At 37.7% G+C, this 426,207-nt stretch overlaps 1 protein-coding gene, 1 non-coding gene and 1 pseudogene across 5 annotated transcripts; 1 reads left to right on the top strand and 2 right to left on the bottom strand.

Moving 5' to 3' along the window:
• Window positions 1-6,463: 6,463 nt before the first annotated feature.
• ZRANB3 (zinc finger RANBP2-type containing 3) lies at window positions 6,464-369,312 on the bottom strand. 4 transcript variants are annotated; one of them, XM_058301085.2, is made up of 23 exons: window positions 368,125-368,182; window positions 367,968-368,055; window positions 310,320-310,487; window positions 217,431-217,449; window positions 183,225-183,403; window positions 180,160-180,391; window positions 157,346-157,431; window positions 117,875-118,046; window positions 116,578-116,712; window positions 97,507-97,626; window positions 95,227-95,346; window positions 90,835-91,014; window positions 89,866-90,018; window positions 70,479-70,890; window positions 67,554-67,751; window positions 63,344-63,444; window positions 55,039-55,140; window positions 53,758-53,900; window positions 44,842-44,952; window positions 43,385-43,787; window positions 36,713-36,844; window positions 34,735-34,767; window positions 6,464-6,638 (listed from the first exon to the last, which is right to left on the bottom strand). In XM_058301085.2, the coding sequence occupies exons 3-23, from the start codon at window positions 310,478-310,480 to the stop codon at window positions 6,618-6,620; spliced, it is 3,213 nt and encodes a 1,070-aa protein (XP_058157068.2). In that variant the 5' UTR covers window positions 310,481-310,487; window positions 367,968-368,055; window positions 368,125-368,182; the 3' UTR covers window positions 6,464-6,617. The 4 variants fall into 4 exon arrangements, with proteins under 4 accessions (XP_058157068.2, XP_058157071.1, XP_058157069.1 ...); XM_058301088.2 differs by lacking the exons at window positions 6,464-6,638; window positions 368,125-368,182 and adding an exon at window positions 369,145-369,312 and having other exon boundaries at window positions 33,861-34,767; window positions 67,560-67,751; XM_058301086.2 differs by lacking the exons at window positions 6,464-6,638; window positions 367,968-368,055 and having other exon boundaries at window positions 33,861-34,767; window positions 368,125-368,201.
• Window positions 286,578-286,686, bottom strand: LOC111761077 (small nucleolar RNA SNORA44; annotated as a pseudogene).
• LOC111761074 (U6 spliceosomal RNA) lies at window positions 318,556-318,660 on the top strand. The gene has a single exon (XR_002794543.1). It is a non-coding gene; the product is annotated as a U6 spliceosomal RNA (small nuclear RNA).
• Window positions 369,313-426,207: the final 56,895 nt, after the last annotated feature.

Below are 426,207 nucleotides of genomic sequence, written 5' to 3'. Positions count from 1 at the left end.
TCAACCAACCCATTTTCGCAGCCTCCAACAGCGCCGCCTTACCAAGGCTCGCCACTAATGGCGATGAGCACTATGCTTGCCCCGCCTAGGTCTGCCTCTTTCCACTTTGGGGACCCCGGGGGCGGAGCAGGCGCTGTGGCAGTTTACTTCCAAAAATATAGCCGGCCATCCAAGCCTATATCAACTTGGCACACGACCTCCTTACACTCTGCCTTCACACTTACAATACCCAGCCAGCTTCCATCATCTGGCCTCTCACAGCAAAGGACACCATTTACCTCATACAGGAGAACGTGTCCATGCAGACACTTCTGGAGCGATATTCTGGGGCCTTTGATAATCATTACCCCGCTCATAAGCTCCTCCAAGGTCTAATCCACATACCCTTGGCTCGGCAGCACCACCCCTTTCCCAGCTCCACTCCGCTGCCACACTGTACTACGGCATTCCTGGACGCCTCCAAAGATAAGTTCGCGTTTGTTGCATACGCCAGGCACAAGAAACTCCCAATAAAACAGGTCTTCACTAACCCAGACTCCGTACAGGCAAGCGAGCTTTCAGCAGTCATCGCCTGCCTCCATGCCTTCGCAGATCAACCCGTAAATATTTTCACGGACAGCCTATACACAATGCAGGTCTGCAAAACTATCGCCCATGCCACCTTCTTTCCGGAGAACACACCCCTCGATGCAGCGCTCTCTGCTCTGAAGCAGCTGCTGGAGGGCAGATATAAGCCATGGTACATTGCGCACATCAGAAGCCACACATCCCTATCGGGACCCCTGGCTGCAGGCAACAAGCTGGCGGACCGCGCCGTCTCCGTCCATGCCCTTACCGCGGCGGGAGACCACATAAATCAAGCAAAATCCCTGCACGCCAGGTTCCATTTCTCGGCAGCCTCACTAAAGCACCTGTTGCCAGACTTGCCTATAGAAACTTGCAAGCACCTGGTGCGTGCATGCAAAACATGCGCGCCTTTCCTTCCACTTGGGCCACTGCAGCCCCACCAGAGGCCTAAAGCCCAACTCCAGATGGCAAATGGACGTTACGCATGTCCCCTCTTTCAGGAGGCTTACGTATGTCCACGTCATTATAGACACATACTCCCATCTCACCTATGCGGCCGCCCTCCCAGGGGAGTCTGCCAAATACTCCATCAAGGCCCTGAGACAGGCCATCCTGTTCATGGGCGTCCCCTGGGACCTAAAAACTGACAACGGGCCCGCCTACCACAGCAATAGCTTTTACTTATTTCTTCAGACTTACAACATCACACACCACTTTAGCATCCCATACAACCCTCAAGGACAAGCCATCATTGAAAACACACACCATCGCCTGAAAACTCTAATACAAAAGGAGAGGGAAACCCATCCCCACCACACTCCAGATGAGATCATCACAGCATGTCTCATCCACCTTAACCTCCTCACATTTGACGGCAAGGGCCTCTCGGCCATCCACAAACACCGGGGACCATCCTATTTGCCCACACCCATGCCGATGGTCCACTGGAAGGATCCAGAAACAAATGTCTGGAGAGGGCCCAGCCCCCTCCTCACCCAAGGGAGAGGTTTTGCTTGTGTCTTTCCAGAAGATGCCTCCCAGCCAATCTGGATCCCGGGCCGAAACGTCAAACCAGCCACCTCCACAGCAGCCAACCACGAGGAAAGAACGCCGCCGCATGAGAGCCCTGTGTCACCGACTGAAACAAGCATCAATGGAGGAGAAGGATGGTCTAGACACGATCATCAAACTCTACCACCAAGCCAAGGCGCAGCAACGCATCGCTGAAAAACCCCAAGGCGTAATACCCCTGCTTATAATCATGCTCTCGCTTGCCACCACAGGTCAAGGCATGGAGCTCTGGGCCGCTGTCCAACGGCCCCCCAGATTCCTCTTTCTCACACCATCCAGACCTCTCTTCCCCCACACCCTTCACTCCTCCTGCAACCTCAGCCTCCCGTGCGATCCTCGCATTCTACCCCGGCAAGCCCCACTTAACGTCTCTGTTGAGCCTCCCCCTGATGCGCTCCTTTTCACCATCCGCAACTGCCCGGTAACCTACCCCTACATGTTCCGAAACCCCCGTTCCCGAGCTACCACCCACTCCCTCCAAACCCATATAACCACCCTGCAAAACATTGCCGTCCCTATAGTCTCTGCCAACCTCCTTACCCAGCTAGCCCAAACGTTTGCGAGTCTATTCCAACTTGCTAACGTGCTGTTCTACGGCATGGTACTATTAGGCACTCTCCTCATAGCTATTGCTATTAAGCACACGCTCTCGGCCCTCTCCCACCTGCGTAATCAAAACCGGCTTATCGCCACCACAGCGTTGTCCTTAAATAAGAAAGAAGGGGGAGATGAGGAGAGGAAGCAGGCCGAGGTATGGTTTACCTCTGTGGCCACCCCGGGGCAGCTGTAAGGCGCCACAGCTGCCTGGGAGGGGTGGTGGGAATGGGTGACTACGCCCTCACATTGCCCCCGGCTACGCCCCCTCGCCGGCCCACCTCTGCCCCGTCTCCACCCACTAGTCTGCAGCGCTGCATCTCCTGGCCATATAAGGGTATTCTGCCCGTGCTCACCAATCCGCTCTCACCCCATGCTAGCCCCACCCCCGTTCCCTCAGGCTTATATTGTCAAGCACTTCCTCATTAAATCAGACCTGTGCCATCAGCCTCGTCTCCGTGTGGGTTCTTCCCCTCATCGTTACTTGCCTGCGGCCCCTCTGCGGACTCCTCACCCAGCGAGCCGCAACCTCAGGAGCCGATAAAGGAAAGGGGTAGGGAAAGTACCATAAATTGTAAAGAACCACCATAACTTGTCCTCTTTTTGTATGCTTGTCCCTGTTCATTACGATTATATGGCTGCTCCCATCAAGAAATAGTGCTTATTTCTTCACCACTTGAACCTGGACCTGGCCATACCCTTCTTGGGTGAATGGGTCATTAGCAAACATGACACAGGCAGAGAATTGACAAGTACTTGTACACTGGGGCTTGCCTTCTCTTCTTCTGGGCCCTGAGATTACCATATGAAGAAGCCTGCCAAGGGATGGGAGAGTTGGGGTGATTTGTTATGCAGCAAAGGCTAACAGATACAGGGGAGGATAAGAAGAGGTTTATAGGTAGAAGAAACAGAATGGACAAAAGCCCAGAAAAAGAGAGAATGTAGTATGTTTGGGAAATAACTAGCATTTGACTTCATCTGGAGTGTGGAACTACAAGTGGGAAGGGGCAAGAAGTGAAGATGGCAAGGTGAGATCAAGATTTTCTGTGTAAGCCATAGCAGGAAGTTTGGGCTTCAGTGGTGAGTTGTTTGTAAGGTGGTGAAGGGTTTGTAAGCAGGGAGTGGTGACTTGGTGGGTTATGGACCATATTATCATAGGGCCAATGTAGTGGAAAAGCTAAGAAAGTATATGTCTGAGGTATTGAACTAAATTGCAAACTCCTTGGAAAGTAGCAATAATACCTTCAATATAATTTTTTTATCATCTTGTGTGCTTTGTACTATGCTTCAAAGAGCAGGACAAGAAAGTGTCCTCACTCTAGGGCTCCTCCCTTACCTATACATTTCCATTGCACCATGATAATTCAGAATTTTCTTAAGCTTTGAATTTTCAAAAACCCTAAATATTAATTCATTTCACTAGTCTGGCAGGAGGTATGCCAGGTACTGTTCTAGGCATTGGGGAGACAACAATTTATAAAACAGATAAATGATCTTGCCCTGAAGGATAGATAACTGATTTGGAAACTAGATATACATGAAATTTCTAAGGGAGGAAGAGGGCTTTTTAGATAGGTCGTCAGGGATACTGGGGGAGGTGGTGACATTTGAACAAAGTGAGGGAGCAAGCCATGTGAATGGGAGATGATTCCAGACAGAGAGTAGCAGTCGTAAATCTTTGAGTTGGGAGGAACAGAAAAAAGGCCAGTGTGGTTGGAATACAGTAAGTGAAGAGAGGTTGGAAATAACGCTGGATAGAAGGGCATGAGCCAGATTACATACAGCTATAGGAGTTTAGATCTGTTTTCTTGATTGAAAGCAGTCAATGGAGAGGATTGAACAGGGCTGTGCCATGCTCTGACATTTAAAAAGTCATCACCCTGGCTAGTGGATGGCAGGAGATGGGAGGGTACGATACAGATGAAGGAACAACCAGATAGCCCTATCTGCTGCTCCTACTCTACCTGCCAGTCCTGTTCTTAGCAAATTAATAGGTAGGACTTGGCTTTCAACAAATGCCAAATGAATGAGTGCCTCTATATGGCAAATGAGGCCCCACTGTTTGTCAATCTTCTAGCCTCTTAAATTTTTGGCTATTGGATGCCATGAAACTAGAATATTTCACAATGTTAGCTCCTGAGAGCTAAGGACTGCTGCCAGCATTTCTCCAGTTCTGAGATGTGGGACATGCATCAGACTATGAAAGTGAACTTGGCTACTTCTTCAAGTAAAGCTACTCCCTATTAGCATGACTTCTTTGCCAGCAGTCTTTCCCCTGGCACTTTGTGATTGTCTGACAATAAATCCCCCCAAAATGAAGTTTCCCTAGTGCATGGAACATTCCTGGGGTTAGCGTATCAGCTGAACAACTCAGCTGAACAAAACGAGCCCTTGTTAGGCGACCTCCCCGGGGGCCGGGACTTGGCCCGGTGCCTCTGTCCCGGGTCGGGTGTGCTCCTCTTTCCCTCTTTATGGCGCATCAGCTGAGGGGCCTCTGGCAGCTCAGCAGAGATCTCGGTGCCAACGTACTCTCCTCCCTGTGGCTCCTGCATCAAACAAGCATCTCTAAAGAACTGGCTTTTTTTTCCCAACAGGTTGAGAAGAAGCTAGATGTTTCTTCCTTGCAAAAGCATAATAGAATATTTGCTTTTTGTTCTTAAGTTTTCATATTTGTCTTCATCTTTGTCCAGAAGAAAGCTATTCCATAAATCCTCTTTGAGCTTCCATTTCCTCCTCTGCCAAGTAGGACCAAAAGGAACTGTTCAGCAGATTGGTTAAAAGATCGAACAAGAAAAATTTGGAAGGTACCCAGCATGATAAAGGATACTTAGTTATTTAATAAAGACCATTGTTTAAACTAACTGTGCTAATTGACACATGAATGATTAGTTGTCAGATAAAAACTCCGAGTTTAATGTAAACATGCATCTAACCAGTGTGGGTAGATATGACTGCCCAAATGACCCCATAATTAGAAGAGTATCTTCTAAATTTCCATCTCATCAAATGTACTGCTTTCTTTCTACCCCTGTTCTCTAGTCACAGAGGCTTCATGGAGGAAATTACATCAAAGAATGAGTAGGCTTTGGTGACACAAAGGGCTGGGGACGGGGAGTCGGGGCAGGGGTGTAGGGTTGTTTCAGGCCAAGGGCGTTATTTGTCCTGAAGCTTAGAGACAGTGTTCAGTGTGACCGACGCAAAGAGAAAGGAGGCTGCAGAGGAAACGGTGGTCATTTCAAGAGCCTCGCATGCCGTGTTAAGGAGCTTGTTCTGTGAGAATGGGTCAGCTCTGAACGCTGTACAATAGAGAGGGGAACAAGGCTGCTCATACTAGTCAGGGGGCGTCTGCGGTGCTCCCAGCTAGAGTTGGCAACAGCCTTGACCTACAGCAGTAGCAATGGGGAGAATCTTAGGAAATAACATTGACAGTGTCCTTGGTGAACACGGGCTGTGTGCACTGAAGGTGGGGGTGAGTTACGGATGTCCAGGCCCGAGCCCTGAGGGGTGCAGGCTCCTGGCCCGGGGCTGTGGCAGGAGAGCACCCACCTGTGGAGACGGAGCCCTGGGGCCAGAGCTGTTGCTCTCACCACCTGCCCACCACAGTGACCCGCGGACTTCCTGCTACTCAAACATGTGATGGGAAGATGTCATGAAAGGACATACCCCGTACGTACAGCACCCAGACGCTTCCATATTACTGTTCACTAAGGAAGAGGGGGGCTGCATCTGGAAAGCGGTGTGAGTGCTGCTGCTACTTACCTTGCCTTAAACATCCGCCTCTAAAACATTTGCTTATTTTAAACATTTGTCAGGAAAGTGACTCGGCTCCCTGCAGGGGCCAGTCAGACCTAAGTAATAAGTTATAGGACACAGATCAAAACTTAAGTTCAGCCCATTGACAGTTTCAGTAAATAATGACTTGTCAGTGCCATTTAGTCACATTCTTTCTCAGCCCTATTTTTGGCCCGGAACACTTTATTTTAGTCCAAGTTATATAATGGAAACTGCTTTCTTAGTAACCTACTGTCACCCTCCTGTGCTATCTTGCCTACATGAGAAAAGGAAGTATTTTTACAGTGTGAGTTTCCCAAATGTTCTCAACTAATCTGGGCCTGAAATGATAACGTCATAGAGTTAAAAACGACAGTGGGGAGAGGCACCCACCCTTCTGGCTCAGAGGCTGGCTGGGGCCCTGCCCCACCCTGCCTGCCCACCCTGCCTGCCCCAGCACCTGGTAGGTTCTTCTCTGCAAAGGGTTTCACATTTTCAGCAACTGATCCAGGAGCTCAGGAATATTCTTAATTGCTTTTCTTTCTTCCTGTGGTTTCAGGATGTTCAATAGATGGAGAAAAACAACTCCAAGCAAGGGACTCTCTTAAGCACTCTCAAGTGAGAGACTGAATACCCTGTAGAAGAACAAAATACATTTTCAAAAAGCTGCTTCCCTGCCATTGGGAGGCTTGTGTAGCTAAACTGGAGATGGTGTAAGGCGGCCAACTTTGCTAAAGAAGGGGTGAGCCGAGTTGGTGCAGCTCTCACAGAATGTGGGGCTCAGCCTGGCTGCAGGACATCTATAAGAATAGAGCTGTCCAAAAAGACCCAGGTGTTTCAGGCCTCACCATCGGGCTGACATGTTCTTTCATTTGTTTACAGGGTCCCTCGGAGTCTCCTGGTTGAAAACTGCTTATGCGAGATAGTGAACCACCAACCGGCAGGAGAGCTAGAAGGAGTCCAAGAAGGACCTATCTAGATGGGAACAGAAATAATTTAGTCCTGCCTGTGAGAGAATCAGAATATAATGACCCTTATCACTAGAGGCTTCAGCTGAGACCCCTGCAGATATCCAAATTATATTATTGCATTAGGGTTCTCCAGAGAAACAAACCAGTAGGAAAAAGATACTACAAAAAGTTGGCTCACACAACCACGGGGCCTGGCAAGTCTGACCACGGGGTAGACCGCAAGCTGGGCCCTCCGGCAAAGGTGATGCTGAAGTCCGTAGTCCGAATTCCCCTAGATAAACTGGCTGGCTAGAAATACCAGCAAGAGCCAGTGTTTTGAGGCAGAAATTCTTAATCTGACCTCTGAAAGCCCCAATTCTGACTTTTAAGACTGCCAACTGACTGCATGAGGAGATTACCCACAATGCTCAGAGCAATCAGCTTTGTTGACTGTAGAGGCAACCAACTAATTACAGATACAAATGCCATAATGCATTACTCTCAGTAGCAAGCAGGCCAGCTGTTTGGCCTCTAACCTAGCCAGGTTGACACATGAAATTAACCATCACAATAATTTTAGAGTGTATACTTTCCCCATAATCTCACTCAGATGTTCTCAAACAATAATGTATGGTGCTTCTTAAAGGAACAACTTCTTGCAGCCCCTGACATTTGTCTTTAGACCACTCATTAGCACTGTGATAATCTCAGCTGTAAAGGTGGGCACCAAGTCTGTCCACCGCTCTTGTTTATAAGGTCCTCCCTTTACATGAGCCAGAATAGCAGATAGGCATTTTTATACATTATCATTGAAATAAAAAGAATCAAGAAAACTCAAAGACTTCTAAGACAACATCCTCAGCCCCTGGAGTGTAGGAGGAGGTCTGTGGAAATGAGATAGAAACAGTAGTTTAGCTTGCTTAATGCTCACAATCTGTGAAAAATTATTAACATCCAACTGAAACTGATCACATCCACTCCAAGAGTCTACTGCTCTTAAGATGGTCCCTGCCCTGGGAAGAAATGTACCCAATCTTATGAGTGCAGGTGCTGTCTTTGTCCTCCTTCCTTCCCTCTGTGAAGACAGTTCAGAGTAGATTTGTGATTGTCAGGTGAGCCCTGAGGGCTGCTGATAGGAGGAGCTGTGCAAGGGAAAAGCACACGACTACAACAGCAGCCAACAGAGGGCCTGGCCGCATACATGGGAGGTTTACAGGTTTGGTTCATTTCCATGTCTAGGATGCACCCAAATGAGCCAGGATGGGTGGCCGTTTGTCATTTGGCCGAGGCACGGGTTAGAATCATGTCTGGAGGCGGGACAGCTAGTGAGCCCATCGGGCTGACATCCAACACCTGCCTCTGATGTGAACCATGGGCTCGTTATAAAACCACTGGCCCAGTAAAGGAAGCTGGATATGGGGGAGAGGACATCTAAGAAAATGATGGTACAGAGGAAAGGGAAATTTGGGGTAAATCAAAGAGTGGTTTTTAAATTTTGTTTGGTTAGTGATGTACTTACACACATTGCCTATAATGTAGCATTTAGTGGCAGAACCTTATAAATGATTTAGGCTTGTATTTACAATAGGGGTCACTTATATTTTTCCATTTTTACAGACAAATTATATTAAAGTGATTTAGCTGGGATCTTCTGACAGCAAGAAATAAAGGGACCCATTAGCTAATGTAAGGATTCATGGGGAGCAGTGAGGGCCTGGTCTCATGGAGTCCAGAGTCTAGAGGATGGTTCTGGGTTTCAGTCAGCTCTAGAGAACTTGAGCTGCAGGATTGTTGGCTTCTCTATCCATGAATGTGACATGGTTCTGAGGCAGCTTAGAATAGGGAAAGGGAGAAGGCAGCTGGGACCTGGAATAGAACATGGCTGTGAGACCCCACAAAGCTGGAAAGATCCCACCCAGACCGTGGTCATGGGGTCCTTTTTTTTTTTTTCCAAGATTTATTTTTTAAATGTATTTCTCTTCCCTCCTCCCTCCCCCCCACCCCCCATTGTCTGCTTTAACCAGGAGGCTCCTCCCTGGCTCACTCGCCCAGCACTTGCGTAGAAACAGCCTGTGGACAGCTGCAACAATGACAGAAACAATCCAATCAAAGCATTGTGGGACAAGGAATTACCAGCTTTAGTCTATTACATAAGGATAAGAGACAGTTTTTGGACCCCTCGAAAGGGGGGAATTCCTAAAGCAATGAGAGCATTCCTAGGACAAGATGCAAGCTCAGAAAAGAATGGAGAGGACACTGTCCTTTCGCCTTGGGCTAATTTTCTTGGAAAGAGAGCTAAGCTCCAAAGGAAAGCAATAGCTAACACAGAACCAGGTTACAAACACTGTGAAAGGTATGTTTTGTAGATGTTTGTTAACTCCTGGCACTCAAGGGAATCTCATATATCATTAGTTGGGTATAAACTTAAGGAACAGGAAGTTCAGGGATTAAATTCCAGATCAACACATTAAAATATTAAAATGTAAGGTGTGCAGACAAAAGATTAGTAGACAAACAGGAATGATGGACCATCCAAAGTTTGAAGATGAAACATCAGAAACAATCAACGGAGAACACCAGACTATGGACATAACAGGAAAATACTTTTTAAAAAACTTATCTAAAATTTCCTCAAAGACTAAAAGGGAAGCATGGAAAAAGAACTAAAGTTGATAAGAAAATGACATACAAAACAAAATGAGAATATCAATAAAGGGATAAAAATTATAAAATTTTAGTTCTGTAGACTGCTAAAAATAAATACCATGAAATGAGTTAGTTTTTTTTTAAAGATTTATTTTTTATTTCTCTCCCTTCCCTCCCCCCCACCCCCCATTGTCTGCTCTCTGGGTTGATTCGCTGTGTGTTTTTCCATGTCCACTTGGATACTTGTCAGCGGAACCAGGAGTTTATGTCTCCTTTTTTGTTGTGTCATTTTGCTGTGTGAACTCTCAGTGTGTGCAGCGCCACCCCTGGGCAGGCTGTGCTTTTTCCTCACGGGGCGGCTGTCCTTACAGGGCGCACTCCTTGTGCATGGGGCTCCTCTACATAGGGGACACCCCTGCATGGCATGGCACTCCTTGCATGCATCAGCACTGTGCATGGGCCAGGTCACCACATGGGTCAGGAGGCCCTTGGTTTGAACCTTGGACCTCCCGTGTGGTAGGTGGACGCTCTATCAATTGAGCCAAATCTGCTTCCCAGTGAGTCAGTTTTAAACAATGGTAATTTATTAGCTTACAGTTTTGAGGCTGAGAAAAATGTCCAAATCAAGGCACCATCAAGGTGATGCTTTCTTCCTGAAGACTGGCTGCTGGAGATCCTTGGCTCTTCTGCCACAAGGCAAGGCAAATGGCAGCCTCTGCTGGTCTCTCCCTTCTCTCCCAGGTTTCATTGCTTTCAGCTTCTGTGGCTTGCTTTCTTTTTGTCTAAATTTCATTCCATTTATAAAGGACTCCAGGAAAAGAATTAAGACCCACCTTGGGCCATGCCCTAATTAAAGTAAACTCATCAAAAAGTCCTACATACAATAGGTTTACACCCACAGGAATGGATTAGCTTTAAGAACATGATTTTCTGGTGTACATACAGTTACAAACCACCACAGAACCAACCAGAGCTGAATAACGAATGTTAAAAATTTCTTACAGGGATTCAATAGCCAATTGATGTTGGCACAAAAAAGAATCAGCGAATTTGAAGATAAGACAATTGTAATGATTCAGGTTGAAAAGAAAAAAGAATGGAAAGAAGTAAACAGAAGGGAAGCAGCTGTGGCTCGAGTGACTGAGTTCCTGCCTACCACATGGGAGGTCCTGGGTTGGGTTCCTGATGCCTCCTGGAGAAGAAGAGCAAGACAGTGAGCTGGCGTGATGGGCTGGTGCAGCAAGGTGATGGAACAAAATGATGCAACAAGGAGACACAAAGAGGAAAGACAATGAGAGACATAACAAAGCAGGGAGCTGAGGTTGCTCAAGTGATTGAGCGTCTTTCTCCCACATGGGAGATCCCAGGTTAACTCCTAAAGAGAAGACACAGAGAGCACACACACAGTAAAAGGACACAGAGAGCAGACAGAGAATGCAAACAATGGGGGTGGGGGGGTGGGGGGGAAATGAATAAATAAAAAATAAAACTTAAAAAAAAAGTGAATGCCAAAGACACACAATATCAAGAGTACCAATAGACATTATGAGAATCCCAGATGGAGAAGAAAGAGAGAAAGAGAGAGTAGGGATATTCAAATAAATAATGGCAGAAAACTTCCATATTAAGTGAAAAATATAAATACATATATATTTATGAAGCCAAATGAACACCAGCTGGATAAATTTGAAGAGATCCATGCCCACACACATTATAATCAAACTGAAAAATTCCAAAGGCAAAGAGAATCCTGGAAGCTGCAAGAGCAAAGGAAAGTGTCATGTGCAAGTGACCAGTAAGAATAAGTTACAACTTTCTATAAGAAACATGAGGGCAAGAAAACAGTGGGACAAAATAAAGTGCTTAAAGAAATTAATTGCCAACAAAGAATTTTATATCTGGTGAGACTATCTTTCAAAAATTCAGGACATTCCAGATAAATAAAAGATGAGGGAGATCTGCCATACAAGCAAAGCTAAAGAGAATTCTACAGATTGAAAGGAAAGAACACTAGATGGCAGACTGAAGTGGCATAAAGAAATAATAAAGATCTCTGGTAATGGTAACCACATGGTTAATTATATATGTGGGTATCATAATATTGTATTTTTTGTATGTAACTATACTTTTTACTTTTTACAGGATCTAAAATACAAATGCATAAAAATAATTATAAGTTTATGGTTTTGGGACAAATAATGTATGAAGATATAATTTGTGACAAGAACAACAAAAAGGTGGGTGAGAGAGATATAGAGACAAAGTTGTGTATGCTATTGAAGTTAAGTTGTATCAGATCAAATTGTTATAGATTTAGAATATTAACTTAAGCTGCATTGTAACAACAACAAAAAAACAGCTGAAAAACATAAAAAAAAGAAAGGAAGTCAAAATGATTCACTACAAAAGATGAACTAAATATAAAAGTAGGCAGTAATAGAATTGAAAGACAAAATAGGTATAATAATTACAAAAATCAATTAGTAAAATGGCAGAAGAAATTCCTGCATCATCAGTAGTTATTTAAATGTAAATGGATTAAACTCCACAGTCAAAAGGCATGGATTGGCAGAACGGATTTTTAAAAAATGACCCTACTATAAGCTGTTTAAAGAGACTCACCTTAAAGTCAGACTCACATAGACTAAAAGTGAAAGAATGGATAAAAACAGTCTATGCAAATATTAACCAAAAGAGAGCTAAGGTAGCTATAATAAAATCAGAGGAAAAAAACCTGTTAGAAGGGACAAACAAGGACACTGTACTGATGGAGGGATCAATTAAACAAGAAGACATAACAATTATAAATCTATATGCACCTAACAGCAGAGTCCCAAAATATATGAAGCAAATGTTGACAGATTAGAAAGAAAAAATAGATGAGTCTACATTAAATAGTAGGAAACCACTTTTCAACAATGGATAGACAGAAGATTGATAAAGAAATAGAAGACTTGAACAACACTATAAACTAAAATATATATATATATATATATATTAGTTTATAGTTTATATATATAACACTCTTCACCAACAACAGCAGAATATACATTCTTCTCTAGTGCATATGGACCATTCTCCAGGATAGACAATATGTTAGGTCACAAAACAAGTCTCAGTCAATTTAAAAATATTGAACTCATACTATGTATCTTCTCTGACTACAAAGGAATGAATCTAGAATTTGATAACTGCAAAAGAACTGGAAAATTCACAAATATGTGGAAATTAATCATTGCATTCCCAACAACCAATGGGTCAGTTCTTTCTGGATCTGGGTGAGCAGGAGGTGCCATTATGGGAGTAAACATCTATCACGAACAAGGGCCAAAATGTTCAAAGCAAGGAACCCAAGAGCTAGGGCATTTACCTGAGGTTGCTGGTCCAGGTATACAAGTTTCTGGCCAGAAGAACCAACTCTATCTTCAACCAAGCTATGCTGAAGTGGTTGTTCATGAGCTGCACCAACCTGTCATGCCTGTACCTGTCCCAGTTGATCTGGAAGATGAAGCTTCCAGGCCATGAAAACAAAGCTGTAGTTGTGGGGACCATAACAGATGACATGCAAGTTCAGGAGGTGTCCAAACTGAAGGTGTGTGAGCTGCAGTGAGCAGTCACACCAGGAGCTGTACTGTCATGGTCAGAGGCAAGATGCCTTCAACCAGCTGGCACAGGATTCCCCAAAGGGCTGCAGCACTGTCCTGCCCTCTGTTGTCTGCAAGGCATTTTGGCAAGGCCCTGGGAAGCTCACACAGCCATAAAACAAACCCTATATCCAGTCCAAGGGATGGAAGTTTGAGCATGCCAGAACATGCCAGAGCATGCCAAAAACTAGCTGCAGATCCTCCCCTTTAACTAAAACTATTTTGTATGCTAAACAAAACAAAACAAAACAAAACAAAACAAAACAAAAAACCCCCACAATATACTAAAGCTAATGGGATGCCATGAAGGCAGTGTTGAGAAGGTAATTTATAACTCTGAATTCTTATTTTAAAAATGGATCTAGAAAAAGAAGAGCAAACTAAACCCAAAGGGAGCAAAGGAAAGAAATATCAAAGATTAGGGAGGAGTTAAATGAAATAGAGAATTTGAAAAATGGAGAGAATCAATAAAACCAAAACCTGGTTCTTTGAAAAGAACAATAAAATCAACAAACCTTAAATAAAATTGATGAGACTGACAAAAAAAGAGGCCACAAATAATTAAAATCAGAAATGAAAAAGGGGATATTACTACTGATCTCATAGAATTAAAAAGGATTAGAAGAGGTTACTATGAGCAACTGTATATCAGCAAATTAAACTACTGAAGTGGATAAATTCCTAGAAACACACAAACTATCTACATTGAATCTAGATCTCAAGAGTCCAATAACTAGTAAAGAGATTGAATCAGTAATCAAAATCTCCGAAACAAAGAAAAGCCTAGGACTATATGGTTTCAAAAGGAATTATACCAAAATTCCAAGAAGAATTAACAAAAATCATGCTTAAATTTTTCCAGAAAAATTGAAGAGGAGGAACACTTCCTAGCTCATTCAATTAGGTCAATATCACTCTAATAACAAATACAGATAAAGGTATCACATGAAAAGAAAATTATAGACCATTATCTCTTATGAATAGGGATGCAAAAATCTTCAGCAAAATACCAGCAAACTGAATTCAACAGCACATTGAAAGAATTATATGCTATGATCAAGTGGTATTTATCCCAGGTAATAAACAAGGTGGTTCAACAAATGAAAATCAAGTAAAGTAATATACCATGTAAACAGAATGAAGGAAAAAAACACACAATGATCTCAATTGATGCAGAAAGGCATCTGACAAAATCCAGCACCCCTTCTTGATAAAAAAAAAAACACTTAGAAAACTAGGAATAGAAGAAAACTTTTTCAACATGATAAAGGAGATATATGAAAACCTCGAACACTAACATAAGACTCACTGGAGAAATATTTAAAAGCTTTTCCTCTAAGATAAGAAACCAGACAAGGATGTCCACTGTCACTACTGTTAGTCAACATTGTACTGGAAATCCTGGTCAAAGCAATTAGGCAAGAGTAAGAAGTAAAAAGTCATGCAAAATGGAAAGAAGTGAAACTGCTCCTCTTGGTAGATGGTCCTATATACGGAAAATCTGAAAAATCCACAACAAAGCTACTAGTGATAATAAATACAAATTGAGCAAAGTGGTAGGGTACAAGATCAGCATGCAAAAATCACTGCAGGTCCTACACACTAGTGATGAATAATCTGAAGAAGAAATTTTTTAAAAAATTCCATTTAAAATAACAACAAAGAGAATCAAGAACAAAGGAATAAAGAACTTGTACATGGAAAACCACAAAACAAGGTAAAAGAAAATTTAAAAGATCTAAACAAATGGAAGGATATTCTGCATGCATGGACTGGAAGACTAAATACTCTTAAGATGTCAATTCTACCCAAAGAGATTTACAGATTCGATGCAATCCTAATAATTAAAAATTCCAAAAAGCCTTCTTTGCAGAAATGGAAAAGCCAACCATCAAATTTATTTGAAATAGTAAGGATCCCTGAATAGCACAAACCGTCCTAAAAAAGAGGATTGAAGTTGGAGGACTCACATGACCATATTTCAAGACTCATTACAAAGTTACAGGGAAGCAGATGTGGCTCAAGTGACTGGGCTCCCAGCTACCATATGGAAAGTCCAGGGTTCAATTCCTGGGGCCTCCTGGTGAAGGCAAGCTGGCCTGCATGGCATGCTGGCCCAAGCAGAGAGCTGATGCAGCAAGATGACACAACAAAAAGAGACACAAAAGAGAGACAATAACAGACACAGCAGACCAGGGAGTGAGGTGGCACAAGAGATTGAGCACCTCTCTTCCACTCCAGGAGGTCCCAGGATTGGTTCCCGGAGCCACCTAAAGAGAAGACAAGCAGACACAGACACAGAAGAATGCACAACAAATGGGCAAAGAGAACAGACAACAGAGGTGGGGGTGGATAAATAAATCTTTAAAAAAAGACAAACCAAAAACCCATAAAGTTACAGTGGTCAAAACAACATGGTACTGTACAAGGACAGATATATAGATGATTGGAATTAAATTGAGAATTCAGAAACAGACCCTTACATCAATGGCAATTGCTTTTTGACAAGGCTGCCAAATCAACTTCATTGGGAAAGAACAGTCTCTTCAACAAATATGTTGGGAAAACTGGATATCCATATGCAAAAGAATGAAGAGGGAACTGTATCTCAAAGCATATACAAAAATAAATAAAAAATGATGTAAAGACCTAAATATAAGAACCAGGACTATAAAACTCCCAGAAGAAAGCATATTTAGGAAATTGTGGTAGACAATGGTTTCTTAGACTTTACAATCAAAGCATAAGCAAGAAAAGAAAATAATAGATAAGTGAGATCTCAACAAATTTAAAAACTTTCATGTATCAAAGGACTTTATCATGAAAGTAAAAAGACAACCTACTCATTGGGAGAAAATATTTGGAAACCACATATCCGATAAGGGTTTAATATCCAGAATAAATTTGAAAAATTCACAACTCAACAACCAAAAGACAACAACCAATTAAAAAACGGGCAAAAGTCTTCAAAAGACATTTCTCCAAAGAAGATATACAAATGGCCAAAAAGCACATGAAAAGATGCTCCAGTTCATTAACCATTAGGGAACTACAAATCAAAACCATAATGAGATACCATTTTACATCCACTATAATAGTTACTATTTAAAAAATGGAAAATTGTTGGAAAGGATGTGGAGAAATGCGAAAACTCAGTCACTGGGAATATAAAAAGACTAGACACTGTGGAAGACAGTTTGGCAGTTCCTCAGAAAGCTAAGTATAGAACTACCATATGACCCAGCAATCCCAGTACTAGGTATGTACCCCAAAGAAGTGAAAGCAAGGACTTGAGTGGTATTTGCACACTGATGTTCATAGCAACATTCTCAATTGCCAAAAGATGGAAGCAGAAGCAGGTGTAGCTCAGTAGTTTGAGTGCCTGGTTCCCATGTACTGGGTCCTGGATTCAATCCCCGGTATCTCCTAAAAAAAAAAAAAAAAAAAAAAAAAAAAAAGATGGAAGCAACCCAGGTATCCATCAACTGATTAGAAGATTAACAAAACATATAGAATATTATTCAGCCATAAAGAATGAAATTCAGATAATGCAAAAATATGGATGAACTTTGAAAACATCATGATGTTAATAAGGCAGACACAAAGGACAAATGGTATGATCTCTTTGATAGGAAATAATTAGAATAAGCAAATGCACAGAATTAGAATCTAAAATACAGGTTACTGGGGGATGGGGTAGGGATAGAAATGTGGAATTAATGCTTAAATTATAGAGTTTCTATTTGGAATGATGTGAAAGTTTTGGTAAGAAAAACCAAGGGAAAACCATCCATTTGGTAAATGACAGTGGTGCTGATGGGAGCGCAACATGGTGAACATAATTATTACACATATATTTGAACATGGTTAAAGGGGGAATTTTTAGGTAATATACGTTACTAGAATAAAAAATTTTTAAAAAACAACATAGGATTTGTTTTAGTTTCCTAGGCTGCTGAGGCAAATGTCATGAAAAGGGGTGGGTTAAACAATGGGAATCTATTCACTCAAGTTTTTGAGGGTAAAAGTCCAAATCAAGGCTTCATCAAGGTGATGTTTTCTCCCTGATGGTGGTGGCATTCTGGGGCAGGCTTCTGGCGATCCTTGGATCCTCTGTCACAGGACAAGACACATGGTGGCATCTCCTGGTCTCTTACTTCCTCTTTAGTTGTTTCAGCTCCTTGCTTCCTGTGGCTTTCTCTCTCTCTGTCTGAATTTCATTCTCTTATAAATGACTCTGGTAAAGGATTAAGACCCTTTGTGATTGAAGTGGGCCATACCTTAACTGAAGAAACCTCATCAAAAGGTCCTACTTGGGAGCAGATGCAGCTCAGTGGTTGAACGCCTGCTTCCCATGTACGAGGCCCCCAGTTCAATACTTGGTGCCTCCTAAAAAAAAAAAGGGCCTACTTACTATGTTTTTCTGGGGTAAATACAGCTTCAAATCACCATAGGATTGTACAACATAAACAGTGAGCCCTAATGTAAACTATGGACTAGAGTTAACAGTACAATTATAATAATATTCTTTCATCAATTGTTACAAATCTCCCAAACTAATGCAAGGTGCAAATAATGGGGGAGGGGCTATGTGGGAACACTTTGTTTTATGATTTTTCTGTAAACCTACAAATGCTCAAAAAAAAAACCAAAAAACCCGTTATCCAATAATGAACCCTAAGGTAAACAATGGACAATAGTTAATATAATGATAACAATATTATTTCATCAATTTTAACAAGCACACCACACTAATGCAAAATGTTAACAGTAGGGAAAACTATGTGTGTTTTTGTGGGGTACATGTGGGAAAACTGTACTTTCTGCTTGTTTTTTTGGTCTTTATTTATTTTTTTAATGTGACATTCAAAAAATATGAGGTACCCATATACCCCCCATCCCCCTTAGCCCACTCCTCCCCTCATAACAACCTCCTCCATCATCATGAGACATTCATTGCACTTGGTGAATACATCTCTGAGCACTGCTGTACCTCATGGTCAATGGTCCACACCATAGCCCACACTCTCCCACAGTCCACACAGTGGGACATGGGAGGACATACAATGTCTGGCAACTGTCCTGGCAGCACCACCCAGGACAATTCCAAGTCCCGAAAATGTCCCCACATCACATCTCTTCCTCCCACTCCCTACCCCCAGCAGCCACCATGGCCACTTTCTCCACACCAATGCCACATTTTCTTCAATTACTAATCACAAGAGTTCATGAATAGAATATCAGTAAGTCCACTCTAATCCATACTCTATTCCTCCATCCTGTGGATGCTGGAATGGTTGTGTCCACTCCACGTCTATATCAAGAGGGGGCTTAGATTCCACATGGATGATGGATGCAATTCTCCTGCTTTCAGTTGTAGGCAGTCTTAGCTCCCTGGTGTGGTGGTTGGCCTTCTTCACCTCCATATTAGCTGAGTGGGATAAGTCCAATAAACCAGAGTGTAGGAGTTGCAAGATTTTGAGGCTCAGGGTCTGGCTATCACATGGTCAGTCGAGACATTCAGGTCCCCTGGGTATACATTAAACCCAAGCGTCAACTACAGATCCAGTAAAAGTAACAGGAGAGGCTTGGGAACAAAGATCACATCAGAGTCCAGCTCCATCACACAGAAACACAAACTCCAAGGTAGGGCCATCTGCCATGACCATAGAACCTGTGGGTCTCTGTAACCCTCAGAAGAACCAATACCTGAAGTTGTATATACTTTATCTGTCTCTAGGACTCTGCTGAGGTGTGCATAAGGGCAACCCCTCTGATAAACTCCCAGCTCTTTTTGGAGACTCATAGCCATATAAACTCATTTGTCCATTCCATTTCCCCCTTTTATTCAGGTTAAAAAGCATTTTTAACTCCCGGTATTATATGTAGACTGAGATATTCTGCTGGTCTGCGTTGATCCTTTTTATTCAAGGTCGTTTTCTAGTTACACCATCAGCTGGTAATTGGTAGTAATCCCTCAGGAGCAGGGAGGTTCATCCCCGGGAGTCATGTCCCATGCTGGGGGGAAGACAACACATTAGCATGCTGAGTTTGGCTTCAAGACTGGCCACATTTGAGCAACATGGAGGCTCTCAGGAGGTAACTCTTAGACACCCTGCAGCTCTAAGCCTTGTTCTTATTTCAGGTGCACAGGCTCACAAGCATAGTCAATAGTATCAAGGGCTCATTGTTGGACCTTCCTTCTTTTTTGGTCTTTGCCATTGCACTTGGGGGATTGTTGCTGTTCCTTTAGGGAATGTGATAGAGCTCCCCTGGATAGGAACTCAGCACTCCCTCAGTTGTTTTTAATTGTAACCACTATGAAAATACCCAAACATTTTTATGTACCCTGGATATACGCCCTGAACTCCCTGCCAAACATGTGTCCCGCCAACAACATCCCACACCAGTATTCCTCCCCTGCCATTATTGAACCTCTCTGTGATCCAAAACTTCTTCAAAAATGAAGCCCAATATATTGCCAGGTTCCATTAATAGTAAAATGGAATATAGTGATGAATTTAAAGGTTAGATATAGAATACATATTAATTTAGAAAAATTAAGGTAAAAATAAATTGGGGTATCAAAAAATTACAAGATGCAAAAGCTTTGTTTTTGATGTTTTGCCTTTCATCACTACAATAAGTGTTGCCCTGTATGCAAATTGGCAAGGCAGCTTCTTTCATCTTTTCCCCAGTGTCTACATCCTTTCTTTTTCTTTTCCTATTAAGCTTGTCTTCACAAAAGTTTTAGATCACAGTAATTCATATATACAATATACAGTACTCCCACATATCCAATATAAAACCCTTTTCCCTTCCACAGCAATAATCTTTTTACATATTCATACTATATTTACTGAAACTGATGTACAAATATTGAGACAATAGCTTTCAAACAAGGTAACATTTGGGTTTACATTGTGGTTTATATTTAGACTATACAATTTTCTAAATTTTTGGTTATCTTATGTTTTACATTATGATTTACATTTTAGCCTATAGGCCCCTATACATTTTTGGTGTACTTTAACATGTCTTATATCCATCCTTGCATAATCTTGTGGAACACTTCTATTGCCCATACAGTTACATTGATTCCATCTATTCAATACCTCTTTCCCCCTCCCCTCAGGGCCCACAGTGACAGTCAATCTTCATTGCTTGAAGGGCCATGTTCGGAGATACTTGCAACAATGCTGAGGGCTTGACACGCTCGACTGTCCTAATGCATTGGGAGCCACCATTTCTCTCGAGAGATACAATTCTCTCTATTTGAGAACATCAGTCCTCCCCAGGATGTGGGTATAACTTCACTCTCATTATATGGGTCTCTAACCAATGATATAACCCACTGTGACAGAATGAGCACTCACACACTCCCTAGAAGCCTGTCCTGTGTCAGATTATCCCCTTTAAGCATCTTAAACAGGTACCCTTCCTTATTATGTTTTTGAAAACGTTTTCTCAGCATTATACTCTCAACCAAATATCTGACAATCTCCTATGTTCATATGTTCCCCCACCCTCACCCCAATTTCTTGGGCAATATTACCCATTCTCCCATCCCAAGCCCCCCACAAGCCTGCAAAGCCCCACCCAATGGTATCCCTATGCCCCCATTTTATCCCTTCCTTGTACAAATACTTATCTCCCGCTTATCATAGATTTCACCCATGTAGGTGTCAGCTTACATCCTTCCTCTACTCCCCAATTTCCTTTAAGCCTATCATCCAGTCTCTAGCTCTCTGAGGCAGCTTGGTTTACTTATTTCATATCATTGAGGTCATGTAGTATTTGTCCTTCAATGCCTGGGTTGCTTCTCTCAACATAAGGTTCTCAAGATTCATCCATGTTATCATGTGTTTGTAGTTTATTCATTCTTAAAGCTGAGTAGTAGTCCATTGTATGTATATACCACATTTTATTTATCCATTCATCTGTTGATGGGCATTTGGGTTGATTCCAACTTTTGGCAATAGTGAACAATGCTGCTATGAATATTGGTATGCATATATTGGTTTGTGTCCTTGTTTTCAGTTCTACCAGGCATATACCCAGCAGCGGAATTGCTGGGTCATATGGCAAATCTATAGCTAGTTTTTTTGAGAAACTGCCAAAATGTCCTCCAGAATGGCTGGATCCTTCTGCATTCCCACCAGCAGTGGATGAGTGTTCCCATTCCTCCACATCCTCTCCCACATTTGTAGTCTTCTGTTTTTTTCATAGCTGCCAATCTTATAGGAGTAAGATGGTATCTCATTGTAGTTTTGATTTGCATTTCCCTGATAACTAGAGATTTGGAGCATTTTTTCATGTGCTTTTTAGCCATTTATATTTATTCTTTGGAGAAGTGTCTGTTTAAATCTTTTTCCCATTTTTTAAATGGGTTGTTTTTCTTTTTCTTTTCAAGATATAGGAGTTCTTTATATATGCAGGTTATAAGTCTTCTATCAGATATATGGTTACCAAATATTTTCTCTCATTGGGTAGGCTCTCTTTTCACTTTCTTGACAAACTCCTTTGAGGTGCAGGCGGCTTTAATTTTGAGGAAGTCCCATTTATCTATTTGTTCTTTTCCTGCTCGTGCTTTTGGTGTGAAGTTCATGAAGCCATTTCCTATTACAAGGTCCTGTAGATGCTTCCCTACACTGCATTCCAAAATCTTTATGGTCTTGGCTCTTATATTTAGGTCTTTGATCCATCTTGAGTTGATTTTTGTATAAGGTGTGAGTTGGTAATCCTCTTTCATTCTTTTACATATGAATATCCAGTTCTCCAGGCACCATTTGTTGAACAGGCCATTCTCTACCAGTTGAGCAGGTTTGGTGGCTTTATTGAATATTATATGACTATATATATGAGGATCTATATCAGAACTCTCAATTCGGTTCCATTGGTCTGTGTGTCTCTCCTTGTGACAATACCATGCTATTTTCACTACTGTAGTTTTGTAGTATGTTTTGAAGTCAGGTAGTGTGATTCCTCCAATTTCATTTTTCTTTTTCATTATGTCTTTGGCTATTCAGGGCCTCTTTCCTTTCCAAATAAATTTCATAGCTAGTTTTTCTAGATCATTAAAGAATGCTGTGTTGATTTTATTGGGATTGCATTAATGTGTAGATCAGTTTTGGTAGGATAGACATCTTAATAATATTTAGTCTTCCTACCCATTAACAGGGAATATTCTTCCAATTATTTAGGTCTTCTTTCATTTCCTTGAAGAGTGTTGTGTAGTTCTCTGTGTGTAAGTTTTTTACATCTTTAGTTAAATTTATTCCTAGGTATTTGATTTTTTTTTATTGACTATTGTAAATGGTATTTGTTTCTTGATTTCCTCCTGAGCTTGCTCATTATTGGTGTACAGAAATGCTACTGATTTTTGTGCATTGATCTTATACCCTGCGACTTTACTAAACTCATTTATGAGTTCTAGATACTTTCTTGTAGACTTCTCAGGGTTTTCTATGTATAGGATCATGTCGTCTGCAAATAATGAAATTTTGACTTCTTCCTTTCCAATTTGAATGTCTTTTATATATGGTTCTTGCCTCAGTGCTCGAGCAAGTACTTCGAAGACAATGTTAAATAGAAGAGGTGATAGTGGGCATCCTTGTCTTGTTCCCGATCTGAGGGAAAGATTTAAGGATTTCACCATTGTAAATGATGTTGGTTGTGGGTTTTTCATATATATACTCTTTTTTTAAAAGATTTATTTTTTATTTATTTCTCTCCCATCCCGCATCCAGTTGTCTGCTCTCTGCGTCCATTTGCTGTGTGTTCTTCTGTGACCACTTCTATCCTTATCAGTGGCACTGGGAATCTGTGTTTCTTTAGTTGCGTCAGCTTTCCCTGTGTGCAGTGCCATTCTTGGGCAGGCTGAACTTTCTTTCGTACTGGGCTGCTCTCTTTATGGGGTGCACTCCTTGTGCATGGGGATCCCCTACCCAGGGGACATGACTGCGTGGCACAGCACTCCTTGCATGCATTAGTACTGTGCATTGGACAAGCTCCACACGGGTCAAGGAGGCCCAGGGCTTGAACCGCAGACCTCCTATGTGGTAGGTGGACACCCTATCCATTGGGCCAAGTCCGCTTCCCCATATATACTCTTTATCAGGTTCAGAAAATTTCCTTGTATTCCAATCTTTTGCAGTGTTTTTATCAAGAAAGGGTGCTGTATTTTGTCAAATGCTTTTTCTGCATCTATAGATATAATCATGTGATTTTTCCCCTTCAATCTGTTTATATGGTATATTACATTGATTTATTTCCCTTGCATACCCAGAATGAATCCCACTTGGTCATGGTGTGTAATTCGTTTAATGTGTTGTTGAATATGGTTAGCAAGTATTTTGTTGAGGATTTTTGTGTCTAGGTTCATTAGAGAAATTGGTCTGTAATTTTCCTTTCTTGTGGAGTCTTTGTTTGGCTTTGGTACTAGAGTAATCCTGGTATCACATAATGAGTTAGGCAATGTTCCTTCTGTTTCGATTTTTTGCAAGAGTTTCAGCAAGATTGGCATTAGTTATTTATGGAATGTTTTGTAGAATTCACCTGTGAAGCCATCTGGCCCTGGGCTCTTCTTAGTTGGGAGGTTTTTAATGACTGATTCTATCTCTTTACTTGTGATTGGTTTGTTGAGCCCATCAATTTCTTCTTTCATCAGTATAGGCTGCTTATGTGTTTCTAGGAATTTGTCCATTTCCTCTGAATTGTCATTTTTGTTGGAATATAGTTTTTCAAAGTATCCTTTTATGATAGTCTTTATTTCTGTGGGGTCAGTGGTGATATCTTTCTCATTTCTTATTTTGTGTATTTGCATCCTCTTTTTTTCTTTGTTAGTATAGCTAAGGGTTTGTCAATTTTATTGATCTTCTCAAAGAACCAGCTCTTGGTTTTGTTTATCTTTTCAAGTGCTTTCTTATTTTCTATTTCATTTAGTTCTGCTCTTATCTTTGTTATTTCTTTCTTCCTTCTTCCTGTGGGGTTACTTTGTTGTTTTTTTACCAAATCCTCCAAATGTGCAATTAGTTCTTCAATTTTTGCTCTTTCTTCTTTTTTTGATGTATGAATTTATGGCTATAAATTTCCCTCAGTACTGCTTTTGTTGCATCCCATAAATTTTGGTATGTTGTATTATCATTATCAGTTGTTTCAAGGTAGTCATTGATTTCTTTTTAGATTTCCTCTTTGACCCACTGTTTTTCTAAGAGTGTGCTGTTTAATTTCCAAATCTTGGTGTGAAATCTGGGCCTCTGGCCCTTGGAGATTTCCAGCTTCACTCCACTGTGGTCAGAGAAATTATTTTGTATTATTTTGATCTTTCTCAATTCATTGAGCCTTTCTTCGTGGTCTAGCATATGGTCTATCTTGGAGAATGATCCATGTGCACTTGAGAAAAATGTATATCCTGCTGTATTCAGGTGTAATGATCTGTATATGTCTATTAGGTCCAGCTCCTCTAATACACTGTTCAAAATTTTTCTTTATTGATTCTCTTTTGAGATGTTCTGTCCAAAGTTGATAGTGGTGTATTAAAGTCCCCCACTATAATTGCAGAGGCATCTATTCTTTCACGTAGTTTTTCCAGTGTTTGCCTCATGTATTTGTAGGCACCCCTGTTAGGAGCATAAATATTTATGATTGTTCATTCTTCTTGAAAGATTATCCCTTTCACTAATATATAGCATCCATCTTTGTCTCTCACAACTGTTTTGCATTTAAAGTTTATTTTGTCTGATATTAATATAGCTACTCCTGCCTTTTTTTTTTTTTTTTTTTTGGTTATTGTTTGCTTGTAAGACTGTTTTCCAGCCATTCACTTTCAACCTCCTTGAATCACTGGGTCTAAGATGTGTTTCTTGGAGATAGTATATAGATGGGTCATATTTCTTTATCCAATCTTCCAGTCTGAATCTTTTGACAGGTGAGTTTAATCCATTGACATTCAGCATTATTACTTTCAAGGAATTATTTATGTTTGCCATATTTTGATTGGACTTGTGTTTGTCATATTTTGTTTTTTTTTCCTTCTCTTTTTGTCTTTTTTGTTGCTCTTACACTCTCCTCCAACTCTGCCTTTCCTGTTTTTTCCTTTCTTTCTGCATAACTCCCTTTAGAATTTCTTGAAGGGGAGGTTTTTTGTTGGCATACTCTTTCAATTTCTGTTTATCTGTGAATATTTTGAACTCTCCATCATTTTTGAATGCTAGCTTAGCTGGGTAGAGTATTCTTGGTTGGAAATTTTTTTTCTTTTAGTACCTTGACTATATCATACCACTGCCTTCTTGCCTCCATGGTTTGAGATGAGAAATCAGCACTTATGGAGCCTCCCTTGTATGTGATGGTTCTCTTTTCTCTTGCTGCCTTTAGAATTTTCTCTTTGTCTTGAGCATTGGATAATTTGACAAGTATATGTCTTGGGGTAGGCCTGTTGGGATTTATGGTGTTTGGGGTGTGTTGTGCTTCCTGGACATGCACATCCTTCTCCCTCAGTAGATTTGGGAAGTTTTCAGCCATTATTCCAATACCCCTTTTGTCCCCTTTCCCTTCTCTTCTCCTTCTGGGATGCCTATAATACATATGTTTGTGCATTTTGCATTGTTATTCAGGTCCCTCAGTCCCAGCTGGATTTTTTCTATCTTTTTATCGATCAGTTCTACTATCTGTTTGATTTCAGATGTACTGTCTTCCACGTCACTAATTCTCTCCTCTGCCTCTTCTAATCTGCTGCTATTTGCTGAGAGTGTATTTTTTATTTCTTGAACTATGGTGTTCATCACCATCATATCTGTTATCTTTTTTGTGTATGACTGCAATTTCTTCTGTATTCTGTCCAAGTGTTTTCTTCATATTGCTAATCTCTTCCTTTTCTTCATTAAGTTGGTCTCTAATATATGTTTTGAGAGCTTTAATTACTTGTCCGATGTTCTGCTCCTCTTCCTGGTTTTTAGTTTGTTCATTGAATTTGGCCATGTTTTCCTGATTATTGGTTTGGTTTGTAGTTTTTTTGTTGCTGTCTGGTCATTTTATCTTGACAGGTTTAATCAGTTCCTAAGCTTCTTTGTCTAGTCTTGGGGATTAATTAGTTGTTGTTTGTGCGTGTTTGTCTTCTCTTTGTCACTTAGTTCTTCTTACTTTATTTTCTTGTTGCTGGCTAAGTTCACTTTGAAGGAAAATATTAGGGCCAGGGAAAGCAAAATGAGTAAGAAAAGAAAATGTATAAAGTAGTATTGGTAATAAATATTAACAGAGCAACAATGTGAGATCTAGGAGAATGGATATTAGACTCATGTAAGTTGTGTAGAGTTACAGCAGTAAGTAGAGTACCTATAATGAGACAGTCAACTAAATATGGGGAGGAATATGGTATGAATTAAAAGGCCAGTGTTTTCATGAGAGAGGGAAAGAGAAAAGAAAGACAATAATATCAAGAGTGGATAAAAGACAGAAAACAGAATAAAGGTATTAGAAATAAAAAGTCAGACAATTTGGGGGCCAAAGAAAGGGAGGCAGAATGTAAGAGAAACAGTAGATGATGGAGGATAGAAAGATGTAGAGGAAAGGAGAGAATGTAGGTGGCCAAAATCCATACACATAGAAAAGAGGAAATGGAGGATGAGGAAACACAGCAAATGTGAAGTGCTCCCTGCAGCACCTGTTATATAAAGAAAATAAAATAAAAAAGAAGAAAAAGAGAGAAAAAGATGAGAAAAAAGGGGGGTGCAAAGAAAAGGGGAGGAAACAAGTAAGAAAAAGAAAAAGAGGGAAACGGACTTTGGCCCAGTGGTTAGGGCGTCCGTCTACCATATGGGAGGTCCGCGGTTCAAACCCTGGGCCTCCTTGACCCGTGTGGAGCTGGCCATGCGCAGTGCTGATGCGTGCAAGGAGTGCCGTGCCACGCAAGGGTGTCCCCCGCGTGGGGGAGCCCCACGCGCAAGGAGTGCGCCCGTGAGGAAAAGCCGCCCAGCGTGAAAAGAAAGAGCAGCCTGCCCAGGAATGGCGCCGCCCACACTTCCCGTGCCGCTGATGACAACAGAAGCGGACAAAGAAACAAGACGCAGCAAATAGACACCAAGAACAGACAACCAGGGGAGGGGAGGGAAATCAAATAAATAAATAAATCTTTAAAAAAAAAGAAAAAACAAAATAAATGAAAAAGGACCTTGGGGGATAAAACGGGAGAAAAGACCAGAAGACAATGCAACAGTAGCAACCACGACAAAACAAAACAAAACAAAACAAAAACCCGAAATTTCAAGCTAAGAATCCTCTTTGCAGTTAAATAAAGTGCTTAGGGATCTGACATTCCCCCTTTTTCCCTTCCTCACTTCTCTCTCTCTCAGGGCAGCAGGAAAGCTGCCCGAGATGTTCGGTAGGGGATTCAAGTAGGTCCTTGTTGAACCAACTCAACACAGAAGACAATGACTCTTTATTTCCAGTGTGAGAGCACCCGCACCTCACCAGAAACCCCAAATATGCTATTGGAAGCTTGGATAGCACGTCCTACAGTTCCTCCCCCTTAGGTGTGCTAGAGGAGGTTTAATTGGTTTTCTGACTCCACCTTCTCCCAGACCAAGTTTCCTATCCCAGGATGTTTAGGTAAATTGGACTTTCTCAGCAGATTCACCTCTCCTTTCTTCCCAGACTCTCCCCAAGTCAGCTGATACACTCCTCCAAGCTCAAGGAGAAAAAAACAAAAAACGAAAAACAAAAAAACACGGAGGGCTAGGGTAATCAAGGACCTCAGATGGACCTCAGGGTGCGGTGGATTCGGGAATGGGAAGTCCATGATATTGTAGACTCAAGGTGTGTGAGTCTCTGGAGCATGGGCTACCTGGGTTTAGGGGATACAGACCTGGGAACCATATCCAGTAAACACGGGGTTTGGGAACACCGCAACACAACAAAGTTTTCAGGGATCGCCGTGCCCGGGCTGCCAGCCCTAGAGAGAGGGGTCCCGCCCACAACTTCTGACCATGTCAGAAACCCAAAATTCCACTTCTCACAAGAATCTCTTCTGTCACTGTCTCACCAAATCGACATCCAGACACCTCCTATCCTGCAAGTGTCCGAAACAGCCCGCTCAGGGTTTGGGAACACTGCCGCACAACAAAGTTTTCAGGGATCGCTGCAGCCGGGCACCAGCCCTAGGGGGAAGGGTCCTACCCAAAACTTCTGACCTCCATGTCAGAAACGTAAAATTCTACCTCTTGCAAGAATCTCTTCTCTCACTGTCTTACCAAATCAGTGTCCAGACACCTCCTGCCCTGCAAGCCCCTGAAACAGCCTGGTCCAGCAGGACTCCAATTCTACTCAGCTGCTTCTTTGCAAGAGAGATTATGAGGCGCACTCACTCAGACACCATCTTGCCCCCTCTGCTTGATTTTTTTGAAAACCTAATACTGCTCTCATAAAAAAAAAAAAAATTGATAAAAGAATTCAAAGAAGGCCTAAACAAATAGAAGGAAATCCATGTTTATTGATTGGAAGACTAAATATTATTAAGATGTCAATTTTACTTAAAGCAATTTACAGATTCAATGCAATCCCAACCAAAATTCCTACAGCCTTCTTTGCAAAACTAGGAAAGTCAATCATCAATATTATATGGAAGGTTAAGAGGGCCCTGAATAGCAAAAAGCATCTTGAAGAAAAAAAAAAAAAAAAAAGCTGGAGCACTCACACTTCCCAATTTCAAAACTTATTACAAAGCTACAGTAATCAAAACAGTGTGGTAGTGACACAAGTGGCACAAGACATACAGATGAATGAAACAGAAATGAGAGTTCAGAAATAAACCCTCATATCTATATTCAACTGATTTTTTAAAAAGTAAAAATTTCTAACCCCTTCTCCCCTCAGCCAATTGTCTGCTCTCTGTGTCCATTCACTGTGTGTTCTTCTGTGTCCACTTGTATTCTTGTCAGCAGCACCAGGAATCTGTGTTTCTTTTTGTTGCGTCATCTTGTTGGGTCAGTTCTCTGTGTGTGTGGTGCCATTCTTGGGCAGGCTGCACTTTCTTTTACGCTGGGCAACTCTCCTTATGGGGTGCACTCCTTGCGCGTGGGGCTCCCCTACGTGGGGGACACCCCTGTGTGGCAGGGCACTCCTTGTGAGCATCAGCACTGTGTGTGGGCCAGCTCCATTTGGGTCAAGGAGGCCCAGGGTTTGAACTGCGGACCTCCCATGTGGTAGACAGATGCCCTAACCACTGGGCCAAGTCCGCTTCCCTCAACTGATTTTTGACAAAGGTGCCGAGTTACTCTCTGGAGAAAAAGTCTCTTCAACAGATGGTGCTGAGAAAAGTACATATCCACATGAAAAGAATGACTAGTGGACCCCTACTTCACACCATATACAAAACATTAACTCAAAATAGATTAAAGTTCTAAGATCTAAACCTATAAAACTAGCAATAATCATAAGGGAGTATCTTCAGAACCTTGTATTAGCAAGGTCTGACAGCTAGATAAACAGCTAGATAGTCTGATGGATAAATATAAACCCATATAACAAATTTGACAAAATGTTAAATGTTCGTAAATCTGGATATCTGATTAGGAGGGGATGTTAGAGTTCAATGCATTGGTTTGTATTATTTTTGCAACTTTTGAAGTTATTTCACAATAAAACGTGAAGAAAATATTATAGTGTATGACAGACTTCCACGATGCAGGAACACGATGCAAGATCACCCATTTATAAGAAACATGGCATAAAGTGACAACGCATGAAACACCTCTTCCTTACGTCCTGAGTTTTGCCAACAGGGGAAAGTTTGGGAGATATACATGAGGCCTCCTCCTCCTTGAAAGAGGCAGAGTGACTTACCGTGGGTGAATTTACAAGGCATGGAGCAGGGAAGGACCACCCTTATCCTCTCTCTCTGTCTCTCTCATCAGCCTAGCCACAAGACTGGGCTTTCTGCTCAGTCACTTTCATGTGCTAAAGAGACAGGTCCTGGACCCACCTTCTAAACATAGGTCTGGGGTTCCTTCTCTCATTGTCCCCATGATGAGGCCAAGGGTGGGGCTGGTTTTGAGTAAGTGTGCCTGCCTTCCAGAATAGATTAGGCTCCTGTTCCCCTGAAGGAAGGATGCCCCAGGGTCCCAAATGGACTTGGGAGAGCCAGGTGTCAGGTACAGAAATGACTGCTTGTGGCTGCAGATCCATAACATGGTCTCCTATTCTACTTCATTAATCTTCCTTAAAACTGACATTTGATTTCCACCTGACTCCTGTGTCTCCTTACTAAGTTGTTTCCAAATTTGATGTGGGGTGAGGGGCAAAAAGAATTATTACCCCCAAACCTTCCAACAACAGTTTTCAAAATACAAATACAACAGTAGCAGCATAGCTATGTTTCATGAATGTCTTTTTTCAAAAAATCAATCTAATAAAAGCCAAACTATAAATCATAGTTTTCTAGAGACTATTCTGTGGAAAGCAGGTCGAACGTTATGCAGGCTTACACAAGTGGTTCTAAAGCTGAAGCGTAGCCATTTGGAGTTACAATTAAGAAAGATGGGTGTGCAGCATTTTGTGTGTAAACTTATGTGCGAGAACTTGCTAGTTACCATGATAGCGTTTTCTTTAGCTAATTTTGTAGGCCAAACCAAAACTATATGCATCTTAAACAGTTTAGCTGTCATAGATAATCTCTACTTAGATTCTGTAATCTAATGATGAAATTTGGTCACAGAGAAGGTAGATGTGTAACAGCAGAAAGACTGTTAGGTACAAGAGTTGAACAAATGTAGAATTAACAATATTTTTAAGACATTCCATATGCCAGTTTTCAGAAAAAAAACTATGAATACGGAAAGGCAGGGGGTCAGAACCCAGAATGCATTTCCAAACTGATGACATTTGTTGGTAGTAAATAGGAACAGAAGCAGGGTGGCAAAACAGCTTTAACAATATAAAGCAAGTCACAAACTTGAGATGTGACAGGGCACTTTTCTGGTGATTGGATATTTAAATAGATTTTTACAGGAACTAGGAGCTCACAATTTTCCAGTTCAAAAGCTTAATAGGTAGAATGAGAGACTGTTTAGTAATATACAATAGAAAATGAGATAATATTTCTACAATCTACTTCTGATATTTGATATCCCTGATTCCATATCCTATAAGTAAACATCATTGTTCTATTTTACTCAGAAGAGTGTGAAGAGCTTTATGATTTCTTTGACATATAAACTGCTTCATAGTTTTATTTCTAAAAATTAAATATTTCTAAAGAATAAACATTCCAAATGTTTCACTCAAGGATCTGCAGAAGAGATTCACTTTGCCAGCAAGACTTGTGGGCAGAAAATCCTTTTTTTCAAACGTTAAGAAAATGTAGAAAAGTATTCATTTATCACAGGAAAATCTCCCCAAGAAACATACATGAAGCTGTGATTAATGTTGAGAGTAGGTTTCTTTAAAAGTCCCAAACAGAAAACAGAAAATTACTTCCATGGCTCTGGGGCTGCTAACACCACTTTAACAGTCATCAGAGACAATTTGGAGATGACAATCACAAAGAGAAGCTCTTAGCGTGTGTGGTTCGGGCCGTGAGTGGGTCTTGCTCAGGAGGACCTATCCACCCACAGCCAAATCAGCTGCATGGACCAAGCTGGGGAGAGGCACAGCCTTGGCTGCTACCACAACCTTGTTCTCAGCACAAAAAGTCAACGCTTCCGGACTGTAAGCAATCTCAGCTTGTTCCCCAGCTCTTACTTCCTGGCTCTGTTCCCTAGATCCAGAACCTTTTTTTAAAAAAAAGATTTATTTATTTATTTATTTCCACCCCCTCCCTCCCCTGCCTTGCTGTCCACATGATCTTCTGTATCTATTTCTCTTTTTGTCTTCTTGTCTTTCTCCTCTAGGATTCACTGGGATTCAATCCTGGGGACCTCTGATGAAGAGACAGGTTACCTGTCAATTGTGCCACCTCAGTTCCTGTTCTCTGTTGTGCTTCACCTTGACTCTCCCCCTTGTCTCTCTTTTTTTGGTCATCATCTAGCTGTGTAACTTACTTGCTTGGACACTGGCTCACCGCACAGGCACTGGCTTGCTGTGTGGGCACTGGCTCACCACATGGGCACTTGGTTTGCCACGCAAGCACTCAGCTCACCACGCAGGCACTGGCTCACTGCGCAGGCATGCTTTCTCTTCTTTTTCACCAGGAGGCTCCAGGGATCGAACCCGGGTCCTCCCATATGGTAGGCGGAGGCCCTATCACTTGAGCCACATCCACTTCCCAGCCTTTTCTTTTCTAAACCTAATCAGTGCCTTGTTTCCTCTTTGTGTCTTTTCAGAGCCGTCCTTCTTCCCTTAATCTCTGCCTCCTGCTCGGTAGCTGCTGTCTTCTCCCCCTCGGAGCACCCTGCTCTTCAGTCTCCACACACAGCCTCTGGTGCTTGCACTGACATTTTCCTTGTCCTTCTGTCGGAAGCCTCCATTTTCAAACCTTAGCAGTAGCTTCTCTTTCACACTGTGAGGATGGAAAAACAGCCTCCCTAAAATGCCCCTGGCAGGGTCTACCTACTGAGGTCTTTCCATTGTAGCTCAAATAAAGGGAAGGCAGAGCAGGAAAGGATGGGGATAAGCCAGTCACCATCTTGTGTAGCAAGTGCTTGTTCCTGACAATGTTTTTAATTGTTTAGACTTTTGAGACCTGGAGGTGTAAAGAGAGACTATCTTCATGGACCATTTCCTCTCAAACCATCATACAGTGCCTCCATCTGAGAGCTTCCTCCCTACAATTACCATCTTTGAAAAGAGCAAGCTACACTCAGATCTGACCTACTTAGAGGAAACTCTCACTTGCAAACACCCCATGCTGGAGGAAAGCTGAACGTAAGCTCCTCTGCTTTCAATCCTAAGGAATCCTGGGCTACCCTGGAAATGAGGCAGAAACCTGCAAAGAGCTTGACCAGCAAAGCAGAAAGAAGGCTAAAGAAAGCCCTAATAAATTTGCAAAACAAACAACACTAGTACATGCCATACAATGAGTTAATTACAAACTCAGTAACAACTCTGGAAGGAAAATGCATGATTGTATAATCCTTCTAAAAACAATTCCTCTATGTTGTGAAGCACTGGTTTATTAATTAAAATGGGAAAATGTTCAAGCTAATGAAGTTTACAGCACAACAATATTTACAAAGAGGTGCCTTTGGTAAGTGTAATTCTTTCTTAGATCTGTATTTTGTGTATTTCTGACCCTTAGCTCTCTTGATTCTAACATAGTGCAGGATTATACCCTGGCTTTGTTTCAGGACTCTCTTTTTCACTATCAACTACATTATCATATTACCATTGTGTTTTTTTTTTTTAGGTACCAGGGGCCGGAGATTGAATCCAGGACCTTGTATGCAGGAAGCCAACGCTCAACCAGAGTCACACTGGCTCTCGTAAGTTTTCACGTTTGTTTTGCTTGTTGTTTGTTTTTGTTTTTTTAGGAGGCACTGGGAACTGAACCTGAGACCTCCCAAGTGGGAAGCAGGAGTTCAACCACTTGAGTTACTTCTGCTCCCTCCATTGTGCTTTTTAGAGTATATAGCATCTGATCATGCTTTACTATAAAGTATTTGAACATCATAATTTTAAAAGAAAGAAGTACTGGAAACATTTTTAATGGTAGGATTTTAAAAACAGAAAATGAAAACCATGAGGAAAAGGGTGCTTAGTTTTATGAATTACAAAAATAAAACAAAAATAAAATGAAGCTTAAATGTCATTTACATTTTATGATTTCCGTTTTTTAGAAGTTTCAAGAATTACTTTACCCAGAGCCCCCAAATTGTTCACAAACACCACAGGTACAGTTGGCTTACTTTCAAGAGCATATTTTCAATAAAGATAGCTGGGAAAGAAAAAGCCAAAAAGACAACAACCCTAAATGTGGACCCCAAGCCCATTTTGGAGGCATTAATTGAATTCTTCTGCATAATAAGCAGCGTGGTCATATCTGGTCAAGAATTCCTGAATAAGGATGAGTTGCCCATGAAATGTCCCTTATAGTTATGCAAAGTTCCATCTATAACTACAAGAGTCCAAAATGAATACTAATCCAGCAGTATTTTTCAGGCAATCCAAAGTATATTTTTTAAACACATTCAATGCATGATACAGTGATTAAGGTATACCCAGGAGATTTGAAGGATTAATAAAACCTTGCCGGATCATAATTGAGAGTCTGCTTGAAATCAATAGGACCTTAGAAGCATTTAGTATTGTATCTCAGTTTCTGTCTTAAGTACTTTCAAAAGATATTTAACACCAAAAGCACATAAGATAAACTAAAGGGCACTGACTTCTTGATTACTGTTCTGAAAATTTTCATTCTTACACGATTAGGCAAATAGGAAAAAAATTGTGATAAACTCTTCCACATAAACCATTTGTCATCCATTCACTTTTACACTTCACATCTTCACCAAAAATCGTGTGATGTCTGATCCATGTTTTGATGCCAGAGATTGTCTTCTCACCTGGCTCCTTTCTTTAGCTTGTCTGGCAGTTCTCTAAAAGTTAAAAAAAAAAAAAAAAAAAAAAAAAGCATGCATATATATGTTAAGAAATAAACCACTGGCTACAGAAGCACAAAAACTGTTTGTATTTTGTCAATTTGGAAAAATCTGCCTTGTCACAATACCCACTTTCCAGTATTTTGCCATCAGGGGTTTCCCACACCACAAGGCAGAAGACTCAGCAGCTCTTTTAAGTGCCTTGAGATCCTAAGCATCACTTTAGGGGATGTCCTACTACCCATCAACCCATGAATTTGGGGGCTAGAAGAGGCCCTGACTCTTTTCATCCATGTGGGAGCTTGTAAGGCATCTTGATTTTCCAAGGTGCAGTAGGCAGGTCCCCCTTTCCGATTTCTGGGCCTAGAAGCCATTCCCAACTCAATAGCCAAGGCAATACAGAAAAACAAAATGAGACAGATCAGAACTGGTTTCTTCCTCTGCCTCCATAAATAAACATTTTTTGTAAAAATCTGAAAAAGTAATTATGGAAGATGCTGCATTTTCTTTTTTTCATAATTCTCTTAATGGTCTTGAATTTGTATAAAATTTGCACAGGTGAGAAATCAGATAGTTTTTTTCCAAATTGAAGTCTGTGTGTGTGAGACGTGCTCTAGGTGGAAGGTGTGGGGAGGTTAATACTAAAAATAAACAAAACAAAACAAAAAGCCCCTGTCTATATGACATGATCCCATTTATGTAAAATTATGTTTATGTAGAAACTATAATCTGAAATGTTTAAAGAAGGATAATAGAGAGCTCATTCAATGTGGATACTGGCAAAGAATCAGAATGTTCTCTAAAGAATAAATGCAACGGATAAGGTTTTTAAAAAATATCAGTGTCTCTAGTACACAAAGCAACAAACCTATGGCAGGCTATTTCTCTCCCATCATATCAACACACAGTTGTGCAGTTTAATGGGTGCACTCCGTCGCTACCCAGGGTTGGGTGAGCACAACAGGGTATAATCTTTTGGAAAACTGGTGATAAATTCCTATGTTTCTAAAATGTCCAAACATTTTGATTCAGTGATTTTACATCTGAGAATCTATCTTAAGGAAAGGATTCAAACTGTAGAAAACAGTTTTGTATATAAAAAATATCCTTAATAGCATTATGAAAGAGAGCAAAAAATGGGAATGACTTGAATTCTAATCAGTATGGGAATGGCAAAGTCAACTACAGTAGATGTATACTCCACAGAATAATATGCAGCCATTGTAAGTGCTAAGCATTATGAACAGCTGGAGAACATGGGAAAATGCTTACTTACATCTGCCCTAAGGGGGGAAAAAAGTTAGCTACAAAGTCACATATTGAATATATGCTTCTTTCTAAAATTATCTCAACAGGTAGGTTCTACTACTTTTCGCTGGAATGCCTGTTAAAAATTCATCCTTGTAGACCAATGATGTAGTAATAGGTAATCGCTCCCACTTTAAGCAATAGACATGTGCTCCTTGGTATGCCATGGTTAATGGGTTTCACACTATGGCCAGGAATGCAGTCTTCGCATATTGGGCTGAGTGGGTCCTACAGATAATTCATCTAAGGTCTCGGATTTCAGGGCATCCTTAGCTGCAAATGCAAATGTGTCACTGACCCTATTGGCCCCAATTTACCGAACTTCCTGTTTGAGGGCCTGGATCTCTTCAAGGCCGTGTAATATGTAAGTTCTATTCATTTCCTTTCAGGTAGTGGTGAAAATTTCCTGGTCCTAAAATGAATTCAAAGGGAAATCGCTTCTCTTGCATCTATGACTGAGAACTTACCTGGGCCTCAGGATGAAACTCAAGTGTTAGGAGATCATAAGAATAAAATGCACCCCTCATTAGCCAAGGATATACTGATTCATGCAAATAATCCTCCATTCCTGTATGCAACATCTTCAGTCTGATTTCTCAGGGTGGAGACAAACCTATCTGTGAACTTCACTGACCTCTTTGTGACAGACTGTACACAGAGTCTGAAGGTTGTCCAAGGAGCACTGCCCTCCTCCACTGTAGACAGGCTTGATGTGATCCACCTGCCAGAAAAGTCCTTCCCCTGGGTTTCTTATCATTTCATTTAGCTGTAATAAGAAAACAAGATCAGCGATTTTCATTGTACGCTGTGGGAAGTGTTGGTTTTGCATTGTGCAATATGTGTATACAGCAAAATCACAGGGAAAAATACATAAGGAGGGCTCTTTATAGCTTTTATTGTGAGTGGGAAAAAAATCCTCTGGGTTAGCAATTTGAAGGCAATAAAATATATTTCTGAAAAAGCTTTTTTACGTTACTTAAACCATTTTGAAAAAATTTATAATCAAGTATAAAATACCAAAAAAAAAAAAAATTGATTGGGAAAAATCAGTTGCTTGTGAACCTTTGGGTCAGTTTACATATCCAGTGAACCAAAATAGAAAAGAGTAAGAACAGTTTGGAAATTAGTAACTTCTGAATATTATTGACCCAAGCAATCTTTCATTGTTGAACTAAATGCATTCATTATTTTACCAATGATGGATTAAATATTACTAGCTATCATCCAGAAATTGTTTGCTCCTTACCAGGAAATTTCCCAGGTTACAGGGACTGTAATGAAATTTCTAGAACAAATCTTTCTAACTTGCATATTTGAAATAAACAAAGATGGCCACTTAAAGCAGTCACTATTCAGGCCAGTCCATAAATACACATTTTATATTCAACCAATGATATCCTACATTAAAACGGGATGTATTTTAACATTTTACCTATGGTTGTAAAACTAACTCATACCACAATAGTGCAGTTGTTTAAATATCACAAACATGAGTATGAAGGTCATTTTTATTTCCTTTGCCTTAGCAAGGACGAAATTACAACTGGCCAATTTCACGAATGCCAGTCATGGCAACTTTCAATGCAGTTCTTTTTTTTTTTTTTTAATATATTTTTTATTTATTCTTAAAAGATACGTAGATCACACAAAATTTACATTAAAAAATATAGGAGGGAAGCAGATGTGGCTCAGGTGATAGGGCCTCAGCCTACCATTTAGGAGGACCCAGGTTCGATCCCTGGAGCCTCCTGGTGAAAAAGAAGAGAAAGTGTGTCTGTGCAGCAAGCCAGAGCCTGTGTGGTGAGCAGGGAGCCCGCGCGGTGAGCTTAGTGTCCATGTGGTGAGCCAAGTGATGCATGACAAGCCAAGTGCCCATGTGAGTGCCCACGTGGTGTGCCGAGTGTCCACGTGGTAAGCCAAGCGCCCATGTAGTGAGCCGAGTGCCTGCGCAATAAGCCGAGTGCCCGCGCAACAAGCCGAGTGCCCTTGCGGTGAGCCAGTGCCCACGCAAGTGAGTCACACAGCAAAATGGCAATGCAACAAAAGAGAGACAAAGGGGAGAGTCAAGGTGAAGCACAGCAGAGACCAGGAGCTGAGGTGGCACAACTGACAAGAGAACCTCTCTCCATATCAGAGGTTCCCAGGATCGAATCCCAGTGAATCCTAGAGAAAAGATGGGACGATAAAAGAGAAATAGATACAGATGATCACACAGCGAATGCACACAGACAGCAAAAACAGCAGGGTAGGGGAGGGAGGGGGGAAGGGAAGAAAAAATATATAGGAGATTCCCATATGCTCCACTCCCCACACACCCCAGTTTTCCCACATCAACTTCTTTCATTAGTGTGGAACATTCATTGCAATTGAGGAATACATTTTGGAGCACTGCTATACAACATGGATTATAGTTAACACTGTAGTTTACACTCTCTCCCACTCCATTCAGTGGGTTATGGCAGGATATGTAATGTCCTGCATCTGTCCCTGCAATACCATTCAGGACAACTCCAAGTCCTAAAAATGCCCTCATATACCTCTTTTTCCCTCTCCCTGCCTTCAGCAACTCCAGTGGTCACTGTCTCCACATCAGGGATATAATTTCTTCCATTTTTACAGTCACAATAATTCTACAGTAGAATACCCTTAAGAATACAGTAGAATACTCTAATCCATATTTTATTCCCCAATCCTGAGGACTAGGGGATGGTGATGTCCACTCTATCTCTTAATTGAGAGGGGGCTTCCATCCCACATGGCTGATGGATAGGATTCTCCTGCTTGCAGCTATACTCTCTTGGTTCCTTGGTGTGGTGGTTGTCCATCCTCACCTCATTGTTAGCTGTCCTGGGTGAGTCCAATGAACTGGAGAGTAGGTGTTGCATCTCTGCTGAGGCTCAGGGCCCAGATGGCACATGCACAGCCCAGAGATTCAAGTCTCCTGGGCATATACCAACCTCAGCGCCAACCACAGGTTCAATCAAAGGGGCAGAAGAGGCATGTGTAGAGAAGTCATATGAGTCCAACTCCATCACACTCAGGGGCACAAATTCCAAAGTAGGGTCCACTGGCAAGGCACTGAACTCCAGAGCCATCTGCCAAGACCGTAGTACCTGGACATCTCCATAGCCCTCAGGAGCCCCACTATCTGGGGTAGTATCTACTTGGGCTGTTTATGAGATCCTGTTGAGACATGCATACGCGCAACCCCTCGATGACCTCCTGGCTCATTTTGAAGTCTCTTAGCCATATAAACTCACTTGTCTTTACATTTTCCCCTTTTATTCAAGGTCTTTCTCCAGTTGCTCATTTTGAAGTCTCTTAGCCATATAAACTCACTTGTCTTTACTATTTCCCCCTTTTATTCAAGGTCTTTTTCCAGTTGCATCACAGCTGGTGCTTGGTAGTAATCCCTAAGTGCCAGGGCAATGTAATTCTAAAGCACTTTTACAAAAGTTCATCAGACCAGTGGAATGGCTCAGTGACCTGATCAACATGCTCGGCCCACAGGGAGCTCAGATCCTCCAGGAGGCAGCGAAGCAAGCTCACACAATCATCTTTGTCCAGCTGAACTTCGTTACAACTTGCCTTACATTCTATACTATAATGAACTTTCCAAATTCAATTAGAAGATATATGCTGGTTTATATTTTTGAGGTTGGTCTTGTTATAAGTAACTACAAATGGCAGTCATGCATCAAGCAAATGGCATATACTACAAATACACACACACACATACACATTTTGGTTCTGTCTTTTGTAATCAATTCCTTTGCTCTGAGCAGTCTCCATTCTGACAGACTTAATGATTTGGAAGGTGCTTCTTTATTCTCCCCTGGTAATTCTAAAGCAAATCACCTGGACATTCTAAACTAAATTCTAAATTCACCTCTTGAAAGAAGCACTCCTTCTCTGACTGGCCCTCTCTCATCTGAGGCCTGAGAGGCGTAATACCTCCTCTGAGTACTTTTGTCTTTGATGTATAGACAGACTGCTTTGAAATGTCCTTTAGATATGTGACAGTTTCAGATTATTTCATGGACCCCCAAGATAGAAAGATTATGTTTGTAAACTAACCTCTGGGTGTGATACCCTTTGAATGTGTGTTAAATTAAGTTGAGGGGCGTTTGATCAGATTATTTGGTAAGATTGCTGTAGGGCTTTTTGTTTTTATTTTTATTTTATTATTATTTTTTAAAGATTTATTTTTAAATTTCTCTTTCCTTGTCATCCCCCCTTGTCTGCTCTCTGTGTCCATTCACCATGTGTTCTTCTGTGCCTGCTTGTATTCTTGTCAGCTGCACTGGGAATCCATGTCTATTTTTGTTGCGTCATCTTGCTGTGTCAGCTCTCCTTGTGTGCAGCGCCACTCCTGGGCGGGCTGTGCTTTTTTGCATGGGGCGGTTCAATGAGGGGCACACTCCTTACATGCGGGGCTCCCCTATGCAGGGGACACCCCTGAGTGGCATGGCACTCCTTGCACGCAGCAGTACTGTGCATGGGCCAGCTCACTACACAGGCCAGGAGGCTCTGGGTTCGAACCCTGGACCTCCCATGTGGTAGACAGATGTTCTATCGGTTGAGTCACGTCCACTTCCAAGTTGAGCCACATCCTCTTCCAGCTGAGCCACATCTGCTCCCCCGTAGGGTTTTTTATTGGACTATATCAGTAAGGCACGACTCAGGTCGAAAACTAACAGGTAAACTTGGGGAAAGAGCAGAACAGGCAAGACTGATATAGGAAGCCCTAAGAGAAAAGCCCTATGCCAGCTTGTGCTGAAATCAGGAAGAAAGCTTAGCAGCTGAGCCTGAGAGAGGAAGTTCACACGAGGAGGAGAAACTGGGCGAAGATCAGGAGCCATCTTGTTTCCCCATGTGTCAACACATCAGGATCAACATGGCTGACTTTAGTGAGAAAACACCTCTTATGTTGCCTCAGTTTGGACTTTCCATGGCCTTTGAACTATAAGTTTTTACCCCAAATAAATCCCCTTTATAAAAGCCAACAGATTTCTGGTATTTGCATCAGCACCCCTTTGGCAAAACAAAACAAGGTGTTTCACTGGGTACTTTCTAGAAGCCTCTGCACTGAGGCAGCAAATAGTAACTAGAGTCTGGCCAACACTCCTGGTATGGGTGCAGTACGATCCTTGCCAATTAGAGCAGTCTTTTAGGAACTCTGGATATCATTAGAGAAATATTTCATACTAATCTGTCTTTGCAGAAATGCTTAATTAATTTAATCCTAATTCAGCAATACTAGGTAAATTAAAATGTATGATTTGTATAACTGGTAGGAATTTATCCAATACTTTAGTGGGTACAGGGTGAGTCATGAGTGATCTTTTTTATTGTGATAAAATATATAACATAAATTATACTATACAATATATACAGCATCAAACTGGCCACCTTAACCATTTGTACAAGTATAATTCAGTGGCATTAATTACCTTTACAATCATTACTATCTATTTTCAAAATATGTCACTGCCCCGAACAGAAACTCTGCCTGTTAAACAGTCTCTCCCCATTCCTCCCTCCCCTCAGCCCCTAGAAATCTCTAATCTACTCCGTCTCTATGAATTTGCCAATTCTAGATATTCCACATAAATGAAATCATACAATATTTGTCCTTTTGTGTCTGGCTTATTTCACTTAGAACAATGCTTGCAAGTTTCATCCATTCTGTAGCCTGTATCAGAACTTCATTCCTTTTTATGGCTGAATAATATTCCATTGTATGTATATACCACATTTCATTTATCCTTTCATTGGTTGGTGGACACTTGGGTTGTTACTACATTTTGGCTAATGTGAATAATGCTGCTATAAATAAACTTTGGTGTACAAGAATCTGTTTGAGAGGAGTGATCCTTTTTAAATTAAACATGCTACAAAAATACATATTTGCTCATTTGAAATTTTGAACTGATTAGAAAATAAGATTAAAATCCAATTGAGGGAAGCAGATTTGGCTCAATGGATAGAGAGTCCGCCTACCACATGGGGGGCCCAGGGTTCTAACCCAGGGCCTCCTGACCTGTGTGATGAGCTGGGGCATGCGTAGTGCTGACGCGCGCAAGGAGTGCCATGCCACGCAGAGGTGTCCCCCGCATAGGGGAGCCCCACGTGCAAGGAGTGTGCCCCGTAAGGAGAGCTGCCCAGTGCGAAAGAAAGTGCAGCCTGCCCAAGAATGGCACCGCACACACAGAGAGCTGACACAACAAGAAGACACAACAAAAAGAAACACAGATTCCTGGTGCCACTGATAAGGATGGAAGCAGTCACAGAACACACAGCGAATGGACACAGAGAGCAGACAACTGGGGGGGGCGGGGAAGGGGAGAGAGATTAAAAATAAATAAATAAATCTTTTTTAAAAATTCAATTGAATTTTGGAAATCAAAGTGAATACTGATGACAATGGGCTAAGAATGATATTTTGTCATAAACTGCTCTACAATTCCATTTTAAAACAGAATGAACGCATTTAAAGCACCTTCTCATTGTAATGAACTATGTTTTTGGAGCCTCTTGTCATTAATATTAACATCATGAAAAGTGGAACAACCAAACAATAGGTTCCTCTAGATGCTATGCACCATCTGTTAAGATCTCTTCCCAAAATAACTGAATCAGAATCTAATTAATCTTCTAGATCTTACAACAATTATTCAGGAAATACAAGAAGATAGAAGAGCATGTTAAACAACACTGTGAGACTAGAGAGACAAATTTAGAATGTGGGAAATCCTATGGTCAAATGTTTCAGTTTCTTTTAACAATCAGTGGTATAAAAAAAGAGAGGGGGGTGCTGTTATGGATTAAATGGAACATAAGAAGCATACAGACCAAATCAAGATGTGGGCATCTTTTGAACATGATTTGAACAAAGCAAGTATAAAAAGACATTTTTGAGACAATCTGGGAAATGACAAATGGACTTATTATTATTAAGGGATTATAATTGTGTTTTGTGTGATAAATGGGTATTGTGATAATATTAAAAAAGAAAGAAGGAGAGTCTTTATCTGTTAAGGATACACAGTGAGATACCTAAAGGTGAAATGAAATGTTGTCTGGGATTTGCTTTAAAACATTCCAGGAGGAAAAAAAAAGTGAGGTAAGGACTGCTGAAACAAGAATGATGAAGTGTTGATAATTGCTGGAGCTGTGTGATGGGTAAAAAGGTTCATTACTCTACTTTTGTATATATATATTAGTTAAGAAAGTTAGCAATTCAATATTGATCACTCAGACCAATGCTGCCATCCATGTGTCAGATGATTATATTGTAATTTACCTGTTCTAATGGAAGCTTTGAGGTCCAGGTAACATCCAGAAGATTCTTCCTTTGACTTTTAGGGGCATCTCTCAGACGTAAAAAGAGTTCTTGTGCATTTAAATTACATAGCTGACAAACACCATGTTCAATTTCAAATACTTTGGCTCGCAGGTAACTGTTATTAGATCGAATCCAAAACTCCTCCTGACATTTTAGAGAGCAAAACCGTGAATCCCAAGCGTTCACTTTATATTCTTGCTTAGTTTGGCAAGTAGGTTGCTGACAGTGCAAGCAAAGTGGATTTCCTTCATTATCTACAGCTTGTAAATAGCCTTTGGATGTAGAAGGTTTCACAATGAGATCAGCTTGGTCTGTGCAGGGATCAAGAAATGGAACATAGGCTCCATCTTGAAGAAACTTTCTATAATTGAACAAAAGATTTAGTAGGTATCTAATGAACAGTTCCGGTGTAAATGGTCATTGCTTCATACAAAGGTATTCAATGTTTCTATATTGATGAACAGTAAACACAGGACCCATAGATTTTGTGACTCAGTGTGGAAAAGAAGTAGCTTTAATCAGCGTTCTACATTCCATGCCAAAAAAAGGGCAAGAGTAGTAGGTTAAAAAGTTTTATTTGAATAGGAATAAGTTACCTCTTTTGGGAATTTAGATGCCTTCAAGTTAAACAATCAGACTTTGAAATATCAGGAGAAGTTGCAAAATGAGACGTCACAAAATGCTTCTTCAGGTCAGGAAAGAGCAAAGTAGCCAGTCTAGACTAAGGTAAACCCCAGTTCTTAGTGGCTACACACCTCATTAGGAGAGAGAGGCCATCACCTAAGGGTTCTGTGGCTGCACTCTCTCTGCCTCTGCTAGCCTACAGAGACAGAGGCGTCACCTCAATAAGTGACAGGACATAGGAGCTGACAGTGTTGACAGGAATACGAACAGAAGGCGTGCTGAGTGTTGTGCCTCCTACAGATAAACTCCAAGTTGACCAAATTAAAATTAGAAATGGAACATGTTAGGACATGTACTCAATTTATTAGAAGAAAGGAAAAAACTATGGTAGTGAATTATATCAAAGAGTCCCACATGAGAATTAACCACAGCAGCTTTGCCTCCTTCTCATGGTTGTTTGCTTGAAGCATTGAAAAAACATCTTATGATAGAAAGAGCCCAAGACTGGGGGACAGGGAACAGATCTTGACCTCAGGTCTCTTAGCATCAACCACCGGGGCCGGGACATGTCACTTATCCAGGTGGTTTCAGCATCTCTCCTCATCTCTAATTTCTAAATTAGACCATGAGGTAGTCATGTGCTTCACAGGCTTGTTAGGAGGACTAAGGAGCTATTATACCGTGAAAGCTCTTTGTAAACTGTGAAGAAGCCACACAAAAGTAAGGCATAATCACAAAAATTTAAAGAAGTAGTCTCATTACTAATGTGTCCTAGTAGTAAAAATCCTTACTTTGTGGAGGGGTCCTGAAGTATTGATTCCTTTGTAATGAGACGGACATGGCCCCCGTCATTCTTTACCTTGTCCATTGAAGCCACAGCAACGTCTTCCTTGGTTATGTACCTAAAATAATTACATGATAAACAACAGTTTCTCTATTTCACATTCACACTGTTCTTTGCAAAAACAGTAAGAAAAAGGCAAAATACAAGTATATTCGTTGAGCTAATACTAAAGAGGTGGAATATTTTGCCTTTATCTTGGCCTCCATTATGTGAGAAATACATCTCTTTGTTCCAAATTAGTTTTCCCAGGATTTATTTTTCAAAGTCCAAAAGTCAGTATCTTTTGGATCATTTTCATTTAAGGGGGAAAAGGAATGGGTGTAGAAAGAAGAAATGGTCAAATACACACACAACTCACTGCCTTAAGTAAACAATTTCCCAAGCTGTGCAGGAAATCTCTAACACATTTTTACCACCCTCTTGGCATCCCTTCTGGGTTTCTCCGAATCACCTTAGTAAGTTATAATGGTGATATCATTATATTTGGGTAAAGCAATTCTCTTTTTAGTTAATCAGGTTCAGTCACTTCTTCGATAATCTTAAGGTTGTTTCCATTATTATGAGCCCATATGGGGTTTATGGAGTCTTCCACTGAAATAAAGCCACTCTTGATGTAGGATTCAGAACCTTATTACATAACACTATCAATACCACACAGCAGTTCAGGGACTTGAAGTGAAGAGAAAAGTTACTCTGATTAAAGGTGATGGGGGAATTTAAGTAGGTAAAATTCAATTATCCAATTAATTCCTTCTAATTAGCACGGCCCAGTTTTTCCGGTAGTTTATACCTATTGCAGATTTTAAAAAATTAGTTTAAACATAAATTTCTTTTTATTTTTGACTACTTCTTTATTTGGCAGCTTGATGATAAAGGTTAATAGCAAAGGAATTGTAGTAAAATTTTAGAAACTTGATTTTATGTTGTTAAGGTCAATTTAACAATAAACAGATTTTTTTTATAAGTTATTTTTATTAAATTTGGTTAAGGATTTTCAAGTACATGAGTTAAAATTCAAAAGGCAGATTCAGAGTAAAGGGTAAGTCTCCTATCCTTCAGCCATCTTGCCCCCTTCTCAAAGCAGGTCAGCTAACAGGGAGGTGAAGATGGTCAATCACCACACCAGGGAACTGAGAGTGCCTACAACTGCAAGCAGAGAATTGCATCCATCATCCATGTGGAATCTAAGCCCCCTCTCGATATAGAGGTGGAGGGAACATCACCACCCCAGGTCCACAGAATGGAGGAATAAAATATGGATTAGAGTGGACTTACTGATAATCTATTATAAAACTTTTGTGACTACTAATAGAGGAAATTGTATCATTGACGGAGAGAAAGTAGCCACAGTATTTGCTGAGGGCAGAGAGTGGGAAGAAGAAATGTGATAAGGGGGCATTTTGGGGACTTTGGTGTTGTCCTAAATGATATTGCAGGGTTAGATGCTGGGCATTATATATCCTGCCATAACCCATTGAATGTACCGGGGGACAGTGTGAACTACAGAGTAAACTGTTATCCACATGGTGCAGCAGTGCCCCAAAATGTGTTCGCTGAGTGTGATGAGTGTGCCACAGTGATGGGGGAGGTTGTTGGTGTGGGAGGAGTGGGGTGGGGGGATGGAGGGTATATGGGAACCTCTTATGTTGTTATAATGTAACCTTTTTTGTGATGCATGCATCTTCAAAAAAATACAATTTACAAAAATGATGGGGGTGGGGGAACGGGGTGTGTGTTATATGGGAACCTCTTATGTTTTTTTAATGTAACGTTCTATGTGATAATTCATATGAATACTTAAAGAGTGTATAAAATTCCTGGAAATTTACAAAAGTACAAAGTTGTTAATCATGGTTGTAATTATTAAAAATAAAAAATAAAAACAAACAAAACAAGATACATACACAGGCATCTAAAAAAAAAAAAGTCACCTGTCACCAGGATTTTAACTATCCTTTTAGAAAGTCTATTTTTTTCTGTGAATAGGTATATAACTTTTATTTATTTTGCATTTTTAATTGAAATAAGATTCATGGGCCATAAAACTCACCATTTTGAAGTTTACAATTCAGTGGGTTTTCAAATATTCACAAGGCTGTGCAATCATCAATTAACACTATCTAATTAGAGAACATTTCCATCACCTCAAAAAGAAATCCTGTACCCATTATCAGTCACTCCCCATTATGCCTGTTCTTTTTAAAGATAAATGGGGCGAACTGACACAGCAAGCTGATGCAATGAGCTGACATAACAAAGAGATACAGCAAGGAAACACGAGAGACACAACAAGCAGGAAGCAGAGGTGGCTCAAGTGATTGGGTGCCTCTCTCCCACATGGGAGATCCCAGGTTCAGTTCCGAGTGCCTCCAAAAAACAAACAAACAAACAAACAAACAAACAAACAAGATGAGCAGACAGCAAGTGCAAATAAAGAGGTGGGGGGAGAAATAAATAAAAAATAAATCTAAAAAAAAAAACCACAAAAAGCAAAAAGCAAATGGGAGAATGGATGTGGCTCAAGCAGTTGAGCATCTGCCTCCCACATGGGAGTTCCTGGGCTCAGTTCCGGGTGCCTCCTAAAAAAACAAACAACAAGCAAAACAAATGATAGGTGGCGGACTTGGCCCAGTGGTTAGGGCGTCCGTCTACCACATGGGAGGTCGGCGGTTCAAACCCCCGGCCTCCTTGACCCGTGTGGCGCATGTGCAGTGCTGATGCATGCATGGAGTGCCATGTCACACAGGGGTGTCCCCCGTGTAGGGGAGCCCCATGCGCAAGGAGTGCGCCCCATAAGGAGAGCCGCCCAGCGTGAAAGAAAGTGCAGCCTGGCCAAGAGTGGTGCCGCACACACAGGGAGCTGACACAACAAGATGATGCAACAGGAAGAAACACAGATTCCCGTGCTGCTGACAACAGAAGCTGACAAAGAAGACGCAGCAAATAGACACAGAGAACAGACAACCGGAGTGGGGGGGGAGCGGGGAGAAATAAATAAATAAACCTTCAAAAAAAAAAACCAATTATAAAACTCAGGGGAGCCGATGTGGCTCAGTGGATGAGTACTGGCTTCCCACATACAGGTTCAATCCCTAGCCCCCAGTATTTAAAAAAAAAAAAAAAAAAGAACTAAACAAAAAACCCCATGATAGCAAAGTATACACAGTAATCTGCACATTACTCTTCTTTACTTAAACATGCACCTTGGAGATTTTTTTCCATATTTGTATATCCTGAGTTGCCCTACTCTTTTTTTATTAAGTAATTTTATTGAAATATATCCACACATCACACAATCCATCAAGAGTATACATTTATTGGCTCTCAGTATAATCACTGAAATTACCAATTTCAGAACATTCCCTAGTCTTTTTTTCCCCCTTCCCATCCCCTCCTCTGCCCTGCTGTTTTTTGCTGTCTGTGTCCATTCACTGTGCAATCTTCTGTAACTATTTCTCTTTTTGTCTTCTCTTCTTTTCTTTCTCCTCTAGGACTCAATGGGATTCGATCCTGGGGATCTCTGATGTGGAGAGAGGTTCCCTGTCAATTGTGCCACCTCAGTTCCTGGTCTCTGATGTGCTTTACCTTGATTCTCCCCTTTGTCTCTTTCGTTGCATCATCAACTTGCTGTGTGATTCACTTGCATGGGCACTGGCTCACCAAGCGGGCACTCAGCTCACCACACGGGCACTGGCTCCCATGTGGGCAGTAGTGTGGGCACTTGGCTCGCCACGTGGGCACTCAGCTCACCACACGCGCACTCAGCTCACCATGTGGGCAGTAGTGCGGGCACTCGGCTCGCCACACGGGCACTCAGCTCACTGCGTGGGCTCTTGGCTCACTGCGCAGGCTCTCAGCTCACCACGCAGGCACTGGCTTACCATGCAGGCACTCTTTCTCTTCTTCTTTTTCACCAGGAGGCCCCAAGGATCAAACCTGGGGCGCGGAGGCCTTATCACTTAAGCCAGATACCTGCTTCCCTCCTTATTCTTTTATTTTATCGCCCCCCCCCTTGCAGCTTTTTGCTTGCTGTCTGCTCTCTGTGTCCATTCGCTGTGCGTTCTTCTTTGTTTTTTCTTTTGCTTGTCTCCCTATTTTTGTTGCTCCACCTTGCTGAGTCGGCTCTCCACAGCGCCCAGGCTGGTGGCTCTCTACAGTGAGGGTGAGCCTGCCTTCACAGGAAGTCTCTGGGACACGAACGCAGGGCCTCCCATATGGTAGACGGGAGTCCACCTGGTTGAGTCACAGCCGCTTCCCCCTCCCTATTTTTTTTAATGGCTGCATGTAACTCTGTTATGTGGATAAACCATACACTACATCTATCTAGTCTCTGACTGATAGGCATTTATGTTGTTTTAGTCTTTGCTATCACAAACAATGCTGCAATGAATATCCTCATATGTGATATTTTGTAAATATTAAGTATGTATAAAAATAAATCCTCAGAGGTAATATTGCCGGGTCAAAGGTCATGGTGCTTTAAATTTAGATAGATTATGACAAACTGCTCTCTTTTGAGGTTATACCAATCTACATGTCCACCAGCAATGCATGAGAGTACCTGTTTCCTCACACTCCCTAGCACAAGGTAGATTAAAAAAAAATCTGTAAATAGTGATTGGTATCTCATTAAAGCTTTAAAATTGTGTCTCTCCTATTAAGAATAAGGGTGACTATCTTTTTATATGTTTTCCTTTTTTACTTGTGTGTCTTTACAAAAAAAAAAAGTTATATAACGGAATTTTTTCAGAGTTCCTTAAATTTCACTCTTTAGTTCTTAAACTCCCCACCCTGTTTCTTAAACTATTTTATTCCCTTGACAAAAGCACTTCCTTAAAGCGTTTCTGTGGATTCTAAATGAATTAAAAAGCTTCCTAGCTTTCAGGGAAAAAGATATTAAGCTTTGCCTCAGGTATTACTCAATGTTTAAAGGCTTAGAAACCTAATTTAGTAACTTTAAAAAGTGCTGAGAAATCATTCAGAGATTCAGGAGCTAAAATTCTTGCTTTTCTATAAGGTATTAGCACAAATTTTTGTAAACCACAAGAGACAGATCAATCAACCCCAAAGTAGGGGTTGACAACTTTTCAAACCCAGTTGTAAAGTTGCTAATACGTAATTTTCCTTTGAGGTTTACTAAGAAATTCATGTAAGTATACTAATTCTCAAAAGGATTATAGTGAATCCCAATTTTGGCAAATAGGTGGCAGAGAATGTTGTCAGCTAAACTAATTTCTGGATAGGGACAAAAGTGGAAGATGGCAATATTTGCAGGATAAGAGAAGTGTGCATTGGAAGTGGCCCCTACCACTAAAAACAATCCTGGGCTCTAAGTTGCTGACCTGTTCTGGAGATCAGCAGTGGCTACTGGTTAAACAGTTGACATTCTAAACCCAACAGAGTTCCAACTGAATCGGGTCTGCCTCTGAAAGGGAATTCACTCAGGAGCTAAAATAATAGCTAGTGATCCTGGCTTCCACTCACATTTAGGAGCAAGCTACTAAAAGGTTGCCTACAAGTTCTAAGTTTGCATGGGGTCTGGTGAATGCCACTGGAGAATAATCCAGTTGGAGATCTAGCCATTGCTTTTGGGGGAGGAGATCCCCAAATGTCTTTTCTGGGCCACTCAATTTTTTCAGAGGTGAATTCTCTAATGCAGGAAATAAATGTGGCTGCTGGTATTCCGGAAGTTGAGTAAAGAAGGGAGTGTGGGGTGGTTAGCTTTCAATAAAATGCTCTCCCTTGATCTCTGCTGAGTCTGGTATTTCCAAATCTGGAGCCTCTGTGGCTCAATTTCTCAGGAAAGTAAACTGATAGGTTGACAGGAGGGAAAGGGATCTAGCATCTTCACTGCTCTGCAGATAGACTTCCATTCAATGCTTTCACATCTACTTTCAGAAATACATGGTTATTCCAATTTACTGAAATTTTATGGGGTTCTGCAGGAACATTAGGTTATTTCCTGATGGCATCCCCCCTCTGTAGGTATAGAGATTTCATATTTGTGGCTGCTAAATCAGTGTCCTTGAGGCCTGCCTCCCTTCTACCTCTCATCTATTTATTCACCAATATCTCTATATATCTCTTAAATACCTCTCCTCTTCATTTTCTTTCCTTCGTTCTCATTGCTAATGCCTTCATGCCTTAATATAGTGCTCATATTTTTTCCAAGTCTACTACGATAGTAGTCTTTTAACTTGTGTGGTAGGCAGAATTCTTAAGATGTCCCCCCAGGATTCCTGTCCCCTGGTTATTCAATCAAGCACTAATCTAGATACTGCTATAAAGGGGCTTTGCAGATGTAATTAAGGTTATTATTTAGATGACCTTAACATAGGCAGATAATCTGGGTGGATTCAATGGCTTAAGCCTTCATAAGCAGCAGAATAAGGAAGAGTCAGAAAGGGAAGTCAGAAAGATGTCAAGCAAGAGAAGGATTCAAGGCTCTGCTGCTGGCTCTGAGATGTAGGGGTCCAGGTGCTTGGCCTGAAGAGATGCCTGGAGGAGATAAAGGCAGCCCCCAGCTGAAAGTCAGCAGGGAGACTGCAACCTCAGTCCTACAACTGCAAGGAACTGAATTCTGCCAACAAGCAGAATGAGCTTGGAAATGGATTCTTTCCAGAGCCTCTCCAAAAGAGCCCATCCAGCTGACACCTTGATTTCAGCTTTGGCAAAGCCAGAGCAGAGAAAAATGTGGCGCCAACTTGGCCTTCTGACCTACAGAACTGTGAGATAAGAAATTTGCGTTGTTTTAAGTTGGTAAACATGGTAATTTGCTATAGTAACAATGGGAAACTAATATAACTTGCTTCCCCACTTCCATTCTTGCTTTTTACAATGTAATCTTCCAACTGCTGCCAAAATGAGCTCTTAAAAATACAAATCTGATTATTTACTCCACTGCTTCTTAATACAAGTTATATGCTTAATATATCATCTACACATAATTATATAAATAACACTGTGTGTCTCACTTTGGTTTGTACTGGCTTTGTGACTCTACTTTGGCTCTTATATATGATCAGCCATGTTTCCCAGGTGGTACTGTAAGTGGTCTTTCATGTCTGATAGAGAAGGAGCAAGGAAGGGACACTTGTAGAAATGGTTGGAGTGGGCTGTAAATTGAGTTAAGAAGGGAATTATGATCATGTGTGAAAGAGAACACTAACACTTCAATTAAGACTGTGGTTACAAAAATGAGAAAATATAGAGACCTGGAAGAAGAACTGAGAAAAATAAGCATCATACTTTTTGAAACGTGTGTTTATATATGTGTGTGTAGGGATGTGTGTGGGAATGTATTAACATATGCATAAATATATACACATATATTTAAAATTTATTTTTATATAAAATAATACATGCTTGTGGGTAAAAATTCATCCAGTACAGAAGAGTTTAGGCAAGAGTACAAAATTGGCAGCTCATGGCTAAATCTAATCAGTAGAAGGGCTCTGTTTGATTCATTCGGTATTTTTTTAAAACTGAATTTGAATGGCTTTAGAGAGGTTACGCATTTTCCAGTTTGCCTCTGTCCCACACCCATACCCCATCATTTCCTAGTTTTACGCTTGACCTCATTTATTCATTTATAGTTCCTGCCTTGCTTTTAGGCATATGACTTTGTCATCTTGGCATAAAGTATGAAGTAAAAGTCTCTACCACCTGTATAATCCCCTACTATTATGCCTTAAAGCAGAATTTCTCAATGGTGGCACTATTCACATTTTAAAACAGGTAATTCTTTGTTTTGGAGTTAGCCCTGTTCATTGTAGTATTTTTGGCAGCATCCTTAGCCTCTATCCAGTAGACGCCCACAGTAACATCCTCCAGGCATGACAATTTAAATGTCTCCAGATATTGCCACCAGTTGAGAACTACTGAGAACCAGAGAAAAACTCTGGAAAGAATATTTAAGGTATATTTGCAGACACTTTCTCTGTCAATATTAGCAATCATATATATTTATATTTCCATCTTTTTTTTAATACTTATTTTTACACTTAACAATTTATCATGGTATCACTCCATGATCTCACATATACACATACTATAACCATATTTTGAAACAGCTAAAGAGATTTTCACTGCATAGCGATACCATAATTTAGTTAATCAGCCATCCATCCTAACCCATTTGATGGATTTTTCTCACCTGTGTTCATGGAAAAGGCTAGAGAACAGAGACCATAAAATGATGGAATATGAGTACTAAGAGAGATTACATGTGTATGAAGACAGTGAGATACAGAAGGGCTCTGTCTGCTGATGCTCTGTGCTATAGAAAGAAGTCTACAGAGAATGGGGATTTGAGATCACAACACGGAATACCTGAGCTAAGTGAAGATGATTGTGATGCAAGGAAAAGAAAGGAATTATACAGAGAGTAGAAAGGGGCCTCTAAAGATAAAGGCAAACAGTCACAAAGGTCTGCCAGTTAACCTTTCCTTTTATTTCATTTCTAATCATGGGCATGATGATAGATACCTTCTACCACTTGGGTGATGGTGTATTCAGTTAGAACCAGCTTCCCTGTTACATGGTGCCTAAAATTCATGCCACAGGTATGCAGGGCAGACAGAATCCAGAGGTCTGATATTCTAAAAGGGAAACCTCTTGTCGATAAGTGTCCCAGGGTTGGGAGGTTATGGGTTGTATCAATCTGTGACTCTGATCTCTGCTGATGAATGAGATGGTGAGCAAGATCCAGACAAGCTTTTTTGTTATGGTTGTTTTCCAACAGATTTTTACATATAAATCAGTAGGATTTCATTAGTGGTTATATAAAACGCCTTGGATCACTTATAGAAATGACTACAAAGAGTGATAAAACATAAAATAGAAAAAGAAAGACAACTGATACCTTTTACAAGTATTTTGTTTGGTTTGTTGCTTTGTAATCTCTTCCAAAGCAAGAACTGGGCTATGGAACTTATGCCCACTTCTCCTGATAAGCCTTTGCTTCATGGCAGTTAGACTACTCCATTCTCGAACAAACCTCAAAATCTGGTGGAAAATGAGAGAATGTAAAGAGTTAACAGCTCACCAGGCATCTTTCTTTAAGTCAGGCTATTTACAATATCAGAAAACCAAAGTTTTATTACATACCCTTTAATTTGATGTAGCTTTCATATCTTTCTTGTGAACACTCTACAGCCAGTTCCAGAGACCTCTTTCAGTCCAAAGACTCTCTAAAGGCAAGTTGTAGGGCACCCGGCATATCCCTTTTTACAAGGATAATGACCAAGACTGATGATGTGCTCACTGAGCCTGTCTGAAGCACATATTGCAGGAGCGGCCAAGGCAAAACGGGGTAACCAGGTATTGCCATGGTGACAGAGTGGCTGTGTGGCATCTGTACCTGACCGACATGACTTTGTACCTAACCGACTAAACCATACTGGAAAAAAGCCATCAATAGATTTAGGAAATCTTAATTAGGGTTACGTATATTCTTACTTATTAATTACATGTAACTGGCTATTTTCTGGGAATTGCAGAATCAGGATTAGATGATATCAAAGAAAATAGCTCCCTGCTAACTCTTCATTTTAGACAGATACAGCCAACCCATGGGTGATGTTTTACTTCCACTCACAAAGTAAAAAAATAATCATGATTTTCTTGTAAAAAATGAGCCCTGCATGCTAGATCTGTCTCTGTGCATGTTGACCCTTCTTAGCAAAGAAGTAAATCAGCACAGATCAGAATTAAGGTTTCCCAGGCAGGGGCTTGGCCCAGAGCTGCACACTCGTGACTCTGACAATGTGAGTGCCACCCCACATGGTATCATCCCTGTTCTCAGAACGTGTCACTGTTAGAACTTAAACTTAGAGGATAAAATGTGATTCTGTCAGATACAAATATCACAGTTGCTAATCCTGTGAATGAGAAATTAAATGTGAGGATGATTCTATCTGCAGAAACAGCAACTCTAGGTGTGACCATTTGCCAAGGAAACAGATTTCACATTTATTCTTAGCTCTGGGGTAATTAATAAGCACTGTCTGAACTGATTAAAATGCAACCAGTGACTTGATTCTGCAACAGGCCATGAAGAGCTCTGCTTTTATTAAAACCAAAAGGATAAATCAAGTTACTAAGCAAATATTTACTTCAAATAAATGCACAGGACTATTCTTACCAGTGAGCGGTTTTGTTTTAGCTGAAAGCTTGCTGGTAAATCCTCCCAAAGGTCTAATTTTATATCCAAAGGAATGAAATTACAGTTCATCTGTTTCCCATCCTAAGGACAGATTAGGAAGACATTATTAATCATGTGCCTATAGTGTCTATAGGCACTAATAATTACTTTAAAAGGAAATAATAATAATATGGCATTATATTCCCAGTCTCCTAAAGGATAAACTGAAGTGGCTCTACCCTGAAAGGACTGTGAGTCGAGAAGGAAAGGGCAGGGCCTGGGATTCCCTCCACTGCTTCCAGTGTCTTCTGGGATGCTGGGTAGATACTGCCCTGTCGTTCTTTCTCTATTGCCTAATCTTAGAAACAAGTGTCAAAAACAATGAAATTTGTACACTGCAAATCAGTACAGTAGAATATTATATTCTTGAAATTAATTGGTGCAACCCCTCAAAAATTCATAAATAACCTTTTTTATAATCATTGAACAAATATAATATCAAATAAAGGACATTAAGAATCTCTATCAGGGAAGCGGCTGTGGCTCAAGAAATTGAGCTCCCGTTTACCATATGGAGGACCTGGGTTCGATCCTGGGACCTCCTGGTAAAAAAAGAAAGACGGCATCCCAGGCCTGCACACACACGGAGAGGCACAGGGACGCAACAAAAAGACAATGACGCAACCAGAAAGAAAAAAAAATCTGTATCACTCTCTCCAAATGGGAGGATATTGTTACAGGAGCAATACAAGTAAGAAGTAGAAAAAGCAATTCTAGAGAAATGATTTAAAAAAATTTTCCCCGAAAATAAACAAAACAAAAAACAAAGATTTGTTCCCTGAAAGCAGTGGTGATCCATGAGGAGTGCTTACCAATGGGACCTGAGAATCCTGACCACCTGAAGGGTAAAGAGAAGAAGGAAAACTGCATTTAGGTCCCAATAATCGGCTGCACAATATCCAGAAATCTTCAGGGTAAAAGGAGCCACATAGAGGAGTAGAGTCAGTTAAACCACGAGTAGAGATATTTCTTGTTTTTTGAGTTACCGGGGCTGGGTATTGAACCTGGGACCTCATATTTGGGAAGCTGGTACTCAACCACTAAGCCACATTGACTTCCCTGAATTGGTTTCTTCGTTTGTTTTTTGCTTGTTGATCGTTTTTGTTTTTTCAGGAGGCACTGGGAACCAAACCTGGGACCTCCCAAGTGGGAGGTGAGCGCTCAACTGCTTGAGTCATATCCACTCCAGGTATTTCTTTTAAAAAGGGGAGAAGAACCTCTGTTTATGAAATTTTATTGTATCAACAATAGTTGAATCCCTATTCTCTTTCTGTCAGTCAAAGTGAAATGCTATAGCTCCCATAACCACTTTAGGAGACACACAAAAAGTACCTGAGTTTAGATTTATAATTGTTATTCTAAATGTTGAATTAGACTTGGGATCCTGGGTGAAATGAAGAGTTCTTTAGAATTGTACTGCTAATACAACAAAGGATGCTAGTGTCTGTAATTGCTGTTCCCTTTAAGAAGTGTTTTTTTTTTAGGCAATAAACAAGGGTTTTTAATCCAAATTTCTACTTGCAGATTTTATTTCAGATCTTCTAAGGGAAAAAAAGGAAGTATTCACCTCATCTCTACTGTAGCTGTGAAAAGACATGTTAATGTTAGCATTTCATCGGCTTAGTGTCTTGTGTTTAGAAAAGTAACAGAATGATGTAGAGAAAGTGACCACAGTAGTTGCTGAGGGCAAGGAGAGGGAAGAAGAGATGTGATGTAGGGGCATAAATGATAATTCAAGGACAGATGCTGGACATTATATATCCTGCCATAACCCATGGAATGTTGTGGGGGAGAGTGTAAACTACAAGGTAAACTATTATCCACATAGTTCAGCAGTGCTTCAAAAGATATTCACCAAATACAATGAATGTGCCACAATGATGAAAGAGGTTGTGGATGTGGGAGGAGTGGGGAGGTGTGGGGTATACCGGAACCTCTTATATTTTTTAATATAACATTTTTTGTGATCTATGTATCTTCAAAAAAATACAATTAATAAAAATGATGGGGTGGGGGTGGGGAGTGGGGTATATGGGAACCTCATATTTTTTAATGTAACATTTTGTGTGATCTATTAACTTTAAAAAAAGATAATTAAAAAAAATTAAAAAAAAGAAGACAAAAAATAAAATCACATACTATTTACAAAAAAAAAAGTAACAGAATGGTAACTTGTTATGGTATTTAGAACAGTAATAAAAAGGCACCATGAACAGAGACCTCAAGAAGGTGACGTGGTCCCTGCTACACAGGTTGGGTGGCAGAGCCAGACCATGAGCCAGCCAGGCTGTCAGGGTAGTTTGGCTTGGCAGCAGGTACATGCTACCTTCTGCCAGTAGTTTGGCATTTCTCTCCCTGCCTCCACTCGAGGTGGGGAAAACAGATCACATGATCGAGAAAGCAGTTGTCATTGTGCAGAGCAAAACATTTCAAGAGACTTTAAGGGTCTCTGAATTCCTGTGGGGTGGTATGTCTGGAGTTGACCTTTTGGTTTCTCTACCTGAAGTGCCTCAAGGGACCTGGCTCAGCCACTTAGACCTGTCTCAAGGGGAGCAAGAGAGCCCTGGGGGCTCCCATGTGCCTGGCTCACCATTCTAGAGGTTCTGCATGGTGCAATGGGGCACAAGCCTGTAAAAGGAACACTGTTTATGACTGGTTTGCTCCTTCGTCTCTCTCGCCCTTAGCTGCGGTCCACTGTAGAGGATGCTTGAGGTTTCTGGTATTCAGGACCATAGGCATCTCTTTCTAATGAAACTACTACATGGCACCCCATCTATCTGTATTTAAATTTGGTTTAGTAGAAAACTTGACACTGATAGTTTGATCAGCTCCAATACAGTTGATAAGTTATCTTTAAAGAAGCATGCATTCAATAGCCAGATGGCCCATAAATTTAAAAAGTTATGAATGATATGGCAGTTCTATGGTTAGCTTCCTCCACAATGGCTGCACCATTCTATATTCCCACCAGAAGTGGATGAGGGTCCCCTTTCCTCCACATCTTCTCCAACACTTGTAGTCCTTTGTTTTGTTTTTTAAAGATTTTATTTATTCTGCACCCACCCCTCGTTTGTGCTCGCTGTCTGCTCTCTGTGTCCATTTGCTGTGTGCTCTCTGTGTCTGCTCTTTGCTTTAGGAGGCACCAGGATACGAACCCAGGACCTCCCACATGGGAGAGTGGTGCTCAATCGCTTGAGCCATCTCCATTCCCTGTTTTGTTGTCTCTCTCATTGTGTTTCTTCTTTGTGTCTTCTTGTTGCATCAGCTTGCCATGCCAGCCTGTCATGCCAGCTTGCTGTCTTGCTCATCTTCTCCAGGAGGCACTGGGAACCGAACCCAGGACCTCCCATGTGGTAGGTGGGAGCTCAATCGCTTGAGCCACATCTGCTTCTCCTTCTGTTTCTTTTTTTTAATAGCTGCCAGTTTAATAGGTGCAAGATGATATCTCATAGTTTTGATTTGCATTTCCCCATATCTAGTGATGTTGAGCATCTTTTCATGTCCTTTTTAGCCATTTGCATTTCTTCTTTGGAGAAGTGTCTATTCAAATCTCTTGCCCATTTTTAAATGGGTTGTCTTTTTATTTTTGAGATGTAGGATTTCTTAATATATGGTAGACATTAGGTCCTTATCGGATAGAAGGTTACTGAATATTTTCTTCCATTGAGTAGGCTGCATTTTCACTTTCTTAACAAACTCCTTTGAAATGAAAAAGTTTTTAATTTTCCAGAGATCTCATTTATCTATTTTTTCTTTCATTGCTTGCACTTTGGTTGTAAAGTTTATGAAACCATTTTCTACTACAAGATCTCATAGATGCTCCCCTACATTATCTTCTAGGAGCTTTATGGTCTTGGCTCTTATACTTAGATCTTTGAACCATCTTGAGTTAATTTTTGTATAGGGCATGAGATGGTGATCCTCTCTCATTCTTTTGATTACAGTATCCAGTTTTCCAAAAGAGGCCATACTCTCCCAGTTGAGTAGCCTTGGTGGCCTTGTTGAATATCAGATGACTGTATATGAGAGGTTCTGTTATCAGAACTCTCAATTCTGTTCCTTTGGTCAGTATGTATTCTTGTGCCAATACCATGCAGTTTTGACCACTACAGCTGTGTAGTATGTTTTATTAGTTTTTTAAAAAAAGTCTTCTTTTTTTTATTTTTGTTTTTTTAAATTATTCTTATAGTATGTTTTAAAGTCAGGTTTTTCTTTTGAATATGTCTTTGGCTGTTTGGGGCCTTGTGCCCTTCCAAATAAATTTCATAATTAGCTTTACCAATTCAATAAAAAAAATGCTGTTGTAATTTTTATTGTGATTGCTTTAAATCTGTAAATCAAATTAGGTAGGACAGATATCTTAAAATGATGTTTCGTCTTCGAATTCATGAACATGGAATATTCTTCCATTTATTTAGGCCTTATTTGATTTACTTTAACAATGCTGTATAGTTTTCTGTGTATAAGTCCCTTCCATCTTTAGTATGGTCCAGCATGCTGGGTATATACCGAGAAGAATTGAAAGCAGGGACACGAACAGATACAGGCATACCAATGTTCACAGTGGCATTATTCACTATTGCCAAAAAGTTGGAAGCAAATCAAATGTCCATCAGATGAATGGATAAGCAAACTGTGGTATATACATACAATGGAATATTACCCAGCTGTAAGAAGGAATGTAGTATTAGCACATGGGATAACATGGATGAATCTTGAGACCTTATGTTGAGTAAACCAGTCACTGAAGGACAAATATTACATGACCTTACTGATATGACTTAAGCAAATTGAGCAGACTCACAGAAATAAAGAGTATGGAAGATAGGTTAACAGGAGTCAGAAAGGGAGTTGAGCATGGTGAGCTGATGCCCATATGGGCAAAATCTATAATACGGTGGAAGGGTGTGGTTGGGCAGTGGATGGGCATGAGAGTGGTGCAGTGATGTGACTGAGTTCGGGAGTGCTGGTCTGTGAGGTGGAGTAGGATAAGGGGTTGGGTTGGACTATCCATAGAATTGGAGGGAGGGTTGGAGGAAAGAGCAGGTGAACTCTGGGGATCTGCAGGTCTGTGATTAAAACTACAGTGTTTTAATGTTCTTTTGGCAAATATGGCAGGGAAGGGTTATTGGTGCAGGGCTTCTGGGTGGGGGGATATGTAGGACAGGGTGTCACTGGGACATGACTTTATGGGTTATGTAAGTGTTCATCTAGTCATAGTGTGTTATCTCAGTAGGTGGAGACCCACACAATAAACAATAAAATATTAAACTCCTAGCCTGGAAAGTCCTGCTATGTTCTCAATTAGAGGGACAAGAATCCTTCGAGAACATAGGCAATGCCTAATGAAAGAAAATAGATGAATATGTCAAGCCCTCAATATTATTGCAAGTAACTATGACTCTCATTCTTCAAAAATGGAAATTTAGTGGTTACCATTGGTTTTGAGGGAAGGGGGAGGGAGAGGGAAGAATAAAATAGATGTAACAGGGCATTTTTAGGGAATTTGAATTGTACTGCATGATTTTGCAATAACAGATACAGGCCATTTTAAATTTCATCAAAACCTATAAAAGTGTATGGTGCAAAATGTAAACCATAATGTAAACCACTGACCATGGCTAGTAGCAATGCTTTAATATTTGTACACCAGTTATAGCAAATGTACCATCCATATGTAAAATATTAATAGGGGAAAGTGGAAAAGGGGGAGGGCATTGGGTATATGGGAATCCCCTATATTTTCTGTGACTTTTCTGTAATCTATAGCTTCTTTGAAGATAGAATGAAAAAAATAAGACACTAGGGGAATATACAAAAGAAATTGTCACTGTACATAAAAGATAACAGATCCTACAGTGATGAAAGACACAATGTATAAATTTTAAAAAATTTTATCTCAAAAGTTTTAATTTTCTATTTTTGTATTTTTGTTATTTTTAAAAGTATTATTATTTCATTTTCTTATTAATTTTATTTGGTTATTTAGTTGGCTTCATTTTGGGAGAGATTTTGGATCACAGAAGGGTTACAACTGTGGCAGGGGAGGATCACTGGTACAGGGTGTTGGTGATTGGAGGATGTGTGGGGAGGGGTGCACCTGGGTATGCCTCTAAGGCATATGAATATGTTCTAGCATTCCTGGTGCTTTGTATCAGTGGGTGGAGAATTATTGAATTCCCATCCTGGGGAGTCCTGTTATATTCTCTAACAGAACAGCAAGAATCTCTCAAGTACATGGGCAGTGCCTAGCAAAGGATGACAGACCATTATGCCAGGCCCTTGATATTGATGACTATACTTACGAATGTTTTCCTGTGAAATTGAACCTTATATTGCCTAAGAGTTACCTCTTGAAAACCTTGATGCTCAAATGTGGCCTCTCTCTAAGCCAAACTTAGCATATAAACTCACTACCTCCCCCACCACTTGAACATAGGACATGTCTCCTGGGGATGAGCCTCCCTGGCACTGAGGGATTATCACCAAGCACCAACTAGCAATACACCTGGAAAAAGATCTTGTGCCAAAAGGGGGAAATATTAAATACAAATAAGTTTTTATGGCTAAGAGATTTCAAAGTGAGTCAGGAGGTCATTCCAGAGATTATGCTTATCCACATCTCAGCAGGGATCTTACTGACTGCCACAGTAAGCAGTGCCTCAAAGAGTGGACTCCTGAGGGCTCTAGAAACATCTAGACACTAGAAGCAGGGCAGACAAACTTAGGAATTCAGCATTCTGTCAGTGGGCCTTACTTTGGAATTTATGTTCCCAAGTGTGTAATAGAGTTAGACTCATTTATAGTTTCCCCACACATGACTCTCTTGCTCTTTTTATTTGAATCTATAATTAGCACTATACTTGTTAAATATATGTCACAGAGACTAAATCTTTGGGCAGTTCATGTGCCAGTTGAGCCCTGAATCTCAGCAGAGTTGCAACACTTACTCTCCAGGTCATTAGGCTCACCCAGGACAACTACAAGGAGACGATCATGGACAACATCCATCCCAAGGAACAGAGTGTCTGCAACTGTAAGCAAGATAGTTCCATACATCTGCCTCATGGGATCTAAGTCCCCATTCAATTAGAAACAGAGTGGGCATCACCATCCCCAAATTATCAAATTTGGGGAATGAACAATGGACTAAAGTAGATTATTATTCTTTTATAGAATTATTATTATTCTAGCAATGGAAGAACTTTTATCATTGATATAAAGGCAGTGGCCACCAGAGGTTCTGAGGGGAGGGAGAGGGAAGAATAAATATAACATGGGGGCATTTTCGGGACCTGGAATTGTCCTGCATGACGTTGCAATAATGGATACAGGTCACTATACAGTTTTTCATAACCTATAAATTTGTGCAGGGCAGTGTATAACCTATAATGTAAACTATAGTCCACAATTAGTAGAAATGCTTTAATATGTATTACTCAATTGTAACAAATGTACCATACTAACGAAAGACGTTGTCAATGTGCGAAATGTGGAATGGGGAGGGGGTGGGGCACATGGGAATTCCTTATATCTTCTATGTAACATTTATGTAATCTAAAGCCTCTTTAAAAAGACAATTAAAAAAGAAAAAAGAAAAAAAGTAATGAATATTATGTTTCTAAAGATTAGAAATTAGAAATTGTAGGCCGAACAGAAGTATTCATAATCTCAGCAAAGTTTTCATCAAATATTCACACTAGTTTATCTAGGCCAAAGATTCCCATATGGTCCCTGAGATCCTTTCAGGGGACTGAAAGGACATAAGTGTTTTTGTAATAATAATTATGTTATTTGTCTTTTTTTCACTCTCATTCTTTCTCAAGTGTACAGTGAAGTTTTCCAGAAGCTAGGTGACATCTGATATGACAACAAATTATATTTATCTGTCTTCTATTAAGATTTTAAAGAAAACTGCAAAAAATGTAAAAACAATGCCATTCTCACTAAATATTTTTTGTTTTAGAAAATGTAATCATTTTTCATAAAATATTCTATTTATATAAAGATATAATGGGTTATCATTTCCTTTAATGAATTAAAATCATTTAATCATTTCCTTTAATTCTCACCATCTATAGGTTTAACATGGGAATTGGAGAGTTAGCTTTAAGACAGGGAGGAGGGGAGGCAGGTAAGAACTAGTTATCTATCTCATTGTTAATAAAATAAAATATCTCCACTGAAACATGAAAAAAGGAAGGCTTTTATATATTTCAACCTACAGAATCTGCATGATCCTTACCTTAGTATAGAGGTGAATCCGGTCAGTATTCTTACTTGCACAAAACATCAAGATATCATACACTGGCAAAGTGTCAGAATTCTTCAATAAAGAGTTTTGTTCTAATAAAGAAGACAAAAGAGAACCTGAAGGGTTATCTACCTTCTATCCGAAGTAGCTTATTTTAATAATTGGCAGGTTAGAATGACAAAATTGCTGTATCAAAATAATCTATATATTTGGCAAAGAGCATGAGACTGGGTTGAAAGAAAAGTACCATGGTAAGCCATCTAACAGCATATCACCTTATATGGCAACTAGTTGCTTTTCATTTTTGCTAATGACCCAACAAGAAATAAACAGACTCAGAGTTAGCTAAAAAGATACATACTAGGCATAAAGGAGAATTTCCTGCCACCAAGAATTGTTATGGTCTTGAAGGAGTCTAGAATCCATCCCTTTTGCAAGAGTGGCTTTAAGTTGCACTGAAGATATATTTAATTCATACTTACAAATACTTTTTCCCTCCACCTTCTTTCTGTCTAATTCCTCAAGGTTTTCCCAAACAATAATCTTCTAATGATCCTGTTTAGGTCCATCATCAGGAGAAACATAGCTATATTGGAGAGACCCTTAAATGACTGATTCTTTAGAGCTTGTTGCCTCACATTCACAAAAGGAGATGAGTGGACCAGCTTCTTTTCTGATAATCTCTTTTTATTTAACCCCTTCTCAATCCCACTGTGTAATTTACTCTGTATCAGAAATAGGGTTTAGGGTTAGTCTCAAACCAAGTCTGCGGTCACCCCTCGGGCTGAAGTGTGGTTTGCTGGCCTGGCGGGGGAGCAGCCGCGGCAGACCAAGCCGCTGCCCCCATAATAGGGTGGCTGGTCGGACTCACCACTACCCCTGAAGGAAGCTCGGCATGGGCGCAGAGTGCCCTCGGGTCTCCCCTTCTCGGCAGCCATGCTTCCGCGGCCGCCCCTCCTCCCGGATGGCGCCACACGATGCCTGTGGGGTGGCACCCTTCTTCTTCTTTCTCCCTGCGCAGGTGCAGGGCGGAAAATTCCAGTCTGCCCTTTTCCCCTCCCCCGACAGCAGCAACAGCCAGGCATGGGCGGAAAAATCCAGTCTGCCCTTTTCCCTTCCCCTGACAGCAGCAACAGCCAGGCGTGGGCAGAAAAATCCAGTCTGCCCTTTTCCCTCCCCCCGACAGCAGCAACAGCCAGGCATGGGCGGGAAACTCAAGTCTGCCCTCCACCCCAGCAACAGCAGCCACCAATCCCTAAACCCTGCCCCTTCCCCCAGCAACAGCGACAGCCAATCCCTAACCACCACCCCTCCCCCGTCCAGTACCGCCCACTGACCTTTCGCTGGCAACCAATCAGAACAGGGTGTGGCTTCGACCAATCAGCCTTCCCCAGCCCCTATAAAACTGTTGCCTCTCCCTCAATAAAGTGGACTTGCGTGTTTACCTTGTCTCTGCGGTAGTTCTTCTGCCGTGCGCCCTCCAGTCCTGAGAGCCCCCGACAAGGGCCTGGCCTCCCTTGTCCCCAGTTCGTCGCCTGCTTCGCCGGGCGACCCCTTCGTCGCCGGCTTCGCCGGGCGACCCCTTCGTCGCCGGCTTCGCCGGGCGACCCCGTCAGCCGAACCGCGAAACCCCTTGTGAGACCGATCCCTCGTCTGCTGCCGGACCGACCCCTCGTCCCAAGTGGGACCGACCCCTCGTCCCAAGCGGGACCGACCCCTCGTCCAGAGCTGGACCGACCCCTCGTCGGCAGCCAGACCCCACCTCTACCGACCGAGCAAGCCGCTGCACAAGTCCAAATAATAATTATAGTTAACTCTTATTGAGCACTTAAAACATTCTAGGAACAGTTAACATATTAACTAATTCAGCTTTTAAACAACTCTCAGAATAAGTAGTATGTTTTACAGATGAGGAAAATGAAGCACATTATCTTAGTTTGCCAAAGGTTGCCATGCAAAAATTCCAGAAATGGGTTGGCTTTTATAAAGTTAATTTATTTGGGATAAAAGTTTACAGTCTGAGGCTGTGAAAATTCCAAATCAAGGTATCATTAGACATTCTTTTTCACTCTTTGAGAAACATTTTATACTCATTCTTAGTAGCTAGCAGCTACTGTGGGAAACATATTTCTCTTTTCAGGGTGTGGTATTTTAAGGTTTTTATGGACCCCAGAAAATCATGTCCTTAGGGCTAATCGATTGCTGTGCGTGTGAACTTACTGTACGCAAGACCTTTTAATTACATTATTTCAGTATGGTATGGCACAGGGTGGGTCCTAATCCTCTTACTGGAGTCCTTTATAAACAGGATGAATATGGAGAGAGAAAGACACAGGAGCTCAGAGAGAAACCCACAGAAGTTGAGAGAGAAATCCACAGAGGTTGTAAGCACAAAACCTGGGAGAAAAGGGAGAGACCAGCAGACGCCACTACATGCCTTCCATGTGACAGAGGAGTTCAGAATCACCAGCAGCCAGTATTTGGGGAGAAAACATTGCCTGATGATGCCTTGATTTGTACACTTTTTGCAGCCTCGAAACTGTAAGCTTGCAACCTAATAAATTCTCATTGTAAAAGCCAACACATTTCTGGTATACTGCTTTCAGCAGCCTTAGCAAACTAAACCACAGAGTTTCCATAAAGTATAATTTAATGGTTCAATCCTAAAGATGCATCTTTTGAAGATAAACCATCCCTTCCACAACCCTAGATTTCAAGTTAGAACAAAACTATAGCTTCAGACTGGTACATTTTACTCTGATATTCTAAAAGAGCACATGTGGGTAGATCAAACATTTTAACATAGCTGCCTCCTCTGTCTTCTTTCTGTTTTCTCCTGGGAATCCATGTTGGTGGAGAGATGTGAGGCATAGCTCTTGTGTGGAGTCAAAAAAGGAGGCAGATCTATGCATAGGGGGAAATGCTGGCAACGTCTGGAGTGGCAAAGGATGATGAAAATTTCACCAGCAAAACAGAATTTCTAAAGGTCCAGAGATTTTTTAAAGTATTTGTAAGTATAAGTTAACATATATCTTCATCAAGTGACCAATTAACAACTAACAAGCCAATAATAAGCCAAGTTCCCTAATACAGAAGGAGAGACTCATGGTCCATTAATTACAATCACTGGTCCTGACTCCCAGTCTGCTGCTTAGTCCACCGAGCTGTAGGCTGTCCTACAAAAAGAGTTTCAACAGCACTTGCAGGTTTTTTCACAGCAGGAACAAGGAAACTAGAGACACAAAAGAGTACACCCCACCTAAGTGTATTTTATCTACTTAAAGGCCATTAAAATTAATAGACCTAAATAGGATCATTACAAGATTATTGTTTGGGAAAACCTTGAGGAATTAGACAGAAGGAAGGTGGAGAGGAAAAAGAAGATGCCTTGAGAAATTCATAATAAACATTTCATTTTAAAGCTATGATCCTGACTCCAAATTATATCAGTGAATAGCAACTAATATACAAGAGCAACTTGAACAGTTTCATCCCAATAATTTTGGGTTTGGTATAATGAGGACATCAATCTGTGGGTTACAATGGTCACTAACTGAGTAATAAGGAAAATAATCCCAAAGTACTCACAATCTTTTGCCAGCTGGCCCATAAAAGACTGTGATATATGACATACAGGTTGGTATTTGCTAACCGCCACAGCTATAAATAATGAATGGAATCAACTAATAAAATACTACATGGTTGGCTCCAAATATAATTATGATTCATATAGTCTTGAAATTATTCCTTAAAAATATTTTCTTAAAAAAAACAAAATGCCAAAATCTAAAATATGACAACTAAATGTAGCTAATTAAAAGAAATTCATGTATAAAGGACTAACAGTCTGCTAAGTGGCTGTTCAGAATCTTACTAAATTGTTCCCCAAAATCTCCCAGATATCAAAACAACATCCTCATAGTGTGAATGGACTCAGCATGGCTGAGCCTGGGCAAGAGGCCTGTGTGGCACACAGCTATTTATCGGCTTTCTTCTAGATGCAATGTCTGAAGGCCAACAGACACACTCCGCTCTCCAGCCATCTGGTTGCAAGTATGTGGTTACAAATGGTTGGCATTTTTAATATTCAAGGGAGTAGAAGGATGCTGGAACAGGTAGGAAACTCAAATCTAATAAAAGTGTCTTGTATTAAAATACATGATTGTTATTTAGACTCTATAGAAATGGAAACAAGACTTACCATTACCTGGCCGGGGTGTGAGTCCATCCGCCCTTTCAATTTTTGATGGCTCTTCCTTGCTCTTAGCCAATGGTTCAGGTTCTGACTGTGCAAGGACTTGTTTTTCACAGTCAGTGCTACTTCCAACTTTTTTGGAGGTGTCTTTCTGAGAATCATCCTTTCCATTTTTGTTTTTCACCTGGGTATGGTTGAGGCTGTCTATTTATAGAAGTATTAAAATCAAACAAATACTTTCATTTAAATTTAGATAGTCATTATTTACTTTAAGCTTTGTTTAAAATGGTTAAAAAAATCATAGCTAGGTCTTGTAAAAAGAAGAGAGTAACAAAGTTCACTCATTCTTTCAAAATATTATTTATCAAGAGCCTAATACATGTCCAGTTCTATTCTAGGTGTTGGAATGACAGCAAGGAACAAGCATGTTAAGTCCCTGTTCCTGGACATTACCTTCTAAGTAACAGAGAGAAAGAATAACTAGGTAAACAAAGAAATAAATAGGGTCTTTTCAGATAAAGAGAATAAAACAGGGCTTTTGCTGAATAAGGGGACAGGGGAGTAATTAGCAAAAGCCACCAAGGCACAGCTGCAGGACAAGTCTGGTTTGAGCTGCAAGTTGTTCATGAATCCCAAAAGCCTGGCTCAGGGGCCTGTATTCTGGTATTAGATTCTAAATGTAACTGGAAGGCATTAAAGAGTTTTAGGCAAGGGACTAAATAATGCCTTAAGTTTCTAAAGGATCACTCTGGCTGTTGTGCAGAGAACTACAAGGGAGGGAAGAGATGAAGCAGGGAGAGTAATAAGGAGGATAAAGAGGTCTGGGAGAGAGATGATGACAGCTTTGAGTAGGAAGGTAACAATAAAGATAAAGGGGCTGAAACAAAGATATATTTTGGAGATTATATCAAGAGAAATTGTCAACAGATGAATGTGGGAGGTGAAGGAAGAATCAGGGATGCTGCCTAAGTTTTTATGTATGATGTAGCATGATGTAGGGAAGACAGGGGAGCAGGGTGTTAGATGTGGTAGTGGAGGTGGTGAATCAAGAAATCCATGGGGACATGATAAGCTTGAGATGCCCATTAGCTATCCAGGTGGCGATCTTACATACGCTGCTGGATACATCCAGTTTGGAATTCATGTGACAGATACAAATCTTCAAGATTTGAACTATAAGGTGATAAGTATAAACTACAGATGTAAAGACAAGAACTAAGCAAAAAGAGAAGTGTTACACAATGACAATATTGCATTCAATGTATACCAATGTATACACTGCATACAATGTATACCATATTTTAAAAATGTTTTTGCTTTTTATATTTTTTAATTTATTTCTGTCTATACTGTATTTTATCTAATGTACTAGAGACTGGATTAGCAACCTTTATAGGATTCCAATGTCCCAGCATTGCTCCTTTAATGTTTTTGATTCCACCCTTTCTTCAAAGTGTTATATTGCATGTACTGTTTTAAAATATACGTGAATTAGAATTAATTCTGCTTTTCAGTACTTTTTGGGTATATCCAAATCAAAGTTGGAAATCATATGCCAAATTATAACAACTTAAATCTAATAATTGTACTGTTTTCATATTCATTAAAGGTAGGGCTTTGTGGTTATTTTTAAGCTTCTTATCAGCTTGCTTATAAGTCTAGGATTTTTCAGTGCTTAGGTACAACTAAGGAAAAGTCAGAACTTTAAAGCCTATATTATCTATAATTTTTGTTGCTAAATCACTGAACTTACATACTTAGTGTGAACTGACATTACTTAATAGTCACGAGTAGTTGCAAATTGAATGGGACAATACTAATTGTGATAGTGATATTATATGGAACAAATGTGTGGTTCCAATTTAATTCATACACAACAGGTGCCCTTATTACAAATTTAACTCTCCAGATGGCAGACTTGTCAGTTTTGGTAGGAACACCCAGAATTGAAAGAGGAAAGACTCAGCAACCGATTACATTTTCCTTCAGGTCAAAACCAAGACACAGAGGGGAGCAAGGCAGGCAGGAAGGAATTGCAATAGAGTGCATATCTTAGATGAGTCTTCTGTTAATGCCAATACTCTGAAATATTAAGTATGACGGAAAAACAGAACTGTACAACTATTACAATTGATAAAATGAGTATGTCTAATTTCTAAAACTGTCAACTTGGCATTTTTCATTACCATAAAAATTCCCTCTAAAATTGGAAATGAAAAGAATACTAATTGTATTTTTCTTAAGACAACTATATATATCAATAAACATTTCAGAAACTAAACATCAGAAAATAGCATATCCTGCTGTAAAAACATACCTCGAAAACTGCATGATTTCTACCCTTAAAACAGTACACTTTGGGAAAGGATAAACTTATAAATCAGACAGATAAAGTGGTTCTTTAGAAGAAGAAGATCTATAAAGTAATTTTTATGATTTGTCATGAAAAATCATGGCACGATTTGCATATTTATTAGGCAAATAAGCTACACTGGGCTGTTTTGCTATTTAAATATTTTTAAGTCTATAATTTCTATAAAAACAAGTAATACTGACAAAGGAAAGAAAACAGCAGATTTATGACTCTAAGGCATATTTGCTGCCATAGCAACAAAGCTTCTATTCCTGCCCCCTGAATTCACATCCTGCTGACATTAATCAGAAATGTCCATTTGTGCCAAAGGAATGCCATGTCACAGCTGACTGGGGATGTACATTCCTAGCAGAACTGGGACCTTTTCACATTCCAAAAGGTGGTAAATTCGCAATCTTCAGTATGGACGTTCTTACTCTCACTTCACAGCTAAGTCAATGCCGAGTCACTCTAACGCTTGGTAATAGCAGTCGTCTCCTCAGCACCAGGGAGCTACTTGAGTTATCTGAAGACACCACTGCCAGCCCCACCTCCACAGTGACCCACCATGTACTCACCAGCATGGTCTTGAGGATTCTCACACATTTCACAATAAGGTAATACTGAACTATTAATAAAGGTGCAGAAACCACACTGCCAGCTCATTCTAGGAAGGGATGCGGTGGGTGACTGGGATTTGGTCTCATGGACACCTTCCATGAGTGGAGCTATGGACTGTCTGGACTGGGATGGTTTCTCATCTGGGAGACTGCAGCAGTCATGGGCAGTGACCAACTTCACTCTTTTAGCTTCAGGTTGAAAATTACTTTCATAATCATTAATATCTCTTGCTATTTTCGTAGAATCTGATGCCTCTACAGTACTTTTCTCCTGGAATATATTTGATTCATCACAGGAGGTCACCAACTGTGTTTTCTTAGGTTGTGGTAGAAAGAATGATCGAATATCATGCTGTTTTTCTTTCTCCAACTAGGAAAAGCAAACAGTTACCAAATTAAGAAGCAGTCTAATATGTTCTTCTTATGAAACAGTTTAACAAAATATTTTCATTAATCATATTCCTTTATCCTTTGACAATCTTTTTTGGAAATGAATTCAATTATGTCATGACTCTTCATATATACATATATGCAGAATATCATGAATACATCAATATACTTTGTACCTTTTTTTAAGTGGTTACAATGTGCCAAATACTTTACATAAATTAATTCATTTAATCCTCATGCCAGCTCTCTGGGGTAGGTATTATTTATTATTTTTTAAAATCTCTTTCCTCTTCCCCCCTGTTGTCCGCTCTCTATGTCCATTTGCTGTGTGTTCTTCTGCAGTCGCCGGCATTTTTGGTGGCACCAGGAAACTATGTCTTTTTTTTGTTGCGTCATCTTGCTGTGCCAGCTCTCCGTGTGTGTGGTGCCACTCCTGAGTGGACTGCACTTTTTTCATGCAGGGTGGCTCTCCTTGCAGGGCACACTCCTTGCACATGGGGCTCCCCTATGCCAGGGCGCCTCTGCATGGCACAGCACTCCTTGAGTGCAGCAGCACTGTGCATGGGCCAGCTCACCACACAGGTCAGGAGGCCCTGGGTAATGAACCCTGTACCCTCCATATGGTAGACAGACGCTCTATCAGTTGAGTTATGACCGCTTCCCTGGGTACTATTATTATTTCATTGATTCAGATGAGGAACCTGAAACTTTAGAAAGGTTAGGTAACTTGCCTAGAGTATTTATATAATAAAAATATATTTCCAATAAACTCTCTGGTCCAGACGTATGTCAGAGAAATAAGCCTATTGTGTATTTATGTATTTCAAGCCTATAAAGAACATTGAAAGATACTTTCATGCTCAAATTATAAACACAATGTTCACAAACAATATGTTTTTCATATTAAAAATTTCTCTTGATATCAACCATCAAATATCATTAAGCCTACTAATTAGAACAGCCTCTTTAACAGACACATTTTTTTTTAGGCCCTTGTGATGGTTAGGCTATCGTGTCAACTCGGCCAGGTAATTGTGCCTAGTTGTTTAGTCAAGCAAGCACCGGGCCAACTGTAATACAAGGGCATTTATGGACTTTAGTCACCATTGACTTTACTGTAGTGGTAAATCATAGATAGCTGGTTATAATTACATCAATCAGGGAGATTACCATGAGCAGTGAGTGACACTTAACCCAATCAGTTGAATCCCTTAAAAAGGGAAGTGATTCCAGCATTGAGAGAGAGAATTCCCCAGCCCATCTTTGGACACCATCATCTCCCAGAACTCATCGAGAATCTTCACTGGACTTTCATTGGAGCTCCTGGTTGTGGCCTGCTGATGGAACCTGGACTTGTGCATCCCCACAACTGCATGAGAGACTCTGATAAATCTCTAACTATCAACGGACATCCCTTGTTGATTGTTTCCCTAGAGAACCCTAACTAATACAGCCAGTAAAAATAATTTATTGGGAAATGGGGGAAAAACAGAGCTTGCTAAGAAATGGGAGAGAAGGATGGGAATATGCTCTGAGATTTGGTGTGAGCTACTCTAGGCAGAAGGAGTGAGATTTGGTTTGTGTGGTAACCTTTTAAGCTATTAACCATTCCTCCCCTTGCTAATGCTAAGGGGAGGGGACCCAGCTGTTATTAGCAGACATATTTTAATAATTATCTTGTTAAGAAATATATTTCTATTTTCTACAAAAAGCATCATCATTCCTTCACGTCATTCATCTTCCTTTCAATGTGTAAATCTCAACCTCCTAATTAGAAAGGCAGGGTATCTCTACAACTGATTAGGCACCAGGTTAGATAGACAAAGGAGTTAATTTAACAGAAGTTCTGCTAGGGAATGAATTAGGTAACATGTTGGACACTGTGGCAGATTGTATTTGCATAGACAGCAAAGACAGCCACAAAGATTTTTTGTCCTATCTCACATTTTTACAATGTGACATTGACACCTCCACTGAGAAGTTCCTTCCCTTGAACCTGGGTGGACCTTTGTAACTGCCTCAACCAGTCAAATGCAGCAGAAGCTGTGCAACTTCTGAGGCTGGGTCATTAAAGGCTTGCAGTCTGTTCCTCTCTCCCTCTCTTTCTCTTGGGTTGCTTACCCTTGGAAGCTGGCCACCCCCAGACACATGGAGAGGCCATGTGTGGGTGCTCCAGGCGATGGCGCTAGACAGGCCCCAGGTGACAGCTAGCATCACCTTCCAGACATGATTCCACGGAATCATGCAGACTCTTTCCACTCTTCTAGCACAACAGAGACAGGACATCCCTGGTTGTGCCCTCATTGAATTATTCACCCCTGGAAACCATGAGAGATCAATATATGGCTGTTGTTTTTTTAAGCCACCAAATTTTGGGGTAATTTGTTAGGAAGCAATAGGTACATAAGACAGACTGTAAATAAGGGTAGCAAAATACCATATATTACAAAGAAATATTTTATATAATGAATCTTATCTGTACTTCTTAGTAGTAGTATTCCTTAATATATAAAGATTTAGGCTGTTCCTGTATTGGTAAAATTAAAACACATATTGTCATAGGGAAAAAGTTTCTTCACCCCCACCCATCACCACCACCAATAATGTACAACGCTCATTTTGAATGGCTGTTATTTATATACTCTCACATGCTGTTGAAATTACAGAAGTTACAGTATTTAGATAAAAGCATAAAGGATGAAACTAATAACCATGAGAAAAAATTTTGAATGAGGCATAAGGAAAATTCTAAGAAAAGGATGAAGGAATGTAGAAATTAATAAACCAATAGAGTTTGGTATTTTAAAAAAGGTAAAGAAACAAAGATAGTTAAACATTTAAAGAAAACATTCTATTTCATATAATAGGACAGCAAGGAGAGTTTGCAGAACTTTGAAAATGCTAGCAAAACATTCAGCAAATATGAACAAATTTTGTGAGCTATTTCTAGTTAAACCATGTTAATTTTACAAGGGAGGTAAACTTTCTGAATCCTTGCATGTCTGAAAATGACTTGATATTGCCTTTACCCTTAATTAGTAGTTTTGCTGGACATACCCTTCTCAAATATTTAAAGACATTGCTCTATTTCTTCTCACATCTGAGGATGGTGATGAGAATGACTGATGTCAGTCTGACTGCTGCTCCTTTGTAGACTGCAAACCTTTCCGTCCTTTTAGGAGCTTGCGGAACCTTCTTATGATTTCTGGAGTTCTAAAATTTCACTATGATATATATTTACATCTATATCCATATCATCTATATCTAAATGTCTTTAAATAATCCTGCTTAGACTTTAGCACAACTTACTAATTTTGGATAATATCTAATATTTTAGTTCTTGGAAATTTCTACCATTCTTTGATAGTTTCTTCCTCTTCATTTTCTCTTTTGTATTTTTCTGGAATTCCTATTAGTGGAATGTTGGGCTTAGACACTTATTGTTTATTCTCATATTTTCCTTCTTTTTGACTTTTTGCTCTCTAAATTCCAGGAAGTTTCTTCTACTTAATCTTTCAATCCTAAAAATTTTCTAGTTCGGCAGTTATATTTTTAAGTTCCTTCTTCATAGTATTCTAATCTTATTTATTTTAGAATATCATCTCAAATCTGAGGCTACTAATTAGAGTTTTTAGAAAGTTATTTTTAGGATCAATTTTTGTATTTCTTAACTTGGGTTCACCATTTTCTTGCTACAGCTTTTCTCCTCAAATGTCTAATGACCCTTGATTATTGTTTCATATGTAGGACTGAAGGAATAGGAAGATTGCCTGGGACTCAGGGTACATGGGACTTACAACTAAGAAGACCTGCCAGGACATATTGACTGAATGGGAGGGTGAGAATGATGGAGGGGTCCAAAGTGAGCCTCAGACTTGTAGTACTGTAGGGATAAGATTCCCAATTAGTGTAATAGGCAAAACAGGAAGATAAACAGGCTCATTAGAAAGCAAAAAGAGAAGAGATAAGGATAAACTAGGGTGGAGAGTTCCAGGAACTAGCTGGACACAGGTCTGGAGTTCAAGAGAAAAAGTGGATTGGGGCATCTTGGAGCTTCTGACATACAGAGGTGGTTAAAGCCATAGGATTGGATGTCGTAACACATGGAGGGAGGAGGAAGAAAAGATGAAAGTCAAGGACAGAAAGCAGGGGAACAAAATTAAGGAAGGAATGAAGAGAACATACCCAGAAAGGAAACTAAAAAGGAACACCAAGAGAGGTCGAAAAATCAGGAAAGTGGTGGCTTTAGTATGCATGTTGGGTTTTCCATTCATTGTGTTAGGTACTCAGTGGGTACTTTCAATCAGAAAGACTCATTTTCTTCAGTTCTGAGAATTTTCTTATTTTTTTCTTCCTCTTTTTCCTGTCTTTTTTTTTTGGAACTCCTATTAGGCAAAGAACTTCTGAAAAGAATTTGATTTTCTTCACTTTTTCTTGGATTTTCCATCTCTGTATATTCTACTTTCTGAGTGAGTTCTTCAACATTAGCTTTTTTTCCTTCTTTATTTAATAATAATTTCTGGTATCACAGTTTTAATTTTAAAGAGCTTTTCCTTGTTCTCTGATTTTTCCCTTTCTCTGGTATTGTTCCATGGGTACAATACCTTCTTTAATTTCTGTTGATTTTAATGGTAGCTTTTCTTTTAAGCTTTCTTCAGCTCATTACATTGCCTACATTTCTTTCTAACCCTCTCTGTCGATTGCATGTTCATTTTGTCTCTATTTTCATTTTAGAGGCTTTTCTCAGTGCTTGGTGGTCTTAGCGGTTCATTCATATGTAAGAGTTAAATGCTAAAATGCTACTGGAAGCTCCACAGGGGAGACTTCAATGAAGAGCCACTACTGACTGTTTTGCTGGGGGATTACTTTCCGTTTTCTTAAGTCTTTTTTGCTGTTAATCTTAATTATTTAATTGAACTTTTTAAAAAGAACTTCTTTACTATTTAAGCAACAACTAATTGTGGAAATTAGCATTTGAGAAAGCCTCATATCAGTTCTGGAGGCAGGGCTGGGAGTAAAGGTTAGCAGTTACTGACAGTAATCCGAAACTGATGCTTACCTCTGCCACTGTGAGGACTGACTCTCAGTCGGCTGGAGCAGTCAGTGCAGGTGCTATTCTGAAACCATAAGCTATTTGGGTAATAATAAATTGAGAATTTAGTATGCAAAATCCTTAAAAGAAGGGCTTGGGATGGGGGAAAAGGAATCATTTTATGTAATTTCAGGAATTAAAGAAGGGTGTAATTTTAGAAAAAGGAGAAGGCAAGATTGATCAGCAGCAATGACTTTAGCTAATGTTATAATGGCTAAATTGGATTATGATGAAAGTTGTCACAGGTAGGGGACCTTAAAAGATTCCAAGTCACAAGGATGCCAGAAGCTATAAGACTTAATAGAAATAAAGATTTCCTTTGAGGTAATAAATCAGAAGTCTGAGCCATATTATCAGTTATGCTTTCTGATCTAAATTGGTTGATGAGATTTCTTTGACATTTAGCAACTCTGATAGGAAATCAGGTGGGAAAATCTCTTTGACACATCCTAACAATAATTACACATGTTGGACAGGAACAGACAGGGGTTAACTGGGTTACAGAAAAAATTTTTAACTTGGGATTCATAGGCCCCTCCCAAGATCTGGGCTGGCCTTCAGGAGTCTGGAAAATCCTTGAAATTGTCTATAAAATGTTGTCTCCATTGTGTGTGCATTTCTCCACATTCTCAAAGGGATTCAAGATTCAACAAAGGCTAAGAGTCACTGGATTAGAATAAAATATCTGAAGATGCATGCGTGGTCTTAATAGCTATATTTCTTTCCTTAATTTTACATAGTTAAAAAAGAGGGTTTAAAAGTCTATATGTGAATATATACATGGACTGTGAACCTCTTTTTAAGGGGGAAAATACATAATTCTCTAAATACCTATTAGGAATTCCTCTGGTTTCTTTGAAAAAATAATTTATGAACACTGAATACCACCAGGACAGCAAACGAGTAACTTATGTGTAGGCATGAAATGCGCTTATTTAGCTCATTTGTCCACTGTCACTGGAGCAGCCTCTAATGAGAGAACAAATGACATGTGGAGTGCTAGCACAGCTAAAAAGTGACAACTACTAAGGAGGTGAGTAGAAGATAGCACGTGGAGTCTCCTGAGTAGGACTGTGTAGGAGGCACATCGTGCCAGCAGGACTCAAAGATGTGGTACCCTATGCATCAGCCTGAAACAAAACTTACTACACTTGATGCTTTGAGAGAGAGAGAGCACCACCAACTTAGCACAGAGAATCCGGCACATATTTGGAACACATTTAGTTAATAGAAGAAGTGATGTTTAACAAGACACTGATTTGTAGACACAGTTACTAAGCATAAATGCAAAATGTGTATATCCATAAGATGCTTCTTACTTTTCTTTATTTTTAAAAATAATGTATCCACTTTTTAGTAGAGTCAGTGATACTGCTCCTAGTGAATTCGCTGATTTAAACATCTGAGAAATGAGGTAATTGTAAACGAAATGCTCCCCCAAATATGCATTTATTTTCCAAAAATGTTAGATGTATCAATAATGGACTCCTCTGGCCCTTAAGAGGCAGGAAGCTTTATCTGTGTCAGCAAAATAGACCAGAATCCTCAATTATAACAGCTATGCTGATAGCTAAATATGCAGAGCCCAGATTAAATAAATTTTGGCAGGTCTATATTTTAGAAACAACTGACTTATTAATGTTATCTGCATTTCTTAGGGCGAAAGATATGCATGAAGACAAAAGACTAATAAAATATTTTTATGGGTTATAAAGTTTTGTTACTTAGCAACAAGATAAAACTAAAGTCTTTTGTCTTTCCAAACTGCTTTCTTTGCATTTAGAAAAGACTTTACCATAAATCACTGTCAAGTATCTTAATTTACCATGACTATTTATCTTTGTAAAGAAATAACAAATTTAATGACCTTTTAATGGATGAGAAATAAGGAACTAAAATGCTGGTGTATATAAATAGGAGGGGTGAACTAAGGGTACAGTAATTTTTATTATAATACAATGTGAAAGATATAGTTAAATCAACATGCCCATGTTATAAGGAATGTGGAAAACAGAACATATTCCTCTCATCCATTATATAGTCAACATTGTATACATAGTTGTTCCTTTTTTAGTTCAATGTTATTTTTGAAAAACGAAAGAAAAAATATTCCTTTCAGTGAGAAGTGCTGAGAATAAAATAGCGCAAAATGCTAAGATGACAAATATATGCTTTTAACTGAAAGGTCCAGGAACAAAATTTATTTGCTCTGTTTTGTAAAAGGGTAAACTACTGGTACAAATCCCCTGGCCATGATGATAGGATTAAAAGTCTATTTTTAAAACTGAAGGAGAGGAAAAGGAAATTTAGTAAAACTAATAAAAAATAATAATAGTTTAAAAAGTACTTCAAAGCCTGGAGCTATTTTAGCAAAACACTCATCATCAACAAAAAACACTGAAGTTGGGTTTAACAGTCTGTGATCAAAGGGCTGCCATTCATGTCATTTATCTACTATTCTTAAAAGAATTAATAAAACTTCTGTTTTCACAAATGTGTAATTGGGAGATGTTGCTGGTCTCCTGAATGACAGACAACTGATGGCTGGCCATGCCTTCAAAAAGCCTTCACTAGCATATTTATAAACAAATCAAAAGCATATGTTTTCAAAGGATATAGGGGAAGCAAATGTGGGTCAAGCAATTGGGTGCCTGCCTACCACATGGGAGGTCCCAGGTTCGGTTCCCGGTGCCTCCTAAAGAAGAAGAGCAAGACAGTGAGCTGACATGAAGGGCTGGAGTGGCAAGCTGATGCAACAAGGTGACACAACAAGATGAGGCAACGAGGAGACACGAAAAGGAAAAACACAAGAGACAACAAGCAGGGAGTGGAGGTGGCTCAAGCAATTGGGCATCTTCCTCCCATATGGGAAGCCCTAGGTTCAGTTCCTGGGGCCTCCTAAAAAGAAGACAAGCAGATACAGAGCATACAATAGACACAGAAAACAAACAATGGGGGGGGGGGAATAAATAAAATAAATCTTAAAAAAAAAAAAAAGATATAGAGCAGGGATTCTTAATAAGGGGTCCATGAGCTTTAACTGAAATTCAAAAAATCATTATTCTTGTGGGGACATGGTGTGGGTATGATGTATTTATTGAATAATACACAGTATAGTGGGATTTAGTAAGGGGTCCATGGTTTTCACCTGGCTGTCAAAGGGATCTGTGGAACAAATAAGCTTAAGAACTCCTGAGAAAGAACGCCAGAAGTAGGGTTTTAATCATTTAAATGAAAAAAAAAAAAGAGATTTAAATTATCCCAAAAAAGAAATGACTGATGGAAGTTATCAGATTTTGAAAATGCCCATTGCCACATAAACAATGATCCAGTCTTAGATTCAAGTTTTCATCTGAAGACACAGACAATAAAACAAACAAAACAACCCTCTTTAAATAAAACAAGGTAGTGAAGAAGAAAATGTTATTGCTTGTTTTTTTAAAAATTTATTGAAATATATCAACTATACACAAACATATATAAACAATAAGTGTATAGTAATCGTTGTGAACTTACAAAACATACATAACATCACACAAGAATCTCATAAGTCACCCTACCACCGACACCTTACATTGCTGTTAAACCTTTTTAACTAATGATTAAAGAGCATTGTCAAAATATGACTACTAACTAAAGTATTTTCCCCCAACCCTCCCTATTATCTTTGTCATTTATATATGAACATAAACAATTAAGTATATAGTAAAAGTTGTGAACTTACAAAGCAAACATGCATAACATCATACAGGGGTCCCATACATCAATCCTCCACCAACACCTTGCATTGTCGTGAGATGTTCGTTACAAATTACGAAAGAATATTTTTAAAATCTTACTACTAATTGTAGTCCTTATCTTATATTTGGTGTGTTTTTCCCCCAATATACATTATTATATTTTAATTATATGTTTTATGACAGAAGTTGTAAACGTATAAAACAATCATGAACATATGCAGAATTCCCAAACAACACCCCTCTATCAACATACCACACTGTGCAGGAACATTTGTTACAGATCAGATAATATCATCTGATTGTTACCATGTCCATAGCATACATTTGGCTCACATTTTCCATACTGTCACATTATCAACACAGTACATCTTTGGCATAGATGCAAGAATATTATCTTATTACTGCTAACCACAGTCCATAGGTCATTCCAGTTGTATTTTTCCCATGCATTCCCAACACCCTGCAGTAGTAATACACATTTGTTCTAGTTCACAAAAAACACTCTTGCATCTGTACCATAACCACAATTCTCATCTACCTCTTGTGCTACTGAGCTCCAAGATTATTCTCTAGCATTTTGTCAATTGGCATTTACATCCCTACACTACTATTTTCAGCCTCATTGCTATTTATAAACTAAGTATTACCTTTTTTACCATCCATTCTATACATTTCCACACTTTTACAGTAAAGTTAATTAAAACTTCTACATATATTAAATATCAATAGTCCATCTCAGTCCTTCTCTTATCTCCATTAAAGAATCCACCACTTACTACCAGGTCTTCAAGATATCTTCCTACAATTTCTTCTAGAAGTTTTATGGTTCTTGCTTTTATTTTTAGGTTTTTGATCCATTTTGAGTTAATTTTTGGATAAGGTGTGAGATAGAGGTCCTCTTTCCTTCTTTTGGCTATAGATATCCAGTTCTTTCAGCACCATTTTGCTGAATGTACTGTTCTGCCCGAGCTGTGTGGGTTTGACAAGGTAGTAAAAAAAATCACTTGACCATACATGTGAGGATCTGTTTCTGAGCCATCAGTTTGGTTCCATTGGTCAATGTATCTGTCTTTATGCCAGTACCATGCTGTTTTTACCACTAGAGCTTGCTAGTATGATTTAAAGTCTGGGCATGACGGTTTGCTTTCCCTTTTATGATGTTTCTGGCTATTCAGGACCTGTTACCTTCCAAATAAATTTGATAATTGTGTTTTCAATTTTGTTAAAAAATGCTGGTGGAATTATCATGGTTACATTGAATCTGTATATCAATTTGAGTAGAACTGACATCTTAATATTTAGTCTTCCAATCCATGAGTATGGAATGTTCTTCCAGTTACTTAGGACGACTTTTTAAAATTTCTTTTAACATTGGGTTGCAGTTTTCTGAATACAAGTGTTTTACATCGTTGGTTAAGTTTATTCCTGATTACTTGAGTTTTATCTGTCATATTTTATTTTCACCACTCTTTTGACACTTTTAGTTACTTTTATTGATATAATCTTCATTTCTAGACTCTCTTCTAGGCCTTGCTCTCCTGTCTTTTCTTTTTAGGATCTAGCACACCCTTTAGTATTTCCTGATAATCTGGTCTCTTGCTTAGAAATTTTCAGTTTCTGTTTATCTGTGAATATTCTAATCTTGCTCTCATTTTTGAAAGACAGTCTTGCTGGATATAAAATTCTTGGCTGTAAGTTTTTCTCTTGTAGTGTTTTAAATATATCAGACCACTGTCTTCTTGCCTCCATGGTTTCTGGTGAGAAATCAACACTTAATCTTATTGGGTATCCCTTACATGTTATGCATTGTTTTTCTCTCGCTGTTCTCAGAATTCTCTCTTTGTCTTTGGCATTTGACATTCTGATTAATCAGTATGTGTCTTGGAGTTTGTCTATTTGGATTTTTTCAGATGGGAGTAGGTTGTGCTTCTTGGACATGGATATTTATGTCCTTCAAGGGTTGTAAAATTTTCTAACATTATTTCTTTAAATATTCCTTCTGCCCCTTTTCCCCTCTCCTCTCCTTCTGGGACACCGATGACACATATGTTTGCAATATCTCTGTGCTGTCGTTTAGTTCCCTGAGACCTTGTTCAATTTTTTCCATTCTTTCATCTGTTCTTTTGTATGTTCACTTTCAGAGGCCATTTTTTCAAGCTTACCAATACTTTCTTCTGCCTCCTTAAATTTGCTATGATTCTAATGTATTTTAAATTTCATTTATTGCACCTTTCATTCCTGCACGATCTGCATGCTTTCAAATTCTTCTTTGTGCTCATCTAATGTCTTAATATCCTTAATCTCGTTAGTCCTCTCATTGAATTTAAGGAGATTTGTTTAAACGTCTATAATTAGTTGTCTCAACTCCTTTATGTCATCTGGAGGCTTATTTTGTTCCTTTAACTGGGCCATAGTGTCCTCTTTCTTGGTGTGGATTGTAATTTTTGGTTGGTGTCTTGACATCGGGATTACTAGAGTATTTTTTCTGGGTGCAGTTATTCTCTTTAGTTTAGGGCTTCTGTCCTTTCTCCCTTGCTAGTTGTGCAGTAGGAGCCAACGATGTAATTGGTGCTGTAAACTGTGGAGGCTCAAGCTGCCCTCATTGCCCCAGGGAAGGATGAAGCTTCTCTCATCTTTCTCCTTTCCCAGAGATAGGGACAGAGTTACAGTTGTGTGGAATAATCCTAGACTGTAGTTGCTCAGAGAGACTGATAAAAGTTCATGCCCCTTTCTGCCCTGCTTGGAGCATGGATGGAGCTGCAGGTGTGGGCAGCAATCTATGTAGTACAGGTCCAACATGACTGCAGTTGCCCCAGCAGACTTTTAATTATTCAGTTTGTGCCAGCCAAAGGTACCCTCAGTTACCTGGATAGACTGGTGCTGAGCTAGCCAGCCACCTTCCTGCCAGAGGTGGGACTGAAGCCTAGGCTAGGGCTGCAGGCTGATCTGGGTGAAAGAAACTGGTTCCTACCATCACTGTGATATTTGGTCTGGCTGGCTTCCCCTCAGGCTGGGGGGTGGAATCAAAATGGTGCCACCAGCCTTTTTCCGACTTGGACAAATTCACACCCCAGTTGTTCCTAGGGTTATTCCTTAGCCATCCGAGTCTACCATCAGTAGCTGAAATCAGGAGCCAACCATTTCCTCCTTTTTTGTTTTTGGGAAATGGAGCTTCCACTTCTGGTCACAGAACAGCTACTGGGATGGCTTGCACCATCAGAGTAGGACAATCACCAGCCTCTGTGGCTTGGTGGGAAATTTCCTGGAGAGGCTGGTACAGGTCCCTGCAGCTTCCTCCCTGCTGGAGGTGGCACTGGATCTTAGGCGAGACCTGCAATCTGACTTGGATGGAAAGAAGCCGGTCCCCACCAGCACTGGGATTTTCAGTCCACCCCACTTCCCCTCGTGCCAGGTGTGGAGTTAAGATGGTGGCTCCTGGCCTCTTTCTGACTTGGACAGGCTTAAACTTTAGCTGTTCTCAGGATTATACTTTAGCCCACTGAATTTTACTCATCAGTAGCTGAAATTGGTGCCCAACTGTCTCTTTCTCCCTTTTTTGGAAAGTGGAGCTTCAATTCCAGCCGTGAAACAGTTCCCGAGGCAGCTTCTGCCCCCGGTGGAGGATGGGCATCGGCCTCCATGGTGTGGAACACTCTACTTATGAGGTTTCTCTGCAGATGGGCAGTCTCCTGCTTCCACTCCTTCAAGGATATTGCAGGATGCTCTTCTGGCTTCCTGAAGCCCCAAACAGGTGCTTCAGCTAGCTCCAGAGAGCTCTGTGTGTTTGCTAACTACCCTGGAGCAGGAGCTGACTGGAGGAGCTCCTTACTCCACCACTATCTTGTTGTAATCTCCGCTATTACTTGTTTTTAACAATGACATCAAAAGCCATACATGGGGAAGCGGATATGGCTCAAGTGATAGGGCTTCCGCCTACCATATGGAAGGACCAGGGTTCTATTCCTGGGGCCCCCTGGTGAAAAGAAGAGAAAGTGTGCCTGTGTGGTGAGCCAGTGCCCACACGAGTGCCCACACGGTGAGCAAGTGCCCGAGTGAGTGCCTGTATGGTGAGCCAGTGCCTGCGCAACTGAGTCATGCAGCAAGATGATGACACACCAGAGAGAGACAAGGCGAGAGTGAAGGTGAAGCACAGCAGAAACCAGGAACTGAGCTGGCGCAATTGACAGGGAACCTCTCTCCACATCAGAGGTCTCCAGGATTGAGTCCCGGTGAATCCTTGAGGAGAGAAAATGAGAAGAGAAGACAACACAGACAGCAAAAAACAGCAAGGTGGAAGGAGAGGAAGGGGGGAAAAGAAATACATGTCTTAAAAAAAAAAAAGGGGTACATGCAAATGTCCTTGGGAACTGCTGTCTCTTCTAAGAGGGCAATTAGAACTTACAGCAAAATGTTATATAATAAAATGTATAGATCACTGGAATGTGACTCAGTGGATTAAAAAAATCAATCATTTACTGCATGCGCCTATGTACCATAAACTCTCTTTTAAGATCAAGGTCTAACCTCCAAAATGCCTTTTGGACATCAGCTGAATGGTTTGGAGGCTTCTCAAACTCAAGATGTTGTGAACGAAGGTTTTTGCTTCTTCCTTAAGCTACTCTTCTACAACCACCCCAATCTCTCTTGGTTCTTTTCTGCTTACTAAATAAATGATAAAGTCCTCTGCTATGAATCCTCTAGCTTTAAACTAAACTGGATCACCTCCAGTTTAGCAATAGCTTCAGTTTGTTTCCTCCTTACTTGATTGTATGCTTTGTGGTATTTCCATTAAATTCCTGCTTCAATTCTATTATTCCTTATGACAAAAAGAGAAAATAGAAAAATAAAGAATTTCATTTCTTGGGATGGGAATATTTGCAGGTGAACTCATTTGTTTTTATTTGTTGGTACAATTTTGTATAATAAGTACTTTATTAAAATGCATGTTAAAAACAATCAACCCCAAACCTCAAAGCCCCTCTTTGTTATGTTGTCAATAAACAGTTTCCCGATCCCTTCAAATGCATGTGATCTCTTTGTGGTTTCACTTCCCTAAAACTTTTATTTTTTGTTGACTGTGGTAGAGTTTATAAATATAGATCTGTTTTTCATTTTATGTAGTTTTACGCACTTGACTTATTATTCTACAATCTACAAGTTCCTTGAGGGAAAAAGGCTATCAGGTACAAGTGCCTTCAATTTCCATGTCTCAGCCTTCTTTCTCCTCATCTCATATGTTCAAATTTCCCAATTCAGCAAAAAAGCTCCCACTGACTCGGCATCCCTGTCAAGCTTATCTACCTCTCCGCAAGTCCCGGTACAATGACTATCACATAATAAGTGCTAATAAGGTTGGCTCCTCCCTTTCTTTCTAATTAGGTGCTGTCTTTACATGTATTCACTCCTGAACTCTCTGACTTATATCATTCTACTGAAACTGAGAAACCTAAAGGCCCGTTTCAGACCGCAGCCTTTCTGATATGGTTGGTCAGACCCTCTTTCTAGAGGCAAGGGAGATGGCAGGGCCTGCCAAGACAGGCACTTTCACTCTTAAGAGTGGAGACAGCAAGTGCAGGAGAGGCAGGGCTCCCGGAGCACTCATCTTTAAGGCCCAGTAACCGACCAGCACTGAACTGAGTTCACTCAGCCTAACAGCTCTGGGTAATAACTCCTCCTCCAGGAACAGGAGGAGAAGCTCTGAGGGGCTGCTGGTACTACGCAGCTCAAGAACAGCAGTGAACGGTTTCCATGTTCTAGTCATTCCACAAAGATTTATTGAGGGCCCACTATGTGCTAACTTTAATGCTTCTACCACAGTTTGGCAGCGTCATGAGGGCTGCCTTTGGAGCAGAAAGGCCTGGGTTCAAATTCCAGCTCTGCCACTTAGTGGCTGCGTGAACCTGGGCAGATTATAAAACCTTTCTGACCTCCAACAGGACATGGTAACAGTATGCCTCCTGGGGTTGCAGTGAAGGTTAAATAGGATAATGAATGGAAAGGGCTCAGCATACAGGCTGCACAGAAACCACTTAAGACATGTTAATTGTTATTATTGAGTATATTGAAGTCATAAAGGTAAACAAGACAATTAAATGCCTAATAGTATCACAATGTGATGTCTCTTCATAAGGATGAGGTTACCTTCTTGTCATTGTAGGCTATTATGGAGATTGATTACATAATATTTACAGAGTGGTTTGAGCCTCTAAAATATATACTAAATAATTATCCTAATTTAAGAGGTGTTAGCCCCAAGGCACTAGTGCTTTAGCATAAGCAGAAATTCAGAGAATTTTAGAGGAGAGTTAGACTTCTGGAATACTACAGCTCCCATGGTCATCCTTCTTTTTGTTACTACCATTGTTTCCACTAAACGATATGCAGGAAAACAAGGTTATTATTTTTTAATATACATAATCACCTCTTTTTTAAAATTTAAAAAATCTATCTATCTATCTATCTATCTATCTATCTATCTATCTATCTTATTTCTCTCCCCTCCCCCCCCAGTTGTCTGCTCTCTGCGTCCACTCCCTGTGTTCCTCTGTGACTGCTCCCATCCCTATCAGCAGCACCAGGAATCTATATTTCCTCTTGTTGCATCGTCTTGCCGAGTCAGCTCTCTGTGTGGGCGGCGCCGTTCCTGGGCAGGCTGCACTTTCTTTTGCGCTGGGCAGCTCTCCTTATGGGGTGCACTCCTTGTGTGTGGGACTCCCCCACGCGGGGGACACCCCTACGTGGCACGGCACTCCTTGCGCGCATCAGCACTGCGCATGGGCCAGCTCCATATGGGTCAAGGAGGCCCGGGGTTTGAACCGTGGACCTCCCATGGTAGGCAGACGCCACATCCATTGGGCCAAGACCGCTTCCCAAGGTTATTTTCTTATTTGCATTTTTTTTTTTTAGCTCACAAAACAAACATTTCATACAGATGTTGGCATTTAATAAAAAACCTAAAGTTTGTTTTTTAATTTAAGGACATTAAATAAAGAGCTCTCCTTCCCAACAACATAGGGTATTTATAGCACACCATCAATCATGTTATATATTTTTGATGCAAATGCAGGTTTTTGAAATTAAATTTGTTTTGGGTGAAGAATGGTCTAGAAGCACCTAAGGAGAGAAGACAGGGGGACCTGAGGGTTGCTATGAGAGAAAAGGCAACAGTGTAAGCCAGGCCACAGCAGCGAACACTGAGGCAGGATCAGAAAGGTTGGCAACTAGGGAGAAAGGAAAAGTAGGATACACTGAACAAAGTGCACGAAATGAGAACAGTTGGTAAGGGAAATAAGAGACGGTGTGGGATGGAGCAAGGAGTGACTAAGGGTAGCCGTTCTGGCTGAATTTGGAAATTGCCTGGTCATACATTCCAAAGAAAAGAGAACTATTGACTGAAGTAACAAAACGGAGGCAGCTCTGGTTTACAGAGATTCCAAGAAAAAGAGCCAAACAGATTTGTCCTAAGCAGGAGTGGGACTTGTTATGTATACTATATTAGAGTCCATTATTTTGTTCATGTATACATAATTTATACACGAATTTGCTCATAAGGTACTTTATGGTATATATAGGATGAAAGGGACGTTAGAAGCCACCTAGTAATCTAGGAACTCAAATACCTGGATAAATAATGCTGATGATTATTCATGAATGGAGAAAAGGCCTAAAGAGGTTAGGAAAAGGCTCTAAAGAGTTTAAGGGCTCAAGTTTCATACAGCTATAGTAAAGGAGGTGACATGCCTTATGGGGAAGCTTCTATCTGAATATATCATTTAGTACATTTTATTCAGAAACAAACTAATCACTTGGAAATGATTATATACATTAACATATTTCATATCTTTTTCTCTCCTTCCATCTAGAGACCTACTTTACCACACAAGGGAAGCCAGTGTAAGAAAAATAAAACACCTCAATCAAAAGAATACTTATAATGTATATATGGAAATAGTACAACATAGAAATAGAAAGAGATACCATGCACATTAAGAAGTAGAAGAAAGGAAGAAGCTGTGAGAAACTGGGCTGAGTCTGAGGCAGTGACCCTGGCAACTGACTCCCAGGTAGGACTGGTTACAAGTTGGCTGTGCAAAAGTATCTCTCCTGGGATGGTGGAATTTCTTCTCTTACTTTGAGTTGCACTTCAATTTGAGTTTCATTTGGGTTAATAAATCATTTCTTTGAACACTTAACTACATCAAAAAGAGGTAAAGAATTATGACTCATACATCTCTGTGAATAAGTTCATGCAGCGGTATTATTAACAGGTACAGCAGGATCATTAGCCAATGGTCAGGGGTTCTAGAGGCAGCATGCTATGCTGGACCGTCACCCTTTAGTTGCTGTATCATGGAGAGGTTCAGAAAGCCCTAGTGGTGGGGTGAGAGTTACAATGAGGGGGTTGAGAAGTGGCTATTTATCGCCATTACAAAAATAGTTCAGTATTTCAACATCCAGTGTACTTACACCAGTATACATAGGTAGAGTATCAGCCCCGGTTCATGCATTTTTTAAAAAGCGTTTTATTGAGAAATATTCACACACCATACAATTCATCCAAAGTGTTCAATCAATGGCTATCAGTATAAGCAAGATTTGTATATTCATCACAATTTTAGAAAAAAAGAAAAACCCCATACATACCCTTTATACCTCCCTATTCTTGACACTTAGCATTGGTGTGGTACCTTTGTTACAATTAATAAAAGAATATTCAAATATTATTGTTAACCGTACTTCATGGTTTGCATTAGGTATATTTTCCCTCATATACCATCCTATTATTAACACCTTGTAATAGTGATCAGTTCATCAAAGAACATTCTCATATAGTACTATTAACCACAGTCATGGTCCACAACAGGGTTCAATATGTTATATAATCCTATGTTTCATTTTCTAGCTTTACTTCTAGTGACATATACGACCCTAAACTTCCTCTTTCAACCACAAACACACCCATAATTCAGCACTATTAATTACACTAATAATAATTTGCTACCAACATCTCTACCCATTCTCAAACATTCACAATCAACCTAATTAAATCTTCTGTACAAATTAAGCATAAGCACCACCTTCTCTGACCTTATTCTAGCTCCTGGTAACCTATACTCTAGATTTTAATTCACAAATTTGCCTATTATTATTAGTTAATATTAGTGAGATCATACAATATTTGTCCCTTTGTGGCTGGCTTACTTCACTTAAAGGGACTTCCAATGTCCAGATCAGAGCTTAAAAAAAAAAGATTACAACATATTAAACAATTGATAATAACAATAAAAGAACCCCCATGCCCATAGTGATATGTGCTTTAAAGAAGGGGGAGTAAAGTTCTTCTTAACAGAAAAGTATCAGCTAATAAGTACAGAAGCGGTGATGGAATCAGAAAAATCACTATTTCAAAGCTAATTCAGGACATGCAATGTAAAATAAATAAATAAATAAAACCCTTGGGTAGAAGGTTTTAGGAACAGAACCATCATGATCTCAAAGTATCACACCAGATTATTTACCAATTGTAAAGGGAAAAACATATCTTTACAGTTTGCCTTAATTTAGTGATGTAGAGCTTCTTTTCATGTTTATTGGCTATTCAGGTCTCCTTAGATACTTTCTTTGCCTATTTTTTAATTGGCTTGTTTATGTTTTACTCATTGATTTGAATAAGTTCTTTATATACTTTGGACATTCAGTGCAAATACCTTTATTGAATCTGTGACTTGTTTATGGTATTTTGTAAGATAATAATTTTGATCTATTGTCTCCATCTTTTTATTTATGGTATATGCATTTTGTGGCAAATTTAATATGTTCTCTACCCTCAGGATCATAAAATTAGACTTCTATATTTTCTTCTGAAGACTGGCTTCCATTCAGCTTGTTTATCTAAGAAGTTAAACAATGAATACTAAGAAATAACTCTGTTGGGGCATATGAGCCAGTGTTGTAGCCTCCTCCTACCAATGCTATCTTTTGGTTGAAAAGGTTTTCTGTCTTTAGGTGAAGTCTCCCTCCCTTCAACAGCATGAATAATTGAGAGTTGTGTTTAAAAAAATACACCATAAAATTAAAGTTTCAGGAAACTAAAAGATAGAAAAAAATAAGTCATATAACTTACATGAGTGAACAAAACTTCATTCTTGAGCTCTTGAGAACTTTCATGTGGTGTCCAAGCTTCAGCAAATTTAAGGAAATCCCATTTTTCCTTATCACTTTCCTCAGCTTGAAGTTGTTCCTTCCTACCATTTAAAGTGCTCCCTGTTACCTGAGCCTATAAGGTGGATAAGCATGTGAATTTTACAACAGTTCACTACTGACAGCCATTTTAACTGCTGACATTCACTAACTAATAACCGGACGCTGCATTGAAATCACAAGCTGTCCACAAAGGGATTCATATTGTTTTTAACATATCATGGGTCTTGGTGAGATAATTATTCAAAATTACAACCAAAATACCAAATCAATGATTTCTATGCTTAATGAGTAAAAGGTTTAACTAGACAGGTTATACTATTTCCTTTGGCCATAAAATCTTTTATCCTGATATTTATCTACTTTGAAATTTAACCTACATATGACTGACCACTTGAATATCTACACCCAGTGCCTGAAAACATCCTGAAATCCTTAGTCAAGTCCTTTCTATAAATATTCCTCAAGGTTGGGGAGAAGAAGAGATAGCTGAGGGAAGAGTAAGCAATAGCCTTCTTACCTTTTTTGGAGTTTGGATATAGGTTGTCCTCTGTCTAGAATTAGCTGGGGATTCAAGAATCCTTCTGGAAAGGATTTATTCTTAGGTCATAGAAGGGACCTAGGGCCTGAAAGCATTATGGTTGCCTGCTAGCTGACTCTATACCTCTACCCTTTAAAGTAGTGGAAGTAGGGTTCTGAAGACAGGAGAAATACATGTAAATTCATGGCCCTCTCTTTTACAGAGGATAGCAGGCAGGTCACTACTGACTAAAGGATTATCTTAACTTGGTCTCTGTTATCTTGATATAGTTAAGGACCCTCTGACTGAAAACACTCATGTCAAGCCCCTTAATTCATGTAGCTGGCAATTTGGTTTAAATTCAAGCTTTACCTTGCGATTCAACATTCCCCACATAAGGGTGTCTAGAGTCCCATTTGCAATGAGGTAGTGAATATTAACGGAACTGCACTGTCCAATTCGGTGAGCACGGTCTTCTGCTTGTTTTATATGTCCAGGGTCCCAGTACAACTCAGCAAATACGACATGAGTGGCAGCAGTAAATGTTAAACCCTAATCAAAATTAACCAAAGAAATTGAGATGCAAATAAAGAGAACATAATATAGAGCCACATATAATAAAGTTTTTCTGAATATGCTAAGTGGATAAGAGAACGCTGAAGGACTAACAAAACAATACAAATCAATCTTTCATTTTAAGATGAAATTAAGAAAAATTTAATTCACGACAGGGAAATAAAGATTGCTGATTGCAAGATAGTCAGGTGAACTACAAAAAAACACTTAGGCAATCAAAAGTCAGCCTGATTTATTTTTGTATATATACATATAGGTGTGTATAATTATCACTTTATTCCCTGGTGAGGACTGGATTCACATTGCCAGTAAAAAATCTAATAAAATAAAAGACATTAGAAACTAGAATATAATTTCTTACACATGGTATCCATAGCAACTAGGAAGAGAGCAGGGATATCCTCTATTCATTTAATTCAGACTGCTGTGCTATAAAGCAAGAAAACTGTGTCTCCAATCATATTCTTTTCTTCCTGTAAAATTTCTCATGTTATACCCTGTACCCTGAAGTTTATTGCCTTTTGTCTCTTTCTCCTTCTGTCTCTATTTATATATAATTGCATTTTATGTGAGTTTGAAATAATGTGACATTAAAAATAGTAACTAAGTCTCATTTTATAATCATATATGAAATAATGCAAATCTCTTCAAAGTAAAAATGTGTCAAAATGCATGATTTTAAGCTGGGAGGCTGAGGAAACTGTGAACCATGCTTAGGTTATTTCTATATAGAAGTAAATGATGTTAGATGGTCTACAGAAATACTTACCACCCTTTGGGGTATCATCTAATCCATGCAGTAGTTTACATGCTTTGGAATTCCTGTGAGAGACTTTTTGACAGCTTTGCTTTGATTTTACTATGCACTGTTATTTTAACTTAAAATATTTTTCTATCCCATAATCAATTCATACTAGCATTTACTAAATGGTGGCACTAGTTCTCAAGCTGAAAAATTCTATGAAAATCAATCATTTTGGAAGAATTGTTAAATGGAACAAAAACTATAGAGAGAGTCAAACCACCACCATGTTAAACTGTGCTACAATTTAGAGGAGGAAATTCCATAAAATATTGGAGATGATGCTGAAAAAATAAGGAGCAATATTTAAAAAGGAACATACATTTTAAGTATGTAAAAAACATTGCATGATATAAGAATAAAGGGAAAATATACTGGCAAGATCAACATCACCCTAAGATGCTGCTAAACTACAAGGGAAGATTTACAAGCAACAAGAACAAAGCCCTTTTACTTTCCTTTATTTCTATGAAGATATTAGTCCTCAAATATATGAATTTTGAATTATACAAGGTCTTCAGGAATACAGGCTTGAATAAAATGTGAGTGCTCTGTACATTCTTAATTTTAAAGTCTTTTAGGGAGGTCGATGTGGCTCAAGCAGTTGGGCACCCGCCTACAACATGGGAGGTTCTGGGTTCAGTTTCCAGTGCCTCCTAAAGAAGATGAGCAAGAAGGCAAGCTGACATGAGGCGGATGCAGTGAGCTGATGCAACAAACTGATGCAACGAAGAGACGCAATTAGGAAATACAATGAGACCCAACAAGCAGGAAGCAGAGGTGGCTCAAGGAATTTAGCGCCTCTCTCCCATATGGGATGGTCCTGGGTTTGGTTCCCAGGGCCTCCTAAAAAGAAGATGAGCACATAATGAACAGACACAGAGTGCAGAAAGCCAGCACAAACAATGAAGGGTGGGGGAAGAAATAGATAAATAAAATAAAGCTTTAAAAAAAAAACCTTTCCCAGGCCATTCCCAGACTCTCCTGCTTGGCTTCCTCCTACATATCATCTCCCATCCTTTGAGTACTTAGTTTCTAATTTTAAGCTCTTTTCAATGACATTCTATATGGCTGAAATATTCTAGCAATTACAAAGCTCAGATTCCTGAAGTATAATCTGATGCGAGGGAAGTGACCTCCCCTCAGATAGCTTTATCACATCCCCATGTGTCACTTCCCTCCCTGAAATTTATTATCATATGATGTTCTCTTGTATTCTCTCCTCCAAAGGGAACATAGCATCCGGGAGAACAGGGACCCTGTCTCTTCCCTACTGGACCCCCAAAGCCCAGGCAGCTCTGGCACACGGCAGCCAATGGCATATTCATTTCCCATGATGCCAGGCTTGAAGGGTAAGAACCAGTCAAGGGGAGAGTCTGGACCAAGAAGTTCAGGGAATCAGGAGACAGGCAGAAGGCGAGGAGGAGCAGACAGACAGGACCCGGGGGTTGAGGCAGAAGCCAGGCAGCCTGCATACGGGATACGGGCCTTGGGGGTGCTGGCTGAGAAGCTGAGGGCCCACCACTGCTGCAGCCAGAGCTGGGGACACTTCAGAGAAACACCTGGAGAGACCCAGGGTTAACTCAGTGCGGCTCTCCAGGGGGGTCTCACTGCACCTCCTGTTTCTATAACAGTTCACTGGAGAGCAGAAGTGGCCCAGGGCTGCCCTGTTAGGTAACAGGTGATCACCAGGGACAGAATTTGGGTCAGGCCATTACAGACAGGGATCACTTCACGTCAGAAACAAGAACGGCATGGACTGGGGTGAGTGACACCATTCACTGACGCAATTTCTGGGACATTCCTGACGGCAAGGCCCCCCTGCCACACTGGCCTGGGAGACACAGACGAGGCTGAGCTGCAGAGAGTTCCTGCAGCACCCGTGGCCAGAGGCCTTGCCACCCTCCACACTGCAAGAACAGGGGCTCTAAGGGACCCACACACATGGCACGGGAGATACTCAAGGCACCCCTCTGGAATTACCAGTTCCCAACATGGGTTGACAAGTCTCTTTTCAATTCCCCAAACAGGAGGGGCAGATATTGTTTGAAGGTTGTTCTCTTAGTGTTCGAGTACTGGTCAAACTAACAGCAGTGGGGACAACACATCAGGTGCCGGACATGCAGCATCTCATTCAAGCTTCCAGGTACTGACACCCCACTCAGAGGAGTTTGTGCCTCCAGGGCCCCTGCCACATAGCCAGGATGTGGCAGAGCCACCAGGTGAAAAACCCTCGAGCATAACCACTACAGCTCTCAACCTGCCACTCAGAAGAAGTGTTCCCAGAGGGTCCTTACAAAGGAGGTCTCTTGAATGAATTCAAAGGCAGGGATGAAAGAGACCTGGAACACACACACACACATACACAGTACTTCAGGTGGAAAGACTGACCAAGAGGCTATCTAGATCAAGGGCTGACAGCCTTCATCCTATTGAGTTCTACAACCGCTTCATCCTCATGGACATTTATTACATGCAAATAACTGGGTAAAAGAAGATCCTCGAGCCCTGGTCCAGATTCCAGAAGCCCAGAAGTTGCCAGGTATGGCATGTACCAGGTTGAATGCAGAGCAGTACAACAAATTACTTTTCCTTATGTTAAAAATCCAGGCTTAGACATTTACTTCAAAATATTTCGAAATGCTAGCAGGAACAAAGTCCTAAAGGATCCCCTTTCACATAGTGTGCCTTCTCCAATATAGATTCTTTTCTTATTCCTTTGTAACACTACACCTGATTTTTAGCAGGAACTGGTATAAGGATTACATTTGCAGTCTCCCCTCTCTACCTGCTGCCTGGATTGCAGATGTGATAGAGGAGCCCGAAGAGCTCTCTTGGATAAGAGCTCCTAGGAGTGGTGTAGCAGAAAGCTAGAAGGGAAGGGACCCTCATCCTCATGACTTGTGAAACCACTATGCTGAACTTGGACTGTTTACATGAGAGAATAAAATTTTGTACCCTAAAGTCACTCTTAATTCAGATTTTCATTTACTTGCACCCAAACCTAATCCTAACTGAAACATATGGGCAAGTCAGGGGCACTCCATAAAAAGTTCTGAGACAGACGTTCTTTTCCCTCAGACTCTAAAGAAACACAACAAAGTGCTGTAAGAAAGAAAATGCTATGCAAATTCAAAGGATGGAAAGAGGTCTTTGAAAATACTGACAAATTAATTAATCTTTTCTAAGAAATTCTTTCCTTGGAAGTTTAGGAAGATTTGAATCAAAAGTATTGAGGCCTTCTATTATACTTCCTAGCACTCTCTGAAGTAGAATGAATATTTATTATGCTAGATATCTAGATATAAATATCATAGTTGTGGATAATGGCCTTTTTATTATTTCAACAAAATTTCATTATCAAATTTAGAACACAAATTTCTTACCTGACCAGCAGCCTGAATGCTTAGGATAGCCACACGAGTATCAGGATCCTTTTGAAATTGATTAACAAGATGTATTCTTTCTGAAGATGGAACACTTCCATCTATCCTAATGTAGCGAGTCTAGTGTCAACAAGGGAAATGACAAAGTTAGGAGAAACTCCTATGCACTCATCTCACTTTATGTATTTTACAGCTTGTTTTTATGTTCACATTAAAATGGAAATTGGTTACACTGACAGGTTGGTAAATAAATATCAAATAAGAAGACTCTTAACCAAGTTTCTTAATAACTTCTTAAAATTTTTTTTTCTCTTTTTAAAATCTTTTATAAGCTACTCAAAGGTAGGATGTATATCTAATTTATCTTTATAATATAAATGTCATAGGCAATATCTTGCATATTAATAGAAGCTCCATTAATCTTTGATGAATTAAGCTAAAGTTGTCTCCAGTAAAATTCTATATAATCTGATATGCAAACATTAAATGACAGATCAGACTAACTTTAAAGTTATGGGATCACTAATTGCAAAGTGAAAACAAATCCAGACACACAAGAAAGGGGAAAGATGATTCTGCCCACACACACATTAAGGATTCATGAAGTTTAGGACGTTTATTTCCAAAATATCCCTATATCTTTCTTTAATCTACCATTTAAGTTGTCTTTTTTCAAACTATGACAATTAAAAGAAATATGTGATATGACTGTCTCCATTTAGGTTGGGAACCAAGACACACACAAAAGTAGGGAAATGATAAATGCAAAGCTTGAAGAATGATCAAGTTGAGAAAAGGTAGCAATCAGTGTATATTAGAAATAGCTAAAAATAACTCATTATTCAACTTCTTAAAAACAAGTAAAATACGTGGACTTAAAATAGTCTCATTCACATGTGTACATTTATGGAAAATTTAATCCTAAATAGATGAGACACAAATATTCACTTTTATAAAGGAATATCTGAGTTAATGATTAAATAGAATGTCTTATTAACTTTCTATGTCTTCACAAAACAGATATAAATTGACCAGCATCCTTTTATTAGCCATTAAGGGAGGCTATAAAATCCTCTGAGGGTATTTATAAAGAAAACTCATTATCAGTCAGGCTAGGGAGGATTTAGGAGAAATTTACCTCCAATCACATAACCACCTATATTTTAAACTCTTATTGCTGTTAAATGGGATTCTAAACACATCAGTGAAGACAGATTGCTATATTTGAAGTAGTTCCAGGAGTTTTAAGGTATAATGGAATCAGCTTAGAAAATATTATGAATCTAATTGTATTCCCCAATCATTTAAAAATTATTTCTAAGGTTAATTAACTGTTCCTCAGAGTGTGTTTTACAGATAATATATGATAATCAATGAGAAAGCATCTTTTAACATACAGTACCTTATAATATTATCATAAATCTTTCTATGCAGGAAATGCTAGGATTACTTCTTTTCTAATATTAATGAACATATTTAGCTAATGCTGAAAAAACTGCATATAAAGCTTTTATAAAAAACATGACTTTAACACCTCTATTTAAAAATCTATCTACTCAAGCAAGTGTCTCTGCTGCTACACATATATTAAACTCAGACAATTTGTCAGGAAATTATTTTTAGCTCCTTCTGAGCATCCCTTGGAGCCCTCAGCATTTAAAGAGAACAGATGACCGCTTTAAACTTGAAAGAACAAATGGAAGACACTGTTACTAACAGAACTGTTAGAAAACAAGGTTGACCTAAGATAACGCAGTAAGGAAGCAGGTTTGGTGAAGTTAACCTGATAGATTGTTTGGTCCATATGTTTCAAATTAATTTATACTACATCTTAATATTTATATTCTGTAGAGTACATGGTTGCCTGTAATTTTATAAAATATGACTGCAGTTGAGCAATAAGAATACTGAATTCATTCTTCTTTTCCCCTCTACTTTACGACATTCTAAGGCACCCTTGCAGGTAGGTAAAAATGGTAACTTTTAACTGCCTGTACCACTCTCAAATGGTATACTCAGGAACAAAATTGGAATTCACATCATAGCCAATGAAGGCAGCATATCTAATCAATCTAGATCATTTGATTAGTGGAAAATTATAAGACTGGTATAAAGGAGAAAATTAAATAGCATATAATAACATAATTCACAAGAAAAAAATACTGCATAATTTACATACCATCATCTAAAAAAGGCAAAAAGCCTAATTATAAGACAATTGTTGTTTAGCTATTAAAATTCTGTATTATAAAAAGAGTTTTATAAGAAATGCTAACATACCTTGCTTTCTATGACTGCTTCTGTGCATGCTTGCAGCATGCTTAAATGGTGAGCAAAAACCAGAAATTTAAGTGACTCATTCTGCAGCATCATCTTAATGTAATCCTTTACAGCACCTGCCTAAATATTAAAAGTTAAACAATGTTAATGTCATAAAATATGTATTAAAAACAATTATGTCATTTTCTTTTAATAAAGCAAGAGAGACTTGTCAAAATCAACGTGTTTCTATGAAGTTTTAACTGTTTTGCTCACTAAGCAGTCGAAGGAAGTAAAAGTCCACACTTGAGGGGAATGCGGAAGAAGAGGGACTAGAAAGTAAAAAAACTGAGAGAGAAAACAAGAACAAGATAAGAAAAGAATTTCATTGGAAAGGAGGCAGTTGGACAGGCTCTGTATAGCCTAGGAAGCGGTGGTTTTGTTTAGAAAGTGATTGTCAAAAAAGCGCACATAGAAGACTAAATGGAATAGAGCTATGGAAAAAATACAAGAAAAGAAAGGAAATGTATTGCGAATAGCATTTTAAAAGAGAACACTGAAAAAAAAGAAAAAGAAAGCTGGAACTGAAGCTTCAGGGTTAAGGAAAGTTGGTTTATGTCTTTTTAAAATTAAGAAATAAGTCGGTTTACAAATAGGCAGTTAAAGTAGATGGGATAAAAGAAATGGAAAACGAGGAGACTTAAATGTCTGTAGGATAGAGAAGGGCTCAAAAGAGGCAGGACTGGTGGGATCCAGAGCAAAGGAAGAAGCCTTCACACATTGTGGGTAGGAATGTAAAATGGGGCGGCTGCTGTGGAAAATAGTTTGATGATTCCTCAAAAAATTAAACCTAGAATTACCATATGACCCAGCAATTCCAATTCTAAGCACATGACCAAAAGAGTTGAAAGCAGGGACTCAAGCAAATATTTGTGCACCAATGTTCACAGCAGCATTATTCACAATAGTCAAAAGATAGAAACAACCCAAGTGCCTAAGAACAGATGAATGATTATACAATACGTGATATATACATATAAGGGGATATTAGTTAACCATAAAAAGTTATGAAGTTCTGATACAGGCTACAACATGAAACATTAAACATGAAAACATGCTAAGTGAAATAAGTCATACACAAAAGGACAAATACTGTATAATTCTATTTATATGGAATATCCAGAATATGCAAATTCATAGAGGCAGAAAGTAGATTAGAGGTTACCTGGGCCTGGGGGAGATGGTATGGGGCATTATTGCTAATAGATACAGATTTTTTAACTGGGGTGATGAAAGAGTTTTGGTAATGGATGGTGTTGATGGTAGTACAATATTAGAAATGTAATTAATGCCTTCGAATTATACACTTAAAAACGGTTAAAATGGCAAATTTTGCATTATGTATATATATATATAACCACTATTTTAAATAAAGAGCACAGGAAAAGGTCTACAAGAACAGGGAAAGATACAGAGAAATTCTGAGGTAGGAGGGAGAAACTCAAGAAGTTCAGATTGAATAGTCATTTCTTAGTTAACTAGAGGCCATCAGGTTACCTATTAAGAGTGAGAAGTCAATATCGGACAAATTAAATAGAAATTAAATTTGAAGTGGATATTATGAATTAAATTTAATACATGAATATATCATCTCAATGATATTTTAGAAATTTTAGAAAAAATGGTTGGCCGAACACATTTAACTTTGATAGCATAGTGTATAGGGACAAACAGAATTGGAGAGACTATATTTTGTAAATCTAAAATTTCTAAACAATAGAAATTCATCATGCAATGAGAATTGAGGACATTAAGAACTTTAGCCCTGGGAAGCGGACTTGGCCCAATGGAGAGGGCGTCCACCTACGACATGGCAGGTCCGCGGTTCAAATCCCAGGTCTCCTTGACCCATGTGGAGCTGGTCCATGTGCAGTGCTGATGTGTGCAAGGAGTGCCCTGCAATGTGTGCAGGGGTGCCCATGCGCAAGGAGTGCGCCCCATAAGGAGAGCCGCCCAGTGCTAAAGAAAGCGCAGCCTGCCCAAGAATGGCGCCGCACACACAGAGAGCTGACACAACAAGATGACGCAACAAAAAGAAACACAGATTCCTGGTGCTGATAAGGATGGAAGTGGTCGCAGAAGAACACACAGCAAATGCACAGAGAGAGCAGACAACCGGGGGAAGGGATGAGAAGGGGAGAGAAATAAATAAAAAAAATAAATCTTAAAAAAAAAAAAATAGACCTTTAGCCCTGAATTTCAGTGTGCTAGACAGTTTAACTTAAGCCCATTTAAAGTAAAGAGCTATAAATTCCAGACATGTTGGCATGGCAACTAAATCACTTTAATAAAGTATATATTTGTCTAAAGAGCTATATTTACTGTGACAAGCATTCAAAAAGTACATGTCAAATTGGAGTATTTTAAAGGTACATTCATTTACTATGCCTTCCAAACTTAAAACTATACAATTGGTGGCAGTGGGACATGGCAGCGGGACGTGGTGGGCAGACACTCCACAGGGCGAAGAGTCTCACCCCATGACATGGTAATGGAGTCTGAGCTCTTCAATGGAATATGATGCTTATCAGTGCCTTGACCATTTCTCCACCAGAATCACAATTCCCTCCTACAGCTTGATGTCATCTGCTGTTCACACACCCAGGCGTGAGAGATCGAGAGAAAAGGAAAGAAAAAAAGAATGAGATATTGCTGTCAAAATACCAAGGTGCCTAATGATTTGGCCAACCTAAAGTGCAGCAGGCTGTATAGATGCTGGGGAGTTTTTTCACATCACTGCTTGGCCCCACCCCATTCCCTCTTTTTGAAATGTCTTTCTCCATCACCACAGGCAAGCACTGTAATGGAAGTGGAATGGATTTCAACTAGACAAACCAAGAGCTGCAGAAAAACAACTAATTAAGAAGAATGAGAGACAGGCGACTTCTAGAATGGTGCTGTGATGAGCTTTGTGTTTAACAGAAAGAACCAAGGAAAGAGACAGCTAAGAGATCCTTCCTGGGTTCAGAACAAACCTCAAAGACTATCCTCAAAGATTACCCCTGCAAAGGGACCCAAACTTAATTGAATCAGACTGTGGAGAAATTTATGCCTCAGGGAATCATTTGAAAACAACAGAGTAGTCACCTGGCAGTTGGTGGAAGCTAACAGCCAGGTGTGATACAGAGGCATACAGCTTAACAGAGAGATCAAAGAAAGAGATAGTAAAGGAAAGCACAGTGAAGAAAGACATAGTGCCAAAAATTTTAATTTTATTTTTTTATTATTTCAAATTCCTTTTAATTTTTTTGTATTTTGTCATTTTTAAAACTATCATTTCATTTTCTTATTAATTTTATTCATTTATTTTGTTGGCTTCATTTTTTAAGAAGTTTTGGATCTCAGAAAGGTTATAATTGTGGCAGGGGAGGATTGTTAGTGCAGGATGTCAGTGATGGTGGATGCATGGGAGGAGGTTCACCTAGAGCATATCTATAAGGCATATGAAAGAGTTCAAGTGTTCATAAGGCATTGTCACGGTGGTGGAGATCCACACAATAACTAAAAGAATATCCAATTCCCATCTTGGGGAGTTCTGTCACATCCTCTAAAGGGACAGCAAGAATCTCCTGAGTATAGGGACAGTGACTAGTGAAGGAGGATGGACTATTGATGGGCACTTGATATTGATGACTGTACTTATGAACCTTTTCTTTTGAAATTGAAACTTAGCTTAGTATTATAGGTTGCCTAATAGTTACCCCTGAAAGCCTCCTTGTTGCTCAAACATGGCCTCTTTCTAAGCCAAACTCAGTGTATAAGTGCCTTACTTTCCCCTTAGCATGGGACATGACTTCCAGGGATAAGCCTTCCTGGCACCAAAGGATTACTACCAAGCACCAACTAGCAATGCAACTGGAAAAAGACCTTGACTAAAAGGGGAAAAGGGTAAAGACAAATGAATTTATATGGCTAAGAGACTTCAAAGTGAGTCAGGAGGTCAGTCATCCCAGGTTATGCTTATGCACATCTCAGCAGGATCCCATTGACTGCCACAATATTGCCTCAAACAGTGGGGCTACTGAGGCCTCTGGAGACATCCAGATGCTATAGGCAGGGCTGACAGCTCAGGAGTTTGGTACCCTGCCAGTGGACCCTATTTTGGAAGTTATGTCCCCCAGAGTGACAGAGTTGGACTCAATTGCAGTTTTCCTACACATGGCTCTTCTGCCCCTTCTATTTGAACCTATTAGTACTAGAGTTGTTAGGTTTATGTCCAAGAAACTTAAATCTTTGAGCTTTCCATGTGCCAGTTGGGGTCCGAATCTCAACAGAGTTGAAACACCTACTCTCCAGTTCATTGGACTCACCCAGGACAACCAGGAAATCATAATGGACAACGATCATTCCAAGGAACAGAGAGATTCTACAACTACAAGCAAGATATTCCCATCCATCTGCTCCATGGGATCTAAGCCCCCTCTCAATTAGAGAAAGAGTGGGCATTGCAATCGCTGAATCCTCAGGACTGGGAAATGAACAATGGACTAGAGTAGACTTACTGTTATTCTACTATAGACTTATTGTGATACTAGCAATGGAAGAATTTTTATCATTGATGTGGAGGCAGTGTCCTCCAGAGGTTCTGAGGAGAGGGAGAGGGAAATATGGATGTAATATGGGGGTATTTTTGGGACTTGGGAATTTTCTTGTCATAACTTACAAAATTGTGAGAGAGAGAATTTAAACCATACTGTAAACTATAATTCACACTTAGTGTCAATGCTCCAATATGTGTTCATCAATTGTAGCAAATGTACCATACTAATGAAGGATGCTGTTAATGTGAGGAAGTGTGGGAAGAATGGGGAGTGAGGCATACGGGAATCCACCACATTTTTTACGTAGCATTTATGTGATCTAACTATCTTTTTAAAAAAAGTAACAAACCAACCATGAGCTAATAAATTTTCATCATTTAAGCCATCAAGAAAACCCACAAAAAACCCGACTCAGGGAAGTCAATGTGGCTCAGCAATTGAGTGCCGGCTTCCCACATATGAGGTCCCAGGTTCAATCTTTGTCCCCTGGTACATCACAAAATAAAAATAAAAAACATAGAAACAGAGAAGCCCTGAGAGGCTGAGAAAGGCCCCAGGGTCTGGAATCATCAGTTCAAAGAGGCACAGAAAGAGACCTTGGAGGGGTTGGACTAAGAGAGCAACTCAAGGCTGAGGAGATGAGCCCTGTCATATGCTTGATAGTCAACAGCTGAACTCATAGTCAACAGCTGAACTCTGGGAGACAGTGGATTCTGGAGGGGAAGGCACAGACCTTGTCAGAAATCAGCACCATGTTCACCAGTAGTTGACACTGGTGAGAAAGCATCTCTGATGATGTCTTGATTTGGACATTTAATGGCCTTGGAACTGTAAGTTTTTCCACTAATAAAATTCCCAGTATAAAAGCCAAAATAAATAAATAAATAAAACCACTGTCATTCTGGAGTGACTCTACACATGTCAAAGGCTATGTATGCCCTTTGAGGAATGACAAGAGAGGCTTCACACTGTGGGGGAAATAGACTTCAATCAAATGGTCCAGCCAAGTCACCAAACAATAATAACACACTCCTGGTAGGGAGAGGAAGAAGGTCAGTATCCAGAGTTGATACAATGTATTATCTAAAATGTCCAGTTTCCAACAAAAATTTAGGAGAAACAGGAAAGTGTAAACCATACACAGGAAAGACATCAGGCAATAGAAACTGCCTTTGAGTGGACCCAAGTATCAGACATAATAGATAAAGGCCTTAAAGAAGCTGTTATAAATGAAACCATGCTTTTAAAAGTTAAGGAAGGTATGATGATAATATCTCAACAAATAGAGAATATCAACAAAAAGGTGAAAATACAATGTTCAGAATGGGAGAAAAAATTTTCAGCTGGGGGCTAGGAGATGAGATAGTGAATGAAAGGTATTTGGCGACAGGTGGGGGAATGCTGATAAAATGTTCTAAAATTAAATTGTAATGATGGTTGCACAACAAACACTGAATTGCACAATTTGAATGGATAAAATGTATGGTGTGAGAAATATATCTCAATAAAGCTTTAAAAAAGTAAGTAAATGTGAAAGAAACAACAACAACAACAAAAAAAACTATACAATCACTATATTCTTGGTTCCAGATACATTCCCTACCTCTTTCCAAGGGAGCTGGTTCTACCAGAGGATCCCTGCTCTGATAACACCCCCATCCCATTACAACCAGAGCTGCTGATATCAAAGCTCAAAGGTCTTTCCTTTCCCCTTATTCCCACCATTGCAGCTCTAAAGGCTTGCAGCTACTATTAGTATTGTATAGTTCAATTACATAATTGGCTAAACAGGCTCTTGGGTCTAATGTAGTACCTTAACCATCATTTGTCATATTGTTTCTAGGAATAAATATGTTGGAACTTCCAAAATCTCTACTAACAAGGACTTTTAGGACACAATCTCTTAGGTTTTGGGGATTGCATAGGCTTGCATTTTAAAATGTACTATACATGCATTTTAAATATCTTAACCTGATTCTAATGAAAATTGTCACTGCATGGTCATATTTTAAAAGTTATCTGAGAAGGAAATTGCTTGCAAACTATCTCAGGTTGATATTACATGACTAGCAGGTCCTGATGATGATCAAGATTTTGGTTTATGCAGGTTCAGGCTTTACAGAAGTTGCAGAAAATGCATGTGTTCACAATTCTATTTTATTTAACTGAAATCAGGCTGTTAGTAATGTGCCTGGTAGTCAGAAAGCCTAATTGACATAATTAATGAAGAGTACACATTATCTCATTTAAAGCAATGCAGAAATGAAGAGAATATGTTTTACTATTTGTTTCTTAATTTTTAAAATGAAATCCAATTTATCTATTTTTTTCTTTCACTGCTTGTGCTTTTGGTGTTTAGCTTCATATCTAAGAAACCATGGCCTGGTCCAGGGGCATGAAGATTTATGCTTTTGTTTTCTTCTAAGAATTTTATACTTTCTGCACTTCCATTTAGTTCTTAGATCCATTTAAGTTAATTTTTGTGTACGGCATGAGGCAAGGGTCCAACTTCATTCTTTTGCATATGGATTGCCAGTTGTTCAGCATCATTTGTTAAAAATACTATTCTTTCCCAGGTTGTCTTAGCACACAGCACCCTGCTAAAATTTTCACATAAATAACAAATGGTTTACTTCCAAAGATGGTTCAGGTGAATTAATGGAAGGGCTATTTTCTTATCTTCAAGCCTGTTTTATTTCCCTTATGAATATATTTGTAATTAGAAATCTAACATTTCTAATAGATTTAACCTTTTCACACTTAATTTCCTAAGCAGCCCATTATACACTGTGAAGTAGATGGGATGGGATACAATACTGAGAAGAAATCAACCACAAGCAATTTACTCTCAACCAATGCAATTTTATGAAAGAACCTGGACTCCTAAACATTCCATCAAACTTTTTGGAAAAAGATACAATAAAGCAATCATTCTCTCGCGTGCGCATTCCCTCACTCTCTCTCTCCAGCTATGAATCAATCAATCATCTATTTATATTTGGCAAGGACAGATGAGAGAAGACATTCTCACAAAAGACATACTCCCTTGGGTTTACCCAAATTTTGACAGAATTGGACAGGAAAGCCAATGGTATGGAAATTTAAAAAAAAGTTTTCATGAAAGTTGATCTTAAGGAAGTTCGATCATGGAAATCAGCGATCAAAACAGCAAATGAAATTTTAAAAATAGAATTTAATTTTAAGAAAAGTTCTCCATTTCTTTCTAAATTCTGTCCACAGATCATGTCAAATAAGGCAATCAACTCTGTACTACCAAAAAAAAGCACTAACTTTATTTGGCTGTTAAAAATTATAACACATATAACGTAAAAACTTATCTCTGTATGTTTTCCATGATGGCACAAGGACGCTCAAAAATCACAAACAGGGAAAAGGGCATCACCTTAAATCCATGGTCATTAACAAACAAACTTCAGCGATCTTAGTGGGATGATGGCTAAGCCCAAACACTCTGGAGCCAGACTGTCTGTGTTCAAACCCTGGTTCCATCATTTATAAGTTGAGTAATCTTGAACAATTACTTCTACTTTGTGCTTTAGTTTTCCCATCTGTAAAGGGGGATAAAAAGTACCTACCTCATAGGATTGTATTGAGAATTATGAGTTAGTACTCAAAATATGCTTGGTAAAAGGAGGGGTGTTGTTTGGGAATTCTGCACATGTGCATAATTGTTTTATAAGTTTACAACTTCTGTCATAAAAATATATTTAAAAAATAATAATAGGGTGGATTGGGGGGAAAACACACCAAATGTAAGATAAGAACTATGATTAGTAGTAAGATTTTGACAGTGTTTTTTAATAGTTTGCAACAAATGCCTCACGACAATGCAAGGTGTTGGTGGAGGGTGTTGTATGGGACCCCTGTATGATGTTAGGCATGTTTGCTTTGTAAGTTCACAACTTTTACTATACACTTAATTGTTTATGTATGTTCATATATAAATGATATAAAGATAATAATAATCAGATTGGTTGGGGAAAATACTTTGTTTAGTAGTAATATTTTGACAATGTTCTTTAATCATTAGTTAAAAAGGTTTAAAAACAATGCAAGTTATTGGTGGTAGGGTGAGATGTTGTATACGTTTGCTTGATGTTATATGTTTGTTTTTTAAGTTCACAACTATTATACACTTATTGTTTATGTATGTTTATTATGAGTGATATATTTTGATTAAAAAAAGTTAAAAAAATATGCTTAGAACAGCACTTGGCACACAGTAAACACAGTATAAGACACTATTATTATTACTATAGCTCTCTAGTCAGTTGCAAAAACAATTTCAACCTTTTCCACTTTTTTCAAAATTAAGAGCTAATGCCTTCTTGCTGAGTGTCAAACTTTGCACTGCCCAGAGAAAACAGAATTAATCATCAGAGAATTCCATTACCTTTTTTTCTTTTCCTCATTCCACCTCTTTTCCTGTCACAACCAAAGAGGCAACTCTCCTTTTCTTTATGGCAACTCCCTTGTGATTCCAAACTTCTGACACCTCAAAAACCTTATACCACTCTTTCTTCTCAAGTGGATATTTCCCCAAATTTAATAAAGCCTTTCTCCATTCTACTTACCCTCACATGGTTAGAATACTATCTCGTTCCTCCTCTGAAACTGAAAACATTGTTTTATTTGTATTTTACCAATTACTTCTGAAAATTCTAATGAACAGGAGGGAGACTGCTCCCAGTTCAGTGCCAGAAATCTTTACCTGAAATTCAGAACTGGCACAGGAAGAACCACTCTTTAATCTCATATGAGCCAAGATGCTATGTAGCAGGGAATACTGCAATAACCTCAATTTATCTCACTGTATATTATAAATAGGATTCTACCTGTGTTAAACTGCTGAGGCAAATAAAGAGAGAATACACTTTGTGCATAAAGGACACATGTTAAGGCAATTTTCCTTATGGAAAGTTTCTAAGGCACAAGGAATGCTGCCACCCCCAAAGTGACAGTAAATTTTAATTTTGGGTTGGTTTTAATCATGGTCACAGAAAAATAGCTAGTACTCCTCTTAAAATGGGTTTCTCTAAAAATGAGACATGGTTTTAATATACCTCAAAATAATTGGGAGTTGGCTAAACCATACGTACTACGTACATCTATTTCTTTTCTGACAGAATATCAGTGATCCTAAATCTAAAAAAACAGCTCATTTCATCCATATTATTCTGAATGAATATTATGAAACAGTAAAAATAGCAATATAGAAGAAGAAAAGTAATTTTCTTAATTATCTGAGATCCTCAGTTACTGTGATTTTTTCATTAGTAACTGATTATTCTAGGCTCACTTCCTTTGTTTACTATTTATCATACTAGGCATTTCAGAACTATCTGAAAAAGAGTTCTCAAATTAATAACGTAATAATAAAACTAAGGAGAAAATAACATACTTAAAACTTATGTAGCTTCTGTCTTCCTAAGAAGCACAAGTACCTATTTATTTTCTACCCTTGCAGGAATCTCAAAAGCTAGACAGGCATAATTGTCAATACCATACTTTTATTGTATATCACTGTAAATATCAAAATTATCATATCAATATGACCTAATTTGCTGTTACAACCAAATCTGAAACACTACTGTCTTCTCATCTGCATAGAAGGTATTATAGGCATAAGAAAAGAAAAGATTATAGCAGAGAAAGAAATCCTGGAGATCTATAAAAATAGGTTCAATTTGAGACACATTTGCCTGGAGGGCTTTCTTTCTGCCTGGAGCAAATGAAGAGGACAGATGACCCTGTAGAGGTCCTTTTTAGGTCCATTACTTTCTAACTACAATTAACTGTTAAAATAGTCACATAAATGGATACAGAAAGTATTCCGTTTCTCAGAAGATCAGACAAGAAACAAGATTTTATATTTTATACATTCGAGTAATAATTTATATTATGGAGCTACAGTTCTTTTGTTCAATACAAACTACAGATTATGAAAAAGTCATTTTACTGTGGGTAAATAGTTGAATATTTATTTTACTTTCTCCAATAGACACCAAGGAAGCTAGGCAGTAAGTTGATCATAGTGGTTTGTGAATCAGTGGTTGTTCAAAACAGGAAGCAGACAAACTAGCAACCAATTAACTATCTGTGGTATTTCAAAAGTTCATTTTATGAATTGGATTGAGTGGATTCTGCAGCACATTTTCCTTCAGAAAATTTAAATATAATATATAACTAGCTATACCTCCCTGAAAGCCTAATTAATTTATAAATTAGGTAAACTGAATTATTTACAGTTACTATAGACTCTTCATTATCGGACACCAATACTGTTTCTGGGGGAAAATGTATTAAGAATTTCAATTTGGAAATGCCATTTACTAATTATTTCTGGCTACAGCCTAGGAATAGGAGCAGAGTTCCAATTTACATAGGTGGTTGAAAGAGATTCTAGCAGAAAGGGAATGAGAAATGACTAAAGACTTCAAGAAATTGGGGTGGGAGGGATTGGCCTTCTGTAGCCATTAACCTTTGGAAACATGCAATCTGAGAGCCACTGACTTTTCATGTCTTTTTTTCCTTCAAGATCCTAGGAATTAGGAGGCAACTTCTCATTGACATATTAAAACCTTTGGCTTCTAACCAGGTTTCTCATCACAGATAGGAAACTCTCTAAAAGGTTTTCATAAATATTCTTCTCTCTTAAGCAATCATTTTATATTTGGTATTAAATGCAAAGAAAGGTAAGCAAGCAAACAAACAAAAAACGAGATAGTTATTAACTCTAAGAAAAACAGCAGCTGTCAAAGAAAGGAAACGTAATTTTAGCTCAGAAGTGTTTAACAGTCAATATACTGTGAACAATTAATACTTATCAAACCAAAATTTATGATACGGGAAGATGGAGCAGAAGGAATGTATTGCAAATATTTTCTTCTAGTCTGAGCCTTGCATTTTCATTTTCATAATGGTGTCTTTCATACATCATATGCCTTTTTAAACACAATATGTTTTTTTTAAAGATTATTTACAGCTCCCCCCCCCCCCCCCCCGCGCCATTGTTTGCCGTAGCCATCTAGCCATCTACTCTCTGTGTCCATTTGCTGTGTGCTTTCTGTGTCTGCTGGTCTTCTCTTTAGGAGGCACAGGGAACCAAACCCTGGACCTCCCATGTGGACGAAGTGCTTAATCACGTGAGCCACCTCAGTTCCCTGGTCTGTTGTGCCTCTCATTGCCTTTCCTTTGTGTCTCTCTTGTTGCATCATCTTGCTGCATCAGCTCTCCACGTGGGCCAGTACTCCTTCACTAGGCAGCACTCCCTCACAGGGCAGCACGCCTGCGCGGTGCCAGCATTCCTGCACGGGGCAGCACTCCTGCGCGGTGCAGCATTCAACATGGGTCTGCTCGCCACCCAGGCCAGCTGCCTTGCACTAGGAGGCCCTGAGCATCGAACTCTGGACCTCCCATATGGCAGACAGGAGCCCAATTGCTTGAGCCACATCCACTTTCCTGTATTTTTTCTTGATGTTAGAGGAACAGCATTTGGTCTTTTACCATTAAATATGAAGTTAGTTGTAATTTTTCACAGGTGCCTTTTATTGGGTTGAAGAAGTCCTTTCTACTCCAGGTCAGTTCAGAGGTTTTATCATGATTGGAGGCTGAATTCTGTCAAAAGCTTGTATTGGGATAATTATATGGTTTTACTTTTTTACCTTTTTAAAATAGTGAATTTCAGTGATTGATTAATCCAATGTATACCAATCGTAGATTCTGGGTATAAATACTTTTAAAAAACATATTAGTAGATTAGAGTTGCTAATATTTTGGTAAGGATTTTCACATCTATGAGGGATGCTGACCAGTAGTTTTTTCATGATGCCTTTGTCTGGCTTTGGTATCAGGGTAATGCGGTTTCATGAAATTAGTTATTAGGTGTTTCTTTGTCCTATGTTTTCTGAAAAAGTTTTTGTAAAATCGGTATAATTTCTACATGAAATGTTTGAATTTAGCAGTGAATCCACCTAGATCTGGAGTTTTCTAGATGGTTTTAAATTATGGATTACATTTCTTTAATTGCCATAGGGCTATTCAGATTTTTTATTTATTCTTGAGTCAGCTGTGATATTTGTGGAATTCATTTATTTCCTCTTAAGTTTTGTTGATATAAACTTGTTCATAATATTCCCTTATAATGCTTTTAATCTTTAAAGGGTCTCTAGTGATGTCCCTTCTTTTATGCTGATATGAGTAATCAGTTTCTCTAGTTTTCCCTTGAGGCTTAAAAATTTTATTCTTTTCAAAAGACTAGCATTTGGTTTCACTAATTTTCTCTTTCATTGATTTTTGTTCTTTTAATTTCTTTCTTCTGCTAACTTTGAGATGAATTTGCAGTACTTTTTCTGGTTTTTGAATAGGAGCATTTTATTGTTGATTTTTGCTTCTTTTCCAATATGAACATTTAATGCTATACATTTCCCTTTCAGTATTGCCTTAACTGTGCTTGACAAATATTTTTTTCCATTTCCTTTCAGTTGAATATATTTTCTAAGGTCCCTGTGGTTTCTTCTTTGACTCACTTAGAAATTAATTTTCAAATATCTGGGGATTTTCCAGGTACCTGTGGCAGTTTGAGATCATTTTATGAATATTATAGGGAAAAATTATGTTTGTAAACTAATCTATTCCTCTGGGTGTGATATCCTTTGATTGCATTAAATGCAGCTGAGGGGGATTTGATTAGACTATTTGTTAAGACTGCTTTAGGGTTTTTGATTTGACTGTGTCAGTAAGATCCCTAGCCCCAGTGTGGGTCTGATATAAAGGAACTCATATGGACAGACAGACACAAGAAGAGAGAGTGCTGTCATTTTTCACCTGCCATGTGAAAAAAGGGAGAATGCTCAAACAGTTGAGGCCCTGAAGAGAGATGAGTCACTTGCCTGATAGCTTACCAGTTGAAACTGGGAAGAGAGCGGAACAGCAGAGTCTGATATAGGAGACCCAGAAAGAAACAAGCTCTACGCCAGGAGAGAGAGGACTACATTATCACTTAAGCTGGAAGCCCTAAGAGGAAAGGGTGAGGCTGGAGGGGAAGGCTGAAACCTGGGCAGAAATCAGCAGCCATCTTGCTCCACCATGTGGAAACACACCAGAATCAACAGTGGCTGACTCTGGTGAAAGCATCTCTGATGGTGCCTCAGTTTGGACCTTTCATGGCCTTAGACCTATAGGCTTTTACCCCAAATAAATCCTATTTATAAAAGTCAACAGATTTCTGGTACTTTGCAGGAGCACCCCTTTGGCAAACTAATACACTATCTTTCTGTTAATGATTTCTTGTTTAATTCCATGGTCAGAGAACATTTGTAGGATTTCAGTCATTTACGTTGGTTGCTGAGTGTGCCTTGAGCACTTAAAAAGAATGTTAGAAGTATTCTTTTGTTGTCAAAGTGTTACAGACATCAATTAGATCAAGTTGCTTGATAGTGTTGTTGGGTATTTGATCTCATTATTGATTTTTTTGTCTCCACTTACAATTTTGGATTTATCGTTTCAGTTCTACTAGTTTTTGCTTTATGAAATTTAAAGCTCTGTTATTAGGTGCACACAAATACGAGAGTATGATGTCTTCTTGACCAATTATCCTCTCTGTCATATAGAATGCTCCTTTTATCCCTGGTTATATTCTTTGTTTTTAAGTCTACACCATCTGGTATTGATACAGCTGCTTCAGCTTTCAGTATTGTTTGCATGATACACATTTTTTTTTATAATATACTTTTTAATTTTTTTAAAAAAGATACTTAGATTACATAAATGTTATATAAAAAATATGGGGGATTCCCATATACCCTGCTCACTACTCTTTGCATATTTTCCCACGTTAACAACATTCTTCATTAGTGTGGTACATTTGTTACAATTGATGAACACATTTTGGAGCATTGGCACTAAACAAGGATTATAGATTACACTGTAGTTTATATTCTCTCCTGCACAATTTGATATACCTTTTTTATTCCTTTTATTTTTATCCTCCCTTTTAAGAGGTTTACTTATAGACATCATATAGTTTATTCAATTTGGCAATTTCTGCCTTTTAATTGGTGCGTTTAGATCGCACACATTTAATGTAATTATTGATAGAGTAGGATTTAAACTTCATAACTTGGTAGTTGTTTTCCATTTGACCCAACTGTTCTTTGCTCCGTTTTCTTCTTTTCTTGCTTTCTTTTGGATTTAGATTTTTTTCTGCCATTAGATTACTTTATCGTATAAAGTACCTGTTTTTTGTTTGTTTGTTTGTTTGTTTTAACTCTTGGTCATTCAGTTTTATTTTTAGTGTTCGGTTTTGGTTCCCCAAGAGCTGCATGTGTGATAGTCTTGACCACCTAACTGGGGCCCCTTGTGGTCTGGGAACTATGAGCAGGATTCCTTTCAGAAGAGCTGAATATAGAAGAATCATACTTAAATTTAATACCAGTGGAGAAGGCCCAGGCTGAGGGCAGGAAGAGGCCTTTTTAAAAAACATTTAATTTTGAAGTAATTTTACAAAAATAATATAGAGAGTTCCTATATATCTTTAACCCAGTTTCTCCTAGTGATAATTACTTACATTATAAAAATTGTGAAACTGTCACTGGTACAATAATATTAACCAACTTACAAATTTTATTCATGTTTCCCATCACTATAACTCTTACTTAAAAAAAGTTGTGAAAATAGAGTTAAACTGTCAATAAACTTTTGAAATCCATGATTTTCACTCAACACAATGCCTTTGAGATTCACCCAAGTTGTTGCATTTATCAATAGTTCATTCCTTTTAATTGAGTAGTCCATTATATTGATATACTGCAGCAGTTTGATATTATTGATGAATTCCAAAAAAAAAAAATATTGGATTATGTTTGTAAACTGATCTTTTCCTCTGGGCATATTAGATTATATTGGATTCACAGGTTTACATGATTAGGTAATCAGGTAAACCTCTTGTGCCAGTAGGGCATTCAGATAAAAGGCACGGCAAAATACAGAGCTGTGGGCTTTTATTGTTGGAGTTTTGATGTTGGAGTTTGATGCTGAAGCTGGAGCCCTAAGTGGGGAGAGAGAGCCATTCGCCTGATAGTCTACAGCTGACCTTGTGGAGAGAGGCAAAGCCTAGAGAGCCTCATATTCTACAGCTGACCCTGTGGAGAAAACAGAGGAGCTGAGCCCAGAGGAACCCAGGAAGCCTGAACCCTTGCAGACATCGGCAGCCATCTTGCTCCAACATGTGAAAATAGACTTTGGTGAGGGAAGTAACTTATACTTTTTGGCCTGGTATCTGTAAGCTCCTACTCCAAATAAATACCCTTTATAAAAACCAACCATTTTCTGCCAACCTTTGGCAGACTAATACATATACCATATACCATAATTTGTTTGAAGACTATTTCCAGTTTTTTGCTATTGCAAATAAATTTGTGTATAGGTTTTTGTGTGACTTCAGTTTTCATTTCTCTAGGATAAGTATCCAGGAAACGTAGAATTTTTTTTTATGATTCCATTTTATCTCCAATAAATCAAATGAAGAAATTTTGTTACCTTTGGTATTATGATTTTTTATTCCTAGCATTTCTTTTTTTTTTTTTTTTTACCATAACCTCAAGATTTTATTATCATAACAAAAGACAAAGCTTAGAACTGGATCACTTGGTCCTTTCTCTTCTTGTCTCCTCCCAGTTTCAAGAATTTGCATCTCTTAATAGCCAATATCTCTTAGATCTGCAGTTGGGACCAATGCATTCAAGCCTCAGCACAATTTTCCTTGTAGTTTTAGCCTTCTTCTGGAAAATTGGCTTAGTCTGTCCACTGTAGCCACTCTGCTTCCTATCGTAAGGACGCTTTCCCTGGACTTATAGAGAATACTTGCCCGTCTTGTACTGTGTCATTTTGTGGGGATCGTGTTTGCCGTACCTCTTACAGAAAGTCCAGCACGTTTTAGGAACGTTCACTTGTCTGGGTGAGCGTTATCAAACAGCATGAAAAGAAATCTCCATCTTATTCTTATGCTTTCCATAATTTTTCCAAAATTCCCCATTTTTCCCATGAATGTTGTATACTTTAGCTATTAGATCCTTGAACATATTATTCATAGTTATTTTAAAGCCCTTTTACAGTTCTACAACCTCGGTCATCTCTCCCTCTGGCTCTATTGATTGATTTATCTCTTGACAATGGCTTTTTTGTGTAATTTTTTATTTTTAATGCTAGAAATTGTATGTAGAAGAGCAGAAGACTGATATAAGTTATATTTATGCATCAAAATGGGCATAGTTCTTCTTCTACCAGGGGACAGAAGTCAGTCTAGTCAGTACTGACTTTAGGTTTTCTTGTTACATGTACCTTCAGTGCACCAGACTTCAAATTCTCCCAGTTATAGGATGCTTCTGCCTTGTGAGAGTATATGCCAAGGACTTTTCTAATTTTTCCTGCTGCACTCTCAACATATCAGGATCCCATGCATGCATCCATTATAAGAGGTGTTCTTTCCACCATGGTAGACAGATCTTGTTTCTCAGCGTTAGGTTTGAGGTCAGGGCAGGAGATCTCTTGAGACTCCTGGTACCTGCTCAGTCTAAGGCAGGCCTTTGCAGGTGAGCCTTGGGAGTGGAACTTCCTTGCTGTTCATGACCCTCTGTGTTGTGGCAGATACACTATGTCTTGTAGCTGTGGGTGGTCCTGGGAAGCAGTGAGGTTCTTGTCCCTCCCCAACATTAAAAATATATATTTTTATCAGCGAAGGGGTCTGAGTCCAAGAGGGTTTTCTGCATAGCCATCAGTGGTAGAAAGTTATTCCTTCTACCTCTCCCTTAAAAGCAGGATCCTGGCCTGAACTTTGAAGGTGGGAGCTTTCGGCTCCTCCCATAGTGGCTTAAGGCTGTGTAGTGTGAGAAAAGGGTCCTGGAAGTGAGAAGGATTTTTGTGCCTGAGCTCCAATAATTGAACTTTTTCTAACCTCCTCACTAGCATCTGGTAGCAATGGGAAAAAAGCTTGCAAGTGTGTACCCCGTGTATTGAGGATCCCTGTTGTTTGAATTGTCATGAAAGCCCACACTTTCATGGCCAAATGATTTTGACAAGGGTGCCCAAGTACATTAAATGGGGGGAAAATAGTCTCTTCAACAAATGGTTGTGGAAAAACTGGCTGTCCTGTGGCATTCTGGGGCAGGCTCCAGAGATCCATGGTCCTTGGCTTTTCTGTCACATGGCAATGCCTCTCCTGGCTTCTCCGTTCTGCTGACTTCCAGTTTTTGGCTGCTTCTCTTACAGCTTTCTCTTTATGTGTCTCAATTTCATTCCGCTTATAAAGGACTCCGATAACAGGATTAAGACTCATCCAGATTCAGTTGGGCCACACCTTAACTGAAGCAACCTCATCAAAAGGTCCTATTTATGATGGGTTCATACCTAAAGGAATGGATTAAGTTGAAGAACATGTTTTTTCTGGGATACATAGCTCTGCACCAACAAAATAAGCTTAAGTTGATAGGTCAATGAAACATGACCAACTGATTTTTTGATGAAAGTGTCAGGGTCATCAATGAGGGAAAAATAGTCTTTCCAACAAATGGTGCTGGAAAAACTGAATATCCATTAGTCATATCTACATACATTTGTCAAATCTCATCAAACTACATTTTAAAACAGTAAACTGCACTGTATGTAAATTATACCTCAACACACCTCATACCTTTAAAAGTATGTTAAGGGTGATGGAAAAGCTTAGATAAGGGATGGTGGTGATGGTAGTAAAATACTGCAAATGCTATTAATGCCACTGAATTGTATGCTAAAAGGTGATTTAAATGGGAAATGTTACAATATGTGTGTGTGTGTGTATATATGTGTGTTACTGCAATTAAAAAATATAAATACCCACCCCAAATTTATGTTATACAAATTTCAGAATTGGAAAGAGATGATACTCATTAGCATTTACAAGTTCTACTATGCTGGTTACAACAACAAAGAGCATAGGATGACTTTACTTGACAGTCACACTGAGATTTAAAAACTCTAACATCTTCTGATTTGCACATTTAGAGAAAGAGAATGTGAACACTTCTATCTCATTACGGAACTATAAACATAATATTGATTGAAAGTGGTTGACAAATTTTAAAAAGTTATTTTAGTAATAATACAGTGAAACCATGGAAAAAGCTGATAACAAAGTTGGATATATATATGTCCTTTAAATGGGAATATGTAAAGCATATACCTGCCCTCATAAGAAAGTACCCATATATTGGAAGGGATCAATAAATGACAGATATAGCAGAGTTCATTATAGTGAGGTTCATTATTCTCTTGTTTACTTCAAGCATGTCTGACTTTTTTGAAAATAAAGGGTTAAAAAATTAAATGTCAAAGATATGTTTCATTAGGCAAATAAAGCTGTTTACATAAAAACATTAAAATACATTAAATATCTTGCATCAAGAAAAATATATGATAGCCCAGCATTGAGTACCTTGGCAATAGCAGTTTGTTTAAACATGTGAGTAATCAATCCCATGACTTGTAAAGAGTGGCTACTAGTCTCAGTGGCACCTGAATTAGCCATCCTCATTAATTTCTCCCACTCTTCAAGACTCGTATTCAGTTCCTATGTGGGAGAAAAATAAAAGTTTAGAAATACAGTATAAAGAACAATTAACGCAATAGTGAATCATGTCCTACTTTTTTTTTCTGTCTGGAAAAACATTAAGAGAAAACAAAGGAAAGAGGCCAAAATGTTCATTTAAAAACTCAAAACAGAGGTAAGTCATTCACATGTTCATGCCAATTATATAACCCAATGACAGTCTGAGAGTAGAAATAAAGCCCTTTTTGTTAACATCATAAATCAAAGAATTAGTTTCTTCTTAAGGAGAAACATTGTAAAAGTAAATATAAATAATTTAAATACATAAAATAGCAGGGCAGTGAAAATGTATATAGGAGAAAAGTATTTTTACAATAAGATATGATTTTATATAAATAAACCTCAAGAGCTGAGGAATACTAGTTAAATAAAAATTTAATATAATCATGTATTGACTCTTTTACTTTTCTTTTTAATCTTAAAATAGTAAAGAAAACCAGATCCTTATTTTAGAAATAACATACTGCTCAACGTTTACAAAATGCTTATTCTACGCTTTGAAGACAGAACAATATTATACTCTTTGTAGGGAAGGCCATGTCCAGATTTTTTAAGAAATTTCAGAGATTATTTAAAGTACTATACTTCCAAAAGTAAATGAAGTTAAGGATTAGGTAAAATATACTTTTGGATACTTGTTATGATGAATTTCGCATCTTAAAACATAACTACAGAGTTTTATGATTTCTAGAATAGGGCTACATCCAAATTATTCCAGAAACAGCTATATATATGTATAAATATATATATATATATAAAAATAAGTCCTGGAGCAAAAAAATGCAACTTCCCTTGTTAATGTTTGGGTTTCAAAACTTATATACTTCAAATTCTTAATACTAAATCTAAATGTTCTTTGTTGCAATTGAAGTATTTTTCCTGTATTCAGCAGAAATATTTTTCATCACTAATACACTATATTCTTTCACTGACTTGATGACTAAAATGAAATTCTTGTTGCTTCCTTCCTGAAATGATACAAAGCAAATTTACAAGCGCTATTAATTAAACCTATTTTAAGTAGCACACTCTTCCTTCTGTAAAATATGAAATATGTATAATCTTTAATAGTATACTTTAAAATGATCTTAAACATGACTTTAAATCAAACAAGGGTTCTCACCTTGGCTGCTACTGAGGGAAGATCAAATGGAATACGCTGTCTGATTTTAGGGGGCAGCTGAGTTAAAACTTCATTTTTTAATCTTCTAATCATTATATCACTTAACAGCTGATGAAGTTCATTAAGATTTGATGCTCCTCTACAATCCCACTGAGGTCTTTTACCAAAATATCTATAAATATGAAGAAAAAACATGTGGAAAAGCTGAAAGAGTAAGAAAACAATTTATCTGGTATGCACCTCCTTTTAATAAAGGATCTGTTTTTACTATTATTTCTGAATACAAATTAGTTTCAAAAAGTTCACCCTGAGAAACAATAGTGAATAAGATCATAAACTACTCTCAACTATAGAAAATTTTACTGTTTGAGTTAATGCAGTCTGGGATTTACTGATGCCTCAATTGTATTAGCTCAGTGTTTCTGAACGGGGCGCCACTGGTATTTTGGGTAGATGATCACACACAGTAGTGTATTCAGCAGACCGAGCCTACAGGCCTTATCTGACAATACACCAGCCAGTCATTAAAACAACCCCAAACACCTCCAATATTTTCCAATATATTTTAAGGTTATATTACTCCCAATTGAGCTGTTAAGCATGGTAGAGCAATCACGGGGTGTTACCTCTTCTTCCTTTGAAACCAATGTTTGACATGAAAGGAATTTTTAAAAAAAGACAAACACCCACTATGAAAGAGAAAACTGTTAAGGAGTTATCAGAGGATAAGTGATTTAACAAATACTTAAAAGACAAAATGCAGACAGACACTTGGTAACTGACTTGACCAAAGACAGGAAGCTATAGCTTAAAATGCTTAAAACAGGAACTCATCCTCTAGACCCCCTGAGAGAATCAGGAAACACCGAGTACTGTGGATAAGAGTTGAAATCTGACCAATCTACTGAAATTAGGCATGAGGACCAAAAAAAAAGCTCAAAAATTCTTAATCACTTCTTAGGAACTGTACGGTATACCCACTACTGAAAACTGCTTTATAGAATAATTAACAATGAAAAATTCCCATTAAGTTGTATTATGATTACTGATGCTAAATAATTTAAGTAACCATCTATTGTAATGGGATTTTGGTGATACTTTAGCATAAATGGGTGTCAATCTGAGGAACTTGGAACATTATTTTTTTTTAGTTTAATATATTTTGATAGCAAACCTAGAAGAACAATACAGAATTCAGATATTAAAAACATGAACTTCCATGTAGATTCAATTTAAAAAGTATAGTGAGTGGAGCAGGTGTAGCTCACATGCACGAGTTCCCAGATTTAATTCCTGGTAGAAAGAAAAGGGAAAGGGAAAGGAAAGGAAGAAAGGAAAAAAGAAAGAAAGGAATCTTACTGTGTGATAAAATCCTCCAGGTACCAATTAGTTGTCATCAATAAGAAATTGGCTTGTTTATAAAAGAAACCCAAATGTTAGCACTGTACAAAAATTTAACAGGTTTAAAAAAAAATAATTGTGGGAAGTGGACGTGGCTCAACTGATAAGAGTGTCCCTCTGTATGGAGGGTCCACGGTTCGATACCCAGGGCCTCCCGACCTGTGTGGTGAGCTGGCCCATGCACAGTGCTGCCATGCACAAGGAGTGCCGTGCCACACAGGGGCGTCCCCATGTAGGGGAGCCCCATGCGCAAGGAGTGTGCCCCATAAGGAGAGCCACCCCACGTGAAAAAAGCACAGCCCATCCAGGAGTGGTGCCGCACACATAGAGAGCTGACGCAGCAAGATGATGCAACAAAAAAGAGACGCAGTTTCCCAGTGCTGCCTGACAATACAAGCAGACACAGAAGAACACATAGTGAATGGACACAGAGCACAGACAGTGGGGGGCGGGGAGGAGTGGGGAGAGAAATAAATAAAAATAAAATCTTAAAAAAAAAATAATTGTGATAAAATTGAGTTGCTGGAACTCGTTCACCGAAACTTTTCGACTTCATTTAATTCTTTATGTCCCCATATTTAATAAGAAATGCAGACACTAACGAAAATGGGAAAATGCTTGCCAATACCTGATTCTGTGAAACATTTTTCCATTTACAATCCCCTACTTAGGTACATTTTGACCTTATCATAAAAAGAAAAACAACAATGAAAACTAACAAAGAGGTCTGTTTCTGTTTTTCTTTTTTTTTTGAGAATTAAATGTTTGCCATCAAAGTGGATTCTTAAGCACAGCCTCACCTCCACAACACACACTAGCTAAAGGTCTTGTAGCACACTGTTACAGGTGCCTTCACACAGGCCGTGGGCCTCACTTGCCTCCTATAGAGCTCCAGAAGTTACACAGTTAAGTGCAGATCTATTCTGAAGTCCTGAGCTATCTTACCAGTACCAGGCCTATAATGATGATAATGATGAGGTTTCTTCACTCCTCCAGAAGAACGAACACTCTTGGGAGCAGTTTCTGTAGCCAGTTGCTTAACCACTGGTTGACTGCAACCAGTGCTTGGTATGAGGCAGAGTTTAGAGACATTCTCTCTCACACACCTTCTCTTTTGGCTGAATCTCAGACACACAGAGGTGGAAATGTTTCTGAAGAGCGTTGGCAGTGCCCTTCATGCACACATGTCACCAAATACCCAACCTGAGCTTTGGAGTACAAAGAGGAAATGATAAGAGGAGGGAGTGCTGAAAGAGGTGCATCCTGTAAAATGCCTAGTCTCTTCCCATTACTTTTTTTTTTTGGGGGGGGGGGGGTGGTGGTACCGGGGACTGAGGATTGAACCTGGGAAAGGTCCCAGGTCAATGTGGAAAGCTGGCACTCAACCACTGAGCCATATTGGCTTCTCTGAGTTGGTTTTATTGTTTGTTTTGCTTGTTGGTTTTTTTTTTTTTCAGGAGGCACCAGGAACCAAACCTGGGACCTCCCATGCAGTAGGTGGGTGCTCGCTTGAGGCACCTCTGCTCCCACTTCTTCCCATTACATTTGAAGGTAATTACATTTTTCGCACAGGAGAAAAGAGCCTTAAGCCTTACAATGATTTCTCAGAAACAAACTACCTTCCACTGACATTGAAAGACTGCTGATGTGGTTCATGCTGAAGTAAAGGGGTCTGAACTGAGGTCACAGCTGTGAGAAGTGCTGGGTTGTGATTGAAGAAGTATTAAAGCAGTTGAGTATGCAGAAGTGGTAAGACTGGTTACAACAGTACGATATAGATAGTAGTTAGGTGTTAGCTTGTGAGATTAAATCTTAATTAATCAAGACTGAATCTACTGGGTGAAAAGCAGGCTTCAGAGAGAAAAGGTAAATACAATTTTGAATATGTTAACTTTTATGCTTATAGCATACAGATACACAGAAGATCCACAGTATAGTGTTGGTTATATAGGTCTAGAAATCAGGACAGTAGAGCAGTCTGATGATATAGATACCACATGAGTTTTAGAGCTAAAGCAGAAAGGTGGATGAAACTGGTCAGACACAGCAGGAAGAATGAAAAGGAAAGATGGCCATTTTGCTTCTGCTACCTTATAAATAATTTCTATTATTTCCTATACCAAATTTTCTTACAAATCATTTGGCTTCGTTTTTTTAAAATTAAAGTTAATAGATCACAAGGAATGTTACACTGAAAAACATAAAAAACAAAAAACATAGGAGGTTCCCATATAACCCACCCCCCACCTCATCGTTTTTGTAAATTGTGTTTTTTTGAAGACATATACATCACAAAAAAAATTACATTAAAAAATATGAGGTTCTCGTATATCCCCCAACCCCCCACCCCACTCCTCCCACACCAACAACCTCCCCCATCATTGTGGCACACTCATCGCACTCAGTGAACACATTTTGGGGCACTGCTGCACTATATAGATAATAGTTTACCCTGTAGTTCACACTCTCCCCCAGTACATTCAGTGGGTTATGGCAGGATATATAAAGTCCAGCATCTGACTCTGAAATATAATTTAGAATAACTCAAAATCCAAAAAATGCCCCCACATCACATCTCTATTTCCTTCTCCCTGACCTCAGCAAATACTGTGGCCACTGTCTCCACGTCAATGCTAAAATTTCTTCTATTACCCATCACAATAGTTTTATAGTAGAATATCAGTAAGTCCACTCTTGTCCATATTTTATTCCTTTATTCTGTGGACCCTGGTATGGTGATGCCCTCTCCACTTCTAGACCAAGAGGGGGCTTAGATTCCACATGAATGATGGAGGAGGCAATTCCTCTGCTTTCAGTTGTAGGCACTCTTGATTCCCTGGTGTGGTGGTTGACCATCTTTTTTTTAAGTTTTTTTTTTAAAAGATTTATTTTTTTTATTTATTTAATTCCCCTCCCCTCCCCCGGTTGTCTGTTTTCTGTGTCTTTTTGTTGTGTCTTGTTTCTTTGTCCGCTTCTGTTGTCGTCAGCCGCACAGGAAGTGTGGGCGGTGCCATTCCTCGGTAGGCTGCACTTTTTCTTTGGCGCTGGGCGGCTCTCCTTACAGGTGCACTCCTTGCGCATGGGACTCCCTTAACGCGGGGGACACCCCTGTGTGGCACGGCACTCCTTTGCGCGCATCAGGGCTGCACATGGGCCAGCTCCACACGGGTCAAGGAGGCCCGGGGTTTGAACCGCGGACCTCCCATGTGGTAGACGGACACCCTAACCACTGGGCCAAAGTCCATTTCCCTGGTTGACCATCTTCACCTCCCTGTTACCTGACCTGGGTAAGATCAATGAACCAGAGAGTAGGAGTCACCACTCTGCTGAGGCTCAGGGCCCAGCTGGCACATGGGCAGTCCAGAGATTCAAGTCTTCTAGTATGCACTATGCCTAGTGCCAAGCACAGGTTCAGTAAAAGTGACAGAAGAGGCATGTGTAGAAAAGTCACATCTGAGTCCAGTTCCTTCACACTCAGGAGCACAACTCCAAAGTAGGGCCCTCTGATGTGGCACAGAGCTCCAAATCCATCTGCCATGATTATATACCCGTGGATCTCCATAGCCTTCAGGAGAACCAGTACCTAGGGTTGCATCTATTTTGGCTTTTTCTGGGTTCCTCCTGAGGTGTGCATTAAGCGCTACCCCTCTGATGACCTCCCGACTCTTTTTGGAAGACTCGTAGCCATATCAACTCATTTGTCTTTGCCATTTCCCCCTTTTATTCAAGGTCCAAAAGCAGTTTTTAACACTTGATCCAACATGTAGGCTGAGATATTCTGCTGGTCTGAGTTGACCCTTTCATTTGAGGTCTCTTTCTAGTTGCTTCACCACTTAGTGATTGGTAGTAATCCCTTGGTACCAGGGAGGCTCACCCCAGGAGTCATGTCCCACATTGGGTGGGAAGGTAATGCATTTACATGCTGAGTTTGGCTGAAAGTGGTCACATTTTAGCAACATGGAAGCTCTCAGGAGGTAACACTTAGGCATCCTACAGTTCTAGGCCTAATTCATATTTCAGGCACACAGGCTCCTAAGTATAGTCATCAGTGTCAAGGGCTCATTATTGTTCCACTGGGGAATGTGTCAGAGCTCCTCTGGTAGGAACTCAGCACTCCCTCAGTTGATGTTTGTAACTAAGGGAACTATAACTATTACTATAAAACTATCCAACATATAACATATTTACGTTCCCTACATACATGCCCTGGAGAACTCCCCCTCACCTATGTGCCCCCCATCAATAACACCCCACACCAGAGTTCCTCCCCTGCCATAGTTGAACCTCTCTGTGGTCCAAAACTTCTTCAACAATGAATCCTAATAACTGCCAAATTCAATTAATAAGAAATTGAAATACAGTAATGGGTTTAAAATTTTGAAATAGAATACATAATAATTTAGAAATACTAAAATAAAGAAAAAATAAATTAGTGTATTAATAAAATGAAAAATATTATAAATCTTTGTTTCTAATGTTTTCATTTGGCTTCTTTTAATAGTATAATGAATTCGTGTAATTCGTGCAATTCATGAGTTGTAATGCATGCTGAGGTTAAAGACAATAAAAAATGATTTCATAAAAGTTTTTGAAAGAAAGAAATTTTAATTAATACACTTAATATTCAATAAAGATATGTCACAAATGTCAAATTATCAGAAACAGCAAAGTGACTGGGTGACAGTCACTTGTAAAAAGTGCACATCCATTTGTCATTTCTTTTTTTTTTTTTTAAGAGTTATATATTTATTTCTCTCCCCCCCCACCCCGGTTGTCTGTACTCTGTGTCTATTTGCTGCATCGTCTTTGTCTGCTTCTGTTGTTGTCAGTGGAACGGGAATCTATGTTTCTTTTTGTTGCGTCATCTTGTTGTGTCAGCTCTCCGTGTGGGTGGCACCATTCCTGGGCAGGCTGCACTTTCTTTCACGCTGGGTGGCTCTCCTTATGGGGCACATCCTTGTGCATGGGGCTCCCCTATGCGGGGACACCCCTGCATGGTACGGCACTCCTTGCACGCATCAGCACTGCGTATAGGCCAGCTCCATACAGGTCAAGGAGGCCCGGGGTTTGAACCGCGGACCTCCCATGTGGTAGACAGACGCCCTAACCACTGTCTGCCAACCCATTTGTCATTTCTTAAAGACACATTATTATAATCAAAAGTATATACATTTATCTAGCTTTTTCTTAAATATATATTTAAAGATATATTTTATGAGAGAAATATGAGCAATGATCACTCCCCATCCCCCCCCCATACCATAAGCTCTTATAGAGCATCAGTATTCTCTAAAACACAGATTGGAAAAACTATCCTAACTCAATTTTCTCTCACACCTTACTTTTAATGAGATTAGAAGATACTCATAATATTTCACTAAATAAGAGAAAATGGATGTCAGTTTCTCTTCCTAGTACCTCACACTGTCTCAATTACCAGTCCCAGACTCATAATCATGAAGCTTATGAACATATGTTCTTACATGGTCTCATTTCTATTAACTTTTAATTTAAAATAATCATTTAATCTGAGATGTTAAGTTATAAAGTTATTTAACTTGTTGTGTATCCTACCATGGAAGTGGACCCTGATAGGGTGTTGTCTGATGTTAGTACGAATGATATACTCATATGGGCTGTGTGGGGGGGCTATATGTTTCTTCATAAATAACCTGGGCTGTGTGTGTAAACTAAAGACGTTAATTCAAGCTTAGCTGGAATGTGGAAAATACGTGTGAGGGGAGTATGTGTTAATTCAGACTTACCTAGAGAGTACATGTTAATTCAAGACCTATCTGGCGAAGCGGACTTGGCCCAGTGGGTAGGGCATTGGTCTACCACATGGGAGGTCCGCGGTTCAAACCCCGGGCCTCCTTGACCCATGTGGAGCTGGCCCATGTGCAATGCTGATGCACGAATGGTACCGCACACATGGAGAGCTGACACAACAAGATGACGCAACAAGAAGAAATACAGATTCCCATGCCGCTGACAACAACAGAAGTGGACAAAGAAGATGACACAACAAGATGACCCAACAAGAAGAAACACAGATTCCCATGCCACTGACAACAACAGAAGCGGACAAAGAAGAAGATGCAGCAAATAGACACAGAGAACGGACAACCGGGAAGGGGGGGAAGGGGAGAGAAATAAATAAATACATCTTAAAAAAAAAAAAAGACCTATCTGATACTTACTGAAAGAGTATGTGTTAATTGAAGACCTATTTGATACTCAGACAAAACACCTGAAACTCTAAGAAACTAACAAAAAAGTACTTTTGCATATAAACACCACCTTTTGACTCCCAACTCCTATATGCTCTGTATAAAGAAACCCCAAAGATCCTATTCAGGGCTCAGGTTTTTTTTTTTTTTTTTTTTTTTAATTTTTTTTATTTTTTATTGACTTTGTAATAATATTACATTAAAAATATATATGTGAGGTCCCATTCAACCCCATCCCCCCACCCCCCCCTCTCCCCCCCCCCAACAACACTCGTTCCCATCATCATGACACATCCATTGGATTTGGTAAGTACAAATTTGGGCACCTCTGCACCTCATATACATTGGTTCACATCATAGCCCATACTCTCCTCCATTCCATCCAGTGGGCCCTGTGAGGATTTACAATGTCCGGTGATTGCCTCTGAAGTACCATCCAGGGCAGCTCCATGTCCCAAAGACGCCTCCACCTCTCATCTCTTCCTGCCTTTCCCCATACCCTTCGTCCACTATGTCCACTTTTCCCATTCCAATGCCACCTCTTCTATGTGGACATTGGATTGGTTGTGTCCATTGCACCTCTATGTCAAGAGGAGGGTCAGATTCCACCTGGATGCTGGATGCAATCCTCCCATTTTCAGTTGTAATCACTCTAGGCTCCATGGTGTGGTGGTTGTCCTTCTTCAACTCCATCTTAGCTGAGTGTGGTAAGTCCAATAAATCAGATTGTAGGTGCTGGAGTCTGTTGAGGCTCAGGATCTGGCTATCACATTGTCAGTCCAGAGATTCAAATCCCCTAAATATATCTTAAACCCCAACATTAACTGCACCTCCAGCACATTGGCATGAAAGTCTTATGAAGGGAGATCCCATCTGAGTCCAGATTCATCACACATAAACACCATTTCCAAAGAGGGGCCATCTGCCCTGGTAGTTAACCCCATCGGCCATGACCATAACTCCCGTGGGTCTCTTTAGCCCTCAAAGGAACCAATATCTGGGGGTTGTATCTGCTTTATCTGTCTCTCTGACTCTGCTCAGTTGTGCATGAGGGCAAACCTTCTGCCAGCCTCCAGACTCTTTTTTAGAAACTCGTAGCCATATAAACTCATTTCTCCTTTCCATTTCCCCCTTACTTTAGGTCAAACAGCATTTTAAAGTCATGGTATTTTATGTAGACATGGATATTCTGCTGATCCGCATTGAACCTTCCGTATAAGGCCATTTTCCAGTTGCATCATCAGTTGGTAGTTGATAGTGGTCCCTCGTTGCCAGGGAGGCTCATCCCCGGGTGTCATGTCCCACGCTGGGGGGAAGGCATTGCATTTACATGCTGAGTTTGGCTTCGAGACTGGCCACATTTGAGTAACATGAAGGCTGACAGGAGGAAATTCCCAGGCACAAAGTTGTTCTAGGCCTTGTTCTTATTTTGGGTTTATCAGCTCACAAGCATAGTCATTAGCATCAGGGGCTCACTGTTGAACCCTCACTCCCTCCCGGTCCCCACCACTGTACCTGGGAGACTGTCGCTGCTCCCCTAGGGACCACGACAGAGCACCACTGTAGGGCTCAGGTTTTTGAACAAGAAAGTTCCTGAGCCCAGCCGGTCGTTAATAAATTTTCCTTCCCAAAATTAATGCTGAGTCCTGGCCTTCCATACGCAATATTGAATCTCTCTACTTCCACAACAGTACACTATAGAAAGAAAAAGAGCTTACCAAGCTTACCTAAAACTGTTCACTATATACTTTTTGTTGTAGCCACCAGAAGTGCTTTTCACTACCTGGCTTACTGAAGAATTTAGCTACTGTTTTTTGTTTTTTTAAACTATGTTTAAAAATTCATTTTTAAATCAAACCAATATTTGTACCTGTTTTTGAAAAATCAAATAAGACTTCTAGACAATGTGGATCAGTAAGTTCAGACTTAGTTAGAACATCTCTGTTTCTATCTTATGATAGATGAAATAAAGTAAAAACAATTCTTGTGTGGGCACAAAAACAAAATAAAAGTCTATGTGGTATAGAAAGAGATTAAAACTATAAAGAGAGCAAGCATGAGAGTCAAGAAATCAGGTTTCAGGATTGTAGGGACAAAATATTTTTTGCACAGTTTTAAGTCATTGATTTCTCCAGGAACTGTAACTGCTATTAACTCAAAGAAGTACTGTACTTTATTTTGTTTGAAACTTTACCCAGACTTGTTTGCCACTTTAGAAAATTATGCCACTGACAGCAACATCATTTGTGGTAGCTTAATTGCAAATACACACAATTGTTAATAACTTGAATTTGTATCTGACTTGTTCATGATTCCATACATATATAAAATTATCAATTTTTAAATCACACTTTCCACAATTCTGAAATTTACAGATGTGTGTCAGTTTAATTTCAGCATTTTCCCCCTTAGTGGTATGTAAATTAATATTCCATATTATAATCAATAGTCTAAGATTGAATAAAATCCAATATATAATATACTTATTTATTCTTATTTTAAATTGTCACAGTGTAGCTATACCTATGTATTTACATATTAAAGTACATATTATTTTATTACAGTTTGCTTTTCTCTTTTATGCTATACTAGGATTACATAAATTTTTTGAAATTATATGTCTTGATTATTATATATATGCATTTTAGTTCAGTATAAGAATGGGAACAATAAAGAACATTAAATAAGAAAAGGGAGCATTAGGTTATAAGGCTAAGAAACACTTCAAAAATATGACTGCTTTCATGCTCATTATGCTTATTTACAGCTATAATGCACTTATGTCTGAGTTCTGGAGAAAAAAGATGTTTAATGATTATGTAATTCAATCTTGAATACAAAATAGGAAGATGAAAACTCATAAAGAACAATAAAGACAAAAGAAACAAATTAACACACAGCAGAAAGTGAAATGTATGAAACCACAACGCCTTAAACTAGGAAACCACAAGTATTCTTTTTTTTTAGGCAAACACAATTTTTTCAAAAATTTTTTAATGTATTTTTTTAAAGATACATAGCACAAGTATTCTTAAGAGTAATTGTTATAAGACATGCAAGACTACAAAGCCACCAAGATAACAAAATGGTGACTCTTATCACTGTAACTAAAATGTGAAAAAATACCCCCAAAGCTAAAGAAGCTTAAAATCAGTACTCCTCATATAGTCAAATTCTCTTCAGTGAATTAGCAAACACAGAACCATTGTCCCTAGAGGAAATAGAGGATTAGGTTCATTAGAGCCCTGGTTCACAACATTTCCTCAACCTATCAATATATAACACTGTTTAAAATGTGTGTCTATTTAAAGACAGCTTATCTTTTGCTTCTTCCTTAAATTTGTATACAGTAGTCCCCGGAAGTTCTTTGTTTTAGGGTCTTTTAGAGACTGTCTCCATTTAACTCCATCTATAAACAGTAAACCTGCTTTCAGAGCGTTTTATAGTAACATTTAAACAAAGCCTCCAACCAAAAATTTAAAGTAGTTTAATCATAAATAACACTGGGAATACAGGTGATTAGAGCTTATTAATAAGGTGTTGATTCATGTCCTTGGTCCAAATTTGAAAATGAACCCAAAGAGCAAGGAGTATTGATTCTGGGATTACAAATAAACATTTTTATCCCCCTTTCTGATAGTATATAATTAAACAGAGGTATTTCCCAATAGACATTTAATCAATGTTAGCTTATGATGACGGAACAGAAAGTTTATGGCCACACAGCGTTAACTTTTTCTCTCCTTTGGTGATCACTTTTTAATTTTTTTTAATGTTTACATTGAAATATTTTTATACTTAAAGGATAGTTACAAAAATAATACAAACTCCAGGCTGAGAACTCCAACATACCCCAACCACCACCCGATACCCAAGATCCACCACCCAAGATCCACTAATTTTAACATTTTGCCCTATTTGCCATATTATATCTAGCCATCTATCTTTCTGTCTACATATTATCAATCTATTTTCTGAAAATTTTAAGGTAGGTTATATACATCATGCTCCATGAACACTTGTTACTGCCATGTACATTTTCTAAGAACAAGGCTATTCACTTATGTAGCTACCTAAAGTGCAGTTATCAAGTTCAAGAAATTTAACATTTATGTATAAAGCTTATACTCTATATTCTAATTTTTCATATCCACCTGAGTCTTTTCTCCTCCCTTGCTAGATCCCAACCAGGATCATGGTTTGCATTTAACTGTCATAGTTTCTTTTGCAGCTTTTTTTTTTTTTTTCAATTGTGGGAACATCTATATAACATAAGCTTTCCCATCTCAACCACCCCCAAGCATACAATTCAGTGGGATTGATCACAGTAACATTACAGTACTATTACTGGTTTCCACTAATAAAACTTTCCCATCTACCCAAAAAGAAACAACATGTTACCGGATTTTGTCTAGGTTCTTGACTATGCTGCAGAAATGAATTTCAAAAGCACGTCAGGTGAGTTAGGCCAGTAATTTATTCAGGTATGGAGGGCCAAGAAATGGAAAAAAATAACAGACCATGGGTCCCAGGTGAAGAGAAAGGGGCTGAAAAGTGATAAAGTGGGTTGATTTACAGAATACAATTCCCCATTATAGAAGATAAATTCCCAGGTTTTACTTGTATGGTCATCATGGCAGAAGAAACAGCAAGAGAAGGGCACAGAAGGCAGGAACAAGGATCCAAAGGTGCGAAAGTGCATTCAGGCCTTGTGCCTGTTTTTTGAACCATTAATTATTTCACCCCTTTGCTAATGGCAGGGGAGGAGTTCCAGCTGTTTGCTGTTTTGATTGATTACCCTACCCATCAATTCCCTGTAAGGGCCCAATGATAAAGTCCTTGGGGAATATCCAAGGCTTCTCCTGGCTTATGGAGGAAGTCTTGTTCTGGATGGCAGAATTTTGTGTGTGGGGAGGTCTTCCAACAGCCATCTTGGGGTCACTGATGTCCACATGGACTTCATGCCAGGTTCCAGATCCATCCATTGATTCCCTATGTTACTAGCCTGCTTCATTCCCCCCTCAGAGAGTTTACACCTTTATTCTTAAAGGGATGCTGAAGGGAGATGATCTTTCCTCTGTAGCTACTTTCTGCTGGTTAGGGGCAGTAGGTATAGAAGGTATAGGAGAAGGTATAGAACTCTCAGGCGGCTCTATCTCAGTTGGAGGAAGAAGGATCTGGCATCCTAGGTGAATGTGGATTAAGTCCCCAAATGGCTAACAAGATGTTGATTCTAAAAGAAATAAACTTAATTAGAATTTTGAAAATATATGGTCCTAAGAGGACAATGGACCACAAAAGCAGAAAAGGTCAGGTGCCTGCAAAGGCTGCATTTTCCCAAAGTTGGTGGGAAACAGTATTTTTCCTTTAGTTATTTTATGCTGTTGGTTAACTCTAGAGAGAGATTACAATAGACACTGGGTTAGGTATAAATTGCCAACCCCAGTTCCTATGATAGAGGAGAAGAATAAGAAGAGGCTTTGTCCTTTTTAGTTAGCTACAGAAGATGAAAATAGACAAGTTTCTTAAAGGGATATCTGATTTTCCCTCCCCTTAGCAATAGGTATTTGGGCTAGAGGTAGAGGGAACTGCTGACTGTGACATTGACACTACTTAGCTTTTTCTCTTGAAGAGGTATTTCAGGTTGCCCAATGACTGGTATTCATACATCCTGTCAGGTGTTTCTGGTGAGCTAGCACTTTCTTGGGCAGCTGGCTTTACTAACGATTAGTGTACCAACCTGGAAATTTCTTTAACTTTATAGCTATGGGAGTGATCAGAACTACAGAGTAAAGTTCCTTACATTTTGGCTCTAATTGAGAAAAAGGCTTGTTTTCTTGTCAAGCTTTGATCATAACCTGGTTTGCAGGTCCTGGGTGAGGAAAGGTTATTTATGAACCATCACAAAAGGGCTAAGTTGAAATAGTAGTTTCAGTCACCTCATTTGCTGTTTCCCTTCTGGTGAGAAATGCTTAGCTCTGGTAGGATGGCATGTGGATCTGCCAATCCTCTCCAGAGTATGAATGGGACAGGTTCTGGAATAAGGGCTAACCATGTCTTTCACCTCGTGTGCGTGAAGACTGAGAGGTCACCCCCAAGTTAATTTAGTGGCTTTTTAATTTAAAAGGGCTGTTGCCCCCATTGCTCTCAGGCAAGATGGCTATCCCTTTATCTTATAGGTACGTTAATTAACTACTTAGAAAATGAAGTTTACCAGGACTTTCAACATGTTCAGTGTTTCTCTGCATATCGTCTAGAATACAGAAGATATCATCATAATCATCAGGCATATATCTAGAATAGGATATAGGTACAGTACTTAAAACTAATTAATGTACTACCCAATGCTAAAGTTTCTCTTTGAGCTGCATTTAATAGATTCAAGTTCCAGGTTTGCAATACCTTATGTGTTATCTCTCCATGGGAGTAGGCATAATGCCAACTGTATTTAATTGTACTCATACTACAATTGTACTCACAGTACTCTGGTGATCGTTGTGGACAGACCTTCACACAGCCAGCAAACTGCAGTACCACTGACCCTAGAGAGAAGCTAGGAAGGTAGTTTCCAGTATTCCACTGGCCCGGTGCAGAGCACCCCTCAGCACAATAAAACAGTGCCAGTGTGGAGGCAATATCCATTGTACATTTGACTGTATCATGCCATTGTTGGCTGCTGCAGGAGTTTGAAACTGCAAAGTAGTATCCACTGATTTCAGTAGCACAACCAGAGATGTAGTAGATAACTTTATTGTTTTAGGAGTCAGTGACCAGCCTGGCCAATAACTCAAATGGAGAGGCAACCTGCAGTGTACTGAAGGCCTGGTTTGAATGCAAGAGAGAGTTTGATAATGCTCAAGTCTATCTCTTGAACAACTTTGTGAAGTTTCTCTGCTTTTCTAGCAGTTGAGTCAATTCCACTTGTGATTTATGCATTAAGTCCACTTGCAAGACAGTATAGACATTCAAATACTCATTTTTAGGCTATCTTTCACAGTTATCTAATTTGTAATAGGTGAACCCCAAATCTGATTTCCTAGGCACAAGCAAACTGACAAAGTTAAATAAAGATTAAAACAGAATAGTTTTATACCCTTAGCATTTCTAGGAACTCTTTGATATTAGCTGATAACACATGAGGTTTCTTATTTTCCAGGGGAGTTTTAGTAACCAGCCTGGATGTTGATCTTTATTCACACCTTTTATAGGCACAACGGAGTTGAAACTGAGAAGGCTCTTTCTAAAAGGAAGTTATTCGAAGTTTGAGGTTTATTTACTCATTTCTTTAAGGAGACACAACATGAGGTTTCTGGACCTCAGATATATCTGTTTTCTTAACTGGAATTCAGGGTTACATACAGAGACTTTTTTTTGCTATACTGTGACCACATTGACAAGTAGTAAGCAAATTTTCCTGACTCTTGAGAAGACACTCTTATGGAGAGTTTACTGGTGGGCTAGAGACCACATCTGTTATTCTAGGAAGAATGAAGAAGCATGTTTTAGTTAATTGATCTGGCATCCCAGAGTCCTAGTTTGACTAAAATGTTCACCGCTCCACATAATTTGGAGCTGATGCTCTGTTCCAGTGTCCTGGGAATTTCAATTTTCAGAACCTTCCTGGTCTACAGGCATCCCTGTGGGTGATCTGGGTCTTGGGGGATATCTGATGATTTCACAGATCAGATCAATGCACCTAAGCCAAGTTGGTGGGAGACGTTCTAAGCAGTTACCCCAAAGCAGAGTGCCTGAGATAAGTCTCAGGGGATATTTGGCTGCCCTCTGAATGGAAGGGCCCAAGGAATGGGGGCCATTCAGAGTTTACTAATCTGGTTTTCGGAACCTCTGAAATTTCAGGGTTCAAGACTGACTGCACTGTTACCCAAACAGAAGTTTCTGAGTTAAATCTCAGGAAATGTTTGGTTGCTCTCTGATTCCTGCTACCTGGGGAATCACAGACACCTTGCCACCAGGTGTTCCTGGGGCTGTTCTAGACATGTAAGACAGACCCAAAGATCAGATGCCTTTCAAGCTGAATATTGTTCCTTCCTCGAATATTACTTCTTCCTAGGAGAAGGGGCAAAGAGCTTTTTCCTATTCTTACAGAGGTTCTTAAAGCTGTCCCAGTTTTCTGACTTTACTGTCTAGGAGTTTCCCAGTTAGACTGGCCATCAAAAGGCTATTAAGTGCTTGGAGATCAATTGATCTAGCTAACAGGCCTTGGGGACCTGAGGCCATAGCTTCCTTGCTAGCAAAGGCATTTTCCCAGTTTCACAGTTTTTGAGACATTCCAAAGAAAGACTCATTTTAACACAAACCTGTAATGTGATTCAGTAGCAAGAAGTAGGAAGGTAAAACTTGGGTAAAGGTTAATTACAAGGGCCTGTATTGGCCCTGGGGAAGGGAACTCCCATATGGTAGCATCCATTTTGGCTTTGCCTGCTGCCTTCCTACTTAATCACCAGGTAGCTGGGTGTGGTCAGATAGGAAGGATTCTTGCAAAGGTGTGGACCCACTGGGAGGGGCAAGCCCCCAGCTCTCTGCCACTGCCATGCTGTCACTGAGGGAAGGGGGAGGGAGAAAGCAACAGCAGTGAGGCCTAAGGACAAAACCTCGGGCTGCTAAAAAGGCTTGAAAAAGAAGCTTCACAGTGCCCGGTACTCTGCCAGGGAATCTCTGTCTTGGCAGGGCCATGATTTTGAGCTGCTGTCCTGTGCCCCAGCCCTCCCCGCTGGGGTCAGATCTCATAAGCCTAGGCATGTGGCACGGATGCAGAGAGTTCCAGTGCCCCAGCCTCTTCCCTCCCAGGATTACAATTCTGTGGGGGCTTGTAGGCAAACCCTTTTAAAATGGAGAACCAAAGGGAGGCATTAAACACACTGTAGGCCTTAATTCCATTCACCAATAAGCTCCTGGACTGCCTTGCTAATAAATATGTTACTGGATTTTGACTAGGTTCTTGACTATGCTGCAAAAATGAATTTTAAAAGCCCATTGGGTGAGTTAGGCCAGTAATTTATTCAAGGAAGGGAGGGCTGAGAAACTGGAGAAAATAACAGACCATGGGTCCCTGGTGAAGAGGAAGGGGCTGAAAAGTGATAAAGTGGGCTGATTTACAGAATACAATTCCTCATTATAGATTATAAATTCCCAGGTTGTACTTGTGTGGCAACCATGGCAGGGGAAAAATGGCAAGAGAAAGTGCAGAGGGCAGGAACAGGGATCCAAAAGCAAGACAGCATCCAGACCTTGTGCCTGCTTTTCGAATCATTAATTATTCCACACCTTTGCTAATGGAAGGGGAGGAATTCCAGCTGTTTGCTGTTTTGATTGATTACCTCACCCATCAATCTCACTTGAGGGCCCAATGATAAAATCCTTGGGGAATATCCGGGGCTTCTCCTGGCTTCCGGAGGAAGTCTTGTTCTGGAGGGCAGAATCTTGTGTGTGTAGGGGTGGGGGGGGGGGGTGGGGTTGGAGGGGCGTCTTCCAGCAGCCATCTTGTGGTTATTGATGTCCACATGGACTTCTTGCCTGGTTCCAGATCCATCCATTGATTCCCTATTTACTAGCCAGCTTCATCTACATTCATTATGCATTAACTCCCCATTCTCCCTGGCAATTTATATTCTAATTTCTATCTAGATGAGCTTGCATATTCTCTGATTCTTTGTGGTTACCATGGGCTTAAATTTAACATTCTAAGTTGAAAACAATCTTGTTTCCTTTGATACCACTTAACTTCAAGAATATGCACAAACACGTTCCTAATCCTCTCCATCCCCCACCTTTTTGCAGTTCTTGTCAGAATTTACATGTTTATACATTATGAGTCAAAGTCACTGATTTATCTTTACATTTTATAGCATATGCCTTTTACATCTTATAATAATTTAAAAATGGAGCTATAAACCAAAAATACATTAGTACTAACATTTATAAAAAAGTTTTTAGGCTTTTGTTTTATTACAGAAGTTGTAGGTTTACAGAAAAATCCTGCATAAAATACAGAGTTCGAATATGCTAGCCTATTATTAATAGCTGCATGAAGGTATGGTATTTGTTATAATTATTGTAAGAATATTATAATTGTACTATTAACTATAGTATATAGTTTATATTAGGGTTCACTGTACCTTAATATTGTACAGTACTTTTTTTTAATCTTCCTCTCTCTCTCCCCTGCCCTGCTGTTTTTGCTGTCCATGCCTATATGCTGTATGATCTTCTGTATCTATTTCTCTTTTTGTCTTCTCTTCTTATCTTTCTCCTCTAGGATTCACTGGAATTTGAACTTGGGGACCTCTGATGTGGAAAAAGGTTCCCTGTCAATTGTGCCACATCAGTTCCTGGTCTCTGCTGCGCTTCACCTTGACTCTCCCCTTTGTCTCTCTTTTGTTGCATCATCATCTTGCTGCATAACTCACTTGTGCAGGCACTTGGCTCACCATGTGGGCACTGGTTTGCCACATAGGCATTAGGGCCACGTGGGCACACGTGTGGGCACTCAGCTCACTGCGTGGGTGCTTGGCTTGCCACATGGGCACTGGCTCACCGTGTACAGATGCTTTCTCTCTTCTTTTTCACCAGGAGGCCCCAGGGAAAGAAGCTGGGTCCTCCCATATGGTAGGTGGAGGCCCTATCACTTGAGTCACATCCTCTTCCCATACAGTACTCTTCTATATTTAAAATTTTTAATTCTAGTAAGATATATTCAACCTAAAATTTCTCCTTTAACCACATTCAAATATACAAGGCAGTGTTGTTCATTACATTCACAATTTTGTGCTACCATCACCACCATCCATTAAAAACACGTTTCCATTAACTGAAATAGAAAATCTGTACAATTTAAACATTAACTTCCCATTCCCCATCCCTACCTCGGCCTCTGGTAACCTATATTCTAGATTCTGACTTTCCGAATTTGCTTATTCCAATTATTTCATATCAACTAGAACATAATTGTCCTTTTGTGTCTGTCTTAGTTCACTTAACATTATGCCTTTAAGGTTCATCCATGTTGTCCCATGCATCAGGATTTCATTCCTTTTTATGGCTGAATAATATTCAATTTATGTATATGCCACATTTGGATTAGCTGTTTATTGACTGATGGACATTTGGGTTGCTTTCATCTTTTGGCAATTGTGAATAATGCCACTATGAACATCAGTGTGAAAATATCTATATGAGGCGCTGCTTTCACTTCTTTTGGATATATGTGCAAGTGGGATTGCTGGATCACATGGTAATTCTATTCTTAACTTTCTCAGAAACTGCCAAACTGTCTTCCAAAGAAGTTGCATCATTTTATATTCCCACTAATAATTAATGAGTTTTCATATTTCTCCACATCCTCTCCAACACTTTTTTCCACTTTATTAATAGTAGCCATTCTAGTGGGTGTGAAATAGTATCTCATTGTGGTTTTGATTTCTACTTCCCTAATAGAAAAGATATTGAACATCCTTTCATATGGTTTTAGGCCATTTGTACATCTTCTATAGGGAAATGAAGATTAAAGACTTTTGCCCATTTTTTATTGGGCTGTTGTCTTTTTCTTGTTGAAGTGAAGGATTATTTTATATATTATGGATATTAAACCCTTATTGGATATGTGGTTTCCAAATATTTTCTCCTGTTGGATAGATGTCTTTTTTACTCATTTCTTCTCTTAATGCCTACTTCCATATTTACTTGATATTTTATATTGTACTATTTTGTATCTTTCTGAGTATATTTCTCATGTATTCTTTGTGGTTACCATGGGTTAATATGTAACATCCTAAATTGACAACAATCATATTTGATTTCATACCAATTCATTTTCAATACCCTATTTCTATATATACTTTTTCTATATCCCTTTTTGTGTATTTGTTACAAATTTATATTTGTATATTGTTATCTCTACTTTTTATGCATTTGCATTTTAGCACCCATAGGTAAGAAGTGGAGTTACATAACAAAAAAATACAACACGAAAAGTACTGGCATTTATAGTTATCCGTTTGGTTACCTTGATCAGAGATCTTTATTTCTTTATGCTCCTTTGAACCACTGTCTAGTGTACTTTCCTTTTATTCTGAAGAATTCCCTTCATTATTGCTTTTATGGGAGTTCTAGTGGAAATGGACTCCCCCAGCTTTTGTTTATCAGGGAATGATGTCTTAATCTTTCCCTCATTTTTAAAAGAAAGTCTTGCCAAATAAATTCTTAGTTGGCAATTGTTTTTTCCAGCACCTTAAATACTTCATACTACTACTGTCTTCTTGTCTTCTTGGTTTCTGATATGAAATCAGCACTTAATCTTAGTGGGATTCTCTTGTACATAACTTGTTGCTTTTCTCTTGTAGCTTTCAGCACTCTCTTCCTTGTCTTTGGCATTGGCCGATTTGATTAGTCTGTATTTGGGTGTTGTTCTCTTTGAGTTTATCCTGTTTGGAGTTTGTTGGGCTTCTTGAATGTGCATCTTTCCTTAAATTTGGGAAGTGTTCTGCCATTATCTCTTTGAATATTCCTTTTGTCCCTTTCTCTCTCTCTTTTCCTTCTGGGACTCCCAGAATGTATATATTGGTATGATGTCCCACAGGTTTATTAGGCTTTGTTCATTCTTTTTTATTCTGTTTTCTTTCTGTTCCTCAGCCTGAGTCACTTCAATTGTCTTACCTTTGAGATTACTGATTCTTTCTTCTTTCACCTCCAGTTTGCTATTGAAACCATCTAGAAGTTCCAGATTTCAGTTATTGTGGTCTTCAACTCCAGGACTTCTCTGAAGAAATTCCCATATTGCTCATTCTTTATCATATCCTTTTGTTCTTTCTTCAGGTTTTCTTTTTTAAAAATATTTTTAAAAAGATTTATTTTATTTTTTATTTTGCACACACACCCCTCATTGTATGCACTCACTGTCTGCTCTCTATGTCTGTTCATTGTGTGCTTGTCTTCTTTTCAGGAGGCACTGGAACTGAACCAGCGACCTCTCATGTGGAAGGGTGGCACCTAATTGCTTGAGCTATTTCTGCTCCTTGTTTGTTGTGTCTCTCATTGTGTTTTCCCCCTTGATGTGTCTCTCATGTGTTTTCCTCCTAGTGTCTCTTTGTTGTGTTATCTTGTTGTGTCAGCTTGCCATGCCAGTCTGTCGCATCACATCACTGTTTTGCTTGTCTTCTTTAGGAGTCTCCAAGAGCCGAACCTGGGCCCTCCCATATTGTAGGTGGGCACCCAACTGTTTGAGCTGCATCTGCTTCTCTCCATGTTTTATCTCTTTGAGCATAGTGAGGATCATGTTTTTCAAGTTTCTGTTGGGTAAATCCAAAGTCTTTTCTTCTTTATTGATGGTTTCTGTATTTTTATCCTGTTCTTTGGATAGGCCATCGTTTTCTGTTTCTCTTATAATCTTTTGTTGCACACTGTGCATTTAAATGTTTTATTAGAGTGTTAACTCTGGGATCGAGTCCTTGAAATGTCTCCTCCTTAAGTTTGTATCTTGCTGGTGATATTGGGAAATTTTCTTGAATGCCAAGAGCCAATCAAAAACAAACAAATCAAGGCAAAAAGTTCCTTTCACTGTCTTTGTAGATTAGCTTTGCTTTGGCTGGTAGTTTCTTTCAGAGTTTAGCACTCCTATCAAGAAGACCGAACCAAGGAAAATGCAAAGTGCAGCGTCCTCTCTGTCTTATCGGAGACTGGATGGAGCTGGAGCAGTGGAGCCAGCTTCTTTTCCTGAGCTTTTATTTGCCTTAGAAAAATAATTCCTTATTTATAATTTAAAGGAGTTCCAGAATGGCCCTTACACTCTTTGAAATAGAACTCTCCTTCCCATTCTTGAAGTTCTTTTTTTTTTTCTATCTGATTGCATGTTTTTGGTGCATCACTTTGCTGAACGCCTCTATGCACCAGTATGGGATGACTTTTTTCTTTTTTTTACCAGGAGGTATGGGGGATTGAACCCTGATCCTCCATATGGTAAAGAGTAATTCAATTGCTTTAGCTACAGCTGCTTCTCCTTGGAGCTCTTTTTTTTCCCCCCTCCTTTCCCCTCCCCCCCACCCTGCTGTTTTTTGCTGTGTACATTTGCTGTGTGATCTTCTGTGCCTATTTCTCTTTTTGTCTTCTCATTTTTCTCCTCTAGGATTCACTGGGATTCACTCCTGGGGACCTCTGATGTGGAGAGAAGTTCCCTGTCACTTGAGCTACCTCAGTTCCTGGTTTCTGTTGCACCTTACCTTGACTCTCCCCTTCGTCTCTCTTTGGTTGTGTCATTATCTTGCTGTGTGACTCACTTGCGCAGGCACTAGCTCACTCACTGTGCAGGTACTTGGCTTACTGCACAGGCACTGACTCGCCATGCGGGCACAACTTTTTTTACCAGGAAGCTCTAGGGATTGAACCTGGATCCTCCCACATGATAGGCAGGAGCCCAATCCCTTGAGCCACATCTGCTTTCCTGGAGTTCTTTTAAATGACTTAATTCAGGGGTCCTTTGCCCCAGCCACTTCAACTTAATTGTTTCTCACACCGTTCCAGCTGTCTGTAAGCCATTCTCTGCCCTCAGGACAAGCTCTGGGAGGGTAAGTCCTGGACATATTCCCCACACTCAGTCTCTTAAAACTTCTACTCCATAGATAGCCAGTGATATACATACAGCCCAGTATGGTACAAAGGGGTCCCTCTACCCCCTCTGGAACAGGGCCAGGGACTCACAATGGTAGCACAAGCTGGCTTCACCCTGAATTATGGAGGGGGTGGAGAAAGAACCAACAGAGGTACAGGAGCTTCAATGGTTTTTGAAGCTGCATTTTCTTGATTCTGCACTTACCTAGTTAATGCAACCCTTCAACTGTTCCCATAGTTTTGAGGTAGGTTACTGTCTTTAAGATACTTCTGCTGCTTTGCCTAAAGGAGGCTGGAACAAGGGCAATTCTCAGAGATCTGACCAAGCTCATCAAAGGGAGAGACGTACAATCAAACCACAGGCACTGGGATTTTGGCAGTCTAGGTCTTTATATCCCACACTGGCACCAGCACGCCACACCAGGAGCTGAACTTCAGTCTCCATTGCTGCCTGCCACAAGGCTGGGGGAGAAGAGATAGTAGCCACTGCAGAGGGTGAAATTTACTGGTATTTTTCGCACTTATGGGCCTCTTCTGTACGCTCTTCTCTGGACACTGTCCAATGTTCCAGCAGATTCTGGAATTTCAAAGTTGAATTCAGACAGTTTCTGCCCATTCAGGGTTGTTTTGGTGGAGGGACTGATTCCTGGAGCTTTCTTTTCCACCACCTTTGCATAATCCCCTCTACTAAACTGATTTATGAGAATAACTTTGGGAAGTTGAATGTTCTGAGACAAACTATGCCTCTCAGAAGATTGTACATATTTCTCAGAATAACTAGACACCTGAGTATTCTGTATCTGAAACTGCAGGAAAAAGCAGAGGGCTGCCAATTCATTCAAAGAATATAGGAATTCAGATGCAGCTGAGACTTGTATATGGGATAAATGGCATCTGGTAAGTACATTCTTTCTTTATTAGTGAAGTTCTTTGAACTCTGCAGAATAGTAGATTCTGAAGCACTAGTGAGGCAGGCAAGTATAGGGAAAAAGGAAAAGATGAGTCACAGCTGAGATCCATGAGTCATAGCTGGGACCCAACAGAGACCAGGGACGTGAGACCCAACCCAGAAAGCCCCTGAGGAAAGGCTGCTACAAAGAACTAAGCTGGAACGACCTTCCTGAGGAACTCTGGATACCATGAAACAGGCCTCCCTATTGGACAGGATAACCCTCAAACAAAAGGCTTCATCATTGGCCCCCTGAGAGCTGACAGATGGGGCAACCAATTAGAACAGCAAACAGCTGGGCTCCTCCCCAACATTAGGAAAGGGGAGGAGTAAGTAAGAGTAGCCTTAATAAAAGCAGTCCCCCAACACTAAATGCTCTCTCTTTACCAGGAGGAGCCCACATCCACATCTTGGGTGTGTACTTCTGTTCTTTTCTCTCGTTTCCCAATAAACACTTTTTACTGGCCTAACTAAACTGGTATGTTCTTAAATTCTTTTATGTGACATAGCCAAGTACCTAGAGGAATCCAGCAACCCTTGACTTTACTAGGAGCCAATTCAGTGAAATTAAGTGTAACCATAAGCATGACCATTTCCAATAAAAAGGCCCACCAAATCAAGTGCTACAAAGGAGGAACATTTCCCTCAGTGAGAAGGTGATTTATTGCAAGTGCACAAGCAAGGAACTGAGGGAATCTTCCCTTAAACCAGTTCAAAGTGAGAAGGGGTCTAAGGTTTTATAGAGGGAGTGAGGGTTGAGGATCAAGTGATGACTTAGTGATGCATTCCTGCCATGTGGGTGATGACTCTGGAATTTTTTATAGGTTCACCTGTATTATCTCCTGTATGTAAAACTCCTGTTTGATGTCCTCATTCACAGGGAGGCTGCAGATTTCCTGGGCTATAAGCTGCTCCTGGCACTATTCTGTGATTTTGCTGAGATGTTATCTTATTCCTGACTTTCCTGGCAGTAAAACTGGGAAGGTCTGGTTATTGTCCTTCTAGGAACTAAGAACAAAGTGTAAGCTACTAAGATTAGGTTAAAACAAAATCATTTCTACTCCACCTGGGGAAGGTATTTGAATTTTTCAGAGCTTCATAAGAAAAGAAGTATTTAATAAGCACATTTTCTAGCTATCAGAAATTCAAAAGGGAAGTGGATGTGGCTCAACTGATAGAGCATCCTACCATATGGAGAGTCTGGAGTTTGACCCTCAGGGCCTCCTGACCCATGTGGTAAGCTGGTCCATGCTCAGTGCTGCAGTGCACAAGGAATGCCGTGCCACACAGAGGTGCCCCTGCATAGGAGTGCCCCACATGCAAGTAATGCGCCACGCTAGAAGAGCCACCCTGTGTGAAAACAGTCCTCCCAGGAGTGGTGCCACACACATAGAGAGCTGATGCAGCAAGATGATGCAACAAAAAAGAGATGCAGTTTCCCAGTGTTGCTGGATAATGTAAGCGGACACAGAAAAACACACAGCCAATGGATACAGAGAGCAGACAATGGGTGGGGAAGTGGAGGGAAATAAATAAAATAATTCTTTAAAAAAATGTTAAAAAAAAGAAATTCAAAAGATTACTGTTTCATGCTGTTTTAGTACCGAAAATATTAAAATTATCAAAATTATTGTGGCTCAAGATCAAAAGAATCTCAATAAACCAAGGCTAAAGTAATTACCAAGACATAGTACCCCTAGAATTAGAGATGAATATATGAATCCAGAAACTATTTTCTGGCTGTTGAGATAAAGTTTTGGGGCCATTAAAAAATCTTCCTAGATCTCTATGAAAATATATTAATTCATGAAATTACTGAAAGTTAGAATTAGAATTAATATCCCTTATGCAAACCTGGAATTAGCAATGGTGAGTCCAAATGTATGCTCTGTAATGACAAGGCAAATGTATTATTCATATTTGTATTCCTAGCATGTACCATGGTGCATGACACATAGTAAGCATTATTTTATGAATGAATGAATGAACTGACTAATGAATATCCTCCACATTACCGGAGAATAGTTCATTACGTTAAATTCTTAGACAACATTTAGATTCAATTTTAAATGTTGAATTAGATGTTCAATTCCTCAATTTTAAATAACAAACAGACTATACTTTGGCATGATTATTGCTAGTGGTATGGCACATCTGAGCATCATTCAGATGCTACAAAGGAATTTAGACATACAGGAAATAAGGTTTTCCTTCTGAAAATTAAACTATCAAAATTCAAATACAATGAAGTGATTTGTTATTGTAAGCAACAAACAGAGCAACAACTGAAGAATCTGAGAAGGGACACATCATTAATCTTGGCAAATTAATTATATCTATGAATTTTTTCCTTAAATAAACCCTTTTAACATGAATGAAAGGAATTTAAAAGGTATGAAATAATAAGAATGAACAGAATGAAAGAGAAGAAAATAGGAGATAAGGATTTCAATTAAATTTTGGAAAAGGAAAAGTAGAAGGATGTTCTGGTTATAACATGGCAAACTGAACACAAACATTTATCCTCAATCAAAATGAGCACAGAGGAAAAAGACCATCAGAACAAAGAGAATGGAAGGAGAACAAGAGCAGACTATGTAAATATATTTCTTAAGGCAGAAAAAAATTAAGCTAGCAATGTCAACTATTTGTAGGAGCTAGAAATATATGAAAAAACTGAATATCAAGAATCCCTGTAAAACCCTAGAACTTCTCAGGAATTGAAAGCACTAAGTGATTTGGAAGGTGGGATTAAGTATAGCATGTTAACTTTCCATGCCATGATGTTATTATCCCTCTGATAGTATTTGATAGTTTTATTCTGTAGAGAAACTGAATGAGAGGTCAAACCTAGAGAAGCCAAAAACAGAAGAAGGTAAGGGAGAGGTACTATGTGGAAGTCACGGAAAATGATATAAAGTCTTCAGACTGAGCACTGAGCACATCTCCCTCCTTCCCATGTATATATCATAAGGATGGGAGCTAGGTTTAAACACCCACACATTCATAGCATGGGAATAAAGGATTCTTTTTCTCTTTAAAACTTCAAGGGTCACAGAAAGACAACCTCCACAAAATGACATTTGGATATTCCTCAATGAAATTTCTAGTTTACAAGGTTTCTAATCAGCTTTCTACAGATTTATTCTTGAATATGGATCACCAGGCATTGAAGATACTTCAGAGAAAACAGATTTAATGCAGAGAATAGAAAAGTCAAAAACAAAAAAACAAAAAACAGAACCTAGAAAAACTGCAGCAACAAGTTATAATTATAACTTCAAGAATAAAAGAAGATACTGTATCTAAAAACAGGAGGCTATGAATAAAAGGAACAGAGAATAAGAAAAGGCAGTTAATGATTTAAAACAATCTTGCTACTTTCTCTAAATAAAACAAAAAGTTCAACAGAAAGATTGGATGAGAAAGCGGAACTCTCCCAAAAAGTAAAAATAAAAACAAACAAAAAACCCCCATAAAAAATGGAAGGAAGGAGGGAGGGAGGGAGGAAAAGAAGGAAATCATTGAAGGACTAATACATGAAATAAAAGGAGTAAGAGAATGCAAGATTAAAGGAAAGGAGAGGAAAAAGTTAAATATGAATAATTACCAGACATAAGCACTCAAGTAATAAGACTGAAAAAGAACAGTTACTACCTAGCACATGAATAAAAAGGATCCTAACACAGGCATGTTTTTTATGAAATTAAAGAAAAATGATGAAGGAAGATCCCAAGAGCTTCCAGAGTAAGGGGAAAGACACATAGACATGAAATATATAAAGGACAAAAATCATAATGGCAATATTCTTCACAGTAACATTGGTTCAAATACATCACTATCATTGATAGAAAGAACATCAGGAGAGATGATCAAAAGGAAACAGAGAACTTAAACAGTATGATAAATGAACTAGTCCTAACAGACTTATACAGAACATTGCATTCCAAAAGATCAGAATATACATTTTCTCAAGGGTGCATGGACCATTCTCCACGATAGACTATGTGTTGGGTCACAAAAGAGGTGTCAATAAATTTTAAAAAACTGAAATATATGAAGTACTTTCTCTGACCATAAAAGAATGAAGCTAGAAATAAAATGTGTTATATACATAATATGGAATATTATTCAATTGTAAAAAGGAATGAAGCCCTTTGAGTTTATCCTGCTTGGACACAAACAGGACAAATATTGTATGATTTCACTGTTATGAACTAATTATAATGTTAGCTCACAGAGTTAGAATCTAGAATTTAGGTTACTAGGAGGTAGACTGGTGTTAGTGAATGGGGAGTTGCTATTTAACTTGTATAGAATTTCTATTTAGTCTAATGGTAAAGCTTTGGAAATGGACAATGATGGTAGCACATTATTTTAACTGTAATCAACAGCACTGAATTATATAGCTGAATTTGTTTAAAAGAGGAAAATTTAATATATACATGTATATATTATTAGAATAAAAATTAAAAGATAAAACATAGGACTTTACAACACAGTGAACCCAATTATAGATGATGGACTATAGTTAATGGTATGAGTATAAGAATGTTCTTTCATGAAATATAACAAATGTATGATACTAATATGAGGTAGAAGTAACAGGGTGGAAAAAAAGAAAAATACATTTAACATAAATAATGGATGACAGCTAGAACCATTTTAATAATCTTTCATCAATTGCAACAAAGGTAACTACTGTTTAAAAAATCGTACAACTATACAAAAACTATATAAACATGAATGTTCTACACTGACACATAGGTAGAAGGACATGTACAGTATGGACCTATTTATGTAAAATTAATTTATTTATGTAGCCATCTATCCATCCATCCACCTACATAGTTAGCTATCATCTATCTATCCTTATATACCTAAACAGAGAGGCTTTCTGCAGGAAAAGTCAAGAAAACACATTGATAGTGGTTATCCCTGCACAGTGAGATTTCAGTGGATTTCTATTTAATTTCTTTAGTCTTTTCTCTATGTTTGATTGGTTAAAAAAAGCATGAATCATTTTTCCAAAAGCAATAAATTATCTTTGAATTAGTAGAAATAAAGGAAAAATAAACAATTTACAAGATAATGTTAAAGCATGGGACACGGTAATGCTTCTAAGTAAAAATTAGGAGATTATTGCATCACATCTAGGCTAGATTAAAACTAAGTAAAAATTATTACATATAAGGATCAGGGTAGAAATAAAGAAAAAATAAAACAGTTTAAGTATAGTAGATTGGGGTAGTATTTTTCTTTTCCATTTTTATTGTTATGGTGTTATTTTTACAGTTTTTACTCATATTAAGTCCAAATCTATGTTTCCCATTAAATTCCTAGTAGTTTTGCCCTCTGGGACCTCAAAGACAGAAATCTAATTATTTTTTAAAATGTCAGATCTTTAAATATTTAAAGACTTCTTCCCCCTAGGTCTTCTCTTTTTCAAATTCCTATAGGCTTCATAATAGCAAGCACTATGTCTTACTCATCTTTCTATTGCCGGCAGCTCTTAAATAATGTCTTAAATATAGTGGGCAATCAATAATATTAGGCATTTGGAGAACTGAATATGAGGTATCCTCATTATTCTGATGACCCTTTCCCAGATATGCTTCATTTGGTAACATGCTTCTTAAAATGACTTTTAGTTCCTTCTCAGTTCCTTATACTCTTTCTCCAATGACTTCTTCAGTATACTTCAATCATTCCACTCCTACGGCAATAACCCAGGCCTCAGTCATAGCTCCCCTGCTTAAATGCAGGCATTTCACTCTCTACTACCCTGTCCTCTAGCCCACTTGCTCAATATACCCACTATTTCTTTACTAGCTCATCAGGACTTTTCAATTGACTGCTCCACCATTTCACATCCATAATATCCTCCCGACTTTCACATTATTCCTCACCCTGTTTTGATTTCTGAGTCCATACCTGAACTCTGTTCTTATCAATATAGCCTAAATCCCCTTGTCCCACTAAGCATCCAAAGCTGTAGAAAAAAATCCTGATCCCTTGAAGCTGGCTTAAAGTTTGTCCCCAGGCTGCTGGGTGTGGGGAAACTGTACCTTAGAGTAGACTGGTTCTGCTATAAATCTAGAGTTGCTGATCTGAAATGGGCATTCAGTGCTGCATAACAATCCTACCACACTAATCTCATTGTTTCATTCATCCAATGTGGCAACATTTAAAGCTATGTCAACATTCATCAAAACTTTAATCCCCCACTTTTCCATTTCTCTGAACATGACAGTCCTCTTTTCACAGAGAAAATTTGTCATCAGTAGCAAATTCTCTCAATTTCCTACCACTCAAGAAATTTTGATATATTCCCCAAAATACAATACTATGCAGCCATAAAAAAGAAAGAGGAAGTTCCTTATGTGTACAAAAAAAGGACAAGAGTAAAGAACAAAACAATGTGAATATTTATATTACCATCTGTGTAAAAATATGAATTTGCTTTAATATGAATATGTCTGTGGAAAGATACTAAAAATAACATACGGTGGCCTATAAGGATGGAACTAAGGTGAAAGGGAGATTTTTCAATGTATTTAATACTCTTATATAGCTTTAGAATATTTTGAATCATGTGAAAATAGCATCTTAAAAAATAGCAAGCTAAACTTATAAATCTAACCATGCATGTCTCTTTCATGCTTTAAAACCCCACACAGGGAAGCAGATTTGGCTCAAGTGATAGAGCATCCACCTACCACATGGGAGGTCCAGGGTTCAAACCCAGGGCCTCCTGACCCGTGTGGTGAGCTGGCCTATGCGCAGTGCTGATGTGTGTAAGGAGTGCCGTGCCACGCAGGGGTGTCCCCTGTGTAGGGGAGCCCCACAAGCAAGGAGTTAGCTCTGCAAGGAGAGCCGCCCCATGCAAAAAAAAGAACAGCTTGCCCAGGAGTGGCACCGCACACATGGAGAGCTGATGCAGCAAGATGACACAACAAAAAGGACCTCTTATATTTTTTGAATGTAACATTTAAAAAAAATAAAGAGAGGAAAAAAAATTATAGGAACACAAAGAAGGAGGAATGGAGAACAAGAAACATGTATATTATCTATGGAAAGCAAATAAAATTACAGAAGTCCTAAAAAAAAGGCATTCTCAGTGCCGCTGTCAAGAATGCAAGCAGAAACAGAAGAACACACAGTGAATGGACACAGAGAGCAGACAATGGGGCAGTGGGCGGGGAGGAAAGGGAGAGAAATAAATAAAAATCTTTAAAAAACAAAACAAAACAAAAAAGCCCACAAAACCTTCTTACTGCCATTATAAAGAAGAACAAGATTCTGTATTACATGATCCCAGTCTAACTCTGTCATTGTTTTGGCACCCTCTTCTTTGGCTGGCTTCTGTTTCCTCAGCAGCATAGCAGTCTCTCTTGCTCTGGGCCATAGCATAAAAATTCCCTGATTCTGGAATGTAAATAAACATTACTTTCCCACAAGAAGTCTCTTTTGGCCTCCATAATTTGATTAGTTCACTCTGGTATTCTCTGCCACAACTTCCTTTACTTCCCTTTCATGACACCATCACTATTGTAATAACCTCATAATGTCTGCCTTGAACACTTATTGAAGGCTGGCACCATGAAGGTCTTGTTCATTGATACTTGATTCCTAGCACAAGGCATGCATTTTACAGGTCCCCTATACATATATATTTTTTAAGATTTTATTGATTTCTCCCTACTCCTTCATCCATCGTTGTTTGCACTTACTGCGTCTGTTCATCTTGTTTCTTTAGGAGGCACCAGGAACTGAACCCAGGACCTCTAATGTTGGAGGGGGAGGGAGGAACCTAATTGCTTGAACCACCTCATTCCCTGCTTTGCTGTATCTCTCATTATGTTTTTCTTCTTGTGTCTTGTTACGTCATCTTGTTGTGTCAGCTCACTGTCTTGCTCATCTTCTTTAGGAGGCATCAGGAACATCTGCTCCTTGCTTTGTTGTGTCTCTTTTTTTTTCCTTCTTGTTGTCTCTTGTTGCATCATCTTGTTGTGTAAGCTTGCCATATGTGCCCATTATTCTAGCTCACTGACTTCTTTAGGAGGCACTGGGAACCAAACCATGGACCTCCCATGTAGTAGGCAGGAGCCCAACTGCCTGAGCCACATCTGCTTCCTTGTATTTTTTGTATGAATGTATTAACTCAAAATTAATCAACACTCCAGGTGTAATCTAATCAATGAGTGGAGTAGGACTAGCCCATCTTCTAGATATTACTTTGATTAATGTATTCTAATATTATATTACTTTAAATTTTTAAAATCAGTTATGACATACCATTGACCTCTTTTTAGCCTAGGGTTATTCAAAAGTAGAAGTCTTTTGGAACCAAACTGCTGATAATAGGTTTGGTTCCAACCTATTTGTATCACCCTTCTATACAAAGCAGACTTTCTAAGCCTGAGTGTAGAATTTATCTAATTAATATTCATCTAGTTATCTTTCAAGCTTATCTTTATTGTCTAGAATATTAACTCTTTCTCTCAGATTTGAGCCACTAACAAATGGAATAGATGTGAACTCTGTGTAGCCATGGGTAAGAACAATGAAGTAGACAGTGGTAAGGACAAAGTCCAATTTCATTCCATAAAAGATGTGTCTTTTTTCCCCCCTGCATTTGCAACTATTTTCATTCTTTATTTCCTTCATAAATTCTTTTTTTAAAATTTAATTTTATGATTTAAGTTATCTTTTAAAAAAGTTAATAGATCACAAAAAATGTTACAAAATATGAGGCCCCATATACCTCCCCAACCCCCACACCCCCACTCCTCCCACATCAACAACCTCTTTCATCATTGAGGCACATTCATTGCATTTGGTGAATACATTTTGGAGCACTGCTGCACCACATGGATAATAGTTTACATTGTAGTTTACACTCTCCCCCAGTACATTCAGTGGGTTATGGCAGGATATATAATGAAGTTGACAGTGACCCATTAATTAACACTCTTTGGGAATGGCTATAAATGGCATTTTCCCATTTCATAAAAATTCAGACAACTAATTCTCCTAAAAGATGGAACAAGCATGAAATATCAATGTCAAAGAAAGTTAAGAAAATTTCATAAATTACTATTTAGATAGGCTGGGATATCCTAGCTTTTAAGTATGACATCAGGGAGGAAAACAGTGTGCCTTTGAAAGAGAGTGGGTGCTGATAACAGGATTCCTGGCTGGATTATCTATTTGTCAACTTGTTGTGTGTCAAAGAATATTTATTAAATTACCAGTTCCTAAATTTTGCTTACTGCCAGAAAAAGTGAAAAAAAAAAAAAAAAAAGCTAAAGTCAAATAAATGGCAAGTCATTTAACCCTACCAGGTGTCTATAGAATGAGTTGGTGGGTGCGGAGGGGGGTTGCTGAATGATCTCTAAAGTTTTTTCTAGCTAAATAATTGAGCATTCAATGTGCTAATGTTTGACAATGAATGTGCTGCCTTTCCCAAATCATATTTGTATTTATAGCTTCCTCTAAATATATTCCAGTGGAATGAATGATGGTAGGCATTTTGGATATGGTATGTTGTGGCTGGGTAATATTTTCTGTGTCTCTCAAATCAAATCAGGCAGGTGGTTACCTAAACCCTGACTCCTCATCTCCAAACCACATTTCATTGTTATACTTCTGTTTGCCATCGTTTAGATATTTAATAAACCTTATAAAGGCAAAGTTATATTTGCTTGCTCAAGTTTCACTTAACTTTATTTTGAATACAATCATGACATTTCAAATATAAAATACAGATCTGCAAAATTATAGTGTAAAAATGACACCCTCAGAGCACCAAACCATTATGGGAAAAATATAACACTGCACAGACCAACTTAAAATGCCAGGAAATGCATGGATCTGAATCAGACTCTATGTAAACGTAGTATTTTTAAGGTAAAGAAGTGAAGGAATAACAAAACTTTTTAAATGAAACCTGGAAAAAAATTCCTTTTGAGAACCCTGATAATGATCTTGAATCGGCTTACTCTAGAACACAGGAAATAAATACAATCTCTACAATTGTAAAACATTTCCCAAATAGGAGTCTTTCTTTGAATCAATGCCTGAATTAATGAGCAATGAAGGAAGTTACACACTTCTATTGTAATATAACAAGTCCTAATCAGAAAACAAAAGAAGACAATGCTTTCAAACCACTAATGTTTTTCTATTCCCCAAAAGATATGTCTAGTAAATATGTTTGTTTAATGTAGACAAACTTTTGGCATTTACAGTATGTGAGAACTGTGATTATGGGCTTCCCAACAATATCTAAAACATAAGCTAAAAAGGTCTATAATGGAAACAAAATGAGTATTTAGGAATGCTTTACCAGTAACCTGACTTTGGCTGCAAGAAACTGGAACTCAGAATCAAAGGTAACTTAAATAACAAGGAAATTTGTTAGCACACATAACAGGAAATTCAGAGTTCGGGCAGGCTAATGGATTGGCTGATTCCCAGGTTCATTTCACCTTTCCACTGTGTTATCCAATAGGCTGGCCTTATCCAATCATAATATCTCACATGATCAGAAGACAGCTGCTAGCAACAAGTAGGACAACATGCTTCCTGTTTACACCAGGCTTAAGAATAAATTTGTTCTCACCCTTGGAACATCCTTTCAGTATGTTTAGGCATGACCAACACCAGACCAATAACAGTTATCTATAGAATGCTATGTTCTAACTGGCTTAGACTGACCAGAATCCACCAATGAAACTGGTCAACTTCCCCTGTGTTCTATGAATATACAGACATAAACCACATACACCTATACCTACCTATATGTATACCTAAATGAAATCAGGATTCTGTTTAGAAGGAGGCAGAGCATAGGGAACTAACAGTTTTCTCAATGGTTGCTACTGAATATTAATTTATGGAATTATATCAAAATTACTGTAATTTTCATTTTATGATTTAAGAAAAATCACTTGGTAAACACTAATGAGATATTACTTTGGCCAAACCAGCATCCAAGTGGATTTATAACTAAATCAAAACTGATTTTACTATATTAATTAAGCCTTCTATCACTAGAAAAACTAACTTAAAACTCTGTATTGATATATAACATATCACCCCAAAATATCAAGTGGTATCAATTTAAAATTCTTAATAGAAATGGGCCAAATTTCATTAAAATTGTTCAATTTTTCCCTTTTACATGAAAGTAGTAAAATAAATGTTTATAGCATCAGCTATATAAGAACTCTTAATAGCTCATTCATTCTAAGAAAAATAATTTCTCTTTTGGTCACGATAAAAGTCAGTATGAAGACAACCAAGACTTTGAATGACTGGGAAAGATTTTTCAAGTCACTTAAACCAACCCTACAAACTTAAAGAGCTCTGTATCTAAATTGTCAGATATTCTCTTCCAAAATATTTGTCTGATTATTATTATTTTTTAAAAGATTTATTTATTTCTCTCTCCTCCCCGCCCCCCCCCCATCTCGGTTGTCTGTTCTCTGTATCTATTTGCTGCGTCTTCTTTGTCCACTTCTGTTGTTGTCAGCGGCATGGGAATCTGTGTTTCTTTTTGTTGCGTCATCTTGTTGTGTCAGCTCTACATCTGTGCGGCACCATTCCTGGGCAGGCTGAACTTTCTTTTGCACTGGGCGGCTCTCCTTACGGGGCGCACTCCTTGCGTGTGGGGCTCCCCTACGCGGCACGGCACTCCTTGTGTGCATCAGCACTATGCGTGGGCCAGCTCCACACGGGTCAAGGAGGCCCGGGGTTTGGACCACAGACCTTCCTTGTGGTAGACGGATGCCCTAACCACTGGGCCAAGTCCACCAGGTCTGATTATTTTTTAACACTGCATCAGTTTTTCAAGAAAAAAGCTTGCCATCACCTGTGAATTTAGCAAGTGAATGACATCCATATCATGAAGTAACATGATAAAAAAACAGGGCTAGCATTCAGTGAAACAAACCCTGAAGAGATTTCAATATACTGTACAGGGATTATAACACTCTATAGGGCAAGTGTTCTGCCTTCAAGGAGCTTCTAGCTAACAACACACTCCAATGTAGAACAAAAAGCAGGATATAATTCAGTAGATCTGCATGTGCAGATCCCATGCCATTGATAACTGGTCTCTTGTCACAAACCTCTCAGCTAGCTGTGTACTCAAACTGAGTCTGGATAGTTGAACTAAAAACATTCAAACTGGGTTCCACTGTGCCCTACGGTTTCTGCAAGAAATTTAGTTCTGTTCCCAGTTTTCTAAGTGTTTTTATCAAGAAGGAGTTTCAGATTTTGTCAGATGTCTTTCTGTTATCAATTGAGATGATTGTTTTTTTTCCCTTTGTTCTCTTAATGTGGTATATTGCATTAATTGATTTCCTTATGTTGAACAACTCTTGCATGCCTGGGATAAATTCCACTTGATCATGGTATATAATTCTTCTAATGTACTGTTGGATTTGGTTTGCTAGAATTTGTTGAGGATTTTTGCATCTATATTCATAAGGGATATTGGTCTGTAATTATATAATAGTAATTATATTAATTGTGTTAATTCTTCTTGGAATATTTGCTTGTTTACTCATATGCTCATTGACATAGTGTTTTATAAAAACTTTCCAATATTTGCAACTATAATAGGTATAAAATGGTATCTTATTGTAGTTTTAATTTGAATTTCTCTTATGAGATATATATATTTAAAACTAAATTTCAAGTTTAAATTTTTTGTCCATTTTTCTCAGTTGTTGAAATTAATTGAAGAAATTAATCCTTTGTAATCTGCAACATGCAAATAATTTTTCCTAAGTTAAATATTTCTCTCATTACTTTGTATGTGGTATGTTCTAAAGGGCAGACCCCTTTTAAATTTTTATGTTATCAAATGCATCCAGTTTTTTATGGTTTTCCTACATTAAAGTTATAAAAGAATTCCTCTATGTTTTACCCATGGTTTTATTTAATAAGGTTTAAGCATTTGATTTATGTGATATTTATTTTGGTGTAAGAAAAAGAGAAAGGAACCCTTTTCCTTTCCTCAATACTTTATTTTTTCCTAATTTTCTTGACATCTCTGGCTTGTATGTTTTTTCATATGATATTTAGAATCAATTTTCAAAGACAAAATCTTTTTTTCCTCTGGATATAGATTTTATGTCTATAGATAAATTTAGGAATAAGTGAAATCTTTATAATATCAAATCTTCTCATCAGGGCATATGCTTTTTTATTTTTTTTGTCTTTTATGTCCTTAGGTAGAATTTTTAAAGTTTTTCACTTATTGCTAAATTTCTTTTTAGGTGGATTTTTTAGCAGTACATCATTTTGTTGCTATTGTAAACAGGATGTCTTTCTATATTATATTTTAAAACTAGTTACTATTTGTGTCAAGAGGGATATATGACATATCACTAATAACTTTTTGCTAAGATACCTGCATGAATTCTCTTTTACATGAACATTTTTGATTTTCTTAGCTCTTCCAAATAAATAATAGCAACAGAATAATGATAATTTTGCCTTTTTCTTTCCAATTTTTACCTTTTCTTTTTCTTTAGTGTAACCGAACTGATTAATACCTCCAGAATAAAGCTAAGCTGTAGTGATTATTAACATTTTTGCCTTGATTTTAGTGATTCATGTGGTGGTGGCTTTAGGGTTGAAATTAACACTCACATATACACATCTGTTCACATTAACACACAAACACATTTAGAAATATATATATAAGGGAAGTGGACTTGGCTCAACGGATAGAGCATCTGCCTACCACATGCGAGGTTCGAGGTTCAAACCCAGGACCTCCTTGACCCATGTGGAGCTGGCCCACACGCAGTGCTGATGTGTGCAAGGGGTGCCATGCCATGCAGGGGTGTCCCTGTGTAGGGGAGCCCCATGTTCAAGGAGTGCGCCCTGAAAGGAGAGCCACCCAGCGCAAAAGAAAGTGCAGCCTGCCCAGGAGTGGCGCTGCACACACAGAGAGCTGATGCAGCAAGATGACACAACAAAAAGAGTCACAGATTCCTGGGCTGAATACACAGCGAATGGACACAGAGAGCAGACAACTTGGCGGGGGGGGGGGGGGGGGGGGAAGGAGAGAGAGAGAGAGAAAAAATATAAATATACATAAGTATAGTGAGTGTACATATGTGTAAATACACACATACATATCCTATAGTTATTAAAAATTTTACTCAAAAATGCAGAATTTTTAATTAAATGATCAAATGACTTCCTAATATTAAACCATGTATGCATTCTTGATATGAATTACATTTGAAAATAGTCAATATATTAGGTCTTTTAATTAGTTGCTGGATTCTACTTGCTAATATTTCAGATTTCTGCATTTATAGTAATAAGTACCATCTTGTCTAATTTTGGTGTTAATGTTAGATAGGCTTTAACAAATAATTTGGAAAGATTCTATTTCTGTGCTCTGCAACCCTTTAAAAAGCATCAGAACACCATAACCATGCATAATTATTTTAGGGAATTGCAGAAAAGAAAAACAAAAATGGATACATTGGAGAAAAAAATAGAGTGATCCCTTTCACAAAAAGCTGATTTCTAGACTATAAAAAGACTTCGAATATATTAATAAGAAAAGAAAGCCTATAAATGTAGCAGAAAGAAGAATGAAGGACACAGAAAATTGAGAGAAAAAAAGTACAAATTAATGCTTTAATAACAATAACAAATACATTAAAATTACTGTCAGATTGGCAGGAATAAAATAGCTGATACTTCAACATGTTCACAAGACATGGGGAAACAATCTTATACACTGCTGACTGGGACTATAAATTGGTACAAGTTCTGTGAAGCACAATGTGAAAAAAATCTGTAAAACAAAAAATGCACATCCCCTCTCACATAGCAATTTCACTTCTACAAATTTACCTTACAGATTTATTCCCTTATGTAAGACATGAACTATCAAAATAGCTAATAATTACTGAGTGTTCATTATGTACCACTCACTGGTTAAGCCCTTTATAAATATTAATTTAAGTTTCATAATAATTCTCTGGAGAAGGCAAAAGTACTCTCAGTTTTCTGTGCTGAAGAAACTAAGCTAGGGGGCGGTAAAATTACTTGCCTAAAATGACATATCTGGTAGTGGAAGTGAAGGTAAAATGGGTATGGTTTACCTGTAACTTAAGTAGCTCTTAACCACTACAATATACCTTATAACATGTGCAAAGGCATTTATTGCTAAATTACATTCAACAGCTATAAACTACAAATTAATAATAGATTGCATCAATAATTTATGGTGAATCCACACAGTAAGAAACTTTGCAGCATTTAAAAAGAATGTTGAAGTTCCTTTAGTAACTGATACGGAAGGCTCTCCAATACATATTAGGTAAAGAAAGCAAACTGCAAAGCAATGCACAGATTATGCTACTATGTGTGTAGAAAAAATGAAATATTATACAAATACAATCATATGTGCTTCTTTATGCATAGACTATCTCCAGAAAGGTATACAAGAAACTGCCAATATTGGTTATTTGGATCCAGAATAGTTGTCTGGGAGGCACATTAGCCTAACCTTCACAGCATGGAAAGGACATTTAGTTTTCATTTGTGTAAAATGTGCATATTTATGTAGTTAAAACAAATTAATTAAGTAATTTAAAAATGAGTGGAAACAAATAATAAAAGAAAGAAAAGCTTTTTCATTATCTATTCCTTTCATTTATTTTACATATAGGTCATCCACATAAGATTTTATTTGAAGAAAAGATTCCATACCTAATACAAGTTTAAAAAATACTGGAACAGGGAGGCAGATTTGGCTCGACTGATCAAGCATCTGCCTACCATGTAGGAGGTCCAGTGTTCAAACCCAGGGCCTTCTGGCCAGTGCAGGGAACTGGTTCATGGACAGTGCTGATTAGCACAGGGATGTCCCCCACATAGGGGAGCCCCACACGCAGGGAGTGCACCCCTCAGGGAGGGCCACCCTGCACAAGGAAAGTGCAGCCTGCCTAGGAGTGGTCCACACACACGGAGAGCTGGCACAGCAAGATGATGCAAAAGAAAGAGACATAGATTCCTGGTGCCGCTGACAGGAATGCGAGTGACAAAGAAGAACACAGAGTGAATGGACAGAGAGAGCAGACAACAGGGGGGAGGGGGAAGGAGGGGGAGAGAAATAAATAAAATAAATCTTAAAAAAAAAATACTGGAACAAAGAATAACTAATAAAGTCTAATGATCACTGTAAAAATGTTAGGATAAAAGCTTACAGAAAATAGTTTGTCATACCTGATACGTGCATTACAATATCTTTTAGCATAGTCAGTCCATGTTCCAAATTTCTGTGGAAAGAGAGCTTCAATTTGCATGAAAAGCTGTAACCAAAACCAAAATAAAAAGTGTTAATATGATGTAATGTTTTCAAGGAAATTATTACCAGTATCATAAAACGAGTTAATAAAAGAGTAAAAAGGAAAAAGAAAATTTACCTACCTCTTCTTCCTCAAGCCCCCTTCCTCTACTCCACACTGCATCTGTACTATTTTATCCTTCAGGAATAATTGCTATCCATTTCTTTAATATACACCTATAGATTTCCTATGCGTATATTAGCATATGTATATATCCTTTTTTATTCATATGAATTGGATATTATATACACTATGACACAGCTAGAATTTTGTCCTATAAAACATGTCTTAAGACACATTTAAAGTACATATATATTTTTACTTAGTATTAAAATTATATAGGCAATGTATTACTATAATAAAGCACTGTTTATAACGTGAATAGTGATCCATTATTGTATAGCATGTTGTAAAGTACTTAAGAAATCTCCTAATGATGGATATACAGGCTGCATCTAGCTTTTATACAGTTAAAAAAATTAATAACTTCATGTAACTCTATGCATGTACAAATGAATATTTTTGTAGGCTGATGTATCTAAATATACATTTATATATATATATCCCTCTATCTGAGTTTATGTTAGATAGGTTGTTGAATATATTTTTAGAAATGGAATAGCTAAGTTAAAAAAGCATATGCTTTTTAAAATTTGAGAGATGTTACCATGTTACTCAGTAAAGACTGTCCCAATTTACATTCTCATCAATAGTACTAAGATCATAAAATCTTTTCATTTTTACAACTCTCATAGCCTGCACATAGTGGTTTACTGTTGTTTTAATATGCTTTTTAATAGTAACAGTTTTATTAAAATATAATTCATGTACCAAAAGCATTTCTGCTTTTAAAGTGTACAATTTAAAGTGTGGTTTTTAATATTCACAAAGTTGGGCATCGATCATAACTAATTTCCGAACATTCTTGTTATCCCCCCAATCCCCTGCCCCTTAGTAGTTATTTGCCACTCCCTCTCCCCCTGCCCTGGGCAACCACACTCTATTATCTATCTCTATAGATTTGCCTCTTCTGGACATTTCATATAAATGAATCATGCAACTGGTGATCTTTAGGGACTAGTTTCCCTAAATTAGCATGTTTTAGAAGTTTACCTAAATTGTAGCATATATTAGCACATCATTCCTTGATTCCTTGTTACAACCATATAATATTCCATTGTATGGATATCTCACATTTTGTTTATCCAATCATCAGTTGATGGACATTTGGCTGTTTCTCACTTTTTGGCTATTATAAATAATGCTACCATAAACATTCATGTTCAATTTTAATATGGGCATATATTTTCATTTCTCTTGAGTATCTACCTAGGAATGGAACTGCTGAGTTATGTGGTAACTCTATGTTTAATCATTTGGGAAAATGCTAGACTGTTTTCCAAAGTGACTATACCATATCACATTCCCACCAGGAATACATGAGGGTGCCAATTTATCTATGACCTCTCCAGTATTTATCAGTCTCACTTTTTTATTTTAGACATCCAGGTGGGTGTAAAGACACAGAAGAACAAAAAAAAGTATTAGACATATACAAAACAAAAAGCAACATGAGAGACATAAATCTAAATATTATCAATAATATCATTAAATAGGAATGGATTAAACAATCCAATCAAAAGGCAGAGATTGACAGACTAGATTAAGGAAAAAGGTCCATGTAATACTTCTCTAGATTCTTTAAGAGCTATACTTTGGATTTAAATATAAAAATAGATTGCAAGAGAGGAAACTATGGGGGAGCAGCCAGAAACTGGAATCTGGAAGAGATAGAAGACACTGCCAAGTGCATTGCCATGTAATGGAAAAGTCAAGGAATCCCAAAGATTGCTAGCCAGCCAGAAGATGTGGATCCTGGGAGGAAACAAGCTATTTAGCCTCTGAAACAGTGAGCTAATGAATTTCTGTATTAAGCCAAAAAAAAAAAAAATTAGGTTGAAAGAAAAAGAAAGGAACATAAATACCACAAAAAAGATATCCTATGAAACCACCAATAATAAGCAAGCTATAGCAGTTATACTAATATCAGCTAAAACAGACTCTAAAAGGAAAAAAATGTTACTGAAGATATAGACAGACATTTTATAATGATAAAAGGGTTAATCCATCAGGAACATATAACAATTACATATAAACATAAAAGAAAGTTCATAATAAATAAAATAAAAACTGACTAAATTGAAGTGAGAAATAGACAATTCAAAAATAATAGAGAATTTAATACTCTGTTCAGTAAGGAATATTAGAGGGAAACAGGAAGACTAGAACAATAGTATAAATCAACTAGACCTAACAGACATCTACAGGACACGCCACACAACAGAATATACATTTTTCTCATACAAACATGGAATATTCTCTAAGATAAATGCTCCACTAAGGCAGCAAAGAAACTTCAGTAGTTTTAAAAGGACAGATATCATATGAGGTATGTTCTCCAAACAAATGGAATGAAATTAGAAAAGAATAACAGAAATAAAATCGATGAATTCACAAATAAGAGGAAATTGAACAATACATTCCTAAATAACCAATAGGTCAAAGGAGAAATCACAAGAATTTACAGAGAATGAAATTGAAGACGTACATAACATACCATATGGGATGCAGTAATAGCAGTGCTTAGAGGGATATTTATAGCTGTACATGTATATCAAAAGAGAAGATCTCAGATCAATAACCTAACCTTGAATCATGAGATACTGGAAAAGGAAGGTAAAACTAAACCCAAAGCAAATAGAAGGAAGGAGCTAGCTTTATTGACAAAGGAAAAAGAGGGAGGGCACGAATTACTAAAATCAGAAATGAAAGAGGGACTATTACTACCAACTGTATTGAAATAAAAAAGGATTAAAAGGGAATACTATGAACAACTATAGGAAATGAATTAGATAATTTAGATTAAATGGACAAATTCCGAGAAAGACATAGACTACCAGAGGGACTTAATCTCAATAGACCTATAACAAGAGATTTAATTAGCAATCCAAGAAAAAAGACCAGATTCAGTTTCACCACTCAATTTTGCCAAACATTTACAGAAAAATCAATAATAATTCTTCACAATCTTTTTCCAAAAAAGAGAAGGCAAAGGAACACTTCCATATGCTAAGAGGCTAGTTTTACATTCATATAAAAACCAGAAGAAAAAAAAAATGTTAAAAGGAAATAAAACTAGTCCAGACTTCTGTGGACCAAGATGTGTAAGATGACTCATACCCCAAAGAAACTTTGCATGATTCACAAAAACTTACAAAGGCATCTTCCTGTCAACTCCAGATAAGTTAAAGGATTGCAGAAACAGTTCAAGAGCCCAATCAAGAAAACACAACTTAAAAGCAGTAGGAGAAACTCAGAGTATATGCAGGTCACTTTCCCATCTCTACCCTGTGGGAGGTAGAGTGAGTCTATGTTCTCATTGTGGATCGCTGGCCCTGTTCCAGAGTGTTCAGAGTAACATCTAAGAGCATACCAGAGACCTATACGTTGGAGTCAATTTACTGGATAGTAAGCATGTATGAAAAATTGAGCCAGGAAACTCCTCTTTGGCTCATTTTTGTAGAACTTGCTCTGCAGGAATAATCAGGTTTCAAACTGCCAAATCGGTACAAAGAAATCATTGGGGGAAGGCAATAATGTCTCAAGACATACAATAGGGTATCCTGAAGGAGAAGAAAGCTTATTTCAAAGATAGCAGAGGGGACATTCTGATTCCAGTAAAAGGGGGAATTCCTAAGGCCAGCAGTTCATGCCCACCACAAGACAAATGCTCAGAAAAGACAGAGGACCCTGAGCTTTCAAACAGGGATGACCTTCTTGGGAGGAGGGTTGAATTCTGAATGACAGCACTAATCAACACAAAGCCAATTTGCAATTTGCCAATTTGTTGTTTTTTAAACTTTCATTTGTTTTTGATCACAAATGGCACTCAAGGAAAGCTCTGCCATGTCACTAGCTGAATACAAATTTAAGGAACAAACAGTTCAGAGACTAAACATCAGAGTAAACACTTTAGAATATAAAAATGTACAATGTGCAACGAAAGATTATAAGACAAAGAAAGGGGAAATAATGGCCCATTCAAAGGAACAAGATAAAATTACAGAAACTAACACTGAAGAAAACCAGACTTTGGACATGCCAGACAAAAACCATTAAAAAAATCATGTCATTATGAATGCAGACCTAAGGAAAACATGGAGAAATAAGTTAAGAATATCAGGAAAACAATAAATAAATAAATTGAGAATCTCAATAGAGAAAGAAATTATAAAAAGGAAACAAAAAGAAATACTGGACTTTAAGACCATAATAACTGAAATACAAAATTCCATAGATAGCTTTAACAATGGATTAAAGTCGATACAATGGGAGTACAGAAGGAAAAGAAAAAGGACAAAAGAAATATTCAAAGAAATAATAGCAGAAAACTTTCCAAACTTAATATATGATATGAATATATATATTCAAGAAGTGCAACAAACCCCAAACAGGATAAACTAAGAGAGATATATTATATTATATATATATTATATATATATTACATTATAATCAAATTGTAAAATACCAAAGACCAACAGAATTCTGAAAGCTTCAAGAGAAAAGCCTGTTCAAGGGGCCTTAATAATCTTAAATGCAGATTTCTCACCAGAAATCGTGGCGACAAGAAGGCAGTGGGACAAAATATTTGACGTGTTGAAAGCCAAACTGCCTATCGCAAATTTTACATTAGGCAAGAATGTCTTTCAAAACTGAGGAAGAGATTAAGATATTCCCAGGAAAACAAAAACTGAGGGTATGTCACCACTAGACTTGCCCTACAAACAATTCTAAAAGGAGTTCTTTCTTTATATTTTTTACAAGATTTATTTACTTATTTATACCCACACCCAGTCCCACCCCCACCTCCACCCCCCATTGTCTGCTCTCTGTCCATTTGCTGTGTGTTCTTCTGTGTCTGCTTATATTCTCATTAGGCAGCTCTGGGAACCAATCCTGGGAGCTTCCAGAATGGGAGAGGGGCGATTACTCTATTGCGCCACCTCAGCTCCCTGTTCTGCTATGTCTTCTTATTTTCTCTCCTGTGTCTCTTGCATCATCTTGCTGCGCTAGCTTTCTGCATCAGCCAGCACTCCTGAGCAAGGCAACTTTCTCACACAGGCTGGCATTCTGGACCCTGGACCTCCTATATGGTAGACAGGCAACCAATTGATTGAGCCACATCCAATTCTCTAGAAGGAGTTCTTTAGATTGAAAAGAAAGGACACAGCACAAAAGACTGAAGTAGCATAAAAAAAACAATTATTCCTGGTAATGATAACCACATAGATGTAATAATAAATGCCAATACTATTGTATTTTTAATATAGCCACTTTTATCTTCTTACCAGTTAGAAATTTAAACACATTAAAATTAATGCTAAAACTATGGTTTTGAATATACAATGTAAAAAGATATAATTTGTAAAAAGTAAAACAAAAAGATGGAGGAATAGAGAGGTAAAAGAGCACTGTTTGTGTATGTTATTGAAGCTAAGTTGATAACAAATCAATGTGACTGTTATAGATTCAGGATGTTAAATTTAAGTCCAATGATAAACAAAAAAAAGTATCAGAAGGAAATGAGAAAGGAGTAAAAAATTGCTCACTACCAAAAACGAAATAACTAAAAAAAGTAGTAATGGACGAATTGAAGAAACAAAAAAGGTATAAAACTTATAAAAAGCTTAGAAAAATGACAAAGAAAGTCCTGTACTTTCAGTAGCCACTTTAAATGTAAACAGATTAAACTCTTCAGTCAAAAGGCAGAATTGGCAGAATGGATAAAAAAAGATGACCCCACTATATGCTGTTTATAAGGGACATACTTGAATTGAAAGAACAAGTAGATGGTAAGTTAAAGGATGGAGGAAAAAAAGTCCACACAAATAGTTCCGTAATAGAGTTGAGTTAGCTATACTAACATCAGATAAAGTAGAATTTAAGTAAAAAACTGTTACAAGGGACAAAGAAGGAACTACATACAGATAAAATAGTCAATTAAACCAGAAGATAAATCAACAATTATAAATATATACTCACCATACAGCAGAACTCTAAGATATATGAGGCAAACAGTGACAGACTGGAAGGGAGAAGTGGACAGTTCTACATTAATAGTAGGAGAGTTAATACATATCATTCAATAATGGATAGAGCAACTAGAGAGATCAAAAAGGAAATGGGATTTTAACAAAACTATAAATGAAGCAGAGCTAACAGACATATACAGAATACTATACCCCAAAACAGCATAATACCCATTCTTTGGTATTCTGGATTTGTCAGTAAAGCTAAGGTTTTGTTGATTTTGTTGATCTATTCAAAGAACCAACTTCTGGTTTTGTTGATTCTATTTTTGCTGTTATTGTTGCTCTCAATTTCATTTATTTCTGTTCTGATCTTTAGTATTTCTTTCCTTCAGCTTGGTTTGGGATTAGTTTTCTGTTCCTTTTCTAGTTCCTCCATGCAGTTAGGTCTTCGATTTTAGCTCTTTCTTCTTTTTTAATGTAAGCACTGAGGGCTAAACATTTCCCTCTCAGCAATGCCTTTGCTGTATTCCATAGGTTTTGATATATTGTGTTCTTGCTTTCATTCATCTCATAATATTTACTGAATTCTCTTGTAGTTTCTTTTTGAACCACATTTAAAAGTGTTGTTTCATCTCCATATATTTGTGAATATTCCCATTTCCATCTGTTGATTTCCAGCTTCATTCCATTATGATCAGAGAAAGTGTTTTGTATAATTTCAATCTTTTTAAATTCATTGAGACCAGTCTTGTGACCTAACATATGGTCTATCGCAGAGAAGGATCCATGAACACTTGAAAAGAATGTATATCCTGCTATTTTAGGGTGTAATGTCCTATAAATGTCTGTTAAGTCTAGTCCATTTATCATATTATTCAAATTCTTTGTTTCCTTATTTATCCTCTGTCCAGATGTTCTATCCAGTGCTGAAAGTGGTGTATTGAAGTCTCCAATTACTACTACAGAGATACCTATTTCTCCCTTTAGTTTTACCAGTGCTTGCCTCATGTATCTTGGGGCACTCAAGTTAGTTGTATAAATATTTAATATAGTTATTTCTTCTTGATGAATTGCCCCTTTTATTAATATATTATATATTGACCTTCTTCATCTCATTACAGCTTTCCATTTAAAATCTATTTTATCTGATATTAGTACTGCTATTCCAGCTTTGTTTTGGTTACTATTTGCATGGAGTATCTTTTTCCAACCTTTCACTTTCAATCTGGCTGTGTCCTTATGTATGAGGTGGGTCCCCTGTAGACAGTATTACAGATGGTTCATATATATTTTTTCCATTCTGTCAGTCTGTGTCTTTTTGGGAATTCAATCCATTGCCATTCAATGTTATTACTGTAAAGGCATTACTTACTTTGTCCATTTTATCCTTTGGCTTTCTGTTGTCATATCTTACTACTGTCTATCTTTTTACACTTTAATTTATCCAAGATATTTAGTTTGTTCCTTTGGCTGGGTCATCTCTTCATGTTTCTTCGTATGGCTTACAATTTTTTGCTGAAGTATAGGCATCTGAATACGTTGGTGAATTTATTCTAACAGTCCATTTTTCTCTATTGCCTAGTGTTTTGTTTCATGGCTCTTCTTTGATTTTTGGCTCAACTTATTCTGAGTCTTTAAATTGCCTAGCTTAAGTTACTGAAACCGGGCCTGGGACTCACTAATGGGATGCAGATATTCTACCAGGGGTTCAGGACAGGAAAGACCTAAAAGCTGTTTTTCCTCCTTGCAGTTTCCCAGCTGGCTAATGGATAGTGCTTGTCAGTGAATCTTTCCACGGAGGTGTCTCTTTCAGCCTCCGCTTGCCTGTGATTCTTGTCAGGCCAGAGCTGAGATTCAAAGTGGGCTCTGCTGGCCAAATTCACTGAAGAAAAATCACTTTCCATCCTCTGCTGCACCCTCCCTCTTCCCAGGGAGGAAGATGTCTGTTCTCCTCTCAGTCGGCTGCAGTGAGCCACGGGTTTTATCTAGGCTGTGTGCCTTGAGGGTGGGAGATAGGTACCATTCTCGGCCACTGTGGGGATTTAGTAACTCACGGTTGTCATTACTGGGTCTTTGTCTCTCTGTCCCTTGCCCTCCTGGGGGTTGTACAGCATTGTCCTCGTCTGCTGAACCTCAAACAGCTTTTAGCTCTTTCTCTACTGTTTTTGTGAGAGACTTGAGCCCTGCCTTCCTACTCTGATGCCATCTTCGTGGAAGTCCTCTGTAATAGGAATTTTAATTGGGGTATTAGGTTACAGTTCTGAGGCCGTGAAATGTCCAAATCAAGGCATTTGCAGAGATGCTTTCTCACCAAAGTCAACTACTGGTGATCCTGGTGTCCTCCACACGGAAAAGATGGAGGCCAATCTCAGCCAAGGTCCTTGTCTTCCCTTCTGGACTCGCCATCTCCTGGAGACCAGCTGTGGGCAATTAGGCATAGGGTTTATCTCTTTCCAGGCCTTAGTCTCCGTTGTTCCACTTTTTCTCCAAGTTCAGTTGTGGGCTATCCCAGCAGGTATATGCCTCATCACTCCAACCTTGAGCTGCTGCATGGATCCAGCCTCTTGGGAGCTTTGTCCTTAAGCTTTGGTTGATAGCGAATCTCGATTATCTCTGACAAAGCTAGGTCAAAAGTGGTGACTTCCTTTCTCTGTGTGTCTCTCTCTGGGTCTCAATTTACATAAAGCTCCCATAAGAGGGTGGAGACCCAACTTGCATGGCTCATGGATGTAGTTGAGTCAAAAGGGCCCTATATCCACAGGAATAGATTAGGTCAAGAACATAACATTTTTTCTTTCTGGGATTCATAAAATAACTTCAAAATGTCACATTAAGTAAAACATTTTCCAGGAATTAACTTATCTATTACATGAGCAGTGGTACCCATAATCACTTAGTTCTCAGCTTTAAAAATGACTTATGGGAAAGAAAATGACTTATAATTTGTGAAGAATGCATACTGAAAATTAAGAGTCTGTCTCTAAGAAGTATTTTTAATCAGACAGCAAATGATTTTAACAACATAATGATGAGAGTCTACTCAGGACTGTAGAATGGAAATAGCACAGAGGTCAAAAGGTAGACGTATAGGCTTGAATCCCAATCTTTTACTTTATAGATGATGAAATTTTTGGAAAACCATTGTTTGTGGGATAAAGTGGGTTTAGAAAGGATTTAATGGAATAACATAAAAAATCGCCTTGAAAATTATAAACTGGTCACAAAAATTAGTTATTATTTAATGGGAAATGCTTCTTTTATGTTAAAAATACATTTCTTTTGCCTCAGTTATTCTACATATTTATTATAATACACAGTTTTGTATTTTTTCAGAAAACACAATTTCCAGTTTGTGGACTTGGATGACTAAACTCAATGGAAAGCAAATTTGGTCCAAATATACATTTCCAGACAGGGCAAGATTTACAATACTTTTCTGTCTTCGTAGTTTAAGCGAAATCATTATCAGGAAATAGTTCTTAAACATTTTTTAAAAAGCAAATCAATTTTATTGATATCTATTAATAAAGCATAAATTCAGCCAAAGTATATAATCAATGGTATTTGGTGTAATCACATAGCTGTGCATTCATCAATTCAATCATTATTAGAGCATTTTCTTTATTCCAATAATAATAATAAACAAAAAGCAGACAAACAAAAAGAAACTCATCACCTCTCAACCTCTCTATGCTTCCCCTGCCATACATATTTGTTATTCTGTTTCCATCTCTCTACTTTATTTGTAATTATATTTTGTAAAAAACAGTCTCATATATACAATATTATCCACTTTCACATGAGGCTTTATTATGTTAAACAGTCACATTTTTTAGCTTTTCTTCTATTAATATACATGACCTTAGACTATCAGTTAAGAAACTGGGAAGTTTGGTTGGATGATGGCAGATTGACAGGATATGTGGTCTATGAGGTTAGAAGAAGGATAGTTAAAATGTATTAATAGGCATTTAGCAGATGCTAAAGATCCTAAGGTTCAAAATGGTTTTTTCTGCGTTTACATTCAATCAGGGACCATGTTTCAAGAAGACTGAAGGTCAAGGTGTTAGAAGGAAACTATGGAAAATGGTAGGGAAATTTTGTGAAATTATAAATATTTGGATAAACCTACAGCCAACTAAAGAGAAAAGTATAATCTACTGGGACTTCCTATTTTGTTGTTTGATTACAGCAACTAGATAACCCAAAAAGGAGACTTGGTTAAAACATCTAAAACACACACAAAAAATATGAAAAATACATCTGTAAAAGTATTGTCAAGATTCCAGAAAAGGAAGGAAACCTCAAAAGCAAAAACAAAGGGGAAATAAGAAACCAAGGAAGAAAAGAAGTGCAAAGTTGTTTTACATCATAATGATTTTGGCCTAACACTGGTGCTTTCAACTTTCCATCTTGATGGATGCACAGCAAGAGAAGGACAAAATTTAAATTTAGGAACAGCCTAAAGTGCAGAATCTAATGATGCTAACATTGAAAAGGACACACAACCTGACATCATGTGCCTCAGCATGGAGTTATACAACCAAAATAGTCTTGCCAACATAACTAAATTAATAAATTTAAAAGAATCAAACTGCTACAAGAGACAAAGAAGGACCCTATATAATATACAATTCAACAAGAAGACATGATTATAAATATATGTACCTAATAATAGAGCCCCAAAATAAATGAAACAAATATTAACAAATGGAAAGGGATAAATAGATGATTCTACATCAAGAGCAGGAAAAATTCAACACACCATTTTCAATAATGGATAGAATCTAGCTAGAAGAGTAATAAGGTAACAAGACTTTAACGATTCTATAAACCAATTAGAGCTAACAGATACATGGAAAACATCTCCCCAACAATAGCAGAATATATATATTGCTCTAGTGTACATGGGTCATTCTGCAAGACAAACCATATGTTAAGTCACCAAAAAGTCTCAATAAATTTAAAAATATTGGGAAACGGACTTTGGCCCAGTGGTTAGGGCGTCCGTCTACCACATGGGAGGCCCGCGGTTCAAGCCCCGGGCCTCCTTGACCCGCGTGGAGCTGGCCCATGCGCAGTGCTGATGCGCGCAAGGAGTGCCCTGCCACACAGGGGTGTCCCCCGCGTAGGGGAGCCCCACGCGCAAGGAGTGCACCCATAAGAAGAGCCGCCCAGCGCGAAGGAGGGAGCAGCCTGCCGAGGAATGGCGCCGCCCACACTTCCCGTGCCGCTGACGACAACAGAAGCGGACAAAGAAACAAGACGCAGCAAACAGACACAGAGAACAGACAACCGGGGGAGGGGAGGGGAATTAAATAAATAAAAATAAATCTTTAAAAAAAAAAAAAAAAAAAAAAAAAATTTAAAAATATTGAAGTCATACAATGTATCTTCATTGACCACAATTGAATGAGTAGAAATCAGTAACACAGGGAGAATGGGAAATTCATAAATATGTGTAAATTATATAACACACTCTTAAAAAACCACTGGGTCAAAGAAGAACCCAAAAGGGAAATTAGAAATATCTTGAGGTAAAAAAAAAATGAAAATACAATATACCAAAAATTTATGGGATGCAGCAAAGGCAGTGCTGAGAGGGAAAATTTATAGCTCTAACTGCTTACCTTGAAATAGAAGAAAGATCTCAAATCAGAGACCTAAACTTAAAACTGAAGAAACTAGAAAAAGAAGAGAAAATTATAAACAGTTAGCAAAAGGAAGCAATTAAAGATTAGAGAGAAGATGAAAAACATAGAAAACAAAAAAGGAATCCAGAGAATCAATGATTCCAAAAGTTATTGCTTTGAAATGATTAATAAAATTGACAAACCTCTAGGTTAGGCTGACAAAAAAAAGAAAGGGGGGACATTCCTACCAACCCCACAGAAACAAAAGGATTTTAAGAGGATACTATGAACTACCATATACAACAAATTAGATAACTTGGATGAAATGGAAAAATTCCTAGAAACACACAAACTAGAAATATTGACTCAAAAAGAAAGAGATTTCTAAAGTCCGATTACAAGTAAATTACTGAATACCATCAACAAAGAAAACCCAGGATAAGATGACTTCAATAGTGAATTTTACCAAACATTCCAAGAAGAATGAAAACTAATCCTTCCAAAAAACTGAAGAGAAGGAACATTCCCTAACTCATTTTCTGAGATCAACATCACCCTTATACCATACCCAGATAAAGATACCACAAGAAAAGAAAATTACAGACCCATATCCCTCATGAACACAAAATCTCTACAAACCCAATCCAATAGCATATTAAAAGAAATTGGGAAGCAGATGTGGCTCAAGTGATAAGGCCTCCGCCTACCATATAGGAGGACCCAAGTTTGTTCCCTGGGTACTCCTGATGAAAAAGAAGAAGAGCAAGTGTGCCTATGTTGTGAGCCAGAGCCTGTGCAAATGAGTCATGCAGAAAGCTGATGATGCAACAAAAGAGAGACAAAGGGGAGAGTCAAACAGTGAAGCTCAGCAGAGACCAGGAACTGAGGTGGTGCAATTGACAGAGAACCTCTCTCCACATCAGAGGTCCCCAGGATCAAATCCCTCTGAATCCTAGAGGTGAAAGAAAGAGGAGAAGACAAAAAAGAGAAATAGATACAGAAGATCACACAGCAAATGGACACAGCAAAACACAGCGGGGGGGGGGGGGGAGGGGGAAATACAAATCTTTAAAAAAAAAATGAGAGAGAGAAATATACACCATGATCAAATTTGATTTATCCCAAGAATGCAGGAGTGGATCAAAGTAAGAAAATCAGTTAATGTAATATACTTTATTAATGAAAGAAAAACAAACAATACATGATAATTTCAAATGATGCAGAAAAGGCATTTGACAAAATCCTGCACCACTTCTCAATTTAAAAAAAACACTCAAGAAACTTCCTCAACATGATAAAGAGGATATATGAAAAATCTACAGCTAACATCTACTCTGTGTTGAAAGACTGAAAGCTTTACTCCTAAGATCAGAAACAATACAAGGATGTCCACTGTCATAATTGCTATTCAGTATTGGAGTACTTGGAAATTTTAGTGAGAGCAATCAGGCAAGAGAAAGAAATAAAAGGAATCCAAACTGGAGAGGAAGAAGTCTAATTATCCCTATTTGCAAATGACATGGTCCTTTATATAGAAAATCCCTAAGAATCTCAATTATATAAAATAATTAGAATATGTAAATTCATATAAGACCAGAAATTAGAATACAAGTTAGCAGGGGCAGGGTTTGGGGTTAGGAATGGGGAACTCTTGCTTAACAGAGTCAGAGTTCATGTTTGGGGTATTGGAAAAGTTTGAGTAATGGATGGTAGTGATGGTAGGACACCATCATGAATGTAGTTAACACCACTGATTTGTGTATTTGATAGTAAATAAAATGGGAAACTTTAGGTTGTATTTTATGTTACCAGAATGAAAACTTTTAAAATCATAAAACCATACAAAACAAAAATTGAACACTAATATGTAAACTATGGATAATAGTTAATAGTATAACTACAACAATATTGTTTCATCAACTGTAACAAAAGTACCACAGTTATGCAAAGTGTTAATAACAGTGAATATCTTATGTGTGAGGGAGGTTATTCAATGACCTTGTATTTTCTGCATGAATTTTCTGTAAACCTATAACTTCTCTAATGAAAAAATTAAAGGAATCAAAACTGAAGCTGAATCATGTACTGGCCAAAATGGCATAATCCCACTATGGCCTATCTCTCCCACTGGTTAAATCTAAAGATAATGGACAAAATTGAAAAAGTACCTAAAATCTCTGAATAATAAAGTAGGTGAATATGGGGAAGGGAGTGAAAACTCAAAGAAGGTACTCATAGAGGGGATAAAAGTTTACCATTTGTTTTTATCTCTTTCCTCTTGCCGTTTTGATCTGAGGGTGGTTCCAGTTATGAAATTGTTTAGAAGGCACAGGTATCAAAAACTCTAAGAGAAACTCCATTTTCACTGCAAGAAAACCAGGGGTGGGGTGGGGGTAATGCACTTTGAGCTGGAGAGTATGTTTGTGTTTTTTTTTAATTTGTTCTTTCATTTTTCTTGTCTCCCAATCCTGGCACAAGGGCAGTATTTTGGGCAGCTGAAAGGCTGAATGAAAACTTTGTCTTTTTGGCTAGAGAACTGGAAAGAAGGGACCTTGTGATTCAAAGAATATGAAGGAGATCCCTGTTATTTTTCTATTTTCTCACTGCATCGTCCACAAGGTTGTCCCAGTGAAATAGAATTACATTATGATGCACAGGCAGCTAAAATACTAAGAGAAAGCCTATCTTTCAGGCCATAATACTGAGAAAAGAAACCCTTGAGAACCACAGAGGAATTCCAGAGAGGAGATGACTACAGAAAGGGGATTCTTAACTCAGTATATGAAGTGGTAAAAGTATGGACTATCCTCTGACATGCACATGTGAGACAAAGCTGCAGAGCAGCCTATCAATGACCTGGACAACTTAATGACACTGGAATTCCAAGCCATTGAAAGTAAGACAGAAGTTGTGGTTTGAATCTAACCAACTTGAATAACTGCATAAATAAAATATTCAACATTCTCTACAGGGTTATAAAGGATCTAGAGTTCACAACATGACATTCAAAATGTCTAGGATATAATCTAACATTACTTAATATAAAAAGATGAGGAAAATATGATCAATTCAAGGGAAAAACCAAGCAATGGACAACAATTCCATGCTAAATTTTAGATTTTAAAGTTATCAAAGACTTCAAAATGGCTGCAGTCACTAAGTACTTAAAGTAAAAATAACCAAACTGGAAAGGAATGGAAAGAGAGACACTTTCAGCAAAGAAAGAGAAGACATAAAAAACAAACGAAAATTTTAGAACTGCAGAACACAGTATATGAAATAAAAACTTCAATGGATGGTTCAATAGCAGAATGGAGATAACAGAGGAGTCAGTATAGTTGAGGATAGATCAACTGAAATTACCCAACCTGAAAAAGAGATGGAAAAAAAATTGGAAAAAAATTTTGAACAGAGTCTCAGGGATCTGTGGGACAATACTAAAAAGTCTAACATTTGGGTCGCTCACTGGAGTCTCAGAAGGAGAGGGGAAAGATGTTGATGAAGAAAAATTAGCTGAAGAAACAGTGAAGCAATATAATTAAGTGTAAAAATATGAACACAATGGAGTGGATAAAACTCCTGCAACCTAGATTTCTATATACCAGCATGAATATTTTTAAAGTCAAGGTAAAATAAAGATGTTTTCAGGCCAAAAAAAGCTGATGTTGGGATAGGCAAAGATTTCTTAAAGAGAACACAGGCAATACTAAACATAAAAGGCAAGGATTTAAGAGTTTTGCTTCTCCAAATCATTAATAGAGTGAAAAAGCAAGCCACAGACTAGGAAATATATTTGCAATGCATAAATCTGTCAAAGGACTGTGATCTAGGACAGATAAGAACTGCTACAGATCAGTAAGAAAAGACAGTTAAGCCAGTTAAAAACAGGCAAAAGACTTGAACAAGCATATCACAAGATGGTATGTCAGTGGTCAATAAACATAAAAAAAGGCACTTATCTATACTCATCAGAGAAAACACACATCACAACCACAGTGAGATATAACTACCCATCACCTAGAATGACTAAAATTTTTTAAAAGATACTGAGCACTGGCAAGGATGTGGTATAATTGGAACTCTCTTACACTGCTTGTGAAAGTGTAAAAGGGTAAAAATTAAGGAAACGGATTAATAGTATTGACGAAAGATAAACAGAGGTACATGAATGTCCCTTGATTCAGCACTCCTGGAAGTATACATTCAACAGAGATGAAAGATTATGTCCACTAAAAATACATGAAAATAAGGTTCACATAGTTTTTAGTAAGAGCTCAAATGTAGGGAAGGATTTAAAACATCCAAAAAGTATGATTTACAAGCTTTATCCAATAAACATGTTATAGTGCATCTAATATCTCAAGAATATACACTTTAAATGCAAATAGAATGTTTGGAAAAACTGACATGTGTTTTACCGTAAAGGCTGCCTCCAAAAATTCGAAGGGTAAGTATCTTATAGATTACATTCTCTCACCCCAATGCAATTAAAATTACCATAAAAACTCTTTAACAGTGTAAAATTTTAAAAATTTACTTTGAAGAAGTCATGAATTAAAAAACAAATCACAGTAAAAATAAAAAAAACTTAGAAGTTAATAAAGATAAAAATATATAACAAACGTGGAATGTAATTAAAGCAATCCTTAGAAGGAAATATATAGCTGTAAATGATTATATTGGAAAAGAGGCTCAAGATTCTGACCTAACAGTCAAATTAAAAAATTAGAAAGAACTAAATAAAGTATGACAAAGGAAAAGCAAGGAAATGATAACAATAAAAGCAAAAATTAAAATATATGTTTTTAGAAAGGATTAACCAAGCCAAATATTTATTCATTGAAAAGATGAAGGGAAGAGATTAATTATAAAAAGGAGAATAAACTATTTTAGGAATGAAAAATGTAATATAACTATAGAATCTACAGAAATTAAAGTAATAAGAGGATATTAACAATTATTACCAAGAAATTGAAATTGAGATGAAATAAATTCTTAGAATGACACAATTTGGTAAAACGAAAGAAGCAATAAGCTTAAGTAGTTCATTAAGTATTAATGAAATTGAACTGGTAGTTAAAAATATTTCAACAGAGAAAAAACTACAAGAAGACAGCTTTTCAAGTTATGATTACTTCTTTTCAATTTGGAGGGGCAGGCCCAGTGCAGCACACTGAAAGAAGAAAAAGGTTTGCAAATAAATACAGATTTCCATTATTTGTAGATGATATAGCTATCTACATAGAATATTCAAAAGACTCTACAAATATATTATTAGAATCAATAATTTTTTTAAAAAAAGATTTATTTTATTTATTTCTCCCCCCCCCCCCCACTTCCCCTGTTGTCTGTTCTCTGTGTCCATTTAGTGTGTGTTCTTCTGTGTCCACTTATATTCCCATTAGGCATCTCTGGTAACCGATCCTGGGAACTTCCAGTGTGGGAGAGAGGCGTTACTCTCTTGCACCATCTTAGCTCTCTGTTCTGCTACGTCTTATTTTCTCTCCTCTGTGTCTCTTGTTGCATCATCTTGCTGCACCAGTTCTCCATTTTGGCTGGCACTCCTGTGTGGAGTGGCTTTTCCCATGCAGGGCGGCACTCCGCGTGGGCCCATATTGCCGAGTGGGCCAGCACTCTGCGTGGGCCAGCTTACAGCGTGAGCCACCTTGCCCTCACCAGGAGGCCCTGGGCAGCGAACCATTGACTTCCTATATGTACATGGGAGCACAACTGGTTGAGCCATATCCATTTCGCAATTAATAAGATAATTTTAAAAGTTTTCTGGATACAAAGTTAATATTCAAATATCAACTGCATTGTGAAATGTGAATACTATAATAATTAGAAATACAATAGCAACAAAAATTATGAAGTTTCTATAAATAAATCTAATGAAAATGTGCAAGTCCACTGTGGAGAAAATTATAAAACTTTTATTAAATGAAATTAAGTGGAGAGAGATATTACATACATTCCTGGATCTGAAGACTCAATATTATATTATAAAGATGTCAAATCTCTCAAAATTGATGTATAAATTTAATACGACTGAGGTTAAAATCCCAACAGAATCTTTTGTGGAACTTGATAAACCAATAAACCAATATGGAAGAACAAAATCCCAAGAATATAAAAGGCATTACTAAAGAAGTACAATATTAAGATTTACAAAGCTATACTAATTACCTTATTTCGTTGATTCTAAGATGCACGTTTTATAACATTTAACATCTATGTAAAATATGTAACATCTATGGAACTGGGATGCATCTTAAGATGAACTGTATCTTATAAGAGCTGTTGGTCAGGAAGCTGTGTGCAAACTGTCATAGCTGCATATACTGGCATTTCTTTGACTGAGTTAGTAAGTTATTGGTACAACACATTAAGCTTAATGTGGTTTTAAAAGGTCTCCAAAATGATTATATAATGATTCAGCATTGAAATGGATAATCTTTGTGTATTCAAAAAATTTGAAACAGTAGAAAGTAAATTAGATAGTAGTGAAATAATCATACTAAAACCCATATGTTTTAAGTGAGCTAAGAATGAAAGACACCCAAAAGTAGATGAAACTACATTACATTTTATTGCTGAATTGTCTATCACTGGTCAAGAAAGAACTAAAGGTAGGAGAAACTGCCAAAACCCTTTGCAGTAGGCTAAAGAATGGCCCTCCAAAGATGTCCATGCCCTAAAATCCTGGAACCTGGGAATAAGTTACCTTACATGGGAAAAGGGACTTTGGAGATGTGAGGAAGGTTAAGGACCTTGGAATGGGGGATAGTATCCTGAAATATCCAGGTGGGCCTATCTAATCATATATATCCTTCAAAGTAGAAAAGGAAGGCAAAAGAGTAGGTCAGAGAGATGGCAGTGTGAGAAGGACCTGTAGCTGCTGGCTTTGAAGATGGAAGAAAGGGGCCATAAGCCAAGGAATGCAGCAACTTACAGAAGCTAGGAATGGCTCCCAGCTAGACTACAGCCATCGAGAACAGAGTCCTTGGTTTTACAATGACAAGAAAATGAATTCTGCCAAGAACACAAATGAGCAGGGAACAAATTCTGCCCTAAAGCCGCCAGAAAAGAAAACCCTGTAGACACCTGATCTTAGTTCAGTGAAATCTATGTCAAACTCCTAACCCACACAACTATAAGATAATATATTTGCATTGTTTAAAGCCACCAAATTTGTGGTAATATTTTTCTGGAACAACAGAAAACAGGCTTGAAATAGGTAAAATAAATTTCTAAGGAATAAGATGTATCCTGCAGATCATTAAGGAATTATTTCAGTTTCATTGACAATATTTTTCCATCTTAGTGATTCATAAAAAATAATGTGCCTTTCAAGTGATTTTTCTTTTTTTTTCTTTTTTAGGAAGTACGAGGGATTGAACCTAGGATCCTGTATATGGGAAGCAGGCACTCAACCACTGAACTACATCTTCTCCCCAGTGAGGGCTGGTTTGTTTGCTTTTAGGAGGTACTGGAGATTGAACCCAGGACCTCATACATAGGAAGCAGGCTACATCTGCTCCTAACAAGTGATTTCTTAAATTCGAAGAAAATCAAATAGAAGAGACTAAAAGAAATTAATACTATGCCTAGCAATAGACCCATGCATATCAAAGAGTGGGCATTGCTAATAATTAGTGAAACAAAATATCATCCAATAAATGGAGTGAGAACTGATTTATCTAAATTTTAAAAAACAAAGAAATTAAATATCTACCTCATAATGAAATTTTTATTCAGGTGAATAAAAAGTAAATTTCTTAAGCTTTTTGGGAGAAAATACAAGAAAATATCTTTATGACCTTGGTGTAATGAATGTATCTTTTAAAACAAACCTCTGAATGAATAAACTATAAAGGAAAAGATTAATAACTTTGACAATTAAAATTAAGAACTTTTAGTCATCAGAAGATACTAGAAAGTAAGAAAGACAAGCCAGAAATTTGAGAAGCTATTGGCAAACATATAACTAATTTTATATTAGAATTCAGAATATATAAAGAACTTCTATCAATCAGTATGAAAAAGGAAGATAATCCAATAGAAAAATGGGTAAATTACATGAACAGGCATTTCAAAAACAGGTAAAACATGAATATAATAATAAAACTTGATTAGAATATGACAATGGTATAACCACCTTGGTAAACAATTTGGCACTACCTAGTGAAATTGAAAATTAATGAACACATCAGTTCCTCTCCTAAGTATAGATACCTGAGGAAAAAACTTGTATACACATGTTCTAGGGGAGAGGAAAAAGATGTATAGCAGCACTGTTTATAATAGCAGAATGAAAATAATCCAAATGTCAATCAACAGTAGAGTATAGAAATAAAATGTATCATACACATTTGAGAGGATATAGCTGTCTCCCAGACTTGGTTTAAAAATTAATAGTAATACTTTTTGCTTATTATATAATGAGTGCTTAATATATGCCAGGGCACAGTGCTAGATAATTGAAAAGTGGTATTTCCTTTAATTCCAAAAACAACTCTACAAGACACAAAGCCTTTGTTTTTTCACTACTCATTGTTCATATACTCAGGGATTCTGTTGGGGAGTGATGAAAGGGAAAATGTCAAAAACAAAGCTTATTCATTTTTTCATTTTTTTGATATCCCAATTTATTTTTCCTTTATTTAACTTTCCTAAATTTCTATGTATTCTATATCTAACCTTTAAACCCATCACTATATTCCATTTTTCTGTTAATGTAACCTGGCAATATATTGGGCTTTCTTTTTGAAGAAGTTTTGGACCACAGAGAGGTTCAACTATGGCAGGGGAGAAGCACTTGTGTGGGGTGTCATTGGTGGGAGGCACACGGTTGGGAGGGAGTTCTCCAAGGCATGTATACAGGGTACCTAGAAAGGTTTGGATATTTTCATAGGGGTTTCAGTTGGAAACAAAAGATGACAGAGTGCTGAATTCCTGAGCAGAGGAGCTCTATCACATTCCCCAATGGAACAACAACAATCCCCCAAGTGCAACGGCAAAGACCAATAAAGATGGATGGTCCATCAATGAGCCCTTGATACTGATGGCTCTGATTATGAGCCTGTGTGCCTGAAATATGAACTAGGCCTATAGCTGTGGGGTGCCTAAGAGTTGCCTCCTGAGAGCCTTCATGTTGCTCAAATGTGGCCACTCTCTAAGCCAAACTCAGCATGTAAATGCATTGCCTTACCCCCAGTGTGGGACATGACTCCCAGGGATGAGCCTCCCTGGCACCGAGGGATTACTACCAAGCACCAGCTGATGATGTTAACTACAAAAAGACCATGAACAAAGAGGTCAACTCAGACCAGCAGAATATCTCAGCCTATATGTAGTATCAGGTGTTAAAAACTGCTTTTTGACTTTGGATAAAAAGGGGGAAATGGAAAGGACAAGTGAGTTTATATGGCTAAGAATCTCAAAAAAAGAGTTGGGAGGTCATTGGGGGGTGATGCTTATGCATGCCTCAGCAGGGTACCAGAGACAGCCAAGGTAGATGGAAACCCACGTGCTGGTTCTCCTGAGGCCTGCAGCAACCCACAGGTTCTATGGTCAAGGCAGATGGCTCTGGAGTTCAGGGCCATGTCAGTTGGCCCTACTTTGGAGTTTGTGTTCCTGAGAGTGATGGAGTTGGACTCAGATATAACCTTTCTACACATGCCTCTTCTGTTACTTTTACCGGACCTGTGGTTGGTGTTTGGGTTGGTATATACTCAGGAGACCTGAATCTCTGAACTGTCCATGTGACGGCCAGGCCCTGGGCCTCAGCAGACTTACAGCTGGTTTCTTGGACTTACCCTGGCCAGCTGACAGGGAGGTGAAGAGGGTCAACCACCACACCAGGGAGCCAAGAGTGCCTGCAGCTGCAAGCAGGAGAATTGCATCCATCATCCATGTGGAATCTAAATCCCCTTTTGATGTAGAGGGGGACTGGACATAGCCATCCCAGGTCCACAAGATGGAGGAATAGAATATGGATTAGAATGGACTTACTGGTGTTCTGCAGGGGAACTATTGTGATTAGTAAGGGAAGAAACTGTAGTAGTGATGTGGAGAGGGTGGCCACGGTGGCTGCTGATGGTCGGGAGAGGGAAGAAGAGATATGGTGTGGGGGGCATTTTCAGGATTTGGAGTTTTCCTGGGTGGTGCTGCAGGGACGGATGCCAGACATTGTGTGTCCTGTCGTGGCCCACTGGGTGGACTGGGGGAGAGTGTGGACTACAATGTGGACCACTGTCCATGTGCCGCAGTGGTTCTCCAGAATGTATTTGCCAGGTGCAGTGGATGTGCCACAATGATGGAAGAGTTTGTTGATGTGGGAGGGGTGGCGTGAGTGGGGTGGGGAGTATATGGGGACCTCATTTTTTTTAATGTAACATTTAAAAGAAAATAAAGAATAAATAAATAAATAAATAAATAAATAAATAAATAGATGGGATATCACAAGAACGCCTAATTCCCCATTCTGAGTAGATAGCCTATCTGGTCTGCACACAAGTTGTAGCTCCTCCCTACCTTCCCAAACATGAACCTTGAAGTGAAAGAGGAACAGAGAGAAGCTCTTTAGGTGCAGTATTAAAGAAGTAAAGCAGATTCAGTCCCAAACTTGAGGCACTTATAATGTAAAACAGAAATGACAAATGAAGATTAAGAATATAGAACCACAACAACACGAATGTGAAAAATATTACAAATTTGTACGAAAGATGAAAACTTTATAGTAGAGGTAAAAACTATTTTTTTACATACCTAGAAGTATGCCTCAGCCTTGCATATAAGTAGATAGGAACAGTCATAGCATAAGATATATTTAATCATTAATAGCTGTCTAAAAATTCCTGATTTCCCCTTCTGGCACTTACATCATCTAATCTGAAATCATATAATGCATAACAGGTGATTAATTCAAAATTTTTTTAAAGTCCAAAGAGAAAGAATTTTAATACCTCTTCAGGCCTTCCCAGAGCTGGAGTTCCTGTAAGAAGAATGGCTCGTCTGGCTTTCTGTACTAATGGCAATAAAATCTTGCTGCGGGTGGCATTTCTGGACTTCATGTAGTGTGATTCATCCACTATTACTACTTTGAAGTTCTGATTATTCAGTGCATCTATCAAAGTCTTTGCATCTGTGGTTAAAAGACCGTAACCCAAAACTGTGACTTTGCTGGTCGATATTCTCCTAGAGAAGAAAAATCCATGTACTTTAAAAATATTTCAGTGATCAATTTATCATTAATAATACAAAATTCTTTTGGAAAGAAATACAAAGGAGATGAAATAAGAGAGGGGGAAAATAAGAGAAGATGATACTACTACTGAGATCCAGTTTCTCCTAAGATTTTATAGTCTTCAAACATGGTAAACCAGATTCTAAAATTCAACCAAAATCAAATTTTTGGTTAAGTGGTCTTTGGAAGGTTTTAAAATCCAGCAAGCCACATTTTACTAGGATAAGAACATTGTTCTCAGAATATTTGCTTCTGTGCATCTAGGATCACATATAAAGTGAATACTCAAATATTAGTTGACTACTAAATAAAATCTTCCCCCAAATCTTAGGTTAGCAGTGTTTCTCAACGGGGGTGCTCCTGGTATTTGGGATAGGGCAATACTTACTATTTCAGGGCAGGGTTTTTCACATTTCTGGTCCAATCCATCCAACAAAGACCAATACAGTCCCTCAGTTATGTGACAACAAAAATTTGTCCTGACCCTGGTGTGATAAGATGTTGGAAGAGGAAGGGGTTCTGCCCCACATAGAGAACTACTGGGCTAAAGTGATTCCTGAACCATCATTATACTTTATATATCTATAATACAATTTATCATACTATCTTGAAGTTAATTTTTTACATATTTATATCCCTTACCGTATTATGAAATTGATATAGGCAGGGAATGTATCTTACTCATCTTTGTACATATAGTAGTATGCTCCCAATGAAAGTTTGTAGAATGAAATAGACAATTAAATGCATAAACATTAAAAGACTTATCACTTTTGCATTTTTTATTAATATATCTGGAGAAAAATATAGAACAAAGTCAGTCTTCTGTAGTTCTCTAGCCTCTAACAGAGAAGGCAGAGTTCCTAGTAGCCAGTACTAACACCGCAACTGCATTTTTCTTTGCTTTTATTTTTTAAAAGATACTTTGATTTTATAAATGTTATAGAGAATATTTAGGGGATACTCATATGCCCTGCTCTCCACACCTCCCACATTTTCCACATAAGCACCATCTTTCATCAGTGTAGTACTTTCACTGCAATTGATGAACACATTTTAGAGCATTGCCACTAAGCATGGATTTTAGTTTGCATTGTAATTTACATTCTCTCCCATTCCACTCTGTAGGTTATGACCAGATATATAATGGCCTGTGTCTGTCGTTGTAATTCAGGGTGATTCCCAAGTCCCAAAAATGCCCCTTATTACACCTGTTTTTCCCTCTCCCTAACCCTAGAACTCATGGCAACTGCATTTTAAGTCTTGAATAAATCTATTTAACACAGAGATTTATTATTTTCTTACTGCACTCAAAAATAAGAAAATTCTGCAAAAGTAAAGTATAGGGTTAATATTACTAAATAAATAAATATACAGGAGACAAAGGTTTCCAAGGCTTCTATCCAGCCACCTTTTGACTAGTAAAGAGTCTGAGCACAACTAACATACCAGAGGAAGTACATGAATTTGTGGAAAACAAAACAAAACATTGACACATATTGGTGTAGACCTAAAGCTCTATTTCTTTAAATATCTGGAAGACATTGGGTAAGTTTTTATTCCCTTAGCTGACATTCTCCAGAAATATTTACTCTGGGATTGCAGTACTTTGTAATAAATCCCAAATGTTATTCAAATAAAAATATTAGCCATTATTTAAATATAATAGTGAAAATTATATGATCTAAATGTTGTAAAAAAAGAGAAACGTTTTAAGAAAATGTAAATGTAAACAACTAAAGAACAGTTAATTAAAAATGGTTATGGAGGCCTTTACAAATTCTGTATTCTCCAAATTTTTTAATTTTATGCAGTGATATTGGAGGAGAGGAGTTTTATTTATAATTATTGTCTATATTTGATTTTGATCATACGAACACAGTCCTAATTTCCTTGGGATCATAAAGACTGCTTTTTGTGTTTTTTTAAATTTAGGGTACCGTAGTTGAAAGAGAAAAGGCACTCTGTCTATATTTGTCTGGTTCCTCCTTCCATATTCACAAAGGCTAATTTTACTTCTACATATGTTCTTTATGTTATCAGTCTTGGGGAATACAATACAGAACAATAATGATTCAAGAAAAAAATTCTCAAGAATTTGTTTTTACTTAAGAATCAGAAATTGGTAATATTATACTACTGAAAGCCAGATTATTTTATGATTCAATATTTAAATTGATTGACTTATTCCAAAAGCTTGAAAAGAAAGCATGTAAAAACATTTGCTTTACTTTGATTAAAAGGATTTTTAGAGTAAGGACCTCAGATAATCACAAGGCAAATATTTTTAAGATATAAAATATTAAAACTAAATTAACATAAAAAAATAAAACAATATTAAATTTTAGTCATACATAAAACTAGAATATTAGACAACAACTTGGAAAGCAAAATTTTCCATGGTTGCTGATAATAAAAGTTCACAAAGTGTCAATCTTCACTGAGAAGTTCTGAAACTGATTTTTGAACCCTAACTTAGCCAGTTTTCAGTATATCTGAAGTATATATAAAATAGGTATATTGCATACATCTCTAAAAGTATACATACTTTATATTTACTTTTACATATATTATCTAGGAACTTACTAAATTTATTAAACTGTTGAACTTCAGACAAATTTTCTTGGAAAATAATTCATAATAAAATAATGTAAAATAAAATTCTTTATACTACCCTCTTAAAGCTAAAATATGATTTGTAGGTGATAAATCATTTCAAATATGGGTATATGCTAAATACAAACAAGAAAGATTAAAAAAAAAAGATTAAAGCATTGTTCTTACCCAATATCGGTTTTACTCTGAATAACGCTGATTTCTTCTGGACCTAACTCTGGGATCCATTTCTCTATTTCTTCTGTCCAAGGGTACCTCAGAGATGAAGGGACCACTATTAAAAGAGGCCATTCTTCTTTATAGAAGTAAGCAATTGCAACTGCCTGGATTGTCTTTCCTAGACCCATCTAAATTAAAAAAAATAAAATAAAGATTAAAATATTTTGAAAGAAAATATTTCTCAAATATTTTATTTAAGGGTACTCTTATCAAGATAATTATCCGATGTATATAAAAAATAAATTGGATTACACAGCTAATAAAAAGCTCAAGTTCATGAAGATCTTGGAAAGCAAATTATATTATTTTCAAACCATCTGTGATTGGACTTAGGAAATAATATGACCCCTAATTTTAAACATGAATTACACTGATTTTATATAATTTATTTTGTAGAGATATATGTATACCATGTAAAATTTTTACTCTTAGAGAACTCAAGAGTAAATGCTTTATCAATCCAACACAAAATTATATCCTTTTAAGCTAAAATAAACTCTGAGTCATGCACATTTTACAAAAGAAGATGCACAGAGATACTTAATAATTTGTTCAAATTACCAGCTAATTAGATAGAAACCTAGTATGAGAGCCCACATCTCTGATGTTTTCTCTCGATTGATTTTACTCTTAAACTACACTACACTGTCTTTAAGTTCTAGCTATTTAAAAAGTAGTCACTAAATGAATGTTTACAGCAGTTGTTTTATACTTTTTTTTTAAATTAGGAAAGTTGGAGGTTCACAGAAAAATCATGCATAAAATACAGAGTTCTCTTATATATATCAACCTATTATTTACACCTTTTATTAGTATGGTACTTTTGCTATATTTCACTAAAAAGTATTTTTATGTTTGTACTATTAACTATAGTTCATGGTTTACAATAGGGTTTAATGTTTGTGGTTTTGTTTTTCTTTTCTTTTCCCTGTTACTGTTATGGTAACTGGCACCATTTTTCATTTGTTTCTCAATCATCATGTTGAAGAAAACATTCTAGAATAATGTCATTAAAAAGAGGTCTGATACAGCATGGCTCTACTATGTATCATAAGTCTTATATCTGCAATATTACCCATACTCATATTAATATTTCACATGAGGTTTCGCTATGCTATACAGTCCCATGTTACATTTTTTTCCTTTCCTTTTAGTAATATTCATGACCTTAGGCTTTCCCTTTCAACCACTGTCATATTAGCACTGCTAGTTATAAACACCCTGATGGCTTTCACTATTTCTATACATTTCCAAATATTTATGAATAACTTTTTTCCAATTTTGCATAGATTAACCTGCAGCTTTCCAGTCTCCAACCTCATTCTATTTTCTGGTGACCTATATTTTAGTTATTTGCTCCATGTGTTTACACAGTATATTTAGCTCATAATAGTGCAATCATGCAGTATCTGTCCTTTTCTGTCTGGCTTGCTTCATTCAGCACCATGTCCTGCAGGTTCACCCATGTTGCATGTGCTTCATGACTTCATTTCTTCTTATAGATACAGGATGTTCCATTGTGTGTATATACCACAGTTTGTTTATCCATTCATCGGTTGATGGACACCTGGGTTGTTTCCACCTTTTGGCAACAGTGAATAACACCACTATGAACATAGGTGTACAGATACTTGCTCTCGGTTCTTCTGGGCATATATTCAGTAGTGGTTCTGCTGAGTCATGTGGCAAATCTATATTCAATTTCTTTAGGAACTGCCAAACAGTCATCCACAGTGGCTATACCATTCTACATTCCCACCAACTGTGAATGAGTGTTCCTATTTCTCCATACCTTCCATAACACTTGTAGTTTTCTGTCTTTTTAGTAGTGGCCATTCTATTAGGTGTGAAATCACTAATTAAATGTAATTAGTGATTACGTTTCCCTAATCGCTAGTGATATTGAACGTTTGTTCCCATTCTTTTTTCACCATTTCTTCTTTGGACAAATGTCTATTCAAGTATTTTGCCCATTTTCATATAGCAGCTTTGTTCATATTAGCCAGAAACCGAGGACAACACAGATGTCCTTCAACTGGTAGATGGATAAACAAAAATGTTGTATACCACACAATGGAATACCACTCAGCAATAAAAATGGAATGGACTATTGCTATACACAACAACATGAATGAATCACAAATGCATTTTGCTAAGTAAAAGAAGGGAACTGGCTGTGACTCAATATACTGGGCTCCTGTCTACCATATGGGAGGCCCTGGGTTCACATCTCAGGGCCTCCGTGTGAAGGAAGGCTGGCCGGTGCCTGCAGAGAGCTGATGGCCCATGCCTGCAGAGAACTGACAGCCTGTGCCCACAGAGAGCTGGTGCAGAAAGATGATGAAACAAAGGGAGACAAGCAGGCACAGAAGAATGTGCTGCAAATGGACACAGAGAGCAGACACAGAGAGCAAGCTACAAGGGGGGGATAAATTTTTTTTTTTAAATCTTTAAAAAAAAAAGTTATATCTCATTTTGGAAGAGGCAAAAACAATAGGGACAGAAAACAGAACAGTGGGTGTCAGGGACTAAGGTTGGGAGGAGGGGAAGAGCATGAGGTAACTTTTTGGGGTGATAGAACTGTTCGATATCTTGATTGTGTTGCCAGTAGTAGGAAATTATCAGAACTCAAAATTAAATATTAAAAAGAACAAATTTACCTTAAAAGGCTGACTTATACCTCAATAATCCTGAATACAAAAAGAAAGTAATTATTATATTGAACTATGGCAAAGTGAAATAATAAAAACATAGGCCCTGCCTAATAGATTTTTGGAAGGTGGAGGTAGAAATAGAAACCTAAAACAATCAGTTTTTAACGCTGAGAGAAATTCAGAAGAAAAGAGAAAAATGAAATTTTGGGCTTAACAAGTCTCCACTAAGAAAACCTTGTGTTGTTTATGTATTTTTCTTTTAACTGCTGTATAAACAAAAAATGTAATCTTGGAATTAATTCAAACATAGGTACATTTATACCAATCAAACTTCAGGGAGAAATGAGAAAGCTAGTGAGATTTGCTTAGGAAACACCTAGACACTGGTATAAAGACTGCTACTGGGAAACATGGTAAAGTGGACTTTTGGAAGAGATTTTGTTTTTTACGTGGCATATAATAAGTGCTTAGATATTATTTGAATGCATGAGTGAGTGAATGACTAGGTAACTTTAGATTCCCTGGGTTAGAAAAGATCCAGACATAGAAAAGGATATGTTTGCATTTAAAAATGGGGGGGGGGGGGAATGAAGGAGTGGGAGGAAAGTAACGGGAAAACTTTTAGTGCAAAAAAGGAATAATATAGTTACCACATCAAAGTTTTTAGGCACTTAATATTCAAATATAGAGCCAAACCTAAGAAAAGGCTTTTCTTTATATATATACACACATACGCTAATGTATGTTTTATTAAAAAATTAATTATTAGAGAAGTTGTAGGTGTACAGAAAATTCGTGCATAAAATACAGAGTTCCCATATACCACCCATTGTTATCACCTTGCAGAACTGTGGTACATTTGTTATAATTCATTAAAGAACAATTTTTATAATTGAACTATTAACTATAGTTCATAATTTACATTAAGATTCACTATTTGTATTGTACAGTTCTATCTTTTGTCTTTAAATTTTTATTCTAGTCACATATATACAACCTAATCACATTCAAATAAATAATTCAGTGCTGTTATTACTATTGTTTTTTTTAAGATTTCTTTCATTAATTTCTCTCCCCTTCCCCCCATTGTCTGCTCTCTGTGTGTTCTTCTGTGTCCGCTTACATTATCCGGCAGCACTGGAAAACTCTTCTTTGTTGCATCACCTTGCTGCATCAGCTCTCCGTGTGTGTGGTGCCACTCCTGGGTAGGCTGCGCTGTTTTCATGTGGGGCGGCTCTCCTTATGGGGCGCACTCCTTGCACATGGGGCACCCCTATGCGGGGGCGCCCCTGAGTGGCACGGCACTCCTTGAGCGCGGCAGCACTGCTCATGAGCCAGCTTACCACAGGGGTCAGGAGGCCCTGGGGATTGAACCCTGGACCCTCCATATGGTAGACAGATGCTCGATCAGTTGATCCATGTCTGCTTCCTGGTGCTGTTAATTATGTTCACAATATTGTGCTACCATCACTTCCATCCATTACCAAAACTTTTCATAAATTGACCCACACAGAAACTCTGTACAATTTAAGCATTAATTCCCCTACACACACTCCAGCCCCTGGTAACTTATATTCTAGTTTCTGACACTACGAATATGCTTATTCTACTTGTTTCATATCAGTGAAACCGTGTAATATTTGTCCTTTTGTGACTGGCTCATTTCATGCACATGATGTCTTCAAGGTTCAATCTACTTGTTGAATGTATCAGAATGAGAAAATGCTTTACTCCTGAAAAAAAGCTCCAGGTGTAGATAAAAATTGTTTTCTACCTAGATTTTTAAGAGTAAATTGAGTTAGGCAGGGTTTGGTAACAGATGGCTTTAGAGACTACGGTAACTTAAAATGAATATACATATTTATACACATACATACAAAGCCTAAATATTTTACTGTAAAATTAAATCATTTGACACATTAATATTTTATACATTGTTCTTTCATAAGCTATTATCTCAGTTTCAATTTCCCTGGAAGTGGGGTCATTTTATTTCCCTAATTTCTGGGAAGCCAGGATTTTTCTCCCTGGGACCCAGATTCCATCACTGCATCCTTACCATCTGCTTGTTGCTAAATTTACTCGTTGCCAATCATATTATCTACTTAGACTTTTGTACACTACACACACTGTGTTCTAAGTTGACCTGCCAGGCCTATTGATGAATCTCCCTGTCAAAGACTATCCTTATCAAAATTTCCTAATATTATCTGTTTCTGAAATTAGGGATGTAGGACTTGAAATAAGTATATATGGAAATGGAACTTGAAACAATAGGTAGAAACAAAAGATAGTAAGGAAAGGAGAAGTTTTGGATTAAGGATTGGGGAGGAGAGAGAGAACTGGCATGGGACTAGGAGTTATACTGGTGTGCTGGGAAGTCAGTCTAATTAGAAATTTGGATATTTGGGACTCCAAATTCCCTAATCCTCTTTTTATGTCTAATCTACTATACCCATTGAATGAGTTATTTTTTTCCCTTTTTTAAAAAAGGAGCTTTAGATTACATAAATGTTACATCAAAAATAAAGGGGATTCTCATTTATCCCCCCCTCCCTGAGTGAGTTCTTAATTTCAGATATGTTATTTTTCATTTCTAAAATAGAATCTAAAATAGTTATAAAATTAGAATCTTTAAATAGATCAAATACTGTTGAAATTTTCAATCTTTTCATCTATTTTATCCATATTTTGCTTGATTTTCTTGAGTAAAATAATCATAGTTATTTCAAAGTCCCTCTCTAATAACACTAAGATCTGATCACTTGTGGGTCCTCCTTCCATTGCCTACTTTTTCTCTCATTATTCAATCTTTTGGCCCTATTTTTTTTTTTGAGCATCCTTCACACCTACTGATTGCATTACAAATATTACAGATGAAATTCATGCTATTACCTTTCTCCAACGGGGATTATGTTGAGTTTTCTTTTGGCAGACTAAGTACCAAGAGATCACCTCAATTCTTTTCAGACTTGGTTTTAGACATTTTTAAAATTTCACTTTTGCCCATACTCCCTGGGCATGATCTTTATGATTAAAGGGTAGCACTTTGGGGAATTAATGGAAAGTCCAGACAGGGTATTTGTCAAGAATTCTCTACCCTGACAAGGCTTGACTCAGATCTGTCTACTTAGCACCACCCAACTGTTGGAATCTCTGTTTAGTTGTTTTACCTTCCAATTCCAATTTTCTGCTAGGTTTCCTGGAAGCTCATCTTGCACTTTTCATTAGGAGATGTCCAATGATGTGAGAGAAATTTGTATGTAGAATTTTGGGGTCTTTCTCTGAAGTTTCTCCTCTCTGAGATTTTTCCCTTTAGGATATTTCCCTTCAGTCCCAATGATATAGTGCATAATTTGGGAGCTAAAAAGAGCTAGAATGTGCAGTCTTAGTGATAGAAAGAATATGAGAAGTCTGTTTCAATTATAGTTTCTTATGGCTACAAGAAAAGAAAGAATTTGAACTGAACATTCAATGACGGATTTATTTAGTTCAAGAAGAGGGAAAACAATTTGGGGAGCTATGAATGTATTATTTTGTTGGGTTTGGGAATTTCTAAACTTTTCACTACTGTTTCCAGCTATATGAATCTTAATTAATAACTTAAAAAAATTATGACTGCCTCTCAAGAACTAAGGTATTAAATTTAAAACATTTAAGGATTAATTAAGAATAAGCAATGATCTTAAAAAAAAAATGGTTCCCAAGACAACAAGTCTTAAGTATAAAAGTCATGGAAGGATTAATCTATTTATGATGATGTGCTGAATAAAAGGATAAGCAATGGAAGCAGAAGAAAAGGGTATAATGAAGACTCTGACTCCATTATTTGATGTTTGGCTGCTGACCTCTTTGAAGCCCCATCAGTACCTCTTCCTCTTCTGCCTCAAATTTGAGCAAACTGATAAGAAATCCTGGGTGTTATGTCCTCTGGCGCTGGTGGGAAGTTCAAACCACTAAAGTCCCATCCTGTTTCATGAGAACCCTCACCTTAGCCCCATGCTTAATCAAAATAAAAACCAAGTCAGTCTTCTTTCCTTGCTCTCTCAAATGATTTTTTCAGACCTTCTTGGCTAACTGCCCTGCTCTCCCTAGAAAGCCTCATGAGAATAATAAAGCTTTTCATATTCTTTTCATGCATGCCTGGTGTCATTAGTCTTGATATCCAAATCAAATTTTGGGTAGAAAGTTCATCCTGACTCTGTAGAGTGACTTCAACAAATGAAAGGGCATTTCTTATCATACATTAATAAATCAGCATTGTGATTTGAATGAAAGGTATTCCTTGAGATTTGTTGCTACAGTGAAAAATCTCAGATTCTGATTAACTTGGCATCACTGAACATTCAGAATGAATTTTGAATTGCATACTGAGGATTATACCTTATATTTTCAGGGAATTTACCTAGAGAATGACACTAGTCAATTTTTATCCAGTTTTCTTTCTGGGTAGCAAATTTAAGTCTTGTATTCAGAATCTCTTCCATTAAAAGATGTAGTTAAATGAATACAGTTGATTTCTGGAAATCAGAAAGATATTTATCAACATTATTGCCCAGTATTTGCTGCTGAGATTTTGACCATCATCAAGAGAAGATAATATTAATATTTGATGTTCGAAACTATAAAATAAGTATATATTAAGGTAATATTATGCTCCCCTTAAAGAAAGAAATGATGCATAGCAAAGTATAGTTGAGTTCTAGATACAATTTGTAAAGAAGAAGATAATTGTCTGGGACTATTTTTTTTCCCTAGAAATAAAACTTTTAAAACATGTATTTTGAGAAGAATTTAAAATAGCATACCATCAATTATAAAAGCAATAACACACTTCAAGTAATTTAGAAATAAATACACTCAATAGGTGGCCCAAAGCCTTTGGTTCTTAAAGTGGAACCCTCCAGTATTTTATCATAATTAAGACTAAATCACCTATTTAAAACCAAAGCATTCTCTCAATAATAGTACAATTGTCTAGCTAGCTACATAATAATTAAACTGAGAATTTTTACTTCAACGGTACATTAAAATGAATCAATGTTTTCAAATAGTATTAATAAATCACCATTTTATATGGGAGAATAAGCGTTTTCTAAACGACTTTATCCATAAAATTATTAAGAGCAATTAAATAATAATGATCCTAACTGATGCAGAGAATTTCACTTTTAATTTTTTTGTGTTGTGCCTGTGTATTTATACAGCAGTCTGGGGGAAGTGGACTTGGCCCAGTGGTTAGGGCGTCTGTCTACCAATGGGAGGTCCGTGGTTCAAACACCAGCCTCCTTGACCCGTGTGGAGCTGGCCCATGCGCAGTGCTGATGCGCGCAAGGAGTGTGCCACATAAGGAGAGCCGCCCAGTGCTAAAGAAAGTGCAGCCTGCCCAGGAATGGCGACGCACACATGTAGAGCTGACACAACAAGATGACACAACAAAAAGAAACACAGATTCCTGTGCTGCTGACAACAACAGAAGCGGACAAAGACAACAACGCAGCAAAAAGACACAGAGAACAGACAACCAGGGTGGGGGGTGGGGGGTAATAAATAAATAAACAAATAAATCTTTTAAAAAAATATACAGCAGTCTGCGTGCATACACATCATTGAAAGTGCTGGCTGTTTGATAAGTTTTTTGTTGTTGTTCAAACTGATGCAAAATATTTATTCCAGTTAGTTATTTTATGCATTAGGTTTCCCCTTATAATAGACTTGTGATAACTATATCCTTTAAATTTGTAAATGTTATCAAAATAACCTTAATCTTTGTAATCTCAAAAATATATATATTTTACAATCCTGACTATCAATGCTGCAAGGATGATGCAGTATTTCCTATAACCAAATATTTTATAGCTGTACCCAAAAAAGAAAAAAAAAGAAAACATGTTTACTTGGTTAAGAGCTAAAGTTACCCTAACAGCCAAAAATAAAATAAAAATATCAAATTATTTACATTAATACATTTATAACTTCAATAGTCATTTTGTATTTGGTAAGTATTTGAAACTGGAAAATTTTCTCATTTTTAAAGTTACAAGCAGCTTCTGTCTTTTAGGAATAGTTGCCTATTATTTCTAGAACAAATTCCTTTGGAGGAGAAGACTTCTTTAAGTATACAGATTTAACATCTTAGTGAAGATGTAAATTATGTAAAGGAATCCAAAAAGGAAAGCTTCAGACCTAAATCCTATGTTCTATTTATTAGCATTAAGTTGATGCATGTTTTAGCAGAACTTTATTCGTGTTCTTGTAAATTAATTTATAATTTTTTCTCTATAGGGAGGTTAGATTACATATTTGAAAATTATTTTAGAAGAGTGAAGTGCGTGTGTGTCCTTGTCTCATAGGAGCTTAAGAGCAGGGCACAGATATGGCTGTAGAGGCGTATCTGAAGAGCCACACTTTGGGAAATGTAAGATCATACCTCCCTGATGGTGTCTTGCTCATCACTGTGGGTCCAGGCTTACCCTGAAGGGAATGCACTGGGATCAGGTGAAGATAGAAAGCAGGTGGGCCTTAGAGAGGAGCAGATGGTTCAGAGAAACCTGTCTTTCTATAGACAAGGAACTAAATTTGGGATGGTAATAGCATTCAAGTAGTCGTGGATTCCAAGCATGGCTTAGAGATACTCACTAGGGTCTAGCAAGAGGTAAAGCAGTGAGAAGGCTCTAAAATGGACAGAGTGGCTGAATTTGAACAAATATGCTTTTAAAATAGTCATTCCTGGTAGTAGTTAAATGTTAGGCTCTCAATGTATTTTTATTCTCCCCATGTCTGTAGAAAGTTGCATTAAAAATTATAGCTTTACAAACGGGATAAAAAGTTATCAAAAGGTGAATCTGAGTAAAGGGTATATGGATGTTCTTTGTACTATTTATATTATTGCAACTCTCCTGTGAGTTTAATATTATTCCAAAATTAAATATTAAAACATAAAATATAACTCTACAATTCAGTTTAATTGTGCTGGCAATTACAGGGAACCTGTCCTCTTATTCAAAGGGGTAGCCAAGGGTAAATGACACCAAACAGTTATGGACAGTGTTGAGCCAAAAGAAAAATGAGCAAAATATATGAACTAACTCACAAATAAGTATGGCCAATAATCATGAAATAATATGCTGAATCTCACTCATAATTAAAGAGACAACAAAAACTCTGAGAAATCATTTATCTCTATAGAATTAATGAAGACAAAAGATTTGATAACACTATTGGAGAAAATTTGGAGAAACAGACACTTGTACACTCTTACTGTAATAAATATTGGGGTAACCTATTTTGAAGAAAAGTTTGGCAATCCAGAAAGTCCAATGCTATGAATTTATTCCAGGGACATATGTGCAAGGTACATAAAAATTCATAAATAAGAGACTAGTTAGGTAAGTTGCAGCACATTCATACAATGGCATATTACATAATCAATTTTTGAAATGAGGTAGATCTATATGTGCTGATACATAAAGACCATTAAGTCATGAGCTGCAAAATAATATGCTGAAAAGAAAAACAGTATGACAAATACGATCCAGTTATAGTATTGAGTGAGAAAAAGGATAAGGGAGGGAGGGAGGGGGAGAGAGAGAAGGGGAGAGAGAGGGGGAGGGGGGAGAGAGAGAGAGAGAGAGAGAGAGAGAGAGAGAGAGAGAAGAACAGAGGAAGGAAGAAAGAATGAAAGGAAGTAGGCAAGAAATTACAGGAGTAGAGAAGGAAGGAAATTATAGACTTCGAACTTTTCGACTTTCCATGGAAAGATGGAAGTCTTCCATGCTGTGTTCATCACCCCTCTTCCCAGAAATACTTCTTGAGTGCCATGGGGTGGTGGGGTGAGGTGGACAGGAATAATAATAGAGAGAAACTTCTTTAAAAAATACCCAACAAACTCTATGAGAAGTAGCAAATTTCTGGGTATTAAACTAAATGTTTACTCCAAAATCTGGACATCTACCATGAACTTATTGTATAGTCACTGTCTATGGATATTTTCTGATATTAGAGGGAAGGGGTGGTGGTAGAGAGAAGGGAGAGCAGAGAGAAAAGGGGTAGGTATGGGAGAGAGAAATATATAAACACATAGATTTAAGTGCAGAATGAAAAAAGACATTTCAAAAAATATATTATTCAAACTCACACACAAGGGAAAATGAAGAAGCCCTTGGGTTGCATGACTTTCATCCTACTTCTGGTAATGATTAGGTTAAGACTAAGTCACTTTTCCTTAATAAGCTTTGATTTTTCATCTATAAAAATACGGAGACTATGTATTTATATTACTCTTTTCAAGGGAATAAGTGGGAAGATATATAAGGAATAAACTATGTGTTTCCTGGGGGAAAAAGTATGTCACTGTATTAGTTAGCCAAAGGGATACTGATGCAAAATATCAGAAATCTGTTGGCTTTTCTAAAGGGTATTTATCTGGGGTAGAAGCTTACAATTACCAGGCCATAAAGCATAAGTTACTTTCTTCACCAGTCTACTGCCACATGTTAGAGCTAGATGGCTGCAGATGTCTACATGGGTTCAGGCTTCCTAGGTTCCTCTCTTCCTGGGACTAGCCTCTCTCTGGGCTCAGCTGCTTATTCTCTGGTCTCTGCAGCTGCAAATTATCAGGTGAACAGCTCATTTTTCTTTCCGGGGCCTTCTCTCTTTCCTCACAACCAAGGTCCTCTGTGTGCTTACTTTCCAGGGCTCCAGCTCAAGACTCCAGCATCAAAACTCCTACATCAAAACTCCAACTCTGTCCTTTGCCATGTCTTTTATCTGTGAGTCCCCACCCACCAAGGGGCAGGGACTCAAAACCCTACTGACGTGGCCCAGTCAAAGCCCTAATCATAATTTAATCATGCCCAGGTATAGACCAGTTTACAAACATAATCCAATACCTATTTTTGGAATTCATGAACCATTATCAACTGCTGCAGTCACTTAGCAAGAGAAAGTACAATTACACTATTTTGAATTTTAAAATATCTAAAAAAAACCACTGAAAATAGACTATAATATTTAAGAATAATTTTAACTCACCTCTCAAATATGGATATAACAATTTGTTTTACCATATTCAAAATCTTTACTGCAGTTCATACTTAAGTTCAAAGAGTCACAAGATACATAGTTTATTAAGTGATCAAATAGTAGTAAGGTTCTAGTCATTTTCTCCAAATGTATTATGAGATCAGTGCCTTGACTATTTCACGAAACGCCAACACAATGGACACAATTATAGATGCTGAAAAAAAAAGTGGTCCAATGTTTTGGTTAAATTCTAGGTTCTAAGGTAAGGGGTTCTTAAAATCCATTTTACATAGGAATCATTTGGGTGCTAGTTAAAAATTCATTTGGGGCACCAATCCCCCAAATTCTGACTCAATAGATCTGGGCTTTTAAAATAAGGACCTCTAAATGATTCTGATGTGGGTGGTTCTTAGACATTTTGAGAATAATTTCTTTAATAACCAAAACTTGAGGAAAAAATTAGGGTGCATTACCTAATTTGGGGCCATTTTCTCCTCAGGAGAAAAAATTAAAAGGTAAAACCAGAATTAACAATTCTAGAATGTACTCTTGAGATTCTAAATCATTTCTGGGGTATCTTTCTTCTTGATTGATCTTCAACTACAATTCCAAGATACTACATGCACAATGCTTTCTTCTTTGCTATATCATATTTAGCATAATTTTAATGAGTAAGAATTTGGCTTCTAACAATACAAGCTATTCACATGAACTAGCTATTTTACAAAAAAAGGCTAACTCCAGAAGTTTAATAAAGGATCTGAAAGAGAATAAATCTGCACATTGTTCTGATTATTGCACTTTCAGATAATCTATTAAAGGAGCACATTAAAGACTCTGATCAGTTGGAAGAATAAATAAAATTTGTATCACTAAAATTTGTAGTTGTAATGAACACAGAGAAATTAAATACAATGAATTCTTAAGGGAAAGAAAAATGTATTACAAATATAAAATTATCCATGTTATATAATAACACTATGAATTTACTGATCACAAATAAAGTGGTTGCTTATTAATATATTAAAATAAGGAATAGGAAACAAAGAATAAACAATGATCATTTGCATTTGCCATAAAGATCATAGACCAGCTCAGTTAGAGATTTTATAAATGGAAATATGACTAAAGCCCTTGCCTAGTAATGTAAATAATTATAATGTGGTTCTGTGTATCCTTTTTATGTGGCAACCCTGTAAGAATTTAAAGACAACACTGAGAATTAAGAATTAAATGAGATCATGATAAAATTTAGGTTAGCATATTAAAGTATTTTCTTCAGTGATAAAATGACAAAAATTTTGGGAGAAGTTAAGAAAATAGACAAAAACCACCACTTATTTGTGACTAAAGAAACTTAATTCTGCTTTCAAAATATGGGACCATATGATAATCAATCAATAGATCCAGAGCCAACTTTTTTTTTTGGCATTTTTTTAGGATACATTCAGTTGAAAGAGTACTTGGTTTTATTTGTCAATTCATGTGTTGACACATAGCAATCACTTTAAGATTCTTAAAGAGAAATTTCAATCCAGTAATATTTGGAAATATTAGTTATGTAATGTCAGGGATTCACTGCTCAGATTCAGAAATGAGACCTTTTAAAGATCAGTCTTAACATAGATTACAAGGAAAGAGAGAGGTAGCTTTCAAAAGAAATGTTTTTAAAAGGAAATGTAGGAATTAACTTACTTAAATGGTTACATAAAAGAAGAAGGAAATAAGAAGTAAAAACAAAATGCTAATTAAAAACATCCTTTATCAGTTGACAAAGTACCAATATTGACTAAAAATGAGCCCTAATGAACGGGGTAGATCGTTTTCAAATATTAAAAAGTAAAGGATTTCCACTATAGCCTGACGTTAAGCTGGAGTATCCTCTGCAGAAAAAGAAAGAAGAATGTGAATCAAATAGGCCTGCAAAATCAATTAAGAAAAAGACATGGACAGTTACCAAAACCAGAATTGGCTGTTCAAAATAACTTAGGCAAGAAGAGAAAAACAACAAAAACAAAATAAAAAAGAGAAAATCATCAGTGCTTTTAAAGAATTTCTTACATAAAACTCATCTTTCGATAGGTAGAGAATATTTTTAGAGATTGTCCTGGGTCCAAACAATATAGTTTTCCTCTCTAGAGCAGAATGTGTAGTTACTTCTATGTTAGACATAGTTATTGATAATATCTCCTACAATGCAATGTCACCATAAACTGCAGGGCAGTTTTATAGCAAGGTAAATATAATTGGTTTCAGACATTTTTATTGTTTATGGATGTCCATTATTTCCCCAATAACTAAATATATTATTGGACAACATCTCAATTCTTTTTTTCCTTACTCTTCTAGCAGAATAATAGCTCCAAATTTCTTGAAAGAGTCTACGTACAAAATGGGCTCAAAGTGCACAGTCCATCAATTACTTAAGGATTCAATTTTAATCCATAAAAAGAAATAAGATATGTCAAAATTATGACAATGGCATTATAAGCTAACCACAGTCCTCATTTATTAAATATTACCCATGTCAGCATAAAAAATTGAATATGAATTTGTGAAGACATTTCATTAGAAAAAATGTAATATATGTTAACTTCAAAAAATGTAATAAAAATGTTAAAAGAAAACCTTCCTAAGCAATGAATTCAAACTGAGTTTGGAATCAAAATAAATGTTATTTGCAAAGTATTAATGAATGTAACAATAAACAATAAAATATGGAAAGTTAGCCTATAGGGGGAAAATGCATGTATTAAGAACTAGCCTGGGCTTGATTTTATTTTACTGAAATATACTGATATTAAGAGTAATGAAAATAGTTCATTAAATTCAAAGCTACTGTTATATGTCATTATTTTAAGTTAAAGAAAATAACAATATTTTTAAATGTTAGAATAAGAAATAAGTGACTAAAACTAATGTTGAAATAAAATAACTATGAACTGATATATTGCAAAATAATCTAATACATGGATTTTAAATGAAAAAAGTGGGTTGAAAAGTGACAAATAATCACCAGAAGGTATTTATTCATTTATCTTTTCTAATATTACTTTCATTAACAGCCTTGGCACCAAAATTAATATAGAGAAAGAAACATTTCATTTTCCCTCACTTAAAACAGGGAAGAAAATGGCCTTGGAGTAGCAAAAATGAAGAATAAGAAAATCTATAAAAGACAGGCATATAACTTAAAATAGCCTAAAAGCTTTAAGTAAAGGCCTAACCTGTCTCAGTAGTTGATAACCTTGAGTTACTGAAGAAAGGTTAAATTATGTGCAGTGTACAATGTTTAAAGAAGCAGGAATATATAGAGTACTTCGAAAATGTCTTCCTTTCAAAATGTTATGGTAAAAACAAATTGTGGGTCTTGCTGTCCTAAAAACTTTGATTCTCTAGAAATAGCTTATTTCCTATAGGTTAAATATATAAAATTTCAAAACAGCATTAAATATTGTTATTATAAAAAATATATTCCAGGTTAGCTCTCTAAATCAACATTAAAGAGCTTGAAAGAAGAAGTATGAGAAGAGTAAACTTGCAGAAAATGCTGAAGATTGACTCATTCTACTGAAAACCTTCAGATCCCTGATGAGTAAAATTAGATAAAGGTTAAATGATGTACACACTACACAGCACTGTTACATAGAAAAAGAGGACACAAAGAAGCTAAAAATCTAGATTAGCATTTTTAAACTTTTTAAAAACAATGTTAACCTTTCTCAAATAAAACATTATACAGAAACTCAATTGTAAAGCAGAAAAAGTAAGGCAGCTATAGTAGAGCATGGTTAGAAACTGTGCTGTCCCACTCTTAATTTCAACCACAGCTCTGTGAAACACAGATTGCAAATTATCGAGTGCTGCCTGGTCAAGAAATTCCTGTTTTCCTGTTGTCAATGTTGGTTTTCTACTCACTTCTACACAGACTACCTAAAATCGACCTCCTCCATAAAGCCTTTCTCACTTTTCCAAGAATTCCAGTACCCTATATTTTCGTGTATATGCAGAAGCATACACATCCACCCTTTACTTGAATGAAAGCTTGAGAGAGGGCAGGTTTCTGAATCCATATCCCTAACAATTTATCAAACAGAAGACTCTCAATGTTTACTTGTTGAGTATACAAATAAAATGAGTGTTTTATCAGTGGCTAAAGGAAAAATGCCTTTAACAATGTTCCGGTATGGAGAAATAAGATCTGGCTTGGTAACAATGCCTAAATTCTATAGAAACTTAAACACATTACTCAAGAAGGAGAAGCAGGTTATAGGGTGACTTAACTTTACCCACCACTCACGTTTTTAAATAATGTCTATTCCTTAGGAACATTCCATTTAATAACTGCATGATGCACTGGAATGTGCTAATGTATAATAACAAGGCTTTAGGGTAAGAAAATGGGATTAGTGCTTTGCACCTTTCAAATACGGATTTGAATTTTAAGCATGATATTCCAGGAGGATGCTTTGTATCTGACTCTATCTTGCTAGGGTTTAATGCATGATAGCTGTTACCTCTGCTTTTCACTTTGAATTTTGTCCAACACTATTGAGAGAACATTGCAATATACAATGCTGTGCAAAATAGCATAAGCCCTGAAAGAAATTTACATCAGCCTCCAAAGAAATCAGGGTAAATTTATTCTTTAAAAGTGAAAATGAAATCAACTGCATTTGTACTTTGCTGGTGTGCAAAACAAAAATTTTCAAGCGGAATGATGACATGAACTTATTGGAAAAGCAGAAAAATTCTATGCCAAATATATTAATGAAGTTTTTTAAAAAAGATCTCCATCCCCCAAATCTCTCTAAAAGAAATCCTTTCTTCATTAACTCCAAGCCTAGAATTAGGATGTAGATCGGGAAGGGAGGGGAATGGAAGGATTTTAAGTACTGGTAACTTGCACACAGAACATGACTTTTGTTCAGGTGATGAGATCTTTCTTGACCAGCCCAAATGGTCTTAACGCAACAACAACTACAAATTAATAAGACAAAAGAAGTTCTCTTTCTCTCCTACTCACTCACTCATTCATTCATTCAGGAGGCATTAACTGGGCATCTGCTATTCCTCAGACCTTGTGCTAAGTAGACATGACTCCAGCCCTAGGAGTTCCAATCTGTGGCAAGAAACCTACACAGTACAGTAAAATATGACTCAAACTATGGCAGAAGTGAGAGCATAGAGGAATGAAGAGGCAACCATGCATGCCTAACAGAGGAAGTGATATATGAAGAGAGTTTTGATTGATTTTGTTAGAAGGACTTGCTGAGAGGAGGATACAGAAGGAAAGGAATTCATCAGTAAAAGCACAGCATATATAATGACATCGAAGCATGAAAAGTCATGGTTTTGGGGAATAGGAGAAAAGAGAAAAGAAAATTAGTACTTGCTGGGTATCTGAGATTACTCCAGTGACTTAGATAAGTAAACTCAGGAGGAAAGTATTATCTTTCCTTAAAAAGGAGAAAACTGTGGCTTACAGAGGTTAATTAACCTGTCCAATATGATAATGATAATAAGTGGTAAAGACTACAATAAGTAGAGAGGCGAAAGTGTCCCTAGAATTTATGGTACAGAAAAGCAGAAGAAAATGGAAGAAACAAGTAGGGGATAGATTCTGAAGTGCTTTACGCTTGGGTAACAGGGAAAAATGGAGAATTTTTAAAGCAGACTTATTAATTAGGAATAGAACTCTAGTGGCAGTATACAGTGGCTGCTTACCTTTGTTTCAGCTCTGACCTTTGGAAAGCATAGTGAACACTTCCTGTTTCATTCCATGAGGCCAGCATTACTCTATTACCCAAACCCAATAGAGACATTTCTAGCAAGGACAATTACAGAACAGTATCTCTCAAGATGTGATATGATCTACCACATTCACGAACTAAAGAAAAATAAATCATATGATAATATAAATTGATGCTGAAAAAGTATTTGACAAAAATTCAACACCCATTCATGATAAAAATTCTCAGAGGCAACTTCCAGGAGGATGGTATTGGATTAGATCAGCAGAGCTCAACTCTAGTACAAAAACAATAAAGAAAGGGCATCTGACAGAGCTGCTTTGGGGAGCTGCAGACTAGGAAAGTGCTACACACATCATCCAGGAGGGAAAGGGACAGAGAGACTGAAAGGCTGAAACAAAAACCATGAGTTACTTGCCCTAGCAGCTGGGAACAGTACCCAAACCCTACTCTCCAGACAAAGAGTCTTGCTAAAACCCATGGCTGATGGGGCCAACTGTGATAGAAACAGACATTTTCCTCCCTGGGATGAGAGAGAGTGCAGCAGATTGTTCAGTATGGTATCTATGCAGTGACTTTGGACATCAGGGTTCCACTATGAATTAAAGCTCTAGTTGGCCCAGATTCACACACCAGTAGAGGTTGAAAGAGCACCTCTGTGGAATCGTTCACTGAAGATCACCATCTGCTGGCAGGCTGGGAAAATGAAAGAATAAAAAAGATTTTTGGGGGAAGCAGACTTGGCCCAATGGATAGGGCATCCGCCTACTACATGGGAGGTCCGTGATTCAAACCCTGGGCCTCCGTGACCATGTGGAGCTGGCCCACGTGCAGTGCTGATACATTCAAGGAGTGCCCTGCCACGCAGGGGTGTCCCTGTGTAGGGGAGCCCCACGCACAAGGAGCACGCCCCATTAGGAGAGCTGCCCAGAGCGAAAGAAAGTGTAGCCTGCCCAAGAATGGCACCACACACACAGAGAGCTGAAGCAGCAAGATGACGGCGACAAAAAGAAACATAGATTCCTGGTGCTGCTGATAAGGATAGAAGCGGTCACAGAAGAACACACAACACACAGTGAATGGACACAGAGAGCAGACAACTGGAGGGGAGAGCGGGGGAAAGGGGAAAGAAATAAATAAAAAATAAATCTTTAAAAAAAAAAAGATTTTTGGAGTCTCTAATATGCTTATCCCCAGGCACCTGGGACCTGGTCTGTGCCACATTAGTGGGCCCTGGCACTATTCTGATGACTTCAGGAGGGCAATTTTAAATATTTAGAATAAGCTGAACGCCAAATCAAAGAAAAGTCATGAAACAAAACCACTAGGCAAAAGAGAAAAAGGGATCATCAGAGTTAATTCAACATAGTCAAATGCCTAGACATTAACAAAAAATTACAATCCATACTAAGAAACAGGAAGACACGGCCCAGCCAAAGGGAGAAACCAAAAATTCTGATGAGAAGCAGGATTTAAGACAACTAATCAACAATGTTCTCACAAATCTTCCAAATCAATTCAAGGAGTAGAAGGAAGAGATAAAGGATATTAAGAAGACACTGGGTGAACATAAAGAAGAATTTGAAAGCTTGCAAAGAAAAATAACATATCTTATGGAAATGAAAGATATAATAGATGAGATTAAAATACATTAGAAGCATATAACAGCATATTTGAAATGGCAGAAGAACGAATAAGTGAAATGGAGGATAGACTGAACTTGGAAAAAACAGGAAAATAAACAGAGAAAAGATGGGAAAAAATTGAACAGGGTCTTAGGAAACTGAATGACAGTACAAAATGCTCAAACATACAAGTTATGGGTGTCCTAGAAAGAGAAGAAAATGGACAAGGGGCAGAAAAGAATATATAAAGGTGGAAAATTTCCCAACACGAAAAACAGAAATATCAATATCGAAGGACAACAGACCCAAAGAGAATATATCCAAATAGACCTACTATGACATACCTACTATTCACAATGTTAAAAGTCAGAGATAAGGAGAGAATTCTGAAAGCAGCAAAAGAAAAGCAATTCATCACATTAGAAGGGATGCTCAATAAGACTAAATGTTGATTTCTCATCAGAAACCACGGAGTTGAGAAGGCAGTGGTATGATGTATTCTAGACACAGAACGGAAAAACTGCCAGCCAAGAATCCAGGAAAACTATCCTTTAAAAATGAGGGTGAGTTTAAGTCTTCACAGACAAATAAAAACTGAGAGAGTTTGTCACCAACAGACCAGACTTAACAAGGAATTCTTTAGGGAGTGGTGTAATCTGAAGGGAAAGGATAGGAGAGAGAGACTTAGAGAAGAGTATAGAAAGGAAGACTATGAGGAGCAAGGGTTACTAAAAGGGTAAAAAGACTGACAATAGTAAGATACGTCACTATAGAGCCAAATAATAAAATGGACAAAGCAAGTAATGCTTTCACAGTAATAACACTGAATGTTAATGGGTTCAATTAACTCACCAATTAAAAGACACAGACTGGCAGAATGGATAAGAAAAATATGAGCCATCTGTATGCTGTCTAAAGAGAGTCGCCTTAGATGCAAGGACACAAATAGGCTGAAAGTGAAAGGTTGGAATAATAATCCACACAAAAAGTAAGCAAAACAAGAGCTAGAAGAGCTACGCTAATATTGGACAAAATAGACTTTAAATGCAAAGCTGTTATGAGAGACAAAGAAGGTCATTATATATTAATAAAAGGGGCAACTCACCAAGAAAAAATAACTATAATAAATATTTATACAACCAACAAGGGTGCTCCAATATACATGAAGAAAACACTGGCAAAACTGAAGGGAGAAATAGGTATCTCTACATTAACAGTTTGAGACTCCAATACATCATTGTCATTAGAAAAACCATCTGGAAAGAGGATCACTAAGGAAAAAGCTTGAATAATGTGATGAATGAATTAGACCTAACATATATAGAATATTGCACCTCAAAACAGCATGATGTACATTCATCTCACATGCTCATGGATATTTCTCTAGGACAGACTATATGTTGGGTCACAAAACAGCTCTGAATATATTGGAAAAGACTGATTATACAAATCACCTTCTCTCATCACAATGGAATGAAGGTGGAAAACAATAACAGTTGAAAAAAGGGAAAATTCTCAAATATATGGAGATTAAACAATACAATCTTAATCAATGGGTAAAAGAAAAAACAGAGAATTCAATAAATATCTTGAGACAAATGAAAACAAGAATGTATGTTAAAACCTATGGAATGCAATGAAGACAGTGCAGAGAGGGAAATTTAAACTCAAAGACTTAATGGCTTATCTGGAGGAACTAGAAAAATAACAACAAACTAATTCCAAAGTAGAAGGAAAGAAATGATAAAAATAAGAGTAGAAATAAATGAAATTGAGAACAAAAAAACAATAGTGAGAATAAACGAAAGTTAGCTCTTTGAGATCAAAGAACAAATCGACAAACCCTTAGCTAGATTGATGAGAAAAAATGAGAGGAGATGCAAATAAATAAATCAGAAATGGGCGGAAGGACATTACCACTGACTTCACAGAAATAAAACACATTAATGAAAGGATACTATGAACAATGTACGCTACCAAACTAGAGAACATACATGAAATAGACATATTCCTAGAAACATACAATCTAAACTGATCCTAGACGAAGGAGAAGACTTCAACAAACCAATCACAAGTGGAGATTGAAACATTCATCAAAACACTCCCCAAAATGAAAAGCCCAAGACCAGATGGCTTCACAGGAAAATTCTACAAATCATTTAAGAAGATTTAATACCAATCTTGCTCAAATCCTTCCAAAACATTCAACAGAAGGGGACACTACCAAACACTTTCAAATAAAGTCAACCTTACCCTACTACCATAATCAGATAAAGAAAGATACTACAAAAAAAATTACAGACCAATTTCTCTAATGAATATAGATGCAAAAATCCTCAAAAAAAATTTGCTAATCGAATCCAAAAGCACATTAAAAGAATTATACACCACGATCAAGTGAGTTTTATCCCAGATATGCAAGGGTGATCCAACACAAGAAAATCTATCAGTGTAATATACTACATTTAATAAATCAAAGAAGAAAAATTACATGATCATCTCAATTGATGTGGAAAAAGCATCCTTTTCTTGATGAAATATAAGCATCCTTTCTTGATGAAAACATTGCAAAAGTTATAAATAGAAGGAAACTTTCTCAACATGATAAAGCGCATATATGAAAATCTCACAGATAACATTATACTAAATGATGAAAGACTGAAAGCATTCCCACTGAGATCAAGAACAAGACAAGAGGGCGGCGGACTTGGCCCAGTGGTTAGGGCATCCGTCTACCACATGGGAGGTCTGTGGTTCAAACCGTGGGCCTCCTTGACCCGTGTGCAGCTGGTCCATGCGCAGTGCTGATGCGCACAAGGAGTGCCCTGCCACGCAGGGGTGTCCCCCGCGTAGGGGAGCCCCATGCGCAAGGAGTGCATCCCATAAGGAGAGCCTCCCAGAGTGAAAGAAAGTGCAGCCTGCCCAGGAATGGCGTTGCACACAAAGAGAGCTGACACAGGATGACGCAACGAAAAGAAACACAGATTCCCGTGCCGCTGACGACAACAGAAGTGGATAAAGATGACGCAGAAAATAGACACAGAGAACAGACAACCGGGGTGGGGGGGAGGGGAGAGAAATAAATAAATACATCTTAAAAAAAAAAAAAGAACAAGACAAGAATTCCCACTGTCACCACTGTCATTCAATATAGTGCTAGAAGTTCTAGTTAGAGCAATTTGACAAGCAAAAGAACTGAAATTCACCCAAATAAGAAAGGAAGAAGTAAAAATTTCACTATTTGCTGTTTTGAATCTATATCTAGAAAATCCCAAAGCATCCAGAACAAAGTGACTAGAGTTAATAAACAAAGTCAGGAAAGTGGTGGGATACAAAAATAATAGGTACCAATCAGTGGATTTTCTATATACTACTGTCAGCTTGCCAAAGGGGCTGCCAATGCAAAGTACCAGAAATTGGTTTTAAAAATGGGCCTTTTATTTGAGGTAAAAGCTTACAGCTCCTAGGCTGTGAAATGCTCAAATAAAGGCACCTTATGTAAGAGATGTTTTCTTACCAAAGTCAGCTACGGTAATCCTGGTGTCCTGCCATATGGCAATCAGGCATATGGCACAGCTCATCTTCTCAGCTGTGAGCTGTACCACGGGCCCAGCATCTTGGGGACTTTATGCTTAAGCTCTGGCTGCTCACGATCCTCAAATCTTCTCTCACACATAGCCAGATCAAAAAGAGCAGCTGACTTTCTGTCTGTCTGTCTGTCTCTCTGTTTATATAAGACCAGCAAGATGGCAAAGCCTCAACCTGAGTCACACCTCATTGATGTAGTCCAATCAAAAGCAATCTAATCAAATGATCCAAAATGAGTCTAATGCTATCAAGGGGTACCACCCCCACAGGAATAGATTAGTTTAAGAACATAATCTTTTTTTTGGATTCACCAAATTCAGACTGTCACAACTACTAATGAGCAATTTGAGGAGGAAGTTTGGAAAAAATTCCACTTACGATAGCGATGAAAAGAATTAAATATTTAGGAATAAACTTAACTTAGGACATAAAGGACCTATATTCAGAAAATTACAAATCATTGCTAAAACAAATCAAAGAAGACCCATAAATGGAAACACATTACATGGTCATGGATTGGAAGACTACTGTCAAGATGTCAGTTCTACCAAAATTGATTCACAGATTCAATGCAATCTCAATAAAAGTTCCAACAGCTTTTTTCTTGCATAAATAAAACAGCCAATTGTCAAATTTATTTGGAAGGGTAAGGGTCCGCCCTGAACAGATAAAAATTTCTTTAAAAGGAAGAATGAAGTTGAAAGACTCACTTCATGTCTTTAAAGCATATTACTTAGCTACAGTGGGAGAAACCACATGGTACTGGCTTAAAGACATTCATATAGAACAATGGAAATGAATTGAGAGTCCAGAAATAGACTTTCACATCTATAGTCAAGTGATTTTTGACTAGCTGTCAAATATACCCAGCTGGGTCATTACAGTCTATTGAAAAAATGATGCTGGGAAAACCATAGCCAAAAGAAAGAAAGAAGATCCCTTTCTTACACCCTATATTCCAAAAAAAATTAACTCAGAATGGATCAAAGTCCTCAATATAAAAGAGAGAACCATAAAACTCCAGTAAGAAAATGTGGGGGAGCAACTTTAAGATCTTGGGTAAGGTGATTGTTTCTTAATCCTTACACCCAATGCACAAGTAATGCAAGAAAATATAGATAAATGGGACCTCCTCAAAACTAAACACTTTTGTGCTTCAAATGACTTCATCAAGAAGGTGAAAAGGCAGCCTACTCCTTGGGAGAAAATATTTGGAAATCACATATCCAATAAGGGTTTGATTTCCATGTTATATAAATAGATTATACAACTCAATGATAAAAAGAGAAGCAATCCAGTTTAAAAAATGGGCAAAAGACTTGAATAGACATTTTTCCAAAGAGGAAATACAAATGGCCAAAAAGCACATGAAAAGATGTTCAACATCTGAAGCTATTAAGGAAATGCAGATCAAGACTACAATAAGACATTTCACACCTTTCAGAATGGCCATTATTAAAAAAAGAGAAAACTATAAGTGATGGAGAAGATATGGAGAAACAGAAACACTCCTTCACTCTTGGTGGGAATGTACAATACTGCAAGTTTGGCAATTCCTCAGGAAGCTAAATATAGATTGTATGATCCCACAATCCTTCTACTAGGAATATTCTCAGAAGACCTGAAATCAGGGATGTAAACATATATTTACACACCATTTTCTTAGCAATATTATTTACAATTGCTAAAAGATGGAAACAATACAAGTGACCATCAACCAATGAATGGATAAACAAAATGTGGCTGTAAGAATAAATGAAGTTAGGAGGCATGTGATGACATGGATGAACTTTTTAGGACATTATGTTGAATGAAATTAGCCAGACACAAAAGGACAAATATTATGTGGTTACACTAATATGAACTAAATACAATGAGTAAACTCATGGAGTTCAACTAGAATATAAGTTACTAGGAGATAGAATGTGGGTTGAAAAGGGGGAGCTGATGCTTAAGGGATAAAGAACTTTTAATAACATTGGCTATAGAGATGTAGAAATGGATACAGTTGATGCTAAGACATTACAGTGAGTTTAACACTGCTGATTTATAAATGTGACTGGCTGAAAGTGGTAGTCTGGGGACATAAATGTCAATTGAAAGAAAGCTAGAGGATAATTTAGGGACTGTGTATCAGTAAACTTGGTGGTACATAAGGATTGCTGTTATTAGTACAAATACAAGAATGTTCTTCTATGAAATAGAACAAATGGACATCACTATTACAAGGTGTTATGAATATGGTGATACATGGGAAAAACAGAACTAATGTAACTTGTGGCCTATGGTTAACAGTAACATAATATTTTGCATCAATGACAAAGAAGGTACTATATTATTGCTAATATTCAACAATAGGGGGATATATGAGGGCATGGGACTTTTCCTTTTGGAGTAATGAAAACATTCTGAAATGGACTGAGATGATGACAGGACAATTCTGAGATGAGACTGAGAACTACTGAGGGTACACTTTGGCTGACTGCATAAGGCATGGGACCATGTAACACAGTGAAGCCTGTGGTGAATAATGGACTGTGACTAACAGAACAAATATGAGAATATTCTCTCATGAACTATAATAAATATATTAATAAAAAACTAACATATTGTGTTAATAATAGGGTGGTTTATAGGAAAAATACACCAAATGTAAACCATGGACACAGCAGTAATATTTTGCTGATATTCTTTCATCATTTGCAACAAATGTTCCACAAAAATGCAAGGTGGTCGTGATGTAGTGATGTATGGAAACTGTATTTTGTACATGATTGTTTTATGAACTAACAACTTCTCTAATTTAAACAATTAAAAATAAAAAGAAAGTAATTTAAAAACTATCAGAAAACTAAGAACAGAGAGGAACTTCTTCAATTTAATAAAGAACAAAAAATCCATTTATATTAACATCATTCTTAACGGTGAGAAACTTGATGCTTTCCCCCTAAAATCAAGAACAAGGCAAAGATGTATTCTCTCTCCATTCCCATTCAACATCATACAGGATGTCCTACCTATAGCAGTCGGAGAAGAAAAGGAAAGGAAGGATTATAAAGGAGGAAATAAAACTGTCTCTATTCACACATGGCATAATTCCTATGTAAAAAATCCAAAAGAACAGAACAACAACAAAAATCCTCCCAGAACTAAGTTTTTGCAGGACAGAGGTTAATACATGACTCAATTGCTTCTCTATACAGCAGTTAAAAACTATTGGAATTTGAAAAAAAAACACCACCATAACAATAGCACCACCAAAGATGAAGGAGTTACAAAAATAACATATTTACAAGACGTATATGCAAAAAGCTACCAATAGAAAAAAATTGATGAGAAAATCAAATAAGATCAAAACAGATGGAGAGGTATTCTGTGTTCATGCATTGAAAAACTCAATAATGTTCAGATTCCAATTCTTTCCAATTTGATCCAGATTCAATACAATTCCTATGAAAATCCCAGCAAACTATTTTGTCAAGACTGATAAACTGATACTGTAAATAATTTTATGTTTTAAAAAGGACATTCAAAGATTATAAATAAATAATAGCAAAACTAGCCTTATAAATAAGCAAAGGAAGGAGACAAGCAGATGGTACTGATTTAAAGGAGAGAAGGGCAGTCCCACCAATACAAAATTTTAATTCCATCACCATTCGCTCTGCCACTACAGCTTCATTTCTTTAAGCACTGTGTCAGTCTTGCAGTGTCTTCTCTCCTCACTAATCCTCTTTCAAAATATAGAAAACGTGGGTATCTGGAGACTCTGTATAGCATAGTAATTGATAGAGACTTACGAGTTGAATTACTTGGGATTAAATATCAGCTTCTGGAATGTTCTAACAGCATGTTCTTGGGCAATTTATTTAATCTTTCTGTGCCTTAGCTTTCTCATGGGTAAAATAATAATAATGATAATACTAACAATATGACCATAGAGGATTATTATGAGGATTAAATAATATCATATATGTAAAGCATTTAGAATAGAATCAGCCACATTTAAATTAGCAATTTAATTAGTTCATTTATTTATTTATTCATTCAATAATCATGGACCAACAACAAAGAAGTGTTAGGAATCAAACAGTGAGGGTTCAAAGGAGGAAGTGTTAAATTCAACTTGGGTATAACAATGGAAAGTTAGGAATTGTAGAAACAAGTGGAATAAAGATTGTAACATTAGCTTACTTTGCTAAACAAAGGTAGTCTTATATAAAAGGAAAATTAAAATTCTCTTTGTCTTGGTCCTCAAAACTAAGTCAACCTTGGCAGAGTCTATACTACTGTATCAATTTTAATGTGCTCTGGACAGAAACTTCCAAGGAAGATCTTCAGTGTTCCAGATACCTACATATATCTGCCTGTAGAGAAACTGACAATGCTTTTCAAACTTAAGGCTTCAGAGAAACATTTCTACATAACATTTGCAGTGACACAGACATGTACACACCAATGGTCATAGTGGTGTCATTCACGATTGCCAAAAGATGGAAACAACCAGGTGTCCATCAATCAACAAATGGATCAACTGTGGTGTATACGCACAATGGAATATTATGCATCTGTGAGAAGAAATGAAGTTGTGAAGCATATGACAACATGAATGAACCTGGAGGACATTATGATGAGTGAAGCAAGCCAGACACAACAGGAAAAATACTGTATGATTGTGCTATTATGAACTAAATATATTGTGTAATCTCGTGGAGTTAATAACTTGAATATGGGTCGCCAGAAAATACAATGAGGTTATAGAATGGAAAGCTGAGGGCTAACTTGTGCAGAATTGGTGAAAAGGATTTGTGCTTATCTTTGGAAATGAATAGAAAAGGTGAAAGCACAATGTAATGTTTCTAACTAGCAATTGCTATTATATGGGTATGACAGTGGTTGAAAGGGCAAGTCTAAAGTTATGTATACTACTAAAAGGAAAGCTAAAAAATGTAACATGGGACTACATAGCTTGGTAAAACCACATGTGAAACATGAATATGGGTAAAATTGTATATATAAGACCATTCTTCTTTGAAATTCAACAAATGTATGTTAATATTACAAGATGTTAATATCAGACCAAAAAAACAATTATGCGAAGTGAAAGAAACCGGACACAATGTACTATATATGATTCCATTTATAAGATATAAATATAAATCAATTTATGGCAATGGAATTAGATTAGTGGTTATGTAGGGCTGGGGTAGGACTGTTACGGGGTGTGGAGTTTTCTTTTTGGAGTAATGAAATTGTTCTAAAATTTTTTGTGGTGATGAATGTACAACATATTTTGATTTATTAAAAGTCATTGATAATACATTTCGGATAGATCATATGGTATGGGAGTACATCTCAATAAAACAGCTTGATAAATAAATAAATAAATAATTGTGTAAAAATAGCCAGAAATAAAGGTATGTACAGCAGGGGATGCATAGAGAGGTGCTTAGAGAGATGAAGAATTTTTTTTGTTTATTATTATTATTATTAAAATAATGAAAATGCTCTAATAATGATTGAAGTGATAAATGCACAACAATGTGATTATACCAAATACCACTGATTTTACTCTTTGGACAAACTGTACGTTTTATTAACATGTATCAATAAAATTGATTTGTTAAAAAAATGAAACCTTAAAAACTAAAAAAATATTTTATGAATAAACATTTTACGTAAATATTCAAACGCATAACAACAAAGCAAGGACACAATAATTTAAAAACTGATTATTTAAAAATAATGTATAATTAGTGGAACATCCTGACTATAGACTATGGTTTAAATTTCATTATTTATGGACTACAAGTACAAAATATTTCCTGTATATTCACCACATAGTCCCAGCAACAATGCTTCATTGCATTAAACCAATGGAGGTGGGGAAGTAATTAAAATTGTTCAAACTAGGTTTGCAAAATTAATTCTGTATAAAATTTCAGCTCTTTTGGTTATCTGAAGTATAGTAGCATAATTGAAATGCACATTGATCACACAATTAAACAGAATTAAACAATTTAAATCATCATTCCAATTTTAATTATCTTATATACAATAGATGCATTATATAAATCTACAAAGATCAAATAAATTAGAAAATAATAGTAGAAACATACTAAAAGAAGGCAGAGTAACCACACCAGTGAAGGAAGTTATTTATTTCTAAAGCTAGGGAGGAAATACCACAGCAGAGTACTAAATAACACATTACTCCAAGTGGGTATTCAAAATCTCAAAAACAGTAGATTCCAATAATACAGATTGTAAAATTGTTCTCCTAAACCTTTTAGCAATTTGATAAGTCAAATATTCATCAAATCAAAATACATGTTTTAATCTAAAACTCAGAAGTGACTGACTTTCAATTAAAATTGCATTTTCTTCTCTGACTTGACTAACATTTTCTTACAGGAGCAAGGTAAGGAAAACGGTATTAGGAAAAGAAGTGAAAGTCAAACCAGAGTTCATATAATATATATACAAGATCTATCTACTTCAGAATTTTTAATTTACTAACTCATCCATAACAACTCAGTAAGATTCCATAATAAATCATTTAAACTTTATCATTGATAGAGGATGATGTTAGTGGTTGTAAGCTGAAAGCTAAGACTTATATATCATACTGTTTGTTTATATGGACTAGTTTTTGTCCTCACATGTACAGTTGAGGGTATTTTTTCGTATTTAACACTACTGATTGGATTTAATATCACAAACCCTGTAAGGTCAAATATGTATAAAAGCAATGAGTCCTCAAAATGGTGGTCCAAAAAGAGATATGATTATGATGAAAACAAAAGTGAAGATGAAAAAAAGAGTAAATGTTAAATGCCTCCTTCCAAAATAATTATTATTCTGAAAGAAGGAAAATTATTCAACAAGTGAAAAGTGCTATGTAATTGTAAATAATTAGAGATGAGATATAGCTCAAATTTATATAATTTTAAAACTCTTCCTGGCTACAAGTTCTTCATGAACTTTAGATACCCATTAGTCTAAAGTTAACAAAGGAGAAGACAGGGATTTATTGGAGAATATAAAAGTTAAAGGTTAGGTTCTGATCAAATTTTTATTTCCATTCATGGATGATTCCCTGGATTTAGGGTCCATTCAAATCTCTACAACAAAGAAAAGAACAAGGTAGCAATGGCATACCATAGCTGTTCCGACTTTCCCCATGACTTGGCTTGTGGCAATAATCAAGGATAGTGTTATTTTTAGAATATATGTCCAATGCACAAAGAATTGGTTCATTTTGGAAGAAACATGTATACATCATATATATCATATAATGTATAGCTCTGCATATGTTAAGAGTAAATGGTTATACCTAGTTTTGAGGTTATGAAGAATGAGTTTTTATTCCTATTTGGTAAAAACATCTTCTTCAGTGACTAAAAATGTAAGCTTCTTTTAGTCATTATGTACTCTCAAATTAGCCAAAAGAGCCTTTTGGAGCTCATCCTGTTCCAAAAAAGAAATTTCTGTAATTGCTCCCCAAATGTCTATGTCTTATATGTCTAATTATATTGTTGAAGATCTTCACAGGCAAAGCCTATATTTTTAACTACAGTATTTATTGTAAATAAATGCCTACTCAATTTTTGTGCATAGCATTCATATTGTACCTTATTCATTTCTTTACTAAAGAAGAGACTGTGGAGATGAGCCATTGGTGGGAGTCTGTATGTCACGAAGACTAAAGACAGTTAATTGGGAAAATGTTTTTATGGTTCCACTTCTATTTTTTTTTAAAACCCAGTGTCCATTTTTTTTCACTTCTAATATATAATGAAATGTATTTTTAGCTATAATATTTAAAGGAGTCATGAAAAACAGCAATACATTTCTTAAACTAATAACAATTATACATTATTGATTTACATTTATCTGAGAATGCATGTAAAGAGTATCATACTTCATATAATAAGAACTTCCATTTTAGTGAGAAAATATGGTTATGGCTACATACAAATTATATCAAATTCCACAGTGATAACATATCCTTTTTAAAAAAATTATTTTTATTTTTTTAAAAGATACTTAGATTACATAATTGTTACATAAAAAATGTAGGGGATTCCCATATGCTCCATTCCCTACCCGTCCCACACTTTCCCATATTAACAACATCGTTCATTAGTGTACATTTTTTACAATTGATGAACACATTGGAGCATTACCTAAGTGTAGATAATAGTTTACATTATAGTTTAAACTTTCTTCCACACAATTTTGTAAGTTATGCTAAGATATATAATAGCTTGTATCTGTCACTGCAATGTCATTCAGGACAATTCCAATGTTCCAAAAATGCCCCCTATTTTTCCCTCTCCCTCCCCTTAGAACCTCCAGTGGCCACTGCCTCCACACCAATGATAAAATGATAAAATTTCTTCCACTGATAGACTAACAATAAGTCTATAATAGAATAACAGTAAGTCTACTCTAGTCCATCATTCACTTCCCAATCCTGAGGATTCTGGGATGGTGATGTCCACTCTGCCTCTAATTGAGAGGGGGCAGATGGATGGGACTACTTTGCTTGTAGTTGCAGACTCTCTCTGTTCCTTGGGATGGTTGTTGTCTGTCCATCATTTCCTTGCTAGTTGTGCTGGGTGAGTCCAATGAACTGGAGAGTAGGCGTTGTAACTCCTTTGAGATTGAGTGCCCAACTGGTACATGGCAGGCCTAAAGATTAAAGTCTCTTGGACACACATCTATCAACTCTAGTATTAACTATAGGTTCAGATAGAAGGGGCAGAGAGCATATGTAAGGAAACCACAACTGAGTCCAACTCTGACACACTGGGAGCTAAATTCCAAAGTTGGGCCCGCTGGCAGGGTGTCAAACTCCTGAGCTGTCAGACCTGCCTATAGTGTCTGGTTGTCTCCAGAGCCCTTAGGAGCCCCACTCTTTGAGGCAATATTTACTGTGGCAGTCAATGAGATACTGCTGAGACATGCATAAGTGTAACCCCTGGAATGACCTCACAGTTCACTTTGAAGTCTCATAGCCATATAAACTCATTTGTCATTACCCTTTCTACCTTTTGGTCAAGGTCTTTTTCCAGTTGCATTGCCTCTTGGTGCTTGATAGTAATCTCTTGGTGCCAGGGAGGCTCATCCCCAGGAGTCATGTTCCATGCCGGGGGCTGGGGGAGGGGGATGCTGGGGAAGGTAATGCATTTATTTTATTTTTTCCATCATCATAACATATTCATTGCATTTGATGAATACATCTCTGAGCATCGCTGCACTTCATGGTCAATGGTCCACATCATAGCCCACACTCTCCCACGTTCCATCCAGTGGGCCATGGGAGGATCTACAATGTCCAGTAATTGTACCGGAAGCAACACCCAGGACAACTCCAAGTCCCGAAAAAGCCTCCACATCTCATCTCTTCCTCCCATTCCCCACACCCAGCAGCCACCATGGCCACTTTTTCCACACCAATGCCACATTTTCTTTGATTACTAATCACAATAGTTCATGAATAGAATATCAGTAGGTCCACTCTAATCTTTACTCTATTCCTCCATCCTGTGGACCTTGGATTGGTTGTGTCCATTCCACATCTATGTCAAGTGGAGACTTAGATTCCACATGGATGCTGGATGCAGTCATCCTGCTTTCAGTTGTAGGCACTCTTGGCTCCATGATGTGATGGTTGACATTCTTCAACTCCATGTTAGCTGAGTGGGGTAAGTCCAATAAACCAGAGTGTAGGAGATGAAGTCTGTTGAGGCTCAGGGCCTGGCTGTCATATGGTCAGTCCAGAGATTCAGATCCCCTAGATATATCTTAAACCCCAGCACCAACTACAATTCAGGTAAAGTAACAGGAAAGGCTTGTGAAAAGAGATCACATCTGAGTCCATCTCCATCACACAGAAACACCAACTCCAAAGAAGGACCAACTGAAATGGCAGTGAACTCCATCTGCCATGACGATAAAGCCCTCAAAAGAACCAATACCTGGGGTTGTATCTACTTTATCTGTCTCTGAGACTCTGCTCAGGTGTGCATAAGGGCAACCTCTCTGATAAACTCCAGGCTCTTTTTTAGAGACTCATAACCATATAAACTCATTTGTCCTTTCCACTTCCCCCTTGATTTACGTCAAAAAGCATTTTTAACTCCTGTTATTAGATTAGACAGGGATATTCTGCTGGTCCGAGTTGAACCTTTTATTCAAGGTCATTTTCTAGTTACGTCATCAGCTGGTACTTGGTAGTGATCCCTTGGCGCCAGGGAGGCTCATCCCCGGGAGTCATGTCTCATGCTGGGGGGAAGGCAATGCATTTATATGCTGAGTTTGGCTTAGAGAGAGGCCACATTTGAGCAACAAGGAGGGTCTCAGAAGGTAACTCAGGCAACCTATAGTAATAGGCTAAGTAACAACTTCAGAAGAAAAGGCTCATAAGTACAGTCATCAATATCAAGGGGCCATCAACAGTCCATCCTCCTTCACTATTCACTGTCCCTGTACTTGAGGGATTCTTGCTGTCCTATTAGAGAATGTGGCAGAACTCCCCAGGATGGGAATTGGATATTCTTTTGGTTATTCCATGGATCTCCACCCACCATGACAATGCCCCATGAATATGTAAACATATTCATATGCCTTATAAGTATGCCCCAGGTGAATCTCCTCCCATGCATTCCCCATCACTGATACCCCACACCAGTGATAGTTTAAAAAATAATGAATAAATATAAAAAATTAAAAAGAATGTAAAATAATAAAAACATTTTTAAAAAAGTTTAAAAATTGGCATTATGTCTTTCATCACTATTGCCTTATATGTACAGTGAAATGTTCTTCCATTTATTCCCCCAGTGTCATATTTTTTTTCATTTTATCTTCAAAGAATCTTTAGGCTACTGAAAAGTAACATAAAGAATAAAGGGGATTCCTGTATACCCAACATTCTCCTCCTTTTCCCCTTTCACCTATAAATAACATTTTACATGTGGATAGCACATTCGTTACAACTGATGTACAAATACTGAAGCACTGCTATTAACCATGGTCAATGATTTACATTAGGATTTACATTTTAGACCATATACGTTTATAAATTTTGACGAAATTTAACATGGTCTGAATCCATCACTGTAAGTTCAATAACATATCCTTTTAGCAGTATGCTAGGAAACAACTCAAAATAATCTTTAAAGCAAAACCTTAAAAGTTTAGCAAGCAGTATCCATGACAGGTATAAAACAGATCAACCTTGTTTGGGGTTATATTTCAAAGCACATTCAGGCATTCTAGGCCAACAATATAAAATTATGGATCACTAAAGTTAATATTAACATATGTTACAAACATACACACACACATTCTGTCACTCTCTCCTTTCTTCCTCCTTTCCATTCACCTCTTCCTCTCTCCAAATACACACATATAGGAAGAAGGGAGTGTATGGAAAATAGTAGACACTCAAAATCTAATTGTAGAATTTTTAAAAAGACATAAAAACCATTAAAAACTTACTTCATCAGCCACCATACACCTGGAAAATATAAAAATAAAACCAAGTTAATTTCTTAATTATAAGAAGCCATCGATTTTTATAGTTTTATAATTCTGAGTAAACAGTTTGCCATAAAATAGTTTACAACTGCTGAAGTAGTACACCACAGAGGGGTGTTTATAAATATGCCTGAAAACAGGGGCTAGTGCTGATTTTATATGACTCTCTAGATGCCAACAGCGTATGGCTATGTGGGAGTGTTAGTTTCCGTTGTGCTATTCCCCACTGCCCACCCATGAAGACAGCTACAACAACCCTTCAAAAATCTGTCCAAAATGGCAAGTATTTGTACCAACGACTTCCCTCCTAATCCTTAAACATTAAGATTGGTCTTCCCTAGAGATTAGAAAAATGCAGAATTAAAGTACAAGAAAAAAAGGTGTCAACTACATATTAATATGTTATACATATAATTACATAAGCTATATATATGCTAAATCTATTTTCAAGCTCAATTTTGGTTTTTACTATTATTTTGCTAACCTTTCCCTTCTCTATTCTATTAAGCTACAGAAGCAAATTCTATCCCCTGAAAATTGAGGATAGAAGACATAAATACAGGTTCTAAGTAAAAGTAAACACAAAGATCAAGGCAACGAATAACAAAATGATCAGAATCACAAGGGGTCCCTTAGAGAAAGTGCAGCAAAAGGGACAAAAGCAAACTCTTAACTGAAGAGATTTCCTGGCATCCTAGAAAAGTGCTAGAATATTATAAAAATTGGCAAGGAATAAAGTCCCTACTTTTTTTTTCTTCCTTTATTCCCAATGGTCTTGATATTATATAATTTTATAAACTATAAATTAAGAATTTTGTAATATATTTTCTAGGATTAAGTTACAGGTAAAATAGAACTTTGTTCTCAACCAAAAAAGATGCCAGGTAACCTTGTAAGTAGTTTTATGGAAAATATCAAATACAACTACTTTCACTGGAGTTTAAAATTCAGTTCCATGTTCTTAATTTCTAAGATACTTTGAAATGTATACGTTTCAAATGTAAAGGGATTTGTTAACTGAAGTTTATGTAAAACATTTGCAAAATGAGCCTGGAAAATAAAATAAAATAAAGTAACACTGCAAAGCAATACTCTGCAAACCATTGTTGTTTTCGTTATTTTTCTGCGAAGTTTCATGTGTATACCTACTTTTTAATTTAAAAACCCAAGTCAAAGTTGGTAGAGATGTCACTTGAAATGTTTATTATTTATTAAGTGCCTACCATGTACCTGACACAGTTCTGGAGCTGCAGCAGTGAATTAAAGCTTTTATCCTTATGAAGGGTTACAGGAAGAAAAGAAGATAAATAAATGATTCAAGTGGTGCTTAAGAACTTGGAAGAAAACTAAAACAGGTTAAGGTGGAATATGGATAAATAAATGATTCAAGTGGTGCTTAAGAACTTGGAAGAAAACTAAAACAGGTTAAGGTGGAATATGGAATGTAGGAAAGGAAGGAGTTAATTTAGAGAATGGTTAGGAAAAATCTCTGTGATCTGGCAATTTGAACAGCTTTGGGTAAGACACAAATTTAAAGAAGAAGGGAACTGTGAGGACACCTAGGGGAAGAATATTCTGGACACAGTGATTAGCAACTATCTGAAGGACCTTAAGATAAGATGGTTCTGATGTGGTTAAGAGCTAGGAAGCCAATATGGCTGGATTGCAGTGAGCAAGAGGGAAGTGGTAGAAAAATAAGGTTAGAAGGCAGGTGGGCACCTGATCATGGACAGTCTTAAAAGTAATGACAGGAAGTTTGGATTTTCTTCAAGTCCTTTGAAAGAGAAGTAAAATTTTACCTTTTAAAAAGGTTACTCTAGCTGATGGGAAATAAACTGTAGAGATCAAGAACAGAAGCATTTAGAGCAGTCATGAGGCCACTGCAGTAGACCAGGAAAGAAGTAATGATGTATATGGATCAGTGGTAGAGGTGGAGGTGGTAAGAAGTAGTCAAATTAGGGATATATTGTAAAAGTAGAACCAACAGGATTGGCTGGTCAATTGGAATATGGGATACGAAAGAGAAAAAAAGTCAAGAACGACTCTTAAGACATTGGTTTAAGAAACTAACTTTTAAAAATGGTGGCACCATTCACTGAGATAGGAAAGACTAGAAGAGGAACAAGTTTGAGGATGACAATCAAAATCCAGTCTAGACATGTGATAGATACCCAGGCTGAATTGATAAAATTGCTATTGGATATGTGAGTCAGGAGTTTGAGGGAGTGATAGGGGCTGGAGACATAATAAATCTGAGAGTCATTGGCATGCAGGTAATATTGGAATAGGTGAGGATTCAGGTATTAGGAAACATGATCATCAGAATGGCTTGTTCCCCACTATGGCCACCTCTAAGTTCCTTAAATTTTTAAAGTTAAACAGTCACTGAGACCTGCAGGATATCAGATATAATTAAGAACCAGTATGAAGCTAACTTCTAACTGAAAAGCAGCATTTGAGTCCTAGGCAAAAACTGGGGGGCAGAGGGAAGACTCTGGATCATAGGAATAGCTTGGGTTTCAGGAATCTGAGGACCTAAAAGGTAAGGACAACTCTCTATAAATGCCAGGTTTTCCTAAAACAGGTGGTTCTTCCCTACTTTGGAAACTGGGAGAGTTCAAATAAGTAAGAAAGCTTCAGGCTTCCTTCAAATATCTCCAGTAGGGCTGAATGCCCTTAAACTTTAGGCACCATGCTTTCTTCCATTTCTAGTATTCCTGCTGTTAAGGACAGTTTAGCAACCGTATCTAATTTTCATTGAGCTAAAAGAGAAAAATAACTGACCAAGTGAGAGACCCCAGCCTTTGAAAGAGCAGAAAAAGAATGAATGATCATGACACACATCCAGTGAAAGAGAAGTGCCAGAGGAGAAAGACAAATACCTACACAACAATTGTAAGAGCAAGCAAGGTATTGCTAATGTAATATGCATGTTCACAAATGCACAGGCTTCCTAAAGCTCAAAACTATGATTTTCAATCTAAAATGAGTAGATGAATTAAGAAAGCTAAAATGAATAGATGAATTAAAGATGATGATCATTATTGATACCTGAATAAGTAGACTAGAAGATTTCAACACAAAGAATAGAAAATTCAAGAATTGGAAACAGTAAAGGAAAAGAGCCTTGAAGGATAGATATAAAAGATATAATCTTTTTCAGAGGAATCTGAAAGGAGAAAAGGAACGAGATGGAAGAAGAGCAATAATAAAATTAAAAAAAGGAAGTTTATAGGGCTGAAGAAACACCTCAACTGCTAACTGAACAGAGTAACCAAGTTCTAGATAGATTGAAAAGATACTTGCTCATATCCTTGTAAAATTCATAAATTCTTAAGAATAAAGAGAAAATGCATCCAGATAGAACAATTACCCATAAAGAAAAAAATAAGACTGTCACTGGATTTATCATCAACACCACAAACTAGAAAACAGTGGAAGAAGATCTGGATTACTTGAAAGGAACGGAATTCAAGAACCTGATATCCAGCCAAGGTAGCCATTATATAAAAAGGGATGACAAAAAGTTGGGCTAATCAAGATGTCCAAGTGTATACCACTCAAGCACACCATATGAGAAAAAATACTTGAGAAAATATCTAATCAGTCAATAAATGCACCTGAACATAAATTCCAGATAGGGGAAGATAAAAACAAAATCTGGTTAGCAGTGAAGCGTGATATGTGAGAATTTAATGGATGATGTGAATTCTAAATAAGGACACTAGAAGTAGAAAGGAGACATTCAGAGAATCTGAATATGCAAAATTGAAGGGAGATATGGAAGGAGAAAGGGTCTTAAAGTATTTTAAAGTAAAATACAAAACTTATAACGTATAAAGTCAAGAGACTAGATGAGATCACTTACGGAATAAGAGTATAGAGAAAAGGGAAGAGGGCCATAGATAGAGCCCTGGAATATTCCAGTAATTAGAAGTTATGAAGAAGAGGATCCAGAAAAAGAAACTGAAAAGGAATATCCAGTGATATAGAAAGATACCAGAACATGATGTCCTAAAAGTCAAGTAAAGAAACGGTTGTCCAAGGAGGAATGAACACCTAGAGCAAATGTTGCTGAGAAGTCTAGTAAAATGAGGACTGAGAATTGATAATTTGGCTTGACATGAAATTGCTCAGAGCTTGGACAAGAGTAACTTTAAGGGAGTCATAGGGAGCAATGCCTCATTTGAATGGATTCAAGAGAGAATGGGAGGAAAGGAAAGAGAGACAGTGAGTTTAGATTACTGGGTCAAGGAGTTTTCCTATAAAGGGGAGTAAAGAAATGTGGTAGTAGCAGATGGGAAAAGTAGGGTCAAGAGAAGATTTTTTAAAAAGAAGTGTATAGATAATTCAATAAATATCTTATTGACAATATGAGTATGGCATCTGGCTGGCAGATATAAATGTGCATCAGGAACTTGGAAATCAAGTCAAGGTTATGAATAAAAATGAAACAGTAGCTTTGTGTGAAGATGATAGCACTAGAGATGAATGGAAATCTATTGTAAACTGTAGAAACCGGAAGATTTTGTTTTCATGGAGAGAACCTTGGAAAACATTCCCATTTAGAATGCAAATCAAAAGAGCTCTAAGTATTCAAGGAGGAAAACAAGGATCAAGGTTTAAGAAGTCCACAGAACTGCTGCAACGAATGAGCACTAAAGGCCATCATTGTAAGTTATTAGCAGGTCACTTTAAGCACTGTGCAAAAGAGGTTAAGGAGAATGTAGGTGGTGAAAAATGGAGGCAACAAGATACAGAATAGTCAGAAAGGAATTTTGGCAGCAAAAAAATGATTTAAAAATAGGACAGTAGCTATAACACATGTTGGAAACATAATAATGGACAAGATGTCAATAGTGAGAAAGAAAATCAGAGATGACTGATGGAGACTTTAGTATGCTACTATAGTTTTAAAATGGAAAATATACCCAATCCAATTTTTCACTCTATACAAATTTCACAACATTTGATTGAAACTATTTTGCAAAGGAAGAGCTGCCCATATCACATGGAAATAAAAACAGTTTTTTCCCTCAGTAGGAACTGGCAAACACTATTCAAGTTATAAGGACTTGAACCTAGAGTTGAAAAGAAAACTATCCATTTTGTGTCCCAATGGCCATACAATTCTATCTGAATTTTACAAGCAGTTCAATTTTCCCTTGTTACAAAAAAAAATAAATAATAGTCTTTGTTCCAAATTTATTGTTAATTACTTGAATTGTAATTTTTCTGGCTTGGCTTCAGAAATCAAAAAAGTGACTTTTTATTTCACTGAGTTGTTTCCAGAACCCTGAGGTTCCTTACATTAATCATCTACTTCAAATATCAAGGCGTACATATTCTTGTGTTTGTAGCAGCCATATCTTTGGATGCACATTGTTTGCTATTTTTAACACTAAAAGTATACAAAATAGGATTGTAACATCATGAAAAATAAGAAAAAGAAAAGGTAAGAAAATGGAAATGAGAAGACAATTCTTTTTTCCATTGATTTGACAAACGGCAAATATATGTACTCAGGAAACCTTCAGCTTCAGTTCTTATCTTGCTGGGCTTCTTGGTAGATCCGGGAAAAAACCACCACCTTCATGGAAAAGCTCTCTGGGCCTAGCAGATGCTTCTGATTCTCCCCCTAGTTCTCCCATCACTGCCTCTTTCCCAGGTGTCTCCTCTTCTGACAAATCTCTATGGTATAAAATCTTTAATCATTTTCCTTTCTTGCTCCACCTAAATTTCTAAGGCTATCATCCATTCTACTGGTTTTCAGTATCACCCATATATAAGTATTAAATCTATACTTAAGGTGTATAGCATATGCTCCAGATTCACGCTTAAAACCTCCTTCTTGAATTTTCTTCCTAGATAGTTGTGGCAGTTTGAGATTATTTATGAATTCCAAACAAGAGAGATTAAGTTTTTAAACTGGTCCGTTCCTCTGGGTGTGTTAATTCTTTGAATGTATTAGATTCAGCTGTGACATGTGATTAAATTATGTTAAGAGTCAACCGCATCATTAGAGTGCAATTCAACACTGAAACTGAGACCCCTTGGTGGGCTGATAAAACAGACTCTCACACAGAAGTAGACACACAGAGAATTAAAGAGCGCTCCATAGACAGAGGCCCCATGAAGAGAGATGAGCCTGACAGCCTACAGCTGACCTTGTAAAGAGACCAGAGCAGCTAAACCCGGAAAGAAATGAGACCTGGGGTGAAAGACAAGCCTTATGACAGCCTAGAGCTGAGATCCAAAGAAGCTGGGACCATGGAGCCTTAAGAGGAAGAAGGAAGGCTGAACCCTTGCAGACATCACCTGCCACCTTGCTTCAACATGTTGCCAAAGACTTTGGGTGAGAAAGTACCTTTTATGGTACCTTGAGTTGGACTCTTTAGGGCCTTGTACTGTAATCTTCTACACCAAATAATTACCCTTTATAAAAGCTAACAGATTTCTGGTACTTTGCATCAGTACCCTTTTTGGCTGACTAATGCAACAGTCTAAAGGTATTATGGAATAAAGTCTATGTTGATGTTTGAAACTAAAGCCAATTAGGCCCTAGACACATGGAAAAACATCCCTAAATGTATTATGTAAACAATTGACTTGAGCCCGTGATTGCCACTGGGGTCTGAAAAAGCTGTTGAAAATAAACACTGTAAAATGTAAAACTATTATTTATTTTGGTTGTATATCAAATTAGACTGTTTCAATTCTGTAAAAGCTTAAAGCAGTGCTTTTATTTCCAAGCATATATTATAAATATCCCAGATCTCTATACCTGGCTTCTCAGATTCATCCTGTTTCATGAAAAAGACTAAGCCAAGTAAGCTAACCAGTAATCAGATGAGGTAAGATAGTACTTGGGAAATGGAAGGTACCATAAAAACCTTATTGTTGGAAGCAGAGGTGGCTCAACCAGGCGGGGACCTGCCTACCACATGGGAGGTCCTGGGTTTGGGTCCTAGTGCTTCCTCAAGAAGACAAGCAGATAACCATACCTCCTACAACAAGAACTAGACACTGCACCCTGTTGCAATGAGAGCTAGATGCCCACACCTGCTGCAGTGAGAGATAGATGCCACACCCTGCTGCAATGAACAGACACCTAAATGAGCAGATGTCACAAGTCAGCAGACACTGCAGCCCACGGGGAGCGGATGTGGCTCAGGCTGCTGGGCATTCACATCCCATGTAGGAGGTCCTAGGTTCAGTTCCCAATGCCTCCTGGAGAAGGCACAAAACCAATGAGCAAGCAGACAAGAGAACCATCTGGGCAAAGGGGAGAGATAAATAAATGGACAAAAATAAATGAATAAAGTAAAATAAATAAGTCTTTAAAAAAACTTTATTGTTGTTAAAATGAGGATGAGGATAATAAGTACTGCTGACTGTAAACCAAATAACCACGTTCACTGTCTGAATAAATATTGACAATGGATATAGGGGGGTTTCAGAGGATAGCAGCTTCAAATTTAGCCATTATAAACTAAAGGGAATATAAATGACTTTGAAAATTAATTTTATAAATACTTTTTCCATTAGGATGTTCAACATAATGAACAGAAACTCAGCTCAAATGGTCTAATCTCTAAAAGGAATTAATATAACAAGAAATACACATACATCTGCTGCATATGTTACAACTTCGAAGAACAAGTTAAAATAAGTAGTAGTATTTTTTGTAGTTCTTTTTACCCATTATGAAATACCAGTCATCAGGAAGGATATAAAAGCCTATGATTTCAAGGTTCCTAAGAGATGCTGGGTAGTAAAAATAAATCCTTTGTGTATACCAAAAAACAAATTAATTTTGAAAAAGAATTGTTTTTTCTGTTCATGAGTTTTGAAAAAATTGAAGCAGTCCCTAATGTTTGATAATATCTTGAAAAATTATGCTTCATTAGTCTGACTTCATTAGTACAAAATTGCCCTACAACTTTTTCTAATAAAGAGCAAAACAGGAAATTGTCTTTTCATCTTCCTAGATGGTTTAAAAACAAAAAACAAAAAAGCACATCTCAGCTATTTTGAGAGAATTATAATTATTTTCAGGATGTATAATAATTCCCACTGAGCCATTATTTCACATATTAGTTTTTACCTAATTATTTATTCTTGTTTATAAAATTGCAGGTTAAAAAAGTCGATTATTGTGCAGTAATTAGTGGCTAGGTTTTAGGGCTTAATTAGACAATAACACATAATAGACTATTTTGGGAGTTAAAAACAAAAATACAGTTTATATTAAAAAGCAACAAAAAGTAAGTTACAATTCTGCTTGAGCTGGTCTGAAGTGATTTTATAAGTAATAAAAATGATTTACAGGGAAGCTGACTTGGCCCAATGGAAAGGGCATCTGCCTACCACATGGGAGGTCTGCGGTTCAAACCCCAGGCCTCTTTGACCCGTGTGGAGCTGGCCCATGCTCAGTGCGGATGCGCGCAAGGAATACCCTGCCAAGCAGGGCTGTCCCCCGCGTAGGGGAGCCCCATGTGCAAGGATTCCGCCCTGTAAGGAGAGCCACCCAGCGCGAAATAAAATGCAGCCTGCCCAGGAATGGTGCCACACACACGGAGAGCTGACACAGCAAGACAACGCAACAAAAAGAAACACAGATTTCCAGGGCCGCTAATAAGAATAGAAGCGGTCACAGAAGAACACACAGTGAATGGACACAGAGAGCAGACAATTGGGGGGGGAGAGGGGAAGTGAAGAGGAAAAAAAAAAGATTTACAATACTAATTGCTTCATTAATAGAGATATGTGCATCACTGGTACTGAAATGTTGAGCTGATAGTCTAAGAGGAGGAATAAATCAGTTTTATTTATTCATTACAAACTCTCTAAAAGAGAGGCTCTTTTAGAAAACAGTAGAATACTAACCTTTTTTAAACTAATTCCTTTTTGTCCTGGTTTTTGGATTTATTGAAATACATATTAATACAACCAGAGTAGTTCTATTACAGTTTATACTATATCTGGGGGAGATGTGGGGTGAATTAAGGCAAGTATATATCAAAAACTGTTTTTCAGTATCAATAACCACCAAGTACATTATACATTTAAGTAAGTCATTCAACAAATAGACCTTGAGTGCCATGCACATTGCTAGGCCCTTAGTCTGTGTGACAGACAAACATGTAAATAAGTGTATTAAACATTACTGATGTTATGGCAGAAGTTTGTTCAGGGTACAGATTATAATGTCCAAGAGAGGGAGTAGTCATTTCTATTGAAATGTTCAACAAAAGTTTCATGGAGGAAGACAATGAAACATTGAAAGATTGGCTGGGTTCAAAGTTAATACTTCTGCATCATTCTAGAACAGATCTTTTGAAAGAAAAAACTATCCTTCATAAGTCCTGATGTTTATTTAATTTTTAAAAATTAGGTGAATTAAATACAAACCTAAAACTGGTACAACTCCATATATTTACAGCATTCAGAAAATTTTATTTTTATTTTTTTTAATTTTTAAAAAAGATTTTATTTCTCTCCCCTCACCCCCCAGTTGTCTGCTCTCTATGTCCATTCACTGTGTGTTCTTCTGTGACTGCTTCTATCCTTATCAGCGGCACCAGGAATCTGTGTTTCTTTTTGTTGTGTCATCTTGTTGTGTCAGCTCTCCTGTGTGCAGCACCATTCCTGGGCAGGCTGCACTTTCTTTCGCGCTGGGCGGCTCTCCTTACAGGATGCACTCCTTGTGCGTTGGGCTCCCCTATGTGGGGGACACACCTGCGTGGCACGGCACTCCTTGCACACATCAGCACTGCGCATGGGCCAGCTCCACACGGGTCAAGGAGGCCCGGGGTTTGAACCACGGACCTCCCATGTGGTAGATGGAGGCCCTATCCACTGGGCCAAGTCTGCTTCCCTAACAATATAAATTCATATGCTAGATTGTTACTTTGAAACTAAATTGATGTAAGTAGGTTTAATGGACAATAGAAATTGCCTCATTCCATTTAATACTTAAGCTTTATCCATAACCAGAATTTACTTATGTTCTGTTAGGGAACAAATATCAGCTGTACATAATAAAAAGCCAAATAACAATGGCTACAACAATAAAAAGGAATTTTCTTTCCTTCGCTTACAGAAAGTTTGGAGTTAGGTAGGTAGTGCAAGGCTAGAGCAGCAGCCGAAGATGCCAGTGCCACATCCCTACAATTTTCTTATCCTTCTTGTAGATCACAAGTTGGCTGTAAGAATTCAGATTTGGTATCATTAATTGATGCAAGAAAAAAAAAGGGAAAAGGACAAAAGGGCAGGGGCCAGCTAAGTCGCCCCTACGTATTTTTTTGAGTATGTATAATAGAAGCTCTATTTCAACAAACAACATTAGATAAAAACAAATATGAGCCATAGTTTACAGTAGGGTTCATTGTGATCTACAGTTCTATGCTGTTGGTTTTTTAAAAAAATTAATTTATTGAAATACATCACTCATACATAAACATACATAAACAATAAGTGTACAATAATAGTTGTGAACTTACAAAACAAATGTACAGAGGAGGCGGGACAAAATGGTGTTGGAGTGCGTGCACTCTTGTCATCTCTCCTGCAAAAAACTGGCTGAGTGGGGACAGAATCCTGCCCAAGTGAGCAGTTTTTTAGGAACCTACAAAGCAGGAGGTATCTAGACATTGATCTGGAGAGACTGCAACAAAAGGAGTGCTTGCTCCAGGTAAAACCATGGGTTTTTGACACTGGAGCCTGAAGCTGTAGGAAGGCAAAACCCTTCCCCTAAGGCTGACAGCCACAGCATTCCTGAACACTGCCAGTTGCATGATGGCACTCCCAAGCCCAGTGTTCCCCAAACACGAAATCCCCAAATCCGTGTTCCCTGAACCTCGTGTTCCCCGAACCTCGTGTTCTCCAAACCTTGCATTCCCTGTAACCCACTTCCCCCAAATCTGTGTACCCCAAGCCCGCATTCTCCCAAGCCCGTGTTCCCTGAATCCAGCACTCTCCGAACTCAGGCATTCCCCAAGCCCTCTGGTCTCAGACAAATTCTGAGAGTGGGAGGGTTTTGGTGAGGGGTGCAGAGGTGCCTGAGGAGTGCAGGTTCAATTTTCTGGATCCCTCTTTTTTTAAGCTTGGAGGACTATGCCAGCTGGCTTGGAGAGAGGCTAGGAAGAGAGGAGAGGTATATCTGATGAGAGAACCAATTTACCTAAAAGTCCTGGGATAGGGAAACCTGGTCTGGGAGAAGGAGGAGTCAGAAAATTAACTAGTTCCTCCATAGCACACCTAAGGGAGGGGACAGTAGGACGTGATTTGTAGGCTTCTAATAGCATATATGGGGTTCCTAGCGAGGTGTGGGTGCTCTCTCTCAAAGAAACTAAGAGTCATTATTTTCTGCAGTGAGTTGGTTCACCCAGGTCCCATTTGAATCTCCAGGGGGAGCCCTCATACAGTCTTCCTGGGAGACAGGGAAGTGAGGAAGGGAGAAAGGGGTAAGGATAGACTCCTAAGCAGTTTACTCAATTGCAAAGAGGATTCCTTACTTGAGACCTTGTCTGGTCTTTTTTGTTGTTTTCTTGTCATTCCTTCCTCGTTATCCCCCTACAGGCCTTTTACTTTCTTGCTTTTTTTCTCTCTCTTTTTTCTTCTTTTCTATTAGGTACTGCAGGCAGTGTTTCTTATCAGCTGTGCTTCCTCATCCTTGGTCTCCTCTTTTCTGCATGTACTGATTTTGGGTACCAACGCTATCCCCTTTTACATCTTTTCATCTTCCATTGTCTATTGTTTCTCTTACATTCCACCTTTCTTTGTTTAGCCCCCAATTTTTCTGACTTGTTATTTCTAACACCTCTTTCTGTTTTCTATATTTTATTCACTCTTTATGTTATTGTCATTTATTTTCTTTTTCTCTCCTAACCACACTGGCCTTTTAATTCATACTATATTCTTCCCCATATTTAGTTAACCATATTATTGTAGGTGCTCCACATTTTAACTGTTATAACTCTACACAGTTTACATGAATTTAATATCCATTCTCGTAGATAGCACATGGTTCTTTTGCTACCATTAACTAACAATACTACTATTATACTTTTTCTTTTCTTACCTCTTTTGCTTTTCCTGGTCCTAATATTTTCCTTCAAACAAGGAAATAAAATAGGAAGAACAAAGTGTCAAATAGAAGACTTAAAATGCACACAAAAACAATACCTAAATAAACCCTGAGACTAGATGGAGAAGTTAATCAAGTGAAAAAATATCTGAAGAGAAAATGATGACAAGACAGAACGCAAAAATTACAAACCATATCAATAATCAGGAAAACACAGTCCAATCCAATGAACAAACTAAAAACCAGGAAGAGGAGCAGAACACTGAACAATTAATCAAAGCTCTAAAAACATATATCATGGACCAATTTAATGAAGTAAAGGACGAGATTAAGGATATTAAGAAAAAACTTGGAGAGCATACAGAAAAATTGTAAACATACACAAAAAGATAAAAGATATGATGGTGATGAATGGCACAATCCAAGAAATAAAAAATATACACTCAACAAATAACAGCAGATTTGAAGAGGTAGAGGAAAGAATTAGTGATGTGGAAGACAGTACATCTGAAATCAGATAGTAGAATTTATTGATAAAAAGATAGAAAATCAGCAGGGACTTAGGAACCTAAATGACAACACAAAATGCACAAACATACACATTACACACATCCCAGAAAGAGAAGAGAAGGGAAAAGGGACAGAAAGGGTGTTGGAGGAAATAATTGCTGAAAACTTCCCAACCCTATTGAGAGAGATGGATGTACATGTCCAGGAATCACAATGCACCCCAAACATCATAAATCCCAACAGGCCTACCCAAAGATATATACTTGTCAAATTATCCAATGCTAAAGACAAAGAGAAAATACTGAAAGCAGCAAGAGAAAAGAGAACCATCACATACAAGGGAGGCTCCAAAAGATTAAGTGCTGATTTCGCATCTAAACAATGGAGGCAAGAAGGCAGTGGTATGACATAGTCAAGGTACTAAAAGAAGAAAATTTCCAGCCAAGAATACTCTATCCAGTAAAGCTGGCATTCAAAAATGATGGAGAGTTCAAAATATTCACAGATAAACAAAAACTAAGAGAGTAAGAAACCTTCCCTTCAAGAACTACTAAAGGGAGTTCTGTAGGAGGAAAGAAAAAAACAGGAGAGACAGAATTGGAGAAGAATGTAAGAATAACTAAAAAGAGAGAAAAAAAAGACCCCCAAACAACATATGACAAACACAAATCCAAAGAAAATATGGCTAAAATAACTAATTCCTTGACAGTAATAACACTCAATGTAAACAGATTAAACTCATCTGTCAAGAGACAAAGACTGGAAGAATGGATAAGGAAATATGACCCATCTAAATGCTGTCTACAAGAAACACATCTTAGACCCAGGGATTCAAGGAGGTTCTAAGTGAATGGCTGGAAAACAATCTGACAAGCAAACAATAACCAAAAAAGGGCAGGAGTATCTGTATTAATATCAGACAAAACAGACTTTAAATGCAAAACTATTGTGACAGACAAAGATGGACACTACATATTAATGAAAGGCATAATCTTTCAAGAAGAAAGAACAATCATAAACATTTATGCTCCTAACCAGGTCACCTCCATATACGTGAGGCAAACACTGGAAAAACTAAGTGAAGGAATAGATCCCTCTACAATTATAGTGGCGGACTTTTATACACCACTATCACCATTGGCCAGAATATCTCTATAGAGAATAAAGAAACAAAGACTTTGAACATATATTATATATGTTATATTATATATATTAGAGAAGCTGGACCTAATAGGCATATATAGGACATTTCACCCAAATACAGCATCATATACATTCTTCACAAGAACACATGGATCATTCTCCAAGATGGACCACATACTACGTCACAGAGAAAATCTAAATGAATTAAGAAAGATTGAAATCATATGAAATAATTTCTCTGACCACAGTGGAATGAAGCTGGAAATCTGCAAGGGCCACAGATCCAGATTTGGCCCCAAGATATGGAAGTTAAACAAAACAGTCTAAGACAAAAACTGGGTCAAGGAAGAAATTTCAAAAGAAATCAGTAACTACCTTGAAACTAATGAAAATGAAAACACAACATATCAAAAGTTATGGGATGCAGCAAAAGCTGTGCTGAGAGGAAAATTCACAGACATAAATTCATACATCAAAAAAGAACTAAAATTGAAGATTTAACCGCACACTTGGAGGAATTAGTAAAAAAAACAAACCCCAAAAGAAAAAGAAATAAAGAAATAACAAAGATCAGAGCAGAACTAAATAGAAATAGAAATAAGAAAGCACTAGAAAAAATAAACCAAAGAGCTGGTTGTTTGAGAAGATCAATAAAATTGACAAATATTTAGCTAGAATAACAAAGAAAAAGAGAGAGAAGATTCAAATAGAAAAAATAAGAAATGAGAAAGGGGATATCAGTACTGACACCACAGAGATAAAGACTATCATAAGAGGGCACTTTGAAAAACTATATGCCAACAAGAAGGACAATTTAGAGGAAATGCACAAATTCCTAGAATCACATAAGCAGCCTACACTGATGAAAGAAGAAATTGACAATCTCAACAAACCGATCACAAATAAAGAGACAGAATCAGTCATTAAATTCTTCCAATTAAGGAGAGCCCTGGGCCAGGTGGCTTCACAGGTGAATTCTACCAAACATTCCAGAAAGATCTAACACCAATCTTGCTTAAACGCTCCCAAAAAATCAAAATAGAAGGAACACTGGCTAACTCATTCTATGATGCCAACATTACCCTAATACCAAAGTCAAACAAAGACACCACAAGAAAGGAAAATTACAGACCAATCTCTCTAATGAACCTACATGCAAAAATCCTCAACAAATACTTGCTAATTGTATTCAACAACACATTAAACGACTTATACACCATGACTAAGTGGGTTTCATTCCTGGTATGCAAGGATGGTTCAACATAAGAAAGTCAATTAATGTAATTACACCACAGAAACAGATCAAAGGGAAAAAAATCACATGATCATATCTATAGATACAGAAAAGCATTTGACAAAATACAGCAGTCTTTCTTGATAAAAACACTGCAAACAAGGAATAAAAGGAAACTTTTTGAACATGATAATGGGTATATAAGAAAAACCCACAGCTAACATCATTTACAATGTTGAAATACTAAAATCTTTCCCTCTAAGATGAGGAACAAGTCAAGGATGCCCACTATCACCCCTCCTATTTAACATTGTGTTAGAAGTACTTGCTTGAGCACTGAGACAAGAATCAGATACAAAAGGCATCTACATTGGAAAGGAAGAAAGCAAAATTTCAGTATTTGCATTCAACATGAATCTATATATAGAAAGCCCTGAAAAGTCTACCACAAAGTTTCTAGAACTTATAAATTTATGAGTTCAGTAAAGTCGTAGATTATAAGATCAATGTGAAAAAATCAGTAGCATTTCTGTACACCAATAATGAGCACTCTAAGGAGGAAATCAAGAAACAAATACCATTTACAATAGTAAATAAAAAAATCAAATACCTCAGATTATATTTTACTAAAGATGTAAAACACTTATACACAGAAAACTACACAACACTGTTCAAGGAAATCAAAGAAGACTTAAACAAACAAAAGAATATTCTCTGTTCATGAATAGGAAGACTAAATATCATTAAGATGTCTATCCTACCCAAACTGATCTATACATTCAAAGCAATCCCAATATAAAAATCAACACAGAATTTTTGAATGACTAGAAAAACTAACTATGAAATTTATTTAGAACAGAAAGCGACCCCGAATAGTCAAAGACATACAGAAAAAAAAAAAAAGAATGAAATTGGAGGAATCATACTACCTGCCTTCAAAACATACTATAAAGCTACAGTTATAAAAAAAAAAAGGTATGGTATTGGCACAAGGATAGACACAATGACCAATGGAACCAAATTGAGAATTCTGATATAGATCCTCATACATACAGTCATCTGACATTTGACAAGACCACCAAGCCCACTCAACTGGGAGAGAATGGCCTCTTCAACAAATGGTGGTTGGAGAACTGGATATGCATGTGCAAAAGAATGAAAGAGGATTACCATCTCACACCTTATATAAAAATCAATTGAAGATGGATCAAAGACCTAAATACAAGAGCGAAGACCAGAAAGACCTTGAAAAACAATGTAGGGAAGCATCTACAGGACCTCATAATAGGAAATGGCTTCATGAACTTCACACCCAAAGCACGAGCAGCAAAAGAACAAACAGATAAATAGGACCTCTTCAAAATTAAAGCCTTTTGCACCTCAAAGGAGTCTGACAATAAAGTGAAAACAGAGCCTACCCAATGGGAGAAAATATTTGATAACTATATATCTGATAGGATACTAATATCTTGCATATATAAAGAACTCCTGTATCACGAAAATAAAAAGACCAACAACTCATTTTAAAAATGGTAGATTTGGGGAAACGGACTTTGGCCCAGTGGTTAGGGCGTCCGTCTACCACATGGGAGGTCTGCGGTTCAAGCCCCGGGCCTCCTTGACCCGTGTGGAGCTGGCCCATGCGCAGTGCTGATGCGCGCAAGGAGTGCCATGCCACACAGGGGTGTCCCCTGCGTAGGGGAGCCCCACGCGCAAGGAGTGCACCCATAAGGAGAGCCGCCCAGCGCGAAGGAGGGAGCAGCCTGCCGAGGAATGGTGCCGCCCACACTTCCCGTGCCGCTGACGACAACAGAAGCGGACAAAGAAACAAGACGCAGCAAAAAGACACAGAAAACAGACAACCGGGGGAGGGGAGGGGAATTAAATAAATAAAAATAAATCTTTAAAAAAAAAAAAAGGTAGATTTGAACAAACGCTTCTCCAAATAAGAAATACAAATGGCTAAAAGTACATGAAAAGATGCTCAAAATCACTAGCTATTAGGGAAATGCAAATCAGAACTACAACGAGATACCATCTTACTCCCATAAGACTGGCGGGTATCAAAAAAAGCAGAAGACCACAAGTGTTAGAGAGGATATGGAGAAATGGGAATGCTCATCCACTACTGGTAGGAATGCAGAAGGATCCAGCCATTCTGGAGGACAGTTTGGAGGTTTCTCAAAAAACTAGCTGTAGATTTGCCATATGACACAGCAATTCCACTGCTGGGTATATACCTTGGAAAACAAGATCACAAACTGATATATGCATACCAGTGTTCATAGCAGCATTGTTCACTATTGCCAAAAGTTGGAATCAACCCAAATGCCCATCAACAGATGAATGGATAAACAAAATGAGGTATATACATACAATGGAATACTACTCAACTATTAGAAGGAATACAGTACAAACATATGGGATAACAAGGATGAATCTTGAGGATCTTATGTTGAGTGAAGCAAGCCAGGCATTGAAGGACAAATACTACATGACCTCTCTGATATGAAATAAGCAAACCAAGCTGTCTCAGAGAGCTAGAGACTGGATGATAGGCTTACAGGAAATTGGGGCAAGAGGAAGGTTGTGAGGTGATGCCTACATGGGTGAAATCTATTATAACATGGAAGTATTTGTACAGAAAAGGGATAAGACAGGAGCATAGGGAAACTATTGGGTGGGGATTTGCAGGCTTGAGGGGGGCTAGGGTTGGGAGGATGGGTCGGATAGTCCAAGGAATTGAGGGGAGTCTTGGGGGGAACAGAACAAGGGAGATGGTTGGGTATGTGTTTGAGACTATAATGTTGAGAAAACTCTTTAGAAAATATAATAAGGAAGGATTACCTGTTTAAGGTGCTTAAAGGAGGGCATCTGGCCCAGGGGAAGACTTCTAGGGAGTGTGTGAGTGCTCATCTTGTTACAGTGTGTTATAATTGGGTGGAGACCCATACAACAAGTGGGAATATGTACCCACATCCTGGCGAGGCCTGATGTTCTCAAACAGAAGGAATTGTGTCTCTTGAAAGAAGTGGTGGCTCCCAATGGGGGAAGACAGTCTACTATGTCAAGCCCTCAGCATTGTTGCAAGTATCTGTGAATCTGGTCCTTCAAGCAGTGAAGCTTGGGTGTCACTCTGGGCCTTGAGGGGAGGCAGAGAGAGGAACAGAAAGGATGGAAGCAGGGTAACTGGGCGGTAATGGAAGTGTTCCACAAGATCGTGCAGTGATGGATATAGGACATGTTAAATTTCACCAAAAATGTATAAAAGTCTATAGGCTAAAATGGAAACCATAATGGAAACCATAATGTAACTAAAAATTTAGAAAATTGTATAGTCTAAAATATAAACCATAGTGTAAACCAATGGAACCACGTTTGATAACTATGTTTCAATATCTGTACATCAGCTACAGTGAATATAACATAAACATGTAAAAAGATCATTGCTGGGGAAGGGGGAAAAGGGTTTCATGTTGGATATATGGGAGTTCCCTATATTGTATATGTGACTTTACTGTGATCTAAAACTTTTTTGAAGACAAAATTAAAAATTAGAAAAGAACATAAAGAATGTAGACACTGAAGAAGAAATGAAAGAAATTGCCTTGCCAGTGTACATACAGGGCAATACCTATTACAGTGATGAAAGTCAAAACGTTAAAAACAAAACTTTATGATATTTTTCATTTTTTAATACCCCAATTTATTTTTACTTCATTTTAATTTTTCAAAATTAGTATGTATTCTATTTCTAATCTTTAAACCTACCATTACTATTTCATTTTCCTATTAAATGAATTTGGCAATATAATAGGCTTCACTTTTGAAGAAGATTTGGACTACAGAGGGGTTCAAATGGCAGGGGAGGAACACTGGTGTGGGGTGTTATTGATGGGAGACACATGGTTGAGAGGGAGTTCTCCAGGGTATGTATATGGGTTATATAAAAATGTTTGGATATTTGTTGAGTATTTTCATAGTAGTTACAGTTACAAATGACAACTGAGGGGGTGCTGAGTTCCTAGCCAGGGGAGCTCTGTCATATTCCCCAGTGAAAAAGCAACAATCCCCCAAGTGCAAGGGCAAAGTCCAGTGAAGAAAGATGGTCCAATGATGAGTCCTTGAAACTGATGACGAAGCTTATGAGCTTTTGTACCTGAAATTTGAACTAGGCCTAGAGCTGCAAGGTACCTAACGGTTACCTCCTGAGAGCCTCCATGTTGGTCAAATGTGGTGACTCTCTAAGCCAAACTCAGCATGTAAATGCATTACCTTCCCCCCAGTGTGGGACATGACTCCCCCTGGATGAGCCTCTCTGGCACCAAGGGATTATTACCAAACACTAACCGGTGATGCAACTAGAAAAAGACCTTGAATAAAAGGGGAAATAGTAAAGACAAATGAGTTTATATGGGAGGTCATCATAGGGCCCATTCTTACGTGTGCCTCAGCAGGATCCCAGAGCTGGTGCTCCTGAGGGCTACAGAGAAACACAGGGTCTACAGTCATGGCAGTTGGCTCTGGATTTCAGTGCCTTGTCAGTGGGCCCAACTTTGGAATTTGTCTTCCTGAGTGTGATGGACTTGGACTCAGATATGATCTTTCTACACATGCCTCTCCTGTCACTTTTACTGAACCTGTGGTCGGCGCTGGGGCTGTTGTATACCCCGGAGACTCCCCTACACCCAGGTTCGTTGGAATTACCCAGGCCAGCTAACAGGGAGGTGAAGATGGTCAACCACCATAACAGGGAACTGAGAGTGCCTACAACTCCAAGCAAGAGAATCACATCCATCAACCATGTGGGATCTAAGCCTCCTCTCAATAAAAAGGTGGAGTGGACATTACCATCCCAGGGTTCACAGGATGGAGGAATAAAATATGGATTAGAGTGGACTTACTGTTATTCTACTATAGAACTATCTTGACTAGTGATGGAAGAAACTGCAGCGTTGATGTGGAGAAAGTGCCCACGGTAGTTGCTGAGGGCAGGGAGAGGGAAGAAGAGATGTGATGTGGGGGCATTTTCGGGACTTGGAGTTGTCCTAAACGATACTGCAGGGACAGATGGAGGACACAATATATCCTGGCATAACCCACTGAATGGACTGGGGAAGAGTGTAAACTACAATGTGAACTATAATCCATGCAGTGCAGCAGTGCTCCAAGATGTACTCACCAAATGCAACAGATGTGCCACAATGATGAAGGAGGTTGTTGATATGGGAGGAGTTGGGGGGTAGGGTTGGAGTATGGAGTATGTGGGAACCCCTTATATTTTTTAATGTAACATTTTTTGTGATCTATGTATCTTCAAAAAACTACAATAAAAAATAAATGCTCATAAAAACAAACAAACATAAAACATCATGCAGAACTCTCATAACTCACCCGACCACCAGTAACTTATGTTGTTTTTAAACCTTTTTAACGATTAAAGACCACTGCCAAAATATGACTACTAACCAAAGTATTTTTCCCCCAAACAACCCTATTATTACAATCTTTATATCATTTTTATATGAACATACATAAACAATTAAGTATATAGTAAAAGTGGTGAACTTACAAAGCAAACATGCATAACATCATATAGGGGTCCCATATATCAACCCTTCACCAACACCTTGCGTTGTCATGAGATGTTTGTCACAAATTATGAAAGAATATTATCAAATAGTCCTTATTTTACATTTGGTGTGCTTTTCCCCCAACACACCCTATTATTATTTTTTAAATATATTTTTATGACAGAAGTTGAAAACTTAAAAAACAATTATGCACATGTGCAGAATTCACAAACAACACCCTTCTATCAACATACCATACTATGGCAGAACCTTTGCTACAGATAAGATAATATCATCTGATTGTTACCATGTCCATAGTATATATCTGGCTCACATTTTCCATACTGCCTCATTATCACCACAGTACATCTTTGGCATAGATGCAAGAATATTATATTATTGCTGCTCACCACAGTCCATAGGTCACTGCAGCTCTATTTTTCCCATGCTTCTCCATGTTCCCAACACCCTGCAGTAGTGATGTACATTTTCTCTAGCTCACAAAAGACAATCTTTCATCTGTACCATCAACCACAATTCTCATCCACCTCTTGGTTTACTGTGCTAATCAGTTCCTAGATTACTCTCTAACATTCTGTCGGTTGGCATTTACATCCCTAGACTACCATTTTCAGCCACATACCCATTTATAAATTACCTGTTACTATGTGTTACCATCCACTCTATACATTTCCACACTTTTACAGTAAAGCTAATTAAAACTTTTACATACATTAAACATCAGTAGTCCATTTCAGTCCTCCTCTTATCTCCTTTAAGAATCCACCACCTACCACCAGGTCTTGAAGGTATTTTCCTACAATTTCTTCTAGAAGTTCTACGGTTCTTCCTTTTATTTTTAGGTTTTTGATCCACTTTGCGTTACTTTTTGGATAAGGTGTGAGATAGGGATCCTCTTTCCATCTTTCGGTTATGGAATCCAATTCTTTCAGCACCATTTGTTGAATGGACTGTTCTGCCCGAGCCATGTGAGTTTGACAGGCTAGTCAAAATCACTTGACCATACACCTGAGGGTCTGTTTCTGAACCATCAATTTGTTTCCATTGGTCTATGTGTCTGTCTCTATGCTAGTAACATGCTGTTTTCACCGCTATAGCTAGGTAATACGATTTAAAGTACAGAGATGAGGGTTCGCTTTTTCTTTTTATGATGTTTAAGGCTATTCAGGACTCCTTACCCTTTCAAATAAGTTTGATGATTGTGTTTTCAATTTTTTTAAAAATGCTGGTGGAATTTTTATCGGGATTGCATTGAATCTGTATATCAATTTGAGTAGAAATGACATCTTAATGATATTTAGTCTTCAAATCCTTGATCATGGAATGTTTGTCCAGTTATTTAAGGCTTTTTAAATTTAACACTGAGTTGCAGTTTTCTGAATACAAGTACTTTACATCATTGATTAAGTTTATTCCTATTTGAGTTTTTCTCTGTCATATTTTATTTTCACCACTCTTCTGACACTTTTAGTTACTTTTATTGCTATAATCTTCATTTCTGGACTCCCTTCAAGGTCTGTCTCCTTTCTTTTCAGGCTCTAGCACACCTAGTATTTCCTGAAAATCTGGTCTCTTACTTAGAAATTCTCTCGGTGTCTGTTTATCTGTGAATATTCTAATCTCACCCTCATTTTTGAAAGACAGTCTTGCTGGATATAAGATTTTTGGCTGCAAGTTTTTCTCTTATAGAATCTTAAATATATCAGACCATTGTCTTCTTGCCTCCATGGTTTCTAGTGAGAAATCCGCACTTCATCTTATTGGATATCCCTTATATGATATTCATTGCTTTTCTCTTGCTGTTCTCAGAATTCTCTCTTTGTCTTGGCATTTGACATTCTGATGAGTATGTGTCTTGGAGTTGGTCTATTTGGATTTTCCTGGATAGGAGTATGTTGTGATTCTTGGACATGGATATTTATGTCTTTCAGCAGGGATGGGAAATTTTCTACCATTATTTTTCCAAAATTCCTTCTGCCCTTTTTCTCTTCTCTTCCCCTTCTGGGACACCTATGACATGTATGTTTGCACACCTTTTGCTGTCATTTAGTTCCCTGAGACCTCGTTCAATTTTTTACATTTTTTTCTTTATCTGTTCTTTTGTATGTTCACTTTCAGAGGCCATTTCTTCAAGCTCACCAATCCTTTCTTCCTCCTCCTCAAATCTGCTGTTTTAAGAATCCAATGTTTTTAAAATTTCATTTATTGCACCTTTCATTCCCATAAGATCTGCTATTGCTTTCATATTCTTCTTTTTGCTCATCCAGTGTCTTCTTAATATCCTTAATCTCTTTAGCATTCTTATTGAATTTATTAAGGGGATTTGTTTAAACATCTATGATTAGTTGTCTCATCTCCTTTATGTCATCTGGAGGCTTATCTTGTTCCTTTAATGGGCCATAGTTTCCTGTTTCTTGATGTGGATTGTAATTTTTTGTTGGTGTCTTAGCAACTGGCTTACTAGAGTATTTATTCTGGGTGCAGTTTTTCTCTTTAGTTTAGGGTTTCCTGCCCTTTCTCCCTTGCAGGTGGGCAGTAGGAGCCAAAGTGCTATAAGTTTTGGAGGCTTAAGATGCCCTTGTTACGCCAGGGACCAATGAAGCTTCTCCCAACTTTCTCCTTTGTCAGGGGTAGGGACAGAGTCACATCTGTGTGGAATAATCCAAGTAATGAAGGCCTAGACTGTAGTTACCCAGAGAGTGATGAAGCTTCACGCCTCTTTTCCCTGCCTGAGACGGGGATAGAGCTGGAGGTATGGGCCGCAATCTATGCAGTGTGGGTCCAAGATAACCATCGTTGCCCCGGGAGACTTCCGATTTTCAGTCTGTGCCAGCCAGAGTACCTGGTGCAGGGCCCACCAGCCTCCTCCCTGCCAGAGGTGGGACTGAGGCCTAGTCTAGGCCTACAGGCCAATCTGAGTGAAAATACTGGTTCCTACCATCACTGTGATATTTGGTCCTGGCTTCCCCTTAGGCTGGGGTCAGAGTCAAAATGGTGGCCATTAGCCTCTGTCCGACTTAGGCAGCTTCACACCCCAGCTGTTCTCAGGGTTATATCTTACCCAGACGAGTTTACCAATCAGTAGCAAAATCGGCAGCCAACCATCTCCTACTCCCCCATTTTGGGGAAATGGAACTTCCACTTCCAGCCACAGAATAACTCCTGGGGTGGCCCATGCCTCCAGAGTAGGATAATCACTGGCTTCCATGGCTTGGTTGGTAATTTCCTGGAGAGGCTGGCGCAGGTACCAGCAGCTTCCTCCCTGCTGGAGGTGGTGCTGGGGCCTCAGCTTGAGCTGTAATTCTGAGCTGGATGGAAGGAAGCCAGTCTCCACCAGCACTGGGATTTTCAGTCTGCCCGCTTCCCCTTATGCCAGGTGCAGAGTTAAGATGTGGCTACCAGTCTCTTTCTGGCTTGGATAGGCTCAAGCCAGTTGTTCTCAGGATTATACTTTAGTCCACTGAATATACTCATCAGTAGCTGAAGTTGGTTCCTAACCGTCTCTTCCTCCCCCATTTTTGGGAAATGGAGCTTTCAATTCCAGCTGAGAAAAAGCTCCTGAGGTGGCCTGTGCCTCCAGGGGAGGATGGGCACTGGTGCCCGTGGCGTGGAGTGCTCTACTTACATATCTTCTCTGCATATGGGCCGTCTCCTCCTTTCATTCCTTTAAGGATGTTGCAGGATGCTGGCCTCCTGAAGCCCCCAAACACAAACAGGTGCTTCATTTAGCTCGAGATAGCTCTGGGTGTTTACTAACTGCCCTATAGCAGAAGCTGACTCTCGGAGCTCCTTACTCCACCACCATTTTGCTTATTCTCCAAGTTGACCCTCTTTTGACAAGCTTTTCCAGAATCCCCAATTAACATCTTATTGGCCACACTCTGTCACATGTCTGTGAAACATAAAATATTTACTCTCTGGTCCTTTACAGAAAGTTCATTAACCTTTGAGAAACAGTGACCTGAAAGAAACCACTGGTACAGCTCCAAAAGGTTGATAAATACAACTCTTCCATTAAGACTGGATAGAGGAGTGGATGTAGCCCAAGGGGTTGATAGCCTGCTTCCCATGCACAGAGTCCTGGGTTCAACCCCCAGTATCTCCTAAGAAAGAAAACAGACAAAATGAAAAAAACAGCTCTCATTGGGGAGCGGATGTAGCTCAGTGGCTGAGCACCTGCTTCCCATGTATGAACTCCGGGGTTCAATCCCCAGTACCTCCAAAAAAAACTGGATAGAGACACAAAATGCAGACTTATTGGAATAGTAAACATAGAAAGCCCATACTAACAGGATATAATTTAATAGGAATAAGTTCAAAGTCCTATGCTTGGGTGCAAAAGCTTCATTGTTATAACTTGAGAATTGAGGAAATGAAATAAAATTGAGGAAATGAAATAATGGTTGAAAATGAAATCAGCTCTTTCCATACAAAGAAAGAGCTACAATATCGAGGAGATTGCCAGCAAGAAAAATAGTCTCAAAGTGGTAGTATATTGTATTTTACTACCCTGGCCAAATACTAAGATTCATTTCTTTCAAAAGCACTCTTTACAAATAGGATTCTAACTACAACTCAATTTTAAGTGAATAAAATAGAATATTCAATAATGTAACATTTTTGCTATAACATTTTGTCATCACCATCCTGTGACTTAATGTGGCTAAAAAAAACCTGATCTCTAATCTGGTATTCCATGCCTATAAAAAGCTGTAAGCATTGGAGTATGACAGTCAACCAACTCCAATTTATATAAACTCACACTCAATCCTTCCTGAGTGCAGCTTAGTAAATAACTTACTAAATAAGCCTTGTTTTAAAACCTTGAGTCTGTGATCTTATTTCCCAGAACATAGTTTGTGTTTAAATAATCTGGGGGTTTTAGTTGATGGTACATTGTCAACTGTTTAATGATCCCATGAGAAAAAAGGGAATGCTATCTTGGACTGTAATTTTATAAACACTATATTTATGATCTAGTTGCATATATGCTTATAAATTCATAGATTTCCAAAAGCATACATATGAAAACAGTTACAGTTGTTGCTTTTGGGAAGGGTAAGTGGAGGGCTGGGTGCCTAGGAGATGGAGGAAAGTAAACTTTTCACTATATTCTCTTTCATGCCTTTTAAATGTTCCAATTTATCACCACTCAAAAAAAGAAAAGAAAACAAAAAAAAATTTTTTTTGAGATTCCAAAAAATCTGGGGATTGAACCCCGGACCTTGTATGGGAAGCCACCACTCAACCACTGACCCACATAGGCTTCCCTGAGTTGGTTTTATCATTTGTTTTGCTTGTTTGTTTTTGTTTTTTTTCAGGAGGCACCAGGAACTGAACCTGGGACTTCCATGTGGGAGGCTGAACTGCTTGAGCCACATCTGTTCCCTGAAATATATTTTTAAGCCCTTATCTTTTCCAGAATCATCTTGAAACCTAGATACAGGCCTTTTTCAAACTGTACTGTCAGCAAAGAGGTATTCTCTGGATACCAAACAACTCACCAATGCAACTACAATAAGCCAAAGATTCAATAAACATATTCAACAAAGTGTAAATGGCTGATTTCATTACTTTAGAGATGATATACTATAGGGGAAATACTTTCACTTGTTGATTAGGTCTTTAAAAGTCAACCATTTTATATAAAAATTTAAAATCCAAGGAGAAAGGAAAGCAAAAGAAGTGAAGAGGAAAGATAAAAGGAGAGAAGGGTATGAGCAAAAGGATGCAATAAAATGTGTAGCAGAGAGCTCAGCATCCTTAACAGTGGAAAGCAAGAGTCAGAAACTAAGAGATGAAATTACGAATAGCCTTGCAAAATGTGGAAGGCAAATAACTATGATCCTTAGTTCTGCAGTTCTCATAAGATACCAAAAGCATTTATGTGCAAGGGATGGGGGAAAGAGCTACACAGCTACACATGAAGACCGTAACACTGAATTAGTTTATCTTCTCTGTGTAGGTTTTTGAGGGGGTGAGAGGTAGGAGAAAGAGTCAAAAGGTAAATTAAGTGTCACACTTGATAGATGGCTATAAAGCAGGAGTGTATCATATTGAAAGGACAGCAACCAGAACATTTCAAGAGCACATATCCCACATCTGTAAACAATAATCACTGTAAACATCAAACAACATCAGATTAGACTGGGGTTTTGTCTGAGAAATTAAGAAAGCTCTCTGATTAAAGAGAGGTTTGAAGAAGGTGTAGAGCTACATGTACATGTTCACATTGTCTGCTTTAAGTAGAAATCTTTCTTATTTCTTCATTAGAATATACCAATCTTAAAATGACAATGAAGGGGTCTTTTTAAAAAGACATAAATAAGCCCACAAGGAAAGCAGGAGAAAACAGTAAGCACATTTCAGAAGATGAAAACCAGATGAACAACTGACAAATGTCTTAGCAGATCTGAGAAGCTGAATCCTACTTGAGCAGGGGAAAAAAACTGCAAAGCAACTGGACAAGTGCTGTAGAACTCCCTAGAGAGTTCCAAAAGTGGTAGAACCGGTACTTCTGTAAGTAGGGGTGAAGAGGGAAAAAAATTAATGATTAAAGTTGACAAGGTACTTAGTCCTTCAGATCTGCAACTGAATTCATTGTGTTCCCACATCCAACCAGAGTCTGAATTTATTCTTTGGAGAGGATAAAACTGAGGGTCTCTGGACAGAGAACACCAAGCACAGTGGAGGGTGGGGGATATGAACTAAAAATAGAGCGATTAGGTGAAAGCTTACAAATGAAATGTTGAAAACTCCCTCGCTTCCTTACTTGGCAACCATAATATTGGCAGCTAGGTGTATATTTTTCAGGAAAAAGATTCTTTTTTTATGGAGAATCTAACCAGTCCACATGAAAATATCTAAATATACTACCCCCAGGAATTCTCCAGAGAAGGGCTTAGCCAAGTAACTCTATGGTGAAGATCAATATAGTCAACAAAAATCCCATTCAGTCAAGGTGCGTCTGACAATCTTTTTACTGTTCTGCTCTTAAACTTAGACAGATAGATTGCTAGACATTTTAAAACAGCTAATAATACAAAAGACAGAATTCAAAGCATACAGAAAAAAGTAATGTTGGAAGAAATGGTGACTATTTAAAGAGGAAAAAATTTTTAAAAAGCTGTCATTAATATTCTCAGAGAAGTAAAAGATCTCATCCATGGAGCATAAACAGATGCAGGTAAGAGGAAATACTGAGAAAACAAAAAAGGGCTCTTGGAAATTAAAAGTATAATAGCACAGATTAAAAGCTCAATAGAATTCCCCAACTAAAAGAAATGTGTTTCCACAATGAATGGGCCCAACCAGTGCCCAGTACAAAGTAGGACCAGTAGCCCCAACACCAAAGATACCACTGTGAAATTTCAGAAAAATGAGGACAAAAAGGAGATCCTAAAAGCATAAAAGAATAGATTTCATACAGAAGACATTCTTTTATACAAATATTTCATAGGAAAGACCAAGTATTAGAATAAGAATTTAGGAAGCTAGAAAAAAATGGAGCCTACAAATGTTATAGACATGGATAAGATATAAAGAAACTAGAACGGTGGAACAATACCTACAAATTCTGAGGAAAACCATTTTCAGACTAATTTTACACTAGTCAAGATCTCAATCAAATGTTAGGGCAGAATCAAAACATTTTAAGACATGCAATTTCTCAAAATATTTACGTTCATTGCATTCTTAGCTTTGGAAATTCAGTACAACAAAGGTGAAGAAACTCTCTAGGATGATGGAGAAAGAAGAATCCAAGCCAACAGCAATGCGGCATGCCTAGACAGCAACCAATGCATCCTGAAAAAATGCCAGAAATTTAGAGAAGCGACACGTCTAGAAAGATAAAAATGACAGAAGACCTAATGTAGCTGAATGTATTGAGAAGAGACATATACAAGTAGGGGAGATATTAGAATTGAATTAATGATGAGAGTATAGAAAACTAAGCAAATAAGGCAATTATTAATTATAGGGAAAGTAAACACTGCATAAGAGAAAGAAATCAGAGTACACCACATGACTTTCTGTGACTAGAATTTACATGGTCAAAATACTGTAAACACTGACTACTGGCCTAAGCAAACACAATAAATCTTGTTGGAAGCATAATGAAAGCCCATTTTTCAATTTCCATCCTGGGTTGTCACTAGAAAAGTACCTAAAACTGGAAAGATAAAAAGTCACAACATCAGCACATTATTGAGATAAAGTAAAAATAACCAAAGACTTAAAGAATTAAAAGTGATAACACTGGGGAATGGAATATTGTAAAGAGGAAGACAGAGCAATTAGGGGATAGTTCTGTTTGTTTTTTCATAATGAGCCTTACAGAGAATTCAACTCATTTCAGTTCAACAAACTTGTTTTTTTTTTATTAAAGATTTTTAAAAATTTATCCACCCCCCCCCCCCCCATTGTCTGCTCTCTGTGTCCATTTGCTTTGTGTTCTTCTTTGTCCGCTTGCATTCTTGTCAGAGGCACTGGGAATCTGTGTCTCTTTTTGTTGCATAATCTTTGCTGCATTAGCTCTCCGTGTGTGCAGCACCACTCCTGGGCGGGCTGCACTTTATTCGCTCAGGGCAGCTCTCCTTACGGGTGCACTCCTTGCATGTGGGGCTTCCCTTTGCGGGGGACACCCCTGTATGGCAGGGCACTCTGCGCACATCAATACTACATGTGGGCCAGCTCACCACATGGGTCAGGAGGCCTGGGGTTTGAACTCTGGACCTCCCATGTGGTAGGCAGACGCTCTATCAGTTGCACCAAATCTGCTTCCCAGTTCAACAAACTTTTGAGCTCCTAAAATATCATAAGCTCTGAAGATAGAAAGACAAAACTTGCCTAAGATAAAGAATTGCAGAACATATGGGTGCTTAGTACAAATTAAAATGTGACCATCTCTTTAAATGGATACAGGATTTTTACATAAAATAGAAGGTAAACTTATTCTAAGAGTCTAAGTAGGACCAATGGGCAGAAGTTAAAGATAGAAAAATTTCAGCTCAATAATAAGGCTTTACAATAATCAAGACAATGCAGTATTTGTAACACGACACAGATATATAGATCAATGGAACAGAATATAAAGAGTCAAGAACATAGAGTCACACATATATAGCCAACTGATTTTCAACAAAGGTGACATGGTAATTCGTAAGGAAAGGGTAGTCTTTTCAATAAACGGTGCTAGAATAATTAAACATCTATATGGAAAAACAAAGCAAAACAACCTTCAATCTATATCCAGTACCACAAACAACAACTAAGCCGAAATAGATTATAGACCTACATGTAAAAGCTAAAACTATAAAACTCCTGGAAGAAAACAGAGAGAAAAAAATATTTGTGACTTTGGGTTAGGCTTTTTCTGTAGACAGGAAACAAAAAACACAAACCATGGAAAAACTGGTAAATCAGACCACCAAATTAACTGCAGCTCTTCAAAAGATTCAGCTAATAGAAGCCACAGACTGGGAGAAAATATACACAAAACACATAGCTGATAAAGGATTTAAATCTAGAATACATCAACAACACTTACAACGCAATTAGAAGAGAAACAATCCAAGTTTAAAAGTGGGTAGAAGAGGGAAGCAGCTGTGGCTCAATCAGATGAGCTCCAGTCTACCATATAGGAGGCCCTCGGTTCGTATCCCAGGGCCTCCTTGTGAAGGCAGACTCTCCGCAAGCTGTGGAGCGCCGAGCAGCCCGGAGATGCCATGAGCACCAACTCAGCAAGGTGATGCAACAAAAAAGAAGGGAGACAAGCGAGAACAGAGAAAAGCCCGCAGTGAATGGACAGAGAGCAGACAGCAAGCAAGCCACAAGGGGGGAGGGGAAATAAAAATAAATAAATACAGATAAAGAAAACGTATACTGAATGAACACACAGAGCAGAGCAGAAAGCTGCAGGGGGGCGATTAAAAAAAAAAAGTGGGTAGAAGGTTTGAATGGATGCTTGACCAACAAAAATGTGTCCAGATGCCAGTAAACACACAAAAATGTGCTCAACACCTTTAGTCACCCAGGATCTGCAAATTAAGACCTCAATGAGATTCCACAACACAACACCCAGAATGACTAAAATTTTGAAAGGTTTACAATGCCAAATGCTTGCAAGGATGCAGAGCAAAGAGAATCCTCATATCTTTGCTGGTGGGAATACAAAATAATATACCCATTTTAAAAAACAGCACTATAGTTTCTGATAAAGTTACACAAGCATTTACTGTATATCTCATAATCCCACTCCTAAGTAATAAAAATATATATCCACACAAAACCTGTATATGACTGCTTACAGCAGCCTTATTCATAATTACAAAAAACTCTTACCAAATCCAATGGATGTGTCATGATGATGGGAACGAGTGTTGTTGGGGGGGGGGGAGAGGGGGGGTGGGGGGGTGGGGTTGAATGGGACCTCACATATATATTTTTAATGTAATATTATTACAAAGTCAATAAAAAATAAAAAAATTAAAAAAAAAATTACAAAAAACTGGAAACGATTTAAATGTCCACCAACTGATGAATGGAAAACAAATTAAGGTACATCCATACAATGGAATACTACTCAGCAATAAAAAGGAAGGACACATGCTACAACATGGATCAATTTTTTTTAATATATATTTTTTAAAGATTTATATTTATTTATTTCTCCCCCTTCCCCGCCTCAGTTGTCTGTTCTTTGTGTTCATTCACTGCATGTTCCTTTGTCCGCTTCTGTTGCTGTCAGCGGTACAGGAATCTGTGCTTCTTTTTGTTGTGTCATCTTGTTGTGTCAGCTCTCCGTGTGTGCGGCACCATTCATGGGCAGGCTTCACTTTCTTTTGCGCTGGGTGACTCTCCTTACAGGGCGCACTCCTTGTGCGTGGGGCTCCCCCACATAGGGGACACCCCTGCGTGGCAGAGGACTCCTTGCGTGCATCAGCACTGCGCATGGGCCAGCTCCACACGGGTCGGGAGGCCTGAGGTTTGAACTGTGGACTTCCCATGTGGTAGACGGACGCCCTAACCACTGGACCAAGTACACTTCCCAACATGGATCAATTTTGAAAGCATTATGTTAGGGAAACAAGCCAGACACAAAATTCTACATAATGTATGATTCCATTTATATGAAAGCCTGGAAAAAGCGAAACTATGGGACAGAAATCAGATCAGTTCTTGTCAAGAGCTAGAGGTAGGGGGAGGGGATTGATTAAAAGTGGGCAGGGGGGAAACGGACTTTGGCCCAGTGGTTAGGGCGTCCGTCTACCACATGGGAGGCCCGCGGTTCAAGCCCCGGGCCTCCTTGACCCATGTGCAGCTGGTCCATGCGCAGTGCTGATGCGCGCAAGGAGTGCCGCGCCACGCAGGGTGTCCCCCGCGTAGGGGAGCCCCACGGGCAAGGAGTGCACCCATAAGGAGAGCCGCCCAGCGCGAACGAGGGAGCAGCCTGCCCAGGAATGGCGCCGCCCACACTTCCCGTGCCGCTGACGACAACAGAAGCGGACAAAGAAACAAGAAACAAGACGCAGCAAAAAGACACAGAAAACAGACAACCGGGGGAGGGGAGGGGAATTAAATAAATAAAAATAAATCTTTAAAAAAAAAAAAAAAAAAAGTGGGCAGGAAGGAAATTCCCGGAGTGATGAAATTTTTCTCCATCTTAATATTGGTGGCAGTTACACAAATGTATAAATTTTTCAAAACCCAGTGACCTATATACTTCAAAAGAATGAATTTTACGTACATAAATTGCACCTCAAAAACCTGTCTTTAGAGCACATCATGATGTTTGTGATTAGCAGTACTATTATATAGGTATAATGGTGGTTGAAAGGGAAAGTCTAAGGACATGTATATTACTAGAAGGAAAGCTAAAAAATGTAACATAGGACTGTATAACACAGTGAAACCTCACGTAAAATACAAATGTGGGTAATACTGCATATATAAGACTGTTTTTACAAAATATAAATACAAATAAACTAGAGAGAAGGCAACAGAATAACAGCTATGTATGGCAGGGGAAAGAGATTGAGAGGTGATGAGTTTGTTTGGTTTTGTTTATTACTACTATTATTATTACTGGAATAATGAAAATGCTCTAAAAATGATTGAAGTGATGAAGGCACAACTATATGATAATACTGAATATCACTGATTGTATACTTTGGATGGATTTATGCTTTATTAATATGTATCAATAAAATTATGTTAAAAAAACAAACTGTCTTTAAAAAGTATTTTAGTGGAGTGGGTTAAGCGGAGGGCGTGCTAAACATGTATGAGGTCCCAGGTTCATTCCCCGGTGCCTCCTAAAAAAACAGAATAAAATAAGAAATAAAAATAAAAAGCATTTGAATAAACCTTTACTGTACAAAAGAATTCAATGTGATATAAATTATTGTGATTATTTATAAGGCTAATAAAAGCCACCATGTTCTCCTTCATACTCAATTTTTAAAATGAGACAGTCTTCTTGCCTTAAGAATTAAAAAAGTAACAAGAGCATGTTAAAATACAGAAATATGAAGCTATTAGGAAGTCAAGGATACAAAATAACACTATGAGATGAGCATCTCTCCACTACATAATTGGGATTTTTTCAATTGACAAAGTAATCCCAAAAAGACCATAATAAAAAATAAGAATTTAAACATTTCTAGAGAAATTTTAAAAATAAGCATTCCCTCAAATATATGATACAGCATATGAAAATGGGGATTTTTAGCGCTTTCAACAAATTGTAAAAGTGATATTGCTTTTTCTTGTTTTAAAAGTTAAGTCAAGCAATAAGCATAAAACCTAAATCTGTAAACTAGGGTAAAAGGAGATTTTGTTTGAAAGCTTTCTGATAATACTAAGAAAGCATAGATCTGAGGGTTTGGTAAACTTTCTGAAGGCACTTGACCTGCTGAACTGATCACACTTTATGGATGCCAGGCATGTTCACAGGTGGTAACACTGGGCACTAAGGTAGTGCTTAACCTTTCAACAACCTAATTTGTCATTTTTTCATCTCCCCAGTAGCTCGCACAGGAAAGTCTGAAAAGAAGGAAAGTCTTTACCAAACCCAGAAGCACCAAAGGAAAACAGAGGGGAATGTTCTAGGCCACTGCTTCAAGTGTTCTATGGGAAGATGCTTCCCTAATGTGAAATAGCCATAGTTACTTGGCATTAAGAGCTTGTGCCTCTAGAAAGTAAGGACAAGCTAGTCTGAACAGTTTTTTTCCCTCTAAGGAGAAGTTTTTGGGTGAAACAGGAACACAGCATATTTCACAGTTGAGGACACTATCAGATACCCAGGGTTAGTGGCCTAATTTGTATACACTGTGCTGGAACTCTCGTAGGTCTATGGAAACTGAGGCAGATAACTGGGGACTCTATGTGGATAAGGAAAAATGAACCTCCTGAGATAGATGAGACCTTGACATAAAGATGTAATGAAATAAACAGATGCTCCATGATCAGACACAATGGACTTTCTCCTTTCAGAGTGTGCCCAAGATAAGTTGACCTTGGGATAGAAGTTTAAAATTCTCAGATTCAAGTTAAAAACACTAGATGAATTTGCTGTATAGCTCAAGTATCAGAATCAAAGCCTGTGACTCCATACCCATTGATTATATCTTTTCCCCTACCAGCCTTCCCCTTCCCCACTGCTGGGAAACTTAAGGAGACACAGATTAACACACAACCAGGGATTTACCATCAATGATCCTGTTTTGCCATCTTAAGTTATGTACTTCATATGCCAAACTATGCATTTTTCCAAAGTTAGAATATGGAAAAACAATTTGAAAGTTCATCAGAAAGTTAAGTATAGAATTACCATATGACCTTGCAATCCTACTTACTATTAGGTATATACACAAAAGAACTGAAAGTGGGGACTCAGACAGATATCTGTAGACCAATGTTCACAGAAAAATTATTCACAATAACCAAGAGGTGGGAGCAACTCACATGTCCATCAAGGGAGGGAGGGATAAACAAAATGTGATATATATTCAACAAGACTGTCTTTCTTTCCCTTGACCAAGCCCCTAGTTTTACTCCTCGCACATCCCTACTCACTCCCTCCCCATGCTGACTACCTGAAACTAATTTTGTGGCTGTGAGACTGCAGAAAAAACAATTCATACTGTGTGTGTGGGGGGAAGGGGGGTGTGGATGACGACAGACGGACAGAACTTCAGACCTTAGCTATTCTAAACATCAACTTGTCCCCAAACATCTCCTCCCCTCTCCTGTTCTCTCTGCTACCCTGGTGCCTGAGAGGCTCCTCCCTGGGTACCCTTTACTTCTTCCCTCCTCTCCCAGCCCTTACAGACTCCAGGTGGCCTAATTACTAGGAAAGAAAACATTTGGAACAAAGTGGTCCTAATCGCAACCTCAGCAAATCACATACCCATCCCAGTGATCAAGTCCCCCTGACTGTCTTCCAGTGTTTTTCTTCCTCCCTACTCTAAGCCCTTAAAAAGCTGGCTATCCTGTTTCAATTGAGTTGAGTTCTACTCTCTCTCACCTGCTTAGCATGCCCTAAATAAAAATAATCTTGCCTGTTTAACATTGGCTGGTACAGTTGTTGTTTTTGACAGTACCTATAAGGGAATATTATTCAGCCATATAAAAGGAATGAAGTTCTCATGCATGTGACAGCATGGATGAATCTTGAAGACATTGTGTTGAATGAAATAAGCCAGATACAAAGGACAAATAATGTACGATATCACTTATATGAAATAACTAGAATATGCAAATTTATAGAGTCAGAAATCAAAATACAAGTTATAGGGATATGTGGGATGGAAAATGGGGAAGTAATGCTTAACTGGTACACAGTTTCCATTTGGGATGAAGGAAAAGTTTTGGCAATGATGGTGTCATGGTAGCACAACACTGTAAATATAATTAACACCACTGAATTGTTTACTTGAACACAGTTAAAAGGGGAAATTTTATGTTGTATATATGTTACCACAATAAAAATTTAAAAAAACAACAGCAACAGAACTGTAGATAAAAGATCATGAACCCTAATGTAGATTACGAACTTTAGTGAATAATATAGTTAAATAATAATTTTGGCTCATCAATTACAACATAGAGACAAATATTAAAAATGGGGAAAAGTGTTTGTGAAGTGAGAGGATATTTTATAACTCTACTTCCTGCATTTTTCTGTAAACCTAAAACTGCTCTAAAATATAAATTTAAAAAAAGATTGACAGGGAGTGGATGGAGCTCAAGCGGTTGAGAGCCTACCTCCCATGTACAAGGCTCTAGTCCCAATAGCTCCTAAAAACAAAAATAAATGAAAAAATCAACTTGGGGGAGCCAATGTAGTGCAGTGATTGACCATCAGCTTCCAACATTCTGGGTTAGATCCCTGGCCTGGTACCTCAAAGGAAAAAAAAAAAAGGTTGATGAATTAGTCTATGCCTCATTAATCCAGAAAGAACCTGAACAACAGAGGCACAAATTACATATGCATTCTGAAAACCACAAGGGATTTTGGCAAATGAAGCTAATTTCATCTTATTTTTATAATTACTTAATATCTGATTGCATTTCCCTTGGCAACAGCTTACAAACTTAAGTTTTAGGCAAAACTAGTAACAGAAAGTCAAGCATAAGAATGTACATAACAGTACATAATAGACAAACTGGAAACTACACAAACTTCATAATAGACAAACTGGAAACTACACAAATGTCCACCAAGAGTAGAATGAGAGTAATGAGTGTATTGTGACCAGTTCTTAAAATGGAATTCTAAACAGCAATGAGAATGAAGACACTACAGCTATATACTATAACATGATAAATTTCAAAAACATGATATCAAGTAAATGAAGCCAGACACAAATGAGTGTATAATGCGTGATTCCATTTATATAATGTTCAAAAATGAAATGACATAAAAAACAAATAAACTGAACATAAGGTGTTCAAGGTCAGAAGAATAGTTAGAGGACGAGGAGAAACGAGGGAGCCCACTCTGGACTTTGTGGGTTTGGGCAATATTTATTCTTTGACCTGAAGGATGGTTATACAGGAGTGTTCCCTTTGTGAAAAATTTACAGAATGGTTCATTTAGGATGTGAGCACCTTTCTGTATATGTTATACTTCAGTAAAAGTCTTCTTTAAAAAAAAAAAATCAATTAAAGTTCCCAAAGGATCTTTTTTAAAAAAACAATTTTAGAATCTTTTAAAAATTCAAGATAACTACAATAGAATTTATTGATTTGATTTAAAAACTCTATAAAAGATTAAAGAACAATACTTTTATATCTGTTGTTTAAAAGAAAAATCATTGTAGTTCATAAGCATAGTTTTTTTAAAAAGCATAGTACAGAAAAAATAATGAAAAACCATGGTTCTGACTCTCTTTTTTTGTTTGTTTTGTTTTTTGTTTGTTTGCTTATTTCTCTCCCCTTCCCCCCACCCCCCAGTTGTCTGTTCTATGTGTCTATTTGTTGTGTGTTCTTCTTTGTTCGTTTCTGTTGTCAGCGGCACAGGAATCTGTGTTTCTTTTTGTTGCGTCATCTTGTTGTGTCAGCTCTCCGTGTGTGCGGCGCCATTTCTGGTCAGGCTGAACTTTCCTTCGCGCTGGTGGCTCTCCTTACGGGGCGCACTCCTTGCGCGTGGGGATCCCCTACATGGGGACACCCCTGCGTGGCATCGCACCCCTTGAGCTCATCAGCACTGCTCGTGGGCCAGTTCCACACGGGTCAAGGAGGCCCGGGGTTTGAACTGCGGACCTCCCATGTGGTAGACGGATGCCCTAACCACTGGGCCAAGTTTGCTTCCCTGGTTCTGACTCTCAACCATCCTCACCCTAGTCCCAACACCACTCCTTAATGGCAAACTTGATAATAGGCTAATTTTACAATTTCATTATGCATCAATTTTGGATATCTATTGATTTTTGTGGAAATAGAGGATCAAAAACTCTTTTTTAATTCTTTAATTTCAGGCTGAATAGAAAAGCATCTCTGAAGTCAGATCACTTAGCAGATGTGAATGAAGGAGACTGATTTTTCTTTAAAGTTTCCCAGGGAATTCTTATGCACAGCCAAAGCTGACAAAGGCTGAGTTGAAATATATTTATATTCCTATTACTATAAATTTTAAAGTAAATCCATACTTATTTTGTACCTTGAATTTAAAATGTTGAGTTTCTTCCTAAGTCATTTTCGAAGAAAGACAAATAACTACCATGAAATACTGAAAGTTTTGTTTTGAGAGTTCCAAGCACTGCTGAATTGTAATCTTGTGACTAAAATATTTGTTACTGTGTCACACTATGAAAGAAAATTTGGCTTCCCACTAAGAAAGATCTGGCTCATATCCAGCACCCTCCTACCTCAACAGTTCCTACTTTTGAGAGATGATAATATGAATGATTCTACCATTCATTATATTAGTAATTTTAGAGAATATATTTAAGATTTAATTCTACTTCCATGAACTTTATACCACTAGTACTAAAATGCAGCTGCACAATGGAATCACCTGGCAAAGCTTAAAAAAAAAAAAAAAGCTTAGGTCCCACCTTCAATGATATTTATTTAATTTATGAAGGCTTAGAAAGCTTCCTAGATGATTTTTTAAATTTTATTTTGAAATAATTTAAAATTTACAGGAAAGTTTCTAAAAAATAATACAAAAACAAGAGAGAGCACTCCAGTATACTCAGATACCAAGAATTCACAAAGTTTAATGTTTTGCCACGTTATTCATTTTATCTATCTTCTAAACATTTGAGAGTAGGTTGTATACATTGTGTTCCTTTAACACTTAATATTCCCATGTATATTTCTTAAGAACAAGGATATTCACTTTTTTTTGTCTTTATTTTTTTAATATTACATTCAAAAAATATGAGGTCCCCATATACCCCCCACCCCCCTTACCCCACTCCTCCCCCCATAACAACAATCTCCTCCATCACCATGAGACATTCATTGCATTTGGTGAATACATCTCTGAGCACCACTGCACCTCATGGTCAATGGTCCACATCACTTATGTAAACACTTAAGAGCAATTATCAAGTTCAAGAAAATTAACAATGATATACAGCTTACAGTTTATCTTCCAATTTTCTGATATGTCCCAGTAATGTCCTTTTGAGTCTCTTCTCAATTAGGGGCGGGCCAAAACACATGGCTGGGAAGCGGATATGGTTCAAGTGATTGGGCTTCTACCTACCACATGGGAGGTCCCACATTCAGTTCCTGATGCCTCCTGGAGAAGGCGAGCTGGTGTAGTGGGCAAGCACAGTGAGCTGATGCAACAAGATGATGCATCAAAAGAGACATGGAAAGACAATGAGAGACACAACAAACCAGGGAGCTGAGGTGATTCGGGTGATTTGAACACCTCTCTCCCACAGGGGAGGTCCCAGGTTTGGTTCCCAGTGCCTCCTAAAGAGAAGATGAGCAGACACAGAAAGAACATGGCAACCACAAAGAATGGGGGGAGCAAGAGGAGAGGAGATAAATAAATAAAATAAATCTTAAAAAACAAAGCAAAAAAAACATGGCTTTGCATTTTAAAAGTGGTGGACTAGGGGAACAGATGTGGCTCAGGCCATTGGGCATTTGCCTCCCATGTAGGCGGTCCCAGATTTGGTTCCCTATGTCTCCTGGAGAAGATGAGCAAATAATGAGCAGACAGATGAGGGAACCACCTGGGGGAGGGGGATAAGCAAAAACAAAAAATAAAATAAAAGTGGTGGACTCAGTTGTAAAACAGAGAAAATTTGCTGGTACTAGTCTAAGGTTGCAGGTCCAGTTGGGGAAAGACTGGACAAAACAGCAATTTAATGAGATATCCTAGAAATGACAGTCATAGATGGAGTCAGGAGGTAAGTTCTCCATAAATTCCTTGGCCAACTGGGAAACTACAGACATATGCACAGAGAGCCTGGAGAAAAATGAAAGATAAGGAAGGTTTGAGAACTGGCTGTAATTTTGAATGCATTCCCAAATCCTTATACATATTGATACACAGAAGGTAAAAGACTTAAGGGCTCAAGATATTTAAGCATAATCTCTGTCCAGATCATTGGCTGACCAGTACACTATGTAGATACAAGATTAAACCTTAGGAAGCTAGGCTGAAATTTTTTAAATTAAAAAAAAAAAAAACATTTAGCAGAGAAATCAATAACTGTACAATGTGGAAGAAAAAGAACATAAAATAGAATCAATCTGCTATGATAAATTACATAAAATGTACAGTTTTAATCCAAAATTATTAAGATGGTCCCCCAAGGTTTTCCAACCCTCCCTGGTATACACAGCCTACATGATTCCCAGGTCTGTAAGTATAATGAATTTTAATCCCATGATAATATTTCAGACAGCTGATTTTAAAATAGGCAGATTATCCAGGTGGGCCTGACCTAATCATATGAGCACTTTAAAAGCAGTTTTCTCTGTCTGGAGGCAGAAGAATAATTCAGAGAATTTGGAGGATGAGAAAGATTCAACATGTTATTGCTGGCTTAAAGATGGAGTAGGCCAAATGGCAAGAAATGTGGATATCCTCTAGGTTCTAAGACTGACTGGCCAACAGCCAGCAAAGAAATGGGTACCTCATTCCTAGAACTACAAGAAACTAAATTCTGTAAAGCCCAGGAATGAGCATGGAAGCAGATTTTCCCCTAATGCCTCCAGATGAGCAACACCTTGATTTCAGCCTTGTGATATACTGAACAAGGAACCCAGTTATAGGGCTTGTTTCTTTCTGGGCCTACTCTCTCAGTCTCAGTTGCTCTGCTTTCTTCCTGAGTTCAGCTGTGGGCTTTCACACACATGGCTTGTCTCTTCTGCCCTGAGCTGCAACATGGACCAGCCCCACCAGGAGGTTCGTGCTTAAACTTTGGCTGCTAGCAATCCTTGAGCACTCTCTCTCCCACGGCTGGGTCAAAATGCAGAAATCCCCTTGCTGTGTGTTTCTTACTCTGTGTTGCCATTGATATAAGGCCCATCAAGAGGGAAAACCCAACCTGTGTCAGGGTTCACTGACACAGTCCAATTAAAAGGGGCCCACACCCACAGGAATGGATTAGCTCAAAAACATACTTTTTGAGATTCAACAAATTCAAACTTACATACAAGGATTAAGAACATATTTGAGAAGAATACTGAACTTGAAGACAGAGAAATAGAAAGTATGTAATTTAAAGAATAGAGAGAAAAGGTTTAAAGAAAAATGATAGAACCTGTCCTGCTTGACAATGTGAAGCATTCCAACATTCATATAATGGATATCCCAGAAGGATAGGAAAAAGAGAAAGGGGAAAGAAGAGTGTATATGAAAAGAATAATGATCAAAAACTTTCCAAATCTAATAAATGTTTACTTACAAAACCAAGAACCCCAAGCAAGATAAACACAAAGAGAACCACACCTAGATATATCAGAGTCAAATTGCTAAAAGTCAAAGAAAGACGAGGAGGAAATCTTAAAAGCAGCAAGAGAAAAACAAGTTGTAATAAAACAAGTAAAACTTGAGCATTCATACATTGCCAATGGGAAAGTAAAATGGTACAGTCACTTAGGTAAACTATTTGGCAGCTTCATAACAGTTAAACATACAACACAACCCGGTAATCTCACTGTCAGGTATTCATACAAGAGAAATGAAAACATGTCCATACGAAGACTTATATGTGAATTTTCATAAAGCAATTTTCATAATAGCCTCAAACTGGAAACAATACAATGGCCATCAATTGGTGAATGGATAGACAAAATGTGGGTCACATACAATGAAATACTACTCAGAGATAAAAAGGATCAAACTACAGAGTCATGCAACAATACAGATGAACATAGAAAACATTAATGCTAAATAAAAGAAGCTAGATACAAAAGACTACATAGTGTATGATTTTATTTATATGAAATTTTTAGAAAAGGCAAGTTAGGGAGACGAAAAGCAGATCATTGGTTGTCTGGGTCTGGGAGTGGGAAAAAGGATTGATGGCAAATGGGCACAAACTTTTTAGGGTAAAGGAAAAGTTCTAAAATTGAATTCTAGTAATGATTCCCCAATTATATACATTTAGTAAAACTTTTCAAACTGCACAATCATGTGTTAATTTTCGGTTTGTACATTATTCCACAATAAAGATGTTTTTAAAAATATCTTAAATAGAAGGAGCAATCAGAGGTAAGAAGAAAACCAACAAAGTGTGATGATCTGAAAGAAAGTAGGGACATTTTTTCAAGAACAGGATCAACAACATCAAATGATGCTAACAGTTCTGGTAAAATGAGAAACAAACAATAAACATTGGATTTAGCCACATGGAGATCATTAGTAGCCTTGTGGTAGTGTGGACAGGGTGAACTCTCAAGAGAATGGGTTGAAGAAAGAATGGGAGAAGAAAAACTGAAGACAGCAAGGATAGGTAATTCTTTTACAGAGATTTGCAGTAAAGAAGTAGAAAACAGAGTGGAAGTTGGAGGCAAATGTAGTGTTAAGAGGTGGTCTTTTTTTTTTTTTTAAGAAGGAAGAAATAACAGCGTGCTTATAAGATAATGATAATGATCCAGAGAATGGAAATTGGGAGATAAGCTGCAGAATTGGTGGGGCGATGTTCTTGAGTAGGTAACAGTAAACCCTAGTGTAGAAAATGAGGCAAGGATTGGAATGAGGCAGGAACATAGACATTTCAACTAGAGGAGAAAGTATAGAGTTTATAGGTAAAGCAGCAGGTGGAAAGTAGATTCAGAGAGCTTCTAGCTATTTTTGTCTGATAGCTTAAATTTTCTTGGAAACATATAAGTAAGGTCATCAGTTGGGTGTGAAGACACAAGAAGAGTCAGTAAAAACATGAGAGGGCTGAAAGTAATAAATAGTTGTCAAGGAAAATAAAGGGAATGAACTAAGGTAACAGAGTATTACAGAGCTGAATTAAGAGCTCACTTGAAGTTAGCTAGCATGGATTTAAAATAAGACCAACCAGCAGGTTTTTCTCCAGCTACAGTCAGTTGAAAACAGGCATAGACATGATAATGAGTTGGATTTAACAAAAGTTTTCCTAGCCAGGTGCACATAGAAAAACAACAGGGGAGCAAGAAACTTAAGGGTGTGTTTAAGAAAGTTATTATAATTAACCATGGAATTTAATCTAAGCATGGAGAGTAGAGATCAGGACAGTGAGAGACAGTAAAACGGTTGCAGGACCTGGTTAGGGTGAAGAATTGTCCTTCAGTTAATACAGAGCATGAGTGGAAAAATAAGAGGTGAAAACTTTTCTTGTAAAATTGATTTGATAGTTTCCTCAGCTTAATATTTTGTTGTTTTGTTTTTTACAGAGTTCCTCTTAGTTATTTTTTTAACTTCTTGGTTTAATGCTGGGTTTTTTTCCTCCATATGTCTGTCTTTTCAGGTTCCTTCACTTTATATTTCACCTCTTCTATTAAATTTTTTGACAAATTTTGCACTTATGAAACACTCACGCATACCATACAAGATTCCCATACATCACCCCACCACAAACACCTTATACTGTTGACATATTTGTTACCAATGATGAAAAAACACCATTATAAATATTACTGCTATCTATAGACCATAGCTTATATTGGCGTATTTTTCCCACAAACCATCCTATTATTAACACTAGGTATTACTATTATATATTTGTTATAGTTTATGAGAACATTCTCATATTTGTACTGTTAACCACAGTCCATCATTCACCATGGGGTTCAATGTGTTATATGGTCCCCTGCCTTGTACAATCCATCCAAAGTGTATACTCAGTGGCTCTTAGTTTTATCAACAGAGTTGTGCTATCATCAACTCAGTCCATTTTAGAATGTTTTCATTACTCCAAAAAGAAAAAAAATCCCATACCTTTTACTAATTTCTAAAAGTTTTAAGAATCATAATTTTTTAAAGATTTATTTATCGCCACCTCCCCACTCCCCTGCTTCATTGTCTGCTCTCTGTGTCCATTTGCTGTGCATTCTTCTCTGTCTGCTTGTCTTCTCTGTGGGCGGTTCTGGGAACCGATCCTGGGACCTTCCAGAGTGGGAGAGAGGTATTCAATCTCTTGCATCACCTCAGCTCCCTCATCTGCTACATCTCTTACTGTCTCTCCTCTGTGTCTCTATTTGTTGCGTCATCTTGCTGTGCCAGCTCTCCACTCAGAACAGCTTGCCATATGGGCCAGCACTCCTGTGCAAGCCAGTACTCTGCTCAGGCCAGCTAGCCACGTGGGTCAGCTTGCCTTCACCAAGAGGGCCCGGGAATCAAACCCTGGACCTCCTATATGGTAGGTGGGAGTCCAATTGCTAGAGCCATATCCGCTTCCCAAGAATCATAGTTTTGATTTATGAGCTTCTTCTTACTTTTTATTCCTTTGCCACAGCCATTTCTCATTTCCTAAATGATTCTCAATTTTCTCTGATATTCATCATTGTATTTTTTTCTAAATTATCTTCTGTTCCCAGAATAAAATGTTTCTTCTGGGAGCAGTTTTTCTCTTTCAAGTTACTTATTTCATCTTCTGATCAGTAATCACTGGTGGTTCATTTATATTAAGAATGAAGGGATGGACTTATAATTCTAGGTAATATGTCACATTTCCTCTGTTAGGCATATAATCCTGTTTCCCTTTTAGCCTTTTCCTTAAATGGAAAGACTGATTGAGCTACATGTGAGTCCAGATTTAGGAGTGACAGACTTTGCTTTAAGGCACCTGTGCAGATAGGAAACTGCTAGTCTCAGGAAGCTCTCAAAGCCGGACTAAGAATGGTTTTACTCTAGGGTACCCACACCAAGATTAACAACTCTTGTTCTAGGTTACGTCCGTTATTTTAGAGAACACCATTCTCAACCTGACAGTTCTTTTGAGCTGGGATGAGGGGTATGGAGGAAGGGTATAGACAGAGACAACTAGGCAATCTGCAAACTTTCATAGCTATATTTTCATTCTTTTTATGTTCTCTAGATTTGCCCATTCTGACTGGGAGAAAGAAGCCTCTAGAGGATTTCAGAAGAAAATTCAGCCCACACCTCCACTGAATCCTCTCTTATTATACACTCTGGGATAGAATTTCCTCTTCTATTTTAGCTCTCACATCCTTCCAGAAATTTGTTGAAAGTGTTCGTGTGTAAATGATGTTCTCTTCTTTTTACTGTTATAGGTTTGTTTTTGCTTATTAAAATATACATTTTAACTATATTTTTAATGAGGTTTTGAGAGGGAAGGAGTTGACAGTATTACTTATTCTATAATTTTGGAGCAGAAGCCATATTCTTTTTGTTGTACTAAAATTTATTCAACTAGAAAGCGCATGTACTTAAAGCACTTTTGGAAACTCTTGAGTATTATAAAAGAGTAAAAAGTTGGTGAGCAGATGTAGCTCAAATGGTTGAGCACCTGTTTCCCATGTACATAAGGTACTGGGTTCAATCTCCAGTACCTCCCCAAAACAAACAAACAAAACAAACAAGAACAAAAAAATCAATTCTTATTGGGGACTAGATGTAGCTCAGTGGTTGAGTGCCTGCTTCCCATGTATGAGGTACTAGGTTCAATCCTCAGTACCTCCTAAAAAGAAAAAAGCAGACTGTTATTATATGTACAACCTGGGGAAAAAAGAGATTTGGTACTAAATATCTGTATGCTAAATTATAAAGGGAAAATAAATAGGCATATTCCATTAAGGTATTTTTTTTAGAGTTCTTATTGTTGACCAGATCTCCATATCTGTTGGGCTTGAGCAAAACTGAAAAAGGAAAGAAAGCATACAGATAAACCAGTTAGCTAAGAACTGGGCAGTACGATTATGAAACCGGTGCTTTCATTTTTTTAACAAAGATTTCCTGAATATGCTGCACGCCAATTTAAAGAAGACCATTCTTGAATAGTAACTGTTGACATCTAGAAAATGTTGACATTTCTCTAAAGAGCCTTACATTTACTGTAAAAAAAACCTCAAAGGACTCTATTCAAGAAATTCTAACCACATCAATCTGGAGTTCAGTCTCCTTGTAAAGAAACAGAAGATGTTCCAAGTTGTAATGTAGTTGAAAAAGAGTAAGACATTCACTACAACACATACCATTAGCAATCGTGTGCAAAACACACACACACAAAACAGAAATAAAGAAGATTTTACACTAATTGTTAACGTTCCTATAAAGACAGAGTGACAAGAGGAATGATAAATAATAGTAATGAGAAGGAATAAATGGCATTCAATTCAAAAGAAGTTTGGGGAGCAAATGTGGCTCAGGTGCTCGCACTCCCACACAGGAGGTCCTGGGTTCAGGTCCCATTGCCTCCTAAAGAAGACAAACAATGAGTATACAACAAGCAAAAAACAACAAGCAGACAATGAGCAAAAACAACAAGCAAAACAATAAGCAAACAACAAGCAGACAGCAAAAACAAAAAAAATGCGCAGGAAGCAAATGTGGCTCAAGCAATTGGATGCCTGCCTCCCATATGGGAAGGCCCAGGTTTGGCTCTGGTGCTTCCTAAAGATGAAACAGACAATGAGGAGACAATGAGCAAAAACAATGAGCAGAAACAATAAGCAAACAGATAAGGGTGCATCTGGCAGGGGAGAAGAAGTTTGCAGAAGGATGAAGGACCTGGTGACTATAAGGGACTTGAGATTTGGACTACAGAGATCACAAAGCCTACACGGAAAACTTAAAATGTGTGAGAAAAGTAAGAAAAGTGACCCAAAATTATATGTAAAATGTTTGCACACATGTAAGCATGTACATGAATAACAGCTAACTGTGGCAGACTGTATTTTCTAAACATGGCTGTACCAATATCACTCATTACACATGCTATTTTGCAATGTGACTTTTTTTTAAAGATTTATTTTATTTATTTCTCTCCCCATTGTCTGTTCTCTGTGTCCATTTGCTGTGTATTCTTCTGTGTCCTCTTGCATTATCCGGCAGCACTCAGAAACTGTGTCTTTTTGTTGTTGTTGCATCATCTTGCTGTGTCAGCTCTCCATTGTGTGCGGCACCACTCCTGGGTGGGCTGTGCTTTTTTCATGCTCTCCTTCTGGGGCACACTCCTTGCGTGTGGGGCACCCCTACACAGGGGTGCCCCTGTGAGGCAGCACCGTGCATGGGCCAGCTCACCACACGGCTTAGGAGGTCCTGGGGATCAAACTCTGGACTCTCCATATGGAAAATGGACGCTCTATCAGTTGAGCCACACCCGCTTCCCTGCAATGTGACATTGACAAACCTCCCACTGAAAGAGAAAGCCTACTTTCCCTCCTCTTGAATAAGTAACACTATATGATTTCGGAGGCTAAATCATAAAAGGCAATATAGTTTCTGCCCCGTCCTCTTGGGTTGCATGTTCTTGGAATTCAGACACCATGCCATGAGGAAGTGAAGACTACATGAGGGGGCCAACAGTCCCAGCAGAGATCCCAGGCTAAACCCTGCAGCACAACTTTGATTAAAAAAGCCTTCAAGGTAACTGCAGCCCCTGCCACCACCTGACTATAACTGCATGAGAAGCCCTGAGTTAAAACTTCTTAGCTTGAACTTTGTCAACCCCCAGAACCATAAGAGATAATAAAATGAATTTATTCTAAGAGTTGTTTTAAGCCACTAAACTTTGGGGTGATTTATTGTGCAGAAATAGGTAATCAAAACAATAATGATCAAGGAGTACCCGATCTGTTCCAGGCACTGTGCCAAGTGCTTTACAAGTATCATTTCACTTCTTCTACACAACTATTTAATGAGTAGGTGTTATTATCTACATTTTATGACGAGAAAATGAGGTTAAGAGAAGTTAAATACGACAGTAAATGGTACAGTTAACAATGAAACCAAAATCTTTCTTACTCCAAAGTTGGATTTTTACATCAAAAATTTTCTATGATATTAACAATCATAACTATCATTTATTGAGAACTTACATGCTAAGCACATTTGAAACACTTTACATGCATTAACTCTTAATTTTCACAAACACTCTAGGAGGAAGGAGCTATTATTTTTTCTTTTATAGTTTAGGAAACTGAAGCACAGAGAGATGGCTGAAGGTGAAAAAGCTAACAAGTAGAAGAGGCAGCATTTAAGCTGAGACAATCAACTTTAAGAACATTATCAAAATGCTTTTTTTATTATTCTTACAATTATAGAAAATGTTTAAAAATAGAGTTCCAGCCAAGATGGAGTAACAGAAACTAGGCTTATACCCCTACCTGAAAAACCAAACCAAAACAAAACAAACAAACAAAAAAATATGAGCAAAATAATTTAAAACAACAATTTTTAAGATACTGGACACGAGGCAACAAAGGACAGTGATTCTAAAGACAGAAATCAAACAATGTGAGTCCTATAGTGACAAAGCATACTGACTGGAGAGACCTTCCAGGAGAAACCCAGATGAAGCAAGGTAGTGCGAATTGAGAAGACAGTGCTGGAAGTCTGGGGAAGTCAAGGTGACTGGAGTTCGAATAGGAGAACAGGAGAGGAGAGCTGTCCAAACAGCGAGCTCCAGAGATCTGCAGAGTCCCTTTTGAGTCTTTAGCTGAGTAATGACTAGTGTTTATCTGTGAGTAAGGTACTCAAGTTAGGGAATGAACCTGAAAAATTGGAGGAAACAATACCTAGACAAGGAATAGTTCCTGCTCATAATTCAGAGGACATTTGGTACTCATAAGGGATTTGCCATTATAGTGGGACATAATTAGCCCTAGACTAAACACTGCTTTAGTCCTATCTGACAAAACTTTAAGAAGACCCAAAAGGATCAAACTGCTTCCAAATCCTAGAACAAAACTGAATATTCCTAAGAATATAAAAATATCCAGCACCAAAATGGTAAAATTCACAATGTCTGCCAAGGGAAAAAAATTGCCAGCCAAAAAAAGAAGCAGGAACCTATGACCCACAATGAGGAGAAAAAGCAATCAAAACCACCAAAATTAGTAAACAAGGACATTAAAAATGTTACTGGAAGCAAATGTGGCTCAAGCAGTTGAGTGCCTGCTTCCCACATGGGAGGGTTCTGGGTTTGGTTTCTGATGCCTCCTCAAAACAAAAAAAACAACAAAGAAACAAATGAAAAAGCCAACTCAGGGTAGCTGATGTGGCTCCGTGGTTGAGTGCCAGCTTCCCACATACAAGGCCCTGGGTTCAATCCCTGGCCCCTAGTACCTAAAAAAAAAATTGTTATTATACTTGCATTGCACATGTTAAAGAAGCTAGAGGAAAGACAGAGCCTAAGTACAGATATGCAAGGTATCAAAAACACCCAAATAGAACTTCTAGAGATGAAAATTACAATGTCTGAAATAAAAATTCACTAGATTTGGTAAAGAGCAGATAAGACATTGCAAAAGAAAACATAAATGGACTTGAAGATACAACAAAACAAACATACAAAATGAAACATTAAAACAACTGAAAAAGGGGTGAAAATTATAAGAACTCAAATTGTGTCATAACATTGTTTGGGATCCCTTCACAGACAATGACCCAGCTATTGTTATTAACTTCTTGGGGATCTCTTAGTAAGCCATTACAATGGAGACTGGAGAATATAAGAAAGGTCTATATTCCACTCCCATCCTCCCAGTCCATCACTGTTGTAATTTTTTGTGATTTCAACCAATGAAAGAGACACTAGAACCAACAGAACAATTATATAAAGGAGGTGAAATATGACTGGGTCAAGGATACACGAATGAAACTATCATCCTCTCGAAAACCTGCAGCAAATTTTCCAGTGTACCTACTAGTCTTAGGATGGAATCACAATGCTTTTTAAACATTCTGTCCTTTCGTGCTCCTTTCTGGAAGAATTTCTTGTTCAACATTCTAGTTCACCCTTCAATTAACTCCATCCTGCTATTTGAGCAACCTTTGATTTGTTTTTAACTTCACCTTTCTAGTACCTCTAATTGATTCTTGTTTAGGATAAATATCCTCTCAAATTTCTCCAAGGATTTAATTAAATTATCTCAAAATCTTTTATTTTTATTTTTTGCTTATTTCCTAAATTTCTTTTATTTACTTAGTTCATTGTCTCTGTCTATACAATTCTGACTTTGGTGAATTGTGGTCAGCCTGTATATTATAGGGTAGGTTTGGCTGTAGTAACAAAAAGACCACAAAATACATAAGAACTCAACCATAAGTGGAATTTATTTCTTAACCACATAGTAGTCTGAGAGGGGTTTTACTGATTGGCAAGCAGCTCTTCTCCATGTAGTAATTCAGGGACTCAGGCTCCGTCCATATTGAGGTTTTACCATCCCCAAGGACCTGCATCTAGTGGGCTGAATGGGAAAGGGAAGGAACACATGTGGGAAGTGTCATTTCCTAATACTTCATTGGCTAAAACTCAGCCACATGGTCTCACTTAACTATAAGGAAGATGGGAAAATGCAGACTACCTATATACACAATAAGAACTGGATTTTGAACAGCTAACAATCTCAAAGTCATTCTGTTTATAGATCATTTATGACAAACTATCTGTAGAGTAGATATAGGAGGTGCTTTGGGACAGATTATGGCAATGGCTAATCTCCTGCGTAAGGGTGCTCTCATTCACCCTAGGTGACACCAGCCTTTTGATTTAAAAAATCTGCTACCTCTGATCTTAGAACACTATTCAAATGGTCCCTAACTTCTGAAATAGAGAAAACTGCACAAAAGGCAGATTTGGGAAGGAGATCAGTAAATGCAATTTTTAAAACTTGAGATACATTTCATACATTATAAAAAATTCACTTTTAAAAAGAAAATGCAATTTTTAAAACTTGAGATATACTTCATACACTATAAAATTCACTCTTAAAAAGTATACAATTCAGTCATTTTTAGTATATTCACAAGGTTGTACAAATATCACTACTATCTAATTTCAAAACACGTGCATCAACCCCAAAAGAAATGCCAAGCCCATTAGCCATCATTCCCATTCTCCTCTCATCCCAACCCCTGGTTTCCACAATCTACGTCCTATCTTTATGGATTTGCCTATTTGGATATTTTGCATATGTGTAATTATGCAATAAGTGGGCTTTTGTGTACAGCTTCTATCATTCAGCATAATGTTTTTAAGGTTCATCCAAGTTGAGGATGTATCAGCAGTTTATTCCTTTTTATGGCTGAACAATATTCCATTGTATGTGTATGTATATACCACACTGCTGGGGCACATGACAAGTCCATGTAAAATTTTTTGCAAAATCAACAAACTGTGTCCCAAACTGGCTATACCATTTTACATCCCCCCACCAGTGTCTGAGGGTCCCAATTTCTCTATATTCTTGCCAACTTATTATTTTCTCTCTTTTTGATTAAAGCCATCCTAATGGATATGAAATAGTATCTCATTGCGGTGTTGATGTGCATTATCATAATAGCTAATGATATTGGGCATTTCTTCTTTGGCCATTTGTATATATTATTTAGAGAAGTATCTATTCAGATCCTTTGCCCAATTGTTTTGGTTTTTTGTTTGTTTTTGTCCATTTTTAAAATTGGGTTATTTGTGTTTTTATTGTTGAGGTATAAGCATTCTTTATATATTTTACATACAAGTCCCTTATCAGATACTTGATTTGCAAATATTTTCTCCCATTTTATGGGTTTTCTACTTTCTTGATGACTTTCACTAAAGAACAATAGTTTTAAATTTGATTAAGTTCAGTTTATTTTTTGTTTTCTTCTGTGATTTAGGTGTCATATCTAAGAAACCATCACTTATTCCAAGGTCATAAAGATTTATGCCTATGTTTTCTCTTAAGAGTTCTATAGTTTTAGCTCTTACATTTCATTTTCTGATCCATTTTGAGTTAATTTTTGTAAATAGAGTAAGGTAGAGGTCTGTCTTAGTTTCACAGCTGCTAAAACAAATACCATGCAGTGGGTTAGCTTAAACAGTGGGAATTTATTGGCTCAGGGTTTTGAGGCTAGAAGAAGTTCAAAATCAAATTATCAGCAAAATGATACTTTCTCCATGAAGGCACTGGCTTTCTGAGGTTGGCTACCAGTGATCCTTGGTCTTTGGCTTTTCTGTCATATAGCAAAGTACAGGGTGATATACTCTCCTTTTGCTTCCAGGTTCCAGTGACTTCTGGCTCCTGGCTGCTGCCCGTGGCTTCCTTCTACTGTGTCTAATCTACTTTGCTTAGAAAGATGTCAGCCATATTGGATTAAGGTTCATGTTCATTCAATTTGGGCCCATCATAACCAACATCTTTAAAGGTCCTATTTACAAAAGGGTTCATACCCACAGAACCAGGGGTGGTACCTGAATATGCCTTTTGTGGGGGACATGATTCATTCCCCAACTTCATTCTTTCTTGGCATATAAACAATTATTAACACCATTTCCTAAAAAGACTATTTGATCATCTTGGCACCCTTATTGAAATCAAGTGACCATAGATACATGGGTTTATTTCTGGACTCTCATTCCATTCATTTATATGCCTACCTTTATGCCAGTAACAGGCAATCTTGATTAATGTAGCGTGTAGTAATTTTGAAATTAGAAAGTGTGAGCACCTCTTCTTTCTCAAGATTATTTTGGCTATTCTGGGTCCCTTTCATTGCCATATAAATTTTTAGGATCAGATTGTCAATTTCTACAAACAAAAAGCATCTGAAATTTTATAGGGATTGCACTGAATCGATAGATACATGCTATTAAATGTATAGATACATTTTAGATATACTGCATTTAAGATGTGTCTATTAGACATGCAAGTAAAGATGTTAACAAGTCTAGAGTTCAGAGAAGATAATTATGTTTATTATATACCATGTTAATCACTCAAGACTTTATAAGGTTGGTACTCAGACATAATAAACTCCACTGATGATACAAAGAATGATAAAATTAAATGAAAATTTTATGAGGACATACTCAAGAGAGCTATTCTAATCCCTTAATATTAAAAATAAAAAAATAAAAAAAAATACCACTCTGTTAAATTCAACAGCATCACTAACGGCCTATTTTCTAAGTTGTGTTATAGGTTAATGTGTAATTTTATTATTTTGCTTTCTTAGATACTTTACCTATACTCTTTTCAATGTTATGAAATACTTGCTAATTTAAAAGTGGAAGAAAAAGGGGATAGGAAGGGGGGGAATTCTGTTCACAAGTGGTCAAATCACTTCTCAGCATCAGATACCTAATTAAAATTAGAACAAAAACTAGTATCCAGGTATCCTAACTCCTAATCTAATAGTCACTATGGTTTGGGACTTATAATCTAGGTTCCTTGAATCTTCTTTTTTCCCTGACAATGATAATTATTTAATCATCTCCTGAATAACTGAGAAAAAAAGAAAAGAGATCATGACTTCTTATATATGTGACAGATTCCCAGATTCTCATAATTCAGATGGTCATAATACTGTAATGATTAAATTGGTAATTATGCAGGAAACATAAATCTTGAGATATTTTGGGTTGCAGTTCAACCAATATGCTATTCACTCATCTATTTATCTTGTTTTATTACATTTTTATCTTATTCAGACAGTGTTAGTGTCCCTACTTGTCCAAAATAAAATTTGAGGCTCCAACTAAAGGAAAAAGAAAGAAGCAAACTCTGGCCAGAGAAGAAATGGATATTATTACAAATTTCTTGTTCTAGTATTATTATTCTGTCAAGGAAAGGCACTGAGAGGAACAAACAGGATCTTTTGCTTCACTGAGGAATGTATGACATTTGTCTCTGTGATTAAACAAATGTTATTTTGTACCTCTACTTGCTTTGTAAAATCTGAAATAAAAATATGAGAAAAGGACAAAGTTTCCACCTAGTTCTAGTGGCATAATATATCTAGATCTTCTTATGAAACAAACTGCAAATCGATTTTAGCAATATCCACTCTGAATAATGACAGTATCTGGAGTGCCAACTCAGAAAACAACTCAGAAAAAGAAATCTGCAAGTTGATTTATTTATATTAATTTGACAGTGGTCATAAAATTTTTAAAAAATTAAAAATAGAATTTCATGTAACAAACCTTTAGTTGACTCACACATTAAAATCTAAAACCCTGGCTCTCAAATCTTTTCTCTGCCTTGATCATTCTCATGGGCACTTCGCATCTATCAATAACATTTCTCATTACACACAGTCACCAGTGACTGTATCATAATACACTGATACCTTGGTACTCGTCATTAATTGATTCTCAGAGGCGCAACGAGTACCAAAAATGACAAGTACCAAGCAAATTTTTCCCATAAGGAATAATGTAAATAAATTTAACGTGTTCCCAAACCAAAGACAATGCACATTTTTAAGGCAATAAGTAAAAAGATAGGGTTGTACATTATTTCTTTATGAGAAATAAACCTAAATGTTAATAAATCCCTAGATTAAATAAAATAAAAACTCACTTTACCTGAGAAGAGTCCATGGCCTAATGGGATGCAGGGAGGAGGAGATGAGGAGGGAAGTTACATGAAGTTGCTTGGAAGGAGAGTCCTCCTTCAACAGAACATTGGGCACTTGCACTTCAGGTGTTCTTTCTCTTTTCTGCCTTTTTTTCAACTTGCACCACAGGTTCTGACACTCTCTTTCTCACCTTCACTAAAAACTTATCCAATGAGGACTGCTTCTGTCTCCTTTTCAGAATTCCTTGGAAGTGTGAAATTGTTTTGTCATTCAATAAATTTACATTTCTGCTTGTCAGAGCTTTGTCAGAGCTTTGAACTTCTGCCCATTTTGCACACATTTCTTTTAACAAGGAACTGGGGACATCCTCCCTTACCTCCTACTCACCTGAAGAAATCTCTTCAGCCACCTCTTATTGCTGCTCGTTCTATACTTCCTATAGCTTTTCAGTGCTGAGCTCTTCACAATGTTTTTCCACTAACTCAACATCAGTAGCATCGAACTCCAGACTAGCTAAAAGGTACAATATCCTGCACAACTGTGTACCTCAGAACCTGTAGGACTGGGGTCAGCCTCAAACCCTTCGAAGTCTCTCTGAGTCACAGCTTCTGGTCAAGAATTCTGGCCTGGTAATGCCTTCTCCTCTGTTGTGATGTAGGTTCTACTTTGCATTTTTCCCCCTAAAAGACCCCAGTTAAAAACTTGGAGGAGAAAAAAACCCTCAGCTTCTACATAGTCTTGAAATTCACTGATGAATTTATCAGAAGCCTTTTTATTAGCACTCGCTGCCTCGCCATGCCTCACGACACTATGGATGCTGGTCCTCTTTTTGGGGGGGAGATTAGTAATTTATTAAAAATTACACCCCTGATTTTCATTCTTTTTTTAATATAATAAAATTTATTTTTAAAGAGGTTTTAAATTACAGAAAAGTTACATCAAAAGTGTAAGGTATTCCCATGGACTCCCCTCCCTCTCCCACATCATCCTTTATTTTTTTTTAAATGTAGCAGTACAATGTATCTGTAAAAGCTACTCATTAAAAAAATGTACATTTAAAAAATGACTCACTTGTGGTGAGGAATAACCTGCCTACATCAATAATCTAAAAAATAAAACCATCATTTTGACATTTATCAGAACTTCATACATCTAACAAATATTGAAGGAGGCAACTACCATTGTTATAACCTCTTTAAAGCCAAAAAGTTAAGCACAAATCAGAATTAAGAGAAACTTTAGGGAAGGAGATTTGGCCCAATGGATAGGGCGTCCACCTACCACATGGGAGGTCCAAGGCTCAAACCCAGGGCCTCCTGACCCATGTGATGAGCTGGCCCATGCACAGTGCTGATGTGCACAAGGAGTGCCGTGCCATGCAGGGGTGTCCCCCACAAAAGGGAGCCCCACACACAAGGAGTGCACCCCATAAGGAGAGCCGCTCAGCGCAAAAAAAGCGCAGCCTGCCCAGAAATGGCGCTGCATACACAGAGACCTGACGCAGCAAGATGACGCAACAAAACGAGACAGAGATTTCGGGTGCTGCTGACAAGAATACAAGCAGACACAGAAGAACACACAGCGAATGGACACAGAAAGCAGACAACTGGGGGTGGGAGGCGTGGAAGGGGAGAGAAATTTTTAAAAAAAGAGCAAGAAACTTTATGCATACATTTTTGGCTGAACTTTCAAAGATTTCGCCTATAACAGAACTACAACTTTGAATCAAAATGAATATTAAAAACATTTAAGCCTTGTGACAAACTTACTCTACAGAAGCAAGGAAAACAGAGTAGAGTAACAGCAGTATATTTCTAGGAGAGAAAGCAATCACTAATTTCCATTATTATAAAACAAAAGTCAATGAGCCAACATTTTAATAACACTGACCAAGTTATTTACTATTCAAGAATTTGCTTTTTAAGTTGTGTCTTAAAATGTATTCATCCATATATTTGGATTAAATTAAATTTATACATCAAAAACATTTTTCTCAGAATTTTAATCTTAAGTATAAACCATAATTTATCACAGCATAGTCCAAACACTATACAATAATGCTACCATTTAGATTTATATGCTTCATCTGAAAAACTTATCTTACAAACAGGAGTTTTGCCCTGTTTCTCTAGAATAAATGCCCCCATGTCTAAAACTTTAAATGATAATTTTAAAAGTCAGATTAAAATAATTCATGCTATGCATTTTCCTTCAGGCTTTGATAAAAACAGAGCCATCTGATGTGGAAGCACCATCTTCCTTCTCAGTTACAGTCTCTACAGTTCCAGAAACAGACACAATACCCATTGTTTTATTTGTTGATGCTGTCTTCTGTTTCTCAGCAATAGCTGCACAAAGAGCAACAATCTCATCACTTTCAAAGTCAAAGGAATTGACTTGGTGAGAAATCTGTTACTTTTGCTGATGATTCATTCTTTTTAATCCTCTGTGCCACTGTCTCCTGCTCCTGGAGTGTTCTTGCGCAAGAAAGGTCTTCTTTCCATATTTCAGGGTTCATTGGATAGTTGTGAAAGACTACTTGAAAACTTGGAATTGCTTCATCCATTTTGCCCTTCAGCCCTCTGTTGACATATTGCTCTACTGTCTGTCTTCTTATCTTTCCTAGTTATCTTCATTTCTAAACTCTTCTCCAAATCTCTCACTCTTGTTTATTCCTTTCAGGTTGCAGCACCCCCTTTAGTATCTCTTGCAAATCTGGTCTTTTGGTAACATTCTATCAGTTTTTGTTTATCTGTGAAGTCTTTGAATTCACCATCATTTTTGAAGGACAGCTTTGCTGGATACAGAATTCTTAGCTGGCAGTTTTTCTCTTTCAGTACATTAAATACATCATACCACTTTCTTCTCTCCTCCATGGTTTCTGATGAGAAGCAGGCATTTAATCTTATTGAGTTTCCCTTGTATGTGATGCTTTTCTTTTCTCTTGCTGCTTTCAGAATCCTCTATCTCTGATATTTGTCATTCTGAACTAAGAGGTATCTCAGGGTAGGTCTATTCAGATTTATTCTGTTGTGGTACATTGTCCTTCTTGAATATTGATATTTATGTCTTCATTAACGTTGGGAAGTTTTTGGTCATTACTTCCTCAAATATTCTTTTGTTCCTTTTCCATTCTCTTTTCCTTTCTGGAACACCAATAATGAGAATGTTTGTACATTTTGCATTGTCATTCAATTCCTTGAAACTCCATTCCATTTTTCCCATTCTCTTTTTTTTTTTTTCTGTTCTCCTGTATTTTCCAGTTTAAATGTTCTAATTCTGTCTTCAAGCAATTAAAATCTGCTCTTACGTGTCTCTAATGTATTTTTAATCTTATCCATCATGTTTTTCATTCCCATAAGGTCTGTTACTTTTCTTCACAGGCTTTCAAATTTTCTTTATGTTCTCTCAGTGTCTTCTTAATATCCTTTATTTCCTTAGTCATATTTTCTTTAAATTCTTTGAAGTGATTTAAGAGAGTTGTGTGATTATCACAGATTAATTGTATTAAATCCTGTATCTCTATTTCCAGCTCTAGATTGCACATCGAGTACCAAACAAATGATGAGTACCAGTACAAAATTTTCACATCAAAATGTGCCAAGTTTCAAAGCAGTTGTGTACCAAGGTATGACTGTATTTAGAGGGTGAAAAATGCTGAATTGAGAGGTGGGAGGAAGGGGGAATGGAATGTTTGTCCTGACCTTGCTAAGAACGACTATTTCACAGTTTTTGTATATGTAGCCTCAAGAGTCCACCCCAGTGATCATTTTTAGTTTTCCTGACTCTAGGCTTAAACGGCAAATTGACCAAACGGCTAACAACTTTTAATCCTGCAACTTTCTACCCATCCAGAACCATTATATATTAGGTAAAATTTTAACTTCCTGCTTAATGGCATTTGACATAAAAGAAACTTAAGTAAATTTAGTTCTATAAGGACTCTGGTATCTGAGTAAAACAATCTTCTCATTTTCTCCAAAGGTATTAGGTCCTGAATTTAATAAATTATACTCCTTGTCCAAGTAAGTAGCAATAAGGGGCTTAGAACCAAATTCAATTAAGTATTCTATTTTTGCCTTAAAAAATATATATTGTAAAACATATGTAAATCATACATAATACAAATTATAATCCTATAGAGCTGTGTTTTCAAATATGGTAGTCACCAACCACATATAATTAATTTTAAATATAAATTAATTAAAATTAAATTTAAAAATCAATCCTTCAGTCAAATAAGCCACATTTTAAATTCTCCATTGTTATAGTAATTAGTGGTTATATATTAGACAGCAGCAGACATAGAACATTTCCATCATCATAGAAAGTTCTATTTGAGAGCAAGAGAGAATAGCCTTGAAAATGATCAATGAAGTTCATATTTCTATTAAGGAGAAGTGCAAAAAGTGTATATGATTACCATCATCACTCCTGGTTAGCCTAGGTATACACTGTTCTATATTAAACATAAATTAAAATGGCAGACAACTGCAGATTTAACCTTCAAAACCAAGTAAGCAATAAACCAAATGCCTGTAAGTTAGGTTTGGTGAAAGTTCATAATACAGGTTTTTAGTTATTGATGATCAATTTTCATATTATAGTAGATAATGGTATTATAGGTCAGTAGTACAAGTATAGATCTAAAATGGTGGGTTTATAAACTTAAAATACTCCTCCTTCAGTGACCAGACAGCTCTGAGTGGGCTCTCTGGCATTGGGAGGAAAAGACTGAGTTCTGAAATCAAACATAGTATTCAAACAGGACTTTTGCCACAGTCTAGCTGATAAACCTTAAATTAATTGAGCCCAGTTTCGTCATTAGTAAAACTTAACAGTATGTCTCAAAAAATGGCTGGAACAACTAAATAATTTAAAACACGTAAATCATTTAGCAGAATCTCTAGGCAAGTTAAGAATTCAATAAACATTCCTAGCCTGGAAAAGATTAGAGTCTTACAATTAGTAAATTAGAAAGTTCCACAGGTGAGGGGAAGAGTTAGACTAGTTCTAAAAAACATTTTTTAAAAAAGGATATAAATTCAAATTAGAAGGCAAATGCAATTTTAAGTAGAATAAAAATATTAATTACCTTATTTATTTAAACTTTCAGATTTATATACATAAACACACATGTAAATAAACTGTTGTGCTAATAAACACTTTAAGGGCTAAATAAAACCATAAAGTCACTGAAAAACACTTTTTCCAATAAATAGACTAGCTTAGGAAACTTCTTTACATAGGTTGATCACAATAATCCAAAGTTCCCTAATAATGACTCCCCAACAGTTACTTCAAAAACTTGTCCCTAGGGAAGTGGATGTGGCTCAAGTGATTGAGCTCCCAGCTACCACATGGGAGGTCCCAGGTTCTATTCCCAGTGTCTCCTGGAGAAATCGAGCAAGACAGTGTGCTGACATAACAGACAGGCATGGCAAGCTGTCACAACAAGACGCAACAAGGGGACATAAAAAGGAAAGACAATGAGAGACATATCAAAGCAGGGAGCTGAGGTTGCTCAAGCTATTGAGTGCCTCTCTCTCACATGGGAGGTCCGAGGTTCATTTCCCAGTGCTTCCTAAAGAGAAGACTTGTAGACATAGAGAGCACACAGTGAATGGACACAGAAAGCAGAGAGTGAGCACAAACAACAAGGGAGTGGGAGCATTAAATAAATAAAATAAATCTACAAATAAACAAACAAAAAACTTGTCCTTAAAGGCTGAGTCCCACCACAGGAATAATCTATGGCTTACGATTCCATGTAAGTAAGAAGAGTATATAGTATGGATAGCCTATTCTCAGGCAGTTTTCATGTTACAATATTCTCTCCTTACCATTTCCTTTCCTTAATTTTCTATTGTTTTCTTTTTTCTAACTCATTCACAAACAAATCCACCCTTCTCCAAGGAAATTAATTGAAATATTATGGGCACTGAAGTATTTAAGGATAAATTCATGTAAATCTGTAATTTCGTTTTTTAAAATAATCTGTTATGCAGGTTGAGTTTGGGGGTAAATTTGGGTTGGTAACTGTTGAAACTGGCTGATGGGTATCTGAAGGTTCATTATACTATTTCTCCCCTTTCATATATATGTGAAAAGATCTATATTAAACATTTAAGACAATGTAATGGGAGGATGACATTGGTAACTATAAGTTTTCTATTGGCTCACCTGTAATATTCTTGTCTTTCCAGAAAATGCATGGTCTTACACACAATTGCCAATTACTCTTGAATTCCTTCTCTTTCTCCACAAAAATGTATCAGAAGATTTCTCCTATTTGACAGAAGTTTACCTTAGCACTGGCCACTGAAATTGACGATAGAACTAGAAGTCTAGAAACAAAGTTTAACTGAGAGGCAATCAAGCACTTTGACCTTAGAGGGAAAAGTTCCAAATTCATTTATCTAAAACCATTAATTTCTACATCTTGAAGTTAGCTATATCCCTGAAAGATGCAAATATCCACCAAATCTCATGATTTCAGGGAACGAAAAAGACAAAGAAAAGTTGAACTATAAAATCTCTAAGAAGTGGGAAGCTGATTTGGCTCAAGGGATAGAGCATCCGCCTACCACATGGGTGGTCCAGGGTTCAAACCCAAGGACTCCTGACCTGTGTGATAAGCTGGCCCACGTGCAGTGCTAATGCATGCAAGAAGTGCCCTGCCACGCAGGAGTTTCCCCTGCATAGGGGAGCCCCACGCACAAGGAGTGTACCCCGTAAGGAGGGCTGCCCAGTGTGAAAAAAGTGCAGCCTGCCCAGGAGTGGTGCCGCACACACAGAGAGTTGACACAACAAAACAAGACACAGATTTCAGTACCACTGACAAGAATATAAGCAGACACAGAAGAACACACAGTGAATGGACACAGAGAGCAGACAACTGGGGGGGGGAGGGGAGGGGAGAGAAAGACAATCTTAAAAAAAAAATAAGAAGTGCTATGCTTAATTTGAACAGAAACGTAAAACAATTCATTTTTTAAAAATTGAGCAGAGATTACTTTTTTTTTTAAAGATTTATTGTTTATTTTTTTCTCTCCCCTCCCCCCCACCCAGTTTGCAGAAGGATTTGCTTTGGCCTTAGAGTACTTTATGAAAATTCACATTACTTGTTAACATTTGAAAATGAGACTATTTCACAAAATTTTTTTTGAAAAACTAAGATATCTGACAATGTTGCATTGGATCTCTGGCATGGAATAAATAGCAGCTGTTTCCCTGAGAAATGAGGCATGCACTACTTTGCAATCAGATAGCCACACTCTTACGTACTACCTGCCTGGCCACTTAAGGTTGGTTTCAACAACAGTTAAGAGACAGTTTTGAAGAGCATCTACACAGTAAGAAAGTTAACCAGGACATGTGCTTATTTCATAGCTTGGACATGCCAGTCCTTTGATATAGGCGACATTCTGTTCTTTAGTATTTTAATAGCTGACAAGAATTGCCAAATGGGAATCTGTTCAGATTGTTATGACACCATCACTGATTGAAAAGAAAACTACACAATCTATTTCCATACCACTTAGTTAGAAGTTTCATAGTTTGGGCAGGCAGAATGAGCCTTAAAACAAACTCAAAAAAAAAAAAAAAAAAAAAAAAGAATATAAAAAAATAAATGAACAAAAAAAAAGAAAACAGCCTCAACCTGAAAGGCATATTAGTACCAGGAGGAATTGAAAATGGGGTGGGAGAAAGGGCTTCTGTCCACAGGTGAGCAGAAGGAAAATAGTATCAAAAGTTAGAACTGGAATGGCATGCCCCAAAGCCAGCACAGTTCCTGGAACATGATAGGTACTCAGTGAATGATTGCTGCAGGTATGGATAAACCTCTTCATTCTACCGATGAAGAAAATGAACCCTAAGCAGATCTATCAAAGGATGCCAAGGAAAATAATATCACAGATTCAGAAATCCTTAGTTCTGATCCTGTGTTAAATTTGTGTAATCATTTCCTCCTTAACTGGCAGTTACCTAATTCTGTCATCCTACCCATCTGTTCCTATGACAACTTAATGAAATCTATATCCAGGAGAACAAGTCTGAGTTATTAAACATTTATTTTTAACTTTGCATACATATTCAGTTTCATATTCTGCAAATTGATTCAATCCACAAAAAGAAAAAAACAGGAATTCAGGAAAATATGAAATGTCACTGCTGCATTTGTTCAAGTTCCCTCTGGAATAGCCAGTCTGATTACATCCTGAGAATGATAATTAACTGTCACTTGATCTGAATTTTTAGACTTTAGAAGATTTTCACTAAAACATTTCTAAATGAGGAAAAATTAAAATAAAAAAGAATGACCTGATAAAATTTTAAGATAAGGTAATAAAAATGTAAGTTAAAAAGGAAATAGTATGTTCACTCTCAGTATTTATCCTACCACAGCACATATATTTTTGAGTAGCAAAATAAAATTGATGGTTCTGCCTAACAGATATTCTGCAGATCAAATAGCTAACAATCTAATTTAGACATTTTAAAAGGAATAGCAAATGAATACTAAGTACTCGGGAAAATTTGCACCAGAATAGTAGAGTCTGAAAACCAAAACATATGAAGGATGAATAAAATTATAGTAAAAAGAATGATTTTTGGACTGGAGAGGGTCAGGCATAATAACATTCTTTAAATACATATAGCGTTTCAACAACAGTATTAGCAAGTTGCTGAAATGGGAGGCAGCATGGAGTGGTGGAAAGAAAAATAAATGTCCTACTAACATTTCAACAACTACAATATGACTTATTCTCCTACTACTATTGTTGGGTAGGTCACTAATGACTTCCATGTCATAGTTAAGAACCTGCAGTTGGAGTTTTGTCCTTTTCACTAAGAGCTATATTTGAAATCCTGGATAAATCACTCAACCTTTATGCGTCTCAGTTCTCTTTATTATTAAATGGTCTATGACAGTTTACTAGGATCCTTCCGCTTCAGAACTCTGTTTCTGTGATCTGAAAAGTTATTGCATCTAAAAGCACTTAGATAAAGTTTAGATTCAGAGGATAGTAATTATTATTGTATTGTAGATGGGAGATTTTCTTTCACTGAGGTAGGTGAGTTCCAGGAGGTATTTCTCTTGTGCTCCAATTCCTCTTCCGATGACTCAGTATTTCTCTACAGACTCCCTCAACACCCAGACTTGAGTTTGTACCAAGTGGCTTTTACGCTCTGCTTCTGTTTAAACAAATTAGCAGACTATTACCTCACTTCTTCCCTTATACTATGCATTCACAGCTTTCTCCCTTAAGACATCCAAATACCAACCACCTATCGGTATCCTCTTCAGTTGTTTAACTGTTGATTAATTCCCTGAGCAATTCTAGACCATACCTGGTTGTTCTTTCAGCTATATCACAGAGATCAGTTAAATGAGAGTTTGCACAAGCAAAGCAACTCAACTAGATTGATACATGTGATAAATTAAGCACCTTTAACTTCCCAACACCAGCTCTAATAATTGGCCTACATTTGTATCACACTCATCTCTCTTAGGAGGTGTTCCATCTGATAAAATCTAGATTAGTATTAAATATAGTACACTATTTAACTTAGGGTTCCCTGTATAGTGTAGCTCTATGAACTCAACTTTTATTCTGTTGACAATTGAACATTTCCCCTTTTAATCAAATTTAGATATAAATTTTTGTGCTGTTAACTATATTCACATTGTTGTGCTACCACCTCTTTAGCTTTTAATCATTTTCTTCTACTTCTTCACAACCATGCTTCTTGAAATCATTTTCTAAATTTGCTATATCATCTCCTCAAGTCCTACTAACATTTCATCAACTACAATATGACTTATTCCCTTACTACTACTGTTGGGTAGGTCACTAATGACTTCCATGTCATAGTCATTGAAAAATACTCAACTTATTTGATTCCTCAACAGAACCCAATACTGAGAACCATTTTGAATTTCTTAAAATACTTTATTCCCTAGGCTCTGTGACACTACATACTCTTGGTTTTCTTCGTACCTTTTCTTTCATACCTTTATCATCACTTTTGTCCTCCTTTGCTTGCTAATCTTCCTCTACCTGGCTTTTAAATGTTGGATTCCTAATTATTCAGTCCTAGATTTTCTTTTCTTTAGATAATCTCTATCGTTCCCATTATTGATTTATAGCTGCACACTGACATGGCCAAAATTTAAATGTGCAGCCAAACTTCTCCTCTGTGTTCTGGAGAGAAATATCCAACTTCCTACCTGCCTGAAATTACTTAGGGGTATTTCACTGACATCTCAAACTCAACATGTTTAAAATCAAACTCCCATACCCCAGGAAGCAGCTGTGGCTCAATCAGATGAGCTCCTGTGTACCATATGGGAGGCCCTCAGTTGGTATCCCAGGGCCTCCTTGTGAAGGCAGGCTTGCCCGCACACTGTGGAGCGCTGCCTGGCCCGCAGATGCCACAGAGAGCCGACCCGGAAAGGTGATGCAACAACAAAAAAGGGAGATAAGCAAGAACACAGAAGAGCCCGCAGCGAATGGACACAGAGAGCAGACAGCACGCAAAAAGCCGTAAGGGGTGCGGAGGGATAAAAACAAAAACTACAGAGACCCACACGTTCTATGGTCATGGCAGATGGAGTTCAATGCCATGTCAGTTGGGTCTACTTTGGAGTTTGTATTTCTGTATGATGGAGCTGGTCTGAGATGTGGTCTTTGTTCACAAGCCTCTCCTGTTACTCTTACCAGAACTGTAGTTGGTGCTGGGGTTTAATGTATACCCAGGGGACCTGAATCTCTGGACTCACCATGTGATAGCCAGGCCCTGAGCCTCAACAGACTTCAGCTCCTACACTCTGGTTTATTGGACTTACCCCACTCAGCTAACATGGAGGTAAACAAGGTCAACCACCACACCAGGGAGCCAAGAGCGCTTACAACTGAAAGCAGGAGAATTGCATCCAGCATCCACGTGGAATCTAAGCCCCCTCTTGTTACAGATGTGGAGTGGACACAACCATTCCAAGGTCCACAGGATGGAGGGATAGAATATGGATTAGAGTGGACTTACTGATATTCTACTGATATTCTATTCATGAACTCTTGTTGATTAGTAATCAAAGAAAATGGCGGCATTGGTGTGGAGAAAGTGGCCATGGTGGCTGCTGAGGATAGGGAGGGGGAGGAAGAGATGAGATGTGGGGGCATTTTTGGGACTTGGAGTTGTCCTGGGTGGTGCTGCCGGGACAGTTACCGGACATTGTATGTCCTCCCATGGCCCACTGGGTGGACTGTGTGTGGGCTATGATGTGGACCATTGACCATGAGGTGCAGCGGTCCTCAGAGATGTATTCACCAAATGCAATGAATGTATCATGATGATGGAGGAGGTTGTTGTTATGGGGGGAGGAGTGGGGTGAGGGGGTGGGAGGTATATGGGGACCTCATATTTTTTTAATGTAATATTTTAAAAATAAGACCAAAGAGAGATAATAATTTAAAAAAATAGCAAAAAAAAAAAAAAAAAACCCACAACCAAAAACAAACTCCCATATCCCCTCCACAACACATTCTTCTGCCAGATAATATGGTCCTCTTCACATACTCAACTCAATTAACACCACTAAGGTCCACCCAATTGCTCAAGTCAGAAACTAGGAGTTACCCTTGCACCTCCCTTTCCCTTATTCTGTACATAAATCCATTGTGAAATATCTTTTTTTTTAAAGATTTATTCTTTATTTCTCTCCCTTTACCCACCCCACCCCCAGTTGTCTGCTCTCTGTGTCCATTTGCTGTGTGTTCTTCTTGTGTCCACTTGTATTCTTGTCAGTAGCATCGGAATTTGTGTCTCATTTTGTTGTGTCATCTTGCTGTGTCAGCTCTCCATGTGTGTGGTGCCACTCCTGTGCAGGCTACACTTTTTTCGCGCTGGGCGGCTCTCTTTATGGGGTGCACTCCTTGCGCACGGGGCTCCCCTACGGGGGGGGACACCCGTGCGGCATGGCACCCCTTTCATGCAGCAGCACTGCGCGTGGGCCAGCTCCACACAAGTCAAGGAGGCCCTGGGTTTGAACCTTGGACCTCCCATGTGGTAGGCGAATGCCCTATCTGTTGGGCCAAATCTGCTTCCCACATTGTGAAATATCTTAATTTTATCTCTTACAAATCTCTCAAATATCCACCTCCATCTCTATTCCCATCACGTATAATAATAAAACAGCTTTGCTTTTTAAAAGTGCAAATCTGAACATGTCCCTTCATTCCTTAAAAATATTTCAATGGCTACCAATTAATTTTAAAATGTTGATAGAAATCCTAGAGGTAGTCAGCAGGACTCAGCATCATTTGGCCCACACTAACTCCACAGCTTCATCTCATGCCAGCACTCCAGATCCACTGGCCCTTTCTCAGTTCCTCAAACACTGGATCAGGAATAAAAATGTATGCTAGCTCCTCCTTTTACTAACTGGTAAGTTTAGACAAATTACTTCACCTCTATACCTCAGCTTTCTCGTTTGCAAAGTGCTGATAGCAGTTTCTCATTTTTAAAGTGGGGATATCAGCTCAAGATATATGTGTTAAATTAATGAATCCTGCACACAACTTATATTTTAAGCAACATATACAGGAGATTCTGCAAAAGAGGAAATATCACAATAAAACGAGTCACAAGGATATTTTGGTTTCCCAGTGCATGCAAAAGTTGTGTTTATACTCTAATTTATTAAGTATGCAATAGCATTATATCTTTAAAAAGTAATGCATATAGCTTAATTTTAAAATACTTTATTACCAAAAAAAAAGCTAACCATTACCTGAGCCTTCAACAAGTCAATTGTTTAGCTGGTGGAGGGTCATATTCTGGTATTGATGGATGTTAACTGATTAGGGTAGTGAGTGATGAAGGTTGGGGAAGTTGTGACAATTTTTTTTTAACGAAGTTTTTTTAAAAATTTGTGTGTCAGAAGTTGTTTTTGAGAATACTGTGGGTTTTGTTTTAGTTTTTGTTTTTTCTTTCCCCTTCCCCCTCCCCCGCTGGGGTTTTTTTTTTTTTTTCCTGCTGTGTGATCCTTTGTATGTATTTCTCTTTTTGTCTTCTAATTTTTCTATTTTAGGATTCACTGGGATTCGATCCTGCGGACCTCTGATGTGGAAAGAGGTTCCCTGTCACTTGTACCACCTCAGTTTCTGGTTTTCTGTTGCACCTTGCCTTGATTCTCCCCTTCGTCTCTCTTTTTTGTTGCATCATTATCTTGCAGTGTGATTCACTTGCGCAGGCACTTGGCTCACCACATGGGCACTGGCTCACTGTGCAGGCACTCGGCATGGGCACCCAGCGCACCATGCGGACACTCGTGCAAGCACCCAGCTCACTACACCGGCACTGGCTTGCTCCACAGGCATGCTTTTTTTCCTACCAGGAGATCCCAGGGATTGAACCCAGTTCCTCCCATATAGCTGGCAGAAGCCCAATCACTTGAGCCACATCTGCTTCCCGACAATTTCTTAAAATAAGACAATGAAGTCTGCCATATCAATTGACTTCCTTTCACAAAAGATTTCTCTGTACCACATGATTGATGCTATTTGATAGCATCTTACCCACAAAAAAGCTGCTTCTAAAATTGGAGTCAATCCTCTCAAACTCTGCTACCACTTTATTGACCAAGTTTATGTAATATTCTAAATCCTTTTTTGACATTTCAACAGTGTTCATAGCATCTTCATCAGGAATAGACTCCATCTCAAGACACCACTTCCTTTGCTCGTCCATAAAAAGCACCTCCTCATCCATTCCCATTCAAGTTTTATCATTAGATTGCAGCAATTTGGTCATATCTTCAGGTTCCACTTCTAATTCTAGCTCTCTTGCTATTTCTACCACATCTGCAGTTAATTTATACATTAAGGTCTTGAATCCCTCAAATTCATCCAGACTCCTATTAATGTTGCTATTTTCACTGTCTTGCATAAATCATGAATGTTCCTAATGGCATCTAGAATGGTAAATTTTTTCCAGAAGATTTTTAATTTATTTTGCCCAAATCCATCAGATGATTCGCTATCTATGTCAGCTATCGTCTTACAAAATGTTTTCCTTAACTCATAAGGCTTAAAAGTTAAAATGATTCCTTGACCCATGGGCAGCAGAATGGATGTTCTCTTAGCAGGCACAAAAAACATTAACTGCATTGTACATCTCCCTCAGGGCTCCTGGGTGATCAGGTGCATTGCCAATGAGAAATCATATTTTGAAAGGAATCTTTTTTTCTGAGCAGTCTTCAACAGCAGGCTTAAAATATTCAGTAAACTTTGTTGTAAACAGATGTGCTGTCATCCAGGCTTTGTTTTTCCATTTTTATATAAAGTACAAGCAGAGTAGCTTTAACATAATTCTTAAGGGGCCTAGGACTTTTAGAATGATAAATGGGTACCGGCGTCAACTTAGTGTCACCAGCTGCATTAGCCCCTAACAAGAGAGTCAGCTTGTCCTTTGAAGTTTTGAAGCCAGACTCTGATTTCTCAATGTCTAGCTATGAAAGTCCTAGATGGCGTCTTCTTCCAATAGAAGGCTGTTTCATCTACATTGAAAATCTGTTGTTTAGTATAGCCATTGTAGCATTTGATATAGTTATGGATTCCAGAATTAGATACTGGATTATGTTTGTAATCTGGTCTATTACTAGGAATGATTGAGTTATGATTAGGACTTTAATGGGACCACATCATTAAGTCATTGAGTCTCCACCCCTTGGTGGAGGGCAAAGGACAGGGCAAAGGACAGAGTTGGAGCTTTTTTTTTTTTTCCCCAAAGAGTAAATATTTTATTTGTCATCAACATGTTAGACACAAGGGACAGAAGCACTCAACAAAAAGCAAAGGACTCTCTTTGCAGAGTTCACAATTTCCACCTAATAACCAGCCAGATGCCTTTTAGCCTGCCTCTTCTGAGTACTTCTCCCAACTCTAGGTCCATAATCAGATGAGGATGGCTTTCTAGGTATCACAGACCTGCTCCAGCAACAAGCTGGCATCTTCAGACGTGTTAACACTGTTTGGAAACCCAGGTGTAACCTGCAGAATAAATGGAAACACCTGGCCTCGGGTCCCTCCAAGCCCAGATCCTGAGACATTATAGGAAAGTTGAGTGGCAGCTACAGGTACTCCGCTGACTTGAGCTGTCAAAGTCTCTCCAGGTTGCTCTCGCATGCAGTTGGAGAGTTGGAGCTATTGATGCTGGGGTTTTCTGATGTTGGAGGTTGATGCTGAAGACTTAAGCTGGAGCCCTGGGAAGTCAGCGTGCAGAGGAAAGAGAAGCAAACCCCTGGAAGAAAGGACCCTTGAACCCAGAGAAAAGCAAGCCCCAGGAACGTAGGAAGCCTGAACCTTCACAGACATTGGCAACCATCTTGCTCCAAATAGACTTCGGTTAGGGAAGTAACTTATGCTTTGTGGTCCGGTATCTGTAGGCTCTAGCCCAAATAAATACCCTTTATAAAAACCAACGAATTTCTGGTATTTTGCATCAGCACCCCTTTGGCCATCTTCACTGATTATCTTGGCTAGATCTTCTGAGAAACTTTCTGCAGCTTCTACATCAGCACTTGCTGCTTCACCTTGCTCTTTTGTTATGGAGACAACTTCCTACCTTAAACCTTATGAGCCAACCTCTCCTACATTCAAACTTTTCTTCTCAGTTTCCTCGCCTCTCTCAGCCTTCAAAGAATTGGAGAGCTAGGGCCTTGTTCTGTTGGGCATTGGCTTAAGGGTTGTGACTGGTTTGATCTTTTTCCTTTGCATTCACATCTTGGCTGTTTGGCACAAAAGGCCTAGCTTTTAGAATTTCTCAGCTTTCAAGTATGCCTTTCTCACTAAGCTTAACCATTTCTAACTTTTGATTTAAAGTGAAAATCATATGACTCTCCATTCACTTAAACACTTACAGGCCACTGTAGGCCATTTTAAGGTTATTCATTGGCCTAATTGCAATATTGTTGTGTCTGCTGGAATAGGGAAGTCCAAAGAAAGGGAGAGAGATGGAAACGGCCAGTGTAGCAGTCAGAATGCACATAACATGTATGAATAAGTTTGGTGTCTTATATGGACATATTTGTGACACCCCAAAACAATTACAATAATAACATAAAAGGTCACTGACCACAGATCAACCTAACAGATATAATAATAACAAAAAGTTGGAAAGATTGCAAGAATTACCAAAATGTGACATAGAGATATGGAAACAGCACATGCCATTGGAAAAATGGCAATGAAAGACTTGCTCAATGTAGGGTTGCCACAAACCTTCAATTAAAAAAAAAAAAAGCACAAAATATCGCAAAATGCAATAAAGTGAAGCAAAATAAAATGAGATATGTCTGTGTTAATTTTTCATTACAAAATTGCAATTAATCCAGGCATCTTATCCACCCATTTCCCTCTTATTTCCCACAGATCAGTTATTTTATCATTCATTAGTACCACCGCTAATATTTAGCAGTGATCTGAGATGGTTGGAATCTTGCATCAATGCAAATATCACTTGATAAATTCTCACATTATTGCAAAGTTATACTTAAAGAGTGTGGAGGATGAAATTATCCCTCACAAAAAGCATGTTCAGGTCCCCACCCCTGGTCCTGTCGGTGTGAACCCAGTGGTAAAAAAGGCCTTTAAAGATGTTACCCGTTAAGGTGTGCCAAAACTGAATGAGGGTGGGCTGTCATCCAATGTGGCTGACGTCCTTAAAAACAAAGGAGATAGAACACAGAAAAACTAGAGGGAGCAGCCGAAGCTAGACATCAAAAGAGGCTGGAGAAAAAGAAGATGGTACCACATGCATCCCATGTGACAGATAAGCCAAGAAACCCCAAAGATTATAAGCAAGTCAGAAGATACTGACCCCTGGAGGTGGTAAACCTTCTAACCTCTGGAATCATGAGCCAATAAATTCCAATAAATTGTTTGCTATTTGTTTTAGCAGCTAGGACACTAAACCAAAGAACAAGAAGAAACATGCTTAAGAGCATCTTCTGGAATAATATGTGAATTTTTCTTATATACGACAATTTCCTAAACTGAACTCTAAACACTGTGGTCCTTTTACCTGAAATGACCTCAGTTTAGGCATTAATTCACTGAAAACCTTTCTCAAAACCCCTTTGGTCCATGTTTCCAACTTCATTCAGTATGTCCTCTATACCATGAATATACTTCCACTGTAACATTTATCCCCCTGTAACAAAATTTATTTACCTATGTTCTGCTACTAAACAGTGACTTTCTTGAAGAATAAAACAATGTCTTATTCATTTCTGCATTCCAAGGGCTTCACTCTATAACCAATATACACAGCCATTCAGTGGCTATTTGAACATGTCCCCCTAAAAAAAACAAGGTGTTTGCACCCTGATTTCAGAACACTGGTTTAAGAAATAAAACCTAAATTTATGAAAATGTCATTTCAGTTAAGCTTTATTACTGGAAAGGAGTTATTTTGTATATAAAATTTACTTTTTATCATTAAGATAATGACAAAATTAAAATTTTTCATAAGCTGGCAGACATGTGCAAACAATGATTTAGTACAGAGAGCTAAAAGCCAATTGTCAAAAAATAGTTTGAATTCTACTTCTGTCTCTGATATAGGCAAACCTGAGGAAACCATGGAGAATTCTTCAATTCAACATGTCCGCGTGCATAAAACAGTGGTATTATCTGAGATGAAATGACAGAATTTAAAGTATAAACTATGAAAAGTAAATGAGCTATATAAATCCAAGGAATACCTTAGATACAATTACAATTCAAAATTAAACCTCTGAAATACCTACTGATCAAATTAACTTCCCATAACTAAAAAAAGGCTCAGAAGGACAAAAAAAAGCCAAAGAAAAAAATGGTGGAAGTAAACAAGGCATTTAAGGTAATATTAAATGTGAATAGATTTAAGTCCCCAATGAAAAGATACAGGCTGACAGAATGGATAGAAAAAACATGAACCATCCATATGCTGCCTACAAGAGACTCATCGTAGACCCAGGGATAGAAACCAGCTGAAAGTAAAAAGTTTAAAAAATATATTCCATGCAAACAGTAACAAAAAAAGAGCAGGGATAGCTATACTAATATCAGACAAAACAGACTTTAAATGAAAAAAGTGATAAGATACAGAAGGCCATTATATAATAATAAAATTCCAGGAAGGAATAAAAGTCATAAATATCTATATACTTAACCAGGGTGCCCCAAAATACATGAGGCAACTTCTGGTAAAACTGAAGGGAGAAACAGACACTTTGACAATAATATTTGGGAACTTTACCACCCACATCATTAGACAGAAAAACCAGACAGAAGATCAAGTAGGAAACAGATAAGCTGAACAATAGGATAAATGAGCTAGACCAAACAGATATATACAGAACATTACATCCAAAATCAGCAGGTTATAAAAATCCTTGTCAAGTGGTCATGGAGCTTTCTCAAGAATAGACCACGTGTCAGGTCACAAAGAAGGTCTCAATAAATCTAAAAAGATTGAAATTACACAAGTATCTTCTCAGATCATAATGGAATAAAACTGGAAATCAAGAAAAAATGGGAAAAGGAGAAAATTTTAAAATGTGTGGAAGCTGTACAACACACTCCTAAACAATCAGTAGCCCTTCCCAAAGAAGAAATAATAAGTAAAATTAGTAAATATATTGAGACAAACGAAAACGAGAACGCAACTTATCAAAACTTATGGGACACAGCAAGAGAAGTGCTGAGAGGGAATTTCACAGCCCCAAATGCCTCTATGTGTGTATATATATATATGTATAAAGAAAGTTAAAATCAAGGCTCTAACTGAACAACTACAGACACTAGAAAAAGAACAGCAAACCATTCCCCAAGCAAGCAGAAGTAAAGAAAAAATAAAGATTAGAGCATAAATAAATGAAATTGAGAACAACAACAAAAAATAGAGGTTAAAAATCTGAAAGCAGGCTCTTTGAAAAGATGAATAAAATTGGCAAATGCTTAGCTAGACTAACAAAGAAAAAAGAGAGAAGATGCAAATAAATCAGAAATGAGAGGGGGCAGTTACAGCTGACCTCACAGAAATGAAATATTATGAGAAACTGTATGCCAACAAATAAGACAACCTAGATGAAATACAAATTCCTAGAAATGCACAAGCAACCTACACTGATGCTACAAGAAATAAAAGAACTTAACAGCAATTCAAACACATTTAAAGAGATTGAATCAATTATCAAAAACCTCCAAACAAGTAAAAGACCAGGACCAGATGGCTTCACAGATGAATTTTACCAAGCATTTTAAGAAGAATTAACATTAATCCTATGTAAACTCTTCCAAGAAATTGGAGAGGAGGGGAAATTACCCAAAACATTTTATGAAGCTAAAGTCACCCAAATACAAAAGTCAGATAAAGATAGAAGAAAAGAAAATTACAAACCAATCTTCTGGTGAATATTGATGCAAAAATTCCTGACAAAATATTTGCAAACAGAATCCAACATGTCAAAAGATTTATACACCATGACCAAGGAGGATTTATTTCTGGTATGCAAGGGTGCCACAACACAAGAAAGTCAATTAATGTAATGCACATTAATAAACTGAAGGGAAAAAAAAACACATGATCATCTTGATTGATGCAAAAAAGACATTTGACAAAATCCAGCATCCTTTCTTGATAAAAACAATTCAAAATATAGGAATAGAAGGGAAATTCCTCAATATGATAAAGGACATTTATAAAAAACCCACAGCTAACATCATACTCAATGGGGAAAAATTGGAAGCTTTCCCTCTAAGGGCAAAAAAAGTCAAGGAAGCCTAGTGTCACCACTGTTACTCAACATTGTACTAGAAGTTCTAGCTTGAGCAATTAGACAAGAGGAAAAAAAAAAAGGCATGCAAATAGGAAAAGGGAAGTAAAATTCTCACTATGCACAGATGACATGATCCTATATTTAGAAAATTCTGAAATGTCTATCTACAACAAAGCCACTTGAGACGAGTTCAGCAAAGTTGCAGGATATAAGATCAACAAGAAAAATGAGTAATTTTTCTATACATTAGTACTGAAAAATCTGAGAAGGAAATCAGGGTAAAATTCCATTTAGAATAACAATAAAAAGACTCAAATATCTTAGGAATCAATTTAACCAAAGTAGTACAGGACTTATATGTAGAAAGCTATAAAACAATGCTAAAAGAAATCAAAGGAGACCTAAACAAATGGAAAGACATTCCATGTTCATGGACTGGAAGATTAAATAATGTGAAGATGAAAATCCTACCCAAGCTGACTTATAGATTCAATGTAATACCAAATCAAAATTCCAACAGCCTAATTTACAGAAATAGAAAAGGCAGTTGCCAAATTTATTTGGAAGGGAAAGGGTACCCAAAAAGTCAAAAGCATTCTAAAAACGAAGAGCAATTGTGAGGAATCTCACTTCTGACCTTCAAACATATTACAAAGCTACAGTGGTCAAAACAGCATGCTACTGGCATAAAGATGGACATATCAGTCAGTGGAATAGAATTGAGAGTCCAAAAATAAACCTTTACTTCTATGGTCAACTGGTTTTCGACAAACCAGTTAACAGGACAAAACAGTCTATTCAAATAGTGTTGAATATCCATAACCAAAAGAATGAAAGAAGACTACTATCTCACTCCAAATGGATCAACTCAAAATGGATCCAAGACCTGAATAAAAAAAACCCAGGGCCATAAAACTACTAAAAGAAAATGTAGGGAAATCTCTTAAAGATCTTGTGGTATAGGTGGTGGTTTCAAGGACCTTACATCTAAAAACAGACCAACGAAAGAAAAAAAAGTAAATGGGACCTCATCATAATTAAACACTTTTGTACCTCAAAGGATTTGGGCAAAAGGGTTAAAAGGCAGCTGACTCAAAGTGAAAAAAATACTTGGAAATCACATAATTAGAGTTTAATATCCATGATATATAGAGGAGCTAGGATTCAATAATAAAAAAAAACCAATGACCCCATTAAAAAAAGGGCAAAAGACTTGAATAGATATTTGTCCGAAGAAGAAATACAAATGGCGAAAAAACACATGAAACAATGTTCAATATCACTAGTGATTAGGGAAATGCAAATCAAATCTAGGAGATATCACTTCATACCTATTAGAATGGCAACTATTAAAAAGACAGAGAACTACAAGTGTTGGAGAGGATGTGGGAAATAGTAATACTTATTCACTGTTGGTGGGAATACAGAATTGTATAGCCACTATGGAGGACTGTTTGGCACATGATCTGGCAATACCACTACTGGGTATATAGCCAGAAAAACACGAACAGACATCTGCACGCCGATGTTCATAGCAGCATTATTTACAATTGCCAAAAGACGGAAACAACCCAGGTGTCCATCAACTGATGTATGGATAAACAAACTGTGGTGCATACACAATAGAATATTACGCAGCTGGAAGAAGAAGTAAAACACATGATAACATGAATGAACTTGGAGGATATTATGTTGAGTGAAGTAAGCCAGACAGAAAAGGACAAATACTGTACAATAGCACTACTATGAACTAAACAGACTGTATAATCTCAAGGAGTTAATAACTTGAATAAGGGTCACCAGAAAATACAATGAGGTTACAGAATTGAAAGCTGAGGGTTAACTTGTGCAGAATTGGTAAAAAGGATGTGTGTTAATCTTTGAAAATGAATAGAAAAGGTGAAAGCACAACATAATGTTTGTAATTAGCAGTGCTATTATATGGGTATGGCAGTGGTTGAAAGGGAAAGTCTATGGTCATATACACTACTAAAAGGAAAGCTAAAAAATGTAAAATGGTAGTAAGGGAAGAAATTGTAGTAGCAATGTGGAGAGGATGGCCACAGTGGCTGCTGATGGTCAGGAGAGGGAAGAAGAGATATGGTGTGGGGGCTTTTTCAGGATTTGGAGTTGTCCTAGATGGTGCTGCAGGGACGGATGCTGGACATTGTGTGCCCTGTCGTGGTCCACTGGGTGGACTGGGGGAAAGTGTGGACTACAATGTTGACCACTGTCCATGTGCTGCAGTGGTGCTCCAGAACGTATTGGCCGGGTGCAGTGGATGTGCCACAAAGATGGATGAGATTGTTGATGTGGGAGGGGTAGTGTGGGTGGGGTGGGGGGTATATGGGGACCTCATATTTTTTGAAGGTAACATTTAAAAGAAAATAAAGAAGAAAAAAAAAATGTAAGACAACCAAGGTGGGGGAAGAAGGGGAGAGAAATAAATAAATAAATAAATAAATAAATAAATAAATAAATAAATAAAATCTTTTAAGAAACATATAATCAACAACAACAACAAAAGAATTCATTCCTTTTTACACAAATCAAAGTTCTTGATATATATTAATAAAGCATACAATTCATCAAAAAAATGTAATATGGGACTGTATAGCATAGTAAAACCTCATGTGAAATTTGAGTGTGGGTAATACTGCATATATAAGACCATCTTTCTTTGAAACTTAACAAATGTATGTAAATGTCACAAGAAGTAAATATCAGAACACACACAAAAAAAACCCCATTATGCTAAGTAAAAGAAACCAACCACAAGTACTATTGTATTTTTTGTATGATTCTATTTATATAAAATGTAAATATAAATCAATTTATGAAATTAGATTACTGGTTATGTAGGGTTGTGGAAGGATAGAGGGATTGAGAGGTGACTGCTGGGGGGAGTGCTGGGTTCCTGGCCGGGGGGGTATGTCATGGTCCCTAGGGGAGCAGCGGGAGTCCCCCAGGTACAACGGCAAGGACCAGGAAGGAATGAGGGTCCAATAGTGAGCCCCTGATACTAATGACTATGCTTGTGAGCCTATACACCTGAAATAAGAACAAGGTCTAGAGCAGCACTGTGCCTAAGAGTTCCCTCCTGACAGCCTCTGTGTTACTCAAATGTGGCCAGTCTCGAAGCCAAACTCAGCATGTAAATGCACTGCCTTCCCCCCAGAGTGGGACATGACACCCGGGGATGAGCCTCCGTGGCGCCGAGGGACCACTACCAAGTACCAGCTGATGATGTAACTAGAAAATGACCTTGAATTAAAGGTTCAACTCGGACCAGCAGAATATCCCTGTCTACATATAATAACAGGAGTTAAAAATGCTTTTTGACCTAAGTCAAGGGGGAAATGGAAAGGACAAATGTGTTTATATGGCTATGAGTCTCTAAAAAAGAGTCTGGAGGTTGTCAGAAGGATTGCCCTTATGCACACCTGAGCAAAGTCTGAGAGACAGATAAAGTAGATACACCCCAGGTATTGGTTCTTTTGAGGGCTAATGAGACCCACAGATTTTATGGTCATGGCAGATGGAGTTCACTGCCATGTCAGTTGGCCCTTCTTTGGAGTTGGTGTTTCTGCATGATGGAGCTGGACTCAGATGTGATTTCTTTTCACAAGCCTTTCCTGTTACTTTACTGGAATTGTAGTTGGTGCTGGGGTTTAAGATATATCTAGGGAATTAATCTCTGGACTGACAATATGATAGTCAGGCCCTGAGCCTCAACAGACTTCAGCTCCTACACTCTTGTTTATTGGACTTACCCCACTCAGCTAACATTGAGTTGAAGAATGTCAACCACCACACCATGGAGCCTAGAGTGCCTACAACTGAAAGCAGGAGGATTGCATCCAGTATCCATGTGGAATCTAAGTCCCTTCTTGACATAGATGTGGAATGGACACAACCAATCCAAGGTCCACAGGAAGAAGGAATATAGTAAGGATTAGAGTGGACTTACTGATATTCTATTCATGAACTACTGTGGTTAGTAATCGAGAAAATGTGGCATTGGTATGGAAAAAGTGGCCATGGTGGCTGCTGGGTGCGGGGAATGGGAGGAAGAGATGAGATGTGGAGGCATTTTTGGGACTTGGTGTTGTCCTGGGTGGTGCTGCAGGGACAATTACCAGACATTGTAGATCCTCCCATGGCCCACTGGATGGAAGGTGGGAGAGTATGGGCTATGATGTGGACCATTGACCATGAGGTGCAGCGATGCCCAGAGATGTACTCACCAAATGCAATGGATGTGTCATGATGATGGGGGAGAGTGTTGCTGTGGGAGGAGTGGTGGGGTGGGGGCGGTGGGGGTGAATGGGGACCTCATATTTTTTGAATGTAATATTTTTAAAAATGAATTTAAAAAATTAAATTAAATTAAATTAAATTTAAAAAGAGGTGACTGCTAAGGGATGTGGAGTTTTTCTGTTTGGAGTAATGAAATTGTTCTAAAATTTTTTGTGATGATGAAATGTACAACATTGTGATTATACTAAAAGCCATTGAATATCACTTTGGATAGATTGTATGGTATGTGAATATACTCAATAAAACTGCTTTTAAAAAATAAATAAATGTGTAAGAATTGTCAGAAATAGCAGTTATGTACAGCATAGAAAGAATGAGAGGCAATGAATTTTTTTGTTTATCTGTTTTTGGTTTATTATTATTATTGAAAGAATGAAAATGTTCTAATGATGATTGAAGTTGATGAATGTACAACTATGTGATTATGCCAAATACCATTGATTGTAAACTTTGGATGGACTGTTGCTTTATTTATATGTATCAATAAAAGTGATCTGTTTTTAAAATTTTAACTATCAAATATACTGAATCTGAGATGATAACATTCTTATAAAATACATTGCTTTTGTCAGTAAAATAGCCTAATCATGAGTTATTCATCAAGACCTGGAATAATATTTGCTAAAAGATTATTTTACTTGTATTTATACAGGACTTAAATATTCTAAAATACTCCAAAAGTAGGTATGCTTTATTCTCTTGATTTTAACTAATTTTAAAAATTGAAGCATAAAGAATTACTTCAAATACTGAAGTAAGCTCTTTTGTTCTATGAATAATGATTTTTATAAAAAAGGTTATTTCACTATTTTTTAACAGGAAGACATTCACCAGACAATGAAAGAAATTATAGAGATTTCTTTAATGAGTATAGCCCATTAAGCAGCCTGCTGGAACATGGTGTAAAGAGAAACTGCACATATGGGCTTTTTCTAGCGTGGGTGTCCTGGTATTCTTGAGATTTTTAGCCCACTCATATGAGTCAATTTTATATAACACTGCAACATATAATTTCCCTCCTACTCACAAGACGCACTTCAGAGATAACATCTTACCATGATTTATTTAAGGAATATGGTAACAGAACATTTTAATATTTTATAAAATGTGCAAACAATCAAATTATTGCTACGTCAGTAATAAACTCGTTGGCTTCCAAAGAAGCATTCCAATGTATTTCAGTACTGTGAAGAGTTTTGAGGAAGATCTTAAGACTATATGCAATTGTTTCACTGTAATTAAATATCTTAATTTTATTTAAAATTCTAAGTATTTTACTAAGTATCAGTCATTTTTATACATAGGGAAAAAATTAGGCAGTGATTTAGTAATTGTACATTAGTGGGGCATTATTTGTCTGACTACTAAAGATGGTTAAGTACTAGTGGTCAGGAAAGGAGAGTAGGACTGATTTAATCCTTCACAGTGTATCAAATATCCCATTTCTGAAGAGTATTTTAAGGGTATATGTAAAATCAAGATACCACAAATTAAAAGGAAATTTCCAGATCTTTTTCTGTTGTTAGTGCTAAAATTCTTCTACTTATAACATTACTGGAACACAGTGATTACATGGCTACACTTCAAAAATCACTATTTTACTTGGACATTTTTTATTAGATTGTTTATCATGATGAGACAACTTTAGTTTCTTTCATTAGAAGGAAGCACTTTTCAAAAGGAAGCAAAAAAAAAGCAGATAGAAATGAAGGGATGCAATTTTAAAAGTAAATAAATGCAAGAATGAAACTCTTCCCTTTGAGACTAGAAGCATTATGAAGAAAAGCACTAACTTTATACCTGAAGGGAAACTAATTTAAAATTTTAAAAAATGACCTCATAGTGCATGAATCATTTCTCCTTCTAGAGTCTACTTAAATTATATATGACCTGTTTAAAGTCCACAGATGTTACACATAGCTTATGGTTATCATTGCAAAGTGCTTGCATTGCTGCTATGTGACTGATTTTATAGGTCTTGAAACCAAGAATCTATGGTATAACAGAATTCTATGTTGGTGTTTCATCATAACATACAGCTACAATATTCATATAAAGACAGGATGGTAGAACAGAAAGAGCACCTGCATTCAGAGTTAAGCAGAAATAGGTCCAAATCTCAGCTGCATCTGTTATTAGCCATAAGACTTCAAATTATCCTGAGAGTTAAGTAGAGTAGGCTATTAATAAATTTGTAATAAATGAACATCATTGAGCTGAAGTTCCTTTAAGGGTAAAAGAAATCTAGCTAATAACTATATACCATATAGGGGTATAACCTTAACCAAAGCAAAGCTTCTAGCACATAACAGATACTTTCAAAATTAAATTCACCTACCTGCTCATTTGTATGCCCAAAGAAATTGTACATTCAATATTACTTACACAGTTACACATTTTAAAGTGTCAAATAATCCAGTGGCATTATACTCAGTAATAGCAACTCATTTCCCATAAAAAAAAAAACCTAAAATGAATATATCCATACACATCAACAGGATAAAAATGTTTACCTATATTCAAAGAATTTGAAAAGAATTAGTTTACTAATCCTTTTATGGCATCAATGAGACACTATTACCATTACCCACATAGTATTTTTTATTAGTACGAAGACATGTAACAGGACCCAAAAGGAAATGTATATGACCTTTGTGTCAAAATAGTTATTAATATCCTGAATAAAAGGGTAAGAGAGACAGGTAAGAAAAGGAGTAACACGGAAGTATTGCATTAAATTTTTAATTATGCTCTTATCACTAGGAAAGTCAATGGCGTTTTTCTGGTGCCTACATATAGATAATGTTGTCTTAATATGTTTCTTGACAAAACAAGACAGTGTCAAAGACTTCTGGCACTGGCTATGACAACCATAAAGGAGTCTTTCTTGTTGGCCCCCAGGTGGCACTGTGGCCCAGAACAGTTAACATCACTTCCTCAGCTCCAGAGCTCCTGACCTACACAATACAAAACTATCCCATTTTATAAAGGAATCTACCCTGCAAGATGGACAAGTCTTCTTACAGAAACTAATCTATGACACTAAAATCAAGAACAATTAATTGTATTACAGTTATAGTAAAGAAGATAAATTTAATAGATTCTAGTACATCATTGACTCAGCCTAATTTTAGTCCTGAATTTCTTCCTACAAGAGAATGAATACCAACATACTTTCAAGAATACCTATGGTTCTATACAGTTCATTTCCCATGATAAGTTGAAGGGTAAATATTTAAGTGTCAGAAGTTATTCATTCTAAGGTAGAAATCTTAAACAACAACAAAGGTATTATACATACACCAATGAAGAATCAAATGCCTTCATAGACCCAAAAGTGAGATTCAGTTCAAAAGGGTATATAACCTTGATACCAACACAGAACACACACACACATCCATTCATATACTGCAACTTACAGCATGATACACAGCCATCTGCCTTTGCCTTCATGAGCATATAAGAATTGTGACATTTTTAGTAGACCAAAGGGATGTTGGTTTACCATGTCTGTCATATGTTGGATTCCTCCCTTTCCAAAGACGGAATCAACCATTCAGTATTCCAGTGATCAGTTTTAACTGCTACTAAAAACAGTTACTATTGGAAAGCAGCTGTGGCTCAAGCAATTGAGCTCCCATTTACCATATGGAGGACCTAGGTTTGATCTCGGGGACCTTCTAAAAAAAGAAAAAAGGCATCCCAAACCTACACAGAGAGGTGCAGGACCCTGTGTGGTGAAGCAACACAACAAAAAATAAAATTAAAAAAACCCAAAATAACAAAAAAAAAGTTACTACTAACCAATGTAAAATTTTTGCATTGTGTCACTATTCCCAAAATTCTAGTTTCCCAGTAGGAAAAAAAAAGATCTTTTATTGATAAAAACCTGCTCATCCTCCATATACAATACAATCTAATAAGGTATAATCTTTGAGTCTATACTTACACATTGTGTTCACTTAACATCAGGGTCTCAGTTGCTGTCTAAGTTTGCCAAGGCTGCTTTAACAAATACCATGAGTTGGTTAGCTTAAAACAATAGGAATTTATGGCTCATAGTTTTGGAGGCTAGGAGTGAACAATAAAGAAGTCAGCAGGGTAAGGTCTTCTCCAAAGTCTGTAATGTCTTTGGTGGCTTAGCATCAATCCATCAACCAATCACTGCCTCCATCACATGGCAATCTGTCTTTTCTCTCTTCTTTTGGCTTCTCTGACTGCCTCAGACCACATTATTTCTGTTTAACTATACACTAAAATTTCCATATATTTGTATGTCTGTCAATTGTTTTTAAATATATATTCACAGATATATATATCCAGACATAAATACGTGTATCTAAAGGATCATTTATTAAAAAGCTAACACTGGGAAACGGACTTTGGCCCAGTGGTTAGGGCGTCCGTCTACCATATGGGAGGTCCGCGGTTCAAACCCCGGGCCTCCTTGACCCGTGTGGAGCTGGCCATGCGCAGTGCTGATGCGCGCAAGGAGTGCCGTGCCACGCAAGGGTGTCCCCCCCGTGGGGGAGCCCCCACGCGCAAGGAGTGCGCCCGTGAGGAAAGCCTCCCAGCGTGAAAAAGGAAGTGCAGCCTGCCCAGGAATGGCGCCGCCCACACTTCCTGCGCCGCTGACGACAACAGAAGCGGACAAAGAAACAAAAGCAGACAAAGAAACAAGACGCAGCAAATGGACACCAAGAACAGACAACCAGGGGAGGGGGGGAAATTAAATAAATAAATAAATCTTTTAAAAAAAAAGAAAAAAAAAAAAGAAAAAGCTAACACTGTGTTTGATGGAGTAGAAATTCAAAATTTTAATGCGTGGCTATTTATAATCTATGAAAAAACTAGAAGACATTTGAAAATTTCAAATGATAAACAAGATAATAGGTTACCAAAAACTATTAAATATATATATATATATATGCTGAATGAAGATGATCTAGAAAGAACACTTTAGGCTATACATCTCAAGGACCCAAAGCAGCAAGACACGTTCCAAAAAAAGGGGTGGATACCTGGGTTGCAAATTTAAGAATCCTTTCTTTGCAATAACACAAGAGGGTTGGTGGACTGGCAGCCAGAGAATCCCCAGGCCTAGTGTTTCTCCCAGGTGAAGCAGAAGAGGTTGGCTCAACAACAAACCCCAAACTCAGGGGGCAGTCAGTTAAGGAAGCAGGAGTGAGAAGCAAGAGGAGAAGTGAGAGACACTGTACAGTCATCTTCCCTGCATGTCAATTTCTTTTGACTCAGGAGAGATAATCAAAATAAATCAAAGACACACAAAAATAATGTCATAAAGAGAATAACTGCTAGTTTAAAACATTGTTCTAGTTCTTCCCCAGATGATCCTTCTGCAAATAAGGCTCAGGAAAAATGTCCCTCATTTTCAATGGGGAAAAAAAAAAGACCGAAACAGTGTTAGAGAAAAATAAAGAAAAAGAAAAAACAAATGACATAGGCAACAGACCAAGGCAAATTAACAACATATGCATATTTGGTATTTCAAGGAAGAAAACCAAAGTAATAGAACTGAATAACTGTTCTCAAAATAATTCAGAAAGAGTTCCAGAAATAAATGAAAAATTTAAAACAACAGATTGAAGGAATATATCACATCCAAGAAAAAGAGACATATAAGGGTCATCACCAAGCCAAGACATATTCTAGTATTGGATTAGGAAAATAATAAACCCTTGATTAGTGAGATGAAAAATATCAAATGACCTTGGGGATAAATATCAGACAGCCCTCTACAACAAGCAATGTAGCAATGCCTACAAAGCATACCAAAGAAAGAGTAGAACCGAGGAATTTCTTACTGAGCCAACTTTTCATTCTAGTATAAAGTCTGTAAAAAGATATTTTCAAAATGCAATAAATCAGGGAATAGAGCTCCCATTAGTCTTCTAAGAAAAAACTAGAAGACAATAACTTGAGCCAAACAACAATGAAAAGAAATAAAATGGACTGGAGGGGAACACTGAAACTACATAATTGTTTAGCAAAGATCATTGAAAGTTCATAAAGTAATAGATGTATAAGTAGTTTCAAAGGTACAAAGGTGAACATCAAGAAAAATAATTTAACCAGTTAATATCATGTGCTGAGAGAGAAGAAAGAACAGGAAGAAAGAGGAAAAATACCAAATGACTGCATGGCACAGGGAATTTTAAAAAAATACTGCCACGTAGAGAAGTATATTATACAAAGCTATAGTTATAATCAATGGATTCAAACTGTAATTAGTTCAAATAATTAAAAATACATTATAAATAAAAACAAGAAAATATAAATCTTATAGTGAAAATTTTTTTTAGGAAAACAGAAAGCAAAACAAATAGCATGATGACAGAATTAAAACCAAATACAGCTATCATATCAATAAAGGAAAGCAAACTTAACACTATCACTTAGGAGAAAGGGCTTAAATTGGATCACAAAATGAAAACCAAGTTGGAAATAAAAAGCTCATCTACATAAAAAAAAGTATCTCAAAAATGTTGAAACTAAGGATGCTGAAGACATGCTTTGAAAATGTGAACAAAAAGAAAAAGTTGTTGGATATTAATTACACAAGATTAAATTCAGACTACAGAAGGAAAAGATTAAGTGGTTTTATGAGAGTATACTATAATAAAGAATATAATCCAGAAAGAAGATTTAACAGTAAGTCATCTATCTCCTCTCAGTATTATGGTAGTTTAGATATTCTAAACATCCCGATCTTTTTAAACATCTAGAAATGTTAAATTAGCTAAAACTTTATCTTTTAAAATGCAGAGCTGACCTAAGGAAAATTAAGACAAATTTGCAATGGCCAAAAACAAAGAGAAAGCCAAACCCAGAATGATGAGTGATAAAGCCACAAGCTTTGATGAAGGTGCCTGTGGATGCCAATGAGAACCTTTAGATTTAACAGCCATTAAGAGCAATAAGAAATAAGGTTTTAGGCCTAAACAATGTAGAGAATAAAAATGACTTCTAAACAAAACTGAGCCTAAGAAAGCTATAGCCTAAGTGAAACAGAAGAGATATAACACCAGAAAAAGAGATCCCTTGGCCAAAAAAAAACCCAACAGGAAATAGATTCATACGTATATGGTCAACTGATTTTCTACAAGGATGTCAAGGTAATTTATGGGGAAGGATAGTTTTCTACAAATGGGGCTGGAATAACAGGATATCAGTATGAAAGAAACTGAACCCAAGACTCTTACTCATACCCCTAAATTAATTTGGGAGGACTCAGATCAAAACACAAAGCTGAAACTATAATGCTCCTAGAAGAAAACAGGAAATATTTGTGATCTGGGAATAGGAAGAGACTTTTTAAAAAGAACACAAAAAATACTAACCATAAAAGAAAAAACTTGATAAATTGGACTTTACCAAAATTAAAAATACCTGTTCATCAAAGGACACCATATTTTTTAAAAAGGCAACATAGAGATTGTTGAGCTCCTGCCTCCAACATGGGAGGTTCCAGATTCGGGTCCTGGTGCCTCCCAAAAAAACTAAAACAAACAACAGGCAAAACAAATGAAAAAACCAACTCAGGGAAGCCGATGTGGCTGAATGGTTGAGAGTCAACTTTCAACATACAAGGTCCCAGGTTCAATTCCCAGCCCCTGATAGCTAAAAAAAAAAAAAAACCCAAACAAGTAATATCCTGAGGTGAGGTGAAAATGAAGAGTATTACTTACTGGGTACAGGGTTTCAGTTTGAGGTAATGAAAAAGTTTTGATAATAGATGATAGTGATGATAGGAAAATATTGTAAACGTTATTAAAGCTAATGAATTGTACACTTAAAAATTGTTACAGTGGCAAATTGTATGCTATATATATGTTACCACAATAAAAAAAAAAGTAATATCTTTAGAACAGAACCTTGACCTCACTTATGTTCTAATGCAGGAGGGAATGCATAATGTGAGTATAATCATGAAGAAACATGAAAAAAAAATTGAGGCACATTTTATAGAATAAACTGGTCTATATTCTTCATAAATTCCAGTGTCAAGGAAGGCTGAGGAACTGTCTCAGATTAAAGGAAACCAAAGAGATATCAGAAAATGAAATAAGTGGTCCTTAATTGCTTCTTGCACTGAAAGAAAAAAAAAATGCTGTAAAGGATGTTATTGGGACAAATCACAACATAGATAGATAAATTAAAGTAATTTATAAAAGTTAAATTTCAAGAATTTGATAACTGTACTGTGGCTATGAAACAGCATATCTTTGGTCTTAAAAATATATACTTAAGTATTTAGGACTAAAGGGGCATGACGTATGCAACCTACTCTTATATGGTTTAGAAAATACAAATACTAATAAGTGCGTGGGTGTATGTGTGTAAGGGGAAAGGGAATGGAAGAAAGAAAGAAAGAATAACAAACTAAATATTACAAAATGTTAAAAATTGAAGAATTTAGGTAAAGGTATATGAAACTTTTTCTTTATTTCTCATAGATATTTTCCATAAGTTTGCCTCTGATGATAGAAATCAAATGAGAGGTTGCTGAAGTTAGGGAGACTGGAAATGACTTATTCTGAGTGATAGAAATTTTTTTCATCTTTATTGAGTTACTCATATTTCAGACCCCATTGAAACATACACCTAAAACCTATGCATTTCATTAACTGTAAGTTATACTTAAATATTTTAAAAACAAAACTCAAGTCTTGGCATGACATGAAAACTAATGATCAAAATTCACAATTCTAAGTCTGCCTGCAAATGAGTCTGAGGTTTGAATTTATACTACTTGTGTGACCTGGAAAATATCAAAGGAAAATTTTAGTTTTAGAAATCCTCCTTAAAACAATTTACCTTTTAATTAGGTCTCTCAGGATTCCCACAGATTAAAACTACCCAATTATTAAAACAAAATAAAAATAAAACAAATACTTTGGGAAATAAATCATCATGAACAAAAAGAAGAAAAAAAGAGTAAGGGGGGCAGATGTGGCTCAAGCAGTTGAGTGTCTGCCTCCCACAAGGGAGGTCTTGGGTTCAGTTCCCGGTGCCTCCTAAGGAAGACAAACAAAAGATGAGCAGATAATAAGCAGACACTGAGCAAAAACAACAATCAGGGAGTGGATGTGGCTCAAGCAGTTAGCACCTGCCTCCAACATGGGAGGTCCTGGGTTTGGTTCCCAGTGCCTCCTAAAGCAAACAAAACAGACAACAAGGTAAAAAGACAACAAGCGCAAACAATGAGCAAACAGATAAGGGAGCCATCTCAGGGCGAAAAGGCAGGGAGAATTAGGCTCCAAAGGACTTCAGGTATATAAAACAAGTATGTTCTAAGTATTTACAGAAATAAAGGATTAAAACATGGGCACAAATCAAGAGATTATTGACATATTCAAGCAGATTTGAATAGGATATTCTAGGACTGAAAAATAAGCTACCCGAAATTAAAAACAAAAAAATGAAATGTTTATTTCTAAAGTTTCAAGAAAAGAAAGAGTATTTATAAAAATCACCTGCAAACATATATAAAACATATACAAAGGTAGAATACTGAAAACTTTCCTGCTGAAATAGAGTTTTTAAAAAATGCCAAACAATGATGTTCCCACAAATCTCCTAAAAGAGGTAAGGATATTAAGAAGACACCAGGTGAGCACAAAGAACAAATTGAAAGCCTGCAAAGAAAAGTAACAGAGCTTATGGGAATGAAAACATAATGGATTACACTGGAGACATATAAATAGCAGCTTTGAATTTGCTGAGGACAGGAAAAGTGAGTTGAAAGGCAGAGTACCTGAACTTGAAATGGCAGAACAGAAAGAGAAATGAAGGGAAAAAATGGGGAAGCAGATGTGATTGAAGCAGTGGTGCCTGCTTCCCAAAAGGGAGGTCCCAGGTTTGGTCCCCGGGGCCTCCTAGGAAAAACAACAACAACAACAACAAAAAAAAAAACAGACAACAAACAAACAAACAAACGAGGGAGCCAACTCAGGGGAGTCAATGTGGCTCAGTGGTTGAGAGCCACATACTAGGTCTCAGGTTCAATCCTTGGACCTAGTAACTCAAAAAAAAAAAGGAACAGGGTAACACGAATTTGAATGACAATGTGAAACACATCAACATAAGTGCTATAGGTATCCCAGAAGGAGAAGGGAAAAGGGGGAGCAGAAAGAATGTTTAGGAAATAATGGTCAAAAATGTCCCAACTCTTATGAAAGATATAAATACACATGTCCACAAAGTGCAATGGACTCCAAACAGAATAATCCCTAATAGACCTATTCAGAGACACATACAAATCAAAACATCAAATGTCAGACATAAAGAGAGAATACTGAAAGTAGCAAGAGAAAGTAATTCATCACATACAAGGAATCCTCAATGAGACTATGTGCTGATTTCCCAAGAGAAACCATGAAAGAGAGAAGGTAGCGATATTTAAGGTACTGAAAGAAAAACTGGAAGCCAAAAATTGTTCACCTGGAAAACTGTCCAAAAATGAAAAAGAATTAAAAATATTCACAAATAAATAGAAAATGAGAGAGTTCATCAACAAAAGACCTGCCTTAAAAGAATGACTAAAGGGAGTTCTATAGACTGAAATTAAAATATATGAGAAAGAGTAAGAATACAATTGAACAAAAAAAAGGCATATTTCCTGATAATGGGTGCACAAAATATAAAGAGGAAATGTGGGACAAAACTAATATAAAGTGGAGAAACAGGGATATGAGAGCAACCCACATTGACTTTAGAAGAAAAACAAGATATCAACAGACGAGTAACTAGTAAAGAGATTGAATCACTCATCAAAAACCTCCCAACAAAAAAAGCCCATGACCAGACAGCAGGTGAATTCTACCAAACATTCCAAGAAGAACTAATACCAATTCTGCTCAAGCTCTTCCAAAAAATGTAACAGGAGGGACTTCTGGGAAGGTGAAGAATAGAGAAACAGAAGACTCACCTCTCTCCCAGAAAAACAGCTACAGGACAGGCAGAAATGACCTGGATGAACATATTTTAAGTTTTAAGACCCCAGGGAAGGCTGGACACCACCCAGGAGAGAGAGGGGCATGGGAAGGGACTCTCAACTGGAAAACTCTTGCGTAAAAGCTTCAGCTTGGCACCAATCCCCAGAGCAGACAGCTTTGAATTCTCTGGTCTTTGGCGACAGCTATAGACAGAGCCGGCTGTAGAAGTCCACCTCCCCAGGAAAGAGGAAAGCAGGGAACACAGCCTAAGATGGACTCAACTTTTGGCCAAAAACCTGGTCTGCTGTGTCCGATGAGCCTTTTCAGATTAGGTCTGACCACATCGTTTGCCTTGGGAGCCAGCAGAGAACAGAAGAGATCCAACTCTCACAAATACCCCCAGATTGACCAGGACTGGTTGTTGAGGGCACAGAGGAGAATGGAATTATTTCCCACCCAGGAAAAGGGAGAGGGCTACTGGCAAAGGGTGGAGTACAACCTCTGAGAAAGTTTGATCTGCCAGGCTCTGAACAGCCTTGAGGCAGGAATCTCCAGGTGTTGAACATTCTGACCAGGGTTTGAACTGAGGTCTGCCAAATGGCCATCTGGCAGACTAAGGAAGTACATGTAAAGAAATCAAATAACTTGGAGAGAATGAGTCTTCAGCCCTGTTGTGCAGGAAGAGTGCAGCTGACCCAAGCTTCAGAGAGAGTGAGGCACAGTCCCCAGAGATTGGGCCATTGCCCCAGTGTTTTCAGAGAGTGATGCCTAGAGTTTGGTGAGGGTGGAGTTGAGAAAAAGGCCAATGGGCAAGCCCTTAGAAGGGGAGGAAATGCCACTGAATGAGGCTGCAAGAAGAAACCAGGGTTCTATTGATGACTCTCAGAATTTGAAATCTAATGGAGTATGCCCTGCAGGTTTTCCGAATTGTTTGGGACCTGTAATTCTATTTTCCTTCCAATTTCTCCCTATGGCAATAATGGCAATAGGAAGGTTTATCCCGTGAATCCGTATGCTGGAAGCAGATAACTTGTTTTCTAAGTTTAACAGGTCAACAAGCCTGAGGGGAATATTGCCCCAACACAGATAGAACCAATTTTGATGAGATTTTTTAATTTATTTCTCTCCCTTCCCCCTCCTCCACAGTTGTCTGCTCTCTGTGTCCATTTACTGTATGTTCTTCTGTGTCTGCCTGTATTCTTGTCAGCAGCACTAGGAATCTGTGTCTCTTTTTGTTGCGTCATCTTGCAGCTCTCCGTATGTGTAGCGCCATCCCTGGGCAGGCTGCACTTTTTTTCACGTAGGGCTGCTCTTCTTACAGGGTGCACTCCTTGCACGTGGGGTTCTCCTATGTGGGGGACACCCCTGTATGGCACAACACTCATTGCAGCGCATCAGCACTGTGAGTGGGCCAGCTCACCACACGGGTCAGGAGGCCCTGGGTTTGAACCCCGGACCTCCCATGTGGTAGGCAGATGCTCTATCCATTGAGCCAAATCCACTTCCCTTGATGAGATCTTGTACTTAATATTGTTACTAGAATGATTTAAGATTTTTATAATATTGTGATGGAATGAATATATTTGCATATGGAAAAAACATGTCTTTCTAAGATTCAGAGGGTGGAATGTGACAGTTTGAAGCTGGGTGGTTCCTTGAAAATTCTGTTCTTAAAGCTAATCCATTCCTTTGCACTGAAACCTATTACAGGCGGAAGCTTGATTAAATTACCTCTATTAAGGGCTTATGATTAAACTGTAGGACCCAGGGCACGACTTAACCCTCATACTGGAGTTCTTTATAAATGGAGGAAGAAAAAGCCATAGACATAGAAAAAAAGCCACAGAGACAGAGAGAATCCTCCAGAAGTTGAAGTTAACAAACCCAGGAGGCAGAAAAGCCACAGATGGAGCAGTCCGAAGCTGAAGCAACAAGGCCCAGAGGAGAAGGGAGAGAGAAACAGACACTGCCATGTGCCTGATATAGCTGAGCTCTGAGAAAAAGCGATCTTGGGGGAAATGGTAGAGACTGGCAAAGCCGACATAGTGACCTGCCATATGGCAGGAATCCAGAATTGTCAGCAGCTGAACCTAGGGAGAGAGCTTCTCCTGATGCCTTGATTTGGACATTTTTCTCAGCCTTAGAACTATACGCTTGTGTTAGTAAATCCCATTGTAGAAGTCAACTCATTTCTGGTATATTGCATTAGCAGCCTTTAGCAAACTAAAACGCTGCTATTCATAGAGGCATACTTCAAACTGCCAAAAGATGGAAGTAACCCAAGTGCCCATTAACCAATGAATGGATAAACAAAGTGTTGTATATGTACATACAACAGAATACTATTCACCATTAAAAAGGAATGAAGTTCTGGTTTATGTGACAACACGGATGAACCTTACAGACATTATGTTGAGCAATAAGCCATACACAAAAGGACAAACACTGTATGATCTTCTTGATATGAAATAATATAATAAGCAATCTCATAGAGTCAAAATCTAGAATACAGGGTACCAGGGGAAGGAGTAAGGCTAGGGAAAGGGATGTTAAGGCTTAACATGTACAGTTCCCATGTGGAATGAAGGAAATGTTTTGGTTACAGATGGGAATAAGGATAGCAGTATGAAAATAAGTATTTGAATGTGGTTAAAAGGAGACATGTTAGATTGCATATATGGCAACTATACAAACAGTGAACCTTAAGTTAAGCCATACTCTATGAATAATTATATAATTATAAAAAATGTACTTTCATCAATTTTAACAAATGTACCATACCAATGGCAGATAGATAGGGTAGTATATGGAAATGATGTATTTTATAAATGATTGTTTTATAAACTCACTTCTTTAATTAAAAAAAAAAAATAGGAGCGACAATGGAACTAATATTTAGTGCTACCTTAAAAGCACAGCAAAGAGGAAAAATTTTCGAGAAAAAACAAGAAAACAAAACAAAACAAAAAACAAACAAAAAAGAAAACAAAAAAATCAATAAAGATAAAAAATAGATAAAAGAAAAAAAAAGTATAGCAAACCATGCAATGGCCCAGTTTGATGGAAGAGTTCACATAAATATTATGAAGTTTAAAAAGGGGTAAAGAAATATAGACAGTAGTAGAAGGTAATAGCAAGGTAACTGCAAATCCAGAGGTTGCTATCTATACTAAAAAGTGGGATTAAACAAAATGCAATGGACATTAGTTATACGTGAAAGCAACAGCAGATCTGGTAGCCCAAATACTAAAAATAACTAAAGACACCTTCTTAAGAAATCAGAAATGCATCAATATATTTTAACCTGAAGTATAAGTCAAACATAATAAATGGATGAAGCTAACTCAGTGATGGTCAATTCTAACAAAAAAGGAATGGTTTGCACAGAGCTTGGAAACATATGCATCAGTGAATAATAATATATGTTTATATCTGTACTGTCACTTGAACACTACACTTATTGAAGGGCAGGGATAGTTCACCAAGTCCTTTCAGGGCCTAAAATTTGCTTTTTCCTTGTTCTAAATCCACATTAAACTGACATCCTCTGATTTTTAATTCCTGATTATGAGAAAGGATGCTTACATGTAAACATAAATATCATGACAAGAGGATAAAGACAATTTCCAGTTAAAGTCAATAATTTGAAATTGTTTACATACACACATATTCAAATATATTTGTTTTTTAATACACTTGCCAGGAACTTAACATTTCTTTAAAGCATTTCTTTAAAGAAGTACTTTACCTGCCATCTCTTCTTAGGGCAAAAGAGATGCCATCTTTCTGGAAAGGAAGGAGCTTTGCTCTTAGTTTCTCAGGCAAATAATCCAGCTGTTTATTAGATTCACTTGTCAAAGATGAAACATGAGGTTTAAGAGACTTTTTTATGTTATAAACTCTAGACATGTTGAACCTAAAAACAGAAAAAAACACAGAAAAAAGGGTAGAAGAAATAGATATTACTAAGCATGTTACAAAATCAAATATATATACTAATATTAAAGTACTTATATATAGTCTTTTTTTTTTAATCTTTTGATATGTGGTAGCTTTTTTTTTTTTTAATTTTTTTTTATTGACTTTGTAATAATATTACATTAAAAATATATATGTGAGGTCCCATTCAACCCCACCCCCCCACCCCCCCTCTCCCCCCCCAACAACACTCGTTCCCATCATCATGACACATCCATTGGATTTGGTAAGTACATCTTTGGGCACCTCTGCACCTCATAGACAATGGTTCACATCATGGCCCATACTCTCCTCCATTCCATCCAGTGGGCCCTGTGAGGATTTACAATGTCCGGTGATTGCCTCTGAAGCACCATCCAGGGCAGCTCCATGTCCCAAAGACGCCTCCACCTCTCATCTCTTCCTGCCTTTCCCCATACCCATCGTCCACCATGTCCACTTTTCCCAATCCTAATATACTATCTATATAGATATAAACTGGCTCAAGATTCAGAATCAGTGACTAAGAAAATTCAAAATACTGAGTCCAAAAACAATTATTCAATGCAGTAAGAACTAAGCATTCTTTATTTCATTTTGAGCCATAATATAGCCATTCCCTGGCTTTATGGTTTGTACTGAAGGTTATAAATCAGCTATATATATATAGTTGCTATATATATATACATATATTTGGTTTTTGTTTTGTTTTGTCTTAGAGGTACCAGGGTCAGGGATTGAGCCCCAGGACCTTGTATGTGGTAAGCCGGTGCTCAACCACTGAATCACTTCGACTCCCCCAAGTTGGTTTTCTCTTTAGTTTGTTAGGAGGCACCAGAAGTTGAACCCAGGACCTCCCATGTGGGAAGCAGGGGCTCAATGGCTTGAGCCACATCCACCCCCGTAAATCAACTATATTTTTACAAAATAAATAATATTAAGAATAATGGAGGGGAGTGAATATAGCTCAGTGGTTAAGCACCTGCTTCCCATGTACAAGGTCATGGGTTCAATCTCTGGAATCTCCTAAAGGAAAAAAAAGGATGAATTTGCTATGGAAAGGTTAAGTCTTTTCTAAACTTATCCTTTTACAGATGTGCATTTTTATATACATAACATCAGATTTTCTGAGATGGGGCAAATCATCACTTAAGAAAAAATATAAATACATTAACTCCAAATGTATATTAATTAAATTAATTCAACATTACTAAATAAGATGGATTACTTTTAAGTTTGTTATTTTAAAGATTGATTTTTAAATATTAAAATTAATTATTTTCAAACAGCAGAAGCCATAATATAGTATACTATGCCTAATTAACACATTCCTCTCCATTGGGTTTCCACAGAGGTAATTTCACTTTTCTAACACATAAAAACTCAATATATCTGTAAATTCTTAGAACTCTGCAAGAAAAAGTCTTATTAAACCAATAATGCTTTTCTAATAATAATACTTTGTATTTAGTTTACACCTTCCCATCTCTGTATTTATATATAATTTAATCCCATCTTTAATATAACTCTGCTTCTTTCTCAATTACTTATAGACTTAAAAACTTTGGCAAAATGTAATCAACCTCTAAGTTCACTATCAAAGAATCTAAAAAATCAAACATGTATTTATTCATAATACATAGGAGCTACATGCCGTCACCTAAAGACGCAAGGCCCACACCCTCACAGGGTTTCATTCTTGAATAATAAGAATTAACACAAGTATGGTGAAGGAAATAAAAGGGCAATGGCCACTTTGGATAGGATGACCAGGAAAGATCTTAGCACATGAAATTTGACCTAAGGTCTGGGTTCAAAATTAAGAGAAGCACATTCAAGGCTGGGAGCATTATTAGAGTAGAGGTCCAAAACTGAGAAAGGGTGTAGTGTTTTTGAGCAACAGAAAGGAAGCCAGTGTAACTGAACCAAGAGAATGGTATGAAATGAATGGTACAGATAAGCAAGAGCTAGATCATACAAGGATTTGATATGGACTTTATTTTTTAGTTTTTAAATTTTTTTTAAGATTTATTTTTTATTTATTTCTCTTCCCTTCCCCGCCCCCCGTTGTCTGCTCTCTGTGTCCATTCACTGTGTGTTCTTGTCAGCTTGTACTCTTGTCAGTGGCACCAGGAATCTGTGTCTCTTTTTGTTGCATCATCTTGCTGTATCAGCTCTCCATGTGTGTGGCACCACCCTGGGCAGGCTGCACCTTTTTTTTGCCCTGGGTGGCTCTCCTTACGGAATACACTCCTTGCACGTGGGCTCCCCTGCATGGCAAGGCACTCCTTGCACACATCAGTACTGCATGTGGGCCAGTTCATCACACGGGTCAGGAGGCCCATGGGAGGTCTGGACCTCCCATGTGGTAGGTGGACGCTCTATCTGCTGAGCCAAATCTGCTTCCCTGATATGGACTTTAGATTCTATTGTAGGGATGTGGGGAAACCAATGGAGCTCTGCTATCCAATACAACATTGGACATATGTGATGATTTTTTTAAAATTTATTTTTTAATTGTCTGTTTTTTAAAAGATACATAAATAACAAAAAATGTTACAATAAACAATATAAGAGGTTGCCATATACCCCACACCCCACATCCCCACTCCTCCCACATCAACAACCTCTTTCATCATTGTGGCATATTCATTGCATTTGGTCAATACATTTTGGAGCACTGCAGCACTGCTGCACTGCATGGATTATAGTTACATTGTAGTTTACACTCTCCCCCAGTCCATTCAGTGGGTTATGGCAGGATATATATTGTCCAGTATCTGACCCTGCAATATCATTTAGGACAACTCCAAGTCCAGAAAATGCCCCCACATCACATCTCTTCTTCCCTCTCCCTGCCCTCAGCAACTACCATGGCCACTGTCTCCACATCAATGATAAAATTTCGTCCATTGCTAGAGTCACAATAGTTCTACAGTAGACTATCAGTAAATCCACTCTAAGCCATATTTTATTCCTCAATCCTGTTGACCAAGGGGTGGTGATGTCCACTCCACCTCTAAATAAAGAGGGGGCTTATACATGACCTCTCGATATGAATTAAGCAAACCAAGCTATCTCAGAGAGCTAGAGACTGGATAGGCTTAAAGGAAATGGGGGAGAGAAGAAGGTTGTGAGCTGACACCTATAAGGGTGAAATCTATGATAAAGTGGAGGTAAGAAGTTGTACAGGGAAGGGATAAGATAGGGGCATAGGGATATTATTGGTTGGGGCTTGAGAGGGCTAGGGTTGGGAAGATGGGTCAGATGGCCCAGGAACTGGGAGGGGGTGGGGGTGGGGGGGAGCAGATAATTAAAATTAAAAGTTCAGTTCCTCAGTTTCACCAGTCACGTTTCAAGTGCTCAATGGCAACATATGGCTAGGGAGTACCACTCTGAACAATGCAGATATAGAACTTTTCCATCTTCACTGAAAGCACTTACTTGAGGGTTTTACGCAGAGGAGTAAAGGATCTGACATTTCAGAAACTACCAGTAGAGACAAAGCTACAAATGGAAAGGAAGGGCATGAACATTCCTATAGGAAATGGATTCAACAAAAAAACCCTACTTCATTAGGCAATTGGATAGAGAAATGTTTTATTGCTCAGACCAGTCTGCATACAGTCCTCAAACACCTCACAACAAAAACACAAACTCTGAGCAAAGACTAGAGAATGCTTCAAAATGGGCAAGAGTGGAAGCAGAAAACCAGTTATCACACAATAATAGATAAGTCAAGAATAATCCTTGGTAGTTGCAATAGAGATATTTATTCTCTGTATCAGAGGTAAAGCAAAGTGGACTTGCTGATGGAGGACATGTGGAGATTAAAGGAAATATGGATTCAAGACATAGATCTGGGGAAGCGGATTTGGCCCAACAGATAGGGCATCCATCTACCACATGGGAGGTCTGCAGTTCAAACCCCAGGCCTCCTTGACCCGTGTGGAACTGGCCCACATGCAGTGCTGATGCGCGCAAGGAGTGCCGTGCCACACAGGGGTGTCCCCCATGTAGGGGAGCCCCATGCGCAAGGAGTGTGCCCTGTAAGGAGAGCTGCCCAGCCCAAAAAGAGTGCAGCCTGCCCAGGAATGGTGCCGCATACATGGAGAGCTGACGCAGGATTCTGAGTGCCGCTGACAAGAATACAGGCGGACACAGAAGAACATGCAGTGAATGGACACAGAGAGCAGACAGCTGGGGGGGGGGACACAAGGAAGAGAAATAAATAAAAAATAAATCTAAAAAAAAAAGACATGGATGTGGAGCAATGGAATTAGTGTTACATAGCCATGTACTGTATTAGTGACTACTAAGAAAGAAATGGATTGGGGAAGAAAAAGATGAATAGATCTTTTAAAAACAAAGTTTGAGGTAGTGATAAGATAAGTCTGAGGTAGTGATAAAAATGTCATACAAACTTGTAGAGATCTGGAGAGAGATCTAAGCCAGATATATATATATTTGGGAAGCACCATTTGATCGTAAACATGGATCATTTTTTGTGGTAATAAAAATGCAGGTTCTCTGCTATGTTCAGGGAAATCCTGTCACTACCAGTCAAGACAGTCCCATCCATCTGCCCCATGGAATCTAATCCACCTCTCAATTACAGGCAGAGTAGTCATCACCATCCCAGGATCCTCAGGATTGGGGAATGAATGATGGACTAGAGTAGACTTTTACTGTTATTCTACCATAGACTTATTGTGATTCTAGCAATGGAAGAATTTTCTTCATTGATGTGGCGGCAGTGACCACTGGAGGTTCTGAGAAGAGAGAGAGGGAAAAATAGGTGTAATATGGGGGCATTTTCAAGACTTGGGAATTGTCCTGAATGACAGTGCAATGACAGATACAGGCCATTATATATCTTGTCAAACTTAACAAAATTGTGCAGGAGAGAGTGTAAACTACAATGTAAACTGCAATCCATACTCAGTGGCAATGCTCCAAAATGTGTTCATCAATTGCAACAAATATACTATACTAACAAAGAATGTTGATAATGTGGGAAGGGTAAGGAGTGGGGCATATGGGAATCCCCCATATTTTTTATGTAACATTTACATAATCTAAGTATCTTTAAAAATATGTAGATAAATATATATATAAAAGATGGAGTTACAAATGACCTTGCCAATAGAAATATCAGGTACTTGCTTTATCAGCCTATCCTACAGCTAATGGCTTTGCCAATCAGATACAATCATTCCAAACTTTAATAAAAGAAGTTAAAACTAAATGAGCAGGAAATAAGTGAAATCCATTCTGGTAAGGATGGTATCAGGAGAAAGACCAAAGTACACTTTCCAAAGGTACTATATATTGAGTAGAATTTTTCAGGGTCAGTGGTATGAGGGTGTACAAAGTGTTAGGATAGATTTGTAACCAGAAGCTAAAAAATAATTTTTAAAAAAATTTTAGTATTATATTTGTCCAAGATTCCTTTTTGCCTTTTTTAACATTGTAAAAAAAAAATTTTGACAGCTATTACAAGAAAAATATATCTGCTAAGTTGAGGTCACATTGCATCTTACATACTTTATTTTTAGGATGACTGCCTCAGGCACTATATTTGTAAAAAAAAAACAAACGAACCCAGAATGAACTTAATAGTCACATTAAAAAAATAGTTTTTCAAAAAGTAAGATGAAAGAAATCTAAAGTAGGATGTAAATTTTTTGAGAAAATTTCAAATGAGTTTAAGATTATTCTATGGACCATTGTTGGATAGAGAACTCAAAAATATATAATAAATAGAACATGAATGTCTTAATTAACATTGAGAATAAAAGAAAATTTTAAAACAAACCTTTCTCATTTATACTATCTAATTTATAAAATTTGTAATATTATAAAAAAGAATGTTTCAGGTAGGTTCAGTCATGTAAATTAAACAGCTACAAATAGTGAGTTATAACATTAAGCATAAAAAAACAGAACACTCAGGTAAAATCTATATTAATTAATAAGAAAATAACAGAGTTACAGTAAACACAGTTTTTTCTTTTCTTTTTTTTTAGATTTATTTTATTTATTTCTCTCCCCTCCCCCCACCCCCAGTTGTCTGTTCTCTGTGTCCATTTGCTGGGTGTTCTTCTTTTTGTCTGCTTCTGTTGTCAGCAGCACGGGAATCTGGGTTTCTTTTTGTTGTTTCATCTTGTTGTGTCAGCTCTCCATGTGTGCGGCGCCATTCCTAGGCAGGCTGTGCTTTCTTTGGTGCTGGGCGGCTCTCCTTACGGGGCGCACTCCTTGCCCGTGGGGCTCCCCTACGTGGGGGACACCCCTGCGTGGCCGGGCACTCCTTGCGCACATCAGCACTGCACATGGGCCAGCTCCACACGGTTCAAGGAGGCCCGGGGTTCGAATCGCGGACCTCCCATGTGGTAGACAGACGCCCTAACCACTGGGCCAAGTCTGCTTCCCAGTAAACACATTTATATGTCTCTCAAATCATGAAACCTCTAGAGGATTTCATTCAGGTATTTAGCAAAAGTGTTTTTATTCAATACATATATACAAATTTACTTTTAGGAATGTTGGGGAGGGGGCTATTAAAATTGGAACCAGTAATACAATTTTTAATACCATACACTGAAAAAAAACAATTGTTGGTTAAGGATAATCTAATGAAAGCAAAATCTAGAAGAACTCATTTTCAAAGTGATTCTCTTGATTAGAACAAATACATGAGAGGCAGCAGACTTGGCCCAGTGGTCAGGGCATCCGTCTACCACATGGGAGGTCAGCAGTTCAAACCCCAGGCCTCCTTGACCCGTGTGGAGCTGGCCCATGCGCAGTGCTGATGCGCGCAAGGGGTGCCCTGCCTCGCAAGGGTGTCTCCCGTGTAGGGGAGCCCCACGTACAAGGAGTGCGTCCCGTAAGGAGAGTCGCCCAGCATGAAAGAAAGTGCAGCCTGCCCAGGAATGGTGCCGCACACACGGAGGAGAACTGATACAACAAGATGACACAACAAAAAGAAATACAGATTCCCATGCCGCTGACAACAACAGAAGCAGACAAAGAAGATGCAGCAAATGGACACAGAGAACAGACAACTGGGGTGGGGGTGGGGGGGAAGGGGAGAGAAATAAATAAATCTTTAAAAAACAAAACAAAACAAAAAAATACATGAGAAGAGAATCCTTAGGATTAAAATGATTATTTGTAACCAATTGGGAACAAGGTAAATTCAATTAGAATTCACTAATTGAATAATTGTGATTAGGGGAATCTGGTATTGTCAAAACATACAACCAAGGAATTTATTTTGGAAATACTAAGCAAATGGCTGATCAGAAATATTATGTACTTTGAGGAAATAATTGTTTTATATTTACTTTTTAATTATGAATGCAATACATGGGATTTACAATAGAAAAAATAAAGCCAAAGAGAGAATAAATGAACAAAGAGGAATTAAATGTAAATGGAATAAAAATGTGAATTGAAACAAGTGATCAATATACCAAACTATAAAATAACTACATACTACTTTAAAAAAATATAACTTAAAGATAATTCAAAACCAACAAAAGGCTAAGGACAGAAAAAAGACATATGTGATTACTAATCAAAATGAAACTGGAAGCAGATGTGGCTCAAGCAAATGAGCCCCGCCTACTACACGGGAAGTCCTGGGTTCAGTTTCCCATGCCTCGTGGAAAAAACAAGCAAGACAGCGAGCTGGCATGACCAGCAGGCACAATGAGCTGATACAAGATGAGGCCAAAAGGAGACACAAAGAAGAAAGACAATGAAAGCAAGGAAGGAGCTGAGGTGGCTCAAACAATTGAGCACCTCTCTCCTACGTAGAAGGTCCCAGGTCCCAGGTTCAGTTCCCGGTGCCTCCTAAAGAGAAAAGAGCAGACACAGCACACAGCGAATGGACACAGAGAGCAGAAAGCAAGCACAAAAACAATAAAAAATAAATAAAAATAAATCTTTTAAAAATGAAATGGGTGTAACTTTATTAATACTAGAAAAAAAAGTAAAAGGAGAAAAGCATTAGAAATAAGACTGTGCACTACAGCAGCACATATACTAAAATTGGAACAATACAGAGAAGTTGAGCTTGGCCCCTGAGCAAGAATGACACACAAAATTGTGAAGAGCTCCCTATTTTTTGTTTGTGGTCTATGTATTTTTTAATATATATATAATAAAAAAATGAAAAAAAAAGAAATAAAAGGCATTTTGTAACAAAAAATTCAATTGACCAGAAAGATAGGCATACCTTCTATATAAATGTACAAAGCAAAAGCTGACAAAAATATGGAACAATTTGACAAAATGAAAAATATTCGTCTGTAATGATAGCAGAGTATTTTAATACAGCTTTCAATAATGGGTTATATAAGCAATAAAAAAACTACAAGGATATAGATTTGAACAACACATTAAACATTACTCATAGACAATGAAATAGTCTTTTCAAGGTCACTCTATGAAGCCAATCTAAACTTGATGTAAAAAACAATTACAAAACAACAAAAAGATTAAAAATTTAAAAGCCCTTACAAAAATGAAAAACGACAAGCCAATCTCTCATATTCATAAGTAAAGAAAATAGCAAACAGAATGTGGCAATCAATTAAAAAGATAACACAAGACAAATATGGATTTATGTTATAAACACAAGACTATTTTTACAACTCAATGGAGGCATAAAGGAAAGCCTGGGTTTTAGGGAAAGCTGCAGGGTTGGAGTCAGAGACATTGATTGGGGGTTCTGGTAAATTAGGAAGCAGACTGTTGAACTCACAGCTGGCCTGTGATTTCTGCATCTTATTAGGAAGTACCTCCTCATACAGTAGTAAATCAAAGATGGCAACATTGAGACCAGCAGTACTCACCTCTTTTTCAAAAAGAGCAAGAAAAAAGTCAGAAACTGACCAAAACAACTATTCTAGGGATCTGCAGACCAGGGAAGTGATGTCTACCATCCCAGAGGAAGCAGGACAGGACAATGAAGAAGCCAAAGGAAAAATTGGGAGTAAATTGACCAAGGGCTAAGAATGGCACACACCTAACACACTCCAGCAGCCTCAGTACAGCACCCGCAGTACAGCTCTGGATGGGCTGTCACTGAATGCAAAGGGAGGGAGAGAACAGGGAAGACATGCCCAAGGGCAAAAGTGGCTTCTGATCAGGGAGTTTGGACCGTGGGGCCTGGCTCTGAATCGTAGCCATAGCCAGCCAGGTTGGGCAATACCAGTGGACATTGTTTCAACACTGCCCAGTGTGAGCTGCAGAAAATACACTTCCCCCAAGGGTTGCAGGGAAAGGTACGTTTAGTGTCATTTGCTGGAAATACTTAGCAGAAAGGGTGGGGTGGGAGAATGAAGGCTTTTTGGCATCTTTCCTGTGCCTTTCCTCAGGGTCCTTTGTTACTATCTGCAGCCCATTAGTGGGTGACCAGCTGTTTAGATAAAACATGGACAATTTTCAAAATACTGACTAAATTAACCAAGAATCAAAGAAGCAAAAAATTACAAACCATACTAAGAAAGAGAAGATAAGGCCCAGTCTAAGGAAAAAATTGAAACATGAGATGAGAAGCAGATATTGGAACAATTAATCAGTGATGTTCAAACAAATCTCCTAAATTGATTCAATGAGATGAAGGAAAATATGGCTAAAGAGACAAAGGATATTAAGAAGACACTGGGTGAATTTATACGCATTAATGAAATCATGATGAGGACCTGCTTTTTATTCATTTGTTTTCTTTTGAAACCCAATCCTATTGTATTTGTATTTAAAATTTGTACACATTTGTAATATTCTGTACCTTGTGGTATTTGGTACTATTAGAGGAAAACTTTGGATTCAGACCTCCTTGCAGTTTTTATATCATTGTTTTATTTTGTTTTTTAAATAAATTCTAGTGGTTTGATCCAAATCCCATTACAATTGTATAAAGGAATAAAATTTTGTACTTATATTATTAAAAATCACATTTTTAATATTTATCTAAAAAAAAAAAGACACTGGGTGAGAATAAAGAAGAATGTGAAAGCTTACAAAGAGAAATAATAGTACTTACGGGAATGAAAAACACAACGCATGAGAATAAAAATACATTAGAGGAGTAATTACCCAGAGCTATCTAAAGTATGTGTTTGGAGGCCCAGAAGACCAGAAGACCATCCTGTGACATCCTTGAAAGAATGGAAGGTGGACAATGCCCATGTGCAGTGAAGTTGTGTCAGTAAAGCACTCCACACTGCAGAAGCTGATACTCATCCTCCACCGTCAGCGATAGTTGTTTCAGGAGCTATTGCATGGCTGGAGCTGGAAATGCCATTTCCCAAAAACGGGGGAGGAAGAGAAGGTCAAGCACTGACTTGAACTGTATGGATTAGTAAATTCAGCTGGCTAAAGTATAATCCTAAGAACAGCTAAAGTTTGAACCTGTCCAAGTTGGAAAAAGGCTGGTAGCTACTTGACTCTCCCTGGCATGAGGGGAAGCAAGGCTGATTGAAAGACTTTCACTTCCAGACTTTAAATCATATTACATGCCTACACTAGTAAAAACATCATAGTACTGACATAAAGATAGATACACAAACTGATCTTCAGAAACAGACCCTCACATCTATGGTCAAGTGACTTTTAACAAACTTGTCAGTCCCACTCAGCTGGGGCAGAACAGTCTATTCAACAAATGGTGCTGGAAGAACTAGATATTCATAGCCAAAAGAAAGAAAGAGGACTCCTATCTCACACCTTATATAAAAAAATGAACTCAAAATGGATCAAAGACCTAAATATAAAAACTAGAACCATAAAACTCCTAGAAGAAAATGTAGGAAAACATCTTCAAGACCTGGTGATAGGTGGTACATTCTTACACCTCACCTTACAACAAAACCACGAGCAATGAAAGAAAACATGGATAAATAGGAACTTCTCAAACTTAAAACACTTTTGTAATTCAAAAGACTTTGTAAAGAAGGTGAAAAGGCAGCCCATTCAATGGGAGAAAATAATTGGAAAACATATATCCTATAAGGGGGTTGATTTCCATTCTATATAAAGAGATCACACAACTCAGTAATAAAAGAGCAAGCAATCCAATCAAAAAATGGGCAAAAGACTTAAATAGACCTTTCTCCAAAGAAGAAATACAAATGGCCAAAAAGTACATGAAAAACTGTAGAATATCACTAGTTATTAAGGAAATGCAAATCAAAATGACAATGAGATATCATCTCACAGTGCACAGAATAGCTGTTATTTAAAAAAAAAACAGAAAACAATAAGTGCTGGAGGAGATGTGGAGAAATAGGAACACTCCTTCACTGTTGGTGGAATTGTAAAATGGTGCAGCTTCTGTGGAAGACAGATCGGTGGTTCCTCAGAAAGCTACATTTAAAACTGCCATATGATCCAGCAATTCTTCTACTAGGAATATATCCAGAAGAACTGAATACTGTGACATGAACAGACATCTGCACACTGATGTTCATAGTGGCGTTGTTCACAATTGCTAAATGACAGAAACAATCCAAGTGCCCATCAACCAATGAATGTATAAACAAAATGTAGTATATATTAATACATACAATGGAATACTATGCTGCAGTAAGAAGAAATGAAATTGGGACACATATGATGACATGGATGAATCTTGAAGACATTGTGCTAAATGAAATTGAAAAAAGGACAAATACTGCATGGTCTCACTAATATGAACTAAATACAAAGAATAAATGTATGGAGTTAAAACCTACAGTACAGGTTATTAGGAGATAAGAGGAGGGCTGTGAAGGAGTACTGATGCTTAATGTATGTAGAAGTTTTAATTACCTTGACTGTAAATGTGCCAAAGGATAGAGTTGATGGGAACACATTATAGTGAGTAGTAGGTGGTTTATAAATGGAATGGGATTGAGGCTGAAAAGGGTAGTTGAGGAATGTATATGTTATTTGAAAGAAAGCTGGAGAATAATCTAGGGACTGAATAACATAGTGAACCCAGAGGTGGATAAGAATTGTGGTTAATACTACAAATACAAGAATGCCCTTCTGTGAACTAGAATATATATATTTCACTATTGTAGGGTGGTGGGAATGTGGAGAAGCTTGGGAAAATTCAATTAATGTAACCTATGGACTATTGTTAACAGCAATACTGTAATATTCTTGCAGCAATGTCAAAGATGTACTGTGTTAATAACAAGGGAGGTACAGAAGAAAAGTGAGCCAAATGTATGTTATTGACCATAGTTAGTGGTAATAGTCTGATGATATTATTTTATGATCTGTAACAAATGTTCCACAACAGTGTGGTATGTTGGTGAAGGGGTGTTGTATGGGAATTTTACGCATATACATGACGAATGTTTTATAAGTTCACAACTTCTGAAATACAGTTTAAAAAAATACATTAGTGGCATAAATTCGAGGATTTGAACTGCCAGAAAAAATGATCAGCGACCTAGAAGAAAAGACACCTGAAATTGAAAAGAAAGAACAGATAGACCAAAATTGAGCAGGGTCTTGGGGAATTGAATGAATTGAATGACACAGCATGGAGCAAACAAACATATGCTCAATGGTGTCCAAAAGGAGAAGAGAAAAGGGGAAGAAAGTATATTTGAAGAAACAGTAGCCAAAAACTTATCAACTCTTATGAAAGACATGTATATCCCTATCCAAGAAACACAACATACTCCAAACAAAATGAATCTAAGTAGACCACCTCCTAGACAAATACTAATCAGAATGTCAAGTATCAAAGAAAAGAAAAAATTCTGAAAGCAGCAAGAGAAGAGCAACCCATCACTTACAGGGGATATAAATTTCTCATCAGACGTCATGGAGGCAAGAAGTAGTGGTATGATATATTTAAGACACTGCAAGAAAAAACTGTTAGCCAAGAATTCTATATCTGGCAAAACTTTCCTTCAAAAATGAGGGGCTGTTTAAAATATTCACAGATAAGGGAAACTGAGAGAGTTCCTTAACAAGAGTTCAGCCTCCAAGAAATACTAAAGGAAGTTCTGCAGACTGAAAGGATAGGAGAGGAGAGGCTTGGCAGAAAGTGTAGAAATGAAGATTATCAGAAAGGGTAACTGAAAGAGTAAAAAAGATCAATAAAAATAAGATATTACATATGTAAGCCAAAAGAGAAATTAGTTTAAGTAAGTAATGCCTTTACAGTAATAACAATGAATGTTAAAAGATTAAAATCCCCAGTCAAAACACATAATGAATAAAAAATTATGACCCATCTATATGCTGTCTACAAGAGACTCACCATAGACCCAGGATACAAACAGGCTGAAAGCAAAAGGTTGGAAAAAGATATTTCATGCCAAAAAAGAGGTACAACTAATATCAGACAAAACAGACTTTAAATGCAAAACTGTTATTAGAAACAAAAGGACATATTGTTCAAAGGAGTAATTCACTTAGAAGAAATAATAATCATAAATATTTATGTATCTAACTAGGTACATGAATGAGACAAACACTAGAAAAACTGAAGTGAGAAATAGATGTCTCTACAATAATAGTTGGAGATTACAATATACCACTGTCAGAATTGGATAGAACATTTGGGCAGAGGATCAATAAAGAAACAGAAAGTTTGAATAATATGGTAAGTGGACTAAACCTAACAGACATATACAGAACACTGCACCCCAGAATAGCAGGATATACATTCTTCTCAAGTGCTCATGGATCTTTCTCTAGGATAGACTATATGTTTGGTCACAAAATAGGTGTCAATAAATATAAAAACACTGAAATTATATAAAGCACTTTCTCAGATCATAATGGAATGAAGCTGGAAATTAATAACAGTTGAAAAACAGGAAAATTCACAAATAAATGGAAGTTAAACACCACACTCTTAATCAGTGGGTCTGAGAAGAAATTTCAAGAGAAATCAGTAAATACAATGAGAAGGATGAAAATTAGAACACAACATATCAAAACCTATGGCATGCAGCAAAGGCAGTGCTGAGAAGAAAATTTATAGCCCTAAATTCCCACATTAAAAATGAAAAATGAGTTTATATCAAAGGCCTAACTGCATTTTTGGAAGAACTAGAAAAACAACAGCAAACAAATCCCAAAAAAAGCAGAAGGAAAGAAATAAAGATTAGATCAGAAATAAATGAAACTGAGACAAAACAACAACAATAGAGAAAATCAACAAAACCAAAAGTCAGTTCTTTGAGAAGATTAATAAAATAGACAATCCCTTAGCTAGACTGATTAAAAAAAAGAGAGAGAGAGAGAGAGAAGATGCAAATTTTAAAAATCAGAAACAAGAGTGGGGACATTACTACTGACCACACAGAAACAAAAGAGATCATAATAGGATACTACGAACAACTGTATGCGACACATTAGACAACCTAATGTAATGTACATATTCCTAGAAACACACAACCTACACTGACTCTATAAGAAATACAAGACCTCAACAAACCAATAACAAGTAAAGAATCAGTCATCAAAAACTTCCTGACAATTAAAGCCCAGGACCAGATTCCTTCACAGGTGAAATCTACCAATAATTTTAAGAACTGTTAATACCAACTCCTTTCAAACTCTTCCAAAAAATCTAACAGAAGGGAGCTCTAACTAATCATTTTATGAAGTCAACATCACCCTGATACCAAAGTCAGATAAAGATACTGTACAAAAAGAAAAATTACAGACCAATATCTAATGAAAATAGATGCAAAAATCCTCAACAGAATACTTGTAAATTGAATTCAACAACACATTAAAAGAATTATACACAATGACCAAGTGGGTTTTATCTCAGGTATGCAAGGGTGGTTCAACACAAGAAAATCAATTAAGGGGAAAAAACACATGATCATCTTGATTGGAAGGGAATAAAAGGAAACTTTCTTAACATTATACAGGGCATGTATATGAAAAACACACAGCCAACATCATACTCAATGGTAAAAGGCTGAAAGCTTTCCCTGTAAGATCGGAAACAAGCAACAGTGCCACCACTGTTATTCGACATTTTGTTAGAAATTCTAATTAGAGCACTTAGAGAAGAAAAAGAAAAGGCATCCAAATCAGAAAGGAAGAAGTAAAACTTTGACTGTTCCCAGATGATATGATCCTATATATAGAATGTCCCAAAAAATCTACAACAAAATTACGAGCTAATAAATGAGATCAGCAAAGCAGCGGGATACAAGATCAACATGCAAAAATCAGTAGTGTTTCTATACATTTAAATTGTGCAATCTGAGGATGAAATCAAGAATAATTCCACTTACAATAGCATCTAAAAGAATCAAATATCTCAAAATAAACTGAACCAAGGATGTCAAGGACTTCTACTCAGAAAACTACAAAACACTGCAAAAAGAAATCAAAACCTAAAGAAATAGAAAGATATTCCATGTTCCTGGACTGAAAGACTAAACATCATGAAACTTCAATCTTCAAACTTCAGTTCTACAGAAACTGATTATAGATTCACCTCAATCCCAATAAAAATTCCAAGAGAGTAATTTTCAGAAATAGAAAAGTCAATTACCAAATTTATTTGGAAGGGAAAGGGGCACCGAATAGCCAAAAATATCTTTAAAAAAAGAACGAAAATGACAGAATCTGGACAAAACATCTTTTCAACAAACAGTGCTGGAAAAACCAGATATCTATAACCAAAAGTATGAAAGAGGACCCTTATCTAACTCCCTATACAAAAATCAACTCAAAATGGATCGAAAACCTAAATATAAAGCCAGGATCATAAAACTGCTAGAAGAAAATGTAGGGAAAAACCTTCAAGACCTTGTGGTAGGTGGTGGTTTCTTGGACCCTATACCCAAAGCATGGTCAGCAAAAGAAAAAATAGATACATGGGAACTCCTCAAAATTAAACACTTTTACATCTCATAAGACTTGGTCAAAAGGGTGAAAAGGCAGCCCACTCAATGGGAGAAAATATTTGGAAATCACATGTCCAGTAAGAGTTTAATATCCAGAGATGTTACAACTCAATAAAAAGACAAATGATCCAATTTTAAAATGGGCAAAACATGTGCAGTGCTGATGCACGCAAGGAGTACCCTGCCATGCAGGGGTGTCCCCCCGGTAGGGGAGCCCCACACGCAAGGAGTGCGCCCCGTGAGGAGAGCCGCCCAACAAAAAAGAAAGTGCAGCCTGCCCAAGAATGGCTCCACACACAGAGAGCTGACAGAACAAGATGATGCAACAAAAGGAAACACAGATTCCCAGTGCCGCTGATAAGGATAGAAGCAGTCACAGAAGAGCATGCAGCGAATGGACACAGAGAGCAGACAACCTGGGTGTGGGGGCTGGGGAGAGAAATAAATAAAAAATAAATCTTTAAAAAATACTTAATGGCCAAAGATTGAAGGTTTAAAGAAAATAAAATAAAAAATGGGCAAAAGACTTGAATAGACATTTGTCCAAAGAAGAAATACAAATGGCAAAAAAACAAATGAAGAAATGCTCAACATCACTAATGATTAGGGAAATGCAAATCAAAACTACAATGAGATATCATTTCACACCTATCAGAATAGCCACTATTAAAGACAGAGAACTGCAAGTGTTGGAGAGGATGGAGAGACATAGAAACACTTACTCACTTTTGGTGGGAATGCAGAATGGTACAGCCACTGTGAAGTGTTTGACAGTTCCTAAAGAAGTAGAATAGACTGGCCACATGACCCTGCAATACCACTACTGGGTATATACCCAGAAGTACTGAGAGCAGTGACAAGAACGGACATCTGCAGACTGACGTTCACAGCAACATTATTCACTATTACCAAAAGTTGGAAACAACCCAGGTATCCATCAACAGAAGAATGGATAAACAGACTGTGGTCTATTCACACAATGGAATATTCTGCAGTTGTAAGAAGAAATGAAGTGGTAAAACATATGACAACATGGATGAACCTGGAGGAAATCATGTTGACCGAAGCAAGTCAGACACAAAAGGACAAGCACTGTATGACTGTGTTATTATGAACCAAATATATTGTGTAACATATTGTATGATTCAAAAACAAATTTATATGTATCCAGTACATTTAAATGAGAAGTGTATGTTTTTATTCAACTATGTTTTCTTTTTAGTTTTTGTTTATATTTTCAATTATTAAATGTACAAAATAAAGTTAATTAAAAAAAGAAAGCCCAACTAATGTCTGTAACCAGCAATACTATGGAAAAAAAAAAGGTGGAATCACAGTTTCTGCTTTAAAGCATATTACAATGCTTCACTGGCCAAAGAGCATACTATTGGCTTAGAGGGAGAACACACTGATCAATGGAATTGAACTGGGAGTTCAAATAGACCCTCACCAATGACTTCTGATTAGGCTACCAAGTCCACTCAGCTGGGATGGACTATCTCTTCAACAAATGGTGCTGGGAGAACTGGATATCCATGTCTGAAAGAATAAAAGGGAACTCTATATCACACCTTATGCAAAAATTAACTCAAAGTGGATAAAAGACCTAAATGTAAAAGCCAGAACCATAAAATGCGTAGAAGAAAGATTATGGTTGTGTATGTCACTAGAAGGAATGTTATAGAGGATAAAACATGGGAATGTAGAGCATAGTGAATCCTGCTGTGGACTATGAATGTGGTCAATGGTACAAAGAATACAAACAGTACAAACAGAATATTACATGAAAGAAACAGATAAAAAGTACTACATATTACTTATTGCTTTACTTTATATAAAATGTAAATATAAATAAATTTATAGAGATGGAATTATATTAGTGGTTATGCATGGCCAGGGAATGATAGAGGGATTAAGAGGTGGCTGCTAAGGGGTAGGGAGTTTTTCTTCTTGGAGTAATGAAAATGCTCTAAAATTGACTGCACTGATGAATGCACAACTCTGTGATTATACCAAAAGCCAATGACTGTACACTTTAGATGGATTGTATGGTATGTAAATATATCCCAATGAAATTGCATTAAAAACAAATACCTCAATGTATAGTAACGTCAGTGAAAATGGTGGAACAGGAAACACCAAGCACCTGTCCTTACCCAAAAACATCAAAAACATCAAAAAACAAAACAAAACAAAAGCCCTGCAAAAATTGTCACATGTTGTCGAGGAGTTATATTACAACAGGTTTATTAAATATGGATTAGGTCTCCAAAGAATACCTATAAAAATTCTGAGATATAGAGAAGGCTTATACAGGGAAAATTCTTCCTAATACACAGTATCAGACAAACTTTTATTCAATTTAAAGACATTCATTTAATCTAGATAACTAATTTTTAAAAATTCATCCTGTACAAACAAAAATTATCAATGGAAATGTCCCTAATGACTATGCAATTTAGTTACATAGACACAACCAATAAATGTGAAAACGCAATATCTTAAATCTTGGTTGATTCATGATAACAACTAAGTTTTTTTTTTAAGATTTATTTATTTCCCTCCCCTTCCTGCTCCCCATTCTCTGCTCTCTGTGTCCATTCACTGTGTGTTCTTCTGTGTCTGCTTGGAGTCTTGTCAGTGGCACCAGGAATCTGTGTCTCTTTGTTGCATCATCTTGCTGTGTCAGCTCTCTGTGTGTGTGTGGTGCCACTCCTGGGCAGGCTATGTTTTTTTTCACATGGGGCAGCTCTCCTTGCAGAGTGCACTCCTTGCGCATGCAGCTCCCCTACACAGGGGACACCCCTGCATGGCAGGGCATTCCTTGCACACGTCAGCACTGTGTATGGGACAGCTCACCACATGGGTCAGGAGGCCCTGGCTTTGAACACTAGACCTCCTGTATGGTAGACAGATGCTCTATCAGTTGAGCCAAATCTGCTTCCCAACAACTAAGATTTAATTACTCACTATCCCCTCTCCCTCCAGTGGGGTCTAGAGGGTAATAATCTCAGTAAATACCTATGCCCAGGGTTAAGTAATTAGTACTGATGAAATCACATAATATTATGAGTAAGTTCAGCACTTTATTGGAAATATGAATTTGGCTTGAATAAATTCCCAGTTCACTACAAGTAGCGAATGTAGGAGATATATTAGACACCACTGCTTTAAAAGATATGGATTTTAGAAACCACATACTCACACAAAAATCAAACTGTTGTGATTATGAGTTGAAAAGGTAGTCAATGAAAATACCTGTTAATCTACTTAAATTTTAAATGTAAACATACACAAAGCCATTAAAAATTTTTAAAATAAATCAATTATGGAAACTCTCCGGATTTTATTAGAACTTCAGAATGTATCTATTTCATATTTTAACGTACTCAATACTTTCATAACAGTGCACATTTATATCTGCTGAAATTTTATTTTTATAGATTGTCAGCAAACTGCAACCTAAATTTAATAAATTGAAATGACACTTGCCAATAAAACTGAATATTATAAAATAATAAAAGATCAACTTCAGTAAGTTATACAATTACCTAATACTTCTAATATCACTTATTAGGGGCTTTAAAATCTTCTACATCTAATATCTAATTTACATTAAACACAAGGACACAAGAATTTTTCATCCTACAGGCAACTGTTTTCAGAATAATGATAAAATAACTCCCATTTATTGGATAACTTCTTTCTGGAAAGAATTACAGTAGAAAATTTTAGAAAATCTCTTGTAATTCTCAAAACAACCTACAAAGGTAAGTATCATTATGCTCATAGTTAAGGACAAGAAAATTGAGGTTCACAGATGTTAAATAATTTCCCAAGGTTACACAGTTAGTCACTGGTGATATAAACCTTAGAACTCAGACTGGTCTAATTTAAGTCTGAATTTTTTGCCATTATGTAACACTGCCTCTCAAACCAGTCCTTCAGCAAATACTGAGTGCTTATTATGTGCCAGAGCTCTGCAGGTACTCAGAATACAAAGATAAATTTGAACGTTTTTATCCTCAGCTCAGGGCCCAATCTAGGAGGGAAATGAGAGCTATCAACAATCACAATACAATGAATGGGATAAGTGCTGTGAAACAAGTATATATAAAGTGGAGTGTTGAGTCTAGGTAAGGTAGCAAGTAATCAAAGAAGATTTCAATGATTTAAAAAGTGCTTGGGACATGGTAGGCAATCACAAAATATTTTATGTAACACAAGTGAAATTTGAATAATGGAGTCTACAAATGGAGAATCAGGATAAAGATACCTAGGGAGAAGAAAGTTACATTTGAAAGTCAGTATAAGTAAAGAATAAAATGCTTAGGACTTGTAGCAAAGAAATGAAAAAAAAATGCCCAGGTCAGAGAGAGCTTTGTTTGCCATGCTGAAAGAGTTTTGATTTTATTCTGTTAAGATTTTAATTAGGTTACTATTTTCCAAACATGACCATGTCAAATTCAGAAATTTGCAAGAATAGGATGGGGTAGGGGCCAAGGGAGTGCAACCTTTCAGAAGGCTACTATGAGCAGTAGTATAATTTATATAATCTCTCGAGAAGTGGACTTGGCTCAATGGATAGAGCGTCTGCCTACCACATGGGAGGTCCAGAGTTCAAACCCAGGGCCTCCTGACCCATGTGGTGAGTTGGCCCATGTGCAGTGCTGATGCGCGCAAGGAGTGCCGTGCCACGCAGGGGTGTCCCCTGCGTAGGGGAGCCCCATGCACAAGGAGTGCGCCCCGTAAGGAGAGCTGCCCAGTGCAAAAAAGTGCAGCCTGCCCAGGATGGCGCTGCACATACAGACAGCTGACTCAGCAAGAAGATGCAACGAAAAGAGGCACAGATTCCTGGTGCCACTGACAAGAATAGAAGCAGACACAGAAGAACACACAGCAAATGGACATACAGAGCTGACAACTGCGGAAGGGGAGGAGGGAAGGGGAGAGAAATAAATAAAAACAAATAAAAGAAAATTTATAATCTCTGGGCTTCACATTTATTACCTAACCTAACATTTTGGCTGTCTGACATTTATTTCAATCTAAATGTCCACAACCAAAATCTTGATTTCCCCACCAAACTTGTATGCTCTCTGCCCAGGCTCTCAGTAAATAGGGCAAACAAGCAAATTACACAAATGAATAACTAACGTTGAGTTCTCCTTTTTCTTTAGTCCTGAAAACAAATATACTAATTATTATTATCCCCAAAATCTATTGCAAATCCATCCATTCTCCTCCATTTCTATTAACATTGTTGTAGAAGTAGAGAGGTTCAATAATTTTGTATGGAAGGCCAGGACTCAGTAATAATTTTGGGAAGGAAAAAAAGAATTTATTTATGACTGGCCGGGCTCAGAAGCTTCTCTGTCCAAAAACTCGAGCCTTAAATAAGATTTTCGGGTACTTTTTATACAGAGGAAGAGCCAAATGAGCTACTGTTTGAATTCTCAGTAAGCATGAGTTAACACATATTTCCCACATTTCAGGTAGGCTTGAATTAACATATTTAGTTTGCATCCTCCCTGAATATTCAAAGTCTATAGAGCTTACATTGTTTAATTGGCTTCCCAGCACTGGAGTGGTTGGCATGGTTACCAAAAGTAAAGCTGCAGCCTTTCATTGTCTGATATACACAGCCCAGGTTATTTACAAAGAGACACACAGCCCCCACCCATAGCTCATATCGCCATCACTGATCCTAAGCCATCATCACTATTCAAGTGGAATACAGCAATAACTCGCAACTAGACTTGCCCCACATTTTCCTTAACATAAATTGATTTCCTCACAGCATTTAAAGTAGCTGGTGATTATTTTTATTTGTTTACTTGATTTTTGTCTCTCCTTCCCATTAGAACACCTTCATAAAATGAGGGATCATGGACTGTCTTGTTTATCATTGCTTATTTCAACAGTCCAGCTTCTAGCACTGCCTGGTCCACAATAACAACAATAATAAAATTCAGTAAACATTTGTTATGTACCAGGAACTATTTTGAGTGTTTTACATATATTAAGTCATTTAATCCTTACAATAGCCTCTAAGATAGGTATTCTTTTTTTTTTTTTTTAAGATTTATTTATTTAATTCCCCCCCATCCCCCGGTTGTCTGTTCTCCGTGTCTATTTGCTGCGTCTTGTTTCTTTTTGTCCACTTCTGTTGTCGTCAGCAGCACGGGAAGTGTGGGCGGGGCCATTCCTGGGCAGGCTGCACTTTCTTTCATGCTGGGCGGCTCTCCTTACGGGGTGCACTCCTTTGTGGGGCTCCCCTACGTGGGGGACACCCCTGCGTGGCACGACACTCCTTGCGCGCATCAGTACTGCGCATGGGCCAGCTCCACACGAGTCAAGGAGGCCCGGGGTTTGAACCGCGGACCTCCCATGTGGTAGACGGACGCCCTAACCACTGGGCCAAGTCCGTTTCCCAGGTATTCTTATTATCTCAACTTTACAGATAAGGAAACTAAGGCAGAGAATGGTTAACTAACCTGCCCAAGGTTATACAACTGGCAAATGGCAGAACCAGGAATCAACCCTAAGCAGCTTATAGCCCATTCCCATTACCCAGTACCTGTTTTAGTAGATAAGTAAATATTTCTAGACCAAATAAAGCAATCAGAGAATACAGGAAAAAGGAACAAACTTCAGGATATATATTATAAGTTAAAATTTGAGATGTGTGGCTGTGACATCATCAAGATGGCCAGTAAATAATAAAGGACAGAATCAACTATCTCAAAACTCTGACAGATGACCGAGACTAGAGAACAACTCAGTAAATGCTGAATTGGGGGAAAAATACCTTAAAAACTGTAGAAGAGCTACAGGACATTTACCAGTCTGGATCCCATCCTCACAAACAGATCTGCATGGCAATCTGTGCAACTCATGGTGGCACTGGCTCCACAGTCCGCAGGCACTCTAGTGCAGGTCCCAGAAGACCAATCCAACCATGCAGTAGTTTAGAGGCTCAAACACATTTAAACACGAGTCCCAGAAGCAAAACTGACCCACAGTGGCAATTTGGCAGTCACATGTAAAGTGTAGGTCTCTAAGGCTGAACAACCTGCCCTGGCAGTCTGGCAACCGAGGTACAATCCCAGTCAGGGTACCCTGGAGACTGACTACTAGTGCACCTAAGCAAAAATATTGGGTGTCTTTGTCTATCAATCCCATCTAACTTTGTGGAAGGCAGACTCAGGACACAGGTCTGGGTCACCTAACACAGACGTTACTGAGGCAGAAGAGCTGTGTGGTAACAGAGAGTGGAGTTGCTGCTTGGACAGTGCAGACCAAGTGCTAAAAACTGGAGTGAAAAGGTGGATCAAAGTACCCAAATGGAACTGAACAGACTGTAACTGATGGGAAAGAAAAACTGCATAAAAACAAAAAGTATAGCACAGGACTCTGGGTAGAGGAGCTAGAGAGAAGAAATCCTCTAGGAGGGAAACAATCAGGAATTTCTGAAAGTCACTGTGGATGCTCAGGGCAAGACACAGGCTGAGAGAGACCTGAGAAGAAGAGGACTGTTAATGATGGGCTGTTTAAAAGTTTCAGTATAAATTGGACTAAGAATTGAAGAAGAGAAATAACACACAGTCAACCTACACTAAAACTTTAGGTAAGAGGGAGAATTTGATTTCCAGAGTTAGTACATCAAAATAATAAAATGCCCAGACATCAACAAAATGTCACAAGTTATGACAAAATAGGAGCTGGTCCTTTCAAGGGAAAAATTAAGATAACAGAGAAAGCACAAACATTGGAACAACTAATCAAAAGCATCAAGTCAACTTTCCTAAATAAACTCAATGAACTTTAGGAAAACATAGACATAGAATTAAAGGAAATCAAGAGGATGATGCATGAATTAAAGGAAGAATTAGAAATTTTTAAAAGGAATCAAACAACATTTGGGGATGCAAAGTACAATAATGGCGATTAAAAATGCAAGAGGTAATCAACAGCAAAGGTGAACAGACAGAAGAAAGATTCAGCAAACTAGAAGAGAGGGCAACTGGAATCATAAACTCTGAAAAGAAGATAGAAAAAAGAATGGAAAGAAAGCGAACAGAATCTAAGGAACCTGTGGAATTACTTGAAGTGTACCAAAATATGGATTTGGGGAGTCACAGAAAGAATATTTGAAGAAAAAAAAAAAGGCAAAAAATTTCCTTAAACTGATGAAAGACATTAATATACAAATCCAAGAAGTCCTACAAACTCGCAAAAGGATAAATTCAAAGAGACCTACTCCAAGACATAACATAATGAAAATGCCAAATGCCAGAGACAGAGAATTCTGAGCAGAAAGAGATAAGCAACTCATCATCTATAGGGAATTCTCAATACGACTAAGTGCCAATTTCTCATCAAAAACCACAGAGAAGGAAGGCAATGGAACAACATATTTAAAGTACTGAAAGAATACTTTATTCTGTATCTGGCAAAATTGTCCATCAAAAATGATGGACATAATGAAAACGTTCTAAAATTGACCGAGGTGATGACAGCACAATCTGTGATGAAAATGAGAGCCACTGACTGCATATTTTGAATGGATTGTACAAAGCATGGGACTGTATAACACAGTGAATCCTATGGTGGAAGATGGACTGGTATATAGAACAAATATGAGAATGCTCTCTCATGAACTATAACAAATATATAATATTAATACAGGGGGTTAATAAACAGGTGGGTTGAGGAAAATATGTTAAATGTAAGATATGGACTATAGTTAGTAGTAATATATTGACAGTGCTCTTTCATAGTTTGTACCAAATGTTTCACAACAATGCAAGGTGTGGGAGGTAGACTGATATATGGGAACCTTATATGATTATATGCATGTTTGTTTTGTAAGTTCACAACTTTTACTATCACTGAATGTTTATGTATGTTCATGTCTGAATGATACACTTCAATAAGATTTTCTTAAATTATGGAGAGTTAGGTAAATGCAAATCAAAACCACAATGAGATACCATTTCACACCTGGTTGAAAGGCTACTATTACAAAAAATACTGAAAATTACGAGTGTTGGAGTGATGTAGAGAAACAGGAGCACTCATTCTTTGTTGGTGGGAATGTAAAATAGTTCAAGCACTGTGGAAAACAGTTTGGTGGATCCTCAGAAAGTTGAACAGAGAATTACCATATGAACCAGCAATCCCACTTCTAGATATTAATATGTACACAAAATATTTTAAAGCAGAGACTCAAACAGGTATTTGTACACTAATGTTCATACAGCACTATTCACAACTGCCAAAAGGTGGAAGCAACCAAACTGCCTAGCAACAGATGAACAGATAAACAAAATGCGGTATATAAACACAATGGACTATTATTCAGCCATAAAAAGGAGGAAGTATTGATTAAGGCAACAACATGGATAAACCCTGAAGACATTATGTTGAGAGAAATAAGCCAAACACAAAAGAACAAATATTGTATGACCTTAATGATATGAAATAATTAGAATAAATAAAAACATAGTCAGAACTAGAATACAGGTAACCAGGGGCCAAGGTGAGGGTAAGGAATGGGGAGTTAATGTTTAATTGGTACAGAGTTTCTGTTTGGAATGATGGAATAGTCAGTAATGGATGGTGGTGATGGTAACACAGTATTGTGAAATTAACACTACTACATTATATTCCTGAATATGGTTAAAAGGGAGAATATTAGGTTGCATATATATTACTAGAACAAAAATTTTTTTAAATAGTAGAACTGTACGACATAAAATATTAAACTATGGGCTATAATTAATTGTATAATTATAATAATATTTTTTATCAATTGTAATAAAGGCATTAAGTTAATGCAAATTTTTAATAATAGGGAAAGTTCTGTGTGTAAGGAGGGCGGTTATGGGAACTCTGTATTTTCTGAATGATTTCTCTGTAAACCTGAAACTTCTCTTTTTTAAAAACATGTTATAAAATGAGGGAGAGTTTAAGATATTTCCAGATAAATAAAAGACTGGCCCTACAAGAAGTTCTATAGGGAATTCTTCAGGTTGAAAAGCTGACAGATAGTAACGTAGAGCCATATGAAGAAATAAAGATGCTCAACAACGTGAGTAAATACAAATGTCAAAATTATCATACTCTCAGTATGTTACCTAACTTTTTTCTTACAAGATTTAGAATACAACTGAATAAGAAATAATCATGTTTCTATGTTATGGGCACACAAAACAGAAATAGGAAATGTGTAACAAAAACAGCATAGAATGGGGAACAGAAGTGTTAGGAGGAAATACTATACATACTATTGAAGGTAAGTATTGGGAAGCAGACTTGGCCCAATGGATAAGGTGTCCAACTACCACATGGGAGGTCTGCAGTTCAAACCCCAGGACTCCTTGACCTGTGTGGAGCTGGCCCATGCACAGTACTGATGTGCGCAAGGAGTGCCCTGCCCCGCAGGGGTGTCCCCCATGTAGGGGAGCCCCACAAGCAAGGAGTGTGCCCCATAAGGAGAGCCGCCCAGCGCAAAAGAAAGTACAGCCTGCCCAAGAACGGCGCCACACACACGGAGAGTTGACAGAACAAGATGACACAACAAAAAGAAACACAGATTCCTGGTGCCGCTGATAAGGATAGAAGTGGTCACAGAAGAACACACAGCAAATGGACACAGAGAGTAGATAACTGGGGGGAGGAAGGGGAGAGAAATAAAAATAAATAAATAAATCTTAAAAAAAAAAAAGGGAAGTATCATTTCAAACTAGTTTGTTACCGAGTTATGTTGTTAAATTCAGGCCCCAAGATACCCACAAAGAAAGTATTTAGAATACATACAGAAAATGAAACAAGAAAGAAGTCTATATGCTTCATTACAAAAGATCAACTATAAACAAAAGAAGGATGCAAGAAAGAAAGGAGGGTCAAAAAGCTGTAAGACTTACAGGAAACAATGGACAAAAGGCTGAAGAAGTTGTGCCATATCAGTAATTACACTGAACATAAATGCATTAAACTCTCAAAACAAAAGACACAGATAGGTAGAATGCATTAAAAAAAAAAAAAAAGCATGACACAACTATATGCTGTTTACAAGAGACTCACCTGAGATGTGAAGATACAAAGAGATTACCAATGAGAGAATGGAAGAAAAAAAATTCCATGCAAAGGGTAAACAAAGGAGAGTTGGGGTGGCTATACTGATTTCAGACAAAACAAATTTTAGTTCAGAAACTTTGACAAGAGACAAAAAATGACACTATATATTAATAAAAGGGTCAATCTACCAAGAATATATAATAATAATAGACATACATGGATATAATTGCAGGGCCCCAAAATACATGAGGCAAACAGACAAAATTGAAGGGAGAAATAGACACTTCTGTGATAATAGTTGGAGACTTCAATATACCACTTTCATTAAGGACAGAACACATACATAAAAAAAGACTTGACTCGAAGCCAAACTCAGCATGTAAATGCAATGCCTTCCCCCCAGCGTGGGACATGACACCCGGGAATGAGCCTCCCTGGCAACGAGGGACCACTATCAACTACCAACTGATGATGCAACTGGAAAATGACCTTATACGGAAGGTTCAATGCGGATCAGCAGAATATCCATGTCTACATAAAATACCATGACTTTAAAATGCTGTTTAACCTAAAGTAAGGGGGAAATGGAAAGGAGAAATGAGTTTATATGGCTACGAGTTTCTAAAAAAGAGTCTGGAGGCTGGCAGAAGGATTGCCCTCATGCACAACTGAGCAGAGTCAGAGAGACAGATAAAGCAGATACAACCCCCAGATATTGGTTCCTTTGAGGGCTAAAGAGACCCATGGGAGTTATGGTCATGGCCGATGGGGTTAACTACCAGGGCAGATGGCCCCTCTTTGGAAATGGTGTTTATGTGTGATGAATCTGGACTCAGATGGGATCTCCCTTCATAAGACTTTCATGCTAATGTGCTGGAGGTACAGTTAATGTTGGGGTTTAAGATATATTTAGGATATTTGAATCTCTGGACTGACAATGTGATAGCCAGGTCCTGAGCCTCAACAGACTCCAGCACCTACAATCTGATCTATTGGACTTACCACACTCAGCTAAGATGGAGTTGAAGAAGGACAACCACCACACCATGGAGCCTAGAGTGATTACAACTGAAAATGGGAGGATTGCATCCAGCATCCATGTGGAATCTGAGCCTCCTCTTGACATAGAGGTGCAATGGACACAACCAATCCAATGTCCACATAGAAGAGGTGGCATTGGATTGGGAAAAGTGGACATGGTGGACGATGGGTATGGGGAAAGGCAGGAAGAGATGAGAGGTGGAGGCGTCTTTGGGACATGGAGCTGCCCTGGATGGTGCTTCAGAGGTAATCACCAGACATTGTAAATCCTCACAGGGCCCACTGGATGGAATGGAGGAGAGTATGGGCCATGATGTGAACCATTGTCTATGAGGTGCAGAGGTGCCCAAAGATGTACTTACCAAATCCAATGGATGTGTCATGATGATGGGAACGAGTGTTGTTGGGGGGGGAGAAGGGGGGTGGGGGGGTGGGGTTGAATGGGACCTCACATATATATTTTTAATGTAATATTATTACAAAGTCAATAAAAAAAAATAATGGAAAAAAAAAAAAAGACTTGAACAATATTATAAATAACTAGACCTAACAAGCCTAACAAGCATAGAAGAACACTACACCCAATAATAGCAGAATACACATCCTTCTCAAGTGCACATGGACCATTATCCAGGAAAGATGACATAGCAGGTCATAAACCATTTTCAATAAACTTAAAATTTTTGAAATTATGTAAAGCATCTCCTCTGAATTAAAGCTCTGAATTAAAGCTAGAAATCAATAACAGAAGGAAAACTGGAAAATTAAAATATGGGGAAAGTAAACAACATACTAATAAATAATCAATGAGTCAAAAAAAAGTTTTATGAGGGAAATTAGGAAATATCTTCAGATGAATGAAAATGAAAACACAATATACCAAAACTTACAGAATGTAATGAAATTTCCTCAGAGGAAAATTTATAGCTATGACTTCTTGTGTCAAAAAAGAACAAAGATCTCAAATCAATAAACTAACATCACATCTGGAGAAACTAAAAAAAGAACAAACTAAAACTAAAGACAATAGAAGGAAAGCAATAATAAAGATTAGAGAAGAGATAAATGAACAAGAAAACATTGAAACAGTCTAGACAGTTAATGAAACCAAAACTTGATCCTATGAAAAGATCAAGAAAATTGACAAACTTTTAATCAGACTAACAAAGAAAAAAAAAAGAGAAGATACAAATAACTAAAATCAGGAATGAAATAGGAGACATTACTACTGAGCTTATAGAAATGAAAAGGATTATAAAAGATTCTGATGTACAATTATATAAATTAGGACATGGACAAATTCCTGGAAAAACACATCTTATTTAAATTGACTAAAGGAGAAATAGAAGGTCTCAAAAGATCTATTACAAGTAAAGAGTTTGAATCAATAATCAAAAATTTCCCAACACAGGAAAGTCTAGGACCAGTGACCCTGCTGAATTCTACCAAACATGCAAAGAATTAACACCAAGAGGAAGGAATTCTTCCCAATGCAGTCCATGGGCCAAGAATAACCTAACACCAAAATCAGATAAAGACAGCACAGGAAAAGAAAATTATAGACCAATTTCCCTTATGAATACAGATGGAAAAATCCTCAGGGAAAACTAGCAAAGTAAATCCAGCAGCATATTAAAGAAATTATACATCATAACCAAGTAGGATTTATCCCACAGATGCAGTAGTGGATTAACGTAAGAAAATCAATTAATATAATACACTACATTAACAGAATGAAGGGTAAAAAGATCACATGCTCATCTCAACTGATGCAGACTAAGTATGTGATGAAATTCAACACTCTTTTATTTTATTCTAAAATAAAAACACTCAGAAAAATAGGAGTGGAAGGTAATTTCCTCAATACGATAAAGGGCATAAAGGAAAACTTCTGGGCTAGACACTGCCCAGAAGAGACATGGACAAAGGAGGGGAGTCACAATGACAGAACTGTGAGTTGAATACAGTGCCTGCTGCTTCCGGCACCATCTCCCAAACTAAAGACACTTTAGAATTCTCAGACCTCTGGGTCTGCAGCTACAGACAAAGGGAGCTCCAGGGATCCACCATCCGAGGAAAGGGGAGAGAGAGGGACACGGCATAAGGCTGACTCAGCTTCTGACCCACAAATTGGGTATGCTGGGTCCCACCAGCCCTACCAGGCCAGGTGGGACCACAGGGTGGTTGCCCTGGGAGCCAGCACAGGACTGGAGTAAACTGACCTCACATCTCTCTCTTTTAACTGAGCGGATTGTCGAGGACTCCCTAGGAAAGGGGAGACAGAGGGACACAGCCTAAGATTGACTAAACTTTTGACTCAAAAATTTGATCTGCTGTGTCCCAGAAGACCTGCCAGGCCAGGTGGGACAGAGCCATTGTTTTCCTTGGGAGCCAGCAAGGGGCTAAAGAAAAATAACCCTCCCAATCTCCTTCTCTACTAACTAGGACTGATTGTTGAGGACTCAGAGGGGAATGGAAATATTTCCTAACCAGGAAAAAGTAGGGGGCTGGCAGAGAAGGCTGAAGAACTATCTCAGAGAAAGTTTGAACTACAAGACTCCTGGAATCCAGACAGGAAAATCGATCACATTGATCTGGTTGGTGTTGGTACAAATACATTCCGACCAGGCATTGAACTGAAAGCTGCCAAAGAGTGCCATCTGCTGGCAGTCCAAGGAAGTGCACATGAAAAAATTAAAAATAAGTAGGAGAGGCTTTTTTCCAGCCTCTATAACCTCCATCCACAAGGCCCTAGGAAGCAGGTATACACCAATTACCAGGTTCAGTGACCAGCTTCAAGCAACCAGCAGGGCAATCCTAACAATCCAGGTGGAGCCAAGAATCAAAGAACAGTGGTAACACACAGCCACCTGCTGCTAAATCCCTACAAAAGAGAAAGAAATTGAGCATCTAAGTAACCTACAACCTATTCAGGTGCCTAGATATCAACAAAAAATCACAATCAAACTAAGAAAATAGAAAACATGGTCCAAGAAAAGGAATATATCAAGCCCCAGAAGAGAAGCGGAATTTGAGAGAACTAATTACTGAGATGCACACAAATTTCCAGAATCAAATTAATGAGTTGAAAGACAATATGGGGAAGCAGATGTGGCTCAAGCAATTGAGCTCCCATCTACCATATAGAAGGTCCAGGGTTCAATACCCAGGGCTTCCTGGTGAAGGCAAGCTAGTCCATGTGGTGAGCTGGCCCATGTGGATTGCTGGCCCATGTGGAGTGCTACACTGTGCCAGAGTGCTGCCCCTTGCAGGAGTGCTGGCCCATGTGGAGAGCTGGTGCAGCAAGATAATGCAACAAAAAGAGACACAGAGGAGATATAATAAGAGACGCAGCAGGCCAGGAAGTTGAGGTGGTACAAGAGAATGATCACCTCTCTCCCACTCAGAAAGGTTTCAGGATCAGTTCCTGGAGCCGCCTAACGAGAATACAAGCAGACACAGAAGTACACAGCAAATGGACACAAAGAACAGATAATGGAGAGAAGGAGGAAAAATAAATGAATAAATAAATAAATCTTTAAAAAAAAAAAAAGAAAGACATGTTTAAAGAGAAAAATGATATCAAAAAAACACTGAGTGAATGCAAAGAAGAATTTGAAATCCTGGACAGAAAAGAAAAGTAAGAGATATCATGGGAATGAGATAAAAAACACATTATGGGTAAGCAGATTTGGTTCAATGGATAGAGCATCTGCCTATCACATGGGAGGTCCAGGGTTCAATCCCAGGGCCTCCTGACCCGTGTGATGAGCTGGCCCACACACAGTGTTGATGCACGCAATGAGTGCCGTGCCACGCAGGGGTGCTCCTGTGTAGGGGAGCCCCACGCGCAAGGAGTGCACCCGGTAAGGAGAGCCATCCCATGAGAAAAAAGTGCAGCCTGCCCAGGAGTGGCATCGCACACACAGAGAGCAGATGCAGCAAGATGACACAACAATAAAGAGACACAAATTCCTGGTACCACCGACAAGAACACAAGCAGACACAGAAGAGCACACAGAGAGTGGACAGAGAGAGCAGACAAATGGGGGTAGGGAAGGAGAAAAATAAATAAAAAATAAATCTTAAAAAAAAAAACCACACACATTAGAGGGGAAGCGGCTGTGGCTCAAGCAATTGAGCAACCATTAACAATATGGAGGACCCAGGTTCTACCCCCGGAACCTTCTGGTTAAAAAAGAAAAAAGGCACAAGCCGCCACACAGCCAAGTGACACAATCAGATAGAAAAAAAAAAAAAAAATTAAAGGGGTACAATAGCAGACATGAAATAACAGAAGAAAGAATAAATAATAGCAAAGACAGAAGAGCTAAAATTGATGAGAGAAAAGAACATGGAGAGAAAAGAATGGAAAAAATTGAGCAGGACTTCAGAGAGTCACGTGACAACATGAAATGCAACAACATACATATCTTGGGAGTTCCAAAAGAAGAGAAGGGATAAGGGGCAGAAAAAGTATTTGAGGAACTAACAGCAGAAAATTTCCCAATTCTAACAAAAGAAGTGAACTTATATGTCCAAGAAGCACACCATACCCAAATCACAATATATTCGAATAGACCTACTCCAAGACACATACTACTTAGAGTGTCAAATGCAAAGTTAAGAGAATGATCACCTCTCTCCCACTCCGAGTCAAGTGGGAAAATTTTCAGAGGAGAAAGAAAGGGAGAAGCAAACCATCACATAAAAGAGATGTCCAGTAAGACTTAGTGCAGATATCTCTCCAGAAAACATAGAGGCAAGAAGACAGTGATAAGACACAATTAGGACACTGAAAGAGAAAAATGTCAGCCAAGAATTCTATAACCAACAAAATAGTCCTTCAAATAAAAAAGTGAGTGCAAAATATTCACAAACAAAGAGAGTCTGCAAAAATGAATCCACCTTTGCAGGAAATATTAAAGAAAGCCTTAGAACCTGAAATAAAAAGACAGGAGAGGAGGCTTGGAGGAGAGGTTGGAAGAAAGAAGAGCAGAAAGGATATCCAAAAGTGTGAAAATACAGACAAAAATATGATGTGATATATGAAAACCAAAGAATAAAATGGTGGAAGTAAACAGTGCATTTAAAGTAGCATCCCCAATTTATTATTACCTTAATTTTTCTAAATTAATATGTATTCTATATCTAACCTTTAAACTCATCACTATATTCCATTTTACTATTAATGGAACCTGGCAATATATTGGGCTTCACTTTTGAAGAAGTTTTGGATTACAGAGTGGTTCAACAATTGCAGGGGAGGAATACTGGTGTGGGATGTTATTGACAGGAGACACATGGTTGGCAGGGAGTTCTACAGGGCATATATCCAGGGTACATAAAAATGTTTGGATATTTTCATAATGGTTACAATTAAAAACAACAACTGAGGGAGTGCTGAGTTCCTAGCCAGGGGAGCTCTATCACAGTCCCTAAAGGAACAGCAACAATCCCCCAAGTGCAACGGCAAAGACCAAAAAAGAAGGAAGGTCCAACAATGAGCCCTTGATACTAATGACTATGCTTGTAAGCCTATGCACTTGAAATAAGAACAAGGCCTAGAGCTGCAGGGTGCCTAAGAGTTACCTCCTAAGAGCCTCTGTGTTGTTCAAATGTGGCTAGTCTCTAAGCGAAACTCAGCAAGTAAATGTGTTGCCTTCCCCCCAGCGTGGGACATGACTGCTGGGGATGAGCCTCCCTGGCACCGAGGGATTACTACCAAGTACCAGCTGATGATGTAACTAGAAAATGACCTTGAATAAAAAGGTCAACTCGGACCACCAGAATATCTCAGTCTACATATAATATCAGGAGTTAAGAATGCTTTTTGACCTGAATAAAAGGGGGAAATGGAAAGGACAAATGAGTTTATATGGCTATGAGTCTCCAAAAAGAGCCGGGAGGTTCAGAGGGGTTGCCCTTATGCACACCTGAGCAGAGTCCCAGAGACAGATAAAGTAGATACAACCGCAGGTATTGGTTCTTCTGAGGGCTACAGAGACTCACAGGTTCTATGGTCATGGCAGATGGAGTTCAATGCCATGTCAGTTGGCCCAACTTTGGAGTTTGTGTTTCTGTGTGATGGAGCTGGACTCAGATGTGATCTTTTTTCACAAGCCTCTCCTGTTACTTTTACCAGAACTGTAACTGGTACTAGGGTTTAATGAATACCCAGGGGACCTGAATCTCTGGACTCAGCATGTGATAGCCAGGCCCTGAGCCTCAACAGACTTGCAACACCTACATTCTGGTTTATTGGACTTACCCCACTCAGCTAACATGGAGGTGAAGAAGGTCAACCACCACATCAGGGAGCCAAGACTGCCTACAACTGAAAGCAGGAGAATTGCATCCATCATCCATGTGGAATATAAGCCCCCTCTTGATGTAGATGTGGAGTGCACACAATCATTCTACGGTCCACAGGATGGAGGAACAGAGTATGGAATAGTGGACTTACTGATATTCTATTCATGAACTTTGGATTAGTAATCAAAGAAAATGTGGCATTGGTGTGGAGAAAGTGGCCATGGTGGCTACTGGGGGTAGGGAGTGGGAGGAAGAGATGTGATATGGGGGAGTTTTCGGGACTTGAGTTGCCCTGGGTGGTGCTGCAGGGACAGTTACCGGACATTGTATGTCCTCCCTCGGCCCACTGGGTGGACTGTGGGAGAGTGTGGGCTATGATGTTGACCATTGACCATGAGGTGCAGCAGTGCTCAGAGATGTATTCACCAAGTGCAATGACTATCTCATGATGATGGAGGAGGTTGTTGTTATGGGGGGAGGAGTGGGGTGAGTGGGGTGGGGGGTATATGGAGACCTCATTTTTTCAATGTAACATTAAAAAAATAAAGACAAAAAACTAAACAATAAAATAATAAAAATAAAAAAATAAAGTATTATGATACAATACAAAAATAAATAAATAAATAAAGTAAATCATTGCATGTGAATGGATTAAACTCCCCAGTCAAAAGATACAGGCTGACAGAGTGGATAAAAAAACATGAGCCATCTATAAGCTGCTTACAAAAAACTCACCTTAGACCCAGGGATACAAAATGGCCTAAAGTGAAAGACTGGAAAAAGATACTCCATGCAAATAATAACCAGAAAAGAGCAGGAGTGCCTATACTAACATCAGATAAAACAGACTTTAAATGCAAAACAGTTATAAGAGGGAGGAACTAGCAAGATGGCGGTGGAGTAAGGCGCTCCTAGAGTCAGTTCCTGATACAGGGCAGTTAGCAAACACCCAGAGCTCTCTGGAGCTAGCTGAAGCACCTATTTGGGGCTCCAGGAGACCAGAAGAGCATCCTGCGAAGGAGGAGACTGCCCTTCTGCAGAGAAGACTCTAAGTAGAGTGCTCCAAACCCCGGAGGCCAGTGCCTATCCTCCACTGGAGGCAAAGCCACCTTGGGAGCTGTTCTGCGGCTGGAATTGAAAGCTCCACTTCCCCAAAAGGGGGAAGGAGGAGACAGTTGGGCAGCAATTATAGCCACTGATGAGTAGTTCAGCAGGCTACAGTATAATCCTAAGAATAGCTAAAGTTTGAGCCTGTCCAAGTCAGAAAGAGGCTGGGAGCCACCATCTTAATTCCACACCTGGCACGAGGAGAAGTGGGACAGACTGAAAATCCCAGTGCTGGTGTGGACCAGCTTCTTTCCATCCAGATCATATTGCAGCTCTAGCCTAGGCCCAAGTGCCACCTCCAGGAGGGAGGAAGCTGCGGGGATCTGCACCAGTCTCTCTGGGAAATTACCGGCCAAGCCGCGGAGGCCAGTGATTATCCTACTCTGGTGGCACGAGCCACCCTAGGAGCTGTTCTGTGGCTGGAATTGGAAGCTCCATTTCCCAAAAACGGGGAAGGAGGAGACAGTTGGTTGCCGATTTTGGCTACTGATTGGTAGACTTGGCTGGCTAAGCTATAACCCTGGGAACAGCTGGGGTATGAATCAGTCCGTCAGAAAGAGGCCAGTAGCCTCTGACAGTGGTTTGAGATATTTAAGATACTACAAGAAAAAAACTTCCAGCGAAGAATCTTATATCCAGCAAGACCATCTTTCAAAAATGAGGGCAAAATTAACAAAAACTGTTAACTGATAAACAAAAACTGAAAGAATTTCTAAGCAAGAGACCAGATTTTCAGGAAATATTAAGGGTATGCTAGAACCTAAAAAGAAAAGACAGGAGAGAGGGGCCTGGAAGAGAGTCTAGAAATGAATAGTATATCAATAAAAGTAACTAAAAGTGTCAAAAGAGTGGTGAAAATAAAATATGACAGAGAAAACTCAAGTAGTCAGGAATAAACTTAACCAATGATGTAAAGCACTTGTATTCAGGAAACTGCAACTCAATGTTAAATCAAAAAAGTCTTAAATAACTGGAAAAACATTCCACGCTCATGAATTGGAAGACTAAATATCATTAAGATGTCAATTCTACTCAAATTGATATACAGATTTAATGCAATCCCGATAAAAATTCCACCAGCCTTAAAGAAAAAATTGAAAACATGATCATTAAATTAATTTTGGAAGGGTAAGGAGTCCTGAATAGTCAGAAACATTATAAAAAGGTAAAGTGAACCCTCATCCCAGACTTTAAATCATAATACCTACCTATAGTGGTAAAAACAGCATGGTACTGGGCTAAAGACAGACACGATAGATCAATGGAACCAAATTTATGGTTCAGAAACAGACCCTCACAGGTATGGTCAAGTGATTTTTAACCAGCCTGTCAAACTCCCACAGGTCGGGCAGAACAATCCATTCAACAAATGGTGCTGAAAGAACTGGATATCCATAGCTAAAAGAAGGAAAGAGGACCCCTATCTCACACCTTATCCAAAAGTTAACTCAGAATGGATAAAAAAACTAAAAATAAAAGCAAGAACCATAAAGCTTCTAGAAGAAATTATTGGAAAATATCTTCAAGACCTGGTGGTAGGTGGTGGATTCTTAAAGGAGGTAAGAGGACTGAGTGGACTACTGATGTTTAATGTATGTATAAGTTTTAATCAGCTTTACGGTAAAAGTGTGGAAATGTATAGAGTGGAAGGTAACACACAGTGAGTAACAGCTAGTTTATAAATGGGGATGTGACTGAAAATGGTAGTCTGGTTATAAATGCCAAATGACAGAATGCTAGAGAAGAATCTAGGAACTGGATAGCACAGTAAAATAAGATGTGGATGAGACTTGTGGTTGATGGTACGGATGCAAGAGTGTCCTTTATTAGCTAGAGCAAATGCGTATCACTACTGCAGGGTGTTGGGAATGTGGAGAAGCATGGGAAAAATACAGCTGGAGTGACCTATGGACTCTGGTTGGTAGTAATAATATAATACTCTTGCATCTGTGTGAAAGATGTACTGTGTTGATACTGAGGCAATATGGAAAATGTGAGTCAAATATACACTATGGACATGGTAACAATCAGATGATATTATTCTATCTGTAGCAAATGACACGTGGTGTTTGGAAATTCTGCACAAGTACTATGATTGCTTTAAATTTACAACTTCTGTCATAAAAATATATATTTAAAAAATAATAATATGGTCGGTTGGGGGAAAAACACATCAAATGTAAGATAAGGGCTATGATTAGTAGTAAGATTTTGACAATATTCTTTCATAATTTGTAAGAAATGTCTCATGACAATGCAAGGTGTTGGTGGAGGGTTGATTTACAGGACCCCTGTATGATTTTATGCATGTTTGCTTTGTAAGTTCACAACTTTTACTATATACTGGTTTATGTATGTTCATATAGGAATGATATAAAGATAAAAATAATAGAATTGGTTGGGGGAAAATACTTTGTTTAGTAATTTTTGACTATGCTCTTTGATCATTAGTTAAAAAGGTTTAACAACAATGCAAGTTATTGGTGATAGGGTGATGTTATATATTTTTGTTTCATAAGTTCACAGCTATTATTACACACTTATTGTTTATGCATGTTTATGTATGAGTGATATACTTCAATAAATTTTTTAAAAAGTTACAAGAGATATAGAAGGACATTAATAAAAGGGACAATACACCAAGAAGATATAACAGTCATAAATATCTATGCACCTAACCAGGGAGCCCCAAATACATGAAACAAACTCTGGGAAAACTGAAGGGAGAAATGGGAATCCCTACAATAATCATTGAAGACTTCAATACCCCAATCACATCATTAGATAGAACAACTAGATAGAAGATCAACAAGGAAACAGAGAAGTTGAACAATATGATAAACAAGTTAGACCTAATGGACATATACAGAACGCTACATCCAAATTCAGAGGGTTATATATTCTTCTCAGATGCCCATATATCCTTCTCCAGGATAGACCACATGGTAGGGCACAATGTACCTCTCAATAAATATAAAAAGATAAAAATTAAACAAAGCACCTTCTCAGATCATAATGGAATAAAACTGGAAATCAATAATAGACAGGAAAAGAGTAAATTCCCAAATATGTGGAGGCTGAACAACACAGTCCTGAATAATCAGTGGATCACAGAAGAAATTGCAAGTGAAATCACTACATATATTGAGACAAATGAAAACGAGAACGCATCTTATCAAAACTTCTGGGGTAGGGCGGTGGAGTTGGCCCAGTGGTTAGGACATCCATCTACCACATGGGAGGTCCACAGTTCAAACCTTGGGCCTCCTTGACCCGTGTGCAGCTGGCCCATGTGCAGTGCTGATGCGCTCAAGGAGTGCTCTGCCATGCAGGGGTGTCCCCCGCATAGGGGAGCCCCATGCACAAGGAATGCACCCCGTAAGGAGAGCTGCCCAGCATGAAAGAAAGTGCAGCCTGCCCAGGAATGGCACCGCACACACGGAGAGCTGACACAATAGGATGACGCAACAAAGAGACACAGATTCCCATGCTGCTGACAACAACAGAAGCGGACAAAGAAGACGCAGCAAATAGACACAGAGAACAGACAACTGAGGTGGGGGGAGGGGAGATAAATAAATAAATAAATAAATCTTAAAAAACAAAAAACAAACTTCTGGGGTACAGTGAAGGCAGTCCTGAGGGAAATTTATAGCCCTATTTTAAAACAGAAGAAACTAAACTCAAAGATTTAACTGAACAACTAGAGAAACTAGAAAAAGAACAGCAAACCAATTCCAAAGCAAGCAGATGGAAAGAAATAATAAACATTAGAGCAGAAATAAATGAAATTGAGAACAAAAAAATAGAGAAAAGAAACAAAACCAAAAGGTGGTTCTTTGAGAAGATCAATAAAATTGACAAACCCCTAGCTAGGCTGCTAAAGAAAAAAAGAGAGAAAATGAAAATAAATAAAATAAGAAATAAAAGGGGGGAAATTAGAACTGACCCCACAGAAATAAGAAGAATCATAAGAGGATATTATGAGAAACTGTATGGCAACAAACAAGACAACCTAGATGAAATGCACAAATTCCTAGAAATGCACAACCAACCTACACTGACGCTATGAGAAATATAAGAACTTAAATAAACCAATCACATTTAAAGAGACTTTACCTGTCATCAAAAATCTCCCAGGAAAAAAGTCAAGGACCAGATGGGTTCATAAGTGAATTCTACCAAACATTTTGAAAAGAATTAACATAATCCTGTTTAAATTCTTCCAAAAAACTGAAGAGGAGGGAAAATTACCAAACACAATTGATGAAGCCAACATCACCCTAATACCGATGGCAGATAAAGATAGTACAAGAAAAGAAAATTACAGAACAATCTCTCTAATAAACAAAGATATAAAAATTCTCAACAAAACACTTGCAAATAGAATCCAACAGTATATCAACAGTATGACCAAGTAGGATTTATTCCTGGTATGCAAGGCTGGTTCAACACAAGAAAAGCATTCAATGTAATACACCACATTAACAAGATGAAGTAAAAAACCACATGATAATCTCAATTAATGCAGAAAATGTATTCGACAAAATCCAGCATTCTCTGGACTCAGATGGGATCTCCCTTCATAAGACTTTCATGCTAATGTGCTGGAGGTGCAGTTAATGTTGGGGTTTAAGATATATTTAGGGGATTTGAATCTCTAGACTGACAATGTGATAGCCAGATCCTGAGCCTCAACAGACTCCAGCACCTACAATCTGATCTATTGGACTTACCACACTCAGCTAAGATGGAGTTGAAGAAGGACAACCACCACACCATGGAGCCTAGAGTGATTACAACTGAAAATGGGAGGATTGCATCCAGCATCCATGTGGAATCTGAGCCTCCTCTTGACATAGAGGTGCAATGGACACAACCAATCCAATGTCCACATAGAAGAGGTGGCATTGGATTGGGAAAAGTGGACATGGTGGACGATGGGTATGGGGAAAGGCAGGAAGAGATGAGAGGTGGAGGCGTCTTCGGGACATGGAGCTGCCCTGGATGGTGCTTCAGAGGTAATCACCAGACATTGTAAATCCTCACAGGGCCCACTGGATGGAATGGAGGAGAGTATGGGCCATGATGTGAACCATTGTCTATGAGGTGCAGAGGTGCCCAAAGATGTACTTACCAAATCCAATGGATGTGTCATGATGATGGGAACGAGTGTTGTTGGGGGGGGGGGAGAGGGGGGGTGGGGGGGTGGGGTTGAATGGGACCTCACATATATATTTTTAATGTAATATTATTACTAAGTCAATAAAAAATAAAAAAATTTAAAAAAAAAATCCAGCATTCTTTTTTTAATATAAAAATACATAAAAAGATAGGAATAGAAGAAAAATTCTTCAATATGATAAAAGGCATATATGAAAAACCCATAGCCAACATCATATTCAATGGAGAAAGGTTGAAAGCATTCCCTCTAAGATTAGGAAAAAGACAAGCATGCCCACTGTCACCACTGTTATTCAATATTATACTAGAAGTTCTAGCTAGGGCAATTAGACAAGAAAAAAAAAAATTAAAGGCATCCAAATAGGAAAAGAGGAAGTAAAACTCTCATTTTACAGACAACATGATTCTGTACTTAGAAAATTCTGAAGTATCCATGATAAAGCTATCTGAGCTAATAAATGAATTCAGTAAAATGCTAGGATACAAAATCAACATGCAAAAATCAGTAATGTTTTTGTACACTAGTACTAAACATTCTTTGGAGGAAATCGGGGGGAAATTCCATTTTCAATAGCTACAAAAAGATTCAAATAACTACGAATTAATTTAACCAGAGAAGTATAGGACCTATCCAAAGAAAACAACAAAGCAATGCTAAAAGAAATTTTAAAAGACCTAAACAAATGAAAAGGCACTCCAAGTTCATGGACTCAAAGAATAAATATCATGAAATGTCAGTCTTACCCAAATTGATTTATAGATTCATTGCAAAACCAACCAAATTTCAACACTTTATAGATTAGGAAAGGCAATTACCAAATTCATTTGGAAGGGAATGTGCACCCAAATAGCCAAGAGCATTCTGAAAAAGAAAAGTGACATGGGAGGAATTTCACTGTCTGATCTTGAAACATATGACAAATCTACAATGGTCAAAACAGCATGCTAGAAAGACACATCGATCAGTGGAATGGAATTGAAAATCCAGAAATAAACGCTCACCTGTACAGTCAACTGGTTTTTGACAAATCTACCAAGTTAATGTTAATGAGACAGAAGAGTCCCTTCCACAAATGGTGCTGGGACAATCAGATATCTATGACCCAAAGAATTAAAAGAGGCCCCTATCTCACTCCCTATACAAGAATCAACTCAAAATGGATCAAAGACCTAAATATAAAAGCCAGGACCATAAAACTACTAGAAGGAAATATAGGGAAACATCTTGAAGACCTTGTAGTAGGAGGTGGTTTCTTGGACCTTACACCCAAAGCATAACCAACAAAAGAAAAAATAGATAAATGGGACCTCCTCAAAATTAAATATTTTTGCACCTTGCAGGTCTTTATCAAAGGATGGTAAGACAGCCAACGCAATGGGAGAAAATATTTGGAAATCATATGTTCAATAAGGGTTTAATATCCAGGATATATAAAGAGATGTTACAACTCAATAAAAAGACAAATGATCCAATTAAAAAATGGGCAAAAGGCTTGAATAAGCATCTGTTCAAAGAAGAAATACAAATGACAAAAAAACACATGACTATATGCTCAACATCACTAATGATTAGGGAAATGCAAATCAAAAACTACAATGAGAGGGAAGCGGCTGTGGTTCAATCAGTTGGGCTCCCATCTACCATATGGGAGACCCTGGGTTTGCGTCCCGGGGCCTCCTTGTGAAGGCAGGCTGGCCCACGCCTGCGGAGAGCTGACAACCTGTGTGCCGTGCAGAGTTAGCACAGCAAGATACAGCAACAAAGGGAGACAGGGAGACACAGAAGAACGCGCAGCGAATGGACACAGAGAACAGCAGCAAGCAAGCCATGGCGGCAGGGGGGATAAAAAATAATGAATAAATAATAATAATAAATAAATCTTAAAAAAAAAAACTACAATGAGATATTTCACATACCATCAGAAGGGCCACTATTAAAAAGACAGAGAACTACAAGTTTTGTTGGTGGGAATGCAGAATGGTACAACCACTACGGAGGACTGTTTGGCAGTTCCTAAAGAAGTTGAATATAGACTTGTCATGTGACCCTGCAATACCACTACTGGGTGTATACCCAAAAGAATTGGGAGCAGTGACACAAACAGATATCTGCACACCTATGTTCATAGTAGCATTATTCATGATTCCAAAGGCTGAAAACAACCCAGGTGACCATCAACAGATGGATGGATAAACAAATTGTGGTGTATTCAAACAATGGAGTATTATGGCGCTGTAAGAAGAAATGAAGTCATAAAGCATATGATAGCATGGATGAACCTGGAGGACATGTTGAGCGAAGCAAGCCAGACACAAAAGGACAAATACTGTATGATTGCATTACTATGAACCAAATATATAGTGTAACATAGGAGTCAAAATAAAATTTGTATGTATTCAGTATATTTAATTGGGAAATGTACGTTTTTATTCAACTGTGTTTTCTCTTTAGTTTTTGTTTCTATTTTCAATTAAATGTACAAAATAAAAAAATAAAAATAAGTAAAAACAATGTATTGGAAGTCCTTCTCTGACCATTTACATAAGAAAAAGATTAATAAAAGGCATCTAAATTTGAAAGAAGTAAAAATTATACTTATTTGCAAATGAAATGGTCCTTTATATAAACCCCAAAGAATTCATAAGAAAACTACTAGAACTGGTAAACAACTTCAGCAAAGTTGAAGGCTACAGAATTAACATGAAAAAATCAGTTGTACTTCTACACACCAGTAAAGAATGTTCTGAATGGAAATATTCTCCTAAAAGAATAAAATACCTAGAAGTATATTTAATCAAAAAAGTGACAGACTTTATATTGAAAAGTATAAAATGCTACCAAAAGAAATTAAACAAGACCTAAGTAAATGGAAAGACATCCCACGTCTATGGACAGGAAAGCTTAATATTAAAATGTCAATACTTATGCAAAGTAATCTATAGTTTAAACACAATCCTTATTAAAATTCCAGCAACCTTTTTTTTCTACAGAAATGGAAAAACCAAATATCCTCAAATTCAGATTGAATTGCAAGAGACCCAAAGAGCCAAATTAATATTGCAAAGGAAGAGCAAAAGTTGTCAGAGTCACACTTCTCGATTTCAGAACCTAATAAAGTAATCAAAATGGTACTGGAATAAAGATAAAGACATAGAGACCAATGGGATAAAAGTGACAGCTCAGGAATAAACCCATATATCGATGGCCTGCTGAATTTTTCACAAAGGTACCAAGTACATTAATTAGGCAAGAACAGCCTCTTTTCAAGAAATGGTACTGGGAAAACTGGATAGCCACTTGCAAAAGAATGAAGTTGGACCCCTAGCTCACACCATAAATAAAAATTAATTCTACAAAAAGAAAAGAAAAAAGATTAACTCTAAATGAGTCAAGGACCAAAACACAGTTTAAAGCTATAAAACTCCTAGAAGAAAACATAGGGAAGACCTTCATAACCTTTGTTTTGGCAGGGATTTTTTTAGATATGATATAAAAAACATGAACAAAAGAAAAAAATTAATGAAATGAACTTTCTCAAAATTTAAAACTTTTGTATTCAAAGGACACACTAAAAAAGTGAAAACGCAACTTACAGAATGGAAGAAAACAATGAAAAATCGTGTATCTGATATGGGTTTAATGTCCAGAATAAAGAACTGCTACAGTCTAACAACAAAAACACAAATAATTCCGTTAAAATATGGGCATAGGACTGGAACAGACATTTCTCAAAAGAGAGACAAAAGGTAATCTTAGGAGATGCTAATATCAGGTAAAAATATAACCAGAGCAAAATATAAACAGTAGTGTATAGTAATATATTAATAATCTTCCATTAAGGGTTGAAAAAAAAAAAAGGAACTATACTAAATGAAAGAAACAAGGCAAAATGTACTACATATTTTTTGGCTCCATTTAAACAAAATATCAATACGAATATAAATTAGAGAGACAGAAACAGTATAGCAACTATGTATTGTAGGAAAGCATAGAGAGATTGAGGTTGAATTTTTTTTGCTTGTTTTTTAAATTATTATTTTGGAATAATGAAAATGCTTTAATAATGATTGAAATGATAAATGCACAACTTTGTGATTGTACCAAATACTATTTGTTATACACTTTGGATGGACTGTATGCTTTATTAATATGTATCAATAAAATTTTTTTTAAAGATAAACCAAAGGCCAATAAGTACATGAAAAGATGCTCAATATCTTTTATCATTGGATATCACTTCACACATAACTGTTGGAGAGAATGTGGTGAAGTGGCACTATAATATGGTGCCCCTTTGCAATCAATTTGTTGGTTCCTCAGAAAGTTGAACACAGACTTACCATATAACTCAGCAATTCCACATCTTGGTATACACCCAGAAGAAGTAAAAGCAAATATTTGTACACCAATGTTTATTGCAGCATTATTAGCAATAACAAAAAGATGGAAACCATCCAAGTGTCTGGCAACAGACGAATGGATAAACAATATGTGGTTTATAAACACAATTAAATATTTTTCAGCCACAGAAAAGAATGAGTTCTGATGCATTCTATAACATGGATGAAGCTTGAGGACATCATGTTCTATGAAATAATCCAGACACAAAAAGACTAATAGTGTATGATCACAAAAAAGCAAAATATATCATATACCTAGAAGAAGCAACCATCACAATCATTACTACAGCATTTTCATTATTCCAATAATAACAAAAATTTTTAAAAAGCTCTACCCTTAATAATCACCTCTGTCTATTATTCCCCTGCCACACATAGCTGATATTCTGTTTCCATCTTTTTAATTTATTTATATTTTGATTTTGATTTTGTATAGACAGAGGCAAACAATATGTAGTACCTTTTGTCTAGTTTCTTTCCCTTACTATATTTCCTTTATTTTTTTACCCTCAATGGAAGATTAATATATTTATTATACACTACTGTCCATACTTTGCTTTGATTGTATTTTTGCCTAATATTAACATCTTGTAACATTAATGTACATTTGTTCAGTTTCAAAGAAAAATGGTCTTATATATGTATTATCCATAATCATATTTCATGAGATTTCACTATGCTATACACGCCCATGTTACATTTTTTAGTTTTCCTTCTAGTAATATACATTACCCTAGATACTCTCTTCTAACCACTGTCATACCCACATATTAACACTGCTAGTTACAAACACTGTGGTGTGCTTTCACCATTCCTATTCATTTCCAGTGACTTACAAACTTTTTAGCAACTCTGCACAACTCTGCACAGTGACTTACAAACTTTTTAGCAACTCTGGAAGATGATAATCTACCATCACCTTTCCATTCTTTAACCTCATTCTATTTTCTGGTGACCTATAATCTATTTAACTCCATGAGTTTACACAATATATTTTGTTTATAATAGCACAATCATACAGTTTTTGTCCTTTTATGTCTGACTTGCCTCACTCAACATAATGTCTTCCAGGTTCTTCCATGTTATCACATGCTTCACAACTTCATTTTTTCTTACAGCTGCATAATATGCCATCATGTGTATACACCACAGTTTGTTTATCCATTCATTGGTTAATGGACAACTGTGTTGTTTCCATCTTTTGGTAATCATGAATAACGCCACTATGAACATCATTGTGCAGATGTCTATTCATGTCACTGCTTTCAGTTCTTTTTGGTATATACCTAGTAGTGGTATTGCCAGGTCACGTGGCAAATCTATATTCAACTTCTTTAAGAACTGCCAAACATTCCTCCATAGTGGCTGTATCATTCTACATTCCCACCAACAGTAAATAAGCATTCCTATCTCTCCATATCATCTCTAACACTTGTAGTTTTCCATCTTTTTAATAATGGTCATTTTAATAGGTGTGAAATGATATCTCACAGCTTTGAGTTGCATTTCTCTAATCGTTAGTTATGATGAACTTTTTTTCATGTTTTTTCTTAACTATTGATAATTCTTCTTTGGACAAATGTGTACTCAAGTCTTTTGCCCATTTTTGTCTTTTTATTGTTTAGTTGTAGCATCTCTTTACATATCATGGATATTAAACCCTTATCAGATATGTGATTTAAATATATTTTTTCCCATTGAGTCAGCTGTTTTTCACCCTTTTTGACCAAGTCCTTTGAGGTACAAAAATGTTTAATTTTGAGGAGATCCTATCTATTTTTTCTTTTGTTACTTGTACTTGTGCTTGTTGCTTGTTGCCTGTTCTTTGGGTGTAAGGTCCAAGAAAGAACAACCTACCACAAGATCTGAAGATGTTTTCCTACATTTTCTTCTAGTAGTTTTACAGTTCTGGCTTTTATTTAGGTCTTTGATCCATTTTGAGTTGATTCTTGTATAAAGAGTGAGACGGGGTCCGTCTTTCATTCTTCTGGTTACGGATGTCCAGTCCTTCCAGCACCATTTGTTGAAGAAACTGTTTTGTGCCAGTAGCTTGGACTTGATAGGTTTTTCAAAAACCAGCTGGCCGTAGAAAAGACTGTCTATTTCTGTAATGGCAATTCTAGTCCACTGATGAGTATGTCTGTATGCCAATACCATGATGTTTTGAAACATGTAGCTTTGTCATATGTTTCAAAGTTAGGCAGCAAGAGTCCTACCACATTGCTTTTATTTTTTAGGACATTTTTTTGGATATTCAGGTGCATTCCCTTTCCCTTCCGAATAGGTCTGGCAATTATCATTTCTATTTCTATAAAGCAGGTTGTTGGAATTTTGATTGGTATTGCATTAATCTATACATCAGTTTGGGTAAGACTAGCATCTTCGCAATATTTAGTTTTCCAATCCATGAACACAGAATGTCTTTCCAATTGTTCAGGTCTTCACTGATTTCTTTTAGCAGTGCTTTGTAGTTTTCTGCATATAGGTCCTATACATCTTTGGTTAAATTGAGTCCTAGGTATTTTAGTCTCTTTCTTACTATCATAAATGGAATTTTACCCTGATTCCCTCCTCAGATAGTTCAATGCTAGTGTAAAGAAACATTACTGATTTTTGCATGTTGATCTTATATCTTGCCACTTTGCTGAACTTGTTTATTAGCACAAGTAGCTTTGTCATAAATGTTTTGGAATTTTCTAAAGATAGGACCATGACATCTGCGAATAGTGAGGGTTTTTCTTCCTCTTTTCCTATTTGGATGCCTTTCAGTTTTTTTTTAATGGCTAACTGCTCTAACTAGAACTTCTAGTACAATGTTGAATAACAGTGGTAACACTGGGCAACCTATTTTTGTTCCCCATCTTAGAGGGAAAACTTCCAACCTTAACCCACTGAGTACAATGTTAGCTGTAGGTTTTCATATATACACATACCATGTTGAAGAACTTTCCTTCTATTCCTATCTTTTTAAATGTTTTCATCAAGAAAGGATGCTGAATTTTGTCAAATGCCTTTTTTTACACCGACAGATTATCATGTGGCTTTTTTTCCTTCAGTTTGCATAATACGTTGCATTATGTTAATTGATTTTCTTGTATTGATCCACTCTTGCACACCAGGAATAAATCTCACTTGGTTGGGCTCTACAAGTCTTTTCATATGCTGTTGGATTTAACTTGCAAATGTTCTATTGAGAATTTCTGCATCTATTCATTAGAGCAATTGAATAGTACAAGAAAGAATAGTACTTTTCTTGTACTATCTTTATCTGGCTTTGGTATTAAGGTGATGTTGGCTTCATAAATGTGTTGGGTAATTTTCCCTCCTCCTCAATTTTTTGGAAAAGTTTAAACAGGATTGGTGTTAATTCTTCTCGAAATGCTTGGTATAATTCACCTGTGAAACCATCTGATCCTGGACTTTTCTTTGTTTGGAGATTCTTGATGACTGATTCAATCTCTTTAAATGTGATTGGTTTGTTGAGTTCCTGTCTTTCTTGTAGCATCAATGTAGGTTGCTTGTGCATTTCTAGGAATTTGTCCATTTCATTTAGGTTGTCTAATTTGTTGGCAGACATTTTCTCATAATATCCTCTTATGATCCTTTTTATTTCTGTGGGTTCAGTTGTAACATTCCTCTCTTTCATTTCTGCCTTTATTTAGTTTCATTTTCTCTTTTTTTTCTGTTAGTCTAGCTAATGGCTTGTCAATTTTATTGATAACCTCCAAGAAACAGCTTTTGATTTTGTTGATTTTCTCCAATTTTTTTGTTCTCTATTTCATTTATTTCTGCGCTAAGTTTTATTTCTTTCCTCATGCTTGCTTTGGAATTGGTTTTTGCCTGTCTTTTATTTTTGTTATCCTTCCTGACATTTTGCCTACTAAATATAAAAACATGTTCTAAAGTTATAGAAATTAAGATTATGTGTATGGTACAAGTCAAAGAAAAGGTCAGAGCAGGAATTCCAGGGTAGATGGTAGTACAGGGAGTTCTAGGATTCAGTCCTTCTACCAAAACAACTATTACACAGGCAGGAACTGTCTGGAACAACTATTTTGAAACTCCAGAGGCCAGAAAAACAATGTACAGCATCCAGGTAAGAGAGGAGAAAGAGGCTGATTAACTAGAATAAAGAACAGTAAATTGCTCTGTGTGGCAGTTACTGGTATCCATTCTCCACTCTCACAACAGGGTGCCTTGGGGTTTAGTCCCTGGCTAGCTCACTGGGGACATAAAAATCCTCTTCCCCAACAAGAGGAGTGACATGGCTAATCACTGATTACTACTTTTGATTAGCAAATTCGGATCATTGGGGGCCTTGCTCTGAGGATTACTATTGTTTCACCCCACCTGTATAAGGGCAGTGGTATCCATTGTTTCAATCATGCCCTAGACAAAGGCAGTGGCAAGTATTATTTCAACTTCACCAAAAAAGGGGTAGAGGCAGTGGAGATTTAAAGATGTAGTGCTTCCTCAGGGCTACAGACGACAGTTAGCTGAAGAGCAGCATTTGCTGGGCAGTCAGTAAAGCTCAGCTTTGGGGAGTCATTGGAGAAGCTTTTGGTGCCCTTTCTGTTCTCCTGCCCAGGTGACTTTGGAGCCAATCTGTGCCCCCTTCATGGGTCACTGGAATATTACTGAGCCAAAAAAAGGAATGACATCCTGATACATGCAGCAAAATGGATGAACCCTGAGGACATAATGTTGAGTGAAACAAGGCAGACACAAAATGAAAAATATTGTATGATTTCTCTGATTTCAAACAATTAGAATACACAAACTCACAGAGATAGAATCTAGAATACAGATTACCAGGAAACAGGGCAGAGATAGGGAATGGGAAGTTGAAGCTTAAGGTTCCTATTTAGAATGATGGAAATGTTTTAGTAAAGGACGGTTTATGGTAACACAACATTGTGAATGCACTTAATAACACTGAAATATAAATGAAAATGATTAATATATGGTAACAGAATAAAATTTTCTTTAAAAAATTCATGGAACTGCACTATACAAACACTGAATCCAAAGTTAAACCATGGACTTCAACTAGTAGTACAATTATAAAAATGTGCTATCGTCAGTTGAAACAAATGTCCCACACCAATGCAAGCTATTGGTGGTGGGGTGGTATATGGGAATCCTGTATTTTATGCATGATTGTTCTGTGAACCCACAAATTCACTAATTAAGAAAGAAAAAAAATTATTTTCTTAGGGAAAAAAAGGAGAAGACAAATCAATAACAGAACCAAGTACATATGCTAACTGTGAATATGATACATATATTTTGATTTACTGGGTGGGGGAGATAGAATCATCCAAAAAGTTTTGTTGGGACAACTTACCAGCCTTTAAAACAATGCAACTGGATTCTTACTTTGTTTCTTATATCAAAGAAAATTACAGATGAAAAATAAATTTAAGTTTAAAAAATATACAATATTAAATATTTTTCATTATTCTGGGGTGGGGAAAGCATTTCTAAAACCAGAAACTATAAAGGAAAATACAGATTTAATTTAAACTTCTGTGTCACAGAAAACAGCATAAAAGAAGACGAGTTTCAAAATGGGAATAAATGCTTACAAAATATGTGCCAAAAAGCTAATAACCTAAAGAATAATTCCTTTAAATTAAGAAGGATAGATGGCAAGGGTATAAAGTCCAATGGACAATGTAAAAGATGGTCAACATGATCAGAACAAATAGATACAATGAAATTAACAAAGGGTGGCCTTTTTTAAAGGAGGTTACCAGGATTGAACCCAGAACCTCATACATGGGAAGCAGGCTCTCAACCACTGAGCTACAGCTGCTCACCAATGAGAACTGGTTTTTTCATTTGTTTGTTTTTGTTTTGTTTTTAGGAGGTACTGGGGATTGAACTTGGATCTTGTATGTGGGAAGCAGGCTCAACTAGTTGAGCTACACCTGCTCCCCTCAAGTATGGCTTTTTACTCTCAGATTGTATAGGATGAAAGATGGAAATAGGTGCTCTAAAACACTGTTAGTGGGAAAGAAAATGGGCACATCCTTTTTGAATTATCTAATAAATTATATTTAAGGGACAATCAGACAAGTATATAAAGATAATGCATATCACAATGTTGCTCATAATAATAAGTGGAAACAATGTAAATGTCCATCAGTAAGGAATTGGTCAGAGCCATATCATCAGACCCCGATTCCATCTTTCTTTTTGTCTTTCATTCCCAATACCTTCGGGTCAACAATTTCGACACCATATAATGAAATACTAGGTATCCATGAGAAGTAATATTTGATATTTATTCAATATTATTTAATTTTATTGAATGAAACATACCCACAGCTTACTGTTGAGTGAAAAAATAGTTTACAAAAGATCAAAGCAGTATGATGCTATTCATACATAAGTCTGTACCAATATGTAGAGATATATTTGTAAGAATGTTCACCAGAATTTACAGTGATTATATAGGACTGCAGTTAACTTTTACTTTTTTTTAATATTTTCCTGAGTTTTTAAATACAATGAGCATGAATTATGCTTATAATCTGGAAACAACAACCAAAAAAAAAAAAACTGTTTCATTTGCAATAAAAAGACATAATTTGGATGGTGCATACCAGTTAAGACTAAACATATCATAAAAAACAACTTAAAAAAACACATCTGTACTTCGAAAAAGGCATGCTTATGGTACAAGAGCCTGATATAGGAAGCCTAATATATTTTTTTCTAATGCCAGTGTATCAAATTGTACTAAATCTGGATTATGCATTATCAAAATGATTCCCAAAAGAAAGCAACCTAAATTTGGTCTGATTTTTGGCAGAAGCAAAGGAAAACTATTATATTCATCCTCATCTAGCTCTCATCACTGTAATAGTTCAGGCAGTGGTTCTTTTTCTCCTGGAATTTCTCAAATTAGTCCCTAACTGAGCAAGCTGCCTCCAGTCTACTTCTCATTTACCCTTTCTACCTAGGATTGCAACACAAAAGGCAGTATGATGGTTGTTCTATGTGTCTATTTGCCTAGACTACAGTATCCAAGTTACTCAAAAAACAGTAATTTAGGTGTTGCTGTGATTTTGCAGATATGGTTAATAAATAAAATATAATTTTATGCAGTTTAAGGAGATTACCTCCATAATGTAGGTGAATCTCGTCCAACCATTTGAAATGCCTTAAGAGCAAAACTATAGGTTCTCTGAGGAAGAAGAGATTCTGCTTCAAGACAACATCATCACCTCCTGCCAGTTTCCTGCCCTACAGATTTCAATCTTGCCAGCCCCCACAACTGCATAAGACAATTCCTTTAAATAAAGCTCTTTACTAGTTCTGTTTCTCTGGTGAATTTTCTGAAACGAAAGATAAGAGGAAACAGGGCAGACTTTCTCCAAATACAGAATGCATGCCATAAAGGTAATCAAATTTAAAAATTTAAAAACATTGTATCTAAAATTTAGCAAGTTCGTGGACTGGATTTGAAGGTGAGTGGACTCCCAGTTTAAACTCTTCCCAGTGCCTACAATGGTACTTCTCAAAGTCTGTGGCTAAACGATTCTGAATCTCAGAGCAAGGAGCATAAATCTGCATTTTTAGGAAGCATATTAAAAGTTAAAATACATTTTATATTACGGGGGAAAAATTCAAATGCCTTTAGCATAGCGTATAAGGCACTATCAGAATTGTCTCATCTTATACCCTACTTCATACAGTCCTCTATGATATCATGAAGTCTTTGTACAGGGTCACAAACTCAAAATAATGGATGATATCCAAAATATTTAATTTTGGGTGGTATTCAAAAGAATTAGAAAACCACCATTTTGCCCAGTTTTTTTTTTTTAATTGATTCATATAATTCCTAAAAGCTAAAATCCTAAAACCATTAGGTGACCTAGGTATTCCCACAGTATCTGAGAACTACCTCCGAAACTATCTGCTAATCACAAAAAGATAAAAAGCCATCTTTACAATGGATAGATTTGTTACCACTCTAAGGAAATCAAACTTAGTCATAACTAATGCTAGGACAACTGGTCATTACGTACATCTAGACAGGATGTAATCAGTACAAAGGACACAGCATCAGTACTTTTTCCCAAAATTGTTCAGCTTGAATCTAATCAAGTCTTGAGTCCTAACTTATAGTTCGTAAGTTGTACTACGAATCTTCACATCTTCAACAACATAAGGAAACAGTTAAATCCACAAAGTGGGATAATCTACAAAACAGGTCCTTCCCAGTAAAATGAGGATAATGACAACCCCATAAAGAAGTTATGAAAATTAAATGAAATTATGAATGCAAAGTACTTACCACAGTGCCTGATACATAAATGAAATACATAATGAATAAATGTCAGCTATTAGTATTATTGCGTATGCACTTCTTGTCTTGTTGACTACAGAGTAAGCTTTTCAAAACAGATTGCAAATTCCTCAATACCATCCACAGCACCATTGCAACGAAAAGCAAATAAAACACATTTAATAATTATCTACTGGGAGCCGGTGTGGCTCAGCAGTCGAGCCAAAGCTTCCCACATATGAGGCCCTGGGTTCAATCCCTGACCCTGGTACCTCAAAAAATAAATACAAAGGGAAATGGATGTGGCTCAACCAATTGGGCTCCCATTTACCATACAGGAGGTCCAGTGTTCACTGCCCAGGGCCTCCTGGTGAGGGCAAGCTGGCCCACATGGTGAGCTGGCCCAAGCAGAGTGCCAGCCCACTCAGGAATGCAGCCCTGCACAGGAGTGCCACCCTGCATGGGAATGTTGCCCCACAGGAATGTCACCCTGGATGCGAAAGCTGCCCCATGCAGAAGTGCCGGCTGAGGTGGAGAGCTGGCGCAGCAAGATGACACAACAAGAGACACAGAGGAGAGAAAATAAGATGGAGCAGAACAAGGGAGCTGAGGTGGCAACACAGAGTAATTGCCTCTTTCCCCACTCCAGAAGGTCCCAGGATCGGTTCCCACAGCTGCCTAAGGAGAATACAAGCAGACACAGAAGAACACACAGCAAATGCACACAGAAAACAAACAATGGGGGGAATAGGGGGAGAGAAATAAATGTAAAAAAAAATTAAAATTAAATTAAAATTAAAAATAAATTACTACCTACTGACCAGCAATAATGGAGAACCCTCAAATGGAAGCATGAACAAATGAAGCACTGTTAAATTTCTTAAAACCAGAAGAGACCTTAGCAAATGTAGCATAATCCAAAACCACCATTTTATAGTAAGGAACCTCCAGATACCAATTGCATATCATTTCAAATAAAATGATTAAGGATGAGAATATGAGAATATATTTAAAGAAAAGGGAGGGATTTTCCTGTTGTAGTTCTATATCTAATTACTAATCTCTATTTCACTAACTGTAAATTAAAAGCATTAACAAAAGTATGAATTGTCACTACCTCATAAGAATGCTTTTAGGATTCAACACACACACAAAAAAAAGCATAATCAAACTCCTTCAATTGTTCTCAGACTAGTTGTATTTCTCAAACCCCACAAATTAATTAATTCACATAAGTATTAACCTTATTCCATATAAAGTGATATGGCTCCAATTCAGTGATGAGTTAGAGATGGCTTAGACAGCTTGTAAGAGCTGACTGCTAAATTTTCAAGAATATTTGCATGCTGTTCATTAAAAAACAGCCACTATTAAAAATTAAATTATATAAACTTACATTTAACAAAATTATATTTTTAAAAGGTTATCGTGGCAGTTTGAGATTATTTATGAAAGAAAAAAGATTGTTTGTAAACTGGTCTGTTCCTCTGGTTATGATACCCTTTGATTGTATTAAATTCAAAGATTTTAAGTTTACTCGATTACATCAAGGTTAGGGCTTTTGACTGGACCACATCAGTAGGGCATGACTCTGGTTGAGTCCCTGCCCCCTTGGTGGGCTGATATAAACCGACACTCACTCAAGACGAAGACACAGAAAAAGATATGGAAGAGGAGAGAACTTGGTCATTTCGGTCCTGCCTTGTGACAGAAAGAAGGCTCAAATAGCTAAAGCCCCAGGTAGAGAGATGAGCCATTTGCTTGATAGTTTGCACCCAAAGAGGAAAGACCAGGCTGAGCAGCTGAGAAGGCGGAAAAGCCAGGCAGATTTCCAGCCATCTGGCTTCAACACGTGGCAACAGACTTTAGTGAGAAAGCAGCCTTTAGCTGGACTCTTTAGGGCCTTGAAACTGCAAGCTTTTACCTCAAATAAGCACCCCTTAGAAAAGCCAACAGGTTTCTGGTACTTTGCATCAGCACTCCTTTCGGTGGATTAATACAGCAATAAATATTCAAAACTCATCACTTACTAATTACCTAACTCCATTTTATTATTATCGATGCTCTTCTGGTCATTTATGTCTACTGTATCTGTATGGTGGAGAAATTATTTAGTAGTGTATTACCATGCTTCTCTTCCCAACTCAGCATTCAGCAAAGTCATGTGATAGCTTAAAATAGGCCATGGTAGAAGTATTTACACCAGGGAAATAGGGAAAGTCCAATTTTTTTGCAGTTAGTTGATAAACATTTACCAGCATAACACTATTCTAACCCATAATGAACTTATTTTAAAATAAACTTGCTTAAAAGGAACTTACTTAAAAGACAAGAAAAAACAAGTGCTAAGAAGTGTTAAAAATAGGGTAGCCATACATCCTGATTTTCCAGGATGTATATCTGGTTTATATCTGCTGTAGATCAACTCACAACATGCTAATTATTTTTGCCCACCTTCTCACTCTCAAAACTGTCCTAGCTTGTATGATAAATTACTCACTTGGTGATCCTAGTTTTAGATGCTTGATATTTTACCCCATAAAAGGTAAAGGATGGTTCAAAAAGAAGGAAAGGCCATTGGTTCCAGAATCCAGGGATAAAATTTTATGTTTCTTCCTATGTTTCTGGCATATAGTGGGGAGTTAATAAACATTCAAGAGATGTTATGAGCAGTGGTTAAGAGCTCAGAAATCAGACAGACGTGGATTTAAACCTCAGCTCCAAAATTTGTTGATTAGGAGTCTCAGGTCTTAACCTCTTATACCTAACCGAGCACTGATCTCAATTATTAAATGGCAAATAAAAATGCTTATAGGTTGCTGCAAGGAAAATGTACTTCAAGCAATTAACATCATGCCAAGCTCACAGGAAACACAATACAATTGTGGCCATCATTACTATTTTCTGGATTTATTTATGGAAGAGCTCAGGACAGAAAAATAAGAATCTGTAGAAACTATACCACTAAATTGTCACTGAAAATTCTAACTGCGTCAAAAAGCAAGACAAAGCTTCGCTTGGGACCCACAACACCATTTGGGTGAAAGATACGGTTATGTCCCTATATCTAGAAGGATTACACTATAAAATTTATCATCTAATTTGTGTGTAAACACAACTTACAAGTATTGGACATAGACTTATTAGTGCTTTAGTAAAAATAGTAAAAGAAAAACCATGCTCATTTTAATCCAGAGGTTTAAGGGAAAGAGGAAACCAAATAAACGCACAAAACTTGACTAAAAAAGACTGCTGAATTTAGGGAGAGAGTGAAAGAACCAGTAACGTTACCATTAATGTTGTTGGCCTCTTCCTTTCTCACTAAGTTTGAACAAGAAGCCTGGCTTTTTTTGGCAATACTCTATCCCCAAAGGCCTAATTTAGTGCCTAATTCTGCTCAATTAATACTTACAAAATGATTTATAAGAGAAAAGTCTCATTAAAATTACACAGAAAATGAGTAAAAATGTATCTGAGAAAGTCTCAGCTAAAATGATGAGAGAACGAGATAGATCCGAAAAGTCTCAGGAAAACCGATGGGGAAATGAGAGTTGAGAATGAGTTTCCAAGGTTACTTCAAAGCGAACGTCTAACAGCATTATGGCCAACTTTGCATTCCTAAGTGTGCGTGGGGGCGGAGGGGAGGGAAAACCAGGGTCTAAGGTTCTAAGTTTATTAGGTTATGGGCTCCTAATCTTTATAACGATGACTTAAGTGTTTGAGGGACGCATTACTCAAGAAATGTACGTTGATGGGACCATCCCTTAGAATCAAACCTTAGTTATCACCTCTCTCCCCCACAAGAAGCCTTTGCAGAACATTTGCATATGCAGTACAATTTTTAAAGTGGGAGGAGTTAACTCAGAACTTCCGAGCCCCATCTTTTTAGTCGGTATACGAGGCACTTTCCACAAGTATTTGGATACACTATAATAGTGAGCAGGCCAAGAAACAAGAAATAGGGGACTCCAGGATTGAAATGTAGGGCTGGAGAGTGGCATGACAGTCTTGAGAAGTAACACCATCCCACTTCACCTACTCTTTCTTAAAATGCGATTAACTCTCCCACGAAAGCCACCGACTTGCCCGCCACGCCGCTCCGGGACCACACCTGGGTGTATTCACTGCAGATTCTTCAACTCCCGCTACAGGTTTAGGATGAGTCCTCCCATTAGCGGAAGTGATGTCAAAGACACAAACTGAAAGTAAAGAGAGTTCTAATTACCGGGTATCTAAAAATCTTACGATGTTGAGGAAACTCTACTGACCTTTTTCTCTATCTCTTAACTGTTAAGGCTGCGAAAAGGATTCGCCACGAGCTTTGGCGGCACTAGTTCCCCGCCCCAAACCCAAATCATTCAAAACTTTGTCCCTTTCCATTGGCCAAGGAGGCGGTACCAGCACCTTATGGGAACTACAATTCCCGTCAAGCCTCGCGGGAAATAAGGGGAGGAAAGCGTACGGGTGGGGGCAAAGCACGATGGGATCTGTAGTCCGTCCACGCCAGGCGATCGCCCAGCCCTTAGCCACTGAAGCTGGAGAAACCAGGTGTTCGGGTTGCAGAACCCGTTACCGCTAAGGATAGGAGCCAAGTCCTTAAGCAACATTCTTCATTTCCCTCAACATGGAAAATGAAAATAAGCTCCTTGGTACCAAAATACTATAAATGCTCCCTCCTTAAAAAATATGGTTTTCTTTTTAATAGCTCCAGCTCAGTAAAGACTCCCGAAACTCCCCCACCTCAGGTTCCAACTCGTGGGAAAAGGTGGCCCTTTTACAAGTGGGCAAAATGGCTGTCCTCTTAGTTTTACCATTGGTTGTCTTCTGCGTCCTTCAAGGGCGGATATTTGTCACGGATTGGTCCTTTCCCCCTTGAGGGTGGAGGAAGACTCGGCATGGCTCTCCCGCGGCCCGGGAGGAGATAAAGGGGTGGAGAGAGAGGCGTTTTTTCAATACTGATTGGAGGATTCTCATGTCTTTCCATGGATATACAATCTATGATTCGTCGGCTTCCCCTCGAAGCGAACGGGGGGCGGGGTTAGTGCGTGGTGGGAAGGGGCGGGATTTCGCCAGTCGCGGCTGCCGCTGGAGCCGGTGTCCGGGCTGGTGATGGGGTTAATTCCCTGTCGTGAGACTCTCGCTTGCACCTACCCAGCCCCGCCGTCGTCCCGCCGCGCCGCGCTCCAACCGCCTCCTCCTCCTCAGTAACGCGGGTAAGAGATGCCCTCCCCTCCCCCCTTCAGCTCCCCGGGAATAACGCGCCTCGCTCCCCTCCCCCGCCCGCCTACCGGTAGCGCTAACGGAGCAGGAGGCAGGCAGGGGAGAGATGTGGTGTGTGGGAAGGTGGCCTGTCCCGCCGAGGTGTCGGCGCTCCCGCCAGGGCCCCGCCGAGGTCCTGCAGCTGCTGCCAGCCCGCCGGGAGCCCGGGTTCCAAGGCAGCCCGCCGTGCCTGGCCCGCTTCTGCGGCTGCAGCTGTAGTCACTACCTTCTGCCCACCGCCCCCAGCCGGGGGCCATGTGAAAAGCAAGCCCCTCGAGGCCTAGCGGAGGAGGCAGGCGAAAGGTTCTCGTGTCCCTACCATGGCTGCTGCTGCTGCTGCTACTACAGCTGCTCTTGCAGCCCCAGGGACTCGGGTACCAGCCACAAGAAGGCCTGCCAGGAGCGGGTGCCGTGCGTGCTTCTGCTCTCCCGGGTGCCTGACGCCGGGGCCCCGGGCTCCGCCGTCCTCGGCCTTGCACCGGGAGAATTTTCAGAAAGGGAGGCTGCTGCCTTATCCTCCAGAAGGGCTTCTTTTAAAAAGGAATTAAGGCATTCCTATCCAAAAGTAGGCACATCTTACCTGTGGTACCAGAAAAAGCACAATGGGGATATTAAAAAAAAAAAAAAGTTGAATGACTGGCAGTGTCACGGACCCCGGGGATTAGATTTATCCATATAATGTTTGAACCTTAGGCTGTCCAGAAACATCCCTGGGTGTTTGTAGGGTTTTTTGTTTTTTGTTTTGTTTTGTTGTTGTTGTTTTGGTTATTTGGGTTTGTTTTTTTGTTTAGTTATTAGGTGCAAAGGAGTGCCTCTGCTCTTTGAGCTTGCTTTTATTAAGAAACTTAAGTTGTTAAGTCTGTCACGCCCTGTTTGCAATTGTCCTGGGATAGCAAGTCAACTAAGTAAACGGTAGAGGTGCGTGCTAACATAGTACGATTTAATAAATAGCAAAATGATTTTTCTAATAAAGATTAAAGGGGAGGGGATTATTTATTTATTTATTTCCAGGGTAATACTTTTCCTAATTGTAATTGGGAAGAAACCGTTTGCTTTTAGCTTATATGTCACTGATTACAACTTGTGAGCAGTAAAAAGCCACCCGTTTATAATATTTGAAACAGTAAGACCTATGTAATATTTTATATAGTAGGATGCCAGTATGACTAGAGTAGTTGGACATGCCTCAGGTTATCAAATTTAACAAAACTTTGCACACTTGGTCATATTTTAGGGTATTCCTTTATTACCAGGACACGTTTTGATTTAGAGCTCATCTTTCCAATTATTACTCTTTGCTTTTTTGCCTGGGAAACTATGTCCTCAAATAATGTGTTCTGTAATCTGGAATAGTCATGCCTGTAGTTAGACAAAAAATTCTAGAACTATTTCTGAAACCGTAATAATCTTGGACTCTAAAGAAATACGGTTTGACATTTCTGTTTTAGATACAGGCTTAACATGGATCCATAGTTTCAGAATCTGAAAGAAATATGGTTGTGTATTAAAATTAAAAATGAAATACACAACTTTGGAAAGTAGCTCCCCTCAGCTCCCCACAAAGTACCCATAACATAACATGGTTCAATATAGTGTTGTCCAAGATTTGTTGGTTGGTTGATAAAGTATATAGCTAATGGTTTCAGATCCCATATGCTTTATGTAAAGAAGATCTGATGGAAATGCAGGAGGTTTAAAAAGCCTCTTAATAGTTATGAGACTCTTCTCTGAGCCTTAATTCAGTTTCCTCCCCTCTAAAATGGGGATGATAATGCTTTGCTTATGGGATTGTGGGGATCAGAGATAGAGCCTATAAAGTCACATGGTAGGTTTGATTAAATATTAACTATTAATTTTTCATTCATATTAAGTGAATGAGTTGTCGCAGCCCTGTAACATTTTCTGTTAGTGGGGAGTACTATTGGACATTTATTTACATAGTGGCTTAATGCAATTTACATCTAGCCATTTTTGAAACAAAACGTAGGTGAGAAATTTGTCTTCAGGTACAAGAGTTCTTTATCTTATGGAAGATTTTTGGTTCTGAATTAAAATGCAAGTGTTTGTGGAATATATTTCAAATTGTTTACTAGAATAAAAAAGTTAGCATATCCATGATACAATGGCAAATTATTGTAATATATAAATGTAAAATATTAAAGGTCTAGTTTATATGGTTGCTGTCCATATCCATTTTACTACAAGTCAGTGTACAAGCAACTAACTACATTTGAACTCTAATACAGAGCTTAATTTCAACAGGTCATTTGAATTCATTATGGTCAGACGCTGGCTACAGTTTTGTTGCTGTTGTTTCCAATTCTCAATCTTTTTCAACATTTGAGTGTTTCTTTTCTGTGAAGCAACATGCCAGACACACTATTCTTTCCTCTTCCCAGCCAATTTTGAAAATATATTGTCTTCACACATAATAGTGTCCTTGGAGTTTGTACAGTCAGACAAATTTAATATTAGAATGAAATGAGTGTTATAATGAAGTCTTTTTGATACTTAGGCCTGGCCAGGGTTCAAGGCAGATGTGCCTTATACTGAATAAGGAGCTGAGTTGGATAATGTTATGGCGGACTTCCCAAGTTATTGAACCCAGTATAATTGGATGCTCACCCAAGGGAGCTTTAGGTGGCAGTAATAGTGGGAAATTTAAGAAAATTGATGTAAGCTTTTTCAAATATTATGCATAAGTCCCATGCCTTGCCAAAGAATAAAAGATTTTCTTCTACTGGCACTTTAGTATACCTAATTATACCCAGTTGGGTTAATGTTAAATTTTAATTCCTCAGAAATAAAGAAACAGTGAAAGTCGAGAAGTTTTATTTTTTCTATTCTTGAAACTGCCACAATAATAAACACTTAAGGCTTCATGGATTTGTAATATATTGCTGCTAATTTGAATTAGAAAATTTCGCTATTAGCACTTGCCATAATCTATTTTAAATATGCTGGGCAGTCCTTGGGTCAAGAAGGTAGGATTACAAATGGCAATGAATTTTTCTAATATATCTTGCAGTTCCAAACCACAGAATCAATACTCTGTTGTTATAGTTACACTTGCATACAGGGATGATAATTTATTACTTATAACTTAAGATAACTAAACTAAGATGGCTGTTGTAAAGGGAGTGGAATGTGTCCTTTTTTTCTTAGTATAATAGTAAGCTTTTTTTAAAAAATAAAATCTTCCACTAAATTCTGATGGTTACTAATAATACAAAGAAGCAAACCATATAATTAGACAAAATTTTATCAAGTTAAACTTTGCTTCCCAAGTAAGGAATAATTACATAATTAAACAAATTTGCTTGTACCTGATAAGATGTGGGCCTGCACACACATGTATATATTTTACAGAATTTAATTCAGTTAGTCATTAGCTGAGGGATGATAAAAGAGATGAGTTATCTGACCTGGCTTAAAGCTAGTTCTCTACCTTATTTTCCGGCAAATTTGTTTTGTTTCGTTTTGTTTTGTTTTGTTTTAAGGTACCAGGGCCTCGTGTGGGAAGCCTACACTAAACCACTGAGCTACTTTGTCTCCCCCTGAGTTGATTTTGTCATTTATTTGCTTGTTGTCTGTCGTGTGTGTGTGTGTGTGTGTGTGTGTGTGTGTTTTAGGACGCACTCAGAACCAAACTCAGGACCTCCCATGTGGGAAGCAGGTGCTCAACTACTTGAGCCATATCTGCTCCCCCAGCAAAATAGTTTTGTAACCAGGTTTTATCATTTAATATTTTGCTTCTTACCTGTTCTTGTCTCCACACATGCCCATTAACTTAATTTTTTTTCCTGTGAGTTTGGAATGCCTACACTTTATGATCTTTGTTCCCTCTTTGACTTCTTAATTGTAGATTTGTAACTTAGCTTTTCCATTATTTCTACCTATAAGCTTACTTCTCTAGATAAGTTGTGAGTTTTTTGAAGCTTATTTCATAAGTACTAGATCACATAGCATGTTTAAATGATTGCTAATACAGCCTGCTTGACTAATGTTTTCATATACCACTCTATATAACTACTTCCCTCCAAATGAAATTAAGTAGGGAAGGTAAATTACCTTTGATTTTATTCTTGACCCTTCCTTCATGAAAAGCAATAATTTGATGTTGTCTGATTTAAGATACCTCTTTGACATAATTACTGTCTTTAATTTGCCTTCTCTCATCTTTAATTGATCAATTACATAGATATAAATTACTTTTATGACCTAGTTGTGCAGTTAACTTCACTAACCTACCTTCTGTATAACTGAGTAAAATATCGCCTTACATTGTAAAGTAGAAGTTTAACTAACTTCAGATTTACCTTGTTGCCTTGGCTCTCATTGGGGAGGATACTCTGGATTTTTTTTTTTTTAACTCTTAAATTTTAAAAAATTTTTTGAAATGAAAGTTCTCTGTACATGGGTGCAGAGAAATGGCTTAAGTGAGGATAAGGCTATAAATAGTAAGCCTTCATCTTAAACATCCTCTTGGGAAAGAAGCTTGCTTATTGCAGAATTGCTGCATTTCAAAAACAAATACATGTTTTAAACTCAAACTACCATTTATATATTTCATACAGTTCATGTGTTGTTTTTACTAACCCACACTAACATGCATCTGAGCACGATAGCAGTACCCTTTACACCAAATATATCCAAGGTACACTTTCCATTTTCATTTTGTATGCAATGTCTTCCCTAAATGTCATGTCTATTCTCATTTTTCTTTTATCTCTTTTTAACAACTACTCATATAATCTAGAAAGAATCTTATATCCGTCATCTATATTGTTTATTGTCCAATCGATATAATTTTGTACATTATTCAACCAGATATTTCTTTAAGCTTATTTATTATCTGTAAATAAATTATGTTTTATTCTCTTTTTAAAGCATACCAAGCATCAAACCAGCAAGTAGGAATAATTTGAGGAAAGAGGGTGATAGGAGTTCTTGTTATATCACACTATGGTTACTGTGTGATCAGACACCTTTTAATACAAAATTATTAAATGTATTTTAAAGCAGTGGAAGGAGGAATGAGAGGAGGTCAGAAGTAAACATGTAGACCAACTTGGGGCCTATACTCTGTTGGGGATGACTCTTTCTTTTCCAGTATTGCCACATGCTTTCTAAGTTATAATTTTAATTGGTATTTTTGGATATTTTAAATTGTAACAATTTTTGAGTGATGTCCTGGAGCATATTTACCATACCTTCTTTTTTTCTGCTTCTTAATGACATTTCCATCAATTTTGCCTTTTAATGTAATACTTTAAAGAACCACGCAAACCCCCAATTTTAGAGCTACCTAAAAGATTGCCTGATACAAGTTCCTGATTTTATATGTGAAGAGAGACGATAGAAGGAAAATGGAACAAGGAATAATTCTTTAAAATAGAAAACTAAATGTACTGTGGCATGTGGCAGTTAAGAGTTCTGGAATATTCTTTTTTAAACACCAAAGACTAGCTTGAATCCACTATATTATATTAGGATATTTTTAAGTCCTTTTGGAAATCCCAGCACCTAAAATAGAGTACTGATGGAAGAAGCAGGTCTCCTTGCACTTAAGGAAACCCCTGAGGGCACCTTTGCAACTCTAGGGCTCCCTAAGACATATTTTGAAGACCATTGATTAGATCAACAATACATTGTGCTCATAGAGATTTCAAGGAAAGAAATGCAGGTCTGAAAGTACAGAAATTGGAAATTCGAGGCCTGTAAATTACTGCTATTGTTATTCTGTAGACAGAGTTCCTAGCAGAATGGTTTAGTATAAGAGTTTTCTTGACTTTTTTTTGGTCTCAGGACCCCTTTATACTCTTAGAAATTGATGACTCCAAAGAGCTTTTGTTCACAAGTCATATCAGAATTACCGTTTTAGAAATTAAAACTGATCATTTTTTTAATATGGCAGCTTTATTAAGATGTAATTAACACCACACAATTCACCCATTTAAAGTGTACAATTTGTTCATTTATAGTATAGTCAGAGTTGCACAACCACCCCTACCACTATCAGTTTTGCAATATTTTCATCCCTCCCAAAATAAACCCTGTACTCAATAGCAATCACTCCCCATCCTCCCTACCCGCCAAACACCATCCTAGATGGGTGCAATCACTAATCTACTTTCTGTCTTTATAGATGTGCCTATCCTAAACATTTACTATAAATGGAATCCATAGTATATGGTCTTTGTGACTGTCTTCTTTCACTTGGCTTAATGTTTTCAAGGTACATTCATGTTGTAGTATGTATCAGTATTTCACGTTATTGCTGACTAATAGTCCATTGTATGGATATACCACGTTTTAAAATATATTCCTCGGTTGATGAATGTTTGGTTTTATTTTAGTTTTCTGGCTGCTAAAACAAATACTGAACATGGGTTGGCTTAAACAACAGGAATTTATTGGCTTATAGTCTTGAGGCTAGAAGAAGTCTAACACCAACACTGCTGGCTGCAGTGATCCGTGGTTCTTGACTTTTCTGTCATATGGCAGTGCTCATGGCGGTGGCCTCTCCTGGCTTCTCTCTCCGTTCTTCTTATGAAGGACTCTAGTAATCTGGATTCAAAACTGACCTGATTTAGTGGGGCAACAATTTAACCGAAGTAACATTTTGAAGAGCTCTTATTTATGTATGGTCCACAAGCACCAGAATGTGGGCCAAGACCAAGAACATGTCCAAACTGGGATACACAGTACAAACCATTATGAATAACGCTGCCATGAGCATTTGTGTACAAGTTTTTGTGTGGATGTAAATTTTCATTTCTCTTGGATATAGACCTAGGAATAAAATTACTGAATCATATGGGAACTATTTTTAGCCATTTGAGGAACTGCCAAACCTGTTTTCCAAAGTGGCCACAATATTTTACATTCCCACCACTAATATATGAGTGTTCCAGTTTCTCCACATCCTTACCAGTATGTATTACTCTCTGTCTTTTTGATTATAGCTATCCTAGTAGGTGTAAAGTTGTATGTCATGGTTGTTCTGATTTGTATTTTCCTGGTGACTAATGATGTTAAGAATTTTTTCATGTGCTTAATGGTCATTTGTTTATATTCTTTGGAGACATGTCTATCCAGATTCTATGCACATTTTTTAATTGGTTATTTGTCTTTATTACAGAGTTGTAAGTGTTCTTTATATATTTTAGAAGCAAGTCTCTTATCAGATATATGATATGCAAATATTTTCTCCCATTTTACATGTGATATCCAGTTGTCCCAGCCCCATTTGTTTAAAAGATTGTTCTTTCCAAATTGTTTTGTCCTGGGGCCATTGTCAAAAATCATTTGATTTTATGGAGGTTATTTCTGTACTCTCAATTCTTTTCCATTGGTTTATATACCTATAATTATGCTAATACCACACTGTTTTGATGACTGTAGCTGTGTAGTAAGATTTAAAAGTACTGAGTCCTCCAATTTTGTTCATCTTTTTTAATATTGTTTTAGGTATTCTGCCCTTTTAGCCAAAGGTCATAGTAGAACAAGTAAAGGAAAGAGAGAAACCAAAAAGCATAGTGAAAGGATTTCTCAGAAGTGGAAAAAGTAAAATTAACACTTTCTTTTAAATTAGTTGTCACCTCACCCCAGTCCTGCTATTAACTGTTGAAGGAAGGAAACTGTTAAAATTCTGCTTCAAATTAGAGAGTGGTGCTTTAGCATATATTTTCTGTTAAAATTTAAACTTAAATGGCTCTAAATCCTTAGTGATTCTATAAATACTGAACCAAAAGATGCTTAAAGTTCTAGAGAACAGACTCTTGACACTAAGACTACATCATTACTGTATTAACCTTAACTTTAGTTTATCTAAAACAAAGCTAAAGTAATATGATTGTTGCTCTGCAGGACATGAAACATATGGATTCATCAACATTCATTCAGAAAATATTTCTTGAAAATGTACTGTATGTCCTGTACTGACTGTACAAAACAGTACCCTCATGGATCTTATTTTCTAGTGGGTGAGTCAAAGAAATTATGTAAAAAAAATATGTTCGGTGAAATAAATGCAGTGAAGATAAAGCAGAATGAAAGGTTACAGATGGATGGAATGGGTTATAGGATCTATTTTTTAAGAGGAAAGACAACTTCTTTAAAAGGCAACATTTGAATAAACACCTGCATGAAGTAAAGGAGCAAACCATGAGATACATGCAGGAAGAACATGAGTGGAAGGAGCAGAAAGTACAAAAACCACCAACTGGGAGCATATTCGAACGAAGATGATGGAAATATGCTGTTTACGGAAATTCGGCTGCGTTCTCCTAAAGAAGGCAGTTAGGATTTAAAGGAACAAGTACAGAGAGCACTTTGAGGTGTGGGTCTGGGGCTGTCAGCTCGGCATATTTTATTGGCTAAGTGATTCGTTCCTGCAGTAGAGTCTCTTAATGACAAATATAGTGCATCATAAAGGGTACTGTAAACATCAAATCTTTAATCACTATACATCCAATGTTTCCTGTATTCTCACTGCTAAACCAAAAGATGCCATATTTCTTTCTTATACAGTTACATGCATATAGATCAACTAATCTTTGTGTTGAAATGTGAGCGGTCATCTGGTCCAGCCTCGGTGGTTCTCAAGGATCTATCAGAAGCAGTCATGGGCAGCTTTTCTAAATTGCCTGCTATTTCTTTCCTTTCTTCTTATAGGGATTATCAGAAATTGGGGGATGAGGAGGGTTGTTTCCTGGTTTGTGTCTTTTAGCAAGCTTCTTTTGGGGATCTGACATAACACAGAAATCAGGCAGATAATCTTCTAGCCTTTGCTTGAGCTATTTTAGTGACAGGAGTGCATTCCTAAGGGACTTTTTGAATCTACATTGTATTTATTTAAGATTTTCAGATACCAGATAATTTTTTTGATGGGGATAGAGAGGACACATAGAGGAGAAGAAATCAAACTGATCTCAGTATCTGTCACTGTTGCTTTCCTCCCTTCTTCTCCCTCACCTCAACCCCCCTACACACACAAACACACACTCAAGAGAGTAGATACAACGGTGTCTTAGGGATAGGAGAATTTCCCTGACCAGGCTTAAGAGTCTCATGTTTGGCCCGGTTTTCCTAAAAAGGAAAGCGAGGAGTACCCTATAAATCCCCTCAGTAGGTTTTTCTCTCCCCCTTTTTACTCTGTCTGGCTGCTTAACACCCTCAGTAGATTTATTGGACGTCTTCCATATTGTGTTCGATTCCCAAAGTACATTTGATCCCATCACAAGAACCAGGCGAGCAGACATACATATCTTTGTAATTTTAGGTTTTGTCTTATTCAAAGTGATATGACCACAGGAAAGAAATGTTTTGAAGATCTTTTTTAAATGTCTATTTTTAGAGCATTTTAAATAATGATCAAGTTGATTTGAGAAATCAAATTTTAGTGGTTTTTTTTTTAAAGGTGATTTTGCCAACTTCCAAGTTTTTTTTTTGAAGTAGAACATTTCATGTTTATTGTTCAGTCTGTTTGGCAGATTGTAAACTTTTTTTTTTGTACTGGGTTAGAAAACTGAGCCAGAGTTGAATTTTACTACATTTCTAAAATTAACTCTGAAAGTTTGCATTCTTTATTTTTTTTTTTTAATTTTAAATTAGTGCATACACATAAAAAACAAACAGTGGAGAGTACCTATAATTGTTATCTTGCCCTTATTGTCTGGATTCATGAGTCATTTGAAGAGAACATTCCTAGCACCAAGATTCTCTTTTATGCTTCCATCAGTTGCTCAAAATCATTTTTATTTGTTACACATTAGGATTATGACTTTCATGTAGTTTTTCTGCTTCACAAGTAATAATGTACCACCACCATAGTTTCAAGGTTATCTACTCTCTGTTTATTGGGTTCCTCTTTCCCTCAGAGATTTTCTCTTAGATTCTTCTGTCCTGCTTACATCTCTCATTCTGAGACTGTCCTGGTCAACGTTGAATCACTGTTTGGTGGTTCATATGGATGTTTTGTCTTTGTTGGTTTTTGCACTTGTTTTGCTAGATAGTGGCCTGAACTATTTTTCCAAAAAGGGTTGCTTAAGGAAGTAAATTTTTTGAGATCTTGCATATCTGAAAATGCCTATTCTGCGATCATAGCTGATTGATAGTATAGAATGCTAAGTTCACAATCATTTTCCCCTAGTCCTTAGACTAGCTCTAATGTCTTCTAGCATGTGATTTGCTATTGAGAGATCCGCTGCCTATCTTATTATCCATTTTAGTTTGAGATTTTCCAAGCATTTGCTAAATTCAAAAACTTAATCTGCAGTCATTTTCATTTTGTTTTATTTCTTTTTTCCCATATCTGCTTGTCAATCCATCTTATTTTGTATGCATTTCAAGAGGATATCCCAGCATACTTCACCCTTAAACACTTCAGCATGTATATTATTAACTAGAATTCAATATTTAGGGTTTTTTGTTTTTGTTTTGGTTTTTTTTGTCTTTATTTTTTTAATGTTACATTCAAAAAATATGAGGTCCCCATATAGCCCCCATCCCCCTCACCCCACTCTTCCCCGCATAACAACAGCCTCCTCCATCATCATGAGACATTCATTGCACTTGGTGAATACATCTCTGAGCACCGCTGCACCTCATGGTCAGTGGTCCACACCACAGCCCACACTCTCCCACAGCCCACCCAGTGGGCCATGGGAGGACATACAATATCCGGTAACTGTCCCCACAGCACCACCCAGGACAACTCCAAGTCGCGAAAATGCCCCCACATCACATCTCTTCCTCCCACTCCCTACCCCCAGCAGCCACCATGGCCACTTTTTCCACACCAATGTGCCACATTTTCTTCTATTACTAATCACAATAGTTCTTGAATAGACTGTCAGTAAGTCCACTCTAATCCATACTCTATTCCTCCATCCTGTGGACCTTAGAATGGTTGTGTCCACTCCACATCTATGTCAGGAGGGGGCTTAGATTCCACATGGATGCTGGATGCAATTCTCCTGTTTTCAGTTGTAGGCACACTTGGCTCCCTGGTGTGGTGGTTGACCTTCTTCACCTCCATGTTAGCTGAGTGGGGTAAGTCCAATAAACCAGAGTGTAGGAGTTGTAGGGTTTTTTTTTTAAGGTAGCTATTTATAAAAGAAAAATGTACAAACCATAAATAAAAAGAGCATTCAATGAGTTTTTGACAAATTGTGTACATCCCTGTAACCATGCATCTATCAGGATACAGAGCATTATCAGAAACCCAGAAAATTCCATCATTATCTTTTCCCAGTCAGTCCCCAACCCCACCCCTCAAGAAGCAACAATCGTATTCCTTTCTTCATACATGAGATTTGCCTGTTCTAGAATTTACATAAATGGAATCATACAGTATATGATCTTTTGTGTAAAACTTCTTTCACTCAACGTGTTTTCATATTTACCTATGTTGTTGCATGTCTGAAGTTTGTTCCTTTTTATTAGAGAGTGGTGTTTTGTTGTATATACAGTTCATTTGTCCAGTCCTCTGTTTTTGGGCATCTGTGCTTTTACTGGAGAATTTTTAATAATTGAAGGGAAATTCACAGAACATAAAATTAACTGTTAAATGAGGATAATACAGTTGTATTCAATAAATTCACAGTGGTATGCAACCACCACCTCAGCCTAGTTCCCAGATGTTTTTAATCACCCCAAAAGGAAAGCCCAATACCCACTGTAAAGGCTGAGTAATATTCCATTATATACCTCTACCACAATTTGCTTATCCACTCATCTGGGCTGTTGCCAGTTTTTGGTTATTACAAATACTGCTGTATCTACATGTATTTGTTTGAATACCAGTTTTCACTTCTTTGGGGCATTTACTTAGGAGTGGAATTGCTGGGTTGTATAGTAATTCTGTGTTTAACTTTAGAGGAACAACCAAACAGAATTTGAAAATAAGGTTGTTTTTAAGTTTTCAAATTAGAAATACCTACTAACATGCTGTTAAGTTATAATATTAGCTGAGAAGACTGTCAAACTATGTATGATTTCCTGCCCCTCTTAGTAAAATTAAAGAGCAAGTAGGAAGATTATTTAAATCATTCTTTTTTTTTTTTAACAATTTTGGACATTTGTTCAAACTTGAGAATTAACCTGTCTTTCCTAATCCATTGCTTGAATTTGGTGTTTAAATTAGATGTTACTAAGTGGTATCTTTCCTAGAGATTAGCATTTGCAGCATATAGTCATTGAATTTTGGAAGTAGAAGAGGGTTTTAAAGACTATATTAGCTTGATATTAATTTTACGTATGAATAACCCCTGATCCAAAGTGCATGACTTTTTCAGATATTAATGGCCAATTTTATCTTTTAATGAAAGTTATTATTTGTTGCTTCTACCTGTCATCATTTGGAATGGCAGCTTATATTTCTAAGATCCAGGTTCCCTACCCCAAGATGGCTCCCTTGTCTGCCTACTCGTTGTCTGACTGCTGTGTCCGCTTGTCTTCTTTAGGAGGCACTGGGTACCAAACCTGGGACCTCAGCTCTGTTGGAGGTGGGTGGCCAACCGCTTGAGTCACATCCGCTCCCTCTAAGACCCAGGTTTAAAATCTTATATTCAGGGCAGCGAATGTGGCTCGAGTGGTTGAGTGCCTGCCTCCCACATGGGAGATACTGAGTTCAGTTTCTGGTACCTCCTAAAAAATTAAAAACACAACAAGCAAAACAAACAACCAAATAAAAAAACAACTTAGGGAAGCCGATACGGCTCAGTTGTTGAGCTCCAGCTTCCCACATATGAGGACTCAGGTTCCATCCCCAGCCCCTGGTGCCTCAAAAAAACTTCAGGTGAGCAGTTATAGCTCAATGGTATGAGGTCCTGGGTTCAATTCCCGGTGCCTCCTTTGAAAAAAAAACATTATCTGGAGGGTCTTTTCATGCTGTAAAGTTTTGTTAAGTCCATATGATAAACTGGGAATGAAATTTTCTGGTTGCCATTGAAATTGCAGAAATGATTTTATCCTGGTGTATTGTCTAGTGTATACATTCCACTGATTTTTGAGTTTTGATTTTCTTTTTAATGACTGCTGATTTTGATATTTAATTAAAACAAGGAAAGAGTAGAGGAAAAATATGATTTTAACCTAATATTCAAGCTGAATTTATTCATGGCATATGAAAAATACTTCATGGCATTTCTATGATACAGAACTGCATGCAGCTACTACACAACTTTCTTGTTACTTTTACCATACTACTGAAATGGAGATCCCAGTGATAAAATTGATGATTGACTTAAATATTAAATGCACCTTATATCTGCTTATACTTTATTACCACCCAACACCTATAATTTTAGAAAAGACTTATTCATCTTTTCTCCTGTCTTTTTCACTTGGTTTACATGCCATTTGTGAAAATGCTTAGAAAAATGATGGTACTGAGATAAGGCATGATTGATGTGCTTGTTTGTGAAGTCACGCCCAGATCACAAAAATAGTTACTAAAGCATAAATTGCTTCTGTCTGTAAACACACACTGCTGCCTTCAAGAAGCTCAGCTCACAACCTAGTGAGAATCTCTTCGAGTGAAAATGACAATATCATAAATAACTGCAACTTCCTCTTCATTTACTCTTTTCTCCTTATCTTTGGGCAAATTTGCCTAAGAGTAGGACAGGGTGAATGGAACTATGAAAAAGGAGGAGCAAGAGTTTCTCAAGTAGTAGTCTTTTTTTTTTTTTTTTTAATTTCTCTCCCATTCCCCTCTGCCCCCCAGTTGTCTGCTGTCTATGTCCATTCGCTGTGTGTTCTTCTGTATCCGCTTGGATCCTTGTCAGCAGCACTGGGCATCTGTGTCTCTTTTTGTTGCGTCATCTTGCTGTGTTAGCTCTCTATGTGTGTGGTGCCACTTCCGGGCAGCCTGCACTTTTTATGCACTGGGCATCTCTCCTTACGGGGCACACTCCTTGTGTGTGAGGCTCCCCTACACAGGGGACACCCCTATGTGGCAGGGCACTCCTAGCGTGCATCATCACTGCGCGTGGGCCAGCTCATCACATGGGTCAGGAGGCCCTGGATTTGAACCCTGGACCTCCCATGTGGTAGGCAGATGCTCTATCCATTGAGCAAAATCCACTTCCCAGTAGTAGTCTTTTTGATTAAATATAAATTAAATTTAAAAAGTGCTCCAAGAATTACATGGGGATTACACCTTTCTCATAAATGCACAATAAGGAACCAAGTACAAGTTGATGAGCTGGTAACTTAATTGAATTGCTTACACATTTGCATATACTACCATAAAGTCTGAGTAGAGGTGTTTTTGCTTTTCCTCATTTCTCACACCTTATATATAACCTGGCATTTTGTGCTTCATAGATAATAAATTATTTACCCAAAGTTACAGAACTAGTTAATGCCCCACCAGTACTTTAACACGAATCTCCAAACTCCAAGCCCAACTTCATGGTACCAGCTATAAGTCACTTGAGGAATTAATCAGTTCAATTAATGTATTGTTCTTTAGCCCAAGAATTTAATGGAAGAGTGTTTTTTGGGAAATATTTAAAAATCGACAGCTTGTCAGACTCCAAACTTTCTACTTCAAGACTTTATTTTATCCCCAGAATTGCCAGTTACTCAGGGTTAATTACTTCTAACTAGGAACTTTCCTCTGGACTCAAACTTTTATCTACTTGGGTCACTTAGGGATAAAAATGCCCTTACCTCTGGGCAAGTGATTATGGAATGTAGTCCAAATTTTAGAGTTCCTTTATGACCAGGTGGCTGAGGTAATCTCCCTGTTTTGAGACTGAATCTTTTAAGATCCGTACTGTGATGAGTATTGTTTAAGAAAAATACCGTGAAACTTCTCCAATGATTGAGTGATTAAACTGGGTTTAAACCCCATGCAGTAAAATGAATATAGTAGGTTAATAAGAGGTCTAGACTGACAGAGCCTTTTTTCCTCATGGAAGATTAAAACAAAAATTAAGAGTGTGAGAGACAGCCCATTGCAGTGCACTATCAGCAGTAGCTCACTCCTGAAATCAAGGAAGGAGAAGGAACTATAAAAAGCATATATTGGGGAGCAGATGTGGCTTAGTCATTGAGCAATTGCTTCCCACATTCAGGATCTGGGTTCAATCCTGGGTATCTCCTTAAAAAAGAAAAAAGCCTATATCGAGTGGTTTAAAAACACAGCTATAAACTTTTAAAAAAAGACAAAAAAACACAGCTATGTGGGGCCATTTAGTCTAAGTAAATTGCCCAGGTACTTATTAAAAAACTTGCCAAGGTTACTATTGCAGCCCAATCATTTATTTTGTTTTTAAAAGAATAATGAATAAAAGTTAAGAAAACACTCATCCGAAATATTTACTCATTCTTTGATTATAACACATAAGATATTAAAAATAATGGAGTGTGTATTAAAATTTGAATCACATTGAATTTTTGCATGTGATAATTGATGTTTATTTGAAACTCACCTTAGCCACATTGTGTATAATTTATACTTTAGCCTTTTGCATTGTGAAGTACTAGGAGAACCTCATCAAATGGAGTTCCTAGAATGATTGCATTTTGAGGTGAGGGAGGTGTATCTTTCTGGTTCTATAGCTTTTTGAATAATTTTGGAAACATGTCAAAAATAATCATTAAACTGATTTAAAACTTTGTTTTCTGATGTAATAAGTTTTAGATTTTGTTTAACTCAATATTACATTTAAGGTAAATGCTTATTTTCAAATTGATAATGATAGATCATGGAAAGCAGGTGTACTTCGGTGGTTGTATGTCTGCTTCCCATGTACGAGATCCTGGGTTCAAGCCCCATTACTGCCTTGAAAAAAAATAAGATGATTATTTATAATATATGTAAATGAACTTGGGCTACTCAGGGTCTGCTGATTGCAAAATTGAATAGTTAACATAAATTGTCCATGATCTAACTAAAAAATGATTTAAGTTTCTCAGAATTTCTATATATGAGTAGCTTGAGAGTATAATCTAGTGGCTAGTCTAGCTACATTTTCATGTTTGCTTAGATTGTGAATTAATTATGAGTGGCTTTGAGGGACGTTGAGATTATGGCCCTTAAAAAACCCAAGCCACCACTTGTCACTACTTTGAGTTTAGCCTTCATGACTGTAATGACTTAAAAAAGAGCACAGTTTTTAAAAAATAAGTAATTTCTTCCAACTTTTATAAACCAGCATGGTTTTTTGTTTTTTTTTAAAGGCGGTACCAGAGATTGAACCTGGGACCTCATATATGGGAAGCAGGCACTGAACCACAGAGCTACACACATACTTACTAGGATGTATTTTTTAAATTGAGTTTATGAAATAAAACATTTTTTTCTCTTGTGTTACTTTATATTTGAAATACTCTTATGAACTAAAATTTTGCCCAACTGGAGAAATTCAGTATATTTCATACTGAAATGTTGTACTTAGTTTCTTTTTTATAAGGTGAGATTTGTCCTTTTCAGGATCACAATACATATATGTTTTGGCAAAAGGCAAGCATCAGTGATTTGCAGAAATCTTAGAATTGAAATGTGCCGCAGTTGCAGAAATGAGGTGTTGAGGGGCATCAGATTATGTCTCTTCCAGTGTATTATACCAAAAGTAATGAGTTGCACTTTGTTTCCTTAAGCAGACATTTACTTAAACATGACTCAGTCAGATGCTCTCAGTAAAACATTGATATACATTTCTAAAAGTAGATTTCAAGGTGTGTGTGTGGGGGGGGGTTTTTTTTAAGAGTTTGCGTATATAACTTAACATAGATAAATCATGTTGAAGGTTATTGGCCAATGTTGATTTTTTCCACTAATTTTTAACAGCTTTACTGATAAATAATTCACATACCACACACTGCTCAGTGGGTTTTAGTCTATGATGCAACCATTGTCATAATATAATTTTAGAATTGTTACCATTGCTAAAAGAAGCAGAGTACCCATTGGCAGTCATTCCCTATCCTCTGTCCCTCTTCCCCCTCCAGTCCTAGGTAACCACTAATACACTTTCTGTGTTTATACATTTGCCTATTCTAGACATTTTATGTAAATGGAATCATACAGTGTGTACTCTTTTGTGACCGCTTTCTTTCAGTTAGCATAATGTTTTCAAGGTTCATCCAAGTATCAATATTTCATTCCTTTTATGGCCAAATAGTAGTCCATTGTCTGGATGTATATATTGTTTATCCTTTCATCAGTTGTTGGTTATTTGGGATATTTCCACTATTTTACTATTATGAATACATTGCTATAAACATTCATGTCCAAGTTTTTTGTGTGAAAGTTTGTTTTTGGGTATATATCTACCAGTAAAATTAGTTTCATATGGTGTCTATGTTGAACAGTTTCAGGAATTGTAAAACTGTTTTCCTAAGTGGCTGAATAATTTGCATTTAGTATATACATACACCAGCAATATATGAGAGTTGCAGTTTCTCCACATCCTTGCCAAAGCTTATTACTCTGTGCATTTTTTATTATAACCATCCTGGTGGTTATGAACTGATATCTTGTGGTTTTGATTTGTATTTCCCTAATTCCTGAAGATGTCGAATATCTTCTCATGTGCTTATTATTGGCCAGTGCAGATTTTATGTACACTTTGGTACGTAGATGTTGTTTTAGTTTTATCAATATTTCCCAAACTTGTCTGGAACAAGCCCATTTAATGCCAGTTTATGCCCACTTTATTGATAAAGTGCCCCTTTTTACTCTTAAATATGCCCTAAATTTTATGACCACCCTACTGGCAGGTCACTGCGGGATTTATTTAAATATGTATTTCTTTTTTTTAACTTTTTTTTCCTTTAAGATTTATTTATTTATTTATTTATTTATTTATTTATTTATTTATTTATTTATCTCCCCTTCCTCCCCACCCTGGTTGTCTGTTCTCTGTGTCTATTTGCTGCATCTTCTTTTGTCCACTTCTGTTGTCAGCGGCACGGCAAGCTGTGTCTCTTGTTTGCTGCATCATCTTATTGTGTCATTTCTCCTTGTGGGCGGAGCCATTCCTGGGCAGGCTGCACTTTCTTTCGCGCTGGGCTGCTCTCCTTACGGGGTGCACTCCTTGCGCGTGGGGCTCCCCTACGCGGGGGACACCCCTTCATGGCATGGCATTCCTTGCACGCATCAGCACTGCGCATGGGCCAGCTCCACACGGGTCAAGGAGGCCCGGGGTTTGAACCGCGAACCTCCCATGTGGTAGATGGACGCCCTAACCACTGGGCCAAGTCCGTTTCCCCCAGACCTTTTTTTAAAAGAGATTCTGATTAGGTAGATTTGAAGTACATATTTAGGCGGCAGACTTGGCCCAGTGGTTAGGGCGTCCGTCTACCACATGGGAGGTCCGCGGTTCAACCCCCGGCCTCCTTGACCCGTGTGGAGCTGGCCCATGCGCAGTGCTGATGCGCGCAAGGAGTGCCATGCCACACGGGGTGTCCCCCGTGTAGGGGAGCCCCACGCGCAAGGAGTGCGCCCCGTAAGGAGAGCCGCCCAGCGCGAAAGAAAGTGCAGCCAGCCCAGGAATGGCGCCACCCACACATCCGTGCTGCTGACGACAACAGAAGCAGACAAAGAAACAAGACGCAGCAAATAGGCACAGAGAACAGACAACGGGGGGTGGGGGGGGATTTAAATAAATAAATCTTTTAAAAAGAATGAAAAAAAAGGTCTGGAAGGGAAAGGGAAGAAGAGATGAGATGTAGGGGAATTTTCGGGACTTGGAGTTGTCCTAAATGATATTGCAGGGAAAGATGCTGCCATTATATATTCTGCTATAATCCACTGAATGGCCTGGAGGAGAGTGTAAACTACAATGTAAACTATAATCCATGCGTTGCAGCAGTGCTCCAAAATGTATTCAAAGGCAATGAATGTGCCACAATGATGAAATAGGCTGTTGATGTGGGAGGAGTGGGGTATGGGGACCTCTTATATTTTTTAATGTAACATTTTTTTGTAATCTATGCACTGTTTTTAAAAAGACTAAAAAGAAAAGAATGTATTTTTCAAAAAACTGAAAAAGAGAAAAAGGGGGTGGCCTGGGAAGTGATTTTAGTAATTTCAAGGTCTAACATTTGTAATATATTCTTTTTTTTTTTTTTTTTAAAGATTTAGTTTTTTATTTATTTAATTCCCCTCCCCTCCCCTGGTTGTCTGTTTTCTGTGTCTTTTTGCTGCGTCTTGTTTTCTTTTGTCCGCTTCTGTTGTCGTCAGCGGCATGGGAAGTGTGGGCGGCGCCATTCCTCCGCAGGCTGCTCCCTCCTTCGCGCTGGGCGGCTCTCCTTATAGGTGCACTCCTTGCGCGTGGGGCTCCCCTACGCGGGGGACACCCCTGTGTAGCACGGCACTCCTTGCGCGCATCAGCACTGCGCATGGGCCAGCTCCACACGGGTCAAGGAGGCCCGGGGCTTGAACCACGGACCTCCCATGTGGTAGACGGACGCCCTAACCACTGGGCCAAAATCCGTTTCCCTGTAATATATTCTAACAGAATACTAGTATTGTTCTGTAGCTCAAAACCAGTATTGTTTCAGTGTGATAGTGAACTACCAATTAAAATAGGGAAGCAATAATCTCATCTGATAGCCTAGTATCACCATCTCCTTAAAGTGATGATAGAGAAGGAGTATTGCTCGGCACACATGATGGACAGGCTTGGTGTGGGTGTATAACAAAGGAAAGTGGTGTACTTTTCTCTAAGTAGGGTGGCCTCAGGATGCAGCTGTTAATAAGCAAAGCTGAACTTTTCAGTTGTATTTCCCATTGAGTCTGATGGCAGTAGAGGAGGGGTTCATGAAAATGTTCTTACCTGAGAAGGAGGAGCAAGACTTAACTGAACAGGGAAGAGGAGAAAAGTGAAAGAAGCACTTTCAGGTTGTGAGGCTATGTTAGAAGGGGAATAGAATGGTACTGTTGAGTTTTATTTATTTTGCGGTCAGTGAGATTTGATGATGTTTACTCATGGTCATTTGTAAATCAAGCACTTGTAAGATATCTCTGTTTTGTAGAGAAGCCAGTCTGGGTGATAAGATGTATTTTTTGCTAATTGTAATTTTGCCATTAAGATGAAAGAACACTTTTGAGTCAGTATAAAATAAATTATCTGCATTAATTATTTGTAGAAGGACTTACACTGAGCCATTGTTGTTTGCTCATTTGATTACTTTTTTGCATCAGAGTACATAGTTAGGAAATGGCTGGAAAGGTAGGAGTTTTTCTATATCCCTTCTTAGCTATTGGCTCGTGGTATCTCCATTAACCAGAAACTGGAACCAACCAACTGTTCTATGGATTGTAATACCAAGCATCACTGTCTTAAATTATCTATACCATAATATTTCATCCACAAACTCTTTGGGGGGCTTGTTTTTAAGCTTCATTTAAAGATAACTGAAGTATAGTAAACTCCATGGATTTAAAGTGTACGTTTTGGAGAGATAGTTGTATTTTTTTTTAATTGATAGTATGGGAAGTCTGGCATTATCATTTGTCTTCCAAATATATGGCAACTGAGTGGGAAAATGAGATGCCTTGTTGAGTCAATTTAACTTGAGGAAGAAATATCTTGAATTATCCACAGAAAGATGATTTACATTGGATAACTAAGACTTGCTTGTCCACATTTATAGAGCAGGTGCTCTTCTCTCTAAAATTCTATGAAAGCTAGTGTCTTTTAATATATGCATTGAAAGAATAAGAGCAAATAATTATGTGCCACATGAAGGACTTGGAATAATAAATGCTTGAGAAGTTCCAAAGAATGAGAAATCACTAGACTGAAAGGGTAATAAGATCATGAGGGAAAAAGTAGATCATGAAATCAGTGAAGATGGCAGGAAGAAGTAACAGTGGGTGGGAGTTTGACCTGGAATTTAGAGAGTAGATGTGATTCACCAGGCAGAAATCAGTGGAAAGGCATGCTGGCTAAAGAGAGGAGCCCCAGTGAGCACAGGGATGAGACTAGAGTGGTCTGGCTTGGCTATAGTGTGTAGAGGATGAGACGAAATGACTGTGCAAAGCTGAGTTTGGGTAAGATGATAGCATCTTAAATGCTAAGCTGAAGAATTTTATTTAAGTCAAGGGGGAACCGCTGAAACTTTTTTGAGCAATGTATCATTGCCTTATTTAATGTAATTTGTTGCTAGGGCTGCCTTTTTCTTGAAGCATTTATAATGTCACCTCTGCCTCTATGCTGTTAACTTTTATCCTTTCATACCTCAGCTGTGGTTATCAGGAAATTGACTCTAAAATTGTCTCTTACAGTGAAACTTTTAACTCCTCATTTTTTCTTAGTGATGCCAACTCCCTTTACTAAGTAATATCATTTGGTAAATATCATGGCTTTTCAAGTAATATGAATCCAGGCAACCTATGGAGTCCTGAAAAGATTCAAAGACATTGGATCTTTGTATATGATGGTCCAAGTATATACTGTCTTATTACTATCTTGACTTTTATTTTAAAATATAAATTTAAATAGGAAAGCATCTTCAGCTTAAGGAAACTATATTTTACTTTTGAAATTTCATAAAGGATCCCTAAAGTTTAAAAATGTAGACTTGAGGTGAGAATAAGAAGGTCCCAAGACTGTTTTACTTTCATCTCCCTGTTCATTAATATATATAAATCACATATACAAAAAAAAGTCAGATTTAAAACATGAAGAAATAAACATAAGCAATGCAACTTTTGTATCTTAAAGCCTATTTCAGGAAAGTGGATTTGGCGCCTACCACATGGGAGGTCCAAGGTTCAAACCCCAGGCCTCCTGGCCTGTGTGATGAGCTGGCCCACGCGCAGTGCTGATGCGCGCAAGGAGTGCCTCGCCACACAATGGTGTCCCCTGCGTATGGGAGCCCCACACACAGGGAGTGCGCCCAGTAAGGAGAGCCGCCCAGCGCAAAAAAAGTGCAACCTGCCCAGGAATGGTGCCACACACACAGAGAGTTGACGCAGCAAGATGACGCAACAAAAAGAGACATGGATTCCCGGTGCCACTGACAAGAATACAAGCGAACACAGAAGAACACACAGCTAATGGACACAGAAAGCAGACAACTGGGGGAGGGGGGCGGGGAAGGGAAGAGAAATAAATAAATAAATCTTAAAAAAAGCCTATTTCATAACCATAATTGGTAGAAATACCCTACTTTTAAAGGGTTGTGGGAATTTAATAATGCTCTTCTCTTCACAGTGGTATTTTAAAGCAGGCTTCAATCACTTCAGCCCATTTTGCATTATATGTTCATTTATCATTTTTAGACCATGAAAGTAATTATACTTTTTCATTTTCTATTATCTTCCCTTTTTTTTTTTCCACAGTGAATTAACAGTCCCTCAAATGGGACACTTTGCATAGTTTTCTTTTACTTTTCTGTGGAAGAAGACAATGAGCTTTCCAGGTTCTCTAACTGGGTTCGTCTATACTGTTGATTCATTTGTCAGTCAGCTATTCCTTAAAAAATATTTAGTAAATAACTGCCACATGCCAAGCCCTGGACTAGGCTTTGAGAATACAAAAATCAGTAATTTGGACTCTTGCCCTGGAGGAACTCACTCTAATCATAATCAGGGAGACATTACAATACCATGTATAAGTTTGGTTAAAAAAAAAAAGTATAGTGAGGTGTAAACATAGTGCAGTAAGAGCACATGATGAACATTTAAAGGCAGCAGCTTCCTTCCTTAATTCTTATCTCACCGTTTTTAACCCTGTTCCAATCAAACAACTCACTTCCCTAAAATCCTCATGAAATTTTTTACTAACATCCCTTCTAATTGAAATAACTGTTTTCTAATCCATCCCACCGTCGTTATGTTTGTCAAAATCCTTCATATTCCATAACCTATTTTCAAATGCCAGTTTCTTTTTGAAACATACCCCAGAAGTGCTCTCTGTAATATCTTCTATCATGGCTCTATATATTTATCAATTAGACACCAGTCCATTTTTAAATTACTTCTAAGATTAGGGGTTCCATTTTTGTGTTTTGCCATCAACAGTCTTGTCCATCTTGGCCTCAGTTTCCACTACTCCAAAAAACTTAAAAACAGAGACTTTGTTAGCTGATCATAATACCTTAAACACTATCATACTTATTAATGTTTGCAGATTCAAATGTAATTAGGTTTCTTGCATTGATACTGGAGAGTAGTCTAGATCACATAGCTCTAGAAGACTCCAATTATATAATAACAGAACCTCCCTTTTACAAATTCAGACATGTTCAACTTCAAGGTAAAACTTTGTCAAGTCTTTGAATTGAATAAAAGTTCCTTTCCCTTGGCTTAAACGAACTTCAATAAGAAATGATTACAATCTCATAAGTGGTAGATAACCTTTGGTAAATGAGCTCTTGGCTCATTTTTTACTGGCTTGATGTTCAATTGCAGTTAATGCTAATCATTATTTTAACTGCCAGTTTCAACACTGGCATTAGGTCTATTTGACCAGAAACACTAAACTCTCCTTATTGTTCCTTATATTCTAATTTTTTTATCTGGACTGAGGCAAGGTTTCCACAGACTTTACTTTTTCACATATTCCTGCCTTTTGACCTAGGCTGTACCTTGATTCTGACATCTTTTTTGAAAAATATATATATTATTTATTTTTAAAAGATATATAGTTCACACAAAATGTTACATTAAAAAAAATCGAGGGTCCCCATATGCCATACTCCACACACACACACACACACTTTTCCCACACCAACATCTTTCATTAGTGTGATTCATTCATTGCAATTGATGAATACATTTTGGAGCACTGCTACACTGCATGAATTATAGTGTGCATTGTAGTTTACACTCTCTCCCAGTCCATTCAGTGGGTTATGGTAAGATATATAATGTCCTGCATCTATCCCTACAATATCATTCAGGACAACACCAAGTCCCAAAAATGCCCCCATATCACACTTCTTTTTCCCTCTCCCTGCCTTCAGCAACTCCCGTGGCCACTGTCTCCACATCACTGATATAATTTCTTTCATTGCTTAGAGTCATAATAATTCTGTAGTAGAATACCAGTAAATCCACTCTAATCCATATTTTATTCCTTCATCCTGAGTACTCTGGGGTGGCGATACCTACTTCACCTCTCAGTTGAGAGGGGGCTTTGATCCCACATGGCTGGTGGGTGGAACTCTCATGCCTGCAGCTGTAGACTCTCGGTTCCTTGGTGTGGTGGTTGTCCATCCTCACCAGCTAACACCTCATTGTTGGCTGTCTTGGGTGAGTCCAGTGAACCTGGAGAGTAGGTGTTGCAACTCTGCTGAGGCTCAGGGCCTAGCTGGCACATGGACAGCCCAGAGATTCAAGTGTCCTGGGCATACACCAACCCCAGCACCAACCACAGGTTCAATAAAAGGAACAGAAGAGGCCTGTGTAGAGAAGTCACATCTGAGTCCAACTCCATCATACTCAGGAGCACAAGTTCCATAGTAGGGCCCACTGGCCAGGCAACAAACTCTGGAGCTATCTGCTATGACCATAGGGTCTGGGTGTCACCGTAGCCCTCAGGAACACCACTACCTGGCATTGTATCTACCTTGGCTGTTTCTGAGATCCTGAAAAGACATGCATAAGCAACCCCTCTGATGATCTCCTGATCATTTTGAACGGACATCCTTTTAATGATCTCTCTTTGTATTTCCAGGACTTTTCTTGACAGTTGTCATTTCTCCAATCTTTAAGTCCTGTTACCACCTGCTTGCCTTATTTTTTATAAATGACCTTGTCTCTTATTCAGACAGTATGGGGTTGCTAATTTAGACATGTATACTTAAAGTCTGTCCTTGTCCACTCTCTAAGCCAAACTCAGCATATAGATGCATTGCCTTCCCCCCAGCATGGGACATGACTCCCAGGGATGAACCTCCCTGGTGCCAAGGGATTACTACTAAGCACCAGCTGATGATGTAACTAGAAAAAAACCTTGAATAAAGGGGTCAACTCAGACCAGCAGAATATCTCAGCCCACATGTAATATCATGTGTTAAAAACTGCTTTTTGACTTTGGATAAAAGGGGAAAATGGAAAGGACAAGTGAGTTTGTATGGCTATGAGTCTCCAAAAAAGAGTCAGGAGGTCATCAGAGGGGTTGTGCTTATGCACACCTCAGTAGGATACCGGAGATAGATGGAAACCCAGGTTCTGGTTCTCCTGAGGGCTGCAGAGACCCACAGGTTCTATGGTCATGGCAGATGACTGGAGTTCAGGACCATGTCAGTTGGCCCGACTTTGGAGTTTGTGTTCCTGAGTATGATGGAGTTGGATTCAGATGTGACCTTTCTACACAAGACTCTTCTGTTACTTTTACTGGACCTGTGGTTGGCGTTTTGGTTGGTATATACTCAGGAGACCTGAATCTCCGGACTATCCATGTGACGACCAGGCCCTGGGCCTCAGCAGACTTGTGGCTCCTACTCTCTGGTTTGTTGGACTTAACCTGGCCAGCTGACAGGAAGGTGAAGAGGGTCAACCACCACAACAGGGAACCAAGAGTGCCTACAACTCCAAGCAGGAGAATCGCATCCCTCAACCATGTGGGATCTAAGTCTCTTCTTGATATAAAGGTGGAGTGGACATTACCATCCCAGGGTCCACAGGATGGAGGAATAAAATATGGATTAGAGTGGACTTACTGGTGTTCTACTGGGGAACTATTGTGATTAGTAAGGGAAAAAATTGTAGTAGTGATGTGGAGAGGGTAGCCATGGTGGCAGCTGATGGTCAGGAGAGGGAAGAAGGAATATGGTGTGGGAGCATTTTCAGGATTTGGAGTTGTCCTGGGTGGAGCTTCAGGGGTAGGTGCTGGACATTCTGTGTCCTGCCCTCGCCCACTGGGGGACAGTGTGGACTACAGTGTAGACCACTATCCATGTGGTGCAGCGGTGCTCCAGAATCCAGGTGCAGTGGATGCTGGGTGATGGAAGCTGTTGTTGATGTGGGAGGGTGGGGTGGGGGGATATAGGGAGACCTCATATTTTTTTAATGTAACATTAAAAGAAAATAAGAAAAAAAAAGTGTGTCCTTGTACCTATTCACTTTTTTTTCTTCTACCAGTTTCAGATGAAGAGGTTGTCCCTTTTCTTCAAACCTACTCCTTGAATAGCTTTACATTGTGTTGATCCTTACCTGTGTACCAGGAACTGTGATTTCTAGAAGTCAAAATTATGAGTGTGATATAATTCTTGCCCACAAGAGGCTCCCTCTGACCTGTGTTCGTGAGCTTCTCATTGCTTGCTACCTTCATGATTTATTCTCATTCTGCCTGTTTTTTCATTTTTCATAGAATTAGAGAATTTTAAAAGAGAAAGGAGCTTCTTCCATCTTATTCCCATTTGCTAAGATTTCTTTTAGGAATATCTTATGTCTCTAAGATTTGTGGTGACAGAAAGAAAATAATGAAGATCCCTACTGTGGTAAAGATTCCCATTTCTGTTTTATTAATCCTAAACTATCAGCCAGTCTTGGCTCCAGTAATGTCTTTATATGTATACACACACGTATATGTGTATATATATCATGTATATATATCATGTTATTTTTATATGTTGTATATTTACATATATGATGTATGTATATTATTCTATTCTCTAATTACCTGTATATAGTACAGTTTCTTATTGGTATGTAGTATAAATATATAGTTAATATATGCTATCTTGTTTACTTTTGTGTGTATGTGTGTGTGTGCACACCTAAACCTAGGGCCAGAAACATCTTGATACTTTCGGTGGCTGAAAGTTTTTTGTTTTTATTAATTTGTCAAACTTCAGTTTTAAACATACTTTCTAAAACTGATTCCTTTATTATTTAATGACACATTAAATATGTTAAAATGCTATATGTGTAACTAGTTACCCGAATACCAAATATTTAATAATATAATGCAGAGTATTGGTATCTTTTTCCTTAGCAACAATTGAAGCAGTTTATCTCAGATATAATTACTGTATCACTTTTAGCTGCTTTCAGAGAACTAAGTTAGAAAAATGCAAAAATACTACATTGTGGTTTTCAGTCCATTCTTGCTAAACCAAAGAATATAGTTAATTACATACTCTTTAGTCTAAATTAGGATTCTCTCTTAATAGATGAACTCTTTTTTCTTGTTAAGATTTTTTTTCTTTCCCTTCCCCCCCCATCTGTTTTCTTGTCTGCTCTCTGTCCATTCGCTGTGTGTTCTTCTGTGTCCGCTTGTATTCTTGTTTAGCAGCACCAGGAATCTGTGTCTCTTTTTGTTTCAGTTCTCCGAGTGTGCGGCACCACTCCAGAGCAGACTGCATTTCTATTGCATGGGGTTGCGCTCCTTACGGGGCACACTCTTTGCGCGTGGGGCTACCCTACACAGGGGACACCCCTGCATGGCATGGCACCGCTTGTGCGCATCAGCACTGAGCGTGGGCCAGCTCACCACACAGGTCAGGAGGCCCTGGGTTTGAACCCCCCTGGCCCTTCCATGTGGTAGGCAGATGCTCTGTCTGTTGAGCCAAATCAGCTTCCCTAGATGAAGTCATTTTTAAAAAGCATTATAAACTTATAATTTGACTTTCCTAAGTGTACAGCTCAGTCATACTAAGGTTAAAGTATCAACCATTTCAGGAATGCTGTTACTAAAATTCTGATACTTGTGTCATTTGGCCTTTTTATAATATTTTAGTCTCTCATTTCCATTTCTTTGAAACTTTCATCTTTCACAATACTGTATTAACACTCTTTGCATTTGAAAAAATATTAACATTTGCCAAAGTACAAAGAAAAGTAAGGCTATAGATGAAAGACGAAGCAAGTGAAAACTGGTGAACTGCTAGAAGCCTCTGAAATGTAAAGGTGCTTTTGGTTTTGGGTTTTTGGTGGTGGTGTTTTTTTATGAGTGCTATTTCTTTAAGAGAATCTCTACTTATATTACTTTGTTTTCATCATCATATGACACAGTTTATGAGCTATGCAATGAGATCACAATGAAAATCCTAGGCCTGTGTTGCTCCTTGAAAATATTCATCATAGCAATACCATTAGAAACCATAGTGCATGACAACAGCATTTTGAAGGAGCAAGTTCAAATTTTAGAGAGACCTAAAATAGAGCTATGTCCTTTCCTCCACCATCACCTTTTTAAACTAGTTCTTTTAACAAACTAGTCCATGACCATCCTGTCCTAACAAATAGCCAGTCTTCTCCTTTGCGCTGATAATATCACACATATGTGCTGATAGCTATCACAATCAGAATTAAACTCAAAATTCAAATTGACATCTTACTAAGTAGTAAAACATTCACTTGCCAAATTAAAGGAAAAAGATACTCTGACATATGTTTTATAGATATTATTGGGCAATCTATAAAATATTTCACTGTCATCATGGATAATTCACTTTGCAGCTGTTCCATAACTTACTAAATCAATTCAGTAAAAGTGTTGAGATTTTGAAATGACCAAATTATCAGTTTTCCCAGCAATGATATCACATATTTCTCTGCAACACCTGACAGTTCTGTTCTGAATCAATCTATGATTAAAACATCAAGTTTTTATGATTTGCTAGGAACATTGTAGGCATACCAAAATTTGAAGACTGTATAAACTAGAGAATTTAATCCAGACGTGCTGCAGGTGATGTTTAGATTCCTTTGTCTAAGCTGTAACTCAAACATGAAGCATTTTTCTGTTATCACTAGCTGTGATATTTTGATGCATGTCTTTCTGAATTAATTTCATTAAAGCCATTTCATTAAATTTATACTAAAATGAAAATTTTCATTGAAATATTAAAAATCATAGACTCTTTGTTAAATAAAATATACAAGTTGGTATAAACTTGTGCTCACCTATACCCAGTTCTTTTCTGGTTCCTGCCATTTTGCGTTTAAGTACCACCTGACTTGTTCTAGCCTGTGAACAGAAAAGATTATCAAGAAGGCTGTATGCTGACATGGCAGAGCCTCTTAGAGAAAGAATCCAGGACCCACAGTATGGAAGGAGCCTGAAACTCTGAGTTACTACATGGAAGTCAGTTACCCTTAAGCAGGAGTCAGCAAACTTTTTTGTTAAAAGATCAGATAGTAAATGTTTTATACTTTGCAGGCCACATAAACCATCTCTGTTACAAATTCTTTTTTTCTTTTTTTTTTTTTCTTCGTCATTTTGTATTGTTGTGATAACCCTTTTAAAATGTAAAAGCTACTCTTAGCTTAAGGGACATAAGAAACAGGCCATGGGCTATGGCTTACCAACCCCTGTACTAAAGATTCACCTTAGTAACATCAAATGTGTGGTATAAGGAAGGCAGACAAATTGTATTAATACAGTGAGTTTGTGGGGTTCATTATCACAATATAACTTTACTTATACAAGCTGATCTCATCTGACTGCCTATCCCCACCAAATTCCTGAAGAATGCTTCTTCCTGCACACTCCATGAGGCAACCTGTTCTGTTGTTAGGTAACTTCATCTTTAAGAACGTTTTCTTTTTATTAAGCTTTTAAAGTCTGGTTTCATTTTACTGCCGGTCCCCGATCTGCCTCAAAAAGTTTACTATTTGTGGACAGTTTCCCTTTTTCTAAGGTAGTTTTCAGATCTTCTCTTGGTCTATTTGTTTTTTAAACTAAATATCCCTAATTCTAGCATCTGTTCCATCTATGATATGGTTTCTAAACTTTAAGTCTCGACATCCTGGTGAACTGACTGCAAGATGCACAGTTTCCTTTAAAACTTTGCTCCCTTTTTTAATAGATGTGGTTGAAATAGTTCACAGTACAGTGGAAAGATACCTGCCCTGAACAAAAAAACAAGCCTGCAATTGGATTAATTTTTTAATCATATTAATGCTTTGTGCTAAGTTGACGGTCTTTTCTTCATGAACTATTTGAGTCATTTCTTATCACTTTTAAAATTGATTTTTCTAAACTTAAATGCAGTCTAAAATCATTAATATATATTTTTATTTTGAACCTTTTTTTTAACTGATATTTTTATCGTTTCCTCCTAAATTAATGATTCTTTTGGGAAACTTTTCAAATCCAGATGTCTCAGTGTTGTTGCTGATCTGCTACTTTCCCTCAGGAACTTTCTGTTGCCCACTGTCCCACTAGCCACTAATTTGCATTTCAACTTTGAGTGACTCTCCTCTATTAAAACATCTGTGGAGGCCAGCGGTACAAGAGCTCTTAAACCCATTGACATAGCTAAATTAAACAGCTGTGTAACCATTTCCCTCTGTCACCTTTCAAAGCAGGTGATCTCTCAGCAGGGAATGTTTGTGCAGCCATCAGACATCACATGGTGTTCCTCAGATAGTTAGAATGAAATTTGCTTTTATAGATCCTCTTTCTGTATCTTCACGATAAATGACCAGTGCCTGTTTGTAGGAATAAGTCTTATGGACATCCATGATTTTGTTGAGAATAAGAATCAGCAGACTTGCAGCACTTATTCCAAAAGGTAAATATTAGCTTTTTACATTTGATCTTTGTAGCCAGCTTCCATGGGATATTGGTCAAGAACTTTTCTGAAATCATAAAGCATATAGTCTAGTGTATTAACAGCATAGTGACCCTACCCCCCAAAAAAGAACATGAAGTTAGTATTATATTATATGGTTTACTCTGTCCATGTCAGCTCTTAATATTAGTCATCATATATTTCTTTTTTATTTGTTTTCTGAGAGTTCAATCTATGATTTTGTTGGGTTTTAACACCATATTTACAAAGCAGTAAGTCTTTTTTTTTTTCAAGATTTATTTTTTATTTATTTCTCTCCCCTTCCCCCACCCCCAGTTGTCTTCTCTCTGTGTCCATTCACTGTGTATTCTTCTGTGACTGCTTCTATCCTTATCAGCAGCACGGGAATCTCTGTCTCTTTTTTTGCGTCATCTTTTTTTTTTTGGATTGATTTATTTCTTTCTCTCCCTCCCCCCCCCCCCCCCCCCCCCCCCCGCCCCAGCCCCGTTGTCTGTTCTCTCTATTTGCTGCGTCTTGTTTCTTTGTCTGCTTCTGTTGTTGTCAGCGGCACAGGAATCTGTGTCTCTTTTTGTTGAGTCATCTTGTTGTGTCAGCTCTCCGTGTGGGTGGTGCCATTTTTGCAGCAGCATTTTATTGGGTGTATTAAAATTTATTCAGCCAGTCCTTTAGTGTTTATAGTTTTTTCACTCTTGTAAACTCTGCTGTAGTGATATGATATACATTCTGATTCTTAGGGTAGAATTCCTCTAAATGGTCTTCTTTGGATTGTAGGATATACTCAGTTTAAGGCTTTTGATTCATACTGCTAAACTGACCTCCATTTTGGGCCATTTTTCACTCCCACCAGCGGAGTTCTGAGCCCAACTACTTTAGCAGAGTTCTCATCTGTCCTTGCCAGTTAAGAATGCTGTCTTGCTTTCATTGCTTTTCTTTAATCAAAAATCTTTCCTTTCCTTTTCTGTGAAATACCTATTATGCCTGTGGCTGTTTCTTATAGATACGTTCATCCTTTTCTTAATTATTTGAAAAATAAAAAATATACTTTAGTAATTACTGAAATTCTACTATAAATTACTATGCAAAACTATTTTTGCTTCTTTGTAGCTTCAGCAGTAAGAACAAACTAAATTACTTCTTTGTGAAGTAAAAGGATGATATATTTGTGGTATAGAAAAATTGTTATATTTTTCTTTATTAGAAAGGGCATGTGAAAGGGTGAGTGGTATTGCGAAGAGACCTCACATATCATTTATTTATATTAGTGAAATTACTTAACTCTAGTGTTTAGGGCCTTAGCTTTGAAAACTCAGAAACTTTATATTTGAAAATGCATATAAAGTAAAGCAAGTACTTGGTCATATATGTTAATGAAGTTTGCAGAGACTGAATAGAACTGAATACCATGTTATTTAATTTACTGCTCAAGTTGAGGACTGCATCAGCATTACCACTATATTCTGTTCTTCAAGTTAATCTACAAGAAGCCAAATTATAATAAGATGGTGTGACAGTTTGAGCTTATGAATTCCAAAAAGAGAGATTATGTTTGTAAACTGGTCTGTTCCCAGGATGTGATCCCCTTTGATTGTATTAGATTCAGTTGAGATGACTTTGATTAAATTTTGTTAAGATTAGGGCTTTGATTTGACCACTTCAGTAGGTTATAGCTCAGTTTAAGTCCCCACCCCCTTGGTGGGATATATAACGGACACTCACTCAAGAAGACACACAGAAGGCGGCACAGGAAGAGCGCTCCATAGACGCAGAAGAGAAAACTTGGTTATTTTAAGTCCTGCCGTATGACAGAAAGGAGAAGGCACAAATAGCTAAAACCCAGGGGAGAGCCAAGCCATTCACCTGATAATTTGAATGAAGAGACCAGAGCCCTGAGCAGGTGATAAGACCCAGAAAGAAAGGAACCCTCCAGCCTACAGCTGCGATTAGAAGATACTGGACCAACAGAGCCTTAAGGGGAGGGCCAAAACCTCACAGAGATTTGCAACCATCTTGCTTCAACACATGGCAAGAGACTTTGGTGAGAAGGTGAGAAAAAACCTTTATGGTACCTTGAGTTAGACTCTGGTTTTTTTTCTTTTTTTTTTTTTTTCTTCATAAAAATTCCTTCCCCCGAGATGGCTCCCTCACCTGTCTTCTTGCTGTGTCTCCTCATTGTGTCCACTCATTGTCTGCTCATCTTTAGGAGGCACCAGGAACTGAACCTGGGACTTCCCAAGTGGGAGGTAGGTACCCAACTGCTTGAGCCACATCTGCTCCCTGAGTTGAACTCTTTGTTTTGTTTTGTTTTTAAGGTTTATTTCTTTCTCCCCCTCCCTCCATTATCTGCTCTCTGTGTCCATTCGCTGCTGCATGTTCTTCTGTGTCTGTGTCTTGTATTCTCATTAGGTGGCTCTGGGAAATGATCCCGAACCTTTTGGAGTGGGAGAGAGGAGATCATTCTCTTGTGCCACCTGAGCTCCCTGATCTGCTGCATCTCTTATTGTCTCTCCTCTATGTCTTTTTCTGTTGCATCATCTCCGCATGGGCTAGCACTCCTGTGCAGGGCAGCACTCCTTGCAGGGCAGCATTCTGCTTGGGCCAGCTTGCCACACGGCCAGCTTGCCTTCACCAGGAGGCCCTGGGTATTGAATCCTGGACCTCCTATATGGTAGACGGGAGCCCAGTTGCTTGAGCCATATCCGCTTCCCCTGAGTTGGACTCTTTAGGGCCTTATATAATAACTGGAAGCTTTTATGCCAAATAAATACCTTTTATTAAAACAAACCCAACAGATTTCTGGTACTCTGCATCAGCACCCCTTTAACTGACTAATACAGCTGGTCAGTGAGCAGGGGTTCAAAGGAAAGTGTTTTGGTTGGTTGGATGATCCAGTAGGAATATATTTGTCCTAGAGAAGATGGTTTTTCCCTTGTTGAGATTGGCACTGCTGCCTCTACTATCTGTGCTCAAGATCAGTTTCTCAACTTTTTCAAGTGTGAAAAAAATTTCTTTTTAGTTTCAAAAAAGAGTCAATAAGAGTGTTTGGGACACAGAAGGACCCCTTGCTATAACACAGCAGTGCCTCAGGGATCTGCAACCCACAGGCTAGTAGTCCCTTTGGAGCTCTTTATGGACTAAGTCCAGTTAGGGCACAGTATTTTAATCACACTGGATTCTCATTATCCTTGGTAGTTGTGTTCTATAAAGTTGCCACAAACACTGGATTCATGAATACTGACCCATTGCTCATAGGGAAAAGAGAGGGTTAGGTTCCTGCACACTTCTGGTCACATTTTTATCAGCCCATCAATAAATAACCATTTTTTATGTGTATTTCTGTTTAAAGACAACCGATTTAATGTATGTTGTTGATTCAATAACATTGAACTCAAGGCCAACAGCATTGTAACTCATGCCCGAGTGAAGTTTATCTAACACGTATTTTCTCCATAAGGCACATCACAGCTTTCTTGCACTTAGGGACAATAAACAGCGCTTAGTTCCATTACTCCTGGGGGCCATTTTAATCAGTACAGTTATTAACAGCAACAAAAATGTAAAAATTGACACTAAATATACAATGAAAAGGATACTTGTTTACAGTATGAGAGCTGTAAAAGAAGGCAAAGTGTCATCTTGTTCCTCCTCGTGGAAACGAGCATCAGGCAAATTTTTCACCACTCTGTGCTTTGTCTGTGAGAGACTGTGAGAGCATCACAAGTACTGATTTTGGGATTGTAAATAACTTAGAGTGAGTGGGGAGATTCACAAATACAGAATGCATGAATAATAAGAATTGTTTCTAATTCATACTCCTTGTGAGTATGGTATTTGCAGGTATTAGCATGATTTACTCCCAAAGATGGATAATTACATTGTGGATGTGCATTGCACATGCATGTGTATGCTTTACCCCCAAAGTTTAATTGTGTACTAATGGGGAGAAGGGATAGGTGCTTAACTGATATACTTTCAAGAATAGTAAGACTAATACTGCAAGAGCTGAATTTCCCAGAATATGTCAAGATGCAACTAGTATATCTTCCCTTTAAAAAGGTAAACTGAGCACTTCTTATTTTTAATTAAATTACAAGTTGGTGTGGTACTCATTACAGCTCCTTCTCATTGACAAGTTAAACCTTTCCCAAGAATCAACTACTGGTTTCTTTCAGGATATATTCCTGGATGCAGTTTTATGTCTTCTGTTTTCCTTCTTTTCTCTTTGAAGTGGAATTCAGTGTTGACGTAAGCTTAACAATACTTTAATTTTTATTAAAAATAAACCCTATTTAGTGGGAATATTGGTGACCTGTTAGAAGAGATAAGGAATCTTCCTTGGCTGTTAAGGGAACAGCCTCCACATAGGAAACAGGCTCATGTGGGTGAGAGGTCAATCCTGGGATTTCTCTGTCCTAAAAGCCAAAGAACATGCAAGGGACCAGCAAAGGGCAGACTTATTGGAACCCCACCCCCATTAGGTCAATATATCTTACCTCTCTATACCCAGTTCTGCTCTAGCCAAAAACATGGGCATCATATATCTTCTCTTCGCCCCCAGCCCCAATCCAGTGACTCATCAGGTACTACAGATTTTATTTTGGATGCTTTTTATTAGAGAAATTGTGAACTTACTAAACAGTCATGCATAATGTACAGAATTCCCATACAGCACCACTCCACCAACACCTTACATTGTTGTGAACATTTGTTAACAGATTATTTTAAAAATCATCAGACTATTACTACTAACTATGGTCCATTGGATGCTACCTTTTAAAATTTCCACTGGCTTAATATTCTGGAGTAACTGGGCCAGACTTGCCCTCCCTTATATCACTAAAAGGAAAAAAATCCAAATAAATGGCAACTTTTGTAATTAAACCAATTAAGAACATAGAAGACTTTTTCAAAGATTAGACAGTCACAGAGAAACATGTGATGTATAAAAGTAATTAAGGAAGCGGACTTGGCCCAGTGGTTAGGGCATCCGTCTACCATATGGGAGGTCCACGGTTCAAACCCCGGGCCTCCTTGACCTGTGTGGAGCTGGCCCATGCGCAGCACTGATGCGTGCAAGGAGTGCCCTGCCCCGCAGGGGTTTCCCCCGCATAGGGGAGCCCTACGTGCAAGGAGTGCACCCTGTAAGGAGAGCCGCCCAGCATGAAAGAAAGTGCAGCCTGCCCAGGAATGGTGCCACACACACGGAGAGCTGATACAACAGGATGACGCAACAAAAAGAAACACAGATTCCCATGCCGGTGACAACAACAGAAGCGGACAAAGAAGAAGACACAGCAAATAGACACAGAGAACGGACAACTGGGGGGGGGGGGACGGAATAAATAAATCTTTTAAAAAAATTTAAAAAGTAATTATTCATGAGGACTCTGGACCCAGACTGCTTATTTTAAATCCTCACTCTACCACTCACTAGTTTTTTTTAACTTGGGCAAGTTACTTAACCACACTGTGTCTCAGTGTTCTCAAGTCTAAAATAAGGATTCCTTTACTACTTGCCTTATAGGGAGCACTTAGAACATGCCAATCATCTAATAAGCCTTTAAAAGTGTTGGCTGTTGTTCCTCTTGCTGTTTTTTTCCCCAAATTAGAAAACTTTATTCCCTCAAGTGATAAATTTGAATGTATTGATTATAAACAGCCCTGTTGTTTAATAGTGTACAGGAGATGAGGCAGTTTAAGATTTTGAGAAGTTTTAATTTAAATGTGTAACTTAAATATCTTTAAATTTAAATGACTTTAAATGTCTCTAATTTAGGTATGCATGAACACATACCTGCCTTCTGCTTTCTAGTCCATGTATTTGGCAAAAACTCTCTTTGTGGTTAGTGATTAGGTAACTGCCTCATAATTGGTTACCTTCAACCTCTGGATATTTTATATTGTATAACTTGATTATGAGTTAATAAAGGGAGAACTTGCACCATGGAAAACTAGCTGATACACCGAAATAGACAGAAAAGACTTTTGAAAAAAAATAATAATAATTTATCAGTTATGTTATGTTTCCCATACCTAGTGTAAGAATCCCTTTTCAGCTATCTAAGGGCCTAAAGTAAACAATAATTATCCCAAACTTGTAGACCTTTCCATGATAATAAAGAATTCAGGTAATCCTGACATTACTGTACAGATTATAAGTAATAAAATCTTACCAGTATTGGCAGAAACCATGTTGCTCTTGCATACCATCAGTTTTCATTATTCCCAGGTTCTTTGCTCTTTGATTGGGCTTTTTTTTTGTCTAATTTTTAGAATTGCTGTCCATATCTGTGTTCTGTGGGGCCTATTTGCACTCAGGAAGATTCATTTAGGCAATCCTTTTATGAAAAGATGCCTTTCAACCCTCTGAAAAGTCAGTGTATACTTGTATTAGCTGACCAAAGGGGTGATGATGCAAAGTACCAGAAATCTCTTGGCTTTTATAAAGGATATTTATTTAGGGTATAAGCTTACAGTTACATGGCCCTAAAGAGTCCAACTCAAGGTACCAATAAGAGCTACTTTCTCACCCAAGTTCATTGCCACACGTTGAAGCAAGAAGGCAGGCGGTCTCTGCCTGGTCTCCTTCCTTCCTTCTCCTTCAGGCTCCATGGGCCCAGCTTCTTCTGATCTAGCTATAGGCTGGTATAGGGCTTGTCTCTTTTCCGCGGGATATAGGATCAAAGTTCTCTTCTGTGTCATGACAAAGTCCTCTCTTTTGGCATCTGTGGCGCTCTTTCTCTTTTCTCATGTTATCTTCTATGTGTCTTCTTGAGTGAGTATCTGTTTCTTTCAGCCCACCAAGGGGGCGGGAACTCAACCCTAAGTCACGCTCTACTGATTTGGTCCAATCAAAGCCTTAATCTTGACATAATCAAGTAAATGTAAAACCTTTGAATTTAATATGATCAAAGGGTATCACGATATGCCCAGAGGAACAGACCAATTTATATGCATAATCAATGTCTTTTTTTTTTTAATTCGCAAATTATATCAAACTGCTCCAATACTTTATTAGCATTCTTTGACTTACTTCTCCTGTGCCCACAAAAAGTATTACCAGAAAGTTCTAGTATTGGTACACATGTTTTTGGTTAATGAATATAAAAAGCTTCTTGGAAATTGTTTTAAAAGTATGTCAAATCTAGATATGTTGGACTTCATCATTGTATAAAACTTTTATGTTTCCAAGAATACCATCAACAAAGTGAAAAGACAACCCACAATGAAAGAGAAAATAGTTGGAAATGACTTATCTGGTAAGGGACTTATATACCAAATAAATTAATAACTTTTCAAACTCAATAATAAAAAGACAAATAGTTTTTTTTTTTTTTGGAGGTACTGGAGATTGAACCCAGGACCTTATACATGGGAAGCAGGTACTCAACCACTGAACTATATCCACTCCCCAATAAGAATTGGGTCTTTTGTTTATTTGTTTTGTTTTGTTTTTAGGAGGTACCGGGATCGAACCCAGGACCTCATACATGAAAAGCAGGCTCTCAGCCTCCAGCTAATCTGCTCTTTTTAAGATGAACAAAGGATCGTTTCTCCAAAGAAGATAGACAAATGGCTAATAAACACAAGAAAAGATGTTCAACATCATTACCATTAGGGAAATGCAAATTCAAACCACAGTAAGATATTATTTCACACCCACTGGGATAGATAGAATCAAAGAGATAAATAGTAATATGTGAGCCAGGATGTGGAGAATTCTGAACCTTCATAAACTGCTGGTAGGAATGTAAAATGGTGCACCTGCCTTGGAAGACAGTCTGGAAATAACTCTAACACTAAAAGATTTAACATATGTTCCAGCAATTCCACTCCTAGGTATATACCCAAGAGAAATTTAAACAAAGGCCCACCTAAAACTTGTACATGATTGTTTATAGCAGCATTATTCAAAATAGCCAAATGGTAGAAATAACCCATATATCGAAAATGAAGACCAGATGAACAAAATGTGATATATTCGTATATTGGAGTATTTTATATGACAAAGGAAATCAAGTACTGATACAAGCTGCAACATGGCTAAACCCAGAAAACATTGTGATGAGTGAAAGAAGCCAATCAAAAAAGGCTGCATATTGTATGATTACAGCCATATATCATTTTATTGTTCTTTGACAGATACTGCAATTTTTTATAAATTAAAAGTTTGTGGCAATCCTGCAACCAGTAAGTCTTTCAACACCATTTTTCATACAACACGTGCTCACATCGTGTCTGTGTCACATTTTAGTTAAGATATGTACATTGTTTTTTTAGACAATGCTATTGCACACTTAATAGACTACAGTATAGTGTAAATATAACTTTTAAATGCCCTGGGAAACCAAAAACTTAGTGTGACTTACTTTAATTGTAATAATTGCTTTATTGTAGTGGTCTGGAACGAAACCTTCAACATCTCTGAAGTATGTCTGTTCCTTTCCATGAATTGTCCAGAACAGGCAAACCTATAGAGACAAAGTAGATTAGTGGTTGTCTAGGGCTGGATGGGAAATGGGAAGGTTTTTTTAGGAGGTACCAGAGATTGAACCCAGGATGTCGTACACAGGAAACAGACTTTTAACCACTGAGCTACATCTGTTCCCCAATGAGAGTTGGTTTTTTCATTTTTTTGTTTTTAGAAGGTACCAGGGAAGCAGACACTCAATTACTTGAGCTACATCCGCTGCCCTGAATGGTCTATTAAATGGCTTAATTAAATGGTATAAGAGTTATAGCTCAGTAAAACTGGAACCAAAAAATTAAGTCAGGGAGGACTTGTACATAATGGAAGAGAATGATGACCATCTTGCTACTGCCTCCCAATTTTCCTCCCAAAAATATATATAGAAGAATAAAAACGGGAACATTGAAACTATGCAGAATATGAAGATGGGATCATTTGAAGAGAATTCAAAAAGTTCAAAATAACTGTAAGGAAAAAGAAAAATCACCAAATCCTAGCATGTAATTTCACACTCTCAACCCTACTCCCTGCCACAAGATTTTAGTGGCAAGAAAAGACAGACAAGTAAAAATGGGAGAAAGAGAGAGAGGCTAAACTTGATGCTCTCTTCTCTAAGGCTAAGGATTAAGTCCACCCTAAGTCTGAAAATTCTAAAAATATTGTATCCAAATATTTTCAAAGAAAAAAATTCACAGCAGTTTAAACATTCATCTGTAAAAATAAAAAGAAAGTAAATTTTCAGTTCAAACCAAAACATAGAAAAACAACAACGAAGTGAATAGGGACTACAGGGAAGAGACTTAAATGAATACAATTTAGCGGAGCTAGTGTAACTCAGTAGTTGAGCACAGACTTCATGTGTACAAGGTCCCAGGTTCTATCCCTGGTTTTCTTCTTAAAAACATTTTTGTTAATGTCTGAAATGACAGTCCTCAAAATGCATAGCTCTGGGGGAATAAAAAAGGCAGATAAGAAAGGGAGAAAAACACCCTTTTGGCATTTGCCTGGTAAAGGGACATTCCGAATCTAGCATGACAGATGGAACTACAAAAATCACAGGATTCATAACCTACTCCTTACCCCAGGAAAAAAACAAACAAATCTGCTGAAATGTCTGAACTTTGCTATACTAACAGAAGAGGGTTTCATTAACTAGGTAGGAAACTTGTAACATATACAAATAAAGCAGTGTTCTAAGGAGAATTCATAGCAGTTAAAAACATTTATCTGTAAAAATGAAAATAAATGAAATAAATTTCCATCTCAAAACAAAACATAGAAAAATAACAACAAAATAAACCTGAAGAGTGCACAAGGAAGGAAATTTAGGGGAAAAAAGAGAAAACAAATGTAGGTAGAGACTAGAAAAGCAGTTAGACAAAAATCTATGTTTTGAATTTTATAAGAAAAGTACCAAAATATAGACTGGCCACTAGCTAACAAGCATATCAAGGGGAAGGCACAAATATGGAAAATAAGAAATATCAAAGGAATAATAGTCTGAAAACAAATTTTTTAAAAAAATTTTAAGTCACAAGAGAATGCATTATGGACCCCATTGCAATTAGTGTGAAAACCTAGATAAAATGAATAATTTCCCAGGGAAATACAGATTATCAAAAATGACCCCGTAGGAGTTAGGAAGTTTAAACAGACTGATTTTCATAAAAGAAATTAAGAATGTTATTAAGAAATTATCTTAACACAAAAGATGATTTCACAGGGAGACTCTACAAAACTTTCAAATACCAAATAATCCCACTGCTATATAAATTGTTTCAGAGCACTGAAAATGATAGAAAACTTTCAAATTCCTTTTAAGAAGGAAATGTAATCTTGATACTTAAATCTAATTTTAAAAATAGTACATGAAGGGAAGTGAACTCAACAGATAGAGCGGCTGTCTACCATTGGGAGGTCCGGGTTCAAACACAGGGCCTCCTGGCCCATGTGGTGAGCAGACCCATATGCAGCGCTGCCGCCCGCAAGGAGTTCCATGCCACGCAGAGGGGTCCCCCATGTAGGGGAGCCCCATGTGCAAGGAGTGCACCCCTCATTGAGCCACCCACACAAAACAGCACAGCCCGCCCAGGAGTGGTATGGTGCACATGGAGAGCTGACACAAACAAGACCATGCAACAAAAAGAGACACAGATTCCTAGTGCCACCGCGAATGCAAGAGCACACAGAAGAACATGCAGCAAATGGACACAGAGATCAGGCAGTGGGGTGGGGGGTGAGGGGGTAAGGAGAGAGAAATAAATAAAATCTTTAAAAATATATATATAGTACATAAAGGGAAGAAAGTTACAAACCAATATTCCTTATGAATATCAGTGCAAAAGTACTAAATGAGTGATGTATTAAGTAACAGACATCAAAACATGTACTATAAAGCTTCTATAATTAAAACAGTATGCTGACAAATGAATGAACAAGTAGGCTAGTGGAATAGAAAATCCAGAAATAGACCCAAGTGCAACTTGAAATGATAAAGGTGCATCTCACATCACTGGGGTAGAGATGGACATTTTAATAAATGGTGCTGGTATATCTGGGGGAGCCATTTGGGAAGAGGTCAGATTATATCCACATCTTGCCCCAAGCACAGGAATAAACTCAACCCAGTGTTCATAGCATTATTCATAATAGCAAAAAAGTGGGAACAACCTAATGTACATCAACAATGAATGGATAAACAAATTGTAGTATTCATATATTAGAATATTATATTGCAATAAAAAAGAATTAACTACCGGTACATACTACAATATTGATGAATCTTGAAAACATTACGCTAAAAGAAAGAAGCCAGTCACAAAATGGTTCCTTTTCTATGCAATGCCTAGAATAGGCAAATCTATAGAGAAGGTCGATTAGTGATTTTCTAAGGCTGAGAGAGTTGGAGAGAAAAGAGGAGTGACTACCAAAAAGTACAGGATTTCTTTTTGGAGTGATGATGTTCTAAAATTTGTTCTGATGATGGTTGCACAGCCCTATGATTATACTAAGAGCTCTTATACACTTTAAATGGGTGAATTGTATGGTATGTGAATTATATCTAAAAGCTGTTTCAGAAAATAATAAATGGATCAGGGTCTAAATATAAAAGAGGAAACCATGCTAATGCTAAAAAAAAAATTTTTGAGTTTTCTAGTTTTTTCCTTTCACTGTGGTATGAGTCAAAATCCAAAGATAATAAAACATTGATAAATTGGGTTAATAAATTGGAAAATGTACATGGCAAAAAATCCCAATAACAAAGTCAAAAGACAGCTGAAAAATTGGGAGAAAGTATTTTTAACATATACCACAAATCTATATGTATCCCTAAAATACAGAGAACTCAAAGTGTAGCAACACATTCCTTTGTGAGACTGTGGAGAAGTAGGCACTCAAAACACTGGTGGAAATGCAAACTGGCCTGGCCCTTCTAGAAGGGGATTTGACAATACCTAACAGAATTACATGTGCATTAATCTTTGACTCAGCAATCCCATTTCTAGGAATATTTTCCAAAGATACATCTTCATGTGCCAAAGGCTATTTTTGTCCTTGGAAAATATTGAAAATAGCCTAAAGGCCCATACAAGAAATTGATTGAGAAAACTGTGTCAGCCACACAATGGAGTACGATGCAACTGAAAAAAGGAGGAAGATGTCTGAACTGTTACAGTGCAATTAAGTGGCGGGGCAGAGAGTAAAGTACAAAAGGGGAAAGCAGACTTGGCCCAGTGGTTAAGGCCTCCATCTACCACATGGGAGGTCCACGGTTCAAACCCCGGTCCTCCTTGACCCATGTGGAGCTGGCCCATGCACAGTGCTGATGAGCGCAAGGAGTGCCCTGCCACGCAGGGGTGTCCCTGCGTAGGGGAGCCCCATGCACAAGGAGTGCGCCCCATAAGAAGAGCGGCCCAGTGTGGAAGAAAGTGCAGCCTGCCCAGGAATGGTGCTGCACACACGGAGAGCTGACACAACAAGATGACGCAACAAAAAGAAACACAGATTCCCATACAGCTGACAACAACAGAAGTGGACAAAGACGACGACGCAGCAAATAGACACAGAGAACAGACAACTGGGGCAGGGGGGAAGGGGAGAGAAATAAATAAATAAATCTTAAAAAAATTAAAAAATAAAGTACAAAAAGGATATCTGCAGTATGTTACTCTTCATGTAAGAAGGGAACATACACACATTTACCTGCTTATTTGTGCAAAAAATTCGTAGGAATGATAAACCAGAAACTAATGAAAATAGTTCTGTACAGGGGATGGGATTTTAGAGATGAGAGGGGAGCAACACTTCTCTGGCTATAATTTTTGTATAGTTCTCACTCATAGAAATCCAATTAAGAAATAATGGTGGCCTATATTAGGGTATTGATGGTGGGGGTGGAGTTCAAAGATATGTAAAAAGTTGTTTGTGTGACCCATGTGGGCAGGGTTTGTCTTGTTGGCTATTAGCCTCATAGCAGGGCAACACACTTGAATCCTGCAGTATAATCATGACTACAATGTCATTTCCTGCCTATGGAACATTATGCCTTAACCATAACTCTTTGATGATTTGTACTTTAATTATCTGTGGGATCTATGACAGTGGAACTTTGGAAATCTGATCAGTTGTGAAAAGTGTTTCATCTGACTAACTGGGGAATATCTCCGTCTGTCTTCACCTCTCTATGATCTTTCCTCCATGACATGTTCAGTTGAAGAAAATGATTTGTGGGTTATTTCCTTGCTTGTTCTTTTGGTTGGTGATAGACAAGGGCTGATGGGAAATTCATAATTTTTTTTTGCCTGTATCCCACTTTCCTCTGCCACATTTCCAACTTCTTAGAGTGGCATCACTATTCTTTTAGTTATCCAGGTTTTAAATGTTTGTATTATCTTAGATTTAGCCTTCACTTGCATTTCCTCGGCCATCTATAACTTGCCAGTATTTGCTTTGAAGTATCTCTTTACTGTCTTAATTCTTCTTTCCCAGGTAAAACACCCACCCCAACTCTTGTCACCTTATATCCAGAATATTTTAAGAACCTCCCACATTAAGTTATTATTATTTTTTGTCCCTTAAAGAGTTTAATAAACAATAGTTTGGGTATAACGTGGTAAAGCCAGTTTACATTCTTAATTATTTCTGTGCTTCAACTTAGATTCACAATTGTATGTCAGCTCTAAACCTTGACAGTTATCTTGATGAATTAACTTGTTCCTCAGAATTGAAAATATTAAATGAGAAAATAGAGGAGTACTTTATAAATAAATATCCCCTAGCTCTTGATTTATTCCCCTTTTTTTTTTTAAGTCTTTCAATTCTTAGTTCTACTGTTTAACTTGCAAGGTCTATCATAATTGAGCCAATATTTATTTAGCCTTAATTTTCTACATACAGGGAGCAGTATACTATTTAAGAGTAAAACGGCTATAGAATTTAAATCAAGCCTCACTTCTTGGGTCTGACATTACCAGGGGCAAATTGCTTAATTTCTTTACTCCTTTGTCTTGTCTACTTTACAATAGGGATAATAATATTCCTTTCAGGGTTATAGTCAGGAGGACTAATGAGATTAATATTTGCAAAATCCTACCAACAAGTTACATATGTCACATTTTTATGAAAACACACTAACAAAAGCATATAAATATTATCTTAGGCAATCACTTCTGAAGGGCAGATACATATTTTTTAATGTAATTGCACAGATTTATTAACCAAGTAGGAAACACACTGAATTATGAAGTACTTTCAGTTAGTGGAAGAGAATCTGAGGTGCAGCACATGTTTAAAAATGCCATATGAAATCCTAAGTACTAAGATAGCTGGTGACTCATTATGATAGGACATTTTTTTTTAAGTCCTCTAAGAATGAACTTCATGGTTCATAAGATGAAAGAAACCCATCCCATGAGTCACATAATTCCCTGTGTTTGCAATTAATGGAACTCAGTAAGAGCAGACAAGCCAGTGGGTTAGGCCAGGTTAATATTCCACCATTTCCAAGTAATGTCTGGTAGAAACTGTTGTTATATTCTTTGATTAGCTGATTTAATGTAGGATGGTCAGTGGCCATGCTGCTTTACTATTGAGCCTTTGTTTCCTGAACTATAAAATAAGATATGGACTAGATAGGATACATCTGAGGTCTATCCCAACTCTAAAATCCTTTTAGTTATTTTATAAACCAAAAAGCATTTTAATAAAGATGTATGATAAATGTAATTAATGCCACTGAATTGTGTGCTTTAAGGTGGTTAAAATGGAAAATGTTAAATATATTTCCACAATAAATAAAATGAAATAAAATATGTTCTAGGATGATTATGACAGTTTCATTTGGAGCAGTGAAAAACAATTAAAAAAAAAAAGAAAAAAGTATATGATATACTGTAAATAGACATATTTACCAAGCCAAGAGTCAAGATTTTTGTGTTTTTATTGTTTATTTACATTTTTGGGGAATCAGTGTTTTTATTGAGTGGATTATTCTGACTGAAAAATAAAAATATACTACCAGAATGAAGTTATTACTTCCATTTATGTAATTGTAGCTTCATGATCAGTAAAAGTAGCAGGGGAGCGACTGTAGCTCAAGTGATTGAGCAACTGCTTCCCACATACAAGGTCCCAGGTTCAGTCCCTGGTTCTGCCTAAAAACAAAACAAACGAAACAAAAACCAATTTTCATTGGGGAGCAGATGTAGCTCAGTTGTGGAGCGCCTGTTTCCCACATACAAGGTCCTGGGTTTAGGCCCCAATGCCTCCTAAAAATAAAAAACCAAAAACCAAGCAAATGATAAAACCAGTTTAGAGGAACTGATGTGGATCAGTGGTTGAGTGCTGGCTTCCCACATACAATATCCCAGATTTACCCCCCAGCCCTGGTACTTCAAAAATAATAATATTAATTAAATAAAAGCAAAATCTGAAGGGAGTGAGGAAACTTCCAGGTTTCATATGCCTTGGTCATTTGGTGTCCCTAAAATGTCACCTGGTGTCCCTGGCACAGAATGCCATTCAGGGGCACTGGCTCACTCAGCATAGCTGGGTGGGTTGGGGGATTTAGCAGGCAGTAGTGTAAAGACCCCTCAGCTTTGTAAGATAATGTCCTCTGTACTCTGCAGCCTTTTTTTTATACTTCACAATGATGTGTTTTTACTTCAAGTTACAGAGTTTTCAAAAGGGAATATAGTATATAGAGAGGTACTGCTATATATTATTCTCCATCCTCCTATAACATTGTAAAAAGTTAAGGTATCTGTGGGAGCAGAAGTCGCTCAAACAGTTGGGCTCCCGCCTCCCATACACGAGGTTCTGGGTTTGGTTCCCGGTACCTCCTAAAGAAGACAAACATACAATGAGCAGACAGATGAGGGAGTCCTCGGGGGGCGGGGAGGGGATAAAAACATAAAAATAAGATATTTGGGTTTTGTAAAATATATATTATAATTTAGTTATTTTCCCTAAATAAAATACTTTGAAATAGGTTTAGAGATTTTAGAAAATTGGTTGAGAGGGCCACTCGGAAATGAGTACATTTTTAGTTCACCTGGCAAGATTCTTCATTATAATAATTTGACAAAATTTGTGCACATCTAACCATTGATGTTTAACTCAGAAAGGTACACAAATCAGAATCATTCATATGTGCCTCTCATAAATATCAAATGCATAAAGACATTTATTTAAAACTTTTGATTACTCAGAGGTGCCATAAAGAATAACTTCACACTGGTTAAAAAAAAAAAAAATTGGGCGGCGGACTTGGCCCAGTGGATGGGGCGTCCGTCTGCTGCCTGAGAGGTCCGCAGTTCAGGCCCCGGGCCTCCTTGGCCCGAGTGGGGCTGGCCCATGCGCGGTGCTGATGCAGGGGTTTCCCCGGCATAGGGGAACCCCACGCCCGGGAATGGCGCCACACGCCCGGAGAGCTGACACAGGATGGTGCAACAGGGGGAAACATGGATTCCTGTGCCGCTGACGGCAACGGAGGCGGACAGAGAGGATGCAGTGGAAAGACGCAGAGAACAGACAACCGGGGTGGGGGCGGGGGAGGGAGAGAAATAAATAAATAAATCTTAAAAAAAAAAAAATTGGCAACAGAACACTATCTGCAAAGGGTTAAATTTTATAGTACAAAGGCACATGTAACTCAGTAAGAAAAGATAATCTGAAAGAAAAATGGGCAAAAGATATAAAAGGCAATTTGTAAAAGAAACACTTATAGCCATCAAAGATTAAAATGTTAAACTTCATTGGTGGCTGGGAAAATACAAATTAGCATAAGATTATGTTTTAATATATTGGTAAAAATTAAGGCTGTTAATATCCATTATTAATGAGTAGGGAAATCATCATTGACGTATACGTGGTTAGAGTATAAACTGATACTATCTAAATGGAGAGCAGTTTGCTAGCGATATCATCTTAATTGGTCATACCGTTTAATGAGGCAGTTATAGCTTCTAATCTGTTCTAAAGACATTACTGTGTGTGCAAGGACACACTGAAAGTCCAGTGCACTGTATAGCATTATCTGAAGTAGTGGAAAATTAGAATTAAATAAAATGTCCATCATTAAGAAGAGAAGGTTTCAATAATAGATAGCCAAATAGTGGAATACAGTTAATTAGGCATTTAAAAGGAACAAGTAGGTCAGTTTATTAAAACATAATAAAAAAGATAGGTTTGGGGAAAGGCAGGAAGAGATGAGAGGTGGAGGCGTCTTTGGGACATGGAGCTGCCCTGGATGGTGCTTCAGAGGCAATCACCTGTCATTGTATATCCTCACAGGGCCCACTGGATGGAATGGGGGAGAGTATGGGCCATGATGTGGACCATTGACTATGAGGTGCAGAGGTGCCCAAAGGTGAACTTACCAAATCCAATGGATGTGTCATGATGATGGGAGGGAGTGTTGCTGGGGGGGGGGGGGGGCGGAGAGGTGGGGTGGGGGGGTGGGGATGAATGGGACCTCACATATATATTTTTTTTAATGTAATATTATTACAAAGTCAATAAAATAAAAAAAATAAAAAAATTAAAAAAAGATAGGTTGTAGAATAAATATGCTGAGAATAAACTCTGAATTCTATAGCAGATAATCTATGAAGTAGAATTAGATGATAATTAGGGTAGATAGATTTCCCTTTTTAATATGCATGATAGATATATCATTGCTGTTTTTCATGAGCATACATTTCTTTTGTAATGAGAAAATATTAAATGATTAGAGTTTATCATGGTTCACTTAACAATAGAATACAAATGAGATAACCTCCTAAAAGAAAGGGAAAATTAGAATGTGTTGGTTACTGGTATCAGGAGGGTAGTGGGTTGAATAGTGTTCCCCACTATTCTTGTCCACCTGGAACCTCAGAATGTGTTCTTAACTGTAAAATGATCTTTGTGGATGTGATTAAGTTAAGGATCAAGATTTGCTAGCTCGTACTGGATTAGGGTGGGCCCTCAATTCAGTAGAAGTATCCTAATAAGAGACAGAAAAGGACACTCAGAGACACAGGGAAGAAGGCCATGTAAAGATGGAGGCCGAGATTGGAGTTGTGCTGCCACAAGCCAAGGAGCACCCAAGAGCCACAAGAAGGCAGACCAGGAGAGATCCTCCTTTAGAGGACCTCTTGATGCCCAAAATTGTGAGAGACTAAATTTGTGTTATTTTAAGCAACTAACTTTGGTCATTTGAATAGCAAGCAGACAGAGCTGGGAGATGAGTACAAGAAGAAAGACTAAGAAGAGTACTGATGAGTAAAAGCTGACACATTTGTAAGTAATATATATTATCTGGTATGTTGCCATGTTGAATTTAGGCATATCTGCAATAATATTTTTTTATCATTCTGCAAAAGTATCAGGCATATGGGGAAAAGAGGATTGTAGCAAATAGCTCAAAACGTAAGCAATTTTATAAATAGCAATAATCAAGAAATAATCTCATTTAATAAAGACGCTGTCACAGTTTAATAGATGTGTTAGAATCCTTTTTTTTTTTTTTTTTTTTTTAATGCTACAGCAAATATAGGACTTTACTTGAAATAGAAAAGGGAAGGAGGCCTGCTGGAAAGGGTTGAACAGAAATATTTAAAGGTAGTATAATGAATGCTTGAGTACCCTTCTCCTGCCTTCACCAGTTCTTAACATTTTGCCACATTTGATTCTCCTCATTCTCTCTTGTTCACTCTCACTCTCTGTTAACAGTGCTTTCTTGCTCTTGGTCTTCATATGTATATGCTGGTATATTTCTGTCACACCCAAGAAATTTAAGACTGATAGAATAGTATCATTTCATATTCTAACCATTGGTACTTCCACTGTTGTTCCTTAAATGTCCTTCAAAGCTTTTTTAAAAATCCAGAATCTAATCATCTGTAATGCTGTATTTAGTTGTCATGTCTCTAGTCTTCTGTAATTTTGCCTCTTTTTTTCTTTCATAATATTTACATTTTTAAAGAGTTCAAACTAGCTGTATTATACAGTGTCCCACAGTCTGGAGTTATCTAATTGTTTCCTCACTGTTAGATTAAGATGAAATATTTTCAGAGGAACAATGTCTAGGTGACTTTCCCCCCATTATTACATCAGGAGGCATATGATGTTAGCTTGTCGTACTATTCGTAATGTTAAATTTGGTCACTCATTTAAGGTGGTATCTGCCCATTTGTAAAGATAACTTTTTCTCTTTTAAATAAAAAGTAATCAGTGAATATCTTGTTCTGTTCAACAACATTCTTTCATCCAATAGGTTTTATTATCCATGATTTTTGTCAGAATCAGTTATTACATTAGTGGTTACAAAATATCATTTTCTACCTCTAAGAGATGCATGAAATTTCTAAAGACTTAATTCCTTTAAGATGGCCCTTGGTTATTGTGACCATTTGTTCTTTTTATTTAGAACATCTTAGGTAATAATGTGAGAGAATTAGGTTCAAATTTTGTTTTTACCTTTAAAGGTTGAGCACTTAAAATGAATGTCCCATAAGAATAAGACCCCAGAAAAATTAAGAAGAAAGTTTATTAGCAGTCAGTAATTAGATTTAGACAATTAAATTTCTATTAGTCCCATAGTTGCCCCAGTTCTTGTAACTCATTTGGGAATTATTTTTTTACCTTATAACTACACTTTAATGCTGTCTTAAGTAGCGTCTGTGTGCTTCTGGTTTTGAAGAGGTAGTTGCTGAGCCTTCTAAGGACTACAATGAAATTTTAAATGAAAGCAAAAAGTTGTATCTCATTAATTCAGATCTCTCTTATTGGGGATTTATTCTTTGAAAGGTTCTTTCATTACCTGGCCTTGGTAGCATGTTTTGAGCACATTTCCAAGACATCATTAAGAAACTTTTCTAAATCTTTTTCACAATTCAAATTGAACACTTGTAGGGGAGGGACAGAATGAACTCATATAGTAGTATAGCATTCAAAAAGGATCTTTGAAGGAAGTGGACTTGGCCCAATGGATAGGGCGTTCCCCTACCACATGGGAGGTCCGTGGTTCAAACCCTGGGCCTCCTTGACCCTTATGGAGCTGGCCCATGTGCAGTGATGATGCGCACAAGGAGTGCTACACCACGCAGGGGTGTCCCCCGCATAGGGGAGCCCCACGCACAAGGAGTGCACCCTGTAAGGAGAGCCGCCCAGCATGAAAGAAAGTGCAGTCTGCCCAAGAATGGTGCCACACACACGGAGAGCTGACACAACAAGATGACGCAACAAAAAGAAACACAGATTCCCGGTGCCGCTGATAAGGATAGAAGCAGTCACAGAAGAACTCACAGCGAATGGACACAGAGAGCAGACAACTGGCAGGGGCAGGTGGGGAGGGAAGGGGAGAGAAATAAATCTTAAAAAAAAAAAAAGGATCTTTGAAGATAAGGTTCTGTGTCTTATTAGCAGATTGTAGATTATTCCTAAATTAAGGGCTCATTGTCCCCAGAATTCACTATCAATAGTATCTGAGTCCTTTTCCTTCAGACCTAGAGGCCTCCATTTGACAGTAATAAAACTATATTTTTAAAAATTTTAGTTATAACTTTTCATAAATTCAGAATTACTTGAATTTATAAGACCTAAAAATTGCCAAAGACAAAGAGAAATAGAATTATTTGAAATATTATCTTTCAAATATACAAGTAGATTTATCCTGAACCTTCTAACTAGTAGAAATAATTATTGTTTTGCCACAATGTAAGCAGATTGCTTCATTATTCTGTATTTCAATTTGTCCATCTGTTTCATAACAAGAGCTTTTATTGCAGTTTTTAAGGAAAGCTGCCTTGTAATTACGTTTCTCATAAGTAACAAAAGATTTTATCTGAGAAAATAGCATTTTTACCCTTTGATGGAAACAGCGATCATGTATAGAAAAGTCAGGACCTTGGATATATATATATTTTTTTGGATTCTCAGACTGGCACTTGATTTTACCTTTTACAAATATGTGGGTACCAAAAAATGCAGGGAATGGTAAGAAAAGATGGGAATGGTACACTGGAGAAACAGGAATTAGGGGAAATTTTAAATAAATCATAGTATTGTGTGACATCTCAGACTAGACTTACTGATATTAGCTTCGTTATCACCTTAGTTGTTTGAATAGTCAGGTGAGATTTTGTCAATTTATGTATCTTTAACTTGAATTTTATCTTTGAAAAAGCAGTCATGTATTTTCAAGCTACGATATAAAGTTAATATGTCTTTCGGGTTTGTTTATTTATTCACTCCCCCCCCCCCCCCCCCCCCCGCCAATTGTCTGCTTTCTGTGTGTTTATTTGCTCTCCTATTCTTCTGTGTCCACTTAAATTCTTGTCAGCGGCACCGAGAATCTCTGTCTCTTTTTTTGTTGAGTCATCTTGCTGTGTCAGGTCTCCCTGTGTGCAGCGCAACTCCTGGGCTGGCTACCCTTTTTTCGCATGGGACAGCTTTCCTTACGGGGCACACTCCTTGCGCATGGGGCTCCCCTACACGGGGGACACCCCTGCGTGGCATGGCACTCCTTGCGCGCATCAGCACTGCGCATGGACCAGCTCATCATACGGGTCAGGAGGCCCTGGGTTTGAACTCTGGACCTCCTGTGTGGTAGGTGGACTCTCTGTCAGTTGAGCCAAATTCACTTCCCTAATGTCTTTTGTTCTGTTGTTTGCCAAGGTAGTAGAGCAGAGTACTGCTGGATTATATAAATCCTAACAGACTTATTAACCTTTCATTGCAGAAAAAAATACGTATTTCTGGTTAGTGGTATATGTTTTTTCTTGGAATAGTGCAGATAATATATGAGCATTGTCTGATGGGATCCTTACAGTATTTGTTTTACTTAGTGAATGTATCATCTTTATTTCACAAAACAGAAAACAAAGGCATGTGCCTTTACCCAGCTATCAGAGAAAGCAATGGTTAGAATCCAGAAAACACATGCACCTGATTATTCAGTATTTAATCCAACAGACACAATTATTTTCTACAGTTTTCTTCATTTTATTTTGTCTTCTCATAGTTACTGAGCATTTTATTCTTTTAATTTGGTCTGGTCCATTTTTTTCTAAATCCACCACTTGACAGTCAACAAGCTTCTGGCACAAGGCAAAATTTTCCTCTGATCACAGCTCTATTGCTATCTTCATCTGCTGGTATGAAGAAGTAACACTAGCCAGAAAAGGCAAACCCATTTTAAGTTTAGCAGAAACAAATTGAAAAATAAAGAATTGTATTCTTAATGTATTTTCTTTGTGACAAGTCAATTTGAAGATTTAAAAAACTGTCGTGGGATGACAGCTATTGTAGAAAGATTGTCTTTTAGGCTTTTTGTTAGTGATATTGAAAGTGTCAAAGAGTTATTTAAAAATTGGTATATTACCTATGCCTAGATTCTGTTCTTTAGGGAATTATAGAAAATGTAATTAACTCAACTTTTTCTTTTGATCCTGGGAGGTCAGGCATCATTGTGCAATAAAATTTTAATAGCAAGAAATCTCAAAAATCCTGACAGTCCATTGCACATGTACAGTTTCATGGGCTTTTACATCACTGCTTCTGAATTACTAATGAGAGCTCAATATAGCTTCTGATGCATTTCAGATATTCTGGGTGGTGACTGGTTAGAGTGTTACTGACATCACAACATACAGCTGTTGACTTTCTATTGTCTCTCAGTCTTCGAGGCAAGTACCTTAGACTGCTCTATCAGTGCTATCCCAATGCCTAACTGGCTAATCAGCTGACTGCTTGTGCAGTGAGCTCTTTAGAGGAGCAATGCAGAGCATCACTTTACAGATATTATGGAAAGTACATCTTCAACAACTCTGTATGCTGAAGCAAATGTCTGTACAATGAAGGTATGTGACTCAATTCATTTGCTAAAGGTGTAGAAAATGAAATTAAATATATGAAGACTTATCCATGTTCACTTAGTAGCATAATTTATTAGAGATATGTTTGGTAAAATCCTTACCATGCCCAAATGAGAGCATTTTAAAAAATGATTTTTCTTTGTTTTTGCAAAGATTTGTTTAGGAGTAGGAGTCATTTACTTTTCAGCTGTAGTACCAGTTTCTGCTCCTCTACCCTTGCTGTTTTACTTGTACCTTGATGATAGAAAGATTTACCTGTATGGTCATCGGTATATGCATATAATAGAATAAAGTACCAGCTGGAAAAATGATTTCTTTTTCAGGTTCATCTTAAAATAGTTACATTATATAGTATGCCTTAGTCAATCTTAAAAATTTCATTGTGGAACAAATATAGTATGAATGAAACACTTCTTTTGGAAATTAAGATACTAAGAATCTTAACTTTCAAAACTCATTTTAATTTTTGTGCCCTTTTGGGGCAAGAGGTGGGATAATTTTTAAAGTGGTTATACTAGAGCAAAACGTGGATCTGTCATTGTTATGATTAGCATAATCACATATATTGAAAGAGAAAATGCTAATCAAGCTGTGTAATTTTTAAGGAGTATCTGGTTTTTAATTATACAGTCTAGGGACTTCCTCATTTACCTCTTTTTTTAATTAATTCTCCAAAACTGAAATCTCACCATATAAGTGATTTGGAATAATTAAAGAATGTCCATTAATGTGAAACTGAATTGTTCGGGAGTTTTACTTGCTTTTTACTAGAATTAGCTGAAATTTTTACCAGTATTTGGAATTGCCATGATATTTTCAACCCTCTTCCACAGTTATGAAAGTTACTTTGATATTAAGAAATAACTCATCTCTTTTTTAGAGGAGATAGGAGGAAAATCACTGAATGCTTTTACAAATGCTGAACATCATTGCTTCTCTTTTGTCTTTTCTGATTCCCAACTGTGTAAGTAATTAGGGTTGTGATAATTTAATAGTTATTATTAAAATTAGATTCTTTTATCAGACACATCACTTCAGCCTAATGCCAGGAGAATTTCACCATCATTTCCATTTCACGCTTCAGGGTTTTTGTGTGTGTGTGTTTAAGTTTCATGTTGAGAACTACAAAAGAGAAAAATTAAAAGAAGCAGCCAGTACTCTATTTTGCCTGCAACTGCTTTCATCCATCCTTTGTCACATTCCACTTTTCTCTTTTTTTATACCTTTTGTCTTTTCCATTTCTTCTTTTCTCTTCTAGGTTTTTTTTTGTGTGTGTGTGTCTCTTTTGGCATTTCGGTTTTCTCTGGGCAGTGTGTGTCTGACTTCCTGAGTGTTTATCTCCTTTCCCCTTCTCTCCTCTCTTTGTCTCTCCTACTGTGCCTCAGTCTTTCTCCATTTTTGTCATCCTTCCTGGTGTTTCAGAGTGTGTCTCTCTCTCCCTCTCTGACCAATTCTACCTTTCCTTCCTTCTCTGCCAACCTAGCTCTTTCTCTCTCCTCTTCTCTCACTCCCTCTGTATGTTCATCTTTCCCTCTTCCTTTGTCTGTTTTTCTCTTCGCTTCTTCCTCCATTTCTTTCTGTCTGTCCCCTCTACCACTTCTTTCTCCCAGTCCCACCCTCCTCCTCCTCTGTGCCTTTCTTTCTCCCTACCTCTCTGCCTCTCTCTGCATTTCAACACCTGCTTCCCTGTTTGATGTTCTCTATGCCCCCTCTCATTCTGCCTCCATCCCTCCCTTTCTTCTCACTTTGCACCATTTCCCACCCCACAACCAGGTCTTTCTCTTTCCTTTCCAAACTTAACTCACATGTGTACATTCTCTGCGTTTTCATTCTCATATCATACATGTTTTCAGCTTTTGTTGGTACCTAGATCTGTACTTGACTATAAATTATTTTGGTTAATTAATAGCAGTTACTGGTTGCAAACTTTGGTTTTTCTCAAAGAGGCTAAAGAATTCATTACCATATTTTAAATGAACAGATTTTACCCTTTGCTCAATTTTTTAATTTTTAGAAACCTATGCTTGAGACTTTATAAATAGGTTGAACATATCACATAATGAAATTTTCATTGAAAATGTTTTTTCTGTCTTCCAAAGATAAAAAAAAATTAGACCATTAAAAGTGAGTTATTTTTCTACTTAAATATATATATATATTTACTTTTCAGATTTTTAGAAAGCAGTTTTTTAACTTTTAACCTTTCAGGATGCTCTAAGGCAGTATCCCAGTTCATAATTTTATTCCAGATTATGGAAGGACTTTTTTTAAATACCTAAAGTCTTTTTATACCATTCTGTATTTTCCAGATGTTACCGTAGATATATGTTGTTTTGTTTTGCTTTTAACTTTTTATTTGGAAATAATTAGATTCACAGGAATTTCCAAAAAATAGTATAGAGGTCCCATGTGATTTTTTTTGTTTTGTTTTATTTTTTTTTTGTGGTACCAGGGCCCAGGATTGAACCTAGGACCTTGTATGTGGGGAAGCAGGTGCTCAACCACTTGAGCCACATCAGCTCCCATTTCTTGTTTGTTTGTTTTTTAATTTTTAACGTTTTTAAATGTTTTCTCAAGATATTGTATTTCCTGTCTGAGTATTTAAAATAATCTTATGAACAAAAGTTCCTTAGCATTTGTCTGTTTTAGGTAATTACAAACTTTATCAAGTCATATTTTTGTTTTATTTTGTAAAGCGGATTAAGAGCAATTTGAAGAAGGCATAGCATATTTTAATAGCACTGTGGTTTTGTGGTTACTAGCATAGAGCTATCAGAGAAGAGAGGTAACTTTACAAAGAGCAAGGTATATATGTAAAATGTGTTCAAGAAGCAAAGAAAGATGTGTAAGTCAAAAATCTTTTCAGAGCAGTTAAATTTTGTTTTCGCATACAACTCTCCTTCCTCTGAAAATTATGTTGCGCTTTTTTCTGTATTCTTTTGGTGCCTCTACTTTTTTTTATAGTTCTCCTTTCTGCTATATAATCACCCCTGGTTATATGTTTGTGAGTGTAAAATACATATTATATATATTAGTGTGTAGTTTTACTATATAACATAAATATATAAAATATAAAACAAGGTTTCTGGAGGAACCAAGAAACCCCTAAACCCAGATGCAAAAGTGTCTGTGAACATACGCTTGTGAGTCAGCATGTGTAGGAGTGCTGTATTTCTGGAGATAGGATCCTTGAGTTTATTAAGATTCTCAAGAGGGATCCTTTTATAGTCTAAAAATGATTAAGAATCACTGCTTTATTTGTCTTTAAATTATGACTCAATCTACTATGTTTATTTTAAGACCAACCACTTTTGGTTTCTTTCCAAATGCTTGCAAGGGTATGTGGTCTTCTCCTACAGGAGCCATTTCCACAGTTTGCATGTAGGGTTTTTCGAGTAGTTTAAAAATACTCAGTGATGATTACCAGGCACATCAGAAGTCAGACTATAACATAGGATCACTAGAGAGAGAGTGGAATGTTTTATCATCCCAGTACTTTCAAAGTGCTAAACAACCACTTCACTTAATTAGAAGATGAATGACAACAAAAATTTAAGATTCTTTGCTCTCATTGAGCTGCAATGAAACAATTATAAAGAAAACCTAACTATATGAGCGGGGAAAGGGGTTAGGCATGTGGGAATCTCCTATTTTATTTTAGGATTTCTTTCTTTCTCCCCCCCCCCCCCCCCCCCCCGCCCCAAGTTGTCTGCTCTGTTTCCATTTGCTGTGTGTTCTTCTGTGACGACTTCTAATCTTAGCAGCAGACCCGGAATCTGCGTTTCTTTTTGTTGCATCAT

Source organism: Dasypus novemcinctus, chromosome 7, assembly GCF_030445035.2.
Source record: "Dasypus novemcinctus isolate mDasNov1 chromosome 7, mDasNov1.1.hap2, whole genome shotgun sequence".
Classification (NCBI taxonomy): Eukaryota; Metazoa; Chordata; class Mammalia; order Cingulata; family Dasypodidae; genus Dasypus; species Dasypus novemcinctus.
The sequence above is the reverse complement of the archived record's forward strand: the minus strand, read 5'-3'. Positions and strand labels throughout refer to the sequence as shown.

Coding starts and splice junctions, on each gene's coding strand:
- ZRANB3 (XM_058301086.2), bottom strand. CDS start 310,480: ATGTCTAGAGTTTATAACATAAAAAAGTCTCTTAAACCTCATGTTTCA. Junction 44,953..53,757: donor AAACAAAATACTTGTAAAAG/GTATCAGTTGTC, acceptor TAATTATTTTAG/GTACATAACCAAGGAAGACG. Junction 36,845..43,384: donor CAAAGCTTCCATTAGAACAG/GTAAATTACAAT, acceptor TTCTTATTACAG/CTAAATGAAATGATAAGAAA.